We start from the raw sequence: 576716 nt of genomic DNA, 5'->3' as shown, positions 1-576716 counted from the left end.
CTACAATGCAATAATTTCATCGAATAAAGGGCCAGTGTGTGTAGAGTATACCAGCATTAAATTCTTTTAAAAAAAATAAGAGAGATATTTCTGCAATATCACGTCTATAAAAGATGTTGTATAAAGGTATGTTTTCATTGTTTGTCACCCCCCCCCCCCTCCCCTCTCCAGGAGGTAGCTTCACATGTTAACCCCCCCTCCATGTTTTTTATATAGGCCTATACTGCTAAACCATGATTGTCATCGTGCACTTGCATTCAAACGAACTGACGCTTCCACCTGTCAGCGAGGCGAACAAAACTCAAGTCCAAAGAATATTTTTCTGCTGCATCCAAGGCTACTGTGAATTTAAATAAATGCCAACACGAGTGTTTTATGTCCACGCTTTTGTTTTTGCTTTCCTTTGTTGTGTTCCGTGTACAAACGGACAAGAGAGAGGACACTTTGCCAGGAGGAGTCAGACGCATTTGGGCAGAATTTTGGATTTTGATACGCTTTTTTAAAAACACAAATAAATTCACAAACACTTTATAATAAGTGACCGAGAGAGAGAGAGAGAGGGGTTTGGATTTGATTACACACGTCACGTCACTAAAAAGGGATGCTTTGCTTACTTGTGTGTGCGTGTGTGTGTGTGTGTGCTCGTCTCATCGCCTTTAAAACAAATATGTGCGTGTTTCATTCGTTTGGCCAATAACGCATCAGTGCAGCTATTCTCGTTTTTTTAAAATAGCAATATGAATCATGTCGTTGTAGCTGGACGCATTGGAGGCTATGACGCTGCCTTGAAAAGTCACAGAAACAAACTCTGTAGCATAGAGACAATGATGACACGCGTTTTTACGCATTCCGAGTAGAGTCTTTAAACGCAGCTTATTGGATGTTTTTCTGTCAAATCTTTCTCTATATACAGTTTTTTATCACATATCCATATATCATTCAAAAGGAACAATCCAGTCAGTGAGTGTACTCCACATGTTGGACATCTCTTATCGTTGTTGAAAGGACTTCATATGTGTATTTATATAGATTATATTGAGAAAAAAAAATCTATCCAATGACCAGTGTTGCTTTAGAGTAGATATCTGAGGTGTTTACACTGCTTGTTTATCTTGCAATAACTTCTTTGGTTTTCTTTTTTCTTGTGAATGAAAAATAGTTTATGGGGCCTTTGCATGAAAGCTGCAATCTGTTGTACTCGGGGGTGGGGAGGGGAGGGAAGGGGGGGGGGGGGTGGAAAAAAATAACTGTGTTTCTAAACTCTGGTCTTTGTCGACGGGGAAAGTATGATGGAGTTCAAGTTGTCGCTGACTGTATCCATATACCAAATTGTGGACTTTTTCTGCCTTTTCAAAGTGTTTTTGTTGTGTATCTGCAAAAAGTGTGTGTGAATTAAAATCCACCAAACAGAAACACACTTTGCCTTAAAGTTCAGGTGTGAACTTTTTGTTCCTGAAACGTGACTGTGCCGAATCAGAGAAGCAGTATTACTTCAAATGCAGACTATTCAAGAAGTTGAATGCCTTTATGAGAAAAACTGCTGGTACGACATATTGAATCTACTCATCAGCGTCTATATCTATCTATATATGAACATGTTTAAATGAAATTACAACACAGAGTTGTAGAATACAATGCTATTTTTTATTTTACGTTGGAAGTATTCTTTGGTATAAATGTACATACTTTGTATCATGTATTAATTGTGTAATTAACTGCCTCCTGAAAAACTGCAAAAGAGTAAATAAAACCTTGAAGATTATACACAAAAACACGTCGCTGTCACTTTTATCTGTGGACAACACAAAGTGCTCAAATCGTCCAAAAAAATGTTTACAATGATGCTTTCAAACATGTCAGGAAATTCACAAATCGTATCACAAACATTATCATTCTGCACAGCGTGACAAGACTTTCCACGCAGACGCCCACTCGTTCTGGGATCGACATTCACGGAGGATCACGTTCACGGGTGTGCAGATTAAAACATTTTTTTTTTTTTTTTTTGCAGAAAAGCATCCAAACATTATGCAAGGGGAAAGCCTTGAACAATTCCCAGGCATGTTTCCCTCAACAATGCCTGATCTGCATTTCCATACTTGCACCGCTAGTCTTTGAAACGCCATGTCTAACGGACAGTGAGTATAGCATCGGAGCGGATAGAGCTGCTCCCAGCTCTGTCTCCAACCACGGTCAGTCTTCCTTCTTCTGAAAGGGAGCCTGGGCTTCTATCATAGGGCAGAAATGAGAGTCGAAAGGGGAGAGAGAGGGGGAGGGAGGAGGCGAAGGTGGGGGGACACTAGAGAGAGAGAGAGAGCAATGAAGGTCAAAGCCTGTCATGGCTGCAGGTGGCTGGTCCCCCCCCCCCCCTCCCCTCCCCCGCCCCTCACTAACCCATTCTCCACACACAGCTTTCTCACTCACCAACTCTTACTCTCTCTCTCGCTCACACTCGGCACACATTTTTTTTTTTTTACTATCATAGTTTTTTTTTATTTTATTCTCCACACACTTCATTCAGGTCTCCTGCCTCCTCACATGCACACATTCCCCCGTTGTTGTTTTTTTTTTTTTTTTGCTCCTTCAATAGGAACCTTCATCAAAATATTCACAGTGCAGGGAGAAAGCTCCCCGAAGTTCAGTTAGGGACACCAATGCATGATGAACAATAGCCGAAAAAGCTGCGAGAGGGTTGAACACGCATGGGCACATTCTCCTGGAACGAGAAAAAAAGAAATGATTGGAGAAGTATTAGTCCTCTCCAGGTCGAGCTTCAGGAGGTCAAGGGAGCAGAAGTGGATCAGAAAAGTGTTTCTCTGCTGTGAAAAAAAGAATAATTTATTATTTATAAGTCATCCAGTCAGACAACAGACACATTTCTTTCTTCAAGTGGATGCAAAAAAACATCCAGAATAAAAAAGTCTGGAGTGGAGAATCTGTGCTGCTGAGCAAAAGTGGAAGTGAGCAGAGGATACATCAGGAGAGTATCAGTGTCTTACCTCCTCACACAAAAGAGCCCCCCATCCCGCTATGACCTCTCCCACCACCACCTCCTCCAACCCCCTTTTCCCCTACTGTGTCATTTACCCACAGTTTTCTAAACGCTTCCTCCGTCCGGCCAGAGGAGGAATCTGCTCAGAGGTGCCCGGGCTTTTGTGGAGGAAACATAATTAAAGTGGTGAAAGATGTAAAAAGGTGAAGAATGGGGATGACATCAGGCCAATTTCACACTTGGCACTCGAATGGCTAGGTCCAAGCCAGGACTCTTGCCTCGCAACACAGATCAAAGACCCACTGTCACCGCACCAGTGCAGAGGGGGGAAAAAGAGGCAAAAAAGGACACCTAACTATGCTAATCCCCAGGACGAATATATTTTAATCTTGTTAGAATACAAGTTAATGCCGTGGCTCAGTGACTGAACTTTTTGGTTAAGAATGAGAGGTGGACAGAATTACTTTTTACCTTTTTCTACACGAGGTGCCGGATAAACAGAGTCTGAACAAACTTTCTTTTTGGGCAAACTCAGCACATTAGCGAGTCCTCGTACTGTACACAGGAGGCCTCTGAAAAGGCGAGCAACAGATTTCATTAAGAACAACGAAAAGGAGGGAAAGAATCTACCCCCAGAGGCTGTCAGTGACCCCCGTGTGAAGCCCCACTAGGGCACCTAACATGCAAAGGAAATGAGTATTTTGTGGACTGGTTTGTCCCCTGCTCACATTGAGCCCTCCTTCCTACAAAAGCACCTTGGTAACCCTTGATCTCTCATGTATGGAAGTCAGGGCGCTGGGGCCTGCAGAAGTTGACTAGGCAGACAATAGCGAGCGGATGCTTTCTGGAGAAGTCACACCCAGGCAACTCTCATTTCACACACCGTGTTTGAGTTACCTCCCTTGGAAAAGAGAAAAAAAAAATGAGATGCAAGACTTTTCTGAGAAGATTCCCTTTTTTGTTCGCTTAACGAAATTCAGGAAAAACAAGTGTTCTTGTCCTCTTTTTGTCCCCATGTAGCTGCAGAGTGTGGGTTCAGGAGTGAAAGGACGAGGGGAAGAATAAAAACATTTCACTCCTGGTGAGTTGTTTACAGCACGCTTTGACCCACAGAACTTCTTCTACAGAAACCGAGACGAGGACGGGCCTTTGGAAAAAAAAAAAAAATAGAGAGATTTCCTAAAAACTGGAGGAAGGAAACATTTGTTGAAGAGTTTGAATCTGCTTTCACTAGTTTGTGTCACAGACTGCGTGTGAAAACACTTCTGTTACTATGGCAACAGATCACGACAAAGTCCTGAAACTGAAAAAAAAAAACCCACGACGCTCACTTTGGATTTTATTTAGTAAAAGAGTTTTATTTTAAACAAAGGGAGGGGGGGGGAGGGGGAGGGGGGGGGGTCCAACATGTTTTTATTACATTCATTTTCAAACAACGTTCATGATCGACATGATAACGGGGATCTGATAGTAACCATGTGTGTTGTGTTTTATTGGTCCGTTTGTTTTAGAGTCGCGGTGAACAGAACATGAAGACCAACACGGCCGTCAGAGCGCGAGGGGACGGGACGGCCTCAAAGCGCTCGTTTGGTCAGACGCGCAGTCCGAACACTGAAGCTATGATTAAAAAACAGAAAAGAAGACGACGCTCAGTTCACCGCTTCTCCTTCTCGACTCCCGGCAAATCAAAAAAATGAGACGAGTAACGCAGGAAGAAACTCGAGTTACTTTTGACCCACTGTTTCTTTATCGTTTGGATCGGAGACAGTTTTTTTGAATAAAAACCATTTAAAGACGTTTAAAGAAGCGAGGCCGATGTGAGGAAAACTTTCTTCTAAATGTTTCTCAGGCCGATTACAAAACACTCTAAAAAGTGATTTCACACCTGCAGAAAACTCCTGAAACACTCAGGCTGAGCGTCATGTGTGAACACAAACATCTGAATGTTTCTCTCTTCACCCGGAGTTTCTCCTCCAGCCTCCTCGTATTTATTCACCTGGAGCCAGTGGGAGGGGCCAGTGGGAGGGGGGGTGGTGACCTTTATTCCCTGTGATCGCTGCACGACCATAGACTGTCTGCACGCCACCTCTACCATCTCCGTGCTCTAATCAACCTGCTGCTGCATGTTTCCTGTTCTCCAGGATGTTCTTCTACTCTTTTTAGTTCACATTTAGCATTGATAGAAAGACAAATATTCTCATTATAGCGTCGTATAGAGGACTCTGTTTTACGTCATGTCTTACCTCAGGAGACCCCGCCCCCCCCCTCCTGTCTGACCTCCTGCTGTGAGGTGCATGTGTGAACAGATCAGGAGGATCTCTGGAGCAGTCCTCCTGAAGTGATCTCGACGGCTGAATATTAGATCACCTTTTAAGTATTGTAAGTTTTTGAACATCTAACAGGAAAATAATCTTAATCCTCACAAAGGTTTTGATTTAATTTCTTCTTCAGGCTTCTTGGTAAATAAACTTTAAATCAATGAAAAGTTTGCAGACTTTAACCTGCTCGGGGAAATCTATGAAATCGTTAAAAATCAGGCTAAGATATGTATGAAGTGCAGAAAAATCTTCATAATGAAGCGAGCTTAAATGCAACTTCTGACTCCACAGAAATATTTCATCCCTCCGACGTCCTTCTCTCAAAGATTGAACCTGGAAATCTGGGAGTTTAATTCTGGATCTGTTGCTCCCTGAAGTGCAGACTGTTCAAAATGTATCTGAAGCCTGTTCATGGTCGAGACAGGTTTACCGATAATATCAGAGAAGAAGAAACTTTCTGTACTTTGTTGTTAAAACAAATACAGGAGAGGTATGAGTGGTAATGTGCAGGGCTGCAGTTTAATGACAGAGATCCTGCATGGAGGGAGTTTGTGCACAGATAGCCGAGCTGAAGGGGCCGTTTACTTCTTCTTCTACATACTAAATTAAGATGTACAACGTACAGTCATGCCATTTCTGGCTTTTCTCACCGAGTTGGTGTTGCTTGCTGACACAGCTCGACAGGGTCAAGGAGACGTCTGACTCACCTCAGGCCCCCTTGCTCTCCCCGGGGACCGGCCTGTCACTCACTCTGTGGTTACGCATCATAGCTGACAGAGGCACAAAGTGAGAGCTCGATGCTGCATCAACAGCAGCAACATCATCACCCCAAAAAAAAAAAAAGAAAACAACCATCCTTAGCATGACATCTTCCTTCCTAGTTTCACCAGCGGCTCACTGTGGAGGGGGAGAAGAGAAGAAGAAAAATACACATTCACACCACGAGCCAATAATAAAGTGTCATTCAGAGCTAAAAATAGACGATTTGGACATTTACCTGAAAGATTCTCCTCCCTGCAGTTTGGATGTGGACGGCCTTGCGATGGAGTCGTTATGAAGTGGAAGGTGGACCTGTGAGGATTTAAAAAATGAACGGGTGTAACACTTAATTTCAGACTTAAGTTCACTGAATGTGCGCTCTGTGATCCATTGAGGAGTCTGCGGCTCATCGGTGCAGCGTGCGGCCTTTAATCGGTGCGATAGTTAGATGACATAATAAGCGCTGCGTGCATTTGACAAAGAGTCAAATGGCGTCCGATGGTCACCGAGCACTTTGATCTTTGTACATTCAAAATGAAGACAGAACCCCGTCAGAATACAAACGATGCTGAGGCCAAACGGTACAGTAAATGTTCTGTAGATTATTATTATTATGTTTCATCCGACAGAGAGGAGCGTTCTGTGATAATCAAAGAGTGCCCTGTTCCCATCATGCAACACTGCAAGCCAAAATATGGCAGATAAAATGGCAGCTCGCCAAACACAGCGAGATGTAGCGTAAGAAACGTGGATTATAGTGCAGTAAGGTTATTTTTCACTTTTTATTGTCTGCTTGGTTAAATTTGTACGATTAATATTCTGCTTCGCTTCGATTTCTGTTTTTTATCTTAAATGATTCACATGACAGCCGTAGTTCTGGATCTGGGCGTGCAAACAGAACGTTATTGTGCACTTTACAGTTAAAGCGTTAACCCTTTGCGCTCCATGCACAGCTCCATCTAGACCTTCTCATATGAGACGTTGTTCTCAGACAGACAAAAACACCAAAAAAGAAAGAAAAAAAAAAGAATAATCTGGCACACAAGGCGAGATGCGGCTCAGTCGACCGTGCCTTAGCTCACAGGAGTGGGCGTCTCTCTCTCTCTCTCCCTCTTTCTCCCTCTCTCACTCATTCTGCTGCATGCTGCCATTTTAACTCTTCCTGATTGGCAAGTCAAGAGGGCGGGGTGTTGGGTAGCGGCGGCCATGATGGTGAAATCACTACACCCACTCCCGAGGAGCAGCCTCAGCATCAAAGGCCAACTCGTGCATTGGGCCGTGTTGTGGTTCAGGCCAAAAACCCAGAGACAGGCTAGGTGTAGAGGTTACAAGTTACGGCGTGGAACAAATAAGAATAACGCCAACAAGCACGCCAACAACACGCACGCTGAAACATTCCTGGAGAATACACACACGCAGCATGTTGTTCAGACATTTTGGAAAATGAGCAGAGACAGAAATCATCCCGATTATCTGCAAAGACTTTAAAAAATAAAGACGTAGAAATTATGACATCATGAGTGTTTTAAATTGAAAACACTAAATTTAAAGATATTACAAAAGATACAAACTGTCAGCGTTTATATCATATTTAAATTTTTGGATTGGAGTCGTTGAGCTTGCATTTATATTTTAAAAAGCTGAAACTTAAAAATCAGACGTTAAAACGCTCAAAGCCGGAGCTGCACAGAAGTGTTTCCAATCGAACAGTTGAAGGAAATAAAAAAAAACTGAGATCGAAATCAAAACAACAGAATTAAAGCTCAAGGTTGAATCCCCGTCTTTGGTTCACTGAGGTGACGCATTAAAGAACGCTCAGCTACATTTAATATAAAGCTCAGGACGGGGGAGGGATCTCAGGAAACACGTAGACCATGAATGCATCATGATTTGTTGAATGTTACAATTACCAAGAGAAAAAAATGACTTACTGCACACAAGAAACAATTCTCCTCAATATGTGAACGCTGGAAAAATTAATGCACCAGCGGGCTTCCTGTCAGAGATTTTAAAAAACAGTCCTTAAAGAAGTGTGGTCATTGGATCAGACGTCGGCCGAGTCTAAACTGTTAAAAAAGTTCTCTCTCTCTCTCTCTCTCTCTCTCTCTCTCTCTCTAACCGTCTTGATGCCGTCTGCAAGCGGACGGGAAACGTCAAACACAATTTGGTGAATTAAAAACAAGAACCTTGCTCGTGTCCCCTCAAAAAAGATTGTGGGACACATCCGTACCCCCGCCTTATTTCCCCCTCACCCCCCCCCCCCCCCCCCAAGTCTTTAAAATTAAAAAAGAGAAGAAAAAAAAAATGACTTCCTTGGATGACCTGAGTGGATTCTAACCAACTACATTTGGGGTCAAAGTTCATTATGTCCCCTTGGCAACACCAGGGCAACAAGTAACGGTGTCTAGACAGGTCATGGTATCAACCCCCCTAACGCCCCCCCAACATCCCCATGCCCAAACCAACCCAACACCCCCTGGTTCTTTCCGGAAGGAGGTGTCAGCAGCAGCCAAGTGCAGAGTAAACAGGGCAGGGAGGAGGGTGGCCTCTGGCCCCTGTGAGGTCGGATCAGCACCTCCACCCTCCGCTGATCAAAGCCGAGGATCCTCCATGTCAGGGGGCTGTGGTCAGAGGGGGGGAGGGGGGGGCAGGGTCGGGAGATGAACTCTTCTGTAATCTAGACGTGTCCAGACCCCGATTGTCTTCTTTCACAGCCTAAAAATGGACCCTTCCGGTGCCGCTGATTACATTAAGGGAGGACGGCCTCCTTTCACTGGGGGCGCCCGGGACAAAAGAGGCGCTTCCGTGCCCCTCGCCATCTGGTCCCAAAATAACAGAAAAGGTCCCAGGAAGAAGAAAAAAAAAAAGGGAGAAGAAATAAGCGCCCAGCCTTTAAATGAAAGGGCCGCTGTTTGAATAGACGGGACAGATAAGCAAACATACAGTAAAGCCTCGCCACGTTTACCCCGAGATTGGAACCCAACAATCTAAAATCAGCAAATAAAGCCGTGTGCGTGGGGCGCCGACGAGCAGGTCCGCAAACTATTGACAGATTTAACCAGAAATGGAATCCATGCTGTGCACCACACAACTGTGCCACACATACATCATTATGGAGCGCTAAATATCAACGCCTAGAGGCTTCTCCATCCGTTTAAACCGCTACACGACCACGCAGCAGGCGAGGGAGACGATGCAGGAGATAAGACGTCATGTGTTCACATTAAAACTCAATCAGTAGCTGAGAAAGTTGGCACCAATGAACGTTATGTGCAACTTTATGGAGAACGCACGTCGTACGTCTGCCGTATTTCCCAGCACGGGTTTCATTCGGCGCCACTTTGCAAAAAGATGCATGTCAGCGTTTCCATCCTGGCGTCATTTATTTTTAGATTTTTTTTAGCTGTCGTTTGAGGTCCAGATTATTTGGTGTCATCCATCCTGGCTTTGGAACGACCCAATGAAATCAAGCCTCAAGACCTCCATGCTTGTTTTGATATTTTCGACGCCATCGTCTCCGGTTTGCGAGTAACCACACAAACAACCAATCACGTGCAGAGTTAAAGGAGAACATCATTGTTGGTCTTTGCTTGATGTTTTGTCATAAAGTGACTAAAAACTGGAACGATGATGAACAGGAAGTCGTAAATCTAAACGTGCTAAGACTCGCCCGGCGTCTTTTTTAAAGATCCTTCTTTTGGTTTTAACATTTTGTTCGGCCTCCATGAACGCTTCCCAACATGTCCGCCTTTCACTTGAGCTGCATCGCCTTTGTTTTTGTCACTAAATGTAGAAAATCTGGGATTTGGGAGTTCACTGATTAATCACACGCTCTCTGTTATGCACGACTCGTTTTTTCTACTCGCAGTCCACGAGGAAATATTTAGCTAAATAAACAAACCTCATTAGTGGCAAAGGTGACGGCGCCCTTGATCCGGAATGGTTTTTGTCAGGAGGAAGGTGAACGTGCGGCGTGGAGAAGGATTGAGCGGCATGCACGCCCAGCTGGGACGAGCAGCCTGAAATCTGAATTCAGCTCTCGAAAAAAATATTCTGCACACAGGAAGTAAGTCGAGCAGCTTCACATCCCAAAGGTCAGTGTGACCAAGGACTTTACTCCTTTCTTAAAATAAAAAGAGTGTGAAAACCTCAAAGGGGATCCAATGAATGTTCAGCTCCACCAATCAGGACAGAGATGTTCGGACTATGAACTTCCTGTCATACCTTTAAACCTCCTGTACCTGCACATAAAACCATCTACAGCACAGAAATCAGCTTTAAATCGAATGTTTAAGATAGATCTGTCATCCTACGGGTGCAGGATTTAAAAAACAGAATAAACTGATATATTGTTTAGTAGAGTTAAAACACCCTTAATATCCAAGGTGAATCCATGCACCTGATGAAGGAGCTTTGAGTTATTCATGTTATTTTAATATCTCCTTCTTAGAGTTAAATAGACAGTGTCCTCAGCTCTAGTTGATTATGCATAGTGTTAAATAAATGAGCACTGAAGTGAAGCGCTTACCTTCAAAAAATTGGGTTTGCTACAGGTCAGAATTTTTAATCTATCGCTTCATTTTTTTTACGTCATCAAATCAAACGGAGGCCAGTTTTCACTTCCTGTTTCCATAAATAAATAAATAAAAAGCTGTTGGAATAAAAGTGAAATTCAAGGACAGAAGAAGAAGAAATGGTCACACACCATAGAGGATTCACATCTAACCAAACGTACAAAGTGTGAAACGAGCGCTGAGACAAACGACCCCCAAAAAGGGAATTTTACCAAAGTGACCCGGAAGTGATCGAGTGAGCGCTGAACGACTGTGGGAAATGTGTCATGCACAGTTCCGGGTCAGTTTTGGTGTTTTGGTTCTGTTGAGATTCTGTCGTTTGGGGACTTGTAAATGTGTTCTGCTGATTGTAAACTTTTCTCAGCGCCGTCTGACAAAACAAAAACATTATTCATTGAATTTGTTTACATCCTAATTTTGTGAAGTTAAATCTTCTTGCAGAACGATGTCATCGCCTTTCCCGTCTTTGCTGTGTTCGAGTTTTGCTCGTTTTGCTCGTAGTGGCGCCTGGCCCAAAATAAAGGTTGGTTCTTTTTAAAGAGGCTGAGGTTTTTACGTTTTACGGTGTATTGCACAAATCAACAGGCTGAATAAGAAAACGGACAGTCTGCTGGTTTGATTCTTGACAGCTAAATGTGGAGAAGTGGAGGGATTACAGTCGACTGCAACTTCTTAAGAGACATGACAACACGCTCCTCTCATCCTCGTTGTGGTTCAGCAACATCCTATAAATATTGTACATCTTGTTTTTTTTAAAACTATATGTCATGTCATGGAGAAGAACTTCATTTAGGAACGATGAGGAGAGAATAACCCACAGCGGGTGATGTGTTATCTGTCTGTCTGCTGTTCTAGTTACAAAAATCTCAAATCCAAAATAAGAGGACAAGTTCCCCTAACCCCCCCCCCCCCCCCAAACCCTCAGAGATGGAGGCATCCAACAGCTCCTTTATGAGACTGAAGGCTCTTCTCCTGTCTCTCTTCAGCTGTCCTATCCAATAAAGGCAAAAAGGTCCAAAAATAATGATAATCAACATGCATAAACACGGCGTTGACAAGCAGTTGTCGGCCATATTTGGGGGTCTTTTCTAACGGTTCTGCACACTTGCATCCACTCAGAGAAAATCTAACCCCTGGTATTTCATGTTGCTTTTCTTTGTTCCTCATTTACTCCAAACATATTTTCTGTTCTTTGTAGTTTTTGATTAGAAACTATCTAAAAACACGTAGACCCAGGAGCGTGGCATGGGCCCCTCTGGAAATCTGATTGGCCTTCCCCTGATATCAGACTTTTACAGCAGCTGCCTGAGAAGTCAGTGTGTTTGCCAACAACAACAATCGATAGTTTATAAAAACAAACCGTTTCCTGAGATGTCATGCACATCACAGGAAGTGGTTTAACGTGCGGCCTTTCTGCGCAGGAAATAATGACTTCTTTGGATTTCCTACAAGGCCCCCACCAGAGGGGTGACCTGGGCCCCCCCTAGAAATCTGAATTGCCGCCCCAGGTGTCATCCTAAAAGTGCTAAACTGCGATTGGCTTTTGCCCTGTCAGAGGCGGGACTTGTGTGAAAACCAACTATGAGGTCTGTTTTTTACAGAGGCTGCTTGTAGTTTTCATATCAATGAAGCAGATTTTATTTTGTTTATACTTGATGTTGCTCTGCCTCTGGTCACTTCCTGTCAGCACCTCTGGTCACTTCCTGTCAGCACCCGTGTGTCTGATCAGACTTAAATCTGTTTGTTTGCACTTCCTGGTTGTCTCCTCCTCTCTCTCATTGCTTGTGTTCTCACTCTCTGACGTTCATCGCTTTGGATGAAAGCGTCTGATATATTCATTGTAGAATTGTGTGTTTTTGTGCACGCCACACTTCAGGCTACTCCTGCATAATTCAGAGCCCCGGTTGGGCCACCCCAGTGAAAAAAGTCTGCACACGGCCCTGCGTATACCCGAAGAGAACAGAAGATACCAGGGCTGAGAGCTAAAATGCTGCAAGATGGCGATCTCCTGGTAAATTATACAAAGAAGGTTAAATACTGATTTACATGTGTGGGAGTCTGATGCACACCACTTAAATAAATCTGATCATCCTTCACCAGAGAAAGGATGCTTAAAGGGGAAAAAACAGCTTTTCTGAGTTGGGCGACCTTAAACAAAAAGTTGTACAAGAAGAAAAGTGTTTTATATTTATGAAATTCACTTTGTTTTTTCAAACAGGTTGAGCTTAATAAAATAAAAAAAACAGAGGACCAAGATACACAAGAGCTGAAGCAACCCTCCTCGTACAGTTGCTACACAGGAGTTAGACCTCCTCCTCCTCCTCCTCCTCCTCCTCCTCCTCCTCCTCCTCCTCCTCCTCCCCTGCCAAATGTTGATTCCTAAAACATTTGAGAAGAAATGCAGGAAAGCCAAAAGCCCTTCCACCTGCAGGTTGAGCCACATCTGACGAGTACTGTCCAGTGGTCCTGCATGTACTACAACACGCCTGGAAATCAATCGAGTGTTTTCCATACTCTCTCTCTCTCCGACTTCCAAAACTCTTCTTCTCCTTCTGTGAAACATCAACACTGAGGGGAGTTCTCCTGTTAGCATCACCGAGTCCCTCGTCCACCAAACTCTCAACACTGGAAAGTCCTCTACTTCAAAATGTAAACAAAAGCAGCATTATTAAGTCCAACCCTCCGCTGGGTCCCTGAGTCTGCTGGGGGGGGGGGGGGGGGGGGGGGGGGTTTCACACACACACACACACACGCACCGGCTCAGGCTTCACAAACTGCAGGATGAGTGAAGCGAGCGTGACATATAGAGGGCAGGTGGTGCCAGTCAAGTGAAGTGCACAAGCACAGTCCCCAATCTGTAGTTTCTTAGCTGCATAATGAGAGTGTTTTCTCCAAATAATGTCATCAGGCCTTATAGAGAGACTCATTATTCAGTTGCGACAAACAAACTGGAAATAACATCCAATCCTACGGAGACCTGAGAGCTGCGTTCCTGGGAGGGACGCAGAGTCGCCGTGTGAAACGAACAAGAACCAACACGACACCTGGCATTTTGCAGCTAAAGTGGGCTGTTGCACGCTGCTGAGCACAATGGCGAGATATGCCTCTGTTAATTGTGCAGGTTTGAGAATAGAGAGTGAGGGGACGGGGAGGGGAGGGGTTTGCACATATGTTGTCCAAATATATATTTTTTTTCTTTGAGAAATCAAGCATGATTGATGTTTGTTTGTTTTTTTTATTTATGTGTGTTTTATTTTAAAAAGACAAACTGAAAACTGCCACACAATGAAACTATCAGAGTGTTTGTGGCGGACGCTAATTTTTCAACACTCGGCCGATATTATCATATCAAGTGACTATCGGCATCTGCTGAATTTATCACAGATATGCACCAATAGATTTATTCACCAGTCAAACAGCATTTCGTCTGAGTATCATTGTATTACACTAGCAGTTCTCTGTCACCAGCAGGGGGCGCTATATGGATTACAACAAGCATCATCACTCTGCAGAGTATCAAGCGGTGATGCACGGACATGCTCAGTTACTTTCCAGTCGAGTGAACATCTTGTCTTTGTTTAAATCTTTTCCACAAGTGTTTGAAAACTGAGGTATCAACGCAATAAATGTGAATATCTATATCCACCTCTAAAGATCGAATCCAACATAGATCTAAAAACGGATATCGGCCGATATATTAGTATCTGATTTTTTGCCCTCCCATATATCGGTATCGGCCCCAAAAATCCCACATCAGTCGGGGCCGGTAAGATGCAACGTGATGTAGCTACAAAGCATTAAACATGAGTACAGGTCTGTTGAACTAACCAGGCGTTGGTGGCTCTCTTAAAGGTGGTGAAGTTCGCAGTAAGTTTCCTGTGATTGGGTAGCGAGCTCCAGGATTTTACTCTGTTTTACAAGCTGCCCTGCTGCAGCCCTGACGTCCCTGCATGTATCTGCAGAAAGGCTAAAGGAGCCGTTTAAAAAACCAGGAGTCCTCGTCGCAGCGGCCGTGGGTTCAAAACCGACCTCTGACCTTTGCTGCATGTCACCCCCATCATTTTCAGGCTTTTATTCCCTTTATTTTAGAGACAGGACAGTAGATAGGGTTGGAGCTCAGGGACAGAGAGAGAGCGGGGAACGACCCCCGCTTGGAGGGTCCATACTTGGGGTGCGTGCACTGACCACGGGGCCATCGACCACCGCTGTATAACCATTTTCATTTCACTTATTAACATGATTTCATTTGTAATAAAACTACTTTTTTGTATTAATTGTTATAACAATGAGTTAAAAAAAATATAACATTTTAAATGAATTTATGAAGTTTTTTGGACGGCATCTTGCGACCCCTTCTTCGTGACTCGCGACCCCCAGGAGGGCCCCGACCCCCCCTTTGGGAACCACTTTATTAAAACAACAGAAGGATATTCTCCCTGGAAGAGGCTCGTCATATAGAGATAACAAAAGCATACATCGATTAGCTTACACTCTAAATGTGGAACAAAAAGGTTTGCACTTCTCATTTCATTTATTTATATACAGCTCGCCATGACCATATATGGTATGGAGCAACAACAGGACATACAACAGAGCTCAACAGTGACCGCTAACTTTCTTAATTTTCCCGTTCAAATCTGCCATTGACATTTCAACAAGTAGTCTGTGAGACTGTGTGGAGTTTAAAGGGACTGGATGACGTTTTGTTGAACCCACCTGAGAACGATAACGCCGCCTGACCTCTGCTCGGTCACCTACCGCCGTTTATATCTAAAAAAGCTCTTAACTCCTTGCTGCCCAAGCAGACCTCTGAGATCAGCCGCCTTCTGCCTGCTCACCATGCCCGAGTCAAGGTCGAGGTCAAAGGGGAGCCGGGCTTTTTCAGGGACTCTGGAACAGTCTGCCACTTTCAGATTGCAGATTTTAACTCTCCTGTTTTCATTTTTTTTTTCTAACCTTCATTTAACTTTGGTTTTTATACGTCTGAATTTATGCGATTGCCTTTTTAAATTGCTTCTGTAAAGTGCTCTACAAATAAAGTCTTATTATTATTATTTGGTACATTCCCTCTCCAGTGAGATTCTGACGTTTGTAAATTAGTTTCAAGCTTTGTGAAATTGTTTTTGCATCTTGTAAATTTTTATCTAAAATGTAAATTTGTCTCAGGCTTTGTAAAAAGTTTCATACTTTGTTTTTTCTTTTTGCCATCGACAGCTCAGGTTTTTTTAATCTGAGTGCAAGACATCTTGTAGCTGAAAAATAAGAATCGTTTGAGAGAATCGAGAGAGAAAGATCGTGATGATTAAGAATCGTGCAGCCCTCGTTAACACTTGTAACTAATAGTGATCGCAGTGCTGAAACGGGGAATTGACAACAAATACTTTGACTCAGCAGGGGAGTAAAAAAAAAAACTCCACTTCAGAAACAACGCCACAAAAAAATAAAAACAGTGATGAGTGCTCTGACTTAAGTCGGTGCAAACATTTAAAGAGGGTAATTAGTTCACAGTTAGAGCATTGATCAGCGAGCGATGAGGATGAAAGGAGAAATGGGAATGGGCTGGTTCCATTCACATCACAGTGGGATTCTAGAGGTCATGTGCTAAGTCCTGTTAAGAGCCTCGGAGGGCAAACAGCGAGCGCCGAGACCGTCTGTGTGTGCGTGTTTAGATACACGGCACACAAACATGAAAAATATCAATTTCACATTTGGTTTAACGCTTTCACACTTTGTGTCACCGACACCCAGAGAGGAGGGTCGTGGAAGACAAAACACAGCTCCTGGATAAGGATCATGTTAATGCCTATCAATTAGGATCAAAAAGGGATTAACCGGCATGGTCGCAGCGCTAGGACAGGGGGCCCATGCAAAGTCACTGAATACTTGGGGTCACACCCCCGACTTCATTAGGGCCTGACCTTTTCCGCACCATTGTGTGACAGGAAAGAGACCCTGCAGTCTGAGTTTCCCCTCGGCCGTTCTTACACGGCTTATGGAGAGTGGAGTACGAGACGTGCGGGGGAAAGCCGTTAGAGATCAGTGGAAAATGAAATATTCACTTTCAAAGTCCGCCGAGACTTATTAGGTTACTGCAACTATGTGCAGGTGGGTATTTACTCAATCAGCCCCCCAACCTCCCTGCAAAGGAAATCTTTTTTTTTCCACCTTAGAGAGAGAGAGGAGTGAGATTTACTAATTAGTCATGGTGCAGCCTTCCCCTCGCTGTGATGTAGCGGCGGGCTTGACGAGCTCAAACGCCTGCCTTGTTGTCTTCACAAAAAGGTCAAATGGCAAAGAGAAAGCAGGTACTCCAGGTGTGCAAGTGTAAGCCCCAATTAGGGAAAAATGCATGCACACACCTCCACAAGACTCACCTAACCAACTTCAGGAGAGAAGTTTCAGTCAGGCTCGTGAACATGGGGGAACTGAGAAGACTGTTTTACCTTCAAACTCCTCGACTAAGACTCTCGTTTATACGGAAAGTGAATCGTCTGATGGGGAAGTAGGAGGTGGTCAGTTTTTATTAAAGACCACAGAGGACATTGCACCTCTTCCTGCGACTTTAAGTTTCTCTTGTAAACTGAAACACTTTAAAAACTCTTCAATCAAAACTCTTAGCAGTAGCGTCATGGTCTTAATATAATCTCGTCTCTCATGCTGTGTTTTTATGCAGATCTTGAGTAATATATGTTGTGTTGTTTTGCATTGGCATGTGCCTTTTTGTTTTTTGAGTCCCAAACAAATTTGTCGTCACCCGTCTGTTCCTGCAGGGGGCGCTGGAGTCCCATCGATGGCGGTCTCCATGCTGGAAATGCTGTCTCAGTCTAACTTTCAGTCAACCTAACGACAGGCTGAGAGCTGGAGCTGAGGCGGGTTTTAAACCTCCTGACAAACCGTTACACCGCGCCCACCTGTCAATCAGGTCAGCTACACGCCTTATTGTGAATAACTCTTATCCTTCATCAAATCAAAACTGATGAGTCATCAAAACATTCACCCCCCGTACAGTGTGTGTCCATCGAGACATGAGCTAATCACACCTATTTGGTTTTTTGAACCAGGCTGTAAACATGTTAATCTCTGCTGTAAAAACAGGCTTTTTAGAATGGGTGTGTATGTGACTTCCTGTGTTTCTGCAGCCAGCCTCTAGTGGACACTCAAGGAACTGCAGGATTTTGCATTTCAGCATCGGATTAATTTCTCAATACTGGAGGTTGCTGCTTGATCGTATCTTGAGTTTAATTTGAAATTTAAGATCATGCATTTTGTTCCACTTTCATTCAAGTTTTTTTTAATTGTAAAAAAATAAATAAATACTGAAATAGTTTTCTTATTCATTCAGCCCGATATTCACATTACCATTTATTATATCGTCTGTTTCACTAAAGTTAGATCCACTGTATCGAATCATCACAGATTAAAATGTGTACAAACAAATCACACACACGTGCTCATCTTCAATATTTACTAAATGTCACTGACCAATAAGACGGCAGGGACGCCAAGTCAGAGTGGGGTCAAAGGTCAAAGTGAAGAATGACGCCATTTTCTGCTTTCTGAATCGTTTCTAAATCACAGGCTTGAGAGGTGTTGTGTCTCCATCAGTCTGAAGTCCTCACGTCCTAATTACTGAAATTATTTTAGAGCTTTAATTTATCCAAAATGAGAAATACTAAAAGCTGACTGAATCAAATTAAAGCCTCATTAAACCAACGTCTGAGATTAGTTTTAATCCTCTTCATCATCATCGTGTTGTTGTCTTCTTTATGAGACTTCAGCACCTTTACCTGCCTGATGACATCACCATCACATCCTCTCTGATTGGTTGGAAACAGTTAAAATAACAGAGTGAACGCTTTTTTAAAAAGCATAAAAATAAGTTGAAATAGTACCAGATACCTCGAGTATTTTCATTGTTCTACATTCATAAGATATCTTTAAGATATCAAAAACTCGGTCAGACTTTGAGCCCCGTGTTCAGAGGGTATATTCGTCGTTGCAGCAGCCGTGGGTTTGAATCCATCCATGATCTGATGGTCAGGACATGAGGGACCAGATGAGGGACCAGATGAGGGACCAGATGAGGGACCAGATGAGGGACAACATGAGGGACAACATGAGGGGTCACATGAGGGACCAGATGAGGGACCAGATGAGGGACCAGATGAGGGACCAGATGAGGGACAACATGAGGGACAACATGAGGGGTCACATGAGGGACCAGATGAGGGACCAGATGAGGGACCAGATGAGAGACCACATGAGGGGCCACATGAGGGACCACATGAGAGACCACATGAGGGACCAGATGAGGGACCACATGAGGGGCCACATGAGAGACCGCATGAGGAACCACGAGGGACCGCATGAGGGACCGCATGAGGGACCACATGAGGGACCGCATGAGGGACCGCATGAGGAACCGCATGAGGGACCGCATGAGGGACCAGATAAGGGACCGCATGAGGGACCACATGAGGGACCAGATGAGGGACCAGATGAGGGACCACATGAGGGACCGCATGAGGGACCGCATGAGGGACCAGATGAGGGACCGCATGAGGGACCGCATGAGGGACTGCATGAGGAACCGCATGAGGGACCGCATGAGGGACCGCATGAGGGACCAGATGAGGGACCACATGAGGGACCACATGAGGGACCACATGAGGAACCACATGAGGGGCCACATGAGAGACCGCATGAGGAACCACATGAGGGGCCACATGAGGAACCACATGAGGGGCCACCCCCTTTAATCTCAGCACCCTAAGTCATTTTGTTCTAGAGGCCTGGACGGGACATCGTTGATTGACAGACAGACGGTCACCATGGTTACTCACTCTCTCAGACATTATGTCATAACGTTCATTATTTTCATGTTCAACAATGTTGATTGTTTTTGGTTTTTTTTTATTTATGGCGGCGGCGCCCGAGACTATAATGACCCACTACGGGTCCAGCTCTTTATGGAGGATTTAGAGATTCTTCACATATTAAAGCTCAACAAAGTTTTGCTCTGTATCCGTCAGCTGAGAGAGAATTGACCCCACGCTCACCGAGAGCAACAACGTCTCGGCTCGCCGGAATAATCTTAACGAAGCCCTGAAGTGTGCATAACTGTTCTCTTAAAAGAATGAGCCACTTCAACTGGACTTCTCTTTGGACCCTGCAGGCCTCCATCCAGCGGTATGTGCTCAGGATTAAGGAGGGAAGTAAAAACAGCAGAAGTTCATCATCTCAGAAGCCAAAAGTTTCTTTTCCAGAAAGTGAAGTAGACGTTCAGGCAGCTGCAGCTCGAGTGTAAGCAGGCGTGTGGCCTCCTCGCTCTGCAGTCAAACGCTGGTCACCCAGGCCTGCAGCCTTCTTTGTATCATTATAAGAGGGTGTAATGGACGACGAGCTCGCTCCATTGAAAGGTCAGCGGTGGATTTACAGTCAAATTAAAAAAAATAAAACAGGAAGTAACACTGAAGCTGTCGATGCATCGCAGCCGGAGCTGGGAGTGGACATGCTGCTCGCTGTCACAGATATTCCTACAACTCTGCAGCCAATCACAGAAAGTTATTCTGCACTTACCTTTCAAAAGACTGCAGAAAACAAGCCTCCTAACATGTGTAAACAACTGAGCATCTCAGGATGGTTACCCTCGTCTAACTCTGAGGAGGATCTAAAAAAAAAAACATGCTGCACCTGAGAATCTGAAAACATTTGTGCTTAGTTGGCTGACTGTTTGTGCTTTTTTTGTTAATGAGAAACAAAAGGTCTGCTATCCGCGGGCCCAGAGATCTTGTCTGAGCGTTCATGAAGGATCAATTTCATAGCTCAGAAAGCGTGTTTGAGCGGAGAACAAGATAGTTTGTGTAAAAAAAGGGTGGCCGATAAACGAGTCACTCGTCGTTGTGATATTAGTGCTTCATGAAGAGAGAGATGCTCAGCTGTGACTGATCGGCACGAGCGTTAAGGTTTAACAACAACAACAACAACATATCTCTTTAATCTTTACTCTCAAACCAACATCTGCTGGAAGAGTTCAGTTTGCATGAAAACAACTGGAACAAAAGCGACGTGCAGCGCTGGAACTTTTACTTTTCTTCTTCTTGTTGTTGACCATCGTCTTAAAGCTCAGAAGAAATCTACTTCCTTTAATTAAAACTTTAAGCTTTGTTAGTTTTTTTTAAAGCGTCCCCGTCTGCAACACGTGGACACAGCTTCTTCTTCTTCTTCTTCTGTGTTCTCTGCGTGCACGTCCACAGAGAGGCCCAGCTGGACACTCAGTGAGGCTTTCACACGGCGAGTGCCACACGGAGACGAGGACTCACCGTGTTAAAGGTCACCTAAACCTCTCAAGAGGTCAAGTCCTGCGTCCCCGCGTTGCTGCACTGTTACACCCGACATCCATTTAATTTATCTTAAAGAGGAAACATTTGGAGCGAGGTGAAGAAATGACTTCGCTTTAATTTATTTATTCCTCGATAATTATTTTATTTAAAAAGAGTCAAAAGGAATTACTTAAATTACATTTTTAGACCAAAGTGCAGATTTTTATTTTAACGACAAAGAGCTGAAAACAGACGAAATTTAAGAATTTATTACATTTATTTTTTAAAGCTTCAAAACATTTTTTTGTTTTTTAATTTCTGCGGCGAGATAACGCAGAAACTTAGATGTTTGATAATATTCAAAACGTCCAAGTGAATAAATTCCTTCGTTGTATTTTTATTTTTTAAATATTTTTCTTTAACGCGGTTAAAGTCAGATTTTTTTAATAATATCCAGCGCGGGAATATTTTGCGTCTTTAAAATTCAAACATTTAAAATTAATTGTGATTCTTCTTCTGTTGAATTAAAACGTCTCGCTTCCTGTGCAGCGTTTGTTTTCTGATTAATAATTATAAATAACATAATAAGAAATATTCCATCACAATCGTCTTTTCTGAAGCCGATTATTTCGCTTTATGATGTTTTAAAATGAAATGTTAAAGTGTGTTTATCAGAAGCTTTTTAGAAACACCGCCTTCAACATTTATCTAAAAATCAAACAAACATTTCACGATGAAATAAAAACGCTCGCACAAATTTAAGAGGAATTTAAAAAGTGTATTTACGTTTCTTTATTTTTTTATCTTTTGAAAATCTGCACAGTAAATTAAAGCCAGCAGGATTGTTTCACATTTCTTCTTCTACATCATAGCTCGTCTCTTTCACCACCGCCTCAACCTAAAATGGACGCTGCGGGCTTTGAGTTATCGATGCTGCGAGCGGCTGCGGGTCACAGCTGTGCAGTGGTTGCTCTTGGGAGGGGGGCAAATGGACCCATGTTTTGGCACGCTGCCAGGAGTCTCCTTGAAACCCAACGAGCAGAGGCCTTGATTTTAAATATGCCACAGCAGTGTTAAAGGAAACTGCGTCATCACGCAGCACAGGGAGACAAACGAACCGGCGTTTAAAAACAGACAAAAGCAGCTGCTGCTGGACGCCAAACAACGCTTTGATAAAAAACTCACATTTTTGATTTCTGTGTGTTTGTGCAAAAGACAGAAAAACCCAGAAAGCTTTTCATTCCAGCTCAGGCAGCATTAGAGCCCGGATAAAAGCCTGCTCTCTCTGCAGACATCATCGTGATGTCACACCTCGTGACCACACTGTGGGCGGAGACTACCAGCCAATAGCAACGCAGCATGAAGAAGCAGAGCCCATCTTGCATCAGCATTTTCCAGCTAAGCCTCAAGTCAAAGTTAGCGGATCCATATCAATGATTATCTTATGAAGAGATCACAAATGTATGTTAATAAAAGATGATTTCTGCACACGAGTGAATGACGGCGTTGAGCGTGATTAGCCGTTTTTCACCGTCACGTCACGCAGAGTTTTGGCGTTGCAGGCCACAGCTCAGCCTCTGTAGCAGACTAAATATCTCCCTCAGGCAATCACATCCTCTCTCACCGCACCTCCTGAAAGCATTCCTCAGATTTCTTCTCTCAACTTTTAACAAGCCCAAATGTGCTTTAACGAACAGGCCGACATGTATCTTACCTATTTCAGAAGACGCGCCGAAGCACCCGAAACACAGTGAAGTCATGAGAGGAGGCAGGACGAGAACACCTGTAGGGAAAACAAAAACACAACCATGAGACAACGGCGTCGCTGGACAGAATGCATCGCGATTAATAAACGACAGAGAGACGGGAAAACATTTCATTTAAAGACTTTTCGTTTCGGCGTTTAAACGTTTACATTTTTTTTAAAAGTCACAATATTCGAGTTAATACTCGAGGTGCAAAGAGAAGAATCACCGGAACATTTTAAAATGCAATCATTAAAACGACTTCGCTGCACATGAAGAGTCGTGCAGAATGTTTTTTTATTTATTTATTTGTTTGTCAGGAACAAAACATGTTGCGTCTAATTAGAGTGCAATCCCATGCAGTGTGTGTAAGGACTTGTAACCATGGCAACGTGCAGCCCTCGTTTCTGGCTTTTAGGACTTTAGCAGTATGAATTATTGTTTGAATATTTTGATGATTGAATGAAGCGTTGATTTATTTATACAACCTTCATTTAGGAGGCAAACGCCGCGTTACAGTCACGACTACAAAAATAAATAATCATCATCTCATGTTTTGAATAACGCGTCGTCTGAAAAGTGAAAAATTCAAACGCAAATCAGAAACGATAAACATTTAAGTTACGGAAATGTTTTAGCAGAAAGACTCTTCTTTGCTCATTTCTTTTTTATTTCAGGATCTGGATCTTTTTTTTTTTTCGAAAGGCGTGCAAAGATATTTTTTACTTTTTATTTTTTGCTTCAGTAAAAAAAAAAAAAAACCTCAGCAGGCCCGTGCGAAACAATTAGACGAGAGTGAGGAAGCTGTCTGAGGGACGCCAAGTATGCACTAAGTAGGTGATAATGAAGAGATCTGTCCAGGCCGGTCACTGATACAGCAAACAGATAAACATCACACAGAGCCAGTGAGGGAAAGTAACTTGTAAAGTCAGAGAGAGAGAGGCCGGGGGCGCTTTGGGAAGCCAGAGCAAACATCACTCGACCCTCCTCCCTCGTTCACACAGTGGAACATTTCAGATGCTTTCTTTTTTTTTTTTTTTTTTAAATCTTCTTCATTTTAGTTTTTTTGGCACAACAGACAGGAAACAGATTTCCTCTGCAGTCGTCAGTGAAAGTTTTTAATATTGAGAACTAAGAACAAGTGGGAGAGAGAGAGTGTGCACGCGGGGTAAATTAAAAACGGATCAGACAAAGACTCGACACCTGGCTCCATCTTAGAAGACAAAACACTTTATCTGGGAGCCTTTTTTGCACATTTTAATAATTGTCTTCTCTTCACTTATAGTCTGTAAACTGTTGTATGTTTGTGATGAGGTGTGCTGCTGCCCTCTGGGCCGGGTCACCCTCCTCATAGAGATCCTGATCTCAAAGGGTTAATGACCTGCTTTAATAAAAGAGTCAATAAAAGAAAGAAGAAAAGTTTGCTGGGATGAGACGACATCACTAAACACCTCGGTTGCTCCTCAAGAGGCCTTTACAAATTTCACTCCACTCGCTCCATCTTTCTGTCGACGCAAACAAAACAGCGATCCTTACCGGAAACATAAATATTATTTACAAAAATTTAAATCCACTCGTGTATGGTCGAGGGTTCAGGAAGTAAACCAGCGCCCGGTGACCGGCCTTTTTCTGCATGCAGAGATCAACAAAACCAAACAGCTACAGGTTTTAGATTTATCCGGCCCTCATGCCTGAGAGTAGAAATAAGGAAGGGGGGGGGGGGGGGGGGTTCAGCTGTTTTCCTACCTGGTGAGTTAACAGCTTTATGAAACACAAACAAAAATGATCTTAGTCACTTTAAGGGACGCAGCGATTGACCTCCTTCTAAATGTCCTGAGAGAATAAGAATAACAACCACAGAACGGATGAAACATGAAGTTTGCTCGTCTGTAATTAAGAGAATCAAGACTCTAAAACATGAAGATGTCACCGACTAACTCTCTCTCTTACATAAAAATAAAAACTTGTGAAGCGCCAATCTGTTTGTAAGCATCTCCTGAACGTATATTTATCAGAGTGTATTCTGCATGAACCTGGATTTAAAGCACACAGCGACGTATATTTCATAACCAGGCGCCCCTGCTGGCTTTTACATAACATGCAGAGACGTTAAGGCTGCTCACAATATTTGTTTTTTGAGGGGAGAACCCTCGAAGTGATGAATCAGACAAAATGGCTGCCAAGCATCCATAACAAAAACGAGGAGGAAGCGACACAGAAACAACGAGCCGGGGGTTAAAGTTCAAGTCGAGAGTTTTGGATTGTTTGATTTGAGTTTCTGGGACGTGTTGACCAAACAAAAAGGTGAAACATTCGTCCCAACGACTAGAAAATAAAATGTCAGAAAAGACTTTTTTTTGAAGGAGTGAACGCTCGCCGTCTGCTCGAGCAGCTTGCGGCCCGTCTCCTGCACGATGACCTTACAATGCATCGCCATGCTTCAGATGTTTCTTCTGCTCACATCAACTTATCTGCGTCATGGGTTACAATAACGCTTCTATAGCCAGCCATCTTGGCCCAAAAAAGAGAGCAGACACTGAGAGGAGGGAGGGAGGGAGGGAGGGAGGGAGGGTCTCCCCCCCCGTGTCATATGACTGCACTGTCTGCAGACTGCTGCAGCGACAGGGTGAAGGCGTCTAGACGGGTCTGAGGCAGCAGCCCCATTAGGTACACTCACATCCTCAAACACAACTCAGCTAAATCCATACTGAGGATTGTTTTGTTTCTGCATGAGGAGAAGCAAATATCTAAAACAGAGGGATAAAGAAAACTCTAGAAACTGTGGACAAGTTTAGCTTGAAATTTAAATCCAGCAGCAGCTCAAATTATATCAGATATCTCCGACTCAACCAGACAGAATACAAAAAATTATCCATTCATTTAAATGCATTAAGTGTTTGTGATATTTGTAAATATAGTGTTGGGGAAAAAAGCAGCGTTAACTCTTGATGTGCTGTGGTGAGAACACGTGGAAGTAAGATTCAAACATGAAGCGTTCAAGGAGAAGAAGTGATTCCTTCATTTTTTAGTAAATGCAAAAGTGTGGAATCTGTCATCTCAACATCATCTCTCTCACTCTCTCGAAGGTTTCCTTACTTTTACACTCTGTTATTGAGACATGCTACACACACACATATAGGCTGAAACACACACACACCTGCACAAACACGACCCTATGGACATGCACTAATGGAGGAGACGTCAGAGTGAGGGGGCTGCACGTACCCTTTCAAAACTGAAAACACAACCCCTGTCTGAACCCAGGCCCAAGCTCATATATATATATACACACTGCAAGTCTGCAACTGACCTCTCTGAGACGGTGCAGACGGCTTCCTGGACGGTGCACTCCTCTTGAACTCCAGCGGCCGATGGCTGCTCCCTTGGGCGAGCTGAAACAAGGACAAGGAGAGGAGACACATAAACACATGGAACAGAGGCCTGGTTGATTTATTCAAAAGGGCAGTGATAGATATTCAAAGCATCCAGTAGCAGATTACATAAACACACATGACATGAAACTAATTACATCCAACAACACCTACTGCCCCCCCCCTCCTCCTCCCATGTTTATATATTAACCTGGAGGAAGATTTAAAGGAACCCCTGCAAGACGCGCAATGAGACCTACACCAAGGTAGAAGAATAAAAACATGTGCACAATTTAAATCAGACACATGAAAGTAAACCTACAGCTGAACTGATGAGTCTGCAAAACACGACCCCCCCTTCTCCTTCAGGTATATCTGCTGAGTAACAGGTAGGGGTTAATCAACAACCTCACGTCAGCAAAGGTGCGTCACCTGCGCAGCCCTCCTGAAGTAGTGTGAATGAGGTCAAAGCACTGGAAACGCAGATAGCTACTGTTTTGAAATCCTCTTAATTGGGAAACAAAAACACATGCGCATCATTGTAGCAGCAGACATGATGGTGTAGTTACAGTTTGTTGCAGCATGAGCAGGGGCATTTAAATTTTAAGATAGGAACAGGTCTGTTTAAATGCAAAAACGCGCGGCTTTCATTCATAAATACAGATATTTAACACATATTTAACGCTGCGGTGTGAACGGTGTGCACTCCGGTGTGTGCGTTTCCTACCTGTGCGTAAAGAGCTGTCTGCGTGAGAGACTGCAGAGAGAAGAAAAAAAACTTTCACAGCGTTTATCTAAAAACATATTTTTGGCTCAGCCCGGCGTCTCCAGGGCGAAGGCGTTTTTTGAGGAGGTGAGCCATATATATAAAAAAAAGAAATCCCATTTCCAGCAGGCGGCTTCGGCGCAAACCTTCAAACAGACGCAAAAAAAACTCCATCTCCAATTTTATCAATTTTCAGACAGACTCCAGACAGTCTCCCAGCGGTTACGTGCCTGTTCGTCCCCGCGCGTGCACGTCGAATGGCGCGGGAAACAGAGGCAAGTGACGGAGTGACAGCGCGAGCAGCCAATGGGAAAGAGGAGCGGAATCCAGCGTCTTGTCCCATTGGTCGGTTGGCGTGTAAGCCCCGCCTCTGCGCCTCCTCCTCCTCCTCCTCCCCTCGTCTGTTGACGGCGCACTGAATAAAACAACAGCCTGAGTTAAGCAGTTCATTGCACTGAGATGTGGGTCACTGACTGCAGACTGCACTGCACTCTGGGAAAAAAAAAAGCATGGTTTTATTTATTACAGAGAAACGTTAGCTTGCTGTCTCTCACATTTGGATTCATTAATAATAAAGTAAATTTCATTAAATCATTAGATTTCCACATTACATTTACAACAAAAAACAAAGATTTTATTCCATGCATTGAATTTTTGCTGAGTGTTTTTAAACTGTGCTTTTATTTTATGTCTTTTATTTTGTGTTTTATTTCTCTTATATTGTATTTTTTTTTTTTTACTCCATTCAATCCGACCTTAATGATGTTATTGATGATGATGATGATGATGATGATGATGGTTTTGTTTTATAATGACGATATTTAGGATAGTTTTGATGCTGATCAGAATTCTCAAGAACAGCTTTTGATGTTGTGATCTTCCTCTGGTCACTTCCTGTCAGCACCTGTGCTCTGCCTCTGGTCACTTCCTGTTAGCACCTGTGCTCTACCTCTGGTCACTTCCTGTCAGCACCTGTGCTCTACCTCTGGTCACTTCCTGTCAGCACCTGAGTGTCTGATCTTCCTCCTCTCTCTCTCATTGTTTGAGTTGTTCTTACTCTCTGATGTTCGTCTCTTTGGATAAAAGCGTCTGATAAATTAATTGTAGAATTGTACAGAAAATGCACAATGATAGTGTGGCACAGTGAGGTGTGGATTTCCTTTTATATCGACCCACAGAAACCAGATTTTCCTGCATAAAAGATGTTCAAATTAAAGCTCAAAATCCCTGACCAGCAAAGCAATCCCCGGCCTCCCATGTGGGTTTTTAAGATATCCACAAATCTGCCAAAGTAAATCTTCGTCTTTGGAGTATGTTAGGCTAATAGCTCTCTTCTCTTGGTCCTTTCACGGCTCCTCATTATGAAAAAAAATGCAGAAACTTTCCAGAAAGCGCCTCAAACAGAGCTATACTTCAAACATAACACAGCAGAACAATTTAAAAAAAATAAATGACTACATTTCCAAAAATGTGTATTTCTTATTTCACTGTAGGTCCATATAATCTGGATCCGCAGGCTCCACTTTTACTTTCCCAAGACAGTTGCTGATTCTTCTAGATGACAGCAAGAACTCTTTGTCTCACACAAAACAACTTCCAAGTTGGATTTAAATTCTGTCAAACAATACCGAGCGCGTATGCAGACACGTTTTTTGCAAAGAACGTCTGTCCCATGGAAGGAAAATAACAAGTCTTGTCTCCTCCAGCTTTGCACCCTTTAATTTGTATTGTTATGGAAAACCACTGGATGTGGATCGGGCACAGGATCATTGAGGTCGCCGTAATACAGTGTGACAGCTCCCCTTTTCACATCTATTTGGAAGTAAAATCAAAATTCCTGGGAAAGTGGATCCAGTGAGGGTAGAAAATATCACATGCAGTTTTGAAAAACAGCTGTTTAACGTAAAAAAAATCTAAATCACATCGGTGTACATTCACTCACTCCAAAGAGAACAGCTGAGTGCATTTGAAGGCAGTATGCACATGAGTGATTGTAATAGTGTGTTCTCTTCTATTTTAAAGAGAAGAGGAAAAACTGACTCAACAAAATCCTCAGAATTCAAAGACTGTCTTTCTCAACGGGAACCCCTTTTACGCTTTCTCAAATTAAAAACCTCATGGCTGATCCCCTCCATCACCCTGGCTTTTTAGATATTGACCATGTGGTGCTACAAAATAGCTTCTTCCTCACCGCGGGAGCCCTTAATGAGCCAATACAATGCTGCTCCAGTTCACTGCTCACCTCTCTTTGGTGTCTCTCGGGCTCTTTGTTGACGTTTGTCAGCCCAGGAGGAATTTAGGGGTTAGAAACCTGCTGTAGTCTAGCTGTAGACTGTGATGGAAATTTACTGATCTAACTTGCGCTGACCTTTTATTGCTGTGTGCAAACAGGAAACTTACCAGACACAACAACCGTCTGAAACACACAGTTCAAACTGTTATTTTTGTCTTTCATTGCCATGCCGCTGAGCCGAAACCTGAGACCAGGAGGAGTATTCAGCTTGGTATAAGGTTACCTGTCTTGTACTTGTTTTTCATTTTGCTGCACACTTTCTCTATTAACTGACCCCCTTTTCAAAGGCTCAATAAGATAACAAAGACACTTCAGTGTATCAGAATCTTTACTTCAGATATCCACCACAAACTTGGTGTTGTGGGCAGGATCGCTCCAGTAAGTTCCTGGGGTTCAACAGTGACAGATCCTCAGGAAGCTATATGGCTTCAGCCTCAAATTCAAGTTTTGGAGTCATGAGGACCTGAGACTGGACTCGTTCCGCTCTGTGATCCAAAGAACTAAAGGGTTTGAATCTATATTTCCACTATGAGACTCAGACAACATCTTTGGCTCAGCCCCCAAACATGACTGTATCATTCATTCTGCAGAGAGGGTGATTGGCTGCAATCTCCCACCTCTCCATGACCTGCACACCTCCAGGACCCTGAGGCATGCAGATAAAATAGTGGTCAATTAGAGAATTTTGAAAGATTGCAGAGGAATCCACTGGATTTAAAAGCCACAAAAAGTAAACAGGCTTAAATAGATGCAATAATATTCTCTTTAATTAAAACATAAAAACAGCAGCAAATGTTTCAATCCTCAACCCACCAGGAGTTTGTGTGCAGGTATCTCATCTGCATATGTTTATGGAAGCATTAAATGAGTAAATTTATCGACCCTACTGTACAAGAAAAATATTTAAAAAATACAAATTTTGTATTATTTTTATTATTTGTTTCACATATTGGGACTTCAGGGGCTCCGTATCATCTTACTTGTGCGCCAGTATATTGAGTAGTGTGCATAAATCCATAAATTGGATAAAACCATCATGGACAACACCCACCACCCTCTGCACAGCACCTTCACCAGGCAGAGGAGTGTGTTCAGTGTTCCACAGACAGACTGAAGAACTCTTTTGTCCCCCTGGCCATACGTCTGTACAACACCTCACGGTTATGGCACACTTGGACTTGGGTTGGTTTTGTCGGTTTAAATTGTAACAAATGTTTCATGTTATGTACGTCTTTGTAACCTGCTACTGGATGCTTTGAATTTCCCTCGGGATCAATAAAGTATCTATCTATCTCTATATCTATCTATCTATCTATCTATTGTGTACACAAGTTGTGCTCAAAGAAGATTTTATTAATTTTTTTACCTTTTTTTAAAAACTATAATTTAATGCGTGCATGTGTAGAGCATATAATGTAAATATTTAGGTGTGGAGGTGAAAAACTATGGAGGATTAAAAATGCCAAAATGAAATATATAAATATATAATTAATTAATTATTTAATAACACATGCATTTAATTAATTAAATAATTATATATTTATTTATATATTTGTTGATTTATTTCCAAAATTAAATAATTGATGACACATTGAATGATTTAATGAATTATATATTTATATATTTCATTTTGGCACTTTTAGTCCTCCATAAAAAAACAAGTCTGTCAGCGATTTTTTTTTTTTCCCACAATGCATCTCTCCTGCAAGCCCATCTCTGCCATGTTTGTACTGTGATCGTGAATGGGAGTCGCTGCTTCTGCATACTAAACACCGTTTCCCCTCGCCAAAGATCATCATAATGGCGAAATACTGAACATCAAATGCACCCTCTGGTTTATTAGTCAAACACTGCACCATGTCAGCCAACGCGCAGGGTGAGTAAAGCCGGCGGGTTTGTCGACAAAGCTACGTTAGCCATGGAGCTAAGTTAGCATGTAGCTAAGTTAGCGCGTACCTAGGCCGCAAACAAGACCGTAACTACGAGTAGCTAAAGTAGCTTAACACGAACCAGATGTTGATGATAAATATATAATAGCTACCGAACTACCTAGGCAACATCATTAACATGACAGTTAAGGTAGGAAAAATACGTGTTTCGTGTTTATAACCATTAAATAATAGAAAATGTCGAAGTTGGAGGTCGCTAGCTTTGTTGTTAGCATCTGCGCGTAGCCTCCATGCTAACACTGAAAGGCGCTTTTTCATAAACAGCAAATATTCAGGATAAAACACGAATTTATTTTGATTATGTTTATGTCTTAAAATGACAAAATGTTTTTATTATTCGTGCTTGCTGTTGTGGATTGGGGTTAAACAGCAGTATGACGCAGTTACGTTGTTTTTCTTAATCCTATTTATTTTATTATTTTGTTGTTTTTTATTAGATTTTAAATAAAAAACTATCAGAGGACACTTTGTGTTAGAGGAGGGCGATATGATCTTTAGACAGATTTGTAAGTTACTGACCAGTTCAACCAAACTTATTTCCCTGTATAATGTTTTTAAATGCACAAAAACTGCGCTGACAAGTTTAATCTATTTGAAAAACATCTTTGTAGGAGGTCTGGAGGTCTCTCACCCAGAACATCTTTAGCAACAGAAATGTCTTTCCCTCAATTTGATCAATATTTATGAACAATTTGAAGGTTTTCCTCACCACTTTGAAATTATGATTTAGTTATGTGTCCTCTTTTTATGTTCATCAGGAACATTTTCACGCAGTGATGCATTCATTTAAAAACATGTAGACTTTGAGTTCTTGTGTTTCTGTTCTATTTTAGCCCTGCAGAGTTCCTCCAGCTGGAGCTTCATACAGGCTCTGCAGCCTTTGTTGTTTTTCATGACATCATTGGACTAACTTTAGTTTAGTTTATATATAATCAAACATAATACAGAATGTGTTCATTCTGTGATCGAGGTAAGTTTTACTGACAGAAGAGTTTAATTCATAGAGGGGGCGGGACATGGTTGATTGACAGACAGACAGTCACCATGGTTACTCACGCTCACCTGCCTGCTGCTTTGTAACATCGTTTAGTGTAATCCCTATAGGTTCAGTTATCACAACAGGTGAGCTTCAGGTGGAGAAGCTTGATAGTAACTTTTAAAAACTGAGAGAGAGCAGAAAACACAGACAGCAACATTTTAAACACCGGGGTTATATCTCTCATCACTGACTGTCTGAGCTCCGCTCTGTCTGACTGTTAATGTCTCTCCGGCTCGTTAAACGGTTTCTTGTGTCGCTATCCGAGATGTAAACTTAACTGCAAACTATACAGATAAGTTAACTGTTGCTCACGGCGTGTCGGTTTGGAAAAAGTATCACAACAGTTGCATATAACCGGGATGGAGTTGTTTTTGCGGACTTCAGTTTCGTTTTTGTTTTCACCGCTGCGGAGCAAAAAAAAGGAGGGAGGGAGACGCGTCTGTGTCGGAGCATAAACTGCAGCATAATAGAATAAACACATAATCCCGTTTCTACAATCTCCCTGCTTCGGCAGATCGTCAGCACGTTAAAATCCTTCACGATCTAATATCGTTATATCGCCCACCACTACTTTGTACCATAACACTTACACTATAAGCTAAGTCTCTTTTACTAGCCAGGTGTTGCTGCATGTTTTGACATGTTAAGGCCCGTGATGCATTTAGTGTTGAAATAGTTTGTGGATTTAAAATTAAGGATACAAAGAAGTAGGGCTGGACCTTTGAATCGATTTATCACGATTTTACGATGAATCTTACATCCCTACAATACGCTTAACAAAAACACAGAAAAACAAACAACCAACAAGGCATTTGTACTTAAATACTTAAATGGATATGGATAAAAGAAAGGTTCACAATTTTCTATTCAAATAAAGAGTTTGAAAATATAAATAAATCTAAGGCCAAGACCACACGTAGGCAGGTATTTTTGAAAACGTAGATTTTTCTGTGCATTTCTGGTCATTGAAAACTCTTTTTGGAAAACTCCTTCCAGGGTGAAGATGTTCAGATACTCAGTTTAAGGTGTTTCTGTGTAGATGGCGAGTTTTGTTCTCGTAATGTCACACTGTGTGCTGGTTTCTCCCCCGTTTGACGTCACTGTGCGACGCTGTCACTTTTTTCCATGAGATTAGTGCGACGGCAGACGTAATCAAACTACATCATCACTTATAATCTGTGCATTTCAAATGTTGCTGGCCAGTAGGACAGATTGCTGCATTCAGGTGCTCCTCAGATGTCACAGTTTCTGACTTGGGAAGTCAGTGTGCTCGTGTGCTTTCAATTCAGAAAATCCAAATGATGTAACAGCAACAAACAGCGTGGATGCTATGAAGAAAATGTGGGATATCTCTGTTATAAGTTATATTTGAGAAACAAGTTGATGTGCAAAATGTGAATTAATCAAAATATCTTTCGCCCCCTCATGTTGATGACAAATATGATATCAAGTCAGCAAGTCGGGCGCCTTAATCCTTTTCCGAGTTTCTAAGTTGTTGTTCCGGCTTGAGCAGACGTTCATTTGCATTTTCCAACTCTGAAACTCGTCTTTTTCCGATGTGTCCGACGCCACATGAATGCAGGGAATGTCGACCGCTTTGAAAGGAGCAATGTGTAAAGAACACCGTCTTGTCTTTCTGTTGCAGATTTTGACTTTGATGAATATGAAAAGCCCGGGGCTGAGCGTTTACGCAGGAGGAGAGGTGATGAAGATGATCTAGAGAGGTAAAGCATCTTTTTATTTTCTCATGGTTCTACAAGACTTACGGATAGAAAATGCAACATGTTGTAGTTTCATCGTTTGTTTTAGTCCCGATGCAAATGTATGATGCAGCTTGAACACAGAGAAAACCATTGATATACCACACTGAAATATGCATTAAAAAAACAAGCCATGTATTAATGCAGGAGAGAATGCTATGACTCAGTTTTATCTGACTTGAGCTAACCTGTTATTTGTTTTTCTCCTTCAAAGTGATTTGGAAGAGGAGTTGTTGGGGGAGGATTGGCTGTCAGGTAAAAAGGTAAGAAAACAAAATGAGCTGTTTTATAACACAGGACTGCTCCTGAAATTCTCCACAGCAGGAGACTGTCCCTAACCTTATTCAGACGGCCGCGTCAAGCCACAATATTTATGCCCTGGTGACTTTGGCCTGAAATCTAAATGTAGCAGGGACTAAGTGATCCCCCTCTGTACTGTCTTCAGAGGTAGTAACAGAGCCGGTCTCCGGTGAGACAGGATCAGCGGAGTCAGCGGGGGAGTGTAGCGCTGGGTGTGAAACGTCTGACTGTGTGTCCATGTGGAGCTACCGCTGTGCCGGAACAACAGAGTCCGCTATAATGAGAATATTTGTCTTTCTATCAATGCTACGTGTAGTTGAACAGAATCTCAATCTGAACTAATGAGTGGAGAAGAACATACTGGCGAACAGGAAACATAATGCAGCAGGTTCATTAGAGCACAGAGATCGTAGCGGTAACAGGATAGAAACGTCCCCTCCCACTTGCTTGAGGTGAATTTTCCTCTCATCAGCTAACTCAGACTTTTCTGCAGAAAAGGTACTACTGGTTCTGGTTCTGGCAGGAGAAAAAATTGTCGATTTGCATTCACACATGCAGCTTGTCCTGCAAATAAAAAGTAGTTTTTTAAGGAGTTTTCTGCTAGTTTGAAAGCCCTATCAGTCTCACTGCTGTGTTTACTTAGATTTTATGCTTGATGCATAGAAACACTTGGCTTGTAGGAAATGGTATCGTATGCACTGGGTGTTAGTGTTGGTCGAATATTTAGAAAAAATATAGAGGTGGACTTGTGGCAGGTGGCTCCTCCGCAGGGGGAAGTGTTGATGTGAACCGAGAGGAAGTACAGTGGACAAAAAAGAGCCCTGTTGACCTGCCCATATTGCCTTCACCACATGGGAATAGAGCATCCTTTGGGGTGGGAGGTGGTCCCCTGCCCCCACACCTTACACACGGACAAACAACGGAAGAAGTGTTGTTGGGTGGGGGTTGTTGCTGCTGTGTAAATTTAATGAAATCACGAAACAGACTCGGTCAGACAGTTACAACAGAACACAAATTGTTAACAATCACGAACCGACAAAGTACTGACAAAGTTTCTATGTTCACAGACTTGCTTATATTCTGCTAGAAGGTACATCCTACAAATACTTGGCTACTTTGGTACATCTCTATAAGGCAGGAAAGAAGACATCAGCTTGACTCGTAAATATCAGACATATACATTTTATTCTTAGCAAACCTTTGCTTACAACAGACAGTTGGCTCAAAACCAAATATAACTCTGCTGCTCTGAGATGTTTTACATAGATATGGTTACAGCTTCAACCTAAGAGAAGAGCTACTATTAGATGGTAGACAGATTTAAATGGTTCATTCACAAAGTTACCAAAATGTATGAATTCATGAAAATGCGTACTATCAAGTGTAGAATATGATTTTTAAAAGTGCTCGCAGTAATGGTTGTTAATGTTTTGTTTCAGAATCCCTCGGAAGTGTCTGACGAGGAGCTGAACGATGACCTTCTGCAAAGTGATGATGAAGATATAAATATGAGGTACGTTTTGTTTTCAGTTTTAACGCTGATTTAATAAAGCATCAACTTCTGCACCTTTTTAAATAAAAATAAATCACTGTCTTCTGTTTCTGTTGTTTGTTTTCAGCGGTCAGGATGTGAGCCTGAATGCCACATACAGCTTAGGCACATCCTACGAGCAGCAGAACAACTTGCAGGGAGCAGACTACACAGATGACGTCGTGAACCTGGGTGAAGAAGGGGATGTAGGCGAGGAGGGGGGCTACCAGCAAGGGGGGGAGGAGGAGTACACAGAGGAATACAGCCAGGATCAAATGGATTACACTGGAGAGCAGGCTGAGGGTGATGATCAAGTACTTGACATCCAAATCAATGAGCCCTTAGACGGTGAATTTCAAGTGAGTACTCACATTTGCTTATTCACATATAGAAGATACAAAAACACACACATGCATGCACATGTCCTCCAGCTCCCTTTCTGCCTGACTCTATTGTGTCTGAGAGATAATGTCAGATTGTCTGTCTCCGTCTGGGACATGCAAGGAATCGAAAATCTATTCAGGTGAGGGAGATGTTGGTTGGTGATTTTGGGCAGGCAAAGAGTGGATTCATTATCACCTCCTGCCAGTTAATTTCTCCATCTTGCTGACAAAGTTTGTGTTGACGGCTTGTTTGGCATGAGGTAACGCTTTGCTGTCGCCGCCACATCCCGTGCCATTGTGACCTTGGGCCTGTATCTTCGGGGGAGTAAGAAGCCGCTTTGTGTCGGGGAGATGTGCTGCCAATCGGCGGAGGTTAATGTGAGGGGCTTTTATCTCAGGCTTTTAGACTGGATCTGATAAAGTCTCATGCAGGTGAAAAGATTATTGACCTTCCCGAGGACACCCCATACAGTTTTCTAATGATTGATGCCAGTTTTCCTTTCATTCGTTTCCCCTTCCCTCTTAGCCGGGACTAAGAGGATCAAAGATAAGACCAGATCCATGTGCAAATGTCCGTTATGGTCCATTTACCAAGGTGTGATGGTGTTTGGCACCTGACAGAGATATATTAGCCTTCCTCCCCCGCTCCAAAGAAAGATAAGATGTTGACCTTCTTGCGGAGGGCGTGCAGCACAAGTGGGTGCTTATTTTGTGTTTTTGGGGTAAATGTCTGCAGGTGTGGGCGTGTTTATATCATGTGCAATAAACTGTTCACAAGGTCACGTCACCTGCCTGGCCCTGACATTTTGCTCGCCACGGTATTCATTGAGTTCTGTGTGGAACAGTTTAAAGGATTAAGCGGTCGCGTTCCCTCGGGGCAGCCTGTCCATCCGTCTTGTTTGCCGAATGTTGCTCTTCTTCTTTTCTGCATTAATGTGTGCTGCTGTTTGGCAGGTTAATGGAGCGCAACACCAAACACTTTTGTGTGACCTACAGTCTGACCTTATTTAGCGATGAGTTTTTGTCTGAGGCTGATGGTTAACTCTGATACCAGCATGAGGAGCTACTATGCTTGAGCATCTCAAGACGTGGGGTTTCATGAAAAGGCGGCGGCTTCATTTCTTGGAGTGGTGTTTCCCTATGAAGCAGTAAAAACTGATTTGTCATCTCCTACAATGTTTACGTCTGGGAGATGTTTTTGGCATGGAGTCATGAACTCGCAGCGCAGCCAATAACGGCGTGATTTGCGAGCAGTCAGTCAATGATATTTTCAACATCATTGAACTGGGGAGAAGTGTGTTTTTTTAGTTTTTTATCTGTGCCTGCTTTTCTGTATATCATGTCAAACATTTACATCTCATTGAATTTCAAATGCTGTCAGGAATAGTAATGAAGCCCGGCTCCCACTGTTATGGTAATTTGGGTCGGGAGGGGGGCTTACATGGTGTCTCCCTAAAATCCTCCCCATAACATTTCAATGTTTGCCTTTACGCTCTGTATGGGGTTTGTCTTATTTTCTTTAGATTTTATTTTTGTCTATGAAAAAAACACAAAAAATGATCCTTATCGAGGGGTTGTTACCTCTTCAACTGTTCTGTATCATCCGTGTGATCTTTTTAAGGATGATGATTATCAAACCTCCTACGACGAACCTATGGATGGACATGGCGTCCAACAGGCGGCGGCCCCTGAGGCAGAGGAGGATGTAGGGGAAGGAGAGCAGCAGGAAGAGGAGAATGAAGATACAGCCGAGGGCTCTCAGGTCCCCGACACAGAGGAGGTATGCTCCGACGCTCTATATCGATAACACCTCTAGCACTCTGCACGCTAAGGATTGACTCCAGCCGATCTGCTCTTGTTGTGTGAAATGTTTTAACGTCTGATTTTTTTTTATCTCAATAAGGTAATTTAGAGAATTAAAGGCAGGGTTTTGTAATTTTTTTTAAAGATTTTTGTTGAAATTGTCTTTAGGTCCTGACAGAAATTAATAACTCATGTTCTCTGAAAAAGGAACAAAGAAAATCTGTCATCTGTAGCAGTTGTAAGCCTGTAAAAACTTCCACCAATGTCTGCCACGAGGTACCAATCTGATGAACCAATCAGGCGCCTCCCTGTCTCCCTCTTGTGCGCGTGCACTATAGCCCACACTCAAAGCGCGTCACCGATATACTGTGTGTTTACTTAACGCTGAATGAGACGACGTAATTTCTACACAATGCAAGCGATGAGCTGAGGTCCGCTTCTGGAGCAACGGTATTGAAGTGAGGGGCGTGGCTTTAGAGGGACCACAGAGGGGAGGGGCTTGATGTAGAATGCTACTTTAAAAATCATGCTAGTTTTTGAAAAATGACCAACCCTGCCTTTAAGATTTAGATCGATATTCATCGTTAAATGTTGAAAATATTTTAAGATCCGTGTCAGCTACCTAACCAGCTAGCCTGCTACCGAACAATCCGGCGCAGAGGGGAGGGAAACATTGCCATGGTAACAGCAAGCTCCACCAATCAGACACTCTGTGGTCGTGGGTAGTGTAGTTCTTTTCCCTGATATCGTGAATAAACCATTTTTTTGTCTTAAAAGGAGGTTGGTATCAAACAAACAAACTCGTGTCTTGTACAGGAGCATAAACCATCGTTTCACACTCAGGTAGCTCGTGGTCAGTCTACCTGTGGTGGTTATGACATCACGGCTTATAATCAAATCCGCTATGTAGAAAATGAACAGGATTTTTACTTCTGTAACCACACTGTTGTAGTATTGATTACTAAATTAAAGTGTTGGTAGAGTGGAATATTAATGTGTTCAGTTTGCTAATTGATTAATTAGCTAATGTTGCAGCTCAGCAGGTATAAGAAATAAAGATGCACTGCAAACCATGAGGAACATATCAAGTTTGTCTCCTCTGACCATCATTTTTAAAACCGTTTAGGAGGCTAAACAAAAATTCTAACCTCTGAAAATGTTTCCAGTTTGAAAATGAAGCTGAGGCTGAAACAAAGGAGGAATCGGATGAAGAGGACGAGGAAGATGAAGGGTCTGGTCGCATACGCTTCAAATCGGAGAGAAAGGATGGCGCTGTTGCACGTTTGGCTGATGCGGGCAGTAATAGGAGGAATATCCCGGAAACACTAGGTACAACCTTTTCCTGCTGGGCACACTCACACTAGGCCCAGTTGTCCCATACCGTGCTTATGCATGAGCACAGAAAAGTCTCAAATTTGTACTTTATTCTACACCGTAAAAGATCTTCATCAGCATTTCTTTTTTTTACTAATAAAGACGTGATCTCTTTCTCTGTTCCTCACGTCCATTAGAACTGTCGGAGAAGGCCAAACGAGATCTGATGCAGTTTGAGGAACAAGAACGCCAGAAGAGACAAAACCGCTACGGAGGCCGAGGGAGAGGAGGATTTGGAGGGAGAGGAGGCAGAGGAAGAGGAGGCTTCACACCTTTTGGAATGACAGATTTTAGAGGAGGAAACAGAGGGAGAATGAACGACCAGCGGATCCCCCTGATGGGAAACATGGGCATGCAGGTAAGCCATTGTTTTTACCCACCGAATAACCCTAAAGGAAAAGTCACAAAGAGCTTTCACACTTCCTGAAACACTCCTGATATTTTCAGGGTGAGCTGATGTGAGAATGCAGCAGGATATAATCAGGAGAATTCACCTTGACGTAAATATTCGCAGCTTGAAACGGCAGTCAGAATAGAGCCAGGGATAGTCTCCTGCTGTGAGGTGCATGTGTGAACAACCAGGTCAGGAGAATATCCGGAGCAGTCCTCCTGAAATTATCAAGATATTTTCAGTAGTACAGATGTGAAAAACGGTTCATGTTTCACCAAAGGGGGCGATCAGGTTTTCCTTTTAACCTCCTTTCTTTTGTCACAGTCGAAACGAGTTTAGTCTTCCATAAACTTGACACTTGTTTAGCTTGCTGCTGCTCTCCTTTCCGTCTAAGACCTCCAAAGCTGTAGTTGTTTAAACGTGAATAATGTCACAACACTCTCCCCCCTTATCAGTGTTGATATATGGATTAGAGCAGCATTTGGCAGTCGTCCATTTAGACAGCGTTTTACAAAATTGTTCTTTGCCCAGGATTTAGTTCCTTGTGGGCTTTTATTATTAGATATCGCTCCAAGCATTTAATCCTTTGATTTACACGGCTCATCAGTTCATACAGGACCATCTGAAGGACTAAAGGAAAAAAAAAAAGTCAACATATGACCTAAATAATAATCAACACAATTTAGAAACTTTCATTTTGATTTGACCCCTGAATGACTTTGAGCTTTTAATCAAAGCAACATTTTGTGGAAAAAATAGAAAAACCCAAAGAGTGTGCAGAAATGTTCACCAGACGCGGTAGTGTTCTGTAAACCTTTCTGCGTTCTAACCTCTCTCCATTTTTCAAAGAGCATCTCCAATATTGATCCTAGTTTGAGCACGTTTCTGCTCGTGGAGCTTATTAGAAACATGCAGAGGCTTTTTAGGTCGGGTACAATCACTTCTATCTGAACCACTTGTCTTGCCCGCTTCCATCGCTGCAACACCTGTTGGTTTGACCTGAGAACTGCTCTCATATCTGGCAAACCGAAGGGCGTCCAAAACGGCCGTGTGGGGGTGGTGCCTTAAAAGCGCCTACCTTCTCTGGTCCAAACAAATCCAGAGCATTCAGGAGCAGAATCTAAAGTTAGAAGGAGGACATACTGACTGCTGCATTGTTGTCAGAGAAGCCAGCACTTCAACATAGCATGTTTCCTTAATGTCTGATCATATGGTAAGATACCTTTATCATTTCACTCACTACACATCTCACTGATTGGACCTTTTAATTTAACGATATTAGGTTGTCAAATTTCAAAACAAGAACATCAACACTGGTGTGAAAACTTACATGACGGATGGACGACATGCCAACACCACAAACACACTCGATTTTCGTTAATGAGCTCGTTCTCTTTACAACATACCTTGTGTTTAACCACTGGACTAATTTGGTCGCTGGCATGTTTGTTTATTTGTTTGTTTGATTGTTTGGTAGCTGAACCAGATAGACTGGCCAATTATCAAGGACCCATTCACCTATTATAATTATTCTTCATTTAGCAGTCATAGCATCTCTGGCTGATATTTGCAGACTGTGATCTCCATGAATGTTGTCTTCAGTTGTATGCAGCTTGTGAATATGACTCGTTGATGTGTCATCACGTGGCTGCAAGCGGTGAAATCAGATAAAGAAATATGTTTTGACAGGCTGTCTTGATTTTTCCCTCCTCTCCATTTCCCCCATCTCTTTCCAATTAACAGCAATCCTCCCGCATGCCTCATCCTCATCAGCTTCATCAGCAGCAACTGCACTCCCAGCAGCACCACCAACCCTCACGTCCAAGAGGACCCCATCCCTTCCAAGACCATGGGCGCCCGCTCAACCAGCAGCCCCTGCAGCCCCTCATCCCCCCGCACATGTCTCACCGCTCCCCGCCCTTACGGCCCCAGATGGAGCCACCGCCACGAATGATGAGCTCCCCGCCACCCAACTTCCCCCAGCATCACCAGCAGCAGCAGCCGCCGCCAGCTCCCAAAAACATCCATATTAACCCACATTTCAGAGGGCCCACGTCATCCTCAGTACAAGGTAGGTTTATCCACTCTCACTTTGTAAGATTTTTAATGAAACTGTGCGAGAGAGACGTCATGTCTGCTCTGTTTTGGGTTTTTAAAATAAACTTCCGTACATATAATTCATAACTGATTTTTTTGTGTGGTTGCTACTCTTGATTTAAACCAGTTTAGTAAGCGTCAGAGTTCATGTGTACTAAAGATTCACTGTATTAAAATGGTTAGAAATGTGTTTTTTTTAAGGATTTGCAATAAGAGTATAATTACAAGTCAATGGATTGTCTATGCTGTGGGTTCATTATTTTTCTCTGTAGTGTTTACCGTAAAATCTTGAATATTTATTGCACCGGTATATGAGATGCAATCTGTGTTTGGGAGTCTCTCAGAGGAAAAAAGGTTTCAACTGTCTACTTGCAATTGTAAAAGTGCAGTTTCTGTGTCGCTCTTGTAGTATCATTTGATATCGCTTTGCAGAGTTTGCACTCCTGCTATCTTCAGTAGGGTAGCTGATCTCTCAGCCTATGGTTCAAGACATGAACCATATGAAGTATCGACAGCCCGCACATCTCCTTGTCCACCTTCACTGATCATTGACTTTAAATGAGGAGTCTATCAATCAGTCCAGCACTCCACAAGGCCACCGCTTTCTTTAAATGCAGGATTTTGAGCTAATGACGGAGAAAAGATGTTAAAAAGTGGCGCTGCCAGTCTGGTCTGCGTCGCTATGTATCCCCACAGCTTGCAAGCAACAATGAATGCAGGAACATTTTTCAGGTCATCTGCTGTGTGACGGTGGTGTCCACACGCTCGGTAGTGACGGCGCAGTTTTCAGCATTTTATACTGGTATATTTATCGCACCCGTATATAGGACGCAGCCAGCTTTTTGGCGCCCTATACACCGGGTTTTTAAGGTAATTCAAGCTGTTGGCAGTAAGTTGTTTGATTAAGATCATGAATGCAAAGTTAACATGACAATCCAGGACAACCCACAGAGTTACAGTCCGCATGAAGAGAATTATAAATTTTGTGTTTTCTCTGCATGTGAAAATCCTGAGCGTAATTTGATCCGCGATTGTGCAGCTCTAGTTAATCAGTGAGATGTTGAGTGGAGGTGTATGATGCCGTCATGGCTGACAGTTATCCTTACATTGTCCTGAAAGGTGTCTGGATTAGAATGTCACTTTGTTGTTTGCTTGAATGACAAGTGAATAGCTCTCTCAGCCAGTAATGGGTTTATCCTCCATTTTTTTCTTCTGGCCGCATCACCATTTCATTCCCTGAGATTGGTTTATCTGGCCTGTCTGTCCAGGCCAAGATTGAAATTTTGTTAGTAAAGCGTGGTAGCACAGATTTGTGTGTGTGTATGTGCACGTTTGGGTTTTGCTCCCGAGAGGAAGACTGGAAAATCGGGGATTGCCTGTGGTTATGATTAAGTGTGAGTGTGTGTGCATGTTTTTGTGTACATGCGTGTTATTTGTGTTGTGTTTATGTGAGTGGTGGATTCCACTTGAATGTTTCTCTTCCATACTCAATTAAAGCAACACATTTGTTTTTATACCCAGCAGTATACAATCTTGGATTTTTGAATTACCTAGTTGTCATATTCCAAATAAAACCAAATTATATTTTATTTTATTTTCATATCCTTCATATTTCTGTGAGCTTTCTGGTCTGAACTCAGCTGTGTAAAGATGTGAGGGGCAACTCTAACATAAAATGTATCATGTAAGCCTGTGGAACAGCCTTCAGCATGGAGATGTCTAATGGGCTCCTCCCTTTCTGCTATCACCACCCTCTCTCTGCCTACTGCCCCTCATTTTCATTTTTCTCCCCCCTCTGCCCCTCCTCTCCTCTCCTCTTCCTGCCCTCCCTCCCTCCCTTCTCTCCCCCTCTCTATCTCATTGCAGTGCCCTTGATGCCTCCTGCTCAGAGCCAGCCCAGACCTGCTGTGGGTCCTCAGAGATTTCCCGTGAGTAGCAGCTGCTCCTCTCCCTCCCTTTTTTCGCCTCACTTTCTCTGCCTCTCAACACGGTTCGCGTCCCCTTTTTTGTGTGGGCAATATCATTACGGCAATTAGACAGCCTGCCCTGGCCAAACACTGTTAAAGCAAATCTGTAAACACTGATACGAGTCTGGCTGCACAACTGGAAATGCGTGATAGGGGCTTTAGGCGGTAGACTTTTGGAGGTCGGAGCTGCAGGAGCGGGACTTAGTTAGCAACTCTTCATGGATGGACTGGGGCTCAGACTAGCCAGCTTGGCACATAATGGAATTTCGAAACCAGGATATACTTCCAGTTAAAATTCACTTTCCACAAGTTTGTGTCCCAAAGGCACCGAGACCTTTTTGAACGGTATTTTGTAGTAATGAAACATAGTGGAGGCTTGATGGGGCCTTAGTTGAGCCTCTTGCCTTTTAGCACCGTATATTCTGAAGGTCTGAATTTCATGTCAGAGAAAAGGGTTCTTAAGTCAGTTATTTCCTGCAAGAAAAGGTCCTTTATTTCACTCACAAAGAACCCCATCCAAGAGATGACGGACATGCCTTTAAAGTAATTACTGTATCGAGGCAAAACGGCTCACCCAAAAGTCAGACAAAGTGCCCTTAGTTACTTAGTTACTTCTCGTTAATGATGCCCAGGCATCAGGTGCTGCTGGTGCTGACTGACATCTTCCTGCAAAGTGCATTTTGTATGGATTTATGCAAATTAGCCATTGGGAAATAGCTGCAACCAATTGCATTCTGTTGGATTTACAACCTTTCTGCCAAATGAGCCAGGCTTTCACATCGATGTCAGCCTTTGCCCACAAAAAAAAAAGAAAAACAAAACAAAGATATAGAAACAAAGGCATATTTATTCCTTCTGTGTCAGTATTGTGCAGCGCCGGCTCCCCGAGGTCGTTGATAGTGCAGGATGTTGCTAGCACGGTAGCAGGGAGCTGTTTATTTTGCCTCCTATCAGACAGTAGACCGTGAGGTTTGGAAGGGCGTGCAGACTACTGGGCTGATGAAGAGCATAGTGTTGGATTGCCCACAGCTGTCAATCGCGTTTTTGGCCACCGTTGCCAAGGACACAATTTGAAATGCAGGTGACATAGCAGCCGGCTACATTCCATTTACCAGTGGGCACCTGATTACTCATGATTATCATACATTATCATCCCATCAAATTTAATTGTTAAAAGACCGGGCGAACGGGGAGGGAGGAGGGGGGGTCATAGCCTCTAGTATCACTGCATTAAAAAGAAAATTCGCTGGTGGAGACTGCTTTTGAAATATTAATCTGAGTGCCAATTAAAGTTATTTGAATATTTAATCTGCTTTTAATAATGACATTCAGTTTAACCACAAAATGAAGATGGCACATGCCACACACAATACTCGAGACGTTTTGATAGGAAGGGCTTTATTTTTATTTGATTCAATATCACACGTTTTTTAACACAGTCACAGATTTTTGACTCTTTGCTCACTCTGTGCCTGCAGTCTGTATCGTAATCATCTTTAAGTAGATAATACAAATTCCAGTGTTGTAGTCAAGACCCGACTAACCAAGAACAGAGTGCTCCAAGACCAGAAAAATCTCAGAATAATCCTCAATTTGTGTGCAGGGGGCGTGTCACTCAATTACACCGTGACACCGGGAAGGTTGCGGCCGTAACCGGGGGATAAATAATTAGAGCTGGACCGGTAAACCGAAAATTTCGGCCAGCCGATAATATCGGCCGATATCAGCATTTCCAGTGACTATCAGTATCACCTTATTTTCTCTGAAGATCGAACATGGATCTTAGAAAGACACCGGCCAATATTTCAGTATCAGACTATTTCTCTCTCGAATGTCGATTTTGGTATCGGCCCCTAAAATCTCATATCGGTCGGGTCCTAATAAAAATCAAACTACAATTGAATTGGAAGTAATTTGTTCTTTTAAAAAGAGCTGTTTACCTTCTAATCACAGGAAAAATAGCCTGGCAGTGGTGGTCTTGACCGGTCTTGATTTAAAATCCGGAGTCCTCCCAGTCTGAGAGCGAGACAAGACCGAGTAAAAATGCTTTAGATTCTGAGACAGGACCTTCAAAAAGTGGTCTCGATACCGGTCTTCAGACCAAGACAGATTTCGAGTACTACAACACTCCATCTCTCCACCTGCACATTTCCTTTCTTTACAAAACAGTAATTTGACATTTGGCCCCTCTCCATTATAAATGTCTCACTGCTAAGAACTTATCCTCGCATCACTTACATATCGAGTAGCCCGCAGCCTGTTTATCAAGGATTAACTGAGAGAGGATGAGCTGTTATTTAAGAGGTATTATAACGGACACCAGAGTCCTCTTTGTGCAAACCTGCCTGTCTTGACCTTTTAGAACGATGCGAGTGCACCCCTGTTGTGATCCCCCAACCCCCCCCCCCCAATCTTCGTAAGCCCCCTTTGATTAACTTTCTGTTAAGCAAGTTTTTGAGACTCTGGCCTTCTAGCTCTCGAACGCCTCTCCTCTCTAAATACCGCTAACGTAGCAGCGGAATAAAGATGGATTAAGCCTTGATAGCATCTTAAGTAATTTACAATAGGCTCGGAGGAGGCAAGAAGCCCATTTGTGGAAGTGCCACGTGTTGAATAGCAGGTTAATTTTTCAACAGAGATGGATGCTTAAAAGAATAAAGGAGACGGTTATGAGGGGGATTGGAATCCCAAGGAGGGATTAATGGGTTGTTATCTAGTTTTCCTTGGTAGATAGACTGGGAGTAACGTGCATGCGATGATTAGAAAGCTGTGGAACATACAAAGTGGTTGAAACAAAGGTGAGGGCACTCATCCCTTCCTGAAATACCCTTTCCTTGTAAGAGACAGGCTTTTAGAAGGTTTATCAACAAAGCCAGAGGTAGCGTTAATGCAGGTTAGCTCATGAATTCAGGCTGAAGGGTTTTCTTTAATACTGGCATGCATATTGATGTTTATATCCTACGATTCTGTGTCTTTTTAATGACCACCAGCCTTCCAATTACAAGCGCCCCCTTGCACAATGGAATTCTCCTAAACAAATTCCCATTTTTCATTACTTTAATTTGTTTGTGATTATTGAGTTCCCAGTATGGCCTATCATGCATGAGTTTTGTGTTCTTCCCAGGGAGCGGGAGACTTCCAGCAGCACATGTCGGGTAATTTTGGCCAGCCCCAGCGGCCCCCTCATCACATGGAGCCCTTTAGGAACCAGCCACCTCAAGGCCCCCAAGACAGAGAGCCCCTCTTTATGGGAGGTGAGTCCTATACCCCAGCATTGACGAGGGTTACAAAGCTCTCTTAGCATATTTAATCCTATTCGACATCACCTCTGGCGGTGTACCTACAGGGTATGCTGCTAGCTTTCTGCCGCTCTCATAGCAGCACTCATGTTAAATTCATGTGTATATATATACATCTGAATGAGCCTTGGAATCTGCATTACACATCTACATTCTGATTCACTGATTTCCCTGACAGGGTTAACACAGAGTTGTATAAAATCCACTCGGTTGTCTACCTTGATAGCCCTCTTTTCCCTTGTTCTAACATTTTTACACATTGCATCTTGAGAGGGAGTTACTGATGGATTAAAATTGCCTCACAAGGCAGAATACTGACATCTCTGTTGTTTTTTGGCCTTCCCCCTTGCATGTGCAAAGAGCGCACTGAGTCAACACGGTTTGCCGGGCAGCACATGTTTGATCACCAGGGCCCCAGCCCTCTCATGAACAACAGCCACAACCTCCACCATCAGCAGCAGCAGCAGCTGCCCGGCCAGGGCCACATGGGCTTCGGCCCGCCTGGACCAACCTTCAACCAGCCGAACCCAGGTCCACTAGGACTCTTCCCCAGAGAACCCCAAAGACCCAACATCCCTCCCCATCAGAGTCACCAGGGGATGGTGGGCTTGAATCAACAAGGAGGCCCGCCAAACCAACCAAGACCTTTCATGGGCCCGCGGCAGCCGTTCGGTCAGCAGGGGAACCTTTTCCCCCCACCACAAGTCCAATTTGGGATGCAGGTACGACTACGAGTAAGTGATTTTTGCAATCATTGGATGTCTGTGTAATTGAGTGTGAGTGTGTAGGGTCTCTATATTTTCCCGGATAGTTTCTTGAATTTGTTTGCATGCTATGGTCAGGTCTCTCACCTGGAACAGTTGTGATAAAGGAGCCTGGTTAACACCCAACTACTCTGCACAAATGTCTGAATTTTTAGTCGGCTGTTTTTCTCTACGTTATTGAAATTTTCTGTGACAAGAGCGAGGACTAGAGTACTCTTCACATGAATAAACTAGACTTGATATCATATTCACTGGCACTGATGCGTTGAGGAAAAAGACTCATGTCTGCTTGGCACCTCTGCATTTTGTCGAGAGATGTAGGCAAGAGCTCCCTCTAGTGGACCAATCACCATTGTCCTATTATTTATGTTGTGCTAATACAAGAGTTTAATTGTATGCAGGAATGAATCAATGTTGGGATTAGATTTCAGGAGAAGTGATTTATAAAAATGAAATATAACAGTAATAATGCATTATATGTTATACAAAGCTCTGATTTTGTTGTTTACTGATGTTTTTTTTGATTGTCAGGGCTTAATGCACGGCCCTCCTGTCTCCCAGCTTTCGCACCACGACCCCTTGTCATCCCATCAGCCCATGCACCAGCACCAGCAACATCATCGGCAGGAGCTACCGCATCATCAGCAGCAGCAGCTAAATGTCAATGAGCCTCGCCCCATGATGCACCACGGCCAGAATCCCTTCCACCAACAGCAGGCGCACGGTAGCCCCAGGCAGATGACTCCACGCCCTCAAAACCCCCAACAGCGAAACATGTCCAACAGGCAGAGGATGGTGAGACATTTACATATTAGTAGCTCAACTATTCTAAGTGCTGGAAGAAAGAACACTCCACCCATTTTAATCGTTGTGTTATTCAAACTCCTGCACATCATCCTGTCGTCATCTTTCACCCTGAATAAAAAATATAATCTTAAATATGTGAGCGTCGGATTGATTCGTGCTTTGCCCTTTCTTCAGAACACCCCCGTCTCCAAGCAAATGCAACAGCGCAACAGCAACCTACGGGAGCTCCCTGTAGCACCTGGCAACACAAACATGAACAGTGCCCGCCCCGCTGCCAACGTGAGGCCCGTTGCCAAGGCAACGCAGGGGGTGCGTCCCGGGCAGAACACTCAGCCGGTGCCTGGCAGTGGCAGAGGAAGAGGCCAAGTCGCTGCCAAGCCCGAATCCCACCCTGGAGGAGATGGCAGGACAGTGGTTCGCAAGGAAGTCCCAAGAACGCAGGCCAGCACGGCACCACAGGTCGTCCGTCTAACACTCAGAGCAAGAGAAAAAGCACTCAGTCTGCATGCATCATAGATACAATAAACTAGATAAATATGCTTTTTTAATTTAATATTCTTTTGAAATTACACTATAAGCTGTCTTTTTTTCCTGCTAAATACAGTGACCTAGAAATTGTAAGCTCAGCCAAGCTTATTAGTGTGCTGAGAAGCACTCCCATTTATTAAAAGCCCAATCATAAGGTCGTTAATGACTGCAGTCTCATTCCATTAGAACGAACAGATCAATACTATTGCATTTTCCTCTTGGGTTTTGCCTTTGATTACATCTGAGTGTCAGGCCAAGTAATATGGTTCAAAAAGGACACACTAGCACATGAATACCCTTCCAGTAAGCAGAGACAGATAGTCATGTTGTAATTTGTGTTTTCTGCCAACAGGACCCCGACGAAGATGAGGAGACGAGGCAGTACCGTCTGAAGATCGAGGAGCAGAAGCGCCTGAGAGAGGAGATCCTGAGGAGAAAGGAGATGCGACGGCAGATGCAGGCTGGCGAGAGGAAGAAGGAGCTGCTGGACAGGCTCAATTCCACTCCGAGTCAAGGCCCAGCTCCTTCACAAAATCAAACCTCACAACAAAACCAGCAAACGGCGCACCCTGCACAACAACAACAACAACAACAACAACAACAACAACAACCACCACCACAGCAACAGCATGAACAAAGACAGCAGAACCAACTGCAACCACAGCAGCAGAGACAGTTCCCCCAGAGAACACCACAATCATTAAATCAATCATTAAATAACCCTAATCAAGGCATCCCCATCCCTCCCAACGGTGAAGCTCAGACCCTAACGCCTCGTCCCAACGTCAAGACACGTCTGCAGATGGTGAAGGGTAGCACCCAACTGCCACAAACCCCCGGACCCCGTCAAAGTCCTCAACAGCTGCAACAGCAAAGGAACATGGCTCTGCAGAATGTCAACAGACCTGGTGCTCAGATCCAGTCCAATCAGGCCCCCCTAAAGACCATACCTGTGTCTCCCTCTGTGGGTCCTGGCCAGGCTCAGGCTCAAACTCCGATTCAAGGACTAAAACCTGGAGCCAAAAGAACTGTGATGCAACGGACTAAGAGCTCGGATATCATAGACCAGACGGTGCCACAAAAAGTCAGGCTCGTCAAACTTTCAGGAGCGGTAAGCTTGTGTATTTTTTTTTCTTTCATCCATCCAACATCGTCCCAGTTTTATGTCCGACATTTATTTGATACTTCTTGAACAGATTTTAACCTCTCGGGGAAACGACAGGTTTGCAATGAAATGCCACTGATGTCTATTTTGTAATCCAAAAGATATCTAACCTATGGGAATGACACGGTGATGTCTGTGTCACTTTGGCACAATTGATTTGTTAAGAGTTTCCCCCCCTCAGCTTTGAGGACTGGTATTTAAGTCACGTTGCCTGCACTTACATTTTACCTTTAAGAACACAGAAAGGTATTAAGAGAGCAGAATGACATTTATCTGTAGAGTTCGGGACGTCTCATCGCTGCTCTTAAAGGTCGATATCCTCTCTTAAGGACAGGAGGGTATCCTTTAAGAGAGAGGGTGACTGTAACATCAACAAACTCTAGAATTACCACTTCTGGCTGATTTATAACCACTTGATAAGTCACTTCTTTGCCCTTTAATTACACATTAATTCTATTGAAAAAGCCACAAAGGCATGCATGTTAAACATTCACAGTTGTCATTGATGAGACACGTTGGTGGGATGTGATAGTATTCGGAATAAGCCGCTTTCTGACTCCATCCCTGAGGATCAAGCCGCCGAGCCAAAATCTCTGTCTGGCTGCAGATGAAGATAACTGAGTGTCAGTGCGTTAATGGAAACCCGCGCAGAGCTATCTGATGTGCCGCATCTTTGAGAAAAAAGGGGGAGTGGAATGCGAGGGGAAGAGAAGAGAGAGAGAGAGAGAGAGATGGAAACTAGCCTATAGCTGAGGTGAAAAGAAGATTGTCTTGATGCTCCCTCTCCCACATTGTTCTCCTGTCATCACCAGCCGCTTGACAATGTTATCTCCCTCCTCTCTTCTTTCCTTCCTCTTCTTTTTCCTCTCGGTCATCCCTTGCTTGCTTTTCCTTCCCATCATCCCATCTCTCAGGTGCACGGCAACAAAAGAATGTCAATCCGAGTCCCTTGTAATTAATCTTTCTTGGTTGAACACGGCTGCTGCTGCTAGAGCATAATACCTGTGTAAGAAAGTTGCCACTTTTGAGGATTTGGATTTGTATGGCTTACGCACACAGATAAGAGGCAAATTATATTTTCATCAGGGATAATACAAAGCAACGCACGACACAAAAGCAGCAGGAGGAGGGAGAGGGGGCGTAAGGGGGATGGGGTACACATCGAGCTGCTGTCGTTTCAGTGTAATGCAGCTTAGCATTTGATGGGTGCAATCAGGAGCTGTGATTTCTATAGGAGGGATTAATCCATTTACTCTCGACTGGGGACAGGTCAGAGATATCGCTTCTTTTCTTTTCCCCCCGTATTGATCTGTCACATCTCTTCGCTGAGTCGGGGAAAAAGACGACCTTCAATTCCTCCCCGCATGTCAACAGAGTTGAGCTGTGACTTTATTTGATAATGAGACCATCACCTTGTTGGGTTGATCTTTATTCCCCACAGATTGTGTGAAAGAGGATCCACTTTCAGTGCTGACACCTTTTCTGTTCGCCGTGGAGAGGCGGCCTTTCATTTCTCCCTGTTGTCCATGAACACTTGGCATACTGGGAATCGATGATTGATTGATTTGTTTTGATTATTGTGTCATGCATGGATACAATGCCCATTTCGTAAACATGCTCACAGAAACCACTGCAGAAAGAACAGAAGCCATGTTGGAAACATCCTGATGTTATTTGCAAGCTCTAGAAACCATAGAGACCAGTTAATTAACATTCAAACAGAACAACCGACTTTGGACACAATTTTATTATTAGAGTCGATGATGCCTGCACATCAAGGTTGTTTAAAGTTGTGGTACTTTCCGAGTTCACATGTTTTAAAACAATACAATCTCCGTTAATTTAAAAAGTACCTAACCTTTAAAAACACAAGACAGAGGAACGGAGAGGTCAGCGGAGGTCCATTCAAATTCACGTCAACCGAAACTGGCCTATCCAAAGTCTGTTTGTGTCTCAGAAGGATGCAGAAGTTTGGGTTATCTCACTTTAATTGCCTTCACACTTGCAGAAAACATATGAAAAGCATCGAGCGGACTCTGTTGCTTCGTACCCCCCTCCTGTCTTGACAGGAATAGTGTCCTGCTCTGAGGTGCATGTGTGAACGACCAGGTCAGGAGGATTTCAGGAGCATTAACAGAAGTGCATGTGTGAAAACAGCTTTAGAAACACAGAAACGTTGCCAATGTATTGTGATTTTTGGTGGTTAAAAATAAGAAATAACCCATTGTTAGGTGTAAAGAATTTCTATTTTTGTTGCCGTGGCTACAGGTATCAATACTGTTTGATTTTTACTATTGAGTGATCACAGTTTAGAATGATCGTATCGTGTCCACCCAACTGCAAATGGAGAGAAAGGTTGGACATTTCTGCACGAGTTGCTAACTTAGTGCTGTCCTCCATCTTCCCCACTCAGTTTGCAAAGGGGACTGTTGCTGCGGATACCCCGGCGCAGCAACCAGGCGCCTGGCCGGCAACACCGCTCAACCAGGGAGTCCAGAGGAAGGTCACCGTGACAGGACAGCAGCCACAGGGAGCAGGCGGAGCACCGCAGGCTGGCCGAGGGGGAGCGGGCAACCCACAGCAGAACAGGGTAGGTCCTAATGAGAGCTCTCCCTTCTCCTGTGCGTTAGACACCGGGAACTATTTCACCTCAGAGATATATATTAATAGTGCAGACTTTGGGCTTCTGAAAATAAAAGGAGCTAAAATGTCTCCTGTAAAGTTGTCCTGTGCCTCTGGCGCCAACCTGGCATTCAGGAGACATACCAATCGAGCAGCAGTGGTAATAAGACAGGACAGTATGCCAGGTGCAGGAGTATTGACAAGCTGAGAGCAGTGTAACACAGGGGCCTACACAGGGTCCCCTGGCCTCTCTGCACGCCTGTCACCAGCAGGCTGCTGTCACACTTCCCATTCTCACTGACACTGACAGGGTAAGGCAGTCACTATAACGCTTGCATGGCTCCTCTTCCTTTCATGCTCCCCCGCCCCCAACACACACACACATAGATACTCCCTCTACCTCCTCCCCTATCTTTCTGGGGTCTCTCCCTCCTCCTCCTCCTCCTCCTCCTCTTCCTCTGCAGCTAAAAAAACATACCTCTCACTCTCAAAGCTCAAATGAAGATATGCCATCCCACATGCATCACGTTCTGACGTTGACGCTCTATGTAGAAATATGATAAGTCAATCATGTGAAAGCCTGGTGTGTCTGAGAGAAAACAGCGTTTTTACATTTCACTGTGTGCCGAGAAGCCTTATAGCTGCTCCGCACACTCGCCTGAATGCAGAATTAAAACATCAACATGCCCCGTTTTAAGCGAGTGTATGCGCTGCCTCAATCTTCCCCCCGTATTATTATTATTATTTATTTATTTTAACCTCATAATTAAAAAATAATTTCTCACACCTGGCGTTGGTGTAGGTCGTGGTGTCGGGCCGGGGCCGAGGTAGAGGGGTTGGTCAGATGGGTCGAGGTCGTCCGGTGGCCACCAGACAGAGCCAGAGAGGTGCAGAGAGCGAACGCTGCACCGTGTCCATCGAGGGCCTTTCCTCATCCACAACGGACTTGCAACTGAAGAACCTTCTCAGGTCCATCGGGCCCATAGAGGTCGGTACTGCATTTAAAACACTTTTATACACCCTCTGTAATGTTTTTGTATGTTTCCTCGTACACTGATTACATCGATTGTTTCAGAACTAACCCAAATAACCGTAGTCGGTTTAAAGTCTAACATTCAGAAGTCAGAGCTGTTACTAATGATATGCAAGTCATTGTCTGTTTCATATGATTGCTGTGTAAAAACCATGAAGACTGCTCATGACGTAGATGTCTCTTTGCACCCTCCACTGTGGAAGTAGTTGCATTTTCTTGTAGTGTGGTCCCATAGCGCCCTCTGTCGTAGTGATTAGGTGGGTAAAGGAAGTGGATGTGTTCATTCGCCGCTTGTGCAATAAGAGGACGACCTGGCTGTGCTGAATGTCTTCAACTATACGCCCCCCCCCCATGTGTTGCAGATGTTCAAAATGATGCCCCAGCAGAGGAAAGCGGTTGCTAAATTTTCCAGTCCTGAGCACGCAGCGAGCTTTCAAACAAGCTTCCACAGGTAATGCATATTCTCAACTTTTATAGAGATATTAATTTGTGTTTTTGTTGCCTTTTCATGCTGCTTGCATTAAGCTACTGCAATACAAAAAACGTGTTCTTGTGTATCTTTGCCCCTGAGACAATGGTTTCAAACATTATCACAATTACTACACAGGCACATGATTGATTTGTCCCACATTGACGTGTCGCTGATTGATGGATGAGGAGCATGAAAAGAGCCAGGTGGGAGTCCCGTCACAAGATGTCACTCTCTCCCAGCGCGGGAGCCTTCCCCTGTGCAGCTCTCTGACCTGGCGTAGGAAATCATCCTGCAGCCCTCTGCGGGGGCGGGGGGGGGGTCAAACACAGTCAGCAGCATTTCTGCACAGGATGCATCATTCACTCATCAACTTGGAAGAACAGTGCATAGGACGACCTCGGCAGCGAGCGCGCGGTTGTTTGACTTTGTCTACCAGAATGTCCATTGTTGGAAAATGGCGCTGAAGAGACACTGGGACAGTTAATCCTACTTTGAAGCAATTTGTTTAGAATGTTTTGAACATTTTATACGGATGCTCATTAGAAATTAAAATGGGATAATGGTTGCTCCCCTCTTCAGTTACATTCATCACCGAGTGAAAAAGGAACATGTCAGCTTTGCAAATCCAAACATGACAAACCTCCCTAGTAGTTTATTTTATTTCTTTTGTGGCTCGCTGATTTGTTTGAGTGCAGGAGACGCTTGTGGCCAGACTTCTCACACAGCAGTGTTCTTGGCCCGCCTGTAGATGGCAGTATTGCAACACTCACGGTGATGTATGTTTTCCAACCGAAGCAGTCTTTCAGTGCACAGTTTCCAAGCGGTTTTTGGGTGAATGGCACCACCTAGTGGAGGCCATGTGTACAGGCACGGATGAGGATTTGAATATCACACACATGGCAGTGACTGGGACCAATTTGGCGCAGGATAATAAAATGGTTTCCTTAAGATTACCCTTTTGGTTTAGGGAGTTGTAAATGTTCCTCTTGTGTTGCTTTTCCGTTTCAATGCTGCTTCAGGATCAGAGCGTTTGGATTATCTCTCGTTTAGGTCATTTGGGCGCCGCTCCTCGTTCCAAATGTTGTCATTTCTTTTAACTGTTAACCTGGGATCCATCTCTGGAGTGTTTTTTCCCTTTTGCCTTTTTTGGGATGTATATTTTTTTTTAGTTGTATGTGTGATTATGGAAAAGTTAAACTCACGTTTCTCATTAGTGTTTGAGTGTGCTTCGAGGGAACGAGTAAGTCCAGTTCATTTTTTTAAAGATTTTTTTACATTTAAATGTAAACGTAAAATTTTTGATATTCGTCATTCTCGGAAAGAATTGCTGCGTACGCGTTTCGTACATTTTTGCTGCAGGATGCATGTGGGGTTAACTCGCTCTAAACGTCTGCATGTGGCGAGGTTGTGACATGTACCTGGTTGAGCGCTCTGAACTGCTGTTTTTCGCTCCACAAACAGCCGATTATGTGAGAGCAGAATTCACTGTAACACTTCCCCCTGCAAATGGAACTCCCATATCCGTACTTACTCTCATTCTGTAACGACATTGATATCACTTTCTTTAATGGGACGTCCCGTATGATCTTAACCACATCCCTTTATTTAAATGTTCTTGTCCAGGGAGTGCTCAGTCATCACTTCTATCTCAAGCTCTCAGTTTAACTTTGCATGTTCGTCAAAGCGAGTGCCGCTCTGTTAGGCTCTTTTTATTTCTTTAAACACATCCCATGTTTTTTTTTACTCACCGCACAACATTTCTGTCCACACAGCGTTAAATCAAAAGGACTTCTTTTTGAGTAATTGGACATCAAATCGCAGAGTTTATCAGTCACCGGAGTTCAGAAGTGTAAATAAATCGCAGGAATGTGACGCAGGTATCGGAGGGGGCAACCATTATCCGTGTAGTGATCATGTACGCAAAGTAGTCCAGAGCTTTCCTTTGAGTTATTCTTTACTCGAGTTGTATAGAGTTAAACATTTTTATATATATATATATATATGTAAGGATAAGCTAACGTGTCCGGACATAGATCAATTTTACAAGACAGTGTTTTGTTTCTAATTCAGATCCCCAAAAAAATGGAGGAATTATTGGACCATATTTCTGTTTTCTTTACGACGTTTGACAAGAAAAAACATTTAAGGGAAAAAAAACAAACAAAGAAAATAATAAAAATGTGGCCAATATACCGTGAGCATGCAGGTATGTGAAGCCGGTTCAACCTTAGCCCAAAGACGTGTGGTTGTGTTTGATGTCCTCGTGTCTGGTGCCTTCACGGTTCATTACCTTTTACTGATCGTGTAACTTTTTTTAAAAATGCATTTTTTAACTGAAACGTACTCTGTGAGGTCCTTTTACAAACATATCACATCCACTGACTGAGCAGCTTTAACACCTTGTGTACCTTGAGATAAACACTACCTCATACAGATCGCTGGGAATGCCACTGACCATGGGATTTGTAATAACTTGTTTTCGCCGTCAGAAACGAGAACATTTTGGTCGTGCACTTTAACTGTGACGTCATGCTGATGTTCAGCTCCCTGCAGCTCCGACAAGGCGGAGTCATTGAAGAGAAAAGCACTTTGAATTATCTTTTTAATTGACTTAATACGCCATTTTATAAAGCTAATATGTAGCGTTAACAGTAAGACGTTCACCCTGTTTTTAATCATTTGAGACCAGCTGTGCATCTTGATGACGTCACATTTTAAGTCCTGTGTTTCCAAGACTTGGGATCACATCCGCTCATGTTCACGGGTACATGTTGAACCAAGGCCGCGACAGGATGCGGTCATTAAATTAACACATTTAGTGGTATTGCACTTTAACTCTGAACGAGTTTAAATGGCTCTCACCAGAGATTCTCACCACGCTCTGAAAGTTTCAAAAGGTATCGGGACAAACGAGGGTATTTGAAACAAAATGTCTCCTTGTTACTTTTTGTAAATCCTTGAATTTGAGTGGTTGCGTTTTTGTTTTTGTAAGATGTACAGTTGTTCTAAACTGACTTATTCATGTGTTTGTTTCCTTTTTGTTTTGAGTTGAACTTGTGTCTTTGAGGTTCGTGTTGCAATAACTCTTCTGACCTGACTGTATTTTATGTTGTGCGTTACACTTTTTTATTTTTTTAGAGCTGTGGTTAAATCCTGTGGATTTGAAAGACAAAAAAAAAAGTATTGGCTGTGCCGGTTGTAGTTTTATTATGTTATGAGACTTCTGGTCTTGTAATGACACAACAGATTCAAATTGAATCTATTTGTATCTTAATTTTAAGAACACATATATTTATACATTTTTACTATTTCTTAACGTAATTCCCCTTGAGGAAGTGGTGCTCCATCGCCACGTGGTTTACACATTTCACCTCGTACTGTGTGGCTGCAGTGGGGTCTTTAAATATGAGATACCTACTGGGCTTTTCTTGTGTTTTCACAAGAGATCTTTATCTTGGCTGCTAATGTCTAGCATGTACTAGCTTCAGATCACCACACTAACCAGGTTGGATGCTAAACAACTTAACTTGTATTTATTCGTTCAACAGGTCCCTCGTGTTGTGGATGGTGCTGACATTTTTGCAGAGCGGCTGAAATAATGACTCCATTCTCTCTTCGTCTGCAGGTCTCGGTCCACTTTGACACCGCATGTCGTGTCTGCTACAGTAGCTCCAAAATCCAAAGTTTAAAGGGACCATGCCAAAGGTTTAGGCTGGACGTCAACGTCTGAACACGATGAGAGGCGTATCTCAAACTTCTCCCAACTCAAATGCAGCTCTTGGTTTTATTCCACGCTGGCACTGAATGGAAAATAAACTGGCTGCAAAAGGGATGAAGCGTCACATTGAGTCGCACCGTGCTAGGCTACTCTTGCACGATGTAGCAGCTACTTGTTTGTTTGGTTATCAGGAAAAGATTCAATATCTGACATTTGAGTTGGGAAGTTTGTCCCGCTGGTGTATTTATTAAGATCAGCTTCAGCAGATTCTATCGGGTCATTTGAAACCACTTGAAGGGTCTTGCCATATCCCACATTTGTGAAAGGCTTTCTAACGTACTGGAATATTGATAAATCATTCGCTGCATGTTGTTTTAATAAGTTATCAAATTGAGTCAACGTTGTGCTGTTGATCGTTTTTCACCCCCAGTTTTATGTCTCTGTGTGGTCGGTTGAATGAGTAGAAACACCCTGGGGTAGAAGATACTATACAAAAGATGGAACATGTTCCAGACCAGCATAAGGCCCCCTTGTGGTTTTCAAATGGCCTGCGTTTGCCTGAGTCACAAAAAGTCGTATTAAAAAAAAAAGAAAAAAAAAAAAAGGAGCATTGATTGCAAAATAATGCGAAACCATTGGCATGGTCCAACACGTGGTACTTCCTGGTTTAATCCCATTGGGCTGCACATGTTTATCGGTGGCACTGTTTGAGATTCGTCCAATGAAAACACACCTGAAGCGACCAACGAGTCACGACAGGTGTCAGTGCATCCCCTTAAACACGACGACGCTGTCATGTATTAATGTGTTAATTTCTCCGCAGCGCGCTGACGGAGCAGAGCAGACGATGATTCTACCACACTTTTTCTTTTTCTCTTAACTCGCTCACCTAACACTTCAGGTTCTTTTGCAGCCGTGCAGAGTCCAGGCTCGGATGAAGACTTTACTTAAGCTTACTTCCCTCATGGGGGAGGAGGGGGGGCGGGCCACCACGTTTCCCTCCATTACTGCTTTTCCTGCCACCGCTGTTCTTCCGACTTGCATACATGTGTGACCATTTCTCTTCTTGAACTTAAGACTTCTGTATCAAGCAGGGGGGGCCTACCTGGATTGTTTGTTAGCCCACTGGATGGAGGTTTCCATCTGTGACAGCAGCCGGGTTCACAGAGCAGACGCCACTTTATGGCTTTCACTGCACCAAAAGGCGTCCTGCCTCTTGACTATGAGTTTGGTTGGATTTTGAAAAAAAAGAAAGAAAACCCCGACAGTGGTTTTCCTGATTTTGAACATTACAGTGCACACAGAAAAATGACTGAAGTCCAGCCGTGAGTTGTACTGAAACTTGACGCCTCCGTCCTGTTGTGTGTTTGCATTTCGATGTTTACCACAAAGTTCTGTTCTGTGAAAGTTCTGACATCGCTGTAATCTGTTCTGATCATGTGAAATGTGATTTTTCTAAAGAGATTGTTTTAAAGAATGGAAAATCATTGAAGAATCTGTCAAATCTGAAACCAGAAACTGGAGAAGAATAAATGTTTTTGATACAAACAGCCTTGAGTTTGTTTGTTTTTTTCAGTTTTCAAAAACTTCTTTACCAATCAGAAGGTCTCGGCCCCGTGTCCAGCTGCAGGTTTTTCCAGAAAAACAGAAAAGCGCTGGCTGTGCGCTCGGGAGCTCTTTGCATGAAGCGTGTGTGTGCTGAAGGAAAGCGCTGTACATCCGTCCTGTCTCCATGACAACGGCCGCTGTATGACCGACACTGCACCGTTACTTTTTACTGCATGTTTTATATTTTGAGATTGATCAGACACGGAGCGAGGAGGATGTGTAGGCGGCAAAACTACAGGGAAATATCCTACATTTGGAAAAGAGCGCTGGTGACGTCAACAGCGCCTTTCTGAAAAGTTTAAAGATTTTCAACTTGAGTGCTCGGACACTGCAAGTTTTCTGTAGTCAGCTGCCTGCTGTTGCAAACGCTTTCTCCTCATTGGAAACATTTGGAGAAAAAAAAGACGCTGGAGCTCAGAAATAAAACGCTAGGTGGACACGGGGCCTTAGAGTCTGACGCCTGACATCAAGTAGTGTCCTGTGAAGGTCATGGTTCTCAATTCTCAAAAAAAAAAACTCATCGTGTGATGAGCTCTGTACGTTTCAAGATTCAGACCTCTGAGATCGACTTTCACTTTGACCTCTGTCGGCCTCGATTATCTCGTGTTGTTCAAAAAGCAGTGATTAGACGAGTCAGGGGAAAAGGGAAATCCTGAGTCGCAGGAGAATATGTTCCCTCTTTCCTGACTCTCGAGTTATCTTGCTTCCTCTTGGGTTAATCTGGAAACAAACCATTCAAAGAGAAACAACTGACCTGCATGTTCCTGAACCACAAACGACCGTTATGTCGCTGCACGCTGTCAAATATCCAAGTCAGTTTTTTTTACGCTGGTTGGGAAGTGCACACCAAAATTACAAAGTGTGGAACATTTACACCAGTCCACAAACAAATTTCAAAATGACGTAATCATGCCAAAAAGGGAACGTACTAAATGGCCCACAAGTCAGTGTTGAATGTGTCCTCTGGAGTTTATGGTGACTGAATGATATTTTGCCCGTTATGTGGAACCCACCTGAGCCTGAAAATGCAGTCTTGCTTTTGGTGTGGACAGTCTCTGCAATTATGAACCACACGGACCGGATGGAAGGACCAAGGCCAAAAACCTTTCCATATATAGGCTGTGTCCTTTAAAAATTCCAGAGGCATTTGGTACGTTCCCTTTCAAACAAGATTCTGTCGTTTATTAATTTATTCAGGACTGGTAAAAATGTTCGTTGAAGTCTTTACCAGTTGATGTTTTTTGTCTTTGCTTTCCTTGTCTTTTTTTTTTTTTGTTTGCATCGTTTAGCACTTTTACTGTCTTCAAATTTGCAAATTAAAAAAACAAAATTGAAATTGAAGTTGATTTGTTTTGTCGCTGAAAGTCTGTCCTGTTTCATACGTCGATCATGGTGACATGGTGAAATCATGTGTTGCACGTTTTGTGGAACCCACCTGAGCCGGTCTCTGCAACTTTTGAAGGACACGGACCAGATGGAAGGACCGAGGGCACCTTCCTGACCCCTCACCTCAGGCTCCGTCCCAGAGGTAAATTTCCTTTCCGACAGGTCGTTTTAACCTTTGCTTTTGGACTTGTGATTTTGTTTTGCACTTCCCTAACGCAGAAAGGTTTACAGACCGATGCAGAGCTGGCTAAACACTGAAGCTTCAGAGTCCACCACATGGTGACCTGTGTGAGCATCGACTCTAGAGAGGAGGGGGGGGGGAGACAGCTCTCTATGAAGTTTAGAATTTGGACTGCAGTACTCATTTTAAACACTAGGTGTCAGAGTTACATGCTGCTCCTTTTAATGACAGTTTCCATTTCTCCTGTCCCACTTAAAGGGTAAATTCTGCATTTTCTTAACCTGCTTTGAAAGAAATAGTAGCCTGCTGTGGTTGTCTTCACATGGCATTGATGACTAATTGACATGGTGTTGGAAAGGACCAAAAGGTGAGCTTATGATTCTACCATTAAATGAATGTAGAAGTCTTTCTTTGAGGGTGCGTTCCATGTTCAGGAACCCAAACGTGTCTTTTCCCTCCAAACTTACCGCTGCCGTCCTGAGTTCTCTGCCGCTTTTCTGACACGCCAGAGTAAAATGCTTGCCCTGCGTGGACAGATCAGAGGGCTGCCATTTGCAGAACTCTCTTAGATACGGGGAGTTTTTTGTTTTCCAGAATGCCAGACTGTTCGTTTTGCAAATGTCAACATTTGTAAAAGCCGTGGTTGAGCTCCAAGCAGACTGAGGGCCCCCAGAGGGATTAGAGGAGGCTCTGTTTACCTGCTCTGAGGAATGCTGCCCTGCGCCGACGCTTTTGTATCTGTCAGGGACCCAAGGTCACAGCGACGGCAAGAGATGGGCTGCTTTGTCCCTCTCCAAATTTTCCACCTCGCAGTATCAACAACAAACACAATGTGGGTGACCTGGGTGAAGGAAATGGAATTCCTGCTCGTGTTGCTACAGTGTTCAAAACCCTTGTGTTAGACGGCGCCTTTTTACCTTTGATCGAGTCTGAGTGAAGGATTTGTATATGCCTTGTGACTTGAATTGAAGGAAAAATATGGTCGACTCACATTGATATGTTTTATTAAAAGTATATTTTGGTGATTAATTAGCACCTCTGATTCCTTCTGGATGTGCATTCTGCAAAGTCAAGCGCCTTACTCCTTACAAACTGCTCAAATAAATCCCCTTTGTTGTGTCCAGTCAGCCCATGAATCTGCCACACAAATGAATTTATTTAGTACCAGTAGCAGCTGATTACTCTTTTTGTCTGCAGTGCTCGTGTTCCACCACATGGTGTCGCACTCTCACCACTTAAAGCCATGCTTACTGAGGCTGCACTCGATCTCAAACAGCGTGCAGTCCTCTCTCACAGCAGCAGCACACATTAAGAAGATAACCCTAAAATCCCAGTATTAAGTTTAACATGCTCACTATAAGTCCCTGAAATGCTGGAAGATTACAGCGATTTGTTGAGACTTATAAATGTTTTACTGAGCTGTAATTTCACACAGCGGCTGCGTTCAAGCGTCCCATATAGCCTCCTGGTGGGTGACTGTGACCCCCCTCCCCCTCCCCAGTCAAACCAGCAGACACTGTGAAGCACATTCAGGCCCAACAAACACGCTCGTGTTTAATTTGTCTGCAGGTTTGAAGATATTTGCTGTGTGCAAACCTCGTTAAATCTGACATGGGCTCTCAACATTTCGCAAGAAGGCTAAAGGTAGTTCAAAGCACAATATTTTCTCCATTTTTGTTAAAGCCTGCAAACAGGGCCAAACTGTTTGCCGTGACCCCCCGAGTCACCGCGGAACTCATCCAATTACAAAGCAATCGTTACGCACCAATTAAGACCCACATGAATAAACGCTTCACGTTCATTTTAAAGGATACAAATGACAAATATGAAGCTTTCTCATTCACACAAAGACATGTAACAACTGCAAGTTTGAAGATGTTCTTTATCTCATTTTGTAATAAACATATAAATAATAAACTCTAGACATTTTTGACGCATCGCCCTGTTATGAAAGTTAAACTTGGTATGGTCTGCCTATATATAGACTATCCAAACTTTGCATCTGCCGCAGGTCATTTCTATAAAACTATTTCCCTATTTAAAAAATATGAAAAGAAAAATACATTTTTAGTACATTTACAGGAGTTACTTATTAATTTATTTTTTAACCAAACTTGTTTCAGTACTACTCGAACTGTCACTGAAGTGTCAGAAATCTGCATTGAATCTTTTTTTTTCTCAGAATAAAACAAGAAAAAAAAAATAGAAAAGAGAAAACCAGAAAATGAAGAATGCAGACACGAGGCAGAATATCTGCCCCTCTCCGACAACTCAAGACAACAGTTTCCAAAATAAAATAATACAACAAAAAAAAAAAATCTGAATAAACCAAGCAGTACAAGAATTTTTTTTTCCAATACTTTCCCAACTACTGTATTTAAATTAAAATATATTCTCATATCTTACACTATTTCAAATAACGAAATGTGATTCGGTAGCGATCTGTCAAAATCTAATTTACAATTCTGTGTATAAAAATATAATTTATGGAACCCCGCGAAGTTTGTTCTCCCCAAAATATAACAGTCAGTTGCACACATATGCACACACACATATGAACATTACAACCTGTCAGATTGAGCTCCTCTCTACATGGTCTTCTTTCTCTTGGACTTATTTTTCTTTCTTTTTTCGTTTTTGTTTATTTTTTTCTTCATTTTTTTCTGTCGTTTTTTTTCTTTTTTGCATTTGAGATATACAAAAATAGATTATGCACAATGTGCCGCTCACACAGTTTTTTTTTCAGAATCCGTGTGTGTGTGTGTGTGTGTTTGTCTGTGTGTTTGTCTGTGTGTCTGCGTGTGTGTGTGTGTGTGTGTGTGTGTGTGTGTGTGTGTGTGTGTGACAGCAGCGAGTTCACATGAGAATAAATTATTCAAAGAGAAACTTTTTAAGGCTCCATTCATTCTTTGAAAGGGGACACATGGAAAAGTCAGTGAAATAAATATCCCAACTCCGCTGGGGGGCCTTTGCCTCGTCTGTTCGTTCGTTTTTTTTTTAATTATTATTATTATTTTATTTTTTTAATCTACTGAATAGTCCGCGTGTCCTACATGTCAGTCTCACTCTCTGGAGAAGAGCTTTCAACTCGGGCATACCGACATCCCCAGTGGATGAATCGAGTGGCTGTCCAAGAGCCATGTTCCTAATTGATAAAGGATCTTGGAGTACCAGTGCACCCCGTCGTTCTGCTGCACACTGGCACGAGGCTGGGAACTGAAAAACAACGAGGACACCCAGTGCGCGAGCCTGACAGGTGCCAGAGCCCAGTGCGCCAGCTGGTGGTCTTCGATCACTGCGTAACAGGACGCAAGGACCTGGTCCACCACGACGTTCCCCTGCATGGTCACGGGCGCAAATGACCCCTCATGCTCTTGCGTGTAAATCCGTTTTACGGTCACGGGCTCGAGCCGATCGGCGTCGAACACGAACACCTTTTGTCCGGGTTGGATTTGGCTCGCGAACACCGCCGACATCCTCTCCCCCCCGTCCTCCGTGCTGTTCTGACCGCCGACGACGAAGAGGAGGTGCGCGGCCGTCAGGGTGATTCTGTGGCCCGAGTCGGCTTCGATGACGTAGTAGAGCCTCCTGGTCGTCGAGTCCTGGTCTATGAACATGATGAAGTCGGTGTAAATCGGGTTTCCCTCGCCATCAGCTGCCAGGACCCGGTCCCCCTTTTGGAGGTCTTTGACCGCCTTCTGGGTGCCGTCCTGCAGGCTGACCGTGGAGGATCCTGGGAAGCAGCCGCCTGATTTAGCAGCCACTGAGTTTTCTGTCAAAATAAAACAAAAATGTTAAAATATATTCAAGCACTGTTTCCAGTGTTCCCATTACATAAGTGTTGTCTCCAAACGGCCGTTTTTTAAACCGCCATATAGGCCTACATTTTATGGACTTAAAAAAAAATCCCTCGCAGGTGCTTTGAGTCTTCTTTGAGTCTTTCATTCAGAGGCCAATTCAAAAACCTCCTTTTTCGGCTCGTATTTGTATTTTTCCTGCCCTGCACACATCCTGGTGGGCCATATGCATTCTGCATAATGATGCCTGTCTGCCAAATGCGTATTGGCTTGGCCCACGTTGTCTGAGACTTGAAAAACTGAAAGCCTTGGCTCATCTATTCTTAATTAAAAAACCCAATAAAGGGCAGCCATTGTTATTCTAAATCAGCTTGTGGATCGAGCGACTCTCGGTAAAGAACACTTACGCCTTTCCCAGCTCCTCTCCCCATATTTACTCAGGTGCAGAAACCTCTATGTGACAATTCACACAAATAGGCGACTCACAACTACTATTTACCCAGTGGAGCCCACTTTTCCAAGCCTCTCGAGTTGTAGATTTGAATTTAAATGAGGGCCCGGACTCTTAAATGCTTTCTGTTGTGCAAAATCAATGTCCCCTCTCTCCACCACCTCTCCCTGCTTTGTAGTCAGTCCTGATGACAATAATTTTGGCCTTGGTGGAGCTCTTCACATACCAGTCTCTAGGATCACACTGTCACTGCACACACAGGGGGGGAAAAAGGGGGTTTCCTACTCACAACTTTTAATCTTCTTTTAAGATTCCCGAGCATGGAATAAGGTGACAACTGAAAACCAGATTTAGCCCGACCAATTCAACATTGTTCAAGCCAAATCCTTTTGGTAAAGTCGCATGACCCCTAATGACACGTCGGCCCGGCCCATACTGTGATCTCAAAACGTGTGTGCTGAATGATAAATAAGGGATTTATCAATAAAGTCTGCGCTAAGAAGCTAAGAGAAAGTGGCATCAGTCAGTGTGAAGCACCATAGGTGTCCTTTTAGTCCAGAGGAGGCTATTTGATGCAAAACAGGGAGCCCAAATGAAGGATGTGTTCAAATTAAAACTGGATTTTAAAAAGCTTAGAAACATCGAATCTGGAGGCAAAATCGTTTAGATATTTTAGAATTTTTCTTTTTATCAAATCCAAAATAATTATCCCCCAAAAAGCAAAAACGTGTGCGTAAAACTCCAGAGAAACGACGTGAGTGTCTTTTCTAGGTCACATCGAAGGAGCATGGCTGGATTGTGATGGTCGTGGTTCCCACCAGGAGACAGTGTGGGGCGATGTAAGATCAAGAAATAAGCTGCATGGGAAATGTTCAGTCAGAAGCTCCAGGCGGGCGGGGGATGCGCGCATACATCATTCATAGAAACGATTTCATAATACTGAATCAAGTGAATGATTAGGCTGAGACATTACATCATCAGAGAAACGCTGAGCGACTCTTTCTTGATTTAATGTTTTTTTTTCGTTTATTCCTTTTCAAATTAATCCAGATATTGTTTAACATTTCTGCTCCTCTTTTTTTTGAAACCTTCAGTGGTTGATTGTAAGTTTTTCTGGAGAGCTTAATGAGTTTTTGCGTGAATAAAAGTATCGCTATTTTCTCTTTTTTGGACTCTGACGCCTTCCATACATGTACTCTGATCATCTTTCCCTCAAAGAATACCTCAGGAAACTCTTATTGAGCATGAAAACCTCATAATAAAGCAGGACTTCCTCTTCCCAGACTTGCACCTGCTCCTTTAGACCACACTTGCAGCTGATCGGTAATATGCGCACTGTAGAAACAGATCTGGTGCTGGCCAACTATCTTACCTGCTTTCACCGAGCAGTGGATGTGCGCTTTGGATTCGTAGTAGACCCAGTCGAATCCTGCTTCCACCGCCAGCCTGGACAGGGTGCCGTACTTGCTCTTGTCTCTGTCCGAGGTGGTGATGTCCACGGCTCTGCCCTCGTAGTGGAGCGACTCCTCGAAGTGGTGTCCGTCCTCGTCCCAGCCTTCGGTGACCCGCAGCTTCACCCCGGGCCACTGATTCATCACCGAGATGGCCAACGAGTTCAGCTTGTCTTTACATCTCTGCGGGAAGAAGAAGAAGAAATGTGCCAATTAGTCACCTGTTGTGCGTCAAAGCTCGGAGAAATAAGCTGTCCAAATGCGTAAAATATGCAAACAAGTTTCAATCTTGACTATTTGTCATCCAAACATTTTTCACATTGATAGACATTCGGATTCCACGAGAAGGAGGTGCTTGCAATTTGGAAAAAATATAATTTGTTGGCACATAAACACACCTGAAAGTTGTCTCCCATCCCCCCCTTCAAAATCGAATCCAAATGGATATCTGTTTTTGTTTTCTTGATTCTCAAAGTGAGGCCTCACCTTCGCCTCTCCATCCCCACCTGCCGCCCCCTGATTCCCCCCCGGCTGAGGTGAAACCCCGAGCCCTGAGCTGCCTCTGTGGTCCTGGATGTGAGCTCACATTTGTCAGTGTGAGCAGCAGCGTCAGAGGGCACATCTCGGATAAGAAAGCTGCCGATGAAATATTGATAAGGCACCGCATTCGCTTCACTGGCCTATAACATATGGGTCTTTTGGTTTGGAAAAGGTGCGAGCAGCATCCCTTTGCCTTCCCCTCCAAAAGAGTTTGCACTGAGCACAACATGCGGACATTATAAATTCATGAGTTCGTATTAGGGCCACGGAATGAGCGCGTCCTTTTTGTTGGTTGCAACTTGTCTGTTTTCTTTCAATCAATAATTGATATGCAGATGATATGAAGATTATCTTCAAGAGCAGCTGCTGCCTTCAAATATCTGAAGGTTGTCCTATAAATAAATCGTCGCATCCCAACGCGCTCTCAATGAAGATGCTTGGCCTTCTCCAAGACAACTATTCTCGACACTCGAGCAATATGTCAAATAAAACATCACAAAGAGGCTTTTCAGTGCAGCCGCGGAGGGAAACTTTCATTCTCCCTCTCCTTGCAAAGTCTTGGAGACGTGACATGCCTCCCTAAGTCGAGCTGTTGTGGCTGCTGACTGACAGACTTGTGAAATATCCAGGGGTTGTATGGCTGCACAGAGGAGCGTCTATATGTGTGACCCCACTGTCTCCCTTTTTATCTTATGGACAGCTTGTTGGTGCTTCCTAAAGCAAGAATGTTCACACACAAGTTAAAGAAGAAGAAGCTCCTCATATATCAGTCTGTATTTTTACGAGGATATCACACTTGTAGAATGTGTTGTATAAAAAAAAAAACCCGTCCCCTTAAAAAAAAAAAAAAAAAAAACTCCCACATTCAGAGTGGGCTTGTCGGAGTCAAGAGCCGTAAAGCTGAACCTATTTATTAATTCATTAGGTCGTGTGCCGCAAATCAAGCCAAATTCTGCTCAGCCACCGTGAAGCGCAGCAGGGCGCCCCAGACCGGCGCTTTGTGCTCGGGGTAAAGTTGTTCAACAGCCTCCCTGTTAATCTTTTCACAAATGATTTGGTTAGAGGAAACACTTATCAGCTACCTGTCAGTGCAAATACGACACCAGCTCATTTCTTTTTTTTTTCTCTCTCCCCCCCCACAAAGCGTTTACATTGTGGCTACAAGCTGCAGGATCCCAACAGAAGAAAAACAGACACTTTACATGTGGAAACCTCACAGATTAAAGTCACATTTTTCAGTATAAAAAACATCATTTTACAGGAAAAATCAACCAATTTTCGTCATTTTTGTTCGTGGTAGGAAGATCTACACAGCACCTTATTGTTTTCAAAGTAGTCCCCTTAAAGTTCTTAAAACAAATACAAATCAAACTTCACTAGAAATACTTTATGATTAAGAGCTGCTCCACGAGCGAAATCAACCCCTAATACTGAGACAAAGTGTACTTTAGGAGTAGATAAGAGGCGATCATTTGTGGATTTGATGGTGAAACTGATGCTCCTGCTAATCTCTCTCTCTTTCTCTCTCTCTCCCCCCCCCCCCCCCCCTCACTTCATCAAACATCTTCTGTGAGTGTCTGTAAAACGAATCTTTTGGCAGTTTTCCTTTTAGTGAGTTATGTCTAAATAGAACCGGGAGTGAGGATTGATGCAGCAAATTTATAGTCTTGGCTAGACCCCACAGAATAAATAAATGTGTTTATTGCACACACACACACACACACACACACACACACACACACACACACACACACACACACACACATACGGGGCTGCAGCAGAAACGAGCCGTGTTCCATGTTTAAACACAACATACATTCCCTAAAACGTGGGTTTACAAGCAACGTCCCTATGGCCGTGCGTAAAACTCCGTGCGTAAAAACCCACTTAATTCATGCGTAAAGCCATACAACAGCACAACGGCAGCTGGCACAGCGTAAAGCCCCATGTGATAATGCTTATGCCACTGGCAGAGTATAGTCTACAAAAACAGCCACAGTCCTCCTCCTTTGAATGTAAGAACCCTAAAAAAAGAAGATTTCTCAAATCCATACGATAAAAAAAACATTTCACCTGTTTTAACTTACAATGAACTCGCGCTGACCAAAGGTCATAAGTTCATGATGCTATTCAGGCCGCGTGAGGGGCGCCCAAAAAGCACTTTCATGTAAATGTCTCTCTTTGAGGCTGTTGGTGTGCTTCTCTGGGGATGCTCAGGTGCTGATTGGAAAGCGGAGGATGAACCCAAATATTGACCTTCTTTAAAACAAATCAGTTAAACAATCAGCAGCGCCCCCCCCCCCCCCTCAAAAAAAGTCTTATTTGCAGGCAACTTCCGGCTCCCCACCACAGAGGCCATATGTAATCTCGTATTATCTGAAGGAGTCCATGTGTGCTGCTATGATTACACACAGACCTGTAAACACAACAGCAGGTGGGGTGTTTGACTCACACTAAAATAAACCCTCAGACATATGCCGCTAAATAATCTCTGGAATTAATTAAACATCAGGAAATAAAAATGGTTCCTCTTATTTCTGGAGATCTTGGAAACTCCTCGAGAAATCAGCGTGGGCTCCCTGGACCACTGTAGTCCCCCATGCGCCTGCAAATCCACGCCGCTCTGTGTGTATGAGAAGCTATAGGTGTCTCGCAGAGGAGATGTGGGGAGGGCTGAGCCCGCACGCACAGTGAATATTTCATCGCAGCTCGTGCTCATGCATGGTGCAAGGCACGGGTTCAGGCACTCACTGCGCGCGCATGGCTTCATCGCCACCAGCAGCAACAGCAGCCACCTCAAACCATCACCACCACCACCACCACCACCACCGGCATTTTTAGCCAATATCACCCAAGCGCCTTTTTAATAATTCAGAAGCATCTGAGTGCTAAAAGTCATGCTGGAGAGACGCGGCATCCTGCAGCCTGGAGAGAAATCAAGGCTACATCTCTCTGTATGCTGAGCGCTGGTCTAACTAACTACCTAGCTGCACAAGGATGGAGTATTTAAAGAAAGATGTCATCATCCATGCAAGTCAGGCACCATCACCCCCCGCGCCTATAACTGACCGAGTCCCACCCAGAAATGAAGTCCTGATAGTGTCCAGGACACTCAAAAAAAGAAATGTCACTGTCTTCACACGCCGCTGCACACCATCCGAAAGGCTAAATTACAGCAGCACTGCGCGAGAAAATGTCTGAATGAGCCACGCCATGCCTGAATAAGCCCGGCTGTTTGAAGCGGTGCGCATCACCAAGCCGCCTGTGTTCAAGAATAAAAAGAAAAAAGGCGCTTAAAGCAAAAAAACCTCCCCAATGCAAAAGCTTAAATCAGCAACAAATACTGCATGTGTTCGAAGAGCGTGGATGTGCGCATGTAAGACAACAAATAGAGCCTCACAAAGATACAAATATAGATATGAGGAGAGGGGGCACATTAATATTTTAAATCCACTGTCACAATCATGAAGGCCGAGTGTCCTGACTGTCCGCCTGCACATCACTTCTTCTCCAGCTGGATTTTCTACATTTCGCTCTCAGCCTGCAGCCGCTGAAAACTCCCATGCTGCTGCAGAAAGAAAGCGCATCTGCTTTTTTTTTTTTTTTTTTTTTACAGTGAAGTTAAAAGGCTCGGAGCTGAGAGTTCAGCAGCGGGTAAAACAAGACTTCACTTAAGGTGCGCAATCGGTCTGACAAGGAGGGTTGTTGCAGTGCGCAGTGATGAGGAAAAAAAACAGAATTGTGTCTCCTTACCTGAGTCATTAGCCGGTCGGCACCGGTGTTCTCCTCATCCTTGAAAATGATGTCTGTGTTATAATTGGGAGTCAGTTCTTTAAATCGCTCGGAGTTTCTTGTGATCTTGCCTTCGTATCTGCCGCTTGCCCCGAGGGTCTTCTCCGCTACATTAGGGATAAACTGCTTGTACGCAAGAGGTGTCAGCTTCTTCGGGTGTCTTCTCCTGCCGTAGCCCCTGCCCGGCCCGCATCCCATCCCAGAGGACACCAAGGACAAGCAGATGAGACCGACCAATACGATTCTGGTCCAGAGCAGCATTTTTGTCCTTTAAAGATCTCAAACGAGTCGCCGCTGCTATCTCTGCCGTCTGCCTCTCCCGGCTCTCGCAATGTCCTTGTCTCCTCCTCTACCTCGCCTTTCGCCTGGTCTCTACTGTGGCAGGTGCGGAAATGAACGCCTCAGACAAATGGCAATAACGGGGCACATCGAAGGAGGGTAAAAAAAAAAAGTAGAGAGGGAATTAAAAGCCACGGGATCTCTAGTCGAGCTGCAGCCGCTTGTGTGAGGCGACCGCTTTTACTGCTTTGTATTATAGCACCGATCTATAGCAGGGGAGGGATTTGATTGGCTCGCCTAGACAAACCCTCCTGATGTTATCCCACAAAAAAAATCTTAAAAGATTTCTTCCACCTGAGGGTGAGCCTGTGTCGCGGGGAGGAGGGGCTGTTCCATGGGAAAACATCAATTATAAACCGTCTTTTTTTTTTTTTTCACCCTCCCTTTTTTCCAGATCTCACAGGGGAGGCAGGACAGACACAGAGCCACAGTGCACAGCCAGAGCAGAGCAGTTAGGTGAAGTGATTTCAGAGTGTGTGCGGGAATCGAACTGCGTCTGGGAGAACTTTCTAATCTAAATGCGTTTCCTTTTCGTGGCCGCGCACTGCGCACGTCTGTGCCGGATGATTTTGCCGTGACCCCAGTACTCTGCAATTAAACGAATCAACACAGTGAAGAGTTTATTTCCCCTTACAGGTTATTAAACATTTGGATGCCGATGTTAAAATCGCTTCTTTGCCAACTTTCCCTTGTTAACAGACGCTTGGCAACATGAAGATACGCACCAAACGTACCGTGGAGACGTTTGGTGCCATTAAGGTTAAATCAAGTCTAAAATAATTGGAGCAAGAAAGACAATAATTAACCTTTGGTGTGACACATATTAAACTCTGTGAAACTCTAAAACCCGCCCTTACATCCGGTCAGTGCGCGCATTGTGCACCAATCTTTTACGCGTGAAGCATCATTTCATTTCGCGTGACTTTTTTTTTTTTTTACCTTTGTTCATCTAATTGTTGTGAAATGCACAACTCTGACTTGCATCTTGAGGTACACTCCTGAACATTATGTTGGCTGTAGATCCAGGACTGTCCCCCCTCCTATATGTTTTACGTTATGGGTCAAACGTCACCCTCAAACTGGTTTCCTTACAAAGACCACTTAAGGGGTACAAAGAGTCTAAGTTACTATTAACCAGCTACATTTGTGTAGTTTTCATTTCTGCTCTCATTTCTGGGGGGGCAGTAACTCTCCAAACTTTAGTCCATGGATCTGACACCTTAACACCTGTATTATGAATGTTGGCCTTAAAATAAACTTCAATCAGCAACCTTCTTTGTTTTATAAGCCCAACAAACACTTAAAGATAAACTCCTTTTGATAGCTGTTTATATTGTTGATTTAAAAAAAACGGCACTGAACACTTCTGGATCCACATCCAAAGCGCGTCAGTTAAAAAGAAATCACAAATGTTTCATGAGGGCAAACTATTTGTGTGATAACAAACCAACTGTTGGGAGTAATTACAGGAAGAGGAGCTTGTTGTGAGGGTAACTTCAGGCTCTCATCGCACACCGACAGTGTGGCACAGGTTTCTCTGAGGTGAAGACGGATACGGCTGCCTTTGGTGTGGCTTCAGTCTCATTAAACCCTCGCACTGGCTGACCTCCAGTCTGCTTCATTCTGCGCCAGCTTTGCAACCGGGGCAGGTGAGACTACCTGCCGCTCGCTCAGACTGTGAACATCAAGTCTTGGCCAAAAGATGGCTTGTGAACTTGGCACGCTGCTGTGTAACCCCTCGACCAGGAAACTTCACCATGCTTTACGGTCGAGAGTAAATCTATCTCTTCTTCTTCTCTCTGTTTTTGCTAAATGCCGTACAGAGACGTCTTTAGTCGACATATTTCAGCTGTTGATTCTGCAGAGGTGTACTGTTCAAACACAGAGCTGACAGCAGTTGTGGTGTCTTGAGGGACACCAGAGGTCAGAGTCTCGGTTCAGGTGTCACAGCTCTGAGATCAAACCCTGCATGCCACACAAACACCCGGGAGGTGCAGCGGCATGACCCCAAAACAGTCCTCACACCAAACAAGGATGAGACTATAATCATAATTATAGAGACTTTAAAGGAGCTTTCTTGTAAGTGAACCAAAGTGACAAAATGTGACGCTAAGTGAAATGAATAATGCAGAGATGGGCGATGAATAATGCAGCCTAAAGAGCAAGGTGTGCTGATGTGAGAGACTTGATTTGAACTTGCGTTTCTCCCACAGAGGAAACCAACCGTGTATCAGCCCGACCCGGGGCAAATAGTATTTGCAAACATTACACTTCATTGTTTGGTTTTTGTCCTCCTCCAGTGCCAGGTATAGGTGGAGTTTGCAACTCAAGGGAAATTGGAAATCACAGCAGGCAGTTTAGACGGTTTCTCAAAGTATCTGAGGTGAGTTTAACACGGGAGCTTTTTGAATGAGAAGCTGTCTAAAAATAACCCAAAAGGATTCAGAACCAACTATGAAACCGGCCCTCACCTATAGGACATGTTTAATGGGGAATGCATGCTGGGATGTAAATACTACCTTCCATCACAAACACTTCAAACAGTTTGCACTTCGGCCTTAAAATAAACATTTTCAGTTTGCCAAAAATAGGTCAGAAAGAATTTTTAAAGCCCAACAGCTAAACCAAGAACGAGCACATAATCCTGCAATCTCCAGTGGATATGTTCACCTGATGGAACCGCAGAATCAAAGTTTGTCTCTGATGTAAGAGCTTTTCTGAACATGGAGAGCGTAAACCGAGGGCCCTTTTTTGCTAAAGTATGTTGAAGTTGGTTTCGCATGCGGAAGGTGACACAGCAGAACAGCGGGGCTGGTTTTCATGAAACAACTCTGCAGGGATTGAGGGCATTACACAATTCATATTAAGAAGCCTGTTGCATGTGATGGCTAATCCGGTGTGAAAAACGGCCAATGAGTCATCAGGTCTTGGCTCGTTCTGTGTCCCTTCAATACCTGACCCCCCCATCCCCCCCTCTTCAACAAATCATACCGACCTCACTTCCCCCCTCGTTTATCGTGCCTGAGACATCCACACCTGCTCTGTTTCCACTCGTTCTTTAAACAGCTCCCTCTTCAGCCTGACATTTCAAGGGAATTAAAAGATATGCTTCGAATCAGACTAAATCCACACCCATGTTTGATTTCTCGTCCCACAGTCTCGATCAAGCACGAGCGAGATGTAACTAGACGTGTTTGAGTGGAGTTTTTACCCCGAGTAAGTCCCCCCCAATTACCGCTTTAAAGCCTCCTCCTGTCTGAATGTTTTGTAACATTGTTAGACGGATTAGAACTACAGAATAATCACGCACAAACATATAAGTAGTGTCAGGCTCTCTTGTGTTGTTTTCCTTTGCTTTGCTTTCCTTCCAGTGTGCACAGAAAGCCAGCCGTGCACCACAAGTCATTGTGGTTTTCTCTAACAGGTGGGGTCGCCATTCAAACCTTTATCCTGCTCTGAACTTTTGACAAACACTTTAGCAGCATGGACACGTTGCCCTCTGCCACATCAACATGTGTACTCTTTTGTCAGGAGAACAAACATGAATAGTCTTCCTTGAAATGGTTTATCCAAGCCGCACGCATCGAGCATTGTGAAGAAGCAAAAAGGAGTCCAAATGGAGCCGAAGAGATTCACATGCCCTGAGGCTGTGCTCCGTCAAGCACAATGGGAATTTCACAATACAGTACGGTGGAATCACAGCCCTCAGCGTGCCCCGGAGTCTGTAAAGGCATTTTATTTGCACTCACCAGCCGCTCCCAATACTTAAACATTAAACGCCAAGGCTAGACAGGCAAAACCACTTTGAACTGCAGAGCGGGGTTAACTCAGAGGGAGGGGAAGGAGGTGAGAGAGTGGTGAGCGGGGGGCCTGTGTGTGTGTGTGTGTGTGTGTGTGTGTGTGTGTGTGTGTGTGTGTGTGTGATACTCCACCAGGTGAGTCAGTGCTGGCCGCCGCCGGAGAGGAAACACCATCACAGTCTTAGGCAACGGTGACGGAAAAGGGAAGGGCTCGGGCTCATTGTCATGCATGTAGCTGTTTGCTTTAAGGCAACAACTAGGCTGAACGTTTTCATTGTTTTATGTGATTATCAAAATTCACAATCACATACTCACTGATTATTTGAATGTCAGGTAAGCGTTTTAAGATCACCGTCATTCTGTGTCAATTTACATGTAATGTGAAGCTACAACATCCGTACTGTGGTCTATTCCAGGACTTGAACTGGCAACCCTGCAGTTCCCCACTGACGTCCCTACTGCCACCTAGTGGTTATTCAGTTATTCATGTGACTGATTTGACTGACAGGTGGACGCGCCGGAGGCTTAAGGCCCGCCTTAACTCTGCCTCTTTGTCTCTTACTAGATTGATCGAAAGCTAGGTTGAGATAGCATTTACCAATACGGCGACTGCTACCGTTTGTCTTCATAACGCCTCTACAGAAACCAATGGTGATGTCGCTGAGGCTACGTCCATGTTTTCTACAGTCTATGGTCTAAAGCTCTGCTGTCACCTCGAGGTAAGCAAGCAAACATTTAGGACTCTTTGATGTTTCTGCTTTTGGCCCAGAGAGCCGCACTTGGTCCCCACTGTTTGCTGTCTTTGTGCTAAGCTAAGCTAAGCTAAGCTAATCATCTGTGGGCTATAGTTACATATTTATTGTACGAATATGAGAGGTTATCTATCCTCTCAACTTTGTCTTGACAAGAAAGCAAAAAGGTGCATTTACTCAAATGCCAACCCTTGCCTTTGCCTGGGATAGACTCCTTGAATTTCTGAAATATTTCTGAACTTGGCTCTAACCGTTCTAATAGTTTCTGATGTGAAGCTGAAGGTAGATTTAGCCGGTGAATCTGTTTCATATTAGAGCCCTCAAGTGTTATTTTCCTGAACTAATTCAGCTGGAACAACAACAGAAGTATTAAAAAATATCCCAACTTTGTTTGAGCCACACTTTAAAATCAAACACTGGATCCTACACTCCTCATGTGGTGACTCCAAAGTGTCTGTCTGCTAAATGCACTTTCCTATCGATGTTAAACCTCCTGGTTTGTATCACCGGTTCTCTCAAAAACGTTAAGGATCAAGTCTAATCTGAGATAACCCGATGACATCATCAGGACTTATCTCTCAGCCTGTAGAGAAAACATTATTGTTACCTCAGGTTGAGCTGAATCTGCATGAAACGAACTAAAAGTGGGTTTCAGCAGCCGTTCCATTTACGCCAATGGGACGTTTCGCCTTCCATCTGAAGGTCGTGGAGGCGTAATGGCGGAGGACAAAGTGACAGAGGCGTTACGGTGCCTCTGGAGATCTCAGGAGTCGGAAATTCCGAGTTGCCGGTCTGATACGTCATCGGGAACGCCCCCTCTGAAGTCGGAATTCAGAGAACCTTCAGTCGCCCGAGTTAAAAAATCCAACATGGCTGCTACGTGCATCGAGAGTAACCTTCAAGCTGTAACTGTTGTGGTTATTAGCAGCTTAGTCGTCTTTTTGAGTAGATAGTATCATATTCTATCTGTGGAGGTGTTGTCATGTCATTTTCACGTTTCAAACTATCATGTAGCGTGTTGTATTAGCGAACAAACTGAAGGTACTTGTTGTGTTGTTGTGGTGCGTTCGTGATAAGTCAGGTAAACATAGCTTCTGCCGCTACGTCAACCGCCACACCTGGGCATAGGCGGTAATCACAGCCACAGGCAGCGAGGAGGAAAGGAAGTCACACAGTTTCTGTTTTTGGATCCTGCCGTCTTTATTGTCATGTTTTTTTTTTTTTGAGTCAAAGGAATTCCACTACGGACATACTGCAGTTTTTTACCCACCATGAGTTGGACAGACTTCAGAGTCCCTCCAGTTGCCTGTTATGGTTGTTAGACTGCCACTACAGTACTCCTGGAGGCGGCCATGTTGCTTTTTGGACTTGCCAGTTTGCAACTGGAATGCAGTTGACTCAGGTGGGACGTCATTCCGAGAGCCGAAGTGAATTGAACGCACCGTTACAGAGACGAGACGGTGTCAGCTGAGCCAGAATTCACCGACTGGGACGAGAATATTACGCCAACCCCCGGAATCATGATGAATGTTCAAAGACGCGATGACGGCTGAGCTTACAGTTGCGGGAAAAGTAAGCATCTTTTGGTAGATTCTGCACTCAGGCTGATAAAGTTTTTATTAGATTTGAGGGCGTTCTCTTCTCTCATTAAGTACCAATCGTTTAAAATGTTTTTGTCCAACAAAAGTTAACAGGAAATCGTTTGGATCAAAACACCGCCAGTGGCTCAAAGATATTACGTTGTGAAAGAGTCTTCCTCCTGACTGATGTACCCACCTTAACCACACCGGGGTGAGAGGATTGGCACTGCGAGTACAGATGTTTGTGAGGAGCAATCTGCTGGAACATGATCTCCAGCGTTGGCTCTCATTAAAGTATAAGGACACTGATTCTATCTCTCTAATGAGCCCTGAGTGCTTTGAGTGTGTGCCATTTCACTACAGGCCACGAGGATGGTGATTATAATTTCCCTCAGACTGAAAAGAAGGAACACAACAAACAGCAGGTATAAAAACACAATCACACCCCGCTATAGCAGGCTACTACACTACCCAATGCCGACCACACTAACCACCTGTGTGTCTGAGGTATTTCTCTCTCTCTCCTGCAGACAAAACAAACAGCAAACGCCCTGCTCTATGTTTGATTGAATATTTCACATCTTCTTTAAAGGCTTTATATGTGATTTTTTTGATCCAGCAGATGTCGCCCTTGAGCACCAGCATGAAACCAAAACAACTCGCGCTGCATTGTTGTGTTAGCATGCTAATGCTAGCGATCTTTATTATGCTCGTATCTTCACACTGCATGTAAATTTACCTGAAATGAGCGTGATCTAGAAACACAGTTAAGCAGTGAGTACAGTATGTTATTCTTCTTTTCTCTAGTCCCTCAATTAAACAACTTTTATACGTGAGGGGAGGAGTCAGCCGGCCGTCCCGACGATGTAAACAAAGTGAAGATAGGACTCTGAAAACTCTGAAAACATCACAGACAGTGGGACTCGGGTGTTACACCCATTGTAGACAGTCATGACTCACAGAGTTATTTTCAGAGGATATACTTGATTTATATTATATTTAAGTGTGAAACATCACATAGAAAGACTTTAAGTTTAACTCTAGTGTGCATCGGGGAAACGTCATTTCCGTGACACCTGTTTCGACTCGATCAGCCGCAGATATCTCCACTTATCAAAAAAGCAGAAGTGCTGACCTGACTCTGCCGTGTCACAGATTGTGTTAAATCAAAGCTGATAGTGATCGTTTCCAAAGCCTGACCCGATATCCTTCCCTCTCTGCGTGTTCATTCATACTTTACTAATCCAGGAAATTGCTGCCACTAGATCAACGTTATTGCCCGGATGGAACAAGGAAGCTGGCTCCGCGTCGTATCTAAGTGTGAGCTGTGGCTTTGGATGGACACAGATCTTGATGTTTGATAGCCTCTCAAAGTTAAAGCGGTCCGCTTAATGATCAGCGCTCTCTGGCCAACGATAGAGAAGAAAGACCTAATCATAGAAATACTCTCATTTTGTCATTTGTCTTGGTTTTATTGAAATGTGGTTATTGTTTCGATCCATCTACTCCAATCAGAGTGTTTACTGTAAACGTCTCTAATTAGTTTTTTTGCAGTATAAGGACTAAAAAAAAAAACGACTTCACACAAACGTGAGCTGCACAAACGGACACATTCATCAGGCTGACCTGATGTTTGAAAGCAGCAGGAAATATTCAGGAAAATTCACTGCAAGAGAGCGAGCGGATCGATCGTTACAGTTTCTCCAAAATATAGAATATAGCAGTAGAAAAATAGAAATAAAAACATTTACAGACATATTTACTTCAACACATGAGGACGTTTCCTCAACTGATTCCGAGATTTCTTCCAGAATTGATCTTGTAAAGTCCTGTCAGAAAACAGACTCTATGTCTGTGTCCATAGACAAACAGTGAGAGCACAGACACTACCAGTCCGCCCCAGCTCGAGCCGGCCCGGGCTCCTCGTCCTCATCGCTCAAAGTGTTTCCCTGGCAGCGATCAACATTTCACAGAGAGTGGGGGAATGACATGCGGGAGGGGAGCCATAGGTGGGATTTGAACCTGGGGCCTGAACCACAGTCTCCATACATGGGGCGCCACCAGTGCCCCACGTATGGAGCCTGCTTGTGACCACAGAGTACGGTCTGCTTAGTGAGCGAGGTATCTTAAGAACGCCAAAAGGTGAGGAGAGCGAGCGGGCCGGGAGCTGGAGTCGATGGAAAACATCCCTGACTGCTCTGCACCTCCCCGATGACCCCTGCCTCTCTGACTCCTCCCCTCCACAATCCTCCTCCAGACATCTTCATACACCTTTTTTTTTAACAAGCAGAAACTCCCTAAAACACTTCAAATAAGTCAAGTAAAGATCAAATCCCTTTTATGACAGCTTCATAAAAAAGCCGCCAAACAAAGAGCCGCTGGGCTGTTTTACCCATTTTTCTTTTTTTATGATTTGTTTAGCCGGCGTGGTTTTGTGAGCTTCTGGTTAATTATCTTTTGTGGCAGAGAGTTCTGTTTTTTTGTCCCCTGAGAGAAAACGTGGAGCATTGACCTGCATTAAAACGCCTTTGATGTCTGATCAGTAACAGACAGACGGACAGACAGATGGATGGATGCAGACATCAGATCAGACCTGTGACATCACCTTTGGGCGTGTCTGTTTACTCAACAGTCTCACACTTCCACATGGCTTAAAATAGCCTCCTTAAACTGGATATCTTCCTTCAGGCCGGGCGTTCATCGTGTTTTCACACGTTTACAAAACTCAAGAAAACTTACCGAAATATTTGGGGTGTGTGAGCCGATCGAGACATGAGCTAATCAGGCTGTTTTTTATTTTGAACCAGGCTGTAAACATGTTAATCTCTGCTGTAAAAACAGGCTTTTTAGAATGGGTGTGTATGTGACTTCCTGTGCTTCTGCAGCCAGCCTCTAGTGGACACTCGAGGAACTGCAGCATTTTTGCACTTCAGCATCGGCCTCATTCTTCAACACTGAAGGTTACTGCTTGTTTACTTTTGAACAAGCGACTCAAGAAGATTTCAGAGGCAGACTGTCTTGAAATTTAGATTCAGGAGTGCATGTGTGAAAACGGATTTATCTGTGAAGAGACATCGGAGGGTCAGAGCTGATGTCATTAAAAAAGACGGGTCCGCAAGACACAGCTAGAAGTCCAGAGTTTAGTCGAGACTTTAAGCTTTATGAAAGTGTTGCAGTCGGTTATAGTGAACCAAAACAAAATGCTAAAAAGCTCCTGCGGCTGAGTGTGCTCGTCACTACCCGTTAACCTTTAACGTTACATGTAGCGGTTTAAATCTTTACTGAAAATTAAATAAACTGCAGCTTTACGTCGCATAACGTTCAATGCTGTCCTCCACTCTTACATCATGATATATATAATATGACATAATGATCGTCTTTCTCTCCGTTAGCCGTTCTCCTTGTGTGTACAAACGGAGGCCGCTTTACATTCTTTCCCGCTCAGGCAGGGTTCACGCGGTCCAAAGAGCTGACTGCGTCTCTCTCTTGATGCGTCTGTGTACAGCTCGCTAAGCTGCGACTAATCCCGTCCTGACACTGCAAATAAAACCCCAAGAACCAAATACTTTTCAAGAATATACAAACAAGAAGGTTGAACATGAAGCTCGAGGTCGGACACATGGAGGAGAAGGGGTTGAACGGGCATGTCGGGACGCGTCCCAAAAACGTATGAGGAGGCCCTGCGTCTGTGCTTGATGTCGGTTAAATTTGAACGGGGAGATATAAGGTCTAAAAGTTCGATTTATTGTGTGTCTGGCAGCCTCGGTTGAAGTGAACTTCTCACTCTGCTTCCTGTCTTCAGGTGGGAAACTCCTTGTTTTTTTTTTTTATCTTTACTGCCTCCAGAGAACGCCGGCTCGTCAGGGGGGAAAAATGGGAGGAGTCTAAAAAAGGTTTAAAGATTTCTCGACTGTAGGGTGGAGAGGTTTATAAAAGGCTTAGATCACAGGTGGGGGCGAGGGGGGGGGGGGGGGGGGGGGATCACAGAGGAGACTGTGCAGGTGTGCGAGGAGTGCACTGAAGGCTGTTTTAGCACCGTGTGTACACATGAGCATAATATCATATTGTGCGCTATCTTTCAGCTTTGCGATGACGTCTTCTGTCTGCAGATCAAACGCGCAGGAAACGGACTTACTCTCCGTCTGGAGGATGACGGCTACACCTCGCACTGCAGCCAATCTCACAGAGATTAGCTCCCTCAAGGCTTCTATTATTTAATAGTGGCACACATTGATTATTGTTTAGCGCTGCTCAAATTGATGTTTACGCTGGCTCCTTGCACAAGAGGTGTTTTCCCCCTCTCAGGTCTTCTTTTGTGTCTCGTGTAATCTTCGCCTCACGTCATTTCTCGTAAGAAATCTCTGACATTAAAGTTTCATTTCAACATTTTTTAAAATCATCTATCCGTACTTATCGTCGTCTTTGCTTCTCCTTCTTTTTCTTCGATTTAGACCCTCATTTCTTCCCATCTAATCTCACTGAGCTATCAGAGGCTGGCTCTCTCACCGCACACTTTTTTTTTTGGGGAAGGTCAGGGCCCCCGTGTGTGAGACCTCGCCACATCCTCCCGCTTGCGCAGCTCGCTGAAAACTGACACGCCGGTGTGTAAAAACTCACCCGCCTGCAACATTGTGGAGGAAGCTGCCGAAAAGCCTCGAGCTCAGCGTGCGAAAAATGTGTTGAATTCACTGCCCTCAAAGTTTTTTTTGTTCAAATACTGAAAGTGGAAGGCACGGCGAGACAGACTTCGACGGACGGCGAGCTAATGACGTTTTAATTAAGTTTAACTCCCTCTGATGTACGTCGCTCTGGATAGAAGCGTCTGCTAAGTGAATTGTAGAATTGTCTAAAGAAGGGAAATTAAGTCCAAAAATCCTGAGAATAATTAGAACACACCGAGTAAAAACTGATCCACATGAAACTTTCTCAACGTTTGTCTGGGTCAGGACTGAAACAACGTGGCGAGTGACGCAGAGCAGGCCGATGGAGGAAGAGGCCGACCGGCTGATCGGAGGTGTCTCCAAGATATCTAACCATTATGGCGTTGGTCGTGACCTGCTGGGTCGTCTGTGGTCGTTTACGTCCTTTGATGTGAAATAAGAAGCACCTCGACATCCTCCCAAAATCCCCTTAAAGTGACAGAGGGCTTACTCTGAAAATCTGATGGAAGTTTACTTTAAGCACATGTAGGTTGAATCCTGTTTTAGTGCACTCTGTGTGGAATCAAACATCACTGTTGTCCTCTGCCAATCAGATCTTTTCTCAGGTATTTAGAATTGAACATGCGGTAACAGTCGTGCAGTGATTGGGCGTATGTTTGCAGATTTCATTAACAGTCTTTGGAGAAGATTTCAGAAAGAGAAAAATGTAGCAAAGATAATCTCTTGATGATGGAAATACATCTGACATGATTTCTCTTAAAGTACAAAGTGGGAGCAAAAGTAAAGAAAATGTATAAAAACTGGAGGTGTACAGCTTTCACACGAACGCAATGAATAATAATAGCCGGGGGAGATCAGCGCTGTTCTGATCCCTAAGCTATGTTAAGAGCCTTATTTTGCATTGAAAAGGCGTTTAAGGCACTAATATGAAAGTAGCAAGTGAATAAAAGCCCAGGTAATGGAGGTGAATCGATCTGCGGAGGAAGTTTGCATAAAATCCTCGTCTGATGGTCCTGCCGCCCGGTGCTGGAAAAAAAAAGGTGGTTGTTAACAGCTCGGAGACAGACGTTTAGAGAGAGAGAGCGAGCGACTGCTGCAGCGCTTAGAGCACTTAAAGAGCGGCGAGTGCATCAAAGGGGAAAAAAAAATAAAGAGTGAAAAAGGAGAAAGTGAAGAACTTTAATGACGGTGTGATCAGCGTGCAGAGAGAGTAGGAGGACTTGACGTCGATCCTGCAAACATATCTGCACCTGAGAAGGGAGAGGAACGAAGGGGAAGTTAGTGAAACACGTTTTAAAAAAGGACAAACCAGGGGGAGGACAACCTGAGTGTATAAAAGAGATAGATGGTCTTAGTTTGGAGGCTTAAATGTGTTATGTTATATCATATTTTCTGCAGTTAATTCCCACCGTGTGTCAGAGTGCAGCCTTGTTTTCCCCCCTCATGAATGCAGAGGATCAGTGTGTGTGAGAGGATCAACAGATGATTTGGGGGCCAATAGGGGGCACTGGGGGCCTAATCCACAAGTTTTTTGGGAGCAGGCAGCCGTTTAAGTAGCACACAAATGCCTCACCTTTTCCTCTGTTACTACACTGTGAGCTGGTTAACCAATGCAGGTAAAAAAAACAAAACCCTCTTGACTCTCATGTCATTTGCAAAGAGATTAATCTGGGGCAAGCCAGCCTGGTGCAATCAATCTTGTGTTCTTGTTGAGACCACGGACACGACTGAACCGTCTCAGCGACTCAGTGATGTCTAATCAGAGCCTGATTGGCACCCCGGGTAGAAACGGCCTGTAAATCAATCAGATGTGAAGTGTTGTTGTTTCAAGGGCTCAGTCGGCTCTCTGCGAGTCTAGCTGCTGCCGCTCGACTTCTTTCAGGAAATCGAATGCTTTTAATATTCTTCACTCTCCTTACATTTATAAAGTTTGAGTTCTTCCTCTCACTAATTATAACTCTTCTCTGCTTCTGTGAGGCGTTTTGCTGAATTATGATAAAGCTCATTGTTGTCACCAATTATCCAGCACAGAGAGACTGACCTGCATGAGCTGTGGTTACCAATGGAAACAGTGCAAGGCTAACATTTACCCTCACTCCTTTGTGTGATGTATTGCAGTAAAAAAAAAAAGAAAAGAAAAGGATGAACAAAGCCCAGAGGCAGACTGTGCGAGGAAGAGACGAGGCTCTGCAGAGAACAGAACTTTCCAAACTAATGTACACCGCGAGTGTGGCTGGTGACAAAGATAAATTAGCCAAAGAAAGAGCGAGGGACGCTTCAACAGCAGCCGACCCTCCGACACCAATTAGCAGATTGATTACGCGCCTGAGAGAAGCGGACGCTTGTCAATCAGCGCCACACAAGGGGAGCGACAGGAAGGAGCTGGCGTGGATGTACCTGGAATGTTAAAGGAACAAGAGGCTGCTCCTGGGGATCCATACAAAGGCACTGATCCATACGACGGTGTAGCGCTCAACACTGACGCACTGAAACAGCAAAAGGTGCAAATACCACCATGCCTCATGGAAGCAAGAATACCTTCACAGGCTGCAAATACCTGTATGACTGGAGGCACACAGGCCTGTTGTGATGGCTGGATATGCACCAGACTTCCTGTGCTGCAAACTGTTATCATGCAGAAGGAGCTCTTTTTTTTCTCAGAGAATATATGCATGCATGTATATTCTTGTTCAAACACACATGCCCAGGTTATCCATCACCTCCCGAGGCGGAGCTAGTGCCGCCCTTTGGATGGTGACAGTCCTGTTCGCCTTCATTAAGCAAGGACACACCGGCAAGGACAGGAAGTAAATAAACGCCAGCGGCTAAATTTAGTGTTGCAAAAGCCTGTAATAGAAAAAGATAGTTTTTTAAAATGCACGCTGTCGCTGATCACTGCAGCTCAGTTCAGTGTAACATCATTTTTTCATTAGTACATATAAGTAAGAACACAGTTTAAGTCCAGCCAGCTCAATCCTCCTCAATGGTGCAGTTAAACTTGGAGCAGATAAGGGCACAATTAGATTTGGCTGGAGGAGGGAACACCATTAGGGTCCTGATTCTCTCCCTCCCACTCAGAATATATGGTGCACAGTCACTCCTAAAAGGATGAGACGATGACATCACCTCCATATTCAGAATACCTCCTGCATGAAAGAATGAAAAAAAAAGAAAAGGAGAGAGAGACACAGAAACCAATTTGTTAGATTAAACATTTCTCATGCAGCCGCATGATTTAGAAGGTCTGCTGACCGCAGTCGCACAAGGTTTTACCTCCCCTAAGACACAGCATTCTGTCAATCTGGCCCAGCCACAGTTTCTAATTATAGGCTGCAGACGCAAGAAGGTCAAAAGCTTATTAAAAGTCAAGATTAAAATTCCCAATGCATATTATAAGCCACCTCCTCCCCTGACTAGCAATTATTTGCTAACTCATGCCAGTGAGCAATATTTCTCAGGAGGAACCGGTTGCACTGGAGCTGAATGAAACTACAGGTGGGGGGGGGGGGGGGGGGGGGGGGGGGGGGGGGGTCAACATGTGGGATTGTTACAGGTGATAGGTCATCATTGAGGTCACACCTTTATACTCCCTGACCTCTCATGGACAGAAATGTTACCGAATTAAAACACAAGATAGCTAATTGTTATATTTTTTTGGTGTCATATTCAAGCAGCAACCTCCAAAAATGAAGCTGATGCTGAAGTGTAAAATCCTGCAGTTCCTGGAGTGTCCACTAGAGGCTGGCTGCAGAAGCACAGGAAGTCACATACACACCCATTCTAAAAAGCCTGTTTTTACAGCAGAGATTAACATGTTTACAGCCTGGTTCAAAAAACCAAATAGGTGTGATTAGCTCATGTCTCGATGGACACACACTGTACGGGGGGTGAATGTTTTGATGACTCATCAGTTTTGATTTGATGAAGGATAAGAGTTATTCACAATAAGGCGTGTAGCTGACCTGATTGACAGGTGGGCGCGGTGTAACGGTTTGTCAGGAGGTTTAAAACCCGCCTCAGCTCCAGCTCTCAGCCTGTTGTTAGGTTGACTGAAAGTTAGACTGAGACAGCATTTCCAGCATGGAGACCGCCATCGATGGGACTCCAGCGCCCCCTGCAGGATCAGATTATTGTAGATTTGTGTTTACATTTTTTAAGTATTTTGAATTTCTTAGATTATCCTGCATTTAAACGTAGTCTCACAGAAGTGAGGTGATCAAAGGAAGTTCATGTAAAGAGTACCGTTCAGGTTGGAATGAAGATTTTATGAATGTAAATATCCGACGATGTGCTTGACAACACTGAAGTCTGTTGTTGTGAAAGTCTAACCCTGGAGTCGCATGTTTGCGCTCCATGGAAGCAGCCTCACCATGTCAAGGGGGGGTCATCACAATAAACATCTTTTTCCCCTTCGTTCTGGGAGACACTGCTTCACTCACCTTCTTTTAAAGAAAGCTTCCAAAAGACGTGCGGACAGACGCCTCAGTGGACCAGCTAAGCTGTTGCTAGCAGACATGCTCTGTTATGAACCAAGGCCGTCTCAGTCAACAGGATCGATCTAAGGCAGAAAAAAAAAGAAAAGCCTCTCCCTGTTTTTTTTTTTTTCTCCTTTTCCTCTGGGGAGACTTTCCAGCGACGTCTAATCACCTTCGGTATAGATCCGAGTTCACCTTCCATTACGGCGCCCGGATCATAATTGAAAAATTGATTACAAAATAATGACATGACACCTGTTTAATCAACTCAACTCCAAGCCAAGCGAATACATAAACCTCCGCAGGCATGCACACACACACACGCACACACATTTCTGTTGTGTGGATAATGAAAGCTGCAAGGTGGAAAGCACTTTATCAAATGAATGGCTGAAACACTGCAGACCTTAGTTATTATGAGTTCAGGCTGGAGGCTGAGACTCCTGTGAAGACCGAGTGTAATCTCTAACTGGATTTAATTGCTAGGTGGAAGACTGGTGAAGGGGGGTGGGGGGGGGGGGGGGGTATGATTGGGGGGGATTGCCATATTTATGAAAGTAAACATGATACCTTGCTTCCATGCTTGCCTCTTCACATGTGGTTTCCTGATCTCAGGTCATCTTCCCTGCATCTGCTGGGGGGGAGGGGGGGGGGAATAAAGTATTAATTATGGCTGTGTGGTTGAACGGTGTCTGGGGGTATCAGCGTGGCAGGCAGCACATTTTTAACTTTTGCCCCCCTCGTAATTCCTGTATGTTTTAAGCTCAGACAGCAGGACCGGGCATGTTTACAGTCTGCGTCGATGCATTCAGGGTCTCAAAAAACGACAAAAAAAAGCCACAGAGAGAAAAAGCTGTGCATTTGTATTCATGTATTTGAAAAGATAAAACAATGACCCTCTCTGTGGGCTGGGAAAGGGGGATAACACCAGTTATTTGACATCTACACCGTAATCAATTTACTCCGCCAGACAAACATGTTATTGCTGACCCCCCCCTGCCCCAACCTCTTCCTCTGCATTGTTAAAAAAGAAGGCCACATGATATTTCTGTGGTTGTCCACATTTCAACATTTATGGCACCAGAAGAGCGCCGCAGAAAAACAACAACCTTCACATTGGGTACATTTCCACTCGGGTAATTTTTCTCGCCTTTTGTTTCTAATTTCCGCGCAGAGCTTCTCATCGTCACACTTAAACATACATTGGATCAGCTTGTAGTTTTTAATTTTAATCTGCGTTTGATGTTCGAGGGAGAAGCGGCTTAATGCACAGGTATCAGTGAGAATTACAGGCGGGCTCCTGCACACCGTCAGCCACACTTTCTTGTGGCTTTACTAAGTAGAGCTGGCTGCTGTCGAAGATGAAGGGCCACTGTGAAGTTTTACATAGATGATCATGCCTGATTTTTTTTTATGTTCTCTGCTGCAACCTTTGAACACAGGATGTGTTTCAAAGTCGAGTAATTAACTCGGAGGGGGCACGGCCGTTTTCGTCCACACGCGCTCTAAAACCTGCAGACAGAAAGTTAGCGAATAATAAAAAAGAAAAGATCAATACTTTGGGAGTATTGCATTCCCCAAGTTGCATTATTCTCAAAGTGCATGCTGCGGCTCGGTTGCAGTGATTACTTAAATGTTGTAATGAAGTCATCGGAGCAAACTTAATTTAAGCCAAGTTCTGAAACGGGTTTTTCGCTCGGGCTCATAATTCAGAAATGTCGCGCGTGAACCCATTGCTCTGCCCTCGCCAACGAGAAAAGTATATTGAGGATTATAAATTGCAGAAAAAAATAAATGACAGAGCACTTTTTGAAATGAAGTTAGTCTAGAGTGTGAGACTGACTGCGCTGGTTTGTTTATGTTTCACTCTTTTTTTTCTAAGTGTTCACATCTCGTCTGCCTCATTTCTCAGCGAAGAGGTCTGAGCACACCTGACACCAGCCAGCCCCCCCCCCCCCCCCCCCCCCCGACCCTGTGTGGACTCCCACGCTGCTGTCAGAGCTGCTCCTCTCCACATGTGTCCTTAACTTTTTGCAAGTGTGTACGTGAAAACAAATTGTTAAAGCATCAGAATCGGATTATCTGGAATCACGAGCTCTGCACCATCTGTATCTCTGCATCAGGACTTTTGGTGACAGAAGCTGGTTTCTGGTTTCTGTTGAAATTTAAAGGTAAAACGTCCGCACACTGTCTAACTTGGTAACAAACTTGATGAAGGTCTACCTGAAGGTAACCCTTAAAGGTGACATCTCCTCCTCTTCTTCTTCAGTTTAAATAAGTCTCAGAGCTCCTCAAAACATGTGTGTGAAGTTTCTTGTTCTAAATCCACTCTGATCCTGTATTTGATCATGTCTATAAACCCCTCTATTTCAGCCCTGCTCAGAACAGGCTGTTTCTGTGTCTGTACCTTTAAATATGTAAATGAGCGGTGTCTGACCACGCCCCCTCTCTGGAAGGGGACATGGCTTACAAACTGCAGTAAACAGGCTCTGTGTATACAGGAAGGACGTCGTTCTCCCTGTTGAAAGTGATTAAATTGACTTTTAAAAAACGACTGTCTAAGGTGGAAAAGTTCTAGATTGTTGTTTGAACTCAGACAAGGTGAGATTCCCGATGTGACACCCTCTGATTTTCAGTCTTTCCACCTGTCTTGATCAAAGTCTCTGCTCGACGCTGAGTACTTGAAAGTCATACATTTGTCAGGAGGAGAAAGCAGACGACATCACAGTCTGTGTCAGTTTTTCAGAGCGTGACGGATGAAGTTGTGCCTCGGGTTACGTGAGCTGTCAAGTGAGCTAAAAACCAAGCCTTATCCACAGTTTACCCCGCTGCTGTAATACTTGAAACATGAAATGAGATTTGTACTCCGCTGTAAATGTGGTTGTCTGTCACCGACACTGACAGAAGGAAGAAGCAGGCTAGCTCGCTGGTTGCTTGCTAACAATGGGGCTCCCATATTTAAAACACCAATTCTTGAATTCCAGATTTTATTAACTTCTCTTTGCTGTTATGAGATGGTTCAGAACTTAAAGGAGCAATCAGTGAGATGTGTAGTGAGTGAAATGATAAAGGTATCTTACTATCTGATCATTAAGGAAACATGTTGAAGTGCTGGCTTCTCTGACAACAATGCAGCAGCCAGTATGTCCTCCTTCTAACTTTAGATTCTGCTCCTGAATGATCTGGATTTGTTTGGACCAGAACGTTTTAAGACACCTTCACACGGCCGTTTTGGACGCCCCTCGGTTTGTCAGATATGAGAGCAGTTATCAGGTCAAACCAACAGGTGTTGCAGCGATGGAAGCGGGCAAGAGAAGTGGTTCAGATAGAAGTGATTGTACCCGACCTAAAAAGCCTCTGCATGTTTCTAATAAGCTCCACGAGCAGAAACGTGCTCAAACTAGGATCAATATTGGAGATGCTTTTGAAAAATGGAGAGAGGTTAGAACACAGAAAGGTTTACAGACCCATGCAGAGCTGGATAAACACTGAAGCTTCAGAGTCCACCACATGGTGACCTGTGTGAGCATGGACTCTAGAGAGGAGGGGGGGGGGGGGGGTGGAGACAGCTCTCTATGATGTTTAGAATTTAGACTGCAGTACCCGTTTTAAACACTAGGGGTCAGAGTTACATATCGCTCCTTTAAACGATAAATACTAAAAGTCACCGCTAAGAGACGCTGAAGTGAATCCCCTCAAGCATCATCATAACAACCTTCAAAACAGATATTTAATGGTTGAGTATTTTTATGATTGCAGTGGTACCTTTGAAGTATTTTACTTCAGATTTTTTGGGGGGCGCTGGTAGCCTCGCGGTTAGTGCGACTGCCCCATGTAGGAGGCTAGATTCCTCCATGCAGTTGGCCCTGGTTCAAATACAACCTGTGGCTTCTTTACATGCATCTGGTGTTGAACAATAAAGCCAATGTGAAAGTGCAAAATCCTGCAGTACGTCCAGTATCCACTTGAGGCTGGCTGCAGAATCACAGGAAGTCACATACACACCCAGTCGAAAAAGCCTGAATCCACTGTCCTATCTTAATAAAGGCATTTAAAGCCCCTAAATAAATACATCTTTAATAAATAGTACTGAAACCCAACACCTGGCAGACATGTTTCTGTTGAATTTGCAGACTGAGCAGCTTCATCGGCCCTTCTCGAGCATCTCTGCCCTCACTGGCAGCGTGAGGTATCAGTGATGTAATGCTCATCCTGAAACCAACACAGATATATGATATTACATCATCGGGGCTAAACCTGGATAGAGAGCACACACAACGTGGATAATGTACACACACACACACACACACAGTTAGGATAATTAAGCTTTCGCTGCTCAGCCTCGATTGTTGACATTCAGCAGCCTTTCAGAACTTTTGAATGTGTCGCTAATTTGGCAGCCACGGTGCCTTTTTACCATTTAGCAGATGCTTTTCACTCGTGTGTAACGCGGAGGCGGGAAAATGAGGATCTCAGGATAGTCTGGAGGACTTTTTCTAAGTTGACAGATTTTTTTTTTTTTGGGGGGGGAAATGAAGATGCTTTCAATGTGTCTCCTCTCGGGGGGAGGGATTTACACGACCAGGGCTTCAGGAAGGAGCAATTAAATCCCCTGAAGACTTGTTTGACAGTTTTATAGTGCAACATCTATTTTCCTCTCCCCTCCATATTGACATCTGTCTGGGGGAAAGAAGTACCATTAGTTCCTCTGACACACTTCTCAATAATTAATGTTATGCTTTGCAGAATCACAGAATATATGGAGGATAGAAGTGTTGGAGTGCCAGTTATTGTACTCAAGGCCGGTCTGAAGGAAGCAGGTATCGGCTTCTATTTTTAAAACACGCCGGCTGGTATTAAACGATCTCGACACGTTCCTGCATGTTTCAAACGAGGCGCTGACAAACTTAAACGCTGCGTCTGACGTGTGTAAATCATGATCAAGGCTTCCAGTGCTCTAGTGTACCTGTCTTTAATAATCTGATATCTTAATGTGTGTTGTTGTATTAGACAACAAGCACACCTAGATCAATAACTGAAGGGTAATATTTCATAATTAGTAAGACATTAAATTAATATATATACAATGGGGCGGCTGTGGCTCAGTGGTATGAGTTAATTCAGATGGACTCTTTACACAGCAGCCTCTACCATCAGTGTGTGAATGTGTAGGTGTGACCTGCGGTTATAAAAGAGCTTTGAGTAGTCAGAAGACGAGAAAATAAATACACAAGGTCAAGTCCATTTACCATCCGTCCATTATCTATACGGCTTTGCCGGTTCGGGGTCACGGGGAGGGCTGGAGCCGATCCCAGCTGTCATTGGGCGGGAGGCGGGGTTACACCCTGGACTGATCACCAGCCAATCACAGGGCTGACATATAGAGACAGACACTCACATTCACACCTACGGGCCAATTTAGAGTCAGCAGTTAACCTAACGAGCATGTCTTTGGACTGTGGGAGGAAGACGGAGAGAACCCACACAGGCACGGGGAGAACATGCAGACTCCACACAGAGAGGCTCCTGTCAGACGGGGATTCAAACCAGGAACCTCCTCGCTGCAGCAACAACCAATACACCACCGTGCAACCCTCCTTTAAAGTGACTGTATGTGCTGCAAATACAACCTAACCATTTAAAAAAACGGTCAGGACGATATGGGTATGGTTTACAGCGACTCACTTTTCATCTTTTCTTAGCACAACGTCCCATAACCGTTTAAAAAGACTACAAAATGCTGCAGCCGGACTACAACCAGGTCCTCCAAAAGGTCACATACAACTCGAACTCTTAGTCTTGTCTGACTCTTGTCTTCACATCACAGAGTAGAAGTCAAGATTCTTGTTCTTGCATGGTCAGGCACCGGCCTATTCCTCACAGAACAGATCTCTCAGGTCCTCGGATCAGGGGCTTTGCTGGTGGTTCCAGAATCTGGACTGAAGACCGAGAGTCGTAGCTCCAACCCTTTGCAACGCTCTGCCTTTGGTCTGAGATCTGTGGACTCTCTGTTGACTCTTTTAAAGAGCAACCGAAGCCCTTTTTTGTTTAGACTTTTTGTTAAATCTGTTTATTGTAGATGTTTCTGTTTTTATCCGTTTGTAAAGCTCTTTGTGAAGTCATACTTTCTTTCTGCAGCACACCTGTCTCTCTCTCTCTCTCTCTCTCTCTCTCTCTCTCTCTCTCTCTCTCCTCATATGTGGCTCTAATTTTCAAACACTCTTATCTGTTCTGGTCCAGAGCCGGAGAGAAGGAAATGATTCCCCATCAGCCATATGTCGTTTACTTACACAACTGATAAGGAGACATTTCCAAGTATTGAAGTCCAGCAGGGCAGCAAATATTTACCTCTCCCTGCTGAACATGCAGCCAACGTACTATTGCACTCTGTAAGATCTAAGCAACAGTACACACTGATCTCTTAAATGTACTGTAGAGAAGATGGGATTCAAATCGACGCTCTTTTTCCTACATTTTTTAAATCAAAAACAAACGCCTGAAAATGAAGCTGCATGACATTTTTCTTTTCACAGATTTTTGCAGTTTTTTTATTCTCTCTACATTTGCAGCTTTTTATTGCTCAGACATCCACAAAGGGATCATAAAGAAACCAAACCCAGCAGACAATCAGAAGGTCAATCTGGGTCTTGATATCGATACCACAAGTCTTATATTTATGTTTCAGTCGTAGACACAGGCATTTAATGACGTTATGATATCATCCGTCAGATCAGTGAGTAAGCAGACAGCGTTTCCTCGCTCTGTTCAAAGAGCCCTCAGGTCACACTCTCATCCGAGGAGTTTCCTCTCCGTACAGCGCCGGCCCATAAATCACTGTATGTTTCATCTGGAGCCTACAGTGTAAATCTGAGATGTTATTAATTAGCACATCACTTGGATCGATATGACATTCCAGTGAGATTTGTTATAGCCTGCAAACATTCAAAACGTAGACAGAAACAGTTCATCAGCTGCTAGAAAGAGGCGTGTCCTTCTCCACAGCATGACACAACTCTTTCAATTTCACCCTGAAAATGTGAAAGTGGATGTTGAGAAAATTTTTAGTGCGCATGCCCCATGTACAGAGGCTTAAGTCCTTGAGAGCGGGCGGCCCGGGTTCGAATCCGACCTTTAGCTCCTTTCCCACATTCTGTTCCTAAGCAGCAACCTCCAGTGTTAAAAAATGACTCAAATGCTGAAGTGTAAAATCCTGCAGTTCCTCGAGTGTCCACTAGAGGCTGGCTGCAGAAACACAGGAAGTCACATACACACCCATTCTAAAAAGCCTGTTTTTACAGCAGAGATTAACATGTTTACAGCCTGGTTCAAAAAACCAAATAGGTGTGATTAGCTCATGTCTCGATGGACACACACTGTACGGGGGGTGAATGTTTTGATGACTCATCAGTTTTGATTTGATGAAGGATAAGAGTTATTCACAATAAGGCGTGTAGCTGACCTGATTGACAGGTGGGCGCGGTGTAACGGTTTGTCAGGAGGTTTAAAACCCGCCTCAGCTCCAGCTCTCAGCCTGTCGTTAGGTTGACTGAAAGTTAGACTGAGACAGCATTTCCAGCATGGAGACCGCCATCGATGGGACTCCAGCGCCCCCTGCAGGAACAGATGGGTGACGCCACTCAGGCTTCAAACATTAATATTTATATTTGTTCTATAGAGAATCTTACACACATTACAATAGTCCCTTTAAAATCTTTGGTGTGACCTTTTGACCCCTGACATTTCCACTAGTTCGTACAACTTTTCAAACCTCTCATTATTCAGCCGAGCTCGGTCCAAACCCACACAATGTCAGTGAAACTCGAGTCCTGGACTTTCCCAAGATACACACTGAGAAATCAGTCTGAACTTTGGGGGAATGCGTGTGAAAATGATGCTTTGTTTTTTGCAGAAAAACAAACAAACGTTGTGTGTTGTCAGAGTTTAAAAATTTGTCGTGCATCACAGCGGCTCCATTTGCAACAGAAAAATTAAAGACACAAAACAAACATTTAACACAACATTTAAAAACTCAAACAAACATTGAGAGTCTTTCAGCGCGCGTTGATCTGGGATTCAGCTCGGTGTGTGACGGTCAAGAAAGTGTACCAAGGTTGAGCACGGATCGGAGCACTCGCACTAGTCAAACAAACTGGACTTTAGGGGTCAAACTTGCTTGAGCACGGTACAGATTGCCGGGTGTGAGTGCGTCTTAAAACTATTTAGAGATTCACAGCCGAGGAGCCCGAGCAGCAGTCGCTCTGTCTCCTTTGGCTAACACACAGTAACAGAAATTCAAACGTTCTCCTCATAATTGAGTTCATACATCCAGAGATTTGGTGCATGCACCGAACTGTTTAAACTAATCCACAACAGCCTCGTTCCATCATCGAGTCGAGAGACGACATTTGCTTTAAATTACTAAATTTTTAAACGCAAACTCAAGACCTACCTTTTAGTAGAGCTTTCAACTGAATCTCATTTTATCTATTCTACAATTCACTTATCAGACGCTTTTATCCAAAGCGACGTACATCAGAGAGTAAGAACAACACAAGCAAGGATCTAGAAAAAAGGGAACAATGTCAGTAAGAGCAAACGATCAGCTTTGAGTCTGATTGGACACACAGGTGCTGACAGGAAGTGACCAGAGGCAAAGCACAACATTGAGGGCAGTTCTTGAGAGCTCTAATCAGTATAGAAACCATCTTATAAGTCGTCGTTATCAAACAAAAACCATCGTCATTACCATCATCATCATCAATAATATGGAGACCATCATCATTAAGTTAGTAGGTATTCATGAAAGAGCTGGGTCTTTAGCTTTTTCTTAAAGGTGCAGAGGGACTCTGCAGATCGGATGGAGTTTGGAAGTTCATTCCACCACCGGGGAGGCGACAGTTTCTTATTTCTTCTCAGCCTTTATCTAGTTTTATTACTTTTTGAACCTCCTGTGTTTCCTCATTTAGAATAAATGATGGCGTTTCCTCAGTACCTGTTCTTATCTAGTTATTTTTACCTTAGTTTTTGGATTGTGGGATGGGGGTGGGGGAGGGAGTCATGTTGTTGCTGTTTGATTTATGTTGCTGTAAAGTACTCTGGGATACATTTGTTGTATGAAAAGTGCTTTACAGATAAAGTTTGATTGATTGATTGATTGATGAAGCTCTCATAGTGAATCCTAAACAGACCCACAAAGCCAGCAGGTCTTCAGGAGATCCTGTTGGATAACATTTCATTGAATCACCTTGAAGCTGCCTGGAACTGGATTCATCTTGCTTCAGCTGGATTCTAACGCAGCATCAGCAGCACTTTAACTCCTGCTGAAGTTTGTCGACCTGTGTGTCCCGACCAATCCCTGTGCACTTCACTGAACCGCCAGATTGCATCTTAATCCAAACGTCTGCCACTAATTGGATGTTTATTGGACCAAATGCACTTAAAAGTCCCACCGCTGCTTGAGCCGACGCACCTCACATCAGCAATCCCAATCGTGTTCAAAGTTGCCTAAATCACACGTTTTGCCCGTTCTCACCTTTTGAAGGATAAAACATCAGTACGTGCTGACTCGTCGTCTGCAGGATCAACCTGTGTGTAAACAGGAAGACGTACCTAATCAAGTGTGCACGACGCATAGATTCAGAAAAGGAAGGACCCACCTAGCAATTTACCCAAAGAACCAATTTGATCTAACTATACTGCTGTGACGCCAAAACTTCCTTCTATAAATCGGCGTGAATGTACCGCAGCCTTTGTGAGCAGTGAGAGTTGTTGTTGCCTCTCACAATTACCCCGAGTGTCATCGCTCTTTAGCTGAATACCCTGTAATATTATTTCTTCTCACCGTGAATTAGGGACTCGGGAAATTACAGGCCTGAGGTCTGCCGCGCAGTTTTATGAACTTTAAGTGCTGATATTGATGGGAGGGTAATGGTAGTCCTCGGCCCACAGTGTAAATAGTATCTAAGGTGATTACTCTTTTATCACATGACGGGGGGGGGGGGGGGGGGGTTAAAGACGTGTAACGCCTCAGACTGAGAACGAGGACGCTGTTTTCATCTCGATGGTCTTCATTGTGTCATCTTGTTCCATGATGAAGTCAGAGCGGTTTCTTTTGTTCACTTTTATTATAATTCTGTAAAAAAGACGAGTGCAGCTGTTCCCAGGTGTCCAGGAAGAACGCGTCCTCTCATCAGTCAGACGCTGGCGCATGTTAGTCGATGAACGTCTAGAGAGAAATACTCAGGTCTTTATACCACTGTGTTAAAGTCACTTGTGTTATGCACAAAACATAAACATGCACTATTTGACATTTAGATATCCAACTATTATTAAAGGTGACCGGGCCTTTTCAGTCAGGGCCCCTCGACTTTGGAACGACCTCCCTGAGGAGATCAGACTCGCAGACTCCCTCAATTCTTTTAAATCTCTTCTTAAAACGTACTTTTACAGACTTGCTTTATGTGATGTCGTCTTACTGGTTTTACTATTTTTATCTTCTTTTACTTCTTACTGTCCTTTTATTTATGCTCTTATCTGAACTCCTCTATATACTTTTTATTATTATTAATGTTTTTTTTTTGATAATTTATTCACTTGTTTCTATTTCTTTTTCTGCTCTTACCTTCTTATTGCTGTTCTCTTTTTATTTGCTTTTAGCTCTTTTAGTTTCTTACATCTTTTTAAATCTTTGGTTCCTCTTGGTCTCAGCTCGTGTTGTTGGGTTCTTATGATGGTTCTTATGATAGTTCTTGTGATGGTTCTTATGATGGTTCTTGTGATGGTTCTTATGATGGTTCTTATGATGGTTCTTGTGATGGTTCTTATGATGGTTCTTGTGATGGTTCTTGTGATGGTTCTTGTGATGGTTCTTGTGATGGTTCTTGTGATGGTTCTTGTGATGGTCGGGTTATATATGTCTGTTGGGTATCGTGCACTATGGGTTCTTTTCTGTTGAATTGTATTTAATTATTTTTGGAGAAGAACATCCTGGAGAACAGGAAACATGCAGCAGCAGGTTGATTAGAGCACGGAGATGGTAGAGGTGGCGTGCAGACAGTCTATGGTCGTGCAGCGATCACAGGGAATAAAGGTCACCACCCCCTCCCACTGGCCCCTCCCACTGGCTCCAGGTGAATTCTCCTGATTATATCCTGCTGCGTTCTCACATCAGCTCACTCTGACTTTCTGCAGAATAAACACGAGGAGGCTGGAGGAGACATGCTTGCTCCATGTACGGAGGCTGTCAGGGGTTTGAATCCGACCTGTGGCTCATTTCCCCGCATGTCATTCCTCTCTCTCTCTCTCTGTCCCTGATATCCGATTCTATCCACTATCCTATCTCTAAAATAAAGCCCCCCCAAAAAAACAACAAAAAAAAACAGTCGGAGCCATTCACACTTTCTACCAAGGACATGCAAATTAAAAAGACTCAATCTCGCCGCATTTCTGCACATGTACATCTTAATTTAATAGTTGAATATAAATAAGTTCTGCAAATGTAAACAAACTATTTTGTCTTCTTTACTCGCCACGTTTTGACTTCTTCCAGAACAGAAATTTATATTCAAATGACTGTCGATAACAGTTAAACAAAGTGTAATGTCACAGCAAGTATCCAATATATAACTGTGAGTCTAAGAAAACAAACATGTAAGGGGGGGGGGGGATTGGATCCTCCGACCTGGCAGAGGTCCACGATGTGTTCAGCATGGTCTCCACCGCTGAGAGCTCAGCGTCACACAATCTCAAAGTTTCCCCTCCTTCGCTACATCTCACATCAATCTGCCTGGCAGCTCCTCTCTTCGTGCTTAAGCAGCTGTTAAATTATTTTGGTCATTTCCAATGTGGAGGCAGACCGGCCTAAAAAAGCTCTCTTGACACCCATGTCGAGGGGTTAAGATTTTTGATTTCCATCAGTGACTGCCCCCCCCTCCCCCCCCCCTCCACTCTGAACGTATAGCTGATATCTTTCAATCAAGAGCTCTGCCGTCCTTGCAATCACAGCGTCATTGTTCATCGCATGTTGTGGAAAGCTCCTTTGACAGAGCGCAGTGATGAATCACCTGGCTAAGGCAGCCTTCAGATCCCATCGCCCTCTTTTTCATAGAGTCGGGAGAGGAGGAAAAAAAACAACATTCAATTCATTTCTCCTGCTCTTTCATGTCTCCTCCCGCTTTCGTACACACACAGTGTTTTAAAAGTTATTCACTGCAAAAAAAAAAAAAAGAAGAAGAAGGAAAAAAAAAAACCTCCTCTTTTCTTCTCGCTGGGCTTCGCAAAGCAAATATCTGGCGGGTTTAGCTCATAAAGGAAGCGCTTTTACTTGCTTAAGGTGCTGACGGCAGGGCATACACTGTTATGTTGGAGGCTTAGAAAAACAAAACTTCGCAGGGTAAGTCTCAGCCGCCAAATTAAGTGGCCGAGGCTTCCAATTCTTTCTCTGCTTTCCCCTGTGGAAAAAACGAATCCCAGCGCTCTTTTGTCTGGTAAGCTGCAGCGATGCAGGGAAACTTGTGCTCTTTTTTTTTACATGTTTCTCATGAAAATTCTGCAAGTTTTTCTTTGTTTTTTCCTCCTCCTCCTTCTCTCTCTCTCTTATATCAAGTCCTAAAAGTGAAAAGAGGGACAAATATAAACTTGCAGGAGCAGCATGTGCGCACATGAATGGGTCCTGGGTGAGTGTTTTTCAAAAGGCTGAACACATCATAGAAGAAAACCGACTGTGAGAGAAATGACACTCCCTCAAACCAGCCCGACACAGTGATTTAGAGCACCTGTGATTTCAGAAAAAGAAACAGTCTCTGATCACTCATTTCCTCCAATATTTGATATTAAAACGCTGCCACACACATTTATCATTTCTCCAACAAAGACAAAGCGATGTAATGTGTGCACAGGCGTTTTCTTGTCATTGGAAAGCTACCTGAAGACGACGGGTTGAGAGAAGGTATATAGATCCAGACGTTTCGTACCTGCCCAGCTGTGCAGCAATCACAGAGCCAAATCCTCCCAATGCAGACATAACAAGCTCCCTGAGTGATGGGATACAAACGTTTGGACCGGCCTCCAACAGCTTAACCCAAACCAAACACATTGAACTTCAATGACACACAGGATCAAACCATATAAATACTCCTATATTTATACATCCAGAAAATCCCTGACCACACCAAACACTTTGGTAATCTGCCAAACACCTCAGGGTTTTTCCTTTTTTATTTTTTAACACCACTGAGCAATTAAAACACCTCATTGAAGCTGTGTACAATGCAGGGAAATTAGAACGTGTTCTTGATTATTGCTTTTAAAAACGATTGCATACACAACACAAAAAACTGGATGTTGGTGGTTCGTGAGAGTCTCTGATTTCTTTAAGAATCAGTTTAAAAGCGCAGGCTTTAAAGACGCTCCCTGTTTCTTGTTGTCCTAAATGTGTTGAATGCACGCCGTGTTTGAACATTTCAACAAGGGGCGCTGCTTTTTTTTCTTTTTTTTTTTGTGTGTGTCACGATTATTTTTCCACCTTTCACGGTGATATTGAATGAAGCGATGTGTGTGTACAATTAAAAAAAAAAAGCACAAAAAAAGCTCAGCAATGTGAAGTTCGCAGACCTGGACAAACCCTTTGCTGTCTGCAGCAGGGAGGCCTGACACCTGGGCAAACACTGCAGCCCGATGATCTGTCATCAGCTATGGAAAACCAGCACAAACCCGGTCGCTTTTGTCAGCGCACAAAAGAAAATGCCTCAAATTAATTTAGCACTCGGCATTCATCTTCTGTGGAGGCTTAAGACCTCATCTAAGCTTGCGAAACAGCAAGGGGCTCACAGAGCTTCATGTAAGAATTTTGGCTCATGGGTGAAGCCGAACGCTGTTAAGACGTGACATGTTGACTGTTTAGTGAAGTATGTGTATCCTGTTAATTCAGACAGTCGCTAATACCCGGGGATCTAGGAAGCCCTCAGATGTACTTCTGTAAGTTCCCTCCTCCTCTGATCTCTTTTACTCAACCTCTCCTCCACAATGCCAGACCTCTCGAGGACGTACAAGATAATTGTCCCTCTCCCACACACAACTTCAAACGAGGCGATTCGAGATTATGAGTGAGTATTGCAGTGATGACTTTGTAAGGCCCTCGTTGATGACATGTTCAGTTTTTTGTGGTGGTGGCCGTCCTGGTGACGCATCGCTCAGACCTGAAGTGCATTCACACCACCTGGAATGCAAATGATTAAGTATGTGTCAGTGTGTCATACATGACCATCAACACCAAAATAAAGTGAATCCGAGAAATTTCCAAAACAAACGTATATCCATGAATTTGCCTTTTTTATTTAGAATTGTTTGTGACCGCACAAAGCGGAGGAAATATTTAAAAACAGTCTGCAAACAATGAATGTTGTCAAATTGAAAATGTCCTTAATCCCCTTTACTCAGGGGCGTAGCCTTGACCTTTTTGACCCGGGCTGACTGAACGTGACCCCTGACTTCTGCAGGTGTTACCCCCAATTTACACACTCCTGAATGCTCGCCGCGGTCTGTCAGCGCAGTGCAAAATGCCGCTGTTCGCCGCCACTCCAGTGAATGATTCTGATTCCACATCGTGCGCCGCGGTCCGTCTCGTGCCAGCAGCGCCGCTACACTCTGCTCGGTTTCAAATACGCTGCGAGTCTATTCAAGCTGGACAGAATAGAACGACCCCGGACGGGAAGCTAGAAAAGGAAACGCACAGAGCGTCCGGTCAATTTCAAAATAAAACTAATCGCATTTTACATCATTTTATCAACATCAGGTCAAAACAAGAACACGTTTCAGAAACCGATCCAGTCGGGACGGGTTGCAGTTTGGAGCTCAGACGGCACAAAGCATGTGATCGAACAAAGAAATGGAACAAACCCAATATTTAAAAGACACTTCAGAGACTTTTTGACACATTTTTTTTCCAGGCAAACTTTTGCATCCCGCTGAAAGACAATGTACTAGGGATGGACATTTTTGTGTGGCCTAATTGCATTCACACCTGCAGCTCACCTCCAAGATTTTAGGAAACTTCCAGGAGTTTTGTGCAGGTGTAAAAGACACCGTAGATTTAAAAAGGGTTGGATGGAGGGTTGGTTTGAGGCTGTAGCAAGATTTAAAAACATGGAGGAGACGTTTTTTTTAATGTAGATTAAATTTCAGCTTGCATTCAGCATTTCCACACTTATCTCCACATTACCTGCATACATGATTATATACAGTTATTTCAGGTACGACTGCTATAGATCGCAACAAAGCTGAGCACAAAAGGAGTATCCTGGGTGCCATTTCCATGGTAACTCCATCTGGCTTGTCTACAATCAGTGCTGCTGCGTAGCTACGGCTGTCACACACAAAGCCATTCAGAGAGTCAAATGACAAGAGACCTTGAGAATGAGACGGAAGGAGAGCCTTTTTCTTTTTTCCCCGCAGTGCATTATAAGGCACAGTGCTCAGACTTGATCACGCAGCAGAGTAACTCGTCTTAAGCTCTTTAAACTAGCCAGTAATCCGCCAATATGTGCGATGTGACATGAATCTTTTTGGCTGGAAAGGAGGGCATGCCACCGCCTCACATTCAGGTCACCTAATTCCTTGTCAGTATTATCCATCCCACATCCATGTTGTTATTCCTGACAATACTCGCCTTCAGATCGAGCACTTTAAAGGGAGTTATTGTATCATCCGGATTTACATGAATGGCAGGAGAATTTGGCAAACACATCAACGTGCCATGCCAGATAAAACTCTAAGATTAGTTTCAACATGGCGCATTATTTTCTTTGAATTTGTTCGCCCTCGTTGCATCACAAACAGCTGCTACTGAACTTCAAGATGAAATGTTACAGGTTAGAAATGTCAACCTGGAATCCATTATTTTATAGCGAGAATGTGCGACTTTCTGATCCAATCGGTGTCGCCCCTTGAGCTCCAGCATGAAACCAAAACAAACTGCAGTTTGGCCACGCCTCCTCCATACTGAAGCCTCCGCTCTCCTGCAGCGTCACATCTCTAACCCCTCTCTCTCTCTCTCCTCGCGTTCACATAACAGAGTTATCAATCAGAACGCACCATAATTAAGCACAAGCGCAGACCAAATCGTCCTCTGCTCGAGCTGCAATCACCTGCGTCCTGCATTGTTGTGTTAGCATGCTAATGTTAGCGCTCTTTAGTTAGCTCGTAGCTTCATATTGCATGTAAATGTACACAGAATGACTGTGATCTAAAAACTCTTACTAACATCCAAATAATCAGTGAGTATGTTCTTCTTCTCTCTAGTTCTTGACTAAAACAGCTTTTATATTGATATTAACTCATTATACAAAAGTGTGGACTAAGCCCAACTAGTGCTCTAAAAGAAAGCTAATGAAGTAAGAGGAGAAGAGGGAAACGACACCAATGGATCTAAAAATATGACCTCTCTCTGGGTTATTTCTTTTCACTTGAGTTGATCTTCAAATACAACATTCAACACTCGTAACATCTTTAACACGATTGATAAGAAACTGATTGAGTATCTTATTTTCCACGCTCCACCCCTTCCTAGGTTTCCTTTTCCGTGTATCCAGAGGATGAACAATGAAGTCCGCCGGGCCCCTCCCGTCTCATGGCCGGCTTCCCCGCAGGTTTCTTTTCAGCGACAGGTTAGCCACCAGGGCAGATTAAGCCTTTCTCTCCTCCCCAATCATCCAGTAATACCAGCCGGCTGTATAGAGCCCATGTTGGGTTTTGCCTGTTGAATGGTGGCTTATGGCAGCTAAAGACCTCTAGAGGGGGAATCCTGAGGGGATTACTCTCACGTTCTCCATGAAGTGGGAAATCAAAACAGTCTTGAGCGTCTAGGGATGATCTCAAACATCCAGCATTCCCACACACACACACACACACACACACACACACACTTAACTCGATCCTCGACACTCCTATCCTCCTCATCCATTGACACCCGGGGTTTTTCGATTCCCAAGTTATAGATGTCTAACAAGGGACGACCCTTCTCTGAGAGGATTAGCGCAAGTCGCACTGATAATGAAATCACGGGCTGAGTAGCTCCTGGGAGGATTTCGATACAAAAGAAGCCTGAATTACTTTGTTGTTTTTTTTTCTCGCTCCTCTCTGGTGAGAACATTAAGAACAGTATGAATTCTGCAGGGCATGTCACCCCCGCGGGCCCCCCGTCCCCCCGTGCAGGGAACCCAAACATTTCCAGCGTCCATAAAGAAAGTGCTTAACCCCGGCTCTCATCAGCGGCGGAACTCATCGTCATGGCGTTAATCTGCTGTAAGGCCTGCATCCTCTTTCACCGCAAGAATTGTAACCGGGATTACGCAGACGATCAGCCGTCACTCGTATAAATAGATTATTACACAAACTACACACTGCGCTGTGGTGAATGGCCGAGTGTCATCATGAATGTCTAAATTATCATAGAAACATAATAATCCCGGCTATGCATCCCGCCTGCTTCTCAGTTTGAGTGACTGTAGCTTTATTCATTGTCAAGGATAATTTTTGGCGTTCTGTATGAAGATATTTAGTGATTTTAATTCAGATTTAAGAAAAAGTGAACACGCATTGATGAGTTTCATATCAATCCTTGAGTCAAAATTCCATACAAACATTTCCATTAGGGCCTTCAGCATTCACTAGTTAATGATGATTCATTAAGGTCTGAAATTAAAGGTCCAATCAGTGAGATGTGTAGAGAGTGAGATGATAAAGGTATCTTACTATCTGATCATTAAGGAAACATGTTGAAGTTCTGGCTTCTCTGACAACAATGCAGCAGCCAGTATGTCCTCCTTCTAACTTTAGATTCTGCTCCTGAATGATCTGGATTTGTTTGGACCAGAGAAGGTAGGCGCTTTTAAGGCGACCCCCCCACACGGCCGTTTTGGACGCCCCTCGGTTTGCCAGATATGAGAGCAGTTATCAGGTCAACAGGTGTTGCAGTGATGGAAGCGGGTCAAGAGAAGTGGTTCAGATAGAAGTGATTGTACCCGACCTAAAAAGCCTCTGCATGTTTCTAATAAGCTCCACGAGCAGAAACGTGCTCAAACTAGGATCAATATTGGAGATGCTTTTTGAAAAATGGAGAGAGGTTAGAACACAGAAAGGTTTACAGACCCATGCAGAGCTGGATAAACACTGAAGCTTCAGAGTCCACCACATGGTGACCTGAGTGAGCATGGACTCTAGAGAGGAGGAGGGGGGGGGGGAGACAGCTCTCTACAATGTTTAGAATTTAGACTGCAGTACCCATTTTAAACACTAGGGGTCAGAGTTACATACTGCTTCTTTAATGTAATCATTGTTTTTAGTCATGATTTATCGCACGCTATTCAGCCCGGTTACAATCTTTTACACTTTCATTCAAGGATTTGTCGTAAACATCATTAGAAGGAAGATATTTATTCACATATTTACTTAGAAGACAACTTCTCTCAGTGAAATATAACTTAAGGAGCTGTCCACCCACACTAAACATCATGAGAGGAGGTTTAGTGTGTTAGTATTTACAACTGGAATGAGTCATGCCTCGACACCTTTCAGGTCGGTTTTAAGGCATCAGGATCGTAAAGAGTTGTTTGGCAAACACTCTGGCTTGTGACTTGTGTTATTAAGTTCTGGTCAGGGAAAGATTTTCTTGAAAAGTGGCATCACAATCCCAGTGAAACTGACCTGTAGCTTATGCACAAAAAGCTTCGGGGAGAATGTAGGTCAAAAGCTAATTATGTGGTCTGGCAAGTGGGGCTTATATCAAGATATTTCACAAGGACTACAACAGCTCTGCCTGCACATGCTTGCTCAAGACGTGTACCATGTGATCGCTTAGGCTATTATTTGTTTGGGTACGGGATACAGTCACACCTTCACCTCATGAACTTAATGGTCTTCAGAAGCCAAAGTCCAAATGTCAGAGCGAACTGTCACGATGCTTTTGTTGACTTAAATCGAAGAGAAAATCCACAACAATCATATTTGTCAAACCCGTCCCTGTTTTAGGGTCTCGCAGAAGAGCAGCAATTTAGGGATCAGGCAGGGAGAGCCACCTGTTGAAAGACACGGGGTAAAAGGTATCCACGGGCCTTCCCAGCATGCCTCACTTCCACAGCCAGGAAGTACAGTTTCAGGACTTTTAGTGTTGCATTCCTTAAGCTGCCTCGACTGTGATCTCACAGGAATGCTGCTCTCAAAGTGTGTGAGATTAATATTTAACACAACACCGGCTGAAATGTTGAACAGAGTCTGTGGTTTTTGTACGGCTGTGTTTTCCTAAGAGCTCTGCTGCCACTGTTATCAGGCTCTCGTTCATAACAAAGTATTTATGAGTTGTCTCCAGTGATTGATTCACAGCTGGGTGTGTTGTTGTCCCACAGTACATGCTGACTTTTCAGGGCACAGGTAAGATTTTGCAAGTGTTAATGATACAGTTAAAATGGACGTAACAAAGGAACCAATTTAAACAATTTGCTGTGTTAAAGGAGCAGTATGTAACTCTGACCCCTAGTGTTTAAAATGAGTACTGCAGATTCAAAACATTACAGAGAGCTGTCCCCCCCCCCCCCCTCCTCTCTAGAGTGGATGCTCACACAGGTCACCATGTGGTGGACTCTGAAGCTTCAGTGTTTATCCAGCTCTGCATGGGTCTGTAAACCTTTCTGTGTTCTAACCTCTCTCCATTTTTCAAAAGCATCTCCAATATTGATCCTAGTTTGAGCACGTTTCTGCTCGTGGAGCTTATTAGAAACATGCAGAGGCTTTTTAGGTCGGGTACAATCACTTCTATCTGAACCACTTCTCTTGCCCGCTTCCATCACTGCAACACCTGTTGACCTGATAACTGCTCTCATATCTGGCAAACCGAGGGGCGTCCAAAACGGGCCATGTGGGGGGTCACCTTAAAAGCGCCTACCTTCTCTGGTCCAAACAAATCCAGATCATTCAGGAGCAGAATCTAAAGTTAGAAGGAGGACATACTGGCTGCTGCATCGTTGTCAGAGAAGCCAGCACTTCTCTCACTCTCATTCCGATAAAGCCGATTAAATTAATTTGAGGGAGGCTCTGTGGTGCACTGGTAAGCGCTCACAGCGAAAAGGTCTCTGTTGGACCGGAGTCTCTCTGTGTGGAGTTTGTATGTTCTCCCCGTGCATGTGTGGGTTCTCTCGCAGTCCAAAGTCATGCTCGTTAAGGTTAACTGGAGACTCTAAATTGCCCGTAGGTGTGAATGTGAGTGTGGCTGGTTGTCTGTCTCTAAATGTCAGCCCTGTGATTGACTGGCGGCCGATCCAGGGTGTAACCCCGCCTCTCGCCCAATGACAGCTATCATCAGCTCCATGTCAGGGGTTTCTATAAAATAAATCAGTTAATCTCTGACATCTGTGGCCATAAATGTTGCAGAGACTGTTTGAAACATCCACAGGAAGGTAACATTCACGTGTACCAGGAGGGACCCGGGTCCACATATTGCTATAGCAACAGCAGCCTGGCCGTCGAGATATGAACAACGTGACAGGCAGACGCGGTGTGCTGAGAGTGGAGGGCGCAGGAGAGAGAGAGATGGAGTTCAGCTGTAATGAAGACGTATTGGGTGTCTCCTCCTCTTCTGCTGTAGATCATTCAGAACCGGCATCATTCGCTCAAAGTCGTTATTTTCTCAAAAGTCAGAGGGAGTGATTGATGTTGTTTTTTTTATTCTCACCCGATTCAATCCAAAACAATTTAGACTCCTGCTTTAGTGTTTCACCTGGAGTACCTATACCTGGGGCCTGCACCAAACGCTAAGGAGATTAAATTAGAGGCTTGATGGAGCTTTAATTGAAGTATCAACATATACTGACTGTCTCAGCACAGAGACGCCTCACTTGATTTTCCTTCTCTGCTTGATTTCTCTTCGATATTTACAAGGAAACAAAACCTCATATTTGACAGGAAGCAGTTTAAAACAAAATGAGAATACGCATCCTTCCTCCTGTTTGCTTCATTACAATATTACATGCTTAACTTAACAGGACAAGGAAAATAGTCGATGAAAGTATAGAGATGAAAGTGAACTCAAGGAAAAGAGGGAAGGAAACCGAACAAGCAGCTTGTAGGTAAAGAATGTGGAGAGTCTCAAGAAACTGTTGGTCAAACATAACTCCCTCGGAGCGATCATGGCACTGATTGGGTGACAAAGATGAAAAAGGCCTTTTCAATAACCCAGACTAATGTTGTGCCTTTGCTCGGACCGGCTGTTGCCCCGGGTGCGTGTGAAATGCCTGGCGTGGACAAAGTAAACCACGGCCGGTGCCCATGCTCCATTGTCCCCAAAGCCTCCTAAAGAGGTCTCTTCACAGGTCCAGCAAACACACTCTCCAGACTCTTGGCATATCTCTGAAGATCCTCCTTTTGTGCGAGGAAACACATTACTCTCTCAAGGAGAGGAACAGGGGAAACAAGGCAGCTCTGGTGAAAAGGCTTAAGTATCTAACCCCCCACCCCCAGAACGCCTCTTCTCCTCGCCGGATGATAATTGGGACCGAAACACTTTTTTGGTCCGGGCCTAATTCAGTGAGTAAATTGCAACATGGGAAAAACATGAATGGGACCCAAGCTGTGTGGTGACTCAGCCCCAGAAACGCTTAGAGTCGCTCTTTGTGGTCGCCTACAAAAGGGAAATGTTCTGTTAATCAGCATTGTTATAGAAAGTAAGTGTGTTTTCCCTTCAAAACTGTGAGATTGAACGCCCCCCCTCGGAGGTAAAAAATATTGATAGTCAGGATGAGCGCTGCAAATATTTTACCGGCATAATGTTGGGAAAGTAAACCGGAGGACGCTCACAGTCGTTAACATCTGTCTGAGTCTGCAAACAGAAAAGTTATGAGCGTTCCATCGCTCATTTCTCACAACGCTTTCATTCCCTGCAGTTGGCATGGAAAACAAGCCACAATGCTGACCTGACCAGCTTAAAACGGAATTGTTTCCCTCTGCTTGTATGAAAAGAAAAATGCAAAGCAGATTAAAATTGAGCGAGGAATGCAGAGCATGCCTCCGTGCGCGGATCAGAAACAAACGATTCTATACGATGTTTACTTCACTGACTTACAGAGAAGGTGGGATAAATGAATGAAAACCTTTGCAGGGGGAATTTACCTTGCACTGATGCATCTGAGGAAAAAAAGGACTGTTACCTCACAGCTCAACAAGTAGGTCATATTGAGTCTGCAGGATAAGTAGCAGTGCTCATTTCAGCAGAGCTTTTGATTGTGTGTATAGTGAGCCATTATAAAAAAAAAAAGAGGCCAAATAAATATTATGCAGAGGAAACTATGAATGACACAGCCTCCCTGCAGGAGCTCGACACCGTCTTAAAGCTTGGGCAGGTCTCGCTCAAACCAGGAAATAGGGTGAACGTAAGAACAAGAATACACAAAAGTATAGCTTCAGGCAATCTCAGGTGATAATTTTCCAAATTGCTAGTCTCCTCTTTCTACTGTCTCACTGTACAAGTTCAAATCCCTCCTCAGACAAGACGACTCTCTCATTACCGCTCTCTTCACGCAGATGATGGGAACAGGTAAACAGGCAGCGGGTACAGCCGATGAGCTGGATGTGAGTCACAAGCGTAGAAAGTTGGGAAACACTCTTACTTTCATATTGATGCCTCCTTAATGACACACAAGAGAAGACGAGACCCTCTTTGCTTCTGCCGCTCCCAGAGTGAGATTTTGAAATGATGAGGATGAGATCATGATATTGATGACGATGTTAAGGCTGGTTTTGATGCTGACTAAGAACTCAATGTTGTGCTTTTCCTCTGGTCACTTCCTGTCAGCACCTGTGCTCTGCCTCTGGTCACTTCCTGTCAGCACCTCTGGTCACTTCCTGTCAGCACCTCTGGTCACTTCCTGTCAGCACCTGTGCTCTACCGCAGGAAATATTTAGGAAAATTCTGAGCAGGTAAGCAAGAAGGGATGATGACGTTTATGTCAAGTGTACGTTGTTCAACCAGTGTGATTGTAGTGGACGTTAAGAAGCTGCTCCATGTTCCTCCACTCAAGGCGCTTTTACAGCGCAGGTCACAGTTGGGGATCGAACCCCCGACCTTCTGCTAGAGAGACAAACTACTCCGCCCCGCCTGTTATTTTCCACTTGATTGTTGATACTGTAAAAATCTCTAATTACTCACTGATATAAAAACAAAAAACTGGGGTCAGGCTGTCCCTTTTTCTAGAAGATTTCAGGAGTGCATGTGTGAAAACAGCTAATGTTAGTAACTTTTACGTCAAGGTGTCACATCGTGCTCAGAACGCCGTGTTCCCGCCGCCGCTCCAGTGAAGTGATCCTGGGAATGTGCTCTGCGTTTCCTGGTGTGTTCTGTATATTCAGCGCCCTATACCCCTGCAATGGCTATAGCAAACCAGGGGGGGACATAAAGGATGATAATCTCCTTGGAATTCCTCTGCATTTTCTTATAGAGACGAGGGGAGTGATGGACAGTGGGGTTGAAAGGTCAACGGGACCAGTTTGCTGAGGCCCATCTGTCGGCTCCTGCTCTGTTTACGCACCATCTCAGGAGTGAAAGGCGAGCGTCTCAAGAGCTATCCTGTTCTCATAACACCGCGGAGCTTCATATTGGTGGAGGAGACACAAGGGGAGCTTGTGGTGGTCCAGCAGTGTACCCCCCCCCCCCCCACCCCCCTTTCCCCCCCACCCCCTCCCTCACATTCATCACATGCTCTTCCGACGAGACGTGTGGACAAAAACCTAATAAGGGACAGAAAAGACTTCAAGTGGAGAGGGCCTTCACTTTAGAGATTCAGGTAGAAGCTTTGATGCTGCAGATTCCTCGACAACTTTAGCAGATGAAGGAAAGGACACATAAAAAGCGGTTGGATTTTGAACTTATTTTGAGCGAAATCGTGTCAAAAGCGGGGGTATATATAGAACACTTTAAGTAACGGGATGACACATCTATAGAAACTCATGACGGAGATAAAAATAGATCAGACAACAGACAGTAAATGTTCCTCACAAATGGCAAGAATCAGCTCGAGTGTGTGTGTGAGTTTGCAGTGCAGCTATGATTACCAATAACACCATGCACACTGTAAAATATAATGTGGTCGTATCAATTAGAGAGCAGGTTTTCCAATTAGCTTCATATCAGCTTGTTTATCGGTGTGTTTTTTCTGTTTGTTTTGCACCTCGTAAAAAAGACACATCTCGTGACGCAGATTCACCCGGAGGCCTCGCCGCGTCTGAAACACTCAAAGTAAAGTGTTGCGTTTCATTCACAGAATCTATGATTATGATTTTTAATAACACCGTGCCACTCGATGAGAGAAAAGGACGGCTCGCTGAATATCAAATGAGACGGTTATCTCAGCCATTTGAAACTCTGATACTGTACTTAGAGAGCATTTTGCCTTAACTTGTAAAAAAGAAAAATAAATTACAGCTCCAGCTCTGTGTTTAAGAGGAAGGCAATCTATGAACAGCCCCATGACCACATTAAACAGCACTTTAATATTGGACTTCAAAGTTACAGAGAAAGAGCACCAGGAGCAACTGCTGCCTGCATAAACAGTAATTCCACACGTCGTTATAAATATTAGTCAGAACCTTCTTTTCAGTGTTTCGCGTTAGCCTCGAGTAGTGAGACGTTAGGGAGTTGTTGTAAGAGAAAAGTTCAGGACATAAAGGTTGATTCTAATATTCATAATTACGAGGCATATGTGGTTTATCAAAATGCAACTTTCTTAGCTCAGCTTAGCTTAGCTTAGCATTAAGACTGGAAAGAGAGGTAAAAAAAAAATCAGCCTTCAAGCACCCACGAGGCTCTTTAATTAAAAAAGTGAAATCCGGTTTGTTTAATTGGTATATGACCAAACGTGTCATGTGTGCAGGAGGTTATGTGAGGTTTCCAGGCACAGTGATGATGCCTGAACTTCAGTTTAAAGGTACATGTTGAATTTTATTAGAATGTTTACACTAAAATATCTAAATTAATTCAACATTTTACTAAAACTATGTTATATATTTTTTTTTGTTGAGTACTTACATGACCTCAAATACGTCCCAACAGTTATCAAAGCCAGAGAAATCCTTCATTTTATCGTTGTAACGGGACGTGTCTTGTGCCGCCATGACAGACACAACACGTTGCCGTGGAAACACCGGAAGTTACATCAAAAGACCGCTGTATAAGTTAGCGTGAGCTGCTGCTGAAAGCTGCCGTTCTGTTGCTGTTTGTGCTGCTGTGATAAAAACATCATGTAAATTATACTCTGATACATTAGCTCGTCTGTGAACATATTCTCGTCCTCAGGTTTGTCTTCACTACAGTCAACTCTGAGTTCGTTTTCACCGGGGGATGGGGAGGGTGAGTACCAGAGAGAATCACTCCCAGGATTCCCCGCCAGCCTCTCCGTCGTCTTTTTGTTATTGTTTTGATTGAGAGCCCCCTGGTGGTGGAATTTAGATACTATGCGTCTAAGTGTAATAGTAAATATTGTGGAACAGTAAAAGGAAGAATGTGCGACTTTCTGATCCAGTAGATGGCGCCCTTGAGCACCAGGACTAAACCAAAACAAACTGCTGTTAGGCCACGCCTCCTCCATACTGAAGCCTCCGCCCTCCTGCAGCGTCACACCTCCAACCCGATGTTCACACGGAGGAGTTTAGGGCAAGTGGCAGACAAAATTGTCCTCAGCTCGAGCTGCGATCTCCTGTGTCCTGCATTGTTGTGTTAGCATGTTAGCGCTATTCAGTTAGCTCGTAGCTTCACATTGTTGTGTTAGCATGCTAATGTTAGCGCTCTTTAGTTAGCTCGTAGCTTCACATTTCATGTAAACTGACACAGAATGAGCGTGATCTAAAAACTCTTACTAACATCCAAATAATCAGTGAGTATGTTCTTCTTCTTCTCTCTAGTTCTTGACTAAAACAGCTTTTATACACAAGGGGAGGAGCCGGCCGTCCCGTCCATGTAAACACGGCTCTGACAACAACACAGCCAGCGGGACTCGAGCTTCTCCCTCATTGTAGACAGTCATGACTCAGAGACACATTTACACAGGACAGACTGGATCTCTGATATATTTATGAGTAACAACATCGTTTTTTAAAGGGAACATTTAAAAAAAGTAAAAGTGTCTGCGTTTTTTTTCTTCCGTGACTTATTTGTAAGAGGCGGTACGAGAGCCTCACCACAGTTTTTAAAATGTTATTCTTTAATATAAAAGAGGATGTAATTACCAAACAGCCCTGTGAGCAACGTTCATTACATTAATCACAGGAGATTAAGCCGAGGCAACATCAGTCAAACACTTCAGTCAGTGGCAAGAAGCCTCGGAAAAAGAAAAAGAAAAAAAAAGGAAACCATGAGGCGAAATCTTCAGAGATAACCTCGCTCTGATTCAGAGCTGTGTGAAATGGGGGAATTCCTATTGTTGGCAGATGTACCAGCAGGTCTAGGAAGTCCTCAAGGCATCTACCGTGTGCAAGTCTTGGCTACACGAGACTGCAGCCCGAGGAGCTCAGACGAAAAAACATTCAAACCCAAATACGACTAAAAAAAAAAAAAAAGTCATCACACCGGTGACGGAGGAAACATAAATTCTCTTGTCAAAAAAAAAAAATCACAATTATGTCACCTTAATTTGATGCTCCTCGATGAGCGGCTAGTGTTAAATAATGATGTGACAAATGGGAACATCAAAGTTGGAGTGAAACACGGAGACTCTTTTTGTGCAGGCAGACATGAGCGTGCCCGGACAAGCTCGTGTGAACATTTAATAAATCTTACATTGAAGGAGGAAAACCCTTAACAGATTGATTAACTGCTGACAGCTTTATGACTAAATTACTATTGTTGCCTTCGGAGCACTCATCATTAGTTAAATCAATGCTAAGGCATGATCATTTATACTACACCGCACCTCTCCCCGTCTCTGCCCTCTCATTTTGTCCCGCTCTATCAGCAGTCTGCAGCAGTACAACACACGCCGCCGCTAATAGCCAGTAGTCATGACAGTAGCTGACATGTGACACCTAATAGCCTTTAGCTCGCGCTTTATATCTCAGAAAGGTTTAAATGAGAGCTTTCAGTGTGTTTCTAAACTGCAACTTTGGAGAGTTATTTCGGTTTTTCTGCTTATTGGGCTGTTTGTTTAATTTAATTCCGTTCTGCCAAACAGGAAGCCGTCACTTACCGGGACCGTCTGTGTTCGCCGGATCATCTCGGCTGTTTGTAAAGGTTTAAGTGGCTGGATCGAGGGCTCTTTGAACGTAGCCGAGCGTCAACATTCATGACTTAGTTTCAAGGAAACTCCGGTGTTGAAAGATGAAGTGTAAAAATCCTGCAGTTCCTCGAGTGTCCACTAGAGGCTGGCTGCAGAAATACAGGAAGTCACATACACACCCATTCTAAAAAGCCTGTTTTTACAGCAGAGATTAACATGTTTACAGCCTGGTTCAAAAAACCAAATAGGTGTGATTAGCTCATGTCTCGATGGACACACACTGTACGGGGGGTGAATGTTTTGATGACTCATCAGTTTTGAGTGTAGCTAGACTTGTTGACATTTACCGACGAGCTAATGTATACGAGTAGCGGGTCGTTAAAACTTTTAAAAGGAGGATTTCTGTTTGACAACTGTTGGAAATATTTGAGGTAAGGTGAGTACTCAACACAAAATATATAACATAGATTTAGTCGATTTATTTTTTTAGAAATTTATGATATTTTAATGTAAAAATTCTACATACTGCACCTTTAATTTCCACCACTGGCAGATCAATAATGATGATTATACCTTATCTCATATGCTGTGCAGGTAGCAGAGTGATTTTTTTACTGGGCTTTCTCACTGATGCTGCCTGTTTTAGTTTGACAAACGTTTGGAGATTGCAGAAGAACGACGTTTCTAACATTCATCTTTGGGACTGTAAGATCGAACCATTAGCTCAAAGATGCTAAAACGTCTCTTATCAAAGCACTTAAAGTTTTTAAATAGTTGCAACCCGTCAAATAGTCCAGATTTTCTAACACTGATTCATTTCCTCTGCTGTCACTTTAACTTGTACTTCAGCACATGTACCTGAGGAGAAGTCTTTTAATGCAAATGAAGTGGAAAAACACCCCAAACAATACCAACTTGTCTGAGGGAAATGATTAGGCTAAATCACATTTGTTTGGCTAAAGCAGCTTAGGGCAAGAAGCATGCAACCCGAACGAAATAACACGGCGACTGGTGAGGGGCTTAAGAAATACCAAAAGTCTGACAAAACAACAAACAGCCGGGGCTAAATGGCCTCGCTCAGCCTGTGCTCAGGTTCATGCTCCTTGTTGTTTGAGTTAAATGTCCGGCAGCGCTTACAGACTTTCGCTTCTGTTTCCTGCTGTTTCCAGGAAAGGTGGAGAAAAAGAAAAAGACAGGTGTGTTTATAATGTAGCATGAATGTGTGATCCATAATGACATTTAGGAGGTCATATGAAAACTCTGATAATCACCTGATGACCCTGATGAACGCCACAAGCTGAAACACATCCGGTCTAACAAAGTTAAAGAAGCTGATCTTCATACTGAAAGTGTTGCTGCAGCTTTTTCACCTCTTCAACTCTTAAAAATCACGAGTGTGTAATGAGCTCTCAGATTTGTTTTTGTCGGCAGGAGTTGAATAAATGTTTGGCAGAGTAAATCATCTCTTACCTTTTACGGCTCTACTGCCACTGATAGACGTCTCATTTTCTGGCAATTTCTGAGTTTTGACTTCTTCTTGTAAGTGCTCTCTGCACCTTGAATCTCACTCGACACATATCCCTGTCAAAACCAGGCAATCTAATATGCCCTCAGCCTCGGGTCAACCTCCCCCCCCTCTACTGCAGCAGCAGCTTCACAGCACAGCTCCAGCAGGCAAAGTAACTTCATCTCATTCACATCATCCTTCACTAAAGGTGTGTCTGTTTACAAAACCCTCGGCGAACGCGACACTTAACCAAGTCGGCAGGTACAAAGCCCCCAAGCCGAGTGATCCGGGGCCCGGCAGTGAAAGATGAAAGCTCAAGACGGAGACTTGTGCTGCTGAAGCACGTGTCTGCGTGATGCTCTCATCGGCACTGCAGACGGACAGGTGGAGGAGCGGACGGACGGACGGACGGGGGGGTTAAGCCTCGGCCAAGGATGGGCTAACCTCACTCCAGTTTGATACACTTTGATATGTGCACTCCACCTGAGCCCAGACTGTGAGTGTGAGGGGCGATGAGCAGGGACTTGTCAGACGCTTTATGGGATGCACCGTTTGTTTATTAATCACTAGGTTCTGTGATGTGTCTCTCATCACCCCAACAGGTATAATTAAGCTTTAAAGGGCACGGGAGGCTTGATGTGTCTGCAGTTCATTTTTGTTTTATCTCCTTGTTCCTTTTGAAGTCGCTGTATGCGTGGGTTAAGGTGTGAGTGTGTGTGCGTGTGTGTGCGTGTACAGTACAGGCGAGTGCGTGTAAAAGTCTCTGTATGGTCAGAGAGCTTCTCAATGCAGAATAAGTCTGTGGTTCTCCCCGTGTTGCATGACCTTCAAATGTCTGCCTTACACGCCAGCTTGTTTGGCCTGACACGTCTTGTTTAGCGTCGGCGGATTCACTCGATTTGAGGAGTGACAGTTCAAAGGTTGTCAGTTTTGATGGCCCAGGTATTGTGCTTTCTTGTATGACATCTTGGGTTCCCAGCAGGCAGCTGCTGTGCGCGGACTGTTTTTCAGGCCTCAAAGTATGTGACAGATGTTGGGAGGGGAAATAAACACAAAAAAAGCGTCTCATGTTGACTGACTTGGCGCTATTGACCTGGTAAAAAAAAAAAAGGTCGAGCAAATTGGAATATAGATCAGAGAAATGTTTGCTCATCTCCACCCTGTCTGCATTAAATTGATTTGTCAAACGGGAGATGTTGAGTGGGACTTTGTGCAGGAATGTAAACAAAGCAGCGCTGCTCTTCACGAGCCTTGATCTTCTTTTTGAGCTCTCGTCTTGCACATCAGATCTTCACCGCGAGGCAAGAATCCAGCAGCTGATCAGTTCCCACAGGGTAAGTTGTATTTGGAGTATTTAGCTTGAAAAGACAAATTTAAAAAATGACTTTGGCTACCTGTAAGTGGGCCAAACAATCGTCCACGATGTTGTTCTTCTTGATTCTGTTGCATGTGATCTCTGTCAGGAGCAGGCAGAGGTGTGAAGGGATGAGAAGCTCGTGTTGACATTGGCAGACAGCGGAGTCGGAGCAGGCAAACAGCCAGTAGCTTGTCTGTTTTCCACGCTGGATCCTCTGCTTGTTGGGACCCCCTTCTCATGTGAGTGGATAGTTGCAGTCTAACGTTACCTGCGTTGCTCTTAAAGGTGTAATTTTGTAGAATTTATACACTAAAGTATCATAAATTAATTAGAAATGGACCAAACAGACTAGGAGAGAGAGAATGACTTCCGTCTTCTGCCTGCTCCACTTTTCAGAAAATGTGTGCTCAAACAGGCCGTTTGGAGATTTTCCCTTCATGACATCACAAAGGGCAGTAGCCCCTCCCCCAGGTGGGTGACACTCCCACAGCTAGGTGTTTGTTCTGCCCTCTGAGTCTGCCTTCTCACCGTAAACAATAGGACATGGAGCGAGAAAGCACCGAGTACACCCAAGCCCCTTCCAGAGAGGGGGCGTGGTCAGACACAGCTAATTTACATATTTAAAGGTACAGACACAGAAACAGCCTGTTCTGAGCAGGGCTGAAATAGAGGGGTTTATAGACATGATCAAATACAGGATCAGAGTGGATTTAGAACAAGAAACTTCACACACATGTTTTGTCTGTGAAGTTTGTTATGTTTTTTCTGTCAATGACTCCGACCTTCATTTTTCTAATATCCAACATTCCCATCTCCCGCCAGTTTAAAATCCGTCGCTCAAAGTACTCTGCACTCACCTGGATCCATCATGGGAAATGCTCTAAGCTGGTGTCAATCACACATCAAACATCAAATCAGTGACTTTCAGCTTCAAAGTTAAAAAAAAGTTTACAGATTGAGTGTCATCAGTATATTTGCTTGGTTCCTTTCAAACAGTGTTATTAAAAGAGGGATGGATAAATAATCATTCATCAGACGATCAGAGTAATGGATCTGATGAGACAGACAATGGAAACACAAACATCTGCGTCAGCGTCTCTGGCAGGTTGAGGAACATGTAAATAAGTGTTTCTACTTTATCTTTCATCGCACACTTAAATTACAACAAGACAGCGAGGTACCTGGCGTGTTTGGCAGAATCTCAGCTGCTTTGAAGTGTGTGTGAGTGATGGTGAATGACTGTTCAACTGAATGGTGAAGCAACATGCAGATGACTAATACTTGGAGTTTTATTTTTTTATATGATTCGATTTGATTTTGAAGATTAAATTGGGGCGGCAGTAGCTCGGTCCGTAGGGACTTGGGTTGGGAACCGGAGAGTCGCTGGTTCAAGTCAAAATAATAGAGACGTTGTTCTGGCAGCTGGAGAGGTGCCAGGGCACTTTCCGAGTACTGCAGAGGTGCCCTTGAGCAAGGCACTGAATCCCTAACCGCTCTGGTTACAAATCTTTAACTTTGGCAATTAGGAAGCAACACCTCCTCCATACTGAAGCCTCCGCTCTCCTCCAGAGACACACCTCCAACCCTGCTCCACTCACGTTCAAACAAAGGAGTTAACAATTATAACGCACCATAATTTATCACCATTGCATTGTTGTGTTAGCATGCTAATGTTAGCGCTCTTTAGTTAGCTCGTTAGCTTCACATTGCATGTAATTTAACACAGAATGAGCGTGATCTAAAAACTCTTACTAACATCCAAATAATCAGTGAGTATGTTCTTCTTCTTCTCTCTAGTTCTTGACTAAAACAGCTTTTATACACAAGGGGAGGAGCCGGCCGTCCCGTCCATGTAAACACGGCTCTAACAACAACACAGCCAGCGGGACTCGAGCTTCTCCCTCATTGTAGACAGTCATGACTCAGAGACACATTTACAGAAGATAGACTTGATTTATGATTTATTTATGTGGAACATGTCACACATTCTTCCTTTAAAAATGATATTAAATATGTGAAAGCCTAAATAGGATGTGGAAATATTTTTTAACCCTTTAAAGTTGCTTTAAGGTTTGTCTGTTTTTGGTTCATTTTCGTTTATTTACAGTTTTTTTTGTCTTACGATGAGTGCACTGACAGGCTAAATATGGTGTTTCCTCCTACCTTCCCGCCCTTTATCACATATTATGGACTCATCCGCTGCACTACATGCATGGTAAAAAGGAGGAGACAGCAGGGTCCTGTACAGACGCGGAAAGTCCCCAATTATGTGGTAATTCTAGAGAGTGGTTGTGATATTTATTCTTATTGCCCAAAGAACTTGGCATTTATGAGACTCACCACAAACACATTCCCCACGGCACAGGCAAACTTCAGGCTCTTTGCTCTCGTTCAATCAGATGAAATAGCGGCACGGAGCTGATTTATGGTGGAGTTTGAGAGGAAGTCTCGACAGCCCTGCTTATTTAATTCAGGTGCTCCTTTAAAATATGAAATAAGTTAATTATGTTTAGTAGCTCCTCTTTGAGACGATGATTAATATTATTTTCTCTCCACACGGCTCAGCTTTCAGTCCGAGGATTTTACTTCTTAAAGTGCTGATGTTAGAAATATCATTAAAGTGTTTGCCTTCGGAGACTTAAAGGTAAACTGTGTAGATTTAAACCTTTTTATTTCTTTATTTAGAGATAGGACAGAGTAAGAAATCAGTTGAAAGAGAGAGAGACAGATAGCATAGTCTGTCAGTATTAATAGACAAAGCCGGAGTGAGGTCAATCGTCTGTTCCTGCAGGGGGCGCTGGAGTCCCATCGATGGCGGTCTCCATGCTGGAAATGCTGTCTCAGTCTAACATTCAGTCAACCTAACGACAGGCTGAGAGCTGGAGCTGAGGCGGGTTTTAAACCTCCTGACAAACCGTTACACCGCGCCCACCTGTCAATCAGGTCAGCTACATGCCTTATTGTGAATAACTCTTATCCTTCATCAAATCAAAACTGATGAGTCATCAAAACATTCACCCCCCCCCCCCCCCCCCCCCCCCGTACAGTGTGTGTCCATCGAGACATGAGCTAATCACACCTATTTGTTTTTTTGAACCAGGCTGTAAACATGTTAATCTCTGCTGTAAAAACAGGCTTTTTAGAATGGGTGTGTATGTGACTTCCTGTGCTTCTGCAGCCAGCCTCTAGTGGACACTCCAGGAACTGCAGGATTTTATCATTCATTTTTCGTTTCAGTCTAACTTTCAGTCAACCTAACGACACGCTGAGAGCTGGAGCTGAGGCGGGTTTTAAGACTCCCGACAAACCCCCGACCTTCCAGTTGAGAGACAACCGACCACCGCTGAGCCACATCAACTGATCGTCAGGCGAACAGTTTGTTAAAATGGGCTTAAATAGGAAACGGCTACAGGCCTGCAACCAATCATCATGATGAAGTCAGCGTTGAATCAAGAAACTATCAAATAAACATCAGCTTCCTGTTTGAGAGCAAACACCAAGAAGCTTTAACAGATATCAATCTGTCAATCTCAGAGCTTTTACCCTGCATTGTGCTTTTTTACACCCAGCAAAGGTCAGTCCGCTTCACTTTGTGCTCAAAGGGAATCATTTGACTCCACCAGGAGGGCTTTGTGTGTAATCAGCATGGAGTCCAAATGTAAGGATGAAAAGGAAACGTGTCCGAGTTGCAATGCCTCTCAGACACAGCGGGGATGGCTGGATTTTCAGTGCTCATGCCTTCACAGGGAACAATTTATGGCCATTATGGCGGTCTATTTTTAGCTATAGTGATGGATTTTACTCAATTATTGTCCATTATGGAGAAAGATGGCCGCGCCACAGTCCTAGAAGTATATTGCTTCCCACTGCAGAGACATTACATTTCAATCATAGCTGCATGTTCAGTGTAACCAAAAGTAACCTAAACTGAAATCCTGTCCTTCTGCTACAGATAAATGATGAATGATTGACAATATCGGAACAACTCTTTTGGACATATCTTTGTTGGTGGTAATATAACAGCTATGGGCTCGAAAATCTTTCTCAAAAAATTAAAATGTTTTTAAACGTTAAAGGAAGAATGTGCATCATTTTACACATAAATAAATCATAAATCCAGTCTGTCCTGTGTAAATGTGTCTCTGAGTCATGACTGTCTACAATGAGGGAGAAGCTCGAGTCCCGCTGGCTGTGTTGTTGTCAGAGCCGTGTTTACATGGACGGGACGGCCGGCTCCTCCCCTTGTGTATAAAAGCTGTTTTAGTCAAGAACTAGAGAGAAGAAGAAGAACATACTCACTGATTATTTGGATGTTAGTAAGAGTTTTTAGATCACGCTCATTCTGTGTTAGTTTACATGAAGCTACGAGCTAACTAAAGAGCGCTAACATTAGCATGCTAACACAACAATGCAGGCCTAAATTGCAGCTCGAGCAAAGGACGATTTTGTCTGCCACTTGCGCTTAACTCTAAGTTCTCGTCTCGTTCAGAGCAGCAGGAAACCACATTCAGGGATAACCCCAACAACTGTGTGTGTTATGTTTGAAAAAACTTTGCCGAGGTTTAGTACGGACATCGAACATCGTAACGTTAATGTGTTTAAATATGGATCGGCAGAATCGATCTCCTCTCCTCTGCAACTTTAAAAAACTACCGATGCTGTATTTGTCTTTCAGCCAGCCCACACACTGTCTGCACAACATTGGCAATAATGTAAGAACTTTACACCAGCCGATGATCCTGACATTGCATTAAACCTAATAGGTAAACCATCCATAACCATTTCCCTGCTTTCAATATGTTTATGTCTGAATAATGGAGAGGAATTGGGAAATAGGGGGTTGCAATTATTCCTGGCACAGTGATGCTGCAGTGGCTGTCGTCTCGCCAGGGCCCGGGCTGGCAGTCAGCACAAACTCAAGGTAATTGAGAGGTTGAGAGAGAGAGAAGTCCCGGCGACTTGCACAGGGGGGGCCCGCGCGGGGGCCTCTGAATGCCACCGTAGCCCCCAGCGGGCATTAATCAAAATGCCCGATCAATAACTTCTCAAGTGCTAATAAGCACTGGCACATTTTGTGATATGTGAGCCCCTTCATCATTTCAACTACTCTGAGATTTATAGGAAATCCATTGTTAGGTCCAAAGTATGAGGTAATGTAGCACTTAGTAAATGAAGTAAAACCAAAAGCCTGAGGTGATTTGTATTTCATTTACAAAGGACATGTCTAATCATTAGGAGCTCCATCTCTTTGAAAAGCAACCAAACTGGCTCTAATGATGTCTCTGTTCCTTTATGCTTTACTTACTCAGCAGTGATGCACAAGATAGTGATGCCTTCACTGTCCCTCCGCCCCTGATTGGTCCGCTTCCAGATAGCCACGGGGGTGGGGTGGGGGGGGGGGACTCCTTCCCACCGTGGAATGATTAAAGTCGTGTTAGGGAAGCATTACGGGTCAAAGTCATTAAATAATCTGATTTCTGTCCCCCCCCCTCCACTGTCTCCTCTCAAAGTGATTGGTCTCCTGGTCATCTCAGCAGCTGACACATAATTGTTAATTAACCATTATGGGCTGCCCTCTCTCATCTATATCTCACGGCGGTTACTCATTTGACAACAATGCGATATATATCACAGCAGATGATGTATGAACACGGTAGCTGTTTTACGAGAATGAAATGACTCGGGGTCATTAAAGTGTCAAACGTTTAACCGTGTCGGATGCTTTGTTTACTGAATAAATGATTTTCATTCACTTTTAGTTATTACACGATATTTCTACAGGTGCCTATAAGATGAATCACTGCAGGTTAGATTTTCCTTTTCACTTCCAACCAACACAGCTTTTCCCCCTCCTTTTTCTCTTCTAACCTTCTTAAGTTATCGGCTCTCTGTGCACGTCGTCAAGGTGAGTTGTCTTTTTAAAAAATACCACAGATCAGGTAAGGAGGCGCAGGGGGGAAGAAAGTTAAATAAAAAGCTCTTTAAAATGGTATTCATGAAGAAAAAAGACAAACAATGTACCTGTTGAAAATAAAAGCGCGCACTCAAATCCGTTCTGATGACAGTTGAGAATGCAGCCTCTCTCTCTCTGCGGAGGACTTGAGCCCCATCTTTGCCGTTTTCTTTTAAAACGTGATTATTTACTTAAAACAACAAACCCAAATCCCCCAAGTCTGGCGTTGTGGTCGACAGGGCCTTTGATTGAGCTCTGAGCTTGAATTCTTAGCTAATAAATTGTTCCCCCGCCTTTGTCTAGGGCATTAACGGCAGTGGTCTGCGTTTTTCTTGCCCTAATCTCAAGAATGCAGCAGCCTCTTGAGAAGCTCAGGGGTTTCCTCCTCTCCCAGAGCCAGGGTCTTCACTTTGTTTTTCTTAGATTGACAGGCCTCAGCGTTCACCTGCTTCCACCGGCCCATCTGTTTTCACCGATTCTGACTTCACACATCAAAGTCGATCAAGGCGGCAAAGCATTTTAAAAGTCACACACTCCTGTGCTCGTGTGCGAGGGAAATAAAAGCAAACTTTTCATCGGGCACACAAAAAAGAGCGTGTTTGGATGGTGTGTGTTTGTGTGCAGGGTTTTCCATGTGAGGGGTGACCTGGGAGGGATCCCTGAGCTCACAGCACAGGTATGAGCAGCTTAGCTTTGTTCAGCGCCTGCTCTGACGACAGCTCGGTGAGTCACCTCCACACACACATTTAACCTCCTTTGGTCAGGTTCCAGCAATTCACTGACAACTCCCTGACGATAAAATAATCATTAGAGAGATTGAAACAACACTGCACGCCGATCTCGAGGAGTCAAAGTGTCTTTGCACTGCGACAGAAGGGGGACGGACCATCAGTGGATTGTTAAAGATCACTAATGGAAGTACAGTTTAGAATAAACATCAGGCATCTTATCAGAGAATAGCGATGTATTTTCTGTAAGCAGTATACATCAAGTTGAAGTTATATTTATTAGTCAAATGCACAACATAACAGTCATAGCTGGCAATGACATTTTTGTGTTCCAAGCTCTCCTTAACAATGCAAAAAGTAAAAATAAATAAATAATAATAAAAAATAAATAAAATAAATAAATAAAATAAAATAAAATAAAATAAAATAAAATAAAATAAAATAAAATAAAATAAAATAAAAATGAATAAAATAAATAAAATAAATAAAATAAATAAAATGAAATAAAATAAATAAATTAAATTAAATCCAAATAAAAGAAAAAAGAAAAAGAAAGGAAAAGAAAAGAAAAGAAAAGAAAAGAAAAGAAAAGAAAAGAAAAGAAAAGAAAAGAAAAATAAATAAAATAAAATAAAATAAAATAAAAATAAATAAATTGAGCATGAAGCTTCATATGTTAATTATTGTAAAGATCTGTTTTTGCCTTTATTAGACAGGACAGCTGAAGAGAGACAGGAAGTCCCGGGAGGAGAGAGTGGAGTAAAATGGTATATGGACTACAGCTTGTTTTTATTGAAAATAAAGTCACCTGAATCTGAACTGTGGGCCACATTTTGAACTTTGTTTTGTAATTGAAAATAAAATAAAAATGGATGTGAATGTGTTTTGAGTAAGGGTAACCGTCTGTGTTGTGTTGGGTTACTTTTAAAATGAAGCTGAGACACACCGGTCACATCTTTCCTCATTTTGGACACAATAACCAATCAGCTAATCTAAAAGTTTCCCCTCAGCCAATCAGAGGCAGCGTGGAGAGGAGGAGGCGGTTCCTTGACTGGTTGCCTGGTAACCGGACAAACAGTGTGTTGCTAACTAACCATGAGCATGCGGAAGGTTTGAATATTTAAATATTTGTTTACTCGTTATGTTTGTGACTTTAGGTGAAACATGTTATATATGTAATATTATTCGTATAAAAACCTTCACTTATTACACTTTTCTTTGTGTTTTAACTTTTAAGATAATATCGTTAGAAGACGGAGTGTTTGTTTGTTTATGTGTCTGATAGCATAGCATATTTAACAGCTAGTTAACACCTGCGTGACTTCCGGTTTCGGCCTGGACGGTGTGTTTCTAAACATTAATTGTGTTTCTTCACATTAATTTTGTTTCTTTAGATATTTCGGTGTATTTATTGCCATAGATTTAAATAGTTGAAAACAAATTATTTGCCGGGGTTGCCAGAAGGTTCCTGTTTTGGTTGCCTGGTAACCGGAGAACGAGATAATTAATCAGATAGAACACCTGCGTCACTTCCGTTTCAAATGAGAACCAACTCATTCTGTAATTTATTTGAAATTATCTATTTCTAATAATATATTAATATATTATAGTTTCTAATAAATATAATATATAATTAATATATTATATAATTAATAATAGTTTCTAATAAACTAACTTTTAGACTTTTTTAAACTATGCAAACCAGAAAAAAGTGATTTCTTAGACTGACTCCATTGTGACATTTTGTTGAGTTAGCATTCAACATTTGATGCCACCTTGTTGCTTTTTTTTGCCACTACTGGGTCTGGACAGTTCGTGTCTTTGTGTGTCTTTTTATAATTCGGTGTATTTTTTGCCTTAGTGGTAAAAAGATGAACATAAAATCTTCGTTTCCAACTTTTACCAGGTTTGAAATCAGGTTTTGCTGCTCACTATTTGAATGCATGATTAACATCTCAACACTTATTTTTCCAGGGCTTCACACTTAAAGGTAGCAACAACCTGGTTGTCAACTCGGCTGCCTTTCAAGACCACATCACACGCACCGTGCTGCGTCCACATTTCCCGCTCACTGACCCTTTGCTGAGAAGCAAAAGAAGAGAAGCAGCCAGAAATCCACAAGCGAGAGGAACAGCTGACCGCCGTCTACAGAGACCAGATCCTCAAGAAGAAGAGGAGAGAGAATATTTGCTGGATGCCGCTCTACCTCCTTTAACATTAGGTAAGTCAAACACTTTTAATGTATGTTGGACTCAGTACCACGCTGTCTCTGGTTTGGGTCCACATCGTCTGAAGGATGGAGCATTGCTACAGTTTTCTTTATGAGGCCGTACTTCATACGCTGCCTTCTCATTTATGTTGTCTCCTGAATCTGTCAGCAGCTGCTGACTTCGATCTCAAGGACTCATCATGTTTGTCACTCCATGAACTCGCTCTGTCTTTGGTCAAAGAGCTTTCCGTGTGTTCGCTCCGTCGTCATGGTGACCTGCAGAGTCACCTTAAACTAGAGCCTTTAGTCAGCTTGGAAGATTTGAAAAGCAGGATAAAGGAACATTTAAAGACTGTATGTTTCTCCGCTTAAAGCTTGACATGTCTGTGTATCGTCTGTCTTTGTTATCTTTGTGAAACTTTGAAGCTGCTGTCTTGGGTTGGACCTTCTTGTATCTCAACGAGAATATTTTCCTGGTAAAATAGAGGTTAAAGAAAAAGTATCTTGTGCATTTATTTTATTTCTTTTAGCGCAGAAGTTGGGTTTGGTGGCCCGCCCTGCAGGAAGACTGACGGAGGATGAATGGAGGCAGGTGAAGGCGAGGTCTGTTCAACAAGGGGAGTCAGCGCAGCCCTGTGCAATATGCAAGGAGGACTTTCAACTACGGCCTCAGGTATTTCCCCAACGCAGCAGCTACTTTTAAAAAGAAGAAGAAGAAGATATCCTTTATTAAAACTCTGTTATTGAGACATGCTGCACACACACAGGCTGAAATACACAAAAACAGGATTCTATGGAAAAGCACTAATGCAGAGATGTCAGAGTGAGGGGGGGGCTGTTCATGAAAGAGCAACAGAACAGTTGAAGGTCCGTTGCCTTGCTCAAGGGCATCTCTGCAGTGGTGCCAAGGATCAGAGTACTCACACTAGTCAAACGAACTGGACTTTAGGGGTGAAGCTTGCCTAATGTGAGTCCCTTAGTCTGCACTGGGATTTGAACCGGCATCCCTCCGGTACCCGACCCCAAATATATAAAATAAATACACTGTCCGAGAACTTTTTCTGTCTTTTTCTAACATGTTTCCAATGATTTGTCCGTCCCTAGGGAAACCTGTGTATCCACACGAGCACACACACAAAGCACGCCCACATCCCCTCTCCCCCCTCCCCCCTCCCCCCCTCCCCCTGCAGTTCCTGTATGTTCTAATCTGTGTAGACAACTGTACAAATTTACCCATACTGCCTTGGAACTCAACTGTGACGTGATGATGTAGCAATCAGTGTGTTACTGTGAGGGTCATTCAGTCTTTTACACCTTTCCAATCCCCCCTTTTGAGATGCCAATCTCCTCAAGAATGTGGGACTAGAATAGTCGGCCCTCACAAAGCACAGTTGCCATAGATGCACGTGTAAATATAAGTTTGACTCGGGGGGGGGGGGGGAGTTAATTAGAGCCTGCTAACAAGGGAAAGTGACAGGAGAGAATCTTTGTTGATTTGCCATTTTCCTGCGAGCCTTCATATTGTAATGATGCGTTTGTGTGCTGCTGTCGTGTTGCATTCAAGCAATAATATGACTATTCATAAAAAAAGCTTACAGCAGCAGATTCATTGAGTCAAAATAATTACTTCTCATTATTTTATTACCAACTACGAATCAGGCAGGGTTTGAAAAAAAAACACATGTTCTGTTTTTGTGTTTTTAACTTCTCTATTATGTGTTTTCGGCATTAAATGTAGTCGGTTGCCTTTTGACATTTCTCGATGCTCTGATTGAGCTCCTGGAAACTGTACCCTGCAGGGGGTCCTTTCACTGTTCAGCGAGTGTGTTGGTCAGCCCGAAAAACAATGGGAAATCAATATGACCCCCCCCCCCCGCCGCCCGCCCGCCTCCCCTGGAGATCAGAGTAAACTGCTTTGTGTGCCTCCTTTCAGACGATAAAAGAGTCCCCCCTCACAGGTAGAGGACTCTTTGGTCCTGGTCCCAGCCGGCCCACTGGGGGTCATGCTGACTCCCTCTATCCTCTGAGCAAATAACACTTAAGAGCAGATACACACATTCCTAAAAAAGGTGCATGAATACACACAGATTTAGCATGTCTGAAGGATCACATACACACACCACATGTGCACAGACTGTATGCAACAAACAGACGACCAATACACATTCTGCAGTGTCCTCTGCAGCGATGGTGACCCATGCAGTCGACCTGTAGAGCTGTGGATAGGTTTCCATGCTTGCTCTTGTTTCATCTCATACAATCTTTGTTTCACATATATATCTGTGTGTGTGTCTATGTAGGTGTTGCTGTCCTGTTCTCATATTTTCCACCGAGCTTGTCTGCACGCCTTCGAGAGGTTTTCCTGCAAGAAGTGCTGCCCCATGTGCAGGAAGGAGCCGTATGAGACCCGGGTGATCCGCGATGCAGCTCGCCTCTTCAGACACCGCTGTGCCACCAGGTGCGTGCTCTGAAAAAGAGAAATGCATGACATAGATCGTGTTTCAATAAACACAGATGCAGGCATTCCCATCCTCAGAAACCCAGAGCAAAACTTCATCACACAATAAATAACGTACCATCAGGACTGTGAAAGGGGCACGCATCCCGTAACTCTATAAGTGTCACTATTTAGAGCAGGGATTCTCAAACTTTTTTGGCTTGTGTACCCCCTTTCAGTGTTTACCCCCAAGAACATTTTTCATCTTCCACCTCATATTCGGCAACTGATTCGTTACCTCGTTTCAACAACCTGTTCATTTTTATCTTCCTGGCTGCGCTCTTTTTAGCATGTGAACTTACCTGCTTGCTCGCTGAACAATTCACGTCAACAGACGGAGGCCCTCTGGTCGAAGCGGCTCTGCACATAAAACTAGATTATAAATGAATATCCTCAAGTTGGAAATAGTGCCCTATTTGATGTCTCATAGAGAACAAATGCTGTTAATTAAGTCTTAAATCAGTGTATGGATTTTCCTTTAAATAATTAATTGGCTTGTTGGGATGCAACTTTTCTTACATTTGTCACGTACCCCTTGCAGTACTCCCACGTACCTCTAGGGGTACACGTACCCCCATTTGAGAAACACTGATTTAGAGACAGTAAATAGAACACTGTCATTGTAAAGAACAAACAACCAGTTAATAATGTATTAATCACAACAGTGGGCACTCAGACATCCAACATCTTACTCGTTTGTTTGTTTGTCCACCTTGTGTACCGTGCATGAACTGTAGCAGGTCGAAGTGTACCGAGCTTGAGCACGGATCAGAGCGCTCACACTAGTCAAACGATCTGGCCTTTAGGGGTGAAGCGTGCTTGGGCGCGGTACGGATTGCCTAGTGAGAGAGCGCCCTGAATGTTTTTGGATCTTGTCTCGGCCTTGCAGCGCTCTGGTCTCAGGGGTCTCTGTCTGCATGTGGCTGCTTTTCTATGTTGACCGGCTCTATTGTGTGTGTGCGTAGAATTCAAGCGTGCTGGCGAGGCTATGTGGCTCGAAAAAGGTACCGAAAGTTGAGCAAGTCGGTCTGTCCAAAAGATGAACGACTGAGACGCAAATTCTTTGAAGCAAAGGTGAGTGTGGATTTTTAACTTTGTTTAGATCGTACTGAACACACAGAGGAGCTTATCGCTCAGTGACAAACTTCTCATCTTGAGCCCTGGGTTACAGGGACTCTCTGACCCCACTGCCAGCCGACACAAACACACACACACACACACACACGCAGACAACAACCACAAAAACACACACCTTCACCTGCTCGCACCCTCTCCTGCTCCTTTTGATGCTTTGTGAATCACAGACTGTTTGTCCAATAATGTGGAGAGTGTTTTGTGTTTGAGTCAAACAGTCTGGATCTTCCAGGGTCAACGCGAAAGCTTTATTTGGGACTGGTTTTCCTTCATCTGTCTCGATGTTTGATGTGTGTGTGTGTGTGTGTGTGTGTGTTCTGTGTTCCTGGGTCGGACGGGTGAGGGTGAAGGACCGGGTTGTCATTTTAGTCTTTGTTCTCGATTGCTATTTCAAAGCTATAAATCATGCAGCGACTGGACTTGACGGGGGGATTATTTCCAAGTGGCCTCGAGTCGTTCCACTCTGAGGCTGTGATGCCTTCATGGTCGCTCTCAGGAAAAGGAAACATTGCCACCTAGTGAACCTCCCCCAACCAAAGTCCCAGATGACCAAAGACTAAGACCGGTCACCCTTTCCCTTTTCCCTTCACCACACATCCACCTTTTTTTATGCAGCTCTTGACACAATAGATGGACCCTGCTTTGAAATGCTCACAGCTCCGATACATAACGCTGTGTGTTAAGTTTCTTTAAGAACCTCTTCAGTCCCTATGAGGATTGTTGTAATCATGCAGAGTGCCCCCCCGCGCTTCACAGGCTGATTAAGAAGAAGTGACAAATGTGTGAGGGCCACACTTTTAATGTCTTTAAGGGTCCGGGCTTCCTACCCATCCCCCCCCCCCATCCACTGTCCATCATCTGCCCTGAAAATGCAAACGTTTACATGTCCCATAAACTGAAGACGCAGAATTTACAGAGCCAATTAACCGGTGTTCCAACACATTAAGGTCCGCATGTCCCCCCGGTCCACACGCTGCGGGACGGAGTCATCGACGCTGTCAGTCACTTTACATTCACACCGTGTGATTCAGTGGTTTGTGGGTGGTCATCAGGTTGTCTCATGTCTTTTGTCACGCCGGGGATGATCTTCAAGAGCTTTGAGCTGAGCAACACAGCGCTGACAAGTCTGACTGACTTGATTTTCAAGGGGAAGACTTATTTGCTTAGCTGACTGTAATGCAAACAGGCGTGTTAGTGCCGGGCTGGAACCTGTGTGAGACGAGGAAATCTATTCTTAGTTTTTTTCCTTGTTGGAGCAGGAGGGCCATAAAGCATCTTTGTACCGCAGAGACACAGGTGTTCACTTCCACGTATCGGCCCCATTTTAGAAAATCCTATCAGCTTCTCCTGCTGCCCCAGCTTTCAATTTTTTACTCACTCTGGAGGTCCGACCCTGAGTCAACACATTAAGAGTGACACCACCGACACATAGATGGATTGCTATGAGATAACGCCTCCTCCTCCCCCCCTTCCTCTTCACCCTCCGTGTCTTCTCCCCTTCGACGTCTCCTGTGGAGCAAAGGCAAAGTTCAGAGGAGGCTGATCTGTTTGCCTTGACTGTCAGAAAGTCAGCCAGGCTCATAAAAGCCTCCATCCCGACGGTCAACAGTTGTTTAATTAGTGATAAAAGCCCCGCTGTAAAGCAATTCTGATGCTCCTGTCACAGGCCGAGCGAGGGGGGGCTTTGTGTTTGTGTGGGTGTGGGAGTAGGTGAGTCATAGATGGAGAAAAGGTGTACATGTGTGCAAGCAGGTGTTACATCATGTAAAGAAATCACTTTTCACAGATGTAGTTAAATCACCTGCACCTCCATTTCTAATTGAATAATCGATGCAAAGATGACTAAACATTCCCATGTTTCAGATTTGTAATTGTCTCTTTTCTCTGTTTGATATGGACTGCTGTGGCTCAGTGGTAGAGAGTCGATCGGGGGTTCGATCCCCAGCTTCCAACGTGTCCTTGGGAAAGACACTTAACCCCCGAGTTGCTCCCGCTGCTTTGTCTGTGGTGTTTGAATCTTTATGAATGGGATTAGTCTGATCTCGGGCTGCACAGTGGTTAGCCTCACAGCGAGGAGGTTCCTGGTTAGAATCCCCGTCTGACAGGAGCCTCTCTGTGTGGAGTCTGCATGTTCTCCCAGTGCATGTGTGGGTTCTCTCCTGGTACTCCGTCTTCCTCCCACAGTCCAAACACATGCTCGTTAGGTTAACTGCTGACTCTCTGAATGTGAGTGTGGCTGGTTGTCTGTCTCTAAATGTCAGCCCTGTGATTGGCTGGTGAACAGTCCAGGGTGTAACCCCGCCTCTCGCCCAATGACACCTGGGATCGACACCAGCACCCGCCACCCAGAATGGGAAATGTGTTATAGATAATAGCTGGATCAGGGTTTGAAATGAACCTTTTTCGCCTACCTGCCACTGTGACTGCTGGATTCAAAAATATACCGGTCAGCGTGATGTAATGATGACGGATAATATCAAATCAAGGCTCACAGTATACTAATAGAAAATACTGACATGTTCTTTGTCTCTCAAAGGCTAACTCATTTAGCTGAAAATGAACCGCAACTGAGAGGCAAGATAATCAATTTGTTGTGTTAAAGTATAACTCACAGTATAAACTCATCATCAGTCATCGGTGACGCGCTTTGAGTGTGAGCTAGAGCAGGCAAGAGGTAGAGAGCGAGCAGGGAGACAGGGAGGTGTCTGATTGGTTCATCAGATTGGTACCTCGTGGCAGACATTGGTTGAAGTTTTTACAGACTTACAAACTGATACAGATGATGGATTTTCTTTGTTCCTTTTTCAGAGAACATGAGTTATTAATTTCTGTCAGGACCTGAAGACAATTTCAACCAGAATCTTAAAAAGTGTATCTGGAGGGAAATGACCAACCCTGACTTTAAGTCTGGTGTGTGGTGAACAGGAAGCTGCTGTAACCAGTGTCAGGCCCGTTAATCATTTCCTGCATCATAAAGTGAATGAAAACATATTGATAGTTACACGATCTGCTCCTCTGTTGCTTCAGAGTGATGATGTCAGGATGTTGCTGCTCCTCTCTGTTAAACGAGACAGTAAAAGGAAAATGTTGGAGCTATGCAGACAAGTGATGTGAAGGTGCTGACTTCAGCCTGAGGATACTGTGAAGGGTGTTTTCCACAATTATTTAATCGCCTTTAATCAATAAAAGAATCAAAATCAGCTGATGGATGGATCAGCTGCTGACACACATTAATGTAGTTTAATGATATCAGTCATTAAACTGAAGAAAGTACTCGTTTGCTCTCCAGAGGTTTCACCCGTCTGTTGCTTCAACCGTAGATGCAGTTTGCTCCGTTGTCATGGAGACGGTTCAGTTGTTCACCATTCGATTTTAATGACGACGTTGTTACACGGGGACATTTCTGTCAATTGGTCAACTGCACGGCGCTGTCGAGAAAAAAAAACCTGCTTCTATAAATAGCTTTTTTTTTTTTTCTAATGAAAATGTCTCGCAGACACAAAACGTCCACAATGCAGACATTAATCGTTGCCTAGCAACAGCTGCTGTAAATGGGAGAAGACATATTTCTGGGAGGACAGATACTCGTGACGTCTTTTGAAACCTGTCAATTTCAGAACGGGGAGGGCGACCGAGCGCTGCAACAAGTGGAGACGCCGCATTTTTGAAATGGATGATAAACGAGGCGGTAGAAGTCCAAGTTCAATCGGACGAAAACTAATAATAAAATTTTTTAAGGGCTGAGATAAATGGCTTTGTTAGGTTTTAATCATTCACTTTGTGTTTGTGTTTTTAAACGTCTCCGTCCTCACGGCACGTTTGGCGTTATAGACTGAACCTTTATTGTTTTAAAAGAACCACACTGTAGTCCATCGATCATCTCTCTCCTGAGACGCTCAACGTGTCAGAGATGTGTGCATTTCCATGTCTCCCAGCACCGTCACACTCTTTTTACTGGTTTCCATCAATCCTCTTTGGTAGTGGGAGACGTGACTGTATTGATCTGGCTGTTTAACAACTGCACCCTGTCACACACACACACACACACACACACACACACACACACACACGCACACACACGCACACACACGCGCACACACGTGCACACACACACACACACACACACACACACACACACACACACACACACACACACACACACACACACACACACACACACACACACACACACACACACACACACACACACACACACACACACAAGCCCTCGTCAAAAACACGACTCTATTGTGTATCTGAAAGACACATGGCGTCCTTTGTGCCACTAAAATGGTTTTTCCTCATTAGTTGCAGGAGTTGAATGACAGCTTTGTCCGATACTGTCACACCGACACGGAGGCTTTTCTGAGTGATATCAACCGCTCGTTGTCGTCAAGCAGGCGAGTGTTTCAGCAGCTGGAGAGGAGGAACGTCTCAGAACCCGGGGAGAACGACTGGGACCGGATACAGAGCCAGGTCAGCAGCGAGACGCACGTCAAGGCCCCCGTTAAAAAAAATCTGTAATAATCCCAGTGTGATTCTTCTTTCTGTAAGCCTTGCCTTTTCCCTCGACATGTCGATGCCTGCACGGGGAAAACAGCATCACAGCTGCTGTGCAGAGGGCAAACATCTCTGCAGAGGTGATCAGTCACGTTCACCAGGTGAATGGAAACGAGGAACAATATTAATCCTGTGTTTACAAAAAAACACGGGACGGTCTAATAATGCACGGCAGGCTTTCCACTGAGAACACATTAAGATTTGATGTTCCATGAGGCGCCATTGTTTGCTTTCTTTGCAACAAGCATCGTTTCCATAAAGGGGGGGCGGGGTGTGTGCAAAGGAGATGTTTTTTTCTTCTTTATCTTGTGCATAAAGGTTGAGCACAAGGCAGGAGTGGATCGAGTATTAAACAGTAAATGTCCTTTCAGCACATACCTGGGTGCAGACTCTAGAGCGACATGCAGCTTGTTGTGAAACTCTGAACATTAAAGATGTCGGCCTCCAAACACAGGAAGCTGTATCTGTGCGTGTGATGATTTGTGTTCAGATGGATGATCTGCACAGACACATGGAAATAACCCCCTAACCACAGCTCCACTTACCTCTGATTATGCAGACAGACCTCTATAAAGTAAATAAAGTGCAGTATTTTAAGGTAAGCTTTATAACTTATGTCTGTTTCAATCAACAGGTCGTCCAGAGAGAAGTCAGGGACTGCCCGATCTGCCTGACGCCACTGGGCAACCCGAGCCTCCCAGCCGAAAGGAGTACCTCCAACCCTGGCCGACACAGACCCACCATGCTCTTGTCCTGTTCCCACGTCTTCCACCAACCCTGTCTGGAGGCTTTCGAGGCTTTTACTGTCGACAGCAGACCCTCCTGCCCCCTGTGCAGATCCGCCTACCACAAAAAACTCATCTGAACAGGTACAGCGACGTGGCGCTTTAAAACCCTTACATGCAGATATAGTATTTGTAACTTCAGTCAACCTAACGACAGGCTGAGAGCTGGAGCTGAGGCGGGTTTTAAACCTCCTGACAAACCGTGACACCGCGCCCACCTGTCAATCAGGTCAGCTACACGCCTTATTGTGAATAACTCTTATCCTTCATCAAATCAAAACTGATGAGTCATCAAAACATTCACCCCCCGTACAGTGTGTGTCCATCGAGACATGAGCTAATCACACCTATTAGTTTTTTTGAACCAGGCTGTAAACATGTTAATCTCTGCTGTAAAAACAGACTTTTTAGAATGGGTGTGTATGTGACTTCCTGTGCTTCTGCAGCCAGCCTCTAGTGGACACTCCAGGAACTGCAGGATTTTACACTTCAGCATCAGCTTCATTTTTAATACTGGAGGTTGTGGATGTAATTTTACAGAAAGATGGGTGACCTCGCTCAGGCGTGAACCGAATGAAAGGATGTACCCGAAGCGTTTCTCTACTTTTATTTGCGAACACACAAAACATCAGAAATAATGAAACGTACATTTAGCAAACTGAGAAATCGTAAAAAATAAAATACATTCACAAAACATGTACCAAAAAATGACATGCAGAGACCGACAGACAGACAAAAAAGCTGCTTCACTTACAGCACAGGCCAACTCTCAACGTCCCCCCAACACAGAGACGGACTGAGGAGACAACCACACGGGCCGCTGGGGACCTGCTGCGGGGAGTGTGGTTGTGAAGTTTTATCAGCGGTGTGATTTTCCTGCTAAGTACGAAGGAGCTGGTAGAAAAATCCACCAAAGCTGTTTGGGGTTAATTAAGCTCATTAAGATAAAAGTCTAAAAATGATACTTTCAACAGTTTAGCCAATTTAAAAAGTTCCTCTTTTGGTCGTCCATATCACTTTGAGGCTATCTTTAGATTTCACAGTCTTAAATGTCACTAAAATAGCTGCAGAAACAGGAAACGAACAAAAACAAATGGAATTGAACATGACAGAGAAGAAAATCCAGTTAATGTGAAAAAAAAAATCTCCTTTGAAATGACATCTTTCAAAAATAGAAGCACGGTCGTCCTGTGTTTTAGGGATGGTTACCGGTTTGATTACGAGACAGTCCCTGCTCTGATTTGTTTACCGTAAAAATTCAATTAACAGCACAGGCTTTTTTTTTTTACTTCAGTCTATGAAATAACGTTACCTTTGTTTGGGACGTCAATATGAGACGTGTTTTTAATTATTTCCAAACACAACCAGTGCTTTTATGTATATATTTTTAAAGGTTTATTTTTGGGTCTTTTATGCATTTATTTTAGAGACAGTGGGGAATTACATTTTTACGGTATCTGAGAAAACGTCTTCAAAAAAAAGACGTGTGATTGAGAGCAGCACGTTGTTTACAAAGTCCAGTCAACGGCAGAACGCTTTGTAGTAAAACTGTCCCTGTCCTAAGAAATTCAAAATGCAAATAAAAATGTCATCAGTTTCCTTACTTCCTTTTTCGTTCCCGTCACTTTAGCCCCCATTAAAACACACGACACCAATTACACCATACAATTAACAGCATTAGCATTAGCTAACTCAGGCAAATGAACGCGTCTCATAACGGATCCTCTCACCAGGTAAGAGATACTGTGACAACATTCATTGTGTATGTTTGACCAGCTGGCTTTAGACGAGAACTTGTAGTGTACGGGAGATCACAGTGGAACTGTCCACAGACACACACACAGAGAGAGACACAGAGAGAGAGAGAGAGAGAGAGAGAGAGAGAGAGAGAGAGAGAGAGAGAGAGAGAGAGACACACACACGCACGCGCGCGCACGCACGCACGCACGCACGCACGCACGCACGCACGCACGCACGCACGCACGCACGCACGCACGCACGCACGCACGCACGCACGCACGCACGCACACACACACACACACACACACACACACACACACACACACACACACACACACACACACACACACACACACACACACACACACACACACACACACACACACACACACACACACACACGACCCTAACATGGAGCCTGCGAGACGCTTGTCGTATAAGGCATTAAGGTGGTTCTAGAGACAAAGAAGGATGCAGCAACACGACAACACGCACACGGGGCCTGAGTCACTGAGTCTTAACAAAGTTTGTCAATCATTCATTCTGCATGTGAAGACTTCCAGGTTTGCATTCCACTTCGAAAAATATGTACAACAAAATTCAGATAGCTTAGTGAGTCAGACCCTCAGAGGGCTCCAGGAGGGTCCCCATAATTTACACCCAAATAATGCAAAAGAGGTATGAAACACATTATTTACATGTAGATACAACATTTACAAGAAGACACACATTTGACCAGTTCTTCAGTGCCCTGGGAATTTAAAATAGATGGGGTTTTTTTTTGGGGGGGGGGGGGGGAGGTAAGCAAAAATGTGATGACATTTCCTCACCATGTGCATAATTAAAGTTTAGGAGCACAGGGTCAGCTCCAGCTGCAGCCCAGCTTCTAAAAGTGGACATGAGGTGGACCTGACTTCCTCGTGGTTTCCCCATTTGGAGAGTAGCTCTACTCTAATCTCGAGCACCTAAAAAAAGTTCTTATCGTACTCCGTACAATCGAATGACATCATCGATTAAGTTAAAGCGCACTTGAGTAAAGCCAAATCAAAAGAAAGACGACAGCACGAGTGTTTAAAGTGTGAGGCCGGTCGGGAACAACGGCGTTAATGCATATCGAGTGAGTTGTATTGCAGACGTGAATAAATGACTTTCATGCTTCATGAAGCATTTTTTGTTTCCACATTTTTTAAGCTTCAACAAATCATCTTTCCTGTCTCAGTTCACAATCAGAACTGTAGCTGGACGTTTAAAAACAAGTCTTAACGGAATAGTCTGTGCTGCGTGGAGAGGAGAGCAGGACGTGGAAGAGAATCATTTCACCAGCTTCTGTCTCGTTCTGTGGAGACGGGAAAGAAACAGGAAGTAAAGCTGAGGGGGTGGGAGAGCGCACCCTGAAGCAAGAGATGGGTGGTTTAATGTCACAGTCATGTTTGAGGTCAACACCAAGGTCACTGCAGCGATGCCAGGCTTCATCCCTGGCTCTGTCCCAGCCTCCATCCCAGACGCAGAGGATGGAATGTCACGAAGCTAAATTGCTCTCGGCCCTCCATTTGCAGCATCCGTCAGACGCTGCCTGGGTTTATTAAGTTCCTTCCAATCCCTTTCACCTTTCAGCAGTCAGGCGGTACTGTCGAAATCTCCCTTTGGCTGTGCTAAGGTGTGTGGAGACGTGCATGTGTGTGTGTGCTGATCTATCGTCCCTTTCACAGAGTTTTCTGATGCCCATTGGCCGAGAGCTTCCCGGATTCAGGGTCTGTGGGGCTGTTTGACAGTTGCAATTTATCCAGACCTGGGCAGGAGGAGATAAGGGAGAGAAATCTCATTACACAGCCTCAGACTTTCACTTAGACAGAGGTATTGATGTGCTTTTTTTTTCTTTTTCTAACCCTATCCTATGCTGTGTATCAAACACCCGGGGCCTGTCACCACAAGCCTGTGAGACTAGCCCCATCCTCTGTCACATGTCAGTCCTGCAGCACATTGCATCTCGCTAATATTTCTTCCATTTTCTCGCTTGAGGTCGTGCTGTCAGAGGAATGAACGCGATCGCCCTTCCCGACCCCGGAGAAGGTCGATGATGTCAGTGTTTGAACTCACCTTTTGTTGTTATGAAATTAGGAAGAGTTGTCATTAAATAGATTTCTTTACCTTTTATAAAACATCTGGCAGAGAATGAGCCGGATTGAAATATGGATCTAATCAACAGTCAGAACAAGTGGAAAAAAACAAAACAGATCAATTTACCAAGCGCCTTTAGAAGCTCCTCCCTTATCGCTGAGGTGAACGTCCTCACAAGGCAGAGTGTTGTCACAACGGCGAACAGCAGGTTGTATGAAAGGACGATGTAAAAGTTTCCCAGCCAATTAAATCTCCCAAAGTCTCCCAAGAGATCAAACCTGGTGATACCTGAGAGAGAGAGAGAGTAACAATAAGCAGATTGACTCTTTTTGGATTCTGACAACAACAGAAAACTCTTTATAGCTGTTTTCACATCTGCACTCCTGAAAATATTGAGATCACTTCAGGAGGACTGCTCCAGAGATTCTCCTGATCCGGCTGTTCACACATGCACCTCACAGCTGGAGATTATCTCTGTCAGACAGAAGGGGGGCGGGAGGGGGGTCTCAGAGTCAACAAAGTCCTCTACACGATGCTATAATGAGAATATTTGTCTTTCTATCAATGCTACGTGTAGTTGAACAGAATCACAATGTGAACTAAAGAGTGGAGAAGAACATACTGGAGAACAGGAAACAGAATGCAGCAGGTGAAGATTGTTCCCTGGATGACTTAAAAGGATGGCTCGCTAAGTATAGCAGCAGCAGAGGTGTGCAGGTGGACTTCACGTCTCCCTCAGGATCTTAAGACAGAGAAAAAGGAAGTTTTCTTTGCAGAATCCTCGCCGCTCTACGTAGCAACACCGCTTTCAAACCAGCCTTCTCAGCTGATTGAATGCTGCAGGGGAAGCCATCAGCGCCTCGTTCTCCTGTTAACGCTTCAGGCTTCAACCGCAAGGATCGACTGTGACCTCCAATTATGAAGTTATACAGAGATGTAATTCAGCTTCCACTAACCTGATGTGTACAATTGCGGTTAATACCGCTAATGGTGTTAAAATCATTTTGCCTGCAAAGGGAGCATGATGTTAAATCTATGCAACCACAACTTTGTATATGCAGAAATGATCTGGAGACGTGGCACTTCACTTTCTACTTCTCCGGTAACATCTTCACAACCTCTGTCGTCAATTAGATCGTCCAATCGATTCAGTGTCTGCAGAGATGTATTTACAGCCGCAGTAAGCAGTTTGCGAGCATCGAGGACCCTTTAACAAAATTGCCTGTGAAGAGCCAGGGAGAGATATGATGGAGACCCCAGTCGATACAGCTGGCCACTGTGGTCTGACTACATCCATTTCTAATGCCCGGGGTTTTGATCTCGGTTTGGTAATCGGACAAAATCTAATTGGGGGGGTAAAAAGATGCTTGACATTTGGAATAGCAGGCTAACAGTAGAAGGGCTGGATACACAAGCTCCAAGAAGCACATGTCATAAGGCTCAGTGAGATTATTTTCTCTGTATGTGAGGAACACCAGCTCCAAGTCACAATACCAAAGGCAATTATTCACGACTTAGCATGGGTCGATAAACAATATAGAGTTCCAAAAACATCCCTATGTAAGTTTTAGTATGTCAACTTGTTACATGCACAGTTATCACTGAGTCCATTATTCACTGTCTTAACGTTTAGCTTTGGGCCTCTGCCTGAGAGAAGGTAGTCTCTGTGTTCTCTATGAAGCTCCAGGTAAAGCAGAGAGGAGCTGCAGGTGATAATTCTCTGAGGGCTAATCACTTAAAGGTCCAGTCAGTGAGATGTGTAGAGAGTGAAATGATAAAGGTATCTTACTATCTGATCAGACATTAAGGAAACATGCTATGTTGAAGTGCTGGCTTCTCTGACAACAATGCAGCAGCCAGTATGTCCTCCTTCTAACTTTAGATTCTGGTCCTGAATGCTCTGGATTTGTTTGGACCAGAGAAGGTAGGCGGTTTTAAGACAGCCACATTTACGTGTTGCTCCTTTAAAGTGACCTCTTTCACACCCTAGCGTTGTTTTTCTTGTCATTGGAATGATTAAAATATAGAAACTTGGAAGAGCTGATTTAAAACTATAACACCAAATGTATATTCTAGACTTCAGACCTGCACTAGAGGAGCCAGAGAAAAAAAAGTTTTTCATTCCTACAATTCACAATGTGATGAGGTTAACAACTCAACTTTGGAAACACACTTAAACACAGATTTTCTACGTTTCAAACGTCTGTGTAAAAAGTGATGATTTCACAGCTTCAGACAGACTTCAGCATGTGTCTCTGTCTCCCTGTCCTCTTGCACAATTCATGTTTCCCACACTGACACACACAAAACACAGCAGAACACAAATACCTTTTCTTGTCTCTTAACATCTCACTTCGTCACACTCAACTCTGTATGTCTTTCTTCTTTCTCTGGAAGGCCTTTTTTCTTCTCTTCAACTCTGTCTCATGCATTTATTCCTTTTTATCTATTCAGCGTCACAAAGCAGAACCTGTTGATATTTTGTAAAGCCCCCAATGAGTCACTGTATGCTCACTGCGTCCTATTTTCCCACTCTGTTGGTCTCGCACGCACACGCACGCGCACGCACACGCACACACACACACACACACACACACACACACACACACACACACACACACACACACACACACACACACACACACAGAGCTATTTGAACAGCTGTGCTCTGCACTCTGCATGTTTATTAGTGCCATTGTGATGCTGCTTCTCCTGTCATTTTTACCCCTTCACCCTCTCTCTGTGTCACTATGGGAAACTATTCAACCAGCTAGCGCTAATGATCTCCTGTTGGTGGCAGCACTGACAAAATGTTGTGGAGGGGGAGCATATCTTCTGTCCAGTTGTTGGTGGAGAGGTTGTTATGAAATCCTTCTTGCCGGGGTCAGATAAGATAGATACCGCTCTTTTGTCCTATGGGTAAATATAGGGCTACAGCAAATTAGCTTAGCATAGCACAAGCCTTAAAACCGGGGATGAGGATAGCCTGGCTCCACCCAGAAGCGCCTACAAGCCATTCAAGAGATAATTAACACTAACCTGAAAATCCAGAATATAAGTCACACTGGTATAAGACAGTCTGTTTTAGGGGGTCTCAGGGTCACACTGGTTTTAGGGGGTCTCAGGTTGGTGGTCAGGCTAAGATGTTTTCCTTGTTCCCTGTCTTTATGCTAAGCTAAAAGCTCTCACATTAGCTTCATACTTAGCTTATTGACACTTATTTGGCTTTGATCTCCCAACGAGAAGGAGAAAAAGCCTATTTAACAAAACTTCAGGATTGCTGTAAACATTTAATGAGTGCACACAGGCTGGGTGTGAATTGGTACATACGCACACACACTCATTTCTAACAAGCACGCGTTAACACCTGTACTCACCCAGAGTTCTGGACATCACCGGCAGGGCTGAACTCAGGACCAAGATGGACACACAGCAACCAATGATCTACAAATAAGAACATCAAACTTCAGCTTCTGTATCTTTATAATGTACAGGTTTATTTAAAGGGAGAAAACTGGCGTGGAGGAGAAAGCTAAAATGTGGCCACACATATGCACCGAGCACTCGATGTTAAATTGGCCCGACATATTGTACAATTAGTCGCTCTGAAGTTGCTCATTACCAGGTTTTCTCTGTTGTCCTTTCAAGCCCTTTCACTGGAGCGTCATGGCTAGTTAACAAGCCTCACCACTCCCAAACTCATTACCAAGTGAATGGGTGCTACTATGGGCCAAAGAGAGCACACATCCTCCACTCCCCCCTCCCCAAAAAAACCCCACTCTCCCTCTGATGTACAAGACAGGGGGGCTTGCACTTTGCCGGTGTTTGCGCAACACACAAACAAATATTGGACAGATCAACTAAAGCCATTGAGGGTCCCCGAGGAAAACATTAGTGAGCAGCAGGAGCTCTGACTACAGAGGAAGGCGGGGGGGCAGAAGAGGAATTAAGGAGGAAATAGAGGAAACGCAGGGGGTCCCCGAGCACCTCAGCATCTCAGGAAGAGTCTCAGCACCCTTGCCCCCACTTCACCCGACACTCTCCCTCCTTCCCGGCCTTACCGTTGTCATGGTCGTGTCATCCTTCCTGGGCGTGAGGATCTCAAAGACTCGCAGGCTGTAGAAGCCGACGACAGAGGACACCATCAAGTAGCTGTTCAGAAAATCAATCAAGGACCAACAACACTTCTGTGCACAGCAGCTTCACTGAGTCTGCACCTTTTCAGCTACCATAAAAGGTGACGAAACAGCACATCTTGTGTTCCGGAAGGTGTCCAGCTTAACTATGTCCTGGGTAAACAAAGCTGCCCTGACAATGTTGCTCTTGGCCATGGAGCATGCTACTTCGGCCACAGACAAAGGAAGGAGGAGGGGGGGGGGGGGGGGGGAGGAGGGTCACTGAAAGGATACAACATGAGGATGATCTCTAGCGCCGCCTGAGCCACGCCAAATGTGGAAAGAGAGGTGTTCCCAATGCCTCGATCCTGGAAGACAGACAGAAAAACGAGGTGATTCAATGTCATCACACACCAACCTTATATAAACACATCACAAATAAAGAAGGGAAGATGGGAAACGACAGCACTGCAGTCGGCTGCACACACATGCAATTACAGAAATCCTGCAAAGTAAGCGCACCGTGCACGAAGAATTTCCCCCACTTGAGAGACAGAATCAAATTGGCTGAGCAATGAATGGAACAAGATGAAAGAGGCTCTTTTCAAATCACTGTCGATCATACAATATGTGAACAGGTGTTCAAACAAAAACGGCACATTGCTTACGGTAAGGAGAGTGCACGGGCTGAAAGCACGCCAAAAACATAAAAACAACAAAACAAATACTTCAGCAAACACACAAGGCGAATAACCCTCCCCACACCCCCTCCACCCCCTAAACCTCAGAGACCTTTGGAAACTAGAGCAGGAAAAACACATACATCTCCATACGCTGCACATACCAAGCATCTGTGTCGTCAAGTGATTCATATTTGCTTTGTCGGCCTTGGCACTAGTGTTGATCCTCTCAGGGATCAGGGTGTTGTACGGGGCACATTCAGAACTTAAGACCTCACAGAGTTCACTTCTAGAGGTTTAAGTTTATTGTAAAATGCAAACAAGTGAATGCTGCACATTCAGCATTTATAGAGAGGTATTCATAAGGATTAAGTTTATATGATGACGAGTGCACAGTCTTTTAAAAATCAATCCTCTCCGAGATCACTTGTGCATAACTCCATGTATTTGAACAGCACTGCAGTTCAAACACAGCACATCGAGGTACCGTGCCTGATTACAGTTTATTACTTTACCTGCAGAAACAATCCAGAGTATATTTTTAAACACAGATTTGGTTTATTATTTGATGGGTGGTTTTTTTAGTACCTTTCCTGAGTGTGCTAACTTGATTTGTTTTGTCAAAGAGCCTGAAGAAAAAAGGAAAGCCTGGCAGGTTGTTTCATGCCTTTTTATGCAACTGTCATCCTGGGAGCTTACTGCAGAGCCATGGTGCAGTGCTCTTTCTCTCTTACAAGGGGAATTAGCAGACAGCATCTGATGTAATTTATTAATGGAGGGAGGGCGGGCGGGCGGCCGTGCATTAAGATTGTGTGTATGTGCGCACTGGCAGTATGTGCATATGCACGCGCTTTGGACAGCTAGCTCTCACATCGCGCCCTCTTTCAACTCTTACTTTTCATTCCAGTAGCAGAAGGAGTGACGGAGTGTGTGTTTGTGTGTGTCAGAGAGAGGGAGGGGGGCTGGAACGTTAATCTGTGCTGCCTGCCGTAGCTCTTTAAGCAGACATGTTGCATTTGTTGCACCTAGCAGCAATACCTGTGCATCAATACCTCTCTTTAATTTGTATTTATTTAGTTTCTCTTTTTCATTTTTTTGAAATGCTTACTGGCCTCCTCTGAAGATGAGATTCACTTATAAAGAGAGGGAGGGGTGGAAGGAAGGAAGATTTTTTTATTGACTTATTTATTTTGTCTCTCGATTTTCTATTTATCTAACACAATCTCTGCCCCCCACACATAAAGGCACACGCACTCCAAACACACACACTTAAGTGTTAACACATATTGTCTCATCTCCCACATAGTACTGCTCTGCTCGTCCCGTACTGTTCTGCATCACTTAATACAAAATAAACGGTGCAGTGGCAAGGCCATCAGTGTTGTACTAACATTCAAGCCTACGCTTCCCGGCCGTCCTGACTTCAGGTGAGTTAGTAAATGTAACGTCATGTTCTTTAAACGTAGAAAACAAGCGTAGCTGATAGATGTGTTTCATCTTTCGTTCTTTAACAGCACAAATCTGAGGAGCTGCCATAAAAACAAAGTCTATAAGATATATAGAGGGACTATTAAATTCAGAGTTCTGAAAGTCGGAACGACTGTACAACAACCAATTCTTAATCCCGGGTAGATAATTAAAGAGGATGAGGATTCTTTATTCTGTTGCTCTGATAGTTGCGGGTAATATCACAATAGACACATTTCTCTCTGCATCTCCACCCAAACTGCTTCTACATCTTTAAACATGAAAGTAATCAGAGATGAGAATAAAAGGTGAGTTATGCTCTTAAAAGGAGTCCCAGTGGTACAGTCATTCTCTCGTCAGAACCCTCCTGTCCAATGGTTCCCTCATTTCAGGACCAAGTTTCTGCTGATTAGTTCTGAATTAGAGTCTGCAGTGTAATGACAATGATGAGATATGTGAACCAAAATGGAATCCAAGCTTTTCTTCAAGTTCTGCAGTCGGTAAGGTTTTAAAATTAATTTAGAAAATCTGTCATGGCAAGACTAGAACTTGCTTAAAAAGTTAAAAGGTCATATCAAAAGTATGCATGCCTGGGAACACTTGAAGGTGATGCTATGCAACATGTTTAGAGAAGGGCAACTTTAGTGAGGTCAGAATTGTGCTCCTGTTGTGGCCTTTTGTTGATTTTACAGTGTCAAGCGTGGCGGCTACCAAAGAGAAGGGCCTGCAGTAACTATTTTATTGGTTCCTCTTAGTGCTTGATCATCAAGCTGTAAAACAACATGTTCTTTGACAGAGGCTTCTCCAGTTCACCTCCTCCTTGTTGATCCTTGCATTCTCTTCCCAATCCACCTGCTCCTCTTCCTCTTGCTCTTCATCATCCTTCCTCTGCACAGTGTGCTGAGCACTACTGCAGGATACTTGGAGGGAAGGGAAGACAAACATTGACAGGGCACTTCTATTCAGCTCCCACCCCCCCCACAACAATCAGCTCATCAGGGCTTCATTTGACTTTCCCACAGTCTGAGTCTCTTCGCACCATCAGTGCTTCCTCCAGACCTCAGAACAGCCGCTCTCTGTACTATCACTTTCTCTCCTCTGTGCTTATCTCTTTACAGACAGTTTGTAGGTAGCTGTGGGGGGATTTCTGTGCTCCAGGGGCAGAGAGATTCAGTGTTGGAGGCTGGGGTTAATCTGGCTGGATAGATAGATGGATATCATATCAGTATCGATTGTTTTGGAGGACGAGACCTCCCCCCCCCCTCCCCCTCCCATCATAGCGCTGTGAGATCAGAGGTGTGGCATCCATCCAGCTCACAAACGCGTAAACCATTTAGTGGGGCCATACTGTCAGGGAGGACAGATTCAAGCTGCATGACAAGTGTAATTTGGGGGATTTTCTGCAATGTGTCATGCCAAAGAAAACATCTCTGCTCAATAAAATAATTGGAATGTCGAAGGCAGCTCTGTCAGATGCCCGCGAGACGAGAAATGGAATGAGGGAGAAATAGGATACATTATGTTTCCCCGCTCTCAGACAAGAATGCAACCACAAACGCACACACACATGCAAGTACACGCACGCACAAACACACACACAGACATGGTCCTCTGTCACAGCAGAGATGAGATGAGATAAGGAGAGCTTAAAACACATTGCATGTTAGGCGGAGATGAGAATCTCTGTGAGTGTGGCTCACAGTGAGAGCCCTTCACCTGGCCCTGTGTGCTGCTGCAGGAGGGAGCAGAAGCAGCTTATTCACACTGTGGCCAGCAGACACGTAGTTAGCTCATTGAATCCGCAGACGGCTGTGAAATGACTTTCAATGAGCTTCCAAAACAAAACCAGGGGAACAAGGTTTGAGCCCGATTAACATCTGGTTGGGCCTTTTATTCCATCACGCATCTGGGCATATCCGGAATTTGATTGTCAACGACAGGAACATGGAAGGTCTGATAGGCAAGCTCCTGAGCGTGTGTGTGTGTGTGTGTGTGTGTGTGTGTGTGTGTGTGTGTGTGTGTGTGTGTGTGTGTGTGTGGTTTAGGCTTACTGTGGATCCCTTGGGCATGGCAGTCTCATCCACCAGAAGGTAGAGGATATTAAATGCCACCATAAGAACAGAGATTGTCTGCAGACAGAGAGGAAGATAAAGATTTGTTTACACATGACATGGATATAAAAAAAGATTGATCAAATCCACAAAGTATCCAACATCATGATATGATTGAATTGTGGGGGCCTTGCTGATCCGTAAGTATGGTAATGCATAATAACCACCTTGTGATTGTAAACTGTTCCAACATTAAGCCTTGCAAAGCCTGAACAATGTGGGGGTTGTTTGGTGCACGTGCCATGCCTCTCACATGGCCTTTTTACGCCTTATACAACGATATCAGACGGCATAAACAGTGTTCCCACACTATAATCTGTTGAAAATCACAGTTGTTGCAGGTGGCTATTCAGCATTGTCTTAAACAGCTATTAAACAAAAGAAGTTTCCACACCCAGGCGACGTGGGGAAACTGAGTGAGGATGGGGTTTGAGGTGTAGGGTGTTAGTCGCCCTGGCCACCTGCCAGGCTGAACACGCCATCAGTAAACAGTTTGGGCTTAATGATAGGTCACTCACCGTTCCTGAGAGCAGGATCAGCATCACTATGGGATACAGCAAGTTCTTCTCCCAACCTGATGCTTTCTTTCTTCTCTCTGAGAATCAAAATGTGACGTTAATTAGGCTCAAGAAATTTACGACAACCAACTTTTTAATAACAAGAATGAAAGATGAGCTAAATGGCCCTTTACAAACCACTTTCTACTGTTGGTTAATTAATACGCTCATCAAAGACGACCACAAGCCCTCTGGCTTTATTTACCCCAGTTGTACAGGTGGGTTTGGCAAAACCTATCACGAATGTGTGTCTCAAACACAATCCCCCCCTCCTCCTCCTCCCCGCCTTCAGGTTACATCTATTTTATAACTTTTAGAAATGATGCTCTTCCTCTGTAATTAAACACACTCATTACTGCCTTAATAAATCCTGGATACAAAGAAAGGCTTGGATATTAATTCTGTCAATGATATGTTGGTCAGATTGTGTGTGTGTGTGTGTGCGTGTGTGTGTGTGTGTGTGTGTGTGTGTGGTGGGAAACTAATGTGTATCGTTCTTCCCAACCAGATGAAAGTTTGATTTTATATCTGACTTTAACAGCTCATCAGTCATGTTTGTAGACACTGCTGACAGACTGTACTATGAACTGACTGCACTTTATTTTCTGTTATGGTCATCCTCTGCCCCCCCCCCCCCCTTACTTTCTATGTGTATCTGTCTGCCCTCCAGTCCTTGCCATATTGACTTTCTTTCTCCATTTCCAACCTTGTTAGTCCTCTTTATTCTCAAAGTGCACCCACCCTGCTTGCCCAAGAAGTTTGCCAAGTGCACTTTATATGCACCATCCTTCTAAATTAATGACATCACTAAAAGGCTTGCTACAATATAAAGTTTGCATCTTTTCCAATATCCTAAGTGCCTTTGTGCCCCATCCCCTCCCCTCCACCCTCCCCCAATTCTACTCCCCAAAAGGCTCAGGCCTCATTTATAATATCCTAAAATGGATGGAAAATTATCAGGCAGTTCTGGTCTAGGTCCAAATTAAGAAATTAAGGCAGACGGGAAGAAAGCAGCCGGCTGTCAGCAATATGTAAAAAGCAAACTTCTTGGCATTTATTTCCACGGCAATTTAGAGTCTTTCAGAGAAATAATTCAGCCCTGTCACACACTACAAATACTTACCTAATTTATTCCTCTGATTCCTAATATTGTCCAGTTCTTTGTTGAGCTGGTGAGCAAAGCTTCCTCGAGTGTAAGTGTAAGTAGATGCTCCTGCAGAAACAGAAACAATTGAAGGTAATGAAAAGTGTGGCATGACCACGTTTTCTCAGACTGCTAGAGTGTCTATGAAGTGTCAAATAAAAGATCAAAATGGTTAAAAAGTAGATTTAATATTCTTTTAAACAGATAAGCACCACATTTTGCATATATTAAAGAAGCAATATGTAACTCTGACCCCTAGTGTTTAAAATGGGTACTGCAGTCCAAATTCTAAACATCATAGAGAGCTGTCTGTCTCCCCCCCCCCCCCCCTCCTCCTCTCTAGAGTCGATGCTCACACAGGTCACCATGTGGTGGACTCTGAAGCTTCAGTGTTTATCCAGCTCTGCATGGGTCTGTAAACCTTTCTGTGTTCTAACCTCTCTCCATTTTTCAAAAGCATCTCCAATATTGATCCTAGTTTGAGCACGTTTCTGCTCGTGGAGCTTATTAGAAACATGCAGAGGCTTTTTAGGTCGGGTACAATCACTTCTATCTGAACCACTTCTCTTGCCCGCTTCCATCGCTGCAACACCTGTTGACCTGATAACTGCTCTCATATCTGGCAAACCGAGGGGCGTCCAAAACGGCCGTGTGGGGGGGTCGCCTTAAAACGGCCTACCTTCTCTGGTCCAAACAAATCCAGAGCATTCAGGAGCAGAATCTAAAGTTAGAAGGAGGACATACTGGCTGCTGCATTGTTGTCAGAGAAGCCAGCACTTCAACATAGCATGTTTCCTTAATGTCTGATCAGATAGTAAGATACCTTTATCATTTCACTCTCTACACATCTTACTGATTGGACCTTTAACTATATCTGTCAGAGCACTTGTTTCAGTTTGTAAACTGTATTTTCACCTGATCTATCGAATCAGAAAGAAAAAAAATCATGAGATAATGACATGTCAAGAGCATTTTACATTTTCACTGTATTTGTCTAATGGTATTTGACTCATCTTTATTAAGAAATCCCATCAAAACAAGCGATCCCTCTTCGAACATAACAAATGTGATCTCAAACAAGTTAAAATAATCTCTTGTGTCAGGAGCTGTCTCGCACATGCCACAACTGGTTGAGCGAGCTGTAGAAGACAGCAAGGGATTCTCCAGGAAAACCGCAGGGCCGGCTCATTTAAGGCTAATTTATCTATTTTACTGTGTTTTCCTTCCAGGTTGACGCACCAGCGTAAAGGCCCCCTGGAGCCAAAGTGGAAGAGTATCCATTTGCATCCCCTGGGGTGATTGACAGATCAAGACCAATTAGTTCAGTGTTACACCGTTACTAGCGTGCAATAAAAATACCATCTTTCATCTTTGTTACAGGAGCGAAGAACCAATCACTTTGATCAAACCGGTTTCTTCCCTGTGTTATTACGACACGCCCTGTCTGGATGGCTTTAAGTAGGCAACTGAGGAGAGAAAGACAGGGGGAGAGAGAGTGAACAGTGTGTCTGTGCCCTCGCAGATACCTGTCCCGGGATCTGAAGAGGGGAAAGTTTGAACCCTCCGAGCAAATGCAGTCACAACAAAACAGGAAATGTCATGGACAGTTCAAGTGCTCTTTTTCTCCAGAGACTAACTGAACCCAGCCTCAGGGAAGCCAAACCTGCTCAGTTGCAAGTAAACTAATCCATCACCTCTGTGCATAACATATTCAAACGCTGCTCTGAACTGATAAATCATTGATCACATGAATGTCTGGTTTGTAAAAGTCATAAAAAACTAGCAGAACTAACAAAAGAACAAAGAACAATATCATCACTTGTGTCAGGCTGCAGAGCGAAACAGCTTGACTACAACTGCAGTATCTACGATGACATCACTCCTCCAGACTGAAGTTAAATATATCCTTCTCTGCTTCTGCTGGCAACATCAAGTACAGGACTGAATTACAGCGAGGCAGAGATGCTGAGTGAGGCTTCTGGCAGCCAGGACGGCCGGAGTAATTCAACGTATCCTCTCCAACCTTCACCACAGTCAAAAGTGACGTCACCCACACAAATGCTAAACATCCTGCTGAGGCAACAGAGGCAACGACAAGGTCATCGTGCCGCAGAGCATCTGGACCGCCACTCTGTTGCTCTACTACCAGCAGCTTAGAGTCTGAGAGGGCAGTGTGGACAGGTGTGAAAGTACCTGTGCTGCAGTATATTTGTATATTTGATCAGAAACAAAAACAAATATAATCTGGTAAAAACTTGAGCGCCTTTCATCTCAAAGCTGCTTTACAAGGTTAAGATCTGAGCACTAGATGGATTTCAGTAAGTATTAGTGTACTTCTTGAACTCTCTATTTATCTCCATCAATCTTAAGATAATGCTCATAATGATGCATATTGTGTATCATTATTCTTGAAGAAGTTTTTAGCTCAAACTGGGTGGTCAGGCTAGCAGATTTAATTTATCTTCAATTAAGAGCGGTCTCTCAACAATCATGGAAACGGGATAAAAGGATTATTGGGCCACATGGAGAGTCAAAGTAATAGAATAGTGAGAAGGCAGACTCGGAGGTTCAGAACAAACACCTAGCTGTAGGAGTGTCACCCACCTGGGGGAGGGGCTACTGCCCTTTGTGATGTCATGAAGGGAAAATCTCCAAACGGCCTGTTTGAGCACACATTTGAGATGAACTTTTCTCATCATTGGGGGGTTTGTAGACGGACTAGAGACACATATTAGAGTTAGAACAACACAGTAAAGTTTGTTTTGAATAATATGTGACCTTTAAGCTTTTGCATAAGTTTGCAAAATTCAGGACGTGGCTGCTTTGACTGACAGGTATAGCCTTCTGCAGGGAGGTTTAGGGCCAGCTTTAACTCCACCTCTTTGTCAGTTACTAGGTTAACCGAAAGTTGGATTTCCAATAGAGCAAACACCATCTTAGAGCTTCAAAGTGCCTCCTGAGAAACCAATGGGTAATGTCACTGAGACTATGTCCATGTGTTATACAGTCTATGTTTTTGTCTTTGTGACGTTAAGTAACATCTTACTGGTAACTATCTCAGGGTTCGGCTAAAGGTCAAATACTTTAACCTTGGACGACAGTGCAGACTCCTAGTGTTGTGACGCTCTGTGAAGCTCTAGGGTTGTAAAGATAAATCCAAAAAAAGGAAGTCACGGGTCTGATGAGACAGCACAACTACTACCAGGCTTTATGTCGATAAAAGGCAGGACGAGCAACTTGTAAAAATGATTTCTCAGAAGTTCAATCTTTATCTTTGTGGTCCAGGGGCATGACTCTAAACATATTAGCCTCATTAGACTCTGAAATTAAATAGTTAAGGCCATTAGTCTCTGATCTGCAAAATTTAAAACATCAACATCACAAATGGGCAATTACATGAAGATGGAGGACAACAAAGGGCCAGATGTGTAAATAAACGCTGATGCTTCAACTGATGTGGCTCAGCAGTGCACGTCTACAAATACAAACTGGGAAAGAGGATAATCTGTTGGAGGAGCTGGATGCAGACACAGGTGAAGCAAGAAGACAACATAGCTCGCCTCTGGAGTGTGTCCTGTGAACTGTTCCTGAACTGCCGTCTGCTCTCGGCAGATCAAAGGAATCGCCACTCAAGCCTGAGTGTGTGCGTGATCACCGAGACTGTGCATGAACATACAGTATGTGCATAAAGAACATTCATGTCAGCATCCTCCTTTGCCTCTTATTACCTCCGTTTTTTTGTGGGTTAAAGTGGTCAGCAGCCTGGCCTCAGTGCACTGCACACACATTGTTGTTGACCAGCGTTTTTTTTTTGTGCCTCGGAGACTTGTCAAGATCAAACAGTGCCGAGGATGATAAGGAACAGATTACAATTATTCTAACAGTAACTTCAAAGCAGGGCAGTGTGGAATGAGCACTAAGGAACCATACGCATTGATGGCAGTCTATGGAGGTGACCGGTGTAGCATTTGAAAACATGCTTCATTATCAGGCAGCCATCTCCCTTACCACCCTGGTTTGAAAGGACGCTCATCCTCTTCATTTACTCGCATCTGTACTCCTGGCTGCGTGCTTGAGTTAATATTAAAGTAGCTGTTAGAACTAGTTCAAAATACTTCCTGCTTTTTGAGATAATTCAACGTCAGACAAGGAAATTTGTGAACACAGGGGGCTGGAAATGCAGGCTGAAAAAATAACTTCCTCACCATCCTTAAACTCTTTAAACTTTTCCCTTTGTGCCCGTGAACAGCACACGGCTCCTGGACGCCTTTCAGAAGTCACTGAAAAGTCGCTTTAATGTCCACGGGACCGAGCCAAAAGTTCTTATAAAAGATTTCATTTCCATCCTATTACCCGAGCTGCCATTCTAGGCCTCACATTAAATGAGGCAATTATTTCGCCAGCAGTGACAGTGGCTCTGCAGTGTCTTAAATGGATCCTTAAAAACTTCCTTAACATAAAATATGATCCTGGCCGTGGTGGCTGCTTCGCCCTTTAACAGAAAGTTATGAGAGTAAGAGAGCACTGGGGAAAGGCCATGGTGAGTGTGTCTCTATGTCTGTCTGTGTATGAGAAAGTGTGTGTCTGGTTGAATTTTCAATGCTAATTGATTCCAGTGTGACGCGCTCCATCACACCCAATAGGGCAGTCAACCCCTCTCCTCTCCTCTATAATGTGCCAACACGTCTACCACAGACATACCGTTTAATCTCCTCTGAAGGGCTTCCTCCTGCAAATGGATGCAGTAAATCTGCTCATCCAGGTCCTCCAGGATCTGAAGGGGAGGGAGCAGAGGAAAAGGAGATGAAATGGGTTATAATTAGGCCTAAAGTGGGACTGGAGAGATGGCAGATGGGAGTATGAGTTGGTGATGTATTTGTAGTCTTCTGTCGCACATCTAAACGGCCGACTGAGACGGATTTATTTCAGATCAGAGGAGCAAGGTGGCGCTAAGTAACAAGTTTATCTGTGTGTTTAAAATCTCGTAGGTTTAGAGCGAAATCAAAAACAATCAATAGCACAAACTAAAAGTTGCTAACTTACTGTTGGCTTCACTAGTAACTGGCCCATGACAGTGAACATCCTGGACAATCCCACAGGAGTACACACTACAAGTGAGACAGAAAACAGCGGGATCATTGTGATTGTTCAACCAAACTGAGATTTAAACAGCAAGCAGCAATGACAGTTTTGTTTTTTAGCGTGTATGAGAAGAAACGAGATGGCTTACTGAGTAAAAGCAGTCCTCCCATCAGAGATATGCAGGAGTAGAGGTATGGTAGGTAAAATTCCCAAAGATCTAAAGAAAAAAATAAGCACATTTATAAAAAAGGGTCAGTTTTTTTTTTTTTTTACAATTATAGTAGTAAAGGCAAAAGATAGTCTTCACGCTGAGCTAGACATGTAATGCTCTACCAGCAAAAAGCATAGACTCTAAATATAATTGAAGCCTGAGTGACATCACCCGTCTGTTCCTGCAGGGGGCGCTGGAGTCCCATCGATGGCGGTCTCCATGCTGGAAATGCTGTCTTAGTCTAACTTTCAGTCAACCTAACGACAGGCTGAGAGCTGGAGCTGAGGCGGGTTTTAAACCTCCTGACAAACCGTTACACCGCGCCCACCTGTCAATCAGGTCAGCTACACGCCTTATTGTGAATAACTCTTATCCTTCATCAAATCAAAACTGATGAGTCATCAAAACATTCACCCCCCCGTACAGTGTGTGTCCATCCAGACATGAGCTAATCACACCTATTTGGTTTTTTTGAACCAGGCTGTAAACATGTTAATCTCTGCTGTAAAAACAGGCTTTTTAGAATGGGTGTGTATGTGACTTCCTGTGCTTCTGCAGCCAGCCTCTAGTGGACACTCAAGGAACTGCAGGATTTTATAATTCATTTTGCTGCTTGCAAAAGACACATATCCCAAATAACTCTGTTACAACAAAAACAGATAATTAAGGACAAATATTAAAACATGCTTTTCAAAAACTTACCATAGAGCGACTCCATGCTGGCTGCATCATTGTCAATGAGCGCTGAGGCCACCCACACAATGCCCAGGATTAGCAGAGCCAGCAAAAAGAGCATCACAAAGGTCTCCAAAATACGTGCCTTAATGCCCTGAAAGGAAAAGTGTAGAGAGAAGGAAGAAGGGCTTTAGATATGGCTAACAGGGTTGAAATCAGATACAAAATATGAGAAATGTGCATCAACAAGCATAAAAGACAGAGTTCAAAGTGATTCATGAGTTTAGAGGTCTGTATCATACATTTCACACTTTAAATTCAGATCTTGATACTTTTGACTAGACATGTCCCTCCTCTTCCTTCATCCTGCCTCGCTCATATTAAACACCATCGTTTCCATCCACTGCACACAAACATGACATAAACTCTCCCACAGATTCCTGTGTTAAATAGCTCTTTTATACACACATATTGTGGTCTATAAAGTGGCTCTAACTGGGGCTGGTGCTTGCAGAGGTGAAATTAAAAAGCGTAAAGAGGGGGTTTGGGGGGGGGGGGGGATGAAGGCTGCAAGGAGCATGAAGCCTGGCTGGGTCAGCTACTGTCTGCGATCAAGAGCAGGCCTCCCATCTGGGGCCGATTACTCGCTCCCTTAGCGCCACGGTCGTGTCCCGGGCCGTGCAGACGAGAGGCTTTTGGGGTAATTTGGGTTTTCCGGGTCACAAACTGCTGAGTGGTTAATAAAGTCCTCCTCTACCTGTTCACACAGTTGCCATTTCCCCCCTGCTGGAGAGCCGAGCTGTCTAATACTGTGAGATAGATAGGCGTTCTCATACACATGTCAGGTAGGCTAGCAGGCGTGGGATAACAAGGGCTCTCTGCTTTTGGAGCACTGCTTAAATTGGGCACATATGAGCAATTTGTTACCAGCCAACATAATGGCTGTGCGGCTGCTGTTCAGTATTTGCCAACAGGTACATGAAGGAGGTCTCTCTTTGAAAGTTCCCCCCGTTAATCAAGTGGCTTTATAGAATGGAAATGGTTTCAATTCTGCAGATTAAATCAGACAAGGCTTCATTTTTTCCCCCAGAACAGCTCATGATTAAACCACCTGTCCTTTAGCATATGCATTCAAACTTGGATCACAGCTGTCTTCTCTTCTATGCAACCTAAAACATAGTCCAGTCTTACTCACTCGGAGCTTTTATCTCTTTAATAAGCACCTGTCTGACAAATAGCAAAGGAGTAGACATATAGATTTGTTCAATTTATTTATGAGGTGATGAACCCCTCATGCATCCATTCGCAATTAATAAGCAATCGCTCTCCTCTTCTTACGGTGACATTATGGGAAAGCCTCAGTGAGTGAGTGTAGAATTTTCTAGCACAACTGGGAGAAGAGTGGGCAGGGTCTGGAGTGCCCCAGTGTGGCTGAGGTGGACACTGCATCCACTCGACAGGTAATGTTGGAGGGGGGATGTGGGTCTGATGATCTTTGGTCAGCATCAAACAACCTTAAATAAATCTTATAACTAAGACGTAAAAAATGATGCATGCATCATAGCGATAACATATCTTAAAAGGAGCCATACACACATATTTGCTAATGTTCCATAAGTAGCTTTAAATCCATAAATCAGTGAAAATCAATACACAAAAAATATTGCCACAAATCTGACATGGACATCTTACTCTGCTGACTGTCTCATGCGCTTCTGAATACAATGACATTACATTACAAACACTCAACACCCCTGAATACAAGAAAAAGATGAGAAAAGACGAGATGGAGAGAAATAAAGCAGGAGAACAACAGCGAGAGGAGAGAGAGACTGGTGGAGGAGAGGAGTCGACGTCTGAGCGCATCTCATTCCCCGGAGGTAAGAGAGGTGAGAGAGGAATGCTTTCAGGGACTTGAGCCACGTCCCACACGCACGCTCTTAAGGATGCATCGGGACGAGCAGGAGCCAGAGGCGGGACGCGCGCCCGCTCAAGCGCACCAGTCCACCTTAACAAGCTGCCCATGCCATGCTGAAGGTGTATTCCCTTTAGATAGGTCGCTCAATCATTTATAAGACTCAAATCATTACCCATTCAGATCATTTAGGGCAAAGGCAATGCTTGTCACCTCCCTTACTATCATCCCCGGCTCCTGGCTCCCTAGAAGAACAATCATCCGTGTCAGAATGTGCATGAGAAGGAGGACACAGACTCTGAGGCCAGATTGGTTTCATTGATCTGTCCACATCCATGACATTGCACCCTTTCCTATTATTGCAATAGAATTACCATTGTTTCCCATCACAAAGGTAAAGAAAGGGACACTAAAGGGAAAATCCAACTAACTATCATCACTGATCAAGGATTAAACTGTCAACTGGTGAAGGAAGGCAAGAATAAGACCTCCGCCTTGGCATCCAGAGCGCCTGCTGAAAGTTTCTATTCTTGCCTTTCTAAATGTGTAACTACCTCTAAATATAGCAGCTCTGAAATATTCAGCATCCCCTGATCCTCACACCGACATCGAGTGAGGGGCTGTTTAACTGCAGCTATGCTCGAAACAAGACTGGAGAGACTTCCAAGAATGTAGTGACCAGAGGAGAGTAACCGCTTCATATACAGCAGCAAACAAACATGCATGAATTCACGGACGCACACACAGACACACAGCCAGCCAAGTAAATCAACCTCTAAATCCACCCAATTACACAAAGCCGCAGAGGGCCTGGAAACAGTTCACAAGCTCTTTTTTTTCGCCTAGCTCGTGCTGCAGAAAAACTAAAGAACAGTCTGGTACGCTGTCTCTGATGTAGTGCTTCGGGCCGGTGAATCTAACCACGGTGCAAAGGTGGAAGAGTGTGTGAGAGAGAGGAAGAGATGATACTTGGATGTTTTTGGAGGGGAAAGCAAGAGAAAAGAATTCAAACAAAAGAAAGAGAGGTTCAGTTGTGCAGGAGAGCTTCCTAGCTGCAGCCATCAATCCTCAGCAGGTCAGCAAACTGTGGCAGAGATCATCCAGCAGACCATCCTTCTGCTCACTGTCAGGGGCGTGTGGAACAAGGGGCAAGAGTAACTGAGGGAGGGGGCAGCTCTTTCTTCTTTTTTTTTTTTTTCTAGCTCCTGAGCAAAAAGTACTGCCCTCCTTGCTAAAGACGTGCCAGATGCACAGGGACCTTATTAACGTATCCTTCAACCAGTCGGCCACAGCGTAGTGACCGTGTCAGAGACAGAAAGCAGAGGAGAGGGACACTCCCCTATAAAGCTGCACAATGAACTTCTAAAGACGCTTAATAAGACTTCTTAATAAAGCACCAATGACGGGACAGCATTGAACATGATCGGCATCACATCGTATCGTTCAAACCAAGAAGGAGGGAAGGAGGAGGGGGGGGGGGGGGGGGGGGGGGGGTGAAAGTTCAGTGACTTGGTTTTTGGGATGTGAATCAAAGTCACCAGATGAGTCAGAAAACTCAAAGAGTTTAAATAGAGAGGGAAGCTTCACTACTGCCTGATGTCTGCAGAGTTTTATTTGACATCCTACACTGAACGCAGAAAGGTGTCAGACAGCTACGTCTTCAAAGAAGAAATGACTGTTTCCTGGATTTCTCATCAAATTAAAGAGCTCAAGACCAAGTGCACCTCATAGCCTGTATAAATAATACTCTGCCCTACTTTAAAAATAAATTAAAGAATTCTGTCTACATGCATGATAGATGATAATTCTTTAAAATCAGGAAAAACTGCTCAAAATTTGCACAAGAGTCACTTTATTTAAATAAACTGAGTCACGAGATGAGGAGGGGGGAAAAATCCTGAGCAACTCTCGCTTGTTCCTTTTTAAATTCCCAGCTCGAACTAATATGTTGCTATGGTAACGAACATTGTAACAGGCAGCTTTAGGGAGACATTGTGACCTTAAAGGAAGGTATGTAAACACCACTTTATATTCACCGACTGGCCCTGCCCGAAAGAAGGCCTGGGAAAAATGTCTGCATGTGCAGGAGATTTGAAATAAATATCCAGGCCCCCATTGTGGAGCTCCAACAAAGACGAGTATCTTAGTAACACCACGCGGGGTTTGCTCGGCGAGACGTTTTCTCTCCCCTGCCTCCCCTCTACTCCCCTCCACAATAAACACACTTCTCATCATTGGCGGGTTAGGGCTTAGGATGAGATTGATGAGGAGTTTCTTTAACTACCAGATGAAACCTGTTGGCCTTTTGCTGGGTCAGTCAGGGGGTCAGACTCGTTCCAACTCGTTTCAGGATCAAACACATTTCCATACTGTGGGGAAGACCAACAGACTATTCACTGCAGAGCAAATTATGTTTCTTCATGCAGAAGCCTTTTTTACATCATGCACAACTGATAATTGAGTATTTCAGGAGCATTAGTGCTGGGATAATAAGATTAGCCTACATTAGAAAAACACCAGGAAGTTGTCATCATTAAACCTTAATTTCTCAGCTTATTGTTTCCGAGTCAATATAGCGACAATATTTCCTACTCCTCATGCATAATTATTGAGCACACTTAAGTAGCTTGATATAAATAGAAGTCTGAACAAAGGCTGGTGCTGATGTCTTCACAGCCTTTGTCAGAGCACGCTGATCATCTCATGAAGGACGACAGGGATGCTCTCGTCATTATAATGCCATCTACTGGTGGAGACAACTGTAACAGATGAGTCAAACTAAATGCTAAACCCGGCAATATAAAGCCCTTCATTTGGTAAACAACAACAACTTCCAAACAATCTTAAAAGTACCTCCTTTTAGAAAACAGCTTTTTATGCAAGATGCGACTGCAAAAAAAACAAACAGTGGTAGAAGTTTTTAAAACATGACACAGTGGCCCTTAGCAAAGATTTGAGAGCCCAGCAGTAAAAGTGGGAGACATTTTACAGCAGCAAATAAAGCCAGATCATAACATCTGACATCAAGAGCCTAAGTCTCCCTGATTCATCCACAATTTAGACAATTTGCTGAACTATTAATCACTAAGGTGACAGAGCCTCTGAAGAGGTGAACAGTTAACATAAAAAAAAAAAAACATCCACATTTCCATCTTTATTCTGGTGGCGTCTTTTAGTACATCGTCAAAAATAAACACAGCCACATGAAAAGGCTGACTTGCGAGGTTAGCGGTGAAATTCATCATTCACTTCATTTCCGCAGTCAGAGGGAGCTCGCAGTGCCGTAACATTAGCACAGGAGGTTAAAATGCCACATAAAACCTTATGACAATGTGCTCCAATGCTGTGATTTGGAGAGGGATAATATCACATTATAAAAAGTTGGATTTGTGTTTTACATTCCTCGAGCTGTTGGCCGCATGATCGTCCCTGCAGGCCGCTCTGTTTTTTTTCTTTTAAAGGTGAAACAGGGGTGTCACCTCCACCTTGTAGAGCAAACACACAATATATACGCAGAGAGTGCAGCTCAACATTGAACAGGGCTTCCTCTGAGCAAATTTATGGAAGATCAGTAGCGAGAAACAGTCTTGCAGAAATGAAAAAAGAACATAAAGGAGAAAGAGGCCCGTGTCCTGCTTCTTACACATCGGGGTCTGCCCTCTGCCGAAACAGAAATCCAAGCGAAACAAATTAGTGGGCCGAGGAAGAAAAGAACTGGCTATACACTACAGTACAGACTAATTTTTATGTGCTTTTGCCAGGAGGGACATAAACCAGAGAGGTTTCAAACTGTGACACAGGATAGAGGTGTATTAAAAGTAAATCTTTCCCCCTCCATTTTGCAAGGCTCTATTGTGCTGTCATGTTGCTGCCACTTTATGGACTTTTGGAACACGAGCTCCCAGCCTGCTTTTTTTTTTTTTGGTGGGTAATCAATTAAACGAGGAAGTTCGCTGAGCCTTACAACTCGATTATTAGCCTGTCCTTTTGAAGTTTTATTTTAGGGGGCTGGGGAGGGGGTGACAAGGAATCAGGCTTTAAATCAGTGGGGCCGATGCAGCAGTGTTGAAGCGTTTGCAGCCTATGGCCTTATTGGAAGGGTTTGTCAGGATGTGGGGCAGGGCGAAGTCCAGATTCAGACTTTCATGGTTAATGAGCTTTCTGCGGTGGCAGTTACAGTCAGTGGCGTGAGTCAGTGAGAGGGCAAGGACAAGGCACCTGCTGCTGCTTTGGTTATGAAGAGCGACCCCATGCATACATGACAGAAGAATACGTCGACTACATTCTGTCAATCAAAGACAGAAAATAAACTGAGGTTCACATATTCAAGTTCAATCTCTTTTTTTTTTATCTTCCAAAATTAAAGGAGTAATATGTAACTCTGACACGTAGCGTTTGAAATGAGTACTGCAGTCCAAATTCAAAACATGCAGAGTTTAGACTTCTGCCGACAAGGAGGAGGTTCACTTATGTTAGGAGGGCCAAATCAAACTGATATCTCAGGTCCTTTGTCCCATCAGCAGTTTCTAAATAAACTGTTGACTGTTGGTCTTTGTGTCTCTTATCTCACGTCCATCATGATGATATCCATGTGAGTTATGCTTTACATGTTTGTATTTATGTTGTTTTTATGACGTGTATTGACCTCTGTCGGAAACCAAATTGCCCCTCAGGGACAACAATGATTTTCCAAACCAATCAAAAAAACAAGGGGCGTCCAAAACGGCTGTGTGGGGGTGCCTTAAAACCGTCTACCTTCTCTGGTCCAAACAAATCCAGAGCATTCAGGACCAGAATCTAAAGTTAGAAGGAGGACTGGCTGCTGCATTGTTGTCAGAGAAGCCAGCACTTCAACATGTTTCCTTAATGTCTGATCATATAGTAAGATACCTTTATCATTTCACTCACTACACATCTCACTGATTGGACCTTTCAAGCTTTAAAGATTGTAGTTTTCACCTCTGATGCAGAGTTACTCTCAGATTTAGGATGCCCAGGAGAGTCCTAAACTTATTCTCCACTTCAAATGCAAAGAAAAGTAGAAAGAAAAAAGGGGAAATGATTCATATAAACTTTAAAAATGTACCTTCTTTGATCCTGCAAATCCCTCAGATTCCAAGAAGAAATAGGCAAAGGGCATCAGGACAAAGAGGCAAAGGTTGGAGAACAGTGACACCAGGTTCCACAAACCTGCAGAAAACAAGTTAATTAGATGGTACAAATTAAAAATGTATAATTTATTCAGCATTATTCAGATTTTTTTTTAAACCTGTAAATGCTAATTTTTCCCATAAACCGACTTCCTTTGATTATAATGTTGCACTAGTTGGGAGGTGATTTGCAAAGGTGTATTTTTCTGTGACGTGTTCCAGCCATGTTTAAGTTGTGGAGTCTGATGCCCCCTGGTGGATGTTGCTGCATCTAACAGCCTTGATAACAGAGTTGGTGGTTAACACTGATTCTTAACACTCTGCATGACTCACTGTCAGATACAAATCTATTTTTTTTCTGATAAAACAAATAAAGCAGTTACAGTAGTTTATTGTCCATCAGGGGGAACTTTGTCGGCACAGCTTGCACAGTTGGTTGGATACACATATATGTAGTTAAACATGTAACACAGGGAGAAACACATAACCGTTATCATAGCAGCCAATAGAAGAGTCAATGAGGACGTTTGTTGAGAGCTTTTTGTAATGTGCCCTCTTCCAGGTCAGAGTCCCGTATCTACAACCTTATGACAATCACACATGGCCTGTTTTTTTAAAACATCGGAAAAAAGCAACTGGCCTGTTCTTATAAAAAGAAACCAACACATCTACAGTAACACCGAGCCTGAGTTGGTTAGAGCATGCACCCTATGTACAGAGGCTGTGGGTCCACCTAGGCCCTGTGTTCCCAACATTTCCTGTATATAAAAAATAAATTAATACAGATAAATATCTTTCAAAAAGAAGCCCTTGTTGAGAACAAAGTAAAAACCTTGCTAACATCTGAGTGCACTATGCTGCTCTTTTGGATATTATATATTGGAGATTATTAATAGTATCAAATCAAATATTCCAGAAGATGTTTTATTTGCTTCAGAGCAGAAAGAGGGAGAAGGTTAATCATAGAAAAAGACACATGAAGTGTGTGATCCACTGACCGTGAATGAGGGAGCCATTGAGCCACTGAATGTAATAGTTTTTGGGGAAGGAGAGGAGGATCTCGTTACTAATGATTGAGAAAGGCAGTAGGAAGACGGCACCACCCGACACTGCCAGGGTGAAGGTGCACAAGTACAATCTGCAAATGGAATCACACACACACACACACACACACACACACACACACACACACACACACACACACACACACACACACACACACACACACACACACACACACACACACACACACACACACACACACACACACACACACACACACAGTGTTAGGACTGGTAGAGAAAATAGAAAAAAATAAAGCGAGCAGAATCACACCACATTTCATTTGAGATTAGATTCAATCGCATGAGTAATTGCATGAGGATTAGTTTTTGATCACATGTTAGGATATAAAAGAGTAACTTTACAGTGTGACAGGATTTAGGAGCCAAAAATAGGTGAGAAATGTACCTATTCACTAACAGGAACCACTTCTACAGCACCGGTTTTAACTGCCAGTGGGCTCTAGTCAATCTATACTTTTAATTATCCTCCAGACTCCACCCTGCCCTGCCCCTGGCCTAGGACAAAAGAAAAGACACTGGCTGTGTTCCTGCAGCCTGCAATGATTTTTGTCTGAAATTCAGAGGCTCCAGATCGGGCCCTGGGGGGACTGACCATCTGCTCAGTGGTCCTTAGTGTGCAGCAAAAAGTCTGCTCTTCACCACATCGCTAAAGGAACTCATTAAGTGAAATGCTTTCTGGGCTCTTGCTTTGCGGCTACAACAGACCCCCACAGTGTGATGTGTTCTGTAATTCTAAACTGACTGATATGTGATACCACAACCACAGATCTGTAGTGCAGTAATCACACTGAGTCCACACGTTAAAAAAAACAGAAGTACGGTCTCATGTTGTGTCAGTCATGTTCACACACTGACTCTGAGACTTTCGTCCGTCATTATTTCTTTCTGAAGAGCTTGATTTTCTGCGTTTTTTCTCATCCAGCCCTCAACGTCATCTTTTGTTATTGTTTTGATTGAGAGCCCCCTGGTGGCTGAGTTTACATACTGTGGGTTTAATAAATATCGAGTTGCTCTGAAAAGTTCATTTTCCCACCCGTGGTTGGTTGCAACAGATTGTTGTTAAAAACATGGATCATAAAATAAATCAGCTTTACTCACGATATTCTATTGACAACAGCATCTTCATCTTCATGGTCGTCTGGAATGAAAAACAAACCACCACGTTTTACAATAAATAGCACTCAAAATAACAAAAAAGACACACTTATCCTATCTATACTGATCAATGTGTTACAGCAGATATACCATTCAAGTTTGACGTCTTTAAGCTGTTATAAATACAACATAGAAAAATGAGCAGTGGTTTTAATACTAAGAAGACAATGTGATAATCGTCCAAATATGTGTGACTGCACAGAGAATGCTCATGAAACTGTACTTAGTAATGCATGTAACGACACTTTAAAGTTCACTATTCCTTTGCACTGTGAAGACAAAGAGTCGCCTACTAATCCAGTAGGTGTAAGACAAATAACAGACTACTGCACAAACTGGAGAGGGGATTTCTGGAGCACAGGGGTCTCAACATGTAACAAGGGAAGCCTATAGGCGACCTGGACGTACTAAATTAGTCCTGGGAAAGTAGGATACAGTTCAGAGTGTCTGCCTGGGCTTGCTCTCCGTTTTCTCCTTAAAGGTCACATATTCTCCTCTTCTTCAACCAGTTTAAATAAGTGTCAGAGCTCCTCAAAACATGTGTGTGAAGTTTCTTGTTCTAAATCCACTCTGATTCTGTATTTGATCATGTCTATAAACCCCTCTATTTCAGCCCTGCTCAGAACAGGCTGTTTCTGTGTCTGTACCTTTAAATATGTAAATGAGCTGTGTCTGACCACACCCCCTCTCTGGAAGGGCTTGGGTGTACTCGGTCTTTCTCGCTCCATGTCCTATTGTTTACGGTGAGAAGGCAGACTCAGAGGGCAGAACAAACACCTAGCTGTGGGAGTGTCACCCACCTGGGGGAGGGGTTACTGCCCTTTGTGATGTCATGAAGGGAAAATCTCCAACGGTTACAAAAAAATGTAAACGGTTACACGACATAATTTTTTCCCGTGTACACGGTTAACCGTTTTTTTTAATTTATACAAAAAAAGAAAAGAAAAGTGGACCGCAGTCGCGCTATACAACCAATGGAGGGTGCAGCTGCTTTTCAGAAAGATTCCTCCGCATCACTGCCGCCACTCAAAGTTGTCAGACAGATACAATTGTGCTTTATAAAGTAGGCAATATAAGTAACACAAAAAACAAATACCTGTATGTATTTATTTTAGGCCTATATAGGCCTATGATAAAACAACTACTATGATGAGTATGAAAGCCAAATGTCCCTTACCCGCCGAGTTGAATCCCCCGGGCAGACTGCGCGGACCCCACCCGTTTACCTCTCAACGGTTTCACCCCCTCTTGAGCTCTCTCTTCAAAGTTCTTTTCAACTTTCCCTTAAGGTACTTGTCGACTATCGGTCTCGTGCCAGTGTTTAGCTTTAGATGGAGTTTACCACCTGCTTTGGGCTGCATTCCCAAACAACCCGACTCTGAGAAGACCGGACCCCGGCGCGACGGGCTGAGCCTCGATCAGAAGGACTCAGGCCCCCGATCACTAAGTCTTGACTGACTTGGTCTCCTTTCTCATTTAAAAAAAAAAAATCCATCGCAAGTCAAAAGTGAAACTTACTTGTTACGTGACGTAATGCCCGTTGGTCAGTTATCCAACATTTATCACATGCATTTGTGAGCGCAGTAACGTTGTCAAAGTGGAACATTTGTAGCTTTACTCATCTCTAAATAAATAGTATGTGTTATTTATCAGAGATGATTGAATGCGTGTCTCTAAAACATTTTAAAATAATAATAATTTAAATTTTTTTAAACGGTTTTCGTTTACTGATTTTTCCTGAACGGTTATGATTTACTAACCGGTTACACGTGTACACATGCACACTCCGAGTTTGAGCACACATTTTCTGAAAAGTGGCGCAGGCAAAAGACGGAGAGGATGGACTTTTCTCATCATTGGGGGGTTTGTAGACAGACTAGAGACACATATTAGAGTTAGAGAAAGATGGGGAGTGGATTTTACAGAATATGTGACCTTGTCAACTTGAATAACTGGATTTCTATTTTCAGTCTTTTCTTTCTTGTGGCTCAAAAACAGTTTCACAGTCGACAAAAACAACAAAACATGTCGTTCTATTTAGGATGTTGACATTTAGTCCGTCAATAAACCTTCACTGTTTGAACATCATTCAACTGGACAGTTTTAGTCAGTATTGATTGTTATTAAATGACAAATTGTGTTCACTAGAAGAGATGTTGGGCGGATACATTTTACACTGACACCGAGCTGACTGAAACAGATTACTCTACAGGCTTGGGTGTGGTTTCTCACGCACACACACAAACCATGTGTGGCTGCCTTGTCCTTTAAACACAATGACAGGCTATGTGTGTGTGTAAACACAACACGACCAGGTGGACTCACTTCTAAGATGTTAGCTGTGGAAACGGATCCACCACGGACACATTTCTTCAGCTTAAGTGTAGAAGATTGTTTAAAAGGAGACACGGTTTCTTTCTGTTCCCACGGGCTCAGAAACACTTACCGCTCTTCTTCTTGTATCTTGTTATGATGCAGTAGGACACAATGTAGAGGACTGCAAACAGGAGGAAGCAAATCTGAAAAGACAACATTAACATTTAAGTTAATATTGACCGATGACAGTGAATGAAAATGAACTTAAATCTGACACTTCACAAGGATTTCAAACTTACATAAATAAAATGTGCTTCAATGTGCTGTACGAGCTTTACTATTTTATCAGACTCCCATATATCAGACTAACTTTTTACATCTACTGTCTATCTCATTGAAGTGGTAATTTGTGGTATTTTTACGTCAAAATTGTCGAGTACATGCATTTACTAAAACCTAACACAGTGGGCTACCATCCCATGTACAGAGGCTGAAGTCCTCGAGAGCGGGCAGCCTGGGTTCAAATGTAACCTGTGGCTCCTTTCCCTCATTTCCTTCCCTACTCTCTTTCTCTCTCTCTCCGATTTCTGACTCTATCCACTGTCCTTTCTCTAAAATACAGACATAAAATGCCCCAAAAAATAAATCTTTAAAAAACATAAACATTCAAGCAAGTTGTTGTCACACAGATTATTTTTGGGGTTGGTTATTTTATCATGATTCCTAATTACAAAAAAAGTTATTAACAATGACAGACTGAAACAGAAAATGTTCACATAACTAAAATGCAAAGCTGATTAAATAATAAAATAGTCAGATGATGAACAGACTGATTCAGCTTTAATAGTTTGAAATGGCGTTGTTGTTGATGATCTCAGTGTATCGCCCAGTAAGGGCAGAGTGAAGAATACCAAGAGGATGCAGACTTGTCCAGTCAAATATCTCCTAAATGTGATTTTGCCGTTGAAGTTTGCAGAAATAGATAGTTATAAGTAGATAACTTCAGAGAACACAAGTGAGTAATGCATCATGTTTTGGTCTGAAAGCCCTTTTAAGGCCGCCGCTACACGCAAAATGTTCCAGAAGTTACCACTGAATGGAATTTATTAGGTACCAGCAGCCTTAAAACAAGCTGGATGGTCTTACAGAAAGATCACCTTCCACATTCCTCGTTCTACTGTGACAGTGACCGGGACTTAACTAATGTTAGAAGCTCCCACTTCAGCACTTTGCTCCCTGTCAACATTGCACAACTCATCATGGCCCAAACTGGGATTATGAGATGACTCAGCCAGACAGCAGGCCGAGCGTGTACATTTCAGACGGACAAAATGACATCAAAAAAAGGTGCCAGACCTCCTCGGTCAATCTGTTGTGTATGTGTGGTGTTATATGATAGCAGTAGAGAAAACATTTTTCATATCCTCTGCAGTCCCTTTCAAACACGAAGACAGCTGATACATGTAAAGCTATGATCTCTGTGGTGACAGTGGCGCAAGACAAAAATAGATTAACGCCTAGAACAACACAGAATCAGGTGCACAGAGCAGATAAACTAGGACAGACCCAACAACACATGATCGCCCTGTTTTCATCTAAAAGAAATAAAGAGTAGTTCTGTAAGCAATGGAAGAGGAGCAGGTAACAAGTCAGGAGGGGGGCGGTTTGCAAGCACACCCCAACCAACTCAGGAACAGTATTTCACACTTTTATGATAGATGACTCGAGCTGGAGGTCAAGGGCGGTAGTTAAAGTTTTTCACACACACATCTGCACAAATCTTGCAACTAGATGAGCTGCTTTGCCTGTATCTAAGCTCTGTAGTAATTCTATTATCGGGGTATTTTAGCAGTAATCACATTTCAGATTTGTCCACGAGGTACGGGTTTATGCACGGGTAAGGAGTTATAATTAACCACAGACTGTGAAAATGAATGGCGAGCCCTGAGTGACATCATCCATCTGTTCCTGCAGGGGGCGCTGGAGTCCCATCGATGGTGGTCTCCATGCTGGAAATGCTGTCTCAGTCTAACTTTCAGTCAACCTAACGACAGGCTGAGAGCTGGAGCTGAGGCGGGTTTTAAACCTCCTGACAAACCGTTACACCGCGCCCACCTGTCAATCAGGTCAGCTACACGCCTTATTGTGAATAACTCTTATCCTTCATCAAATAAAAACTGATGAGTCATCAAAACATTCACGTACAGTGTGTGTCCATCGAGACGTGAGCTAATCAGACCTATTTGTTTTTTTGAACCAGGCTGTAAACATGTTAATCTCTGCTGTAAAAACAGGCTTTTGAATGGGTGTGTGACTTCTGCAGCCAGCCTCTAGTGGACACTCGAGGAGCTGCAGGATTTTGCACTTCAGCATTGGCTTTATTTCAGAACACCTGAGGTTGCTGCTTTTAATTAATGTGATTAACAAACAGACTTCTGCTTCAGAAAAGAAAAATCATTCTTATTTAAGAAAGCATAAGAATGATGTGATGATGTGAACATGTAGATATTTCGAGGTGGAAGTTGGGAAATGTGACATCAGTTACACAGTGTCCTGTTTTCACCTCAGCGATCACCTAAACAAGGTTGTCCTTGCATTCTTCAGCTAATGTTTTACAGTAGGGACCATATTACAGGAGAATCGGTTTCCCACACTTCAGGTCTATCCTATCTCTAAGTCATGTGTAACAACTTTTTTTTAAAACAGCAGACTAATGTTTAATGCCAAACCAGCATGCACAACAATATCATTTAAAGCTCCTAGAAATCAATCCATATGCTGAGTCAGCATAGGCATTAAGAGATTCAGTGTCATCACAGCATCATGCAAAGAGATCATAGGTACAGAAGTTTGATATGGGACACTGAGAAGACGCTTAGGACAACATGTGCAAGCTTCAGCTGAGATGTTGAGATTGCATGTTGCTCCACAGAGACACTTGTTAGTTTCCATATTTCTGTCGTGTTTATCAGGATTATTCAAGAAGCCCTGCTGCAGACAACGTGTCCCCTCTTAAATCATCTCACTTAAACTGTTGTTTTGAGAAATTAGGACGAGACATCAAGACACAACAACGTGGATTATGGCCAAAGAAGATTCTGTACTTCCCGTCTCAGCGCATCAAGAAGAGTTATTATCTTTTTTAATATTCAAGTGACCAGCCCACAAGGAAGTGGCAGTAGGGAAAAAACTGTCAGACTAGAACAGACAGAACCTTTTGTAATCAATATATCACACAAAGATCTCAGTGTCCTGCCCCAAAGGTCTGCTAATAATATGAGCCATTAAAAAAGAGATACCGTCCTAAAGAACTGAACATTCAGACTGAACTGTTAAGAAGCGCCCACAGATCGTCTCCATGACGACGTTCAGACAAGTTGTAACAGCCTCTTCTATATGATCAAAAGTACACTTCTTACACTTTTTACTTTCTTATGAAACTATGATTATTAATTGTGTTGGAACACTCACTCACTCAATAAAATAATATAAAAGGTTTTAAACGTATCTCACTATGACTACACGATTAATCGTACAATAAATCACGATCTTGATTCATACATTCATGCAATCGCCTTTCTAAATGGCAGTGATTCACTTGCTGGTACTTCCCAATGCATTGAGAACAAGCTGCATTCACACTAGGTTCACATCTTTGCTTCAGAAAAATCCCAGCTTCTGTTCAGGAATCAGTCACACTCACAGCGTGAAGCAAATCATTTATTTAATTCCGACATCATGGCACTAAACTAGTGTTTTTGTCCGAGTGCAATAAAGTTTTTTGTTGAAAAATTCTGAATCGTGTGAGGGAATCGTGTTATATAAATGATGATTTGATTTATATATCCTTTAAAAACCCTTATAAACACATCAACAAACACACATACGGTCATTGTTCTGAAACATTAAAACTGAGTGTTTTATTCTGAAAATAAACCAGATTTTTTAATATTGTTTTCGGTGTCTGACTTCCTGTTCTGTGGTAAATTGATGGGTTGTGCTCTGGCATCCTGCAAAAATAGACGCCTTGTGCATCTGCTGCAGAGACGCAGCACATAAGAGCCAGTGGAGGCACGCACAGTGAACAAAGTAAAAATCTATCAGCTCTGCTGCCGTAAAGGAGCGGAGACATACCGAACATGCATCTGGTGGAATTCAGGGGTTATCAAACTCAACTGAACACAAACATGTATGGACGACTGTAAGACTGCAGTAATGTTTAACAATGCAACTTGTTCAAAATAAATTGTGCAACCCCTTCAGCTAAAAATAAGCATTTTCCTTTAAATATAATGTAAATATCAATACTTGGCGGACATGAATCGATAAAATATTGCCACACAAAACATTGTGATACTATGCTTTAAAGATTTTTGTCCCCACACCTCTAGTGTCTATCTCATTCCTCACTTCAGACGGACATTGACCCTCATGTCACAGTTATAAGTTAACTATGAATGTGTCTGTCAACTAATGCACAACAACAATGTTTATGTTGTTCTTGTATGTTATGTATATGTGTATACTACCAACCTGTCAAAGGGACTACACATGGAAAGTTTTACATATGGTTACACTGTCCCTGTTTTAATTTAATCAGAAATGCGTTGATGTCAGAAAGATTTGTAGTGAATAGTGAATTGTCCTGATTTTGTTATATTGTCTACATACTATATGTCCTGTTTTGCTCTATTTTTATGTTTTCAATGTTTGTATGTAATTTTCAATTGGGTAAATTTTATTTGTGATTGTAATTTGTTATTTTTACTGTATTTTATTTTACTTTGTTTAATCTCTTAAGGTGAGGTTTTGAGATAAGCCCTCACCTGCACATGTGTTTTATTTTTTATTTGTTTTAATTTTCTGTTTGACTCTTCTTTCAAAAAAATGTGCAAATAAACTAAACTTATTTAAAAAGCTGACAGAGTTCAGAGGTTTTGTAGCCACAAAGTCAAAAACAGTATCTGAAACTGAAGCAAAGTTAAGGATTCATTAGATAATAAAGCATTGTACATTTTATATAACTCATTGATTCTTCCATATCTCACATACTGTGTTGAAGTATGGGGAAGTGCCTGTAAAACATTCACCCATTAAATCTTCATTTTGCAAAAAAGAGCCATAAGAATCATCAGTAGAAGTCGGTATAGAGATCCATCAAACCCGATATTCATTCAGTTAAAGTTGTTGAAATTTCATGAATTAGTTGATTACAGTATTCTGCAAATTATGTTTAAAGCTAATCAGAAAACGCTGCCAAAAAAAACATCCAAACAGATTTGAAAAAAGGGAAAGCTGTTATAATTTAAAAGGAACAGAGATCTTTAATAAACCGAGATTCAGAACCAAACTGAGGGAACGTTGTTTTACTGTGAAAGGAATCTCAACAGAGAAACTAAAGAATCAAAATCAAACATGATATTTTAAAGAAAAATTAAAGCCAGTTTGTTGAATAAATATGTCTGTTTTGTTTCGTGATGCTGTAACAAACATTTATTGTGATATGTTTTGTACGGTTTATAATGAATTGTTAAGGAGGATCTATGATGGGGCTGCCAGTGGCTGTGTTCGCCTGCAGCCAATTTAATTTAATTTTAATTATTTTTGAATTAAGTGTTTTGTTTTGTTTTGTTTTAATTAATGTTTTGTGAAAGATGGATTAGTCTTCTTTCTGCTCCTTTTCATTCAAATTTTGAGATTTTATGTTTTTCTTAATTTTATTGTTTCTTTGAATGAATTCAAATTTACAAAAAAATAAAAAATAAAAAAAAGTCTGAGAGCATTGACTGTGTTTCCTCTCATTTTAAAGTTGTTCTCATTTAATCTCTTGTTCATATTGAGTTTATAATGCTTCTATATTTGTATTGTATCATGTTTATGTCTGTCTTTAAGTCTAATTCTTCTGATTTCATCTTAAAAGTCTGCAAAGGGACAGAGAGTTGTTAAATATCCACCTGCAAAAAAACCTGCTTTTATATTTTACATATGAAGAAATTATCATTATTGCATTCCCTGTTAAATATACATGTAAAATGAATAAATAAAAAATACATATTAGTTATTAAAAACAGAGAAATACATATTAGTTATTAAAAATAGAGATATTTTGAGTGTTTGTTAATGTAATAGGGAGATAAACTGACAGATGTCCGTTAACGTCACTGTGCAGCAGCAGAGGACGGTGTTAGCCTGTTAGCTCGTTAGCTCGTTAGCTCGTCACTAGCGTTACTTACGATGTACTCTCGAACTTGGCTGTGGAAATTCTGCTCTCTGATATAAACATCGTCTTCTTCCATTCTTCATATTGCAAAAATCTAAAAGAAAAAAAGAAGGCGACTACATGCTAGCTCTCACAACAGAGACAAACTCCCTCCCTCGGTCCTGACAGAGGAGGAGGAAAACCAACCGCCCCAAAATAAACCGCGTCATCACGTTCTGCGTCACACGTTCGGTTTCTTATACACGCGTCATCACGTTGTGCGTCACTTCTTCTGCTTCTTCTGTGGTAGGCAAACCAGCTTATCGGTGCATTAGTGCCACCTGCTGAATAGAATAGAATTACTTTATTGATCCCAAACTGGGAAATTGTGGCGTTACAGCAGCAGGTTATCCAAACACACAATATGAGTAAAAAAAACACAATAATTAGCTAATTTAAACATAATATAATATTAAATACAAAGTAAATAAGTACTAAAAGATATCAAAAATAAGAATGTGAATATATACAACCAGGATTTAACTAAGCATTACTAGTCTTAAATAGGAGGATTAAATATGGAAGATTAAATGTTGATGTGCAAGAACAGAGTCATAAATGGTTGTAAATTAAATATGAAAGATTAAATGTAAATGTGCAAAAACAGAGTCGTAAATGGACAGTATTGACATAAGTTAAAGTGCATGAGTGTAGACATGTTATCAGCAGAAACTATACAATATAACAGAGAGTAGACAGACAAATGAAGTGAACATGAGTGCAGGGATAATTTGTAAATTCAACATGTGCAGAACAGATGACAGTATGGAGAGACAGATATTATCATGATGACAGTTCTCTGCTCGCATGAGGTGAGCTGTTGTACAGAGTTATGGCCTTCGGTAAGAAAGATTTCCTGTATCTGTCTTTGTGACAGCGGAGTTGGATCAGTAAACTGGAGTGTAGATCAGAAACCTGGCATAGGAAAACAACAACAACAATAATAATATTAATAATAATAATAATAATAATAATAATAATAATAATAATAATAAATAAAAAATAAAATAATACATAGAAAAATAATAAATAAATAAATGCTGATTAAATTATAAAACATAAATTATAATAAATTATAATTATTATAATTAAATAATTATAATAATTATTCAAAGGCACACAGAGCAGTAAATTAACAACAGTGCAGGTAGACGAAACATTTTAACCTAAATATAAAGTGTCAATTTAAATACAACTTAAAGCTTAAACTTAACTTAGAAATACAAAATATAAAAGAGTAGATAGAAGTGGACAGTGATCAGACTAACAGATGTAAACAGAACTATGTGCATAATTATTATAATTAAATTAATTAATTAATTAATGATGATTAAATTATAAAATATAAATTATATTATTATAATAAATTTGAGGTCAGTGGTTAGTGCGCACGTCCCATGTACAGAGGCTGTGGTCCTCCAAGCAGGCTTCTCGGGTTCGAATCCGACCTGTGGCTCCTTTCCCTTGCGAATGGGCGGGTGGAGGAAGGCAGAACTGGAGATGGGGTTATATTTTAAAGTCTGCTAAAGCGCTCATTATACTGAAGAGTAGCAAAAGTGAGGGGAGGACCGGATGTATTATAGTAGAAATACAGATTATGTTAAACAGAATCATTAAGATGGGTAACAATGTCAGGTTTGCATGGTTACCTGCCCTCTGTTTCTAATTGGCTAGTGTACGCACTAACTAAATATGCAAGAGTCTTACATGTTTTTCCAACAGAGGCTGGACCAGCGACTTTAAAAAAAACATTTTAGGGGAAAAATAAAGAGTATACCCATTTATTCAGGCACCACTATAAACACTGGACAGGAGGGACAGTGTGGTAATGACAAGACTGAGACTGGGTCACTGTGCACTAACTCATGGACTGGCAATGGTTGGTAAGCACCCTGATGGAAAATGCACCTGTGGAGAGGTAGCACCAACTATCACACCTTATCCAAACAGGAAGGGGAGTCACTTCTCAGCAGGGAGCACTGTGAAACATTAAACACTGATATAACATTTCCTCATCGCACTGGGCTGTGTGCAAGAATCTAAGGCAGTGGTGTCCAAACTTTTTTTCTTGTGGGCCAAAATTGTCGTGTCAGAATCGCTCGTGGGCCACAGGTTTTGTTTTTTAGAATATAGTTGAAAAAATAGTAAGGCTTTGTAGATCAGAATCAAAAGGCTCGCTAAAGAAACCCTTTAATAAAATAAATCAAATATTTAGATTTCTTCGTTCTACTTTATTTGTTTTTTTCTCAGAGCCTGTAACGTGGTTCAAGCTTTCTGCATTTAGCTCAGGTCATTAAATGGTTAAACAACAGTCCGCTTGTTTGCAAAAACTTTGCACAAGTTTTTTTTCAGAGTTTACAAAAAAAATGTGGAAAATAGTAAAAGCTGTAGATTTAAAAAAAAAAAACAACAACATACATGTTACTGAACATTTTCTATTTTAGGAATATTGTTCAGCCCTTGAAAAAGAAAAATAAGATAATGTGCCGATCTTAATCAAGGCCTCAAAATTTTCTGATTCTTCATTTGAAGTCACGGGCCGCAAATGGCCCTCGGGCCGCACTTTGGACACCCCTGCTCTAAAGCATCCAAATCGATTTTATTTATGACCTGTTGAGGGCAGCAAATCGCTTTGGCTGCGTCTAGTCTGCAGGAAATCTAAACGAAGAAGAAGAAGGAGGAAGCAACAATGTTGTCCTCATGGAAACACATGTGTGGTTTAAGGTATTTATTTGTTTAAACGTCTGATATTTATCCGTGTTTATTTATGAAGCAGCTTTAAGTGAGCCAAGCTGAGAAACTATTATCTTTAAAGAAAGTCAGTCTGCGCTTTAGTTCGCTTTAGTTCGCTTTGGTTCGCTTTAGTTCGACGTTAGTTGTACAAATGAAGGGGAAATGGAAGCCGAACAGCAAGAAGAAGAAGAAGGGAAACGAGGTGTTGCAGAAGTACATGGTGGCAGTGGATGAGTTTGTTAAAAAGAGTGGCACTGAGGAGGTGGAGAGTGACCATGCTTTAAGGTTTGTGAAAAAGAAAAGCAGAAAGGAGCTGCGCAAAGACAAGAGACTGATGAAAAAGGCCAACATGAAAAGTCATTATGAGGGAAAGAAGAGTATTAGTTTAGCTGGTGGTGATGATGATGGTGACAACTCTGGGACAGCAGCTGAGAAACAGAAGAAGAAGAAGAAGAAGAAGAAGAAGAAGAAAAAGGACATGTCAGAAGCTCCTGCAGAAGATCAGCCTGACAACACTAAAGCAAAGTCTTCCTCCAAGACCGGCAAGAAGGTCAACAAACTCCAAGAGTCCAGGAGAATGGCGCTGCTGGAGGCGAATGAAGACGAGGACAGGGAGATAAAGAAACTAGAGCGGTACTTGGGGATGAATAAGAGAAGGAACAAAAAAAGTCTGCCTCAGTCGTTTGTGGCCGACGGACTCGATTACATCCTGGGCGTGCTGGACTCCGGCTCATCAGCTGCTGCAGGCGTGTACGGCGACAACGCTGATGATGATGATGATAACATGGACCTGGCCAAGGAGAACTTTGAAAAGCTGGATGATGATGATGATGAGGACGAGTCTCAGCCGTCGGAGGAAGAGGAATCTGGAGATGAGATGGGGAGTGAAGCCGGCGATGAAGACTTGGAGTCATTGGATGAAAATGAAGAGGAGGAGGATGATGATGATGAGCGAGCAGAGGAGGAAATGGAGGAGGAGGAGGAGGATGATGATGAGCGAGCAGAGGAGGAAGTGGAGGATGACCTGGAGGAGAGTGATGCAGCCGACTCCGACAATGACGACGAAGAGGAACCAGAGGAAGAAGAAGAAGGAACGAGCGACATCACCACAACGGACTCAAAGTCAGAGACGGTGAGTTCAGAAATATGTGCCTCCTGTTATGATGCCATTAAGTGTCTCATGGAATCTTTGTATCTTAACTGTAAGCTTCATGTTTGAAGGTCCAGGTGAATGCCGCGGCGGGGAAATACGTGCCGCCTCACTTACGAGGCACTGGCGACGATAAACGCAGGGCGGAGCTTGAGAAGCTGAAGAGGAACGTGAAAGGCTTGGTGAACAGGTAACTTATCTCTCAAACACATAAAGACAGAACACAAGAACATTTTGCAGAGGGTGATTTAAGACTGTCACGTCTGTTTTGTCTCCTTTTGAACGGGTATGAAGCGTTTTTTAAGGTGATATAATACAGACAACTACGGAGGCCCTGAAGGCCCAAAAAGCAAAAAAAAAAATTTTGGGCACAAGACAAGTTTGTCTCTAACTTGTACATTTAGGAAAACATTTAATCTTTTTTGGACTTCAGGTAGAAAACAGTCGGTGGAGTGATGAAGACTGTAAATAGTGTCATTACCCAGTTTGTCCAGCAGAGGGTGCTCAAACTCCAATATGAACTTGCAGTGAAAACAGGGCCTGACAGATTCTATTATATTCATAATAACAGATAACGGCGCTAAATAATTACCCCGTTAATTAACCGCTTTCTCGCTTCCTCAGGCTGAGCGAGCCCAACATGGCGTCCATCAGCGGTCAGCTGGAGGAGCTTTACATGAGCTGCAGCAGGAAGGACATGAATGACACGCTGACAGAGGTGCTGCTCGCTGCCTGCGTGACGCCGTCCCTGATGCCTGACAGGCTGCTGATGGAGCACGTGCTGCTCGTCAGCATCCTCCATCACACCGTCGGGCTGGAGGTAAAGGAGTGTGTGCGTGCGTGTGTGTGTGTGTGTGCGCGCGTGTGCGTGTGTGTGTGTGTTGTTATCTCTGTGATGTCGACAGGGGGGATAACGATTGTGTAAGTTTTACTTTCTGGAGAGGATTTCCTTTTGAAGAGTTTGAGTTTGGTTTTCTGATCCTCTGAGTTAACGAGTTGTTTTTTTTCAAAGGGATCAGAATCTCTCACACACCTTCACTGTAAGCTAATGAGGGGTAGTGATATCTAACACCCCGGTTCTCCTTTTACTCAAAGTGTAGTAGGATCGTTATCTCTCGGTGAGATCGTCTCCGTCCTGTGAACGACCTCAAACTGGATCATAAAGAGCTGCGTTCTGTTTGGTCTCCACACAGTCTGAGAACATTATTTAATGACACTTTTGGACTTTTCAACAATTGACCCTCTGTTAAGCCCCGCCCTCACCAGAAAGTAAACCTCTGTTAAGCCCTGCCCTCCTTAGTTGCCGTTTCTAGGTTAGACCAAATCTCTTGTCTCCGGGCTCCTTCCCATTCAAAAGTGCCTCGAGATTTGCCGACTTTAATTTGTATTTAATTGATTCGATTTTTTTTTTCTAATGCCCGAGAGAAAGTTTGTCAAACGGGAAGGAGCCCAGCAACGGTTGCTATGAGACGGGGCTCTCTGATTGGTGAGTCAGAGAGACAACAAAGAGTCAATTCTCATTTTGTTATTTTGAGGGCTGCTTATGTGTTTGAACCAACGACGGGATTTGCCCAGTGATAAGAACTGAATCATGTGTGTGATTGTGATATACCATTTTCCAGGTCGGCGCTCATTTCTTAGAGACGGTCGTGCGAAAGTTCGACGAGGCGTACAAGAATCCGGCTGAGAGCAAAGAGTGCGATAACCTGGTGGCGATCGTGGGTCACCTCTATAACTTCCAGGTGGTGCACTCTGTCCTCATCTTCGACATCCTCAAAGTGCTGGTGGGAGCCTTCACCGAGAAGGACGTCGAGCTGGTTTTGTTCGTGCTGAGGAACGTCGGCTTCGGCCTGAGGAAGGACGACGCCCTGGCTCTCAAAGAGCTCATCTCGGACGGGCAGCGCAAGGCCAGCAACGTGGGCTCCAAGTTCACAGATCAGACCAGAGTAAGACCAACAGGACTCAGATTCACCACTTTGAATTTACCCGACCTCCTCAAGCAAATACAAAGTCATGGTTTGTTTGTGTCATCAGGTGCGTTTTATGCTTGAGACCATGATGGCTCTGAAGAACAATGACATGCGGAAGATTCCAGGCTACGATCCCGAGCCGGTGGAGAGACTGAGGAAGCTGCAAAGGACTCTGGTTGGTGTTGTCTTTTCACACATACACTCCTTCTCCTTCTGAAAAACATTGTTTCAGGGCGAGCTGCACGTGTGAACACAACCCAGACATTAACAAACTGGAGAACAGGAAACATGCAGCAGCAGGTTGATTAGAGCACAGAGATGGTAGAGGTGGCGTGCAGACAGTCTATGGTCGTGCAGCGATCACAGGTGAATAAAGGTCACCACCCCCTCCCACTGGCTCCAGGTGAATTCTCCTGATTATATCCTGCTGCGTTCTCACATCAGCTCACTCTGACTTTCTGCAGAATAAACACGAGGAGGCTGGAGGAGAAACTCTGAAAACATCAGGAGTGTTTCAGGAGGTTTCTGCAGGTGTGAAATCACTAATGCAGTTTTCTGTTAGTTCATAGATGCCTCTCTTGCACCACCAGGTGGCTCCACAGTTCCACCTTTTATAGACCCAGTGTACAGAGCACTGCAGTTTCTTTCATCATGATTTTTAGTGTGACCTTAATCAGAGCGCCTTATTTCTTGTATTTCTGAAATGATTTTGTGTTTGCGTCCTTTTGCTCCACTCATGGTTATCTCTGTGTCCTCAGATCAACCGCAGTGCAGGAGGCAGTGACGTTAAACTGAGGGTCTCTCTGGAGAATCTCCTGGCAGCAGAGCAGGTGGGCCGCTGGTGGATCGTCGGCTCCTCGTGGAGCGGAGCGCCCATGATCAACAAAGAAGAAGGGAACGCTTCCTCCAAACAGGGCGCCGCTGAAGGACAGGTACTACAACCCTGTATTTGAGATATTAGACTTCTGATTTGACTCTTTGTTAGGTGGGGGTTGTTTCTGTAGTAGATGGACAATGATGAAATTGTGAAACAGACTGTGGATCATCTTAGGATTTATTCAGCCGTGGTCAGACAACACAGAAACACAACACACATGGCTGACCCATGCTGACCAGGATCTCACAATCGCTTGCAATCATTGGCAAATTCTTCATCTTCACAGTGTTGCTTATATTCTGCTAGAAGGTACAGCCCACAAATTCGTGGCTGCTTCGGTTCATCTCTAAAAGGCTAGAAAGAAGAATCACCTTGACTCGTAAATATCAGACGTATACATCTCTTCAGTCTCAGAGTCACATTTCCTTTTCAGCTCACAACAGACACTTCAATCCAAATATAACTCTGCTGCTATGAGGTCTCTTACACATGTGTATTACAGCTTCACAAACCTAAAAGAAGAATTACTCTTGGATGGTTGACACAATTTAAAGATATATCCACAAAATTATCAAGATGAATGAATCCATGAAACTACGTACTAACACTCTTTTATATATCTACAAATAAGATTGTTTTGTTTTCCCGTGTTGGCTTCATTAAAAACATCCTGTACTGTTATATAACCTTTAAATATGTCCGTACAGCTCAAGTATAAGATACATGAAAACAGACGTCAGATTCATAATCTTTGAAGTTGAAGAAGTGTCCCGGTTACCTCCGATAAAGTTAAAAAATCTGCGGTCCAAAAGTTTACTGTAAAGATGAGCAGGACCAGAACCATTCAGTGTTTTCTCACCAGAATCCTTTATGGACACGTCGGCTTGAGAAGTCGGTCTTGTTTCTGAGTGTATCCAGGTCACTTTCTGACTTAACCCGATGTCGTCGTTCCTCGTGTTTCAGTTTAGCGCCAAAGTCCTGGACCTGGCTCGCAAACAGAGGATGAACACTGAGGTCAGAAGAAACATCTTCTGTGTGATCATGACCAGCGAGGATTACCTGGACGCGTTTGAGAAGCTGCTCAGGTTTGTCGTCCTCGTCTGCATGTTTCACTTCAGTGGTGCAGCTTTAAGAATCCTTTTCTGAGTTTAAGAGTCCTGCCTCATAGTCCACTACGTTGCACCTTTTGTACATTTTGTGTTTTTTATTTTATATTTTTAAATTCTATTTTATATATTGTAATAGCTTCTTATTCTGTATTATTTAAGTTGTTGCTAGTTCTGCTTTATTTCCTTGTTAATTGTTTAGCACCAATACACAAAGTCAAATTCCTTGTATGTGTAAATGTAGTTGGCAATAAACCCAGATTCTGATTCTGATTCTGATTCTTTTGGTTTCTCTCCGTGTTGAAGGATGGGCCTGAAGGACAAACAGGAGAGAGAGATCGTTCACGTTCTGATGGACTGCTGCCTGCAGGAGAAAGCCTTCAATGCTTATTACGCCGTGCTGGGAGAAAAATTCTGCTCCCACGACCGCCGCTTCCAGGTAAACTTGAACTTCAACAACTTGTGACTGTCAAAAAAAAAAGTTCTATCTATTTTAATTCTGTACCTGAGCACACACTGTATTTAATTTTCGATTTTCAAAATAAAGCTTATTGTGATTCTTGAAGGAATAACAGCTCAATATAAAGACATCATGCATACAGAATAGTTTAACATTGTTATTAATCTTTATGTCAGGGTGGGCAAACTGGTAGACCCCCCAGCAATAATGCCTGACCCCTGAGAGAGAGAGAGAGAGAGAGAGAGAGAGAGAGAGAGAGAGAGAGAGAGCTGGTCTGCTGCTCGGACGTAGACCTCACTGAGATCCTAGATTTCTAAACTGTGTGCAGGAATTTAAAATGTGAATATGTGCAGACAGTTTAGGAAACCGTCTGTAATGATTTTTAAATCATGGGAACAGATTTGTAAGAAGCTTTGGAACAACCTGCACTCTGATTTTAATCTGAAAAACCTCAGTTACCCTGAATGTTCTGAAATCCTCAGTGAGGAGTCTTGAATCCAAACCTTCTGTTGGTTTAATGTGTTCTGTTTGAGATGTTGAAACCATGTTGCTGAGCATCTTACTCAGGTCTCTGATCCCAAATGGGACCGACCCCGGATAAATAAAGGTTAAAATTAAAAAAAACATCTCTTACTGTAACCGTGCAGGTCATGGTTGAATACTTAAATGACAACAAACATGATTTCAGGACGGATGTTATCAAAGTATGATCCAAATTTTCTTCTCTGTATTCAGTTTTAAAATCGTGTTTTTAAAGTTAAAGGTGAAGAAGAGGAGCATTCCTGTTTGAACTGCATCCTCATTGTGTGTGTGTGTGTGTGTGTGTGTGTGTGTGTGTGTGTGTGTGTGTGTGTGTGTGAGAGAGAGAGAGAGAGAGAGTGTGTGTGTGTGTGTGTGTGTGAGAGAGTGAGAGAGTGTGTGTGTGTGTGAGAGAGAGAGTGTGTGTGTGTGTGTGTGTGTGTGTGAGTGTGACCACCCGGTCTCTTAACCTGTGTGTGACCCGCTGCGTGTGGCCTTCACTTCACCTCTGCAGTGTGGGAGCCTCTCACACCTTTACCTCTGATATGAGTCCACTCAGACTGTGAGGACAAACAATGGGGGCGAGACCGCACTTCCTCCCCTGCACGCCGCCGGGTCTGTATCAGAAACTGACGACCATTGTCCTCATCAAAGAGCTCAGAGCAGAGCCGGCGGGAATGTTTGCTTTTCACATGTAAACTGCATCTGTTCCCCGAGGATTACCTGAGCAGAGAGGCTGTTTGTTGTCTGCAGTCTTTTCTCATCTCGTTATCATAAACTCTGAGTTTAACTTAATGTTCTTTTTGTTTTTTCTCTTTAAGATGACTTTCCAGTTCAACTTATGGGACAAGTTCAGGGATCTGTCAAACCTTCCCAGCAGCACCTTCAACAACCTGGTCCAGCTGGTCACGCGCTTCCTCCAGAAGAAGAGCCTCTCTCTGTCCGTTCTTAAAGTAAGCAAAGCGCCATCTGCAGGTCGTAAACTTCCACTCTGCTCAGTCCGCCTTTTAATGTCAGTGATTCTTTTATCTGTGTGTTTTTTCTGTGTAGGTCATCGAGTTTGGAGAACTCGATAAGCCCACGGTGCGCTTCTTGCGTCAGGTGCTAACCAAACTTCTAAAAGAAACCGAGCCCGAGGACCTCGCCGCCATATTTGGAAGGTGAGCTTCGTTTTTTCATGCACTAAAAAAATGGAAATTAAAGAAGCGCTGATAAGAAAACTGGCAGCTCTGTGACGCTGAATGCTAACATTAGCATGCTAAGAACTAAAAAAGCTCCTGTGAGGAGTTTGAAACCGTGCATGAAATAAAGTGAAATCTATACCGATGTCTGCAGACGAGATCATCGGCGTCAATAATTATTTTTCTAAAGTTATTTTGAATGTCTGAAACTATGAGGAGGTTCAGAATCGGCAAAGAGGAAAGACGTGCTGTTTTTGTCCACAGGGGGCGCCAAAGTTCCTCACAGGAGCTACAAGCAGTTTTAAAGGAGCGATATGTAACTCTGACCCCGAGTGTTTAAAATGGGTACTGCAGTCTAAATTCAAAACACTGGAGAGAGCAGAGCGTTGGAGAGTACAGCCAAGGCCAACAGGAAAGTTGTTAGATTTACAGGATCAAAAAAAATATTAGAGAAATCCAAAATTTGGACCTCATGGTGCCAAAAACAGAAATATTAAGTAGATTAAAGTCTGTGAGATTCGACGTCCTCATCATGTCGTTACAGGGATGTTTAAATTTCACTCTGCTAGCTCAGCTGAAAGTCTATTCTACCTGTTCAGAAAGGTTAAGCCCTTTTAACCCACATCTTGTGACACAACTTCTCTTGTGAACGCCTGAAATCAATGTCCCTCATTGTCTCCCCTCCGCCAGGATCTCAGGAATTCCCAAGTTGGGAATGCTGCGGGAGGGCTTGAAGCTTTTCATCAGTCACTTTCTGCTGAAGAATGCTCCGTCACCGGGAGCAGCTGAGCAAGCATCGGTGCTGTCAGAGCGCGCTCAGGTCGCCTCCAGAGCCATGGAGGCCAAAGAGGCCAAGCTCAAACTGTAAAACACACACACACACACACACACACAGACTGACCTCACTAAACTGTGGAGAAGAAGGATTGTAAGAACACAAACCAACAGTTTTCTGTGATGTGTGTTTTCCTCGAGGAGTTCTTGTACAAAGTTTTTGTTTTTATCTGAAAACACCGATGCCTTTAGAGACTCACAGATCTCAACACTCTTTGATGCATTGTGTATTATATTGTGTGTAATAAATAACTAAGGTTTGATCATTAACACCATTTGTTTTGTTAACCCTTTGACATTTACATATTCTACCTCCAAATTTTTATTTAATTTTTTTAATTTAACCAAGATGGAAACTCGCTGACCTCAATAAAAAATCTATTTTTCAAAGTGTCCTGGTCGAGACGGGAAGCAGCACAATGTACAGAGTTTAACACAAACAACAAGCAGCCACACAAACAAATACAAATAAAAACATGATTAGACAATAAAAACCCAAATAACAGATTTAAGCAGCAAATGTTTGTATAGATGATACACAAACACATCAGGGAGAACATCTACAGCCAGATGTCATTTAGACATTTGTCCATTTGTTTACAGCTTTTTTAAAGGAGCAGTATGTAACTCTGACACCTAGTGGTTAAAATGGGTACTGCAGTCTACATTCTAAACATCATAGAGAGCTGTCTCCCCCCCCCCCTCCTCTCTAGAGTCCATGCTCACTCAGGTCACCATGTGGTGGACTCTGAAGCTTCAGTGTTTATCCAGCTCTGCATGGGTCTGTAAACCTTTCTGTGTTCTAACCTCTCTCCATTTTTCAAAAGCATCTCCAATATTGATCCTAGTTTGAGCACGTTTCTGCTCGTGGAGCTTATTAGAAACATGCAGAGGCTTTTTAGGTCGGGTACAATCACTTCTATCTGAACCACTTCTCTTGACCACTTCCATCACTGCAACACCTGTTGACCTGATAACTGCTCTCATATCTGGCAAACCGAGGGGCGTCCAAAACGAGCCGTGTTGTGGGGGTCGCCTCCTTAAAAGCGAGCACTTCAACATAGCATGTTTCCTTAATGATCAGATAGTAAGATACCTTTATCATCTCACTCTCTACACATCTTACTGATTGGACTTTTAAAACAAGAGTCATTTAAACGTCTTTACTCTCTAAAAGTTTGACTTCTCTCCTGCATCAGCTCTAATCTTTTATCATTTCTTCTTCTATGACCTGCGTTTTCCCTTCGACCTCGTACACACAGTCCATTACAGGAGCTAATGTTGTTAAGTTCACACAGCTGGAGTTATTGTTCCCGCTTTAACGGAGTCTATTTACTCTGGTTTACAACAGAAACACACACTAATACAGTCTATCGCGAGCTTAAACACAACTGATCTGTGAATGTTTGTACAACTGTGTTTCGGTCCCTTTCTCTTCATATCTCCACTCGCCTCCTGCGACAGCGACAAACACGAGCAGCGAGAACAGAGAGGGACGGCGCTGTGGTTTCATTCAGTGTTTACACGCTCTGATGAAGTGACCCCCGGGGGCCGTGAGTCTGGTCTCTCCTGTTTGCTCGCTGACGCCGGCCTCTGCCCGCATGGTTAGCATAGCAGAGTCGTTCTGTTACATTTGATACTTGCTCTTATTAATAAGCTCCCGTCAGTGGCGTCTGTATCAATCAAGAGAGGCCGGAGCTTTGTTGGAGGTCACGAACGGGCCACCAAGGTCAACCAAAGGAAATCTACTTCAGTCGCTGCGTCGTTATATTTTATTTGTTAAACTCGTGGAGATTAAAAATGTCTTCTCCAAAGAGTCCTGGTCGAGACGGGCAGCAGCAACAACAAACAACGAGCAGCCGCACATACAAAAAAAAAATATTATTAGACATTAAAAGACTCAAATAATAAATTTAAACAGCACATGTTTGTATAGATCATCCACAAACAACGGGGAGAAAAATAAATACAGCCAGATGTCATTTAAACATTTGTCCATTTGTTTACAGCTTCTTTAAAGGAGCAGTATGTAACTCTGACTCCTAGTGTTTAAAATGGGTACTGCAGTCTAAATTCTAAACATCATAGAGAGCTGTCTCCCCCCCCTCCTCTCTAGAGTCCATGCTCACTCAGGTCACCATGTGGTGGACTCTGAAGCTTCAGTGTTTATCCAGCTCTGCATGGGTCTGTAAACCTTTCTGTGTTCTAACCTCTCTCCATTTTTCAAAAGCATCTCCAATATTGATCCTAGTTTGAGCACGTTTCTGCTCGTGGAGCTTATTAGAAACATGCAGAGGCTTTTTAGGTCGGGTACAATCACTGAACCACTTCTCTTGACCCGCTTCCATCGCTGCATCCAATCAGAGCAGCTCGTTAAGTCTCAGCTCTTTTTCTTATTCATTCGTTCAGAGTAAAAACAGGAGCAGCAAACTTTTCCCCCCGGTTCAGTTCTGACTTTTTTAAACAGACTTTAAGAAAAGGGACTGAGGCTGAAGATTTTGAGTCCCTGACCCCGACTGATGGAGGTCAGAATTGAAAAGATTCAAAGAGAGGCCTCGTGTGGATGGCAGTACAGAGGTATGACCTTGCAGATCCCTGACACAGAGACTAAAGGTTTGAGCAGCACTGGTGTCTTTACGGAGACATAATGGGGGCTACTGGGAGAACAACTGGAGAATGTGTGAGTTCAAAGGTGGAGTCAAGTGGGATCAATAGGCCCACTGTGCAGTCCATACACGGGCCATTGTCTGCAGCCCCGAGCCACACAGACTCGCCGTCAGCTTCACCTGGCGCTCGCAGGTTGGCCATGACCCTCGGCTGAACTTTGATTTAGTCCGCTAAAAAGCCAAAAGCAAACAGCCGAAGATAACCAGCATGTCGCTCAGTAATCCCGCTACAAACGGGACGGAATCAGTCCGACGGCTCCTGTAGCTTTACCGCTGATTACAGAGGGAACAATGGCGAGGTGCTGATGCAGAATGTAAACACACGGGGTGGATGACAGTTTCCCCATTCGCTTTTCATCATTATTCCATCTGTGACACAACGCAGAAACCAACACGGTTACATCCGTATGAATAGATTAGGCACACCTTTAATAAATTCATCTTCCATGCTTGTAAGAAATAAACACTGACGGGTATATTTGTAGAGGTCGTTTCTGATTTGTCTCGTCTTTAAACATGACTCAAAATTTAAGTTTTTAGTGTTTGGACGGGACGGCTCGGGATATTTTTAAATTCTTAGATAATCTGCTGTTTGTGTTTTTTATTTTTTATATTTTTTTATCGTGTCCTTTGCTGCAGGGCTTCTTCTCACCTTCCAGATTCCACCGCATTGCGAACAATTACAGTAAAGTATCGTAAATGAAGAACTCGGGAAAACTCCAATCATCTTTAGAATTATTATTTGTACAGCACTTTTTTAATGCAGGTGACAAAGTGCTTCACAGTGTGCAATAAAAACAAACAAGAGGGCGCCGGATAGCCTGGCGGTTATGTTTGCGTGCCCCCATGTATGGCGGCTGTAGTCCTTATTACGGCGGCCGTGGGTTTGAATCCGACCTCGGCCCTCTGCTGCATGTCGCCCCCCCACCCACTCTCTCTCCTCCCAACATTTCCTGTCTCTCTTCAGCTGTCCTCTCTAGTAAAATCAAAAAGGGCCGAAAAATATATATTTAAAAAAAGCAGACAGGCCGACAGAATTACAAAATTAGAAATAAAATAAAAATAACAGAGTGAAAGCGTTTTGTAGTAGAGAAATGAAACGGACACACTGGGGCCCCTGAAAGGTAGCGTGAACAAGCCTCTCTGCAGACGCCATGTATTCAAATCAGTGCATGTGTGGATCAGTAGCTATATCCTCAGCCTCAGCTTTTGGAGCTGACTTATTGCCGCCTCAGGGTAAGTCCTTTATTTTCTACCATCCTTATTTTTGTGCAGGTCTTGGTGCGTGCAAAGTCCAGCATCACTGGTCCGACATTTAAGTTCAATGGGACGTTAACATCACCAACAAAAAGCAGTCTAAACCATTTTAAGGTGTATGTGGTATCATATCTTAAATTTAGGATGGGTTATGATTTTGCCCCACATGCAGAGGGGCCCCTGAAAGCCCCCCCCCCCCCCCCCCCCCCCCTTTATGAGCGGCCTTGCATGTAGGAAAACTTTGTGAAAATAAGTGTAGTATTATTTCTAACTCTTAAATTAAAAACCAAACTTTTTGAATATGTGGAGAGTTATTCTTCAAATGCTTTCAGCCACCTTGTCGCTCAGCGCGCCGTTTGAAGGCTTTCCTTAACGCGAGCCCATTGCCAGTGTGGTGTGAAATGTTTCCCCCGTCTGCCTGCCTACTTGCTGTTTGCTCTCACTGCACGTTTGCACACATCCGACAGCGCTATTAACAGTAATTCCCATGACCCGAGCTGTCAGAGCAAGGAGAAAAACACCAGCCTCTGTCCGCGTCCGCGCCGCATCACACCGCCGTAAATCAAAGGGGGACTATTTTCTTTAAACAAGAAAAAAAAAACTCACTCAACTGAGATGTATACAAAAAAAAACACACTTTATTTCACATTGTTTGCACCAAGAATGACGCTAAACAAATCATCCAGCATGCACTTGTATTACTTTTTTATAAATACAGTATATAAAAATAAACATAACTTTTTTTTCCAGCGTAAATTTGAATCACTACGGGACGCCATGAGGAACAAAAACAGGCCAAAGTAAGAACAGACATTGAACCATCAGTTGTGGTGTGAGCTGAAGGATATTATTGAACTTTATTGCCTAATAATGAAGCATCGTATAGAATCCTGAGCCAGTTTACAGCGAATTAAAAACCATGCAATGAGTCACAGTTCACCTGCAGCCGAGTGCTGAAAGGTGAGTGAGCTCTCCTGAATTATTGCTTTTCACGTTGATCAAACTGTTGATATATTTGACCCTAATTTATATTCTTCTTGACAAAACAAATGCTCATAAGGTTCATTGGAGGATTACATGCAGCTGCATTTTTTTTTAATGGTGACCACCCCCACACCCCCCCATCAGTCTTTATAAACGGAGCTCGTCACCTCCGGCCCTCTCCGTCTTCAGGGCTGCGGGCTGATGTCGCTGCCGTGGTTCCTTTCGTCGTCCGATGAGCAGTCCGACGAGTTGTACAGGAAGTGATCCCCCTCGTCGTCGTCGTCACTGTCTCTGAAGTCTCTTATTCTGCCGTTTTTTGAGTCTGTCTTGCTTTTATAGTCCGACTGTTCGAGGCCCTCGGATTTCTCCTGGCTGCTCTTGCTGCCCTTCTTGTTCTCGGCCTCCTGGGCCGCCTGCTCTTTGGCCTTCTTACTCCTCTTCCACTTCATGCGTCTGTTCTGGAACCAGATTTTCACCTAAAGAAAGAAATAAAAACACATTTATTTAAATGTATTTATCCATTTGAACCTACAGAGGAGGCTATCGCTTTGCGTAATGACGCGTAAACTTTGCGTAAAGGTTGACTATCTCACCTCCACGGTTTTACAATTATCCTGAAATTTATTTTATCCATACAATTATTTGATATATCTCGTTGATACACAGACAAAATCAATTATTGGAGAAACTTGATGACATTTACAAATGCATTTTTTTTTAAAATAAATGTTAATTTTCAAAGTGCACAGCAAAAAACAAGACAAAACAAAACAATGGAATTTAACAGGACAGCACCAAGACTCACAGCCATGGAACAACATTTAACCTCATGTGTTACAAACTGCAGGAATCTTTAAAAACTACAAATTTTACAAATTAAATTTAAACCAAAGGAGTAAAAAGGGAAACTACTCGTGCAGAAATAATCTGAAACAGTGCGGATATGTAATCTTTTAAAAAAAAAATGAAATAAAGAAACTAATCATGAATGTGCTGTTAATTTGAAGACAGAGGAAACTAAGTGTGATTTGTCACCTGAGTTTCTGTGAGCATGAGGGACGTGGCCACTTCAAAACGCTTGGGTCGGGACAGGTACTTGTTCAGTTTGAACTGATGCTCCAACTCCAGCAGCTGCTGACTCGTGAATGCAGTTCTTGGTCTTCTGCATTTGCCCAGCAAGTTGGACTGCGCCTGAGCTGCAATAACAATAAAAATCAAACATTTAATTAACACATTATTTCAGTTATTTTCTGGCATCAACTGAAAACTAAGAGATTAAAAACGAGGAGGGCCTTTCCCAAAAGCTGACAGCTATCTGTTGCACTATAGTGTCATAATGTCTACATTTCTCTGCTCATGCTTTAAGCTACAAGGTCATCCACTTATGAATATTTTCCATGCAGGAGTTATTTGCCTCTTCGTTTGGAACAAATCTGCTAAAACGAGCAAAAACAAAAAAGGCAGTATCTGGTGAGCAAATAGCATGTCGACTGTGGGTTTCACACTCCTCCGCCACTTTCCCACTGTCCATTATCTGTCCATTTTAGTTCCTCTCAGAAAAACCCATCAGTGTGTGACAGCCTCTCCATTCAGAACATCACATATCGGAGGGAAATATGCGCAGAAAAATCTCTTAAAAAGCTAACTCTACTTTTAGGGAAATAAAAATGATAACGCTTTCTATATCCGAGTGTGAGGAACAGATTAGAAGAGGCCCCTAATGTTTCATCATGAAGGTCTCAGTATCTTTTTATAGACATCATTTTTATCAGCAGAATTATAAAACACAAAATCAGCCTTTTTTTTTGGCTACCATGCTTTATTGTTTTTTTTTTTTTAGGATTTCAGTGCCAGAAGGCTTTAAATAAAAACATCTACTTACAATTAAAGTCTGACATTTTGGGCAGCATCATCCCGGCCGTGGAGACCCGCAGCCAGTGGTCCAGCTGGAAGGTGCTGGCTGTCAGTTTGATGGGATCGTTGTGGTGATGATGGGAGCCGTGCGGGTAGGAGGAGTAGGACAAGGCAGGGTGTTGGCCTGCGAGCGCAGCCGCGGAGTAAGTGTACATGGGATGACCGTACAGAGCCTGTGCGGGGATTCCTGCGGTGGTCTGCGGGTGTAATCCAACCATGCTGTGTGGACTGTTGAGAAACCCCGGTTTAGGAATCAAACCGCAGGTGGAAATCCTCGGAGGAGAGGGGGTCTCTGTGCGTAAAGACTCCGCGCTGGTGCTCAACTCCGAGGATCCAACGCGGGACGGGATGATGGAGGAGGAGGACAGGGAGGTGACCAGCGCCAGCGGAGAGGTCTGCACTTTGGGGGTATCAACTGCTAACAGCGCGTCAATTCGAAAGTTTTTGGACTTCTCCATCGGGGCCGCCTGATGCGCGTCCTTGTCGCCTCTTGCCTGCCTGTTAACGAAAGGAGAAGTAAAGCGCCGTTTTCCCACCTCTCGACAGTTCTGATATGCTCCAGAGTGTGAGAGTGGAGCTCCGTGTCACACTTAATCCCCGACAGATGGAGGCGATTGGTGCAGCCGGCTGCAGGGGGGCCGGCCCACGCGTCACAGAAACCAACACCGCCTCTCTGCTCTCCTCACTGAGCAGCAGCGCGATTACTGCCTTCATAAATTCACTTTTAAAGAAAAATGGCGCAAAATATAGAATGAGAACAATTCAATTAAAGCTGGATGCATTTTTTTTATTGCCTCTATTTAGGCCTAATTCATGTACAGTGTTTGTTTGGAGTACAGCTGTCCAAAGGGAGTAAGTCTGCTCCTCTGGCTGCTTATTTTTTTCTGGGACTGTCCTGAGGTTTAAATATCCAACATAACAAAGATCACCATTAACACGAATTAAAACAATCAAATATGTAAATCCCAGTGAGTTCATGGGTTCAATATTTTGAGTTCTGCACTCTTTATTTATTTTTCCAAAAGGCGTAAAGGGTCCAGATTTTCTTCTTTGATTGGCCTGATTAAAAAGCAAAGGGCTTGCTTTAACTCGAGCTGCATGCATTATGCAAAATAACTTTATTTATGATACACAATAAAAAAATAAATAAAACATTGACTTTATAGGCCTAACATAGGAAAGTATTTGGATGCGTTTTTGATGTAAAACTGGATTTTCAGTTCAGGCCTATTTTTGTTAAAAAAGCAAAAGAAGAAGGCCTACCTACATATTTCCTTTTGTTGAGGGGTTAAATAAAAAAAATCAAAGCATGCTCAAACATGAACATCTTGAGCCGGAGCTCCCTGAGAGGCCAACAGGGAAATTTAAGTAAAAGCCCTCCTTCTGTCGCTGCAGAGCTGAGGCTGACAGACGCAACACTGCCCTCCTGTAATGGAGATATATGGCCTGCACGTTTTGATTGAAACCCTCAACCACTCTACAATCATTTTGATCAGCCAGCAGCATTTATTCTGAGATTCTTGGTGATGTAGGTTCGTGCGCGGCAACTAAACATCTCTGCTGTAAAGATGGGAATATGATGGGCAACGTTTTTGAAACAGAAAAAGACAAGAAACTGGATTTTTTTTCCCCCCGGCTTTGAGTATCTGTCAAAATCAAATTTTGGACCCAATGTGTGCGCAACGAGCAGCCAAACATGAGCTGATTGAAAAGGCCGATTGAAATTGTGCTGAGGAAAGATGGAGCTAATAGGCCCGTGGCTCCGGGTGACTCCGGTCTAATAAGCCACTTAAAGTTAATGGAAGAGGAGGTCAAAATGAGAATTATTGACACCCAGTTGCCCTTAACCTGTCTACCAATAAAGCTGATTAGTTTTTGTCAATTCATCAGCTGAGCGCGCTCCGGGGACGTTTTATTTGCTCGGGGGAAATCAACAAGTCACCGGGTAGTTTTCAAGTAAAGGATCGCCATTTAATTGTGGACCCTGATGATCATGACCAATTACAGGATGATAACGGGGAGATTGATGTGGGGTGGGACGTTCACGGACCTGCACGGAGACGTGGAGAAGAAACAGAGAGGAGGAGGAGGAGGAGGTGGAGGACGGAGTGAGTGGATGTCTTTATTTGTGAAATGTGTAAATGTGTGTGAGTTTCAGAGGTCTCCACTTGTTGTTGAAATATTTCTGAATTATCCCTGGTTATCGGCTACCTTTTGTTTTTAATTTTTAAAGTGTTTCTGTTGATTTGTTTTGCTCTAAAAGCCTTTTATTAAAAAAAGAAAACAGCGTTAAGAAAGCAGCCATTTAAACATATTTGAAAGGCCTTCATAAGAACACGTGATGCTCCACATCGAGAGTTTCATTTTGAATTCCTCTCATCGATTCAACTCATTTTCACGCCCTTCCTCTTTTTCCCTCCAACAGCAGGACTCCTTCCCTTGTCCTCATCGGTTTAATTTCACTAAAGGCCCCCCCACATGAATATTTCTATTAAAGCAGCGGTGAAATATGGAGCCATTTAGTATTGGCCTTCACCGATCACCGTAGATTTATTGCTCCTCTTCATCACATCCAGAGGGGGGTGGGGAGGGGGGGGGGGGGGGGGGGGGGGGGTGAATAAGGCACCCAAGACGGAAGCAGACCCTTCAAAACCAAAAAAAAAGCGTTTAATTTCCTCTGTAATTACTTTCACAATTAACTAAAATACAAATCACGGTGACAAATCGGGACAGTTTTTATATGAATTACGGTCTCTGAATGTGGTCATTAGAAAAAAGGCCATTTAAAAAGCACCTGCTGTTCTAATCCAACAAACAGGTTTTGTTTTAAAGGACGCTGCTATGAAAATGTGTTAAAAAGCTGTTTTTTGTTTTATCACGTTATATTTTATTTTCCTCTCTGACATTTAAGCGTCTCTCCAGTGAGATGTTCTACATATTTATATTAAAAATATTATCTGAATGTCAATAATAAACACATATTCTATTCTATTTATTCAAGCAAACAACCCTAAACATTGAGGTAATAATAATAACTTTTATTTATAAAAACAAATGTTTACAAAGTGACAGATAAAGCAAAGGCAGGAAGTCAACAGTCAGGAAAAAAAGGTAAAAACAACAACACAAAAACTCATGGACAGTCAACATATTGTAAGATATTAATGCACATTTTCATATATGCACAAAACATAACGTTGCAGGAAAAATAAGGATAAATTGACCGATCGGGGCTATGATATCCCCCAGGGGAGATTCTGGTTTTTACTGGTTATTGAGAGACATGCAAACAGGACCTGTGGACATGCATCAGTGGAGAGAGGCTGCTACACAGGGAGTGTGCCAGAGCTGTTGGAGGATCGGTGCCTTGCTCAAGGGAACATCGGCGGAACCTTGGAAGTGACCTGGCATCTCTCTATCTACCTGACCTTTGATCCTCACCTGGACTTAAAAAAAGAAACCCCTACAATTCTCAACCCAAGTCCCTACAGGCTGAGCTACTCCAACATCAGTTTAACAGCCATCTTTCTCCTTTGATCTCAGACCTCTCTCTCTCTCTCTCTCTGTGTGTGTGTGTGTGTGTGTGTGTGTGTGTGTGTGTGTGTGTGTGTGTGTGTGCGTGTGCGTGTGTGTGTGTGCAGGCTGGATCAAAAGTTCTGTAAATTTATGCTTAGGCCTTCATCCTGGAATAATACAAATAGGATTAATGCAGGAAAGTAGCTCTACTGTAAAGACTTGCTAAAGAAACCCAACAAGAGCTGCATCCTCAGTCTTTACCATGTCATTTAAATTGTATTATTTAATGTAAAATTTTGCTCTTAATGTAAGTAATTTACTCGTAAAATAAGTGTTATTTTATTTATCTATGTATGAAAATGATACCATCTTTTTTGACTATAGGGTGGCCGAACTGACTTCTGCAGGGGTAACCCAAAGTGTTAAATGGTAAACACTTGAGCTTGGTCACACCTACACATTCACACCCTGATGGTAGAGGCTTCTGTGTAAAGAGTCCATCAGTATTTATTTACTAATCCCATTTGAATCATTCTTTGACCAGCAGAGTGTTTTATATGGATCACAACAAGCGTTATCACCCTCCAGAGAGTCAGGTGGTGATACACAGGCACTTTCCAGTTGAGTGACCATCGTGTCTTCATTATAAATCTTTTCCACAAGTGTTGGGATCAACGCAATACATGTGAATATCTTTATCTATCTATCGATCTCTAAAGCTCGAAAATAGATCTATGAAAGATCAGCCAATATATATCAGTATCGTATTTCTCCCTAATATTGTTTTATATTGTACATATCGGCCAAGCTGCAACCTCCGGTCTTGAAAAATGAAGCAGATGTGTAGAAGTGTAAAATCCTGCAGTTCCTGGAGTGTCCACTAGAGGCTGGCTGCAGAAGCACACGAAGTCACATACACACCCTTTCTAAAAAGTCTGTTTTTTTTCAGCAGAGATTAACATGTTTACAGCCTGGTTCAAAAAAAACAAATAGGTCCTATTAGTTAATGTCATGATGGGAACACATTCTGAATTTAATGTGTAGTGTATAGCTTCTGTACAGTTTATTTTAATTTACTTAGCTGTTACTACAACTTATTTATTTTTACTTTTACTTTTTTTTGTACTTTTCTACTCTTCTTTTCTTATAATGCTATTCTATTTTATATATATTTTAAACTTTTTTTTGTAGAAGCTGACTCAGGGAGAAACGCACAAGAATTCCAATGTACCTGTACTGTCCTGTACCTGTGCAAATGGCAATAAACATCTATTCTATTGTATTGTATTCTAATGGTATCGGCCCTAAAAATACCATATCAGTCGAGCCCTGGTTTGATCATCGAGATTTATGTATATACAAGTTAAAATTCAGAGTCACAAAAAGTGAACACATCTCTTTTCAAAAGACACAGTAGAGGGGACACGATGACCAAATGTAATTATTTAAATGTTCAGGAAACTGTTGAAAAAATGAGCAATTTACTTCAAAAACCTTTTTAAACATTTGTAAAAAAAAATTAATTGGCGGGAAAAATGGTTGATAATTTAAAGAGATATTCCCTTAATCTTGTTTTTAATGTAATATTTAGAAGTTTGGCTCCAGATTTTTTTTAGACAGGACGACTAATAACCGGCACAGCTGCTCAAACACACGTCAAATAAACCTGCTCTGGTTGAAAGGCGGGTCTGAGCTGCCCCGGATATGATTGACACGGATTCTGTCCAATCAGCTTCCGCCGTCTCCGAACAACCGGAAGCAGTTAAGCTTGCAGTTCCCTGTGTTGTGTTGATTTCTAGAAAAGAGAAGGAAAAAGAGGTTCTTCTTTGACGTTTGGATTAACCTTAGCTGCCTTCCCAGAGTTAGTGATTCACTTTCACTCCTTAATACTAAAGAATCAAAGGTAAACGATTCTCATTCTCACATGTGTGTCCTGTAATAAAACCGTAAAATAAAACGTTCAGTTAGCCTCTCAAAGTGGTTAGCTGCTGTGCTAACTAGCTGCAGTGCTAACGTCAACAAAACCACGTTACTCACAAATACATGAAAAAAAAACAGCGCTGCGACATGACACGAAGAGTTGTTTCGTGATTTAAAGCCTCCGTTGCTCTTCTGGTGTCAGATAATGTTTTTAATGTATTTAAAGCTTGACAGCTGCTGAGTCATTAGCTAGCGATGCTAACCGGCGAGCTAACTATTGTTGAAACCAAAACCCGGATAATTTACCAGATTTTAAACCTCCTGACACGTTGTAAACATTAACAGTCTTTACTGTTTTATTTACTCAAGTTAATTGCTGACACATTAGCTTTATATTTCGCTTTTTATCTCACTAATATTGTGATTATAAGTTAGGTTATTTCTGTTTGATTTATGAAGTGATTCAGTACGGAGGCCCTGAAGTGACAAAAAGTAAAAAACAAAAAAAAAACATAAAAAAATATTGTTCACACAAGTTATTATATTTTTTGTGTGCACAAGTTAGATGACATCTTGTGGACATTATAAAATCTTTGTGTGCATACAATAAATGAACTCGTGTGCACCGCGGACGCATCGGGTCAACATCAGTATCAGCTGTTATGACATCACCAAATGATGAGACATGAACTGATGTCAGTAGCCGATACTTTTTTTGTTGTCGCATCAATTTAAAGCTGGCATGTAGTACACATCAATACTGATGCAGAGACTATGTTTTTTTTATTGTGCAGAGGAAGTCACCAGACAAACGCTGACTTGAACCCTTTTCACACATACGGAAATCTCCTGAAAAACTCCGGAGATTTCCAGGAGGAGCTGTATGTGTGAAACGCAAACAGCCGAATTTTTTACTCCGATATTACCCAGAGTTTATCCGGCCAGACCCTTAGTATTTTTTCCACAGATAATCCGGAGGAGCTGATGTCTGAACGCGGCCGAATATACTCCGGAGATTTCAACTCGAGCCAATAGGAAGAGAATGACGTTTATATAGTGACCGGCTAAAGTGTCTGCACGCGACCACTACGATCTCCGTGCTCTAATCAAACGTCTGCATTCTGTTTTCTGTTCGTCAGTATGTTGTTCTCCTCTCTTTTGTGGATGTTGTCATTCCATTGGATTACACATAGCATTGATATAAAGACAAATATTCTCATTATAGCGTCGTGTAGCGGACTCTGTTGCTTCGGCCGCTACTTCCGCGTTGTTTATTTACGCCACGTCTCACCTCTGGAAATCCCCCGCGGCCCCTCCCCTCTGACAGGGAAAGTCCCCCGCTGTGAGCAGCATATGTGAACGGCTAGTTCGGGAGAATCTCCGGAGAAGTCCTCCTGTAAATATCTAGATATTATCCGGAGTGCATATGTGAAAACGGTTTTGGTTTCATGGTCGAACGAGAGAGGAAATGGAGGCATCGCGGGGAGGCTTACACCAAAATGATTCATGGAACTATCAGCAATCGTATAATTGGTATAGGTATCGGCCCGGATGTTCCCGATCGTCTCATCTCTGGTGCGCACATATTTAAAAAAAACGAAAAACTTTTAGGCACTTCAGGGGCTCCGTAGGATTGCACCTAAACCACCTCGTATTCAAAGGGGGGTCCAACACAAAACATACAAAAACAAGTGACACGGACACATTCAACAACACATACAAAGGCTCTCACACACCAGCACATTATCCCCTTATCGCCACCATCACAGTGTGAACAGGAACTACATTTCCCATCGCATGTTAAGCTAATAACATCGATTACATTGAAACTACTGGTGGTGAAAACAAAGGCTACAAACAGGAGCCTTATAATTAAAGGGACAGGAAGACACGAGTAATGTGTTAAAGGCTCGGTGAAGCTTCTAACTGGATCCCTGTGCTGTGAAGTTTTTATTTTCAGACATCTGAGTTGCGTTAAGTTGCTACACCTGAAAACACCCAATGTGCAACGCCGGAGATTCTCGATAACGCTGTTTCTCTTGTTCCATTGTTCCATAAACTGATTCCTGTCACCGTTCACGTTCACGTATTAGATCTAACCACAGTGTTTTTCCGTCTCATTTTCTCTTTCAGATATTAGCGACATCCTCTGAATCAGTCAATGGGAAAAATCTGACAATGTTCAGCTTTGAGGGAGATTTCAAAACAAGACCCAAGGTGTCACTTGGAGGAGCGAGTAAAAAGGTTAGTTAAAAAATGTCCGTCCGTCGCTCAGTTTGTAGAGTCCATCGTCTCTCAACCGTAAGGTCGAGGGTTCGATCCCCAGCTCCTGCATCCACATGCATGATGTGTCCTTGGGTCAGACACTTGACCCCAAGTTGCTCCCGCTGCTTCGTCTGAGGTGTATGAATGGATTAGTTACTTCTGATGGTCTCTTTACTCAGCAGCCTCTACCATCAGTGTGTGAATGTGTAGGTGTGACCTGCGGTGTGAAAAGCGCTGTGAGGAGTCAGAGGACACTACAGTGTAAAGGAGCACTCTGAAAGTTTTCCTCTTGTGTCTTTGTAGGAGGAGAAAGCATCTCTGCTGCACCGCACTCAAGAAGAAAGACGAAAAAGAGAGGTAACTGTTCATTGGTGTAAAGTTTTATTTACAAGCTAACCCTGAAATGCCACAAAAGGTTTTTTTAGTCCAACACAATCACAACATCTCGACCAGATCTCTCCAGCTGTTCCACAGGTTAACCCCCTTTTGTTGTGACACAGTGTAGCCTCACGTTCTGGTCCTTACTGCTTAAATATTCCTCTGAGGTCAGGTTTACTTTCCCTCCTCTTACATACTGCTGATGACGTTTTACTCTAGACGTGATTTGTTTTGAAGCCGACCATGTCCTTTACGTTTCAGTGTTTTTAGTTTAAAGGAGATTCAGCTGATCCATATTTAAAAACATACATATAATGTCAGGATGTTGGATGTCCAAACTAAAGGCCTCTGCACACTGAGTCCATCTCACAACGCTGCTCAATAGGTGTCCCAGGTCATAGTCATGGTATCGTCCTCGGCCTTGTTTCAGTGGTCGAGTTGAATCATTTCCAACATGTTTTCTTTAATTGTTCAGGATGAAAGAAAGCGACTGAAGAACGCCATTATCATCCAGTCCTATATACGTGGCTACCAGGATTTGAAACGACAGGTAAGTTGTATATTTAGCTTGTTGTCGAGTCAGACAATAACACCATCCGTCCCGATTTCAAGCTCTGTGTCTAGGGTCCCCACAAATGTCTATAAAACACTAATGAAATACCAAAACAGTACACTATTCTTCAACACTGATTTGTCTATACGTGTGTCAATCAATCTCAGGGTTGCGTCTGTAGCTTAGTTAGCCTAGCTTATCGTGCTAACTGGTCCTGCTGTGTAACGACAGGTTGGCGAGCTGTCATACTGAACAGGAAGTCAGCGTTTTCCAAAGAGCTCCAGGAGAGTTACAGCTTCGTTTATTGCAAGTTAGATTGTGTCATTCAGGACGCATTAAGAATGGGGCTGCCTGTCTCATGGTTGTATTTAAGAGACTCAAAGAAACCTGAGTTCATGTACGGAGGCTAAAGTCCTGGAGAGTGGGCGGCACAGGTTCAAATCTGACCTGTTGCTCCTTTCCCTACTCTCTCTCCCTGGTTCCTACTCTATCCACTGTCCTATCTCTAAATTAGAGGCACAAACTGTTTCCTTAAATGCATTAAACAATACATTTGTGATATTTAAAGTATGTGATGTTTGTGCTACTTCCAGTATGCCACTCAGAGGGCCAGGTTCGATGAGTGTGCCAGCCAGAAGCTGGCAGGGGGAGCTCAGCGCTCCTTGGACGGTCCTGGTCTCAGCCTTCTATCAAGACAACTCATATTTTTCTACAGACAGAGTGTGGATGCACATAGATTGGTGAGCATTTTCAAACATCTTCAGTGCTCTCAAACGACAAGAGATTTTTACACTTGGCATTTTACGAGTTGTGTCTGTTTTGTGTGTTTCCAAAGATATGGCTGTGCCAGAACCTGGTGAAACTCAACAGTCAGTTTGTGCAGCTGCTGCTGGGCCAACAGAGAGATACATGTTTGTTTCAGATCAAGAGGATCTTAGGCTTCTGCTGCAGGTACAGTAGTTAAAAACAATAATAATGGAGTCATAATTTCAGCTGTTACATGCATGAAAAAAAGCTTTGTCACTCTCTCACTGGTCCCTTTTTTTTTGCCTCTGCAGGCTGCTACAAAACTGTAACGATGATGGTTTAAATGTGGCTGTTCCCATGCGGATGCTAGAAATCTTTTCTTCAGAGAAAACCTATCTTCCCGTTAATCAAGATGCTCACTATGTAGCTTCTTTACTAGAGCAGATTTTGCACTATATGGTACAGAAAGGTAAGCACACAGTGATTTAATTCATGGGCAAAAATAAACCTTCACACATAAAGGAGTGTTTAGAGATGATGTTGAGCTGCTGTCTAAATATCTAAATTTCTCCTTCTGTGTTCTCGTCAGGATACTACCGGTCGCTGTATATTCTAGTGAATCACAGACTTCCTTCCAGTCTGGACTACAGCGATGCCCCCTCTGTCCCACTAGCAAGCACACTGTTGGAGCACATTCTAAAACCTCTGCACTTTACCTACTCCTCCTGCACAACAGGCGCAAGGTACAGCACCAAAAATTTGATTTAAGTTATCCAGTTACACTCGTTGCTTTTTTACATTTATTTTTTTCATGTAGCCGGGTCTCAAAATGATGGCTTACTTGCGGCAATAGATCTGGACTAAATACGATTTTAAAAACAACTTATTTATCATTTGCCCAAAGAAGAATTGTCTCTTGTACATGATGTGTTACCGTCACCTTTAAACTCTTCAGAGAATCAGCTCACAAAGATAGACAAAGCAGCAACCTGCGGTGTTGAAGACAGTTCCTCAAGTGTCCACTAGAGGCTGGCTGCAGAAGCACAGGAAGTCACATACACACCCATTCTAAAAAGCCTGTTTTTACAGCAGAGATGAACATGTTTACAGCCTGGTTCAAAAAACCAAATAGGTGTGATTAGCTCATGTCTCGATGGACACACACTGTACGGGGGGTGAATGTTTTGATGACTCATCAGTTTTGATTTGATGAAGGATAAGAGTTATTCACAATAAGGCGTGTAGCTGACCTGATTGACAGGTGGGCGCGGTGTAACGGTTTGTCAGGAGGTTTAAAACCCGCCTCAGCTCCAGCTCTCAGCCTGTCGTTAGGTTGACTGAAAGTTAGACTGAGACAGCATTTCCAGCATGGAGACCACCATCGTTGGACTCCAGCGCCCCCTGCAGGAACAGACGGGGGACGTCACTCAGGCTTTAAACATTCATATTTACAGTCTGAGATAACCTCAAGTCAGTGATGTCTGTCGACCTCCCAAACTGCTGCTTGTTAGCCACAGACAGATGACGACAAGCAGGGTGGTGAATTCTTTAAAAAAAATCCTCCATTAAACTGATCAGATGAACTACAGCAGTTTTCTTTTGTCCCCTGTGGTCAGTGGTAATTGCTTCGAAGACTAATTTACAACAAGCCATAAAAGTCCCCGAGACTCACTCGCCCGCCGGAGTGCAGAAAGTCAGGCTGTTTGCCGTCGATTTCAGACATTCTCAAAAACAAACGACAGGGACCTTCTTTTATTCTTTGAAGAAAAGCAAGGCGGGAGTGAGAGAAACTTGTGCACACACTGACTCTTACAGCTAATTATCTCACTTCACCCACCAGATGTGTGTGACGGGGCCACACAAAGCCGCTCTGTTTGGAGACACAATATTGGAACAGAATGAGCAAAGTGATGTTATAACAAGCCACCCTTTTCCGCTAATTTCTGCTGAAATATGCACTGAATTTTAGTTTCTTTCCCACGTGAGTTTATGCCCCTGGGTTCGACTTGTGTTTTTTGTCTTGTCTTCTTGCAGGCAGTTTGTATTTGCAGCCTTTACTGAGGAGTTCATCTCTGCACCGTTCACCGAGCAGATCTTTCACTTCTTTATCCCGGCACTGTCCGACGTCCGTCTCTCGTTCCCCTTCGAGGCCTTCCTGAGCTCCCTCCAGGCCACCATCAGCTCCTCTTCTTCGCCTCAGAGCAAGGCCCCCTGGGTGTTTTACTTTGTCCTCTCTGCGGGGGAGAACTGCTTAGGTGGGTGGTGTTAAAATGTCCACGGCTCCTTTAAAGCATTACCACTTTTATGCAATTCACAGAGATATGTGGATTTGCACAGTAATGTGATGATTGTGGTGTGTGTTGGCAGCCTCGCTGTCAGAGGAGGGTCTCCTTCTGTATCTTCGGGCTCTGCAGACGCTGCTGCCGCTGCTGCCTGTGTCCGAGAGCAGCAGCAGGCCTGAAGTTAACAGCGACTCAGAGGATGAAGACAACACTGGCATCCATCCACCGCCCATGCAGGCAAGATACAAACATCATGTAGATATGACAGAAGTTCCACTCTTATGCACAGTCATTGCCGTACCAATACAGATATTCTTAAATAAAACGAATATCATAAAATACATCATCTTTGCTCTGTTTCTGATCGGGAAAATAAACAAAATAAAATAAAAAACATGCAGTAAAAGGTAACGGAGCAGTGTCGGTCATACAGCGGCCAGACTGTTGTCCTAGAGACGGCCTTGATGAGTAAAAACACACTGATGAACATTTGAATCAGTTGAAGTAAACTTGGATAAAATGCTAATTAAACACATCCAAAAGTTACTAACGTATCAGCTGAACATCACAAATCCCTCGCATTCCCCTCCCAGTCTTCTTACCCCACATATTCCCTTCTTCTCCAGGATAACACCAGGATCTCTGTGCAGCTGATCACAGAGGAGTGTGTGCGCAAGCTGGACACGAAGCATCAGACCAACGCATTGCTCAACCTGGTGTGGAGGGACTCGGCCAGCGAGGAGGTTTTTACTATGATGGCATCCATCTGTCACACGCTCATGGTGCAGCATCGCCTCATGGTGCCAAAAGTCAGGTCAGGACCCATTTTTTATGTTCGACCATGTGAACCATAATGTACCAAAAAACTAAGGGATTTTTTTTAGTTTGGCATTCCTCAACGTGCAAATGAGTAAAGACGTTAATGTATCATGTCTCCCACACATAGACAACACCTGGACGGGCCGCCCGTTTATATTTGTTTTCTTTGCCTTATCCAAAAAGTAAAGCATGAGAGAGAGAGAGAGAGAGAAAAAGAGAGAGTGAGAAGTCTGCTGCCGTTATGTCCCTCCCGTGAACGCCATGATTGTGGTGCTACGTCTCACCCTTATTGTTTGAATATTTTTCTGCAGCCGCTGTGATTGACTTGAGTGACTTGTTGTGATGCGCGTCATACCCGTCATCGAGTGCGGATCTCCTGATGTGATAGCGGGTAATGTGCTTGAGTGTCTCTAACGTACTGCTGGTGAATGTGGTCGAAACACACAATAAACAAAGCCAAAAAGTTGCACTTGAACACACCGCAAAGACTACAGCCGACGGCCAACCACCACGTACGCTCTGAGCATGACAAACAAACTTAAAGCCCCTTCTCAATTTAATTCTACATCATAATAACGTTTAAAACGTCTTGTCGAGGAGCATTCCGGCGTCCAGAGAGCATGTTTACACATCCGACTGATTGAGTGGAAAACTGTGTCTTTATGCGCTCCTGCGTTGTAAGCAGTAATGTAAATAACGGGGACGCGAGGCAGGCAGTTATCAGTGATCCGCACCCTCTGGCATTTACAACCGGCAAAGGAAGCAGGGATGTCAGGGAAGCTGTCAGCTCTGGATGAGGGCAATTACCCCTTCTCAGGTTGATTACATTAGGACCAGGATGTCAGAGGTGGTGTGTGTGTGTGTGTGTGTGTGTGTGTGTGTGTGTGTGTGTGTGTGTGTGTGTGTGTGTGTGTGTGTGTGTGTGTGTGTGTGTGTGTGTGTGTGTGTGTGTGTGTGTGTGTGTGTGTGTGTGTGTGTGTGTGTGTGTGTGTGTGTGTGTGTGTGTGTGTGTGTGTGTGTGTGTGGGGGGGGGGGGTGGGGGGTGCATTGACTGACGGGAGGTGATCCAGACTGAGCTCTGTGGATGCTCAACCGGCTCTAGTTAATTATTAGTAGAGCCAGTGGATGTAAATGTGTGTGTGTGTTAAGACTGTCTTGTTGATATATTACTGTGTGTCTCTTTTAGAGGCTTAACGTCGGCTGGTAATGTTTCAGGATTTCTATCGGATGGTTGATCCGAGTTTAGAAGATTCTTTCTGTTCGCATCCAGTTTTTTTTTTTTTATATGGCTTCCTCCTTCTCTTCGCTTTTACCATAAATCCTGCCCCTTCGTCTTCCATCATTATTGGATATCTGTACAAAATAATTAGCTCACTGAGAAAGATTAATCACTGCAGGAGTGGACGGGATAGCTTTACAAGAGGCTAAGGGGAGCAAATTGCATCCCGGCCTTGATTTACTGCTCATACAGCAAAAAAGAAAAGAGAGAGCGAGGCTGGCCGGTGGTCCAGCCATCCCCCGGCACGCTGCCTTTTTTAATAAATATGTCCAATGTCTCTTGAAATTATTATTCTTTTTTAAGAATCTAAAAGCTTTGCGGTGGAAACAGGCGTCTGATTGGTTTGCTAATTGCTCTCAGCTCAGGTTTGTCTTAGTGACTCTGATGTAATTTCACTTTAATTGTTTAGAATCGGATGTTTGGTGTAATTTCACTTTAATTGTTTGGCTTCACTGAATGTAGCACTCTGTTGCTAACAGCGCTCTCTCTCTCTCTCTGATGAAAGTCACTGCAGAGATCAGCCCACGTACTTTGTTGACTTTTCAGTGGTTGCTGTGATTTTGGTGTTTTCATGAGATAACGAGCCTTACTCCGGTTCGTTCGGGTTTTTATTGGATTAAATTTGAAACAAGCATTGCTGTTTTTTTTTTTTTTCCTGCTGAAAAGAGATTCTTTCATTACCGCAAAATGAAATGATCTGGGTGTTATTCATCGAGCTGCTTTTCACACACACACACACACACACACACACGCACACACACGTGCACACGTAACCCCTTTTGATGTCTTGACTTTGTTTATTAGCGGTTCATTCCATGATTGAAATGGGGGTTTGGGTTCTCTCGGGCCATAAATCAGCATGTCAGCTGGCGTTTAGTGCTTTGTTTCCCATTTCAATCAAACACTCGCATCACTTGTTATGAGCGCACTGCACTCCTCCTCGCTTCTCTCCGGAGCCCTTGTAGTCCTGACAGATGGTGTGTGTGTGTGTGAGTGTGTGTGTGTGCGCTCGGTAAACCATTTTTCAAGCTGTATTCTGGGCCGTCCGACACCCTGCTCCTGTTTCTCATTTCCATTTTGGGAGTTTTGAATGGGTTTCCGTAGATTGAACGAGGGAATGGGGATTTGAGGGTTGACATTGAGATGAGAATATTTGTCTAGCTTTACTTTTTTTTATGTCTCTTCTTGTGTCTTTTCCCTCCGCTGACCTTTCCTCCTATCGTCTGCTGAGAAAACAAAGACGCAGCCGTATTAAAGCCAAGCGTCCTAATAGGTGTCGGCACTGTCACTCTTAAACAAGGGCCTATTATATGCAGGGGCACTTTATTTTACCTTTCAGCTTACTTAGGACATTATTGTCACCTGTACTTACCCTCTGTGTGAAAAGCCATGCAATTTAGGGAACCACACACACACACACACACACACACACACACACACACACACACACACACACACACACACACACACAAACACACACTTGAACAAAGAGCAGCTTCACACCTTGGTGCCACAGCAGAGCGACTTTAGCGAGGTATGCGGGCCCTCCTTGGCTTTATCACGTAATTCACTGAGAGTGTGGAAGCATGCTGGCGCTGCAGGGGTCACAGCGAGGACCAGGCCCCCCCCCGTCCCCCCCTCCTCCTCCTCCGCCCTCCATTGTCCTGCGCCCCTGGCCATTAAGTTAAATGGGGCTCCAGCAGGAAGCCAGAGAGGGCTGTTTATGACCCGAGCCGGGTACCCTCGCCAGCAACTAGTTTACTAATGGAAGGTGCCTCGCCTAAATAAAGCTTAACGGCTCATTTAATCTCTTTTTCGGCCCTCGCAAGGTTTAAAAGGAGAGAGAAAAGGCCAAGAAAATTCTACGAGGGATAACAGGGATTTTACTCGTGTCCTCTGGTTAACAGGGCGATGTTAACAATCCTAACGTAGCAGACAGAGAGTCGTTTTACTGTGTGTGCTCGCTCTGATTGAAATACTCTTGAACTCATGTCCTCTTGTTGATGTTGATGGATAACGGCCCTCCTCCTCTTTCCTCTCTGCAGGCTCCTGTACAGTTTAGCTTTCAACGCACGCTTCCTGAGGCATCTCTGGTACCTCATAACGTCCATGACAACGAAAATGATCACTGGGTGAGCTAATTCAAAACCTGGAAGTCTGCAAATCGACGTGTGAGAATTGTGCATGTTTGTGTGATTAGACTTTATGCCTCATACGTGGTCTCTCTCCCCCCTCCCCTCAGCTCCATGGTGCCCCTGCTACAGCTGATCTCACGGGGGTCTCCAATGTCATTTGAGGACTCCAACCGCATCATTCCCCTCTTCTATCTCTTCAGCTCTCTCTTCAGCCACTCCCTCATCTCCGTGCACGACAGCGAGTTCTTCGGTCATGAAATGGAAGGTAAAGGCGCCGATGTCTTCACAGACAAAAAAATCCGACCTGGTGCGTGACCTCGGCAGAATGTCAAGATGAAACCTCAGTTTGATTCTATTTGTAGTTTTATGGAGCACACACATTGAAAGTGTTTTTAAATACGTGCTGCAGGGCTGCTAATTAGGACGCACTCCTTTCTTGTTCATTGTTTATTATAATACGTTTTTTGTTGATCTGCAAGATTTGGCGGAAAACGTAACCCCGGTTTCCACACAGTCTGGGTGCGCTGCAGTCCGTCAGCGCCGAGCACTACAGCGCCGTTCACTGCCACTCTCGTCAACACACCATTGAGCGTGCCAGCAGCGCTACGCCGCTCTCTGCTCCTTTTACAAATATGCCCCGAGTTTGTTTTTGACTAAGCTTGCTGCAGGCACGCGTCAGGCTCGCCAGACTAGATCGACCCGGACAGGAAGTCAGACAAGGAAACGCACAGAGCGTCCGGTCAATTTCAAAATAAAACACATCATACAGACTCCTGATTTCTTCAAAACAGGCACCGAATGAAGAACAAATCATCCTCAGAAAGACAAAGCAACATGTTGTTTGCATGTTTTTCTCTTTATTCCTGCATGTGATCTTGTGAACATGTGAAGCTGCACCCACGCTTTAGAAACAGATCCAGTGCGGCAGGGCAAAGCGGTGTCGTACCGCATTTGGAAATTGCGGATTACACTTTAAAATTGCGGTTTCTAGGCTGTACTTTTTGAGTTTATGATTCATTCTTCAGTTTTAAATATCCAGAAAAGAAGCAGAGCGAGTTCATCTTGTGGACAGTCACCTTCATCTCTCTGAATCTCCTTCTTGGGGAAACGGATATTCTCTCATCATTTGTTGTTTTCAGCAGTAACGCAGCTTATTGCCGCCGTGTGAATTTAAAAATCAATATCTGTAAAAGACACTGAATCCATTCCACCTCTCAACAGGTCAGACGCAGTCCTCCATGATGCCCTTCACGCTGTTAGAGCTGGTGACTCTGTCTCGCTGTCTGAGGGACGCGTGCCTGGGAATCATTAAGCTGGCCTACCCCGAGACCAAGACCGAGCACAGGGAGGAGTACATGGCCGCCTTCCGCAGCGTGGGCGTCAAGACGAACACCGAGGTTCAGCAACGCATCCAGGCCGAGCAGAAACGCTGGGTTCAGCTCTTCAAGGTAAGAGTGTATCACACGGTCGCTGCATCACAGATTAATGTGCGTCTTTGCCCGTCACACAACTTGAATTTCAAATTGATCAGCAGACATTGAGAAAAATCCAAAATTATGAAAAACATCAAATATAGTTCACAAAGAAATGCTAACTTCATTTTGATGAAAACGTCAATACAGCACATTTTAAAAACAACAGTAGAGCCGTTTTCACACACAAGGAATTTTTATTTTTCTGGCAAAAGATTAGTAAAATAGATAATCTAAAGCCAGACCGATTAATCAGCCAGCCGGTAATATCAATCAATCATTATTTGTATAGCGCCAAGTCATAATAAGTGTTATCTGGAGACACTTTACTAAAGAGTATATGGGAAAAGATGCAAAAAGGATTTCTCCTTTGTTTTCGTCGCGTTCATGTTGTCCACAATTGCGTGAATGAGGACGGCGGTGGTTGTGGGGACGATGCAGTCCGATGGTAGTGGCTGTGCGCCAGGGACGTCGGGTGGTAGTAGTGCCAGATCACCTCGCTGTAGGTTGGGGGAGCTCCTGGGCTTCTAACGCACTGACACAGAAGATATCAGCATATCCGGTGACTATTATATCGGCCAATTTTATCGCAGATATGCGCCGATGTTATGAGATTAATTCACCAGTCAAACAGCATTTAATTTGAGTTTCATTATATTACACTAGCAGTTCTCTGTCACCAACAGAGGGCGCTATATGGATTACAACAAGCATCACTCTCCAGAGTTTCAAGAGGTGATGCACGGACATGCTATGTTACTTTCCAGTCGAGTGAGCATCTTGTATTCGTCTTTTTCTCTCCACAATATCGATATCAGTATCGGCCCGGAAAAAATCCCACATCGGTCTTACCTTAATATAATCCAACTGTGTCGAGAACCTCAGACCGTACTGGAGTTATAATTAAAAGTCTTTGTCTTCTCTTGGTTTGTCAGCCTGTAATACAAATTTCAGGTTCAAATGGTTTTAATAAGCTGACATGACGAGGTCTGGTGACAGTCATCCAAGATGTTACATCATTCTTAAATATAAAGTAGTGCTTTAATGTTTTGGTACGCTCAAATGTTACCTCTCTGTTCTCCAAAACCAAGGGTCCTAATTCTTGATTTTGTTAGTGGAAACCAAGCGTGAATGCATGAACAGGAGCGCTGCCACGGAGGTCATCCATTGCTTATTTACTCTGAGCAAACGAGGCAGAAAACAGCTTTAAAATCATTCTTCTACCTCGAACTCTATTTTCTGATCGCCCATCACCCTTTCAATTCTCCTTTTCCCCTCCTGTTCTCTATCACAGAGAATTAGGTGGCGTTGCTCTTGGCTGTGACTCTCTGACGGGAGAGAGAAAGAGTTCTGTGAAAGGTGACAAATACCCGAAGAGCACATCAGTTTTTTTTTTTCTTTTTCTTTTTCATAAAGGATCTGCTCAAAGGCCTCCTGTCAGCTAAAACGACCCATTAAAGAAGTGGGGTAGCAGGGAAATGCATTTTCCAAATTGAACGGCGGGATTTACAGTCGGTTTAACGCCGCTGACCCCTAACACGCTAATGTTTGGTTCGTGTCATCAGCCGTCCCTCCCCATCTTTTATCACCTCCATTGTCGAGCTATCTATTTAATTGAAAGAAGTTAATTGAATGAAAATGATCAACTAAGTTTGTATTAATATTGCTAATGGAACTTTCTTCTTGGCCATGTTTGGAGAACGATGTCACGCCGGAGTTTGGGAAAGGCCCATTAAGGCGTGCACTTAACCCGATGGGCTAATTAAGGAATGCTTATTCATTCCCAGAGTCAGGGGGTTGGCCTACTCCAAACCCATCGTCGTGCGCCTCTTACAGCATTTTGCACTTGCAATTATTGCCGACTGCGGTCGCCTCGCAGCGATTGGCCGAGATTGATCGTCGCTGTATGAAAATGAACGCGCTTTAGAGAAGAACATTTCGATTGAAATATCCAGCCGGGGTATTATATGGAAATGGAGTGGCTGTGACTGTTATTGGCAGACGCAACAGCTCCCTTATCGAATCTTCATGCAGTGACACGCGTGAGGTTATGTGTCTGATGGCAAGTTGCCGTAGCAACAGCGGAGCTTTGTTACGTCCAGCCGAGGCCAATTAAGAGGCTGGCTGCAGGAGCACAGGAAGTCACATACACACCCATTCTAAAAAGCCTGTTTTTACAGCAGAGATTAAGCCTGGTTATAAAAACCAAATAGGTGTGATTAGCTCATGTCTCGATGGACACACACTGTACGGGGGGTGAATGTTTTGATGACTCATCAGTTTTTATTTGATGAAGGATAAGAGTTATTCACAATAAGGCGTGTAGCTGACCTGATTGACAGGTGGGCGCGGTGTAACGGTTTGTCAGGAGGTTTAAAACCCGCCTCAGCTCCAGCTCTCAGCCTGTCGTTAGGTTGACTGAAAGTTAGACTGAGACAGCATTTCCAGCATGGAGACCGCCATCGATGGGACTCCAGCGCCCCCTGCAGGAACAGGACGGGGTGACGTTGCTCTGGCGTCGTCCAGTTATATTTACAGTCTATGGTTCTATATAAAAAATCTGGAGCTTGGTATTCATCTTTAATTGTGCCACATGTTATATCTTCATAAAAGCAGAGGCATGGTCGTATGGATGGGCTGATTTGTAATATAATATGTTTATCAGCTTCCAGTTTAAACTTCCTTTTTGTGTGAATTTACAATTTCAAAGTCAAGTTTTCTTTAAAACATAATGTCTCGTCATGATGCCTGTCCCAAACAAAAGGCCGCCTCATTCCATAGACTGAAGTCAATGAAAGCCCGGGCTGTTCATTCAAGTTTTACGGTAATATCTTTGTTACATTGATGTGCAATCTTGGCTTTCAATCCACTGAAGAGCCACGCTCAGACTGACTGTGCTTTGAACGGGTGCTCCCTCGTCTCTGCATACTCTGCCCGGCGGCTGATGTCAGCAGGCCTCGTTGTCGGTAATTAACAGGGCTGGACGTTGAGGGACGGCACAGGTCGTTTTTCTTTTATACTCCCCATAAATGGCGCACTAATGGCTGAATTCTCAAATTGCTTTTTTTTCTCCCCCTCTCTCTCTCTCTCTTTCTCTCTCTAAGCGGTGGCACCACATCCTGTTGAGCAACCTATACAGAGAAAAAAAAACTGTGAAGAGTATGTAACATACACTAAAAGACATGTTATAGTGACACGTGTGTGTTTGTGTGTGTGTTTGATCTACTACACAGGTCATCACTAACTTGGTGAAGATGGTGAAAGCTCGCGACATCAGGCGACCCTTCTGTCCAGCAGGTCACTGGCTCTCTGAGGAGGTCAACATCCGAGCAGATAAGGTACCAGCTGCTTGGAGTTTAGATTTGATCATTGTTGGGATGCTTTGTCAGATGATTTTTAGCCTTAATTGTTAAATAGTTCCTGCTTCCTGCTATGATCAGTTACAGTCACAGAATATTTTTTGCCTAGTTTCTCTTTGACATTGCTTCATGTTGTACCTAACGGATCATATTATGTTATCCTATCGTGAGTTATCCTGTTGTTTCCAACCTTTAATCCAGACATTTTAAAATGATATAAAATAATAAAAATTACAGTATGAAAAATAAACAATAGTACAAGTCAGTGTTTACTTTCTAAAAGTTTAAGCCTCTGGCGTTAAATAGCGTCTGAAGTCTCGACCATTAGCAGGATGATGTTGCTCACTCCCCTCCCCTTTTCTCCGCAGGTCACACAGTTGTATGTTCCGTCTGCAAGACATGTGTGGAGAACGCGAAGGATGGGCCGCATCGGGCCACTTCAATCAACCCTTGATGGTACAGTTATCTCCTCATAGTTCTCGATGCTGCAACACTTCCTGGATCTGAGAAATGATACCTGAAACTATCTCTTGTGCTGCGACCAATGAGAGCTCTTTGTGTAGCTTCATGCTATTTGGAAAGAAAGATTTTGTTCTTGTTCTTCTTCAAAGTAGCGTGCGATTATCTGTCTTTGAACTCCTTCAGCGGCTATGAAAGAATATGTTGAATCATTTACAGTAATGCTGGTGTCAGCCTGATGCAGAGCCCAGAAATCATCCTAATTGCTGTCCAAAGTCACCTTCTCTGTGTTTGCTTTTCCTACACCGCTGAGCCATGCATTGATTTTTTATCTCCCACAAGGTGTCATCTCTAAAAATGTCTGTCTTTAGTCGGTAGAGAGAAGGTCTTAAGGTTGCAAATTGAACTATAAAATGACAATCCAAGAACGTATTGATCATGTCTGTCTTCAGCTGGGTGGAAGAAATTCTTTCTCACAGCAAAAAAAAAAGAGTCACTGACACCGGTTGCAAAAGATGAATTTCTGAAAGCCGTTTTCACATCTTCACTCCTGAAAATATCCTGTGACATAAAAATTTCTCCAGATGAAATATGAGGAGGCTGGAGGAGAAACTCTGGATAAAGTCTGAGAGAAACATTCAGCTGTTTGTGTTCACACATGCAGCTCCTCCTGCAAATATCAGGAGTTTTTCTGCAAGTGTGAACGCCCTATAAATGTATCTTTGTTTACTTGATAAGCCCGACATTGAAGAGCTTCATCAGACTCAAGTAAGGTGTGAAAACAAGCTGATAACAATGTGTGTATGATCTGCCTAATCCCACTCGCAGGCTGTATGGGATAAATTCAATTAGTGTGAAAGTACTTGATGAGCTCAGCCACATCTGGTCCATGTGTTTGTCTGGCCTTTTCTCATTTCCTTAAATGGACAGGCCCAGGGCTGATGAATGAGCAACGTATTGACCACTCAGAGGCCATATTTCTTCTCAAAGATGGAAACCTGATGGGAAAATGCAGATCAGACTGACTAATTGAGCAGAATAATTGAGCTGCGGTGGACGCTAAGTGAGAAGGGTGAAGAGCCGGTTTAGCTATTGTGGCTTTTTTTCTCTCTTCTTTTTGGTGGGCTAAACGGTCTAAATCCTGAGTTTAATACAAGACAAACATCAGCTTAATGGAAGCAGACCAGCAGGTGGATGAACAGCTCCGAGCTGGGTCAAATTAAAAGAGTGTCGGATGGAAATGTCCTTAATGGCTGGCCTGTAAACAATAGGGAAAAAAACCCTGCATCAGTGAGCACAGTAATGATGCTGTTAGATGAGTGTTGCACGCTGAGGATGCCTGATGTTGGGACGTTTAGACCTTTAATCCCTGCAGGATTTACTCTGTCCATATGTAGCTGACCCAGACTCTTAGATTTTTGTTTGATAACTTTTCTTTAACTATACATTTTCACAGATTTAAGAGTGTGCAGACAGTTTGGTTTATCCTGACATTGATTTCATTGTGAAAGAGATCATCAAAGAGATCCTAAAATCACTCAGAGTGAGTGCAGGGATTAGGCCTGAGATATTTTTCAGGGTTTATAGCTTTAATTACATACTGCAGCCTACGATACTTTAGGATCTTTCTCACAAGTTTTGAAACAGTAAATTTAAAGAACGAGGTAGCAATTTACATTTCTGTTCAAATTCATCATCATTATTGTCTCCAAATCACGTGTCGTAATTTACAAGGATTGAGGACAGGAAAATATGTTTTCTTTAGGGGTCCTGGTGGCCGAGTGGTTAATTTGCACGCCCCATGTTCAGAGGCTGTGGTCCTCGAAGCGGGCTGCTCAGCTTCGACTCCGACCTTTGGGTCATCCCTAACTCTCTCTCGCTCAATTTCTCCAATAAAGAAGCCCCAAAAATAAACAATATCATGTTTTTTTTTCTCTCTCTGCAGTTGGTTTCGAGCCTCCGCAGCTGTCTGTTTCCGAAGAGAGACATCTGGCCATCCTCACTGAGCTCCCTTTCGTGGTCCCCTTCGAGGAGCGAGTCAAGGTACCGCATTGTTATGTCACAAACCACAAAAAAGGAGCAGTGTGTAACTCTGACCCCTAGTGTTTAAACTGGGTACTGCAGTCTAAATTCTAAACATCATAGAGAGCTGTCCCCCCCCCCCCCCCCCTCCTCTCTAGAGTCCATGCTCACACAGGTCACCATGTGGTGGACACTGAAGCTTCAGTGTTTATCCAGCTCTGCATGGGTCTGTAAACCTTTCTGCGTTCTAACCTCTCTCCATTTTTCAAAAAGCATCTCCAATATTGATCCTAGTTTGAGCACGTTTCTGCTCGTGGAGCTTATTAGAAACATGCAGAGGCTTTTTAGGTCGGGTACAATCACTTCTATCTGAACCACTTCTCTTGACCCGCTTCCATCGCTGCAACACCTGTTGGTTTGACCTGATAACTGCTCTCATATCTGGAAAACCGAGGGGTGTCCAAAACGGCCTACCTTCTCTGGTCCAAACAAATTCAGAGCATTCAGGAGCAGAATCTAAAGTTAGAAGGAGGACATACTGGCTGCTGCATTGTTGTCAGAGAAGCCAGCACTTCAACATGTTTCCTTAATGTCCGATCATATAGTAAGCTCACTTTATCATTTCACTCACTATACATCTCTCTGGTTGGACCTTTAAATGTATTTCATCATTGCTTTTGATCCAGTTTTTTCCACCTTCTGTGTTTTCTTTCTCTGAATTTCCAAAAAAAGAGCATTAATAGAATAATCAAACACAGAGGCTGAATAACACGCAGCAGAATATACACACAGAATGAAACATTTTTTATTACTGAAAGGATTTGCCACTGACCTTTTAACACCTGTCCCCGCAGATATTCCAGAGGTTAATCTATGCTGACAAACGGGACGTGCAGGGTGACGGGCCTTTCCCAGACGGCATCAATGTCACCATCAGACGCAACTACATCTACGAGGACGCCTACGATAAACTCTCTCCTGAAAACGGTAGATTTCAACACATGCAGCCGGCTCACCTCATGAAATGTGTCGTCAGGGGAAAGTGCCACAGCGGCTTTGTTATTCCTGCATAAGGAGAGAAAGCAGAGTGTTGTAAATGCTGCTGCTGGTTCTGAATTCCTCGTTTCACTCTTTAGAATCTTAATATCGAGGATAAAGCTTCAAGTTAGCATTCAAGATGAAGGTTAGCTCAGTATTGAATTCCAGTAAAGCATAATCTCGACTCCGATTATTATAATGGATCACATAAAAAGCAGAATCAATTATTTTAAGTCACCTCTTTTGTGTTTGAATTTGAAAGGGCACTCGGGTTGGGGCGATCTGATTAAAAAGAGTAGTGGGCGACCTGGGCTGAAGACATGATCTATATCATTTATGTGTCTATAAGTTACAGCTGACTTGATTTATCACGGTGCATCAATTATTCTGAGAGATGACCTGCTGTGGAGTTTGATTTGAATATTCAGCAGCAGGTCGAGAAAGTGCTTTCTTGTCAAATACAACAGCTAAACAGTGTGGTTCCGGAACAAAAAAAATCCTGTTAATTTTTTCTCCATAGTGGATTTGATGATTAGCTATGATGTCATAACCATCACAGGTAGACTGACCACGAGCTACCTGAGTGTGAAACGATGGTTTCTGCTCCTGTAGGAGACACAAGTTTGTCTGATATCAACCTTTAAGAACAACACGGTTTATTTATGATATCAGTAGGGGAAAGAACTACACTACCCACGATCATAGAGAGTCACTGCGACTTCTCTGATTGGTGGAGCTCACAATTATCACGGCTTGAAACGGCGCTCTGAATACAGCTACAGTTCTGTTTGTTTGGTCAGATTTATGAGAGGAAGATGAAGTAGCTTTTTAATTTCATTGGATGATGCTTTAGCTCTCATAACTTTTACACCGTTATGAATTCCTCCTCAGAACCGGACCTGAAGAAACGGATCCGGGTCCATCTCCTGAACGCTCACGGTCTGGACGAGGCCGGCATCGACGGCGGTGGCATCTTTCGCGAGTTCTTAAACGAGCTCCTGAAGTCGGGCTTCAATCCTAACCAGGGCTTTTTCAAGACCACAAACGAGGGCTTGCTGTACCCCAGCCCCGCTGCAGAGATGCTGGTCGGCGACTCCTTCACGAGGCATTACTACTTTCTAGGCAGGATCCTGGGAAAGGTGAGTACAATCTGTTACAGCCCCCTTTAACCAAAAGAATTAAATCAAGGCTCAAAACAGTGACAGAGACCAGAAGATAGAGGACGCCACACAGATGTAAGATATTAAACCTGAGCTTCATCACTTGTACATTTTAGTCAGATACAGACAGAACACTCCGGGGTAATGGAGGCTGGATGGATTATACTCCATGCCCACGTTGTGTGCTCGGGCAAGAAGAAAAGTCTAACCAAAAGAAAACAATAGGAGGGAAAAAAGGATGTCGGGTATCTCCAGCCCAAACTAAATAACAAAAAAATCTAGTCATGCGTTGGACAAAAAGTATGCGAGTGTGTGCGTCCCACGGAGCTCTCCTACCTGGCTCCTCAAAATACCCCTCCTCCTCCCCCTCCTCCTCCTCCTCCCTGAGACTGCAGGTGTGCAGCAGGCGGAGGGAGGAGGGCTGCACGGAACACAAGCCAATAATAATGATGCTGTTCTTGTGTACTTTTTAAAATCATAATTTCTCAAGCAGGAATGTCTGAAGGTGTCAAAGCTGCTTGCCAAAGCATCATGCTAATTTTAAGATTTAGTCACAACACATCAGTTATGAGGACCAACTGCAGTCGGCGTCCACGCTTGTTTATGTTAATTCAGAGGCCGTGATGTTGTTTGTTTCGAGATCACGGTCATTTGTTTCAGGAAAAAGGTCGTAGCTCTGCGGCTACAACCTGAACCTCTAACTCGACAAGCTTCGGTTTAGTTAATCACCCCTGTGCATAATCTGTTGACGGCATTGTTTTTCCCGTCGCTTCCTTCCTTTGATGGCACTATTTACCAGAGCCTAATGTTTCTAAATCATCCTTAATGCATGTGGTAGTGATTGTTTATCAAGATGCCTTCCTCTTTGGGGGGATGTAAGGGGGTGGCCGGGGGGGGGGGGGGGGGGCTTCATCTCTGTCTGGAGAGGAATTACCTCATGACAAGCGGTCGCCTTTCAATTAGGGCTTCCATTAGCCGATGATTCCTACCTCTTGTTTGTGTAGTGATCGCAATGGGCTGGCACTAAATCAGCAGACCCACACAGACAGGACATAAATAAGCGCTCAAAGCATGTGGTAATAGCATTTTGATCTGTTTTACAGTCAGGAACATCCAGGTCTCTTATCTCCTGGTCCAGTTCACTTATCAGAGCATCTTAACTCCTCCTCCTTCTTCTTCTTCTTCTTCTTCTTCTTCTTCTTCTTCTTCTCCTCCTCCTACTCTTCTTTTGCTTTTCTTTTTTCTTTGCAAGTAAGAAAAGATCAATCAGCAGCTTACGAGCTCTCCGCCCCCCACTCTCTCCATATTGTGCTCTCTATAGCTAATGGTTCAGGCAATTAGGCGAGGGGGAAATTAATTTGAATTTGACTTTCAATTAACCCTACCTTAAGTTCCTCTTTCTCCATAAAAATGGACGTTTGAGTGGGCCATTTGAGAGGCGTATTGATATTTGTTTAGTGCCGTTATAGCCCCGGATAAAAGGCAAGCGTTTATATAGATTGGGATTGCATCACTGCAGCTGCAATGTGCCCGGTGCACACTGCGGCTCAAAGGACACGGGAGATTAATATTGTTAATTAATGTCCGAGGCGTGCCATTGTTGTGGAGGTGATGTATTACAGGCAGGAGTGGCTTGTCTAGGGTACTCACTGAAATGGGATTGAACATCAGAATAGAGGCCGGTCATCATCCCTCTTCCTCACTTGTCCACCCGGCTGACAGGCGGAAAGATTTAAGATGCAAATGGTGAAAACGGGTTGCTTTGCTTTTGTCGACTGGTTTCATCGTTGCAGATTTACGCCCTAAAAAAAAAAGTTAAAACGCTGAGTCTTAATGGGAAGAAAATCACATTTTCCCATTATGTAATATGACCAGCAGGAGGTTCTTCTTGTGCCTCATTCTTCTCTCATTAGAACAAAACCTTCAACCTCATCAGAAGTGGCCTCTCCACTTTGCTCACAGTGCAGCGGAGGAAAGTTTCTCCTCCTCCTCCTCCTCCTCCTCTGATACTCCTGATGCCCCCCACCCCTTGCTTGATAGAGATGCGTTTGAAAAGCATTATAATTTTATTGATTCTTAATGTTGTAAATTAAGAAGCATATTTGGCAGCTAACAGAAAGCACCTGCAGCGTGGCCGGCGTTTATTCCACCTGATGGTGCGGCGATCTGCTTTAATTGCGTTGCCACTGCACTCACTTATATTAAAAAGGCCCCGGCCATGATAATTAATTCCTTCCAGGCAGTCATTTTGGCACAATTTCTGGCAATAAACACTCGTAAATAAAGTAAGTGGCATTGAAAAAATAAGGCTACAGGTTTTTTCCATATACTTATTGCTGCCTCTTCCCGGCATAAGTGTTATTGATAGGTTTCAAGGGGCCACGCGGCGCATATGGTCCTAAACGAGCGCCGGCCACCAGAGAAATACTAAGTGGATTATTTTGCATAAAAAATAGACAATGTTTGAAGTTGTGCAATTAACCTGTGTTTAGAAAATAGCCGTGATTTATGCGTGCCTGTGTGTTTAAGATGCATGCATTATGGAAATCCTCTAGATTTATAATCCATTTAGCTGATGCGGTCAGGGTTTTTAGCGCCATCATTTATAAAGACCTGTATATTTTAATGCCTCCAACGGGCTCTTTTCAGACTATTCCAGTACATTAGCTATGGGCTTTATGAGTCACCTGCCCGGCTGTGGTTCTTAACGGCATTTAGGGTCAAGGTGAGAAGTGGCGTTTATAAAGTTTGAGCTGGGTGAACAGGAAGCGTGCGTGTGTTTGGATGGATCGTGTTTTGAGCTGATTTAGCATCCCCTCGCTTCCACTCTTTGATACGTCATGTTGGGTCCTGTTGTAGTCTGCGAGTCCATTTAGTTATCTCAGATATCTGCTCATCTTGTTTTATTCAGTGACAAGAGAAAAACAATCGACGTGGTGACGTCAGCGCAAACACAGTCAAATCATATTTTTGGAGTAATCCAAGTCTTGTTTAAAGGTGAAATATTCTCTTCCTTTTCAACCAGTGTAAATAATTCTCAGAGCTCCTCAAAACATGTGTGTGAAGTGTCTTGTTCTAAATCCACTCTGATCCTGTAATTGATCATGTCTATAAACCCCTCTATTTCAGCCCTGCTCAGAACAGGCTGTTTCTGTGTCTGTACCTTTAAATATGTAAATGAGCTGTGTCTGACCACGCCCCCTCTCTGGAAGGGCTTGGGTGTACTCGGTGCTTTCTCGCTTACGGTGAGAAGGCAGATTCAGAGGGCAGAACAAACACCTAGCTGTGGGAGTGTCACCCACCTGGGGGAGGGGCTACTGCCCTTTGTGATGTCATGAAGGGAAAATCTCCAAACGGCCTGTTTGAGCACACATTTTCTGAAAAGTGGACTTTTCTCATCATTGGGGGGTTTGTAGACGGACTAGAGACAAATATTAGAGTTAGAGGAACATGGTGAAATGTGTTTTTACATGTTATGGGACCATTAAAACCTCTTGAACACGTCATGCTGGTATTTCTGCATTATAATCTGAACGACGAGATTTTACTGACAAAATGTCAACTGACCCAAGGGCAGCCCTACTCAGATGGGGGGGGTCAGGGTTACATTTTTGTCCTGCAGCAGTCCTCTAAAATCCCGTTATTTTTGCTCCACAGGCGCTGTATGAGAACATGCTGGTGGAGTTGCCCTTTGCCAGTTTCTTCCTGTCCAAACTTTTGGGAACGAGCGCTGATGTGGACATCCACCACCTGGCGTCGCTGGACCCGGAGATGTACCGCAACCTTCTCTTCCTCAAGAGCTACGAGGGCGACGTGGAGGAGCTGGGCCTCAACTTCACGGTGGTCAACAACGATCTGGGAGAGGCTCAGGTGAGTGGCTTCAGGGAATAAATGATTCACCTGCTATATTTTTCTGTGCCTTTGGTGCCCTCTTTCTTTTTTCTGCACTGGTCAGTCGCTCTCGATCAGGTGTCTGTCCTTCCTCCCGTGTTGTTCCTCTGCGTGGCGTTAATAATTCATTTCCCTCATGATGTTACCACTTCTCAGCTCTAATGGAAGATAAAGCACGTTGCTGCCTTTGCCTTTAGCTCTGCTGCAGAGCAGGAAACGCAGCGGCTCTGTTGACTATTCCACCTCCCCCCTTACACGCCTGACGGAAGCTTACTCACTGCTCTTAAGCACGTCCCTCTCCAAAGCTCAAGGCTGCGGAGATGAGCCGCCACAGCCACTCTGACTCATCGGGACTCAGACCTGCACTCTACCCGGAGCCCCTGTTTGCTCAGGGCCTTAACGCGTCTTATTAGCTCTCCTCAAACAACACCTGAAACAGTCGAGTTACAATGCAGCCCTCCTGCCCTCAAATAGGGGAATCGCAAACACGATAGGAAAAACAATTTGTGAAAGATTAGGCACACACGGGAGCAGTCTGCCCTCCATTTGCCCCCGTGAGATAACCAAAGCAAACGAGATAAGGACGGTAATTCTTTTACATTAGCACATAATCAGAACCCTCTGTGTGTGTGGGGGAGAAAACAGCAGAAAAGGACTGCCTGTAAGTGAACCACATACAAAAAAAACCCTTGCTTAATATTACAATCTTTCTCAGTATTGTTGCATCGATTCCCTTTGTGAAGCTGAACAATCCGTTAAAACTGCGTCAGAGCGGTGCTGATTCATGCCCGTTGCTGCCATCGACGGCAGTTAAACTGATATCCTGTCAAGAGTTTCAGTTAAAGCGGCGTTCACACCTGCAGAAAACTCCTGAAAAAACGTCCTGATATTTTCAGGAGGAGCTGCATGTGTGAAAACAAACAGCTGAATGTTTCTCTCTGACTAGATACTTTCAGGAGCAGTCCTCCTGAAAGTATCTATCAACACAATCTGTAGGCAGCAAAACTACTGGGAATATCAAACATTTAGAAATGAGCACCAGATAATGTCAACAACGTCTTTCTGAAAAGTTGAAAGATTTTCAACTTGAGTGCCGCACATAAAAAGTCAGAGCGCTGGAAAAAAAGGACACTGGGCGTGCGCTTTTTCTCCAGGTGGCTGCTCTCTGCTTATTGAAAAGAATTGGAGAAAAAAGACGCCACCGCTCTCTCGGTGGACACGGGGCCTTATGCTGGAAAGCCTTATTGTAAAAACAAGATGAACATTTCTGTTCGGCCTCCCTGCATCGGCTATGATGTCATCACACCGTTTTATGAACAGGGATGATGAGCACTTTCTATCAAGTAATAACGGCTCTATAGCTAATGAAAAGAGAACTAAGGGCCAAATTGTATTGGACCAGATGTTCATCGAGTGTGCTAAATTTAGAAAATGCACTTAACCACACACACACACACACACACACACACACACACACACACACACACACACACACACACTGAGCCATACCTTTAATCAGAGTGCTGCTGGAAAACATTTTAATTACCTCTCTGTGATTGAATTGAATCCAACTGACACTTGTATTGTTAGTCGAGCAGCGGTGTGCAAAATAAAGTGGACACTTAGCTAACTTAGAGTTTAAGTCTGGTAGACACTGAAAGGTTTTTAAAATCTTAAACTGTTTATAAAACCAGGAGAGAGCGCCCACACATGACGACAAATCATGACAGATTTAACAGTTCAGTTCTCGTAGTGTGTGGAGATCAACGAGACGACCAACTCAGAAAACACACAAACAGATTAATTCACCAAGACCCAGATCGTCCACTCTCAGAACTCGTCATCTCACGCCGTCAAACGCGCCTAAAGAGTAAAGAAGCATGATGATCATGCTAAATGTGGCTAGCTGTTAGCTGGTACATCCATCACGGTAAACATTTTGGTCGTCCTCCTGTCCTTGTCAGTTGGATTGTCTTACAGGAGCTACTTACTGTTGATGCCACAAATCAACAAGTTGCTCCTCAATTTCTGACGTCCGTTTAACTTTCTGCTTCGCGTTTACTGTTGTCGCCATGGTTACGATTGTTGTGCTTCCTGCTTCAGTCAGCTTTCTTCCTTATTGGCTATTGTTCCGTCCTCTGTGTTCGCCCCACACAACAGGATTTCTGATTGTGAATATTCTGCATGTTTAATATTTAAATTTCAAATCGGGTGCGGCTCTGATCGTCCTCCGAGCAGATCAGGAAGCTTCAAATCACTCTTAACTTGTTTGTTTGTTTTTACTCAGGTGGTGGAGCTTAAGCTTGGAGGCAAAGACATTCCTGTGACCACAGCAAACCGCATCGCCTACATCCATTTGGTGGCCGACTACAGACTGAACAAGCACATCAGACCTCACTGCCTGGCCTTCAGACAAGGTCTGGCCAACGTTGTTAACCTGGAGTGGCTGCGCATGTTCGACCAACAGGAGATCCAGGTATGTGTCACAACCGTTGATCAAGCTGCAACTTGAAATTCATCACAGAGTCCAAATGTGTTTTTTTTTTACCTTTAAACAGGTGCTGATATCCGGGGCTCATGTGCCAATTTGTCTTGATGACCTGAAAAAGTTCACAAACTACTCAGGTAGGAGCTGATGATAAAAACATTTCTACTTATGAGGGTTCTTCTGGGAATTGAGCTTTCACTTCTTCACTTCACTTTAGCTGTAAAGCTCAACAGAGGCAGAAGAAATATTCTGACCTTTCAGTCCCTACTCGGGGTGTAACCGTTCTCAGGGCTCACGTTTCAGTAAGAATTCGGTTCAACAGGAAATAAGAAACATAAAGTCTCAGATGTATATTACTTGGTTTCTCTCATTTATTTCGTAATGACTCTCATGAAAGTTTGTAAACCCGAACTGTCCCCACATAAATGTTTAAAGGTGACATATCCTCCTCCACTTCAACCAGTTTAAATAAGTCTCAGAGCTCCTCAAAACATGTGTGTGAAGTTTCTTGTTCTAAATCCACTCTGATCCTGTATTTGATCATGTCTATAAACCCCTCTATTTCAGCCCTGCTCAGAACAGGCTGTTTCTGTGTCTGTACCTTTAAATATGTAAATGAGCTGTGTCTGCCCACGCCCCCTCTCTGGAAGGGCTTGGGTGTACTCGGGGCTTTCTCGCTCTATGTCCTATTGTTTACGGTGAGAAGGCAGACTCAGAGGGCAGAACAAACACCTAGCTGTGGGAGTGTCACCGACCTGGGGGAGGGGCTACTGCCCTTTGTGATGTCATGAAGGGAAAATCTCCAAACGGCCTGTTTGAGCACACATTTTCTGAAAAGTGGAGCAGGCTAAAGACAGAGAGGACGGACTTTTCTCATCATTGGGGGGTTTGTAGACGGACTAGAGACACATGTTAGAGTTAGAGGAACATGGTGAAGAGGATTTTACAGAATATGTGACCTTTAAAAGAAGCAGTCATGCTACTGTCTAATCCTCTTCTTCTTCATTTGTTCTTTAATAGCAGTTAGCTAACTTCTATGAGTAGATTACCGCTACCTGGATTGGGTGTGGTTTTTTTTTGTCTCCACTTATACATATTCCTGCATGCAACAAAAACATTACAGTAGTTTCAAACAACGGGAAATATGTAATTTTTTCAAGTTTTCGTACATAATTAAAATTGTATTGTTTTTAAACATGTGGTAATGAAATGTTCTCCTCACAGACTAACCGTTACAGTCAGGTAATCTGTGTCTGGCTGTAGCTGCTATAACAATATTTTCTTCTTCTTCTCCTCCCTCAGGTGGTTACACGGCCACTCACCCCGTCATCCAGATCTTTTGGGAGGTGGTCGAAGGCTTCACAGACGAGGAGAAGCGCAAGCTGCTGAAGTTTGTCACCAGCTGCTCTAGACCTCCTCTCCTGGGCTTTAAGGTGACGAGACTTTACCGTCTTTCCCCCGCTCATACCATCTTTTCTCTTCCTCACACTTCCTCCGCACGCTGGGTTCTACCTCGGTCCTTTGTCATTGGCAGGTTGTCTTTATCTCAACAGAAGCGACTGTTTCCTCTTAACGGGCCAGCAACTAAAACTCCTAGACTGATCATTTTCAAATTAGCCAGGGTTAATGTCGGGCCTGTGCACTGACTGAGATCTTATCTCTTTGTTCACTGTTGTGTGGTTCCAGACCTCCCTCTGTGGTAGATCCTGTCTGGACAAATAAGTCCATTCATAACTCTGTAGCAGGTTGAACTTTTGAACGTTTGCCTCCTGAGTGACACGGCAGAAAACAGCTATTTCCTCTTTAATGACTCTACAAGGGTGAACTGTACCACCCCCACCTCTTCAACATTGTTCCAGCCGTGCTGAATCATTATTGCTCACCTATTTTTTAAAATGATTTTCTAATTGGAAGCTGTCCCGCTCTCTCGCTGACTTGATTTGTGGGGGGGGGGGAGAAATCTGAAAGTGTTGCTCAGGACCATTAAAGAGTTTTTTATGAGTCTCTGCTCGTCAAACCAGCTGCTGTAATCATCATATGATTGGTTTTAGTTCTCTTTATGACTCCAATCAGTTAAAAAAAACTAATTGAAGTCCTGCAGGATACGAGGGAACAAAACTCTCCTTAAATCGTTTGACGTACCTCCTCTAAGGGTTTTGAGAGTTGCCTTGGCTCCCCTTTTAATCAATTTGACTTTGGCCAGCAGTGAGGATGAACCCCCCCCCTTCCCATCACCGCGCCCTCTTTCATCGTCTCCTCTCCGGGCCGATAATTCGCGGCGTGAGCGGCCCCTGACCTGGCCCTCAGCCTGAGCCAGCTAAGCCTTAATTAGCTGTCGAGAAACGGCCCAGGATTCATTAGAGAAGAAATAGCTCTGTCAGGAGAAGCAATTTAAAAAAGATGATGGAAACTCTCTTTTTTTCCAAAATGATAGCCGAGGTAATGGCAGTTTCTCAATAAGCAACGATAGTTTAATACGGTAATTGTCAGAAAAATGGGGTCATTACAGCTAAGCCCCCGAAGAGCCATTTAATGGGGCGAGTACGGCCGCTGAACCGCACACGCTAAACTTCAAATGAATGGGATGAAATCAGAGGCGGAGGAGCTTATTGGCTGGCGCAGCTCGTGATGGAAACGGTCAGTGTCACAGTCTGCAGATGAGGTGGCCTCATCACGGGGAGGCTTGATTTAAAAAAATGCCAGATAGACAACATGAAATGACCATTCCTCCCGTCTCATCCAAGGGTCAAAGCGTGGGCCCGCAACGCCATCACTACCTTTCAAGCACTAACCTGATTTCCTAAATTTATACTTCCTTAACGCTTAATGTCTCTCTTTTTACATTTATCCCCCGGTGGAATTTGACATTTATTGCTTAATGGGGATTGCTTTGGACATTACGATCATCAGCATGAGTTGATTCACGTCTCGTCTTTAAACACATTTAAAATATGATTTTTTTTTTGTCTTAACTGCAGCCAATTAATCAGACACTAATAACATCTCACACACAGGAGCTCTACCCGGTCTTCTGCATCCACAACGGCGGCTCCGACCTAGAACGCCTGCCCACCGCCAGCACCTGCATGAACCTGCTGAAGCTGCCCGAGTTCTGCGACCAGCACCAGATGAGGAACAAGCTGCTGTACGCCATCGAGTCCTCGGCAGGGTTCGAGCTGAGCTGAGGAGGGGCGAAGGCTTCTCTGTCCCCGTGGACTCCCCATGTCACAGAAAAGGACGGCTTGTGAGAGAAAGACTTGTGAGAGAAAATACAAACAAGACGGAGGGGGGGGAAAGCAAATGATGCACTGACCTGCCTGATTTTCTGTTTGTTAGTGTGTGTGTGTGTGTGTGTGTGTGTGTGTGTGTGTGCCAAGCCTGAGCAGAAAGGTGCGAGGATGACGCAGGGTAGGAAGCCTTTTTTTAAAAAACCCTTTTAAGTAACTTAAACGTTGAAGTAATCACCTGTCAAAACTCTTCTGGATGAAATCGTAAGTGCGTAGTTGTTGGGAGGAAATCTCTCGCACATGAATGGACAGTTATTCTTCTTCACCAAAGATTAAGCGGCATCATATAAAAAAGGCAATATAAGAGACGGACAGGGGCAGCCAGCTCGCCGTGTGCCAAGGGGCTGCTGAGTCGGAGGGGCTTTTGTGTTTAGCCTTCATGTAGAGGTCATCAGAACTCCAGTTTTTTGCGACGTCTCCGATGATTAGTATAGCTATAAAATAACCGCCATGTCCGATATCCACAGCGTCAGTGTGCACACGCCGTCTGAAATGTGTAATGGGCTTAGATTGTCTGTTATTATGGATTTGTGAATATGTATATGTTTACAACTGCTCTTGTATGATTCATTTATTCAGTACTTGTACAGGTTTGTTTTTCTTTCCATTGTGTGACGAATAGGAGGCGGGCGTGTGAGGTGAACAATCTCTCGCCTGTTCGATGACAAGACTCTCAAATGATCAGTGTACCAACAGGGTGAAAAAATAACCAGAGTGTATGGAAATGAATAAAACCCACTTTTTCTTTTTGCATTTTTCCCTTTTAGCTTCTTTTTTTTTTCTCTCAGTGCTTGTAATTCACAGTAATGACGAGACATAAAACAGTGCTTTGTGGGAAAATCTCCTCCTGAGTTTTATGGCCTCTGACATATAATTAAAGAAACATCCAGTTAAGAAACACTGAGCAGAACTATTCTGGCCTTGAGATGCATTATCGGGCTGAGCACAAATTAAGATTGCGTGCGTTGCTCATAAATCTCCCTGCCCTCTGATGCAGGAGGAAGATTTCAGCCGCTCGTTGGACCGAGGCCATCTCCGCATCCTCTCTCCTCTCTGCTGAAACAGCCAACGCAGAGGCCGAACCCCCGCACATCCGCCGGGCCAGGGAACTCACAGTGATAATTGGGTCTTAAAAAGCAGACTTGTCATTGAAATGAGGGATTCATCTCAATTACTCTGAGATTTATTTAAGACTATTACCTTGTGATGGATTATAACTGACAGAGTTAATGCTGGGTGTTATGAATCATCCTCAGTAGGTAATATACTTTAGCTCGCCGGTAGGCCTTTTAAGAGCTAATTGAAGCTTTTAGGCTTGTTTATCTTGCTGCAGAGCAGGAAACATCAAAAATCACTTGACGGGGGTTAAGGAGGGAACCTGCTTTGCACAAGATTACTCCAGAAGTGAAACACCGCTGTGCACGAGTGGAAAGTGAGCGTTTAACCCAATGAGAGTTTGTACACAACAAGGAGGCATATCCAACAGATGAATCATACCTGATTGATCCTTTAATAAACACGTGAAAAAAAATCACGAGCCTGGAGAATGATATTTACTGCAGCAGGTGTTGCATCAAAGATGAAAAAGTCTTGCAACACTATCAGAGGTTGTTCCATATTAACAGATTGCCATCTGGTGGTCAATAAGTGGTACTGCACGAAGAACATTTGAACATTACATTACAGGCCTGTCCTTCAACATCTTTGAATCCAAGCTCATTCGTCGGACGGAGTCAACGTTGAGGTAAAGTTTTCAAAATGCAAATTAAGTATTCCCTCCGCTTAATGATAGAATGCACAGAAAGCAAAACAAACAGGACTTAAAGCATCCTTTGGGGGGTAAAGTGCAGTGAAGTGAAGCACTGTTGGGCATGCTGTTTCACTTTTCAGTGTTGGGGGAGTAGAGACTCGGACCCTCAAGTCCATGCAATACTTTTTCTGGGAACAGCATCAAGAGCTATTTCAATTAATTTAGTAGAACTTTACATGTCCTGTTTGTCATTTTACTGAGATACAGAGACCCGGATCTGGTGATGTTGACGTTTACACAGACTGTGTTTCTCATAGGGGAGGTGTGTTTTTTTTCTACATGCTAATTGGTAGAGAAACATTCACATTCAACACAGGCCTCCAGGTGGGTGGCCCATGTTCAACTCCGACCCCGGGCTCCTTTCTTGCATGTCATAACCCTCTCTCTCTCGCTCTCTCTCTCTCTCTCTCGCTCGCTCGCCCTAATTTCGTGTTAAAATGTGTATTATTATTATTATTATTACACATTTACTCTAACTGGGCGAGTGAGTGAGAAAGAAAGAGAGAGTGTGTGTGCACTGTGCAGCACTGTCTGTGTAATCTCTACCTGTCCAGACTTGAACAGGGAGGAGGCCAACTTTGATCCTGGTTTCCTAAAAGCCTGAATGTGAGCAGCAGCTTCAGTCTAGAAAGATCCTCGTCTGTATAATAATGATCCACTTGTATCAGTTTCAAAGTGATCTGTAATCTTGAGCCATAACAATAAAAGAAGAGTCCATGTTTAGAGGACGCTATTGACTGCAATATAAAGAATGACCTGTGCATGCTATCTATGGCTGTGCTGCCTCCTGCTCAGAGAGTCTAATTAGATAGTGACTGCCCATAACGCCCGATGTAATTAATAGCCATCTGTCATTTTCATTGGGTCTCCTTTCGTTGGCGAGCGCTCCTGCCGGCTCTAACTGCAAAAACGACCTTCATTTTCCATATAAAATCAATGCAAGTGTGCCGTTTCAGGCACCGTTTCTTCAAACCTCCAATAACCTGCACTGCCTCATTCTGTGTCTTTGGGTTATCACAAGTTCAGCCTACTTAGCCCCCCCACCTCACACCCACAGGTGCTACTTGTCAACAGGCAAGGCAGGCAACTGCTGGGAGTCCCAGACCAGTAAGGGGGGACCCATAGGGCTGACTAACTTTAACAAGTGGCTCAAAATGTGAACATTTTACAATGATAGTAGGAAATCCCCTAATGGGGCCCCATCTGACTTTACTCACTCTTGTTGCCCTGCATGTGTTAAAGCTGTGAAAACCAAAGTTTGTCAATGAAAGTCAACAAAGAAAAATGGAATTAGAGGAATTATCTGTCAGTCTTTCTGTCTGGTTAGTTTCCAAACGGACTCTGGAATCGCCACAAATAAAACATTAACCATTAAAATAATAATAACTTTATTTATACAGCACCTTTTTAAAACACATGTTTGACAAACAGCAAAAACAAGAACAAATTAAACCAAACACAGAAGAACATAAACTACAGCAAGAACATAACAAATGTAAAATACTCAAAATAATTAAATACAATTGAACAGAAAAGAACCCAAAGTGCACGATACCCAACAGACATATATAACCCGACCATCACAAGAACCATCACAAGAACCATCACAAGAACCATCATAAGAACACAGGAAACACAAGAACCCAACAACACGAGCTGAGACCAAGAGGAACCAAAGATTTAAAAAGATGTAAGAAACTAAAAGAGCTAAAAGCAAATCAAAAGATAACAGCAATAAGAAAGTAAGAGCAGTAAAAGAAATAGGTAAAAATAGGAAAATTAAGATTTAAATAATTTTAAAGGCAAGAAAAAATTATCATAAATCCCCCTTTTTTCCCCTCACAGTACACGACAGGTGGCGCTGTAACCTCTTGTCGGTTTCTCTTTTGTAATAACCTCCTATGGCTGCAGCACGCAGAACGAGGCGGGATCAGATGTGGGCGGGGCTGGATGCCATAGGGGGGCGTGGTCAGACGTCCAGCCACATCACAACCAGCGGCTGCAGTTTCAGGTTCCGCTGCACTCAGGCGAAGGAGACAAGAAGAAGGGGGGGGGACAAATACACTCGGGACGCCGTTGGATCTGACATTTCATTTAAACAAAGGTGAGGAATATATAATAATATAATATAAAGTATAATGCTGAAAGGGCGCTGAATGTGTTGAAACACCGTCGTCTGTCGCAGAGACTACTCTGTCACTGTCAGGCTGAACGTTGCTAATAAAGCTCCAGCAATACGAGACTTTCCGGGTCCAGAATTAAAGTTACCACCTGACTATTTTTAGAGATGCTTTTCCCTTCGTTACGTAATGTTTTTTTGGTCCATTTTTATTAATATCATCTTGCAGTATGGCTGCCTTTTTTAATATTGACAGCCTGTTTCTGAAGACTTTCTAGAAGTTTCTGACGATCTGCACCGACCTGCTGATGTTTCCAGCTGTTTTTCAGGGGGCCTGTATTTCACAAAGCCCCCCTTAAACACAAAGAGTTACTTATAGTTCAGAGGAGATCCTTGTAAAGATGAAAGTTATTCACTTAAAGAGAGCTCCAGACAATGATGAGAATCCACAGTTTTGTGATAGCTTCCAGCAGGGGGCGTGTCCAGAGGGCTGGCCACTTGAGATCTGATTGGCTCCTCATGTGCCACTCAAAAATCCCAAACCTATGATTTACTATTCGCCTAATCAGGGGTTAGATTTACTCCCAATGTACACATAGCAGCCACACATTACATACTGAGAAGAAAAAATTCCCAACAGGGGCGGCTGTGGCTCAGTGGTAGAGTAGTTTGTCCCTCAACCCGGAAGGTCGGGGGTTCGATCCCCAGCTCATGCAGCCACATGTTCAATTTGTCCTTGGGCAAAACACTTAACCGCTGCTTCGTCGGCGGTGTATGAATTGATACTGATGTATTCTTTACACAGCTGCCTCTACCATCAGGGTGTGAATGTGTACGTGTGACCTGCGGTGTAAAGTCAGAAGACTAAAAAAGCGCTGTTTACCAACTCTGAAACTGGGAGCATCCTCGGAGCTCATAAATGCAGCATTACTGTTGTTTCCTGTAGATTGAGGCCTGTTGAAGTCTATAGTTAAATCCAGATAGAAACTCAAAGGAGCCTCTGATACACTCTCTGTAGAGACAGAATGACACTCTACACATTGCTGTGAATCATGTAGTGTCATAGTGATGTCTTTGTTGTCATGTGTGTCTCTCCTGTCAGCTGTGTTACATTTGAGCTGGTTTGCTGCTGCTGCTGCTCAGAGCCGTATTCCCTCCTCATGTCCAGAACTCCTGACTTGTTGATGTCTGATATCAAGTGGTGTTTGAGGGTTCCTGTACTCTGGTGGACTTACTCCAGCATGCTCTGTAATCACTTAAATAACAGTTAAACTCGTAGCAGTGGGTAGAGAGGAACGGGCCTGAAATGAAGCGACTGAGGGCGACGTTCTTCTAATAGTGTTTTAATCAGGAGATAAAAACCTCTGCAGGTAATTAACTGGGGAGTGGCTGTAGGAACATAAATTGTTAAGCTTTTACAATGATGAGCCCATACCCTGCTGATAGCACAGCTGATACAATAAACAACATTGTTCGGTAAGTGTGCCAGAGAGTGCTGATAACATGTGATGGCTGACATTTCTGGGGAAATTCCAGTGGCGCTGTAGGCCTCAAATCGAGATCGTTATCTTTAGTATATTGAATTTCTGGTGAGACTTGTCTGTTGTGTAAAACCACTCAGGACACCGTCTGTCAGCGGACTCTCTCTCTCTCAATTGCATCTCACTCTCACATGCAGCGATGTTCTGGATAAACCAAAAAAAATATTTTATTTATATATAAAGTATTATTTATTTATGGCGGTCCGCCTGAAGGCGTCATGACCGTGTGACTGAATGTTTGTGAAACACTGAGAGGATCATATAACGTGTGCGACTGTGGCTTGAAAAAGAGAATGTGACTCAGGTTTAAAAAACATTTTGAGTAGTCAGAACTCAAACTAATTTTTTTTAAAAAGCAGGGAAATCATCAGAGCAAGTATTGAGATGAAACAGTGCAGGTTTGAGCTAACCATTTCAAAGTTAGACACAGACTAGGGATGCAGCCATGCATTGGTTCAACATCGGTATCGGCCGATATCGGCTCTGTTGACAAACATCGGCATGAATCGATGTCAGTAGCCGATGTTTACTTGTGCCAAATCAATTTTATGCTGGAATCGAATACCTCACTATTGATTCAGAGATATTGTTTTTTTTAGTGGACAGCTGAAGTCATCTGTCAAACAAACTCGTCAAACATGAGAGAAGATGTTGCACAGAACATTTTCACAGAAAGCTGCGCGCCCCTCTTTTCTTCGACTCTCCTCAAATTCACAATTTATACAACTTAATTATTCATCACATTTATTTAAAGCTAGTGGCGCTTACTGCAGGAAAAAAAAAAGTATAATGTTGGAGTTCTTCTGTCTGGGAATAGAAACCTTCAATAAGATCACCTCTTGTTCACTGAGGCATTATGGGATTGACTGACCTACATCTGTTGCTCCCAACGAGCTGAGCAGAATCCATCAGATCTGGGTCAGATGGTACCACCAGGCACAGCGCTGCACATGCACGCATGCATGAACATACAGACACACACACGAGCACCAATAGGAACATCTGTAGCAGGCACTTGTGTCCATTAACTCCCACTGCTCCGAGGGGGGGCGGCGGTACCCAGGTGAGTGGGTCATTGAGGGCTGAAGTAAGAAGAATAAAGTGACATAGATTGTGCTGAGTCAGATCTCAGGTCGAAAACGGTGAGCCACATATCTTCATACTGAGTTATGTAAAAGTGTTGTTTTTATCCAATCAGGAAGAAGTCAGGCACCGGACCAATATGGGTTTTCTAAATCAGCCCTAGCTTCGTCTTCTGCATTATAAGAACGGTCGGTTTTCATATCAGTCGGCATTATTTCGATATGTCTTTGATAGGTAAATATTGGATCTGATGAAAGTGCATCTTTTGTACATTTTGTGTTTTTTATTTTTTATATTTTACATTTTTAAATTCTATTTTATATATTTTAATATCTTCTTATTCTGTATTATTTAAGTTGTTTCTAGTTCTGCTTTATTTCCTTGTTAATTGTTTAGCACCAATACACCAAGTCAAATTCCTTCTATGTGTAAATGTACTTGGCAATAAACCCAGATTCTGATTCTGATTCTGATCGTGGTCGGGTCGGGCTCTAATGAATTCAATAGAGAAAGAAAGGCTCTATCATGAAGTGTCTTAAGGGAGATCTTAAGTTACAGCCTGACTCTGGAAACCAACAGAGAGGAGTTTCAGTGCCGCCATGTACAATCCAGAAATCACTCAACGCCACTGCCATGTGCCAAACATCCCCCCCCCCCCACACACACACACCCCCATGTGCTCCAAACACACACAAACACAATCCAACAGCAAAGGCCACAGGTTAAAAATAGCAAACAAACAGGACACGGTGCACCCCCCACTCAGTAGTCCTCCTCGCTGGATTATCTTCATAATTCATGGTCTCACTGGCCTGTGGCTTCGATGGTTTTAAGTGTCTCGTTTACCTTGTAAAAGAGGATTGATGTGATGTTTTTCTTGAGATGACATCCGATGAGAGACAGGAAATGTGGGGGAGGAGGACATGCAGCAAAGGGCCGAGGTCAGACTCGAACCCACAGCAATGAGGACTTAAGCCTCTGCACATGGGGCGCACGACATCGCCCAATCAATGGATGATTTAACAGCCTTCATAGAAATGACCATGATCTAAAAATTGCATTTTTGAATTGAATCCCCAACTCTTTATATTAAGAAGTCTGTATTTGCTACACAGATGACATTTAAGGACATGTTTGTGATGTCAGTTTAAAGAGGTCATATTATGTCCTTTTTGGGGTTCATATATTTAATCACCTGTACCTACTAAAGTATGTTCACAACAGCTAAAGTTCTAAAAAAGTGTCTGTTTTCATGAACTGCCGCTCCATGCACCGGCTCTCTTCTGACTCTCTCTCTAAGGCTCTGAAGTGCCCACGTTCAGAGTCCCCACATGTGCCAAGTCTGATCTGATTGGTCGGCCTGTCGGCTCTGCCGTAATTGGTCAGTCGCTCAGCACGGTTCTCAGAAATGTCCTGCCCCTTTTACCATATTGGGAATGCAGCCACTTTGGCTCCGAGGGGAGCATAAACATTAGCACCTTAGCTCTACTGTGCTACCGCAGGCTACGGCATATCGTGGGCGTGCTACAGAAGTTAACAGGCGTGCAACATGAGCTGCAGGGCTTGCCACAACGAGCCAATGGGCTTAGATCAGTGATCTCACACTGACAATGACGTCACACTGGCAAATTTTTTTCGAGGGGGGCTAGAACCGAGCGTTACATGCAGCTAATGCTACAGCTAACAGGAGGACGTAGGAGAAGCTGCGTTTCCGCAGACTTTGAATTTTTGCACATAGATGTGCCTAAACATGCACAGGACACATGGAAAACACACTAAAGAGCATATAAAACCAGAAAAAGCAGAATATGACCCCTTTAAATTAACAGTTTGGATGAACTCAACTGTGAGTGTATCCTGCACAGAAGCTTTGCACCATGAAGCCTCTCCAAGTGGACTCTGTGTTTGCTAGCAGTTGCAGATGGGTACAGAGTGGACAGGAGGTTTTAGGTACATCATGATGTGTTGCTGCAGGTAACCTCCACAGTGATTTAGTATTGCAAAGACAAAAAGGAAATCTTGTGGGACTGAATGTTTTCTGATGCTTTAACATCAGACCTGTCCCGTCTTGTTTTTGAGAGGCATCGCTCCATAACTTACATGTTAGGTAATAAAAAAAGAAGAAGAAAAGAAGCAGCTTCATAGTCTTTAAAAGCTGTCTCCAAAATGTAAAGAGTAAAACATGATTCACGTTTTCTTCTGTTAGAGCCTCAGGGTGGGGGATGATCACCTGCTCGTTATGTAATATTCCTGGGCTTGTTTTAGCTTAGCTGTCCTCCTCGCTGCATCTCTATTTTCAGTGCACTTGATTACATTGTTGAGTATTGCCACCCTGCTTAATGCCGTCGCACTCCCGCCCCCCTCCCAGATTTACCCCTCAGATCTAGACGGCTACGCTCAGTCGCAGTTTGTGGGCTTTATCTCTCCGAGCTAACATGTCTTAACAGATTTTACTTTTTTTTTCCATAGAGACCGCACAGGGGAGAGGACAGCAACGTCAAACTCAGGCAGACCGACAGAGCCATGGTGGAATACTACCAGATATTAGGAGTCCACAAGAATGCAACACAAAATGACATCAAAAAAGCGTAAGTTTTTTCTACTCCAGTTCCCCCCCATGTTGCTAAATCTCCAGGACTCAGAGGGAAGGAGAGAGAGAGAGAGAGAGAGAGAGAGGGGGAGAGAGAGGGAGAGGGAGGGAGGGAGAGGGAGGGAGGGAGGGAGAGGGAGAGGGAGGGAGAGGGAGAGAGAGGGAGAGAGAGAGAGAGAGAGAGAGAGAGAGAGAGAGAGAGAGAGAGAGAGAGAGAGAGAGAGAGAGAGATGCAGAAAGTTTCCACTGTATTTCCTGTAACCTTGTTGTAATGATGTCACGTACCTTCCCCCCCCGACTCTCACCCACCTCTCCAGTTAATTGCACTTCCTCCGGTTTATGCTTTGTTTTGATAAGAGCATTTCCTGTCAGTTGAGCTTTCTATTTAAATGTCAAGTACAGCAACATTTCTGTTTGGATTCAGAGAGAGTACAAAGTTACTCTGGGTAATGCAGAGCACAGAAATAAGCTGAGACTCTGAGTCAGTGTTTTAATGGGGCCAATCAATAAGTCAAATCAACCTTCGACCCCCCAGCTCGCACTCTATGATCTCTGATTGATTTATTGGCCTTGTTAGTCGCTCGGCGCTCGGGATGGTGATGTGGGTTCATAAGTTCCATGGGTGCCAGGAGAAGGTGGACTTGTTGTGCTTATAGGTGACTTAACTTCTCCACAAGTACCTGGATGGATGGTCATTAGGGTCGCACTGATTGTGAAAATCAGGGGCCGATAACGATGCTTAAAAAAAACAATTCTGCCGATTTGGAGAGCACCTTGCTTCTTTTGGAGTCAGACTCCCACAATGGCCGAGCTTTTCTCTCATGCTTGAACACGATCACAGATCAGAGTTTGTCTGACAGGTGACTTCCTCCTCCCAATAAAGATCCGTCGTTAGGTGCACCAGACGTCAGCAGGTACTGTTTGTGCGGACCAAAATACAGAAGTTGTTCTGATAGCTGGAGAGGTGCCAGGGCTCTTCCCCGAGTACTGCAGAGGTACCCCCCAAACCGCTCTGCTGCGCTCCCTGTGTAGCAGCCCCACTCTCACATCTCTCCCACTCTGACATCTCTCCCACTCTGACATCTCTCCCACTAAGGCGGTTGTTGAATGTAATTAAAGTCACATTTTAATGGCAGCGTGGGAGTGTTTTAAAACCTCAGAGATGTTGGAAAAAACTCCAGAGTCGTTCACATGAGACATCTTTACAATCTCATACATCCATTCAGAGAGCAGGCGTTAACACGAGCCGAGCGTTCAGTCAAAGATAATGGCTGTCGCTGAGAACACACAGCCTAACCCCTAACCCAGACTACACAAAGACCGGCAGCACATTGTCAGTCTGCTCTGTCCTCCATTGAGCAGGCTTTTCGACTGTTCACTATAGAACACACGGCCATAAGGAAAGTCAATCCCTGGATTGTGTTCAGCCCTTTTTCCCGGCTGACCCCTGCTCTCATCGGGTCCCCCGGTCTCATCCGCAGTATCTTTGTGTTGGCTGCTGCAGGGCTTCAGACCAAACAGCTGATGCAGCGTCAGCGGCTGTGTGAGCCTGCGCAGCGCCTCATTGGAGTTCAGGCTGTCTTTGTTATTTCTGCTCGGGGGGGGGGGGAGGACAGAGAGAGAGAGAGAGTATGTGTTCACAGAGTGGTTGTAGCAGTTAGTATGTTTGGTGTAGGCATGGTTGCCAATCTAAAAAAAGACGTCGTGCACGTGGATTTGTGTGTCTGATAGGAGCATGTCCGTTACACATACATTCATATTTTCCACCCTCAGCTCTGTTCCAAGAAGCGATCGGCTTATTTACACTCCTAATCTCATACACGATGCGTGTGCTTCTATTTTTATGTCCCATGTTTGACTTGGTGCTTTGTGTGTCTCAGTTACAGAAAATTGGCATTAAAGTGGCATCCAGACAAAAACCCCGACAACAAGGAGGAGGCCGAGAGGAAGTTCAAGGAGCTGTCGGAGGCTTATGAAGTGCTTTCAGATGGTGAGAATCTCTCTGCAGAATATGAACCAACATGAAGACGGTTTGTTTCTCTGACTGTCTAGAAAGACGACGGTTCATGTATTAGATGCGTTCATGTTCTTATCCCAGTTTAGTTTACACAATCCACATCGCCCTGGTGGCTTTGGTTTATAACCAGTATTTGTTAAGTTGTGGTGAGGAGGTCCATCCTCGCGTGGGTAAGAAATATGACTCGACTCCATGTTGACTTTTTCTTTCACACCGGACTGTAACCTTGAGCTCCTCTGAAACACACCGTTCAAAATGAATCAGGGCTCTCTGCCTTCACTTTTGGTAAAGGTTGATAGCCTTGTAGCACAAAACAAAAACTTGTAGCCGATATAGAAGACATCTGTTATGTCTCTAAAACCGCGAGGAGTTCAGTAATTTCAACAGGTCGAGACTGACACAGGACTTTAATGTTGCAGTCAGAACACAAAGCTTGTGAAGCGTCTAACTGAACCTGTGTCTTCTTCCATCTTGTCCATCTTTATTCTGCTCGTATCTTCACACTGCATGTAAATTTACCTGAAATGAGCGTGATCTAGAAACACAGTTAAGCAGTGAGTACAGTATGTTATTCTTCTTTTCTCTAGTCCCTCAATTAAACAACTTTTATACACGAGGGGAGGAGTCAGCCGGCCGTCCCGGCGATGTAAACAAAGTGAAGATAGGACTCTGAAAACTCTGAAAACATCACAGACAGAGGGACTCAGGTGTTACACCCATTGTAGACAGTCATGACTCACAGAGTTATTTTCAGAGGAGATACTTGATTTCTATTATATTTAAGTGTGAAAATCTCATATAAAGCCTTTAACGCTTCAGCTGAGAACACCAGACTTCCTGATCGTGCTGTGTCTAAAAAAGCTCACAGTTCATGTCTTAAATGTCAGTCTTGTGTTTGTTGAGTCTACATGTGATATCAGCTGTTCACAACAAGTCCATTTGCACACCAAACCTGTGACTTTAAGAACGCATCTCTCAGGCTTCTGCATTCACTTCCCTTTCTTTAACCGAGGTGTTCAGTTTCATACAGTCCATGGTCTCGTTCCTGTTTCTGAATCTGCTGTAAACACAAGAAATCATGCTGTGGATGTGACATTATGTGTGCACTGTGGTTTCAGAAGGAGCTAGAAGCCTGATCAAGAGTCAGACAGTAATCATGTTCTAAAGATTTCTCTGTACGTTTGTTTTATTGCTCTTTATCTAAAGTCCAAACTCTTCCAAAACAGAAAGCAAGAGGAATATTTACGACCAGTACGGCAAAGCAGGCCTTTCGGGAGGAGGAGGAGGAGGAGGAGGAGGGCGAGGAGGAGGAGGAGGTAAGGACACGATGACTTTATATCTGTGCCACGGAGGTGATTGATAAGATTTTAGTAGTTAATAACAGAATAAATACGAGGAGGCTGGAGGAGAAACAGTCAGCTGTTTGTGTTCACACATGAAAACTTCAGGAGATTTTCAGGAGTTGTGTGGCGGTGTGAACGAGGCTAATGTTGATATAATGTTGGCAGCAGTGAAAAAAACGCTATTTTTATTCTTTAAAATGTAGGCTTCATTATTAATCATCTCCACTGATGTTTTGTGTTTTACAGGAGGCCATTATGATCACTTTGGCGGCGGCGGCTTCACATTCCGTAATCCTGAGGACGTCTTCAGGGAATTCTTTGGTGGCAGAGATCCATTTGCAGAGTTTTTTGGTGAGTCCATTTTTAGTTTTTTGGCTTATTATCAGCTGCATCATTTTATCTGTTAAAAAGACTTAACACAGATAACCCAGCATGATGGAGAAACCCTTTAGGTTCTAGCTTCATAGCGTGTAGATTTATTTTATTTCCTAATTAGTGCACAGGCTCGCTGCTCCTGCTGTGTGGAAATGACCCCCCCCCACGGTGCTGCAGGTGGCATTTCACAAACATCAGGCACTAAGTTCACCTGGGGAGGTCATCAGCCACTAAATGTCACAGGTGTGCCTCAGTGTGGCTTCAGAAGGCCGCATCATTAGAGAGAAATTATTTCAGGAAAAAAGATGACGGGAATCATGGGAGCAGGGAATCTCTGCTACTCCCCCACCCCCACCTCCCGATGAAAACAAACTCCGAGTCGATATGTTCACAGACGAGCTAATGTATCCGAGTATGATCTACATGATGTTTTTATCACAGCAACAGAACGGCAGCTTTCAGCAGCAGCTCACTCTTCCTTATGCAGCGGATGTAACATCCAGTGTTTCCATGGCGACGATAAACATGTTGATATAACGTCCCGTTATGTCTATAAAATGAAGGACTGGTTTTGATAACTGCTGGATATATTTGAGGTGATGTAAGTACTCTACAAAATATTTAACAGAGGTTTAGTCCATTTTTCCACATACAGTATATTTAATATGTGCCTCTAGTCTGTCTACAAACCGCCCAATGATGAGAAAAGGCCATCCTCAGACATGTTTTGGGGAGCTCTGAGACTTATTCAAACCGTTTGAAGAGGAGGAGGATATGTGACCTTTAAAAGAATCGATGTTGGAGAGTGATACAGTCTTTCTCATTTGATCGATAGATGTGATTCATTAATAACAAATCCTGTTATTAATTAAATAATGTTTTTTAATTGATTGACAGCACTACTGTAGACAAACAACAAGCTTAGAGTACCAGCAGGACCGCTTTTTAAACACCTTTTGTTTGGTTCTGTCTCGTGTGTTGAGCCTCCACGGTCCAAACCGTACCACTCTTCTTTAAATCAATCTGATTGGTTGAAAAGTCTCAGAAATCCGGGGGGCTATTTCTCCTTAATGAGTTTGGTGGAGGGTCCTGAGGCTACACCGGTTGAGAGCCACCCGTCTGGCCTGCATGGTTTGTCCTGAGCCGTCTGGGTTCAGCTGAAGGCTGATTGGACGGCATGTGTACTTCACCCCGTGGAGCTCTAAATATGGAGCTCAGATGCAGGCGGAGGATGGATCGAGATTCTGCATCACTCAACTGGAATGCTTTCAAAAATAGCTTCAGTATTAAACAAAAGCAGATGTAATAACGACAAGTGTGTGCGTCTGCGAGGGGTCTCAGAGAGTCGCAGCAAATTTTAATCATGGCGACTCGACGCGACTGAGCCACATAAACATCGTAAAATCACGTACATTCAGCACACCTGCTGTTAGAAGTGCTGCTTAAAAATAGAGGGAAGTGGACGAGAACGTGATCGTCTTTGACATCAGATAGTTGTTTTTCTTTATCACACTGACCCGTGTTAGTTTTGTATGTATTGGCCCGGGTCAGCTCAGCTGTTTACTCTTTTCAGTGAACGAGGAGCGTTTAAAAAAAGACAAACTGTAAAGCTGTGTCGCACAGAGGAGTCGTGTTCACATGCTGAAATACAGCATTCTTTCAGGGAGCTCTGGGACTTACTTAAACGGGTTAAAAAGGAGTATAATAATATGATAATATAATATAATAATATGTGACCTTTGACCTTCTTTTTTTGACCTTTATTGTGCTTAGCTGGTAGGAAACAGGATACATCTTGTAGCGCTTATTTTTACCCTCTCAAGTGGTCTTCCTCAAATAGATCTGTGAATAAATAACTTTCTTTTCTTTGATTCAATTTCTTTGATTTGTTTAACTCGACACGGCTGAGAGCGTTCAGATCTGTTTTTTCAAATCTCATCCAGCGTTCTGCCCTGACTGTCCAGCAGCTCGTCTCAGTGAGCAGCAGCTGGTCCTCTGGATCTGTCACTCACCTCAGAGCGGCCAGCAGACCTGGAGGGGGGGGGGGGGGGGGGGGGGGTGTTTGTAGAGGTTCACTTGGTGGGGAGGGCTTAGTTGCCTTCCAAGAACAGCACACACTCATTCCTAAATGGACATGTGAAGAAGCAGATACCAAGAGGTTGTTTTTACACACTTGAAATTAAAATTTGGAAGATTTTAAATGAAATATTGCACTAAAACAAATAGACGTATTCATATGATTTCATTTGTACATTTTTAAGGTCACATATTATTTAAAATCCACTTCCCCATGTTCCTCTAACTCTAATATGTGTCTCTAGTCTGTCTACAAACCCCCCAATGATGAGAAAAATCCACTTTTCAGAAAATGTGTGCTCAAACAGGCTGTTTGGAGATTTTCCCTTCATGACATCACAAAGGGCAGTAGCCCCTCCCCCAGGTGGGTGACACTCCCACAGCTAGGTGTTTGTTCTGCCCTCTGAGTCTGCCTTCTCAACGTAAACAATAGGACATGGAGCGAGAAAGCACCGAGTACACCCAAGCCCCTTCCAGAGAGGGGGCATGGTCAGACACAGCTAATTTACATATTTAAAGGTACAGACACAGAAACAGCCTGTTCTGAGCAGGGCTGAAATAGAGGGGTTTATAGACATGATCAAATACAGGATCAGAGTGGATTTAGAACAAGAAACTTCACACACATGTTTTGAGGAGCTCTGAGACATTTAAACTGGTTGAAGAGGAGGAGGATATGTGACCTTTAAGCTCCATTGGCAGCCTCATGTACTAAAGGTGTGGCACATTCTTCACAGATTGAATCCCTCCTTTGTGCTTGACAGGTTTCATGAAGTTCTGTCAGAACGCCTTACCTTTACTTTTCCTCCCCAGCTGTCTCTATGTGTACTCTGAATCATGAACACAAAGCAGAAGCATTTCTGTGACCACCACTGACGCCTTACATCTTCTTTTGAGAACAGAAAGAAACACAGTCAGGGAACCAATTTTTATTTTCTGCTCTCTGTCGGAGGGAAACAAGCGAAGCGTTCTTGTCGCTGCCTCCTCCGAAGTTGAAGGAGGAGTCTTCTCTCAGCAGACGGTGGCACTGATCCAGCCTCATCCTGCTGCTGTGACCCAGATCGACAGCACGCAATTAGTCGCATGTCCACAGGGTTTTAGGACAAGAATAAGTGGTGGGCACTTTAGGATGGGACGGTTTAGGATTTTCTTTTTTTTTTAGATTGTTCCGGAAATTACAATCGCATGCGATGACATCCAGCTCTTTTTATTATAAGGTACTTATTTATTCTGCATCCTAATCAATAAGACCTTCAGATGGTCTACCCCCCCTCTCTCTCTTTAGCTCGTATGCGGGGAATTGATTGGTAAACCAAAATAAAGGTTGGGGAATATACTTGGCTGGCCATGAATAAACCTTGGCGGCCCGCCCAGGTATCGTCTATGAGTGGGAAAAGTTGCCTAGTTTGAACTTTTGCGTTTTCCCTCCACAGCTGATGACCCTTTTGACGATTACTTCGGAGGAGGTCGCAGTCGTCAGAGGGGCGCCAGCCGAAGCAGGATGGCGGGGCCCGTCTTTGGTTTTGGAGGCTTCCCAGCCTTTGGGCATGGCTTCTCAGGGTTTGATTCAGGTGCTTACCTTTTACCTTAATGTGTTGCATTACTCTACTAAATGTATAAACATCTTGACGGAGGTGTTTTTTGAAACACGTGTTCTTCTCTGTAGGTTTTAGCTCGTTTGGAGAGATGGGTGGAGGAGGGATCACTTCATTCTCTTCTTCGTCTTTTGGCGGTGGAGGGGGAGGAGGAGGAGGAGGAGGAGGAGGAGGCGGAGGTATGGGTAACTTCAGATCGGTGTCGACCTCCACCAAGTTCATCAACGGCAGAAAAATTACGACAAAGCGGTAATTACCTCATCAGCATTTTCACAGGAGTGGAATAAAAGTACTCTTATTTACGTCCAGTCGACTGAGGCTCTGACGGACAAAACCTTCGACCATATAAAACTCATTTATTCAGTCTGGCTTTTATATAGTGCTTTATATAAATTCAAATCTTAACATTTTTGTATTGTCTTTTTTATCCTACTACAATTTTAAATATTCTTCTCCTATGTATTCATTTTAATATCTTATTTCTTTTATGTGTCGTATTTTATTTTTTCATTTTTATATGTATATTTCTTTAATTCTTATTGGTGTGCATTAGTCTCTCAATGATTTTATAAACTACTTTTTCGTCAATAACTTTTCTGCACTCTTGTTAAGCACTTTGAACTGCAATTTAATTTGTCTGAAAGGTGCTGTATAAATAAAGATTGATTGATTGATATGGGGTCGCCTCTCGGTAAATCGAATGAACAGCATGTGACACCTGAGCTGAAGGCACGTTTTCTTATCTCAGGACTGAAACAGTTTCTGATTTTTTCAGGTATTCGTGCTAAGCTAATCTTCTCACTGAAGCTTGTTATCTACTTTGCAGACATCAATCAATCAATCAATAAATTTGTATTTGTGTAGTGTCAACTCATAACAAGTGTTATCTCGAGACACTTTACAAAAAGACTTATTGTTATGTTACAAAAAGGAGGTAAAGCTGGTATTGATCGTCTTTTCTAACTCTCCTAGGGGGACGCCATGTGTTTCTGTCTTCATCAACTTGTCTGCCTTCTTGTGTGTTTGTCACAGGATTGTGGAGAACGGCCAGGAGCGCGTGGAAGTGGAGGAGGACGGTCAGTTAAAATCTCTAACAGTAAATGGTAAGGAGCAGCTCCTAAGACTGGATAACAAGTAATTATCTCGATTTTCAAACAAACAATTCGACAAACATACAGCTGGAAAAAAACTGGCTGTGACCACGTTTTGCTACGGGGTTTGGCGGTTGGTCTCTCCTCCATCTTTATCCCTGAAGAACAATTCTCTCACTTTGAGGAGAGGCGAGCGACACCGTGTTTGTATATTTGTATTTATTCCATTATTAACGGGGGAGGGGGGGGCGTTTAGCTGGAGTTTCTGTACAATAATGAAACTGTACTTTTTACTGTGCCATGTGATCAACGCTGACGACGTGCTATATCTCTACACTCTCCTGATTCTGGGGATGTTGTCTTTTGAGTATTTGCAGGGAAACACCTCGCTGTACGTTGACACTCAAGCATGTCGTTTATTTTTGCTCTGAATGTCTTTAACTTGAACTTCCACCTTGCTAACCTGTCACCATGTTCACGCCTGTGTAATATGATGGACGTATAGAGCTTTAATAAATTAACGACTGTGTGCACTCTTTTCTTACTTTGACATGGGTTTGTGTGTTTGAGACTTCCACCGTGTCTTTCTCTCTGCTCCTGCATGATGATCGCTGCTTCCAGGAAGCTGCTTTGTAGTTTTTACTATAACTTTATCAACAACACAAACCATTAACAACAAATTCCATGTTTCTATGACAGCCAGGGGAATTTTCAGATTTTGTAAAAAGAAAAAAAAATTCAGATTTGGTCAATAAACTTCCGTTTGTGGAACCTTGTAATAAAGCTGCTGCAGTGTTTTTTGTGTGATGTTTCTCACTAAGGTTTGTGTGTGTGTGTGTGTGTGTGTGTGTGTGTGTGTGTGTGTGCGCCTGATCACATCTGAAACCTGCTTCACACAGACTGCAATAAAGGAAACCACAGTGGCTGCTTCTGTTTGAACACTCACTCATCATACAGCTCGTGTGTGCTCATTCATTTAATCCTACTAATGTCTCCGTGTGAGAAAAGGTGACTCACGTTTGGGTTTGGTCACTGACGACATGATCCCGAGGAAATATTGACTTTGTTTCAGCAAACGTACCACGTTACCCTTAAAGGTCCCATATTATGCTTTTTCTGGTTTTATATGCTCTTTAGTGTGTTTTCCAAGTGTCCTGTGCATGTTTAGGCACATCTATGTGCAAAAATTCAAAGTCCGCGGAAACGCGGCTTCTCCTACGTCCTCCTGTTAGCTGTAGCATTAGCCGCATGTAACGCTCGGTTCTAGCCCCCCTCTAGCCCCGCCTCATGTTGAAATTTCTGAGACGCGTGCTGAGCAACTGACCAATAACGACAGAGCGGATCGGCAGACCAATCAGAGCAGACTTGGCCCACGTGGGGTCTAACAGTGTGGGCTCAGCAGAGCGTAGCTGACGGACTCAGAGCGGAGAGGGAGCAAGGACGAGCAGTACATGAAAACAGACACTTTTTTATAACTTTAGCTATTGTGAACGTACAAAAGTAGGTACATAGATTAAATATATGAACCCCAAAAAGGGCAGAATATGACCTCTTTAAAGGAGCAGTATGAACCTCTGACCCCTAGTGTTTAAAATGGGTACTGCAGTCTAAATTCTAAACATTACAGAGAGCTGTCTCCCCCCCCCCCCCTCCTCTCTAGAGTCCATGCTCACTCAGGTCACCATGTGGTGGACTCTGAAGCTTCAGTGTTTATCCAGCTCTGCATGGGTCTGTAAACCTTTCTGTGTTCTAACCTCTCTCCATTTTTCAAAAGCATCTCCAATATTGATCCTAGTTTGAGCACGTTTCTGCTCGTGGAGCTTATTAGAAACATGCAGAGGCTTTTTAGGTCGGGTACAATCACTTCTATCTGAACCACTTCTCTTGACCCGCTTCCATCGCTGCAACACCTGTTGGTTTGACCTGATAACTGCTCTCATATCTGGTAAACCGAGGGGCGTCCAAAACGGCAGTGTGTGGGTCGCCTTAAAACCACCTACCTTCTCTGGTCCAAACAAATCCAGAGCATTCAGGAGCAGAATCTAAAGTTAGAAGGAGGACATACTGGCTGCTGCATTGTTGTCAGAGAAGCCAGCACTTCAACATGTTTCCTTAATGTCTGATCATAGCGTAAGATACCTTTATCATCTCACTCACTACACATCTCACTGATTGGACCTTTAAACCCTGAAGTGTTTGTCTTTTCTGCGTGGTAAGTTTGCTTTTCATTACAAACCCTGGAGACAGAAACACCTTATTTCATGACTGATGAACCCTTCCGTGTGCTTGTCTCTCCTCGACACTCCCATAAAGACCTTTTTTTTCTTTGAAAAGCGCTCATCTCTTTCAGCATGAGCACCTGAATCCTGCAGAGACACAAAAACAAACTCAGGAAAAAGCTCAATCGTGTCTCCTTAAACATGACACATCCCCCTCTAACTGGGAAAATCCAACTTTTACTCGGAGTTAGGTTAAAAAAAGCTGCATGCTATAACTCCAGTAAACAAGTCAAATGGAGAAGTGTGTAAGATTGCAGTTGTCTCAGAGGTCACTGTGTACAGACAAAGAGTGAGTGTGTGTGTGTGTGTCATGAGGAATGCGCTCTAGGCTAGTTTATTTACACAAGCCTCACTGCATATTTTTGAGAGAGGGAGAGAGAGAAGTGGAGGGCAGGGTGAGGCCTTCAGATATCCAGACATCATAAAGTAATGTTATCAGTCTTCAGGGTCGTGTGTGTGTGGCTGATAATCAGGAGCCATGACTTTTAACTACTTGCTTCGTTTCTCTTTCAATTTCTGATTGTTGCTGGTTGAATCGGCGTTTGCGCCTGCGTCGACCTGTTGCTAGGTGACGCTGCAGCCCGTTGCTTACACAGCTGGTTGTTGTGCTGCATGTGTAAGTCTGTTCCATGTTCATGTGATTTAAAGGAGAGATCAGACACATGGATATTAAGTAAGGAAAGGGTTAAATTAATGTAAAGAAAGAAACCAAAGGGAGGATCTCAAACAGGAGAGGTGCAGCTGCAGGTATTATATTAATGGTGCAATAGCGCCCTCTGCTGGATCGACAGAGGTTTAGCATTTTTCAACTAGTATCTGATTATTTACAGTCAATGCTCCATCAACATGACAACACGAGGCATCACGACAGTAACAATATAAAGTCAAATCAACTTCTCAATTTTGGAAACTGGGATTATCCGAGGAGCACCTGAACGCAGCATTACACAGGAGTGAAGTGTGTGAGCACATTTATTAACCCTTTCTATCGAGCACATCTACTTTAAAGTAACACAAGAGAACGGCAACATATGAATCTTCATAACTTTATTCTTTGAGGACTCAAGAAGAAGATGTTTGTCCTAAATCAAAATGATTTTATAGACTTTATTTTAGTGATTCTTATAAATAGCCAATCATAGTTTGTGATTTTTGGGGTGAAACCAATATTTACAGTCTATGGGTGAAACCTGCTACCAGTGGGCTGCTGTCTGCAGAGAGAGGAGTCTCCCTCATGTCAGTTTGATTCTCCTGAATTAAGGTTAAGAGTGCATACAATGGTCGAGTTATGTTGAGGGCGCCCTCTGCTGGATCAAACTGCAAACTACTTAATGCGGCCTGATAGGATGATAAATGTACATTTTGAATTTGAACGTCTTGTTACAGTTCGAATGTGAACTTCAGGGACAGTGAGGGTGTCCTATCTGGGGTCCAGGTCCCTCTATAGGGTCACCAAAGATCTCAGGCGGGGAACTCTATCTGCTCTGAGGTCGTCAAAAGTTGACTTGAACATGTGATGATAAAACCAAAGAATAACCACATCTCATTTTATTTACATGTCTAATCACAATGAAGGCAGCTGGATGAAAACTCTGAGGTTTGAAGAGGGACTCTTTGAACTTCCTGTTTTATATCATCTTTGTAGTTTCTCCTCGGTTACATCAACACGCCTTTTCTGCACGTGTGCTCAACTCGCTCTAATAGATGTGTCTGTTTGTATTCACACCGCGGAGGGCAACACAGATAAGATTAAATGTTGGTGTGAACACCTCAGGCCAGACAGCGAGAAGAGAGGCTTTAGGTGTGCTTCATTCCCACTCTGCTGTGCTCTGCTCACACCCACAGACGTCGCGGCTGAAGACTCCTTGGACGAAGACTTCCGTCGCCGCAGACAGAACGCACTTCCCGGCATCGCCCTGCACCAGCGCTACCTGAGGAACTCCGCCCAAAACCCCTCGGAGGAAGAGGAGGAGCACGGCCTACAGAGTCTCGGACTAACAAGAGGTTCGCCCACCCGCCAATGCAGGGGCTGATTAATTACCCGCACACACGGCTTCCCTTTAAAGACATGCATACCTCCCTACTCGTACGGCTCCTCAGAAAACATGTTTTTAACTTCTGCTGAAAAATGAAAGTAAGAGTTTAAAGGAGCAGTATGTAACTCTGACACCTAGTGGTTAAAATGGGTACTGCAGTCTAAATTCTAAACATTACAGAGAGCTGTCTCCCCCCTGCCCCCTCCTCTCTATAGAGTCGATGCTCACACAGGTCACCATGTGGTGGACTCTGAAGCTTCAGTGTTTATCCAGCTCTGCATCGGTCTGTAAACCTTTCTGTGTTCTAACCTCTACCATCCAGGCACCCAAATACTCGTGACTATAAAACATTGGATTTGCCGCAAAAAGGTCCAAGACTGTGTACATATTTTTTCTTGAGTCAAGGAACTACACATCCCACAATCCATTGTGAATAATACCTCTTCTTCTTAAATGTAACTTAAGTTGTTGTTATCGTGTTTATTCTGTGAACTCAAGTGTTGTAATAGCTTGTGTTGTTGAAAATATAAATTACATTCACTGCAACATAACGAGGTGATTAGCACTTTTCCTGTTAGCCAACTAACTAGCTTTCAAAACTATTGTCACATATGTTGCAGAGAGGGAAACATTGCCATGGTAACAGTGAGCTCCACCAATTAGAGATGAAGCTGTGACACTCTATGGTCGTGGGTAGTGTAGTTCTTTTTCCCCGATATCTTGAATAAACCGTGTTACCTGGTGGTCAGTCTACCTGTGGTGGTTATGACATCACTGCTAATAATAATATCGGCTATGGAGAAAATGAACAAGGTTTTTACTTCCGCAAACACACTGTTGAGCACTTGTCTGTCCATTACTTCTTACTTTTAAAAACCATTTTACAGCCAGCAAATGTTGTTTAATTCATCTTAAAGAAAGTGAAATATTAAGCTATGTGTTGCAACGTATAAACCCTCCGCTAAAGGAGTCTTATAAGAGAGAGGGAGTGCAACATATTATATTTGATATCATATTTACTGATACTGTTTCCTCTTCTTCTGTTTCAGGACACACGGACACCAAGAGGAAGAAACTGTGGCCGAAGGAGGCCGAGTCCAAAAAGAAAAGAGCTGCTCGACACTTCCCTCGGTTTGGTGGACTCGGAGCCTTTTTTTAAACACACACACACACACACACACACACTCATGAATATGTATAGTTGTCGGCAGAAGCGCCATCCATGATTAGTGTATCATGGCTGTGCAGGTTAGGGTTGGGGTCAGAGGTCGGCCTGCAGAGATCTCACCTTCATGTTGTGTTTTTGTCCAAGAAACATTTTTAGTAGTGAAGCTTTTTTTAATCGCTGTATTTATTGTGGGTGGGCCTGACGGATGTAAAGTGACACGTTTAAACACTTCTCCCATGATTGGACTTCTTGTCTTTTTAATTTTGTGTTTGAATTTTAGGCCGGAGCAGAATTCAAGCAGCCGTCTTGTTTTTTGATACGATGGAACAATAACTGGGGTGATATGGCGTGAATAGAAAAGAACAGGCGAAGGGCAATCTGTTCAGAGGACGCTTATTTACGACTAGAAGAGAGAGACGTCTTCAGTAGAGAGGAGACAGAGTGTCCACCTCTCGTGGGTGTTTTTGTAAAAGGTTTCTCATCCCGGTGTTCGTCATTTTAATGTTTCCTTCAGTATTTGTTCTCCTGGTTTTTTGAAAGGTGGAAATGTAGAGATATCAAAGACATGTTCATTTTTTTATGGACTCTTACCAATAAATGCTTCAAGAAAACACTTTGTTATGTTCTGCTTTATTTTATGGTACAGTATCTGGATAGTATGTGCTGAATGGAGGTGGATATGTTTCAGCTGTATTCTTTAAAAACTGCTGTATAAGCTGCACTTCTTCTTTGGGAGCCGTGCAACAAGCTAACGTGTTGGCAACAGTTAGCATTAATAGGGTGACCACCACACGTCCTGATTTGACCCGGGACCCGTTTACAAGCTCTGAGTCCCGAGTCCCCACAAATATCTATAAATCACTAATATGTCCCGGGTTAGAGCAGTCCCTGACCCGGGTTTAACCAAAACAACACACCATGCTAACAACACTGATTTGTCTTTAAATATGTCAATCAATGTCGTTGCCATGGCTGCTGCAGCTTTAACCAATAGCAGTGAGGAGAAACACCAAGCGGATAAAGCTCGGTCTAAAACGAGGGTGAACCTTGTGTTGGCTTTTACCCGTGGACGTGGAGTTGGTCTGCTTCCTGTTGGACAGGAATGTGACAAACACTGGCGGTTAGCTTGTGTGCTAGCTTGCATTAGCTTGCAGTGTAGCTACAAGCAGTCAACGTACACACTACGTGAGGGGCCCAGTTTGAATGTTGTGTTTACAAGCTGCAGCCAACATTTCTACCGACTCCATCTTTAAGAATAAATATTTATTTGGGCAGCTTTAACTTAAATTCTTGCCGTTTTTGCTTTATGTCCTTCGCTAATTGTTTTGCACTAAAACACCAGGTCAGATTCCTTGTATGTGTAAATGTACTTGGCAATAAAGAAGCTATTCTGATTGTGAAAACAAAGGAGACACAAACTCTGTGTTCTGAAGTTCATTATGTTTTATTATCACTGTTCAATTATCATTCATGCTTCAAAAGGCAGCGACAGTTTAAGTGAAAAAAGCCAACTAGATATATTTTTCACAAAGCTTCAGATTCAGAAGGGAGAGATGGCTGTGGTTCAGCGGTAGAGTCGGTCGTCTCTCAACAGGAAAAGAAGCTCAAGTCTATTTACTGTTTAGTGTGATTTTATAAATGTTTGTAATGTGAAATTCATGTAAAATAATGGTGATAATGGTGAAACCGGGAGTATTCCTCTGACTAACTGGAATGTCAGACAAGAATCCAGCAGTAGACCTCGATATGTGACCTCAGAAACCTGACACATTGAGCGACCATTGATCTTAACATCTCATGCAGTTGATGCACGATGTCGACCAGAAGAGAAATGTATAAACACAGTTTTTTTAACCACTAGAGTCAAACACAAATTCCGGAGCCAACACGTAGTGTGTTGATAATTAGTGTGAAAGGACACTTCCTGTTCACACATGCAGCTCAGCCTGATGAGGTCAGGACATTTTAGGAGTGCAGGGCATGTTTTAAAGAGGCTATAAAGAGAATATTATTTTAATACATGTTACATATGATCAAGTTCTGGTTTGTACTTTTTGTAAGAAATAGAATCAAAATAATCATCACGAGAAGAATAACTGCAGCATTTCTTGGTAGAGTTTGATCCCTTAACATTTCTACTAGCTGTTTCATGTTTGACCTTCCATTCCTCTGTCAGTCCCTGATGGATGAAGCTCTCCTCAGCTTTCAGAGCTTCTCCACCCACAAGATGGTGGAGGTTCATCCTCTGTGGATCACCAGGACACAGCTGCTCCTCTCTGCACCACCAGCGTCCTTATCGCTCACATTACGACAGAGATCACCATCGCAAGCTAATGAGAGAAGAAGAGAGATCACAGAAATCATAAATCATTTTCTACTGCTGCTAACAACGTTCTTCCAGAGACAGAAGTTTCAACACATCTCTCTTCATGCTCTGAAGATCAGGTCTTTGTGATCCCTGCAATCTGAGGAAAACTAAAAAACAACAAGAATCTGAATATATGTATGACCTGATATGTGGAGGGTTTACTTAAGAACACTAAGAGACTGACCTCAGAGTCTCCAGTCGATAGTTTGGATTCTTCTCAAGATCACTCAGCAGCTTCACATCTGAATCCTGCAACTTGTTGTTCCCTCTCAGGTCCAGCTCTTTGAGATGGGAGGGGTTGGACTTCAGAGCTGAGGCCAGAGAAGAACAGCTGACCGCTGACAAACTGCAGCCCCTCAATCTAAATAAAGAATAAATGAAGAATAAAAATAATGTATAATCCACTCACGTGTTCAGGTAGTGATGAGTATCTCAACATCACTTTGTCCTGATGAATAAAGTTTTCTCTAAATGATTAGAGGATCATTTCTGATTGTGTATTCACTAAATCTAAATCCTCCAAATGTCAGCACAACATTCATACAGCTGTTCATGTGCACAGATGAAGAACAGGCTGCTGATCTCAGCAGAGCTGCTGCTAATGTTAGCTTGTTTCATGGTGTTCAGCTTGTTTTTACGTTAGGATTCACAGTGTTCATCATTCCTGAGGTGTTGAACAGTAGCACAGACTCAAAGAAAGAAAATGTGTCTGACCTCAGAGTCTCCAGTCTGCAGTTTGGACTCTGCAGATAATCACTCAGCAGCTTCACTCCTGAATCCTGCAGCTTCTCGTTCCCACTCAGGTCCAGCTCTCTGAGATGGGAGGGGTTGGACTTCAGAGCTGAGGCCAGAGAAGAACAGCTGATCTCTGACAAACTGCACTCACTCAATCTGAATAAAGAATAAATGAAAAATAAAAATAATGTATAATCCACTCACATGTGTTCAGGTTGTGATGAGTATCTCAACATCACTTTGTCCTAATGAATACATTTTTCTCTGAATGATTAGAGGAACATTTCTGATTGTGTATTCGCTAAATCTAAATCCTCCAAATGTTAGCACAACATTCATACAGCTGTTCATGTGCACAGATGAAGAACAGGCTGCTGATCTCAGTCAGCTCTTAACCGCCACAACATTACAGACTAAAACAAAATATCCATCTGATAATGAGCAATCTGCTTTAATACACAAAAAAGTTTTTTTTGTATTTAACTTTGACAATATCAAACACTTAATATAAGCAGACTGTTAATTATTGGAGTTGGGTGTGTCTCTAACTGTTCCTGCTGCGCGTGATGGAAGTGAAAAGTGGAGCGTGTATTTACAAGCGACATATCTTTGTTTATAACACAGCGCTGTTTCACAGAGTCTGTGTGGAAAAGTTCAGACAGCAGGCTGTGAGATGACGTTGCTATCGCTAAGTTAGCTGCAGACACGGTGAGAGTGAACGGAGAAAAGTCGGACCGACCGTTTGAGCAGGTCACAGGTTTTCCTGACTTGCCGTACGTATCAACTCTGTTCTGTTAAACTTAAAGTAAACAGGTACGCGTGGTGGCTGGAGCTCCCTCCAGTGTGTGTGTGTGTGTGTGTGTGTGTGTGTGTTTGAGCACTGTATGTTGGTGATGATTAAAAGAAACGGGGCTTTGGCTCTGACTTGTATTAGCACACCCTTAAAGATGAGACGATGCATCTCAAAGGTGCTAACCTTTAATCAATTCAAACACAGTTTCTATTATATACATATATATATTACAGTAAGTGATCTGACCTCAGAGTCTTCAGTCTGCAGTTTGGACTCTGCAGATAATCACACAGCAGCTTCACTCCTGAATCCTGCAGCTTCTTGTTGTCGCTCAGGTCCAGCTTTCTGAGATGTGAGGGGTTGGACTTCAGAGCTGAGGCCAGAGAAGAACAGCTGATCTCTGACAAACTGCAGTACTTCAATCTGAATAAAGAATAAATGAAGAATAAAAATAATGTATAATCCACTCACATGTGTTCAGGTCAACATCACTTTGTCCTGATGAATAAAGTTCTCTCTAAATGATTAGAGGATAATTTCTGATTGTGTATTCACTAAATCTAAATCCTACAAATGTCAGCACAACATTCATACAGCTGTTCATGTGCACAGATGAAGAACAGGCTGCTGATCTCAGTCAGCTCAGCACATTATTGAATCCAAAGTCTTCATGATTTCACTTCTTAACAGAACCAGAGGAAACCAGAGGCTTCATGTGCACGTTGTTTTTCATCTTCATGAGGAGTTTTAAGCTGTTCTCCACATTATCAGAAATCTCTGCATGAAGATGATTCCTAAATCTGGAATACTTTGACAGGATATAGAAACGTTACAAAAACTAAATCTAAATTTGCTCTAAATGATCAACTCTCTGACTGGTCCCACCTGCCTCCTTTGTGTTTCTTTTTGGACTCTTCATCAGAGCTTGAATCCTGCGTTGGTATGACACTTTGGCCTGTGTTAGTGTAATGGAAAAATTCTGTTAACTGTCCAGGACACATTTTACTCACAGCTCGCGTGAGAAATGCAACAATCATTTAATACGTAATATTCTTGTTTTCTCTTTACCCAAGGATGAAGGTTGCTTACAAATAGCTAAATATCAACGATACTCAGACTTGAAGTTTCCTTGACATTACTGTTGTGCGACGTGTTAAAATGTATGACGAAATGTATTTGATATTTGACTGCGCCTGTATCGACAATTCTTATATAGGCATGAAGGTTTTTCTGTGAAGCATGTACCCAAGCATATTGTGATTACTTCGAGCTTTCCTTCAGACTGTATTGACACTCTGAAGCTTTGTTCCTTCTACTTGCAAGAATAATTTAACTAAACAAAGACATTGATTGACTCATGATCCTTTCTTTTGCATTGTTAACAGAAATTTGAAGCACATTAGACTGTTTATGACTCTTAGCTCTGTTTGAATGCTAACCACACCACCCAGCTGATGGAGTTCACTCTGGACCAGTTACATCAGCACTGACATCATCTTGTAACGTGGCTGGTACAGGTGGAGAAGCTAGCTGCAGGTAGCAATTAGCAGAAATCCCAGGATAGCTTGGAGTCATTCCATGAAGCAGGATTAAGCAGAATCATCGCATATTTCGACAAGTCTATGCTGGTGAACAAGTCTGCTCCGGACCAGGCTAACAGTTGAGCTTAGTTTAGCCGTGTGTCAAAGAATTCTAGACATACTTCTGATATTATCGAGACTACGGATCATATAGTCACACAGTGTAAGCAGAGGGGGAAGCACACTCCTGGACTTAAAGCTTTTTCAGCTGCACAGCTGTTTTAAAGAGACAGCCTCTTGTTGGACACTTAAATAATAATTACACTGCTGTACCTTGCCTTATAAATGCTGCTGTGCAGCTGTAACAGAGGGCTGCTCTATATTGGACAGGTCTCATTTTAATCTGTGATTTTAATTGTATAAAGGGTTTTATTCTTATTCCTGCGCGTGTTAATTTGTATTTGAATGGTGTATGTCAATTTTTTTTATTGTTGGCATACAGCTTACATTTTGATCTCTGGAGGGGTTTCTTTTTAATTTGTGTGCAGGTAAAAAGGCTCTTTACATACAAGGAGGGGGAGGGGGCAGCAGGTGTTGTTGCATCTTATAAGCTGCTACTGGATACTTCATTCATTAAAGTAGATGGATGGATACCGTCCCTGACTGTCTTACACACATGACGATGGAGGTCAGAGATCAACAACTCTTTCTATCACACACTCAGAACACAACAGCGGCATTACCTGGTGGAGCTATTTGGTACTATAACAATATTCAGACTGTTACACTCCGACTGATGGAGCACAATGTTGAGTCTGTGAACACAGAAAACTATCCCATCACAGATTTCATTTCCCTCCTTTGAGTCACTCTACATACTGTTCAGACATTTGGAAGGATCGACATGAACTAAATACATTTCCTCAGATTTTAATATAGGGTAAGACTGAAAATGTAAATACCAATACTGTGCACCATCAATCAAAGCTATGGGTTGGATTTAAAATACAGAAATGTTAATGATAGAAACAAATTAAAACAACCTGTTCTTGTTTTTCTTTGTCTAAAAGTACAAATAACCCAAAGACAAAGTGCTCTATTGTTGCTCTGTAAACTGTTGTACTCTATTTCTTAACCTTGTTGAACAGCTGAGAGCTGGGGGGAGGGGGGGGGGCAGTCTATATTTATTTGTGATTGTAAGTGTGTCTGTTAAGTAATTCTGTTTTGGATGTTTGTGTATTACTTTATATTTGTGTTAGGACCCCCTTAAAGATGAGACGATGCATCTCAAGGGACTAACCTTTAATAAATTAAAACACAGTTTCTATTACAGACATATATATATTACAGTCAGTGATCTGACCTCAGAGTATCCAGTCTGCAGTTTGGACTCTCCAGTCCAGCCAATAGCTTCACTACTGAATCCTTCAGGTCGTTGTTCAGACTCATGTCCAGCTCTCTGAGATGGGAGGGGTTGGACTTCAAAGCTGAGGCCATGATGTCACAGTGAGTCTCTGAGAGTCCACAGCCAGAAAGTCTGTTGTGACACATAAAATAGAGAAATATGACTCATAAAAGAAGTGTTTGATATATACTTCTCACATTTGATGATTAAACAGTTTGTCATGTCCTGTTTGGTCTTAACTTTACATATCAGTGGAATCTGTCACTGACACAAAACTCAAATTAAATGGTAAATGGACTTGAGCTTATATCACGCTTTTCTAGTCTTCTGACTACTCAAAGCGCTTTTACACCGTATGTCAAACACTGATGGCAGAGGTTGCTATGTAGGGTGTCCATCAGAAGTAACTAATCCCATTCATACGCATTCATACGCCGCCGACGAGGTAGCGAGAGAAATTCGGGGTTAAGTGTCTTGCCCAAGGACATATCGGACGTGTTGATGCAGGAGCAGGCAGTCCTTCTCACTGAATATCTCATCTTGCACAGGTCGAGTATTTATACCAACAAAGTAATGTGTGACCTCTGATGACCCCCGTACAGGTATAACTACCGGTGTCATCTGAGCACTCATTCTCTATCATCTTCTCTCTTACGCAGGTCACTGTAGTAGCATTGAGTTGATCGAATAGCATTGAATAACCTAACTTTAACAAGAATGTGTTGCCTTTAGCCTTGTGACCATACGGTCAGAGCAGCGGATTGTAAGCCACCCAAAGGCTGCGACAAGCTGTCCCTTTCCGAGGAGAAACGGAGGCTAACTGATGGTGTGCTAACATGAGCAAGTTCACTCTGTGTTAGCATACATAGCTATATATATATATATATTATATACTGGTTAAAGTATCGGTGAATAGAGTGCTTTTGTTCCCCTCTTGCCGTAGTAGTGTAATATTGATTTTGCCTCACATTCTCACACTTACGTGAAGTGCTCTTGCTCAGGCTAACTTTAGCTAGACTATCGTCACTTGCTGATTTGGATATTTCAGTCAGTGGAGTGCTCTCGCTCTGCCTGACTCACCAGTCCTCTGCATCGGACATAGCCGCTAGGATGAATTCTCATAACTGTGCTAACGATATGGCCCTGTTCAATCCTGAGGATTGCCACGATCGTTGCCATTTATGCCTTGGTATTGAACATCTAAAGGAGGGTCTCTCACAGGACCCATGCATGAGGGCTGCTAGGCTGGCAGAAGTGGAATGGGGCCCATAGCATCTGATATCTCCCTTTTCAGGGATCAACACTATCAGCCATTTGTGTTCACAAAAAAAACTATCAAAGCAATTTTTTAACTCAGGGCAAAAAAGATAAAAACTACGACTGACTATTTCTCCTGAACATTAACAGTGGAACACTATTTGGGGAACAGTGAGGATTTTGTTTAGTTTTAGATGTTTAGCTCTAAACATCTGGACTTACTTTGCCATCCTGCAGTTCCTCACAGCTGGAATTAGTCTCAATCGTCCCTGGTCTGATGTCTTGTACTTCTTCAGGTCCAACTCATCCAGAACCTCCTCGGACATCTGCAGCATGTAGGCCAGAGCAGAGCAGTGGATCTCAGAGAGTTCCTTCTCTAATCTGTTCTCTGACTTCAGGAACTCTTGGATCTCCAGATGCACTGAGAGGTCGTTCATCTCAGTCAGACAGTGGAAGATGTTGATGCTTCTGTCAGGAGAGATATCTCTACTGTTCTTCTCCTTCAGGTTGTTGATGACTCCTTGGATAATTTCTGGACTGTTGTCTGTCTGACCCAGCAGGCCTCCTACGAGTCTCTGGTTTGACTTCAGAGACAGTCCATGAAGGAAGCGAACAAACAGGTCCAGGTGACCATTTTTACTTTTCAGGGATTTCTCCATGGCTCTACCGAGAAAGACTTTTAAAGAAGTGTAGTCATCGCTGCCGTCTTTGCCGCCATTGTCACCTTTGCTGACGTTGTCGTTTTTGCCGTAGTCTTTGCTGTTGCCGTAGTCGTTGTAGTCGTTTTCGGGGAAGTCGTCTTCGCGGAAGTCTTCTTCACGGTAGTCGTCTTCGGGGAAGTCGTCTTCGCGGAAATCTTCTTCACGGTAGTCGTCTTCGGGGAAGTCGTCTTCGCGGAAGTCTTCTTCACGGTAGTCGTCTTCGGGGAAGTCGTCTTCGCGGAAATCTTCTTCACGGTAGTCGTCTTCGGGGAAGTCGTCTTCGCGGAAATCTTCTTCACGGTAGTCGTCTTCGGGGAAGTCGTCTTCGCGGAAGTCTTCTTCACGGTAGTCGTCTTCGGGGAAGTCGTCTTCGCGGAAGTCTTCTTCACGGTAGTCGTCTTCGGGGAAGTCGTCGTTCCTGTCATCGTAATCTTGCTCCAGAGAATCCGTAACTGACCTCCTAGATTTCATCATGGGTTGATTTTGGAGAATATCCTTGATTGAATATCTTTTCAATTCTTTTTCTTCCAGAAAAGCCTTCAGAACTGTTGTGTTCCTGTTGGTGAAACAGTGGAACATGTACACTGCAGCCAGAAACTCCTGAACGCTCAGATGAACAAAGCAGTAGACTGTTTTCTGGAAGATCACACACTCTGTTTTGAAGATCTCTGTACAAACTCCTGAGTACACAGAGGCCTCTGTGACATCCAGGCCACACCGCTCCAGGTCTTCTTGGTAGAACATGATGTTTCCGTCCTCCAGTTGTTCAAATGCCAGCCTCCCCAGCTTCAGAAGAACGTCCCTGTCAGCCTCCATCAGCTCATGTGGACTCATCTCACGTCCCTCATCATACTTGTGCTTCTTCCTCTTTGTCTGAACCAGCAGGAAGTGTGAGTACATGTCAGTCAGGGTCTTGGGCAGCTCTCCTCTCTGCTCTGTGCTCATCATGTGCTCCAGAACTGTGGCAGTGATCCAGCAGAAGACCGGGATCAGACACATGATGTGGAGGCTCCTGGATGTCTTGATGTGTGAGATGATTCTGCTGGACAGATCTTCATCATCACTGAACCTTCTCCTGAAGTACTCCTCCTTTTGGGCGTCAGTGAAGCCTCGTACTTCTGTTACCCTGTGAACACATGAAGGAGGGATCTGATTGGCTGCTGCAGGTCGAGAAGTTATCCAGATGAGAGCTGAGGGAAGCAGATTCCCCTTGATGAGGTTTGTCAACAGTGTGTTTAACGATGACTTCTGTTTGATGTCAGACACAACCTCCCTGTTTTTGAAGTCCAATGACAGTCTGCTTTCATCCAGGCCGTCAAAGATGAACAACAGTTTACAGACAGCGAGCGTCTCTGCTGTGACCTTCTGTAATGTTGGATGGAAAACATGGAGCAGCTCAAGAAGACTGTACCGCTTATCTCTGATCAAGTTCAGCTCCCTGAATGAAAGCAGGATCACCAGACTGACGTTTTGGTTCTCTGAGCCCTCTGCCCAGTCCAGAGTGAACTTCTGCACTGAGAAGGTTTTTCCAACACCAGCGACGCCGTTTGTCAGAACCACTCTGATGGGTTTCTGTTGGTTAGGTTGAGCTCCTGTCTTTGGTTTCTGTTGGCCGGTTAAGGCTTTAAAGATGTCCTGGCACTGGATTGTAATCTCACGGAGGGTCTTCTTTTTAGAGCCTGTCTCAATCTGTCTCACCTCATGTTGGGTGTTCACCTCTTCACTCTGTCCCTCTGTGATGTAGAGCTCAGTGTAGATACTGTTGAGGAGGGTTCTACTTCCTGTTTCATCACTTCCTTCAGTCACACATTCACATCTCCTCCTCAGACTGACCTTATGTTCATCTAAAACCTCCTGCAGACCTCTATCTACTGAAAGAGAGAAAGATAAAATCTGCTTATTGCTTTCAAATGTTTTTGTAAAAGAAGTAAAAAGAGTTTTAATTACTATACTTTTTACATTTACTAATAAAAGTCCTGTTTTAGGAGGAGATCACAGAAGCAGAAAGGTGTACAGTCTTACTTTGTTCAGTGCTGCTCTGACTGACTGGCTGCTTTCCAGGTCCTGTTCTGGATCTTTCTCCACACTGAGGACAGGACGAGTCTCCTGGTGAACCGGACTGGTCCCAGTATGAGGTGATGCACTGTCTGCAGAACCAGTGTCCACAGCTGGTAATGACGGGATCCTTCAGGACGTCCTGACACACAGGACAGGACGGCTGCTCCTCTATAACATGAGTCCTCTTCGTCCCCCTGTGAAGACATGTCTTTAGAACTAAACTGATCGTTGACTGATAGAAAAAAATGAAGATTTATCAAACACGATCTAAACACTCAGATGATCATAGAGAGCAGGTAACGCCTTCTTTCTTATCTTTGTATTCAGCTCATAGTCTGCAGTCAGATGATTGTTTCTTGTGTTTTAACCCTCCTGCTTTCATAAAGACTAAAGAACAACATTTTCTCTCTCACTGTCTTTTGAAACATTAATGATCTGTGTGCAATTCTTTTTTTATTAAAGCAGTAAAGACTCAGTTTAACATCTTCTCTACACTTTACCTGTCACACAGCCTTTTCCTTTGGCTCTCTGGTTTCTCAAATACCTTCTTACCTATGACCACACAGTATCATATCAGACGATGATGGAAAAGACAAAACAGAGACAATAACAAACTCTTTGAAACAGGGGCCGTGCTGAGCGCCATCTTCTGTTGGTAATAAACGTACTAATAAGAAGGAGGATAAGGAGCAGGTCCAAAGATTTGTAAGAGTCCTCTTAGATTAGATTACAGCTTTACAAGGTGACTGAGCCACCCTACAAGGAAACATCTGAAGTGAGAAGGAGTTAGTAAGAAGACTTACTTTGTGTCTGAGGGTCCAGGTTCATTACTGAAGCATATGGGATCATCTTTGGACTGATCACTCTTCATAGACAGACAGCTGGGTACAGGAGACTCTGCTCTCTGTCTGCTCGACTCAAATCTGCAAAAAGAAAACAACAAGTTTTATATTTCTATGAATCTTTGATCAACTCTCTGATGACAATGCTGTAAAAGAAGCCAAATACAAAAAGGGCTACAGCTGTGAATAACGAGAAGGTTTCCAGGTTTGTTTACTTTATGGCTGAAGGTAAAGGTTCGTTTCTGAAGTTCATATAACGACCTTTGGACCGATCACTCTTCAGAGACAGACAGCTGGGTTCAGGAGACTCTGCTCCGTCCTCTAAACACACGTCCATGTTCTGATCTGAAGTCAGTCTGAGAGGAAAAACAGAAACACTCCCTGAGCGATTAACACACAAGAAACAGGAAACAGCTTGACACACACACACGCACACACACACACACGAAACGCTCTGTGTTCAGTTCTCAGGAGAAAACTGAGACTACAGAAGTGAAGATATAAAAACTCTGGATAAACACTCACCCCGCTTCACTCTTTAGTTCTCTGGTGCTGTCAATTTAAAATGGACTCTTTACTAACTGAACACTTTCACTTTCACCGTCCCGCCTCCTCTCATGAGCCTGGATGACCTGGTTAGTGTTGCCCCTCCCCCTCCATTTACAGGCAGAGGTAGGAATAACACAGGCCAATCGCTCTTTTATGACAGACTCAGTCTGCTAACATTCAGTCACTTACTTCCTCCATAACTTCCAGTAGATGTGAATTTGCCCGCCTTCCCTTGATGAGGATCTTCCTGCGGAGCTGGTAGGGTGACGGCAGCTCCTCTGCGTTGTTATCGACGGGCTTGGTGAGCAGCAGATCTCCGGACACTTTCTTAAAGTGCGTGGCCATGTTCCTCTGCTGGACCACGCTGCAGTGGTCCTCGACTGACAGGATCACAGGGTGGCTACAGGAAACAGGAGGCAGGTGAAGGTCTTTAAAACTGCGATCTTATTACATTTTTAACGTATGAAAAGTGTCAGTGACGTCGATCCTAACCCACTCACTCGGACGTGATGAAGGCGTGTTCTTCGATGGTGTGCAGAACATCCAGGAATTTAATCTTTGAGGTTAACGTGTGGCCGTGGTAGATGATCGGCAGGTCGTCAGGTCCGTCCCAGCAGTCCACTAAAATCAGAAACAAATAAATTAGGTCTTCTGTTTTGGATTTGCTAGTATTTCATGAAAAAAGACATTTATTTCTATGAAGCTTGAATTGTTTCATGTCAGTTTGTATCATCACAAAAAGTTCCCTGTTTTTTCGACAAGTAAACCTTCAAATGATAAAGTCACATTCAGCTTTGTGTCTTCATCCAAGGATTAAAGACATGATGTGTTTTAACACTCTACATATTTATTCAGAAATATAAGGCCGTCCAAAGTCAGGAAGTCGACTTTATCTTTATATTGATGGTTTAGCTGTGAAGACCCTGTCTGGGTCACTGAAACAAGAATAATCACAAAGGAACCCCGAAGACAAAAGACAACACCTCCATGTATATGTGGTGACTAAAGAAAGGACTGTAGGGGTCCCCAACCTTATTAATATATATATATATATATGAAGTTCATGAAAGGTATTTCTGAATTTTGCATAAAATGGCTTTATGATTAAAAAAAATAGCAAAGTCTGAGCTGTGCTTGAATCAGTCCAATCGACTTCAGAACATAAAGTGTTTCACTGAGTTTGTAATTGAATGCACCATGATACACACAGTCCAGTATATGAAGTCTTAAAGCAGAGGAAATATCAAGGGTTTGATAGTTACGCTCGATGCAGCGGCAGCCCATCCTAAGTTATATTAAGTTGACCTCTTTTATAGGCCTAGTTCTTATAATTTGGTTTGTAAACTAAAGGTACTTATGTGCATATGGACATTGATGACTCTCTTAATTATGAATGGGTAAAGTCTGCCATTCTTGCTAAAAATTACATTAATCCTGAGACTTACAGGCAAAGATTCTGCTCCCTGGACATCAACCCTGATGAGAGCCCTAAAGAGTTGTGTGTGTGATGCTCAAGGAGCTCTTTGGGAAATGGATCCAGCCAAAAGGTAAAAGCATCCAAGAAGTAAGTGAAATAACCATCCTACAACAATATTTGAGAATGTTGTCCCCTGAGCTTCAGGTATCGATCAAAGAGCGTGACACAGTTTCAGCAACGGAGGCTGCCAAGCTGGCCGACGTCTTTGTAAGCTGCACGGAAAAAGGGTCAACCATGGAGCTACAATGTATGGAGGATGACAAAGGACCGCCACAAACCAGCCCAACAGTTCCAACAGGGGGAAGCATCCAGTGCGGGTAAACAGAATGCAGGCCATGCAATCCAATGAGCTCCTTTTCAATGAGGAGTTAGACATCATAAGTGATGAGAATATCCTGCAAAATGGCATCCTCTATCGTCAACAAAAGTCAGCGTTGCAGCTAGTGGTTCCCCAAGCAGCTAGAAATGCCATACTTGCCTTGGAGCACTCAGTTCTCTGGGCTGGCCACCTGGGCCCACAAAACCACAGCTTGCATTAAAAACCATTTCCACTGGCCTGGCCTGTGCAGACATGTTGCTCCGGTTTGTGGAAGTTGACCTCAGTGCCAAATAACATCTGCTAAAACACCCCCCAGAGCTTCAATTCAAACACTACCCATTATTGGATACCTTTGTGGACAAAATGTACACACAAAATCTGTAATATTTGCTTTTGTATTTTGCTGTTTTTTTTTCTGCTTTTGTTTTCTGGCCTTTTTCCTGCGTTGCATCCTGTGTCATCCAGATGAGAGAGTGGCTGGAGAAAACGAGTGAGCTGGCCCAATCGCATATGGAAGACGCCCAGCAGCAACAGAAGTCCAGGTACGACAAGTCAACCAGGCAGAGATCCTTGAACCAGGACAGAAAGTTCTGGTGCTCCTACCTAGTGATGCCAACAAACTGTTGGCTAAATGGCAAGGGCCATTCCACATCCTAAAGGAACTTGGGCCAACTACATACCAGGTATCAACACCAGGGCACTATAAATAAATCTCCTAAAAGAGTGGGTGCAGCGACTTGAAAGAAAAACAGAAGTGATGCTAATAAGAAGTGTGCTGGATGAAGAAGTGGATGAACAATATTTTCCTCTTGTGACCTGGTGGACTATGATCTCAGTAACCTCTGATGGCCAAAGGCTTCAGAGCACCTAAATTCTGCCGGGCCCATTGCTTTTCTGCATAAATAACATTTTCTTGCGATGAATTCTGACTATAGCGATGTGATTGTTGCAAATCCTTTCATTCGGAAAACGATGTAACTGCACTTACTTGCACAGCCCTATAGCCTACCCTGACCTTTGTTTTAATTTTGTTCTTTTTAAAGAGGATAATCATGGTTCCAAAGAGGTGGAGAATCTCAAGTCCCTGGTGTCTCACTTCCGTCATCTCCTGGACCTGCACAAGAAATACGACTGCAGACTTTCCCTTTCAGTCTATGAGAAGGTGTGGCTTTCATCAAAAACCCATTTTACGATATAAAAGTGTGCGACGGAGGATTAGGGCCATGCAAAAAAAATAAAAATCTGAAATGAGATTAAACATGTGAATAAAGCTGTAAATTTACGAGATTTAACGAGGCCCAAATCCTCCGTCATACAAGTGTATAAGATTCAAACAAATGTGAAAATTCACGACAAGAAAATGAGGGCTGAAATATTGAAACAATAAATACAAACATGTTTTATTTTAAGACAGAGATTGCTTTGTGATGGTGTATCATGAATTAAACTGTATTGGAATATATCTCTGCTGCCTCGTCCATCTTATACGTTAATCACTGATGTTTTTCAGACGGCATTTTAAGCTGGTTTTGGCTGTAATCATTCTAATTGACTTTGACAGGGAAGTGTACGGAGGGTGGAGTTGTGACGAGCTTCTTCTACAGTATATCAAGGTAAGACAACACCACTGCTAGAACATTAACCCTTGTGCCCTCCTCAAATTTATTTATATTTTTCTGCTGTGAAGTTAAACAACTTTCAACTTGCTCAAAACTACCAAACATTCAATTATTTTCAGGATTGTAACCCTTTAAATGCTTGGTGGCCAAAATGTACATATAAAATATACATTTTTCTTTTGTATAATTTGCTGCTCTTTTATGGCTTTTGACGGGAGGGAAAGAGGGAAAGAGGGAAAGATCTGGCCCCCGGTCTCAGGGGTGCGCGAGAGTTCTCCCGCGGCCGCCCTGGCTCTCACGCACCCCTGAGACCGGGGGCCAGGGAGAACTCTCACGCGAGATTTCTCCCGCGGCCGCGGGCCAAGCAAACTCCAGCACAGTGTCTTAACTGAACAAATACGTGGACAATGTTTAGAGGCAGGGTTGGTAATTTTTACATTTTGGTTGAAATTGTCTTTAGGTCCTGACAGAAATTAATAACTCAGGTGCTCTGAAAAAGGAACAAAGAAAATCCATCATCTGTATCAGTTGTAAGCCTGTAAAAACTACAGGAGACACCCTGCTAATGGAGGGATGAACATTTTAAAAGAAAGACTCTGTTGTTACCAGTTACAGTGTAATGTCGCCCCCTAGAGGCTACAGAGTGCATCACATGTCTAATCTTCCCGGTTCAATGAGTGGCCTTTTTGTCTTTGTCTGAGTTTAAATAAGTTTTAACCCCAAATTAAAAGTTCATCTTTGTTTAGTTGATGATAAAGACAGAGGTTAGTTTGACCTCTTCACCTTTTAGAGGAGAAAACTGTTTCTTTAAATCTCTGTCGCTTCAACGAGCTAAACTACTTTCTTCTCCTTGTGTCTCCTCTCTTCTTCTTCTTTGTTTCTTTGTCGTCATCTTCCTGTTGTCCACACTTCCTTGCAGCTGAAGTGGAGGTCGGAGAAGGCCGTTCATGAAAGAGGACGGCAGTGGTTGTGGGGACAACTCAGTCTTATGGTGGAGGCTGGGCGTCAGGGACGTCGGGTGGTACTAGAGCCCGATCAACTCGCCTCCTGGACTTCTCACACACTGACGCCAGCGCCAAGGGTCATCACCATGTTTTCAATCGTTTAAATGTTCAATAAGATTAAAAAAAACTCTTTCAAATGTTTTTGTCATGCATGAAAGATGTATTAACTTCTGAATAAACGTCTTTACTTTTGTGTGTGAAACATTGGATGTCAGAACGCTCTTTCACGTCCATGAAATCTCTAAAAACTCTTCCAGCTTTGATGACTGATCATCTTTGAATCGCTCTCTTCAGATCTTCATTTCTGTTTATACTCACTGTGAAACACTTTGGTACAAAGAGCACTATAGAAATCACATTGACCTTTGACCTTCTAGCATGTAACTGGTGATAATGTCAGTGAGCTCCTTCCCTGTTACTCTTCTTTCTTTTCCCCGAGCAGAATAAGAGAACCTGTTCCATGTTAGAAATAAAAATGTAGAAATACTCAGTGAAGTTTGGTGTTTGGTCACTGACAGCGTCCAGAGAAGCTTCACTCTGACAGTTCAACATGAGGAGCAAGAATAATAAAACCCTCAAACTGTGTTCCAAAGTAGCAGTCAAAACATAAAAGTTTCTCCTCTGCAAGGACTTTTATAGTTGATCAACCAACATAGCTGCTGTTTTTATCTTTGTCTCTTAATCATGTTGATGCTACTGTAAAGGTTTTAGCTTTTAAAGCTGTTTAAAGCTTTTTTTGACCACTAGAGGGCAATAAATCACATATAACATCAAAAAAATAATGTAAAGCTGCAGGTAAGAAGAAATCCAGACAAGGACCAGGTGTGATGTGATGCAAAAAGGGATTAAGAAACCTAAAACCTCTGTAGAACTTTTGAGTGTAAAAACAAAGAGACAGATTAGAGAGAAGTCCTGAGTCAGTATTCGAAGTGCTCTGCTCAGTATGCCAGAGGATATAAATGTATTTATGTGAAAACTAAAAATCCTGGGAGAATTATGGGATCATCTTCTGTTGCAATTTCACTGTTGAATGCCACCCAGCAGGTGAGCCAGAGCCGATGATTTCAGGGTTAGGTCTTTGTTATTTGTTGTGACAGTTGGAATGGATTTTCATTGTTGTGGAAAACAATATCGAGGTAGATTATCACTTTGATTCTTCTGATTTTCTTCCCTTTTCTCTCGTTTTCTTTTCTCTTTCTTTCTCTTTCCTTGGTATCCTTTTGATTGACGTAAGCAATTCAATTAAGCCTCTTGTTTATAATTGATTAATCCCCAGTGGCAAATGTTCCGCTCGCTCTCTTAAGTGTTACAGTGAAAGCAATCAGATGGAACCGTTTTGCGAGGTGCCACCTCGACTTGAGGCTCAGGTACGGCGTGCAGCGTGCAGTGTGGAGGGGATGAACTTTTAATCAGCGCTGCAAAAACAAAACAAGTCAAGCATATGAAGTTCTTTTGAGGGAAACTGTAATGAAAAGTGAATCAACTGCAATAAGACTTTGGAGGACAATTCAGCATGTGATTGAAAATTTTAAAAAAGCTACTTAATCTTCTAAATGCTTCGGGGAGTTGCTCTTCACCATGAAAAGAAACACTTTGTTAATGTGAGACACTGCAGATTTCAAAGTATAATTTTATAGTGTGAGTGTTGTGATAAAAAAATTAATTTAAAAATGCTGAACTCAAGGTGGTTTCAGGACAGAAGAGCAGCCGCGTTGTTTTTCGATCTTTTTATTAGCAAGAATACAAAAATTATCTACATTCACATACCACTAACTGTAGCATGACTCACCACATTGATTCAAGTAAAATTCAATCAATTTATCAAAAATGTTCCTTTCACTTCTCTCCCAGTTTGAAAAATCATTTTTTTGTCTTTTGGTTTTTTGTGTTCTTTTATTTTCATCCAAAACAGGTTTTTCTTTTTTTTGTCCGTTTTTTTTTCACATTTGGCACTTGATGCAGATTATCGATGTCTCTGAAGTCCACAGGATTTTGAGATTTAAGCCACATTTGTGTGGTGGCAGAAAACACAACACGCAACACAAGTATCTCTGAAAGGACAGATCAAGCCTTTTAGTTGCCGTCCGACACTGGCTGTGGCACAGTGGTGGATGGATCGGAAAATTGAAAGGCGACTTCAATTTCCGTTTAACATTTAACCGTCTGCTGGGGAAAAAAAATCTACAGCTTTTTTTTTTTTTTTTAGAAATGGCTTCCTTCTCATCCTTGGGAATAGATAACTGCTTTATGTTTTGGGGAGGATTTACAATACAAAGAGCTCAAAAATGATACAAAAAAACAAGAATACAACAAACATATCGACCTGGAGAAACCCACATGGGATTACACATCTCGTCTGTGTGATATGCAGAGATGACAAATCACACAAACAGACAAAAAAACAAGGGCAGTTACATCATGTATGTTACAACATAGAAGTGATCTTTTAAAGATTTCCTCACACAGCTGCAGTTTTTAAGTACAGTGTTGGTTTGAAGTACCCGAATAATTTAACAAAAAATATAAATACAGCACAAGAAACAAAGGAATAAATTAAGACCTGCCGCTGATGGAACGGGGGGGGAAAAAGACATCTCTGTTTGCAGCAATGATGTCAGAAAGCTCAAACTCAGAAGAGTGGATCAGCTTTCAGGGGTTTTATCTCCCTCTGTTAGAAAAAGTAGTCCCTCTTTCTGCCGTAAATCAGTCATCACTTTGAACAGAGCGGGGTCAGGCAGGAGAGTTAACATGTGCTTTGAAGCTGTTCCTTTTCTAGACCTCGCGGGGGCGGCCAATCCAACCCGACTCTTTAGATTTAAAAACCAGCTCACAGTGCTGCTGCTGCGGGCATCCCAGGCCATCATCGCCGAGGAGAATCGCGGCTTCGGCAGGAATTCAAGTGCTAACAGTCATGGATGAGAGCGTGAGCACATCCTGGCTTTATTGTTTCTTTTCTCTGATATTTTCTCTTTTTGTTTTATTTGCGTATGTCATCAAAAAAAAGGCAAACGGTTCTGTTGTTCTACCACATCGGGGAGCTGTTTGTCTCCAGCACGCCGTACATCTCGGCGAGCTTTTTAAAGCGAGGCCCCCAGTCGTTGAGGTAGTCGTACTCGTGGTCCGCGTTCGACCCCCCCGACTGGAGCGAGCTGAGCGACTCGGCGACCGAGCCCTCTCCCTCATAGGCGTAGGTCTGCAGGGAGTCATACGGCGGCGCACACGGGTCTACATCCGCCTCCAGGAGCTTCGCCAGCACGTACCCGTGCACGTTACTGTCCCCGCTGCCGCCGCCCATCACGCACGCCTGCGGGACGTAACGTGACAGGCTCTCGATCTCCGGCAGCATGTCCTGTCGCATCTTACCGCCGGGGTGGTGGTGCGCCTCGCGCGGGTTCCACATGGCGCCGATGTCGAAGGCCTCGGTGTCCTCCTCGCCGCCGCCCTCGTCATCGTAGCGCACAATATTCTCATGGACGTTCTCCTCCTCGTCACACAGGTACGGCTTCTTGCGGTGAGTCCGCAGTGAGAGCATGAGCAGAATCATCACTGTAAGAGCAGAAGAAATACATTCAGCACAGATGTAGCGGCATGTTGTAGTTAGGGTTGTATTATGAACATGTGTGGATCCAAATACGACTTTATTTTGAAAGTGGCAGGTTTGGAAAGCCTGCTGACGAGTCATACTCTTGCCACGACTCTCCATTACTATGTCCGTTGACACAGCGTCCCTGAGTGGGCGGGGACATTTCTCTTCCCACTCATGCTAGCAGGGCTAACATTTGCAGAGGGTGGAGTTCACATAAAAAAAACACGTATTAAACATGCTAAATCCTCTCAGTAAAACATGTAGAAGTTGAAGGAAGCCCCACCTGTCAGTGTAAACCCAGAGCTCAGAACAACAAACCCAGAGGGAGTTTGACTTCACTCTCTTTTAAAGTCTTTCTATGTGATTTTTCACACTTAAATATATAGATCAAGTATCTCCTCTGAAAATAACTCTGTGAGTCATGACTGTCTACAATGGGTGTAACACCCGAGTCGATGTTTTCAGAGTTTTCAGAGTCCTATCTTCAGTTTGTTTACATCGCCCGGACGGCCGGCTGACTCCTCCCCTCGTGTATAAAAGTTGTTTAATTGAGGGACTAGAGAAAAGAAGAATAACATACTGTACTCACTGCTTAACTGTGTTTCTAGATCACGCTCATTTCAGGTAAATTTACATGCAGTGTGAAGATACGAGCATAATAAAGATCGCTAGCATTAGCATGCTAATACAACAATGCAGCGCAAGTTGTTTTGGTTTCATGCTGGTGACAGGGTGACATCTGCTGGATCAAAAAAAATTGCATATCTTACCGACAGTTGGGCAAAGTTTAAGCAGTTGTTATCAGGCTACTCAAAGTGAGTTAGTTTTATCCATTTCTGAGGCACATTTTTTTTCACCTCATGAATGCACATGGTTTTAAGAAGTTATCAAGCAGTTGCTGTAAAGTAGAAGCTCTCACTTGGTAAAACATGCTTCCTACTCAGAAAACCTTTAAATCTTTGAGTGGAATGTTCAAGTACTGACCGAGCCGAGTCTCAGGGCAGCCGGACTTGATTAAAATCTCTGCAGCACTTTTACTCCCTGACCTTCCTGCTTGTGACTTTTCTGCCTTGAGGTATTCTTTCTTTAAGAAGTCTGCTTTTGGGTATTGATAAAATGTCTCCTTAGGACATAGGAATATACTGTATGCAAATTCAATAAACATAATATCTGCAGAATTTTATGACCTCAGAAGGGGCTTATGTCCTCACTTGTCATAAAGACGTTTCCCCCAATACAAACATCAGAAGAGAGGTTGTTTTGAATCGAGATGTACATTTCTTAAACTCTTAAACTAAGTCCTGTCCTCAACACTTCACAGTAGATATTCTCAACTTGAAATAGGAGACAGCTCCGGGTTATTAGAAGCAGCCAGCTGAGGATTAAAACATGACTTTCTCTTGTGCGTCTTGGCTAGCGTTCATTAGCACCAGCTTCCCTGTAGCATCACCTCCTCATCCCCGGAGGCTGATATGGACGCCCTTTATCTCTCCCTGCAGACCTGTGAATTTGAAGACCTCTGCTCCACCAGGAGGAAGCAATCAATTAAATTAAAAACGTCTCTCATTATGGTCTTATTGTTTTTGAATAGATGTCTTCACTCTGATTTTGCAGGAAGGGTTTTGTTCTAAATGATGTAAATCAGTGTTAGCAGAGCAAATTTTCAACAAGGTGTCCAAGATATATTAAAAATGCAACCAACTGATGATTATTTTTGCTTTTGAATTTAGCTTTTTTTTAAACATGGATACTGTTGCTGGTAAGAATATTTCTTGAATATTGTTTGATTTGAATAGTAATAAAGGTTATTATGTTCTACCTGAAGTCTCATCTGCAGTGACTTTATTAGAGAAGCATTACTACAATGTGAGCTCACTTTTCCTCCTCTTACCTTCCCCCTAACAAATACATTAATATGTATGTACACACTGTAGGTTTAAATGCATGTATATGAATATGCTTGATCATGTTTGTATGTATTATAATCACTAGAAACTTAGAAAGCATTGGCTCCATTTATTATCAAGAAGCAATAGTCACTATTCTGTCAGCAGGGTCCCATATGGTCTAGCGGTTAGGATTCCTGGTTTTCACCCAGGCGGCCCGGGTTCGACTCCCGGTATGGGAACAGAGATTTTCCTTAAAGGCTTTATATGTGATTTTTCACACTTAAATGTAATAAAAATCAAGTATATCCTCTGAAAATAACTCTGTGAGTCATGACTGTCTACAATGGGTGTAACACCCGAGTCCCACTGTCTGTGATGTTTTCAGAGTTTTCTGAGTCCTATCTTCAGTTTGTTTACATCGCCCGGCCGGCTGACTCCTCCCCTCGTGTATAAAAGTTGTTTAATTGAGGGACTAGAGAAAAGAAGAATAACATACTGTACTCACTGCTTAACTGTGTTTCTAGATCACGCTCATTTCAGGTAAATTTACATGCAGTGTGAAGATACGAGCATAATAAAGATCGCTAGCATTAGCATGCTAACACAACAATGCAGCGCGAGTTGTTTTGGTTTCATGCTGGTGCTCAAGGGCGACATCTGCTGGATCAAAAAATCACATATAAAGCCTTTAAAGTCCCTTTTTCTCTGCAGTGGATTTATGCTCAATTTGTTCTGTTTACTGTTAAACCTACTGTTTATTTGTAAAGCAGATGTTTACATTAGTGCCCAACCTGGGGTCCAAGGTCCCCTTAGAGGGGGCGGAAAAGATCTGGGGGGGAGGACAAAGTTCAAAATACATGTTTCCTCACTCACAAATATCAGGGTACATAATCTGCCACATGTTTGATTTAGTTTATAATGAAATCAATTCAAATTGATGTAAGATTTGGCAGAACATGTCACTCTTTTGTGAGGGTCCTGGGAGGGGCTCAGCTTTCTTTAGATACAAGTAGGGGGGGCGGGGGACACGTGATGAAAAAACACCTTTTAACTTTAAAATGGAAATCAAACTTGTGAGGAAATCACTTCGGTATCTAAGTCTACAGCAAGTCCCATATGGTCTAGCGGTTAGGATTCCTGGTTTTCACCCAGGCGGCCCGGGTTCAACTCCCGGTATGGGAATGTAATTATTTGTTGTTCCCTTTGTACCACTGTGTCTGCAGTCTGTGTTCCAGTTTAAATTGTGCTGTAAGGAAACCCTATGGTACATCACAGTATCAGATGTATCCCTCAAAAGTTCTCTGCTCTTGTGAAATAACATTCTTGAAAGTAATTGGACTTTGGAGGTGGGACTTACAGACCAGAACACATTCTGATTGGTTGAACACTTGCAGAAGAACAAGTTGCCTAATTATGACTGATCTTCCTAATAATCTTCATGTTCATTAGACCTCTGTGGAAAAGTTTGGATGAACTTTTGAATCCTCTATGAGCTCCTCCTCTGACTAAAAGTTCTGGGGTCCCATTTATAACCGTTGCATATGCACAAAATAATGATAATGGAGTACTATAACAAATGAGATTTAACGATCTTGAATTCTGGGTACTTTTGGTGTAAACCCGGCATAAAAACATGTAATTTCTGAGCGGTCATAGTTTCAGTCAGCAGGATGTGGCTCACCTAGCAGGACAAAGATACAGGCGAGGATGGCGATGAGCGCTCCTCTGCTGAGGCTCGCCGGCAGACTGTACGCCTCTGCGTTACACGACATGACGTTCCCCTCCTGGTCGCAGCTGCACACTCGGATGGTGAGCGTGCTCGTGCTCGTCTGGACCGGCTGCTCGCCGTCAGAGATGAAGATGGGCAGGTAGAAGACGGTCTGGTCCTGCTGAGACCAGCCCCCTCGCCGAGTTAGGATCCACGCTGTGTTGTCTGGAAAGAGAAGAAAAATGTCAGGGAAAAGGTTGAGTTGGATCAAAGAGCAAACCTTTTGAGTGTTTGAGCTGAAATATCTTCTTCAACAGAGGAGAAGAGTCTAGTCAGGGTCCTAAGACGCTAACTAGACTCTTCTCCTCTGGCGCCCCCGGTGGTGGAATGAACTTCCAAACTCCATTCGAGTCCCTCTGCACCTTTAAGAAAAAGCTAAAGACCCAGCTCTTTCATGAATACCTACTAACTTAATGATGATGGTCTCCATATTATTGATGATGATGATGGTAATGACGATGGTTTTTGTTTGATAACGACGACTTATAAGATGGTTTCTATACTGATTAGAGCTCTCAAGAACTGCCCTCAATGTTGTGCTTTGCCTCTGGTCACTTCCTGTCAGCACCTGTGTGTCCAATTGGCAAAAGCTTATTAATGTCGGACAGCGGTGAAAAGAAGTTAAAGGATGAAGCTTGATAAAATGTGAAACTGACACCATGTATCCTACACTTTAATATTTCGTATCCCTCAGCATCTCAAATATTGTGATGGAGTATTATTTACTGATTATCAGAGAACTGTTTTACCCATGCTGTTATCATTATCGTGGAGAATATGACTGTGCATTTAGAGTTCACAAGTTAAAGTCAGTGTTCCCATACCGGGAGTCGAACCCGGGCCGCCTGGGTGAAAACCAGGAATCCTAACCGCTAGACCATATGGGACATCTGTATTTGAGTCAAAGTAGTCAGATTTTTGGCTGTCACTTTAGATCTTATTAAACAGTTTAGGCTTATTAGACATAAGCTAGTTTAACACAGCCGAAAGGCATCTACACAACAGAAGCTTTATAGAGATTAAATCACTTTATTTTAAGGATCCTGGAGCCGTGTTTTACAAATGGCAGTGTGAGAGAGAAGAAGTACTGACAAACACCAATCCAATCCCATATCTGGAGTTGATCATGACCATATAGGGTTCAACCATAAGGGACACTCAGTCACTCCATTTTGTGCCATTAAGTCAGAAATTAATGGTTTTATGAAATAAAATAATTTTTTAAAGGACTGACAAAATGTATGGAAATCCACACTGAACTGAATACATGAATTGTAAAGCAAAGACTGATTTTGTTATTGGTTACTAGAAGTAGATGAGAGCGCATAGAATGGAGGACAAATTGTTGCCAAGCATTGTTCTGAAGTTTTTGTAATTTGCATTACAGTAGATGTTGAAGATTAGGGACTAATGAATTCATGTAAACAGAAGTATCACAAAGACCTTCATTCCCATACCGGGAGTCGAACCCGGGCCGCCTGGGTGAAAACCAGGAATCCTAACCGCTAGACCATATGGGACATGGATACTATTATGGGTATTATAAGTTATGGAGATTTGTTTGACACCAAAGAAAATAAAAGGGCACTTATTCCCCAGGAAAAAAAAACCCTTAAACTAAAAACAAAATGCCACACTTACTAAAATCCACACATGTGGAAGAATGTGAAGAATACAGCTGTTATACACATAGTTTTGACTACAGTTACATAAAAGCATGCAGTCTTATCCATATTTACAATTCTACAATTCACTGAGCAGACACTTTTATCCAAAGCGACGTACATCAGAGAGTAAGAACAACACAAGCAAGGATCTAGAAAAAAGGGAACAATGTCAGTAAGAGCAAACGATCAGCTTTGAGTCTGATTGGACACACAGGTGCTGACAGGAAGTGACCAGAGGCAAAGCACAACATTGAGGGCAGTTCTTGAGAGCTCTAATCAGTATAGAAACCATCTTATAAGTCGTTGTTATCAAACAAAAACCATCGTCATTACCATCATCATCATCAATAATATGGAGACCATCATCATTAAGTTAGTAGGTATTCATGAAAGAGCTGGGTCTTTAGCTTTTTCTTAAAGGTGCAGAGGGACTCTGCAGATCGGATGGAGTTTGGAAGTTCATTCCACCACCGGGGGGCGACAGAGGAGAAGAGTCTAGTCTCCATACCAGGAGTTGAACCCATGCTGCCCATACCTGTTTACTTCCTTTTAACACTTAGCTTTGACTTCTACATGGTCAGGTTTGGATTAGATTTCCTGTTTGGTTTTAGGTGTTCTTCAAAAACAAATTGAGCCATAGCTTTCAAAGACTCATGTCATCAATGTTTTTAAACAAACTTTAATAATCCCTGAGGGAAATTCTAGTTTTACACTCTGTTATTGAGAGACACAAATCACACACATACACTAACAGGACCTGTGGACATGCATTAGTAGAGAGATGTCAGAGTAGGGCCGCTACACAGGGAGCTGTTGGGTGTTCAGTGCCTTGCTCAAGGGCACCTCGGCAGTACTTGGGAAGTGACCCAACGCAACACTGTAGTTGTATAATCATCTAAGACTTATGTCTGTGTTTATGAGTGCAGGTTGGTATAAACCCTGATCTGTGCAGAGCAGCCTGATAGTACACATGCTTTATTCACCTTGGTTGTCTCTCAGGGTGAAGTTTGGGTTGTTTGCAGCCTCTGGAGCCAGACTGTAGTAGAAGTGTTGTCCACCCAGCGGCTCGTCCGGATCCACGGCTGTGACTGTCTGGATCAGCTGGATTACATCAACAAACTCAGAGTTAGTGGGAAGTCTACTTAGGAAGAAAAAGGAATTTCTTTACAGGAATATTTTTGATTTAAAAAAATCTTCATCTGCAAGATAATTTGTAGCTTTAGCAGTTAAATAAATAGACGTTAGTTTATTTCCTCTGGAGTTTGGTGGAGGCGAGGTATTTAACTGTAACGTTCTTGAAGTTGTGGATTGTATTTTTCTGCATGCCGGGGTGTTAAAAGCTGTCTGTGTCTCGGTACCTGTCCTGCTTTGGCGTTTTCACACACATAAGCCTCCAGGTAGTGCATCAGCGAGGGGGGATTATCGTTCACATCCAGGACCCTCACAGCCACAGTCACACTCGACACCTTTGTACGGTCATCTGCAGAGACACACACACACACACACACACACACAAACACACACACAGAGGAGGTCAAAGGCTGTATACGATGCATCAATGGCCTCAGAAAAAAACGGCTCTGATGAACCTGCTGAGCTCAGTTTGTGCGTCTCTTAATCCTCGGCTCATTTACAGCGAGCCGGCGGCACATTAGGATTCTATTATTCTCCATTAACAAGCACACATTTGCATTTCTTAACCAGCTGTGTAATAGGCAATAGAAACGCAATTAGTGAGTGGTAACTACTTTCTCAGGTTTCATCACATGATCGATCAATCGATGAGGTGACTTTTGCTCTCGAGGTCTTGAGTCTTGAGTATGTGTTAGTGTGTGTGTGTGTGTGTGTGTGTGTGTGTGTGTGTGTGTGCGTGCGGGTCAATGAGGAGTTCATACACTGAGCTCTGCTGACGGTTTGAACAGAAGGGAAATAAGTGAATGTAAATGTGTCTATTTATTCAGACAAAAAGTCTTCTGAATGAAAGTTTATCCTCAAAATGTCTGGGTATAATCTGACTGCACCTTTACTTAAAAAAATGTAATTGGAATAAAGTCAGTTTATGTATTTTACAGAGTTATAATAGAATAAAAAACATGAAAGTTGATCACAGGAAAACAAAGAGGAAGGAAACATTCACTGGTTTTGAGTATTTCTGTCACTCCTCTCTCTCTCTATCCCTCTCTCTCTCTCTCTCCACGCCTTCTCACCTGTGCCCTCTCTCTCGCCCTCTCTGCCTGCGTCACTTCTTTGATCAGCCTCCATGTGAAAACTTTGTTAATTAGTCGTTCATTTGATTGTGTTTGTGTATCAAACAGAGAGTCGCAGAGGGAGGAGGGTGAAGGTGACTTTCAGAGCCTGTGCAGCTGTGTGCAGATCTGCACGGTTTCTGTGCTCCACGTTATGTAACTCTGCAGGAGATGTTATCAAACATCACTGCTTCTGTTTTTCTGCAAATGTCTTCTCCGATCTGTTTGTCTGTGGGCTTTCTTTGTCTCCTTGAATCCTCCCTTTGTTGTTTATAACAAAAAAAAACAAAAAGAGTTCATTTCTACTAATAGAAATCATTCAAATGAATTAGTGTTTTAAGTTCAGTTTCCTCCAAAGTTTTTATTTTGGCTAACTAGATTCAGCTTACAGAGAGAAAGCTTGTTTTTTTTTATCTTTTATTGTCAGTATCATCATTTCACTTTGAAGCACATTGCGTCCTCTAAAGTTAGGAATTTTGTAAAATTACAAAAGAAAATTGAAGCAACTTATCAAAAAAAGGGAGAAAAAAACCTTCATCATCCCAAAATGTTGAATGTTTCCACAAAAACTGATACAGCTGTGACTGCGATATCCTTTCAGTTTATTAAAAACAAAGGTAAATTCAAATTTTTGTTTTCCCAGAATGCTTTTCTCTCCTAAAAATAGCACACACACAAATGAGAAATTTTCTTACTAAATGAGGCTTATGCCCTAATTCTGGAGAAACTAAATGTCGTTTTTCTTAATTCAATGCAGATTCAGACTTTTTCAAAGTGTGACACCAGAGTTTGAGTTTGACTTCAATAAGGTTGTTCTTTAGGGTAAGACATTTTATTTCTCTGGTAGAGCACTCTACGTGTAGCTTCCATCTCTCTTTGAAACCTACATGAGTTTGACATCCATCAGATCAGGACGTACGCTGTCGTTTTTTATTCATTCATGTATTTATTTTACTTTAAAGACCGTTAAACTAGGTGCAATCTTAGCTAAAAAGGGTTGCTAAGAAATGAAATGGAATTGAAATGTTCAGACGTTTCGATAACATATGTCTTTGTTTTGTTTCATGTTTTGTTTTTAAAATGAAATACATAAAATAAATGGATGATAAAGACAAATATCTCCTTCTGTTTTTGACAATTGGAAACAGATACAATTCATAAAGTCAAGACGATTGCAGTTCTCTGGACTTTGACTCATTTTGTGGGATCAAGAGATTGTGTGCAGGAAAGGTTCTCTGCTAGTTTGTGTGTGTGTTTGTGTGTGTGGGACGTACTCATCTCCATGGCGAGGACGGTGATGTTGTGCCAGCCGAGCTCCTCTCGGTCCAGTGAACGCACCGTCATCAGCGACCCTGAAGTGATATCGATGTAGAAGAACTTGTCGGGGTCACTGGACCTCTCGATGGAATACCTGGTGACACGGGGAATGTATGTGTTATGTAAAGTGATTCAGTGTGTCTGTGTGCGTGTGTGTGTGTGTGTGTGTGTGATAAGGCTTCAGGCTGGCAGCATCTGAAGACCCACGAGGAAGAAGATAAGACTTCATCAGAGTATCTGCCTCCTCTGCCAAAGACGGCGCGGGGACACACAGACCTGCAGCGCGACACTTTGGCTCGAGTGATGCCACTGCGGGCCGCTTTCCAAAAACACTCCTCAGAGAGCGACATACAGCAGCCTGACACACACACACACACACACACACACACACACACACACACACACACACACACACACACACACACACACACACACAGAAAGAACCCAGCTCATCCTCTTCCAGGCTTTAGAAACGTCTTCATGTAACCATGAAGGTACCTGTGTACACAGTCACTTCACTCTGGAGCTCCACAGGGGTGTGTCTTTGTATATGTCTGTTTTCTCTTGGTTACTTCCAAGAGGAGGATCAAATCTACAACTTTATCATTTGTTTTAGCTTTCAGGTGAAGGCAAAATGTTATGCCGCTTATAAAATGTGAAAAGTTTCATTTTTGTCATTTGCATATCTTTGTTAGTTATTTCTGTTTTCCTGCATCAAGCAGATAATCTCTTTCAAAGAAATGTTTTCAATAGAGTCTTATACGGATCATATTCATACGGAACCTAATAATTTAGCGATTTACATTTAATCTGTTTTGCAACCAGTTAAAATGTTTACATTTCCAGGACTATGTTTTGCCTCAGATACCAAAGTCTCACAAATCCCATAAATTTCCACGATGCAGCATAAAGTATTATCCACAGCGTGTGTGCCCTGCTTGTTTTGCACACAAAACTAAAATAATATATATATTTTTTTTTAGATAAACTATAATTTTATAACACTTTATCTATCAAGGATGGTAAAATAATGAGGATCCATAAGTGTTCCTGCTCAGTATTGACTGTAAAACAATCGAGAATGAGGAGGACATTTTTCAGACGCAGCGCTTGAGATAAACTGCTGAGTGTCCACACACACACACACACACACACATGCACACACATGCACACACACAGCAGAAACCACCTTGTCAACTACATCTACTTCTCGTGCTCTTCTTTTCGCCCTTATCGAGGTTGTACAGCTGGGACGCGGTGCAGCCCGTGTAGTGTGCATCCACCGCCACAGTCATTGATTCCCACACATGATTAATGTGCTAATTAAAAGGCTTTATGTCTAATTAGTTTATGAGAGTTGCAGTCTGGACAGTAAACCCAGCAAGCAACATCTGTTCCGTCAGAACACAACAAACAAACACCTCCATAATTGAGAGAAGTCCTCAGCTTTCAGTCTCCGGGTGCTGACTAATCGCTGGAGCTCTAAACCTGTCAGATTCGGTTTTTCAACGTTATCACGTTTGTCCTTCTCCTCCTCCTCCTCCTCCTCTTCATTACTGTCGCATGTGTTACCATGGAGATCTCAAACACACAGGGTTGTTAAATTGTGCCTGCTGCTAGATATGTTGTAATGCTGCCCCCTGCTGGTGATCAGGTAGCATCACACACAAGAAGAGCCACATTCTAAAAAAACGTGTTACCACTGACTGTAAACTTCTGCATGTTGGTTAAATCCAGCTTCATTTAATTATCTAATCGCTGTTTATTTACAACAAGTCACACTTGCTTTGCAGGTGTTACAGCCTTACCCAGCATGCAATGGGAAATAAACAAGAAATATGACTTATTCTGAATGAACGAGGTCATTCAAATCCCTGAATCTGCTGATGTCGTTTGTGTATTATTAACGTGATTTGCACTCATTTTATTTCAATTAAAATGAGACAAATTCTCAAACGAGTTCCTTTAGTTGTAAAATTGTCTTATTTGTTTCATTGTTTCTGCCATCCAACAGTGAGATAGTAAAACGTGTTTCATGCACATTTTCTGCTGCATTTCGAAAAATAACATAACATCACCTTAAAAGTGTTTTTGTGATGAATATGATGTAGCATTTTTGGCGAGAGAGGCACTGACAGCTTGTATTTTAGAATACTAGAATAGAATATTTAAAGAATTCTGCAGCACCACATGAAGTCAGAGCGGTGCTTGTCGTCCTCACCTCACAGTGTTGTTGGCAGCGTCGGGATCCCTTGCCGACACCGTCTTCAACACCGTCCCTATTTCTGCGTCCTCTGGCAGCTCGATGATGTACGCCTCCAAGTCGAACAGCGGGGGCTCGTCCACGTCCTCCACGCTCACGTGCACAATGGTGACGTCCTTGAAAGGCCCGCTGTGGCGCAAAGTCGGGTCCAGGTTGATGTTGGCGCCCTCCACCTTCAGAGTGTAACTGGGCTTACTCTCAAAGTTCAGCGGCTGGAGGGTGCACAAACACACAAAGCCTTTCAAGGGTGACATACTTTTTTTCACTGCAGTTTTAAAGTATATCACAAGAAACAACTTTGAGCTCCCTGAAGTTTGATTTCTTCGCTATTTTGATGCCTAAGAAAGAAGTTCCTGCAGTGCTACATACTGACATGATGTGCCTTTTCATTCAAACTGAACTGGGAGGCAGCAGATATGCGATACTTACTAAGAGAAACTCCATGTCAATCAAGTCTTGTAACTTTTATGAGAACAATGTCAAGGCTTTTTTTGGGTTGCAAAAAAGCCCATTCATCTTGGAGGTATCTCTGTAGGAACCCTCGCTGTAATTAGTCAGACACAGAGAGGAACAATCTGAGCCTCTCAGTGAGAAGACAAACTTTTAGTAGATGCATTTATTTGAGCGAGCAAAATTGTCCCAAAGTCATTATTGCCAGCTTCCACAGGAGCCAAATCATTTTGTAGGAATTAATCAATTAGACCCCAAACGACACAAGTAGGGAACACGTTTAAAAACAGCAGGAATAACCTTTAAGTTCATACATTTTTCCAAAAGGTTTCTCTAACTTTCTCCCTTTATCTTGAAGTAGCTTTTCAGGGATGTAGCAGGTTTGCAATGAAATAAGAAAAAGTACAAACTCAAGCTGTTTCTCCTCATCATCATTTACTATTTTTTATCTTCTTTTACTTCTTACTGTCCTTTTATTTATGCTCTTATCTTAACTCCTCTTATGTTTTAACTTGGTCATTTTTTATCTTACTTACTTTGTCTATTTATGTTTTATATGTATATATACTTTTTATTTTTATTAATATTATTGTTTTTTTTGATAATTTATTCACTTGTTTCTATTTCTTTTTCTGCTCTTACCTTCTTATTGCTGTTATCTTTTGATTCGGTTTTATCTCTTTTAGTTTCTTACATCTTTTTAAATCTTTGTTCCTCTTGGTCTCAGCTCGTGTTGTTGGGTTCTTGTGTTGCCTGGGTTCTTCTGATGGTTCTTGTGATGGTTCTTGTGATGGTTCTTATGATGGTTCTTATGATGTTCTTATGATGGTTCTTATGATGGTTCTTATGATGGTTCTTGTGATGGTTCTTATGATGGTTCTTATGATGGTTCTTATGATGTTCTTATGATGGTTCTTATGATGGTTCTTATGATGGTTCTTGTGATGGTTCTTATCATGGTTCTTATGATGGTTCTTATGATGTTCTTATGATGGTTCTTATGATGGTTCTTATGATGGTTCTTGTGATGGTTCTTATGATGGTTCTTATGATGGTTCTTATGATGTTCTTATGATGGTTCTTATGATGGTTCTTGTGATGGTTCTTATAATGGTTCTTATCATGGTTCTTGTGATGGTTCTTGTGATGGTTCTTGTGATGGTTCTTATGATGGTTCTTATGATGGTTCTTATGATGGTTCTTATGATGGTTCTTGTGATGGTTCTTATGATGGTTCTTATGATGGTTCTTATGATGGTTCTTATCATGGTTCTTGTGATGGTTCTTATGATGGTTCTTATGATGGTTCTTATCATGGTTCTTGTGATGGTTCTTGTGATGGTTCTTGTGATGGTTCTTATGATGGTTCTTGTGATGGTTCTTGTGATGGTCGGGTTATATATGTCTGTTGGGTATCGTGCACTTTGGGTTCTTTTCTGTTGAATTGTATTTCATTATTTTTAGTATTTAGTATTTGTTATGTTCTTGCTGTTGTTTCTGTTCTTCTGTGTTTGGTTTAGTTTGTTCTTGTTTTTACTGTTTGTCAAAGCACTTTGTAAACCTGTGTTTTTAAAAGGTGCTTTATAAATAAAGTTATTATTATTATTATTATTATAATACATCACAAGTTTTCTTTGTTTGAAAAGAATTAAAGGCCTAGTACATATTGTCGCCTGTCCCAAATCAAGTTAGGGGAATTCCATAGACTGACATCAGTAAAAACCTGGGCTATTCATTTGATGTTTCACAGGAAATGGTTGATCAAAGACCATCAAATCTGTCGACTGGTAGGATAAGAGTAATTTATGGATTTTTGACAAAAGGATAAATGAGCACTAAAGTGATTTATTGACCTCTAACTTGTAACACAGATAAAAAAAACACATGTATGACCTTTCTTTATAAAGCTCTGTACCTTTTTCACCGTAATGCTGCCAAACAGGTTTGTGGGGTCGGTGCTGATATCAAACGTGTCCCTCCCGTCTCCGTCGATGATGCTGTACCTCATCTCTGCGTTGACCCCGATGTCCCGGTCCTTCGCCCAGATCCGCCCCACCACAGATCCCACGGGGGCCGACTCGGGGATGCTCATCTGATACAACCCTGAGGAGGTAAACAAACAACAGTGATCATCCTGCTGTACATTTCCCTGTCTGTGTTTGTCCTCTAGAGGGAGCCAAACCTCTTCCATGTGCTCTCAGAATCTCAGACAGCTCAGGATAAACGGGTCCACAAACGCCTCACAATTGGGTTACGTACAGTCTCACGGGTCAGCTTCAATTTCATCTACCGTTTAACCTCAAAGAAGAGGTGACAGCTGCCCAATTTGCAGCGCTCCCTGCAGTCCGAAGTGAAATGCCGGCACATTGTGCTTGACAGAGGGGAATCCCTGAAGCTCTTCACAACCGATCAAAGTTCTATCCAAGTGATGGCGCTAATTGGTGCGGGGGACTGGTGGTGATGGAGGTGGGCGGGCGGGCGTGTAGAGGCGGCGGGTGTTTTTCTTTGTCTAGAAAGGGAGAGACGACCGCGGACAGCTATAGACAAACCCTGACCCCAGGAGGACGGTAATGAGAGGAGCAGGAACAGGATAATCAAAGAGACAGCGAGGGGGCGACTGGTGGCTAAAGGAAGGAGAGGAGGGAGGGAGGGGGGGGGGGGGGGCAGGGGGTAAATGCCCAGGGACTGGTGGCCAGACGAGGACAGAAGGGAGAAGGGCAGAGGGGCTAACAGCTCGGAGGCCTGAGAGAACCGAGGTGGAGGCACACATACAAAAGCAGTGAACTCTCCTGGTGTGTGTGTGTGTGTGTGTGTGTGTGTGTGTGTGTGTGTGTGTGTGTGTGTCACGATGAATATGTAAGCTGCTGTTCCATGTTTTATTGCAGACACGCCACTCTGCAGCCCCATATGCAGCTGAAAAACACAGACGACCCTAACCACAAGTTAAGCAGCAGCAGCAGCCCTGAAACAGGACAGAGTGTTGTTTTTAAGATTCATGTGAACTTCAGGGTCATTCGAGGCAACAAAAAAAACCCAGCCCAATAAGTATTTCAATCTCTTAAAACTCCATATGCATGGTTGGCCGTTTTCCATTGGGGTCTCTTTACAATGGTGTTATAAGAAAGCACTAATTAAAATAATAAATTCATGGAATTATTATAGACTGAACGACATGTGGGATACCTCTGGGAGCGGATTAAGGGTGCTAATATTTTGATTAATCTTTAGTTTCAGCCTTAAAACCCAACACTAACTCTAACTTGATTTAGTTTCTTTTGAAATACTATTGCAGCTCCATGATGCATCTGGTTTTCCTTTACTACAGCTTCAACTAACCGCTAATAATTTTTTTTTGTTTTTTTTGAGATGATGGCCTCAAAGAAGTCTTTAAATATTGTTTTGTTCACAACCCTAAGAGATTCATTTTCACTGTCATTTTTAGAGCAATTCTGTGTTTTTATTCAATTTATTTATTTTGCCTGTTTTTTCACAACATATTTTGGGGTCTAAATGGCTAATGGTTAGACAAAGTGTTTTAACTGCTTGTCGTGAGCGGCTGTAATGGCTGCAATGCAATCTTGCAATCTTATTTCTGCAACTGACAGTCTCAGGTTATTATTCCCAGGGCCTGACAACATTACAGAATAAAAAACCTACAGACATAAAACGTATTTCTGAATGAAAACAGACCTTAAATCGCTCCCTTCAAAGCCACCAGACTCCATTGATAAAAACAACGATTTTATCTTACAGCTCTTGGGAGGTGCTGGTCTGCCGCTGCCTTCAACGGTTAGTTTTTCTGTGATTTTGATCAAACACAAAATGTATGTAATAAACATTAACACAAGAAAACATACTGATTGAGGTATGTACTCTGCGGGGTAAAATCACTGGTTTTGTCGATGGAGTTTGGTGGCTTTGAAGAAAAAGATGTTACAGTTGTTTCTGATATCAAACAGCATCTTACTCTAAAAGAAAAAAGTCTTAATCTGCAGGGAAACTCTCTGTAATGCTCTCAAACACATCTTATAACAAGCAGTGGATAAATGAAGCAAGCTTAGAAGACATGAAGCTGCTCACAATGTGTTTTTGCAGAGCGAACAGGGAGTGAAAAGTAAAAATAAAAAGAGAGAGAGTGCAGTGTAGAAGAAGTTCTCTTACTCTGGTCAAACATGGGCGGGTTGTCGTTGATGTCGCCGAGCGTGATGTTCACAGTGGTGGTGCCGGCGAGCCCCCCCAGCTGGCCCCCCATGTCTTTGGCCTGGATGACCACCGTGTAGTTCTCTCTGGTCTCCCTGTCCATGTCTGCCAGAGACACCCGGACCACGCCTGAGGAGAACACAGAGACAGGAGGTGAAGTGAAGGTCAGACAGGGAGAGCTGGTGACACAGATTAGGGTCATGTGTCCGAGCGATGGGAGTCCTGGAATGTCACAATCCCAACGGACCGGACAAGAGGCTGCATGAATTGATTGTTAATTAAACTTCTTCATCTTATAGTCTGTTTAAGTAAAGCTTTAATAGACTATGCGTGCAGCTTCTTTATGTGGACGCAATAGCAGAGAAAACAAAGTGATCCTTGCCCCTAAACACGGAAGAAATGGGAAAGTTTAAGTGCACTTTTATTTTACTCTTATGCCGGGAAAATGGAGATTTATCTGCATTAACGACGGTTTTGCATCCCAGGCTTAGTCCGTTAAGTACAGGATTACATAAATGTCATGAAGTTTATCACATTACAGTCATGTGGCCGCCACTTCTGTCATTAAAGGTCAATCTGTTTTTTGTCAGACACACAACCAAATCTGAAGTTATTAGGTCCTATAATTATCCTGCTCCCAAGACGACCATTAGGATTTAAAGGATGCAGTGTGAAGGAGACACACACACACACACACACACACACACACACACACACACACACACACACACAGAACGCTGTAGGGCTGTCAGGGACACATAAGGTCATGAAATTTGGGAAAGTTTCACTGTAAATGATTAAAACAGACTTGAAACTGAAGAAAAAAAAGTGAGTGTTCATGGCTGGAAATGATAATTTTCATGAAATACAGACAAACATCAGATATTAGACAAAAACTGTACACTCTCTCACTCTCTGTCCCCCACTTTCTATCGCTGCGTGCCATCTTCACACTATTATAAACACCGGAGACAGACAGTTTTGCCAGAGGCAGCAGAATCAAACCAAGGTCAAGAGATGTATTGTGCTGCAGAGTAAGAAAAGAAGTGAGTGTAACAGTGTGTGTGTGTGTGTGTGTGTGTGTGTGTGTGTGTGTGTGTGTGTGTGTGTGTGTTAAGGTTTTCCATTGTGTTTCCTCCAATAAAACCCCCTCAGTGTGGTGCTTATAGTCCAGTCAGGGAGGCTGATTGATAGCTGGAGAGCCACTTGTGCTCCAGTGATGAATGAATGTACAGCAGCAGCCGTCTGAGAGGCTGCTGATGGCCGGGCAGCCTGAGAGGTTTGGCAGCAGATTTCTGTGCTGACAAACAAGGAAATGAGGCAGCTGTGGTAAACAATGGACACTGACTCTCTGCCTATAGGGGAACTAATGGATCTTTTGGAGGAGGTAGTGCTGCAGGGAAATATTCAGGCTCAAGGAGTTTAGCTCATTATTAACAAGTTTTATATGCGATTTTTTTCACACTGCATGTAAATTTACCTGAAATGAGCGTGATCTAGAAACACAGTTAAGCAGTGAGTACAGTATGTTATTCTTCTTTTCTCTAGTCCCTCAATTAAACAACTTTTATACACGAGGGGAGGAGTCAGCCGGCCGTCCGGGCGATGTAAACAAAGTGAAGATAGGACTCTGAAAACTCTGAAAACATCACAGACAGTGGGACTCGGGTGTTACACCCATTGTAGACAGTCATGACTCACAGAGTTATTTTCAGAGGAGATACTTGATTTCTACATTTAAGTGTGAAAAATCACATAGAAATCGCATAAAAGTTTTGTATTCTTAAATGTAATTTCTTATGCTAAGCTAGGCTAACCTTCAGTTTGTTTGGATTAGATATACAGGGATAAAATCTGAGCTTTAAAACAGTTTGTTTTAACTTTAGACATTGCCAAGCTAGTTGTATCCACCTTTTTCATTATGTATGCTAAGCTAGGCTTATCACCTCAAGTATGCTGAGATCACAACACACATGATGATATAAATAAATAAACACAACAGCAGTGTTTGCCAACTGATTGGCTGAAATGTAATTTGTGTTTTTGTTCACAGTCAACATGCTAAATGGTTGTCATGGTCCTTTAGTTGCTACACAGTGATAAGTGGATACTAGGAGATTAAACCTGAACTTACTCTAACAAGCCACTTCACTATGAAGAGTAGCTTGTCTCTTTCTGTCCTTGTTTTCAACAAAGCAGTCACACTTTGAGTTTAGCACTTCTTTTTGGTTTGTAAGAAGAGTTTCCAGATTCTGCAAGTTATAATAAAAGGAAGCAGTGTTTCAGAAAAAAAGTGTTTGGTAGGCTCGTAACAACAACCAGAACCATGCTGAGCTTCCCACATTTAGAGCCGGCTGGAATACACAGGGGCTTTTAGTGAGCACTGCTAAATTCAGACTGTGGTGCAATTATAAGTGTGATACAGTGTGTGAAAGCAAGGTGGGGTTTTAACAGTAGCTGTCAGATGAGTGTTAGCAAATCCCAAATGTCAGTGCTTTATCAGGTTATCTAACGTCATTACAAATTCATATGGAGTTCATGAAATACTTACGACTTTCCTAGAGAGGTTTGAAATACATCAAACGCTTTATGTGACAGATAAAAATGCTGCTTTCTGCGGTCACAGATTGAGTATCTTAGAGGGAGGTTTTGCATCATGTGTGAAAGTCATACCAGTCTTGGCGTCCACTGAGAAGTAAGGCTGTCCCTCCAGGATGCTGTAGACCACGCGGGCGCTGTTACCATACGTGGGGTCGTCTGCGTCTGTGGCCGTCAGCTGGATCACAGAAGTTCCTGGGTAAACACAGAGGTGAGGCGGGGTTTAAGTTAACAACATGGGGGACAACAGGAAGACGTTAGAGATGGGAGGTAACAAAGTACAAATACTTATTTACATTTTCCTTTTGTATCTGGGTCTGAACTGTCAATACTTAATATTGCCAACACTGTTGAACTGTTTGGTACTTGTCATGCATCTATATATCCTATAACAGTGGAATGATGGGAATTAAAGTCTATAACAGTGCAAAATAATAAAAATTTCCCAAATCTACAGTGATGGCAGCACTTTCCAGGATCAAACATCTGACTTGGACAGAGACTTTCTCAAATTATAGCTGAACATTTGTCTTACAGCAACACTTACAGCCAATACAAACCACTACAATACAATGCTATCATAGGATATACGTATGCATAATAAAGCCCTGTGTTGGCTCATACACTATGAATGTGATGTGAAGCTGTAGAGACATGATTTCTACAAAGCAAATTATTAATATTTTCAGAATCTTTTTTCTCCAATATTTAAAGTCTAATCCATCCAACCAAATATGACATGAGGTTCAGTTGGTTTGCACGGAAACAGGCTATAGAAACGTCCATATGAGGTCCACTTATTACATTTGTACAGCCAGTAAATCTCAAAGCCTGTACTTTTCACTCTTACTTCTTTAAACAAGTTTCAGTACTTTTATATGGGCTTAAGAACAAGTTTACTTTTTCCATCTCTACAGTGGCTCGTGAGGAGATAAGGAAGCGAAAAGAAGTTGGTCTGGTCCTGCCAGTATCAACACATAAATCAAAGAACTGGCTGGAGTTTTCCATCTGCAGCTGGAGGAATGAACCATACGTATTCACTTCAAAGTAACCACAAATGTAGGTTTATGAATACTGAATGAAAGAGATGTAGACGGAACCTCGGAGAGCAATGGCTCCAAAAGACTATTGTGTATTTTGCTGTTGTTCAGGCTGCAGCTACTCCCCTCAAAACAAACACCTCAAACCGACCCAGGCAGCTGTTGAGTTCATCTCGCCCTGCTCACCTATATTGGACATTTCCGGCACAGACGCCTGGTAGGGTCCGTCTAGAAACCTCGGCTCGTTGTCGTTGATGTCCTGGATCTTCACGATAAACTCAGACTCCGGCTCCAGAGGCCTGTCCGTCAGGCGGTTGCGGGCCTGCGCTCGGAGGATGTACTGGGACTTCACCTCCCGGTCCAGCCTCTGGAGGGCGTGGATGTCTCCGGTGCTGTCGTCGATGGTGAAGGTGGAGCCGGCACCTTCGCCGGTCAGGATGTACTTAATGGATCCATCGCCTTTATCCATGTCTGAGTGGAGCTAAGAGGAAGTACACAGACATGTTTAAAAATCAGACTCAATACCAAGCCTGATCCCCAAAATTGCTAACCAGCCCACACTGAGTTTAGATACAACTGTCATGGACTAAAAATGAAATAACTTGATACTACTCAAGCTCTCTGGATGTGATTTGACTGCTGTGATTGTTGTTTGGCTTGGCTCTTAAATCGTTTTAACACATGAACAAACCTAGACAGAGAATAAATGCAACAGGACTTTCTTTTCTTTCAAAACTTCAACATTTCAAGTCAACTGTAGCTGAAAAATAACATCAAAATGAACGCAGAAGTAAATATTTCTGTGTGATGATTTTGTGACAGATCGCTCTCTCTCTCTCTGTTAGAAAGAAGAGATGAAGTAGCTTTATTCAGTGTTTCTACTGGTTCTAATGACCAAGTAATTTTTAATGTTGAAAAGAACTCTGTAGTTAATTTGCTACTGAACCTTGAGAATACTTTCAACTGTGGATTCCAACCTTTGAACGACTGAGTATGAGAAATCAAATCATCATTTTTTTCAATGCAACAGTGGTCCTGAGCACAATGAGCAACTTTTCCCAGTAAATTTCTAACCAACTTAACACAGTTTCAAACAAATACAACATAATTACATACAATATGAACTAATATAAACATGCTTATAGAAAGAAGCAAAGCTAACTTTGGTAGCAGCTCAGTTGACAACCCCTCTGAACATGCTGCATTGCGAACTTAATCTATCACATTACGCAGGGTTTTTGTTTTGTTAAAACACTTCTAATTTGCCTGTAGTAGCCATAACACATCCACAAAGATAGCACAGATCTGAACAATTCTTTGTGGGAGACTAGATTTGCTGTGTAGTACCATGTTCACTTAAATTGGGGCGAATAGACTCTGGTTTCAGATTGGTTCAAAGACAGACAAAAGTGATGAAACCAGACCCAACATTTTAAGCTTTAGGCTTGTTATTGATATTGGAACAACCCAACCTCAAAAAACAATTTACTCCACAATGCTCTTTTGTAAACACATAAGAAGACAAATTAAGGGTTGGGAAAGTCATATGGTTCAACAAAAAGTAATTTAAACGAGTAAAATTGGTGCCAGATGCCAAAGCTTGTTCGAGAAACTTAAGGAGAAAATTAGGAATAATGACAAAACCACGAGAAAGAAAAAACTAAGGTACAATGGGAACAAGTCAGTTCAAAAGTAGGAGAACAGTGTCCTATTTCTGAGGCTATTTATTCAGGTCATACCTTGCAATGCAGCTTCACAGTGATCCTCAAAATCAAGACAAGACAAAGGACATTTTTTTGGGCCAAATAATGGAGAGTTCTAGTCTGATCCAACGGAAAATGTGGTGTAAGGTTGTGCAATACTTTATAGAGCGTTCAATCGAGATGATCTTTGAAGGAAAGAAGATAATAAAGGAATCCACAATCTTTGTTATTTGTGAATGATTTTAGTTGCAGATTCTACAATTCTACAATTCACTGAGCAGACTCTTTTATCCAAAGCGACGTACATCAGAGAGTAAGAACAACACAAGCAAGGATCTAGATAAAAGGGAACAATGTCATTAAGAGCAAACGATCAGCTTTGAGTCTGATTGGACACACAGGTGCTGACAGGAAGTGACCAGAGGCAAAGCACAACATTGAGGGCAGTTCTTGAGAGCTCTAATCAGTATAGAAACCATCTTATAAGTCGTCGTTATCAAACAAAAACCATCGTCATTACCATCATCATCATCAATGATATGGAGACCATCATCATTAAGTTAGTAGGTATTCATGAAAGAGCTGGGTCTTTAGCTTTTTCTTAAAGGTGCAGAGGGACTCTGCAGATAAAAAACATTTTAGGAATGTAGCTGTTTCTTTATTCCTTGGTCTAAAATGTAAAAATTAGTAGGCCTATTTTTAAACCAGTTAATGATAGACCTACAGGGTTGGTGTGTGCTTTTACCTTAATGCCGAAGCTGTAAGAAGACAACTAATCACGGCTCACGGCCTGATTGTTGCCACGAGCCATGCAGTGCAATCAGAAGCTTTTGTGGCCCTAAGTGCAAATTCCAGCCTGTTGATGTGCAATCACTGCTTACTGTGTACTTAAAGGGTCTTGGTGTATGATGAGTGCTTTCTCCCATTCTACTGGTGAAGCAAAACTCAATGCCCCTATTGACGTTTGTCTCACATATTGTCGACTTGTGCAGAGAGCAAACAACACAGAAACCCCCTGCTGACGGGAAACACACTTTCTTCAAGATACTGCTGTTGGCCTTCGGGGTCGTCTGTCTCCACAAAGCGAAATGACCTTAACTGAGGTTGTCCAACTCTTCAAGTTTGCAAGGCATTCATTGTTGTTATTCAGGTGGATAGTTCAGAAGCAATCTTCATATGCCATCATCGTTCCCTGAGAAGCAGACGAAATAGCTTTGCTATCTTGTGGCCCTCCTGCATTTTTCTTCTGCAAAGCTCTCTGCGTCCCGGCTCGACCCAGAAGACTTTTTTTTAATCAACAACCCATTGTCATTTTCGTGGTGATATATCTCACACCAGTCACTTCCCTATACGCTTTATCCGACTTCTCTTACACTTATCCCTCCTCTCCAACCATGCCGATGAAAAGAAGGACTTTGACTCTCGGGCTAAAATCAAGCAGGTAATTGATAGCCTAAGCCCGAAAAATCCAACATCCCCATGGCTTTGCATACTGAGAATACTGAGCTGCAAGGGGGGGGCACACTCACGAGGGTGGCTACAGTACATGTTTCCCCTGGTTTGTCATGTCCTACAATGCCTTTCTGCCTTGAGTGCCTCTCTGGGAAGTAGCCCGGCCTGTCAGAATCACTTATTTCATTCAGCTTGGAAAATTATGGTGGGCGTCCTGAAAAGAATAATTGAAGAAACGCTAAGTGGGAAAGTTGAAGAGCTAGGTTTGAAGTGGACATGCTTGAGAAACTTAGGCATACCACATAAGTAGGTACAGTGCTTTTCCCAGGGCTCATCTATTTGGTCTGAGAATCCTTGGACCTGGCATTCTACTTGGGATTCCTGTGCACTGTCCTGGGAAATGATTCCTTTACACTAATTAGGAGGGTTTACATCGTTTCTAAGAGAGATTTAAAAGATTAATGTTAAGCACTGCAGTGTTTTAGAAGTTGACTCAGGCCACTAACAATTTTATAAAAGATCTGGGAACTGGAATTTGGGGCAGCGTATTTCTAGGAATTTTGGGACGTGTGTTCAAACATTTGGACAGTAAGAAATGTGAAGGTTTTGTGAATAGTCATACAGGATTAAGTTTTCCTTTTTTTCTCAGGCTAAATAAGCAGACACAGAAATGATCTGAGACCACAAATAACCCTATCAGTTATAACTTTAAAAAGCGTCAAAGTTGATCTATAAATGAGAAGTCAGAACAACTAACTCTAACTCTTATTTCACTACATCAGCAGGAGTACTTTAATGAGTTAATACAATTATTAAAAAGAACCATCATTCAACAGTGGCATCATTAATTTCATGATGACTTTTCACTCATGGTAATGAAGACAAACTGCTGGTAAGCCACGTGTGAAGGTTAAAGCTGAAGATTGGATCAGAAATGATCTAAAGTGATCTTGTTAACAGTATTCACAGAAAAATGGACCAGTGCGATTTGGAACCCATTCGTCTACAATTCTACAATTCACTTAGCAGACGCTTTTATCCAAAGCGACGTACATCAGAGAGTAAGAACAACACAAGCAAAGATCTAGAACAAAAAAGGGAACAATGTCAGTAAGAGCAAACGATCAGCTTTGAGTCTGATTGGACACACAGGTGCTGACAGGAAGTGACCAGAGGCAAAGCACAACATTGAGGGCAGTTCTTGAGAGCTCTAATCAGTATAGAAACCATCTTATAAGTCGTCGTTATCAAACAAAAACCATCGTCATTACCATCATCATCATCAATAATATGGAGACCATCATCATTAAGTTAGTAGGTATTCATGAAAGAGCTGGGTCTTTAGCTTTTTCTTAAAGGTGCAGAGGGACTCATATTCATTACAAATTTGTAATGAATATTTAGAGGCGCTGACCGACTACCATGCACATTGAAAACCTCTCTACTGGTGGTCTGTACGTCTATGTGTTCAGATGTCTTTTATGTATCCAAACTAGTGGCTCCTAAAGGGATTGATAACGTTTTCTGTAAATGAATTGAACTGAAAAATGTGATGGCGGACATCTTGAATATTTGATGTCAATTGGCAAACAGAGCGTGCCGTGTTTTCCATGTGATGACCTCTTGGTGAGATGGTTTAATAGCTCTACTAAGACCTGCCATGTTAGTGAGGTATGAGCAGTTTCATTACAGTTTGCAAGATAGTTTTGCCTCTTTCTCTCTCTCTCCTGATGATGACTGTCCTTACAACTATTGATCAAATGCTCCATTCACTTTCGCAACCGACCGATCAAAGTGCTCCTTTGTGAGCGGCTCCCTCGTCTGCTATTTTCCTGAGCATGTCAGTTGTGTTGCAGACGTACCCTCCACTTCTCAGGACTGAGTGAAGCCTCGGTTAGAGTCAATTAACTCAATCACTGCTGTCTGGCTGGGGTTCAAAGTGGACAGAAGAGAGGCTGTCTTAGCAGGGACGCAATGCATCCAGGGATTAAAATTGGGAATCGGTCGTTGAAGTTTGCCTCCGCCTTACCTATGATCTTCTCTTTTGCATTCATGCGCTCAGCACTAGCGGAGCGGGAGATGACCTCCAGGCTGCTGAGCGCTGGATCAGTTCTTTGGCTGTTTGAAAAAGTTAGGATTGAAATCTCTTTGCATAACGTGCACTGAGGCACCTAACACACCGATCAGAAAGGTCACACATAGAAGCTGCTCCCCCCTCCTCCTCCCGGGCCTGAAACATGTACAGTTTGAATTTCTTCAGGTCATACCTTCATGTGTGTGCATGTACTGCACATGTGCATGCTAATACAATATAACCTGAAGTCAACACTAACCTTTCCAATGTAAAGCGGTTCCAGTCCGGTATACTCCTCCAGGACAAAGAACTGGTTCCACACCCAGCCTCTCTTCACCCGACGGAGGAGCGCTGAGCTGCCCTTGTTTTCCTCCTCCGCAGGGTTACCCAGAAGGCAGTGAGGCAGAAGGGTCAAAATGCAAAGGGCCAGCGGGAGCAAGGTGCTGGAAACCGCTGGAAAAGGCGAACCGTCTCCCATTGTTAAGCACAGAGGAGTGTTTCAAAAGGTCTTCTTTCTTCAGGAGTGCAGTTATAGGCTTTTCTTCAACTTCTCTTTTGGCGTCCTGCAAAGAGAAAAAAAAAAAGACAGATGAGTCTCAGATTTATCTCTTTTTTTGGACGCCGTCATCCTTTTGTCATACAGTGAGCAGCAGTCTGTGTCGCGCTGCGGGAGTCCTGCAGATCACACATATTCCACATCTTTTCTTCTGCCTCCAAATTAGCCGTCCACTACTGAGTTTTTGTGGAGTTATAATGAGCTGTGTCTTTGTGTTGAATGCAGGGGTTATTCTTACTCTGTGGTTACTCGGTGGAGGAGGAGAGGCGGTAATACAAGCAGAGAAGAAGACGAGGACAATAGGTACAAAACAAAGCATGTCATGCTGCCATCATTACCTTAACACCGCACGGTGAGGGTATAAAGAAAAAAGGACTGACAATGTCGAAGTACAGTAGCTGTCTTCGACTGCAAAATGAGGAGACAATTTGTGGCTTTCAAAGGCTGTTTATCTTGTATCTTTTAGTAAAAAATATTCCGGGATTATGTCTCCTGAAAGGCTTTATATGTGTATATATATTTATATATTTTATATATATTTATATATTTTATATATATTTTTCACACTTAAATGTAGAAATCAAGTATACCCTCTGAAAATAACTCTGTGAGTCATGACTGTCTACAATGGGTGTAACACCCGAGTCCCACTGTCTGTGATGTTTTCAGAGTTTTCTATTTTCTATCTTCACTTTGTTTACATCGCCAGGACGGCCGGCTGACTCCTCCCCTCACGTATAAAAGTTGTTTAACTGAGGGACTAGAGAAAAGAAGAATAACATACTGTACTCACTGCTTAACTGTGTTTCTAGATCACGCTCATTTCAGGTAAATTTACATGCAGTGTGAAGATACGAGCATAATAAAGATCGCTAGCATTAGCATGCTAACACAACAATGCAGCGCGAGTTGTTTTGGTTTCATGCTGGTGCTCAAGGGCGACATCTGCTCGATCAAAAAATCGCATATAAAGCCTTTAACGAAAACGTCACCTAATAATCAATAACTGAACTACAGTATATTGCCACAGTCACACAGAACACATGTATTATATATATATAACCAGTGAGCCGAAACAAACCTGTGCTCCATTAGCTTAGCAGGCAAAATATATATAAAGTATTGACAAATGCTCTAGCAAAAGATAAAACATATATTCTCAACCCTTTAACATCCAGGAGAACTTCACAACGTGTTGAGACGTGTTGAGTGTCTAGCCCAGAGTCCATGCAAAAGTGAAAGCTAAAGAGAAAAAACACTGGCAAAGACGTCCACCAGAGGGCGCCTTTTTTCACAAAGGCTGTTTATCTTTGAGTCAAAAATATTCCGGGATTATGTCTCCTTAAGTGCTTGTCATAACTGTGCAACAACATGAGTAAATTGAGAAATAGTTGGATTGCACAACTGTCTTTACAACAAAAAAATAAGAGAACCAAATTTACCCCCCGGGCATGTATAAAGTATTTCTGATTCAGGAATTGTATGCATTTTTTTATTGTTCGCAGTATCTGTACTGTTTGTTTCTATTTGTCTGTATCTGCCTAGCCCATGCTAATGTCCTGTAAATATGTTTGTCTTGATGTGTCATGACTGTGGTTTATGTTTCATGTTCTGCAGAACAGGAACCTGCTGGAGTCAGGCCCGTTAAACTGTAACTTAATGTTACTTTTAAACTTTCCTGTATAATAAATGAAATAAAAATCCTGCTAGCATCCAATTTATATTTCTGCGTGAAGCTGGGGTAAGTTGATGGGTGATATGTAATATTCACAAAATTTCACCGCAAGCAAGCGGGAGGGCATGATGATGTTTTATCACATGGATGGTGCGATCGTCGTGCACATTATGAAGCTGCTTCACGCTCTTTTCTCCTTGCTAGTACGTTCTTTACCAACCCTTCCTTGATACCTGGGTATGTCTAATTACATTAAGCACTGATGTCACCATCATCCTGTTCATGTCATGTCCTGCCTCCTGAGAACCCCCCCCCCCCCCCCCCCCCCCCCACATCCGACAGTAAAAGTCTCCCACTGAGGTGCATTTGTGATCAGGCAACTCAAGAAGATTTCAGAGGCAGCCTATCCTGAAATTCTGTAAAAATGTTCAGGAGGCTAAAGGCTTCTCACAGTTCCTGGGTCTGGCATGATCTCTCAACTTTTTTGGTGCCTGCAGGAGAAGAAAGAAATAAGTTGCACACTTTGAAAACCACCAGCTTCAGCTTCTCTCTCCCTGCAGCTCTGGACAATCAGGCAGTTTTCAAATCGAAAAAAATAAAATAAAATAAAAATGGTAGCCGCACTCTCTCCCTTCCTCCTTCTCCTCCTGTCATGAGGAGAGGTGAGCTCCTTCACACCTCCTGTAAAAGACCCAGGGGGTGTGATGTTCTGAGACTGTTGTGTTTCTGTTAACACCCCTGCTCAGCTTTACTCACACCATGTTCTACAAGTTCCCGTCAGCGCTGCTGCACACCGCTCATTACAAGTGTAAAGTGTTTTTTCTCTCTCTCTCTCTCCGTGTCTCAGGTTTTTGAAGGCCCCTGTGGTTTTTCCTTTCTAAATACTTCGCTTCCGCTTTGCTCTTTTGGATTCAAACATCATTGTGAATCTTTAAGATCAGCGAGGTCAATTCCGCAAATTTCTTGCAGGAGATGCTTTTTAAGGTTACGCATCGATTTAAGCCAATCAATACCTTTTTTCGAATGCAGCGCATGGCACCTACGCAGCCTCTCTCCATCTGCATTTTATTTTTTATGTATTAGGAGGACGCCATGGCATCTGCTCGCTCTTCCTGCATTAACGAGCTCGGGGGGGGGGGGGGGGGGGGTAAAATAGACGGATTTATGGTCAAAAAGGCAAAAAAGAAGAGCAAGCGTGAAAGGAAAAGAAAGGCAAAGAGGCTGTTAGATGGAAATTTTAAGGGCTGACAAAAAAAATAATACAAAAACCAGCGGAAGAAAGAGAGACTGTTTGACTCGCGGGCTGACTCCATTATGTTTTGTAAGAGAGAGTGCATTGTGCGGCTGGAGACTCTCTCTGAATCGCCAAACTCAGTTAATCATTGTTGAAGAGGCACAAAAGGCAGGGAAGGGTGGGGGGGCGTGGCTGCATTGTCAGCATGAGGCAGTGTGTGTGTGTTAATGTGTGTGTGTGTGTGTGTGTGTTTCTGGGCCTCCTCCTCACACTGCTTGGCAGGACGGCTCTGACACTTGACCTGCCTTGCTCCCCTCTTTTCTGTCCATTCAAGGCGCCCGGTCGCCTTTATGAAGTGAAATTAGCTCCCTGTTCTCGCCCTCACAAACCCCCTCAGCTCCGCCCCCCTTCAAAGGTCACAGCTTGCACCCGGGCTCTTTGCTCCGTTTTGTTGAACCTAATGAGGTGACATGCAACGTAATTGTGCTGGCAAAACATTTCACACATCTCTCTTCAGTTAATCTTATGGCATGCCGCTTGTTTAAGGAAAAAAGCAGCTGGTGTTTGCCACACAAGCTGTGAAAGGCGGATGTAGAGGGAGACGGGTAGAGGGGTGGAGGAGAGATCATATGAAAAAGATTTGCCAGACTTAAGGGGAGGAGGTATTTTCCCACCAGGCTGAAACATTCTCCTCCTCCAAGCGGAAAAAAAACGTTGAAATCGATAAAGAACAGCAAAATGTAAGTTGTTAGAAACAACAGAAGAACAGAAAAACAGGTGTAGGAACATCCGATTCTTATGTTTGTTTTGAAGGAAGAAAAAAAAACGACCTTGAAAGGAAATGCGTTTGTGGAGATGGAGGCGGAAATTGAGTGACAGAGGAAGAGACGCTGATTGTCAGGGGGGAGCAGCTGGTGTGACAAAATGATCGGCCATATTGTTGTATCATTTTACTCCCAAGTCCACCTGCTGCTCCATTAACTGCGATTCCAACAACAACAGACTAAATCAAACTGCTCCTACGCAAAAAAAAGAGAGAGAGGTGGATGTTACCGTCTAATGGAGGAAAAAAACAAACAGCAAACACCTGCTACAGTACGACAGACTGAACCGCCGCTGGGCTAAGGCGAAAGACGGGATCTCACTTAGTCCACCTGTTTTGGATTGATGAGTCTGTTCTGTACAAATATAGTTAAAGAAAAAGATTTCATTTGTTTATTTGAACCAGTGAAGTTAGACTGACTTTGAGGCACTGACTCACTGTTCCTGACTTAAATCGCCAATTGAATCATTTAAAGCCCTATTTGTACACAAGTGTTACCCTTGGCCCTGAAGCAATCTTCATTTATTCAGAGATCATTTGTGACTTTAATCGTGTGCAAATGAATAGAGAAAAAATTTCCATCACAATTTATCTACCACATTTCTATAAACGCAGAGTTTATGTGATGATATAAGTCAAGTTTTGGTGGTTTGAGGTGGATTTTTATTTCCTTTTTTTCTTATTTTGTTCACTCAGACAGTGAAAAGTTTTAGTTTCTCAAAGTGAGGTATTCAAGGCGGCACTGTCTTTATAAAGAAATGAAGTCATAATGGAAATAACTTTACATTAAATATATGAATCATCTTCTCAAAAGTTAAGATCTTAATGTCTAGCTTTAGTTTCTGGGATTGTCTTAAAGAAAAAATTGGAAGTTTGGCGCTCAGAAAAAGGGGGCTCATCCTGGGATGTGGGAAAGTGCCGGGTGGTTTTTCAATTCTCTGACCTTTTATTGTCCAAATGCTAACTTTATTAATCATCCAAAATAATCATTAGTTCCAGACTTCAGGTTCTTATAACCCTTTACCCAGACCTTTAGCTCCACCAAACTCTCATTTCCTGACAGAGGTTACTGAGGGCCGGCTCAGTGTGTGGTGCATTAGCATGGTTCGGCCCTGTTTAAGTGCTATGTGGAGCATTATTAAGTGTTAATTTCACAGTAGCCATGTCTGTGCTCCACTCACCTCCTCTCTTAAAGGAGGGCCTCCCAGACTGTGGAAAAGGTCCTTAAAAAACTGGGAGGAAGCATGAAAAAGGGGATCCACCCACCCCGGCAGGGCCAAACGTCACGGCCAATTTGTTAACCACAATTGATTTTGCACGGTGCAAAAAGTGACGCCACCATGAAGGCGCTGCATATCTCCGACCAAGGCAGCCAGGGGCGGGTGCATCGATGCACTTTGACTTTTTTTTTTTTGAAGGAGCAGAATCCCTCCGCATGAAGAAGTGTCTTTAAATAAGCCGAGCACAATAAGCCTGTTGCAAAAATGTGGAAGAGCTGAAGCTGAATCTAATTTTACTTCCTGGGTGGAGAGCTGAGCGTGACGGGCCACATTCCTCCACAGAGCATAGTTAGTTTTTAAATTCACTTATTTACCCAAAAACTTAATTCAGACTCTACAGACTAACTTTTAAGAAGCAGGGTATGGCCTCTGGTTATTCTGGGCTAATGCATTAATCTAAATAAAGATGTGGTGGGTCATTTTCAGAATCACGAGGTCCCAAAGTTACACTACATTCGTTCAAACGTTGCTTTGGAGGGAATCCATTTTTGAACCATGATTTTTAGACTTTTGGCTGAAGTTTAGTTAAAACTATATAAGTACAAAACCAACACCAGGAGGTCAAACAAGTCTTATGTGGTGAAAAAAAAAAGTTAGATGGAGGTTGGAAACTACAACCAGCCAAAAAAATTAATTAAAATAATTCAAAATACTGCAAAAGAAGTTATAAAATGTAGAAGAGTTGAAGTTGAATCTAGTTGCACTTTCTGTGTCCTGTAGTAACTGTTAAGTAGCAGGGCCTCTGCTATGTTGTGTGTGTGTGTGTGCGTGTGTGTGTGTGTGTGTGTATTTACAGATGGAATAAGGTGGCCAGGTCTTCTAGTTTCTATATCATTACCGCCTGCAGCAAGGACCCAGTTTGGTGAGCTGTCTCCCAGGGAGCAAAGGCAAGCCTTCAAAGACACAGCCGGGCTAAAAAGCGAAGGTGTGTTTTCTGGCCAAACTCTCTCAACATCACACAGTTGTTTGTGTGTGTGTGTGTGTGTGTGTGTGTGTGTGTGTGTGTGTGTGTGTGTGTGGATATAAATATGTGTATCTGTGTACGCACAGCATGCCTGCATACTGCGTGTCAGTGCTACCCTCTATTCGTCCTCATTCCTCCATCCTCGTCCCCCCCTCAGGACAGAGATGCCGGCATGGGGCAAGCTTTTGAACCCGCCTCCGCCGTGCTCTCTCTAATTTGCGGGGGAGCTCGGTGCGTGCAGCTGTGTGTGCCGCCACCGCTGTGCCGCCACGAGTGTCCCCCCTCCCTGCGGCTCGTTTTTTACTGTAAGGTGCTTTTAATTACTCGTCCCTCCCTCCGCTCTCTTATCTGCTTTGTGTGTGCTGGCTGAGCTTCAGAAGTTTGCTCAACCCTCTGCTGCTCCTGTTTCTGCAACCCACACTGAAAAACATCGTCTTCAACATCAGCCTGACTGTCCTGCTCCAACTTTTTTTGTTGTAGCTATTTTTGTAATCCTATTCTACTGTTCTTCCTCCTCCTCCTCTTGGGATGCACATTCAGTTCATTCATTCCTCCGCGGAGGCCATGAAAGGAGCCCTTGTCATTTATGGAGAAATTAAATCACACAAACTGGCATTCATCCCGGGCACTGGTGCATGGAGATGATGTCACTGTGCATGAGCGTCATCTGGAAAAAGTTGTGCAATCAGTGTCACCCAGCCGCAAATTAAGCAGCGGGGCGTCTTGGGGGGAAGGATCCTTTCAAATTAATATCGGACTCATCCCTTTTGGATTTAAGGGTTTGGGGTCTACAGGGAAATCTGGGTGTACAGTTTGAACTCTCCACGTGGCTGCAGCTGGAAAACCCCTCTCCTCTATTATCCTGCATCCACATGTTGTCATGTAAGCTTTCTGAACCTACAAGGAGCCACCACAGAAAGCTGGAAGGTGTTTTTAATATGAAGATCTGCTCACAACGCTCGTCTTTCAACGCCTCATGCTGACACTGATAATCGCAGGGAAAGGCACCTGCCAATTCGAGCTTCTTATTTGTCGAGCTGAGCTTAAAAGACAGGCGATAGCTTAATGGATTTTTACAAGGGGGGAAAAAGAAAATGCATCTGTCCTCATCTTGGAGGAACCAGAACCCTTGGCTCAGGCGGAGGAACGAGGTCTGAATGCCAAACAGAGGTCCATAAAAAAAGCAGATCGGCATTCCTCCTTCAGCGTGACTTGTTTGAAGCAGCGACAGAGCAGACGTGCCGAGAATTGAACCTCCATGTTCTTGAAAAGTTTCTGAAAGTGCAAAACAAACCAACCCCCCAAAAAATAATCACCATGACCTACTTTTGAACAGCCAGACACACGCGATATTTGTCTCTCTCTAAAACATTGTTTATCAATTAACACATAAAACATTCTGCTATCGATTCGGTAAAGTCGGGGGAATAGTGCTTCCCCACCACGTGTCTCACTCATCTCTGCACTCAGCTCCAGCTGGGACAATTCCCCAGTCACGCTTAAATCATCGTCTCTCCGTTCCCCCTGTTTACAGCTTCAAAAGTGTTATTGGCAGTTTCACGATTTGTTTCTGGAAAAACATGACCGGTGAAAGTCAAGGATCTTTTTTTTTTTTTTTTAAAGTAGAAAATTCCCCGACCTTACCTTTTTTTCCTTTTCAAAATTTATTCCATTTTTCTCCTTCCTCCCTTCTTCTGTGAAAAATGCTCGTTTTTCTTCGTCTTTGTTCTTCTTTTCCCTCGCACGCTCGCTAAATTTGCCTTGTAAAAGTTGTGAAAGCGACTGCCTGCAGTGCATCAGTTTCCCCCTAAAGTCACCTTGAGTCCTGCTCTCTCTCTCACTGTCCTCTTTGTAAAGTTTCCCCTCTCCTCATCTATAAAAAAAAGATATATATATATATATATGTCTTCTCCGTCTGCTTCTGCTCTGTCACTCGTGCTTTCTGCCTCTTACTGCTGTCTGCACACTCTTCATCGTTGGTGTGGCCTATCTAGGGACCCAATCAGACTAAAGGAGCAATTGTCCCCTCTCTTTACAATCAGTGGGACGGCCTCCTCTGGCTCCAGTCATCTACAACTGCTGGCATGGGAAGGCAAGAGGTGGAGAAAGGAGGAGGAGGAGGGGAGAGAGAGAGAGAGGAAGTCGTAGGGGGGTAGATTGACAGCAGTATTGGGGGTGAAATTACAGCGAGAAGGAAAGGGGGAGGGGGGGGGGGGGCGGAAATCAAAGAGGGAGGCAAGCTAAGCATGGAGGGAATGAGAGGAGGAGAAGAAGATAAGGAGCAGTGGAGGGAAATGCTCCTGCACGCACCACCAAAGCAATTCATTTCTTCACTCTGTATTTGCAAATGAATAAAGTGACCAGCATGGAGGGGGGAAAAACTCCAGAGTGTTAAAAATTGCAGCGTAGTGCAGGGCGCTTGGATCACTGACCAGCCAAGTAGAAAACGCACAGGATGAAGGGGGGGGGGGGGGGGGGAACCACCTTCCCTCTCAGGCCGTAGAAACCTGTCTTCATGCATTTGAATAAGCCGGCGTCGTACACCGCTGGATCTGTAGAGGGATTTACGGGCATAAAAGATGAAGCTTTAAAACTGCATTGTATTCCTCAGCTTGCCCAGTTAAGGGCCAAAGCAATTAGTTTCCCAAATTGGCAAATAGATCCCGAAAAATTAGGTGCACGCCAATACGCACAAAAAGCGCGGCGGAAGATTAGTCATGGTCACGCAGATCTGATCCCTGTTTAGCACCGAGCGGAGGAAAATAGCAGTGTTTCATTTAAGCAATCATGGAATTAATGCAGCAAAAAGAGCTTTTTTTTTCAGTTTTTGAGTCTCTTGCATATTTCTCCTCAGGAGGAGAGCGAGTGATGGGAGTGAAATCATATTGGAGATGTACTGAAGCATGTTTAAACAGAAATGAGAATATATTACACAGAAACAAGAAGAGTTCTGGGCTGCTGCTCCGCTGCTTTTCAGTGTGAACTGTTACAGTCCTGAAAAAATACTGATAGGCGATGTTTTCTCAGAAGCTTCTTGAGTTGAACTTCTTTTACACATCAGCACATGTACAGAAAGGTAGAGTACACACCCCTTTTTCAGTTAAATCACAAACCCGGTATTCTCCTGTCACATTACTAACTTTCTTTGCCTTTTTATTTAAAAGCTTAACATACAACTTTTTTATATTCATTCACACATTTTTTTTTTTTGTGTGAAGTCAAAGTCCCTCTGGGTTTGTTGTTATCAGCACTGTGTTCACACCGACAGGGCCAAGCTTCCTTCAGCTTGTTTATGTTTCACTCAGAGACTCAAACATGTTTCATTCATTTGTTTTTCATGTGAACACCTCCCTATCCAACTGTTGAGAGAGAGAGGACCCCTCCCACACGCTGTTAGTAGATTAACAATGGCGGAGTTCATTGGTGTAGTACAATCCAGGGAGAACTAACTGAAAATATTATCTTTAAAAGGAAAACAAGGTGAACTGAATCAACTTTAAGAATGCTGTTTTCAGACTTTAAAGGCTTTATATGCAAATTTTCACACTTAAATAGAAATCAAGTATCTCCTCTGAAAATAACTCTGTGAGTCATGACTGTCTACAATGGGTGTAACACCCGAGTCCCACTGTCTGTGATGTTTTCAGAGTTTTCAGAGTCCTATCTTCAGTTTGAAGGATGAAGGGTGTGTGTTTAAAGAGAACATTTGTTTTGGTCTGAAAAAGTCACATAATAAGCCTTTAAACACAAAGCTGCATACACTCTCTTTCCTCTCATGAAACTCATTAAAATACTTCAAAGTGAATGAAACATATACTGATAATAGTATAAAATATAACTCACAGTCAGTACAAGTATGTCTGAACTTGAGTTGGCAGCTATTGGGTTTCCTCTGTGAACAAACAGGAGGATGTGAAAAATGTCTCCTAAAGAGTAAATGTGAATTTGTACTGAAAAATGTGAGTTTCTTTAACGCAGCTACTGTTTTACCTTGACGCCTGAGCAGGGGCTCTGCTTACACCAGACTGTTTAAGATATATGGACAGCCACCTGGGAGGGAAACCAAATATTTAGAGCTTCTGCTGACGACTGGCTGAAAGTTTAGGTCATAAACCCCTCCTCCTCCTCCATGTTAACAGAAGAGACGTGGGTCAATACATTTTTGTCAAACCCGGAATCTAGTTGCTATACTTCCGATCTATGTCCAAGCGGTTATTTTTTTGAGTAGTTTTGATTTAATTAGTTATTCGATGCAAAAAAGACCGGATGTAACGTCATGATTTACAGCTGTCTTAGTTGGATTAGCAGAAGTAGAGAAGGAACAGTAAGAGGAAGCATAACAAACACTAACACAAGAGTCACTGAACTTTCTATAACCGTCAAGTGTCTGCTTCAAAAACCAACACTAAGAATCTGTTCTGCTGTGGACTGAACCCACCAGAGGAATCTTTGACTTTATCAGTAAATTAAATGTAATCTTCTGTTTACTTGTGGAAGGGGCGTTCATTTTGGCTTCACTTTTGTACGGCAGAGTAGAGTTTACCTCGACTATCGTGACAATGTTGAAATGTTTGCAAGTTACTATACCGCCTAGTGAGTGTTCAAAATAGATCACCTGAAAATGGGAAGAAAATAATCCTGAGATGTTTCCTCGACAACACTGATGGTAAAATAAGGAGCTCAGTCTGTAAGGACTTGGGTCGGAGGGTCCAGAGGGTAGCAGGTTCAAATCTGGAAATTGGTCTGGTAGACGTAGAAGTGCCAGGTCACTTTGAGCAAGACACTGACCTCCCCTCCCCCGCAACCCCAACCAGCTCAGGAGCGCTCGCTGTGGGCAGCCCCCTCGTCCTGACACCGCTCCATTAGTGCATGTCCATAGGATCCTGTTTGTACATGTGTGTGTATTTCAGCCCATGTGTGTGTAAGCATGTCTCAATAATAATAGTGTAAAACTGAATTTCCCCTCGCTGGATCAATAATCTTCTACTTCTTCTTCTGGTAAGTGGGTGGAGACAAAAGCAATCAATCTCAGCCTTACTGATTAATGTGCAGACCCCAGATTATTAGTCGAAGTATTTAAACCTTTTTAATCACATAATGATTTTTAACTTTTAGCCAGTAATTGATTTTGATCAATCCCTCTAAAAGTCTGTTTTAAATTGCATTACAACTACCATAAAACTACTATTCACTTCACTTTGTTACTTCTAACACTTCATTAAAATGGTGTTTTATATTTTGAGTCAAAGTTAAGTGATGGAGCTCCAGACTTAAGCTAGCAAACTTTCTCCACCATCCACGGCCTTCTGGGATGACTTTGCTCTTTTCTTTCCACTCGACAGCCTCTTGACTCTCCTTAATCTTCCTGACAGAGTAATTTGGTGTGTTGTACAGCTCTAAAAATACAGATGAAGGCTGTTGTCACCCACAGATGCCAGATGGTCAAAAGGTTGCACTTCTTCATTGGTTCAATATGTTTTTTTTCTTTTTTTTTTTTCTGTCCCTTTCAATATGTCTTCTTTCTCATTTGGCAGGTCATTCTTCTTCACTGCCGACCCCTCCCTCCCTCCCTCTCCCCCCAATCGTCTTTGTCTCTTTGAAGACCTGACTGGTTAGCACCCCAGCCAATCTGTCAGAGAATGCTTGACTGGACCCTTGAATAAGAAAAAAAAAAAAGAAAAAGGCAGGGGCTCCCTTTTTTGTCAGGGCGGGCCGTAGAGAGGGTGGCATTCAGGCCCATTGAACAGCACCTTCCATCACTGTGGCAGAGCGGAGGATAATAATTGGCAGAACAAATTGAACCTATAGGACCTCTGTCTGTGTTTAAAGTCTGTTATGGTGCTAGACGTCTGGAAAAACAAGTCCCACTGGGTCACTTCACAAAGGCCCCAGATCCGCCGTAGAAATAGATTGGATACAGTTGCGTTCTGCATGTTTGCTGAACTTTGTTTTGGCGATGGTTTAAAAGCATGTTATGAGGACACGGTGCTTTCACGCATCTGATCAAACACGCCTTCTCTTAAGGGTTGAGGGGTCGCAGGCTTTATAAAGGCCGTGACTTGTTCTGTCACCTCAGAGCACCTTGTACCAGAAGTTACAAACAGACTATTCAGGTCTTCATTAGAAAAGTAGATTTCATGGTTGTTAAGGGTTACATATCCTCTCAATTACCATCTATTACTGCCGTAAGTCAGCCTGATGTCATCGTCTTGTTGGCCACTGAGAATCATTTGCGTCACTTGCGTATCCTGCTCTGATAACATTTAAAGGTATAGTATGTCAATCAATTCAATTTCAATCAATTTTTATTTGTATAGCGTCAACTCATAACAAGTGTTATCTCGAGACACTTCACAAAGAGCAGGTAAAAAGACCTTACTCTTTGTCTTTTAACATTACAAAAGAGCAGGTAAAATACCTTACTCTTTGTCTTTTAACATTACAAAAGAGCAGGTAAAAGACCATACTCTTTGTCTTTTAACATTACAAAAGAGCAGGTAAAAGACCTTACTCTTTGTTAATGTAGAATTTTATGACAGTGTTTACATTCAAATTAAAAACTAAAACGTTATATTTATTTTTTTGTTGAGTACTGACATTACCTCAAATGTTTCCAACAGTTATCAAAGCCAGAGAAATCCATAATTTTATAGTTGTAACGGGACGTGTCTTGTCGCGGCAGCCGCCATGACAGACACGGAATGTGTATCGTTGCCAAGGAAACACCGGATGTTACGTCTGCATAAGGAAGCCGGAGCTGCTACTGAAAGTTGACTTACTGTTGCTGCATGTCCTTCTGTGATAAAAACATCACATTTATTACAATTTACTTAGCAGACACTTTTATCGAAAGCGATGTACATCAGAGAGTAAGAGTAATGCAGGGTTAATTGTCTTGCCCAATGACACATTGGACATGTTGCTCAGCTGGGGATTTGAACCCTCAACCTTTTGGGTGAGAGGCGATGACTCTACTAACTGAGCCACAGCTGCCCTGGAATATTTAGTTGGACACGTTGTTGGTAAACATATTCTCTTTCACAGGTCGGTATCGCCCGTTTGTCTCGACTACGGTCAACACAGAGTTCGTTTTCACTGGGGGGAGGGAGAGAGTGGCCAAGAGAACTCCCATGATTCCCCGTTAACCTCGACGTCATCTTTTGTTATTGTTTTGATTGAGAGCCCCCTGGTGGCGGATTTTACACACTGTGCGTTTAGCTGCTATGTAAAATGGTGCATATAGGATGGCAAACATATAAAGGAGAACATCTTAGATTAGATTAGAGATAGTTTTTTGTTAAATATGTTTATGTTGAAGAAAGAAGTATCCTCAAAAAGGAAAAAAACGTTGAACCCATCTGATTACAATTTATTTAAGATCAGAAAAAGTGTGTGAACATGGAGCTCAAAACAACAAGTTTGACTTCATTATTTTTCATTTTATGAAATAATTACTCAATAGTTTTGGTTTGGATATAATTGATATGTGCTGTATTCATTTTGAATATGTTGCATATTTGACCTTTAACAGAACATTTTATATGAGAAGATTCTTTAGCAATTTCTTTTTTTTTCCACGCCATTTTCCACTTATCCCTTTCTCACACAATGTACATAATTATTTTGAACAGAACAAACTTTTCTGTGATGGTTCACATCACCCCCTTCTGGAACATACTGTATACCCCCGACAAGTCTTAAACTGCACTGGGACATCATTTCCCCAACTCAGGCAACATTTCAGAGGTCCAGCTGTAACCAGACAAAGCAGACAATCCTCCACTTTATAAACACTCCTTCGTCTCTCTCCCAAGATTGAAAGTTAAATAAGCTCTTAATAGTGCTGCGCAACCAATAAGCAATTAAAAATAATGACAACAAGTTGACTGGAGGAAAAAAACATGGACGGTAATACCCTCTCCTCGTCTACACCTCCTTACCCCGACTTATCAAGTAACAGCCTTTAGACTGAATAACCCAAACAAAAACTCAACCCAGTCACATCCAGTGTATCACTTCACCACCACCAGGGGAAGCATGAAAGAGGGTTATGTTTCAGAAGAACGAGATGAAGAGGGAGCGGCAGTGAGGGGGAGCAAAGCCTCCATGTCATCTAAGATAAGAGGAGCAGCTCTCTTTCCTTCTGCCCAAGATTAAAAATGGCATGGAGCAGAACAAGCCGCAAGTACAAAGAGCTCTTCTGTGTCTTAGGGGGGTGCACAGTCAAGCCTTTTCATGTCTGATTTTGGCTACAGGTCGAGAAAAAAAAAGTAAGACAGGGGAGGTAATGCGTCTTTGTTGAGGTGGATGCACAAATGAGGGGGGTGACTTGTATACGCAAGCAACTGGAGCAGTAACCTTTCCAGTAATTGGTGGAAAATAAAATAAATAAAATGTTTGGCTTTTAATTGTGAGACATGGAAATTGGCACAAGGTCGAAAAGAGTGAACCGTGACATTAACTGGCTGCCTGGCATCATCTGGCTTCCCCCCCGCTTGTCTCAGACAAGCTGCGTCTTTCAAGATCCCGTTTTTTCCTGGTGACCTTTTCACCGCTTCTCCCCCTTCCCCACGTCGGAGCTACGCCACCTCGGCAGGGTATCGACTTTCACTCCGCCGTGTTAAACTTCAGCGTTGCGCGTGCAGGCGGTGTAGCAGAGCCCCCTCCGCTGTGACGAGGGACTATGTGTTCTGTTTGGGATAAAAGGGCTCCCCGGGCTGTTTGATGCGGTATTCCGGCGGGGATAGGCAGGGACTTGGCCTTGATGAGCTGACAGGAGCCGAGGAGACGTGGGGGCCTCCGAGCAGCAGGACCACAAAACCTCAGAGAAACAGTGTGCCGCGCTCTCATATTTACCCCTCCCCGTTCTGTCATCCCCAATAACCCCTTTCTCTCTCCGCCTGTGAAGCCGTCTGCTAAAACATAAATGAGAGCCTTAAAGTTACTTTTGAAGTCGGAATTAAAAGGGACCACATATGTTATGACTGACATAAGCAACAAACACAAATGAACACAGAACATGCAACGACTGAATTATGAATGCTTTTTATATGTAATCTGTCTTGCAGTGTTGTTCCCGCTTAATTATTTACATGCAGAAAAACATGCATGCACAGAACAAAAGAAAGGAAAACATGTTACTCCAAATGAAAAGTAACATCGCACTCCAGAGTGGTTTAACTCACACAGTCAGCATTGAGTTTTTGTTAACGCGTTATTTATGTTAGGACAAAAAGTTGGCTTTAAAGATTCACTTTGAATGCATTTATTTTATTTTAACAAGTGGGCTGCATCCTATATACCGGTACGACCAATAAAGCTATAAAATGTGTCTTCCATTGCCTTCATCACCCATTGCACGCGACCTGATCTGATCGTGTATTACAAGCAACCGCTTCCACTAGCAAAGCATGCTGGGCTATTACACTTCTTACCATCTTTTCTCCCTCATTAGGTCATAATCCTGTATTCAAAGAAGACGGTGGTATGTTGTAAAGCAGCCTTTCCTGCTTTGAAATACAAAATTACTCCGGGGCCCATTATACATTTTTTTTATGACTACAGCTACCACTTTCAGTAAGGGTGAACAACATGATATTATGGCAAAAAAGACACAAAAGTTTACTAAACATTATGTCCATGAATAGTCATGACACACCTTACTAATCACTCAAAGGGTTGACTCATGGTGAATCATCATTATTGTGATATTTATTTTATTTTTAGAATTGGTGGAGGGCTTTTCGCGGCCCACCTGCAGTACCCACACGGCCCACCAGGGGGCCGCGGCCCACACTTTGGGAATCACTGTTGTAAAGTAAATAAACCTTGTGAAGTGCTGGTTTGATTGAGAAGACTTTAAAGACACCAGCGGAGGTGGGCAGAGCAACAAAGTTGGAATTGGTTGCAGGCTGTCTCTCCGTTTTTATCAAAAAATGAATTTTCATCCGACATGGAGAACACATCAGAACCGAGCAGAGTTAATAATAATAATAATAATAATACATTGGTTTTATATAGAGCTTTTCTAAAAACTCCAGGACAGGAGGTTTGCAGTTAGCTAGTCGAGGAAACGACGCAAGTGGTGATGAAGCAAAGCCACATCAGGTAAGGTCCGCCTCCTTTACCTTTAGCTTTAGCAGCCACATGCTTATGCCACAGGAAGAGGACGTCTGGAAACCAAAGACAGAAGTAATTTGCCCAGGGTTGTGTTTGCTGTGTGATTTAAAAGGTTAAACATCTGGATTGATTAAATGCAAATAATGGACATAATTTGGGGTTCAAAAGGGGTTCATGCCTCGGTAGCAAGTGCACGTGTCTCTTATCAGCAGGTCTGCTGAGTCCTTGTCTCTACCCCCACTTCCTAGTGACTATGGAATAGCAATTAGGGGGGGAGTGAGCGCGCTCCATTACATGTTTGGTATGCAGGGGGTGTATGCAGGTCTAACCACAGAGAAACACACACACACAGGATAAATGTCTCCTTTGGTGGTTCCTGTGTGTTTGTAGTTTCACACTGATCCAGTGATCAGAGGAAGAAATAGTTCAGCGAGGGTTTAAACAAAACCGACCGCCACTCCCCTCGCCCCAACCGTGGATAAAAAAAAAAAAGAAAAAAAAAAAAAGAGGGTTATTTGAAAGCTACATGTTTGAGAAGTTTCTGTTTTTTCTTTTCCCGCTACAAAAAACATGATAAATGGAAAGGAACAGGAGGACGGAACGCTTGGTTTGTTTTATTAGTGCCATCTCCTGAGAGGTCCCACGAAAGATGAAGCTGTTGCTCAATCTTGGCAAACTACTCCTGAACTACCGGTGCATGACAAAAATCAATTATGATAGTTATTAAGTCCACCTGGAATCCTACTCCCAAGGTCTGTAACTGCCTCCTCGGTTGAATTGTGCAGGCGGGAAATATTTTTTTCTCTGTCACCTGGCAACTAAAAGCTACAAAGGACCCGTTCATCTCAGAAGGTCTGACATGCACAAAACCTTTGCTTTACCACATGCTGTAGTCTTCAAAACATGCTACCTGCAGGTGAGTAACTTGGACTTGCGCGGTGAACCCTTTTACCGGAGAACTTTGTCTTCCCTGCACTTTACAGCGATTATGTCGAAGACTCCCAGAGTTGGTGACTTTAAAAGGTGCCGCCTGTTAGAAGGTACATGTGTTTATTTTATGTGTGTGTGGGAGCTTTGTGAGCACTTCTGTGAAATCTCATGGACAAAGAAGAAAAGCATTAGCATGAAACATTACCAAAGATGATGGAGGAGGGATATTAAAGGCTTTATATGCGATTTTTTGATCCAGCAGATGTCGCCCTTGAGCACCAGCATGAAACCAAAACAACTCGAGCTGCATTGTTGTGTTAGCATGCTAATGCTAGCGATCTTTATTATGCTCGTATCTTCACACTGCATGTAAATTTACCTGAAATGAGCGTGATCTAGAAACACAGTTAATCAGTGAGTACAGTATGTTATTCTTCTTTTCTCTAGTCCCTCAATTAAACAACTTTTATACACGAGGGGAGGAGTCAGCCGGCCGTCCGGGCGATGTAAACAAACTGAAGATAGGACTCTGAAAACTCTGAAAACATCACAGACAGTGGGACTCGGGTGTTACACCCATTGTAGACAGTCATGACTCACAGAGTTATTTTCAGAGGATATACTTGATTTCTATTACATTTAAGAAAAATCCCATATGAAGACTTTAAGACAGGACAGGAGTAGAAAAGAGTTGGTTAACATTGACACAACATATCGAGTTCTGTCAAAGTTGCGATAAAATTTGTCTTTTCACCCAGAAATCTGCAAAATGTTTCAAATTCAGATACACACATCTTCATTCGATGGTGAAGGTGTTTTTACATTTAAGAGACTCTTTAACTTACATATAATCCTAAAAAAAAAGTTAGAAGAGTGAAAGTTGAAGAGATTTCTTGCACACGTTTTACCTGAGAATAAACTTTTAAAGGATTTCACACAGTCACGGCGTGCTTTTACTCACACATCTTCTTATCAGTTTGGTATCGAACCAGGAACTTTTGATCTTCTACTTGAGCTGATTGCTTTGTTACACTGCTAATGGAGAGACACGTCGAGAAAAAGAAAAAGAGATAAAGAAAGAGAAGAAGAAACTTAGCTTTAAGTGGCGTCGTGATTCAGACAAAAAAATCTGGCACCTGTTCTTCTGGCTGATTTAATAATGTTCCCATTAACGCTATACGCTGAGGTTGCAGCCCAGGGGTTGGTGACAGACTGATCTGAAATCATCTCACTCTGACTGCTCTAATGACTGCTGCTGTGCTCAACCCGACGGTGAGGCAGGATCTGGAGGCGTCTGAGAAACGTCGCCATCAGTTACTCCTAAAAGAGAGTCATTTATGTGCAGGGAAAGACAGCCTCAGAAAAGCAAAGGAGAACTTGAATACCTCATTTACCAAGTTGACAAAAACTATCCCAGGAATGTGGAAACGTTATTGACGAGAGTAGACCAAAGAAGGCCAGAGCTCCCTTAAAGTCGGAATTAATTGTCGTCACTGCTGCCGCTATGCGATGAATGAGTTTTTGAAGATGTGACACTTCTGGGACTGATCTGGGCATTATCTGCAGGAAAATTAAACCAGAATTCATTCCCCCTGCACAAAAAAATGGGGATAATGTGACACCTCCACATTCACAGAATGGACGTCTGCAAATTTAGTCGAGATGCTGTAGCCAGAAAGTCAGAGTGACATGTAATATTAGGGGCAGATTATCAGGAAGTGTCAGGGTGTTTTAATGTTCAGAGCTGCAAAAGAGACTCAGGGTAACTTATAGCACACTGCAAATGAGGCCGTTTCTACCTCTGCATCTGGAGATTTTATTACTGTACAACACATCCAACAACTGAAGTGCAATGATGAAACACTTTTCAGAGAAACCGTCGGGATTGGGAATAAAGGTCAACATCAAAGATTTAAGAAATCTAGATGAAAAATGAAGCAATGTGTTCAGATAATTGGACAGGTTGTAGTTAGTTTTGCCAGATTATTTGAAGGTAAAATAAAAACTGAGTGTTTCCAAAATGTAGGATCTGCAGTTCCTTGGTTGTCCACTTGAGGCTGTGAGCAAAAGCCAAAGAATCCTCATCAGGTCCCATATTAAAATGTTCAGTTTTACAGCATAAAATTGCTTTTTAAGGTGTTTGGCTGAGTGGACTGAAGGCTTCTTATCTCTACTCCATTGCTTGTTTCTAGATTAATCAAAAGTTAGGCGGAGATTGCATTTTTAAATATAGTGTATACCATCTTTGGGTTAAATAAAAACCTATTTTCATAAAGCTACAGGTGATGTGACTAGGACAGCGTCCTTTGTTTTGCACAGTCTATGTGTTGGACACATTGAGTCTGTAAATGAGATGTTAATACATATATTCAGGTCTGAAAAGTTTGCACTAAATGGGAAGACTGCATTCTTTCTAATGGCCAGGAGGGGGCGACTCCACTATTTGGAAATTTAGCCAAATTGAACTGAAGTCGCTTACCTGATAAATGGCTTTAGTGACAGTTAAGTCAGTATTTATTTATTTAAGGATCAACAAAAATATGATGGGTTTGCTCTGAATGGCCGCCTTTATGTCAGGACAAAGGCGTCACAATGCGCCTTCTTGAGCCAAACATGGTCACCTCGGGCTCGCTAAAACAAAGCTGCCTACACTAGTGAAAACATAAACACAGCACAAATGTCAATAGATAATGTTTAGATGTCCATCTTACCCATGTTGGCACTTTAGAAACTGACTAAGTATGAGGATAAGGTAGAATGATAAACTCGAGTGCTCTTCAAACATAAAAAAAAGCGTGAGGTATCCACCAGAAAATCACATTTTCTTTTGAAGATGTACCTCAACTTGATACTTGAAATAGTGTTTTTTGGCTCTGCCCACTGAGGTTTAACTTAATCAATGAGTTTATTTCCGCCTCCAGAACAGCTCCGTCTCTTTTGTTAGAAAAATCTCAAAGCTGCTCACAGGTTCAATTCCCTTTACAGCCGGCATACGTCCATCAACGTCAAAGTGTCCTTGAGCGAGACTCTAAATCCCAACCTGCTCACTCATGCAATATGAATCACCACGAACTTGAAGGATTTCATTATGTCCGCCGCTGATGTTATGAAGCTTAAAACAAAAGAACGACACCGGAGCCGGAGTGCTGTTTTCCCACTCTCCGGAGTTTTTTTTTTTTATCCGGGTGGATGTGAGGACAGCAGAACCTCAGCTCGCAGCCTTGTGCTTGGAGCACGGCAGACTAAGCTTTGTGCCGTAATGCGAGCAGACTCGCCGCTGGAGAAGAGAGGAGAGACAATTGACAGAGCTTTTGTTACATCTTTAATTACAGGCCGCGTGTTTGTCTTGTTCCAATGAGGGGCCTTGGGGAGAGGCAGCTCTCTAAGTCTGATCTGTTCTTGTTTCAGTGAAATGAAATGGCCTGACCACCCTTCTTTCTCAGCACTCATCCTCCTCCAACAGAATGTTTGAAAGAAGAAAATGAGAGTGAGTTTATAGTCTGTGGCTGATGAAGAGTTTGTGTACACCTGACAAAATGTATGGAGTCCCATGAGTGCCATAAAAGAGAATGCATTTGTGAAAGAAGCAAGACCAAGCTAAAAAGTACTGATTCACAACTTGATGTTCAAAGAATTGGTGAAATCAGAACATAGAAATGATATGAATAAAGTAAAGGGAAACAAATTAAAAACAAGATGGATCCAAAAAATATCTTTGAATAAATGGATATTAAAAGTCTCTAAACTTTTACATTTGTGTTTATTCATATTTACCCTGCATATACTTTATGATTCCTTGTAAATAGTTTTTTTGTAATCTGTTTTAAATCAGGTTATAATGTTTTTATTCAGTTATAATAAAAAAAAAATCCAAAATATACTATTCTTATCTATTTGCATGGGAGATGCTTTGTTGTTTAGATATCTTGCACAATGACAATAATAACTTGAATCTTGATTTTATTTCTATACATTTGAATTACCTGTAATTTCTCTTTTTCCCCAACAAGTTTAATTTTTTATTATCTTTATTTTCCAGAAAAAAAATCCACAAGTTTTAATGATAAAGTTTTAATATTTTATTCTCATTTATCATCCTTACTTTGTCAGTTTTTTTTTTCTAAATATCATCAACTTATTTATCAATTAATGTATTTCTAGTTTCCACACTGACTTCATGACTTTATTTTCCCCGTCCTTTTTACTTCTTCATTTATTGTTATTGTTTTTGAATTAAGTGTTTTGTTTTGTTTTAATTAATGTTTTGTGAAAGAGATATTATCAGATTAGTCATCTTTCTGCTCATTTTCATTCAAAATTTGAGATTTTATGTTTGTTTGTTTTTCTTAACTTAATTGTTTGTTTGAATGAAATAAAATTTACAAATAAAATAAATACAAATTAAAATAAATACTTTCTCATTCTATAGGAAATGTTTTTCCCGTGGCACTCCTCTGACTCCATACAATCTCACCATTAAAACCTAAGACGATGTCAGTGGTACATCAAGAGTCCGCAAGGCGTGAGGTGTTCCTGGGATGCAAGGATCTGAAAAGCCCCCCCTCCCCCTCGCATCTCTCTCTGCAGTGAGCATGGACATATGCCTGGCAGGTACAGGTATGGGCTCTGCACTGCTGCCGCCAGTGAGATCACTGGCTGTGTCAAAGGAGATGATCCACAGCTAATGTGGAGCTGTCCGACCGTATTACCTTTAGTGGCAGGGCCAGGCTGCTTCCTCCAGGGAGAGCTCCTCCACCTCTTCAGAAGAAATTTAGTCAGGGCTTCTGAAGGAGGCGCTCCGCATACTGCACTCTACATGCGTTCCCTACGAACATGTGAATCCGACAGCGAGAAATGACGAGCAAGTATTTGATCTGTGAGTCGAATCACGTCATGTTAATAAGCTGATGTAGTCGAAGGGGTCGACTGCACCGTTCGTTAGCAATGCTAGCATGTAAGTGATTAGAGAAAATCCCCATACTATTTAGCATGGAGAGCAGGAAGGAGTGAGGGCTGCAGGAGGAGAAGGTGGACTGCAAATTAAGATAAGATTTAGAAAAATATCTGTTACCCATACACTGACATCTCTAAAGGGTTTGTTCACAAAATTTACAAAAAACACACGAAAAACTTCCCTTAATGACTCGCCCCGAGCAGCCCACGGGCTAAAATCTGCTTCTGGGCCAATATCAAACCCCCCTGGTTGTCTCACTCTGTATATGTTGTCCTACTGCATCTATATAACTAGCGACGACTTAAGGGTGTGATGAAATAAGAGTAAAGTTGGATAAGTTTGGGTTGTTTGCTGATTCTTACAGATTCTTGTCCGTGGGTGATTTAAACAAAAACAACCAAAAAACAAAGGAAAGAAATAAAACATTCAGAGCAGGTTAGAAGTTTAAAGGAGCAATATGTAACATGTAGCGTTTAAAATTGGTACTGGAGTCCAAATTCAAAACATTAGAGAGAGAGATGTCCCTCCCCCTCCTCCCGAGAGTCGATGCGCAGGTAGGTTGGGAAGCTTCAGTGTTTAGCCTGTTTTTTTGTTGTTGTTGTTTTTTTACCTTTGTTTAACCAGGCAGGTCATTCAGAACAGATTCTTATTTACAACGACGGCTTGGCAAAAGACAGAAGCCTTTTGAGGGGAGGGGGAGGGGGTGGGGACTGAAAGGAAAGGTTAATGTTAAAAGGACAACAGCACAGTTAGAAGATAGCAGGTTTAGCCTGTTCTGCAACCATTCAGGGCTCTAATATGTCCCCCTTTTTTTTTTTTAAAAGCATCTCCAATAATGTTAGTTTTTCCACGTTTCTGGCCGTGGAGCTTTTTTAAGGTCGGGTAGAGTCAGTTATATATCTGAACCAGTTAGCTTGCCCGCTTCCATCGCTGCAACACCTGTTGGTTTTCCGCGATGACGTAAACCGAGGGGCGTCCAAAACGACTGTGCGGGGGTTCTTTAAAACCACCTTCTTTTTCTGGTCGAGACAAATACAGACCACTCTGTACTAGTTTTGAAACGTAGAAGGAGGACATACAGGCTTCTGCATTGTTTTTAGAGAAGCCAGCACTTCAACAAAGCATGTTTCCACAATGTCTGATGAGATCGTGAGGTAATTTTATGATTTTATCTTACATATTTCCCCTTTAAGAAAACATTTGCACACATTCCTTGGAGGTATGTCTCCACAGTGACTCCTCTCTCTCTCTCGCTCTCTCTTTGTATTTCTGTTTCCCCTGAGTCACTGTCTCCTTTGTCTCCTCTCCTCTCCTGACTGCTGGATCTCGTTTCGTTTGCCTTTCCAGAGCCACATTGAAAATTGGGCAAACATAAAGGCACATTGTCTGAGGTCTAACCCTTCGTCGCTCTCAGCCTCACATCCTGCCTTACGGAACACAAGGTGTCTGTTTTGAGATCCTGTTACCTGACTTATGATCTATTCATAACAGCCTGCACTCTCAGGTGCTTCTCAGGTAGATTGTGTGCTGACAGATAAGTGGGATTCTGCCTTTGAGGGGGATGTAACAACATATTCAGCTGCAAGCTAGACATAGATACTCGAGTTTTACAACAAAACAGAGGTCTAAAGTAACATTTTCAGATTCAAAAGACGGTATAGCTTACTTCAAATCGACTGCCCTTGGTTAGATTTACTGTATCTACAAAACTCATCTATCCAGTTCCTCCTTCACTACAATCGCACCCATTCCAAGTGTGTGTCGACTGACACCTACATTTATCTACCTTACCTCTGAGCGGCTCATGCTTCATTGTGTAACTCTAACCTGCAGCACATTCTTAGGTTTCAAGTCTACTTTCTTTTCACATGTGTGTCACTGCCGGGGCTGTAAATCAGAGCCTTGAGCGCTGTCAAAAGGCGTATGAATGCAGCTGACGCTCAGATTTCTCTACACCCAGGAGGATAAGCTGCTACTGTACATGATGCCTGCCAAAGGTGTTAGGTCTTAAATGGGTTTGATGTTTAATGCAAAATGATTTACATACAATGTAATGTAGGCTGAAACACATGAATAAACATCATATTGAGTTTAAATTCAATAAAGTGTGCTTTAACTAAATTTATATGTAAGATTAAGATTTACTTTATTGATCCCTGCAAGGGGAAATTCAGTTTTTACACTCAGTAAGTCATGAACACACACATAGGCTGAAAGACACACATTCACAAACAGGATCCTGTGGACATGCACTAATGGAGAGATGTCAGAGTGACAGAGCGGCCCACAGCTGGCGCTCCTGAGCTGGGGAGGGGGTTTGGTGCCTTGCTCAGGGGCACCTCAGCAGTGCTCAGAAGGTGATCTGGCACCTCTCCATCTACCAGACCAACTTCCATATTTGGTCCACACCGGGACTTGAACCGGCGACTTTCCGGTTCCCAACCCAAGTCTCTACAGACTGAGCACTGAATGTGAGATTCTAGATCCGGACAACTCTGACGGAATGAGGAAATGGCCAATGAGAGCGAGGAGGAGCGTCACCAAAAGGAAGTTGCGTACATAGTGCACAAACATAGCAGCAAACTTAATCTGAACTAATCAGCCAGGATTTCAACCATATTCCCCATAAACATTGTTTGTCTTTTTACTTTTTTTTAGTTAAAAAAAGTTTTATAATACAGTTTACTACGGCCTGGTGGTAAACGACGGTCCATTCATTTATCAATTAAGAATGAGTTCATGTGTAGATTTTCATTAGAAGAAAAGTCACAAACAAAGTTTAAAAAAAATATTGTTGTTGTGGCCAGAGGGCTGCCAGTTTGAGTCCGGCCGGAGAAGTCTCAGGTGTGCGCTTGAACATAAACAAAAAGCACCGAGGTCCCCTTCAGCATGGCACTTAATCCCCCAGCCTGTTGCTGCTCGGCAGTCAGAAAAAGAGGACTGTGTATGCTGTGACCGGCTCCCTGGGTATGAGGACAACTGTGGACTGAAAAAGGGCAGCGGTGCTCTGATAACCTTCACACAAATAACAGAAGACTCAAGGACTTGGTAGAGTTCGATTCACAAAAGAATGTCGACTATAAATACTACTCTCAACAAAAAACATGTTTACAGTATAAAAATTCATTAGTTTTTTTTACCATGTGGATTTTCATTCATTTGTAAGGCAATTTTGGGACACAGCCTTGTCATAAATTGAGAAAAAAAGACCCCAAAATTTGGAAAGTAACATAAAAACCACAGAGGCAGAACTAATCCAGCCGAGCACCGAGGGCGCAGTAAAAGAAGGAAAAACGAGCAGCGACAATAACAGCGGGTTTTGAGTTCTAGCTAAAGGTGATTGAATATTTTCGAATTCTTTGGCTTTAGTATAATCTAATGTGGGCTCTGAGAGTAATAAGCAATTACCGTGTGTTTATCCCCACAACTCAGAGAGAACTAATCTGCACTCAACAGCCAGGGCCGAAAAATAATGAAATTAATTACGAGCATTAAGGCGATGCAACTGCCAGAGAAAGGTAGAAATGTAATTATCCACATTGAGACCGTGTTTCCCTCTGCCCCGCTGTCTCATTGTGTGTCTGTCTAACTATTATGCTCCCTTTTCTTTCTTGCTCAATGGCTCCTGTTTGATGTGCAGCGTCACCCACTGCTGCACAAAAACAGAACCAGAGCTGTATTTCAGCACGGGGAAACATCCATTACATATGTGTACTGTTTCATAAACCTAACGTAAGGTGATTTTGGGATATTAAACCTGTCTTAAATCATTTTTTTTATACAGTAAAGAAAATCCCATAAAAGGCAAAACAGCTTTAAAAACAATATTAAGATTGTATTCATTATGGTTTTAACCCACTGGCAGATATTTTTGACCTGGTTTGAGGAAAAACAAGATTAAAAAGACTCAATAGAAACTAAATGACTTTTTCATAATGGGATTATAATGTGCTGTCCTGCATGCTCGCTATGCTACATTACACTATGATGTCGTCAGGTGGGGAGTAAAGCTATTTAAATCATCATTTTAAATGCACATAAAAGAAGTCTAACAAGTTGTTTGGTCCAAATGAATAGAACAAGTCTGGAATGATAATGAGTTTGTTGAAATTAAGTAATCAGCATTCCTGACATTAAAGTTTTAATTAGCAATTTATTTTTTATTATCTAATTTCTCATCTTTGGCTTTTCAATCCCTTTTTTTGTCTAACAATATAAATGTCATTTGAGCCAAAAGAGCCAGGCATTATATTTAAATAGCAGAAAAGCATAAATAGAAGTATCTCTTGATGGTTTAGCCAATATTTCAGACACCTCACCTCCACGTGTTATTATCTTTTGCTTAAAGCTGTGTAGACTGTAAGTAAAACTATGAGCTTTTAAACTTGCTTTGGCTAAAATGCTCAATTGAAATGTTGTTTTTCTTAAAGGCTTTAAATGTGATTTTTCACACTTAAATATAATATAAATCAAGTATATCTGAAAATAACTCTGTGAGTCATGACTGTCTACAATGGGTGTAACACCCGAGTCCCACTGTCTGTGATGTTTTCAGAGTTTTCAGAGTCCTATCTTCACTTTGTTTACATCGTCGGGACGGCCGGCTGACTCCTCCCCTCGTGTATAAAAGTTGTTTAATTGAGGGACTAGAGAAAAGAAGAATAACATACTGTACTCACTGCTTAACTGTGTTTCTAGATCACGCTCATTTCAGGTAAATTTACATGCAGTGTGAAGATATGAGCATAATAAAGATCGCTAGCATTAGCATGCTAACACAACAATGCAGCGCGACATCTGCTGGATCAAAAAAAAAAGAAGCTTATAAAGCCTTTAACATCATCCTATCTTGGTCGGTAACTTCACAAACCTATTCTGACAAGCAATCAAACATTTTGAAGTGAAATAATTGGTGCAGTTTTCAAGCTAGTTTCTCCTTTCATTCTTCTCCCTGTGATTATTAATTGCCTTTGATGCCTTGTGTGAAGCACTTTGAATTGCATTATTGCTGAAATGTGCTATATAAGTAAACTTCACAAACAGCTGCATCTGGTAGAGGCATTAGAGAAGACTAATGAAAGCTATCTGATCACAGTGTTTAAGGGAGAAAAGCTGGAATTAGCACCTTAAACTCACTGAAGCATATTGATTTGAAGCAGCTTTTTTTGTCTTTTTAACAGGCTGTTGTTTACCTCTGAGAGTCCTTTCACTCGACATCACTTCTAGTAGCCACTCTACACCACAGTCAGGCGCCGGAGAGGGTTGTGATACAGGCCAATCCCTCGAGCGTATAGCGCTCAGTTGTCAAGGGACACAGGATGTAGTGGCCCCGTGTTACAGCGGGCAGCGATTGTGCTGAAACACGACTCTGCCTTCAGCAAGCTATTGTTCTCATTCCTCACAACTTTGCTCTTGTGGGAGACGAGCGCCTCGGGGGAAAGTGGGTTCTACTTTACCGGGTGCATTAGTTCGTTCTCAGCGTTATAAATATATACGCTGCCTGTATGGCCTGAAATGAGCGTCTACTCTCCCACTCAGGTTCACTCAAACACTTTACTTGCTCACTTTGCAAAATTCCGGCTAACGAACAAAAAAAAAAAGCGTCACTTCTCTGATCTCTCCTACCCCTCTCAGCTTTTTCGCGATCTTCAACTAATTTTTTCCTGCTGCATATTTCACACCTATCTGACAAGAGATCTAATGCTAACTCATTTTCCTCCCTCACAAGCTTGTTTTCTCTTTCTCTAAAGACGAGGAGCGCGAAGCGGCGGAGCAATCGCAGCCTATACTTGACCCTGACGGACGCAGAGCCGGGTTGGTTTGGGTGTTAATGGTCTATCAGACGAGTGTGAGGGCACCGAAAAGCGCTAATGGTCCTATCTCTCTCTCTCCACTTTGCAGCATGCTAACATACACACAGGCGCTCCCACTTGCTCACATCAAAGTCTTTTATCTCTCACTTGCTCGTCATTTATCATTTTCCAGGTCTTGAAGTTAATAACGGAGATGTAAAGAGGGCCACGACGTGCATTGTGTGAATATTTTTCGAGTGTGTTTTTAATGGCAGGGGCTCTTTTTGTGAACCACCTAGCGCAAAATCAGATGCAATCTTGTTATCGAGTACTTGATAACGAGAGAAGATGGGAGCTTTTTAAAAGGAAAATGTGAATGCACTGCTGTTTTTTTTTTTTTTTTAAACATTTTTAGCTCTTCTCTCAGAGGACGAGGGAGAAGACTGAGGGAGAGAGAGAGAGAGAGGGGAAGTGAGAGTGAGTGGGTGATTGAATTAATTATGTTTTATCACCTCTTAGCTGATTGAAGTCTACCTTACTCCCCTCCAGACAGCTTGTGTTTGTGTCCAAATGGATCAGGCCTGTCACCCAGTGCAGGCGCTGCCATCGCTGTACTCGGAGACTCGGACTCTTAGATCTTAGCGCAGAGACTGTGTGGTCGGTCGGTGTCTCAGCTCTCTTTCTCTTTCTTTATCTCTAGCAAAAAATTTGTCCCTTCTGTTCCCTACTCGAACAATGGCTTTTGGGAATCATTTCAAGGTTGTCTAAGGCCCAAAATGTTTATCTGGAAAGGTGATTTGCATCTGCTGTTGTTTACAGAATAACCCAGAATAACCCTTTTAAAAAGGGCTGCTACTTGTGATTTTCAGAATTGAAAAAGAAATCCATGAATTGGGGAATCATTAACTCAATCAAGTGTCAAAGAGATGCTTACATAAGCTCTCTTGTTGACTCAAAAACCACCTTCTTCTCAATGTTCTAATCTAAAATGGGAAGAGACAGCATATTATCTCTATATATTTTATTAATCCCCAAGGGGAAGTTAATTTTGTTGAGTAAATACCTAGTGCAGTATAAAATTTGACTTATTTTTGTCTATCTACCAATCGCAGGGCTCGTTGGCCATATGTGGAGCTTCGGATGAAGACAGCAGATTTCCCTGATGATAACTCATATTGGATATAATACAAAGGTATCATACTGGATATGCTACAGAGACATCAGAGCAGGGCCAGGCACCTCCTTTCAACTCAGGCTGTCATTGGACCATTATAGTCGGGGTAAGGTTGTAATTGGCCAAATGAGGTGTGTGATGACAAGTCAAAGTGCGGCCGATATCTTGATGTTTTGCAATCCCGAAAAAATGTATTGGCAAAAATTAATTATTTTAGAAGATACAGCGGGGGAGAATTTGATGCAATCTGTAGAAAAAAGTAAAGTATCTATCATATCTATCTATCAAAAGACAGTACAAATCATTGTCTCTTTGTCGGTGGTCTGACATATGTGTAGATTGTGGCTACTGTGGTGGTTGGATCTTGAAATGGTTTAAATGGTCAGAATCACAGGAACTTTCTAAAGATGTATGACATGTTTAATAATTATATACCACATTTGTGTAAATAGTCATGATAATGAGAAAACAGACTCCCGGCCTGCGGGCAGCCATTGGATTTTTTACTGGTTAAACAGGCAGGAACCTTAACCCTAACCCTAACCCTATCCAGACTTATTGGTGGATTTATTGGTTCAAATTGTGTCATTGCACTGGCTAAGTTTAAAAGAGATACTTAAAGTAAGAAATAGAAACCAAAGTGTTAATGTTGAACAAAAACCTGTTTGTACGAACAACAAATGCATAACGTAAACATACAATACTACAGCAATAAACGACAAAGCATGACTCATAATGATGCTCTTATCCCACTTGAATTCTTTTGTTCCTCATTCATCAACATGACAAACATCAGCCTCTCTCTCTGCATGTGCTCTGTGGTACACACTGTGATAAACACGCGTCGAAACGTGGAGACTTCTGCACGTCAATACGATCGATCGGCTGATGGATCACACTGTGGGATAAATTACACACCACTCACAATTGCCTACAATTAGCTAAACGGGCAGAGGATTGATCTATGAACAGCTAACCAGAGACACGTGGAGGATGCTCGGTGCAGAGGGAGTACATCTGATGTGTAGCTGTGCAGAATAAAGGACAGAGAAGAAGAAGTTAGTTAGTTACATGGATGTATTGGGTGCAGTGGAGGGTGATGGGAGAGCAGGAAGCCACCCTCGTAGCTGACATATCCTTAACTGGGGATGACACATCCCAGGTCCCAAACAACAGGATTCTTCAGTGAGCGAGTCAGACACTGTGCATGCTAATGTTTGACATATAGGTTCCTGGAAAAAACACTGTTTACAGAAAGCTGCTGGGAGCTTGTTCCTGCATGCGGCAGATTGAAGCGTTTGCATACAGCTCATTCGATTTGCCTGTTTCGTGCGTCTCAATGCACTTAAGCAAATAAAGCTAGTTAGTAATTACCTACACACCTTCTGTATGTGTAATGCTCTGTCCTTATTCTGCTCCATGTTTAAAAACAATGCAGTTTAGCATTGGGAACTGTATTAGCTTTGGAAAAGTGAAAGAACTGGATTTTCTTATTGTGGTGTTAATGGACACTTCTATTGCACTACAAAAAATGAGATCCGTCAACTTCTTATTTGCAACAGAAGATTCGATTTTAAAGGCTTAATATGTTAAATATAATATAAATCAAGTATATCCTCTGAAAATAACTCTGTGAGTCATGACTGTCTACAATGGGTGTAACACCCGAGTCCCACTGTCTGTGATGTTTTCAGAGTTTTCAGAGTCCTATCTTCAGTTTGTTTACATCGCCCGGACGGCCGGCTGACTCCTCCCCTCACGTATAAAAGTTGTTTAATTGAGGGACTAGAGAAAAGAAGAATAACATACTGTACTCACTGCTTAACTGTGTTTCTAGATCACGCTCATTTCAGGTAAATTTACATGCAGTGTGAAGATACGAGCATAATAAAGAGTGCTAGCATTAGCATGCTAACACAACAATGCAGCGCAAGTTGTTTTGGTTTCATGCTGGTGGTCAAGGGCGACATCTGCTGGATCAAAAAATCACATATTCTGCCTTTAAAGACAATTTAAGTGAGTTATTTTATATCTATTTTTTTGCTAGAAGAAAAGGAAACTAAGAACTTTATGATATCTCCTAGATTGTTATCATATTCGTTCCTTCAAGGTAAAAAGATCAAGACAAAAACATGTTTCATGCAAATTCACTTCTGCTGTCAAACTATTTAAGATCATTTTCATGTAATCAGGACTCTCAGCTTCAATGTACAAAAGGTACTACTACAACTTTAAGGGAGTGGGAAACTAAAATTAAGGAAATGAATATCATGAGGAGAGGGAACAAGAAAATTGTTGCGCATGTAGCGTTAGCTAGATTGTGGTTCCTGCACAATAATTAGTGATAAATAAAGTCACTGTGGTGAGAGAGTCCTTCGTTGGATGGTTTATTAGTACACCCATTAAAGTCAGCACAGGTTTTATATGTCTCAGGAATTACTTAACAACTTAAAAATGTATTTTTATTTCATGGTAATTTAAGCAAACGATCCAACAGCTGTGATCACATTTCGTGTCAAGTTTAGCTTCTTTCTGATTGGTTCACTGACGGTTTGTGACATCACATGTCGGTCGTAGAGCCCCCAGCCTCGACACAGCCTCAATCTTGGGGGCTGAAAAATGAAGCAAACGCAAGAAGTGTCAAAAACTGCAGTCGATACTGACTCCAAAGTGAGTCTTTAACCGTTAAACCCAATTGTAATATGTCTAATTTTAGCAGAAAGGTTCAAAATATTTCATTGAACTAAATTTTATCCCAACATTATTTCCAAAGGTCAACAAATCTGAATCCCGGGCTCAGCGAAGATGATTCTGAAAAATATTTATTTGTAAATGTAATAAGTGCATAATCAATATCATAAGAAGGGTATTGGTCCCATGCATTAGCTAAAGAAAAAGTGAAAGTTTTAACCCAGTCTGTTCGAGCATTAGGGTATAACTTACTGGTTTGACATTGAAACTTCAAATGTGTAACGTCTTTGCACTTTTTGCGTCCAAAAAGTTACAGTTGTCCACTGACCAAGAAAGATATGTTAAAGTGCAGTTATGGCTCCGAGTGCACGGTTAAACGTTGATATTCCTGTTTCAACTTTTTTTCAAACAGAACTTTTCATTCACACACGAGTCGCTAACTGCTGTGTAAAAGTCATCCTCCCCCCCTGAGGATGTTCTTCACTCACAGTCACCTCTCTGGGCTGGCCCGCCTGGCAGCATCAGCGTGGCACTCATAATCTCAGTAAAGCGAACCCTCCCAGGTATTATTATGACAATGACATTTGCCAATAGAAGGGCAGGCAATCACAATAGATGTTTCCATCGCGGTAAAAATGATTTAGAGGGGCGCTCGCAGAAATGATGATCCAGAGGGGGTCATGTTAGTGGAGGAGGATAATGGTACCCCTGTGCACGGCTTCCTATCCATCCTCTCGGAGCCTTGACTGCCTCACAAACTCGACTCCCCTCGGATGACTGAGCCTCCTGGCCTTCACAAAGTCTATTTCTCTCACAGACAAACGCTGATATAAATTTAAAAAAAGAGCACAAAGCCGGTCACCTCACTGTTTAAAGAGATCGTTTGTTTGATCTGATCTCCCCGGTTCGGTCGGGGGGGCGGCCGCTGCTCCGGCCTGCCTGCCTGACTGCCTGCCTGACTGATTGTTGGACTGCGCTGCGGTTCTGTTGTTGCTGTGTTTGCAGGGAGACAGAGGCCCGGGCTGTGGGTGGTATATTTGCCATGTGAGGATTTTCAGCGCTGTAGACCAGATGGCCGTCAACCTCGTGTTGATCTTGGAGCACGATCATGCCAAAAGACCGCTCCATCCCCCCCTCCCCCCGCGCCGTGGAATAAGAAGAATCGAGATGTTAAACATGCTCCCCGCCCCGAGCTTCTGGCTGCACCAAACCACAGAGGGATTATGTTTGTATCTGGCCGGGGCAGGGAGAGTTGGTTCAGGCTGTAATGGAGCCCAGAGGGAACAGGGTCTGGCACAGAAGAAGAACAAAATGACACGACCACAGACCCCAAGGGTGCCATCGTCTCTCTCTCCTTCTTCTGCTGTCTGCTCCTCTCAAAACTTGCTCACTCTCATTGAAACTTTTTGTTTATCATTTCAGCTTTAAAGCCTTTGATTCCATGTTGTATAAACCGAGGAGTTTGCAAGTCTAATGACAAGAGAAACAGAGGAGCAGATGCTTATAGCCAAGTAGCTAGCTCGATTCAGCTCTCTCTAGAGCAGCTTATTAGCAGGTGAAATAAGGAAACATCTTCTTTGAAGTGCAGAAATAATGTGCACTCATGTGCTCTACATTTTAAAATACACACTTACTGCCTTATTTGCAGAATAAGGGACATCAGCAACACACAGAGCTTTAAAATACTTAAAACAGCTCTTTATAAAACATTTTTTCTTGGCCTGTTCAAACTAGGAAGTCCCCCCTATTTCTTATTTTTTACATTTCTTGACATTAAACAAAGCTAACTGCCTTCTGGATGTTGCTTTAACACAGACCTCATGCTGCCTGGAGATACTAGTTAACATGGACTCTTTATGGATCTTAAATAAGAGCTTTCATGGCAAGACAGTTCAACATTTTGACTAAATAAAGCTAATAATGCTTTTGTCGTTTGCGTAGGTTAACAGGCACGGTGGTCCGGGGCGATGCAATCTGGCTACAGGAGATCGCTGTTTGTACAATTCTGTTTGAATTGTGTGTCAATAAAACCACAACAGCTAAAGCACAATTTACAAAAACTAGCAATACCCTAAGTCATCAGCGACATTTGAACAAGGGCCAGCTTTTTGTTCTTGACTGACACTGTGGGAGCCGGAATACGCTTGCACATAAGCCTGACAGCTGTCGAGGGTTAGGGTTAGGGTTAGTGAAGAAGTTGGTGTCGGAGGGGAAATGTGAGTATTTCAGCCTTGTGATTTGTATTTTGATGTTTATTGTCTAATCACCGGAGATGATTTATATTCAGGTGGCTGGATGGGAAGCTTTGGGGGGCCGGATGTGGCCCGCGGACCGCCAGTTAGTGATCACTGCCCTGAGATTTTGAATTAAGAGATATGAAGGATAAATGACATCACTATATAATAAACAAAAATAGCAAAGAAAATCACTTTGTCCTGTTGCAGTAAACTATTTTACAATATGTGTAATAGAAAGAGAATATCTTATAGCTCCTATATATATATTTCTTTCTGGATGAAGATTTTAAGAATAAAGGAAGAGCTGCTCCAAATCACTGCTGGCTGAAATATCTTTAAATTCTCCACGAGCTCCGGCCTCTTTTGGCTTTCACAATCCTCCCTGAGGTTTCGCTTTTTTCTAATCTTTGAACTCATCGGCTATTGTCTGACAATGTTATGATAGCCTCTGTGAGCAACAGCCTTTTGGTGCAGCCGACAGTTTGTCGTGTGAATTGAGTCGGTGTTGGTGTTGACAGATGACATATAAGAGCAGATCGTAAGCTTCACTCGCATGAAGATATCAGTCGGAAAATAAAAAAGGTTAAATGTTGTTAGAGGACCACAAAAAGGTTGTGATTGTGTGCCACCTCTTTTGTCTCTCTCAACGCAGACAGCCAAAGCCTAATGATGCACATGTCAGGGGTTCTCCAACTTCAACTCCATCAGCTCCTGACCCCCCAAAAATAAGGGTGCCAGAGACTTGGGACCCCCACTGTCCCTGGAGGTGATTAAGGCATATATACAGAAACTCTTCATCTTTATATAAAGATGGCTGCTTTGCAAACTGACTCCGCATGCACAGACTCTCCAGTGCTGCCTGTTAGGGTCAGGTGCTGATCACCTCAAACTATAACCCCATTAAGGGTCAGCAGATGGAGACTGTCCAGTTTTATAGATACCTTGGTGTCTTCCTGGACAGGAAATTAAACTGTAAAAAGAATACTGATGCTTTTTTTCCAAGAAGGCACAGTCAAGACTTTTCTTCTTAAGGAAGTTGAGAACCTTTGAAATGATCATGAATCTTCTTGATGTTTTTTTTTAAATCAGGGAATCTTGACTAGTGTCCTCTTTTATGCTGTGCTGTGTTGGGGTGGCAGCATCTGTGTGGATGATAAAAACAGGATCAATAAGCTGACTAAAAAAGCTGGCTCTGTGATTGGTATTACCCCAGACTCACTTGACATCACTGTTCATAAGAGAATAAGGACCAAACTTAAAACTTTTGATCTTTGAAGGCAATCCTTTACACTGTGTTTTTTTTTATTTTTTATTTTTTTATTAGGAAAATCACAGTATAATTTACATTGCACATAACCTTCATTACTTAACAGACTTCCTTGATCCTCTTATAGGTATTTGTCCATTGTTTGTCCCCCTTTCTGCCGGGACTTGGGAAAGACGGGTGCAGAAAGTTAATGGTGTTTTTAATGGACTCCAAATCTCCTTCAGTGGTCGACGAGTGATGCCACAATGTTCCACTGAACGGCTCAGGAGATCCTTTTTTTCCTGCAGCGGTCGGATACTTTAATGAACATTTTTAGTTGTGTTTCTGACTCACGGCTGTACCTGATTATTCAAATGGTTTCAGTGGTGCTTGTTATTTATTATCTTGCTGTGTACTGTCGATATTGTTTGTTGTGTGTATGAATTGACCAGGTGGCAAAATGAGTTTCCCCGCTGGGGATCGATAAAGTTTTCTAATCTAATCTAATCATTCCCATGTATGACTGCTTTAATCACCAAGAAATCAGTCCAATCATGCTTACCCTTTTTGCACTCTCAAAAACTTCCTGCAAAACTCTGCTGTTGATTGGACCCATAAAGTAAAAAAACTTCATTTGGGGAATTTTTTTTAAATATCTCTGCGAGTGAAGAGGTTGTAAAAACAACAAACAATGGGAGTGGAAACACTGTAACAGTCCAGCTGCAGTATACCTCTTCACATCCTCCTCTGCAGTCAGACCATGATTACTTCTTCACACCTCATTCAGTCTCTCTCTATCCACCCCCCCCCCCCCCCCCTCCACTCGGCCATATAATAACTACATCCTCCACATTGTAGAGAAAAAGACACCATCTCCCATCCTGAAACTTGCCTCACTGTCTCTCTGAACTTCCTGAATTAGACATGAGTACGCTGCCTCGCTCTCCGATCCTTCACCCTAACCTCACAGCCGTTTTTTTTCCAGCCTGCTCCTCTTCCTCATTATGTGTAATTCCACAAACCATCTGCTGCTGGCGACAGGGCCCGTATGCAGCTGTGGCTCTAGGACGCACTCTGATGTTGACCCGCACCTCTTCACGCCGGGCATTTTTGGAGCCCTGAATTGCGCCTCTGATGCTGGCTCTAATCTAGCCTGTAATTTGAGGCTTACTCTGTGTGGCTGAGGAGATGAATCTTCCATCTCCTGCCTCCTGTCATGTCTCATGTTAGCCTCTGCAAGTGGAGGAGAGAGAGGCAGGGGAAGGGGAAGGGGAAGTGGGGGGAGAGAATATTGGGTCTCATTCCCCTCTCAGCACGTCTGAAATCGAGTAAAGCTGAAGAGAGACCGAACGGATAAAATGAAAGCTCGGGATCAGGGTGGTGTGATGAGGTCAATCATCCATTTCTGACGCGTTTCAAGTGGCAGAAGTGACTTTTCCGTATTTCTGCTCGCTTAGTGAGGCCACCTGTAGCATGTTAGCAAAAGTGTAGCAGCGATGATGGCAAGAATGGAACAAATGTATCTTCAAATAAACGCATAGGGAGAAACTAAAAAATAGTATTCCATTTACTGTAAAGTTCATTTTACAATATGCACTTTAAATGCCTACTATTGTCTCTGAAGGCTGGCTGCGTCATATGTACTGGAGCGAACAATATAACAGAATCAAAATATGGAGACAGTCACCGTCATTACCGCAGGTGCAGGTTCAATCATCACACATTGCATGCACCCTTACGCTGTGGAAAATTGGCCCTTCAGGTCTTCACTGCTCAGAGCATGCTGGGATACATAGCAACATAGAGCAGGCTGGTGGATCCACTTTTTAACATCTTTTTTCTACCTCATTAGGTCATAATCCTGCTTTTAAAGAAGCGGTGGTATACTGTTAAGTGTTAACCTTGAGGAGTGCTGGTTTGATTGAAAAGTACTCCTCTGTTAAAGACAACAAGTGACCATCTGAGGTGGTCAACTTCACAACTATCAACGTTAATGTAAAGGTTAACTACTGTGACGTACTGCCATGTGGTGAAATCAGTTCGTACCTGCATCGTGCAGGACCCCTCACACCCCGGTATCCCCCTTTTCACCACCCTCCCCTCAGGTAGACTGAGAACCCCCAACACACTCACAAATAGGCTGCGGAACAGCTTCTTCCCCAGAGCTGTGGACATGGACTGTGCAATAACTTTTGTGTTTTAACTCCCTATATTTTAATTTGTAGAGTATTTATTACATTCTTTTTTACAAATGTTTACAGGTATAAATGTGTATGTGGGTATGGGTGAGATGTGCTTGGATTGTGTTTGTGTATGTGTGTGTGTGCTGGTGTATGTGTACTTATCTTATATTTTATATGTTGCAAACAGGATTGCTTCAACTGAGTTTCGTTGTATATCATGCAATGACAATAAAGATAAATCTAATCTAATGAAGAGCTACACAGCTGCGCAAAAACTGCTCGTTGTGGACTTGGCTGAACAAAATGGAAATCAGGGTTTAAAGCCTCTATCAACCAGAATCCACAAAAACCTTCAAAAAGTTTCCTCTTCACTTTTCACAATCTGAGCTGCTTTTGTGTCAAAGGGATGTTCTTGGTGAATGAACATCAGTTCCCACTATCAGTGACTTAAAAGCGCCCGGAAACCCAAATCCACAAAATTGTTATTTATGATCTCACAAGTACACAGTATCAACTCTCTGAAAGTATTAGAAGTTACCTTCTGTCGGTTTTGAGATCTTTTTGTTTAAGTTAACCTTGTTGGAGGTTGGGTGTTAAGTATGCAATGAGATTTATTACGCAATACATTTCAAACCAAGTCAAGTCCAAAATAATTCATTAAAATAGTCATTAAAATAAAATAAAACATTAAAAAAATCATGCAAACAAAAAATTAAAGAATGTAATGTTTTTTATAAAATACATAAAAATGTCAGAATAAAATAAATATTAAACATTAAGTGCAATGAGACATGTTGAACAATGTTTCCTCTTCGCTTCACAACCCTTCACAACCCTTCTGCACCCTGCAAAGTAAATATTTCCAACTGTAGTTTGAAATTGTTTTTAATTAGATATCTCACAACTTTCCATCGCTAAACCTTGAACCTCTCGCTTCCTCTCCTCGCCCCCCCGCTGATGCGAGACTCAGGATTTAGAGAAAATTACCATAATTCAAAACGAGCGTTCTGACTGCAACTTCATCCGCAAACTTCTCAGAATCCAAACTTCTGTGTTTCCTCACACCTCCTCCTCCCCTTCTGCCCCCGATGTGACATGTGCACACAAAGCACAATGTTTTCTGATGCTTGTGTTTCTGTTGTTGTTTTTTCTTCACAGACAGGGAGATGAAGAGGAGGCCGAGCAGATGTCAGGACTGATAGCGGAGCTTATCTACACATCATTGATTAGTACGCGCTCTTACTGAGGCCAGCACGAGGTTGTTTCCTCCTCTGATGCCAAAAACTCTTTAAGAAAGAGTCGAGAAACGTGTCAAAATGGATCGAACTGATAGGAAGACGCAGAAATCTGTCCATCCACACCTTTCATGGAGACGTTAACAAGAGAGGGGAACCTTTCACTCTGAAGCAGGAAATCTTCAGTGTAGTTTTAACAGGTGGAGAAAAGAAGCGGACATGAAGAGAGGAGGAAAAATAATTGGCTGCACCGCCTGTAAGCCCGGCGTCGACTCCACTCCTGCTGCTGCGAGTGTTCAACCTATCTGCCCATTTAAGAAGCTCCATCGAGGTGCATGTTCACCTACTGGAGCATGAAAGCCCTCTGAGGCAGCGTGTTAGACGACGAGCGGTGCAAGAAGAGGGGGGGGGGGAGTCAGATAACAGGAGGAGAGGGAAAGAAATGCCCAACTCTTCTTAGAACAAATCCAATATTCAGCAAGGAGAACTTGAAAAACATCTGTTTTTTTTGTTGGCGGTGGATGAAATAATGCAACCTGGACGCCACAGCAAGAATCAAATCACTCCTGAAGAAGAACTGACGTATGTATTTGCTAATTTTTAAAATGATACAATCCAAAATAGCCCCCTCTAATAAAGCAACAGGTACCCTGCCAGTTGCTGAGATTTGTGACAACCCCGCCAGCCAACTCGTATTCTCGAGAGTTCCTCATTAGAGGCAACAGATGTTAGAAATATAAAAATGTTGAGCCAAACAGGCAGATAAAACCCGTCCTTAAGTAGTGCAGGTAATTAATCAAAATCTGTTGCAATTTCTGATTTAATTACACGTCCATGTTTTAATCTGTTGAAGCAAAAAACCTTGTTTGTAAACAGGTAATTTCTCAGGACTGTGTGGTCGTGGCAGCTCACATTTTGCTTTATTCATCGTGTGTGATGACTCGCTGCTCAAAGCATCATGGGAAACCGTAGCCACGCTAACAGAGCTAGCAGCTCCACTTTTTAACATCTTTTCTCCCTCGTTATGTCAAAATCATTCACACAAAGAAAACAGATGATATACTGTCTGGAGAATAAACAGAATCTGAAAAATGTTTGGGAAGTAGCTTCTAATACTTTAAGGGATTTGTAATATGAACTAAGATCATAAATTACACAGTAAGAAGCTTTCTGGGAACTGATTTCTACTCTTACAGAATATCTCTTCAACACAAAAAAACCGCTGAGATTGTGGTAAGAGAAGAAGAAAATGTGGAAACATCATGTGTCTTCATTGACTTTGTATTGAGTGTTGGAACCTCCTTGACACTTTCATTTATTAAAAAAATCTCCTTGGAAATGAATCCCTGTTAGTGTTAGCATATGTAGAGGTCCTACCTGAAGAGGAGACGCAGAAGAAGTCGGATTCAGGTGACGAGTGGAGGCGATGAATGCGCCAGACCTTCAACCCCGGAGAACCGGTTAGTCTGGAAAATAGAAAGTGGATATAAATTCACTTTTCGATTCACTTTTTTGTAAAGCGTCTTGAGATAACATTTCTTATGAATTGGCGCTATACAAATAAAGATTAACTGATGATTAAGTATATTAATGCAACCCATGATGTGTTTGGATTAATGTGTAATATTTTTCTTGCCCAAATCTAAATGAAAAGGCAATTTTAGATCAGAAAGGAGGAGAAAACAATCCATTAACAGAAGGTTAAGGGTACCTCGAAACAGGCTAAGACAGGAAGGAAAACAGGCCAGAATACTGTGTTCAAACGCACTTTTAAAGAAAACTTATGATTAGTGTGAAAAGGATGAAAACAGACCTTAAATCAGAATCTAACAAGTACCTATAAAGACTACAAGTTAAGTTCTAAACAGGGACTTAAGGGTACCTAGCAACAGACTGCATCATGTATTAGAGGGGAAGAAAACAGACAACGTAGCAAATTCTGTTATGGATAAGAAGAAAAACTGGCTTTGAAAGTGATGGTTTAGCGTTTCAAAACACACACCGAACCATGAGATGGAAAGAAAGAAAACAAGACTATCATCAGAGGATGAAAGGCTTCTTAAGACAGTAGGAAACAAACCCTTATATTGTGCTTAGGGTACCTTAAATAGGCCTTAATTTGTTGAAAGGAAATCAGGTATTCAGGAGATAAATGTTTCCCTGAAACAGGTCAAACTATGAGTTAGATAAAAAAGAAAACAAATCTTAACACAGAAACACAGAAACACAGTATGGTGCCTAAAGACAGACCTAATAATGTATTAAAGAGGTCATATTCTGCCCTTTTTGGGGTTCGTATATTTAATCTATGTACCTACTTTTGTACGTTCACAATAGCTAAAGTCTGAAAAAGTGTCTGTTTTCATGTACTGCTCCTCCTTGCTCCCTCTCCGCTCTGAGTCCGTCAGCTGCACTCTGTTGAGCCCACACTGTTAGACCCCACGTGGGCCAAGTCTGCTCTGATTGGTCTGCCGATCCGCTCTGTCGTTATTGGTCAGTTGCTCAGCACGGTTCTCGGAAATGTCCCGCCCCTTTTACCATATTGGGAATGCAGCCACTGGCTCCGTCTGAGGGGAGCATAAACATTAGCACCTTAGCACTACTGTGCTACCGCAGGCTACGGCATATCGTGGGCGTGCTACAGAAGTTAACGGGCGTGCAACATGAGCTGCTGGGCTTACCACAACGAGCCAATGGGCTTAGATCAGTGATCTCACACTGACAATGACGTCGGACTGACACATTTTTATCGAGGGGGGCTAGAACCGAGCGTTACATGCAGCTAATGCTACAGCTAACAGGAGGACGTAGGAGAAGCTGCGTTTCCACGGACTTTGAATTTTTGCACATAGATGTGCCTAAACATGCACAGGACACTTGGAAAACACACTGAAGGGCATATAAAACCAGAAAAAGCATAATATGGGACCTTTAAAAAAGATGCTACATTGAACTTCTTGTTGGGACACAAAAGAGATAAAGTGATGACCGGTGGAAGAAAATACATTTGAGATTCATGAGAGTATAAAAAAGTATGAATAACTTTTCTAAAGATACCATAGGGACAGTAATAGTTTAACTTGATAAAAAAAACGATGAAGAAAAACAAAGACATTGATCTTTTGTCTCTTTCATTTCTCCTTCGATGCAATATTTGTGGTTTTGAGAAAAAAAAAATGCAGCACCACAAAACCCCTTTTTCTGTCTACAGTAGCATCTTCATAAAGAGTGCAAAGCTATTTCTGGTGCGACATGATTGTTTACAAATCCAATGAAAATGTGCGCGTGGGAACAAAAAGGAGCACAGTTCACAGTGGGCAGTGTGAGAGCTGAGGACAAGACACATGAAAGTGTTACAGCCAAACTTTTCAGAATTATTTCTGCAGCTTTGTAAATCTTTCATCCTTAAGGTGAGAGAAAAAGAGAATAAAGAGTGGAGTTCCTGGTGAGATCTGAGGTCAGTACATTGGTTGTTTGGGGCGTATAAACAACATCCACAAAAACAGCCCGCCGGCACAAATTTGTGAAAATAACACATTCTGTTTTTGTGTGTTCTGTCTGAAAACATCACCTGTAGGGAGGCGGTCGGGGTGAAAGGAAGACTCAACATAACAAATTAGGAAGGCGATGGCCAATAATGCTGCGGATATGGGTGCTAGATTAGATAATGGCCAAAAAAAACTATTTTTATTTTGTTTTGGAGGTCTGGTTTTTAACATTTTTACTTCCTTTTTTTTATTCCTGGATTTGTTTAACATGAATGAATAATTTATTGCCTTTTAAATACACATCTCCACGCTCAGAGGGGGTATTTTTATGAAGTCAGGAGTTTTGGCCTTGCAGCACAGAGCCACCATCTGATTTGTCTCTGTTTGGATGAAAGTCAAATGGACTCCCCGCGCGTCTCAGACTCCTCACCTCAAACCCAATAACTCTTCCCTGTGGAGGCCCCGGCTCAAGCTTTTCCCCCCCTCTCCACCCGTCGAGACATTTATCATCTCTCTCCTCAGACGCTGTACTCAGCGGCCTGTTAAGACAAGCGCTCATAGCAAAATGTCAAGGATTGTTGCTGCAGCCTGTTGTGTTTACTTCCTCCTCCCTCCCCTTCTGTCTCGGACCGTTCGTCTGCGTCGCCTGCAGGCGAGTGGGCTTCTTTCTTTTGCCCCCCTGTGACACGTCCCATCTTTAAAGTGCAGCTTTGACGGCACATTTGTTAAACATGACATTAAGGGTTGCCCGCCCTGAGGCGAGGTGACAGACGCCTGTGTACAGATCCCACTGTGCAGACGCTCCACTGTTTGTACACATTTGGTTTAGGCTGCGTGTATGAATTTGTGATTCTTGCGCTTTAGTTTTTCCCCGTGCTGAGCTGTTGTTGATGCCGTTCCTTCAAGGGATTGGTGTAGAAAAAGAGGAAAACATTGCTGCGCTGGACTATTATTCAAGGTCTTGGTATTTATGAATGGAAGGGGAACAATCCTCCATGTCTCCAATGCACAATAAACAATCGATATTGTGTCAGGCTTTTGTAATACCAACCTTGTTACACAGTGTTAACATGTTCCCAGCATTTCCTGACTTTTAAACAGATAAAAACCCAACATTTCTTCCTCATTGTAAAGTGAAAAAGTTCCTCCTCGTTAGCGAATTAAAGAAATACATGTGAAATGAAATGACATGATAAGAACCAAGATCTATACTGCAGAGGTTACAGACAGTAAGACAACCTTTCCCATCTCCATAATAAACAAAAGGAGATACAAGGTTACGGCTACATACAGGCATTTTATTGCTGGCTATATCAGGACAATGAGAAAGGTCGACAATAATGAAACACCTCTCCAAGAGGTGCAATGTATCATCTTCAAAACACCTTTTCCTGACATGACAAAATGATGCTTAAAGCAACAACATGTGGCAATTCTGTATAATACACATAATAATTGAAGTTTTTCTTTATATAGTGCTTTTCTCAGACAAAAACAGCATACATACAATGAAAGAAGAACAAAATGAAAAATGAGTACGTCATGGACGCCATTCTTGGATAGGACAGCTGAAGGGGGGCAGGAAAGGTGATGTGTGGAGGAGAGAGGGGGTTAGACGACATGCAGCAAAGGGTCATGGTTGGATTCAAACCTATGGCTGCTGCGACGAGGACTACAGACTCGACACATGGGGGCGCACATAACACACAGCGTCATAACCGCTAGGCTATCCAGTGCGCCGACACTAACTGTTTTAGTCGCAGTTAGTCAGAGCTTTATGTTCACCTAAGCTGCACTAAGTTTTGTTTTGCAAAGTAAAAAAGGAAAACAGTACTTTATTTGACTTCCTCCAAAGTCTTGGTATCAATGAAAGAGAGAAGAAAACAAACGCCGTATGCTAACCACAATAGAGACAGTCAACACTCCATCACGTCTCTTATTCATCATCGTGATCCCGACTTTAATGCTCAGTTAACATCTCCCAGCATTTCTTGCTTAAGGCGGAGGCAAAGCAAGATTCACCAACATTTCTCCTCCTAAATGCACTCAGGCCTCCATCCATTAGTGATTATCTCCACAATCACACCAGGAAAAGGGAGGCAATCTTTTGAGTAAGGGGGGGGGGGGGGGGGGGGGGAGTGGAGGAAGGCAGTTCGTTGGGGGGGACGCGATCTCTCTTTACAGGGTTAAAAGAGGCAAGACATGCTCCACAGGGAAAATCACTCAGCCTCATTGTGGGGACTAAATCAGAAACCATCGCCGCCCCATCCATCTCTCTCAGCCGACCATGTGTGTGTGTCTGTCTGTGTGTGTGTGTGTGTGTGTGTGTGTGTGTGTGTGTGTGTGTGTGTGTGTGTGTGTGTGTGTGTGTGTGTGTGTGTGTGCGTGTGTGTGCGGTTACTCCAGAGTGTGATTGTGTGTTGTTTGGAAGTAGAAGGAAAAGAGAGAGGGGGGTTGATGAAGAGTCTTTAAAGCTTTTGCTTCCTGTCTCCTGAAATCCACAACTCCCATGAATCACCATCCTGGCTGTTTTCAGCTCGATTACTTTTCTCTCAGAGCGCCACGCTTTGTTTAATTCCTTCAGTTTATTCTACTGGTCAGCGACGAATCACAAAACACTGAAAAATGAAGACAATAAGTATCTGATTTGTTTCAATATGACAATATTTGCTGGTGGATAAAACTCACATTAACATCAAAGTAATGAACAGTGGATCACCCTTAATTCCAACCAATCACGTCCCAGTCAGTTTGTTCTGTTTGGAGTGTTGGCTACACAAGAATCTGGAGCTGTTGTTGTTGTTTTGGCCGAAAAAAAATGATGTTTCTTTTGAAACATGTTTCTCGAAGACAACAAAAGATTTGGCTTATTTTGTCAGTTTGTCCTTCTCTCTGATTTGTTATCCACAGAATCCAAATTCATGAATATCATCCCATGCTTGAAAAGCGTTAGTTTTACTTAAAATATATTTGCAACCCACATTGGATAAAAACAGAAACATAAAGGTGTTCAGGTGAGCTGAGTTAGACAGACTGCTTGAATGGTATGTTGCTGACATCAAGACAAAGACACTTTGTTTGCTCTTTCACGGGCTGCAGATGGACAAACAGGTCTTTGCTCAGGACAAAAAAGCACCTGCTGCATTTTCAGTTTTCTCCGACCTCTAGCCACCTTGCCACCGGCTGTTCATTTCCCTTAATCTGCAGGCAGGTCAGGTCAGAGCAGGGCAACAAACTTCCTGGATGAAGATACGGCTGATTGCTCGCCGGACCCTCATTTCCTTTTTAGCGCTGGCTGAGAGGAGTCAATTAAAAACTTAAATAGCCAAACTTTAAAAAAGTTACCTCCACTTACGTTGATTGTGTGAGCTTTTCCATTGTTTTCTGAAGAGTTTCCTGGGGTATGATAATTGCCTCTGTAATATGCCGAGCCTTTTAATCCTGCTCGTAAAAACCAGTCGCATTAATCAAGTTGTATTGGTGTTGGTGAGCTGTATGAGATGATTGGGACAATAAGTGGTGCGTGTCTTTGAGAGATGTGACACTCCGAACGTGTCATGTTCCCTGCCATTAAATGTTACGACGCTCTGCCTCCATTAAAACCTGGATATTACTCATACTGGAGCCTTGCAGGAGGGGGAAAAAGAAGAAGAGGCAAACTGTTCTGTGAAGTTCACTCCTTAGAGTCAGATTCACATCTCCGGCAATTGACGAGCAGGTCATACATGGAGAAAGAAGAAGGGAAGGGAAAAAATAGCTTCCTCAAAAACATGGCAGGTTTAATTTGTTAGCGTCGATGAAAATCGTCCAGTGAAGAAAACAAATGACGGTTACACGAGGCCGATGGTAGCAATTCGTCAGGGGGAAGATTGAGGAGCCGGTCTGGAGATAGCTCACATCTCCATAAATCATGTTGACAATTGACTTGAACTGCATGGGGAGGAGGTCTCCCATAAAGCGGGCCTGAGCGGGCGCTGATATAGGACGTCTCTCTCCCGCTGCCCAGAAATAGAACGACAGCTTGACGCATCGAGGACGGCCTGTGACGGCTGACTGAAAACACTGTCTGCACACTCATTTAAAGTGGTAATCTGTGAGTTGTTTTTGTTAAGCTTTTGGCGCCATATTCGATGGCATGTTGCTCCGTGTAACCCATCCATCCTGATCGATCAAAGGAAGTTTCTGCAGGCGCTCTTTCCAGTGAAAACTTTCAAAAACAGTGTTGTGTTGCTGTGGTACTCATTCTGTTCAAAGTCCCTCAGATGAAGATTTTGGTTTCCATAGTGATCGTCGTCTCTAATGCCAAACTATGCACTCAGTATGAATTCCAAATAGCGTTTGTCGTTCACAAAAATTTAAAACACCTTCACATGCCTTTCTGTTTTATTAACCGCTAACTGCCTGAAATGATATCCAGGCCAGTGCTCACTGTGTGCCAAATTTACAAGAACCTTGATCATCATTAGCATATTTTAATTGTCAAAAAATTCAGAAAACATAGAAGACACCAAATCAAGAGTGGTTAGAGGACTGGGCTGATGATTAATCAGAGGCAAACTTTCCACCAAACTCTCTTAAATGAGAGTCATCCCAAAGAGTGTTTGTACAGTCCAATATGGCAACTGCGATCGAGGCGCCTTAAGTAACCAATGAGTGACATCACTGAGGATTCTTCCATATTTATTCACAGTCTATGGTCCCATTATATATGTTACAGCAGAAATAAACCAGTTAACAGCCCGGTACAAAAAACAATTTTTGCCTCTGTAGCTCATTTCTATATTCATTCAAAGACTGTACAGGGAGGGAGTTTTTTCATAAAGAATCCCTTTTTATGGCATGATGTAGCTGGTTGCCAGGAGGCTAAAGGCCCGCCTCAGCTCCGCCTCTTCATCTGTTTCGATATTGATTTGAAATTGCTGTCAAAATAGCTCATCCAATATGGCAGACAATGTATTGTAAAAAGTGAAGGTGCACAATTTAAACGAAGGAAGTGCATGTAAGTTGTGTAAAATAACTCAAATCAAAATCCTGAGTGAAAAAAAAAAAAAAAAAAAAAAAAGGGTCCCATTCATGAAAGGACAAAGAAAAGTGCTGCAACTGAATTATTTTCATATCATTGAAATTTAGCAGGGGCAGAGATTTAGTCCCTTCTTCACAGCCTCCATCATTCGGCTTCACAACACCAATCAGACACCAATGGGTGATGTGGCTGAGACTATGTCGATATTCAATACAGTCTGTATTCATTACTCTATTATTGCATTGCAAATTATTCAAAATGCTGCCACGGAATCAGGCCTGAAATCACAGAAAAATCCCCCTGAAATCCTGGAGAGACTGTGTGATAAAAGCATCATACCAACCATGTATCGAACATGGACATAGATTGACACAATTGATGTCTGAAGAGGAGTTTTTGAAGCCCAACAATGCCGGTTGCCATGTTGGAAATGCTGTCTCAAAGTTACTTTCAGTCAATTTAGAAACAGATGAAGAGTTGGAGCTGGAGCTGAGGAGGGCCGTAAGCCTCCTGGAAACCAGCCACGACGTACCTGCCTAACAGTTTTTTGAATTGGGTGTGTTTGGGACATTGAGGGTTTTTTAAGCTCCAGCTTCAAGTGGACACTCGAAGGATTGGCAGTTTGTTTTTGTTTGCACTCCTGCATTGGCTTCATTTGTTTCATTTCACCCACAGTTGTTTGCCTCTTGAATAAAACATGGACCTGAACCTGAATCCCAGGTCTTGTCTTGGGTTCCTCAGATCAGATTAAAACTGACTGCAGACCTCTAGCTCACACCCCAAAAACCTCCTGCAAATGCACACTGAGCTCCCCCCAGATGATATTAAGCAAAAGTGAATCTGCTCCTCTGGCTATGAGATGCTTCTTCTTCTATCATGTGTGATCTCTTCTTCCTCTCACACCGCCTCGGCTCATCTTTCCAAACTGCACGCATCCTCTGTGCTCTCTTTGTTGTAATGCAGACACAGGAGCAAGGTAGACTAAATAAATAAGACTCTTAACAGGTATACCATTTCTGAATTATTTATTATACTCTGTATGTAATTCGAGTCATGACCTGTTGATACGATCAGTAAATGTGATGTGATGTCTAAAATTAGAGCTTTATTCTATTACAGGAAGCTGTAATGTTATCACAGCAGCTTTCTGATGCATTACTTCCAACAGGATTGACTTGAGGTGTTCTGAAAAAAAGCTCTATATCTGCTTCTCACTGTAGGAGCATTACAAGTGTGACACCCAGTCGAGTGTATAAGCTTCTCCCTCTCCCTCACCGCCTCTCCGTCGGTGGTTTTTTTTCCCGGCAAGCTGTGTTTATGCAGGGTTTCACCAGATGTTGATTCAACCGTTGAACAGATGACAGACTTAGCCAGCAGCTGAGGAGACAAATCCACAGTCCAACACTCAGCAGGCTTCCACCCTGCTTTTTTCTCTGCCGGCTTTGTTTGCATACGTCTGTCTATGTCTCGCACTTCTCTTCATATCAGAGTCTGACATTTATTATTTTATTCGTTTCAGCTCGGCTTATATTCATACGAATGTCTGGAAACAGATTTTACACACTCCTCTCCTTTTTGTGTTTGAATACTAATCAAGATTTCCTTACAAGCCTCGAACGCGGAGCTTTAAACTTGCAAATTATCATCTCAACACTGTAGTAAACAAAAAGTGTTGTACTCGATGGAGCTGTGTAATTGTAGGAGCAGGGAAATGAAACGGCGCTGTAGTGTTTTCCTCAAGAGAAGTCATTTACTTCGGCTGCCTCTAATAAACATTCAGCCATAAAAACAAATCCATCCGGCGGCACAGAATGTGTAAAGCTGCCGGTGTTGAAATGACAGATTAAAGTATCCACTAAGCAAATAAAACACAACTCTGAAGGTTTTGAAATGCTTCTCAAATACGGCTTCTCTCGTGGTTATGTGTGCTTCCAATTCCCATTACAAAACAAACCGACGCAAAAATGATTATTATTAGTTTTGCAGTGTGTGGTTGGTTTGCCCAACCGAGAACGAGCGGGATGGGACTTTGTTGAAGCGTTGTTGAGAATCTTAAGCACATCCGTCCGGCTCTCTGTATGCTAAAGTTTACCAGATTGTATCTAATCTTTGAAATAATATTTTGATAACTACAGAAAAAAGCCCATCTTCAAACTTTGGAAAATCTGTGTGCGACACAATCTTACATCTCACTTGATGAATGTCAACTTTGTCACTGGCATTACGCTTTAAAATAAGACGATGTGCTTCAACTTCAAGGATCAGTTTGACGAGTGAAGGGTCGAGGTGTCAATTTCTTTCATCATTACTCCAACAGGCGCTGAAAGATCCTATCTGGTAGCATCACTGCAACATACTGAAAGATGATTTTTCAATTGCATCAACAATCAGATAAAGACAGGATGGTAACAGAGTAACAAGGAGCGTGATGAACGGAAACTGTAACATACAACATCATAGGTCTACGATTGGACAATCAACTTTCTCTTTTCCATTTCAGAGAATTAAACTTTAAACTTACTTCTTTAAAAAATTTGAAAATTTGAAAATCTTGATAAAAAATCGTGATAAAATCCAGTATCCAGGACCATTAGTTGAGTGTATCGTTAGATCCCTTTTCACAACCGTTGTTCAATACTTAATTTGCAGGCAGCCCCAAGCTAGGCTATAATGTCATTTTAGGTCCTGTTGTCATGAAAATTCATTTGCACAAAACAGCATTTTGGGTGCCTGAATTGCTGAAAATGGTCCCCGGAGTGCAAACTTTTGAAAACGGCACCATCTCTGTCTTTGTGTAAACTGGCAGTTCCTCTGAAAATTGAATATTTTAGCAAATGCTTCCAGTCAATAGCAACGCGTGAGTAGGTGGAAAACAACAACAATGGTGGACTCCTGAGTTTGGTTTGTGCTGCTCACTCTATTGAGTCTAACCACGCTATTCCACCTTATTCACCGGCAAAAGGCAGCCAAAGGGCCATTAGCCTTTTTTTATATGTTTCCACCTCACCGCTCTGTAGAAGGAGGAGTATGTGCACATTTGTGTGTTATTACATCAGAAAGTCTCACTGCCAACTACAGCATTTTTGGCATTTTGTAACAGTTGGTTGTTAACAAAATGTTGTTCCCTGAGCATGGGACTTTCTTTTGAAAACGAAAACAATTAGATTTTTGGTGGATTGTTATGGTGTAAATTTGGCCTCAATCTGCTTAAAGGCTTTATATGCGATTTTTTGATCCAGCAGATGTCGCCCTTGAGCACCAGCATGAAACCAAAACAACTCGCGCTGCATTGTTGTGTTAGCATGCTAATGCTAGCGATCTTTATTATGCTCGTATCTTCACACTGCATGTAAATTTACCTGAAATGAGCGTGATCTAGAAACACAGTTAATCAGTGAGTACAGTATGTTATTCTTCTTTTCTCTAGTCCCTCAATTAAACAACTTTTATACACGAGGGGAGGAGTCAGCCGGCCGGGTGATGTAAACAAAGTGAAGATAGGACTCTGAAAACTCTGAAAACATCACAGACAGTGGGACTCGGGTGTTACACCCATTGTAGACAGTCATGACTCACAGAGTTATTTTCAGAGGATATACTTGATTTCTATTACTTTTAAGTGTTAAAAAATCACATATAAAGACTTTAAAGAAACAAGAGATCTCCTAACTACAGCTTGGACAAAAGCTGGAGAGGGACTTTGTTAGATAAAATTTGAATAATTATAATTAGCTAAGTCCTTACTTGTTCTTTTAGATTCAAAATCAGTACTGTTCTTTTACAAGCCTGGGATTCAAACAGTGAAGCTTAAAACTTATATATTTAAATTATTAAATTGATGCCAAAAAAGTGTAAAGACTAGTTCAATAATGTCTTGAGATAAACACCAGGAAACTCTTCAATCTGGGGCAGCCTGAGAAGAAATCAATCCTGATGATGCAATGCACAAAAATACCCCAACCACAGTGATGTCTGAAGGCAAGTCAACATTTTTATCCATCTGAAGCTTCATATTGAGAAACATCCGGAGTCAGACAGAGACCGATTTCTGAAACAACAGCAGGTTCAGTCGACCGTGATGATACAAGACTACACGACTCCCCATTTTATTCCTGACAGTGGCTCCAATGTTTCCTGTGGTTGCATACAGGATGTTGTCTGACACTTTTCAAAAAAAAATATTCTTGGAAATGTCAGAAATGACAAAACTCAGGATGACACACACAAGCTAGAAAGAGGGGGGAAGTGAGTTTAAGCCCCGAAATAAAGGACTCAAACTCATATTTGGCAGAGAAAGAAGGTAGTTTCCATTTCAATAAACATCACATCCTTGGAAACCAAAGCCAGGAGAAACAATTGCCATTCCCGTCACATGTTGAGTGTGTAAAACAAGTTAATTTCGCTCTCGTTCGTATGCTCATTGGCCTTGAAATAAATCAAGAGGGGGGACCATTTATTATAAATGCACTCCTATTCTTGCATGTGCTCTGTGCTGACTCTCCGCTCCTTGTTCTTAATTTGCGTCTGGCTCTTCAAATATTTAAAGGTAGGATTTAAGAATTGAAGTGACTGCAAACATGGATCCCAGGCCCCACTTGACTAGGCAGGCTGGCTCGTTGTACAAGACAGGCACTTACTCAAACATATGGCCACCAGTGCTCGCCGCTCTTGTTAAGGATTGAAGCCGAAGCATTGTCCCTGACCGACATTTCTCCATTACCAAAGCAAAGATGTACTCGTGCAGTTCATCTTTCGCGAGCTGCACTCTTGGATATCAAACTGAAGTACTTGTTTAGTGATTTGGAAGGAGGAAAAGTATCTAGACTGCTAAATTGAAACTGTCTGGCTTTCTAATAGCTCATTTTCTTTTCTAAAATGAAGTGGTTTTAATCTGATTGTTTACCATTTTACAAATACATACATTAGAATATTCATGTTACAATAACTTATTTTCTCGTGGTGGATACCTAAAAATTCCTTTTCAAAAAGAAACCTCGTACCTCTACATCTATACGTGTCAAAACCAAGACGAAAACAGGACTAAAAGGAAGATTTATGTTGTGCTCGATTATTTTCAGTAAACAGAAAGACAACTACATGTGTTTAAACCGGCTAATGAATGCAAATGTTTCTCCATTCCTGGTGCAATGTAAAAATGCAACTGTTAGCTAGCATGTTTGCTATAGCCTATTAACTGTTTGGCTCCTGAAACAGTCCCGATGTCCAAGAAACCAATGCACTGACCAAAGGCTGGTCATTTAAAGGCTGTTAAAAAGTAAAAAAATGGACACTCCAGGAAATACTAATGTGACTGCAAAGCTCATAGATGTTTAAATTAGCCGGTTTTAGCTAACACATTAGCCATATCAAGTTACCGAGGAGATTAAATTGAATCTCTATTGGCCCAGAAAACAGTAAAAGGCCGAGCCTAGAACGCAGAAAAGAGCTTGCAACTGTAAGCTAGCATTTTTGCTAAATCAACCAGTATGTTATTTAATTTGCCCAGACATGTCTTAAATTCATACGGCTGTTGATGTTGTGAAGCCCAGTGGCTATAAAACGTATAATTCAAAGGCTGTTTAAGCAGCAATTGTACCTGAAAATGATTAAAAACAATGCAAGGAAAATGCTAATGTTCCTGCAAAGCACTGTTGGCTAATATGCTAACCACACAAATAGCTTAAAGAGCGGATGACAGACAAACAACTGTTGGCTGGCACATTTGCTGTACCGACTGTTTAGGATATCTCTTCTGCACTGAAGTGGCCATACATGATTTCATTCTGCTTTTGTTGTCATTAAGCCCAGTGACTATACACATTTAGATTTAAAGGGCTGTTAAAACTCATTTAAAGGCTTTATATGTGATTTTTTGATCCAGCAGATGTCGCCCTTGAGCACCAGCATGAAACCAAAACAACTCGCGCTGCATTGTTGTGTTAGCATGCTAATGCTAGCGATCTTTATTACGCTCGTATCTTCACACTGCATGTAAATTTACCTGAAATGAGCGTGATCTAGAAACACAGTTAAGCAGTGAGTACAGTATGTTATTCTTCTTTTCTCTAGTCCCTCAATTAAACAACTTTTATACGCGAGGGGAGGAGTCAGCCGGCCGTCCCGGCGATGTAAACAAAGTGAAGATAGGACTCTGAAAACTCTGAAAACATCACAGACAGTGGGACTCGGGTGTTACACCCATTGTAGACAGTCATGACTCACAGAGTTATTTTCAGAGGATATACTTGATTTATATATTTAAGTGTGAAAAATCACATATTAAGACTTTAAAGAAGTATTTACCTGAAAAAGATTGAACCATGCTAATAAATTGCCTTTACCTGCAAAGCCAACAAAATCACTGTTATTGGTTTCCCCTTCACAGATTGATGTCATGGCTACCAAATGAGACACTAAAATATCCTTATATTTAATATGTTAGACATGCAAGACAGAAAAAAACAGCAGGGTGAGCAACCGATCCTCCCATCTGAGCAGGAATTCCTGCAGACAGCTGATACTGAGCTCTTACTGCGGTTGTTTCCTCACTTCACTCGCCCTCTCCTCTCTCATTCTGTCTCATCTGCTCCTATACACCGCTCAGTTTGAAGAGGGGACACAGGTAATGTGATTTCAAAGGGAAATAGTGTATACCGACACCAACAGGAGGGGTGTGTGTGTGTGTGTGGGTGGAGAGAGAGGGAGGGCGGGCGGGCGGGCGATGAAGTGTGAAGGGGGGTTATGACGGCAGTTGAGGCGTAGATCTCTTTTGAACCGTTGTAGAGTGAGATCAAACAACTCGTCTGTGTTCTTGTGTGTACAGCAGGAGGAGGAGGAGGGGGGTATAGGTACCCCGCCCCACCACTCCCACCCATCACTGCAACAAGGCGTAAGAGATGTCGGGGCCCATCAAACAGCGAGCGTGAACATAGCACACGGGGGGATTTAAGCTCAGCGTGAGCAAATAAATAGTTTCTGAGAGGATCAGAAACATGTACTGTATTATTCAACTGTAAGTAAAAGATCCAAAATCCAATTTCATAGCTCCGTTTTTTCTGAAACAGAAGTGGAAATTCTGCCAGATGCAGAAGTATTCATGCAGAATATCATGCAAATGAGGATTAGAACATGCCATGCATTCATTTGCTTGACTTGATATTTATCTTTCTGACAACCAAACTATTGTTTTTTATTTTGACATTCACCTCTGAGCTCATTTTTAAATGAACCAGATAACAAGAAATCTCGTCCAGGACTCTCATTACTTAAATCTGCTGCAAATTTTGAGTGTGACGTTTAGGTAAAACATGAATTTTGAGTTTTTTTTACGACCTTTTCAGTACATAAAAGAGCTGTTGAGTCGATGCACACACATGGAAACTTATTCCTCAAGCTTCAGGAGGAGTGGATGAACCTTTTTTTATTTCGAGTACTGTAAGTCAAAAAGTTTTCTGGCAAACATTTATTTTTTTCTCCTCCAACAACTAAAAAATTCCTGCCCGTCTCAGCAAACAGCGGGGAAGAAACAGATGTAAGAGCTTTCTATTCTGACTTTGTCTTCTTTTGTCTACACGACTCTCGCGCTATCGATCGGCTGCTCAGGGATACAGAGAGAAAAAAATTATGTTTGAGGAAGGCGCAGATAAAAGCCTTCCCAGCCAATCAGAGACCCGACTGTATCTTACAATAAAATGTGTCTCTCAGAACTTGTCACATCTCCTTCAAAACTCTTTAAACCTCCATCAGATGACTACCATGGCGTGATGCGTTCACTTCCCTCACAGCTGCAGATGATGCGGGTGATAGCTGCTGCGCGGGGCCCCCTGTGAAATGTGTAGGGTATGTTGGGTGTATGTGTGTGTAAGCAGAGCACTTGATCTCGAGCTTCCCTTTCATCCCGGCATCTGTGGCAGGCAGCCACAGGCCCGTATCGTTTACCACATACACCTGTTGGGATGAATTTGATACCTGAAGTTAATGGATTGGAGTTCAAGGAGGAGAATGTGGACAGGAAACTTTTTTTCCAGAGGTCAGATTTCATCACCAATCTGCTCTGATCCAAACACCCTCCTTCTGACACCCACACACACGTATTCGCGGGTTGTGGACAAAAAGAAAACACACACAAATACAATACTCTAGTAGTAGCAGCTCTCACATCAAGCCTGGGCATGAAAAGAAGCAGAATCAGCTCCAGGTCCTGCAGGGGGAACACACATGATCGCAGGAAAGAAAAAAATGTTAGACCGTTTTTTTCTATTTCTAAATCTAATGGAAAATTCGGCCATGAGCCAAGGACGATCAAGGACTTTTTTTGTGAATCGTGCAACAAAGAGGCAATTTTTTAAAGAAATTCTTTATTATTAGTTTTCACCTACTGAACTCTGCTCACAACGTTCTTTAATGCTGAAAGCTTCTCAATACAAATGTATCAGCAGAGGCCATGGCCTTTTCTGAAAAAAATAAAAAAGGATCTATTTTATTCATCTAAAAGTTTTGACTAAACCTTTTAAACACTTCTCTTTTACTAACTGCTGTCTGCACTTTTGGATTAAAATTATAGTTAAAGGTGCACTGTGGAGTTTTGGTAGAGAAATGTTCAGATTCTGTGGTGTATGTTCATAATTATATATGCAAACTGTAATCAGAGGACAATTTGGTCCCTGTAACTGTTCGAAGATAAAATGCTATTCCAGAAGTTTTTAGAATGTAACTACCAAATCTACTATTCTTAGATATATTATTCTTAGATATATGGTAGTTCTTGTTATTTTTGTGTTGTCTTTTGAATGAGAAGGCTTCGTAGTTTGATGTCGCAGCCAGTTAGTTAACATAGAAGCCTACATCTATTTAACATCCCAGTTCCCTGTTGAAAGTTGTTGTACAGATCGGCTTTAAAAGTACTATTTTAAGGTGGACAAGTTACATATTGTTGCTTTAAGTGTCGAACCAACATTACAAACTTAGTAAAATACATTAATAGGAACCATTTCCACTGCTAACATTGATTTGGAGGGGTCAAAAAACATCTACATTCAGCTCTAATCTTAAAGGAGATCCATGTGTTCATACAGTATGTGGCCTTCTTGTTGCATCTAGAGGCATTTTGTCTGCACCCAGTGTAACTTTGAATTCGAATTTGCATGGACAATAAAGTTTGTTGTTCATTAATCTGGCTGCCAAATTCTTTGCCAACCAATCGGCTACATTCTATTCTTGCATACAGTCTATGATGGGCGTGTACGGTTATTAACGTCATATTTGCTTTAGGTCGTTTAGAAAAGGTGTCAACCATAGTATGTCCATCCAAGCACAAAGTCTTCAATCTTACATTACTCTAAGCACTGTCTGCAGCACATGTAGCAGAACATCACAGCTAATCTACAATAGGTCCACATTACATCTGTTGACAACCTTTTTTTTAAAGATTTATTTTGGGGTTTATGTGCCTTCATTTAGTAGATAGGACCGTGGATAGACGAGCAAACCAGGATTAGGGAGAGCGGGGAAATTGAAAAGGTCTTTTTTTTTCAATCCAGTTCAAACATTCACTACATTGGTTGATGTATTATTAATTTGTACATTTTTCCCACAGACTGTGGAAGAAGATAGGCCCGCACACTTGTGCTTTATGTGTGTTTTATAAAACTTTTTTGTGGCCTTTGAGCAAATCTTCTTCCACAGTCTGATGATTTTGCACTGCCCTGCACCTACGTGATGTGCGTATAACAACCTCCTTTTTCAAAGAATTTTCCCACAGAAATGTTCCCCACATCCTGTTTTGTTTAGATTTACAGCAGGTCTGTTAAGGATGCAGAACCACGATGACCTCTTGTGATTAATGGTATGAGTTTGTCTTACAAACGTAGTACTTTCTTTGCAACAATCAAATAATATATACACACAGGGACATATGTTTTCAGAAATACATGAACTAACACCATTAACAGATTTTTACAGTCAGTTCCGGTCTACTGAGCTTGGACGGAGCGAGAAATTGAGAGTAGTCCGATACTGTGTGCTGCAGAGTCCAGAAACTTAATGGATCTGCGGCTTCAGATTTATGGCGACTCATCCCCTCCATTGCTAAAGGAGAGAAAAAAGTTGACTGGAGCCCACAGACTCTAGGGACTATAATTCATTTCTCTGCGCTGCGCTCCCTTTTTATCCTCTCAGAGTACATTGGTGAGTATTGGGCTCCTTTTTTTGGACCAATAAAACATAATCACTGTCTGCCAGGACCAAGGTCACACTCCGTTCTTTATGCAATGAGATGCTTATTCTGGCCTCAAGGTCGATGAGCTGTTTGTTTTTCGCCTCAGAGATGGATTGTTATAAAAATCAATAAGGGGGTGGGGTGCGGGGGTTGATTTTGAGGTAATTGCAAATCATAGCTTAGGAATATATTTGAGGTGCTTTTCCTTCAGCTCTAACCCAGAGAGTGAAAACAGAGTTCGATATCTGACCCGGTTTACTCTGAGCATATTTGGTGTTGCATATAGAAATCTGCTTGTAAGGTAACAGTCTCCTTGACTACCCCGTCTCCTGTTTCCTGTTTTAGGTAATGTAACCTAAAGCTACCATTCTCAACCATTTTCTGTCACTGTCTGAGGCTGCTTCATCAAAAAGAAGTTGTTTTGTAGATATTCGGGATATGCCACTGTCTATAAGAAACATTTCAATGACTCATCTTGGGTTTAGGGGCGTTAACATCTTCTTCAATTTTGAGCCCCTTCTCTCTAATACACAAAACCTACTAGCTAGAAATTATTTTATGTTGCTTTAATTATTCTCACATTTTGAACTACTAGCTATAAACACAATTCACTATCAATCAATATTCCCTTTTGAAGATCGGAAGTTTACAAGAAACTTAAGTATATGCTGAATCAATACCGTATAGCACCCTGCTTGCCCCTTAATGGGTTAAGCTATAAATACTTGACATCTGACATTCTGAATATTAATATAGAAAAAAATCAAATATACTGTATATCCTATGTAAATGTATTGTGTAGTAATGACACCCTGAGCAGTGGAAAGAAGGGATATAATAAGACAATCCTTTTTTGATCCACAGCGGGGGAGTTCAAGGATGGATAAGGTAATTCACATCTTGCACATATTTACAGTAGCTACCATAACTGCATGCTAGCCTACTGGCACTTGATTTCAAATCTCCAAGCTAACCAGGTCGTAGCAATTATTTGCAAAAACAGCTACATGGGTTTGTAGGTTGTTCGTCAACCTGTATGTTTTTAGTGTGAAGAAACACAGTTGCAGTGAATTGATTGTTTTTTCTCCGGACGATGATGGAAAGTCCTGACAACTCGTAACAAAGCGGTCTTTAACCTCTGTCATTTGGGTGAAGTTGATTGGGACTCTTGAAATACATTTTCTGGATTTGAATCCAGTGTTCCTGTGTGTAATGTTCATTATCTGTGTATTATTACATCAAACTCACAGTATTTTCTCTTCCTGTAAAATGCTCTGACTCATCCTGCACTCAGAGGTGTTTAATCATTTTCGACCAATGAGCTTTGTCTAATTGTTAATCTAGTTTGTTGTGATACGTCCACTTTTCAACGATCCAATCTAACTCATCCCAACGTTATGTCCCGCCTTCTATCTTGTGATTGGTTCTATCCCATTTCAGTAGGAAATACATCACTACATGGCAGTTTGATACGCCCTACATTCCATTTCATGGGGACTTTAAGATGACCAAAATGTTTATGAAACCAATTATTACAATCATTTGTGGTGGGGTTCTCAATTTGTCGGAATTTTAAACTTTGAAGATATTAGTAAAACTCAAGTGTTATCAATACCTGTTTCCATATCAAGGACACAAAAGCTGTAAGTCATAGACGCCCAATGTTGGCTCATTTTCTTGTTTTGCACAATGTCTTGAATGCACAAATACAACAGAATTGTTGCCAATGTTTTTCTGCAATTTAGACAGAACTCACTCTCTTTCACTCGCAGCAGCTTTGGTTTAAAATATGACCAAAGATTGAAAGTGTAGGTGCTTTTCAATACTATCAATCAATACAATAACAGAGGTGGTATATTTTCAAACAAATGGTATCAAAATATATTTGAAAATGTTGATATACCGAGAGGAGCCTGGAGAAGATTCAACAATGCTCCGCTGAACAAACACAGGCAGAGATGTATTTTCTTCTACTGGAAATCATTTATTACACAAAGGAGCACTCCACTATGTTTCCATTCAACCGTTGTTGCAGGATTTTGAATGATGCTCTGTCCACTATGAGGACTCCTGAGACGGACAAGCTCATCCCTCGGATCAGCTCATTATTTGGAAATTGATTTTTTACACGTGGCCTTGAACGCTTCAAATTTCCTCCTGAAAACCTCGGTTTTTGAGCAGCGGAAAAGAGACTGGAGAGAATCAATTCAAATTAATTTCAGAGATGAGCTGTTTCTGTCTATTACTTTAAGCAACTATCATTTTCAATAGATCCATTGCCTGAGAGTCAGTTCGGGGGGGGGGGGGGGGGGGAGGAGTGAAAATATGATTACTTTTTTCAATCCAAGAGGGGATGAAATAATTCACTGTCTGAGCTCGGAGGGAGTCGCAGGAGCAGCTTAATGAAATGAAAACCTGCATCTTCCGCTGCATGATCAGACTCAGGCAATGAGGAGTTTGTTCAGTCTTACACACAAACAATGACTCACACGCATATATCACACACTGATGAACATTATTGTACTGTATGAACGCCGAGGGAGAAGTGGAAGTGTTGCCTTTGTTTAAAACCCAGAGTGCCTCGGGATTGAACTTATTACTCGCTGTAGGTGTTCTTTAAGGTTGCGCTGCGCTCCCTGTGTTGCTGCTGACAGTTTAAATTACAATCATATTTTTAGCTGCTGCAGTCTATTTGCCCGCCGTGTACGTCTTCTTTAACTTTAACTACTGAACAGGTTTCTAGTTGAAAAGTGCTGGTTGTGACTGTTTTATTTAAAGAATGCAAAGGGCACACTTCTAAAAGTCTTCATATGTGATTTTTCACACTTAAATATAATATAAATCAAGTATCTCCTCTGAAAATAACTCTGTGAGTCATGACTGTCTACAATGGGTGTAACACCCGAGTCCCACTGTCTGTGATGTTTTCAGAGTTTTCAGAGTCCTATCTTCACTTTGTTTACATCGCCAGGACGGTCGGCTGACTCCTCCCCTCGTGTATAAAAGTTGTTTAATTGAGGGACTAGAGAAAAGAAGAATAACATACTGTACTCACTGCTTAACTGTGTTTCTAGATCACGCTCATTTCAGGTAAATTTACATGCAGTGTGAAGATACGAGCATAATAAAGATCACTAGCATTAGCATGCTAACACAACAATGCAGCGCGAGTTGTTTTGGTTTCATGCTGGTGCTCAAGGGCGACATCTGCTGGATCAAAAAATCGCATATAAAGCCTTTAAGCTAAATCTGGGACTGTTTCTGATCATTGCTGAAGTCTTGGCCTAAGTGGGGCGGCAGTAGCTCAGTCTGTAGGGACTTGGGTTGGGAATCGGAGGGTCGCCGGCTCAAGTCCCGGCACGGACCAAGTCCAGAAGCTGCTCTGGTAGCCGGAGAGGTGCCAGTCCACCTCCTGAGCACTGCCGAGGTGCCCTTGAGCAAGGCACCAAACCCCAAAACTGCTCTGGAGCGCTCAGCTGTGGGCAGCCCCCTCACTCTGAGACCTCTCTATTAATGCATGTCCACAGGATCCTGTTTGTGCATGTGTGTGTTCATGTTCATTAGACAGAGTGTAAAATTAATATATTAATTAAAGGATGAATTATAAGTGTGCTCTGAAATAACAAGTTAAGGAAACGTATATTGCCTATTTTCCAGAACGTCCAGGTATTTCTACTCTATCACAGTATACAACGTCAACTCTTTAGTATCAACACTTTCCATTGTGAAGAATCAGGTTAGCAAAGTGATTGGTGAGATTCTGCAGCTTGAAAAAGTAGACTCAGAAAAATTGACCAAATGTGTGCATTGTAGTTTGTGTGCTTGTGTTGAAGTGGGAAACCAGAGGTCATTCAATCCATCACCAGCTCAGACGTTTGAGTTGCAGCTCCGACAAAAAAATCTGTTCGGCTACTTTTTGTGTACTGAAAAACATACATCTCGCTGCCAACTTTCTACCCTCAACCACCTGAGGGTGGTTTCTGCCTTTTACTCACCTGGATGACATCTAACAAACCTCTCTCTGGTGTTGAATAACACCAGGAGAAAAAAAAAAAAAAAAAAAAAACAGGCTCCATGATGATCAAATGAGCCAAAAAAAGTGTTTTGAAAAGGAACAAAAGCTTTGTGGAGGTCATACGACACCAGGCTCAGCTCAGGCGTATAACGTGGCAGGTGTACAAGCGCTAACACACTCCCACCGCCGCTGTCGCCTGCCAGGCCACGGCTGATTGACGTGAATGTTTCCCAGACCACAACAATGCCAGCAGGGTCCTTGTCATTCCTTGTGCTCTCAATGGGGCCGTCTGGTGGGCCATAAAGCACCATCAGGCTCCGAGCCCCACAGTCATTCAATTAAGAATTTACTGGGCTATTGATTCCACCACAAGCAAAGTGTTCACGTCTTGGAAACAATGAGGAGCCTTTTACCAGCCTTTTAGCTGAAGGGGTGACTCGGTCTCCAGTGTGTAGAGGGGCATGAAAAGACTTCAGTGTGATGGATAGACTGAACACCAGCTTACTCCTACTTCACTCATTTACTTCTCTAGAATGATACATTTTCACTCAGGGTTGTTTTTTGTCTGAATATATTAGATTATCTATGAGGGAATAGTAAAACCTTTCATTGCAAATGTGTGATACCAAATAGAGCTTATGTGTAAAGATTTCTCTATATGAAGTCTCTAGTCATTGTCAATGATTTAATTTGATAGGACAGTGGATAGAGTAACCAAGGAGAGAGTAGGGGATGACATGCGGGAGGGGGGCAGCAGGTTGAATTTAAACCTGGGATTATCTTTGGTACATTGTGCCCCAACCTAACCGCAAGACCATAGATGCCCCCAATGCATACTTTTTTTTTTAACTTTCTTTGGGAGTGACCCAAACCTTGAGGTATAATTTTTCTTTTGTGTCTAAATGTATTCAAAATTAAAGGAAAAACATCCTAAATATAGCTTTCAAAATGGACTTTTAACCATTTACAGTAGCAAAGATATTGGTTAGGAACACAAATGACTAATTTTTGTGAAGAGTAGCACACAATAAAGAACATATAAGTGCTTAATTTCCCCCTCATGAGATACTTTTTTAAAATATCTTTAAATATTTTTGCCTTTTATTAGATTGGACAGTTTAAGAGAGACCGGAAATGTTGGGAGGAGCCTCCACACATGGGGTGCTCGACATACGAATAGGCTATTGGCCCACATGTGACACAATTTAAGATGAATTCACCAAGTGCAAAAGAACACTGGGTGGTTGGACTTTAACCTCAGTAGCACTTTATTCATTGCCATGAGGCTAAACAAGAGGTTTTTTTTATATGCACTTAATATTTTAAAAAGGAAAGAGTCATGCAAGTTTATAAAAACTCCATACAAGTTTGTGTGGACAACGTTTTGAACCTATAGTCAGTTTACTCAACCAACCTTAGGAGAGGGATTTGATACTTTGGGGATAAAATGTAACAAATCAGATTTCATTTTTCCAGAAAGAAGCAAAGTATCCACTGGGTAAGAAAAGTGAAATCACAGCAGAAGCCCAACATAGCTGCTTTCTTCTAATGTCCAGCAGGGGGCGACTTTGGAAATCTAGCTTACTTCTTGCTTCACCCCTGTAAACATTTCACTAGTTTAAAATCTTCAGAACAGCCTGATGTTAATTTTGTTCCTTAAGGAGCCATTAAGAGTTAAAGTTACATACAGCAGGGTATGCTTTGGGCATGGTTACCTTTGAATGACAATTCTCTACTGGGTTGACCTTCACAACCAAATACGGCTGCTCTGGGCATAAAGAGAAAGAAAATGGCAAAAACAAATTGCCAAACTTAATGTTTTCCATAAACCAATGAAGGACATGAAAGGAGCAACATTCACTTATTATATGCTAAAAACCAACAGCTGCTTATGAGAACATCATGCAGAGACAAGACATGAGCATGTCAATGGAATCATTTTGAATACCTTGAAAAGGTAAACCATTAAACATCCCATATTATCCACATTTTCACATTTCATGATGTCAGTCTGTAATACAACACACTGATACGGTAAGTTTCAGATGTTGTCTCTTTAAGGCCCCCCTCCCCACATGCCCATTGTGTTCTGATTGGCCAGCTCTCTGGAAGCCTTCTAGCAGAACGCTGCAGGGCTGCCAGGGTTGCTCTCCAGTGATTGGAGCAGAGAGCCTATACTGCATATGTAAGAGATTTCAACTCTCACATGATTTGCAGAACAAGCCGTCTGCACAGACCTGGGATCACTCCAACATACGTCTACCTCATGACTGTAAACTTTTCCCACGTTAAGTATGAGCATCCAGCATCGTAGCACCATCACCATCACGGGTTATAACTTTAATGATCAGGTAAACAGCTGCGTCTCAATGTTCAAAAGCCAGTTGCTAACTGTGCAGTTGGGTGTTGTGCTAGCTTAGAGTCTGTTTTTCAGCTCTTTCCACTGAAATGTGTGCCTGTTGCTGCAGGAAAAGCTGTTTCTGAATGCAAAAACCAAAACAAGTAGCTGAAAGATGCTAAAATGCTCCATAAAACTTTATATGGAGAACTGAAGGGAAGGTTTATATATCTCTGTTTGTAGCCAACTTTCACACAATAGTTTATTAATGGCTCTTTTATTTTACAAATATATGAGCATTAGTTTTCTAAAATAATTAAGATGTCTTATTCTGTGCTAGCATCTTATTAACCAATCAAGCTGTGCTGGCTGCTATTTATCCCATATCCTTTACAGTGCTTGGAAATCTTAGCAAGAAAAAAGTAAATATACATTTGAAATTCATCCTCCATATGTAAAACATTTATGTATAAATCACCCAAATTCAAGCAAAGTGGCCATATTTAAAATCTCCAGAAACCCCTAAAGCAGCTCACAAAGAGACCCCGTGTAGTATCCTGAACTTGTCTGTCCAGAAGTATCCCCCCCCTCTTGAGATAAAAAACCACCCTCCAAAATGTTTGTACATTATTCTCTGCAGAGCTTTTTGCAAAATGCAACTGTTGCAGCGAGGGTTTGGCTGACTGTGGAGCCAATTGAGACAGTAATGAAGGCGCGAGGGGAGGAGCAGACGTCAGGAGAGCGAGTATCAGCGGTGAGAGCGAGTGTTGGGAGAGAGGAGGAGAGGAGAGGGAGAGAGAGAGAGAGAGAGAGAGAGAGAGAGCGTCAGAGAGAGTCTAGAGCGGCCAGTGGAGAGTACATGTTGATGCTTAATGAATTCGGTCACGGCTCGGCACAATGAAATCTTTATCCTTGGGGGGATGAGGCAGGGGACTTGGCAGAGCCCCGGCGTATCTCGGGGAGGGTGAAAAATAGAAATCCCACTGTCCCCTGTTGGCTCTCCCTCATGTCAGCTGCCTTGGTTACTGAATCGGCTGCCAGCGAGCCCCCCCATGGCCACTCCAACCCTCCTCTCCTTCTTCTCCGACTCCTCTTTTACTCTCTCTTTCTGTTTCTCTCCGTCCAACTCTCCTTCACACTTGAGTTTCTCTTTCTCCGCCTCCTCTTTTCCCACTTTTTCCTCTCACTATCTCTCCTTCTGTTGTCCAAATGATTCTCCTTTTTTCTGCTCTGTTGCTGCCTAGCCTCCGCAACAAAAAAATATGTTGTTCCTTCTTTCAAACTCTATTTCTTTACCTTTTTGTCCCAACATTTTCACAGAGTTTATTCAACAAATGACAGAGCTGCTGCTCCCAAAAGTCAATACATAGTTGTGATTTTTCACACGTACAAAGTCACCCTGATCACAGTTTAAAGTAAGTCAAAAAAAAAACAGCACTTAAAGACTCACCTTGTAACAGGTTGCTCTGCAACAATATTATATTTTGGGGAGTTTGCATTATTCAGGGTGAAAATGGTGATATTCAGTTGCAGCCAGCTTAGATGATGTTGTTCAATCAAATGCATTTACTCGCACAAATCCTAAGTAGAGAGATAAAAATCCTACCTTTCAGGTGTAGGTTTTCAGTTCAACTTTTCTTCTTTTTGCAGCCGGTGCTTTGACTGCAGGTACCTCACTTTCCTCCTCTTCTTGAAGTGCCACTTTCTGCTTCTATTTCTCAGTCTTTCCAATAGAAGATTTTAAAGATATTTGCACAGTAGTCCAGCTGACCTCCCGTGCAGACTAGAAGGGAAAGAAAACAAAAAACAAGAGAGCAAGCAGAGCCGGCACCTCCAGATCAACTCCGCTCGGTCCTGGCTGCTGCTTCCTACCAGCGCTCGGGGTGAGAGAAATGTGAGACAAAGTAATCTTCAGGTGAAAAGACAGGCTTCCCCCCTCCCCTTCTCCCTCCTCTTCTCTCTCTCTCTCTCCACCTCTCCCTCTACCTGCTCAGAGCTGCGATGTGGACGAGCTCACACAGCAGCTGCCTCCTCTCCAGCTCTCCCTCTTGTGTCTGAGCGCTGCGCTGTTGCTCCATCCATTCCCCTCCTCTCCTCTCCTCTTCATCTCCTCTTCCTCTCTCCCTCCGTCCGTACGTCCATCAATCCCTCCTTGCAGGGCTCATGAATGTTTAGACACGGCAATCTTAGCAGAAAGAGGCACTGAATTAACCCACAGGACTCAAAATATACACACTGTTTCACCCCACTCACTTATCCCCGAGTTTTTCTTTTCTTCTCACTCTGGCGGCGACCCGTCACTGTGTTTGTGACCCTCCTGAATAGTACAATCAGTTCTTTTTAGGGGGAGTGATAGTCTATTAACTTTGCGGTCCTGCTCTCCTCTGGATCGTATCAACAGACTGTCTCAAGCCAGGATGAAAGAAAAGATTACGGTTTAACATCCATGATGAATGTGTGACCAGGGACTGCAAACGTTAGATGAAAAAGCTGCACACACATAAGCACACTTTATAGGAAAATTGGCTCATAAAATAATCATGAGCAAAACAAGAAATATGTACGATGAATAAGTAAATATTTACCACCCAGCTCCCTCAGTTGATTAATGATTAATTGTCCTTTGACGAGTCTAATTGGAGTTAATTGAAGATGTTGAGTCACAGGAAAACAGATAAAAATCATCCAGCGATACTGAGCTGGTTGTTCCCCCGCAGGCTGAGGAGTGTCTCCGATGAGCTCACCGGCTTCTGAAAACAGAGATGTTTCATACTAATCTAAGTCAGAGACAAAGCTCGAGCCTGAGAGCCAGATTTCAAATGAGATCTTATGTCCATCAAAGTTTTAGAAGACAGAAGGTGTCCTTAATTTCATACCAGGTCTTTGTCATTATGATTTAATTTGAATATTATATATATATAATATTATGAGGTCATTAGTCTAATTAAAGTCTTTATGTGATTTTTCACACTTAAATATAATATAAATCAAGTATATCCTCTGAAAATAACTCTGAGTCATGACTGTCTACAATGGGTGTAACACCCGAGTCCCACTGTCGGTGATGTTTTCAGAGTTTTCAGAGTCCTATCTTCACTTTGTTTACATCGCCCGGACAGCGGCTGACTCCTCCCCTCGCGTATAAAAGTTGTTTAATTGAGGGACTAGAGAAAAGAAGAATAACATACTGTACTCACTGCTTAACTGTGTTTCTAGATCACGCTCATTTCAGATAAATTTACATGCAGTGTGAAGATACGAGCATAATAAAGATCGCTAGCATTAGCATGCTAACACAACAATGCAGCGCAAGTTGTTTTGGTTTCATGCTGGTGCTCAAGGGCGACATCTGCTGGATCAAAAAAATCACATATAAAGCCTTTAAAGACAACTTTTCAGAAACATAATCAACATACTGTCATTACATCTCATTTAGGCCCTTTCCTCATATTTCTAAATACTTAACAAGTTACTTTAGTCGCTTCATTGGCATCCAATTTACTCAATACAAACAATCCAGGCCTGGTTTTTGGCTTGTACAATATCTTGAAAAGAGATGTTTATCTAGTCTTGTCAGGTGAATGTGGCTTAAAAAATAGTAATGAGATATTTTTGACTGAAAATTGGCTAATACATTTGGTAAAATATGAGTTTTTGCAGTGTTGGTAAATGAAGTCAACAATGTATGTGAATGTACAGAGAAAGGATAGGCGTTCAAAGACATTTAGGCTTTGTCAAATGTTCTGCTATTGATCTGTTATTTGCTTTTCTATCTAAAGCCATTCTTTAGAGTCAATATTAAGCTGTGATCATGCATTATTAAAGAAAAGGTTCTGTCTTGTAAATCACAGTATCATCAGCGTACAAGTTGTGTCAAACAGAGAAACCAGAAAACCAGGATGTTTTGTAAACTGGATCAAACCTGGAACTGTTTAAGAGCTTGCTTTTCCTTAATTTTAGTGTCACATCCAACTTCCTATGTCAACCTTTATGAGCCTATTGTTTAACATGCAAGTTACATCTTCTGTTGTATCGTTTTGACATGATTAAGTTCATACATAACGTGTGTGGTCCACTGTTTTTGTGACATTAACAGTAGCTTGAAACGGAAACAACTTTAAAAGGACAAGTGTTTTTGAAAGCCCCAAAAAACAGTCAAAACAAACAATGTAATCTGATGAACCACCAGTAACCAGTTTGACAACTTCTCAAACAACACGTCAGTAACATTAGCTTGAGCAGTAAAGTGAGGGAGAAAATAATCTGACCTTTTCCGGATGCAGATTGAGAGTGTTGTTGAGCCGGATGGAAATGACGATGATAAGTGTTTTTCATGCGTTACACATCACTTCCTCTGTTTAGCCTCAGGGTGTATTGTGATAGCTAAACTGCATGATATCGATCCCATGGAAGGCATGCTGTGGCTAACACAGCGTGTCTTATGTTGATTTAACGTCACGCACCCGTCTGCCAGGTGCACAATGTGGTGCATCATTAAAGGACAGGAAATCAGAGTAACTTTAATCCATTATTCAGTATTTGAAAGAACTGAGTCATGCCTACGTTCGATAAAAAAACAAGCTTGATGTCGATCTTCATGTGATCACAGGGATGCTTCTCCCTGTGTATTGCAAAAAAAACCAGAAATCTTTGAAAACAAAACAACAGCAATTACCATCAAATCTTTGTTGGAATTCTTTACACAGCTTTATGGTTTCCTGCTGTCCTCATGAGGGTCGACTTGATTTTTTTTAAACGAGGAAAACATCTGCGTCACTACAAATTACAGTATGTTTTCAATTTCAGAAACTAATTTGCTCAACTGTGGTAAAAGACACCAAAAGATACATCTTGAATAATGTGTTTCTAGGTGTTTTCAGGTGTATATTTTTAGCACACACCCAAACCTCCATGCTAGTTTAAAGATAAAATTGAGTATTTGAGTAAAAAAAAGAGAAAAACTAAGACTAAAAAACTGCTTTTAAAGAGTGCTGCTGCCTCCAGGATGGTCTCTAGAGAAGGTAGTTTTCAGGTCTGGATTGGCCCACACACACTCACACACAGAGCGAGTGTGTGTGATTGATTTCTTCGGTTTATCCCCAGGAGATGAGAAAGTTTGCATGTCTCGCTCCCTAAACCTATAAATCACATCGATCAGGCGGGATAATAAGGCCATGCATACACATCCCCCGGAGAGAGAGATGAGAAAACAATTAGAGCAGCATGGTAAACCCACACAGACACACACACACACCAAGAAAAAGCTGAGATGAAACTAAAGTAAGACCTAGATATATACACAGGCAATAAAAAACTGAAGACAAAAAGGAAGAAAAAATGAGGATGATGCTCATATGAACTGTCAAAGGTGCTGAAACAGAAAGTGTCAGGGAAAGAAATCATTAAATATAGGGCAAAGTTTTTTTCCCTTCACATTTATTTTTTTCACACCACTGCTTACTTTATTTTGGCATTTTGACCTGCAGATTACGTGAGTCACCACAAGCTGCTGCTGCTTTTCAGACAGGCTGTGGTCGGTTGAAACTCAAGTTTTCCGTTTCTGTAACATTTGAATTCTAAAAGATTTTCAAATAAAGGATTTTGTCATAAAAATTATCAATACAATCTAACATTTCAACCTTTCTTGTACCTATTTCTTGCAATTAATTTGCAGTTTTACATCCATTATTGTCCAAAAACAATTAAAACTCTGCAATTAGCTACACGGTTTAGATTCGACATGTAAGGGAATTTGAAAGCAACAAAGGAGAATGCTAGCACTCTTCAAAATGTAATCGTATTACTAAAGACATTCTGCAAGCCAAAACCAGGACCAGATTATTCTTAAAGGTCAAACCATTGGAGCAGAGTACAAGCAAGGGCAGCACAATAAATTGCTAATTCATCATTATCCCAATTGAAGAATTGAATCCCCCTTCTGACAAAACTAAGTCCTGAATTTTTGATGGTTCTAAAGATTATTTTGCCAGATGGTATGAAGAGTGGTCCGATCTGAAGAACTTCAGAGCTGTTGAGACTTCAAATCCTACATTTTTAATATGTTCTACAATCTGATATCCTGTTGTATTGGGGAATCATGGGTTAAGCAAGCACTCCTGTGGATTGTCAGAATGAAATGATCGCCAATAGTGAAGCTTTGCCGACTGAACGATGAAGAACAACCACTCACCTCCTAGGCTCTTCCATATACAGCTCATGTTTATGCCGACTCTATGACTTTTTTTCTGGTTTATTTGTGAATTGTTTACTAAGGTTATGTTGACCACAAGAGATTTTGTGAGATTTCCAGTTTAGAGTCAGGACTTTGTTGATGAATGATGCTAGTGTGTGGTTTTCTGTTTTGGTCATATCAGGTTTCTCACATTTTAACAACTGTTAAGATTTTATCTTCTCGTGCGGGCCAGGCTCCAGACACACATTCAACACTTGTCAAGTTCTCTAAACCTCCATATAGAATACAGAAAACTGAATAAAATGTTTGTGTTTAACTGGGGATTTTCATTTGGTCCTATTCCTGGGGTTCAGTGCTTACAAGAAACAATAGCCAATCAGAACTCTGTGGGCATTTAAAGTTAGGATTTTGTGACCAGTACTAGACCAGACAAATGTTTTTAACAATGTTTTTGAGTCTTTTTTTTTTGAGACTGCCACATCCAAATAGATATAGTGTCTGGTCTGAGAAATAACACCTAAGGCTGCAAATTTCTTGGACAGACATGATAATTATCGAGCCTGTTGTTCAACCGTCGCACAGGTCCTTTGTGACTGATAATGATGTCTACAGAATGGAAGAGGCTTTTGAAAACAGACTGAATAATGAAGAAAGAATCCGTCTGACTGTCTCTCTTATTAATGAACTCCACTGTCAAGTTTTGTTTCTGGTTTTGCAACCTGCCAATACCTCCACGATAAAATCTAAAGATAACATAATAATCACAGGCCAGAGATCAAATATAGGGTTTCCTTGTGTTAAATTATGTTCCATTGGAGATAATTAAGACATAAGTAATTCAGAAAATGTTATTTCTTTTACATTTTGGATATCAAAAGAGCAGAAAAAATGACACAACCCCAGCATCCTCTCCCAGTTTTTAACTCGTTAGTTTCTGTTCAGTTCACTGTGCAAAAGACACAGCGGTTTTCCCGGAAGTCATACAAAAGCCAAACTTGGGACATGCCCAGATGCACTCCCTAGTGTTGTGGTTGATGGCCAAATGGCTAGTGAGAACTGACAGATGGGAAAAGTCTCTGTGAAGCATCAAGGCAGGATAATGAGAGAAAACAGTGAAGCAAGAAAGGAGGAAAGATATTAACAGCAGTCTTTCCTTCCATCCTGGACTCCTGGTCAATTTCATATGTGAATGATTGGGAGGGAATGATAACGACAGCTTCCTAATTGTCGGCAGTATTTCTCTTCCATGTGACAGTTGCCTGTTTTGTGATGAGCTGGCGGTTTGACAGTGGCTTTTTTGGACCGCAGTCATGCAAACTGCCATTTGTGGTGTGATGGACATGTGCAGTGGCTGCTGGTCCTGGCTGTCTGATTCATGATTCAGCTCCTTGTTACTGTAAGAAGTAGTGGAAAAAACAGCCGGACTGGACTGGACCTGTCACACCGAGCTCCCGTACTGTCTGACAAGGTCTTTCAGTTTAGTTTCACTCTAAAATACCTGGTGAAAGTGGTCAATTTAAATCTCAGAAGGAGCATTTAGCAAGTCAATGCTATGCTCTAGAATGGATCATAATAGCAGTAGCAACAGTACAAGTGTCATTAGGCTACTACAGTATAAACGTTCCCCTGGCTGTACATAGACTGTGCACTGTGTTCTTACGGCGAACATTTCACACTAAAATTGGGAAGATCAGAGGCTGTTGATAATGTGGTACGGCTGTGTTCTAGAAAATGTTTACAATCAAAAGTGAAAATCCAGATATTTTTTATTTCACATTAGCCAAACTATGTGGTTAAACTGGCTGTGTCTTCAGCGGTGTATAACTTAGCTTAGCTTGGCTAATGGGCCTCGCTAACTTCTATCATATCTTTATACAACCCCACTTCAACTTCAACTTTGGCCTTTTCAAGTGCTAACCAATTGTTTAGTTGTAGAAAGCATAAATTAAGGCAATATTACAACTTACAAATGCACCTCCTCTTATTTCCCAAGGAACAGAAAAGACGTGAAGCGAAAATATGAATGAAACATGGGGCAATATTTTAAAGTAAAACAACATATCTGAAGTGTTTTGTTTAACTGTTATTTAACAAGGTTAGTTGGCCATTGATATCGGAGAAAGTAGACCTTGAATAGAAGCAGTTCACACAGTTCCAACAACAAAAAAGGAATCACACTCATACAGTTCATATTAAAAATATGAAAACGATCAGCTAGAGGGTCGCTGAGGGTCTACAATTCTACAATTCACTTAGCAGATACTTTTATCCAAAGCGACGTACATCAGAGAGTAAGAACAACACAAGCAAGGATCTAGAAAAAAGGGAACAATGTCAGTAAGAGCAAACGATCAGCTTTGAGTCTGATTGGACACACAGGTGCTGACAGGAAGTGACCAGAGGCAAAGCACAACATTGAGGGCAGTTCTTGAGAGCTCTAATCAGTATAGAAACCATCTTATAAGTCGTCGTTGTCGCAAGACAGGAACTAATTAACATTAGCATTCAACCATCTCCTAGCTTACGCAACTGTTAGCTAGCTAACATAAGACACCTTTTCTTGATCTATTAATCTAAGAATAGTCAAAAGAGAGTGAAAATTGGGAGAAAGATTTCACAACCACTGTTATGAAAACTCAATAGAGACTAAGACATGAGCTAATATTGGAATTTATCCACTAGCTTTCTAAAATCAGTGTTAGCTAACTAACATTACAATGAGCTAAGAATTGTCTAATTGACTCTTTTTCTTAGTTTTTTCAATTGAACATAACTTTGAGCGGGATATGAAATAAGAGGGGTAAAAAAAAGTGGGCATGCAGTGGGATGGTGAATCAAAATAGTTGTGTAGTGCAAGAAAGAAGTGATTCACCAGGGTACCATATGTAGCAAATACGTTTTGGGAGCCTCACATTTCTCTATATTGAATCACTGCAAACACAACTGTCACATAAAGTTTGTCACAGTTTGAAATAGCAAACAAGAAGCCACACAGCTGCTGTAAATTGTTGATATGGCTGGGCTGTTGAAACAACAGTGTCACAAATTATTCAAATGACAAACCAAATCTGGCTGAAAAAAGGTGCCTGGAATCTGTCAACAACATCCAAGATTGATGTTTTTTTTTTTTTTTTTTGGTGTTTCTCCATCTAAAAGCAGAGAGGAGAGAGGAGGGAGAGAGAGAGAGAGAGAGGGGGGGAGGGGGGGCTAGACCAATTTCTTTCTTGACAGTTCGTTATCATTCTATTTGTTTCCTCGCATGTTCGAGCGAATGCCTGGTCTTGCCCCGATGAATAATTTGGATGAATGTGGAGAGAAAACAGAGGACAACAACGCTGAGGAGGAGCTCTTCGCTTGTCCCAGAGGTGACGGTTTCGCACGACTTCGAGCGGGATCAGAGAAAATCCAACTTGATGTGATGCAAGTTTGATCATGACCTGATTCTACAGTCAGTCAACCGATGTTCAGCGTTCTGTCTCGCAAAACCTGACATGCAATAACCTGCCAGTCAACAAGCAAATAAACTGGATTGCCTTTTTTTCTTATTTTCCCTCAGTCAAATTCTGTCAGCCCCGCTCCAAGTTTCTCAGCATGACTGAGCAAGTGTGTGTTTGTGCATCGGTGTGTGTGCTCGTGTATTTATTCATATGACGGACCCCTGGCAGAGGCTGCTGTGTCTCACCACGGGGACCATCTCTCTCCTCTGCAGTGATGAAATGTGTGAAATGCGAGATGCCATGCAGAATGATCCGTGCGTGCTGTGCACATGAAGACACAAAATCAAATCCAATATCTAAAATTTTATTGGGGGGAAAAAAAGTTGCATGGTGGATTAGATATACTGACTGTAACAGTGGAGCAGAGCAGATGGGAGAACATTCTGAGAGAAGTGATTTCCATATAAAACAACTTGGACTGCAAAAGACAAAACTACGCGTGTTCTCTCTTCTAGTCCCTGCTGTGGCTTGTTTTGATACGAGTCGTCACAGACGGGTCTGGTTGGAAATGAGCAGCATGTTTTCACTCCCGACGTGTTAAGAAGGTTTGCTTTGTCACTGGACCTAGCCTTCAAAATATATAAATAAATCATAAATAAACTTGCCTTGCCTGAAGGCCCGTCTCAATCCACCTCTGTGCACAACATTAGGCGGAGTCAGCATTTCCAATATGGCAACCTCTTAAATAATGCACTGTTCATATTGCCATGTGAAGGCTATGTCTACGTGGAAACATAACCATGTTGACTTCTTCTAAAAAGGGCCTTCATTAGTTCATTCATCAGTTACACAATGTGATTACTTTACATAGACTTTATTAAGACATGGACAAAGTCTGAATGACGTCACCCATTGGACATTTACAAATCAAGGCAAGGCAACTTTATTTATGTCGCACATTTCAACAACAAGGCAATTCAAAGTGCTTCACACAAGACATCAAAAAGCATCATGACAGAGGAAAGAAAAGAAAGAAAATTTAAAAATCACTGAAATTATTAAATCTGAAAAATATGTTCAAATAAAAATAATTCAAATGAAATTAATTGAAGTAAAAATATAAAAAGAGTTAAAAGTTACAGCGCAGAGTTAAAGTTTGAAATCTTATTAAAATTGTTTAATGAAAGGCAGCTGTGAACAGGTGTGTCTTCAACCTGGATTTAAAAGAGCTGAGAGTTTCAGCAGACCTGCAGTTTTCTGGGAGTTTGTTGCAGATATAAGGAGCATAGAAACTGAACGCTGCTTCTCCATGTATGGTTCTGACTCTGGGGACAGAGAGCACACCTGTCCCAGACGACCTGAGCGGTCTGGATGGTTCGTAATTAATCAGGAGGTCACTGATGTATTTTGGCCCTAAACCATTAAGCGCTTTATAAACCAGCAGCAGGATTTTGAAATCTATTCTCTGACAGACTGGGAGCCAGTGTAAAGATGTTAGAACTCAGACCAAAATCTTTGTTTCTCCCAGGCTGTAAACATCTTTGTTTCTGCTGTGAAAACTGATACTATTGGGTGTGTATGGGACTTTTGGGTCTTTTGGAGCAAGCCTCAAGTGGTAACCCAAGGAACTGCAGTTTTTTTGCACTTGCTCATTGGCTTCATTCTTCAACACCCAAGGTTGCTCTTTGATACTAATACAGTCTAACACTGCAAAGTAGAGTAAGTCTACTTACCACTCTCACTTTCAAGATAGCAAGAGTGACATACCCATTTAAGTCAGAGCATCTTTTGTGCATGTTTCTTTTAGTGTTTGCTGGTGGTTTCCATCCAAAATTGAGTTTTATTAGGAGGTCAAGTGTACAGAACTACTTGACTTTTTTCCTTGTAAAGAGGAAAGTAACTTCGGTACTTAACACTTAACACTTTAATACTGGTGCATGGGTTAGGGTATAGCACGCAATAAAGATACTCTGTGTAATTTACTAACTCAAAAGAGTGGATGTAGGATGAGGTCAAAATGTTTTTTTTATCACTCTTAAGTTTTTCCAGCTGATGATTTAACCACAAAAAAAGAATGGCGTCCACTTTTCCGTGTGATGAATTAACTTTATAAAATACTTCTTTCCACTTTGCTCATCTATAATGTACAAAATTGATTTTCTCTATGTCCTGTATTTTTAATCTCACTGCCTGTAACTGCTTTAAAAAAGCTCAGAGCTTGTTAATTGCCAGTTATTCTGTTCTTGGACATTTCTTTTATTTCTCAGTGAAACTATAAGCAGACTGTAAAAAGACCACATGGGCTCAACCAATCTATCTTGTTCAAAAAGGGGGGAAAAAATGAAATAATACGGAGCACTCATACGTCCAGTGAAGGCATTGACTTTACCGTTACTTTTCTGTTTGAAAGATTTCTTTTGAAGTGTTATTATTGCTTTTTTGGCCTCGTGATCTCATAACTATTGGGAAAAATATCTTTTGCCAACTTTGAAGGAAAGCATGAAGAAAGTAAGCCCCAAGTTTTATGATTTCTTCCAAAAAATAGTGCAGGTGCCTCTTTCCCAAGTCCAAAGTGCTTCTGTGTTTGCATCAAATTGCAGACTTATTTGAGTTCCTGTTACACGCATATTCCTCTATTTGCGTCAATATCACCTGTACAAATTTGCTGTAATTTACCGTGCAGGGCAAACAAAGCGATTCAGATTTAGATTATGATTGCCAAATTAAAGACACCGTTCCCCCTCCAAGTCTTTCCCAGACTCCCAGTGTTTTGCAGATGGGCTGAGCAGATGTTGACCTTTGGTAGCTTTTGCATAGGGCGAGTGGGAATGAAGTGTTATATGGACACTCCATCAGTTCACAGATTATTGGTGGATATGAGGTGTAAATATTTCATGACTGTAAATTATATCAACACAGTCTGTTGTAATAGACCCTTGAGGTTGATTGAATCGTGCATATTTTATTTAATTGGAGGTAATTTGTGCTGTATGAAGGGTTTTACATATCATTATCAGGTATATCTTGACGACCACTGCTGCATCGTTTGCCCTTATGGGGACACTGCCATCATTTAGTGATGTACAAACCCATTTCAATTGTAAATAAATAAAAGTATCAACAGATTTGCATGAAACATGAAATGATTGAGTAATTTTTGCAATATTGCTGAGCCAATTTAAAGGCTTTATATGCATTTTTTTGATCGAGCAGATGTCGCCCTTGAGCACCAGCATGAAACCAAAACAACTCGCGCTGCATTGTTGTGTTAGCATGCTAATGCTATCCATCTTTATTATGCTCGTATCGTCACACTGCATGTAAATTTACCTGAAATGAGCGTGATCTAGAAACACAGTTAAGCAGTGAGTACAGTATGTTATTAAACAACTTTTATACACGAGGGGAGGAGTCAGCCGGCCGTCCGGGCGATGTAAACAAAGTGAAGATAGGACTCTGAAAACTCTGAAAACATCACAGACAGTGGGACTCGGGTGTTACACCCATTGTAGACAGTCATGACTCACAGAGTTATTTTCAGAGGATATACTTGATTTCTACAGTTAAGTGTGAAAAATCACATATGAAGACTTTAAGATCCATCCACGTAGCTGCCGTTTGTACTGTATGGACATTTCTCTTACCATAAGTTAAAATGTCCCAATTCAACCCGCCAGTAGCCTTTGTGTTTGTTTGGAGCACCACCATGTGCAGAGGCTGTGACAATGTTAACAATATCATAAAACTATCTATAAACTCATAAAATGTGAAATGTTCCCAACACTATTTGGCATTTATCATGGCTAACTATAAACTTTATTTGAAAAACTTATCAGAAATGCACATTTAGAAGAGATTCCTCGCATGTCTGAAACTGACTCTAGAAAGTTATCATATTCTGAGGTGTTAGGGCCACAGGCATGGATGCCATTTTTTTTTTCAAATCGCTAATAAGAGCTTGATTGTTTCTTTCAGTGTTATCTTTACTCCCCAGCTCAGTTGTGTGATGTATTTCCCTCCAGGATCTTGGCTTGTTAAACAGCGTTCTTTTGGCACCATTGGCTCAGTGGTGCATGTTTCTTTCCTAGTTTTTCATGGCAGCATCCAGCATGACTTCGCCGTGCCATGTTTTTTTTAAGGCGACTTTGCTTCGCTCCTGATTAGTTGACCACGGCTTTTAGCATAGATAACTCTGAAATGGATTGTAGTGCCTCCAAAATGCTTTGAGTGATTAGAGGAAATGTTTCTCTTTTAGTTTGGCTTGAACTGTCTTCTAACCAGGCAGGCCCCTCTGAATCTTAACTGTTGAGTTAAACGGTTGTGCTCTGTCCCTGGAGGTACAATTCAGTGTTTAAACTGTTTATGAGGTTTTTTTTTTTGTTTTTTTTTTTACAGTTTTACTGAGCATGCTCACAGCTGGCTGGACTCAGCTGGGGCCAACACAGAGTCACGGGATGCTCATGTGTCCGAGTCTCTCCCTCTGCCATCCTCACTGTCTCCATAGGGAAAACAGCACGGTACAGGACTGTGAACAAAACAAGCGCTCCCCTCCTCCCTGCAGCGGTGCAGCAGTTGCTCTCTGGATTTTCTGACCCCGTAGGATTTGAGGGGAGGGCCGCTGGTAGAGTTGAGCTCCCCCAGGATTACCCCAGCTTGGGTTTTTGGCTCGGCTTGAGACAGAACCCAGGAGAGCTTTCCAGTTTAGTGTGGGTGTGTGTGTGTGTGTGTGTGTGTGTGTGTGTGTGTGTGTCGCGTGTGTTACAGGGAAAGTGTGGTTCTGTACATCTGCCACTTTCTCCCAAGGGAAATGGCGAGGAAGGTTAGCCTAGTTTTCCCCTCCATCAGGACAGAGGGTGAGAGTCAGGGAGTGTGACTTTATTTTTCCACAGGAGCTGGAGAGAATGTTCAGAACGTCGTTCATTTCTCTGCGGCTACGTTTTAATATTTCATGTGCTGATACGAGACTTTCAGGCCCACTCAGGGTCCTTATTGTAGCATTTGCCCAACACCCCCTTATCTAAGAGCGCCATTTTGGTTTGGTCTGAGCAGCCTAAATAAATAACAATGTTTTATTTCCTGCATATTTAAAGAGGCACTCAAGTGTACTTTGTATTCTTTATTTTTTTACTGAGTGATTTCTTTACGATATTAAGCCACAATGTTCTCTGAATGTATTTAAATGTGCAAAATATTCCCCCTTTTGTTCTCCAAGTAAAGAAAAAAAATGGATTTGCAAAATTAAGACATACAACTGAACCACAAGGTGCAAATGATATGTCAACTTAAACCTTGTGCAGCCACCTCATGTCCTCATAGGGTGAAACTAAAGCAGAAAAAATGTATTTTGGGCTAAATGTTAAGGCATGTTGTACAAAAAACACAACTTCATAACTTTTCATTGATTGTGGGGAACTGGATTTTATGTATGAAAAGAATAATGATATCTAATAGACTTATAAAAAAATAAAATAAAATAACACAATACAGTGATCAACCTAATATCATGATAAAAAGATCTGTGATTGTTAAAGCAGAGATGAAGTGGGGTCCCAGGACCCCCAGGGGTCTGCGAACCATAGCTTGGGGGTCCGCGGAATAATTTACAAACAATTGTAAAAGTGTGCTTTATCATTGAAAAAGCATATCTACAAACTGGGACCTCTTGCACCAATAAAATCAGCTATTTTGTCCAATACTCTCGCTCACTTTAGTTTTGAATTCATGATATGATCGTGACATGTCGGTCACTTTGTAGTGCGCAACGATAAAAAAAAAAAAAAAACTCAAAGCAAAAAACTCCTCGGAGCCAACATTTTCTCAAAGTTTATAAAATGAATTACTTGAAAAGTATAAATGTAGCCTAATTAATTAATATATAGTATTAATATATGCTTATCAACGTTATGATAATGAGGGGTCCTTGGAAAAATGTCTCACCTGAAAGGGGTCTATGGTCTAAAAAGGTTTGAGAACCTGTGTGTTAAAGGACATAAAGTATAGAACTATTCAACCAGGGTGCCAGTTAGCATCGCTTTTTTCCCTAAGAAACCAGGTCACCCTCTTTTGTTACAGATGTGAATTCAAACTGACCTCACTCGCTGTTTTTCTACAAAGGGTCGAACTGCCAACTCTTAAAACACACTTTTCGATTCTGCAGTATTGAGAGTTTGAAACAGAAATGTATTTCCCGTGGAGTTTCATCAATGAAATATTTGCTTTTAAACTTCTACTTAAGCAATGAAAGGAACTTGAGTCGGGAGGCTTTTGCTTATATCTAACAGAAACAAAGAATACTTCAGGTCAGGATTAAAGATGTGTATGTTCCAGGTGTGAGAGGAGCAAATTTTCTAAAAACATACAACTACAATGGTGGTGTGTCAATATTTTACTATAATTACTCCCTGAAAGGAATATGAGTGTATTTTTTCAGAAGTAGAAAGGCGAAATAATAATAATGTCTCTTCCTGCAGTAATTATTCCTAAACTCCGTCTCTGTACTTCCCGTTGTGGGAGATTGACAGGGAAAATGAAGCGCCTGTTATTGTGAATCGAAGAAACATTTCCTCGCAAAGCCCGAATCTTCAGCAATTAGAACGAATGTCAACCAGGGAGGAGAAGGAGAGGAAAAAAACAAACAAAAGAAAAACAAGCGGCTAATTGAAAACATAAAAAGACTCCTCAATTATTTCTGGAAGGGGATGCATGAAACAGGTTGTGGAGGGAAATCATTTTAATAATTTGCATCATTAGGCAGGAGGAGAGGTGTGCTGTGCTGCGTTCACTGCCAGAGCTCCACTGGAAATTTGTGCCATCCCCAGCAGGGAGCCACATGAAACAGCACAAGAGGATATTTTCTCTTGTTTAGCTTAATATCACCTGTAATATACAGTAAATCACCAAGACTCTGGATGCACAATATTACCTATGGCTGTCTTTTCCTCGAACAAAAGATGCAATTTCAACTTCAAAATGCCATCAGAGTTGAGCCTTTTCACGAGGTGCTGCACCGGTGCACAGCGCAAAGCGTCTTCATCACCCTGCTGTGTTTTTTCTTCGCAGCATGGCCGGGGAGAAAAGCACCACTCCCAGCTGTTAAGAATGTGCTCCATAAAAAGCAATCTTCTTACATCTTCCATTGCCTGTCTGCAAGGCGCTCACCTGTAGAAGACAACAAAATGACAAAAATGCATGCGCTCAATCAGCCTGATGGAGACATCAGGGTTTTGTGGTGCGAACGTTCATGAATGTCAGCTGCTGTAAACTCTGCATGCTCACTGTGAAGGCAGAACAAAAGTCCTGTGATTAGATGCAGGTGCTGTTGAATGACATGAAGATTATCCGAAAACTGTAGAAAAAATGTGTGGGGAGCCGCGGGGAATTTTTTGAAGGCAGGTGGGTAATGGTTTTTGATGCAACAAAATAACTGCAGAAACAAGAAGCCTCACGTTCTGGAGCTCAGCACGCCCCCTCTCTGGTCATTTATGAATCGACTGCACTACACGACCTCTCTTACGTAAATGTAAAATGACTCTGCGTTGTGTTGTGTATGGTTGAGACGAAGACCAAAAACTTCCTTGCCAACTGGAGCAGATTTATCATCACACCATCTGTGTAAAATAAAATACATTCAGTACAGCAACTTCATGCGACTGGGCTTCAACATGCACACCTCTCCTCTACTCAGCGGGGTCTCAGGCCGTCTGAGGAGAGTAGTGCAAATCTACAGGATGTGACATCATCACAGCACACCGCAAAAACAAAACAAACTCCAAAATAAAATACAAAAGTGCATATAAAAAGATTCATATTTGAAAAAGATATGACTAAATGTAAACACGACTGAAAGGACGGACTTTTGGTGAATTATAAATAATTTTGACAAAGCATTTTAACACACCTGTTACACATGTACAGACTACCGATCAGAAACCCAATCACTATTTTAACATTACAACAAAAAAAAGGCAAAAAAATGAACAGCAAATCAACCCGAGAGGCAAAAAAGACTGTTTTTTGTGGTTGCTGTTGGGTGAATCATCCCAAATATTCACCTTAAAATGCATGTTTCTCAATGTAAGCACAATCATTTTGTGTCTCTTGAATGAGCAAATAATGGTGCAAACAAAAAGTACACAACAACCATCACCAATCTTACTACTAATCATAGTTACCATGGAAAGCATCTGTGGATTTACAGAATCCTTATGTTCCTTATATCCTAATGTTTTCCTCAAAAAACAGAAGTAGCTCACTTTCAACTAACTAGACTAACACGACATTGTCAGTTGCCATAATCCCCCTTACTTGACACATAAACCTCCCCTTTTTTAAACGGCAAAAGTAAAACAGTCCGAAACAAGCTGATGAGCTTCAACATACCAGAACGCTCAACTTTTATTGTGTTCTACTGAATCGATTACATTTTGTTTTTTATTATTTAAACAAAGGTTAATCCCTGCATACTTAATTCTACAATTCACTTAGCAGACGCTTTTATCCAAAGCGACGTACATCAGAGAGTAAGAACAACACAAGCAAGGATCTAGAAAAAAGGGAACAATGTCAGTAAGAGCAAACGATCAGCTTTGAGTCTGATTGGACACACAGGTGCTGACAGGAAGTGACCAGAGGCAAAGCACAACATTGAGGGCAGTTCTTGAGAGCTCTAATCAGTATAGAAACCATCTTATAAGTCGTCGTTATCAAACAAAAACCATCGTCATTACCATCATCATCATCAATAATATGGAGACCATCATCATTAAGTTAGTAGGTATTCATGAAAGAGCTCGGTCTTTAGCTTTTTCTCAAAGGTGCAGAGGGACTCTGCAGATCACATGGAGTTTGGAAGTTCAAACTTAAACAGGTTTTGAGGACGGGAACAAACCTTTAATGGTTAGTTATTTCCACAAAGTCACAGAATTAAAGAGAAATATTATGTTTTACTTATCCCAGTGTGATGTCTTTATATTTTATAAGATATCACACTGGGTTCAGTAAAACAGATCGACCCCAACCCCCAACCCCAGACAAAGGTTAAACCTTTGTTAGGGGGGGGGGGGGCTTAAGACGCTCCTTATCCCCTCCCTCCTGCTACTATTGAGCATGTCTACATCCAACTCACATGACTGGCCCAGGTATGGCACGGCACACCTTGTGTTGTACAAATTTATCTTGCATTTTCCAGATTCTGTGTCACAGGTGACCTTTCACAGGAAGGTATAATCAGGTTGTTTTTTACATTTGGATTCGGCTGACATTTCCTCCTATCAGTCAGATAGCTTTTGACATAAAAGCCAAGGTAACATCTGCAGGGACCTTTTTCACTTTTACAGGGAGAGAGAAAAATGAATAATAATAAGGAGAAGGAAACTGAGGCTTTTTAATGTGCAAATACACGTAGAGCTGTGACACCGTCTAAGGCTGAGTTCTCTCAAGTCACTGTAGAGACATCACAATAACATTGTTTCTGTAAAACAAACACAAGAAGAAACAGAGGGAGTCTCTGTTACCCAGCAGCTTGTCTTACTTATTAACATCAACTTTAAGTCTCAGAAGGAAGTAGAAAACGAGGAAAACTCACAAAGTGAATTTGTTTTAGCTGTTTACGGAGTTGGATATAAAAAAAAATCCTTTTGGAGCCATGTCTCCTTGTGTCTTGTGAAACACAATAAAGTAAGAAAAAAGTTTCCTGACTGAAAATGAAAAAGGATTTGAAAAATAATAGTGCAGCAGAGAGTAAAGGTGCTGGAATGAAGGTTAGGTTGTGTTAATTTTACAGTAATTTCTGTCCAAAAAACATTTCTTCCTTTCAATAATTAAATAAAAAAATGTTTTTAATTAAAAAATAATAATAATAATAATTTGTGACTACAATTTTAAATGAGAAATTCTGGTTTCTACTTTTTTAAATCATTGCAGTTAAGGCAGGAAGCTTGGACATTTTTCTTTTCAGATTTAAACCCACATATCACATCAATGGCATTTTATAGTGGTTAAATATGTTAAAATGACTGTTAAATATTATAATCTGTATTTTTGTTCAGTGCTACTGAAACTTTACAGAAACTTGAAGTGGTTAGTAGAGTGTTATCTCAGTTTTTATTTACAGGAAACAATTTAAAAAGCGCTCTCCTATCAACACTTGCAACAAGCCTCAGTTGAAGTAAATGTACATTTTTGTCAAATCCGACAAAGTCTCTGATTTAGCAGTTGGGCCTTTGCTTCGGTTATTTCAGAGTAAAGCTGATTCTTAAGAATTCAGAGGTTCAGAGACTAGTTTTCATTTAGTTTTTTTTATGTATAATTGTCTCAGTTAAATGGCTATTTTTCTTTTCTGTATGTAAAACTCAACTCAAGAAGACAAAACAAATGTTGATGCTTCTGTGTATTTAAAGGTGCTTATGTTTTTTCTGGTTTTATATGCTCTTTAGTGTGTTTTCCAGGTGTCCTGTGCATGTTTAGGCACATCTATGTGCAAAAATTCAAAGTCTGCGGAAACGCGGCTTCTCCTACGTCCTCCTGTTAGCTGTAGCATTAGCCGCATGTAACGCTCGGTTCTAGCCCCCCTCGATAAAAATGTGTCAGTCCGACGTCATTGTCAGTGTGAGATCACTGATCTAAGCCCATTGGCTCGTTGTGGCCCTGCAGCTCATGTTGAAATTTCCGAGACGCGTGCTGAGCAACTGACCAATAACGACAGAGCGGATCGGCAGACCAATCAGAGCAGACTTGGCCCATGTGGGGTCTAACAGTGTGGGCTCAACAGAGTGCAGCTGACGGACTCAGAGCGGAGAGGGAGCAAGGAGGAGCAGTACATGAAAACAGACACTTTTTTCAGACTTTAGCTATTGTGAACGTACAAAAGTAGGTACATATTAAATATATGAACCCCAAAAAGGGCAGAATATGACCTCTTTAATGTCTGTGGTGCCAGTGAAACATGTAATCCTCTTCACATCATCAGCTGACCTGTACAGGTGTTCTCACTTAATCTGGCTGATCAGACCTTGTTGCACCTGTTAGGACAGGACAATTGACACATTACTCCTATTGGTCAATCGAGTTTGGTGACATCACATTATTTCTAGCATGCATGAACCTAACAAGAGGCCCTAATCAGCCACTGTGAAAAAAAACAAACACCTGTGCTGGTGTTCTCCGTAAGCTCTGGCTTGCTCATGGGGGGGACATGCCAGCTGTTTCAGCCTGAGCTAGAGCAATGTTTGACAAATAAAAGGGTCTAGTTCTGTGATTGTATGTTGCTGAAAGTGTACAAAAGGTTGTTCCATAGTGGTCTGTAATGCTTTGAGGAGAGAAAGTGCAAAAACATCTTAGGGCCAGTTTTGCCTTCATTGGACAGGACAGGTGAAGTGAGACAGGAAATGTGGGGAGAAGAGAGAGGGAACGACTTGGAGAGAAGATTCATACCCGCTACAACGAGGACTATTCCTCTATGGGGCACATACAGTATAATCACTGCTTGGCTATCCGGCGACCCTAAATGTTTCAAGTTGAAGCACTAACAATCATTTTCAACCAAACCAACCAAACAGTCTGCAGGGACTATGCTTGTGTCCTGGTCCCCGGTTCAAGTCCCAAAGACTTGTACTGCGAAAACACATTGTTCTCATTAGATCGATCGATGGAGCTTTGCTTTGTCATGCAGCGTTAATGTCACTCTGATCAAAGCTCTGAGTTTCCCTCTGCGTTCCCTGCGGAGGGAAGCCTTCTGCTCGTGCTGCTAAAGCAAACTAATCAGCCTATAAAGATCAATAACGCTCCACTGTTCCATTTCAAGCAGCCTTTTTATTCTCTTCATAAGGGAGAAAAAAAAAAGCTTTCTGCAGAGCTGTTAAAAGCACAATGAATCTCATTGTAAGCAAAAAAGTGGTGAATTTGGATCTTTGACTGAAACGTAACTGCAGTTTTTGGGGGAATAATCCTCAAATTTATCTTGGGGAAAAAAAGTCACATTGGGCCTATATATTGTGATTTTATTAAATAAAGTGTCAGCATCCTTCTAAGCAGATCCCGAGAGTGACTTTTACCTTATTTGAGGAGTTTTGAGTGTCTATCGAGTAATCCAGAGGGGTAACAGCCTCGAGGGCTGAAGGAGCTGCATCGTGATGATCCTGTCGATTGGAGCTCGACTCTGACGCATCTCGACTGAAATTAACTCCAGGTTGGTGGGATGCACGCACGTCTCCTGCCATGTGGGTAGTGGTTAATGTGAAATGACGAGGTTGGAACATGGGAGGGGGAGTTTTTGAGGGTGTTTTTCTTTTGTATTGTTGTTGATTGACTCTGTCAGCTTTCCAGCCCATCTTCATCTGAACATCCAGGAAGGAACTAAGTCACGCTGAATGGCTTGGACATCTCAGCATGTTACCTTTCTCCCTCTATCATCATCGTAAACAAATACACTATGTACTTATGTGAGGAAGGAGAGGCTGATGTTTATTGTGTAATAGGTGGAAATAACGAGGTGTGAAATGCTGTGGTAAGTGGAAAGAAAGAAGTTGTTTTTTTTAACCTCTAACAGGACTTGAAAAAACACATTGAGTACAATCTCGCTTTGTGGTTGAAATGTGTAAACTGGAAACTAGTCATGTTTGTCCGAGAACTATTTGTCTTAATGAGCAATTAAAAAGTAATGAAACGTTTAAATTTTCTCTGAATGTGTAATTGCTATCAGATGCAGTTCCTCTATTGGCCACTAGGTGCTCCCTTTATATTCCAGGCTCTATTAACGTTGGTTGGAAAACTTTCTTTAGGGATAGAAAATGGGTTGTTTTCCACAAGTGGTGGACAGGGTATCAATAGTTTGTTTAAATGTGTGTCTTGGAACCAATTCTGTCAGATATTGCCCTGCTGAGGAAATATTAAAGGCAGAGTCTGTAGTTTTTTTCATTTAAGTTCATCTCCTTACACTGGCTCCCAGTTACTGCTCGCATCAAATTTAAAACTCTGCTGCTCGCTTACAAAACAGCGACAAAAACGTCTCCTCCTTACTTTAACTCTCTGATCCAGGTCTACACCCCCCCCCCCCCCCCCCCCCACTACGCTCTGCCAATGAAAGGCGTCTGATCCAACCTTCACAACAGGGTCCTAAGTCTCTGACTAGACTCTTCTCCTCTGTCGCCCCCCGGTGGTGGAATGAACTTCCAAACTCCATGTGATCTGCAGAGTCCCTCTGCACCTTTAAGAAAAAGCTAAAGACCCAGCTCTTTCATGAATACCTACTAACTTAATGATGATGGTCTCCATATTATTGATGATGATGATGGTAATGATGATGGTTTTTGTTTGATAACGACGACTTATAAGATGGTTTCTATACTGATTAGAGCTCTCAAGAACTGCCCTCAATGTTGTGCTTTGCGTCTGGTCACTTCCTGTCAGCACCTTGCTTGTGTTGTTCTTACTCTCTGATGTACGTCGCTTTGGATAAAAGAGTCTGATAAGTGAATTGTAGAATTGTTGTAATATAATATATATATATAGTTTGAGCTCGAAATACATCCCACTTTCTCGCTGCATTTTGACTTTCTTCTTTTTCCAGTTGCGGCTCAGTTGTGCAACAAGTAAAATGTAGAAAATGTATCAAGTTACCAAGTTGAATACGACGACGTCCATGTAAAATATCTGTTGTATGAATAAGCCGAATTCACATCAACATGTTTCTCATAATCAAGACTTGAAAACTGTTTTCCCTTCTTACTCTAGAATTTTGAATTGGGTCTTAAAAACACAAAATGACTGAAGAACATAGATTTTAATGGCGGTCTTGCCTCCAACAAATTCCATCATTTGAGATACTCGAATCCAAATGTTATGGTTATAGTGCTTTGTTACCAATGCATAACATGTTTAACCTTAACACAAACAGATCTGCAATCATACATTGTGTTATATTGTTGTAACTATCTGTAACCTTCCATCTCAGGTTGCACTTTTACAGCAGTAATGTGTTTGACATTAAAACCATGATTGGGTCATATTCAGCCTACATTTCAAGCAGAACTCTGGAGGTGGATATTTTTTTCTCTTTTGTCTATATTTAACAGCATTAGCTCAAATGAATCAGTGCTTTACATTCATTTGGGTTTGGTTCTGGATCCCTGTGGCTAAAAAGGCCCTCAGTGAGCTGTAAGCTGGTAAATGACAAATGAAACTAATAAAAAAAGTGAATATTAATGCCAACAGAGAGCAGCTCAGAGGGGGCTGCACAACGCTCTGTCAACGTTTGTCATTATAATTTCTATACAGTGGGAGGAAAAAATTGTCAAACTCCCGTCAAATCGCTAACAGCACCTCCAGGAGTTCTGCAAACCAGCACAGATGTTGTCCCTTTCTTTTCTTTTAAAGACACTGTGATTCCTTTGTTTGGAAATAAATTATGAGAAAAGAGAGAAAAAAAAACTAATTGGAGTTCCTTTCTTTTGCTGCTTTCAACTTAAGCTCAGGCGTCAGGGACCTTGAAGCTGTGATCACAATGCCAGAGGCGGCATCGCTGGGAAGACAAAAGGAGGAGTGTGGCAGTGGAAGCAGCAGCGGCGGCGGCGGCAGTGGAGTTGGAGGTGGAGGAGGTGTGGAGGATTTGGCAGATCTGTGTGTTCGCTTCTAAAGAAATAAATTAAGCAAAACGAGGGGGGGAAAAACACATCTGCACACCCTAGAGTAAGAGAGCAAGATGTAGAAAAGTATGAAAATGCTTTCGCGGTCATCTGAAGAAATGTGATGTTTAAGCGGGTCTTCAAAGTCAAGGTAAGGGATTTGGCTCATCAGAGAATAATTAGAGAAGTTCATTAAGAATCAGGAACAAAAAACACACTTTTATTTCTGGTTGGTTTAGTTGAGGACAAAACCTTTTTATGAATCCGTACCTTGACAGAACCTCCCAGAGGACCTGAAAATATCTTAAAGAGCTGCTTTCATTCTCGCTGAAAAGAAATCTAATGAAAGAATAAAAATCAGCAATTTTATTTCATACTTTGACCCGTGCAGCCCAAAGACCTTAAGAACTTAATGAATACTGTTGATGAGCCCACGTTTTAATATGGGAGTGTGTGCACACTGCGGCTGCCACCTTTTGTCTCCTTCAAAAAGTCGGGTGCAAAGTTCAGATTTGATTCACAATAACAAGTACAAAATCACCAATTCACAATTCATCTGATAACAGCAAGACAATATATTTCTTGGAGCGATGACCAAGGACACTTGAGACCCAGTTAATGGGTAAATGGGTGGCAGATGAGTAAGGTGCTCTTCAACCGGATTGTTAGCTGCACATTCAAGATTCAAGATTTTTATTTGTCCCATGCTCATACAGATGTGCAGTGAAATGTAAAGACTGTTCCGCAAGGCCATGCAATAAACACTCAAATTACTAATATACATATATACAGTAAAATAGAAATATAATGTACAATTAAAAAAAGAAATATTTGAATATACAAAATATAGAATAATGTAAACAGTGTAAAGTGTCCAGGGTGTCAAAGTGCAATGTGTGGTGTGTGTGCATCATGTAGTCACAGTTCTGTTATGTTTAGTTCTGTTTACATACATACACACAAATTCCTGGTTAATAAAATGCTAATACATCGTCAGACTGTAGCTAATGAACTCTGCCTGTTTTGTTCTCTGCATGGAACATTTTCCTGCTTAAAGCCCCCTGAAATGCTAACAGTTGATACCACTGGGACTACAACCACAAACCCGAACACTTCAGACTCTGTAAATCGCCACATGTGGAAATATTCAGCGTTTTTATGCTGAATCTAGAAAGAGAACCAGCCTACACTGATCAGCCATTACATTACATAATGACCAGTTACAGGTTTATCACCAACTATCTCTTTACAACGGCACCTGTCAGCGAGTGGGATGTGTTCGGAGGCAGGTGAACATTGTCATCTTGAAGCTGATGTGTTGGTAGCATAAAAACTGGGCGACGGTTATGATGTGAGCGACTTTGACAAGGGGCATCAGTTAGGTCCCGCTCCATGTAAAGTCCTGCAAGCGGGCGGCCCGGGTTCAAGTCAAACTTGCAGCTCCTTTCCCTGCATGTCATTTGCCACTCTCTCTCTCCCTATTTCCTACTATATCCACTGTTCATCTATCAAATAAAGGCAATAAGGCCAAAACATTTATTTATTTTTAAATGTAATGGCTTGACAACTTGGTCAGAGGATCTCACTCTCTGCAGCTTTGGGGGGTGTTGTCGGTCTGCAGAGGTCAGAGAAGGAAGGAAAACCAATGAACTGGCGTCAGGGTCATGGGAAGCTAAGGCTCTTTTATAAACGAGGGGAGCAAAGGCTGGCCAGCGTGGCTCGATTTAACAAGAGAGATCGACTGCTGAAAAAGTTCTTGCTGGTATTCTTGATACCACAGCACACCTCTAGAGGAATCCATGTCTGGTCATGTCGAGGCCTATACAACCCTACACAAGCGTGCCTACACAGTATTAGGCGGGTGGTCATGATGTCATGGCTGACTGGTGTGTAAGTGCAGTAGACTGACAGATCACAGCTTGACCTCTTGACCTGTCCTTTTTGAGCTGTTAGGTTCAGAAGTGTTCTTTTCCTTCAATTTCCTCTGAGGACAGTCACAACACCAAATGATTTGAGGAGTTTAATATTTTCAGCTCCACACTGTTCACCGACAAAGACTGTGTATTGACTTTGAACAGAGCAGCTGTCCTACTCAACCATGACAACAAATCTGCCAACTCACCTTCAAGCTCGCCACCAAAAATGAGACAGAGGAGGAGCCAAAGACGGCAGCACTCACAACTTGAGTTTCTTGAGTTCCGACTCTGTTTGCCAGCACACTGTTGTCTACGCTGCAAACTCTAATTGGGCCTGATTTCATTTATATTATTTAGCAGCACAGTGGACAGATGGTTTCAGGCTCCACTGTTAAACACTTCATTAATTAGAATTATGTTTGTCCTCTGTTGCCAATGCGAATCAAGCTGTTTTGATACTGCTTCATCAAATAGCATTAAAAATTAGTAGTTAAAAATGGAAATTTCCAGGTTTTATTTGGCTCTTTTTTGTTCTTCTTGTTGGGAATAGTTAGAAATATACATTTACCAAGAACAAGAAGATGTTCAGAGCCTATGTTGTGTCGTTTTTTTGCAAAGTTTTTGGGGGTAAATGTTGGAGTCAGTTTGCACCACAAGATTCAAAGTCACTTTATTTTCACCTCAGCTGAAAGGAAAGCCTTGATTTGGAACATTAGGTGGTCCGAGGAGTCGTTCTGACACATCTTTCAGTGGCAAAGCTATTTACTATCCTCTTTCTGACTGCCGATGGAGACGCATTTTTCATCAGCCCGTTGCCCTGCCAAGGATAATTTCCCTTAATTACACACGAAGGAAACTTTGAATCTGACCGTTCATTCCTTCTCGTCTGTATAATGACACCCTTTGGTGAGACTCCTCCATCGCCATGCGGGTGTTCAGAGGACTGTCAAAAGTTCAGGAGAGCTGGCCGATAAAACATCTCTTTCTCTTTTGGTTTGTGCATTCATGCTTTCAATATTCAGGGCCTGCATTGAAAAAATACTGAAATTTAACAGACATAACCAATTTATGATGTGACAACATTTATTTCCTGAAATCCCCATTAGTGTTTATCTGTGCCATTAAAAATGCATCCATTCCCTCCGCCTGCATATACTGTAAACTGTGATTAGCAGAAAAAAATGCATTCCTAAAATAAACATATTTCAAAAAATAGATTATGTAAAGGAAAGAGCAAAGGCTGAGCAACATCATGATTGCCTTTAAAAACATGGAGGGAAATTTGCATATTGAGTGGAATTCTATTATGACAGTCAGTATTTGAGGACCTGTTTCTAATGCTCGGCACTCACAGCAATCCCCTAACATATGCATAATTCAAACTGCCATTTTATTTATTGCCTTGTTGTGTGGTATTCCCTGACAAAAAAGGCCTTATAGATGTTTTTTGAAAGGCAGAATTAAGTAGATATTTGACAATGAAGTTAAAAAATTACTACAAAACTGGACCCAAAATAAAAATCACTAATTATCTGAGCATCACTTTGCAGCTTAAGCTGGCCACACTAGACGATTTTCAAATCTGAACTGATTTTTAAAAAAAGTGGGAGACCACAGACATAAGGACAGTTTCAAAGAATTTGTAACATTATAGTCCGAACTCACACACTAGACGACTCGGCCAGACCGGGAGACAACACACCGATAGCTAAGATTTCACAGACTCGAGATCTCACAGAAACTCACATGATCAAACGTTACTTCAGAAGAAAAAACTGGTATGAGGGACATTTATCCAGGGGTGTGTCTAGGTTTCTGAAACATCCGGGGCTTAGCCCAGAGGGAAATGGCAAATTTTTTTGTATGCTTTAATTTATTTATAAATGTTCATAATGCTTTACCTAAATAAACAAAATATGCAGTTTATTATAGCTTTAAATAACTACCTGACTGCTGTGCTGCTTATCCACAGACATCTAAAGTTCCATTCAAGTTATTTCAGAATAAAATGAATGCAAGTGAGACAGACCTTACATTACCTGTATGGATCTGACTGGGGATACGATAGGTTAATTCACTTGAGGTGGTAAACAGTCTGGTTATGTTTTTAAACCGTTTATTCTCTTTCCAGAAGGACTAGGCTACTTTATTTTGAGATGCCCCTGGAATCCTCATGTTTCTTTCTAGTGTAAAGCACACGGGACATCCAACAAATAACTAACTACCATTAGTGACTAGAATCATTTCATCACTTCTAGACTGAATTGAATTAATGCATTCCATGGTTACCAGTAAATATACCAATAAATACCAATGGTAAAAATATCAATTTTCACAAACTTCCCTTTGCCCAAACACAAAAGCGCCTCATTCACGAAACACCAACAGTAAACATTGAGATGTTTAATGAGTCACACAGTCATGTATGTATTCTTTACATGTTTTTCTTCATTCATTTCTTATCTTGTACAGTGTGTCTCTGTCTTAACCGTTACTCTCCACTTTACCTATTGTTTTTCCTCGTACATTTATCGTGTACAGTATGTTTCTGGTCTTTGCCTTAACTTTTACACTTTACATATTGTTTTACTTCGTACATTTAATGAGTTAAATTTATTTTCTCATATCCTTACACAGAATGTAACTAAGAACACAAAGTCAGGGCAATACAATAGTATACAATGTCTTCTTTCCTTTTAAACGTCTTGTCTTTCTGCATTATTGTCATTTCTGCATTCATGCGTCTCGTGTCATGTACAGTATGTACTCTTTACATGTTTTTCTTAGTTCATTTATTTTCTTGTACAGTTTGTCTCTGTCTTAACTTTACACTTTACAAAGTGTTTCTCCTTGTACATTTGTCTTGTACAGTATGCATCTCTTAACTTTTACTCTATACTTTACATATTGTTTTTCTTCGTTCATTTATCTTCTACACTATGTCTCTGAACTATTAACTGTTACTCTACATGTATTGTCTTTCTTTGTTCATTTCTTGTTTGTACTTTTTACTTTCACTCTGCACTTGCCTGTCTTCATTCCCTGTTGCTATCTGACTGTTTCTTCCTCCTTTATTTGGGCCTTTGTCCTTAAGTGGGTACCTCCTTGGTCTGACTTGGGCGAACCGGTCAATGACTTCACCATGATCTCAGCCACAAAGCGCATCCTTCTCGACTGCCATAATAGCCAAATGATGTAGCCTGTCCTGATGTGTTAGCATGCTAATGCTAGCGATCTTTATTATGCTCGTATCTTCACACTGCATGTAAATTTACCTGAAATGAGCGTGATCTAGAAACACAGTTAAGCAGTGAGTACAGTATGTTATTCTTCTTTTCTCTAGTCCCTCAATTAAACAACTTTTATACACGAGGGGAGGAGTCAGCCGGCCGTCCCGGCGATGTAAACAAACTGAAGATAGGACTCTGAAAACTCTGAAAACATCACAGACAGTGGGACTCGGGTGTTACACCCATTGTAGACAGTCATGACTCACAGAGTTATTTTCAGAGGATATACTTGATTTCTACATGTAAGTTTGAAAAATCACATAGAAAGCCTTTAAAAGTTGTGACAAAGATTTTTGCTCAGAAGTTGGTGGTTACCAAAAGCAAAGCAAAAAGGGGAGTTGATATTAGACCTCAAATGAACTTTAAATGAATATTTGAATTTGTAATGTGTCAGCATGTGTCTTATTCAGTTTTAAATTTGAGTTTCCATCTGTTTGGTTCGTTCAGTGTTCATTCTGAAGTATAGTATAACCGCTTTGCTGGATGCCTTCCTATATGGAGGTTTTCCCGTTCAGGGTCGCTGGGATGTAGCAGGGTTACACCCTGGACTGGTTGCCAGTCAATCACAGAGCTGACATATAGACACAGACAACCAGCCACACTCACATTCACACCATGAATAATTAAAAGTCATCAATTAACCTAACGAGCATGTCTTTGGACTGTGGGAGGAAGCTGGAGCACCCGGAGAGAACCCACACATGCACAGGGAGAACATGCAGACTCCACACAGAGAGGCTCCTGTCTGATGGGGATTTGAACCAGGAACCTCCTCGCTGTGAGGTAACAGCACTAACCACTACATACATGGTGGTGCAGTGGTTAGCGCACTATCACGGCTGGACTGAAGTTTTAATATTTCTTTGCAATGCATGTTTTATTACTAAGCTTATTTGATTATATTGTATATTAAGTCACGGTGAATTTTAACTTAAGGGGTGATAATGGAGGCTCTTTCTTTTGTAATGATTTGACAAACATCAGTATAACTCCAAATAATTTATGGATTTGCATTTTAAATGTAACTTCTGGGAGTTAACTTTTTTAATACAATTATTCATTGTGAGTCTGTCTCTGTGAAAAACAACTGCCGAGTCCTTAAGAAGAGGAACATGCATATGCAATGATTTATGCACCCCAACTCTTCTCTTATCATATCAGTTTCATCCCCTTTGAGTTATTGAATGAGAGTGCAATTCAGTGAAAAGCCTCTTATTAATTAGACTGATGAATTCACCTTTTGGCTGCTGCTTCCGAGGTGTTCTGCTTCATATTGCACGCGACACAACGCAGAGTACATGCAGCTCAATTGTCTGCAGACTAATGGCTTTCACAGCTACTCTGGAATGGATTCTTTTTTAACCCCCTCTGTTGTTTTACCCTGATGGCTGGGTTGTATTTATTGAGCATGGATGGAACATTTTTTAAATAATGAAGTGCAAAATCTGCACGCATCCCGCTAATTTGAATATGTGAGGGGCTGCAGGGCATCTTATTATTCCTATTGTCTGTTTGTTCGAGCTCAACACACTGAGAGTCTTTTTTTAATGAGGCTAGCATGATGTCTTCCTGGTCTTTGCTTTATGGTAGCTGCATCTTTTGTACATCTGTGAGGCAAACAGTAAGGAAAAAAAACACACCCATTGCCACCGCAACCACCTCTGAAGCTGGTCCACCCTCCCTCTTATGTGTTTTAAATCTTTACACACAGGAGGCCATTATGCTCACAATAGTAGGGCTCAGACTGAATTAATAAGAAAAGTGGTGATAGAAAGTGGAACAAGGGCGAAGCCGAGGACGTAGACGTTGCATCTGCAGGGAAACGTGCGGGGAAAAGACTTCAGGGTTTGAGCTAAGGAGATGAGATGCAGCTGCGCCTTAAAACAAAATGTAATGTATGTTTTTCTTTCCAATTTAGCAAATCCACCGTGACTCACTTTTGTCCCCTTCTCCCCACGAGCAGCCAGGCGTTTTATCTTCTTATTTATTTTTTGTTGTTGTGGCTCTCTCAGTGCAAGAGATCTTTACCTCTGATGCGTCCCTGTGTTTTCTCCCAGAATAAGCACCAAACACAGAGGGAATCAACACTTTCATGCTTCTCTAAGAGATATGATGCAATGCTGCGTTTATCTTTGTGAAGGGGATTCTGATAAATCATCTCTAAAGACTCATCGTTGTTTGTATTTTATTTTTTGCTTGATAAGCAGCTGCACCCTTTTAATTTTGAATGGGGAAAAGCAGGGGCTTGTGCTACTACTTCAAATGACTGAGAATCTTTTTTTTTTACTAAATGTCCTTTAATCAGAGCCTTCTGTCGCTTGTTTTCTTGTTCTTCAAGGCGTGCAGCAGATGGTTCAAACACAACCACAAAAGATGATGTTGACACTGTAATCATGCAATTAATGGCATCAGTTATCTCGTCAAAACAATGATGTTTTATCTTCCTTCTTGTGAATATGTATTCTCTAAAGACATAATGGCTATTGGAGTGCTGAGAATTAACTTAAGTGTGAAAAAAAAAACTCAAAGAAAGGATGCCATAGAAGTAGAAAATTGATTATTTTCTTTCTTTATCATCAATAAATAGTAAAAAAAACAAAAAACACACTGGCAGTTCTATAGATTTTAAAAACAGTGGCAGGTAATGTGCTTAATATCGTTGAAAACTGATTCTAGATTTGTCTCAGGAAAAAAGACAGAGGAAACTCAAAACAATAAAAGCGGTCTTCATTCCTGCACAGCTGTCTCTATCAGATTTTACCAGCCCCAAAACCCAAAATTGCCCTCTCGCAGGGATAATAAAGACAACCTTGACCTTGACTTGACCGTATATAGCTGGCTAATTAAGTCAATCTCCATCCACCCACTTTCTTCCGCTTATCAGAGGTCAGGTAGCGGTGGCAAAAAGCTGAAGTAAGTCAACCCAGACTCTTTCCCCAGTAACGTTTTCCACCTCCTCCTGTGGGATTCTGAGGCGTACCCAGGCTAGACAGGATATATAATCCCTCCAGCGAGCTCTGAGTCTACCTCGGGGTCTCCTCCCAGTTGGGCGTGCCCAGAAAACCTCCAAAAGGAAGGCATCCAGCAGGCATCCTATTCAGATGCCTGAACCACCTCAGCTGGCTCCTTTCAATGGGAAGGAGTAGCTGTTCTACTCGGAGCTCCGCCCCCTGAATGTCCGAGCTCCTCACCCCAACTCTAAGGCTGAGCCCAATCTGAGTTTGTTCAAATATTTTCTACAATCTTTGTAACATAGATTTATTTCTTCGGAAATAGTTTGTGAAAGATGACTTTATGGCAAGCCGTTCAGGAAATTAATATATGGAATGAAACTTTGAATATATGGAATGAAACTTTAAATATATTGAATGAAACTTTGAATATATGGAATGAAACTTTGAATATGTTGAATGAAACTTTGAATATGTTGAATGAAACTTTGAATATATGGAATGAAACTTTGAATATATGGAATGAAACTTTGAATATATGGAATGAAACTTTAAATATATTGAATGAAACGTTGAATATATGGAATTTATGCATATTTTTTTTTGCAAAACCAGCATATTCAGCAGGGTGCCTTTTTGATGACAACAATGAAACTGGTGGATTTGAAGAATTGAAATCAGCTTCAATTCCATATATTCAGACTTCATTCAAAATATTTCAGACTTTGTTCAAAATATTCAAAGTTTCAATCAATATATTAATTTCCTGAACGGCTTGCCATATGACTTAAATACTTGCTATATATATATTCGATGGCTACATAAAGGATGTGCTCAAAAACTGAGGCTAAAGTAAATCAATGGTCGTATCCAAGGCAAATTATATTTAATGAGGAACACATGGAAATAAAGAAACAAATATCTCTTCAAATGTTGAGGTAGTTGCTTCAGGCTCTAAATGATTATATGTGAAAAGTCAAATTCAAGATCAGCGTGCATTTAATTTAAGTTTGGCTGCTCATTCAGGTGGACGTCATGTTGTTATTGAATGCATGATACACACTTGTAGGTAAATAATTTAAGGGGTTGCTTTGCCCAAACTTGCTTTGCTGATGTTACTGGAGTTTCCCCAAATTATTTAAGGAGCAAAACAGAATTGCTAACGTTAGCCTCAACTCCATAGAATCCAGACCAGCCTACATACAGTAGGGAAACCACAGACAGGGGGTATAGTAGTTTGAAACTTAAATTATAGTGCTAGCTTCTGTAGCTAGAATATCGTTCCTTAAAAGTATGCTAAAATGTAAGACTAGACGTTTATTTACCTCTACTTTGGCTGCTTAACCTAGTTACTTTGCTATTTTCAGACAGAATACTTTCCCATTAAATAAATAAAAGGATAAAGTCCAATGTGCCTAGAAAACATTGTTTTAGATAATGGTGCTTTCTGCTGTTGCTAGCAACTATCCCCAAATCTAGGAGAGGAAAACTGAGCTGCTAATGTTAGCATTCACTGAAAAAAACATCCAGGATTTGTTTCTACACAGTGGGGGAGATTCTAAACAGTGGAAATGGTTGTGTTTTAAAGAGGGCTATTTCCAACCTGTAAACTGAAACAGTTAGCCGTTACGCTAGGAAGTGACTTGCTGCAGGTAGTTTGTAATTAGCCAGACAAGCTAACCATTGTAATTAACATACATACCTGCAGATTAAGACACCATTTGAAGCCGTTCTTTACACTTTTGCTCTTGAATTGTGTGTTTTGGGAGACAGTCTCCTCACACCAAATGACTTAACATCAACTAGCCTATTGTTCTTTTCTACATCAGCATGCACTGATTTGGATTTAGAGTTCTGGGAGTTTTGGCGAGATCGAGCATCTTTGTCCGGCTGCAGCGCCGAGCTGAGACATGGAGGTCTGGGCCTGTGATAATCCGAGTCCAAATGTCTCCCTTTTGTGCAAACAAATCCCACAGACCGGGCCAATTCATAACTGTATGAAGAACCACAGGCGGCAGATTTGTCTGAGTAAAACCCTGTGTGAGAGGGAGGACTGGAAGGACATGAAAGCACTGGCTCGCATCCTCTCTCGCCTCTCTCCATGCTTCTCCATTTTTTTCCCATCTTCCCCCTTCCTCCCCTCTCTGTCTGCCTAACATCCATCAATCTGAGGTATTTTGCGACTGTCTCAGCCATGGCGAGGATCAGCTCTGCATTGTCAGAAGGCTCTCCAATATCCTATGAATAATCATGTTTATGCTCTTTTAAAACACGAGTAATCATCTGGAGAGAAAGTGGTTCTCTCTGCGGTGGCCGGAGTGTCTTAAATAAAAGAAAAAAAGAAACTATCAGGCTTTGTCTTTTGGTGCTTCCTGCAGATATCATTTCATAATTCATCAGTCATGATTAGTAATTGGATTCAAAATCAGTTTTATTGTTACATTTTAAACAACAAATCAGCGACTTTGATTTTGGAGCCATCCTTATCTGATTAGCTTTTAGGAATGGATGACACTCGGTGATAATGAAGTACAAAAAAAAATAGATGTTGATTAAAAACATGTTGCTAACACAAAAACAAAATCATTCAATGTGTCCTTGTTAACCTTTATTAATCTGTGAAATAGACAATGGAAATGCTGTTGTTTACAAAATTGGAACCAACTTTTTCCCCAGTGTAAATAATGTGATTGTTTTATGGTAATGATGACTGCCAGGGGTGTGAGTGAGAGCTGCAGAAAATACAAAATACTTCCCTAATGCACTTCATGCCTACAGGACATCATTCTCCCTAATAGGTCTTTTACTTTTAAAGTCCCCATGGAATGAAAAATAGATTTTGTACAGTTTTAATCCAGCGTTCCGGTGTTAACTGTTAATTTATCTGACATAATCTGCTTAATATTTTCCAATTAAGCATTATCCGAGTATTGATTTACGTCTGAATTTAATTTCAAACGTCTGATGACTCATCCTGCACTCAGGGATGTTTACTCATTTTTTCGACCAATTGAAAAGCTAAGTTGACAGTTGACTTCATGGCCCACCTTCTTTCTTGTGATTGGTCCTATCCCGTCACAACACAGAAGTTGGATGCTCTCGAAGTTCCGCTTCATGGGGACTTTTCAGGAACGTGTAAGTCCATTATTTAACTAACACTGGTTGCCCAATTTATCCTATGGCTCAGTGTTTAAGGCTGAATGTGTGACATTTCAGAATATTAATATCGCAACCATCAGATATACTCTATGTAAATATATCGAGGAGTAATGACTTTCTAAAAAGAGGGTGAAGTCTTTGGTTTGTTACTATGAGCTCTGTGCTCACATGGACGGGACGGTGCTTTCTTCAGCTTCTTTATGTTTTCACTAACAGGCTCAGAGTTGTTTCATAAATGTTGTCTCCGTGTGAACTCCTTCCTCTCTAACCGTTAGCCCCGCCACTGTACAGAGGAAGAGAGACGGCCTACCCAAAGTAAAACTGAAGGAGAAATAACAGACTTTACAAACTGAAACAAATACTTTCTATGGCCTAAAAAGACAACTTTGAGACGCCAATAGTCACTTAAGATTTGTCACAGAACCTTGTTTTCAGACGTTTATCAGCACTTTCCTGCCACCCTCCGTCTCACAGACACGTGCTGGTGAAACAAGATGGGAGGGGCGGGGGAGGCAGGAGGGGAAAGGGGAGCTGAGGGATGATGGGGGAGCATTTGTTTTGGTCTGAAACTCTGCTCTGGAAGTCACACAGTAAGCCTCTAAGCACTACAATTAAATAGAAAACTGAAGTCTTGAAGTGTCTTGACTTTTCCTCTAATTGTGTGTGGAGTTGATAATTGAGATTTGTTTTCTTACAGAGTTCTTCATCCCCTCCCCATCCCCATCCCCGACTGAGGCCACTTCACCAAATAATGCTCAGTTCTCATCTCAGATTTCACTGCTTGCTCCAAAAAGTGAGAAGCTGACTTTTCTTTTCGTCAGGCTTGTAGCAGACATGAATACATTCTCGGTCTGGATTCCCTTATCTTTATTCACAGATTCTGCATAAAAAAAGAAGAATCAGTAGGCGTGTGATTTAGATTTAGGGTGTTGGATACGTTCTCGTTTCTGTGTGTACTCCCAGTATATCTGTCCAACAGTATTTCAGCAGACTTTAGATGTGTTAAGAAAATTATTATGGGGATTGCAAAAGAGATGTAAAGAACTGGCCGCTATACATCCCTGAAAACAATCATCTATCATCTGACTGCAATTGAGCTTTTAATGAAATTACATTTGCATGCAGCCACAGCTAGCACAAGCTTCACAAGTTTCTGGTTGGACTGTAAACAAAAGCATCACATAGAAATGCTGGTCTTCACTAGAAGTCATTTGCCCCTTACTGATGGCTACACCGGAAGCCCATCCCAAAAAGTGGACTCTCACCAGAAGCCAGAAGCTATGGCAACATCCAACATGAACTAATAGGTTCTGAGAATGAACTTCTGTGACTTGTAACCGGGCAAAATAGGGGCAATAAAGATAAAGATAAACTTTATTGATCCCCCGTGGGGGAAATTTGTGCATTAGAGCAGCTCCAGAAAACAGGGGACGGGAATATAATTATTAAAAATAAAAATAGAAGTTAAAATCAAATCAAACATATTTACATTCAGTTAAATACAAAAATACAATAATGTAAAATTACACAGTAACTACACAGGAAAGGGTTTTGTTCTTAAAAAAACATGCACAGTGTGTAGCATGAGGTGGTGATTCTGTTAAAGAGTCTGATTAAACAGTCTGACTGCAGATGGGATGAACGACCTGCCGTAGCGCTCTGTCTTGCAGGGTGGGTGTCTGAGTCTGCTGCTGAAGGAGCTGCTCAGGGCCCCCACAGTGCTAAGGGGATGTTACAATACTTTAAAAATATCTGCTAGGCCCACAACCCTTCTTCTCGTGCGCCTAGTGTTCAAAAAAGACAAATATAAATCATCACCACAAGCAGTTAACGGTTGTGTTTGCAGGTAACATCCTAAATTGCACGTATTGAGTAAAACTGGCTGCAAGTGCAGCAAGCAAAATGTACTCGATTATTTTCTTGAAACAAAATATTAGAACTCATTTTAAGAAGCATTCTTAAAGTAGCATTCTAAAAAAACCTACAGCAATTGATTTTTAACTTCTCATAATGGATAAAAGATAATATCCATGGATGCCAAGCAGGCATTGCATCAAGTAACGGATCATGAAAGACGATGAGTCTGATAATATGAAGACTGAGTTGTGTTCTGAGTTGGCTGATGGGTCTTACGTGATACAGAACCTCAGAGAGAAAGTTGTTATCTCTAACTAGAATGTGTGCTGCAGAACCATTACTACCAACCATTTGGAAAAAAAACTGACAGCATGGACTACAATCCAGTCTGGCTGAGAAACACAACAGCAAGTCCAAAATATTCTCACAAAGTCAACTGGCCTCACATCACACGTTAAGCACAACACTTTCCACCAACAGATAAAGCTTTTAGAATTTGTGATGGATGAATGGAAATCCAGTAATGTAACATGCAGATTGTGTAGTCATCTTTCTCCAAAGTTTTGCCCCCAATTTTAATCGACTCTCTGCTGCTCAATAGTTCTCTGTCACTTACCCTCAAGGTGACACACATTTGTTACCTGTTGGATTTTTGTTCGCTGTATCTTAGCTGCATGAATGACAACATCCTCAAACAGGACTATACGTTTCAGCACTGCACTTTTGTATTACTTAAAGGCTTTATATGTGATTTTTTGATCCAGCAGATGTCACCCTTGAGCTCCAGCATGATGCTAAGCATGCTAATGCTAGCGATCTTTATTCTGCTCGTATCTTCACACTGCATGTAAATTTACCTGAAATGAGCGTGATCTAGAAACACAGTTAAGCAGTGAGTACAGTATGTTATTCTTCTTTTCTCTAGTCCCTCAATTAAACAACTTTTATACACGAGGGGAGGAGTCAGCCGGCCGTCCCGGCGATGTAAACAAACTGAAGATAGGACTCTGAAAACTCTGAAAACATCACAGACAGTGGGACTCGGGTGTTACACCCATTGTAGACAGTCATGACTCACAGAGTTATTTTCAGAGGAGATACTTGATTTCTATATTTAAGTGTGAAAAATCACATAGAAAGACTTTAATACTTTAATACTTCATTTGTAGTGCTTGTACATAGAGAGCGAAGTTAACCAGAGTGTGTAAACATTCCTGACCAATAAAGCAGATTCTGATATTTTAGTGATTTTATGGAGGGGGTGGAGTAAGGTTCTTGCCTCATTGTAAACAACAAACTGCTCCAAGCGCCCAGAACAGCTGGCTAGCTGAGCTAGACATACTAACAGTGATCTGATGGGGTCACTTTTACAGAGTGAGGTTACAAAGAGTCGAGATCGAAGCCGCAGGAGGACATCAGAAGAAAAAAACTGAAATATTTTCTTCATCATAAAGGCATGAAGTTGTTTGTTCCCAGTTGTCTTGGGAAATATATGGCATGTAAGGTTTATCCAACCTTGTTTTTTTTTCCAATTTCATGTCTGATTTAAAGTACAATGTCCATGTCGGCCTTGCCAGTAAAGCTTTTCTCCTATTACCTGTAAGTGCACTGGGGCTTTTAGGCCAGTCAGACACTGTAGCCAAACGATGTAATTACGACTTCTACGGCATGTTGGATTACAAACTGGCCCAAACAGATTTTCCTCTTATGTTTCCATTGTTATACATATCTGTTTTTAGCTGCTCACATTTAAATCATTGTATATTACAGTTGTAAAAATCACCAAGATAACAATACAGTTTTGCTTGTATAGCACAAACCTCAAAGGGGAAGAAAAACTGTAGTGCTCCTTTCGTTTAAGCTCCAGAAATGAAAAGTTTTTCAAAAGCTCAGCTAAATTGAATGCATGATTTTACACTCCATCCTTCCTTAGCTTCTAAAATCTAAAGTGGGTCCAAAATGGTCCTCACTTACATTTTAAATAATAAGCTTTCCTTCAAAGAGAACCTTTTCTGTTGAATATTTCCCATCTCTGTGTCCTCAAAAAGAAAGTTTTTCTCCAGCCTAAGAGTTGGGATTTGACCACAGAGAAGCTCCAATGCGATTAGCGCCTTGCTCTAGATCCACTGCAAGAGACAGACAATTATAACTTTTCTTTTTCTCTTTTTTTTGGCAGGTTGTTCAGCATTTTAACCACTAACCCCATGCACTCACCTCCATGTTTCCTCCGCTCATCTTTTGTTTATAATCTGCCTCCACGTCTGGCCTGGTAATCAGCAACACAACAGTCTGAGATAGTGTCCTCGATCTCACCCAAGTTTATTGCCTTTCCCTTCCCACACATAGTTCTCGAGTGAAGCTTCCAAACAAAGTCCTCTTGATAATAATTACAGTCACTGTCATTTGTTTGTTGGGCCTCTTGTGATTTATCTCCCCTGCATGTGTTTGATTCATCACTGCTTCAAAACATTAGATTAATTCCCTGCTTTGGCAAGCAGCCTGCCAATTATATTTAGGGTCAGCCGTAATCAGCTCAACACTCCTGTGCTTTTTTTGTGTGGATTAGATGAGAAGCGTGTCATTAAACGGGACAGCAGAGAGGCCGGACCAGTGACCCAATCAGGACGGCTCAGCTGCAGGATTGGTTTAATAAATCTAAGTTAAGGTCATGCAAAAAAAATTTAACCCACCTCAACCACAGAGTCCGCTGTGGAGGTTTTCCTTTGGCCCTGATCGCTTCATAACTGAAAATATATTCATCTGAAGTCCTAATCAGCTAGAATCCAAAATGACATTTTGTGCCATTTCAACAGATATCCAGACTCAAGTAAGCGAGGCAATCTAAGAATAAGAGTTTGCAAAAAATGCTAATGGCAGATTAGGAGAAAACCAGATAAAATGAACTGGAAGAGAAGTCACTTTAAGCATTAACTCCCATTCAAGGAGAAAATGTAGACTGTCAGGGATTCTTCACTTGACTCTGACACAATACGAATTTGATCTCATACTGAAAACAGTTACAGTAGTAATAGCTAATCGTTAAGTTAGGACATTTTAACAGCAGTATACCGGTCACTCATTGAATCAGTCCTCACATTTAACATTATATGCTGGTACAACTTTCTCACCGAAAAAATACAAGAAAAAACTAACTGGTATCATTAAACATGCAACAAAAATCACCGGCACTACCCAGATCCAACTGTCAGAACGTTACATGCGAGCAGCAGAAAGGAAAGCAGTCTGCATCACTCAGGACCCTTCACACCTCCTTCACCACTCGTTTCAGCTGCTCCCCTCAGGCACTCGTTTTAGAGTACCACTGGCGAAAAAGAAAACTTACAGAAACTCTTTTATACCCACTGCAATACGCATTTTAAACAAGGCTAAATAAGCAATGTTTTGTAAATGCTGTGCATATGTGTTTTTACCTATTTAGGGTACGTTTAGCTATTTGTGACCTAATGTGAGTGTTAGTGTGAATGTTTGTATGTTTTGAATCTTAAGAAGGTAAAAAAAAAGGTAATTTCTTAACCAGAAATTATAAACATGTGCTAGTTTGTATTCATAGACTGTATAAACCATGGCTGTAGTCTCAGTGATGTCACCCATTGGTTTCTCAACAGGAGTTTTGAAGACCAGTGATGGGGGTCGCCATATTGGAAATGCTGTCTCAACCTAACTTTATATCAATCAAGAAACAGGCAAAGAAATGGAGCTGGCGCTGACCCTGGGGAATATTGAAATTATTCCATGTCAGAAAGTATTCCATATCTAATCTCTGTCTCTTAACACATTAGTCAATCATTTTAGCCTTTGTTTTTGAAGCTGTGTCGGAGGGACTTGCTTCCAGCATTTTATCGTGGAATAGAAAATTCAACAACTTCTGTTTTGACTGGCGCTGTGCTGACAGAAATTTGAACATTGATGTTTTAAGAACTGCAGAAAGGACAATTTTATTTTTGGCTCGCATGTTGAATTTTTAATTTTTCGTTTGTATTTTTCTGTCCCTTACTTTTATAAATTTGTGTTAGTATTGATTGACGACTCAGTGAAAAGCTTAAATAACATAAATATACCTGCAAACATGACATTATTGTGTTTATACTCTTTTCTTTTTGCCATGAATAAGATCCGTTGGTGTGTGATCTGTTCGTGTGTGTGACATGATGTTGCCCTTTCACGTACAGTGAACATATTAGTTCTCAGTCGGTTTTGACCTTTAGAAGGTGAGATATGAGACTACTGTTGCTTGATCCAGGATTAGTCTAAAGCTCAGTTTTGTCCTGAAGATGAAATAAGGCACACAGCTCATACACAGACCAGAAATGTCTATCCCTATGTCTTCAGTCTAATGTTTTATTGTCAGCTCATTGAGTGCAGTTTGTCGATGACAGTCAGGAGATAAATCACTTTTTTTTTCTAAAGACGCTTCAGTTGTTCCCACCTCAAAACCTGTGAGAAATAATGATAATACTAATAAAACTGGTCTGAAAACAGAACAAACAGAAGATACCGCACTGTGTCATGAGTTAGAGTATGAGTTTATAATCCAGTTGATCCAGGTGTCTCTGCAGAGGTGAAGTTGATCTGAGGTTTACAAAGACCACTCACTGTCTGAAAAGTTCAAACTCTTTCTTGGCCAAGTTTCTCCATGTGCTTCTTAAAACAAATTACATATTTCCTGCCATGTCTTAGCCTTCTAAATAAAATTACAGTGAAAGACGAACAACACAGACAGTTCCTTGATGGATGTCCATTTCCAGATGGTTCAAATGTAACCACAAAAGAACCTTGATGTTTTTTTTCCGAGTGCAAAACAACAAATCCCTTATTTTAACCTCTAATTGCAGTATTTACATCATTGAAGTCCAAAAATCTCAGATTTGAACATACGTGAAGGTAAGCTTCTGGAAAGATGTTTGTAGTTTAATTTAATTAAGGGTGATGTTTGGTTGGGAGAAGACTTCTAAAACACGTCTATAATGTAAGAAAAGACCTTGTGAATGGGATGATTTTCTTGAAAGAAATTCTTACATTGTCTGTAGAGCTATGGTACATGAATGTCTTTTTTTAATGGACTAAATAACACAATATAATACTTGCATGTCACAAACAATATTACATTGAAATAATTCTTTAAATAAATGTTTTGTCAGCCAGTGCCCAATTTTGTATTTAGTTTTTTGAGAAATGTATCAGGCCTGAATCAAATCACCAATCCTGATTAGCTTGCACCAATATCTAGCCAACTAGCAACAGTCAAGTTTCAAACCAGCATCAGTGGGGATTCTAGAGTCTGTTGGGGTCCTATAGGCAAAAATCAACTAGGGGGCCCTCCAACCAGCGTTCATCACCATCATGTCTGCCAGCGTCTTGACGCTTACCCCTCCCTTTATAATTTATCTTTATTGACTTTCATTGACAAGCTTTGGATTTTGGGCCACCGCTTTGGTTTTAAAGTTTGTTTCCATATTGGAATAATCACATTGCTTACTGCCACTGCAGCAGTCCAAAATCAACAGAAAAAAACAAAACATTTCTCACAGTAACTTTAATTAAGCCAGCACTTTTGAAGGCTCTACCTGTCAGCCATGAAGCCCCGGGCTTAAACACAGATTTACACAATGTCAAACCAACTCATTCTTAGAGGAGGGATAGGACCCACCCTACGATGGACCAGCGATGCTGCTGTTGCTTTCGATTGAAATGTGCTACTAAGCAGCTCTGTGCAGTACGGGGGGGGGGGGGGGGGGGGGGGGGCAGGGAGGATTATTTGATAGGGGCTTTTCACCTATCAAGATACGCTTCCCCTGAAATCTGAAGGGTACATTAAACTTGCTTTCCATACTCTGACAATGCATGAAGTGAGATAATCAGAATCAGAAATACTTTATTAATCCCAGAGGGAAATTTGATTGTTACAGTTGCTCCTAAATATACAATATAGAAGTAGAAATATAGTAATACAAATATGAATCAAATAGAATAGGAATGTAAGTAAGACATCAATAATAGGTACAAGAAATATTTATACAAATAAGAGTCAGATGGAATATAGACACACATTTTCAAGATTATTGCACTGTTTGTTTCAATACTGCACTTTTTTATCATGGACATATTATTCATTATTATTATATTGCAGTTTTAATAAATAATCAGTTATGGTGGAGGTTACAGTTTTTCAGTTAAAAAAAATTCCCAGGCTGAACTAGTCCAGGGTCAGACGGAGTGTTTGTCACTCAAAGGGAGGAGTTATAAAGTTTGATGGCCACGGGCAGGAATGACCTCCTGTAATTGGTTCAGTGTAAATTCATTTTATTCCAGGAGCATTATTAAATACAGGATGCTATCATTTGATGCTACAGTCACATTTTTGGACAAGGTAACACATCTCAACAGAAACAAAACTGCTGTTAATGGACACAGGCCTAAATCGATCTTCAAATACGTCCCCTGAAAGAGTTCTTGAAAGAAGCATCTTACGAATGGAGAAACCTTGCCTGGAATAGGTAAACTGTAAGATAGCCCAGCGTGGTCTGTTTTAAGGTCCAACACCTCCAAAGGACAGATATAGGAGTCTGGTAGAAAGGCAGTTAGGTGTGCACCTTGGGGAGCTAATTGGATTCATATATAATAATTAGATGCTTTGATCCACCACCCCAGGGCACTGAGTCTTTTGCATGAGGCTTCATGTGTGCTCCAAGCTTTTAGTAAACACAGATATTCAGACATAAAGCTGACTATCAGGAGAAAAAAAAATCTGAAATATAAATGGTATTCTTTATTGTAGCAGATATTCTGTTTTCTGTGTGAAAACTTTCTCAGTCCTGCACTTTATCTTTGTGTATTTTCCACTCTGCAAGTGTATTATTTTAATCAGTCTGGCAGCTGCTGGAGCTCTTTTTTTTTTTTTTCATCCAGCTGAGGAAAAATAGTAGAACAGAAACAAATCAATGCAGGACTGAGCTGTGAAAACTGTGTTAGGGTTTGTCTGAGCCTCACCTCTCATCTGTATTCAGTAATCAATCACAAGTCCAGAACCAAACATGGGCTCCTTTAATTGTCCCTCAGCAAGGCGAGACTTTAAAAAAAGAAGAAAAACAACACATTCGCACCAGCTGTCAAGAAGAGGAGGGGAGTAAATACAGCCAGACGTCACTCCAGCCTCCTCACACTCACCTTATTTATCGGCCTTGACGATAGCCGTGCCTCAGATTGCTTCTTTTGCAGCCCTTTTTTCTCGCCTCCTCTCCATCACAGGTTAAGTAAAGTCATGATCCAACTATTTTTTTTATTTTTTTTTTACTGGCGCTCTCGGCCTTAAAATAACATGCAAACCCAGGGTGCAGTTTTACAAGCTGACATGTCGCCCCCATGGTGCCATAATCAGGCAGCTGGTGTCAGAGCTGGTCCTTCATCTAAACACACTCTGCATTTGAATATGTCCTCTAAAACAAACATCTATCCGGGATGATTTTGAAATGCAAATGCTGGAAAAACACCTGGTACATGGCAGTTGTCAATTACAATCCGGCCATTGGGGGGATCATTAGTTAAATTACTTGTCTAAACGGAGATGAAAGGACATTGTCATGATAAAACCACCATGTTTCAAAGACAGGAGAACAATGCTCGGTTAGCAGAGCACATCCACACTATGATGACCTGAACAGGTGCATTTGTTTGTGTGCAAAAAAAAAAACAGAATCAGTTGAAAGGATATTTGATGATGTGATGGAAAATGTATTATCTTGAATAAGCAAATTAAAGTGATCTGAAATGTATTATATCATATATCAGAATCAATTGCCTACATATGTCCTCCTCATATATCAGAGCAATCGTCTTCAGAAAAGAAGTGAGCACTGCTGAAAACGTATCAGCGCAGCAGATCTCTGTAGCTGTGCGTTGTGCTGTGGCTCTGTATATTTGTTATCTAGAGGTAGACTAACCAGGATGTATGTTCCTCCCACGGGCTTACAGCTATTGTTAAAGTACAAGGCCGTTTTCTCCTGTACAATGGTTTATTTGTTTGTATTTGCTCTAACCCTTCCCCCCGTTCGAACGAGAATAAAAATATGTACATCCTTATGCTCCTCTGCAAATTAACACTCAAAAGACAAGGTTATTCTCAACAGCCATTTCTCCACTGTTCATCTCATCATTCACTCAAAACATTCCACCACAGATGATGTCATAACATCGTTATGACAACATGAAATTTCACCACTAACCATGGCAAATGTCTGAATTGATCCCAATAAACAAGAACAATTATTTTATGCAAACAAAGCACTGCTTTCACACTCAGCATGTGTACGCTTTCAACATTTCCGTGCAGTCGAATGAAACTCAAGTTAGCTATCAACTGCCCTCAGAGTAAATGTCGCAGGTCTAGTGGTTCAAAATGCATGATTTAGTAGTAGTAGTAGTAGTAATCATTTATTTCAGTCACATGAAAAAACAAAAACATTTTGACCGAAAAAGGTGTAGTCTGAAGCTTTAGCTTATTACACCTACCCTCGTTACAAATCTCATTATTTAAGACACTTACTAGTTTGGTTACAAAAAAACAAAACAAATTTTGTTCCAAGAATTTCTTTCAAAACAAAACAAATGAAACAAACAAACAAACAAACAAAACAGAAGTCACACTCACAAAAAATAATAATTTATGTTTGGATACACCAGAAACATGTTGAGAACAGCTTTAGCTAAAGTAAATACAGATTACTGTGTAATTCTATGAATCTCACTTTATATTAGTGTCACTATGAGAAAAATGAAAAAGTATTGTGCTTCACATTTTTTTTTCTCATAGTGCAGACCTGAGATAAAATCAACTTAAAGTTTGAACTAATTAAATTATTATTGTAAGATTTGAATGTTAACTGCTCATATTCAAGCCTATGGAAACGCACTGCATTTGTTTAGAACAACTTTCTGTATTTTTGCATATCACAATATAAATCGCAGAAAAAAAAAGATATCGCAATGTCACTATTTTCCAGTTTTATTGGTCTCCCTCACTCACTCTCTCTCGTCAATAATAAACCGTCCCACAGAGCGCCCCTACACGCCTGAAGCACTTCTGTTGAAAAGGCTGGATTTGCAGCGTCTACTGAGATGTGTGTGTACTGTATTTGACTTTGCCGCGTTTATGTGTGTGCAGCGTCTGAATTCAGTTTCAGAATTTGCTTCACGTTTTTCTTCATGTAAGTTGTTTTAGCCCTTTCCCGAGCGCTTGCGTTCGTTGGACACTGCACATTTTTGCATAAAATCTTCATTATAAAGGTTTTTTTTGTGCGTTTTCAGTTGACATCTGCCTCCTACAATGACTGCAAAGCTCCAATGAAGACCTGAATATAATATAATATCATATAGCACTATGGCAATTACAGTGGTGCTATTTAACCCCAGTGAGACTCATGTATCAAAAGCTGCTATTTCTCTCTCTCTCTCACTTTTTTCCCTCTCTCTCTCTGCTTGCTCAATTAGACGCAAAGGGAGTACACATTGCACCTAGCTTGTGGTAACTGACGCAGTAAGAGATGTCACACACAAACTTTCCTGTGATTTAAAAACTATTCCACCTCTGTATGACTTTAAATTAAATGATGATGATTAAAGCCTATATGACCAGGGGTTAAATCAATCTGGGGCCGTCAGTGAAGAGAGGTCAGGAGCCGTTACACACAAGGATGTGAGTTTTTTTTTTTTTGGTTTGTTTGTTGTTTGGGTTTTTTTTTTTTTCCAAGTTGCTCTTTCTTGCTTCATCCACAGAGGAAGCTTTGTTCTAATCAGTGAAACTCATTTTACATTTTTAAAGTCTATCATCAAAGTAAACCCTAAAAAAAAAGTTTCCTTGTTGACTCCGAGCTCATCATCTTTATGTGAACAAAACGGCTCCGTCAACATGAGAGTACTGTGTCGGGAATAATGACCAATATCAGAAGTTCATGAAACGTATATGTGAAGCGGTACTGGAGCAAATATAGACATTTTTACAATCTTCAAAAGCAGCGACAACTTTCTCACAGCTGGGGAGTAGAAAGTTAAATTGTCCAGACCCTCATGAGTACTTTCTGACACCGCAGTGGCCCCACGTGACCCCTCTCAACTCCAATTACATGCAGGGCCTCTTTCTAAGAACTAAACCCAGCTCACCTAGAGAACGCCGGGCTTCGTTTTCATTGGCTATTCAAGAGGTTGTTTGTCGCCAGAGAGCCTCCACCATGTTTGTTAATTACCCCTTATCTTCCTTTTTTACATTCAAGAAGGCTCACGTCTCCTCAAGTCGAGATGAGGAGGGGGAAAAGTGGGCATCTTGAAGTGGGCAATTACTCCTCACCTTGTTCAAGTTTCAACTGCAGACAACTGAGTGAAGAAGAAACCGAGTGAACTCGAACTGACGACAGTAGTGTTGTTCGGTTTGACTGTTTTAGTTTTGCTCTGAAACCTTGATATTGATATGAATAACAAGGCACTAGTTCTGAAACTCAGTCCCACAACATTCCCCCTCTTTTCAAAAGTTTTTCCACCATGTTCGGTGAGGGTTGTAGAATTACTGCAGCGAAATATGCAGTTAGTTTAACTCTCAGTCCAACGAGTCTCTTACCAAGTCTCTTATGTCCTGTATTATTTTATAGGCCTACATTTCACTGAATAGACTCTTACAATATGTCAGCTAAGGAAGAATTGCAGTACTCATATATGATTCTATTCGGCTCCTCCTTACTTTAACTCTCTCATCCAGGTCTACACTCCCTCTCGCCCACTACGCTCTGCCAATGAAAGGCGTCTGATCCAACCTTCACAACAGGGTCCTAAGACGCTGACTAGACTCTTCTCCTCTGTCGCCCCCCGGTGGTGGAATGAACTTCCAAACTCCATTTGATCTGCAGAGTCCCTCTGCACCTTTAAGAAAAAGCTAAAGACCCAGCTCTTTCATGAATACCTACTAACTTAATGATGATGGTCTCCATATTATTGATGATGATGATGGTAATGACGATGGTTTTTGTTTGATAACGACGACTTATAAGATGGTTTCTATACTGATTAGAGCTCTCAAGAACTGCCCTCAATGTTGTGCTTTGCCTCTGGTCACTTCCTGTCAGCACCTGTGTGTCCAATCAGACTCAAAGCTGATCGTTTGCTCTTACTGACATTGTTCCCTTTTTTCTAGATCCTTGCTTGTGTTGTTCTTACTCTCTGATGTACGTCGCTTTGGATAAAAGAGTCTGCTCAGTGAATTGTAGAATTGTAGAATATTCTATATCTATCTAGATTTTAAAATGTGCATGCTGTGATAAAAATAATCTATTGAAAACCTCAAACTTACTCTCTTTTAGCAGCCAATACAAACTAATTTCTAAATAGTCTCCAAAGCAATCATTTCCTATCAACAGAGACAAATGTACAATAACGGTGTAATGTGGTCTGATTTCAGAATAGATTGAGACGCTAAGTGGTGTTTTAAATCTGTTGTTTTGTTCTTGATAATGAGATTTATCAGGGGACTTTTGACGATTAATTTTTTAGTTTAATTAACTCTTCACTCAAACATCGTCAGGCTCCATCATTAAGAAGTTCCTTTGAAAAGCTTTTCAAAGTTGAAAACCACAACACTGAGCAGTGTCACAGAGACCTGTGGGGGAAAGAAAACAAGAAAGAAACAAAAGCTCTTATCTTATTAATCATATTATGTACTACATCTGTCTTTAAGTAATTCTGGTACTCATAGATGAATTCTATATATATATATACATATGAATTCTATAAAATAGAGGTGCACAATGAAGACCCCTGTAGGAGCTGAAAGAACCCATCTATTCTAGCTGTAGAGGAACGATCGGACTCATTTTAAAAATCTGTGTTCCCTTCACTATTAATAAAATCAAACATGCACTTAGCATGAAGAAGATACAGATATGATCTCCAAACTAAGCTGAACAAACTCAAAGTATGATGTAATTTGGACTTGCACCCTGAAGCTACTGCAGCCCTCTTCCTGACGGAACTCAGCAGAGCTCAAACTGTACCACTTACTCAATTATTAACTCATTCTGCTGTATGCCGTCCATTTAAAACAACATTTATGCTGCTATTGTGATTCAGCGGTATTGAGTTTGGCTTTTCATCATTCTGCAAACTGTTCACTAGGAGCATCAAAAAGCATACTACATCATGCTGTTGTCCGCCCAGCTCTGACAGTAAGAGCACATTTATTAATTTATTTGGGAACAATTCTGTATTAATTGCAATTTTAAACAAAGTATAAGTTACCCATCTTTCAAGACAGGTTCAATATAGTCCTTGTAGGCGTTAAAGAGAGACCATGCTGTAAAATATTCATTCCTATGCATTTTTCACTCTCAGGCGTAATGTCCTTTGGTAAATCGTGTTTTCTCCTCGCCGTGTTGAATTCGCTGCCACCTCTTGACAAATATATTCATGGTGACATTTGAGAGAAAACGACAGCTGTCTTTCATTAATGCGTTTTCATCTGCTAATTCCCCAGTGTTCCCTGGCTGTTTTCCAACAGGGTGAAATTGGGTGTCAAAGTCATTTTGCTAAGTGAGAGTAATTTCAGCCGGCTGAAAAAAAATAAATATGTGTGGTCTTCATTTCGTCTTCTCGTCGCGTCTTATCGAAGACAGAATGGGGCTGGTGATGGATTCGACAGCAGCCTAATTGAGCTTCTTAAGTGCTCAGTGATAACCACAAAGAATATGTGCAAATCATACTGAGAAGTTAGCAATAATCATAGACGTTATAAGTAATGGATGTATAGAAACCTTGATGCCACCCATTGGTTGTGGTTTCAGTTTGTTTTTGTTTTTTTAACCAGAAGTGTCCATATTTAGTGACAGCGTGCAGTAAGAGGCGTGAAAAAAAGAAAGCCAAAGTTAAAAAGCCAAATGGTGTGCATCTGCTGACGAATAAGCTAATTAGCAGATATTTGCTTCTCCTTCGAGTTTTTTTATAATAAGAAGCAAAAATGATTCTGCTGAGCATTTGCGAATTGAACGGATTATTCTATTTAAGAACTGAAATGAGCGTGATCTAGAAACACAGTTAAGCAGTGAGTACAGTATGTTATTCTTCTTTTCTCTAGTCCCTCAATTAAACAACTTTTATACACGAGGGGAGGAGTCAGCCGGCCGTCCGGGCGATGTAAACAAAGTGAAGATAGGACTCTGAAAACTCTGAAAACATCACAGACAGTGGGACTCGGGTGTTACACCCATTGTAGACAGTCATGACTCACAGAGTTATTTTCAGAGGATATACTTGATTTATATTATATTTAAGTGTGAAAAATCTCTGTAGGTAGATTGAGCAGCAGGAAACTGTAAACTGTGTGCATTGCTTGGTAAACTGTGCACATGGATTTGCAAAGTTGGCTAAACCGAGGGTGCAATCGAATTTTCCTTTTTGCTGAGTAAGGTTCCTACCTGAGTGAAATGACCCAGTCACTTTTCACTTAGTCCTTTAGGAAGTCTCCTAACATCTTTCCTTGACCTCATGACGTTTTCCCCGGGGTTAATGTAAAGAGGATAGTGAAAGGGGATAGGACGGACAATCCGAATCCACCACTAGATTTTGGAGTCGGTCCCAAGAGGCCACTAGAGGAACTGCAATTTTTTTGCACTGTTGCGCTTCATTTCTCAGCACCAGAGGTTGGCACTAGCTAGCATTACAGGATGAGTTCATGTGAGTATTTGAAAGATTCATTAGCTTTTACTTTATTTTTATGATCTGGACTTTCTGTTTTTTAGTGCACAGGTTATAGAGACACTTGGACCTGTCTCAGAGGATTATTAATAACACTCCTAAAACATCTTTTGCAGCCCTCATGCAGGATTATGAAAATCAATGAACGACCTTCAAGCCTTGCATGATTGGAGTGTAAACCTCAGAGTTCTGCCTGAAAAGGTACAACTAAAAACATGGATATTTATGTTTTCCTTGATGTTTCAATGATGTTGTTTTCATCTGCAATTCAAAGGGGACTTTGTAGAACATGATATATTTTTTAAAAAGTTATTGATTTATGTATAACTTTAATCACAGAGGAGAAAATTGTTAGTTATGAGCACAAGGTAAACCCTCAATCAAGCTTAAATAGTCATCGCAATTATGTCAAAGATACAAAAACATTGGTAAAATCAATCTATACAGTCATTGCCTGGGTGTTTATGTCTGTGTAATTAAATCTAATGTTGGCAGAGGTGAATGTGTACACAAGATCTTAAAGAAAAGAAACCTATTAAAAGTAAATACAGGTGGAAAGTCAAACACTAAAGATCATTATTTTGTCATATCTCATCTTTTCAACCGACTTCAAAAGGTTTTTTTATTCTCTGTGTAAACAGTGAAAAAGTTGCCTGTCAGATTTTTAAAGATTCCTTTTAAATCGTAACTTTTCGGGGCTCATAATGTTATGTGATGTGAATATATGAGATGCTGCAGTGGAGTTGTTGACATATTGTACCACTAGTTTTCTATATAACTGGGGTGTTGGACTCTCAAGGTGACCAGAACCAAACAAAAAAGGGAATGTTGTTGTTGCTCCAAAATGCTGTTGGATGCTAGATCACCAAGAAGGGAAAGAGCAGTTTGGATGTGTGTGGAGTTTTCAAATGTGGTCCTGTTCTTACTGTAGTTGCCCACCAAAAGAAAGAGGAAGGAGCCATCACAGATGGACGTAGATATGTTACATCCAGATGCTACGTTACAGATCCCACCTCAAAAAGCTTCTGCTTGAGGCCTGCAGCCTCCTGCATTTACTGTTTGCTTCGTTGGAGGTCTTGTCCCGGCAGCAGAAGCCAGGCTCTCAAGTAAACCTTCAGAGAGGTGATCTGGCACTACTACCACCCGACGTCCCTGACGCCCAGCCACTACTATCGGACCGTGTCGTCCCTCAACCACCGCCCGACGCCCAGCCTCCACCACTGGACTGTGTCGTCCCCTAAACCATCGGCGTCCTCATTCATGCACATCCTGCTCCGACCTCCACCTCAGCGCCAAGGAAGTGTGGACAACAGGAACTCGAGGAATACAAAGGAGAAATCCTGCCTGCATATTATCCCATATGCTCTTGTAAAGCGTCTCGAGATAACAGTTGTTATGAATTGGCGCTATACAAATAATGTTTGATTGTTTGTTTGCTTCAGTTTCTCTACAGAGGTTTTTTTTAATAGTACAACTTTCCCCACAAGTGCTCTGGTCAGTTGTTCATATCTTATTTTTTTCCGTGCTGTATGTATTTTCCATTGGTTGACTTTGGCTGGATATTTCAGAATAAACGACACATGTCAAATAGGTTAGCCATGTGGCTAATGTTAACAACATCAGCCTTTATTGCCCCTTGCAGGTTAACGTCCACATGCCCGTGCTGAATGTGGTTACATGTCGCTCTGGTTAATAAGTTAGTAAAACCCGACATAGCCAACACCTAACTCGATCGCCATTCTATAGATCAAAATACCACCTGATTGCACCGCCATGTTGGATGCCATTGATTGATTGATTGAATTTATTTTTGTGTCATGAACACAAAGTGCCCAACCCTCCTGGGCTTATAAGACACCAAAGAATTCAGTTGCAGTGGTTTACATTTACATATCATAGCATTACAAAGTTGCCGGCTCCTGTCACAGTTCAGTCTTAAACAACGTGTTGTGTCTTTTTTTCCCAGGCTTTGCAAACAAAATCTGCTCTAACAAAGGTTCCTTTTTTAAAACACAATTCAAGTTTTTCATAATCGTCTAGCCAAAAGAAATCAACATAAATTGAAGACATTCTTTCAAAAAGAACATCCCTGATGTCAGCGTACATCGGGCAGTAAAACAACCATTCATCCCCTCTCCTGTTATTTACTTTGGGGTCATAGTGCAGCATTAGCCCGGATGGCAGTAGCCATTGATTGTTCACATACAGCTCCACTAGTTGGGGTTTGTATGCAAACTGAACCAAATGAAAATGCAAATGTTGGAACTTCACTCCTGACTCTTCAGCCCTTTTAAGACACATAGCAAATATTTATAATCATTAAGATGTAAGGCAACACAGCACTGTGTAAGTCCTGAAAGGGTACTTTATTAGTGAGCTTAAATCACAGAAGTACTCACATCCTCATACACACACACACACACACACACACACGCTAACACAGCACAAGCAGATCAGAACTGAACTTCCACAAATGCAATCTTGTGCGAGTTTTAACTTTAATTCCGGATACCAATGGGGGGAAACTGGATTGTTTTCTATCTTACAGTTCATTACAACACTGATCAGCATTTGATGAAACAAAAGGGAATAAAGCAGCTCTTAAAGCGATTTTTTAAATTACACCGATTAGCCTGCAGAGAGCCGCTACAGTTACAGTTAACATTTAAAGTCTGCAATTCATCCTCAAAACTCATATGGGAAATGGAGGGCAGAATGTTTACTGCTGCCTTGTTACTTCTTCAGCATGAAATGAGGAACTTACAGCACATTTATATGTTCTAAGCGGCCATATTTCTGTGGGTTTTATTGGACTCATATTGCAGTAAAACTACAAAAGTAAAAAACAAAGCTCATGGAGAATAACAAAGCCAAACAATGAGATTTCAGCCCAGACCGACTCCCATGTTTCACATTCATTTTATTGCCTCATTATACGTGTTGCTGGATTTAATCATGTTTGTAATCAATACACTAATCCTCTCATCTGGACACAAATAAATTCATGCGACTTTATGCTTGAGGGCGGTTATAAAGGAATTAAAATAATGAAGCTTGCACCCTTCTCAGCCTTTAGTCTTATTATTATTTTAAATTGATCTCAGTGCATGAGCACCTTCTCTGCACACGAGGGCTGGAATTGAATCGAATTTCTCACTGGAAGGAAAAAAAGACCCCAAAAAAAGTCCAAGCGAAGCTGACTGGCTAATTTTGTAGTTGGCTTGAATCGAGATTGCCCCATTTGATCCATGGCAGAGTTTCAAAACAGTTTATCTCCAGAGTCATTGTAATTTACAAAGCTTTGATTACTGGAATTGGGAGGACACAGACTCACAGTAAAGCCTGATTTCTGCAACAACTTCTCCCCTCAGACTGAGTTAGACTTTCACCTGCACTCAGAGCCTTGTTTGATTTTTCCATTCTTCACCGTGCAGCCTGAGCTGAAGGCTCTTCAGAGACTCGGCAGGGTTAATGAAGAACCTCTATCAGCATTGATTCACCCTTCCCATGACTGTAGTACTGTAGTGTACTCTTTGTTTTTAAGTCAGCTGCAGAGGCCTTTATTTGTTGTCTCACTCTGTATTCAAACTTGACAAGTTTTTCTTATGTTTCATCACATTTTTGTGATAAAACCTCCATGTTCTTTAATCTTCTTCTGTTTAATATTACTACCTCACACTTGTTCCTGTTATTTTTTTAAATTCAGGTTATAAACCATTATCCCCACATTATCCCTAACTAGGGATAGGAGTTGAAAGTCAGCGAAAGCTAAAATCTCACTGTGCAAAAACATCAGTGTCATGTTCTTTATGGCAGAATTTCATACAGGCTGATCTCTTAACATTACCTGATTCGGAGCGGGTTATGAGGTTCAGCATGAGTTACCTTGGTGATCTACCCTTGTAAGACGTGAACCACCTTCGTAGTGCTTAAAAAAAAGTAACCCTGAAGCATGTAAATACTGGCTGAAATCAAATCACTTCACTCTCAATGTCAAGGGAACATAATGTACAGTATTTCCACTCACCAATGAAAACTACATCAATTTCTGACCCTATTCATTTCGCAAATCAAACAATTACCACAACAAATATATTTGAGTATTCCTCAATTTGCATCTTACTTATCAAAATCACATTCACAATTTAACAAAGAAGCCCAACCGGGAACTGTACGTCTACTAGACCATATCTCCCTATTGGCCAGGTCACCTTTGTGAAATAGATCTGCATCTTAATGGGTTAACTACCTTATGAACAAATCTCACCCATGCTGTCTCTGAAACATATCTACATGCAATAAGTCTCTCAACAACATCCTACTGTCTCCCCGTTTGATCTCCTACCATGAGGGATACAATTGAGCCTATAGCTACACTGTATAATAGAGCTTATACGATTCATGCCCAACCTTCCCACTCAAACTCATCACTGTCCTGCCCTTTCTCGCTTTTAACGCCATGACTTTAAATTTTACAATTATTTAGAGCTCTAGTTCCAGGATGCAACGCCCAAGTCAGGAACGTACCACTAGAACACAATCACGATCATTAATCCCAGTGCCGGCTTACAAAAACAGCTACGTTCAAAGATAATGTTTTCACACATTTTCACTAAAATCTGGAATGAGATCTCATAGTGTGTCAGGACAACAGCCTCAGTTATGCATTTCAAACAGTCAAATAAATGCCACCTGATGGATGGGAAAAGGTTCTGTTTCTGTTGGCTGTGTCTGTTCTCTGATGTAATCTCATTATTGTTTGTGCTGCAGAACAGTAACCTGCTGTAAACTAGTTTCACTTTTTTAACTTTTGTAATGTTATTTTCAATCTTTCCCCGTTACCTCAATGGTCGCCTGGTCGTAGATTATTTTTATTTCTTATTTTTTTTGACACTATAGCCACCGAGTTCAAATACACACTACCCTTTGAGAATGGAGATTTTCCTGTAATACACATTTCTGCTCTATTATTCTGGTGTAACTGGGCAGTGAAGCTTTTAATACTAAACATCTCCAGGAAGTGAAAGTTTAATTAAGTAGCTTACCAAACAAGACCCAACGAGGCGATACTGGAGGGTGAGATTAACAGTTTCTGATGACAGATTGGTTAGATCGACTGTGTTGTTAACAGCTGAAATTAGTATTGTGGGAATACATTGTCCCCAAGCTACGATAGCAACATGAATGTTTTTATATCTAACCTTCTTTAAGACTCCCCTTTTAGTGAACTTTTGCAGCTGTTGGATGTTTTCTTGTTTCTCTCCCCCTCTCTCTCTCTCTTGAATCCTCGTATCTTGTACGAGTATCTCGACACCCAGCGGGGCCACAGGAGTAATCTGTTTTTAACTCACCAGTCCTTATCGCCGCCTCGCCGCAGTCGCCTGCCTCCTGCTCAGCGATTACCCGCCTTTTTTTTTTTTCACGTCCGCGCTCCACTGCTCCTTCTGTTTCATTACATCCCAATGCCATTGTGTGCAAACACGCCGAAAACACACATTTTAATATCTGCTCAAAGATACACAACACATGATTTATTCAAAGTAAACATTCCGGCGATCTGTTCTGGGATATTTGGTTCACATGTACAGGCCTCATTCAGCTCAGAAAAGGTGTTAAAAGACATTAATGTAACGCTCTTGAAGGAAAAGGTGCATTAGCACAGGTGCTAATGAGGCTTCTAGCCTATTTGAGATATTATATAGGTGTAATCTTTTCTCTGAATGCTGGAAGAGAGCAGCTCTTACCCAGAGCTTGTGAAATGATTGTATATCAGGCAGATGAAAAGGGGAAAATGACAAGTGAACCATGTGTCTTATAATAGCAGCTTGCTGCATGCTGGGTAAATGGACGTCTCCTCTCAGCCTAAATAAATGATGAGCTTTGAAGGAGATGGCGAAGAGGTTTGGTTTTGGTTGCTTTCGGAGAAGCAGACCCATTAAATGATCTTAAGAATCAGAAGTGTGAAGATGTTTTTTTGTCATTAAAGGTAGAAAGGTGTCTGACGCATCATTTTACGTCATATCTGACCTCAATGCAGCTCCAGTTTGTGCTCGTTCTGGCTCGCTCATCTTCCTTAGTTTGAGAGCAAACTGCAATGGAAAGGCAAAACAACAACAACAAAAAAATTCAAGATGTTCTACAAGCAATGCAATGAATGCTCAGCCAGACGCATGACGCAGGTTAGGAGAGCTTTATTCAGGAAATGGAAACTATCTACAGTTTTGCTTTCTCAATCATTTCAATTTCAATTTCAATCATTTCATCTCAATCACTGCTAAAAATCTGGAAATCATGTTGCAATTTCTGCACACATGACCACCAAAATCCTACCAGTCCATCTATTGGACACATTAGTGTCAAATTTGGTGATAGTTAGATCTGATAGCCTTTAAGAAAAAGCTAAAGACCCAGCTCTTTCATGAATACCTACTAACTTAATGATGATGGTCTCCATATTATTGATGATGATGATGGTAATGACGATGGTTTTTGTTTGATAACGACGACTTATAAGATGGTTTCTATACTGATTAGAGCTCTCAAGAACTGCCCTCAATGTTGTGCTTTGCCTCTGGTCACTTCCTGTCAGCACCTGTGTGTCCAATCAGACTCAAAGCTGATCGTTTGCTCTTACTGACATTGTTCCCTTTTTTCTAGATCCTTGCTTGTGTTGTTCTTACTCTCTGATGTACGTCTGTTAAGTGAATTGTAGAATTGTAGTTATCTGAGATATTTGTATGAACAGAGGGGAGTAAAGGCTCATTAATCAGAGCTAGCTTACATTAGCTTGGACACAACATGTAACCTGCATTGTGGACATGAGTTAATAAAAGTATTAATAATTAGGGGTGACCCCAAACAGTCTAATATGCGACAAATTGTTTGAAATAGCCTCATTTGACTGCCAATCTCACAGTCCAACACCTGATTATGAAACATGGAGCATTCCATTCCAGCTATATGGGGGTGCTCGATGTCTAGAGATTTGTCTGTTTACAATTCACTTAGCAGACGCTTTTATCCAAAGCGACGTACATCAGAGAGTTAAGTACAACACTAATCCATTCATACACCGTCAACAAAGCAGCGGGAGCAATGCGGGGTCAAGTGTCTTGCCTGAGGACACATCGGACATGTTGCTCAGCTGGGGATTGAACTTCGATCTTCCAGTTGAGGGGCGACGACCCTACCAATTGACCCACAGCCGCCCGCCTGTTTTCTCCAAACAAAGCATGACTCATCCCTATTTCCCAAATGTTCAGCTCTCCTACTCAAATATAATGGAGGGATACAAAAGGAGAAACTTTGGCTGGTTCCAATAAGAGTTCACGTGAGGTCACTATATCGATTTTTTTTTTATACGCACAAAAGCATCAGCATCACTTTTAATACATTTACGATTCATGTTCTCCAGTACTTCCTTTGGATTCTGCCTGTGTGAAGAAGTCTATTGAACTATTTTTGATGTAAAAAAAGCAGCAGTGATGTCTGAGATTTGTCACCATTAAAAGCCCCCCCCCCCCCCCCCGCTGCTGAACCTGAAAGCCTGCAGCAGTGTGATTTGTCCACAGGTGCCTGTCGAAACCCCAGGCCATGTAATGATCGGTTACATGACACAGTGGGACTGGAGACTCATGGCAGCTTTATTTCACACAGTAAGCTGCGGCGCAGGTTGGAAATGTCAGAGGGAGGATGACCCTCATATACTACGTCCAATTTAAAGACAAAACAATAATTTTAAAGATGCAACTCATTTTTAAGATTTTACTTCTGCATTTTCTTTCCAGCCAGATTCCACTCATACAACCTTAAATTAAAAAATTATAAGTTATTTCTTTTCTCCTGGAACATTTTCAAGTGAAAGCTTTCACATTCTGTTGTAATTCAAACTTTAAGGAGCTCTGCAAAAACCCAATTTAACCCAGAAGTCATAAGCAAGAAGGAAGCAAGCAGCAGCCGCAATCACAGCATCTTATGATCACAAGAAGAAGTCAGAATACTTAAGTGTGATGTGCAACAACTCAAAATTGCCCCTCAGCTGTGCAACAAGGGAAATTTTCTCTCTTTGTTGAATCGCCAAGAGGTAATTTAGTCGGAATAAACTGGAAACTGTTATTGTTGAAAGAGGCACCATTACCTCCTTTCAATCATATCAACATGCAACTCTGTCAATGATGTAGAGAAGAATGGTTTTTATGGGCGACATGAAACTGCTCCCTCCGCAGAACGCTCTGAAATCTTTTCTCTTCTCTCACACGTTGGTTGAAAGAGGGAGAATTTTCAAAAAGGTGCCATGCCAGCTGCCTTTATCCAGGTAATTATTGCTTTCACTCTTTTTTTCTGATGAGCTCCCTCGGTCACACGCGGGAGGCCATTGTGAGGGGAAAGTCTCCTCAACATGCTGCCAGTTAACATTAGTTTCCATCAAATTTTCTTCCTCTCTGCTTCTTACCGTGCAGCGCTCCAAATGTGTTTTTGAACCTTTTCCCCCTGCCGAGACGCTCTGAAAACTAGATGTGCGAATATTGTTTGTCAAATGAGCAGCAGCTGAGTTCTAAAAGGGTTACGCAAAAAAATGGAAAACACTCTCTTTAGATCAGTTACGACGTGAGTCTGAGCGTCTGACCTGATCCTGACTGGAGACCGCACTCGGAGAAACATTGTTGTCACTGAAAGAGAGCAAGATTTGGGTAAATACCCACAGAAATGCTTTTCATCTTTTGTTTGACATCTGTGAATAGCTGAAGAGAAGAAACAGAAATCAACATGGTGAAAAATATTCTGAAAAATAACAGAGTCAAACAGAGATCTCGGTCCATCCGTGCAGCTTTCGTTGAGGTCTTGACCTTGTTTATGTTCACGGCCAAACACATTTTTCTTACTTTTGTCTGTACTCACTAAAAAAAATCTTCTCTGGTATCATCAGCTAAAGCTAAACTGAGCCTTCTTCTTCTCTGGTTTCGAATGTTTTCCACTCTCACACTTACAATCTTGTGATCTTGGTGCAGGAAGTGACCATATTTGGACAAAAGGGGGGTTGATACACATTAAGATGCCTCTTTTCTGAAGGTTGAAGATAACATCAGAATGTAGCCTTGTCTTAGGGCGCGGTCACACTGGCCATCTGTACCGTGCCGTACTCAAGCACGATTGGCCCCACGCTGACCGGCATCGCCCGCGGTCACACTACACAGGACTATCCGTGCTTAAGCACAATTACCTCTTGTACGTAACATTGTAATACAACGCATGCACGCTTTATGTTATTATGAAGCGTGCTCAGTTGACAAACAGGCAGACTCAAGAGACAGAGAGAGAGAGAGAGAGAGACAGAAAAATTATATTCTCTCTCTAAAAACTATTCTCTGTTTCTTAAATTTACTCTAAATGGGACAATAAATTACAAAATGAACATCCTGGTGTTTCAAAGAATAATTGAAACTAGCGCTTGAGATTATAAAACTCGTTTGGAAAATGTTTACTGAGGGAATAAATCAAGTCTTCACGGTGGAGTCGCTCACTACACTTATTCTAGACTTCCCTTTTGAAATATGCAGTCTACTTTTCTTTTGTGGATTTATGCACAAAAAGTGAGATGCAGTTCCCTGAGGAGTTTGGCAGAAAATATAGATAATAATGGAATTTAACACTCTTTAGAAATGTATTTGACATCTTGTGTTTTCTTGTAATTTGACGGCTGCGGCGAGGACCATACACAGGGCTTTTTTGTGTTTTACAAATTATTTCTGAGTTTCATGAAATGTTTTTGCAGTTGACCTTGAGGGCCACTGTACATATCTATTGATTGAGTGTTGAGATCATTGCTCATTAAGTATTCACATATAGTCGCTATAAAGCCTCTCTCTGCTCATCTGGTATATTTGGAGTGACACTGTCATTGAATAAGTTTCAGTATATCTCAACCTAATGCTAATTATGGTTCAACTTTATCCATATCGATTCATTGTGTTTAAGCTCATATTCTAGTTATGTTGAAGCAGCTGAGGCTGCAGAGCCAACGACTAAGAATACTTTCCCTTCCCAAAAGAAGCCTTTAGTGTTATAAAACTTTCTTGGACGGAGGAAATCAAATGTTAAAAATGAGGAAAGTAGAGTTCATTTAAGAATAGATGGAAATATGGATCTGCCTGAGACGATAAATGGATAACAGGTCCTGTCTGACCAAGCACACTGCTCTGTAAAAAACAATGATAGAAGAATACAATGTGATCATGTAGCGAGGCAGGGTGGCTGATTTAAAAACAGCGTGCCCTGCAGCAGCTGTGGTATGATAAACTGTGAATCGACTGTGACACAATTATGCTGTTTATTTGCATTTAGATAGTTTTATCTGCTCTGCAAAGTTGATTTGGACATGTTCGGCTTGTCTTCACAAGAAGAGCATTAAAGGACATTTCCACATCGCGTGAAAGAGGAAGATAAGGATTCCATGCAGAATTATGCAAAGATATAGCAGGTGTAGTAGGATTAACAAAGGGGAGCGTGGTGCTCGATGCAAATTTAAAAAACTCGACTCTGAAGCATCAGCATCCATTAGAGGTGAGCTTTAACAAGATAACACACTCTCAGATCAATGCTGGAGAAGAACAGATAGTTAAGGTGTCACTCCTCAATGAAAAAAAAACAAAGCAGCTCTCTGTCTCTCTTCACAAGGTAAAAAACAATAAACTGGACTATTGATCCTGAGGAAAATCGTCCTCATGCGGGAATCTGGTTGGTCCAAGTGCAATATTTAAGTTGAATTATAAGCGAAAACCAATCACTGCTTCTTGCACAATTATATCACATCCAGTTTATCTGACTGATTCAATGGATATGTGGATCCAGGTTATCAAACTGGGATGCCTGCCCTCCACTGGAATCCTCAAATCTTATAAAATGTATTTCTCCTGTTAGCATTGAAACCTTAAACTGTATAAATAATGGACATTGTCAACGGGACATCACACATTGGGTTAGTCGACTGCCCTTTTGAAGCCTTGAGTTGGCATTTTAGCTGCCGCCATGTTTGTTTTTTCTGGAGTCAGAAAAGGAACAAAAAGGATGGAGCAGAAGTAGGAGAAGGGTTAACAAACAACAAGTGAACAAAGTCATAGCTAAATCAGTAGCTTGCTGATTAGCCAGTTAACCACCAGATTTCTGAAGAATATACATTTTTGGTGGCAACCCACATTGTTTATTTCTTGGACTAGATATGCCAATAAGATGGCCCATAGTGCTCTGTGTATGTGTATCAATATATATGAATGTTTTTTTTTCTAAAAGGAAGCACATACTTCTTTTATACTTTCTGTTATAAGTACAATAAACTGAGTGTCAAACCTTACTATTTGTATTCAATAAAACACAATTTAAAAAAAGTCAAATGGCGCCAACAACATAAATATGGCCAAGAGATTCTGAAGTTACACTTATCTGACTTATCTGATTGATGTAACTCAAAAGGGTCAGTTCGTCATGAAAGAGAAATCCCCCCAAAGAGACCTCAAATGTTTTTGAAAACAGTCTTGTTGAAATGATCCGAGAAATATGGACATTTTTGTAATATGGGACTAAATGCGGTTTGATTCTCTTTTGGAGTCAGCCTCTAGAGGTGCCTAGAGGAACTGCAGTTTCTGTCCCTTCTGTATTGGCTTCACTTTTTTCAGCCCCACTACTCCATGCTGACGTTCAGATTTGTGAAAGTGTTCCTTTTGTATGAAAATGAAACAAAACAGCTGAATAAAGGCTTCTGCTGAGACATCAGAGGGCTCAGAGATATGATGATGTCAAAACATCAGCTATGCGTACCAACTATATGAAGCCCATTTATCCGCCACCCTCAAGTCCTCGTCACAGCCTTCCGCCTCATTAATGATGTCAAAGTATGGATAACTGTGTGATTATTCCAGCCCGGCCGGACTGCTCTTTAGCGCCTGCGTGTCACATCTTAAATGACTCTTGATTGCAGGGATTTAGCCTGAAGGGGACAAAAAGCACATCGCCTATGTGGACTTTTATTATCATGTCAGAAGAGAGGGAGGAAAGAAAGGCAGCGTGCTATTAATCGGGGGGGGGGGGGTCATTCAGACAAAGCGTATTTAACCACAAAAGAGGGAAGAGAGGAACCAGGCAAATAAGGACGGGGTAAAAAAAATTCTCCTGCCTTGACAGACTTAAGTAGCCTATTACATGATGGCAAGGCTTTCATCTATTACTTCAAGGAGGCAGAGAAGATAATCACCACTGTTATTCCCCATCTGATGTGCCCCAAGCCACCTATTACCCTGTGGCCTGCAGCACTCTCTGCTGAATACAGAGAGGGGGGGGAAAAAGAGAGCAAGAGGAGGGGGCTCAGGCTCTATACAGAGGGATGTGGAGGTTTTTTAAAGCAAAAGAAAATGTGTTGTTTTTTGTCTGAAAAGATTTTTGTCTCGGGGGCTTTTTTTTTTTTTTGCAAAATAAAACCCGAAAACTTTAGCTACCAAAGCAGTCATCTGACAGTTTTTAAAGTCTGCAATATAATACGTTTATGGAAATAAAAGTCATGCAGGTGTATATTTAACTCTTACATTATTATTCTATATAACTATTCTATGGTGATTTAAAAAACACAGCTTTGAGGTTTTAGTTTTTCTACCTCGAACTGCAAAAACATTACAGACCATATTACGAAGCCTCTTGGAAATTTAGCATTAAATAGTAAATAATGAAAACTTGATTACAAAGTGAAAGTCAAATTTGACATCCATAATATCTAGAAAAACTGCTTTCTGCCAGGTGAACCCTTTCTAAAAATGTTCAGGGCATGACGGCTCACGTTTTGATTGACATTTACTTATTTTGAGGTATGTCTTTTTGTTAATTGTCCATACATTTGTTTTACAGTGCACTGAATAAGCATGTTCTCATTGTTTCTCTTCTTAAGACAAGGTTAGAATTCATTTATTTTTTAATTAGTCAATTGTCAGTTGTTGATAATCTAATACATTTATCACCATTATAATAAAAATTTGGTTCTGATGTCTAACCTTTTAACCTTCATGTGGAGATTGCATCATCAACCCATCATTACAGATCCATTTATTCTCACAGTTTGCTTTTATTACAGTAATTATCTGCAGATAATATACAGCAATTCTGAAAGTCTGCAATTATGTTATTAGACTCTGGTCGTTTAAGAGTAAAAATGACCATCGGAGCTTCCCAGCTGTCACCTGAAATCTCTACATCTCCCTCATGCTGCCTCATCATCATCCTCCATCACCACCTTTTCACCTGGATGGATGTTAATTAAGTTAATGAGAGTGGGCCGTCCTCGCCGTCGTCCTGCTATGCTGTTTGTCCCCTATCCGCCGCTCCAGCCTCGTTCCAAAGACGCCGAGATATGAGAGAAGGATCATTTATTGGGTCATTAGTTCTACTAATCAGCTTTCTAATTACAGGCCATTACATTTGGGTGTCTGATGTATCCGCTCTCCACAGGACCTCGGACATGATGCTCTCTGACACTCTGTCTCCCACAAACAAGCAGCTGCCCGGCGGCCGAACATCCGAGGCGTTAACCTCTGGATGCGTTCTGTTTTTAGACAAATGGATCTCAACATGCGTTCACATCAGGCACGATTGGGTTAGATTATTATTTTTTTTTTTTTACTTTGTATGGAGTTAAACTTTGCACTTAAACTTCTGAAAATGAAAAGTCTGACAAATCTGTGAAACGCAAACTGCAGGACTACTTATTAGAAATTTGAACAAAGTGTGGCACAGTGGGCGAGGTGTTACATCTGGAACCTAAAAGGTCATTTCCAGTGGTGTTGCATTTTTTGTAGCTACTTTATGAGAGCAAAAGCACTCTCTGAGCACAGAGCTTCATTCAGTATCAGCATGGGCTGCAAAAATGATATCAAAGCTTACAACCTCCTACAAATCAGATCTGGTTCTTGTCAAAATCAAATCATAGTCTTGCATGAAAGCTCAGGAAAAAGGCACGAGGACGATGAGTTTGAAATATATTGACACAAATAAATATTTGATGTATGGGATGGATTCCATTTATTTCTGAATAACATACATTTATTTGCAAACTCTTAAAGGCTTTATATGTGATTTTTTGATCCAGCAGATGTCGCCCTTGAGCACCAGCATGAAACCAAAACAACTCACGCTGCATTGTTGTGTTAGCATGCTAATGCTAGCGATCTTTATTCTGCTCGTATCTTCACACTGCATGTAAATTTACCTGAAATGAGCGTGATCTAGAAACACAGTTAATCAGTGAGTACAGTATGTTATTCTTCTTTTCTCTAGTCCCTCAATTAAACAACTTTTATACACGAGGGGATGAGTCAGCCGGCCGTCCGGGCGATGTAAACAAAGTGAAGATAGGACTCTGAAAACTCTGAAAACATCACAGACAGTGGGACTCGGGTGTTACACCCATTGTAGACAGTCATGACTCACAGAGTTATTTTCAGAGGATATACTTGATTTCTACATTTAAGTGTGAAAAATCACATATAAAGACTTTAAACAATATAAAAGCTGGGTAGCAATATTTTAATCATGTTGCAATATACTTCAAAAATATAAATCAGTAGGCTTGAATTTAATCCTGCGTATCTTTGCTGTTTATGTCATGTAACTGTGTCCCTACCTGTACCTGCCGTATTGCACACCTGTAGCTTTACTCCTGTGTAGCTCTAGGCTCAGTTTGCTTCATTTTTAATAAATGTTGTTTTGTTCAGTTAAATCCGGATCCAAACATGTGTAAGTGAAAAACTTGATTAGATATTACTAAAAACATCCGTTTGCAAAATGTTAACCTCTGCGCCACATTTCCATTTAAAGGTACTCTGAAGAAAATGACTTTCTATGCACTCTGCTGGATTAGATGCTCAAACAAGATGCTCCAAACCTGGACAGAACTTAAAATCCACGAGGGTCTCTGAGCACCTTTCTGTGTTTTCCATTTCAAACCTGAAACCTGATCAATTAGTCAGCTTTCTTTTCACTGAGTTGTGAGATGGAGGAGTCACACAAACGTTTGCCTGTATCTTACAAAAGGATTATTATTCTGGTAAATGGAAAGTGGATTTACTCAAGTACTGAAGTTAAGTACCAATTTGAGGCGTAATGCTCCGGTGCTTCACTTTTCATATCCCATATTGAAACACAACGGGATGAAAGCATGTAATACACAATTACAAATTTCACTACCAAAGAGTGTAGGATAGAAAACGGGCAAAATTATATTCTTATTTACAACATTTTAATGGAAATACATCAGTTATAAAGAAAATGAAATGATAATAATATATGTATGTAATATGTAAGGACTCGGGTTGGAAGCGGGCCACCAGTTCAAGTCCAGGTACGGGCCAAAGTACGGAATTGAATCTAGATTGCTGTGGAGACATGATCACGTTCTTTTCCTGAGCACTGCAAGACATCAAACCCCAAAACAGCTTAGGTACTCTTTTATTTGCAGCCCCTCATAAAGATAAAGATAAAGATAAACTGTATTGATCCCCCATGGGGGAAATTTGTGCATTACAGCAGCTCCAGCTCATACTGATATAAGTGCATGTCCATAGGATCCTGTGTGTGCATGTTTGAAAAACAGAGTTTTAAAATGAGATTTCCGCTCCGGGAAATCTTCTTACACACAAATAATTCTATTTGATGAAAGGTCTATTACAATTAGTGAAAAGAAATGTAAGAGAGACAATTAGACTGTAAACCATAAATTCATACTAATGACAATCTTATTTTTATTTATTTGTAAATTTTATTTCATTCAAACAAACAATAAAGTTAAGAAAAACAAACACAAAAAATAAAATGTCAAATTTTGAATGAAAATGAGCAGAAAGATGACTAATCTTATAATATCTGCCCCTCTTTCACAAAGCATTAATTAAAACAAAACAAAACACTTAATTCAAAAACAATTAAAGGTAGAATAAATTGGCTGCAGGCAAACACATCTTCAACATGTTAAGGTTTCAGTTTAAGTCAAACCCCAAAGCAGAGACTGACACAGGTATACAATGTAAAAAAAAAAAAAACTGTTTAATGTTCAAAGAGAGCAGGCAGTGAAGGCAGGGAGCTGGCAGGCCAGAAAAAAATAACCCACAAGGTGATGCAGGAAACTCAACTGGAGAACAGCGAGGCACACCGGAGTACCTGAGCACGAGAAAACACAGGTAAGAACAAAAAAAAACATCCAGAGCACAAAAATAGACTGCGAAATAAGCAGCTCAATAATTCACAGGACCGATCACTTGGAGACACGACCGAACAATACGGAATTATCTGGCAGAGTAGTGGAGTGAAGACCAGGCTTTTATAGACAAGATGATAGTTTAGTGGAGGCCTCGTCTGCTGCTGAGTGGAGAAGCCCGCCACACCCACTGCCACTCACGTACCTGCAGCAGGAGAAAGGAAACAGAAAGGGGAGGGGGAGAAAGAGAAGGAGAGAGAGAACAAATACAAAAAAGCCCTAAAGCAAAACCAAAACCAAACAGAATCATCACACAACAACTATTAAAAAAAACATTTTTTTTAACTTGTAGTGCTTTCAAACTTGCACAAAACTCCTAAAAACAAACTCCTGATGTTTTCAAGTGAGCTGCATGTTTGAACGCAAACATCTGAACTGTTTAAACTGGCTCAATTCAGTGTTCTTCTCCTGCCAGGCCCCCCATGTTATTATTTTTTTTGCATGAAGTCTGAGCGAGCTGATGAGAGAACACACCAGAATTCACCTTGAGCGAGTGGGTGGGTATGTTTATTCCCTGCGAGCGGAGACATTTTTTTTGCCAAGCACAGAAACAAATCTGAATAAATTCTGCACACCAAATGGGACAACTTCTTGTTACCATTTGAAAAATGTGGCCGGAGTGAAACAATCATTTTCACCTTCATTCCTTCAAAAGTCAGTATCAGCCTTTTAAGAGTGAAACAATCCCCAAATGCAAGGCATTATGGGTAGCAGGAGATGAGCCCTGACATCTAAAGGGTGAGAGGGTTTTACCTGTCAGGGCTCTAAGGGTTCTAGAGCATCTTTTCTGATAATCATCTTTTAAATCTCCCCTGAGATGTGACTTCTATCCAAAGAATTTCAGTTTTATGTTTCATATCAGAGTTGGAAAGTTGTAGCAGAGTGTGCAGACGAGTCCGTCATACTTTACAAACGTACAGAGAGTGGCATTAATCCGATTCCTGTCGGCGACCCCCTGCGGGGTAAGTCCCCAACCTGGAGGGATGACGGATGATCAGGACTCCAATTAAAAAGGTTTCTCAGGAGTATGAGAGACTTTACTTTGGAAGTTATGAGAGTTTGTTAAATGTTGTTGGTCTAAGTCAGATCCATCATTTAGTTTGGTTTGAAAATGGATGCTTTTGGTTAGGGTTTAGAAATATGTCTTAAGAAATCTAGCGCTATAGTCAGAATGTTGTATATTATTTTGTGATTTTAGATCTTGATATTTACGAAAGCCTTAATTGGACATGCATCCATACATTTTATTCTCTTCATTATCCCTTGAAAAAGAGTAATTAGGGTCAAAACTCACCAAAATGTACACATGCATCAGGTCAGTATTGGTTTTGCGTCACACCCTAGAGACACATGACATTTTCAAAAAGGGGTCAAAAATGAAGTAACTTTGACTGAAATGTTTTGACATTAGGTGTGCTTATAAATCATGTTAAGACCTACAGAAAATCCTCTCGCACCCTGATCCAAAACCCAACAGTCAACCATTTTTAGTTGATTTACAAAGAAAGGCGTTAGTTTGCCCATCATCACTTTCTATATTCAGTTGTTTCAATCAATCAACTTCAAATTTGCTCATTATATTGAAGACACTTAAAGGATGAATATTTATAAAAAGCTTGAGTTTTGTCAATAGGCGTTGTTACACTTAGCACCAGCATGAAACCAAAACAACTCGCGCTGCATTGTTGTGTTAGCATGCTAATGCTAGCGATCTTTATTATGCTCGTATCTTCACACTGCATGTAAATTTACCTGAAATGAGCGTGATCTAGAAACACAGTTAATCAGTGAGTACAGTATGTTATTCTTCTTTTCTCTAGTCCCTCAATTAAACAACTTTTATACACGAGGGGAGGAGTCAGCCGGCCGTCCAGGCGATGTAAACAAAGTGAAGATAGGACTCTGAAAACTCTGAAAACATCACAGACAGTGGGACTCGGGTGTTACACCCATTGTTGACAGTCATGACTCACAGAGTTATTTTCACAGGAGATACTTGATTTCTACATTTAAGAGTGAAAAATCACATATAAAGACTTGTTAAAGTAACTGTTTTCTTCCACTTTAGCCATTGTGTTTATTTGTGACAGTAAGGAGGCCATAACAGGCATGGAGTTTGGTTGGGATCAAAGCACTGCTTGTCTTGCATCAGACCCAACATGCACAAAGGTACTGTACAAGTTCCCATTCATCGCTGATTGAGACTTTATTTCTGGCCACCAGGTCACTTCTCTCATCATTTATAAGAACTTCACTGCTGCGACTGGGCCTTTATTTACATTTTCAATGTCCTATTTTCACAGTGTGCAACATAGGCCAGCTAAAGTATAAAGTATACAGGTGAAGATTATTATTTAATTATTATCGATATTATTGATGATGATGATGATGGTAATGACGATGGTTTTTGTTTGATAACGACGACTTATAAGATGGTTTCTATACTGATCAGAGCTCTCAAGAACTGCCCTCAATGTTGTGCTTTGCCTCTGGTCACTTCCTGTCAGCACCTGTGTGTCCAATCAGACTCAAAGCTGATCGTTTGCTCTTACTGACATTGTTCCCTTTTTTCTAGATCCTTGTTTGTGTTGTACTTACTCTCTGATGTACGTCGCTTTGGATAAAAGCGTCTGCTAAGTGAATTGTAGAATTGTAGAATTGTAGAACTTACATAGAGGACATTACTCACTCGTATGCAGGACAGGATGTTTGTCCTTGGAGTCCACCAAAATCTCCCATACAGTAGCAAAAGCCAATTATAATGGATTATAAAATAGGTGTATTTTCCATCAAGGGCATCATGCATTCTTCATTTATTCTATCTGCAAGGTTTAAGAAAATACACAACAATAAATCTGTATTTTAGAAAAAAAGAGACAGAAAGTGCATGATATCCAGTAAGTTTTTTAAGATTGTTTGGATGACAGCTGCGGCACCATTATGATGTTATTGTACATCATTTTTTTCCTTTTTACAGAAAAACTCATAGAACAGTTTGAAGGTCATCTGCAGAGACAGATTGTCCAACTGTTTGTTCACTGTTTTTCTATTCAGAGTAGAGCTACACAGCAGATGCTTGCAGAGCTTTCTTTACAAATATGCGACAATAAAAAATTATTTTTTTTTGTTTGACCAAGGTGAATGCATGCAAACAAAATACACAATAAGATGCAGTTATTCTATGCACCCACGTAGTGCAGTTCTCCTTTTTCGTACAATTCCATTTTTCTCTGACCCTGCAGGACTCGTCTGCAGTGCTGAACGACAGCAGATGGGATGGAGGTGAGCGGCTGTGACTCAGAGGCTGACAGGCGCTCTTATCGTCCCCGCGATCCTATTACAATTAGAGGATACTCAACAATGTCAATATAATTAATTCAATTATTAGAAAGCCTGAGGCGCAGCGGGGAGGATGTGAAAATGACAAAGACGTGCAGAATGAGGGGTGTGCTTGCACGCCGCGCTCAGAGAGCCGCAGGGTGTTTTTCTGAAATCTAGTGATATTTTGTTTCCCACAGGTTGATTGTGTCTTAAATGCCAGGAGAGGAGTCGTCTCAGGGGAGCAGACAGCCAGGGAGCAACTTTTGAATTTATAATTACACGAGTGTGCTCTCAGGTACGATAGTCATGGAGGCCCTTTAGACATCATTTTCAACCTAAAGTTTATCATTGGATGCTTCCCTTCCTCTTCTACTTTAACTGGCGCCAGCTACCAATCAGAGTATGGCCACCTACTGTTGTATTAGTTCTTTAGTCCTTTAGTCCCTAATTGTTTGTATCCTTGTTATCAGTCCAGACGTCTGTAGAAAAGTGAAGATCAACTGGTAGCTTTAAATACTGGCCACTACCACAGTACAGGGAATCCAACCTGTAAGTTCCTTTAAAATTAAAAATCATCAGGAAACACATATATATATATATATGTGCATTATTAATCCGTCTAACTGCAAGATATCTATTCATGTAACATGTAAGCATGGAATAAAGAAAACCCGGAAGATCAGATTAAAAAACACAAACACCCCTACACTAATTATCACATGGTATCTACTGGAACCTTAAAAGTGGTGTTCAGGTACACGTAGGACTGTTTTAGCTGGAACACACTGGAGAGGAAACACAACACAAGGTGAGTGACCTGAACACAACCATTACACATTAAACTGTAACAATCATGCTCTGTGAAAATGAAAACTTTCAGATGAGGTTTCACTGAATAGATCGTATTAGAGGAAGAGGAAGATGTTGCTTCAGTCTGGACCATGCTGCCAGTGGTCAGGTGTGTTTCTTGTTAAAAGTGACTTTTTTGTTTTGAATTCATTGTAGTTAAAAACACTTCATTGTGGTTGAACACCTTCCTTCTGCTTTTAAAAGTCGACACAGTAAACTGCCACAGCCATCAGTAAGGTTAGAATACCTGTCATCATGTTCTCAATGATAAACAAAGTTAAAGTCCCTGTGAGTGTGTTTGAGCATTTGTATAATATGTAATTTACTTCTGCAACATTTCCTGGCAATTGTGAGTTCGACCCTTCAAATTCATATTATGATGCACAACAACAGGAGAAGTGGATACAAGTCCTCTAAACGAGTAAACACAGGTGCATCATTGAGGCCTTATGATGTAATTAAACGTTTAGAATGTATACAAGATACATTTTACAGATCCCTGAAATTTGGTTATTGCAAAAGCTCAGAATAGAGGACAAGGGTCATCAAGTAATAGATTACAGAATGTAAATACAATAAGAATCATAATCATAATAAATGTATAAAAGTAAAAACTCCACATGTGAAAAATAATTGTACGTGATTGCACAATATGAATTAGGTATGTGCTAATTCACTTTTAAGATTTGGAATTTTTCAGCCCCCAAGTGGCCAAAAAGAAGAATGCAGCCAATTTTCTTAATCATAAACACAATCATTCAGCCACTCTACTGTGATTTATAAATGATAATTAAAAAACTTTTCAGGAATTATTTAGGACAGTTTTATCACACCATATTAACCAATGTGTTTTTATTTGTTTGTTCCCATTCGACTCCTTCTTTGTGCAGGGATCCTCCAAATCTGCTCGTCTCAAGGTTGTCCCTGCTCTCTCACAGCAACCTCGAACTAATCTGATTGCACACCTCTCCGGAGAAATAAACGCCTTTAACTAAATGTTAGACTGGTTGGTTCAAGGTGGTCCAATGGTTATGGCTTCATTGGGCATACAGTTTTGACACCATGTGCTCATCAGCATTTGTCAAATTGTCCTTGAGTAAGATTGCCAAACTGCAAGTTGCATACTCATCACAACCCACTCAGGATAAAATCATCAGTTAATCTCCTAAAATAACCTTCTCTCTCTCTCTCTCTCTCCCCCCCCCCCCCAAAAAAAAAAAATACACCAGCCAACCATGAAATCATGATTTAATCCTTTAACAATGCAGCATGTGCTTTTTAAGAGTAGCTCCTACTACCAACACTTTGCTGTCAATCACTCTGCATGGGAGCATCAACATAATGTGAACAAATGAGGAGTAAACAGATGTAATGTGAGATACAACTGCAATCTGCTGCCGACGTTTCATGAACCCTTATTAGTTTTTTCTTGTTGCTAAGAAAACAATTTGAACAAAATAAATAATGAAAACCTGTTTTTTTCTTCATGTTCATTAGCTAGGCTATATTGTTGTGTTTCCTTGGTGTACTCGTGATACACTAAAAGTTGTTGCTCAGAGCATTTTTATTTTAAGCAACTGCAATTAAATTTGGTTGGCGTTAACGAGATGGAGCTCAGGGTCAGAACTGCACAAGTATTTTTGAAGCCAGATTGATTTGTTTAAAAAACGCTCCTGCCTTCAGTTGGCTTCAGCCTGCATGCATCAGCGCCACTTTTCTGGCAGAAAACGAGAGAAATGTGGAAAACAGGTAGCTGGAAAGAGCCGGATCTGATGGAAGGAATAAGAGATGGAGACTGAGTATTAGGAGAGGGATAAGGAGTGTAGAGAATGGAAGGGGGATGGGGGGATAGATGCAGGCTGAGCAGGAGTCAAAGAGGTATTGACATGGTAGGAACTGGGGAAAGCGGGGGGATTTACATTTCATTTGAATGGGATGATGAGTAGTGCACGGAGGCAGGGAGGTGGGACAGCGGTGGAGGCTCCAAAAGGCCCTGAGGAGGAGCATGCTTTCAACAGAACATAAATACTTGGCCATTTCAAAAACCCATCAATTCAAGGGGACACGCTCATCATGTGCTTGTTTTCCTCCCTGTTCTGTCCCTCCTCGGCTCGCGGTGCAATAATTGCTTTGCTTATGCACGGTCGCATGGGTGATATATATGGAGTCTTCTGCGTGCCAAAAACATGCTCGCAGCACCACTACGCTTTTGCATGTGTTTGTGTGTCAAGGCTTAAGGGCAGCTTTAATTAAAAGACAACTTCTTATTGTGCTAGCTTTCCTCGTTGTAAGCTGCAGCCTTCTCGTGGTTGAGTCTTGATTAATGAGATTATCATAAGGTCAGCGCCTTTGTTGGGTCCCACTCCCGCAGTACCACGATGGAATAAACTGCACAGAAGTAAAAAAAAAAAAAAACGCAACCTCACACAGACTTTGAACCAAAGCAAAACTTTTTTATCTAAAGGATTCCTGTCAGCTCTGAGCGAGACGAAGAAAAGAAACAGAGGGAGACCTTTAAAAGAAACTTCACCTGCAGACTCTCAATTGCTGCTTTTATTCTCTTACACAAAGCTTGAATACATTTGTTTCCTGGGTTTTTAAAAATTGCCAATCTTGGCTTTACAACCACGTTGAAGAAATCCAGTGAATAAAAAAAAAAAGGTAATGTGTTATACCCGGGCAAGGATGAATCACACAGATATGATCTGATTTTCTGAACAGACTGTTAAACAGTTTTAAGCGGCTTTTTTTTAAAAGGCTATCTGTTCTTCTCAGTATGAGAGTCTACATGTAGGCATCGTGTGGTTGTATCTTAGCGGCGGTTTAGCTCAGGCGGTGGAGCAGGTTCCCCGTATACAAGTCCTATACTTGTTGATCAAATGTACGACTCCTGGCTACAACCATTGGATGCACGCCTAACCCCACTCTCTCCCCCTTTGTATTCCTGTTTCTCTTCAGCTGCCCTGTCCAATAAAGGCAGAATGCCAATCAAATGTTAGTTATATGAAAGTGAAAAAGAGTCCAGTTCTGAGCTTCAATAGACTCTGTTCTGCATTTGAGCTCTTACTGCTGATAAATTTGTTCTAAGAAAAAAGGGCTTTCTGCTAATGAGAATTTTGGTAGGAGCTAAATCATTAGTTTGAATCCAATTTTGGAATTGCAATTGCTTCTCTCTGCACGTATCAAGTTTACCTGAATTGATTTATTTGTCACTTTGGTCAGGGTTAATAAAGGTAGGTAGATTAGGTTGATTGTGATAGTGAAGACTTTTGAGCATTCAAAGCGAGAAGAAAGTTAATTTAGCATTGAACATATATTTTTGTTATTCATATTTTTAACATTGAGACAGCCCTGAATGCTCCAAAACCATTAAAAAAAGACAAATAAGTCATCTTGAGTGATTAAAACAAGGTCCTATAATATATTTCCTGTTAATAACACCATCTCAAAGCATTTCAGGATGCCAACTCAAGGCATTTAATTTACCATACCTGACAAAGAAATGAATACCTGTCAGGATAAAGGAATAGTGTCTTTTGAAAAGCCTTCACCTCAGAATGTTTCCGCCTGCTGAGTCACATAAATTAATCAGATGGGAAACCAGTCAGGAGGGACAAATGAAAAATGCTTCATACAAATCATTTTTTTTTAAATGGAACAGGAGTTTGTTTTTTTTTACTCTATCTGCTTCGGTTATTTTTTACATAGTTAAAGGCCAGAGCCAGGTCACATTCAAAAGTCTTTGAGTAATATACTTCAGTCTCCAGGCATTGAAAGCCGAGGTCCTCATGAAAGTCTGGCACTCCAGGATGTCCAACACAATGAAAATACCAAAACGCTTTAATAGCCATTACTTCTCTTCGCATGGCTCCAAAGCCTAGAATGGTTTTGAGCTGATTTCAGACCCGTTCCAATTTTTCCAAGAATACAAACAATAGAGCGTTGTGTTGTTGAGCTTTTTCCTTAAAGATCCCATACTATCCTCATTTTCACCTTTCACGCCTGTGTATTAAACCAATAGAGAAGCTTTGCATGACTTTCAGCTAAATGAAACCTTATTTCAGCCTCTGCCTGAAAGAGTTCTCTGGAAGCTTCCGGGGGGGCAAAACGCTGCAGGGCTGCCAGGGCATGGCTGCTCTCTAGTACTGGTAGAAGAGAGCCTATGCAACAGGTTTCAACGTCCAAAATTATTAATTATATATATATATATATAACTATAATTATTTCCCGCTTTGAGGGCCATTCTTGAATAACCAATTTAAAAAAGATTTCAGGGGCAGCCTTCTTTATTTTCAGGGCTGCAAATGTGAAAACGGCTCGAGCAGAAACCCTTTATAAATGAGGAAAAGGAGAAGAGTTGCACAGCGAAAACATTGGGAAAATATGAAATCTGTGCCAAGAATGCCCTAGAAAAAGATAGGTTTAAAGTACGCCGACTTAATCAAATAAAAAAATACAGACTGCCTGGTAGTAGGAAGAAATAAGGGGTAGAGTATGTAACTGTCTTTTACACTTGATTTGAATAATTTAACCATTAGCCACAACTGAACCAATGCTCTTTATTAATGTATTCTGATAGATTTTGGACTTGTTTGATAACCCTTCTTCACATTTTGTAAATTTTTGGGCTACTCTGCATAAAGAAGAATAAAATATGTGTAGAGTAGAATAACACAGAGTCTGAATTACCTCGATATGGACCATAGATCCAAAGCTACTCTAGTTTCCTTCAGCATTTGGGAAAGTAGTCTCGAAGCTCCTATAAAGAAGATGCATATACACAGGTCCATACAGCCACAAGGCAAATCATAAATTCAGCACAAACCAGTAAACATCATGTGGGCAGCATGAAAAGTCACTGTGTTGTGACTGGAGCATGACATTTACTGGTGAAATGCTGGGTTCATGGTGAGTGGGCTGTGGGAGCATCATGTCTCTGGGGTGTCTCCCACTCTTGCCAAATAACCAATTATCTTTCTAATCAAAGCTCGGGGGTTTTATCACAGATTACCGTGCTAGGATTCAGGCGTGGATTCGGTTGATTACATTGCCAACGTTTTTCTCCTATGTTAATCACAACTGGAGATGGAGAGTGAGTTTAGTCTCCCTCACAGTTAATTAAAAAATGTTTTTTTTTTGGCTTCAAATTGTAAATAACTTTACCCAGAAGTGTAGGAGTTTAAACGTGTTCTTAACATGAAAATGGCTGCTTTTGGAGTAAAATCCAGATTCTCTTTAATGGAAAAAGTGAAAATGTTACTTAATGCTATGTACAAAAAAATCCAAAACGTATGGTGGGGAAAACAATGCCAAAAAAGAAATGTGATTGTTAAGATGCCCTCAGCTCTGAGTTTAGTCTGAAAAGGAAGCAGTTAGCATGCTACTTTTGCTCTTTGTTATGTTCAACTACGGTGATAAGACATGATGACATGGTTTTTTTATTATATAGATCAAGTCATGGAAACTAAAGTCATTAATACTTGGTGGCATTGTGACTAAAAGGGGATAATTTATATTTTACAATCTATGTTCTGAAAACAATCATGGTGTTGTAAGAATAGCATCACTCTTAGAAATTCCCCTGTTAAAAAACGGTAAACAACTGGCAGTAGGGTTGCCAGGAAGTTACTGTAAAATTAACGGTATATTGCTGTTTTCTGAAATTTACAGTTTTCTACCGTTTTTGTAAATACAGCAAAAAAGCTGTTATTTTAAACGAAAAGAAAGAAAAAAGAAAATACACTTTAAGAACATGAAGGTTAAATAGGCAAAAAAGTCTCCCACAAATATTTACATTAAGGCATTTAGCAAAGGCCATTTCCAATGTATATAAAGTGCATGAAAGAGTTTTGGTAGTTACATTTTAAACAGAGAAGTGAAAAAAATTCTGTTATAGTTTCATAACTGAATAAACAACCTGTCCACTGTCCTTTCAACCATGTGGTCTCAAATTCTTTTTCCCAAAATGCATTGCAAAAACTACGATAAATTACCTTTTTGTTTCCTTCAAGCAATAATACAGTAAAATATTGTTATAAACCGTTATAATACAGTAATGTCCTGTATTTAAACATAACAGGATCATACTGTTGAAATTTCCTTGTAAATTTATAGCAATTTCTTAGAGTGTATATTTGAATGTAGCCTAATTAAATTAAATTGAACATGTAAGGGAGTGCAAAAATACGCTCGTTGGAACTTACTTTTGGACGAGACAGTTTCAGCCCATCAGACAGTTTTTGACACACGGCTAGATTAACCCGTTACCATGGTAAGACTGATATAAGCCATGGTGATGGAACACAGCTCTCACTAAGTGTGTTTACATGAACTTGAGTATCCTGGTTTTGATCCTTAACCAGGATATGGTGTTTACATGCACACAAAGAAACTCGTATCATGCTTTCTGATTACTGCATATTGTCTTATAAGAATGCAAGGCTGAACTTTATATGAACTCCACCGAGATATGATAAATTTACAATTTGACATGGAGATCCCTCCAATGACTGTTTGGTTAACACCACGAGTAGTCTGCCTGTTGGTAACTGTTGTTGTTCGTAAGACGTCACAGTAATTTGTTTTATTGTGATGATATGAAGGAGCTGTATTGATATCAGTTATCATAATTCTTCATTTTTAATAGTGGCATTGTTCAATTTGACAACATCATAAAGAAACGTTGAACCCAATGCACCCTGCAGTCTTGAGCTTGCATGACACAGCAGTTCACATTTACACCTCTTTCTTTTCAGCCTAAGCGTTAAAGCTCTCCTCCTTTTTTGCCTGTTCTCTCCCTGACATTTATTTTTCGAAGGCCACTGTCAGTGTTTGGAATTTTTCCTCTTTTTTTTGTTATCCTTTTGTCAAGTTTGGAGTCAGTGTTAACCAAAAGGAAACTGTAGTGAAATGTCGAGAGGTGAGAGGCTCAACCTTTAGACATTTTCAGAGGTAATCAATCAGGCTGACAGCTGTGCCCAGAACGCAGCGCACGGTTGCCTGATGGTTGTAAAACAACAGCAGCACTGTGCCATGTAAGGAAGCCGGAGCTCTCATAAGAGTAATTAATTTCAAAAACTTCATCGTGGTAAAGACCAATTAAGGATGAGGGTCGCAACATGAGGTCAGCATCCAGCCTTGCTGCTTGATTATGGGCTTCAGGAGCAGACGTGCGGCCACATTTACGTTTTATTAGCTTTGTTGAGGAGGTCATAATGGTTATTATTAACATGCTATTAATCAGCGTGGGTGACATAAAGGCAGGCTATAGAGTCAGGAACGATTAAAACAACAAAAGTGTGATTATACGGCTCCTCAAACCACCAGCTCTTAATAAGAGGGAGGTAAATAAATGAGCTAGGACAAGAGTTTGTCAGAGCTGCCACCCACTACTCAATTATATTTTGTTTTCACCTGAAGGGTCTAGTGGGAGCTTATTAGCTGGAAATGGACTGACTGTGTTAAAAAAGAAAGTTCTCGGTTGTAGAGGCTCTAAACAGTTTGTTCAATGTGTCCATCTTATCTCTAAATGTTGTCAAATACAAAACAAATACTTGCTACCTTTCTGAAAATCAGATTATCACTTGTGTGCCCATTGAGTGCCGAGCTGATGTTATTAACACAAGTAAATCCAAAGAACAGAACGTTGTTGACTTTTTTTGAGTGCTTACAGTGAGATTGCTTAGTTTAGCGCAACACAGGAACGATAGAAAACGTGTGCTAGACATCAATATCAACCATGGCGTTAGCCGGAGGTGCTTTACAAAAGTGTCCAGCTGGTTGATGGTGTTGTTTAGTTAAATGAACACTTAACCAAGGAGAAATAAATTAGCTTAGCATGCAGAAAATACAGTGGGAAATCTGCAACAGTGGTGGCAAATTTGAAGCAATCGGTGGATCGTTATGGGTGTTTTGTGCGTTTGGATTAAATGTTTGACTGGATTTGGATCTTGGGGACACTTGTCGATGCAGCAGGACCGTTTTTCGTTTGAATTTCTTGAACGGGAGAGTGCAGAAGACCTTCAAATGGGAAGTCAAAAGACATTATCTTGTTTTTTGGTTGGTGGTCTGACAGATGCGTAGATTGTGGTGGCTGTTTTGATTAAATCGGCACACACACTATGTCCACTGGTGGACCGTCAATGTGGTATACCGCTCTTATACCGTCTTCTTCATGCGTTATATTTATGTATCTTGTTTCTATTCATGGCTGCTCATTGCTTGTCAGAAGCTTTGTTAACTTTTCTGCTGCCTGTGTTGGCCAGGGCCAGGGAAAAATACCTTTAGAACATGAAGGTCTGCACTACACTACACTGCACTGCACTGTTGGACCTTTGCTGTGTGCAGATTACTAATGACGACTAAAATGTGGTCGGCCACATCTCCAATGTCTTGAGAAATTGTCTTAACCTGTGTTTAGGATGCTTAATGTGATTCTCATCTTTGATATCATACATGCATTTCGACCTTTTTTTAAAGCATATTCAAGAGGCTTTAATGTTTACACCCTTAAGCTACAAAATGTGAACATCCAAACCCTCTTGCTTTGTACCTGGCTGTGTATTTGAACCCAGCAGGGTTGAAGGATTCATGTGTAAGGAGATCTCGTTGCTGATCATAACACCAGCTTTGAAGCCAAAGCTTATTATTTTTGGTTTGCTTCTGAAAACCACAAAAAACATGAAGGAATGATCAAATCCCTTTCTCCCTCTGGAACTACTTTCCCGGTTATTGTTGTTGTTGTTGTGCACTGATTGGCGGCAGATTATTTTTGAGTCAAAGTAAACCTTAAAAAAAAAAAAAAAAAAAAAAAAAAAACAAGCAGGCGCTCATAACGCACCTCTGTGTTTGTTGTCTGGGGGAACTAAACAATGATTTTCTTATAGAGGTGAGGGCTCAGACAAAGAGGAATTTCAGATCATGTCTAAAGCACAAGTCGAGTATGGAAACTTGCATTGCTTGTGTGTATCGATTTAAGCAGGTGAATTTGAATTGACTGATGTGAGTCTGGATTTGATGTCTCTCTCTCTCTCTCTCTCTCTATATATATATATATATATATAGATATATATATATAGATATATATCTATATATATATAGAAAGAAAGAAGAGAGAGACCTGTGGAGGCTTGGAGGAATATGTAAGTTAAAGTAGAAGATGTGAAAAAGATAAGAGCCGAGTGCTTGAAGCTGTGAGAACTCTATGATCAGTAGTTTCAAAGGATGCTTTGAGATCTCAAAGAGCCAAGACCTGCACAGTTCCAGTAAAAGATGTGAAAAGTAAGTTATGTGTGGCCTTAACTGTGTAAAGTGTCACTACCAGGTGGTCCAAAGCCATTCTTTAAAAATGCCATTTATATTAAAAATGACTTTGGGGGAAGTTGGCATAAAAAGAAATGTGTCTTTTTAATTGAAACTGTGGGGTTTAGATGAGGTTTCTTTGAATTTAGAAACTAAACTTCTCAAGGTCAGAGAGCAAAAAGGATGAATCCAAATGAGTTGCAAACTTTTTGTCAGTGTCTTTGTCCTTCTGGAGCCGTTCAGGGACTGAAAAAGTCCCCATATTGTGCCTCCTAAACACTTAACAGTGACAGCTTTGACATGCAGGAGTCAGAAAAAAAGATGATGTATAGAGTTAGTCCCTGAAGTGGAAAAATACAGTGCGCAATACAGCTTTTGTTTTTGCAGGGTGCATCTACTGTAAGACATCTAGACATCAACTGTTCATTTGCTGCTCGATAGGGGAAGCTATCGAGTCAGCCCCTAGAAAAAAAAAAAGCATTTCCCCGCTTTGAGCTGGTTTATAATTTAATTTCCCTTTCTTCCTCTGCGGGCTCCCAAGCTGCCCGTTAGAATTTTTTGAGAGAAACTTGGCAGTTTTTGAAATGAGCGCCCTGACAAAAGAGTATACAGCCCGGTGCTGGAGGTTGTGAAGGACATCTGTTTGTGACCTCAGACCTCACCAGCTGCAGCCGCCCTCATCCAAACACTCCTCCAAGGCCTCAGCCAAACCCTCGCTTCGCCTGGCATCAGTCAAACCGACTTTCTGCAGCTTTGCCAGTTTTTCCAATTGTCTGTCATAAGATTGATGGTTCACCTTCTGAATCTCCCACTCTGTATTTAATCCACTAATACTAAAAAAAAAAGAAACACTAGTTTGTATCCGACTTAAATTCTTCTCCAACAAAACGGTCACATGATGTGTTTCTTTGATTTTCCTGGAAATAAAGAGCCTCAAGGAGATGAGAAAACCGCAGCTGATGGGTACCTTGAAACAGGCTTCTTACAGACTCTACTTTGTGCATTTGGACAAGACATTCTGCCCCAACAGGAAGCTGTAACAAAGCATCATTATACTTACTGACCTTGAATGAGAACAACATATTGTACAACAGAAACCACAAGGATTTTTTTTATTTATATGTAAAGGGAACATTTCCCAGCAGACATTTCCTTTCTCTTCCTGTGGGTGCGACAGTGAGCAGAGTTCAGGTCCGAGTGGAGTCGCACCAAAACACCCAACTAGGGCACAATGAAGAAGTACATAAATGTAAAAAAAATGAATAAAAGATTCATAGTCAATGTTATGGATTATCTTCATCTATTGAAGTTGGTTTCCATCCTGCTGATGGGTGAAAGGCACTGATTGGCTTTTCCAAAGAGCGGGAAATGAAAGCTTAATATCTCAGACAGAGTGCCGAATGTATATGGAAATAAGAGGAGCAATCTTCTCCATTAATTGAGTTTTGGATGAAATGCATGATGGTAGATTATAATGAAATGTATTAGCTATCTGAAGATACTGTACACAAACAAACATATAAAAACTCTATGTATACATTTTTTGAATGGGCATTGATTGCACATTGACGAACAAATTCAGAACATGACATTAAGTTTGAAATGTTTCTTTTTATTACTGAACAAAGAGATCTGTATATTGGTGTAAACCTTATTTTTCTCTTTGGGAGACCCCCAAAATGTCTAATTTCCTTATTTTTGCGTTCTTTTTTTCATCATGTCTAGCCTGCTCAACCCTCCACCCTCCACTTCCCCCGTTCAATGGTGAAAATGTATTGATATGAAACAAGAAACTCAGGATGAATTCAGGGGCCCACTGGAGAAAAAGCTTCTAATAACTTAAAAACGTTCTCTTGTTTTGCTGATGGTTTTATATACAGCTGAACTTTAATGATGTCTGGTCACAGATCAGCAATCAGTCATGGTTTGCGCTCGATATTTTCAGAAATACAGAAGGATTTATTATTACTTCTGCATGCTTTATTTGTTGCAAACATGCAATGGTAATGTCAAGTGTGAATAACTAAAGCCTAACATGTCACAAGGTCTTTGCTTTGATATCAAAGTGAAGCGTTTGAGACGAGAGCGTGTACTGTTCTTCTTTCACGGTTCTTCACGCCGTCTTCCCCCTGCAGCACTCTTATTTTTTTTTTCTCCAAAGGAATCCCATGACTTCCCAAGAAGCATCACGACTGAGAGAGAGAGAGAGCGAGAGAGAGAGAAACCTGGAAAGACAAGCAAGGTCTTTTCAAAGGTGTAAAAGACTTTCAGAAGATTGTTATCGGTGTTCAAATCAATAGAGAGATCTGATAATGCCACAGAAGGAGACAACGCACATAAACATGAGACTTCTCTGCCCTGTTTTGATGTTCTCTCCTGGCATCACTGCGTTTTACTGCTGTAAATAAATAGCTACAGGCTAATGGGATCGGGTCAGGGGAATCTGTGTGCATTGAAGGCTGCAAACACACAGACACACAAACACAAAAGACTTCTGTCTTTTTGGCTTCTCCAAAACAAATCAAGCTCACGTGAAGCAGCAGGAAAAAGCAGTAAATAAAAACTCTTTTAACAAAGACATTCTGACGTAATAGCTCACATCGAGGCCGTTAGGATGAATTATCGATGCATGTCCTTATTTATTTGTTAATAATAGGAGTAGTGTTAATCTTTGCACACAACCTGCGGCGTCCATCACTGTTTTCTGCTCAGTGGCTTTATTCTAATCCGAAACAGACAGCGCAGCAGAGCTCGGCATGTATTGAATTACTGTAAAACTTCTGGCAGTTTCCCAGAGAGTGCATTATGGGAGCACTTCTTCAGCTTCTCACCTTTCCTCTCTCTGACAAAGGTTACAGCAAGTCTGAAGTCATAAATCTGGAAACTGATGGCTGGTTTTCTATCCGGGAGGTCACAGTCTCATGACCTGTTTCTGAGCTGTTTCTCCATTTCAGACTTATTCTGGATGTAAGAGGAAGAAGGAAGGCCAATAGAGAAATATGTTTTTATTCTTTCGCCTGCTAGACAAAGAATTGGCTGGTTGTAGAAAAGAATAAACATGGTGTAGAAAGTGTGGCTGCATGGGAACTGACAAATTAGGAACCTGAAAAATGTCTCATCCAGCATTTGGCTGTACAAAAAGACACAAATGTTTAACTGTTTTTAAGTACATTTCTTTTAAAACATGTTTTCTTCACCAAGATACTGATGAAGCTGAAAACTTAGCATCTGCTAACCCCTCTGCTTCCCACTCTCATCAAATTATAATCACATGTAAACATCTGGTTATACAATAAAAAAAATGTTAGATGGACTACAACTTTGGAAAGCACTTTACAACAATATTAAAGTGGCACTTATGAATTATTTCCACTAGGGGGGAATTAAAACAATAAATAACACACTAACAGATGAGCAATTTTGCATTTTTTTTTTACATTTTACAAGTGTTGGCCAACATCTGCTATAATTTAAACATGCATACGGGGAATGCTGCCATACCTTTTGTGTAACTAAAGGGCTGAAGAACTCTAAAAACTGTCATAAACCATAGCCTTTAGATAATATAACTTATTATATAGCTTAAAAACAGACTTTTTTCTTAAGTTGCCCATGCTTAAATATGCTTATAATGAAATTCTAGCCTAAAAATCTCATTTGAATTTTACTGATGTGGAAATAAAAACGTTAATTTTAATTCAGAGTCTGGACTCTGAGGAAGACACGGTGCATTGAAATGTTTGTCCTTTGCAACGAAATAAATGTGCATTAAAGTCTTTATATGTGATTTTTCACACTTAAATATAATATAAATCAAGTATCTCCTCTGAAAATAACTCTGTGAGTCATGACTGTCTACAATGGGTGTAACACCCGAGTCCCACTGTCTGTGATGTTTTCAGAGTTTTCAGAGTCCTATCTTCACTTTGTTTACATCGCCCGGACGGCCGGCTGACTCCTCCCCTCGTGTATAAAAGTTGTTTAATTGAGGGACTAGAGAAAAGAAGAATAACATACTGTACTCACTGCTTAACTGTGTTTCTAGATCACGCTCATTTCAGGTAAATTTACATGCAGTGTGAAGATACGAGCATAATAAAGATCACTAGCATTAGCATGCTAACACAACAATGCAGCGCAAGTTGTTTTGGTTTCATGCTGGTGCTCAAGGGCGACATCTGCTGGATCAAAAAATCGCATATAAAGCCTTTAAGTGATTAGTCTGCTGGGTGGGCACTTAAATGTGGTATAGCACTAAAATCTGGACTTGATTGGTTCCCTTTGTAGCCCTGCTGCAGGATCACCAGAGTGCAGAAGGGGAGTTATTGGTGGTTTTTTAGTCTCTCTTTGCCGCTTGCTCAAATGCTGCTTTGAATTAAGAAACCTGCCACAAACCTACAGCTGTAATTTTAAAAAAAAGGGAAGGACTTCAGGCCTGCATGTGGTCCCAAGATAAAAGGCAGGGGATCGGGGGCGAGGAGGGCTGGTATTTATTTTTAAATCTTCAGAGAGGAAAAATACTCCTCCTCCTCCCTCCACCCACTTGAATTAAAATAATCCACTTTTTTTTTTTCCCTTCACCACAACGTGAAGATTTCCAGAGGGTCTCGATGATACTTGACCACATGACGCACTAACTGATTTTTCTTCCCCCCTCCGAGACACAGATGTTTCAAGTCCCATTACAAGCGCGGAAGAAAGGGAGGCGATTAAAGCGTCAACGTCCCTGCTTTTCCCACTGACATCTTTAATGAGAAACATATTTCAAGCGAGCAGAAATGCCTTTCTTACTTTCCGCTGATTGCATTTAAATGGATCCTGTGAAGCGCGGAGGAAAGATTCCAAATTTGTTTTTTAAGACTGGCCCCGTCATGATGCAGGTTATTCAATTTCACACACGCGCGTCGCCCATATTGAGCATGTGTTTGATTTTATGACAACTTCTGCCATTCTCACCCGCAAACATTATTGCATCAGGGTTTTATGGGCTTTCCAAGTGCAAACAGAAGCTGTCATCTCTGATCATATTCTCTGATTTATACCGTTTCTAACTCTATTGAGGCGCTGAGCTGATGGTTGCCTCACGCTGAAGACCTCATCCATCTCAAGGTTTCTCAATGACGCCTTAAACCCCGGACACAAGTGAAATAAAGGAGAGGAGGGAATAGACGCTGAGAGAAAGTGAGCAGTAGGAGACGGAGAGAAAAAGCGATTCCTCTAGACTTCTCGATGTGTGTGACCTTCAGGTTTTCTGCACACAACAGTTACTCTCGCATGGGGGGATACAAGGAGGGAGAAAGGTTTAAAGGAGTGTAGGTGTTTGCGGAGGAATAATCCCACACATGCTGTCAGGATCGTGATCGATGAGGTCGGTCGGACTCAGCTTGTTGATCAGATCAGCTGAGTTTACTCCCTCAAAAAACTCCACACCTCCTTTTTTATACCTGAGAAAAACATGAAGGCTGCCTGTTGTGTCTGTTGACGGACGGAGAAATATCAACGTTGACAGGTTTGAAGGTGTTTGTCGACACAATCGTCTACACTGCAGACAACTGTGGACCTGAGACTTGGACTTGGCAGCTGTGAGATGTGACCTGACTTAAGATTTAAACTTTAGAAAAGTTTAATAAGCCTCTGCACTTCATTTGTTTTTGGTTTTTTTAAGTTTGATTCTAAGGACTTGTGACTATCACATCGTTAACATGCTACATTTAAGACTTGCTTTGATAAGATTTAAGTGACCTGAGACTTGCTGTGAAAACACTTAACTTGGACTTGCACTTAAAGGCTTAATATGTGATTTTTTGATCCAGCAGATGTCGCCCTTGAACACCAGCATGAAACCAAAACAACTCGCACTGCATTGTTGTGTTAGCATGCTAATGCTAGTATCTTCACACTGCATGTAAATTTACCTGAAATGAGCGTGATCTAGAAACACAGTTAAGCAGTGAGTACAGTATGTTATTCTTCTTTTCTCTAGTCCCTCAATTAAACAACTTTTATACACGAGGGGAGGAGTCAGCCGGCCGTCTCGGCGATGTAAACAAAGTGAAGATAGGACTCTGAAAACTCTGAAAACATCACAGACAGTGGGACTCGGGTGTTACACCCATTGTAGACAGTCATGACTCACAGAGTTATTTTCAGAGGATATACTTGATTTCTATTATATTTAAGTGTGAAAAATCACATATAAAGCCTTTAAAGCTTTGACACTTAGTTGACGACTGAGACTTGACTTGAATCTGACCTAGAGGACTAGACTTGACTTCTTCTTCTTGTTTTGACACAACTTGAGCATTAATTTAAGTCTTTGCTTGACAAATGTAAAACTTAACATGAGTTTGGGCTTGAAAAGTTTCACAACTTGAATTGGATTTACCCCAAAACAAACTAGAGAATAATTTTGTTCTATCCAATCCAAATGTATTTATAAAGCAACAACACAATAAAACACAGCTGGACATAAAAAAAAAACATGTTGAGACAAATAGTAAAGGGATTAGAGGAATACAAGTTTTACAACTGGATTTGTTCTTATATATTTGTGACCCTACATGAGATTTGCCTTACACATGTCCTCACTGACATGAGACTTGACTATGACTCGACCTACATGACAGCACTTAAGACCAAACTGTGACTTTTTAAAACTCAGATCAGTTAATATTTGTAGGTTATAATTTGGTCCTAAATCTTTCCTCACTGGTCATATCTGTCTTTTTTTTTTTTTTTTTTAAACATCTCAGTTTTCTTTTTCCTGTTCTTTGCCTTTGTTTCCACCTCTGTTGTATTCACTGTATCCTCACATTCCCTCTGCTGCCTCCCTGACTCTTTTGTTCTGTTGTTTGTTTTCGTCGCTCTCCTTGCTGTTTCTTCATGTTACGCTTAACGCTCTAATCTTCACACACACCCCCGACTGACATTGAAGGTAAATAAAACAATACAAAGGTTCAGTGAGTAGCAGCAGATTTCTGTGTTTTAAGGTTTAACCTTGGTGTACTTTGTGTGAGGTTTAATTTTCTTTAACTTTGTCTTTTCTGTCAAAATGTACAGAAGGATTAAAAGTGTGGAACAGCTCAGGTTGGACTTTCCGTTTTGACTGAGCAGGAAGAGGCTCAGCTGCCTTGTTTCATGCATACATGGCTGTTTAAAATATATGTATTGTAGTTATTCCTGGACTCTGAGACCACCCTGCTGATGTTATTACAGCCCACTCCTCCACCTCGAACATCAACACACCTCACACAATCTGCCGACTCTGCACAAAGCAGCAGACCGGTGTAACCTAAACGTCTGCGTGCTTTCATGTCAGACAGCCTGTGCCGTCTCAAGACAGGAGGGCCGCCCAGTGTGCTCAGGGCACGACTCGTGTGTAAAATATAGCGCTAGCACGTTGTACCGCAAGTGTTAGTCTCAGATATGTTGTTCTTGGAAGGCTTCAGCGCCAGCCTTCATGGGAAGACGGACAGTGGAAGTGTGGATACGATGTACGCTTACCCAAGTACTGTACCTAAGAACAAGTTAGACATACTTCTATATATTTTTTATATTTTTTTATTGAAGGGTTTTTAAATTAAAACAGAAACAGGCAATAGGGAAAAAAATACAAGGAAAAACTCTAAATATAAATTATTATCTATTTATATACTTGAAATAATGGTCTACAGGCATATCTCGCAAAGTCAAAACAAACTAAAACACACCTTCAAAAAAGAAACAAACCAACAGAACAAAAACAAAAAACTAAAAGGAAGTTACTCCTGATACTTTAGATAGCAAATATTTTACAGTCAGGAGTGGCATCCTGTAGTCATTTGTTACAGAATGACCAACTGCTGTCTTGAACAAATATTGAAAAACATACTTATACTACTTATATTTTACTTGATAAATGCAATTCTCTACTAATGTAAAGCTCCTCTTGCGTTGTTTTTGGCGCCCCCTATGGGCAAAGTAGTGCATCTTATCTCTTTGAATTTATCCTGTACAAGTTTTTTTCCTGCTTTATTTCAAAAGTCACATATATGTGTTACAGAGGACACTTGTGCTCAGATGTCATTTTCAGATTGAGTTTGATTTCTGAGTTTGTTGTCCTTCATGGCTCTTTGTGCATTAACTTCTGCACCATATTTTCCAGCCTCACCAAATTTAACTAGCGAGTATTTTTGTGCAGCTGGCTTCTCATTCAGTAGCTCTGACCTTCAACAGCGTGACATTTCTTTATGGGTTGTTCTAAAACTTTCTTGGATTTTGTCTGATGCTTCAAATAATTCTGGGGGGAAAAGGTGTCTTCTTGCTGGGAATGAATGAATATCGTTAGCGTTAGTTTACTCGACGAATGAAGAGGGAGATATATCGATTTGTAGCACTTTTTAATAACATACACACATTTAACTCTCAAATATTTTCAAGTCACAAGTCCAAGTGAAGTCATGAGTCGTTGGGGTTAAAATCTAAGTCCTTTATGATATTATAAAGCAGAGTCCAAAGTCATGGAATTTGCGACTTGAGTCTTACCCGAGTCCAAGTCATGTGACATACTCAGTTATTCCAACAACTTTTAGATTGATTGCAATTCAATTTTGAACAAGCATTGATGGTCTCCAGAGGTTGAATCAAACTGACTTTGCTGATGCGGTGACTTTATTCTTGTGATGCGGTCTGAAATCTGTAAGGAAAATGTCTCAGCAGCGACAGAATCTCCACACTACTTTATCCACTTAATTTCTCCTGCAGATTATATTTTATGGTTTCAGGTCAACCTCGACAAGAGGAAAAAAAAAACTCTGCAGTCCATAAAAATGGTTAAATCTTTGATTTATCACCAGCCTGTGATGTATTATTGACCGTTAAACTGATTTATTAAAAGACTTATTTTGAACCATGTTAGGTAAATGATGATTCAATTAAGAAGATACCAGATTTTTTTGTTTTTCAGTCGCACACTCCTGTCGCCGTCTATCACTTTTTCTGTCACTTCATCTTTTCTCTTAAACCTTGGAAAATCAGCGAATGCTAAAAACAAGCCAAGGAAAATAAATCCAGGTTGCATGTGACACATCAGCTGTAAACACACAGGTGTGAGACATGTCAACGCTCGGCACAGGAGATTATTTTTAGGGTATAAATAAAATAAATAACTGTCCTATAGTGACATAGTTCAGTCTGCACATGTCTGAATGTGAGGGGGATTTTTCAACCTCACATGTAGAAGTGAAATCATACTCTTTTTCTTTCTTTTTTTACTCCTCTGCTTATTTTTCAGGCTCATTTCACATGTAAGGATCTTTTCATGTTTAATTCTAGATGTTATTCGAGGGCTGACATAACGCTGGATGAGAAAAGACAGGTGGAAACTCTCACAAATAAAAAAAAAACCTTTTCCTCCACAAAATCTGTGATTTGTTTTAAACTCCTTTCTGCTCATATTTTCAAAGTTAAGAAATGTCATCTAAATCTCACCCCCTCCTTTCAGCATGGCAGCAAGTAAATAAAAGGCTACAATTAAATTTGTCATTTCTGACATGCTTAATAGTTACCTCCGCTTGTGGCCTACCTGTGTGTAGGAGTGTGTCAGGAAAAGGTGCAGCACACTTTACAGTATAACACCCCTGATAGATTAAAAAAAAAAAAAAGGCACATTAAACCGTTTTCTTTTAGCTGCATGAAGCCTCTGAGATTCTGTTCATGAAACCTTTACAACAAAACTGGATCAAGTGCACATCTCCACCCTCGCCTGCATCGCCCCCCGTAACCGAGATCCAGTCTCTGCTTTCAGGTTTGCAACATTTGAGATGTCGTCGCTGTCATGAGAGTTTTTAAATGTCAGCCGGTGTCACTGCGTATATAGTTTGGCGTCGGAGGAGAAAAAGGGTACGAGTAATAAGAGCAGAGCTTCCCGCCAGCTCCGAGGTTTTCTCCATTCATCGCTCTGTGGAGCCCAAAATAAACCATTCTGTGTTTCACCCCTCCAGGGATGTATTGTTTGACACACCTGTTATTTTAATGCTTGTGTGTGTGTGTGTGTGTGTGTGAGCTTTTGTTATGCAGCTGTGTGTTTGAGTGAACGCTGCTTCTCATTAAGGTTTTGTGGTAAAAGTCTTAACGGACCAACACATCTTTTTTGTTCCAGGTGTAAATGTTGAAGAACAAAGAAACTCGAGACAACAATAAAGTTTACACACGTACACAGGCACAGAAAAGTACGATTAGGAGACATAAAAACTACCACATAGATGCACAAAGCCACATCTAAGAGAAGCAAATTAAAGGGATACTTCACCCATTTGCATTAATCTTTGTATCATTAGAAACCTGGTAGTATTTTTGAATGGTCGTGCATCCCGCCCTCATTTTCCCCTGAGATGAGAAATCTTTGTATTTCTGAGTCTGAAAAGGAGCTTCCAGTGACGCAAAATGACAATAATTGCGTCACTGGAAGCTGTTGCAGTGAGCGGGGTGAAACTACAACGCTAGTTCCTCATATTTTCCACCACTGACGCTACAGACCAATCACAGATCAGTGGGTGGGAACTCACTCCCAGAATCGAAACTTAACGGCCGCCATATTGCTTGGAAGCCAGAAATTTCCAAGATCAATTCTGGAAGAAATCTCTGAATCAGTTGAGGAAATGATCTTATGTGTTGAAGTAAATATGTCTGTAAATGTTTTTATTGCTATATTTCTTTTAAATTATTTGTTTATACTGTATATTTTGGAGAAACTGTATCGATCGAATTTCCCTCTGGGATTAATAAAGTATTTCTGATTCGGGCCTTAGTGGGAGTGGCGTGCGGTGCTGTGCATTCTGGGAATTGGTGTCTTTCATCCACATGAGCCACAAAGACACCAACTTCAAAATGTATTTCACATTTCTACTACATATATGACCCAATGTCAATACAGATTCATGTTTCAACGGGTGAAGTATCCCTTCAACGAGGTATAGTATCAGGATCACTCTGTCACTTTCAGTCAGTGTTCTGGGGCAGTCGTGTTAGGTAAAGGCAAAGTCATATTTTGCTCAAGTAAACCACGATATTGAATGTCAGGATGAGGAGACGTTTGTTCTTTTGTTTCCCCAAAGTGACAGCGGAGCATCTAACAGCATTCATCCACCATCTCCTCCTCTCTTGAGTTTTCTTTCTCAGAATAAATTCTGCAGAAGCACAACCTGGGCTTGTCTCCTTGTCGGTTACTGCATCCACTTCAACAACCAAGCCTTTAAAATGTGAACATCATGCTGGTTAAAACTCATACAGATGGTATCTGAGTGTGATAACTTCTCTGCAGCATGCAGCAGTAGAAAGCCCTACTTACCTGCCGGGTGGGCGTCTATATAAGTGTGTGAAGCTCTGAACAGGAAGCAACAGTTTAGTCTGTTTGTGTATGTGTGGGGGGGGGGGGGTTGTTTTTAAGTCATGTGTGTCTGTTTCATTAACATGCATGCAGGTGAAGTAAAGAGTCTTTTTGGTGTAGAGCAGCAGCCAGGCCTCGAGCTCTCACCTTGGCTTCTCACTCTGCTTCCTCGTTAACACCACTCTTGGGATGCCGCCACCCCCCTCTTTTGGACCGGGTGATTAAGAACTCACTGAACTTCCTTGTTCTCTCTTTGCTCTTTCTCTTCCTTTCCTTTTACTCCAGGCATCGAGGGGAAATGAAGGCAGGTTTGCCAGGTGAGCTGAACAATGGAGAAGTGGAAGGATGGGGGTGCGATTCATCATGTGAAGCTCCCGCTCATTTTTGTGGCACAGCTGCTTGAAATGGCACCCCTCGCCTGCAGACTATTGGGGAAGGGCGCTTTATGAAGATGCATGAGTCGGAAAACAGACTATTAAAGTTAGTGAGAGTTCATTAACCTTGTAAAAGTAGGCTCCGGCTCCCATAAAGCGCCATATTTCAGGGTTTTGCCCATCATTTTTTATCATGAGTGCTCTTGGTGGCCTGATAGTTCATTTCACACGTGACAGGCATTAAATGAGACAGAGACGATAGGAGTGGGAGCCGCGCACACGTGGCGGCTAATGACTGATTTTTGTGGCCTGTTATGAAAGAGGAATTAAACTCGTCGCTCCGGCAGTTCATCCGGTTTTGCAGCACCAACCTTTAAAAAGTTTCCCCTGTTTTTTTTTTTTTTCTTGCACTCACCACAAGCTGAGTCTAAATTAGAAAACACAGAAGGTAATCTCAATCAGGGCGCATTGTTGTCGGGCTAACATGTATAATCATGGGCGACTCAGAGGGGGGGTCCAGCAGCAGAGTGTTATGGCGCTATCGGTCCACGAGGAAATGGAAGCAACGAGCTAAACCAGCGTGGCAGCTTTGACGTGCAGACAGAGCGATTATAGTGTCTCCACCATCTGGGGGAGTCATCTGCTCCCTACACCATCACTGTACACCAGCTTCTTCAACCATCATCGTTACCAATCCACACGGCTGGATGTCCCCTCCCTGTGGGCTTGACTCCGCTTCAGGAGAGTTTTTATCTGCGACATCAGAGTCACTGCTGCGTAAAAATAGCAGGCGATGAAAATACAAATGAAGACAACAGAGAGAGAGTCTGGTGGAGTCCCAGCGCTCGGCTTCTGTGCACACTCTGTTTTTTGATTAAAGCTTGATTTTTTTTTTTTATTGACCTGTTTGTGTAGATATTAGCCTTATGGAGTTTACAGCCGGCACATTAGGGGCAACCCCCTGCCAAATTATGGAAGCAAAAAATAACAGCGGCTTCTGAGCAGATGTACCAGTGTGCTTGACAAGAATATGCAAATCACTGCAAGGCTTTATTTTTTTTAAATGTGAGAAAAGGAAAAAAAAAGAGAGATCTTCCCATGTTGTTGTTTTTTTTTTTTTTTAAATGTGTGATTTCTGATGTGTGATCAGAGCAGGATCATCTCCTCGGGGCCTTAAAAAAAAACTAATGAGAAGCAAAACTACTACAAAGAAAGGGAAATCAACCAAAAACAAGAAGGAGATGAAACTAAAGAGATGAAAATCCAAACAGCAAGTTGAGACACAAATCTGACACAACAAAAGCCAAATTGGCCAAAGCCAACAAAGCCAACAAAGAAAAGAGGCTATAAAGACATGCAAAACTACTACAAACAGACACAGAATGACAAAAAAACACGTGAATGAGATGTTAGATATCCAACAAGTGAAGACAACAAATGGATGCAAAATAACAAACATAAGAAAACTACAAAAGAGACATTTAACAGCTGCACAAGCCCCCAAACATATCTGTAATACTGATGCAAGAAGAGGTTTAGTATTACAAGACACATACAAACATTACAATGAGCACAAAGATGACAAACTACTTCAAAACACTTAAAGAGAGATGCCAAATGTTTCAAAACAGAAACAAAATTACATCAAAAGCTGTTTCCATGAATGCAATCCGGAGAACTACCCCTGAAATTTGCACATGCACAAATGCACTCACATGCAAACTGCAAACTTTGAATTTCCATCTGGATCAATAAAGTATCTATCTATCTAACTGGCTTCTGTTGTAACAAAAACATTCTCAAAGAGATTTAACTCGACTATAAAAAGATGCAAAATGACTTCAAAGCGCTCCAAAACGGATGCAAACAGCTGATAAAGCATCGCTGGGAAAAGTGGAACTACTGCAAAGAGATCCAAAGGGACTCTGAAGTGATGTAAAATGACAACAAAGACACTCAAAACAGATAAAAGATACAATATGACCCCCCCAAAAAAAGATACCAAACAACAACACAGATATGCAAGCGAAAGATATGCACAGCAAAGACGAGTAATGTGACTACAAACAGATGCAATGTGACTACAAATGGATGCAAAGGGACTACAAACAGATGCAAAGGGACTACAAACAGATGCAATGTGACTACAAACAGATGCAAAGGGACTACAAACGGATGCAATGTGACTACAAACAGATGCAATGTGACTACAAACGGATGCAATGTGACTACAAACAGATGCAATGTGACTACAAACAGATGCAATGTGACTACAAATGGATGCAAAGGGACTACAAACAGATGCAAAGGGACTACAAACAGATGCAAAGGGACTACAAACAGATGCAAAGGGACTACAAACGGATGCAATGTGACTACAAACAGATGCAATGTGACTACAAACGGATGCAATGGGACTACAAACAGATGCAATGTGACTACAAACAGATGCAAAGGGACTACAGACAGATGCAATGTGACTACAAACGGATGCAATGGGACTACAAACAGATGCAATGTGACTACAAACAGATGCAAAGGGACTACAGACAGATGCAATGTGACTACAAACGGATGCAATGGGACTACAAACAGATGCAATGTGACTACAAACGGATGCAATGTGACTACAAACGGATGCAATGGGACTACAAACGGATGCAATGTGACTACAAACAGATGCAATGGGACTACAAACAGATGCAAAGGGACTACAAACGGTTGCAAAGGGACTACAAACGGATGCAAAGGGACTACAAATGGATGCAAAGGGACTACAAACGGATGCAAAGGGACTACAAACAGATGCAAAGGGACTATAGACAGAGGCAATGTGACTACAAACAAATGCAAAGGGACTACAAACAGATGCAAAGGGACTGCAAACAGATGCAAAGGGACTACAAACAGATGCAACGGGACTACAGACAGAGGCAAAGGGACTACAAACAGATGCAATGTGACTACAAACAGATGCAAAGTGACTACAAACGGATGCAAAGGGACTACAAACAGATGCAAAGGGACTACAGACAGATGCAAAGGGACTACAAACAGATGCATTGTGACTACAAACGGATGCAATGTGACTACAAACAGATGCAATGTGACTACAAACAGATGCAAAGGGACTACAGACAGATGCAATGTGACTACAAACGGATGCAATGTGACTACAAACGGATGCAATGGGACTACAAACGGATGCAATGTGACTACAAACAGATGCAATGTGACTACAAACAGATGCAAAGGGACTACAAACAGATGCAAAGGGACTACAAACAGATGCAAAGGGACTACAAACAGATGCAAAGGGACTACAAACAGTTGCAAAGGGACTACAAACGGATGCAAAGGGACTACAAATGGATGCAAAGGGACTACAAACGGATGCAAAGGGACTACAAACAGATGCAAAGGGACTATAGACAGAGGCAATGTGACTACAAACGGATGCAAAGGGACTACAAACAGATGCAAAGGGACTACAGACAGATGCAAAGGGACTACAAACAGATGCAAAGGGACTACAAACAGATGCAATGTGACTACAAACAGATGCAATGTCACTACAAACAGATGCAAAGGGACTACAAACAGATGCAAAGTGACTACAGACAGATGCAATGTGACTACAAACGGATGCAATGGGACTACAAATGGATGCAATGTGACTACTAACAGATGCAATGTGACTACAAACAGATGCAAAGGGACTATAGACAGATGCAAAGGGACTACAGACAGATGCAAAGGGACTACAAACAGATGCAAAGGGACTACAAACAGATGCAAAGTGACTACAAACGGATGCAAAGGGACTACAAACAGATGCAAAGGCACTACAAACATATGCCTAAGTGACTACAGACAGAAAACACAAAACAAAGAAGTGCAACACAACTTTACTCCAAAAAATATTCCAAAGCCGATGAGTTGAAACCAGCCTATAATTTAGCAGCAGAATGACGTCTCTTAGCAGCGGGGCTGAGCATTCAGAGAGGGGTGACATCATCACCATCAGAAAATAACGGTCAACATGAGCAACCTGCTGCTCTAATCGCTCTCCCCGAATCGTCTCCCCGCCGTGAAGCTTCCTGTGGAATCTCCCACTGTGACGCTGAAGAGCCACAGCTGCATCGTCTGCAGGGAGGGCCTGAGGTCAGCAGACAGATAGATACACACACAAACACACACACACACACACACAGGGGGTCATTATGACAACAGCCTGCGCAATATTTGTGTGTGTGCTCTCTGCATTGAAGTCACTGTGTGTGTGTGTGTGTGTGTGTGTGTGTGTGTGTGTGTGTGTGTGTGTGTGTGTGTGTGTGTGTGTGTGTGTGTGTGTGTGTGTGTGTGTGTGTGTGTGTGTGTGTGTGTGTGTGTGTAATACTGACTTTATTAACCTATCTGTGTGTGTGCGCTGCTGCAGACAAACACATTTTTTAATCAATCAAATATATTTATCTATACGTGAGTCTGTTGTTCGTGTGACTTTGTTCTGACTTGGAGTTGCAGGATTTGTGTGTGCCTCAATCCGTCGGCACCGCACACTCCAGAGCTGAAGACACGCCCCTCTCTTTGTCGATGGTCATGTGTCCACTGTACGCACCGCGGTCCACCCAAAAGACAGCAGCATGTGTCCTGTTACGTTGTGGCTTCTCATCATTATCCAGAGTGTAAATCAAAGTTTTCTTGTAATCCATCAGGGGCTCTTTGTTGATGGAAGTCTGAGCCAACAACACCCCCCCTCTGTTTATAACAAGCTGAAGTCCCGTGTATTCCCTTAAATCATTTAAAGTTGCTTGTTGTTAATTAAAAGCGTCACATGAGAGGAAAGCTTATGTTAGTTACCTTGCCAGCCTGTTTCTCCTCGCCACCTTGCTCTCATTTGCGTGAAATCAGAAGATGAGAGGAATTAGTTCCTGTCTCTTTTGCACCCCCCCCCCCCCCGCCCTCCCACCACTTCACCCTCCTCTTCATCCTCCTGTGGAAGTGCAGATGTGGTGGCTTCTTTTGGGGGCCCATCTGTTGTGCTGTCGTAGCTTTTTGGCCCAGCCAGCTTGTCTGACCGGGGGCCAGATGATTAGGCTGTCATCCAAAGAAATCCACCCCCCAGGTAAGCTGCTGCTCCATTCCCCCCCCCCCCCCCCGGCCCCTATCAAGGAGAGGCAGGGGACAGATGTGTTTGACCAAACGCTTCATGCAAAACCCCAAGTGGAGCTAAAACCAGAAGAGGCTTTTACACGGATATTTACAAGATGATGACGCGGAAAACCATCCCGGTTGGGGGGGGGGGGGGGGGTGTCTCTGTTTGTTTTCACTTCACACAAAAAGGATAACAACTGGTCCTGCAGAATTCACAGAGAAGATGTCTTTAGGTAACTGTTTTCATTGATCTCAGTGGTTTTTGGTCACTGAGTGTTTACTGTGTTTTTTTTTGCTTGTTTAACTGTGCTTGTAATCTTGGACGGCGTTTGTCCTTTTCGAGAATAAATAAAGGTTTGAAATGAAATGAAAGAGGTCTCATGAGATTTGGTGTGAAATGGAATATATGGAGAGATGATTACATTGATAGGATATAGATAGATATGATAGATACTTTATTGATCCCGAGGGAAATTCAAAGCATCCAGTAGCAGGTTACAAAGACGTACATGACATGAAACATTTGTTACAAATTAAACCACAAAACCGACTGCATAGGTTTTCAAAAATAAATAGCCAAGCTTTTACAACGCTCAAATTGAACAAAAAACTTCAAAAAGGGTTCAGAAACTTCAAAACCAAATCACCACAAAAACACAGAAACAAAAACAGCTCTTCTATTTTTTTCTTTTTATGCCTTTCTTACAAAAAAAACAACTTGAAATCGAGTTTGAAACAGTATTAATGCTCTCATTTATTGTCTTACATTGTGCTATTCTTCTCTTCCAGCTGTGAGCAACAGAAACATGAGTAACTAAAAAGCCCATTAGTCATCATCATGGGTACTAAATAACCAAATGACAGCCTGTTTAGAATAACAAATGAAGGAGCTGCACAAAGAACTACAACGCTCAAGTGACCTTGTTGTGTTCAACGGAGACGATTCTCTGCAGATCACTGCTTTGTTTTGCTCTCGACTTGAGGAGCGATGTGTTAAAGTAATCAAACGTGGTGATGCACAGATTTGTCTTTTTGGCTCTTAATGTTGAGATATGCCTTGGTGTGTTCTGGTTTTACATTTTTACATTTGCATTATGTCAGATAATTTGATTTTGCCCAACTTTCCTCCAGATCAAAGCTTCATGTTGAATTTTTAGACTCTGCAAAAAATCAGATTAAAGCTTCTTTCACCAAATGAATTTTTCTTTAATGCACATGTTTTATTGCAACTGATGCCACAACAAATTCTATGATAAGAGATGAAGCATTGAAACAGTTTTGGAATAAGTATTGATTCTTTTTTCAGGTTGAAAGTCTTGCTGGTCCCAGTGAGCTCTCACAGAGTTATGAATCATGGATTCCCCTGTACCAGATAAAAAAGTGCTGTCTCAGGTTCCATCTCATTGACAAAACTTTCTATGCCCTGGTGCCATATGCCCACAAACTCTAATCGAAGTACCCTGGTTCTTTCTATTACTCTTCACATGACACATACAGGCCATTGACAAAATGTAAACACATTTATTCAAACAAACTGTACAAAAAACTTTAACAATCTTTATTTTTTATTTTTTATGGCTTTTATCAGGGCGCACTCGCACAAGGCAATCCGCGCTGTACCTAAGCACGCTTCACCTCTAAAGTCCAGTTTATTTGACCAGTGTGAGTGCTCCGATCCGTGCTCAATCACAGTGCACTTCCTTAGCTCTGTAAGAGGTGTGCTGTGGTACGGAGGTTCAGATCATGCACGTCACCCGCACAAGTAAACAACATGGACAGCACTTCCTTATGGAGAATTCCTGCAGTGTTCTGACTAAAATGACTCAAAATCAGCCAAAAATTAATTAATATTCATTTATATGAGATTTTTTGATCCAGCAGATGTCGCCCTTGAGCACCAGCATGAAACCAAAACAATTTGCGGTGCATTGTTGTGTTAGCATGCTAATGCTAGCGATCTTTATTCTGCTCGTATCTTCACACTGCATGTAAATTTACCTGAAATGAGCGTGATCTAGAAACACAGTTAAGCAGTGAGTACAGTATGTTATTCTTCTTTTCTCTAGTCCCTCAGTTAAACAACTTTTATACGTGAGGGGAGGAGTCAGCCGGCCGGCCGGGCGATGTAAACAAAGTGAAGATAGGACTCTGAAAACTCTGAAAACATCACAGACAGTGGGACTCGGGTGTTACACCCATTGTAGACAGTCATGACTCACAGAGTTATTTTCAGAGGAGATACTTGATTTCTACATTTAAGTGTGAAACATCACATATAAAGCCTTTAAAGTAGCTGCGATGTTCTCTGTGTTGTTCTCCGATGTATTTTTTGTTTCAACCATGTTTTGTCTGATACTTTTGTATGTTCTACTCTCCAAAACCTATACATATTGTTCAGGGAGTTATTCAGCCTGTTTCCTCATTGAGGTGTGAGAAGGTGTTGGTTACAGGACGAGTACATTTTTGAGCTACCTGCACATATGACTTGTTTTCTGAAATGAATTCATTCTTCTGTATATTTCCTCCCTTGGATCTCGCTCTGTTCTCACACCAGCTGGAACATCTCACCCCTTCCATCCTGAACTTTGCCTTCTGATCTTGCTCAAGTCAGACATACGCAGATGGCTCCTCACGCTCCTCATCATCCTGCCCCCTCTCTCTCTCTCTGTCTCTGTATGTGCAGCAGCAGCTTCAGTCTGAGGTCCTTCCAGATCACAGAGTCCTGCAGAGAGAGGCCAGCAGCCCTGCAGAGAAACATCATTTCACCAGACTGTGTCCCCGATCCGTCGCGTCGTTCAAAAGCTCAGAGCGGCTGACCATCAGGAAGGGTCACGATGGAGACTGACTGCTAAAAACTGAGCGGAGAGCAGATTTATGTTTCAGCTCAGATAACTCTTTAACGACAAAACTGCAGCTAAGAGAGACCAGTGAATTATCCCATGATGTACGCAATGCCAATATTACATTGCGTACATCTGGTTTAAAAAGTCTTCGCTGAGGTTTTGGAACTCCTTCCATCTAAACTGCATTACATTCAGTAAAATTATGATTATTTTCAAATGTGTTAATGCATTAAAATTTATCAAATTAAAGTGCCCATACACTTAATACACTCCTTTGGAGAATTTGATCAACTGTAGCTTGGGTTACATTAAAATGGTAAAAGGACTTAAGTTTAAATAATGCTTCCCTAGTAATCTGACTACTCGCTCACATTCACACCCTGATGGCAGAAGCTGCTCTGTAAAGTGTCCAACAGTATTAATCCATTCACATTCACACGCCACCCAACAAAGCAGCGGGAGCAGTGTTAATCTTCACACCATTTTCTAATTTAGTCTCCTGACGAAAATGTCCTTTATATTTAATCAGATATTAGTCATTTGTTATTGATTTAATTTAGTCAATTAGTCACTGACTAAAATTGCACAGAATTTTAATTGACGAAAATAGAAGATATTTTAGTCAACAAAATCAGACGCAAGCTTTTATTTTGATTATCAGAAGCTCCAGGGGGCGGGGCTTCACAGACCTGCAGACAAGAGGCTCCAGGGGGCGGGGCTTCATGGACCTGCAGGCGAGAGGCTGCACATTGTTGTGCTCACCACACACACACACCTTTCATGAAGTCTGCTTTGGTTTACAATGATTTTAGAACAGCTGAGGGGGGGACGTGATAATCCTCACTTGTAATGTAGTTTTCGTTTCGTCACATTTTCGTCAATTAGATGATGAAGGCTAATTGGCTAATTGAAAAAGACCTTCGTCAACGAATATTTTCATCATTTATTTTGTTGACGAGATTAACAAAGCAGCGGGAGGAACTCGGGGGTTAAGTGTCTTGCTGAAGGACACAACGGACATGTAGCTGCAGGAGCTGGGCATCAAACCTTAACCTTCTTGGTTGAGAGGCCCGACTCTACCACTGACCCACAGCCTGCCCCAACATCACTTACAACACCCCTTCTCTTGTTTTGCAACTCTTCTCGGCTGCGTGTCATTAAGTCAGTTTTATTCATGGATCATGCCACCGGTATTGATTATTGCATTTTAAATGTTGGTTATCGAACGGTTGAAAAATGTATTTTTCAAAATGTATTTTTGACTTCAGACTGAATATTTGATGTTTTTTTTCCAAAGACAAAGAGAAATGGAGCTCAAAAGTCTCCCTGACCAGTCAAAAGAACACATCTATAATTCACACAGTCACTTAAATCATTTAGAGTTAGGGAAAAATTCAAAATACATTTAAAAAATCAAAGTGTTTGACTGTCTCCAAAACTTCATAATCACTCACTAAAAACAAATCAGGATATGAATAGTTCATCTATTTCTGTTTTTCTACTTTGCTCACTTTCTCTCATCACTGTGACTTTATCTTCTTGTCATTTTTCTCTAATAAGATGTTTTATAACAAGCAGATCTGGAAAGTGACTGAGTACATTTACCCAATACAGCAAAAACTAGAAGTCGTAGACACACGATTTTAGGTAATTTCTCATTTTTAATTACCAGAAAGTCCTGCACACTGTCTAATTTTGCACAAACACATTGGCAGTTCATTGTGTCTCAGATTCCTGTATCTCTCTTCACTGGTGTTACACAGTCCTCTTTAAACTGTCTTCAGCTAGTCTGAAATGTAGCAGCTAAGGCTGTTAACAACGGTAAAAAAAAAGAATGTTGGTCACATATCACCCCGATTCACGACTCACTCTGTTGGCTTTCAGTACAACACAGAATCAATTCCAAAATCTTGTTAATCACTTATAAAGCCCTGCATGGCCTGGCACCCGTGTATATTACTGAGCTGTAACAGCTCTACCGCAGTGGTCGGCCTCTTGCTCATCTGATTAACAGCTTCTATTAGTTCCTCGCTCCCGGTTTGAAACCAGAGGTGACTGTGCTTTTACAGTAATAGCTCCCAAACTCTGGAACAACCTTCCCCTTCTCCATCGGATCAGCTGAATCTGTGGCTGTTAAAATGTTTTATTTTTCATAGGCTTGCCTTTCTATAAATACTTCCTGTTACCTTTGGTTGTTTTTTAGTCATGTGCACATATGGGTGTTTGCAAGTCTGTATTTCAATCAGGAGTGACAGATGATGTGAGAAAATGATTTATTACAATGAATAAAAAGGAACTGTGTCTTGACAGAAATACTTTGGCGCTAGGACTCTATGGGGTGAGTGATGTGTTTGGGAGAATGACAATTCTGAGCATTGACAGAATAAATCCCCCCATGGAGTCCAGGCACTGGGTGGAAGTGAAGCTGATGACTTGTTGAGACAGGCTGGGTGAAGAATTCATCAGAGGTGTCCAAAGTATTCACATTCATTACTGAGGTCGAAGTATAGATACTAGGGTTTAAAAGGGCTTCTGTAGAAGCTGAAGTATCAACTCGAGCTTTTTACTCAAGTAAAAGTATTGGTTTCAAAACTACTCAAAGTATAAAAGTAAAAAGCTTAGGCCGCGCCACAGGGGCCTACAGCGCTCTACCCCACCTCCCCAAAAAAACATTTTTCTAAAGGCCATAATGACTTTAATGTTATATTAAAATGTTAATGTTGAAACATTTGGGATGCACCTGTTTCAGCCGCATTCATGCCCATTGAAAATGAATGCATTTTAGTAGAATGCAAATACATTAAAGAACCAGATATGTGTCCTACTGAGCATTAACATGTGTTTCATGGAGAGGAAGATATGATGACTAGTTGTCTATAAGTATTGTAATGGTGCAAAAAGTCAAACTTCAGAGGCATGTTATCAATAGTCTTTATTGGAATGTAAATGTTCATCCAAGCTTAGCTGCAGGAATCTGTGAGAGCAACGGATGTAAGAAAACAAAACTGGACAAGAAAATTGGTGTACCCCAGGGCAGGCTTAGTAACAATTACCCTTGCATGGTCAAATTCACTCTACCTGGATGGCGCGATTTATCTGGATAGGTTTTTTTTTTTTTTTTAACGATGACAAGCCGGAATGAAATAGGAGTAACGAGGCTATTTTTAAAATGTAAGGAGTAGAAGTTAAAAGTCGGCTGAAAATAATTACTCCAGTAAAGTATAGATACCCAAAATTTCTACTTAAGTAAGGTAACAAAGTATTTGTATTTAGTTACTTGACACCTCTGGAATCGATGGATGATGATTCTGCAAAGACTGGCGGTTGTTGGGGAGGTGGAGGGGCGCACAGAACATCAGCATGATGGAACTAACAAGATCATGATTCTGCTGAAAGGTAAGTAGAGATGAACGTAGTAAAAACAGGTTCCTCTTCCACCCTTAAAGCTCGTCCCATATCCGCTCAAACATCCCAAAACTGTTGCGAATGCTGGAATTACTAGCTTCTGCAAAAAACGCTCTACCTTCCAACCATGCAGCCATTGTTTATCCTGCAGTTTTTTTGGGGGGATGCAAGCATCATAACTTGCATGCATTGGTGTTAATTCCCGGGAGTATTGTGCTCTCCGTGCTCTCCTTCAGCGAGGGTAAAGCCAATGCAGAGAGGACAGATTATGCATGAATCGAGAATGCCACCTCAGTCATCTCTCCTCGGCTGAAGCACGTATTCACCATCAGATAAGCCCCAACAATAATTCACGGGTAAAACATCTCGGTTTACAGTGATTTCTGGAGCGTTTTATCCTTTCTTCTCTGGCTACGGGGGGTGGGGGGGGGGGGGGGGGGGGGGTGGGGTGGAGTGTATTTATTTTTCTCGGTTTCATTTCTGCGCGTGTACAAAGTGAAATAGCTCCCAGTATTCTTTGTGAATGCACCGTCTCCTCCGCCGCGACCTGATTTGGCACCACCCCTTGTCGCCCTGAAACACAAAGGTTTTTGTTGCTCGTGCTAAAGGAAGGCCCTCGTCGTTAAGCCGGTGGTGGGAGTTGGGATTTGCCTCGGGGATGGGGCGAACGAGGTCCTGTTCTGATTCCAAAGCATAATCTGCGAGCCGAGCCGTGTGTGTGTGTGTGTGTGTGTGTGTGTGTGTGTGTGTGTGTGTGTGTGTGTGTGTGTGTGTGTGTGTGTGTGTGTGTGTGTGTGTGTGTGTGTGTGTGTGTGTGTGTGTGTGTGTGTGTGAGTGTGTGGGGGGGAGGTCAGGCAGACTGATCAATACGCACATCTTCACAATAAACATGTTGAATATGCATGAGAGCACGCAGCATCTCATTCCCCTCTTTATTTCCTGCTGGATTGACACATTTGATGCCGTGCCCTGGCAGCAGTCCCGTGTCCTTCCTAAATGACTCGATTTGGAAGTGAGATATGTGTGCTGTACTGTACGGAAAAAAACACAGATTTGAACACCCACATCACTGCAGACTGCAGTCTCTACTGTAGCTGATGCTTCTGGTATTGACTGAGATTCATGTGAATAAATGATATCATGGAGTATGTGGAGTATTTTCTTCTTCCACTGTAATATTTTTTTCTCATTGTCTCTGTTACATGGCTGACAGCATGAGACCTCACTCCTTTTTGATTTGTTCCTCCAGGTAATCACCTCACCTGCTTTACCCAGCAACTGAACGATGAGAAACTGAAACTCATGTTGGATCATCATTCTCTTGTCAGTTTTTTTAGGTCATTGTTCTGAAAGGTTTGTGGTCCTCATTTAAATCATATTTTATATATTGTAATATCTTCTTATTCTGTATTATTTAAGTTGTTGCTAGTTCTGCTTCATTTCCTTGTTGATTGTTTAGCACCAATACACCAAGTCAAATTCGTTGTATCTGTAAATGTACTTGGCAATAAAACCCGATTCTGATTCTGATAAAGACTTAAAGGCATCTGAACCTTAAAATCTTCTCGCTTTTGCATCAAGATCTGTGTGAAGTTTATCTGAAAAGAACTGAGAAGGGAAGACTGGAAGTGTTTTCAAAGGACCACCGCCTTCTAAACTAATTAACACCTCCTTATGTTAATCATAGTTTATTTTTATTTATCGCTACGTTGCGTTGAGAAAGAGGACAGATGTGACAGCTTCATTACAGACACATTCTTTATTTAATCTTTTTTTAACTGTTCGTCAATAAAAGACTAAATAAAGGATGTCCAAGGAGGAGAAATTATTTTGAAGGACATCCACAGACAGATGTTAACAGATGACCTCCAATGTTTAGGAGCGAAAAAAACTCAAAAGCTAAGTCTCATTGAGATTTTAGCCAGAAGCCAGGGGGCAGGTTTACTGACTGGGAAGCCCCCGGGGCAAGAACGCTTCAATGGGCCCCCACTAGGCTCTCCTAAAAAACATGATGCCCATCCCATTGACTGAGATTCTGTCATAACAATAACGGTATTTTAATGTTTTGTTTCACCCTGCTCTAAGTTGTCTCTTTGTCTGGATTATTTGATCAAACTGCAGAGGGGGGGGGTTAACAACAATCAGGGGGTCTCTCTTGGTTTAGCTGCATCTTGATAACGTGCCTCCACATGAGGAACGGAGACACAAGAGAAAGTTTTTAAAAAACGGGAGGTAAGTTGTGTTGCATGGAGCCCCCGAAGGCTCGGTTTGCAAATTTGCACCCACGCTTTACAAGTCGGCTGTAAGGATAAGCAAACTGTTGGCATTATTTCATAATTTGAACACAGTATCCAGTATCTGATAAGCTGTCCGATCCAGTGGAGGCAGGAATGTCCTGAAAAAAACTTTTGCAGAAGTGTGTAATTCAAAAAGGAACAGCAAAGTAAAAACAATAGACTGATAATAGTATGTATAGCCATTAAAGGCTTTATATGTGATTTTTTGATCCAGCAGATGTCGCCCTTGAGCACCAGCATGAAACCAAAACAACTTGCGCAGCATTGTTGTGTTAGCATGCTAATGCTAGCGATCTTTATTCTGCTCGTATCTTCACACTGCATGTAAATTTACCTGAAATGAGCGTGATCTAGAAACACAGTTAAGCAGTGAGTACAGTATGTTATTCTTCTTTTCTCTAGTCCCTCAATTAAACAACTTTTATACACGAGGGGAGGAGTCAGCCGGCCGTCCGGGCGATGTAAACAAAGTGAAGATAGGACTCTGAAAACTCTGAAAACATCACAGACAGTGGGACTCGGGTGTTACACCCATTGTAGACAGTCATGACTCACAGAGTTATTTTCAGAGGAGATACTTGATTTATATAAGTCTAATATAATAATTCACAGTTACGATGTGGACGATAATGGGAGGGCTGATAATTTAAATTCTCGTTGGTGTGAAGATAGACAGTATGAGATTACACTTGTCACGATTGTGGGAAAATAAGGGAGGAGGACCCTAAGTGCAGAACAACTAAAAATGTTTATTTAAACAAAAAAGTCAAAAACAATACTTACTAATCAACAAAAACCAAAAGGTAACAAAGGGAGCCACAAGGAATCACAGGAGCACGAGCAAAACTTACAACAATGAACTGGCACAGAGGGGAAGAAACGCAGAGACTCAATAGACACGGGGGTAATCAGACACAGGTGAGATGAATGACACAGGTGAGGACAATCAGGGCAATCACACAGAAGGGAGGCAGGAATAAAATACAAGAAACACTGAAGAGAACTACAAACTAAATCATGAAACACTGAAGACACACAGAACTCAAGAATGTAACAAAAACAGAACATAAAGAAACACAAGGTTACAAAATAACACAGGAAACACTAAAGACTAAACTATGAAACATCAAGACAAAAACACACAAAGGGAACACTAGGATAAAGAACCACAAAACTTCAAAAAAGACAAAATACAAACTAAAGACTGAATCATGTTGTCCCAATGAAGTCGAGATTTGAGCTTTTGGTTAAAAATGTCATCCCTTTATTGCTTAATTATATTAAACCTTTTAACCAGTGTCACGATTGAAGCTTGAATTCTTGAATTTTGGTTAAAATCCTGTTGAGGACGTGATGTTTGATGTGCGATGTTTCAGTACGTTCCCTCTTTTGTTTCACCTTCACAGAAATGGATGTACGGATGAATGGGCGTATAGAGAAAGATGGATGGTGACTGGAAGGTAAGAGGAATGTGAGAAAACTCATACAACTATAATGCAGCATATAATTACACATTATTTGCAGGGACTGCTTTCTGTTATGTGTCCGTGAGAGGAAGGGAATACTCTTACCAAACAAAGTGTATGTTTGTGATTGCAAGGCCATCATTCAGCTTATTCCTTGTGGAAAAAGTTACAACAGCTAACAACCTCATATCATTAATTCATATAAACAAATTGTAACACACAATGCATCTAATGAAGCGTACACTTACACGGAGGAATTTTAGCACAAGGTAAACTATTCCCCTAATGTTTAATACGTTTTTTTTTTTTAACTCGAGCAGATATATTTCCATGAATCCCAACTTTACATAAATTATGATTCTGTTGCATCATTGACATATTTATTCTTTCTTCAGTGATTTCAATGAACAGACAAATGTTGTCTTGTTGATAGAAATGTTTTATGTTCCGCTTGTGGCTTCAGAGATGGAAATAAATGTTGACGTTGTGAAAAAAATGTTTTTTTTTCACATGTTCTTTAAACAACCACGTTGACCATCTTAAAAAGCAAGATGAAATGAGTGATTTATAAATCATTTGTTTATTGATATCTTTTTATTTACAGTGGTATATTGTTCCTGGTGTTTGTGATATCAAGTTCAATGTAGACTAGATATGGCACAGTTTGGCCATTGGCTCCCTCTACTTCAAGAATGTCAGTTAGAGGTTTGATTTCTTGAGAGGACAGATGACGGTTGTAGAAAGGAAGTGGTACTGTTGTCTCCTGTGATCCTGTATCCAATAAACAGTTGAATGTTTTTTTATTGATGTTTACGTGAGCTGTGCTTTTGGTTCCGATGAGTCCCGCTGGTAACTTACACCGTGTGGATGTGAAATGTGGATGAGTCCATTTTATGGGACATTTCTTGAATGCAGCCCCCGTCTGTCCCTCCTCAGAAGCTGCTTCTAGTTTGATTTGTTGGAAGAACTGTTTTGCATATCCCATTTTTGTTGTTTCTGTTGTAACTGCGTTTGGTTGTCACCAGATCTGCTGTACTCGAGTTTTGTTTGAAAATAATGAATGGCCTGTCTGGTATTGACGCCTCTCCCAAATGAAGACAGGGTCATTTCATATTTACAGTATGTGCATTTTATTAGCTTGCTACCACCTGGCTTTGAGTGTGGTATAATGTAAATGAAAATATTTTCCTAGAAAAGGAGCACTATGCTTGCAGCATGTAAAAAAAAGAACTTTGCTGATTTTGGATCTTAAATTGATTTATTGAGCAGAAACAGAAATGTAACCATAACGACGGCACACAACTGATGGAAAAAACGTCCATAGGCAACACAATGGATGATTTTGTTGAACAACCTTGTGCTGTGTGGGTTTGTTTTTTGTTTTTTTTTATCCTGAAATTGTGTTTTTTGAGCACTGGTAGGATTTTACACATTAGCCAGTGGATGCTGAAGTAACATGCATCATTATATGTGCAGGGATTTTTCTCCAGCTCCCTCGTCTCAAATGTCATCATCCAAATCTACCGCGGACTAACATTCAATGGCATTGTCTGTCGGGGTAAAAAAGAGAACATCCTCTAGCAAGGCTTACATCCTTGCTCGGGGCAGATTGGGGGGGGGGGTTCAGCCGAAGCCTTACTTAGGGATGTGGACAGCTGAGCTCATTCCGCTGGGCGATAAATTTCAGATACCAGGATGAGATTGTGGAATAGGACCAGAAGTAATCCCAGGTCACCTTCACACAGCAGCAGTCCCTATGTAGGCAGCGGCCACCCTCCGTCTCCTCCTCCACTTCTTCCCCTCCTTGTCTTTCCATCTATCTGTCTTGGTTTTTCATTTACTTTTTTTTTTTCTCTTCTCAAAATCCCTCCATCTTCTTCAAACTGCTTCAAACACCCACTAAGTTGGCTTTTGCTGGGAAGTCATTCGTGTCTGGCTTTAAGGGAAGGGTTAGATGGTCAAGAATGTACAAAGACACTGTCTTATCAGTTTAAATGACAAAGTAGAGAGTGGTACAGTACAAGAAAAAACAGTCAACTTCCCTGTCTTTTAGATCACATACATTTATTGTTGGCCCATTCTTTTCTGGACCAGGCTTTAATGATCTGAGAAGAGAGGTTTTATAAGGAGCTAAGTCGAGCTGTGACACATGAAAGTTGAAGAAAATGCACTCAACCTCTAATTTGCAGTATTCAGGCAATATCACACACGAGGGAGTGCTGTTACACCGAATATTGGCACCACTGTGATTCAGTCGAAGGCACCTATAGAGCTCAACAGCGTGGTCAGAGAAGTAAAAAAATCCCATTCATATTCTCCATAGCGGATTTGATTACCAGCCGTAATGTCATAACCATCCAAGGTAGACTGACCACACGCTTCATAAAGGAAGAAGTATACGCTCCTGCACCGATATACATTGCAGCCTGTGCTAGCATGGCCTTCTTGTGCATCTCATGCTGTGTTAGGCTCACATCTTTCAGGGCTTTATTTGAGAGACGGGACACTGGATAGAATTGGAAATAAGGGAAAGAGAGTGAGTGGGGAATGGCATGCGGCAAAGGAGACACAGGTTGGACTCAAACCCGGTCTGCCTGCTTTAAGAACTGTAGACTGTAAAGTATATGGGGTATTCAAACTAACTGCTTCTGTAGGCCACCACATCCCTTCCCACTGCTTATTGTAGCTGCAGTATTTTCTTTTTTTTCCTGGTTTATCTATATCTTTTATCCAGAATCATCCAGAATCAGATCCTACATTGGCAACCCTACTGGTTAAATGTTGGCAAATAGGTCCAAGGTTAGCTCTCATGTAGCTTCTTAGTTAAAGCTAGCAAGCACAACTTCCCTAACTGCTTTCTTTTAGTTTTGCTCTTAGCTTCGTTTCCGAGGTATTCTAAGACTTAAATGATCTCTTTCATCCCCCAAAACTGATTTCTCTGGTGAATCTTTTGGTAAATTATGAAGTGTTTTAGCTTTTCGGAGGGAAAATATCTTTAGCAAAGCAGTAAGCAGTCTATCCAATAGGCTGTATCTCAAGCAAGACTACAGCTGTGGTTCAGTGGATAAGAGTTGTCTCAACTGGAAGGTCGGGGGTTCGATCCTCAGCTCCTGCAGCCACATGTCTGCTGTGTCATTGGGCAAGTCCATTTACTGTTTTGTATTTTTACTTTACATCTGTCATGTCTTTGTCTATCCAGGTGGGTAAACACAGATTTTTGGAGTCTGTTTCATCTTCATTTGCTACATTAGTCGGTGGTGGAATGAACTTCCAAACTCCATGTGATCTGCAGAGTCCCTCTGCACCTTTAAGACAAAGCTAAAGACCCAGCTCTTTCATGAATACCTACTAACTTAATGATGATGGTCTCCATATTATTGATGATGATGATGGTAATGACGATGGTTTTTGTTTGATAACGACGACTTATAAGATGGTTTCTATACTGATTAGAGCTCTCAAGAACTGCCCTCAATGTTGTGCTTTGCCTCTGGTCACTTCCTGTCAGCACCTGTGTGTCCAATCAGACTCAAAGCTGATCGTTTGCTCTTACTGACATTGTTCCCTTTCTTCTAGATCCTTGCTTGTGTTGTTCTTACTCTCTGATGTACGTCGCGTTGGATAAAAGCGTCTGCTAAGTGAATTGTAGAATAGTTGTAGAATTGTAGTCATAAATGAATTACAGTGTGCAGCTACAGTGCATGTTTTCTCGTGAAGACTGATTTTTTTTTTCTTGTGCATTGCTGGTGTGATAAGACACATTACACATGTGAACTCGAGGTTCACCAGTCAGACACAAAGCACATCCATGTAGCGCTGCATTGAGGGCAATGAATACTGTATTACCCAGAGGACTCCACTCCACCCTCCCCCTGCACGGATATGTTTTGAATCAGAACATGCTTCTATGAGCTGACAGCAATCAGCACTTTCCATTTAGTGACAGCAGTACAAAAAAAAACATCGTGACTTGAAGTAAGGAGTCTGTCTGCGAAATGACTGTGTGCATAAGTGTGTATGCATGCTAATTTCTTGCTAATGAATTGCAATTTTTGCTGTTTCTTTTTTTAATTTACATTCAAATATTAGGGTTGTGACCCTAGCAAATCTTCATTTTGTCTCTGCAAAGCCTGTCAGCACTTTATTAGCGCAAACTTTCTGCCAATTTCCTCTTAACAGTGTACATGGCACCTGTTTGAAAGAGTGAATCATCCTTAGAAGTCAATCAGAGGAGGACAAAAAGCATGCAACTCTGCCCTCTGGTGTTCCTTTGCAGTAAACTCTTATGTTTGAGTCTTTTCTGTGCTTTTCCACTTCTGTTGTTTTCTTCAGTTGACAGCTCATTACGTCCTGTGCAGACTTGTCTATTCCATCAGAGCCTTACTTGAGAATCACCCTTGATTGATGTTTGTGCATATTGTCAGCAGGTCATCTGCGTGGAAAATAGATGTCTTGGTGTTGACAAGACGGAGGACAAGAGCAGGAAATTCATTTCTCTTGTTAACAAGGGGTGTAATAAATCTTACATGAGGGTGCTTATCCTGCAGGAAAAAAAAAAAAAGGGGGGCCGAGCAGACTTTTAGCAACGAGGTTGAGCTGCGGTTGAAGATGTGATGTACACACTTCAAAAAGTATTTTAACACATGATGAAAAAAGGAAGGCAGACTCAGGACGATGTGATCTTGAATTCCCAGTGAGCTTTTCCATCTGTGTGCGTCTGATTCTGCAGAAGATCACAGATGCATCTTTTGATCCTGGCAGGGGGTTTGTCTGTCTCATGTAGATACCGTAGATACACACAGAGAGAGACATGTAGGGATGCAAGTACAGTCATTCAGAGGACAGCAGGCTTATGTGACTTTTTCACATTTAAAATACTCTTTACCATTTGTGATATATATACCCATCAAATTTAAAACTCTGCTGCTCGCTTACAAAACAGCGACAAAAACGTCTCCTCCTTACTTTAACTCTCTCATCCAGGTCTACACTCCCTCCCGCCCACTACGCTCTGCCAATGAAAGGCGTCTGATCCAACCTTCACAACAGGGTCCTAAGACGCTGACTAGACTCTTCTCCTCTGTCGCCCCCCGGTGGTGGAATGAACTTCCAAACTCCATCCGATCTGCAGAGTCCCTCTGCACCTTTAAGAAAAAGCTAAAGACCCAGCTCTTTCATGAATACCTACTAACTTAATGATGATGGTCTCCATATTATTGATGATGATGATGGTAATGACGATGGTTTTTGTTTGATAACGTCGACTTATAAGATGGTTTCTATACTGATTAGAGCTCTCAAGAACTGACATCAATGTTGTGCTTTGCCTCTGGTCACTTCCTGTCAGCACCTGTGTGTCCAATCGGACTCAAAGCTGATCGTTTGCTCTTACTGACATTGTTCCCTTTTTTCTAGATCCTTCCTTGTGTTGTTTTTACTCTCTGATGTACGTCGCTTTGGATAAAATCGTCTGCTAAGAGAATTGTAGAATATCTGTGCAGGTTCTCAGTCATCCAGGTTATGGTCATTCACAGGTCATGTAAATTAATACTACAATGTTAAAAAAACAAAAGGAGCCTTGAAAATTTAAATTATCTTATTAAAATGACAGGTTAAGTTACAGTGGCATTAGTGATGTGAGCTAGTTCTGGTGCAGCTCTTGAGGTTGCTAGGCGATAGGGGTGTGGCTCCAAATATCAAAATCAAGAGGTAATTTGTGTCGTACTTTGTGGCTCAGGGGTTTACCTGGTTTGGAACAGTTTTCCGCTTAACTTTCTTCCCAGTGGAAGCTACAGAATGATACGTTTAGTTCGCCTCTCATCTTGCCTTTCCATTACTTGTTTTACTGCTTTCTAATGTGAGTCTGCAGTTTGTTCTGTGAGATCTTGGGGCCGCTCTTCACCAGTCTTTTACTGGGAGTTTGCCGACTCGGCCAGACTCAGACGCTGCTGGAACCATCTTCAGTCTGCTGTCTCTCTAAACCCGCCACATGCTCCGTCACCAACAGAATCCAGAAAGAGGAGCATTTTCAAAACCAGAGTGAAGTTTTTTTTAAACCTCCTCTTTTAAAACATTACTTTGACTCATAAAGCTTTTTTTCTCGTTGGGTTTTTTTTTTTTGCAACTTTTTGTCTCACAATAAATTCTATCTCATGTAGAATTTCTGATATAATTTCTACATTCTGACATGTGGAAACTGCTCACACACAACACAAAAGTAATTACCTTACATCTGTGAATCTAAAAGCTCTCGGAGATAAATAATGTCTGACAGCAAACAGAGTCCTCATGTCGCCCGGGGCTGCTTTTTAGGATACAGTGTGAAAATGACACTCGTTATTATAGCGTGTTCATCTCATGTTGGACAGGTGGGACAGATACTACTGTTACTGTAGAGTGCATGTTTAGTGTTAACCTGAGTTATCTGAACCTGCAGGTCAATGTGGGAGGGGTAGACCTTCATTCCATCCAACATAAGAGTCTGCTTTTTTTTTTAGCAATTGCATAAAATCTAAATATTTGAATCCTTCATCTCCTCACCTTCTGTGCAGTTTGTTGTTCTGGTTCTTGCATTAATATCTTGGTCACTTTATTACATGTACCCTGTACTGTATACTATTGTACCTTATTTCATGCAGTGTGTAATTATGGTTCTCCTGTTTATTCTGTAAGGCCTGTAAATGCATTTATCGTATATTTGATCTTTTTTTTGTACTTTGAACAGAGCAGGATACATTTTTTGTTTTCAGTAGTGCTTATATCATTTTTTTAAATGTTTGTTGTGTTGTCAGGTGTGCTTTTTCTTTTTTAGTTGTCCTTTGTTGCGTGAGGTTTTTATTGTACGTCTTGCGTCGCTTTTATTGTAGGATTACAGCAACTCGCTAAATCTGGTGCAATGATAAAAGATCAGTGTCATCACACACAGTCCCATGGTAAATAAAATAAATAAATCAGTATCAAAAACTAAGAGAAATCAGCCAATTTAAATAAATACTTTTTAATTCACAATGTTTAAATATCTGTATTTTGTTCTGTGTTCTTCTTCTCTCTTATGAAATGTCAGGGTGCGTGCATGACTCGTAGGGACTACAAATGAAAATTGGCTAGTTAGCTAAATCTGGTACACAGCATATTTTCTCTTTGGAGAATTGTCATCATATTATTACACTGTTCTTGATTCTAATACATCAATAAACTAAATTCAACTGAACTCAGTAACACTTAAAACCTCCAGTTTATTATGTTCTTACTTTTTCTTCTTCTGCTCTAACAAAGTATCAAAGAAATCCAATAATTCAAGCTCAAACTGTTTTAGGGATAAAACTCCACCAAGACCTCTGCTTTTGATTCAGGAAAATATGACACAGCAAACTTAAAGGGATACTTCACCCATTTGCATTAATCTTTGTATCATTAGAAACCTGGTAGTATTTTTGAATGGTCGTGCATCTCGCCCTCATTTTCCCCTGAGATGAGAAATCTTTGTATTTCTGAGTCTGAAAAGGAGCTTCCAGTGACGCATAATGACAATAATTGCGTCACTGGAAGCTGTTGCGGTGAGCGGGGTGAAACTACAACGCTAGTTCCTCATATTTTCCACCACTGAAGCTACAGACCAATCACAATCTCGATTCTGGGAACTCACTCCCAGAATCGAAACTTAACGTCCGCCATATTGCTTGGAAGCTATGCTAACAGGCTCGATGGAGAAAGATGATAATGGTGAAAAAATAAATGTAGTGGCGAGACGGCTGCTGACCCTGATTCTGATTCGGACCTTAGTGGGAGTGGCCTGCGGTGCTGTGCATCCTGGGATTTGGTGTCTTTCATCCACATGAGCCAAAAAGACACTTTCTGCCTTTTCTCGGCCAAGAAGGCACCAACTTCAAAATGTATTTCACATTTCTACATATATGACCCGATGTCAATACAGAGTCATGTTTCAACCAGTGAAGTGTCTCTTTAATACTTTCTGTACGTGTGAGTCCTGGTTGTTTCTTTTTGTATTAGTGACAGCGATGCACATTATGAAGGCCCTACATTCAATTCAGTCCCAACTCCCGGCACAGTTGTGATTTCACAAAGGTCTGTGGCTATTAAGGCTCATTACGTGTAATGAGATATTTTTGAGTAGAAATGAGGGGAATACATTTGCTATGATTTGAGTTGTTTTTTGCAGTGCAGTCCAACATTAGCTGTTAATGCTTCCCATCATTAGAACACAGACTCTTCACACTTAACAACCTCGTCTTCAACATTGATCAGTAACACACATGAACATAGTTCACACCGTCATACTGAGGTCATTTTCACCTCGCTGATGATTCCACTAATAGCACAAACACAACACAATGTTCTGCATGCAGACTGTGAAATGCAAAATCTAAACTTTAATTCACTGTTTCATATTGATCAGATAGCACATCAGTTTATCGAACACTTTTCATAAATATGAAACTTTGAATAAACTCTCAGACTGAAGTGTGTTTTCTTGATAAAATGTTGTGAATTTGTACGAAACGCTTTAAAAGAAACATTTGGGAGACGCTGGTGGAACAGTGGTTAGTGTACCGACCCATGTACAGCAGCTATAGTCCACCAAGCGGGCGACTCAGGTTTGAATCCGACCTGTGTCATTCCCCTCTCTCTCTGTCTCTCTGTCTCTGTCTCTGTCTCTCTGTCTCTCTCTCTCTGTCTCTCTCTCTCTCTCTGTCTCTGTATCTGTCTCTCTGTCTCTCTCTCTCTGTCTCTCTGTCTCTCTGTCTCTCTCTGTCTCTCTCTCTCTCTGTCTCTCTCTCTCTCTCTCTCTCTCTCTGTCTCTGTCTCTGTCTCTCTCTCTCTCTCTCTCTCTCTCTCTGTCTCTCTCTGTCTATGTGTCTCTCTGTCTCTCTCTGTCTCTCTGTCTCTCTGTCTCTCTCTCTGTCTGTGTCTCTCTCTCTCGCTGTCTCTCTCTGTCTCTCTCTGTCTCTCTCTGTCTCTCTCTGTCTCTCTGTCTCTGTGTCTCTGTGTCTCTCTGTCTCTCTCTCTCTCCCTCTCTCTGATTTCAGACTCTATCCACTGTTCTACCCCTTCAATAAAAAGCCCAAAAATAAATCTTGAAAAAAACCTAAAGGAAACATTTGGGTACAACAGCTTTGCCTCTTAAATTCTCTTTAGACAGAGTCCTGCTGTTTGTGCAAAGCCAATGGTGTTTTAATTTTCAGTAGAGATCACTGCCATCAGAGTGCATTCATGCTGGTTCAGGGTCAGTTCTCTTCATAATGCAGAATATATGTAAATCATGCACCTTCCCCTCAAACCCTCTCTTACATCCGAAAAAGAGGACAGAGAGCTGAAACCAAAAAGCCACCGTCATTGTAAAAAAAAAAAAAAAAAAACTTCATTGAAATAAGAGTGACACGAAGAAAATATATTTTTTAAAAACCACACCAGAATGCATTTACATGAAATGATTTGTAATGCATGTTCTTTGTTCTAAAGCAAATCCCACCAGTGTCTATACTCGTTTCAGTGCCTTTACAACTTTTTAACCATACAAGTCTGCCTATGCCAATGTTTCTGTTTTCAGTTCAGGGTTTGTTTTCAATGCCATATTTTATTTTTAAAGCCAAAATGTAGCTGTCACTGTCCTGGCCCCGTAGACAGGAGACATCAGAGAACATCACTAAATCAAACTTTACTCGTAGACAAGTTCCTTTCATTTCCTGAGTACTATATCTCCTCAATATGTGTTTCTCTTTACTTCTTACTTTATCAACCTTGGCGTTAATGGCCATGAGAGTAAAACTATCTTTAGTAACTGTTTAGTGAATCGGCTCTGCACTCTGAGTTTCCACAGTGTTGAGTGCAGAGCGGTTCTGAGTGAGTGCCTGATTACACAACACTGATAATCAGTGTTTAAACATCTGTTAACACAATGACATAATGGATGCACAGACTGACACTAGCCAAACAAGGACTCTGAGAAAGTTCCAGTTTAATAAGCTGCTGTTATACATGGGGGGGAAATATATTTAAATCGACTCAAAGATTTCACCAATAAAATGCAGCTCAACAAGTTTTACAGTGTAAGAAAATGTATGGACTCAGTACTACAGTATTTAAAGGGTAATACTCTATTTTTTTAATTTCAATGCACTGAGGCTTTACAGAGAAGTTCTTAGTTAAACCAGCAGATGTCGCTCTTTGATAAGCTTTTTTTTTTTAAATTTTAGAATCATAAGCCTCACATTCTCTTTCTGTCTCTTTTTAAACTTTTACACAACAATAAAATACTTCCTTAATGTTCTTATTGATGATATTTCATAGATTTGATGGTAATCTTTTACAGTACAAGAGAGTGTGAAAATGCAAAAGGAATCCCTGCACAGTGTTTAATTTTTCTCCACAATTTCCTCGTTTTTTTTTCCCTCTAAAATTGTCCTTCAGTACTGATTTTCCTTAACGACCAAATATGCAGTTTATTTCTTTAACTTGGTCGCAGGTCATTTAAATATAAAGCTCCTTCAGATTAGAATAATCTTCCCCCCCTCTCTGGAAAATCCATCACTTCCTTCCACTGCTGTAGCTCACATTCATTGTTCCTTAAAACAACCCGTTCTTGTTTTTTTCTTTCTTTGCCTGTACTACAAATAATCCAATGATGAAGATCTCTACTGTTGCTCCTTATACATGTTCTATTTCTAAACCTGGTCTTGTTCACCAGCTGGGAGCTGTGGGTGGGGTGGTTGAGGTTGAGAGAGCGCTGTACAGTATGTATTTGTGTTGTGTTGTATGTATGTCTGTTAAGTAATGTTTTTTCTATGCATGTGTCTTACTTTGTTTTTGTGTTAGGACCACCTTTTAAAAGGAGACGGTGCATCTCAAGGAGCCATCCCTTTACTAAATAAATTCACATATTACATGAGTCTGTCAGTGTTTTCTTCATATTGTATCCTAAGCCGGATATATTTTTGTCAATTGATCCCAAAAGAATTTTGATTAGGTCCAATTTTCCTGATTGGTCTACTATTTTTTTTCCCCCTGGAAATTGGTTCAAACGTACATTATACAACCTGTGATTAGCTGATATTTCTTAAATTTAGTTATTAAAAAAGTGATCCATCAGGATAAAGAAAACACAAGAAAGTATTAGGTTCAAGGCAACAACTTCTCCGTCCTTGATTATTTTTAAAAGAGAATTCACATTGACGTCACACGAGAGAAAAAGCAATGTCCTCTTCCAAACCTTTTTATTCAAATATGTAATTTCACTCCCACCTGGAAAATGTTTAGCTGGATAGAAACTGAATGAACATGAGGCAAAAAAAAAATAAAAGCTCCCAGCTGTGCTTTCTCTCCAAGCCGACATTTCAAAGTGTGTAATTCCCTGTGAGACAAGTTCAAAGTCTTTTTTAGAGACCCATCTAAACCCACCCCATTTGGCCCTGAAGACAGATATTTGGCGGCCTGAGTATCTCACACTATTGTCCTGATACCTGACTGGTTTCTCTCATCAAGTGGGCGAGACAGCAGCAGGAGATGATTCACTCCTAAGTCATTGGCTGAATCCAAATTGGAAGATGCTCAGATTGAATTTGAAGAGTTATGACGGACGGAACCTTAAAAGTAGGATTTTTGACTGAAAACAAGATGGTTTGATTTCATCTCATTTTTTAATCTGTTAGAAAGTAAATAAATGCCCTTTAAATCATGCAGCAACTCTTTCCACGCCTCGTTATTTTTACCTCCAAGAGGTGTTGTTCAGCCGAGTCCAATAATTATCTATAACATCTTCCTTCACTTCATCACACCGCCTTTAAATAGCTGCAGACTGCATCTCATCAGAAACCACCTGCAGAGTTATGAAATGTGCATCCAGAGTGAGTCATGAGAAATGTTTCAAAAATGTTTATATGTCTGTATTCTCATCTCTATTGTTCTCAATAGTTGGAATGATGACGAATGATAGTTTAGTAATGTGGTCTTTTTTGATCCAACTGCAGACAGATTTCTTTGCTTCCCAGCAGTGCAGAGAGTGGAGGAAAATGAGACAATCACATAAAAAAATCTTAAATAGACGACATGTTCAATCATCTTTATTTGCAGAGCGCCGATTCAGAACAAGTGTTATCTCGAGAGGCTTCACAGAAGAGCATATGGGTGGTGGCTGCGGTGGTTGAGGGATGACACAGTCTGATGGTGGTGGTGGTGGCTGGGACGACACGGTCTGATGGTGGTGGCTATCAAAGACGAATGCTTTGATAGCTCATCCGTTTTGATTTCATGCTGATGAACAGCGACTACACACCCACCTGTCAGTCAACTCAAACACACCCACGGTCGTACAAATGTAAGGCATCATCTCAGCCTTAAAATGAAAACAGAATAGGTTGACACCTAATTTATGTTTCAAATAAGGCTTTAAACATTTATATCTGTTCTGTAAAAACAGACTTTTAAGGACCAATATGTAAGATATCTACTTTACTTAAAGAACACATTGACCTGACTAATTCATCAGGCATTAAGGAAACATGCCATGTTGAAATGTTGGTTTCTCTGTCAACAGTTCTGTTTCCAGGTTTAATTATTGACAGCATGACTCCTGAGCTGCCAGAGTATTATGAATGATTTTCATTCACCTTATGAGAGTATATTTGGGTGAACTTATAAAAGGTTTAATGATGGGCACAGAAGGTTAAGGTGATGTAGCAAACAATACTAGTGAGTAAATATCGTCATAAAAGCATTTGGGAGAAAAATGAACAGGAATAGTTTTTTAATAATATTTTAAGCTTTAAAGGTTACATTTGGAAAACTTTTTTGTACAAATTAAATGTAATTTTCCGGTTGTAGAGTGTTGACCTTGTAGAGATTAGAGAGCTGGAACACTATTCAGTGTTATATGAACCGAGAGTGTGCAGGTAGAAACTGCAGAACAAAAGAGATGTCGCATGATTTTCAGTCAGACTGCAGCTGATTCGATTGTCCTTGAATTGTCTTTCATTGACTTCAATCTCCTGTGAAGTGTAAGGTGTGTGTGTGTGTGTGTGTGTGTGTGTGTGTGTGTGTCGATGTTGGCAACTCCTCTGTAAAAAGAAGTTCTTGTTACCTTTTTTTCAGTACATGTGTACAAGGTCTTTATTGAGAAATAATATAATCATGCTGTCTTTGAACTTGTGAATCAAACCAACCACTCGCTGTGAAGGCTGTTTTTTGTTTTTTTTGCAGCATGCTGTAAATCACTTTCTCTGAAACGTACAGTAGCAGCTGTAACAGAGTACATATGTGTGAGACATAGTCGATCTTTTCACTGATGGTCTCAAATGTGTGTAGGTCTAAAAGAGGTATCAGAGGTCATTTCACAGCAGGAGCAGCAGTTTTTCCTGACACAACTTGTGTCTCATTCACTTCCTTTGAAGGACACAGCCTAAAAAAAAAACCTGGCCTTGGTATAGTCCACTCAGGCCAAACATAAATGAGACTGCCTGTTCAGTGGAGGATTGCTCGTTCGCGGGCAGCTGTCCCCTTCTTTACCCAATCATTTATGAGCACCGCATCTGTCGCCTAGCAACCTCAAACCGATGCACCGGTTAAACTAAATGATGTAAGAAACCCTGATTATCGTCACCAAAATAATCAACCACAAATGTAGATTAATGAAGACCGGACCACTGTTCTTAATCTTCATGAAAGCGAAACACTGAAGTGTCTTCAACCTTTAAACCATTCTTGGTGATTTACAAAGCTATTGATTCTTGATGAGACTTCTGACTCTTTATTTGTTGTTTATTTTATTTGCGTAGCTCCATTTCATTGTGTTTTATTAACTCAGTCTGATATCTGATAATAAATAAAGGTTAAAATCAAAAACAATAAATCACAGGATTTGTTCGTCCATGAAGAATGCTGGATGGATCCTTCCAGGACACATTTGGCGGCCTCATCTGAAGGAGCCTTCGGAAAAGGAACAGCCCTCAATGAGCCGCTGAGAGTTTTGGTGCATTCATGTGGTGTCGGTTACATCAGAAAAACGAGTTTCCGAGTTGTAAAATGCTCATGACTTACCCGACTTGACGTCAGAATCATCAAATGGGGGGCAAAATATGTTTAGTTAATGTTAACATACTTTTTTATTATTTCACGTCTTGCACATCAACGTTTTTGCTCAAATACAACTTTTAACTGTTGCATTTCACTGATCTTCTTCGTAGCATCAAGGCTTTTTTGTGCTGTTGTTAAAACATTCCGACTTTCTGAACTGAAATCAGGTGAAAAAACTGAAGTTGGACGAACGACTTCCCAACTCAGACCACCTGAGCAGCAATAATCAGTCTTTAAATTCGCACTCCGAGGGACGCAGACACTTAAATGTGACATAGAAACAGATTACTCCGAGGCAGGCTACGCAAGTACCTTTACGGTTTCCAAGGTATATAAATACGATCCATCATTTTTCTATTGTTGCTTTAATTTATTTTGCTGTTTTTTTTCCCACTACGGTTATTTAAGACCACTAAATCATTCGATGATCAATCTCCCTTGTGCTTTTACCCTCGCATGCATGTCCCACGTCTGTATGTTCTGCAGGTGCCCAGAGATAGATAGACGTCATTAAGGCTCTCCTTTACTGCATTAGTGGCAGTGCAACGTCTCATGCGATGTGAATGCTCTCATAGTATTGTTTTGTGCTGCTTGTTTCTGCTGCTGTTAATCTGCGATCTGTGTGATAACAGAATTACTGGTGAAATATATTTTCAACAAGAGATTTGTTGGGCAACCTTGTAAAACAGGTTTTGAACGCACAATTATGAATAAAAGTATTGTCATTATGAATAAACGACACTTTAAGGTGCTCTTGATAAAAGCCTTCCCACAAATGCTGTTTCGCTTAATCAAAGTGTGAATCTCGGTGACTAAAGCAATCCATTTACTGATTCTGACAATGCCTCCTTCAGTCCTTTCATTTTTTAAGTGTATGCTTTTAAGCGTGTGTCTTTCTAGGAGAAATAAAATGAATTGATTTCTAACACTTCCTGCTATTTCCATTTAGATGAAAATGTTTTTCCTGGATGGGAGAGTGGCAATAAAATACTAGAAAAGTATCCAGTTGGTTAAAACACAAACCTGGTGGAACATCTCACTAATTATAAGGCACTGGCAACATGTTGTGACAGGTTGGTGACATGATTGGGTGTAGGCATCCTAGAGAGGGGGCGGAGTCTTTCTGAAGTAAAGATGGGGGAGCGGTTCACGGCTCTGAAAGACTTCAACACTTCAAGAATAATGTGATCGACATCAAAATGAAAAGAATGTGGGGATTTCATCGTCTGGCGTACATTTTTATCATTAAAAGATTCTGAAAATCTGAAAAAAAAATCTCTGAAGGCAGGTGACAATGACAAAAATCTATATTGGATGGCCATGGTCTTCTTTAATAACAAACACTTCCACTAGTCATTATCTACAAACCCTGTTCATTGCTGCATTCAAGAATGAACAGCTGAACCTCCACCATGCAACTAGGAAACCATATGTGAACACAAACTGCCCTCTCTGGGTCTCGGCTCATTTAAAGCGGAATGAGGAAAAATGGAAAATTTCAAAGTTCAAATTGAAACTTTCTGTTTCGATTTGAAATCCTGGACAGCCTGTTCTCTGGAGAGTCACCATCCATCTTGTTGTTAGCTCTCACTACAAAAGTCAGCATCCATGACTAACCTGCACATGTGTGAAGCCTCCGTTATTACTGAATCCATAAATACATGTTTAGGAGCAACATATGCTGCCAAAGTGATGATGTCGTTTCTAGGGTTGGTCTTGCTTACTCAGCAAGACGACGCCAAACCATGGCGTTAAACTGGCCTATCTGCAGTCCTGAATTGTCGCCCATTGAAAATGTTGGGAGGGATCGAATGTTTGCAAATTCATGAAAACAAAGAAGCCCCTGAAGTGATGACTACCTGAAATCACAGCCGATTGTTTGTCCATAAAATCCTCAAGTGGGTGGTGTCAGTACAATTATTTCACTGCTCCGGAGCCTCCCTGATCAAATATCAAACATATTTGATTTTTTATGATTCCAGATGGGTTTGCCTACAACAGAATACAGATACTTTCAATGTTGAGGGAAATGTGCTTCCTGTGAACATGTGTCTAAATATCACACTCAGCAGCTTAATTATTCAACCTGTGTTCAACCTGAAGCCTAAGCATCAGATATTTCTTAACACAGTCTGTGGAGTTTGAGTATATTATCCAACCACAATGGCTTTCTCAAATGTCTTTCTTCTTCTTTGTGTGTAGTTAAATCTCACAGAAATGTGATTTGACCTAAAGTGAACCAAAACATGATTGTGCAACACCTTCTGAATCCCTTTCATAGCTGCATTACATTCACAGCAGCTGATCACAGCTTCTGGCTAACCTTGAAATCCCTCTGTGCGGAGCTCTGTTTGAGCATTACTGGCAGAAGGACAACAAAATACTTCTTTCTGAGTACTAGTTAGAGAATCATTCGAGGCCGAGAAGACGGTTTCATGATTACAGAAGGGTAGTTAGAAAATATAAAGAAATGCAATCAGTTTTCGGTTGAGGACACTCCTGAAAAAGGGAGCTTTCTTCTTTCACCAGCAAGCTTTGGAATGTTTTTCCTTTTCCTCTACATCGTGCACAATATCTTTCAGGACAAGTTCAGTTTGTACTCGCAACGCCAACATGAGATGCAAATTGAGGCGATTAATCTTCAACTGTCAAGCCTTAAATGCTTTAAAGATTTAAAAGAAAAGAATAAAGGAAACAAAGATTGTGCTCCTCTTTAAAGCGGGTAAAGCAAAGATGAAGGGGGGGGGGGGGGGGGGGGGGCGCCATGGTAAAGAGAAGAAAAGAAAGACAAATAACTGATCAAAGTGAGGCGGTGGTGTGGTCTGCTGTGTGTTAATCAAATAATGAGATGTGACTGAAGCTCTCTGGATATTGTCCACTTAAGTCAAGCATTTATAGCCTGCCTGGAAAATGAGATTGTGACTAAGCACCGAACCTTGGACAAGAACTGATTCACAGTGTCCTCATCGGATTCTATTTTTATTTTTTTTTTCATATGCTTACCAAATAAGTTTGGGTGTCATTCAGTAACATTTGGAAGCACTCCCACCACGGTGGCCAGTATGGGCACATTAGCATTGAGGGCACATCTCACTCATCCAGCAAATTACAGTGATACATACAAGGGCTGGTAATAATGAGAAGGACGCATGGATGCAAAGACAAAGCCAGCTCACAGCAGATATTCTCAAATCTAATCATCCATCAGCTAATAATGCACATCCAAACCTTGGAGGTTTTTTTCTGTTTGCTTGTTTTTTTTTTTATCAGAAAGACCTGACGAGGGACTGCAAGTGGAAATTAGCATGAAGCTAACCCTGGTATGGACATCAAATGGAAACATTTAAGTTGAACATTGTGCATGGTTCTCTCACAAATAAAATGTAATCAAAAAGTATGAGACAGAAGCTCTGTAATGGAATACTGTGATTGGTAGTTTGTGTAGTTACCAGACGCTGAAGTGATTTACTTTCATACTAGAAACTTGTTGTCCTTGCCTTGTGGTCAGTTTTTACGGGCTTGCATTTTGTTAAATTGTTAGTTAAAGTGAATGTGTTGTGCTACTTTAAAGGCTTTATATGCAATTTTTTTGATCCAGCAGATGTCGCCCTTGAGCACCAGCATGAAACCAAAACAACTCGCGTTGCATTGTTGTGTTAGCATGCTAATGCTAGCGATCTTTATTATGCTCGTATCTTCACACTGCATGTAAATTTACCTGAAATGAGCGTGATCTAGAAACACAGTTAAGCAGTGAGTACAGTATGTTATTCTTCTTTTCTCTAGTCCCTCAATTAAACAACTTTTATACACGAGGGGAGGAGTCAGCCGGCCGTCCAGGCGATGTAAACAAACTGAAGATAGGACTCTGAAAACATCACAGACAGTGGGACTCTTAAAACACACCATAACGAGGTGACAATGTTGGCAGTCAGGCTTTGTGTTCATGGCAACAGTCTGGTAAATGTCTAACCCCAGGCCCCCTCTGGTATTAACATGCGATTTGCATCAGGATACTTAATCTGGATAATTCAGAGTGTGTTTGCATTTGAACCTGATATTAACAACCTCTCCGGTCAGCCTGCAGTGTAATCAGATGTTAATCCATGTACAATTACACAGCAGGGATTAATATCATTTTCTCTCTGGTCCCAGTGGGGTTACTTTTCTCGTCTTAATTTATGTATACAGAGCTGCTGGACTCGTTAGCAAGCATGTGAGCTGTTCACTTGAGGGTGTACAGTGTGTAAATGTAGGCGACATGCGGATACAGCTAGATGGATCCATAGGTCTCTTTTTCACAGCCCTGGTAACAAGGCAAACAGTAATCATGCTGTAACGGGACACATGATCAGCCCTGCTCTGTGAAGCTGCATTCAAACAAAGCAGTGCTCTGAGCTAAATGCTAATGCAGGCATGTTAACAAGCTCAAAGGGATTACATGCTAACAAGCGGTGGATTAGCGGTTTGAAGTGTCTTAAATATCTAGGACAGAGATATTATAATGCTCTTTAAGGTGTATACCGCACACATCTGTAAAGAATTTGTATCTGATGAAGGTGTCTCCTTCAGTGGAATGTTTGTTGAGAGGTGTTGTTCGCAGGATGAGTGATGAGTTGTCAGGAAATGCCTAAATCTAAGCTAGGATCCCCCACAGTGGAATGTGAACAAATGGACCCCTGTGTCCAGAGAGTTGCCCAGGGACATCTGGACAAGAGATTGTATCTGTGACCTGTGTTGTCCTTTGAGTTTATGACATACATATATCTAAGACAGAAACCCCGGCAGTTGTAGTAAGAGGGGTTGTCCTGAGTCCAGAGAGATACCCAAAAAGAAAACAGATGTCCTCATGTGCCCTGTCACATTGTGTATAAATAGCACTCTCAATGTATGCTCGGGAGAGATCACTTTTGGCTGTGTCTCTCCCAGGTCGAACCATGGCGAGCCTGGCGATGCTGTAACTTTTGTTTGTCAATAAAATGATCATTATGTAAGCAAGTCAGTGTCAACGGCGAATTTCTTCATCATCAAACATATCAACAACAAGGAAATCCACATCAGGTTCACCAGGTTCCCCTCTGCTCTTACAAAATTATACTAATTTACACTCACAGCAGGGCTTCATTTGAGTCAGATACGGAACCTCTCAGATCGTCACAGGCACCTATTTAAATTGTGTAACATTTAGGATGATTTTTATGTTTTCTGTCAGTCTTTTATTTTGCATTTAAATAACTGTGTGTCTCTTGTTTTCCTACTTGCATGCTTTTTTTTTAAAAAAAAAGGGCGAGATAGCATGTGGTCAATTGTTGGTCAGGTCATGTAGGGGGGTGCCTGAACTGAGAGTTCATGTCACAAGAGCTAAGTTGCGATTTGGTCAGTGCAAGTGATAAATGGTTGTTTTACCCGGGTCAGCAAACAGGTAAACACACGTTCTGTTTTGTTACCATCTGCTGTGCTGCTGTGTAGTGTTGATGATAAATTAGAAGAGTGACGAGTGTGATGATAAATGCATCAGGCCAACAAATGGGGGAGTGCATGCCCCACATAAAGAAAAAAATGCATTGTATACAATACGTTTCAAGCTTTAAATGTCTAAATAGGGATTTTTTTGGGGCAGATAATTATTGTAAGACCTGCTGAGTACTGGCAGGTACCTGTGGTGTGAGAGGTGAAATTGTTGCTGTTTGTGCTGAAAATGGCCAAATGAAAGTGAGTAAATGTGGAGCTGTCCATGGTGCTGAAGAAGAGCACATTGACAGATTCAAAGCATTTTCAATCAGAGAGAGAGCGAGAGAGAGAGAGTGAGGGAAAGAGATGCACATTGTAAAAAGCTGATTCTATGTGCTCAGTTAATTTTGAGAGGTTATTGTGATTGCTCCGCTCTGCCTCATTTTTAATGCATCCCTTTTTTTTTTTTTTGTCTCCCCCGACCCGCCGGAGCAGCACTCTGTCTGTGCTCTGGGACCTCAAGATACCATTATGACTTACATAGAAATGCATGACTTGATCATTACCCTGTACTTGTTTTACAATGCCGGGTACTTTGCCTTTAACATGAGGCCACACCTCCTTCTGGGTGAAAGCAGTGCATCTAAAATGAATATCAGCAAATGTAGAGGAAAAGGTCTTTAGCCATTTAACAGCTTAATATCCACCTCATGACATCAAACATTTGACTTTTTCAACGTTGCTTTTAGCCGTTTCATTTGATCCGTAACAAGTTCCTTTTTTGGGGGTTAAGTTGATGTCATAACCTTTGATAAAACCAGAAAGTCTTTCCTTTTTTTCCAAAATAAAAGCAAGGTTGAAATCAAACAGCAAGTCTCAGCTTAAGACGACACAAAAATCCAAAATTAAAGCATAACAATCTTTTATTTTTTGAACATTTTTGCCTTTATTAGATAGGACACCAGAAAAGAGATGGGAGAGGTTGGGTGGTGGGAGAGAGGGGAATGACGTGCAGCAAAGTGCCGCGGCTGGATTCCAACCCACAGCCGCCGGGTGAGGACTGTAGCCTCTGCACATGGTGCGCGCAACATAACAACTAGGCTCGCCAGCGCCCCACAATCTTTATTTTAAAATGCAAAATAATGGAATTCAAACATGTGATTAAAAATGGGATTAATCATGATAAAATATTGAACTTTAGTGATTAATTGCGATTGAAATTTTGAACCATTTGATGGCCCTATCTTTCCACAAGTTGAGTGTAAATGTTTCCTTAACAAGCTGTTAACAAAGATTTAATTAGTACAGTACATATCAAAGTGCAGTAAGTAGTGATAGCTCCTAATTACCAACTCTCTGACAAGTATTCTCGCTAATTAGCAATCAAGCAGCCATGTGGAGTAAACATAATGATGTCACCACTCGAGCTGTTGTTGTATAATCTCAAGTTAAATGGTTATTTGTTATTTCTATTTAAGAGTGGTTTTATAATCATAGAAACAATTTTCTCTCAAAACCATTTTTCTCTCTTAATGATTTCCATCAAACTCAGCTTTCATTGATCATTTCATTTCATCATTTCATTGCATTTTCTCCTGTGAATGAAACGTCGGCTATAATTCAGTTTTATGTGTAATCAATTGTTGTGTGTTATGTGTTCTGAAACCTTGTTAGATACATTTATTTTTTCCCATTTCATATCCCCTCATGAATTTTTTCAATGAATATAATAACCGCCTCCTTCGCTGTCTGACAGTATCACATTTTCTGTTTCAGTGTGTTCCAGCTCTTTATTGGAGCTCATTGTAAGGGAATACTACAAACTTTGGACTGTCAAACGTTTTACTTTCCAACAAACTTTGGGATCGCCATAGTAACCAGAAATAATACAAAAACTGGCTGGAACAACATTTTTTCATGGATGATTTGCAATATAGTAATTGAGACAGTGGGCTCCACCACAGCTCGCTTGAGATGGTTTTCGCTTTTGTCCACAGAGTTGATGCTCTGCATGATCTGCATTTTAGTATAGCATAGCAGATGTTTAAGGCAAATAACCAACGCTTGCTGTATTGATTTGATTAATTGCATTCATTGTATTTTCTCCCGGGATAGGCCTCAGGTAGTTTTTGGCTGGGCAGCAAGGGCGTATCCAGGGCCTGGCTCGGGTGGCCTGGGCCCAATTAAAAATCTGATTTGCCACCCCAGGGTTCCACCCCAAAATCTAAAAATTTGTGCTGTATTGCAACAGGCTGCATTTCAATAAGCGCTGTCAAGGATTCACTTCTTGAAATCCCAATGAAATGCTGAAATTAAAATTTTTAATCATGCTCAATCACATTTTTGAACATGTTTGGAATTCCAATACCTTGCATGTCAAAAAAAAAAAATGTTTTAATGCTTTTATTTGGACTTTTTGTGCTGTATGTATAAGTGTGTTTATTATTTCCTGTTGGGAAACAAACCAGCTTTTATTTTGATCATCACTTTGCCTACAGGGAGACGCTGCTCTCTGTACAGCCTGCGGTGTGCCAAAAGGGACAAAATAGCACGCAAAACAATTTTTATTTTTATTAATTTTGGCATCATTTTCACATCACGATGAATGTGTTAAAGCTCACAGACCTAATTTCGATGTGATACATTTCCAGTATTTTTACAGTTTTAAAAAAAAGTAAATACGTTTTTTAAAAATCAATAATCACAGCCTATAATATAATTAATTGCGACAATATTTGTTTTAATATATTGACAACACTTATTGTTTACCTTTTCTCTAGATTTTTGTGAACCCATTACCTCAATGTTTCTGCTTCATGCTCGAAAGCCTTTTCTTAGACGACCTCACATGTGCTGTAATGAAATTGTAAATGTATCACACTCAGCAGTTCAAACTTTAAATGTTTGAATGTGTCCAGTTTTCTAGACGATTCCCTCCCTGGTCATTACACAGAAATAGCTGTTCTATTTATTGCCTCGGGTCTTCGGTATTTTTTTTGTCTTTTTCCTGGAGAATGCAGGGGAGTGAGGCTGCCGCGGTGTTGTTTGTCTTCAACCATACATGTGTTGTTATGGTGACCATAGCACCAGCTTTCCTACCTCTGTCATACAAACACACACACACACACACACACATATACACTGTGATAATACACCCATGATCACACTTATTCTATAGTGAAAAACCAAGTTACAAAACACATGAATTGTGAAAAAGAGATTTAAAAAAAGGTCATGGCTCCAGTAATTTCACCAAACCTCGTTTTTTTAGGATGAACAAGCTGCTTATTTTCCACTGGCCCTCTGACTGATTTCTATCAGAGTAGAACTGTTTATGTATTCGTAACTACCTGATTAAGTGTGTTGATTGGGCTCACCAGAGAGGACCTGACTTGAAAGCAAATTCCTGTATTATTTGCCGTGACCGGGCACAGCAAGAGCAGAGTCAACACGGTCTAATGTGAACAAATCCCCCAGGAGGCAAGTATGACAAGGACCGAGCGAGCGGAGCTGTGAGAAACTGATGACACAATGCTGAAGTCCTCATGCAGGCAGGGAGCAAGAAAAGAAAGACACAGCACCTTTTCTACTCGCAAAAATTAGTGTGAAGGAGATTTACTTAATGCAAATAGATCATTTCAGGGAGCTTGTGCTCAGTCGGCAACTGTGCAGAGTTATGAGTCTGCGTGTGATACTGTTTGATACAGCAGCTTCCCTCAAGCTCATTAGTATTCAACTGGAACCTGGAGTCTGGAGTAAAGATGATACCACAGTCTGCAGGAGCAGGGAGACCAGGCATTCCATCACCAACCAGCACCGGAAAGAAGATTAAGGTGCTACCCCCAAAGAACGGATGGAACTGTGATTGGATTGAGAATGGATTAGAAACAAACTTACCCCTTAAATGTAATAGAAATCAAGTATATCCTCTGAAAATAACTGTGTGAGTCATGACTGTCTACAATGGGTGTAACACCCGAGTCCCACTGTCTGTGATGTTTTCAGAGTTTTCAGAGTCCTATCTTCACTTTGTTTACATCGCCCGGACGGCCGGCTGACTCCTCCCCTCACGTATAAAAGTTGTTTAATTGAGGGACTAGAGAAAAGAAGAATAACATACTGTACTCACTGCTTAACTGTGTTTCTAGATCACGCTCATTTCAGGTAAATTTACATGCAGTGTGAAGATACGAGCATAATAAAGATCGCTAGCATTAGCATGCTAACACAACAATGCAGCGCGAGTTGTTTTGGTTTCATGCTGGTGCTCAAGGGCGACATCTGCTGGATCAAAAAATCGCATATAAAGCATTGAATGGAGTTATTGTAGCCAACAGGATATGCAGGAACCTCGAGGAAAACAAGAGTTGACTAAATGACTCAAACTTCAAATATACATAAATAGTGAATGTTGAACAGACCGTGTCACAAACTAGATTTTCAGTGAAAAAAAGAATGGACAGAACATAATAACTGGTGGTCTGTTTGTGAAACTGATGAACACTTTGTAGACGTCGTAGGTGTTAGAAAGGGCAAGAACTGTAAAAAGTGTGTTCAAACATTTTGAGCTGTGTTTGTGAAAAGTGTGCAGACTTGAACTTTATGCTCAGTGTTTGTGGCTTTGCAGAGAAACAGCTGATCTTGTGATCTTATGTGTGACTTTTTGATCCAGTAGATGTCGCCCTTGAGCATCAGCTCAATTTAATTCAGACTTTGGCGAAAACGACAATGAAAGAGCCCTATACCAAAGAAATTTAAAAAAAAGTATGTTTGCTAGCTCGACATAACAACTCAACCTTCATCATTTTCAGTCATGGACATGATGACGAGCATTATAGCGTGGTGGCTTATAAACTTTACAAGTCCTAAAGTGATCCACCTTGTCTCAGGCTATGATTTAAAATAACTTTATATTCACATTAGTGATATAAATCTGATGCGGAGTGGAAAACAACCCTCCGGGAGTGACTGCATGCTCCCTTGTTTTGTTTATGTTCGATAGACTTTATAAACTGAAAGTGAGGATGCTGAATTCTTTTTGACTTTGTCAGGTCGCAAAAAAAATCCCCGGAAAAACCAGGACAGCAGGGAGAACGTCTGCTGTGCTGTTGACATTTAGCTCCATTGTGTAGCAGTAAAAATAGATTTGAAAATGAGAGGGAGAGAAAGAACATTATTTGATATGACAGGGGTTGGAGTTGATGCTGTCAATCTAAAGTAAATGGAAACTGTAGAGTCACTGCTTGCCAAAATACTTTTTTTTTTTTCATAACTTCTTGATTTATTCTTTCTCACCCATGTTATTGTGGCACATTTCTTCCTGCCTGATTGCAACGAGTGATTGCTTGCCTGCTTGATTACATAAATGCCTTGTGCATTAGCAGCGTTTGCGGTGGTGTAAGAAATATGGACGAATGTAGCTCTTTCCAGCGCATTAGCTTCCCTCCATTACCATCAACTTTTGTTACTTTAATGGATTTACTGACAAACACTGTAGCGAGAGAGACATGATTGCTTGAACCCGTGACCTGTGTGTTGTGTGTGAGGGCGGGCAACAGGACTGACAAATGGAATAGTTTTGCAAGAATTTCAGAAGCAGTGTATTAAAAGAAAGAAAAAGTTTGAGGTTAAAGGCCTTTGCACACTGTGTCCAATTGTTGCACATTTAAAAAAGAAAGAAATGCAATCTCACTTCTTACGTCATTATTGTTTTGGGAACAGGTTTTATTTTCTGTGTTTTTTTTTCCATAGACTGTAAATACTAATAATGGAGTCCCATTGCTGACTCAAACTTTCAGTCAACCTAAAGACAGGCTAACTGCCAATTTCCTTATCTTTCATAAAATCAAAAACAGTGAGTTATCCAAACATTAGTCCCCAATACAGTGTGTGTTGATCCAGACATGAGCTAATCAGACCAATTTCCCTTTCAGAGGCTGTAAACATGATCATTTCTGCTTTGAAAACAGTTTTCTTTTTTTTTTTTTTAAATGAGTGTGTATGTGACTTCCTGTGCTTCTGCAGCCAGCCTCTAGTGGACACTCGATGAACTGCAGGATTTTTCACTTCCACATTGGATTAATTTCTCAACACCGAGGGATTGCCGCTTGGTATTTTTTGCTTCCATCTGTGTCCATACCTCATACATACTGCCATCCAATGTTATGTTCAGGATCAATTGCTTAGCAGAAATGGGTGGTCTTTTGAATGTGTGGTTCCAGCTGGACAAGTGACATCCTGAAATACACCTGGAAGCGATCCGGATAATTCCGCAGCTCCTTAAATCAGGAGATGAAAACTCTCCTTGCTCGTTTCCTTTTGCTTATTTCAAGGAGTTAAAGAACCACAAAGTCATTGCACATTTTTTTTCAATCCGCAGTGAAGATGACCTCGTGCGCTGAGTCCAAGGTTTCTGTGGGTCATGTTTTTTAAAATAGGAACCAGGACCAAAAAACATGCAACTGCACACAGACTCAGTTTGCAACGACCTTAAGAGTCTCTGTGCTTCCCAGGATTAAATGAAAAAGTGCTCTTAGACATTAAGAGTGGGCGGGTTGTTCTTTTGGGATTTTTTTAAAAAACTGTTTACTAGCTGGATAATCGAGGAGTTGTGGGATCTTCAGTGTTTGTAACATTTTATGATTGTGGTGTTGAAGACTGCCCTTCAACACCGCTCTGCCACCAAAAGAACCTGGACAGGTGATATAACCCCGCCCCCCTTCACCTCACCTCAAGACTCCAGCCTAACTCCTACCCTGCATCTCAGTTCTCTTAAATGCTGTCGTCCTCGCTCCTCGCTCCTCGGCCGAACCGGAAGTAGTTTTAGACCCGCCATGTTAAGGAACGTCCCAAAGCTCTTGTAACTGAACGAGGAGAGAGGATCGAGGAGCGAAGACCGAGGATACACGAGAGCTGACTTTGCGGAAGTCTTTTTCCAGAGGAAAGGACGGCTCATGTCTCTTAAAACATATCTCCTCATTTCCTCTCTCCTCTGCTTCGTTTCCTTGCATCTCTCCATGCATCTCTGGTGGGAGGGACTAAGATGCAAGTGGAGGAGGCAAGTGGAGGACACTTGGATGCAATTAAGGGAACCCCCAGACTCCCATCTGATATATCCTCTCCTCAACTGTAAGTTATTCAAAGACACACACACACACGCGTTTAATTTTCCATTCACAATTTATTTTCTTATATTCTTTTGTATTCATGCATTAGGAGGTTGGACTGGTTTAACGATTGAGGGACTTGAAGTTATTGGACACTTGAACTTAAAATGGACTTCGTCTGACATGATGTGTCAGGCATGATTTAATGAAAATGGATTTTTGTTGAACGAGCATCACTTTGTTTTCTGTGAAATGTGTTTCTTTTGTCCTGTAGTTATGTTGACAATGGGAAAAGATAAATGAATGTTGCTTTCATTTCCTTCTGTAGCATGGCTTTGTATTTAATCAAGGCCTCATTTGTATTACTTCTAGAATGACAAACTTATCTGTCCGTCTGTCGCCTGATTGTGTTTAACTATTTAACTGAATAATTGCAGACTTTCAGTTTTGCTACAACGTCTACATCCCTGATATGTTGTTTTCTGAGATCCAGAATTACATCCAACAACCTAAAAAATCTATTGAGAAACAAATTTGGACTTAATTAGCATCCATCTGTACTACTGATGCAGGCCATCCAATACTGAATGCCAATGACTGTATTTTTCAGAGTGATGAATGTTTTGTTTACTTCACTTTTACCCAATTACTATAATCGAAGTAGAAACTGCATGTGCTACCTTTTCACTCCTTTATGTTGGTCACATTTCTTAGAAAACCACTGTTGCAGTTATTCTTCAAACAATACAATCTGTTTGCAACATTGGAATAAATGGATTTGTATCTTTACCTACAGTATTTTAAAAATCCATCCGCCTGGTTTTAAGGTAGTTTTCATTTCATTGTACATCCGTTTCCTCGTTTGAATGAAAAGTCAACATATCATGTGTTGTGAATGAAGTCTAGCACTCCAGAAGAAATGTGACAAACAGAGCTGTTGCTACGGTGGCAGTTTGATTTATTAATGGTACTTTGCAGCAGTGATTCACAGAGGATGCAGTGATCAAGCAAACACCTTCGCATCAGCGGACATGAATCGAATTCAAGGCAAAGCTTTCAATGGAAAAAATCAGAAACCCGTTTAGAAACAGTTCTCTTGTGCGGGTGTTAGGTATGTGCGTACAAATGCATTTCAAGTTTTAAAAAGGCAAAAATTAAATAAGGCAATATTGAAAATAGCATTTTACCCACATAAAAAGACTTTGTGAAATACTGTCACAGAGGGTGTGGTCGCTCTTTACATCACAGTGCAACATATTTAAGGCCAGGATTCAAAGCAACAAGTTACACAACGCGTACATAAAAATACATTCAGTAAAATCTGTGTTACGTAATCAAGATGAAAAATAGATCTCTTTAGTTTCACATGTTCATGCTGAGAGTGAGAACGACCAACATGTGCAAATTCACACAAATATCTACACAGAACACGACTTCACAGGAGCTATGAGAAGAAGTAAACAGATTTAATGAGGCAGTGTGAATTGATGGTGATGTCATCAGGGCTGTTTTTAGAAAAATAAAAGTGATTTTTGAGTTTTTCTCCGGGGTATAAATGTATTTTCTGCTTCTGCATCCCTGCTTTAAAAGGAAAGTCAGAGGGGAGGGTGTATAAACACTGCATCCGTCATGCAGGGCAGGATGGAGGATTGATAAAGTGGAGCAGGAATGTGGGAGTAGACACCATGAGAAGCATTGTTTGCCATTTGTAACTTGCTGCAAATAAATCAAATCTAACCAAGAAAGGTTGTTAAAGTGCCATCTTTTGTTGCCTTGGACATATTCTGACATATTCTTCCTTCATGTTCCCATTTTAATGCTGTCACTGTGTAGCGAGAGGATTTACTATGTCCTCTTCATTACTGTAAACGTGTAGCTTTATTACCTTGTTTAAAAACAGCCTCGGAATAACAACTGCGTCACCCATCAATTTAGATCCCAGCATGAAATACGATGCATCAGCAAATCCAAAAAACGACTCAAAAAAATTGTGGTACATTTTTTCTTTGTGCTCTTATCATTTAATTTCTTGAAGAATCTATCTTGATCACAGTGCTCGTATCCCTTTAATGCAGCTCAAACATCACATTGCAACACCTATTTTCTGCAGTCCATTTGAAAAGCTCTTTCCACTTCCTTTATTTTACCATTACTTACAGTAGACGATTGCCACCTTAGGAAAAAAAAAAAGCAAATATCACATTTTAGTTGGAGATTTCCAAATACTGTTTTTTACCTTTCAATTCAATAAGCACATTAGATATGTAAGAGCACTCAGTGATCATTTCTTATCCAAATATAAGTACACAGTTTCTTTTTTACATTTGATTACATTCCTTGAATTGCAAAACAATTCAGCTGCCAGTGTGCAAAAACACCCAGCATGTTATGAGTTGGATTTTTCACTCAAACATGCAGGTAGTCCTCCATAATCGATATTAACCCCTTTTTCATATATCCAGTGTGTCATTCAGGGACTTTATGCACTGTGGCATTTCAGTTCTAGGATTGCAGCTGCTGTTGACATTCACGTGGCATGATCCAAGATGAGACGTGAAGATTAGCATATTTACATGTTGTTTTTTCACAGTGAACAACATAACATGTTGTAGTCAGATTGATGTGATTTCAGTTTGAGAAACATAAATGTCTGTGCGCGAGTATCCATTAAAATTCATGCTGGTTACACCGACAAGAAATTGCACTGTAGACTGGTTTTGGACTACCAAACAAAATAGCATTTTTCTGCAAAGCAGTACTCTATCTTACAAGGGGGGGGGGGGGGTGTAAACCTACCTCTTCAGTAACCTGACTCATGAAATCACAGCACGTCTCTTAAACTGCTCGCTCTGAGGGTGAAACAGAGCCACATCGTTCTACAGTGATTACAGTTCAAAAACCTCAAAGTTCTCTTCCTGCCAAGTAGCATTTTCTGAGTGGCGTTTCAAGACACTCGAGATGCAGCTCACACACACAGGAGCGCGTGCGAGCAGCAGAAAATCTCCTTGAAGGTCTTCCTCATCTCCTGGCTGCGAAAGGCGTAGATGATGGGGTCGATGACCGAGTTGCACATGATGAGGATGAGGTACATGTTGAAGTGGGACATGAAGCAGGTGCAGTAGGGGTTCTTCGGGCAGGAGATCATGAGGATGAGGTGGAGGAAAAAGGGCGCCCAGCACACCACGAACACCCCGAGGAGGATGGTGAGGGTGATGGCGCCCTTCATGTTGGCCCGCTGGTGGATCGGCGCGTTCCCCGGGAGCGCCGCGATGCGCTTCATGTGGAGACGCGCCAGCAGGAACATGTGGACGTAGAGCGACGCCATGAGCACCAGCATGGTGAAAAACATGGTGATGAGGCAGATGAGCACGGTGGTGCTCTCCGAGTAGATGATGAAGAGGATGCCGGAGACGATGCAGCACGTCCAAATGCTGCTGATGACCAGGGTCGCTCGCCGCAGCGTGACAATGTTGTGATACCGGAGTGCGTAGAAAATAGTGATGTAACGATCTATGGCAATGGCTAGCAGGCTGCAAATCGATGCTAACAGAGAGCTGCAGATCATGGAGTCAAACACGTTGTCCATGCTTTTGATCAGCGTCACGGGGATCGTCAGGTTGCCGCCGTTTATGAGCGCGATCACGATCGTCTCCGAGGCGTTGGACGCACTCACAAGCATGTCAGCAACGGCGAGGCTGCAGATAAAGAAGTACATAGGTGAGTGCAGGTTCTTGTTTTTGACTATGGCAGCGACGACCATGATGTTCTCCAGCAGGCTGATGATTCCCAGAGTGAGGAAAACCTCGGTGGAAATCAGCAGCTGTTCGTAACATCCAGCAGACGAGTCTTTATCCTCCGGTGGCGAGTCTTTGTTGAGCGTTAGAGTCCCAGAGGTGAGGCTCCGGTTCAGGTAGCCTTGGATCAATCCATGAAAGTCAGAGGTGTTCATGATTTGCATTTGTTTGATTCTCAACGCTCGAGCTTCTCATTTATCATCATTTATCTGGAAAAAAAACCTCAAAAAAAACCCTTGAGGAGGGAAGGAAAAAAAAAAGTCCTTGTTGGGCGTTCCTTCTTTCCCTTTTCAATCCTTTAGGCTGTCCAAGAAAAGCTTCAAATATGTGCTGCTGCTGCTGCTGCTGTTACTCTAAGGTAAAAAAAAAAAAAACAATCCCACTTCATTTCTGTCGTTTTTTTCCAATCTGAAGAAAAGTAGGAGGCAGGAAGTAAAAAGTTCAAATAAATAATGCTCCCTAGAAAAGCCCCCGGGGGGAAAGATAAAGTGGTAGCAGCAGGTATAGGAGCATGTGTGAGGATGGTGGCTCAATAAACAGGGACGGATGAGGCAGAGAGAGAGTAGAGCGTGCTGAGCCAGTGCAGGCAGATAATCACATGGTGAGCGACTGTGGTCTTCCTCGCTTTCCCTCGCTCTGCTATTATACCGAGCATGCACACACACACACACACACACACACATCCCTGAACCCTCCTGGTAGCTTCTGTCCTATCCACTCGCTGATAACAGGAGGAGGAGCACAGATTCGCCTGATGCCTAAATGAGCAAAATAAAACGTTTTTTTTTTTATTATTGGAGCAACAAATTACAGAATTAAGCAATGTTAAAAAAAAAAAGATACATGAAGTATGATTAGATATTTGTTAAAATCTTTTAGGTTTGTCAGAACATTCATGTATCCCTTCAGGTTAAGGTTACTTTTTTTGTACCCTTTGGTCAATTTGGTTGCAGGGAGAGTCACATTACACTTAATAAAACACAGACAATACATAAAACATACAAAGTGCAAATGTACGGTATATGGGTAAAAGTTTGGAGGTGTATGAAGTGCACATGGTTCCAATCATACAATTGATAAAACAAGTTGATCTGTAAAAGTTACAGAGCCGAGAACAGTAAAATGGATAATAAATAAAACATTCAGAAGCATGACATCAGCTTCTCAGCCTCCCTTATATTTATTCCAACAGAGGCTCACGCCATTCTAACTTTCTCAACCGCATCATTTTGGCTCGGCATGTTTGTATCAGAAGTTTTCCTTCTTTTAGTTTGAGTTATTCTAAACTTTAAAGAACTGGATTGCGATTTTTCTCTGAAACATTTTTCGATACCGAGACAGCCTTTGATTAATCGACTTCACATATATTAATTGATACATGCGAGTAAAACAGTGGATTTGAGTGGGAAACATCAGGAGAGGGAGCCGGCAATGACATGCTGGAAAGGAGCCGCAGGTTGATTTTGAACCTGGGCCGCCTGCTTGGATGGCGGTAGTCTCTGTATATGGGTCACAATGTAACCGCTAGGCCATTTGCGCCCCACTGCTAGGCCGCCATACATTCTTAGAGAAATGTATAGCGGCCCTTACTGTAAGTGATGATTGAGCGGAATCACTTTTGTAAAGGCCAATATTTTATTTTTTAGGAAAAAGCTACCTACTCCACCTTAACATTTTCAGGGAAAGGAAATTTGTGTCCTTGTCGACAAATCTGAATATTTAACTATTTCACAAATCGTCCATATTTGACCTTGTCCGTAGAATCTGTACATGTCACATCGATCTGTTTTTTTATGTTTATGTGATTCTTATATCAGCGACTTGTTTAATATGCTTACAAAGTTTCCCCTGTTTCGTTGATCCATATCACCGGGGTCACAAACTTGGATCAACAATCAGCGACATCAGTGTCTAATATCAAATCAATATCAAGCCCTTATCAACATGCCACAACACGACCAGCTGCCTCTAGAGAACTATTGAGGACGTCAGTGTTAATCAGATGGATAACATTCAGTTAAAGGACAATCACTCCAATGGGACCAGACACTAGTGCAGGCCTACGCAGGGGAACAATTAAAATCACCCTGTGGTAATTACTACTATGACTGTATTTTTGTTAATTACGCTGTAATGATTGATGAAAAGATGATTGTCTGTAGTCAGAGCCACAAAATAAAACATAAATGCACAAAAGTTATTACTTTGCACTTTGTATTGGTAGGAATTATTGTGTAATAAGTCAAACAAATCCATTAGGAATGATGTTGTTATTATTTTCTGACAAGTTTCCTTCCAGGAATTTATGTTAACAATGTTGCAGTTTTCTAATCATCATTTACATGTATAAACGATGGGATGATTACATACACCATGCTCTACACCCCTCGTTTAATCATCAATAAATAAATACAATTGTTGGAACAGAGAAATGGAACCAGTTGCTGCTCTAAAACAACCTTTAGGAATTCAACATTAGAATGCAGGACTTGTTGGATGGTGATTTGGACTTTAAAGGTCACATATTCTCCTCCTTTTCAACTAGATTGAAAGAGTCTCAGAGCTCCCCAAAACATGTGTGTGAAGTTTCTTGTTGATCATGCCTATAAACCCCTCTAATTCAGTCCTCAGAACAGGCTGTTTCTGTGTCTGTACCTTTAAATATGTAAATGAGCTGTTTCTGACCACGCCCCCTCTCTGAAAGGGCTTGGGTGTCTCGGGCTTTCTCGCTCCATGTCCTATTGTTTACGGTGAGAAGGCAGACTCAGAGGGCAGAACAAACACCTAGCTGTGGGAGTGTCACCCACCTGGGGGAGGGGCTACTGCCCTTTGTGATGTCATGAAGGGAACATCTCCAAACGGCCTGTTCGAGCACACATTTTCTGAAAAGTGGAGTAGGCAGAAGATGGAGAGAATGGATTTTTTTTGATAATGTGGGGGTTTGTAGACAGACTAGGGACATATTAGAGTTAAAGAAACATGGTAAAGTGTATACAGTGCCAAATCAAAACAAAAAAGTAATCTCATGACACTTTACATGAAACACGGGGCCTGTAGTCACAAACTTTCTGAGAATATATCTCAGAATGTTTGTGGACTACGGGCCCAAGACTTTTCTGTAGCTGTCTAGCTCAGACTAAATTATGTTTGCCTCTGAGAATACTGTAGACGATTTCAATTTTCTTTTAATGCCTTCCCTACTTATACCACTCAGAGCGTAGCCAATTCAAAACACAGCTGATGGATATAATCAAAGGTCATCATCCCATTCCAAGCACCACTAGTTTCAAAACTTGAAAGTCATCCTAGAGTATATATCTCTCTGACTTCAACTCTGGGGACACTTAGATAAACTTTGGCAATCCTGAAATAAATATAGAGCAATCTTTGGAGAGTCCCCTGGTGTCAGAATCTACATATTGTATCTTTAATAATGCTAACAGGACTTTTTAAATTCTTACACCTACACAAACTTGTGTAAATCAGTGTACTTCTTGTGATGAAAGAGACAACAGAAAACTCAAAGTACTTGGTCTTTTTCGATTCTCTGATTTTTTTTTTAATTTTCAAAATCCAAAACAAAAAACGCCAACCAGAATTTACATTTTTAGACACTTCAAATCTTTAGTTATTGTAGTATTGATTGAGAGCCCCCTGGTGGCAGAATCTACATATTGTATCTTTAATAATGCTAACTGGACTTTTTAAATTCTTACACCTGCAAATACAGTGGAATGGCCTTAAATGCAGCTTGCATGAGTACGAAAGGCGGAAAAATATTACCTAAGGTTGTGATGTTGTTGAATATCAACTAACTGGTTATTTACTTTTTAGTCTACTGGAACCGGTTATGTTTTGTTTTTGCTCCTAAATGGCCTTCATGACTTTAGCGTTATATCGCGGCCTGTTGACTTGGCATGCTCTTGACGGCATGCAACAGTGTGTTTTTTGTGTTTTCATGTGGACACAGATGTTTTTTTTAGAATTTAGCGTATGTGGATGGGATTATTTTTCCAAACGGAGAAGGAAAACCTCAGATAAAAAAAAATAAAAATCCTACATTGGGAGCAGGCCTAAATCAAGGTGGCACTGATTACAGAGCTCCTCTCTAACTGGCCCAAGAAAACAGGAAACAGGGAAAAAAACAGGTGTGTGAGATAAGCAGACTTGTTGGTGTTTGATTCATTGTTAGGAGGAGGCTTTAAGGAGAACCAGTATTTCTTGGCGGTTAATTCATTCTATTTTGGCAGCAGAGGACATTTCATTAATGACTTGAATTAATTCTGTGGTTTTCTTATTTTTTGGGATCTGGATCAACTTCCATTACAACTTAGAAATCTGTAACCTGGTTGCCTATTCTTACCACTTGCACTGCCTTCCATCCAGATGATAAACAAAATCAAATTTTTAATCACTCTAGTAATATCTCATTTTTACTGTTTGCTGTTTCAGGCACTTCGTCTTCTCTCCGCAGCACACTCTCTGATAGTCGATTGACAAGACTGTTGTATCTGTAGCCTTGTGAGACGGAGCTGCTTAAAACACATCATGAAAACAAGCAGAAGATGTTTGCGGCTCTCTCTCTCATTGTCTTTCTCTCTCTCTCTCATTGTCTTTCTCTCTCTCTTTCTCTCTCTCTCTCTCTCTCTCTCTCTCTCTCGCTCCCTGAGTCAAGTCAAGGCTGTTCTCCTGATGATGAAATATCTCATAAAGCCGTTACCATGGTAAAGGTGTGGAGCCACAGGTTGAACTAACAAAGAAGAAAACGTCTCCAAATCTTTCTTCCGTGTATCGCCTTTCGTATGCAGCAGATTAAAATGAATTGTATTAATGTTTTGAAAGGGGAAATTAAGTTTCACCTATGAATCATCTGTCCTCCTTTTCCGGGGGCTTCCGGCTCATACTGCAGTTTTAATTCGCTAATCGTATATGTGTCTTTTTCTTCTTATGTGGCCATTGTGTCCAGTTTGTTTGTAAAGCTGTTTGTGAGTTATTTTGTATGATCGGTAGACTGTCCTTTGATTGTAAATTTGATTTTCATCAGTACCTGCCTTAAGACTACGGATGATATTTAGCTTTTTTGTGACTTCCAGCATATTTTCAAAGATGCTATTTGCTGATATGTTGATTAATCTTCACTGTCCTAATTCAATAAATCAATTAAATGATAAAAAATGCTAAAATATAAAAAATAAGTCTTTAGAAGGGACTTAAAAGAGTCAGTAGAGGATGCAGACCTGATGGGAAGAGGGAGGCTGTTCCATAGTTTTGGGGCTTTAACTGGAAAAGCACACTCTCCATTTTAGCTTGAGTCATGAGCGTGGGACAGCCAGCAGGCCCATAGCTGACGATCTCAGGGGCCTAGATGAGGTGATATATATATATATATATATATATATATAACTACAACATATTCAGAACAAGTTAGAGACATAAAAAAGTAATTCCTGTCTGATGCAGAAAAATCATTTTTCTGTAGAAATCCGACATCAATGGGAGTAGAAAAAGAATTGACCAAAACACTGATTTTCTATAAAAGAAAGTCCGACTGCACTACTTCATTTTCCTGCTCCATAAAGGTCAAACAGAAAATCAATGAAAACTTTCTCTCCACTCACCTGCAGTTTGAGGAACGACAAGTTGAGTGCATGACTTCAAAGAAAGGTAAAACAATGGAGTCCTTAAGGGTACAGTTTTAGTCCAGAATATCTGATCATCTGCATGACAATGAAGAGAAACTCCTGGCTTGTATTCATAAAGCATTAACAAAGGGGTCATCTTGCTTGTGCATACAGATTTTTTGAGTTTAATGGGATTTATTATTCATGTTAAATTCAGTCAGAAGGGACAAGGACTTATTACTCATGTCCAGCTGAGGCCTGCTGTCCTGAAGGACATTTAATCATTGCATGCTAGGAGGTTTTTTTTTTTATTCCCTCCGTGCATCCTTTTGTGCAGGTTGTTCTGTGTTTTGTGATGACAGATGTAGTAGTAAAAAATGAGTACTGGTTTGATATAACGAAGCTGTTGTTGTTGTTTTTTTTATGTGTGCCAGTCGTGTTTTGAAAAGTTGTTTTTAAAACAACAAGGTAGAGCCAAGCTTAACAAGGAAGGCATGCTGGTGCTTTACCATTTCAGCACCACGGACAGAGACACAGTAACAGACTGCAGAGAAAAACAGAGACAACCTACTTTTCTTGTTTTTTCTTAGTTTGTACCACGTGCTGTAGAATAAAATGGAAGACAGAACCACCCTTTGACAGTGAAGCCAAATGATGTGGAGCTCCCCCTACTGACTGGCTGCAGTATAGGTCATAATGCTCACTTCACCATGTTAACAGATGGGATACGATTCAAACTATAAAATCAAAGTACACATAAAATAAATGTATTTGTAATATCTAGTTTCTCCGCGCTGGTTTGTTATCATCACGCTGTTTTGTTTTAAGTGAAACATTTTCTAAGTTTCCTTTTTAATTTATTATTGGAAGCTATAAAAAATTATAAATTGCCATGATTGACAGCTCCATTGATAATTTCTGACTGCTACAGCACTGTGTGTTTCGGATAAGCATAGCAGACACTGAAAGGGAAACATAATGAACACTACCACCAGAGTCCTTGAACTTTCCATAACCCTGAGTGTCTGCTTTGATCCAACACAAGATTCTCCTCTGCTGTGGATTGTACCAACCTTAAGTTTATTTTTTCATGTTATTGGGTAGTTATGTGTATTTTAGGTTAGGGTAAGGGGTGTGATGGAAGGGTCTCTACTGTTCAACTATGGCTCCAAATTACATTACTATTGCAAATGTCAGCTCTTGCTGCCCTTCGGTCAACATGGTTGGGTTGATGGGTCATGTTGTAGGTAGTATCAGTGTTGTCACTACCTGGAGCTTGCATGGCTGCATCATATTTCAATCTGTTCCTTACTTTGTCTGTAAAGCCCTTTTAATTTGGTCAGCCAACAGGGATTCAAAAATCATTTTTGACCTGATGTTTTAGCCTTCTTCTAAATTGAGCGATCTCTTTTAGAGTATCTTAACATTATTTTGATATTTCAGAGAGACTGAAACGTTGTGATTTTTATTCTAATAAATCAGTGATCCTTTTGTGTTTTTATGTCCTATGCACCTACTTCATGAGATAGTTGGATGTGCGAACACCTCCTTTGAAACTCCACACATGATGAAAAGAATGAAGCATCTCGTCTTTTAGATTCATTTCAGGGACACACTCAAGCATCGGGAGCAGAGATTCATTAGTGAGGCACAGGAAAGTGATTAAAGGACAAAAGAGACACACAATAGAACACATCTGAAGGTCTTCCCCTTGCTGTCAATGCTTAGTTTGGAATGAGAACTTGAGTCTTTACCTGGCATGCATAGCTTTGTAGTCTAAACTCCAAAGAACTGGAGTTTGGACTGTTTGTATTGTGCAAATTGCTGAAACACTGAAACAGCAATGTTCTCTCTGCCAGAGCTGGACCGGCTCCTGTTATCCCTTCTTGGTTTATTATTCAATCAGAGTCACAAAATGAAACAAAATTCTTACAGCATCAACTATTTCTCATCTACACCATAGATTTTACTTTTATCTTTATGGAAACATGGTGATATCTCCACAGGTGAGGCAAACTTTCTCTCAACAAACACATTAAACAAATCACCAAAACAGCCTTCTTCCACCTCAGAAACATCGCCCGCCTCCGCCCATCACTCTCATTCTCAGCTGCTGAGACCCTCACCCACGCATTCATCACCTCCAGACTAGACTACTGCAACAGTCTCCTCTACGGTTCACCATCCAAAACACTCAAGAAACTTCAATACATTCAGAACTCCGCTGCTCGACTCCTCACACGCTCCCGCACCCGAGATCACATCGCCCCCCGTTCTTCATGACCTCCACTGGCTCCCCATCCCCCAGCGTATCCACTTCAAACTCCTCATCCTCACCTACAAAGCCCTCCACCCCCCCCCCCCCCCCTGCAGGACCAACCTTCGGTCCTGGGGGGGACAGGGCTTTCTCCATAGCCTTGAATTGAAGATGATAATATTGTTGCAGCAAAAAATATAAATACATATTTCATCCTTTATATGAAACTGTATCCTCTAAAGTAAACCTATATCCTAAATGTACGTAAACATCAGAGCCCTCTAAAAAGAAAGGGCTTTGCAAGATCAGACTCTTTTCCAGAGCTGGATTCTTTTTCTTTCAGGTTTGATATAATTTGCTCACTGGCCAGTCATCGTCTAGCTGGGCTCTTAGCTGCCAAGATGACCGGCTATTTGGCTGTTATTTGGTATGAAGTCTCCCTAACAGCTGTGGAAGGCACTTCACAGAGAGGAGAAGGAGGCGGTGTACTTCTGGGTGCGTGCCAGTCTCAGTCATACACTGGAGTCATCTGTCAAAAAGGACGTGGATAAATACCTCGCTTTCTCACAAGTGTAATTACGTCTAATACTGTTTCATGATCGGTGTCCCATCAAAACATTAACAAGTGCTATTAAAGTATGACTTGTTCATTGTTTTACGAGGTTTTACTTTACATTTGCATGCATCATTTTGAAGCATACATGCACAATATGATATAAACCGGTGACACTTTATCAGCTACCTACAAGACATAATGGACATTCTGAAATGAAATGATTTGGTATTAAAATAAGGAGGGGGGGGTTCAAAAAGAGGAGGCTTTCCTGGTTCAAATCCCTGTTGGACTGGGTCTCTCTCTGTGTGGAGTTTGCATGTTCTCCCCGTGCATGTGTAGGTTTTCTCCGGGTGCTATGGTGCCCACCCACAGTCCAAAGACAGGCTCGTTAGGTTAATCGGTGACTGGTGATGGGAAAAGCAGTAAAGATGATGATTTGTACGTTCCCTTTAATCAATAGTTAGAGTTCCTTCTGTACCTGAGTCTTCAGTTCTTAGGGTCAGGAGAGCATCGTAAGAAAGTGTTGAACGACTGAAAGAGGAGCTGTGAATGGGAGCGGAATAGCCCAAGGATGTCGACAATCTGACGATATGCTTATATAAAGCTGCATTCAAAACAGTCATGGTTTAAGGCTGCACCCTCCATATGGGTGTCCCGTATTATTTACAGTCCATAGGCGACCGCCTATATTGCCGTTGTATTGAGTCAGCCCAGGATCTAAGTTTTGTTTTTGAGTTGTTACTTCAGGTCTGTGAACGATTGATTTCCTGAGCTGCCACAAAACTTGCAGGAGTCGTGGAGTTTAATGGAGAATTAACCCATTTCTTAAGACCTTTGCTCTGCTCTGCTTTACTGCAGCAGAACTTGGAAATCTCTCTCTCTCTCTCTCTTCTCCCGGGAGATCAATTTCACAAAAAAATCAGCGTGCTTGGAAATGTCCGTCAACATAACTTTTTTGGTTGTTTGCTAATTTCTCAAAATAGATTTTGCCAACCGGTGAGACATGAAAGATCGTGATGTGTTACACATTTAGGTCGACAAAAGTAATTGGAATGATTTAATGGAAGGCTGCACATTTTACAGTTAGTGCAAAAATACTTTAAACAAAAATTAAAAGAAAATAATTTCTGTCAATGCCACAGGGAGCCACTGGAGAGCCGAAAAAAAAGCCACATGCAGTTTGCCAACCCTCAATTCAGTTAATGGGCCATTTCATTACTGTTTAAACTTTTTCAGACAACATGTTGAGCTCACTGCTTTTCTGTTTATTTTGTTCCAACACCAACAATGAAAACAGCGTGCAGATAAAGTCTGTCACATTGATGCTCTTAAGTTATCAATGGGACGCTTATTACTGTGAGTATATGCCAGCTCTCAAATGTCCTCTCGACATGCTGCTGCTTGAGCGAATCAATCCAGTTTTCTTTTTTCTTTGTTGTTTTCGGCCAAATGTTCCTGACTCATCAGCAGGAAATCAGGCTTTGCTAATGGTAGCCACGTCGACAAACACCAAACCAGTCGGACATCAGCATACATACTGAGTAGGAAGTGGTCGACTCGACCTTTTGGGGCACAGACAGGAATGCGCTCTGGAAAATAAAATTAGCTCAACCTTTCAAGCACATATGCACACTCCTTGTATATGTATTTTGAGGTTTGTGGGAGTCCTTTGGGTCACTTTGACCTTGGAGATGTATCTTTGGATTCCTCTTATCAGAAATCATCACAAACACTAAGGACAGCTCGACAAAATATTATGTTAATACATTAATGATGGATGAAGTCAGATTAATTTGACAGCCCGTCAAGCCTCTTATTGCTCAATGGGATATATGACTGCAAAGCACCCGTAATTTGATATGAAGGTAATTAATTTAGACACATTATCAGCTTAATTCCGGCTTGCAGACAGTGCTACTTCATTTAGAGCGGGGGGGACCCATTACTGTGAACAAATGGCTGAATGACTCTGTCTGGCTCTGCTGTAGAATTACTCAGCCAGTTATCTCATTTTGCACCATTGACTGCAGATGAGAAGCTGCCATTTCAGTGGATATGTCAGCAAAAAATTCACAGGAATAATTAAGCTTTTGGGATTTTATCTGGACCAGCATTTGCTGCAGAGTTTATTTCAATTATGTATTCAAATGGTTTTAATCTTCCAACAAAATGAAGCTCCCCAGTTTGATGGATCCTTTTCAACATGTTGTGTCCATAAATTCAGACACAGATAGGCTGGACGTTTGAATTGTAATTAGAAATTCTTCCTTTTGAAATAGACGGTGCAATATTTTTTACTTTTGGTGTGATTCATCATGTACCCTATACTACTACAACATATTTCAATCTATTTCCTAGGGCCCAGTATCACACCATGTTCCCAAGATGAAATTGAAATTCTGCTTTGGTCAATTTTTTCCTTGAGAAAGGTAAAACCAGACAAAAGGTGCAATTATGAAAGCTGAAGGAAGCCAGGTCGTATAACTCTGCATATTTGAATAAAAACCCTTATCCTTGCTTAGCATTAAGTTTTAAAATGTGTTTCGAAATCAAGGCTCGGCCAAGTAACAGCTTGCAGGGAAAAAAAGGAAAGCCAATGCAAATGTACCTGTAATTGCAGTTCCTCTTTTGACCACCAGAGGCTGGCTCCAAAGTGAGTAAATCCCCATAGAGCTGCATTATAAAACTGCACCCTTTATGCAGTAGGAGAAAAGAGCATGAAAAACATCCAGGACAGATGAGTTATCTGATCCTCTCCTCTTATAAACAGGATCTTTGATGTTTTATGGGTAAATTAAATGTGTGCATTGCTCAAAACAGTAAGGTTCCTTAATTAGCAAGCTAATGAATTAGCCATCCATCCATCCATTTTCTTCCGCTTATCCAAGGTCGGGTCGCGGTGGCAGCGGGCGCATTAAGTCAACCCTCAAGACTTCCCTCTCTCAAGCAACACTTTCCAGCGCCTCCTGGGGGATTCCCAGGCGTTCCCAGGCTAGACAGAATATATAATCCCTCCAGCGTATTCTGGGTCTGCCCCGGGGTCTCCTCCCAGTTGGGGAGGAATTAACCTCTGATAAATGAGTAATTATGAAAACCCTGGCTCCTCCCCGTCTAACTGATATGAAGTCAATAATGCATCAAAAATAACAAAGCTTTGGCCAAAATGCTAAACTGGAGGATGTACAACAGCAGCTCCTGGACATCACTATTTCCACTTTTTATTCTTGTTCAGTACAAAAAAAAACTTATTGTTTTTGTTCAGACTGTGGGTGAATCATGGACAACAAAACATCATCAAGAAGTAAGGGGAAATTATTTTTGACACATAACAAAGCAGCATTTCTGGTCAGAGACCTGAAATAGTGTTAAGCAGTTAATCCAGCTCTTGCCTGGTCCTGATTACATGCAGAGAAAGGACACTCATAATGTTCCAGCCCTGTACAGAACTACAAAAACACATCTGTTTATCTCCTCATGTCTTTCACCAAAATGTACCCTGCAGACTCTACAAACAAAAGTTTTGTTTTTTTTCATTCCTGCTTCTCGGGTCTCTCTCAAAAATGAATCTTGTTGAGATGATTAAATAAGGAGTGAAATGAATGAATCTAAAATATTTTTTGTTCCGGACAGATTCATGTAGTTGAAGTTGCTCTGATACAGTTTTCTCTTCTATGATGTGTTTTTTTTCTGTGCAGGTGAAGAGCTGTGTAATTCAAAGACCTCAGATCCAAGTGAAGTCAGCTCCCACAGTGAGGTGTCAGTGGTTACCATGGTCACCCAGCTAGAAGAAGTGACGAGATGAAAAGGTTGAAAGCAGGAGCAAACAAAAAAAATGTTACCAAGTCTCGGCATATCATCGATGACCTTGTAAACTGATGCAGGAAGCACACAGAAGCACATCGACTTATCCACATCACCGTTTATGAGTTCAGTGTTCATTTCATTAATGTTTGTATACAACCAATTTTCCATGAAAAAGACAAAACGGAGACGAGCTCAAAGTACTATTTTGATAATCAAAACAATGACAACAACTCTTAAGGAGAGAGAGACAAAAAAGTTAAAGGTGGGCTGTCAGACATTCAAAATCCACGACATTTCCCCCCCACTGTGCATTTAATTTGTCCGTCAAAATACAAACAAGCGAGAGGAGAGGTGTGTCTGCGCTGCAAGGCAAAGAGTAGGAGGAGTTAAAAAGAAAGAGCTACGAGCTGACACGATAATGAGCATTAATGAGCTAATAATAGCCTGAGCAGGCAGAAAGTGAATAAGGTCTATATGGTATCAGGATGTAAGTAACCATAAAAGACTAAACGCTTTACAGATTAAAAAAAGATGTAAAATCTGTAGCTGTTCTTTGCGCAGATGTTTTTAGGTGCAGTAATATGTTCCCTGTGAGTTATTCATTTTACAGCTGCATTAATTTTCATGTTAAATTGTATCACTTTTGGAGATTACGAAACCTGTCGTCTTGATATGCACTTCTGATACCCGTTATAGGCTATTAAATTATTTTAAAAGAGGAAGACGTTTGAATAAAAGTAATGACTAAAACTTGTGAGAACAATCTAATGGCTTTTTATGGACTAAAACAGGATTCAAATGTTTTACATTTTACCAACTTAAACTATGAAGCACATAATATGCCTTTTCATCAGAAGACTATATGGCAATGGGGCGCAGGTGGCTTGCGGTTAGGTTGCGCCACATGTACGAAGGCTAAAGTCCTCCAAGCGGGCGGCCCGGGTTCAATTCCGACCTATGGCTCCTTTCCCACGTCATTCCCTGCTCTCTCTCTCTCTTCCTACTCTATCCACTGTCCTATCAAATAAAGGCAAAAAGCCACGGGCGGTTCTAGGCAGGGGCCAACAGGGGCCAGTGCCCCTGTGACACTGAGCTTGGTCCCCCCTGTGGCCACCCCTCCAAAAGGAAGAGCCCCCCCTAATAACACATTAAATACTGTTACTAAAACAATTATGAATCATGGTATTTAATGATGTGTGCTATTATTTGGCATAATAAATATATATTTTTTAAAACGATCATCTTTGTCTATTTTTGACCTGGGTTTAATGTTCCCCTCTAACAAAACAACTGGCCCCAGTTTGGCCCCCTCAGTAAAAGTGGACTAGAACCGCCACTGCAAAAAAGCCCCAAAAAATATCTTCAAGAAAAAGACTAAGAAAATGACTAAATGTAAAATAATGAGTCCTGATGTTGAGAAATGTTTCTTCAACCAGGTGAACAAAAATATCTAGTCTCTTGTCGCTCTGTTTTTGGTCTCCACCAACAAAAATATTCAACCCCCTCAGCTGATAGATGATCCAATGTGGTTACATGTGTCTGTCTGATGTTAGCTGCTGAGCATGGAGTGTACAGTTGTTTTTTTATAGCTTTTCTCCACAAAAACAACACGATGTGGCTGAAAAACTTATTTTCCTTCACTACTTCATTTCCTCCCTCGTACAATCTGCTTTTCTCTTGTTAGAGCTGTTTACAAAAGTCTCTGCATATCTGATTTACACCATATTGTCGTTAACACTCAGAATAAAACATCTGTGTACCTTCCAGGGCTTTCATACACAGTTTTTTAAAATTCATGCATAAGAGAGTCAGTAATCATTTGTGCAGATGTTTGTGTTCGTGAATGCACCCGATGCTTCAACGTGATGGATGGGTGACGCATAATAGCCAAGGTCAGGCCTTAATACTGCACCACAAATAAGCTAAATTATTTGAGCAATTACATTTAACTGCAAAGCAGAAACGGCAAATGCACCAATGAGAGGAATTGTTCCAATTAGTGCCTTGACATGTCCTAACTGAACTGTGCCATGTGTAATTACTAGAGACTTTTGTCCCACCAGAGATGACTGATTTGACGGATTTCAGGCCAAATGACGCAGCTGGGTTAAACTCCTGAATCACTAACAGGGACCACAGAGACCAAGTAGACCATTAACACTGCAGACAGAGCTTGTTGTGTTTCCAATCCCAAAAGGACGGATTATATACTGAGAGAGTGTGATGAGTCTGCCAGGGCGAAAATGAAAAATCCTAAGACTCTTTGAGTGGCTCTGAATTTTCTGAGCCAATACCCAAAATGACCCAAAAATGTTTGATCAACAACAACAATAGACTCCTACATTTGTTAAAGTTAGTAATAAATAATGCTTGTTTTTTTTTTTTTTTTTTATGTTTGTCTATTGTTAGTTTTATCTGCCATTGCAATCCTTTACTATTACTTTTGCATATCATGATGTCATTTCTGAGAATGTCTTGACATGCCTGACATGTTTTATAAAGGATGTGATGTGGATTTCCTTGTTGTTGATATGTTTGATGATGAAGAAATTCGCCGTTGACACTGACTTGCTTACATAATGATCATTTTATTGACAAACAAGTTATAGCATCGCCAGGCTCGCCATGGTTCGACCTGGGAGAGACACAGCCAAAAGTGATCTCTCCCGAACATACACTGAGAGTGCTATTTATACACAATGTGACAGGGCACATGAGGACATCTGTTTGTTTTTTAGGACAACCCCTCCTACTTCAACAGCAGCAGGGGTCTCTGCAATTATATGTATGTCATAAACTTAAAGGCCAACACAGGTCACAGGTACAATCTCCTGTCTAGATGTCCCTGGGAAACCCTCTGGACATAAGGGTCCATTTGTTCACATTCCACTGTGGGGGATCCTAACTTTGCTCTAGCATTTCCTGACACTCAACTCATCCTGCAAACAACACCTCTAAACAACCATTCCACTGAAGGAAACTCCTTTAACAGACGTGTCCAGTATACACTTAAAGATCACTATAATATCTCTGTCCTAGATATTTAAGACACTTCAGATGCTTGTACTGTTTTTTTTTTTTAACAACCCATACTCCTAAAATGTTAGCATGTTAAAGATGAAGAAAACAGAATGTGGTGATTTACAAAACAATGCAAAATATGTATTTGATTGAAAATAGCACGTGTCATTGTTCTTTCAGATTTGATATGCTCAATTGAATTTCATATGACAACATGTTTAAAAAGAGTTGGGATGGGGGCAACAGAAGACTGAGTAAATTGTGAAATGCACCTTGGAAATGTTGTAACTTAACTTGTATCCTTCATAAAATCTAAATGGATGAGATAACCAAAAATGTAACCCCGATAGAGACATTAGCCAATCAGATTTCTGCTGTAAAATACTGGCTTTTTTTAACTGGTTTGTATGTGACTTCCAGTGCTTCTGCAGCAAAAAATGACCTTTCGTAGTTTCAACATTTGATCAATTGTACATGCTATTTTTTATTTTTTTTAAGATTTATTTTTGGGCTTTTTATGCATTTAATTTAGAAATAAGACAGTGTTAGAGTTGGAAATCAGGGAGAGAGAGAGAGAGTGGGAAAGGAGCCACAGGCTGGATTCGAACCTGTCAAACTTTGGATGTCAATGTTGAATTCATTTAAAAAACAGTTATTCAAATAATGATCTCCAGCAAAAGATCACACAGCCCACTTTATTTCACCGTGTTTTACTCAAGACATAATGTAATATAATTCATTACTAATGGATGTACTACATTATGACACAAAGGACAAAAACACAGATCAACACATCAGCTAACTGTGAACATGGTCAATCAACCAAGAGGTCTATATGTGAAGTCAGACCCTGCTTTATTTAATACTTTTTTTTTTCTTCACAAGGATCCAAAGCATTGTTTCTGCTTATTGCATAGTCACAGAAAAGCCAATGGCAGCTGATAAGGCTGGTTTCATAACAGCAGCAAATGGCACAGACAGTCCACCCCTGTAGAGCTTGCTAATTATGTTTGATAGAAGCCAACACCAGAGCTCATTTCTTCAATTTTCCGAGGGTTACGCACCGCATACTGTGCCGTCATTCCCTTTCTCCACAGCACTAAAAACAATCTGCTGGAAGGAAATCGTTGCATATATCACTAAGTATGCCCACAAGACAACAACAACAACTGTGTATTGCAGGAAAGTGTTAATTAGACTCAAGTAACAGTGACATTTTTAATTTCGGCTACACAGAGGTAATTTGATTTTTTGCTTTTCCTCAGCTGTGGAGAACAGTACAATACATCTCAGCCTAGCACATTCAGTCGGTTCTGTTATCACTCTTATGCACTCTGGCCATTAGCAGACCAGGACAATTTCCCCTCACAGCAGAGTGCCCGGCTTACTGCATATAAAGCAACTCAAATCAATCAGCACACAAGCTTTTCCTGTTTTCATCCCTTCTGGACACAATTCATTGAGTCAACCCTGGACACATTACCTAATGTCCGCAATGACCGCAGGGATGGACAACCCTGGTTACCAAAAGGGCCACATTAACTTTAGTCTAGTTACCAGAGTGCCAAAGTGTTAACAAATTGCAGGAGTCTCTCAATTAGACGATTATAATTACTTGTGATTTAACAAAAGACAGAATCATCAGAATTAATTATAACAACACTGGCTGAGTAATGCTTAAAGGAAGGGTTAGTAAAAAGTTAGAACACTTTGGTTGAAATTTTGGTTGAAATTGTCTTTAGGTCCTGACAGAAATTAATAACTCATGTTCTCTGAAAAAGGAATGAAGAAAATCCATCATCTGTATCAGTTTGTAAGTCTGTAAAAACTTCGACCAATGTCTGCAACGAGGTACCAATCTGATGAACCAATCACACGCCTCCCTGTCTCCCTGCTCGTTCTCTACCCCTTGCGTGCTCTAGCCCACACTCAGAGCGCGTCACAGATGACGGAGTTTATACTGTGAGTTTACTTACCACTGAATGAGACATGAGACGACGTAGTTTTTACACACTGCAAACGATGAGATGAGGTTCACTTCTTGAGCAACTGTGCTCGTGCGTGTAAGTGAGGGGGCGTGGCCTCTTGAGGAAGAACAGGGGTGTAGACGGAGCATCTAAGGTTTGTATCAATCATGGCAGATTTTTCTCATGTTTTCTTCAGGTTAAAAAAATGACTGATATTTGAAATTGACTCTCGGGCTGCCTTGATTGAGGAGGGTGGAGGAAGATGTATGTGGTGTCCCAAAGTAGTGCAAAATCAAAGGGGCAAAGTAAAGCGCTGTCAAATTTAGGATATTGCTGATGTAGAGTATGATCTTACATTTTTAAAAACCATTATCAACTCATACCTTCCATCCCTATGTCATGCAACAAAGGGTTGCAATGCAAGTTGTAGTGTCTTTATCCACCGAAGGAAACGAGACAAATGCAGTGAGGACGAAATAAAGAGTCTATTTTGCATCCTTGCAATGCTGAGGCAAGAAGATCACCCTAATGTGGGGGTATTTTTAGTTGCAGATACGTTTGCCAGATGGATGCAGCTTTAACAGGCTGCTGTTTGGGTTGGTATTGCCCATTGCTGCCAATTGTTTTTTTTGTAGAGAGGTTGCCAATGATGTTCTGTTTGGTGTTCTCAAAATACTGAGTGTGACTGAAAGAGTCCATTCCTTGTGTTTGTTCATGTAGTTTTACTGATTCTGATTCAGTCACAGTAACATTGCATCTCGCTAGCTTTACAGTAAAGGAACAAGAGGGATCTAATTAACCCTTATGGACAACAATACTTTGATGATTTAGTGAATGTCATGTTTTACTTTCACATCCTGTTGAAGAAATCTTTTGTTGCCGTATCTGATTTTGCATTTGACATATGCTGTAGGTAAATGGATGGATGTGCTTTGTGATCACACTGAGAAATTGTAGAGCGTTAGCTGTAAGCGATGGGTAAATACAGGTTTCAGACGTATCATTGTGGCAAATTGCCCTTTAACAAATTGAAAATTAGACAGTGGCAAGTGGAAAAGCTGCACAGCCTCAGGTTCACTGGTAAACAAGAGTTAACAAACTAGTACATGTTGAACTTTATTATGGATCATTTTTTACTTCTCTGCACAGACCTCTTACTTCTCCTTTTACTTCTCTACACTGCTGTTAGATAAGGGCCAGAGAGAAATTGGGGTTCATAACTGGGGACAGTTTCAAGTCTTTGAACGTCTCATGAGACTCTTCGACATAGCCTGCCACTCAAGCTGCAAGAAGTGGTTAAAAAATTTCATCCGATGCATCTGCTACTTGAGTTCAGTCTCTGTCTTGCTCGTCACCTGTACAGCTTTGACATTCAGTAGGTTGTAATCTCACAGAACATTCAAGGGAACACCTTAAACCTCGATCTGACTTGGCGCTCTGTTTTGTTAGCTTAAAGGAGACCTATTTTGCTGATCCATACATTTAAAGTTACAATGTCGGACGTCAATCCTAAACCTAAGCAAAGTATCTAATCATGAGATACTTGGACTTGTCTTCCGGCTTCTCTTATCAGCTTGTTTCAAGAGAGAGAGAGACAACGAGAGATGACATCAGACTCCGCTGCTCTCTCTCAATATGTCAAAATGATCCCTACAGAAAAAACGGTGGTGTACCGTTAAATAAATAAACTTTATGGAGTGTAGTTTTCATCGTGAAGACTCCTCAATTCAAGTAATTAGCTGAGCTTGGTAGCGCATCTCTTGTTTTGTGTGGCCACACAGTAAAAGAGAGCAGCTGAAATGAACCTTTTTTCAGACGGAAAGTGAATGGGCTGCAGAGAGGGGTTTTCAAGGATGCCAGTTTAAGATAATGTCTGAGCTGAATTGTGAAAAGCTACTCTGTAGGTTTAATGGAGTGACTTTATGAAAAGTGAGATGGAGAACATGACTTCTCCTTTAAAGCTGTCTGTGTTGTTAGTGTTTCTCGTGAATAACACACAGCAGGATCTACATTTTAACCTTCAAGCATCGGCGCCTCGCTATGAAGGAAACAACTTAAACACGTGTTTACTATTGCAACGCTTTCTATTTCTTTCTCTTGCAGCTTCTCCTTTCTCAGTATAAAAGAATGAAGTAGTTTATTCTCGCTGGTGCACCTGCTCTGTTGAGCCTCACAAGTCTGCAGGCTGCAGCGCTCAGCATGCAGAGCATCAAACCACCTCGTGTCACGAAGGTCATCAGGATCACAAACCACCATCTTCCTCCTGACAGGAGCTGACATGGTCGACGGCCCACATCCTCTGCTGCCCTGTGCATGCTACTGGCATTCAGATCATCATCCCGTGCCTCTTCTGGTTCTCTTAGTTAATGTTTTATTCATTCAGTACGTGTGAAGCTCTGCATACAGTACACTCTTTATTAACCCCTTGGTACTTCATAAAAAAAATATATTTGGTGTGTAATGTTTTATGCAACGTGTTGACATGATACCAATTAGTAAAGTTTTTATTTTTTGGGGGGGGCTTTTTGTGCCTTTAATGGAGAGACAGGACAGTGGATAGAGTTGTAAATCAGGGAGAGAGAGAGAGTGGGGTATGACATGAAGGAAAGGAGCCACAGGTGGGATTCGAGCCTGGGCCGTCCGCTTGGAGGAGTACAGCCTCCATACATGGGGCGCGCGCACTAACCACTGAGCCACCAGCGCCCCGTCCCCAGAGTTTTCAAAGTAAAAGCTTCCTCCCACGGACTGATTGTTGATTTCTTACAATCCAGAATTTAAAAAAATGGATATCTTTATCCTCCTCTAATTAAGAAAACCCTCAAACTTTTTCAAACAAATATCTTCATTAGACATCGACCATCAAAGATCATCGACCACATTTAACCAAAGTTTTTTTCTACAGAGACAACAGGACCATGTTACTATGAGAGCTTTGTGCACATTGTTTGGAAGAGTCTAGAGAGAGCATGTCGGGGGATACTTTTCAGGAGTTATGTAGCTTTATGGGCTTGTCAGAAAATAATCGTATTTATATGAAAAATGGTTGCCTAATTTACACACAAATGAAAAAACCCCTAAGAGAGAGAGAGAGAGATAAAGAACGTGAGGGAGATCGCTCATGAGAGATATCCCCCTTGACCTGATACAATTTCAATATCAACATTCAATCTACGTGATTTATGGAATACAATAATTACAGTTTCTGCTTGATAGTTTCTTGGGTTTTGGGTGGTGTGAGGTAAATGCTCAAACAAACTTGTTCCAGACCAAACAAAAGAAAGTGAACCAAAAAGCAGTGCATTGTGGGCTGAATTTGGCCCAGATATTTCAGAATAAACAGAAAATGTCAAACCGGTTTGCGGAGCGTGGCTAACTTTAGCATTGCTAACAAAACCAGCAATCAGTCCTCCTGCAGGTTAACGTCCACATGCCTTCACTAGATGTGGTTACACATGATGTTACACTTGATAAGCCACATTCATGTCTATAATAAATTAGGTTTTAATGTGAGATTTGTCCTATCTTCAATAACACAACTATTAGAATTCCTCATGTTACTTGTGAACGTGTTGAGTCAGTATGCACGGTACATCTGCACATACACGAGGTAAGGAATGGTACCACCACCGCCTCACTTCAGGCCAGGAAAAAACTCTACTGCTATAGGATGTTAAGTTCACTAATGAGGCGCTGGATGTCTTTCTGTTGACATCATTAAAAGTTTGTTACACTTTAAGGTGGTGCACTGCGACCGCAGACGGTTTTCTGATGTTGTCCAGAGTCTGTTTTTGATTAGTTCTTCATTGAGCCGATGTCGAAGTGTCTCTAATCGATGCCGTCTGTTGTCTTAGAAACATGCTGAGAGTATTTGAGGATTCTTAAAAAACAACTCAATGAAGGTTTTTTTTAGTTCGACCAAAACAAGTGCTCATATTTACGGTTAGGAATTCCAAGATAAATCTTAAAAAATGAGACAAAATACTAAATCTGCAATCTGCAATGGAAAACGCTCTTTCAACCGTTTAGGGTCAAAACCCCCAAAAAACAATATTACATGTCTGTTGTATTTTTGTTCACAAATTTGGCAAAACAAGAGTTATTTAGTTTGAAAAAAATATCATCAAGAAATATCAGGTACTTCCTACATGGATGTCAAATTTCAAATTCAAGCAATTTTTAAATTTGTATCATTCACATGGTGTCTGATGATGAACAGTTTCTAAAATGTCCAGCTGATTGTCGATCCTGACTGTGTGAAGTGTGAATGTTATTTGTGACAATAACAAGTTTACACTGAGACTGGACAGGGCTGATCAAACACAGGTGTGAAGACAATGAGGAGCAATCAAACTGAAGGGAAACACACAGACAAGAGTCAGAGAGGGACAAAAGAAAATTCAACAAGTATAACTGGAAACACTAAAGACATAGAGAAGTCAATTTGACAACAATACACACTAGTACAAAGACACACAAGTATAGGAAATGACACAAGGGAAACGAGCAACACCAGGGAAGAATGAGAACTAAAACAAGAAGAATCTAAACTCTGAAATATACAAAACCAAACAAGACCATCTCATGACACAGGGTACCTCGAATATGAAAGGCTTATGATTTTAAAATTGAACTTATAAAGCCAATATCACTCCTTGTATCTCGCCCCTAAATGAGCCAGAAATCATGCATTAACAGGAAGCTGCACAGACGTGGATGGCTTTCTCCTTTTAGCCGTGCTAGCAGCCATCAGTCCATTACTTTTTGCAGATTGAAAGCAATTGCAGCCACTGCTGTACGGATTAGCATAATATCTAGCGAAGGCATTCATTTGATATGAAAGTTCATGTGGTGCAAGGCGGGCACGAAATGAACTGAATGTAATTCAAACTGAAACTACAATTCAAAAGACTGCAAACATGAGGGATCATTGCTGTATTGTTGAAAATGGAAATGTGTGTTTTGGCTTGCTGTAAGGTCGATAATTCAGCAGCACCAGCGAAGATGTCAGCAGTCACTGCGGGATACTTTGGCTCCACTTTTGTTCAACAAGAGGTGATGGACATACACCGTCAATGGTTCAAGCCCAAAAAAATACTTTTTTAAAAGAGTATCACATGACTGCAATCTCCAGAATGAGAAAGAGCTTTGTAAAAGCTTTGTTAAATGTGTGCCAAAACCATCGAAGGCAGAAACACTGCAGGAAACAAAAAGTTATTTCGATTTTCAATTACAAAATGAAATCAAACTTGAAAAGTATTTGTCTGAACTTGGTGCTGACACAAACCCAGTTGGCTCATGTCCACTTACGAGACTGCATAACACTTTTGTGAATATTTTCTTTTATAGGTTCTAATGTAGGTTAAGAAACTTGTTTTCTTCCCATTTCATTCTCATGTTCTCGCCTAGGAGCAAGAAACACATCCTGTACTCTAAAAGGAGGCCATTACCAGCCTTGATGGCTGCTCTCAATCTCCTCTTCTTTTTGGTAATGTGAGACTGCACATGTTCCTCCAAGTGATAAAAAAAAAAGTGGAGTGACTGCTTATCCCCTCGTGTAATATCAAGATAATATGCTTCTCCCACATTAAAAGATGGTATCATAAAAGGTCTTTAAGGGAAATTATGCATAATTAAATGTGGTGTTTAAGCTGACTGAATAAATCACGTCCAGTGTTTATTTGATCTTTTCCCTCCAAATGAGCTAGTTGCCAGGGGAAACAAATCCCCCCTCCCCCAGGCTCATCTTCATATTTAATTTCCAATAACACAAAAAGAAATCTGAAAGTCGCTGATTTGCTATTACAGTCTCTTTCGAAATAGGTTTCTTATTCTTTCACTCAGGTGCATCTCAAACTCTGTTGGTATCGATTTGCAGATGCTAAACAAGCTTAATCAATCCATCTGCATCTGAAAGTAAAAATTCAAGCCACAGCAGGACAGCTGATTCTCACTAACGCACACAACTCCTGAATATGTTTAGGGCAAGCTGCATTTGTGAACGCAAACTGCTGATTTTTTTCACACAAGCTTTACCAGTTAATCTTCCGAGGTGAGCCGGTGTGAGAAATCAGCAGGTAATATTCAGAGGTGATTCAGGTGATTACTTATACATCATGCGAATATGATCCTTGTGCACGTGCAGCTGCTCCGTCCTCTTTTCTGCCCGCAAGCATGTTCTTTACCAATGATTCGTTGGTACTGGGAATATGTCCAGTAACATGCCGAGTTACTGGCAAAAATTAGTCACCTTCAGTCTTACTTGGTTGACTCATCGTCGGCGGAGTCTGAAGCACTACAGGTGCAAAGTGAGAGTGAATTAAATCATTTAAGTATTGAATAAGAGGATTTGAAACAGGTCAGAGTAGGGGAAAAAAGCAGCTTCCTTTCTAAGTACAAGACTGAAAGCAGAAACGGACCCTCTTCTGACAACACTTCACTGACTCTGACGCTAGTTCTCGTTAGAGGCTGACACGTCTTAGACACTCTCTTTTGTTAGCTAACCGAAGCATCTTCTTTTCCTTGATGCAAGTGCCTGTATACAGGTGAAAATTATTTTAGAAGTAGGCAGTGACTCATGACTCGAAGTGTGTTGTTTTGATGAAATGTTCTTTGTATTATACTTTGTTTTTATTTTTTTGCTTCATTCATATGGTCATTTCATTTCAACAAACATGTTTTCAACATAAGATGTTGAATGAATCAAAAAAAATAAACTACCCCCAAGAAGCAGCAACATCTTTAGAAATGAATACACAGACATACATACACATCAAAACAATGAAATAAGAAAGAGAAAAAACAAAATAAATATAAATAAAAAATAAATAAATTAAAAAAATAAAAAATAAAATAAAAAATAAATAAAATAGAAAACAAACAAAAAAAGATAAGGGGAGGGATATAGCCCCTATGTTCAATGCCAATTGGGGTTTCCACATTTCTACATTGGATTAATTTAAATATTTCATTGCTATTGTCACACAAATATGCACATACATTTGATTTTCAAACCTGCATATAATTAAACATTTATATTAATATTGACTTGTATGCTCCTTCACACAAGGTATTCCCTTAATAAGAAATTATACGTATGCAAATTTGTATGCAACTCAAACATTTACTAGTAGGTATTTTTTATTTTTATATTTTATTTTACATGGCCAAACTTAGGATCTCGTCAATATCCCCTTTTTAAAATAATAAATCAACCAATTAATTTACATATTTAAGCACAAGTGGGGCGGTCAGATCTTTAATGATCCATTTTTAAAAAGAGAGAGGACAGGCTTTATTTCTAGTATGTGAAAATGTTCTTTGATGTATACTTTAACAATGATTATAAACAGTCCAGACTCTATTTCTGATTCCCTCCACTTAAAGTTTAATACAGAATTTTTCATAAACACACTTTAAAAAAAAAAAATCATTCATAACTAGTTTTGCCTACAGAGTGCCGGCCTGATTTATTGACAAAAATCTTATTGACATGTCGGTAGTTCAAGCCTCTCTTATAGTCCAACAGGAACTGTTTTCTTTGTTGAGTCCACTGATTTTTTCCTCCATCATGCCGCGGTTGAATAAAGCATTTTGAAATGATGATTTGAACCTACTGAAAGATAAAAATAAATAAAGAAAAGGCACACAGAAAGGACTTTGATTCATCTATGCCTGCCAGGAAGGCGCCTGCTTGAACTTTTAGTAAAAAAAAGTGTATGAAAGTTTCTTCGATGTACTTTTTGTTTGCAGTATGAAAGCGGCAGTATGAAGTAGGTGTGCTCGTTTCCTTTGGAGAAGATGACGGGACATAGTGATGAAAAGACAAATAATTTCAAGCTACAGGTCGCTAAATCACCGCTTTGAGTCGGCAAAGATTTACAAGTTATCTTAAAGCATCTTTATCCCAGAAATGTAATAAATGACAGGGACTATTGCAACAATAATTCCATTCAGGGGCAAACATATTGGTTAACTTGTTTATTTTAAACGCTGTGGGCACCAACTGATAACCAGGCGTATGCCAATCCGATGCCCCTTCCAGGCACAAGCCTTCATCTCAATACCTATCCTGTGGATGTTCCTCCTCTAGTCTGCTATTCCTGTTCACACAGAGCCACAAGAATCATATTCATCATGGCATTTTAAAACGTTGTATAGCATCAAATAACAAACTTCCCAGAGAAAAGATGACTTACAAATTGTAAGCATCATAATAAATAACAGAAAAAGGGTTTAAGAAAAATGGATTTGACATGCATTTTTTATATCATAGTTTGACCCCTGTCCTAGGAGGATTGCTTCATGACCTGCACTGCGGGCAGTCACGTAGCCAGAGCTCTAAATCTTTTGGCTTCACTTAAGGAGGGGTGTTGAGCTGTCCATTCTTTATACAGTCTTTGGTTACAATATGCAACACTGTTCCCCTTTGCAACATTTCTTATTTCTTTCATTTCATTATTTTTACATTTCTTGCAACACTAGGTCACTTCTGCGCAAGGTGTGCTCTCAGTGAATCCCTGCTGCTCATCAATATCAAAGGTCAGCGCGTACCTGACTCACAGGACAACTCAGCAGGATAGAACTGACTTTTAGTGAAAATGCTGGGTAGTTTTCTCTGTTGTTGATAGTTTAACCACGCACTGAAGACATACCACGAGTTTGTCAATTTAACCTGACTTGACGTAAGCTCTTTTAATCTTTCCTGCAGTAGATTTAGAAAGACTTTTGTTTCCAATTCAAAGTTACTAAAATAAAGAGATGAGATGAGATCAGTTAAACCACACTTCTCGCTCGCCAGATCGACCACGTCCCCATTTAGGTGAAAACAAGCCCATAACATTTCTCAGCCGGGGTCAGCCCTGTGTTCCCAAATTTCTAAGAATTTTCTCAAAATTAAGCCCTATGTTCCCACAGGGTAGGGTTAGATACAAATTTATGAAAAAGGTAATGTGGGAACATAGGGCCTAATCTTGGAAAAAAAATCTTAGAAATGTGGGAACATAGGCACGCTCCCGTAAACCAGTGGCAGCAACATTTCCCTGGATGATACTGACATCTTACAGTGTACAGAATGTAATCTACAGTACTGTAAAAAAATAAATAAAACTGCTGGTCTGTATTCTGCCATTCCTTCATTTATCTCAGTTTACTGTTTCTTACTGTAAAACTTAGAATTTCAAAATAAAAGCCCTTGGAATTTTCTTGCTCAAAAATGACAAAAGAGATGGTCTTCCACTACAATACTTTATTAAATACCTACAACTTCCAGAAACATGCTCAGTTTGTCATAGAATTAAGTGATTAATTTTTTTTTTTAAATGAAAAAAATAGTATATAGTATGTACAGTATATATATATATATAGTATAGTATCTGCATGTCCATGTCCATGTCACCAACATAACCTGTATACAACCTGCATAGCATCTTTAATCAACACTGCATTCACTCTCCATCTTCTAAAAAATATGAATCATATTAAATATTGTAAAAAAACAAACAACCAAAAATGGAACTGCACATTTTAGACACTTAAATTGGATTCATACTGAGCAGAACACATTACTGGGACTTAAAATGACAACAGGAACCTCTTGTTGCAGTGTGGGATTCCTCGTAACAGTCCTTCGAGGGGATGTGTTGTTGTCAACATAAAACTCTCAAAGCACTCTAAAGTCCACTTGGATTCAAAGTGCAGGACAACGTTTCTCCATCTTCTTATAAACACCCTTTTCTCGGGGTCGGCCTGTCTCTCCCTTACAGGAGCTGAAAGGCACTCTTCAATGATTAACCAGAATAAGCATGTAGAATATAAGTTGTTTTTTTCCTCAAAGGTGTAAATTTATACCGTGATCACAGTAAATTACACAGAGAGAGATAGATGCAGAGTGAAAGCAATAGTTAAACCCTTTGGTTATGCAAGTCTGATCGTCCTCTTTCCAACTTTTAGATAAAAAACAACATTGTCAATAAAACTCTTGCAGCGTGAAGTAGTGCATGATGGTTGAGGTAGCAAATGCTTTTAGCAGCTCTTATGGGCAATTTTCACTTGGAATATGTACGCCTTTTTGACAAATCACTTATGCATTATGTAAGTGAAGTGTTTTTTATTTATTTTGTATTATTGTTGGCTGGCCCTTTTCCAAACCTCTGCCCTCTGTTTGATCCATTTCCTGCACATTCATTATACTAATTGTCATAAAAGGTTTATGTAAGTGTATAATTGGGGGCATGCTAGCTAGTTAAAGGCTCACAATTACAGTGCTCACTGTTGTGTAGAGAATTAGCAGGATATAAGGTTAAATTCAATGTTCAGGCTGTTTGCAAGCTCTGATTGGTGTTATTGAGGGCAGAAGCTTTTATATACCTGAAGTACTACTTAGACCCATATCACATATGAGTAACTCCACTGCGAAACATATTTTTATATAAAAAGTGAAGGAGGTGTCACAGTGCTAATGTACCTGTAGTGGATATCGCTGGATATAGGGTCAGGTGTGTGACTTTATCTATAAACTTTGACAAGGACATTTGTTTTAAGTGCTTCACAATCAGTCTGTTTAGTCTTTGTATTGGTAGGTCAACTTACTACCTGGACTTTTTTCAGATTGGATGAGTCTACGCCATTGGAACTTTTCCACCTCCAAAGACAGTTTGCGTTTCAAGAATCACTTTCGACAATATAAAGTTTCAAGGTTTTAATACAGGAAAAGAAATGATAAAACACGCTGGTTCTGATTTGCCCTGAGCTTTTCTCAGCCATTGGTCTTAAAAGTTAAACTTTTAAAGCAATCCTGTATTATTCCAAAAATAAACCTACACATTGCAGCGACATGGATTGTAGTTTGTGATTGGTCTGTTTGGTATAACTGTTACGGCTACACACCGCCCCACAGCTAAATGCTATCCTTGCACCTAACGCTGAGGCCAGTGAGCCCGTAACTTAACGCCTCTCCTTACATGTTGCGTAAACGTGAAGGTGTATCCTGCCTTACCTGAAGGTGTGTGTCCTGTCTGTTTGAGGGGTGCGTGTGGGTGACTCACCACCAAGATCCTTGTACGTGCCGCGACCAGCTCACTCGGACAACTCGATCCACAGAGCCACTTGGGTACGATCTCCTCCGCCAGCCCTCTCTTTCATATCAGTTTAGTTCATGTGCAAATAGAACCTGTGAAGTGTTGAAACAAACACAAACGTTACTTCAGATTCAGTCTCTCAGGTGTCTGCGTCCTCGTGGCGTCTCTTCGACTCGAAACCAATTTCCCCCGGCTCCTCCACAGGTGCTGCTAATGAAGATTACAGAGACAGAGCCACCACACCCCCCCACTCAGGTGTGACATCAGTACTGACCCTGCTTCTCCTCCTACCAACCACGCCTACCGCTAAAGACACTGAAGTGAATCTGTTACACCCCTGAATAAGGAGAGAAATAATCACGAGTGATTCAGTTGTGTTTCCTCATCAAGAGCGTTTAGTGTAATCAATGACATGTTTACAGAAATATAACAATATACAAAAGTACACATTTACAACATCTTTCACATTTCAGACTGAATAGAGGTGGAGGTAGGATATACACCTTTTCCTTTTACAAACAATAACAAACAGTATTTTCCTGCAATTAATCTTTTCCTCACACATTTCTTTTAAGCATCAAATATATAAGTCTTAAACTCATATTGAGCTAATAAAAGTGCATGAGTCCAACCACATAAGACAATGAAACAACTTAAACACATCCTCACTCCTGTGAAACAGAAGACTACACACAGAAGACGACACACAGAAGACGACACACAGAAGACTACACACACAGAACACGCCGCGGCGCAGCTACGGGTTGTGCTGTGGCTCTGAGCACGGGCTCGTATGCTAGCAAACTTACTGTTCTGAAACTTAACTTTAAACTTACTCAAACGTCGAAATTACTTAGTCATGAAACTCTTTACTTGTTAGTAAGTTATTTCGGACATGTTAGCTGTGTTTATGACCATAAACATACCTGAATAAGGAGAGAAATAATCACGAGTGACTCAGTTGTGTTTCCTCATCAAGAGTGTTTAGTGAAATGAGGAAAACGCCGCGATTTCTCCTGGTATGTGGGCGGAGACAAAAGCAATCGCTCCCAGATAATCTAACTCAGACAAGTCAATAGATCACAGATACACATCAACAAATCTTACTTTTAACAATAAAGAATGAATTAAATCATGTCTATTAAACATTTTAGCATCTTTAACCTTTTCTTTTAACATAAAACTGATATTTAAGCATTTTAACTTATTTATACTTTTTAATCACTCTCTATATAACTTCTTGTGTCTATGCAATGTTTTTATCCACAATCAATTATTTAACCCTGTAACAGATCATGAACTCTGTGTTTTATTCTTAACTGTAAGTGCATTCCTTTTTAACATGTCACAAATCCTCCTAAAGCATTATCATAACAATAACACCAAAACTGTCAGAGACACTGTTTGATGCTGGTTCATACAGTAGATAGCTGATACAGCCTTTTTGTTGTTACTAGGAGTGTCAACGTTTAAGCTGAATCTACAGACCTTGATGTGTTCATTTATTCATTTATTAACGGGGCCTTTCAATGCCTTTGTTTGAGCGAATAGAGCAGGAAACGGTGAGAAAGAGAAGTGGGGAACAGTGTCAAACAACTGTGTAGGCAACTTGCATAGGCTCTGTGTCTATTCGAAGCCCAGGTATGAATCTGGGTTTACACTTTCTGTTGGCAGATGGAGTTGATCATTTGGTAGGTAAAAAACCTCAGGTCTCTCATGATTGATCAAGTGGCGACAACCAAAAGCTGACAACCATGTTGTCTCCCTGCAATTTAGAGCCACTGAAAAAGCTATCAAGCTAAAATATATCTGTCCCCATCCAATCCATCAATTTTGTTCCACTTATCTGTGGCCAGACAAGGCTAAGTGTGGTAATACAGACGCCCATCTTGCATTTATGTGCTTCCTTAAAACTCCTTGAAAAGAAAGAGATAATATTAGAGGGATGTTTGGTACTGACTCCACTGACTGCAAGCAATCAGGATGATGACACAGTGTGGGAAGATTTATACTGCAAACTGCACGACAGCATCCTCAATTATCTACCAACTGCTTCGAGTCAGTTTGTTGTCTGTGATTCTTCTCCTCAACTTGCATTTTAATGTGGTTCTGTTAAACACTGCCGCCATTAACTTCATTGACCTGATCCAGGTGTTTCATCAGGTTCTGAGTAAGAAACAGAGAATTCTCCCAAAAGGATTAGCGTCGCAATTGTGAATGTTTTTCAAAAAGCTGGCTAAGACTGGAGGGAGTGATTGAGCCAGGGTCAACATTAACTAGGTCTATTTGATCCTGCAGGCTCATAAAAGCCCAAAGACTTAAAAAAAAAAAAAGCACTGCTGTAAAGGGCACTTGTAGATAAAAGGTGGAAAGGTGCTGCTGGTCCATTCACCTGCTTACATGCAAATGATTCAAAGATCATGACAAAACATTGTCTTCTGCTGCTCACAGTTGCTTTTTCCTTTTGTTATATGTAAATTCAGTTCATATGAAGTTCACCAAGAGATTACTGTTCAGCATCTGTATTCCAATAAAAAGCACAAAGTCTGAACATCAGCTGCAGGTGAGGCAGGTTTTGATGTCAGGATGGATTTAGTCGCGAGTTGCCATGGCCACCCTCGAAATCTGATTGGCGACACTAGTTGCCATCCTAAATTACTTAACTTTTATTGGCCTAGTCAGAGGCGGGTCTTATGTTAACACCAACAATTTGAGCTGGAGCTGCTTCATTTGCATTTCACTTTGTTAGTGCTTGAAAACCATGAACACATGTCTACACAATAACTCTTATCCATAAAATCAAAACGAACGAGTTATAAAACGAGATATTCAGACCAATTTCAGCAGTAAAAATGGACTTCTTATAATCTTATAGGGCTTTCACACAAAAACTGCTTATATTTGTATGAGGAGCTGTATGTGTGGGCGAAAATTGCTGAATCTTTCACTCAGACCAGAGTTACTCCTGCCAGCCCCCCCTAGTGTTTTTTTCCACAGAAAGTCTGAATGAGCTGATGTGAGAACACAGCAGGATATTATCCGCCAGTGGGAGAGGGTCATTACATTTGACTGGTGCACGGTGCATAGACTGTATTTATGCAGACTGCATTATGTTTTCTGTTCTCCAGTATGTTCTTCTCCCCTCTTTTGCTGACATTGTGATTATGTTGAACTGCACATGGCATTTATATAAAGGCAAATATTAAAATTATAGCATCGAATAGCGAACTCTGTTGATCTATCCGCTACTTCTGTGTCTTTTTTTCAACATCATGTCTTGCCTCCGGAGACCCCCAGCCTCCCCTCCCATCTGACATGGATAGTCTTCAGCTGTGAGGTGCATATGGGATAAGCCAGGTCAGGAGAATTTCAGGAGCGCATATGTGAAAACTTCCCAGGCTTTTGCAACCAGCCTCAAATCGACAATGGATGGAAAACTGCAGTGTTTTACACCTCCACATTGGCTTCATTTATCCACCAGCTTGCTGCTTGGATACAGTTAAATTGGGGAAGAAAAATGTGTTGCCTACCCACCAACAGGTTTCTACATCCAATTCCATGAGTTGCTGAGCCTCCACATTAGTATCAGGCTCAACAAAAACACCATTGCTCTGATGCTTTACGGAAAGGCGAGTGTAGAAAAACCCCTGAAATAGTATTATCCCTTTATCTCTTCATCTTGTTTTTTGTTCCTCCAGTCCACAATTGTTATCCATTTTCAGAATGAACCTACAATCTGTCTTGGAGCTATCCAATTAATCATCATTATAGGCATAGCAACAGATCAATAATACAACTTGTTTTATGTGCAAAAAAAAAAAATTGTGAAGTAATACACACAAACAAGCACAGTTTTTATTTTTGTTATTTAAAAAAAGAAAGAAGTTGTTGGCGTTTTGGAGGCCCCCATTAAAGGATTGGAGGACCTCGGGCACCAGACCAATTAGCCCTGTGGTTAATCAATCGGCTCGGCTCTATTCGAGGTCGAAATAGTATTTTTAATCCAAACCATAATGAGCCCCTGTTAACAAAGGCATTTTTATTTTCCCAAATGTGACCAAACTTCACGGCTTTGAAGGATGATACAAAATATATCTTTGAAGGACACAGAGATGGGATGACACATCGCCAGCCAATGAGGCTGTTTGAATCAACATGTGCTCCTGTGTGATTCCGGATGGCATGGAAACCAAACATTTCATTGTCCATTCAGCGGTCCTCTGTATGGCTTTTTTTTAAAGGCTTTTAAATCAAAGTTCTTGACTGACATTCCTGAATTCACAAAAGAGCATCTATAAATTAGTCATTTTAATGAGACAGTCGTATTACCTTGAGGTATGAAAGGATTAAGAAAAGAGAGAAAATTAAACCATGAAGCTCCATTGCATTGCACTCTCTTTCACTTTTTCATATCTGCACATACACATCAACATGGACCCAAAGTTCTCAGGGGTCTCTGGGTGAAAAGTGTGTTGATCTTGAGTGTTTTCTTTATTTATTTTTTATATTATTTTTATTGACATTTTTATGACATCACAATACAAACAAGAGTGAAAACCCACAACCCAATCCATGGACATAACCCCCCCCCCCCCCCCCAGAACACACAAACAAACACACATACACACACACACACACTCACACTCACGACCAGCGAGGAGGTACACATATTACAAATAGTTCATCTAAACCCTGTGCCAAGGACACAAAAAGTTTTTGAGTGTTTTTGATGGACTAACTTTGGAAAAGGCTGTCTAAACTTCTGCAAATGCATCATACACCCACCCATGCCCTTGGAGAGAAATGAATAACCCGAAGTGAACGAAAATTAACACAAACGGTCAAGTAAATTCTTTAAACTGTTGCATAACCAAACATTGAAATGACCTCTGTGCGAGTGGAACAGGTTTTGTGGATCCAAAAGCTCTTGCATTTGTCTGCAGTGTATTATATCATTAACAGCTGAGTTTATAGCTTTTAATTGGTGCACAAGGGCCAGGTGCCTGTTTACCTTGGGCTGCATTTTATGAATGGTCCCCCCCCTCCACCCTACCCCAGTCATAGGCTGTATCCGAACTGCCAAGTACCTACTCAATCTGTCAGTAGGCAGTACGTACTATCCGTGCTGTATACTGTTAGTACCTACTATTCAGTAGGCAGATATTTGTCCCTACTTCGTCTGATTCATTCAGTATGGAAGTGACGTCATTTACGTTTCCCGAACCGGCCGCATCCACCGTTTTTTTTTTTTTTTTTTGTTTAGCTTTATTCAAGAAGAGTAATGCACATATACAGTCAGGTAAACAAAAAACAATATCACAATGTAAATCAAGTAAAAGATTAAATAACTAAATAACATACAGTACATAAAGAACAAATGAAAGACAGTAAGATACAGAATATAAAATAAACCAATAAAGACACATTTAAATAGTGAAATCATTATTTAAATAGAGGGAGAAAGGTTTTATAATAATGCAGATATTTGTTATATTTCCTGTTGTTAATTTAAAGTAGTGATTTCAGTCGGGACTTTAACTCTAGATTAAAAATTGATTCAATTAATCCACGCTCGTTTGTTTTGATTTGGAGGCGGACGTGAAGTGACGATTAACGTTTAATTTCGCACTGCATTGTGGGTAAAATACAATTCATTTCCTGAAAGGATTCATCCGATCCATACTGCATAAACCCCAGAAGTTAGTATCCATACTGAAATGTTCAGTATACTGAGGTGGACACAAAAAATGCCTACTGAATGACCACGAGAGTTCAGTATACTGAAACTCCTACTGAAAAGTACTGACTACTGAACTGTGGGTATTATATTATATTATATTATTATATTATATTATAAAGAACTGACTACTGAACTGTGACTATTATATTATATTATATTATTATATTATATTATAAAGTACTGACTACTGAACTGTGGATATTATATTATATTATATTATTATATTATATTATAAAGTACTGACTACTGAACTGTGGATATTATATTATATTATATTATTATATTATATTATAAAGAACTGACTACTGAACTGTGACTATTATATTATATTATATTATTATATTATATTATAAAGTACTGACTACTGAACTGTGACTATTATATTATATTATATTATTATATTATATTATAAAGTACTGACTACTGAACTGTGGATATTATATTATATTATATTATTATATTATATTATAAAGTACTGACTACTGAACTGTGGATATTATATTATATTATATTATTATATTATATTATAAAGAACTGACTACTGAACTGTGGATATTATATTATATTATATTATTATATTATATTATAAAGAACTGACTACTGAACTGTGGATATTATATTATATTATATTATTATATTATATTATAAAGTACTGACTACTGAACTGTGGATATTATATTATATTATATTATTATATTATATTATAAAGAACTGACTACTGAACTGTGGATATTATATTATATTATATTATTATATTATATTATAAAGTACTGACTACTGAACTGTGGATATTATATTATATTATATTATTATATTATATTATAAAGTACTGACTACTGAACTGTGGATATTTGGAAAGGGCCCTAGTCATTTAAAACTAGGTACAAGCAAAGACAGAAAATGAAGCAGTTTGCATGTTTAAACTCTCTGTTTTGAATTTCAAATCTGTTCCAACCTCAGCTCAAGGCTACCTGCAATGTTTGTTTTTTTGTATTACTGGATAAAAAAATTGGTTTTGTTCACTATACTATACTAATAGTTTTCAGAAACTAATATTGTTGGCCACTGTGGGTCCTGGAAATCCAAACAGAACTGTTGTATATCTTATGTTCAATGTCACGTTTCTTCACGTTATTCCTCTTCTTTTCAGCTATAAACTCAAGTGGTCAACATACCTTCTCTCTGATAACAGTTGGATTTCATAAAGATATTTTTTTTATTTCTATACATTGTTGAGTCATCTGGCTGCCACAGATAACCAGCTGTGTTCATTCCAACCAGAGTACACAGCCTGATAAATGAAGCCAGGAAAGGATATGGCTGTGAATGCTCCCACACAATGCATCCTGGATCATATAGGCTTTGTTGACACTGCTCACTGACAAGGAGAACTAAACTTTCTTCTGGAATATATATCACACAAGGAGTGTTTAGAGCCTTAATTGAATACACTTTGACAGTTCAAGATGAGAAGCATAGGTACTGTTTACCTGCAGAGCATTGCGACCTGACATACCTCGGCCGCTGGCCAGCTGGAGGGTCGTCAGGTGGGAGCCAACCCTTCACAGATGTTTCACCCTTTAGTACCAGAACATCACGACCGGCTCAAAGGCCATGGCAAATAAAGGGAGAGACACCGAAATAACAATTAATAACACTAATTTATTTACAAAAATGTGAATTAACTTGCAAAAGGAATGAAGTATGGATGTCAGTAGTATCAATAGTGTAAGTGAGTGGTTGTGTTAAAATGTATTCTGTATGTGCTGGATGGTGAAGAAAGACAAAGTAACAAAACAAGGCGCATGTAGAAAGTCTCTCCGAGTAGAGTGAAGTGGCAGCTTATATCCAGTCCAGTTGTTGAAGAAATCTCTGACAATTTCAGCAGTTACATGAGATGAACTAGTAGCAGCAAGCCTTAAATACATTTTACAGGGAGGAGACTTTGTTATCTTCTCTAAGCCATCAGAGGTCTTGTGTCTATTTGTGACGTAAGCAGGGGGTTAACCCTCCTGAGACTTCACACTGGTTGATCTGAATGAAGCGGGATCTTGTCTCTGTTTACAGAGCCTCACAGTATGGCAGTGCTTGGTTAAGCTGCAGACAAGTTCAACAAAATGAACTGAAAGAGCATCACAGAAATGAGTCATCATTCTGAAAAACAAAACTTGATAAACAGCTTTTAGCCTTGTTTAAGCTTGATACTGTTATACATAAAACTCAGGAAAGCTAATGTTCTTGGTGCCAATCTGTTTTTTTTTTCATGCTTATTCTTCCCTGAAGGCCAAATGATAGAAAAGCTTCTACCTCTGCTCTCGCTCTTTCTCTCTCAGTCCAAGATGTAAACAGAAAAAGTAATCAATTCAACTCTTAGGACTGAGATGTCTACCCTTCACCTGCCTTGCACTAAAACTGCTGCAGGAATCCTTTTTCACTTTCAACATTTTTTCCTGAGTTCCTGATATAGTTAGTAATCAATTATTTCAATTATTTCGGTCACAAGAAAAAACAAAAACATTTTGACCGAAAAGGTGAAGGCTGAAGCTTTAGCTTATTACACCTACCCTCGTTACAAATCTTATTATTCAAGACACTTACTAGTTTGCTTACAAAAAATAAAAAACATATCAGAACAAAAATTTGTTCCAAGAATTTATTTCAAAACAAAACAAATGATACAAACAAAAAACAAAACAGGAGTCACACTCACAAAAAAGAATCTATTTTTCATTTTTTTAAACAAAATTTTAAATCTGGAAAGTGATCTACACATTCTTAATTCCATGAGTTTTTTAGCTAGTTATTAAACAAACAGAAATATATCGAGCAGCTCTGTATCGATATGACAAAGACCATCAGAAATTAGATTGAAGATTTGTTTATAATTATTTTTGTATGGCCTGTAACAGCCGCCTGCAGGGTGTAGGTGTCAGGTGAACTGAATTACAACGCGCTGCAGTAACAGTCTTTGCTTATATTTCACAAAGCGAGATTTACAATAGGTCACATGTTTGACTGTTTAAAGACAGCAGGATGAGATACTTTATGAGAAAACACAACTTACACAAGCACAGGACAAAATAAGCAAAGGTAAAATGTATGGATGGAGGTACTTATTATTATTATTATTATATTACTTATTATATTATTAGTTCTTATAATATTATTATACTGCTCTGTCCATAGTGGACACCAATATGGACTAAATCAGAAAGTTTCTCACAGGAGCTTTTAACTACTTTTCCACCAGTTCCTTACTTTTAATAATCAACGAGGCAGACTACTTATCTCTGCAGCTGTTGAAGGTCCCAGTCGAGACATCCATCAGTCTGTAACAGAACTGAGCTCAGCTCTGCTCCAGCAGCCGTATGAGACCTGTAAATAATCTGTTGTGCTTCCAGCTGCAGTATCATCACCGCTCAGCCTGGTGGGGAATCCTTTTTAATAAGTCTGCTCACATATCCATCAGTGAGTGTGATTTTTTCTATGTAAAATGATGCAGCAGGTGTGACTGCTCATCGAGAGTGTGAATGTGAATGAAGCTAATTGAACTTGAGTCTTGAATTCTTTTTGGTATCTCTGCGAAATAAATGCAGCTCTCCTCTGCAGGGCTTCAAGTGTTTTCACTTCAGACTTCATCAATAGCACAGATGAGGAACATTACACAACATTTCTCTTGTTCTGTGTAACATGTTATATAATATATCAAATACAGAATTGTGGTGTATGGCTTCTTATTTTTTTGGGACTTGAGCTTCCTTCTGATTCAAAGCCCTTCTTACTAATAACACTCATGCCTGTACTCGGAGTGGGGGAAGCAGACAATGATGCGCACTTATCTTTGATATAGGAATCAGAAAAAACACATTAGGGTGAGGTCTTGAGTGGCATCTCAAACATTTCTTTTCGAAGTCTCCAGTGATGCAATAACGCACTTTTCAAAAAAGCTAGGCAACTGGAGATGTGTTAAAAAATTAAATGATCAATAAAGAAGAAGAAGAAGAAGAAGAAGAGATCAAAATATGAGACTTTAATCCAGGTTATAAATCTCCAAGTCAATTTCCAAACCTGCCGGATCTTAAGATAGACCCAACAGCAAGCCCTCACACCTCTACAGCAGCTCAATACTCTGAGTATCAAATTAAGACTTTTAGAGAAATGTGTCTCAAGGCCCACACACATGTATTCTTAGCTTTCAAAGCTCATCCAGAGCTATAGAGGACGTTATATAACAGTTTCCACATGCTGAGGGACTCTATGTGATGAGTTAGCTGACCTTTATCAGCGCAAACAAAAGCAAGCCAGACTCAAAGGAAGAGAGGAGGGAGCGAGGTCAGAGTGGAAGCCACTTAAAGAAGCCACTTAAAGAAGCTGAGATCTGATGGACTCAGGTGTACTCAGTTAACCTTCCTGACTCTGCCTACTGTCTGCCAAGCCAGGAAGCCAAACCGACCGAACACATTCAGACGAGGGGGCAGGGCGTCACATTCCCCTTTCAAATCAGGCGATATGTGAAAACACCCAAAAGTAAATGTGAAGGGAATTAGACCCTTAATTAGTGTCAGACAGCTTACTAACAACTATATTTTGATTAGTGTTGAGACCGAGCAGAGTCCAGTGTTACACCTTCAGTGTAATCCTCAAGATATTCAGCTGCTCGTCCCATCAGTTCCTCCAGACCTTTCTCCTTCCATTGCTCCAGAACAATTCTACAATTCACTTAGCAGACGCTTTTTATCCAAAGCGACGTGCATCAGAGAGTAAGAACAACACAAGCAAGGATCTAGAAAAAAGGGAACAATGTGAGTATGAGCAAACGATCAGCTTTGAGTCCGATCGGACACACAGGTGCTGACAGGAAGTGACCAGAGGCAAAGCACGACATTGACTCTGATCGATAGAAACCATCTTAAAATCCTCCTCATCAGTAATATCAAAACCATCGACGGAGATCTGATGCTCGAGTGACCATTGTAGGTACTTTGGGCAAAGGTGAGGGGACAGCATGGGCCTGCTGAGGCTATTTGTTCTGACTCCTTTCTATCGGGACCAGCATTAGCATTTTGAGCTAAATTTGAGCTCCAGTAGCTCTCCTGTTGGATCAGGAAAAACCTCAGAATCTCCCAGGAGGAGGGGCCTGAAACTTTGCTGAGGAGATGGACATCCGGGTAAACTTGTTCAGTCTCCTATAGCACCGCTGCCCGATCACAGATAAGCGGAAGAAAATGGATGCATTGATGGAGACACTCCGACCCAGTCGTAGCTATAGCACATCACAGTTTGGCCAATTTCAAGTTGCTCAGATCCGTAACCTTTTGCCCATGTTTCAACTTGGAGGACAAAAATGTTCAAAATGTTCAGATGCTGCCTCACATATCCCAACCTCTGAAAGATGCCGTTGTAAAGATAAATAATCACTTCACCTGTCAGTGGTCATATTATTCTGTCAGATTGGTGTACAACATCCTCCTTGCACTGCTACCATACCTTTACATTTTACAACCGTTATTTTTATCTGGATTTTTCAGGAGGTTGTTTTTAATGGACCACTGCAAAGTATTGGATCATTTTGAACTGGGGAGGTAGTGATATATCATGATATTCAAAATGATTTATCAATAAAAAATAAGGTTTAATGCTCTCATTTGAATCACCTAAACCTTTCAGCTCAACTCCTGCTTCCAACAGATGTCTGCTCTTTGGACAGCTCTTGTCTGATAACCAAATAGTAAAGTCCTGTTTTTTTATTTTCTTGAGAACGTGTAGAAATGATGATGGAGATGTGTTTACAGCATTGAAAGAATGATTCATGTTTAGTATCAGATATGCTATGATATCTAGAGGTATTAAAGAACAACATTTGCTTTAATGGGTTTATACAGTCGAGCTAATGGATGCTCTTAACCTTCATTCTTACAAAATGTCAGAGAGCCAAAGCTGTTAACCTAAAAAGAGGAATGAGGAGGACAATCCATTAAAATGGTTTCTTTAATGGAGTAGTTTCATCAAATGTCAAGTATTTTTCTTCATTTTTGATCCAACAATTTCTTTTAATCATCGGTTGAATGACTCTACTCTCGAGTCGGGTTGCAGTTTATATCCATGTGTCTAAATTGGCTGGGATGGGGAATAAGTTTGTATTATCTAAGTATGTTAAAAAAAAGAAAAGAAATCAAAATAAAGACTTCATTAAATCATTAAAATGTATTTTAAAGTTTTTAAACATGCTGGTACAACCCCTTAAGTTATTTACATTTCACTTGTTCAGTAATGTTTAAAAGTACGACTCAGAGCTTCCTCTTTATACCTCTAATATCAATGTGTTGTACCTTTCTTACTTGCAGAAATCAGAAAAAAGTTAAGACAGAAAGATGTGAAAGGCGTGAAGTCCAGGAAATAACCACAGCCGAACAAGGAAAAACACAAAAGTACAGACTGTTTGAGCTCCATGACGTAGCCAGGACCGACTTAATTAAACAATTTTATGTTTGTGAATTAATTGTTTGTCAAATATTTGAAATCTGCTGCTGGAGTTTGGACCGTTAGAAGCAGGAAGTTGAATTTCTCTGATGTTTACATGGCAGCTTTGGTGTCCCTTACATGAATTGCTCTTGAGAAAATGTTCTGTTTGTTGTGAAGTGAGGTATCCAGCCATGGATAAATTTCTGCCAATAAAAATAACCTGTGAACATGAATCCTTTCTTACAGTCAATATTTACACAATTTATTGTCCCATTGTTGTCACTTCTTATACACCAAGGTGGAATAAGATATTTCAGCAAGTCTCTTTTGTATCAGCTGCATTGTTGAGTTTTCTTGTATTTTATTTTTTTTATCAGCTCTGTTAAGATGTCCTTCAGCAGGATTCTCTTACGTAACTGAAATCATACTCCTCTTGCTTCCCTGGGGAACGGGATTTAAGTAAGACTTTGTGTTCAGGAATCAACAAAGCATCTTATTCTACCCTTCAGCCAACCTTTAGGTTTCATTATCTGGTTTAACGAGGATAAAATACAACGATTACAACAAATCTTCACTCCAAAACAGGACTACACTGGATTTATCTCTTTAATACAGCAGCACTTGAGATTCAAGACAAGATCTCTCCCGTCTCACCTGTCTACCTGACTGAATGCACACAAACCTGCATGCTGAAGAATACATAGCAGCACTTTGAGAATCTGTTGAGAGACTGATATGGTGGCAGATTGCTTTGGATGGATAACTCCTATAGATATAAAGCTGCAGATCAACACACCGGTCACAAAACAAAAAAAAATAGTAAAAAGGATTGCACTCCTACAAAGTTGTTGGACTTACAGGTATAATATATATATATATATATAAATATATATATATTCTTTCCCACTGCCGTCTGACTCCTAAACAACTGAGAGTAACAATCACAAACTACCTCATGCTCAGTTTGCACAGTTTAAATTTTCTATTTGCACTCTACTGCCTTCAAATTGCCTTATTTTTTGTATACTTTGGATATTTGTACATATTATTATTGTTTTTATTATTATTATATATTTTTTTATTTGGCTATGTTTAATTTTAATATTTTATTGTTGGCAGTCAGTGTGAACAGCAAATAAAGAATTTCATTGTACAGGGAAACATGTTTCCTACTGTGCACATGACAATAAACATTTTGAATCTTTGAATAATGTGCAACATTCTGCATATTAATAAAGCAAGGTGTAAGTATATTGTGCAGTGACGACTTCCTAAAAAGAGAGTGAAGTCAATCTCGCTCTGTGTTTGTGTAGAGGGGACGGGACGGCGCTTCCTTCAGCTTGTTTTATGTACATATATTTTTTTTTTCAAATGAACCCCTCCCTCTCCGAGTGTCAGCCCTGCCACCTCGTCAGGGAAGAGAGACGGCCTTGCTCATTCAGAGACACACCGTGTCTAGGCACATAATAACGCAAAGAAAATTGTTTCTAATAAAGTCTTAACAATGTTAATAAACATCTTATGAAAGTTGATAAGTGGTCTAAAACAAGTTTCTTCATGTTAATTAATATCTTACAAGCCAATTATAAATTAATTCATAGTTTAATTAACATTAAGTCTAATTAAGTCTAAACACTAATTAAGTCTTATTAGTGTTAATAAGCATCTTATTAATGTTTATGACGGTATACAAAGTGTTAATAAGTTTCTAATAAGAGCCTATAAGTGTCTTATAAGACATAATAAATGTGTTAATTATGCCTATACTAACACTTATATAGTCTTATTTGTGTTAATAAGAATCTAATAAGGTCTTATAAGTGACTTATTACCTGTTATTAATGCTTACTACAAGATAAAGATAAAGATAAACTTTATTGATCCCCCGTGGGGGAAATTTGTGCATTACAGCAGCTCCAGAAAACAGGGGACGGGAATATAATTATTAAAAATAAAAGTAGAAGTTAAAATCAAATCAAACATATTTACATCAGTTAAATAAAATAAAAAATACAATAATGTAAAATTACACAGTAACTACACAGGAAAGGTTTTTGTTCTTCAAAAAAACAAAACACACACACAGTGTGTAGCATGAGGTGGTGATTCTGTTAAAGAGTCTGATTAAACAGTCTGACTGCAGATGGGATGAACGACCTGCGGTAGCGCTCTGTCTTGCAGGGTGGGTGTCTCAGTCTGCTGCTGAAGGAGCTGCTCAGGGCCCCCACAGTGTCATGTAGGGGGTGAGAGGGGTTGTGCATGATGGATGTCAGCTTCACTAACATCCTCCTCTCACCCACCTCCTACAAGCACCTTAATATAAAGTGTTACCGATAAAGGTTTCAAATGTGACTCTCAAAGTGACTCCCTCATACATGCCTTGGCAAAATTAGGAAAACTTGGTATTATACCTCAAAAACCTGTGACTATAAAGTTGAATTCTGTATTTCTCATGACTGTGGCAAAGTAGAATTTGCCATCCCGTTGGTGAATTCTATTTTCAACCTTAAGTTTGTAAAAAGCTTATATTACAAAACTGGAACAAGTAAGGAAGCACCTTCGCTTCAAAAAAAGAAAACACAGATAACATATTATTTGAGTATTGAAAGGACAGTGTCAGAGGACAGCTACAAAGAAAAACAATTTAACAATGGAGCATGTTTTATGAAGCGTCCATAAACTCTCCGGACCGCTTTTACTTTCCTTGTTGTGTCTTTGCAAGTGTGAGTGTGTGTGTATGTAGGTGTCTGTGTGTCTGTGTGTTATTTTGTGATTGTCGGTGCTTTTGTATAATGGATAACTACCAGATACGTGTTGAGTCTGTCTCTGCTCAGCTATGGCAGGGGGGCTAATAACTTTTTACTTTAGTCAACGTGTTGCTTCCACTGGCTCCGCTGTGCTGCATCTCAGCTCCGTCCTCCAGCCCTCTGCAGGAGATAAACAAGGTTTCCTATTTTTGCCGGATGCCGGATCACGGCGCATCAATTTACACACAGCAAATCAAGCAGAACAGGAAGTCACACACACACAAAAGCTTGAAAAAAACCTTTTAACTTTACATACAGATGTGTTATCTTTCCACAGTAATGTACTCTTACTTAAGTCAAACCTGAAGACATGTACCGGCTGACTCCTCCCCTCGTGTATAAAAGTTGTTTAATTGAGGGACTAGAGAAAAGAAGAATAACATACTGTACTCACTGCTTAACTGTGTTTCTAGATCACGCTCATTTCAGGTAAATTTACATGCAGTGTGAAGATACGAGCGTAATAAAGATCGCTAGCATTAGCATGCTAACACAACAATGCAGCGTGAGTTGTTTTGGTTTCATGCTGGTGCTCAAGGGCGACATCTGCTGGATCAAAAAATTGCATATTAAGCCTTTAAAGACATTGGAGACCAACAACTGTATTGAGGCCTTTAACATCTGATTGTGGTTCTTTCATGATTTGATATCAGACCACAACTCTGGTTTTGTGAAAAAAAGGCAAAGTGACTCAAACATAGCGCCTTGTTGCAATTACAGTTAATGAGCAAGAGCTAATGATCTCAAACAGCCTCTGTTTGCTTATCTGCCTCTTCAATATCTTTGCCCACTTGGTAAGGAGCTACACCACAAATAGCTATCTTATATTTAGTCAGCAAATCTTCATGAATTGCTTGTAATTAGTGAGTTGTTTCTAAAGGGAAGGGCGTAGACACAAGGCTGCTTATCTCAAATGAACACTTTTTACACCCAAATATATATACCCCTTCATAAGTCAGATTTCAGACAATAAAACAGAGATCGTCAACACCACAGTGATATTGTTCAGTGAAATGTCACAGATGTATTCTATACTCAAAGATAGGAACAGATATTTAGTATGCAGCAGACAGAAAAACGTAAATAAATCATAAGTTTAAAATTTTAATGTGAACATGTCGAGGGCGAGTAGTCTGTGCTTATGAGAGGAATACCAAAAAATGTCACAAATTCAAGGATGTCATGTAGTCGCCATTGAGGGCGATGTCTCTGGCTGAGACGAGATTCACTAGTTGTTGGGTTACCAGATGATTATACCAGTTTTTCTAGCAGTCTCTACTTCAGGTTCAGTTTACCTCCTGCATAAAGACAGGAGGTAAACTGTCTTTATGTCTGTCAGCGGTGGTGAGGACAAGGAGCCCGGGCCGGCTCGAGCTGGGGCGGACTGGTAGTGTCGGTGCTCTCACTGTTTGCCTATGGACACAGACATAGAGTCTGTTTTCTGCCAGGAATTTCCAAGATACCAATTCAATTCTGGAAGAAATTTCGGAATCAGTTGAGGAAATGTCCTTATGTGTTGAAGTAAATATGTCTGTAAATGTTTTTATTACTATATTTCTACTGCTATACTGTATATTTTGGAGAAACTGTATCGATCGAATTTCCCTCTGGGATTAATAAAGTATTTCTGATTCTGATTCTGAAATCGGGGACCTTAGTGGGAGTGGCCTGCGGTGTTGTGCATTCTGGGATTTGGTGTCTTTCATTAACATGAGCCAAAAAGACACTTTCTGCCTTTTCACGGCCAAGAAGGCACCAACTTCAAAATGTATTTCACATTCCTACATATATATACGACCCAATGTCAATACAGATTCATGTTTCAACAGGTGAAGTGTCCCTTTACCAAAGAAGTATTCCTTCAAAATAACAGAGAGACAAAATTGATAAATGTTCTGACTTCTAAACGGCAGTGCTTGTTGACTTAAAAGGGTTAGGACTTTGCAAAGCCTATATAAAAACTAATGTTAAGCCAATAATGCTGACAAAAAAACAAACAAAAGCAGTGTATCAGGAAGATTTCAACACAATAGATATACTGACGGCAGGGATTTGAATAGTTTCCTTTCACAGATTGACGCAGATGTTGTCGCCATGGAAATATAGAATACCATTGGAAAATAAGTTGTTTATCCAAGCTGTGTCCTTGGAGAAGGAACAAACTCTATAAAGCACCCCTCAATTGTGAGTTTTTGTTGATACACAATCATAAGTTGTCACTGTTTCCTCCAAGTTTCCCTTAAAATCCCGGCCACATGTCTGAAGCGTCCCTGGGCAAGACACTTAACCCCAATTGGCTCCTGCTGCTTCGTCGACGGGGTGTGAATGTGTATGAATGCATTCGATAATACTGATGGACACTTTAGCAGCAGCAGAGTGTGAAAGCGCTTTGAACAGTCAGAAGTCTAGAAAACCGCTAATTTCCCATTAGGGTCAGCCACTGGAGTTTTGGTACAGATGTCCAATAATCCAAAAACAAATCTCACTCTCTTTGCCGATGCCCTTTCCTCTAAGATGTTTTATTAAGACAACTATTGCCATGACATTTGGTACAGGCGTTCACGTCTTCTTCCTGATGAAGTTTTGTGACTTTGGTGAACTGTAGATCCAGCTGCCTAATTTGGTCACAATTGATTTGGTTCAGTCACTTTGGTTTGTTACAAAATACTTTCAGAACTAATGTTCTCCAAGATTTTTGTGTTATGTTCTAATCCTAAATTCTTTGTGTGTTTACACGCTAAACAAAAATGGTCAACAAGGAAAACGTTATGCCTTCTAAAATTCACCATGTTAGCATTAGCATCATGCTAATGAATTAAGCTCAAAGCAAAGCTGTGTCTGATTGTTTTCAACACAGTTTACAGAAATGGAAAATGTTTAATTTGACACAGTCGAGTTTACACAGGAGATTTTATTTATTTATTTATTTTTAGAGATTTATTTATTACAGTGGATAGAGTCGGAAATCAGGGAGAGAGAGAGTAGGGAATGACATGCGAGAAAGGAGCGTCAGGTCAGATTCGAACACGGGCAGCCCGCATGGAAGACTAAAGCTTCAGTACATGGGGTGTGCGCACTAACCACTGCGTCACCAGCGCCCCACACTGAACCTTTCTTTTCATTGATTTTAAGCATCAGTGTGATTTTAAATGTAAAATGTCAATCAATGTTCCTTTCTCTTGTAAGTGATTTCTTTCAGAGCTGACTACACCGCTTTGAAGTGTTGATTATTAAGAACTGACCCCTTTTCACTGGTTTTCTATTTGAACGAAACCCCTCTGTTGTCTTTTTCATTTTTTTTTTTTTTTCACTCCTGTGTGAATGGATTCGGCTCTCGTCCATTAGACCCCTTGCTGTTCTTTGACCTCGTTTCTTATCAACCGTTCATGTTGATGACGAGAGAGAAAGGGGACCCACATGAACAGTGAAATGAAAAAGATCACTGATACTTGTCACACTCTTTGAGCTTTTCTATTATTGAAAAATGTCAGAACAATTAGCAGCATGCAGATTGAAGTCATGTAGCCGGCAATACAAAGAGTTAAGATTGAAATCTCGATATTTCCTTCATCTTTAACAGTCCAGAACTTTTTGTTTCCCCCCCCTCTGGCGATGAGAGAAATTAAACACATTGTCATTGCATGAGTCTCTTTTCTTTTTCCGTGCTCTCTACCGAGGAAAATATCCACCAATCTTTATGTGATTTGATCTCTGCATGCTTTCTCGATTTCTCTGTTTTTTCCTGAAAGCTTCCTCAGCAGCACTTCTATGTCAAGCCTCAGGAACTGAAGGATTTAACCACCATCGGCTCCACTTTACTTTATGTCCAAAGGCTTTTCACAGTGACTGCAATCTTTGGTTTTGAGTTTTTAACAAGAAAGAAACTTCTTGATATTTGTCTGATGGCAATGTTTCAGTGGTGTTTAAAAACACAACATCCAGCTTTAAATCATGGCAGACTGCGGTGAGCACATTTATTTGTGTGTGCTTTGGGATCCTGTCAGCCAATTTATCCCTCAACCCATTTGATGTAACAAATCAGCTGTATGGTAGAGAAGGCATATACAATCCAAGTGAAAGAGGATTGTTGAACTGGCATTGAAAAACATACCCAGATGCTCTTAAACGATGACATTTAGCATTGAGCACACTGGCAGTCGTGTCACATAGTTCCTTGCTGTACATGCTGACTGACAGATGACATTAAGTTAGCTATTTTTAGATTACCTGAACTTTAAAAGCTGTCGCACTGTTCCTAACACCATCGACCAATGTCATGACATTTTTATGATCCTGTTGCTATGGATGATTTAATCAAACCACAGTTGGAGAAAGGATACTTTAAAGGCTTTATATGCGGCTTTATATATTTTTTTGATCCAGCAGATGTCGCCCAGCATGAAACCAAAACAACTCGCGCTGCATTGTTGTGTTAGCATGCTAATGCTAGTGATCTTTATTATGCTCGTATCTTCACACTGCATGTAAATTTACCTGAAATGAGCGTGATCTAGAAACACAGTTAAGCAGTGAGTACAGTATGTTATTCTTCTTTTCTCTAGTCCCTCAATTAAACAACTTTTATACGCGAGGGGAGGAGTCAGCCGGCCGTCCTGGCGATGTAAACAAACTGAAGATAGGACTCTGAAAACTCTGAAAACATCACAGACAGTGGGACTCGGGTGTTACACCCATTGTAGACAGTCATGACTCACAGAGTTATTTTCAGAGGATATACTTGATTTATATTACATTTAAGTGTGAAAAATCACAGATAAAGACTTTAAGTGTTAAATGCATAATTAGCAAGTATTCTTACAACACTCATGCAGATGAGTAGAGTGGGGGGGATGATGCACCTATCAGGATTTTTATTGGGCAATTTAAAAAAAAAAAATGTTCCACCTTTGGATCCATAATCCTGTGCTGATAATTGATTTTCTAATTTATACCGACAATTTCCCTATTTCCTCTCCCTCAGCTCCGCTCGATTCAGTCTCTCCCTTCCTCTCTCTCTCTCTCTCTCTCTCTGGCTTGCTTTACCACTCACTCACTCACTGCGCACTCCATGACACGGGGAGTAGATGAGAGACGTCAGAGCGTTCAGATCCTGGATGCTAGAAAAACACAATAACTCAGTATCTTCTGGTTGTTCCAAAACAGTAGTGAGCGTAAGAAGTAATATGAAGAATATAGAATTGTAACATTGTACTTTTCTTCATGTGATTCCTTATTTCTTATGTGATCTATTCAGATGTCAGACAGACAGACAGCAAGAAGAAAGCAAATAAAGAGAGACTTGATCAGACGATGAGTGTAAACAGTGCGGTGTAAACTCTCCAGTGCCATTATGGATCAAACTCTTTAATTGAGCTCAGTGTTCTCAGTCTACGCCGGCTGCATTAAACTGGATGCCTTCTGGAATACACAGGTAATAATAACACATAACCACAGCAACAACAAGCGCCTCAGTACTTAAGCTCGGTAGATTAAAGAGAGAACATTGAGGAACTTTCTGACCCTTGTTTTTCTGTGTAATTTATTTCCTCTTTCCCAGCACTCCAATGAAGCGCTTCATCTCTTGCCAGATGAAAAAATGTTCCTCAATCTTTTCATGCGACTTGTTAATTATGCGTGTCCATGCGTCTGCGCTGCACACAGAGTGAGATGAGAAATGCCAACTAATAAGGAGCATGTTCCCCAAGAAACTGACATTATCATCTTTATCAAGGGAGGCACTTCCTCTGGTTTAAGTAAATGTTATAAAAAGAAAAAACAATTTTCTTATGAGCAGAAAGTGCCTTTTTAATGACATAACACATGTTATGTACATGGATGCAATGAGTTGAGTGTGCACAGCTGCTGTGAGACTTGTAGCACAGGACATTAAGATGGGAAGGAAATACTTTACCCCACACCTCACAGACTACATGGACAGCTGACCACCTCGCAGTGCAATACAAGTGTGCAATATTAACCTTAAAAACAAAAAACTGTGCAATTATATAATGTGAAAAATATGTGTGCAGTAACCTCAGGTGCAATAAGAGATGTAGAAAGTAGAGACAAGAAAACATATTTATATTTTCATCTCATTGTACAGTGTTCTCCTTTGTTATTTTTTTGTATCATATCTTTGCTTTAATACAGTGTATAGCTTCTGTACAGTTTATTTTAATTTACTTAGCTGTCACTACAACTTGTTTTTTTATTTTTTTATATTTTTTATTGTCTTTGTACTTTTCTACTCTTTTTTTCTTATAATGCTATTCTATTTTATTTATAATTTTAACTGTTTTGTAGAAGCTGACTCAGGGAGAAACGCACAAAAATTCCAATGTACCTGTACTGTCCTGTACCTGTGCAAATGGCAATAAACATCTATTCTATTGTATTCTAGAGTATACACTCAACTCAACATACGGTACGTAACACATGAGTGTTCATGATACGATTTTATTATAATTTTCTCTGATTTAATATTTGCATACTGTTTCTGTCTTATCTGCTCAACTTGCTCCGACTTCCCCACTTTTTAGCTGTTCGACCTCTCTTCCTCAAGTGCTGACATCTAACAAGACATGCCAAAAAATAGCTCCCTCTGCTGTTGAAAAAAGAGTATTACAGTGTATTTTTTTTGTCTCAATGATTGGAATTGTCTCATCAGTTGGAATGTTTATGGAGCCATGTGCACACACAACTTTACCATGCATAGTAAAGTCACAGCATAGTTTATTTTGCTCACCAGAAACAATTGTTTTTGTATTAATGTCCCATTAGGGGCTCCCTAGCATTGTCCCCCTATTTGTTTGGATTTTTAATTGTATTACTAGGTATTGTTACATCCCTACAAACAGTAGTTATACCTACTGTCAAAATTGCAAATTATTCTTTAAATGTATATATTCATGTTGTAACCATTATTATTCAATGTAATGTAAAGGATGAAAGTGTACTGCCTGTATTTGGACCTATGGACCATGCTTGGGTGTTTGTGGTTGAGTTTGCTGTCATTGGTTTTGGCTCAGCTGTTTGCATTCATCCTTCATCCACTTTTCTCTGTTCTTCCTGGGTGTCCTTCTCTTTAGCAACATTCCCCAGCTCCTCCTTGGGGCATATTAGGGGGTTCAGATGGGATGAGTAATCCCTCCAGCATGTTCTGGGTCTAACCCAGGATCTGGAGAGCAGCTGAAGGCCCTGGACCCCCTATGGTGGACAGGCGGGCGGGTGGTGCAGTGAGTTGAATGGAAGAAGAAGACCTGAGAGTGCGGGTAGGTACATAAGCTGTCTCTTCCTCCAGCGCTGACCAGCTCTCAAACCCTCAGGTCCCTTTGGGGAGACTGGTTGGAGTCTTTTGATTGATTTGGATTCCAGTGGGATTCATCACTTGTAATATTAACGTTTTGGGATCAAGTACGAACACGGTTCATCAAACAGCCAGTCAGTGGCGTAATTTCCGCTCCCATATACTTTCTTCATATAGATGTTTGACCCTGGTAATCATTGCTTCCCCCCTCACTGCTCCAGCCTCCTTTAACCTCACTCTCATTTGTTACCCTGCAGCCTGCAGAGAAATACAAAGTGGATGGAGGCAGCCAACGTCTAACTCTCAAAGTGAAATTGAAGCAAAGACACTGAGTCACTGTGCTTGTTGTTCTTGTAACATTGCCTTGTAATAGACGTAACCTATAGATCTGCCCTAAAGCACCGTCATTTGAAACTCGGAAGAGGTACAATGCAACAAGCTAAATAAGTATCTCTGTTTTAGATCATTTTTAATAAAGCTTATTTGTCATAAACCATAATTCTTCCAAAAGGAAAATGCTAACAAAACCAAGCTAATTACGTCACTTCCCGTCAGTTTTGGACGGATGAAATTTAAATAATTTACTTTAAAGGCTTTATATGTGATTTTTCACACTTAAATGTAGAAATCAAGTATATCCTCTGAAAATAACTCTGTGAGTCATGACTGTCTACAATGGGTGTAACACCCGAGTCCCACTGTCTGTGATGTTTTCAGAGTTTTCAGAGTCCTATCTTCACTTTGTTTACATCGCCGGGACGGCCGGCTGACTCCTCCCCTCACGTATAAAAGTTGTTTAATTGAGGGACTAGAGAAAAGAAGAATAACATACTGTACTCACTGCTTAACTGTGTTTCTAGATCACGCTCATTTCAGGTAAATTTACATGCAGTGTGAAGATACGAGCAGAATAAAGATGGCTAGCATTAGCATGCTAACACAACAATGCAGCACGAGTTGTTTTGGTTTCATGCTGGTGCTCAAGGGCGACATCTGCTGGATCAAATAAATCACATATAAAGCCTTTAAGGGGTGCTAATAGCCAGGCTAGTTTGAAGGTTATTAAGCTGATAAGGGACACAGATTAGCTAGTCAGAAACATAAAATAAATCTATCCTATTTTTTTTTACTTCAGCTTTTATAATTTAAATCATACTTCTCATTTAAGGCGGCTGATAGGTGGATTGTGTAATCAAAATATGTAGGGTGATTTGAGCGGGAAAAAAAAGGGAAGTTATTGATGCACCATGTGTCCTGCACACCCTGACCAGACAGCTCTCCTTCTTTTCTTTTCTTTTGGCGTATATATTTCAGATGTACAGATAAAATATTTACAGTAAACTACCGTCTATGGGTACCAAAGGTCGGATTGGGTGTTAACTTTTGGAAGGCAAGCTAGCTTTTATGATAGTTTAACTACCTTTTTTGTACAGACAAAAGAGTTGAAAGTCACTGGTTCCCTCACTTTAAAGTAAGTAAGCTTAAAAGTTATTTCCAGTGTCCGCTGTAAAAAGATATGTGCTGGATAAATTATATCAGCTAAGGAGCTTTTTGTTCTATTTTGCTCCTAAGGAAAGATGCATTGCCTGAAAAACACATTTAACATTCAACTTCGCTTATATACTTGTTTTTATATCTGTGCGGGAGTATTGGTTGGGAAAAAACTCTGTATACATCAGTAACAAGAGAACATGGGTCTGAAAGCTGGAACAATTATTGCAAACATCTGGCATTTAAAAAAAAATCGAAAAAATGCACTTTGCAAAGAAAAAGTAGAAGACTTTGTTGATATTTTTCACAGTGGCACAGCAACTATAACTAATAACTTTAATGAAAGAATCACTTGTGGCCTTGGAAACCATTCAATCAACTCTCAGCATTGGAAGAAAACTGAATAGAATACCTTTATTGTCATTATACAATTGTACAACAAAATTAGAAAAAACAGCACCAAAAAGGGAGAGCCATTCGCACCGCCATCTTGGACCATTTAGAAATTAGTATTTTCAATGTTACTAAAAAATATTATTACAGCTAAAACCAGACATTCCTGAAATGTTTTATTCATGTTTTTTTATTTGAAAACTCTTTCGAAACTGTCTTTTTTTTTGTGGGATTTAAATTCTATTCATCTGGCAACATGGTCAGTTTTGCACAGTTAGTTTCAAACTCTCGGCTCAGCATTACCATTTCCTGTTTCAATGTGACATGTTCAAAACATTTATGGGTTTACGTTTGGTAATATTTACCTCATGAAATTAAGAATATTTTTGAATGGATTGACTGATGTCTCTATCTTGAATAAAATAAAGTCGCTAAAAATTACGTAAAACTAATTAACATTATCAGCGATTAAATATTCAAGAGAAAATAAACAATACATGTTCAAAAAGGACCAGGATGAAGTTTACACTCGTTTTATCTTTCTCCTTTTCAACAACTACAAGGCAAATATCAAAGTGGAAGCGGCAACCTTCGTTCTTTAAAAAATGAAGCCAATGTGGAAGTGCAAAATCCTGCAGTTCATCGAGTGTCCACTAGAGGCTGACTCCAGGAACACAGGAAGTCACATACACACCACAGGCGAGAAAGTCGTTTTTACAGCATAAATAAACATGTTTACAGCCGGGTACAAAACACAAAAATAGATCTGATTAGTTATTGTCATCACTGGCACACACTGTACGGGAGGTGAGTCTTTTTTTAAACAGCTCAGTTTTGATTTTGAAAACGTCTCGTTGGGCGTGATGTAACGGCTCATCGAGAGGCGTAAAACCCGCCTTAGCTCCGGCTCTCAGCCTGTCGTTAGGTGGACTGAAAGTTTTTAATCATCATTTTTCCGATGGCTTTTGAAGTTCAGTTTTTTTACAGTCTTTTGAACAGAGTCAAGTTTGTGCTCTGTACGAGTTTGATGTTGAAACTGTTGTCATGGCGACATATGTTTCAGTGTTACTTTGTTTTTTTCCCCCGTCTCTTTCTGTTTCTCTCTGGCAGTGTGTGTGTGTGTGTGTGTGTGTGTGTGTGTGTGTGTGTGTGAGGGTCTTTCTAATAAGGAGCACATTGGCTCTCACCGTGTAATCACTCCTGCCATAAAAAACCTGGTCGCCTGCTCACCCACCGGTCGGTGCTTCAGTGTGACCTCACAGCCGGAGATTTTTCTTCTGCAGTGAAGCTCGCCTACTTCTCTGTCAACTCCAGCCAGCTCTCCGTCGACACCACCTGATCTTTTAGCCTTTACTTCACAAAACTAAAGATTACATTTAACACCCTGAAAATGGTCTTTGACTCAGTCTCGGCATCTTGGGGTCTAAACACAAAAAACTGTAAAAATGTAGCAACTTTACCACAAATCCACCCCAAAAGAGTGTTTTACACTTACTTTGAATCGTCGTTCAGGTTTCCCCTGAAGTCCTCTCTTGACGCTTTGAGGACTAAATCGTTCTAGCGGGGTTAGCTGAGCCTCTGTTTCTCTCTCAGCATTCACTTCCTGCTGCTGTTGGAATGTAAATCAATGAAAGCAGCTATTCAAAATCAGAATCAGATTTATTGGCCAGGTATGCTTACACAATCAAGGGATTTAACTTGGGTGAACTGTGCTCTTTTATATACAGGTACAACATTAAATATCAACAATAAACATAATAAGAAAAGACTAATATTTACATGAAATATGAAACAGTGCAGTGGTGAATAGTGCAAAAGATGCTGAAGTAACATGATAAGTAAAATGTAGTTATGTGACAGATGAGTCAATTAAGATGTCGATTACAGTATTTACATAAATAAGCGTGCGTGTATTGATCATTTAAATTAAATAATATATATATACATATATGTATATTCACAGTATTCATATGTGCATGCTCAAGAAGAAAATGCATTGCTTCCTTTATCCTCGTTTGCTGCCTCTCCGTTAATTCTCCAGTCACAGATTCGAGGTCAACGCTCTCCGCTGATTGTATGGATTTGTTCTCTTCTTGTGTAACTCCTGAATTTGCCCATCACAAGAACATGATGTTGAACATCTTTGCAATAACTTTTTAGCATCAAGAATAATGTCTGATAATACTACAAAGGCCCGTAATGTGCCATTTGTTTTTTTTTGTTTTTTTTACATCAATTTCCCAGGATTGTCTTCAAAAAAGTCTCGAGTGCAAGAATGCCTGCTGTTGTTTTTCTCTTGTGAAAGAAAAATCCCTTTTCTTATTTTTTTTTTTAAAACCCTTTTCAAGGGAGGGAGGGCATGGTCCGGCACGAAGGCAGGGAATAGTAATGCTGCTGAAGGTAACATGATGAGAATACTAACGGAGCCCTGCTGACCATCAGACATGTCAAAGAAAAACAAAGACTTTTTTCAAATGAAAAATTCTACTTTTCCCATTCGACTCCATGCCAGGATTCTGATTGATATCTACAAATATTTCTGTTTGGTATCGAGGATGTATGAAAGATGTCACGTTGGAGAACAAACAGCAGACGGTGGTGACTCATGTGAAATGTTTAAAGCATCAAAAGCACATTTCTTAAGTTTACAGATTGATTAAATTGTCAGAAGACAAAGAAATAAAAATCTATATATGGTGACAAGTTTGTCTCATTTATGAAAATGTTTTTGATAGAATTATTATAATTTGCTAAATGCAATATACTTAACACTTTCTTCCATAATCATGCTCATTCTAACCTCACAATATGGCCAAAAGTACAAGGACATTTGTTCTTAAAGGCTTTATATGCGATGTTTTGATCCAGCAGATGTCGCCCTTGAGCACCAGCATGAAACCAAAACAACTCGCGCTGCATTGTTGTGTTAGCATGCTAATGCTAGCGATCTTTATTATGCTCGTATCTTCACACTGCATGTAAATTTACCTGAAATGAGCGTGATCTAGAAACACAGTTAAGCAGTGAGTACAGTATGTTATTCTTCTTTTCTCTAGTCCCTCAATTAAACAACTTTTATACACGAGGGGAGGAGTCAGCCGGCCGTCCGGGCGATGTAAACAAAGTGAAGATAGGACTCTGAAAACTCTGAAAACATCACAGACAGTGGGACTCGGGTGTTACACCTATTGTAGACAGTCATGACTCACAGAGTTATTTTCAGAGGATATACTTGATTTCTACATTTAAGTGTGAAAAATCACACATAAAGACTTTAAAGGTCACATATTATCTCCTTTTCAACAGGTTTAAATCTGTTTATGTGTGTGAAGTTTCTTGTTCTAAATCCACTCTGATCCTGTATTTGATCATGTCTATAAACCCCTCTATTTCAGCCCTGCTCAGAACAGGCTGTTTCTGTGTCTGTACCTTTAAATATGTAAATAAGCTGTGTCTGACCATGTGCAGCATGAAATCAGACATATTTCTACTTTTTTTTATTTATTTATTTTTTTTATTAGGTGATGCAGAACAATACAAGACAAGTGAGGGACATGACAAGAGCAAAAGTATGTAGGAGACAGGGGAGACACGACGATACAAAGCACAGCAGAGACAAAGACAAAACAGGCAAGCAGGGAGTAATAATAACGTTTTGCAATTTTGTATGTTGAGGGTGTTGAAGGGCCCTGCTTGTGTATGTGTGTGTGTGTGTGGGGGGGGGAGGGGGGGGGGTCTCTAAACCCCTATTCCTATTTTTGTCCTTCTTCTTTCCTTCATTCCATTTTTCTTTTCAGGGCCAGCTGATAGGGTCGCCTACTGCTACCCTCCCGCCAAGCTTGAACAAGGAGGGGCTAGAAAGCATATTCAAAACAAAGGGAAAGAAGAAAACTAGAATAACTGAGGAATGATAAAATAAAAAAGAACAAAAAAAAGTGGGTAATGGACCATATCAATTGTGTTCCACTAACTAACTGGTTTGCCAGGAAGTAGTTATAAAAGTTTGGTGCATCTAGTCCTCCGGTATTTTTTGGTGTTTGAAGTGTGGTCAATTTTATCCTAGGTTTTTTGTTTTTCCAGTAAAATTTGGTTATTGTTGAGTTTAAGGAACTGAACCATGTGGGGGGGGTGGACATGCTGGGATCATAGAGAAAAGGTCATTTATTTTGGGAAGTATGGTCATTTTTGTGATTGCTATTCTTCCCATGAGTGATACCGGAAGATTCATCCATCTGGTCGTGTCGTCTTCTATATTTCTGATAAGTGGGTTGAAATTCAATGGTATAAGTTCTGACAATTTGGGGGAGATATTGATGATGAAATCAGACATATTTCTGTTCAGTCTGTAAACGGGTTGCTGTTCAAGGAGGTTTTGCTGATGTGTTTTACCAAACTGATGTTACAGTGGTCGTCACGGTTAGAATCAACCAGGGCTAAAAAAAAAAAATCCTTCTAGTACTGAACTATCTCGAGAACTTCTAGGAGTAAACTTTCATGTGTCAGCAGGAGGAGTATTTTAAGTGTGGACTTAAAAAATAATAAGAGGTGTAATTCAAATTATTATTTTTTTGTTACAAGTTCCTGAAGTTACAAAATACAGATTTAAAACTGTCAACTTTTCAACTACAGGTCACTGCTGCTCTATACAAAACTCTGACGTCACAAACCCCGCCCCCAAATGTCGGTGGACTTCGGGTGATTTGACAAATTTTGAGGAATTTTTTTGCATGCCATCGTTGTTAACTTTGCATGACAGTCATAACAATGCATTTTTTCATTCTCATATGGATGAGAACTGAGTTGCGAGATTATATTTTAAATGGAGGAGGAAAAACTCAATAAAAAAAAACAAGTGTAAGCCAACCTCCACTCCTCTTGTTGCTTCAGAGTTTCCCGCAGAGATTTACTCCCATCAGACACAAGAACATCAATTAGGTCTGACACTGACGTTGACCCACGAGGCTCCAAAGTCAGAGTCACTCAATCGAGACGGATATTGAATATGTTACTGTTGTTACTGAATAATCCTTTTCCTGCTTCTTTTTTTTTAATGAAATGTTGACGCTTTTATTTGTCTTGTGTAAAAATGAAAAAAAGCTAAATGTCTTTGTTGTTGTAAAATAGGCATCAGAAAAAAAGGAAGGAAATCTCTTTGGGCTTCATGCAATTCATTGACTAATGGTTAATTAGTTGCAGCCTATTGGCCTGAGTTTCAATGAATCCCAAATGCTCGGAATTGGCGTGAGGTCAGTGCTTTTTAAAAAACATTTCATTATAATCCTGGCTCTGTGTAAAGTCTGTGTATATATTCATTTCTTAACAGGAGAGGTTGTTACCTAACTTTTTACCACATACACAAAATCACACTATTTTCTACAATATCCCTGTTCCTGAGGCATTAACCTTCCCTTTAAACCAAAAGAAAGAAGAAGAAAACCATGAAAAAACAGCGTCAGACCAAACTGAAAAGAAAAAAAAAACATGTGGGCAGACTTCCAGCAATAAAGTGTAATTAATGCTCTGACTCAAAGTCCAATTGTTCCTGCACATAATCCCCCAAGAAAGTTATTAGTGGTAAGAAGACACAGGGCGTAGGTGTCTCCTCTGAGCGCAGCTGTGTGGGCTCATGCACTCTGCCCTCTCTCCTCCACACTGACTCATCCAGCAGGGATGTTCACTCAGTGTGCAACATCCCAGCAGGGGGGCAGGTCACCGCCTCCGCACACACAAGGTTAACAACAGGGGCTGTGAGCCGTGAACTTCGATCAGCATCTCATGAGACGGTGTCAAATCAATACAGAGAACAAGACCGACCGGTTAATTTCTCGGAATAATGGAGAAGGACCGTGCGGTCGAGGACAAAACATACAGGTTTTTTAACAATGAAGTCAGAAATTGGCCTTCAGACATTCATGTACTTTGTTAAATTCCCTGATGTTGACTCATTGCCCCATTCATGCTGGAGATGATTTTTTTATTTTTTTTGTTTCCATGGCAATGGTGACATTGGTACAGTCTCTGTAATGCAATTTAATATAGTAGACTCTGCTGCCCTCTAGTGGATACATACTACAGGTACACAGTAACAACTTTTTTATCAGCTTTAATGGCCGGTTATAGAGAGATACTTTATTGATCCCGAGGGGAATTCAAAGCATCCAGTAGCAGGTTACAAAGACATCTGTTACAAATTAACCACAAAACCGACGCCGCCCCCCCCCCCCCCCCCCCCCCCATACAAATATATTAACCCCCAAAAAAGATTTAAAGGATACCCCTAGATGAATCAAACTTAAACTGTGCAATTAAAAATAGACTCATACAAGAAATGTACATAACCCGTGCAGGGATAAAAATATATGTGACATTTAAACAAGAACCTAAAAACAGTTGAGGAAAAAAATCTGTAATTAGACCTGAATATAAAAAATAAAAATATAAAAGTGTTGACCTTCTGAAGTTGTGTTGTTTATAATGTACAGCAATGTTTAAAAAGCAGATGTGTGTGCACAATTATCAAAAAACAGACTTTAAATAACAGACAGTGCAAACATTAAATTAAAGGTGTGATTTAAGGAATTGAGGTGATCATTAAAGTGTCCTTATAGGTGCTCATATAAAGAATCTGATTAACTTTGCTCTCAAGCATTAAAGGAGCGATATGTAACTCTGACATGTAGTGCTTTACATTTTTTAACCATCTTTCCATTTAATGTTAATACATACAATTCGTAAATATTGCAGTTGTCTCAGGGAACAGAAATCAGACAGCATCAAAAAGTGAACAAATGATACTGAGGTGGCCTTACAGACACAGTTAACAGATACGGGGAAATACAGCACAAACGTTAGACAGAATCTACCATGTACCATGTAGAACAGTTAAAAAAGTAAGACTTGTGGTCAGTGAGTTCAGAGCAACAGATTCTTCAGTGTGTGCAGAGCTGATTATTTATTCATTCATATCGTTCACTATTGTTGACATGCAACACACACACTAAGTACTTATTAATTTGAATAAGAAGCGAAATGACCCGTTAATCTGAATATGCAAAGCAAAATGTAGTGTTGACAAATTAATCAAAGTTACTCCAGTTTCAAAAAACTCTGTAGGCAGATTAAATATTTTTGACCTGAACTGTTGGATTTGCTTGTTGCTGCTTTTTTGTTTTTTATTTAGTTATTTCTACTTAATATCGTATTTCTTAATTTTTTTGGATAATATATACAATGTTTATATAGCCTACTTCATATTTAACCTTCACTATGATTGTTTATGGTTTGTTTTATATTTATTTTTCCAATAACAGCTCTCCAAATCGTACGAATATAACGGCGAGAGTGATCTGCTCTTCAGTGGTGTTTCACCGTAAATAGAAGCCCTCCAAATCTGTACTCGTTTCTCATTGGTCACTCACTGCCATGCTGAACATGATTGGCCCGTCCTTGTCCCTCTCTCTAACTATTCCGGCTGGAAACAAGGTCTCTAAGAAAGCGTGATGCCTGTGCTAAACCTCAACATATCACAAAGGTCCATATAGCCATTTACAAAACGATTTATAATAGTGTAGTAATTCGTTATTTACGAGGACTTGAAGACGGGATAACACGCGTTTGCTGCTTGTACGCTTTAGTCGTAAAGGTAATTTATTTCACAAATGTTCCTTCTCTGTGTGCTAACATGTTAGCGAGTGAATCTTACCCTAGCTGTTTCTGTTAGCTTAAAGATAAAACTTAATGAATGTCGACTGAGAGGGACTGCTGTTTAATCTTCCGGTATCATTTAGTTAGTTTCCTCCCTTCCTGTGTTTTGTAGCGTGTTTTGACAGCAGGCTAATGATGCTCACATCAGCACCATAGACTGCAGATGAGTTCAGGTGTGGAGCTGTTTGTGAGGGATGACGTAATAATTCATAACATCAATAAGTCATTTTTTTTTTTTTTTTGCTTCATTTCTTTGCACTTTTACTCATCAGGATGTCTGCGTGTCTCTCTTGCAAATGGGAGATTAACTACAAATGCAATCTGTGGCTGCAACTGTTATTGTTTTTATTTTGCAGGAATCAATAAATATTAATTGTTTTTAATGAATTATGAACATTTTTAAAAACTTCCATCAGCATTTCCTTAAAGCCAACATGATGTCATAACTATTTCAATGTGCAGATCTCAAATGTATTTATTGAATTTACTGGGAAAGAAAATATCCACATTCAAGGTGCTGGAATCAAATTTAATTTTCTTAAAACCACTAAAACTGATTAATTAATTAATTGAATCTATTAATTTAATAGTTTAATTTAATAGAATAGAACAGAATTACTTTATTGATCCCAAACTGGGAAATTGTGGCGTTACAGCAGCAGGTTATCCAAACACACAATATGAGTAAAAAAACACAATATTAGCAAATTTAAACACAATATAATATTAAATACAAAGTAAATAAACACTAAAAATATAAAAACTAAGAATGTGAATATATACAACCAGGATTTAACTAAGCATTACTAGTCTTAAATAGGAGGATTAAATATGGAAGATTGAATGTAAATGTGCAAAAACAGAGTAGTAAATGGACAGTACTGACATAAGTTAAAGTGCATGAGTGTAGACATGTTATCAGCAGAAACTATTCAATATAACGGAGAGTAGACAGACAAATGAAGTGAACATGAGTGCAGGGATAATTTGTAAATTCAACATGTGCAGAACAGATGACAGTATGGAGAGACAGATATTATCATGATGACAGTTCTCTGCTCACATGAGGTGAGCTGTTGTACAGAGTCGTAAAGGAATAAGTAGATTTATGTTTAGATCTCATTCTGTGCTAAAACAACACTAGATGAGTCGGTTTCACGATATCACCCACGCAGATATTAAGAATTAAAAGCGTTATTCATGAATCTTTTAACCACTCAAGTGTTTAAAAAAACTTGCGAGGGGTTGCTTTAAATCTTTGAAAACCATAATCCAGCAGATGGTTGAAAGCAGCAAAGATGAAATAGACTTCATAAAACACTAAAGTAGAAGTGGTAGAAGTTCTCCAGGTGGTGCAGGGGGGCTTTTAAATCTCACTTTTCCTCTGATCCGTCAACTTGCTGCTAGTTTAATTTGTGTTTATTTCATTTTCTTTTTTGTCCGTTTCCAGTCATGTCCTTCCATCATGATCGTGCTGGTCCCAGAGGAGGAATGCCTCCAGGCCAGCATGGCTCCCCTCAAAACTACCGCCCCACCAACCTGAGGCAGCCACCCCCCCAGCCCCCTGTTCCTCCGTACCACTATGACCCCCAGACTCCGGCCGCTTCCGGCTACCATGGCAACACTGGCTACATGCCCGCACACTCCGACTTCATGCAGTACCCTCCACCTGTCCCCTCTCAGCCTCCAAGTTCTCTCAACCAGTGCCCCGTGCGTCCACCTTTCCCCAAGCCCCCGGTCCGGCACGGCTTCCCCGAACCCCCGCCGAGGTTTCCACCGCCTCCTCTCCCCAGCTCCACGGGCGGTCCCACCCAAGGGTCTCAGGTGTCTGCTCAAAACGCCTACCACCCTTACATGATGCCTCCTGTGCCCCCGCCGCAATTACCCCACCCACCCATGCCGCCCCCTATGGCTTCACAGTCTATGGGCTACCACTCTCCGTACTCCATGAACTACCCCCACCCTCCTCACCCTCCTTTCCCTCCTCCGCCGCCCTTCAACCCGGGCTACACTCAGAGCCCCAACACATTCAAACCTGACCACGGCTTCAGGCACGGGGGGCAGTACAAGTTTGAGAAGCCCGCGGACAGCCGCAGGTCTCCAGAGAGAGGCTATCACCACGACGAGCACAGGACGCAGAAGGGCTACGGCTACGGCGGCCACGGCGAGAAGAGTAAAATGGAATTTCCTGGAGAGAGGAAGGACCGCGGGAGGAGCCCGGACAGGCGCGGCAGACCGGAAGGGGGGCGGTACAGGTCAGAGTACGACAGAGGGAGGACTCCGCCCAGACACAGGAGCAGGGACAGAAGCAGGTACATGAAGATCTGACCCCCCCCTAACCCCCCCCCCCCCTCCTCAAAGTAACCATCTGTGAAGTTATTATACACAGTGTGTGTTTTCTTCACAGGGAGAGGTATCGACACAGAGAAAGTCGGAGATCCCAGTCGCCTGACAGACACAGAAAGAGACCTCGAAGGTACAAACGCAGCTCTAATTTTATTATTACTAATCCACACTTCATCAATTTAACATTACAATCTGTATTCCAGATGTGCAATTCTGTGCATTGTGGTTAAAACAGGAATCTCTGCATGCTAACAACTCACACATATTAGTTTTTTATTTTATTATTGTGGCTCACATGAAAATTAAAAAACGTTCCCGGATCAGAGTGCACGAGGTGAGCTATATTCATTCTCAAGAAACAAAAAGAGAAAGCAAGAAGTCAAACTAATCAAACACAATATCCCGTCTTCTTTTTCAAGCTTTTGAAGCAAAATTAGCAAGTTTAAAAACACATCAAACATTAAACAGCCGTCCCAGTTTCTGCACATCTGTCCGCTCCAATATTTCAGATTTCACTTCATGAAACAACGATTCTCTTAAATCGTCGTATTTTGTACAATGCAAAAGAAAATGGGACTCTGTTTCAACTTCGTCCAACTCGCACTTCTCACAAAGTCTGTTTTCTATTTTTTGATATTTGAAGAAACAAACTGTGGGAAGAAGAGAACAGGAAATGGAAAACATTTCAATGGTTTGTCTTTAGAGACCAAAGAAACTGTACGCACTGCCGTCTGGGATGCTGTGACACATCAAATCTAAGTCGAGGTCGATAGAAAGAATGTTTCTGACAGTAGAGAAGAAGGTTGTTGACAATTTTAACGCTGTGATGGTTTTTGATTCTTTTTGATACCTCGTCTTTATCTTGTTTTTTTTTTTATGATCTCGAGTAACAAGAATGACCAAAGCTTTAAAAAAAAAACTACTGATGTTCTGTCGTATTCTAAACTGAATGTTACCATGAGTGAAAGAGAGAAAGCAGCGGTGGTCCATTCAGATGCACAGGTTGACAAATACTGACATTTCTGTCGTCCTTTTGGTGTCTCATAACGATTTAAAAGCTTCACTAAAGAGGAGGAGAATCTGTGTGATACCAAAATATGTTCACAACGTTTCAGTACCGACATGTTAGTGCAGTGTGCAGAAGAAAAGTAACAGGGAATTAGATCATATTTGATGCACAGGGCTTCTGTTTTAGTTGCCGTTGGATCAAAATTGGTATTAATTTTGTTTTATAATGTTATACAAAACAATAATAGAATGCAGAAGAAGAAAACAAAATGGTTATAATAATATCTTAGTTTGCCCGATTTTCTTTGTAATAGAGAAAAATATAACAACAAAAAAACCCACATAAAAAAAACACACACACCCAAAACAAAACAGAACAATACAAAAAAGTGACACACACACATCACCAATGACATAACCATGATTTAATTTTTAGTTTTTTTTAACTAAAATAATGTTTCCATACATCCCCTACTCAGTATATATTTTAATAAATTAAGATATCACCACATTTTCCTTTTGCCAACCTGTATCTAAACATCCTCCATCACGTGTTGCCATGGAAACCATCTGTCAAGGACATTTGGCATTTTGCAGTCTTATTTTAAAAGTTATCTTTTTTCCATTATGTAAATACCTTTGACAACTAATTTCAAGACTCGTGGGTTTGGGGGGGGGGGGGGTCTCTCTTAAGCCAGTTCAATGTTATTGCCTTCTTGGCTGCTACGAGAAGTGAATTTGAATTTTACTATCACCGTATCCAATTTAAAAAAAATCTGGTACTGTGACATTCTCAGGAGAGACGACACGTTAACTCTGCTGAGATGAACTGAGAGAACTTGACTCTTTCAATCACGTCTTCATTTAGCAATTGGAGCCGGTTAAATTGTAAATATGTGATTTTTAGCGTTCGTTTAAATGGTCACAAGTGGTTAAAAATTCCTCCCCTAATTGTGATGATTGTCTTGTTTCCTTATCTGTTTTCAGCCGGTCTTCAAGCAGAGACAGGAAGCGCGGCCGCTGGGAGGACGAGAGGGAGAGGAGGTCCGAGAGCTCGTCCGGCCCGAGCAGAGAGCGCAGCTACGTCTCGGTCAGGAGCCGAGACTCCGAGGAGGCCTCGACCGACAGAGAGCGAGAGAGGGAGAGAGAGAGGGAGCGGGACCGAGACCGAGACAGAGAGAGAGACAGAGAGAAGGAGAAGGAGAAGACGGAGGAGGAGAAAGAGGAAGAGGAGCTGCTGAAACCGGCGTGGATCCGCTGCACGCACGCCGAGAACTACTACTCCAGCGACCCCATGGACCAAGTGGTACTGTTGTCATTATCTTATCTACATGTCTGTCCTGTCTGAAGCTTCATGTTTCTGGTGACCTGTAGCTGTTTTTACAGTCTTGGTGTGTATGAAGCGTTTGTGTGCTGAGTTGTTTTTTTACTGAATGTTTTATATTTTAGATAATTTATTTCCCCGATCAGACACGGAGCAAAGAGGACGTGGCAGAAATACGGGGGAATCTCGTACATTTGGAAAAGAGTCTACAGCGCCTTTCTGAAAAGTTGAAAGATTTTCAACTTGAGCGCTCGGAGCGGCCGCACAAAAAAAAAAAAAAAGCAGAGCGCTCAGAAAAAAAATATGCTGGGTGCGTTGCCTTTTCTCCTTGTGGCCGCCTGCTGCTGAAAACGCTCTCTGCTCTTTGAAAACAATTTAAAAAAAAGATGCTGGTGATCAGAAAGAAAAAATGCTAGGTGGGACACAGGCCCACCTTTCACCTTCATCAAAACTGCTGAATCACTGGACGTCCATTAGCTGCGTAACAAAGATGGCAATCCAAGATGGCGGCACGTCAGGTTGCATGCTCTGTCTTTGTTTAACATGATCTTGCCCTCCTCCTCCTCCTCCTCCTCCTTCTTCTTCTTCACCTTCTGGACTGTATTTGTCTCTTTCTCATGTCTGTGCTTTCTTTTTGGGTTTGTCTTATATTTCTTTTTTGCTGCTGCCATTTTGGCCTTGCTCGAAAAACAGGTCATTTGATCTCTAACAATTCTGCCTGGTAAAATAAAGGTTAAAAAAAACAAAAAACAAACAAAACGTTTTGCTGCCTTACTCTTCCCCTTCATCACTTTATAGAGAGCGCTCCTAAAAGTTGCCTCAGTCTCAGCTTTCCACATCACCACCTCTCCTCTCACATGCTTTTTCTGGTGTCTTTGAATCTTTTGGATATTCCTCTTAAAAACTCTGACCTTTACCTGCAGCGTCTCGAGTGTTTCCTTAACGCTGTCATCAGCTTCTTCCGTTCCACAAGTTGCACTTTACGCCACGTATCTGTCGCGTCGTTCAATGAAACCAAAGTGTAGACACGGAGGGAGCCTGGCTTCATTTCTCCGCTCCTACATGAACTGATCGGGTACACTCTGGGTTTTTTTTCTGCTGTGACAATGAAGACACTTTCCTTTGGAGTTTAGCACATAACTGCAGGTTTGTTTTGAACAGTGTAAACTCTTCACAGACATCAGACAACAAACACCTGGACCCTGCTTTTTATTAAAAGTGAAATTGTTGTTCTGTGTATTTAAAAGTGAAGTCAAAAGAGAGAGTCAGAGAGGTTCATGTTCTGTGTCTTCTTTTTGTTTAGGGAGACTCCACCGTGGTGGGGACCAGTAAGCTGCGGGATCTGTACGAGCGCTTCGAGGAAGAGCTGCTGAGGAGGCAGGAGAGAGCGAAGGCTGCTCGACCAAAGTGGGACCCGCCCAAGACCAAACTGGACGAAGACCCAGGTGAGTCCTCCTGCAGAACCAGCACAATAATCAGTCAGCAGAATCTTTTACGACGTGTGAATGGTCCTATAGTTTGACTTGTGTTGCTAAGGGAAGTCGGTGGATATAACAGCTGTAAGTAGGGGCTCGGCTTTGTGGCCTTAAAGTCAAATCTGCTTCACTGATCTCACACCTAGAACAATCCTGGTGAGCGCTGGCTTACTCTGATCTGTTCCCGCTCTATCTGCACCCCGGATGAGTAGCACGGCTGTGCACAGGGCGACCATCAATCTGTTTTGAATTGCTCTAGACTTTTGCAGACTTAGGTCGTCAAATTGACTCAATAAGACGCTTCATAAAACTCATTTCTATCCTTCATTTTCTGTATCCTTGTCATTATTGTAAGCGTGTTCGATGTTCTGGATAAACGCAACGACTGAACAACAACAACAGCTGACACATCTGTTGCCGATCTTTCTTGTAATTGATATGCGTACAGAACTTGTTGTCTCTCCTCAGCCGTGCATCAGACTGAGGCAGAGATTAAGTTCAGTGTTGGTGATGTTATCTGCACGGCTGTCGGCCCCCATTGTCTTTTTTTCCAGCACCGCAGTAACACGAGTCTCGCCGAAAGGAGATCTAATTTAGCTTAATATGATGCTCCGGGCACTGACTTCACAATCGAGTACTTGAACTAAATAATGCTGATAAGAATTGAAGACTTTGTTTGGCTTAGAATCTACAAACTGAACAGCCGAGAAGAAATCGAGAGAGTGTGGTTAAAAACTAAACATTTTTAGACCCGTTGATCAATTTAGGTCTTGAATTGAATTGTTCTAAACAATGGATCTGTCATGTTGTTTGCTTTCCTGAAAAAATAAAATAAAAAATGAAGGAAATCCAAATGAGCTCACACATCCAAAACTCTGCTGTATCATCAGCTTTCAGAGGATAATCATTCATCGACACGGGGAGGCTTGATTCAGAGTGAGCGCTCACAGTTTGAAAGCGTTTTTTTTGACAGCACTGAGACTTGGTGGTTTATAATGCATCAAGAGAGAGAGAGCTTAAGCACTCGACCGAATTGTGTCTCAGCTTTCAGCCCCGATGATTAAAGAACCTTTTTTTTTTTTTTTGGATCCAGATGACAGCAGCAGTGAGTCAGAATGTGAGTCAGACGCTGAAGGAAGCACCTGCTCCAGCAGCTCCGACTCGGAGGTGTTTGATGTCATCGCCGAGATCAAGAGGAAGAAAGCTCACCCCGACCGGCTGCACGAGGAGCTGTGGTACAACGACCCGGGGCAGGTTTGTAGCCCGCCTCTGCACTCCTGTGTAACATTTTATGTAACAAAAATCTTCATTCACCCCCTTTTTATTTTCTTTAATCTTCTGTAATTCTCTGCAGATATAACAAGTGGCTGATGAAAGTCTAGATTACACAACATTAGGCATTAATAGACAAAAATGTAACCCTCGACAATAGCTGAAATATTCTGTTTTATAAGCTGTTTTCACATTATGCACTCCTGAGAAAATCTTAGAGATTTTCAGGAACTGCTCCTAAATTCCTCCTGATCTGGTTGTTCACACATGCACCTCACAGCGGGAGACTATCCCTGTCGAACAGGAGGGGGTGTGGAGGGTCTCCTGAGGCAAGACATGACGTAAAATGACATGAAAGTTGCAGAAAAAAGCAACAAAGATCGCTATACGATGATATAATGAGAATATTTACCTTCATATCAAAGCTACCTGCAGTTGGACTTCATCACAATATCAAAAAAAAAGAGAGGAGAAGAACATACTGGAGAACAGAAAACAGAATGCAGCAGTTTAATTACGTGCACAGAGATCAGACCAGTCACATGCATACAGTCTCATCGATCATCGATGACAAGGATTTAACGTCCCAACCTCTTCCACTCGCTCTCCTGATTTTATAAATAACTAGAAGTGCTGATATGAGAATCTCTGGATAAAGTCTGAGTAGAACATTTTGTCTGTTTACGTTCACACATGCAGCTCAACCCGAAAAAACTACAAGAGTTTTGTGAAGGTGTGAATGCGGCTGTACTTTGTTTTTCATGACGTAATCAGACTTTAGTAGATCATAGTGATAACACAAAGCAGTAAACCATGAAAGTAATTGTTTCTTATCTCTGCATGAAGAAAAGCAGAAAAACATCAGCCAGTGTTTCTCATTGAAGAAGCATGTTTGTACCAGAATATTGACATAAATAAAAAAACTAATGGAAATTAACCTCTAACCTTTAGATTTCAAACACAGATTTAATTTCTGAGTTTAAAAGAGAACATGTTGAAGATGGCCACTGATAATTAAGAGTCTTTAAAATTGTATTCACACACACACACACACACACACACAACATTGACATTTACACTTTTTTAGATCACACACTTTGTGAACAATTCATTAACTAATGTTCAACTGTAACGATTTCAACCAAAATAGAAAATAAATGTGCATCGACCTGCTGCACCTACTGTCTCCATTACATGGTTTGTCCAGCAGAGGGCACTGATCAGTTCATACTGTTCTCCTAATGTTCCTCTGTACATGCAGCCAAGTCTGATCTATCCTTATCAACATCTTCTATGTGTCAAATAAATTCTATCAGTGGATATATTATGATTAAATCTCAAAATCTTAGATGAGAAACTGCCAGAATAATAGGAAGCATCTTGAAGAAATCACATATCACATAAATTCATTAAAGCATTTCACAAATTCATTTCAACACCTGCGCTCGGATCAATAATGTAGACAACCTCATGATATAAAACTTGTTTAATTGAGAGCAGCAGGTTTAGAATCCTCTCTGGGAGGTTTTTTAAAGCTCTGAAGTTAATAAAGGAAGATCAATGACTTCATAAGACGAGACAGTTTGTGGTGTGATGTCGAGCCGCACGGTGAGGAGAGTGATCGAACATTATTGATGTGATTGAATGTCATTTTTCTAACTGTTAAAGAAATGTCAGTCAGTGAAATGCTGTTGCCATAGTTTACCTTCACACGGCGCAGGAACTGTCACGTAGTGCCAAAGTAAAAAAAACAAAAAACAGGAGTGCAGGAGTTTGCACTTTTGAGAACGTGAAACGTTCAGCTGCCTCCGTGTTCTACATGGCAAGTGAATCAGCTGTGTCTGATTTACGTATTTCCTTTCTGTCCAGATGAATGATGGTCCCTTGTGTAAGTGCAGTGCCAAGGCCAGACGTACGGGGATCCGCCACAGCATCTACCCGGGGGAGGAGGTATGACACGCCGTGAATAAATCACACTTTCATAACCTTGAAGCGGTGCCACAGGGGGGCAAGGACGTTATTCCAGTGCACCTGAATGTGTTCTCTGTACAGCGGCCAGTTTTCCATTTGTATTATAGGGGACAATAGGATTTTTATAATCACAAAGAGCCAAATGATGATATTACATCTGGAAGAATTTGACAGGGGAGTTGATCTGCACTCATCGATTATTCTGCCAGGTGCCGAGATTTCATTTTCAGGCCCTCGTGTGTTTTTGGAAGAAAAGCGCCCACATGATTCTATCCGCAGCTGACCAGTGTGACTCATTTAAGAAAAATATAGTCTATCAACCTCGTGCTTTTCAAAGGTGTGATATCACTGCTGTGTTTGGAAATCATTTCACCATTTATGTCCGAGGAGAAATTAAGGGTTTGTTCCAAAGGAGGGGAAAGTCGATTTCCCCTTCTGTTGCCGTTAAGTGACTGTTGGAGGTCATAGGTCGCTTAATGAGTGTTAACCTCAGAAGCTTTTTTAACATCAGGCAAGGCAAAGCAAGGCAGCTTTATTTATGTAGTACATTTTAAACACAGAGGCAATTCAAATAGTAAAAGAAATGGAGAGAAATCTATTAAATATTTAAAAAAGTCAGTTAAAAGCACATGAATAGGGGCGCAGATGGCCTAGCGGTGAGGTCGCGCCCCATGTAGGGGGGGGGGGGCGCCCTCTGCTTGAGACCGGCCTGTGGCTCCTTTCCCAGAACACTCTCGACCTTGTTTCCTACTCTGTCCTATCCAATAACGACAAAAAGACCCGGAAATGGAACTTTAAACGGGGAAAAGGACACTAAATTAATTCAATATTAAGCAGATTTTTATTTTTATTTTTTGTTCATTTTTGTTTTGTTTTGTTTGTTTTGTTTGTTTTTCCTTTGTTTTACTGTGTTTTGTTTTGTCCTGGCTTTATGGAGAGGTGAAGTGTACCTCTTGTGTTTTTGTTTGTCTATTGGGTGTTACTATAATAAAAAATAAATAAAATAAATACAATAAATAAAATAAATACAATAAATACAATAAATAAAATAAATAAAATAAATAAAATAAATAAAATAAATAAATAAATAAAAATATTAAGCAGATAACAGTGCAGTATTAAGATGTAAGTTACTGTTCAACTTGGTAGAAAGTTTGGTGGCATGTTACACATGTAAAAATGGTTGGTATGTTGGTTACATTCCTTTAATATTCCATAAAAGTAGAAATCAGTGTTAAGTATTAATGAAAGCTGTCATGTGTTTGAGAATGTATTGAAGTCCACAGACATTTGTTCAGAGGTTTAAAAGTCACATCAGGTTCTTCTCTTAAAAAAAAATATGTTTTTGTCAGGATGACGTGAAGTACAGGGTTTGCCATCATTATTTTGTCACTCAGTTGACTAACTGCTCATTACGTCTGCAGAACTGAAAATGTTAGTAATCATTCAGGGACTTTATTCAGCTTATCACTGTTTTCATTCAAATCATGTCAAATACATTTTTCAGTCACCGGGTTTCTCTACATCGCTGCTCAGACGTCTGAAGAAATATGTGAAAGATGTTTTTATCCACTGTTTGAGTTCAGACTGAATGCTTTTCTCTGCTGTTTTTCTAAATTAAGAACAACCACAGAAGAAGTCTTTGGTAGTCTGTGTAAGCTTTGTAAATGACATTTCTCTTAAACCATGTTTCAGGTGAGCTACAAAACAAACAAACAAACAGATGGGGTCAAAGCTTTTCTTGGATCCCATTCTCTAAATTGATTTTAGAAAATTGTTAAAAGAAGGTGAAGAAGTGTGGGTCAGCATCATTTTTAAAATTTGAGGATTGCGTAAACTGGTCCAACAAGTTGTCCGGGTTCATTTTGAACTCTATTTCTTTTTCTTCTGTTGTGAAAACAGAAGAAAAAAAAGGGTATGTAGACAAAAAAGTGGATTTTTACATCACTTTTTTGTAGATGTGTAATATGAGTAAAGAGTGCTCTCAGGTGTGAGCAGTATAATAAATGAAAATATAATAACTAACATGCCGGTTCTTGACTTGTGTGTGTCTCTTTCAGTCCGTCAAACAATGCCGAATAATGAACAACAATTCAGGCAAACTGTTTCACTACAGGATCACCGTGTCCCCGCCCACCAACTTCCTGGTATGTCTCTTTAAAATACCAGAATACTTGTATGTATGCTATCTGTAGATTGTTGAATTGCATTACGTAATTGATTAATTGAATTAATTCTGATTGTTCACTATGTTAAATACATTTGATTGACTGTAGAGCCTGACAGATAAATCAGCCGGCCGATATTAGAACATCCAGTGAGTATCGGTATCGCAGATATGCGCCGATATTACTAGATATATTCCACATTAAAAAAGCATTTCATTTGAGTTTCACTGCGTTACACTAGCAGTTCTCTTTCACCAGCTTATAGATTACAACTCTGCAGAGTGTCGAGCGGTGATGCACAAACATGCACAGTTACGTTCCAATCGAGAGAACATCTTGTCTTTTACACAAGTGTTTGATAACTGCATTTGAGGACACAATAAATGTTTATATTTATCTCTACAGATCCAACTTACTGTAGATCTAAGAAAGATATCGGCCGTTATATCGGCACCAGATTTTTCTTTCCTCCCCAATATCGAAATCTGTATCGGCCCCTGAATATCTCATATCGGTCGGGTCCTAATTCAGTGCAATGCCTTCAGTCAAAGTGTGTATATTTATGGCTCTGCTACCTGTTGGTAAATGTTTGCTGCTGTTTTGTGTTTCAGACGGACAGGCCGACGGTGATCGAGTACGATGACCACGAGTATCTGTTTGAAGGCTTCTCTCTTTTCTCCCACAAACCTCTCACTAGTGTAAGCCTGCTCTCGTTTGGTTTCTCTATCTCAACTCTTTTCTGCCTTCATTTTTACATCCCAAAATATTTAATTGTATGTTTCATTGCGCAGTCTTTGTTTCTGGAATAATAATGTTTTTATAATAGTTCAGACTAGTTAACGCAGTTCTGGTTCTCACCCTCGTCTGATTTGGATTTTGCTCTTTTTTTGTCATGTTTGAAGCTCTGCTGTGTCCATGATCTTTCTTTTTTTTTTTTTACTCCTCTTGACCACTGCTCTCTCACCACTTTAACCACATTTGACCCCCGCCCTGCTGCTACACATACTGTATAATTTTCAGTAGATCAGCATATAAGAGAACCCCGCCCTGCCCCCCCTCCCCTCCCCCCTCCCCCCTCCTTTAACTCCTCTCTCCTCAAAAATAACTTCAAATGGGCTTTTGGCTTCGGGGTCGGCTTCTTTGTTGCTCGGACAAAGTGCTCCTCTCACTGTGCTGACCTTGCTGCAGAGTCCCCTGCCTCACTTTTGAACGCCCCCGTCACTGACTATCGAACATGAGAGAGGTCATGACTTGAAAGGAGCCTCTCTCGCTCTCTTTTTTTTCTGCAGCCATTTGACTTTTCATTCCGAGAAGACGCTTTAAAAGCAGGAGGAAATCAATAAGGGGGGGGGCACCAAATTTCTTGAAAACGGGTTCAAAGTGTGAATATTTCCGTGCCTAAACACACACATGTGCTGTCGGCAGCCTACGTTTTCCTCTGCATGTTTGAATAATAAACTTACTCGGTCAATATCCGTCTAGCTTGAAGAGAAGAGCCACGAGGATTAGGGGACGATTTGAACTGGATAATTTAAGCAGCCCTTGTTAAAAGCTGGGGGTAAACGCTTCGTGGCAGCGCGGGGGGATTAGGAGCCTCAGAGCGTGGTGATATTAGCCCCCCCCCCCCCCCCCCCTGCTAGTTAACGCCTGGGATGGGCGAGAATAAATGTGTGTGCCCAGGTTAATCTCTTAAAATGGACCCCAGCGCTCGCACAACAAAGACCGTGTAACAGGGGAGATTATACACAGAAGAGCAGGCTTATCTATTTAGTGTGTGTGTGTGTGTGTGTGTGTGTGAGTGTGTGAGTGAGTGAGTGTCACAGTCAAAATAGTAGTAATACTTTATTTGTATAGCACTTTTCTATACAAGTAACAACGTGCTTTACAACAGAAAATAAAAGCAGAGAGACAATTAAAGCAACAGGCAAGAGATTAAAGAAGCAGACTAATAAAATAAAAATAAGAACAATTACCAAAATCACAGAGTAAAAGCATTTTTTATAAAAGAATGTCTCGATGTAAAACAAGGGACTGAATCTGCAAGTCTGATCTCCTCTGGCAGGCTGTTCCAAAGTCCGGGGGCTCTGACAGCAAAGGCCCCGTCCCCCTTTAGTTTTTATCCTGGATATCACACAGGAGGGTCTGCTGTTGTACTCATTTACTGAATATAAAGATGGACGATGCATCTTCACCTCCTACTCTCATCGTACAACACTGAAGCCAAAAAAAATACCCCCTGCTGCAGGCGATGACTCTTTGAACTCTGTTTGGAAACCAAACCATGCTGAGCAACATGTGTTTTACATCTCGTTTCACCCATGTCCTGTTGGTTTGGAGGAGGCGGAGCTTATGACCTATACTGCAGCCAGTCAGCAGGGGGAGCTTCAAATGTTTTGGCATCACTTTTTCCAAGAGCTGTCATGACGTTCGTCTTTTTTTATTCAGCCTGTGGTTGTATTGAATATGAACACTTCTGGGATTCAGTCAAAGGCACAAGTGGAAAACACAATCACAGCATGTTCCTGTTCAACACAACAGCATGACCTCTTTTTTTTATTAACACTTCCATAAGCAGCATTTTGTCAGTAAACAGGATTGAGCAACAACCGACAAGAACCGGCCTCTTTTTCTGCAACACGAACAAACTCCTGCACAGCTGACGCTTGTGTACGTCTAGACGTTAGGAAGTGCAGATATTTGAGTTGAACACAAAGTGAAAGTCACAAGTTGTCATAAATTCACTTACTTAAAGTAACACTGAAATCACAGCTAAGATTGACTCTGTTACTTCTCACCTCTGTGGATTTCTGTGAGCATGCACACCTTTTCCTTTACATGCATGTGCCTCTTTGTCTCCATCTCGGTTGAGCTCCGCATAAGCAGGTGAAGGCTTTAATGAGTTTCCTTGAAAAGCTGTAACCTCTTGCCTAACGCCGTGGTAATGACTGGGCCCGTCCTTTCTTCTTCTCGTCCTCTGTCCCTTTCATCATCACAGATCCCATTGTGCCGTGTGATCCGCTTCAACATAGATTACACCATCCACTTCATAGAGGAGATGACACCGGAGGTCGGTAAACCCCCCCCCCCCCTCCAGCTTTATCTCTCGGCTCTTTCTCACTCTTTTTTTTGTTTTTATCTCAAACGGCTGAGCCCACGTGTAACCCTCACACCTCGGTGCCTGGGTGAGCCCGGGGTGCTAATCCTCGTAGAAGAGGGAAAATAGATTCTGATTACGTCGATAAAGTGGCTTATGTGATAAAGTTAGAGAACAGGATTTACCTATCAGCCATATCTACATTATAGTACTCTTCATAGCAGTATTTAAGCTCTTTTTTTATGAATCTCTTCTTCTTACTGTACGCTCACAGAGTACACTCTCTCTCTCCCTCTCTCTCTCTCTCTCTCTCTCCCTGTGGGCAGAACTACTGTATCCGAGGCCTGGAGCTGTTTGCTTCCTACTTGTTCCAGGACGTTCTGGAGCTGTACGACTGGAACCTGACAGGTACGAGTCGAAATGCAAAGAGGCCGGTTTTTAAGGAAGAGACTTGGCAGCTTTACGTTTCACAAGTTACTTTTGCTTCTGTCGGGTCGGGGTTGTCGCTGCTGTATAAATTCAGTGATGAAATCGTGAAACAGACTGTGGATTACAACGCGGTTTAAACGGCCGAGGTCAGACAGTTACAACAGAACACAAATTGTTAACAATCACGAACCGACAAAGTACTGACAAAGTTTCTATGTTCACAGACTTGCTTATATTCTGCTAGAAGGTACATCCTACAAATTCTTGGCTACTTTGGTACATCTCTATAAGGCAGGAAAGAAGACATCAGCTTGACTCGTAGATGTCAGATTTCATTCTTAGCAAACCTTTGCTCACAACAGACAGTCGGCTCCAAACCAAATATAACTCTGCTGCTATGAGATGTTTTACATAGATATGGTTGCAGCTTCAACCTAAGAGAAGAGTTACTATTAGATGGTAGACAGATTTAAATGGTTCATTCACAAAGTTACCAAAATGTATGAATTCATGAAAATTCAGCTTCCAAATGACGTTTGTGTTAAAGTGGTACGCGTCAGATGAGCTCGAGGACGTGATCCTCTACTTGAGTCACATTCAACACTGCAGATACCCTACATAACAGTTCAATCATTTACTGAAATCATCTGAGGTTTCTACTGGATTCTTACAATTTCTGTCTGAATGAGAATGAGAAGGATAACTTGACAAATATTTCTGTTTCTAAATCACCGGAGACTTTATGAAAATACATTTATTGAACTCTTTCCAGATGATTTTGAGTGTTAAATTCATGCTATGATAGAACAGAATAGAATATAAGTTTATTTATGACGCACATTTCATTACAGGTAAGCTCAATGTGCTTTACATTGAAGATTAAAAAAATAAAAACAAGGAATACAAGAGACAAAACAGCTGTATCAACAATCATGAATATGATACAAAAATCAGATTAGGGACAAAAACAAAACACTTACACATACCCACATATACACAAAGAGTAATTATTTGTATGCTTGAGAGAATAGATGCTGATGCTTTCACTCTGTAAAGCATCAAGTCAACAGCCTCTAGTTTTCCTTTAGGGCTTGCTTGACAATCCCACATTTAACGCCTGGCAACATAATAGCAAACGTTTTCATAATCCATCACACAGTTTAACAGTAACATTAGAAAACCCATTTAATTACACAATAGGTAACATGCTCTGAGTACCAGGATGTTTAATATGGTCAGAGACATCCACACAGAAGATCAAAACTTTGAGCCTCTGGAATTCTGAAGTGGAAACCCTGTTATGTTACATGATATTATAATCTAATGAAAGTCAACTCTTCAATCATTTTAAATCATCCTGACTCATAAAGAGCATTTTGTTTCACTCTCACAGTCATGGATACGCTTTCAGATTGATTTTCTCAAACAGTAACAACAAACTCTCTTCATGTGTTTCCTCTGTCAGGTCCTGAAGATGAAAACGAGGAGTCTGGATGCCAGCAGTTTCATTTCATGCCCCGTTTTGTTCGATTCTTACCAGGTGAGACTTAAGACCCCGTTGCCACCAAGCGGCCTAGTTTGGTTCAGTAGAGTTTGGTACGTTGAACCCTGATCCGGCAGATAGCACCCTGACTGGAAGCTGTCTGCAGGATGTCGATATCCGCGTCTGTAATGGCGTGACATCATAGCAGCGCGACACAGTGTAGGACGAGGACAACAATGGAGGACGTTCAGCTGAGGTCTGTGCCTCCAAGGTCGTCCGTAGGGCGGTGCTGCACGCTGATATTAGTCGCAACTACTTTCTCAAAATCCACAGGATATTTAAACATGGCGCGTTTGGTGTATTTCCTTTACTACTGCACAGGAGGTGATGATTCTTTCGACCAATCACATCCTGCATTGTGTCTAGCTGCACCATTTAGGGTCACATCGGTATGATTGGCACCCTCAACAGAAGATTAGCAAAAAAGCAGGACAGTACAGATCAGTATATTGGTACCAATCCCAACTTTGGACAGTGGAAATGCTTACAAAGAACACAGAATACAGAACCAGACCGCTTGATGGAAACAGAATGAGGTGGGTTGAAGATCAAATGGCGTTGGATTTACTCGTCTATGTTCACTTGAAGAGGAACAAACTTCCACAGGACTCCGAAGTAAAACTGATAAAACAAATTCCTTTAATCCACAGTTTTGTTAAACAATCTTACTGGATGATTCAAAGTCAAGTTTCTCCTAATCAATGAACTATAGTACGGTAAAGAAACCATGTGGGCTCAGTGCTTAATTGATCCTCAACTACCTGAAACCAGTCTAACCCTCCCACAGCACTAAAGAGCTCTCTCTCTTAAAGTGACGGTAACCTACCTCACTGCTCTAACAGCAATACCATACTGCTTTTAACTTTACAGAAAATCCACATGAATTAAATCAAATTACCTTTTAGCTGACTTTTAATACATTTTATAACTTAACTTATCCCTAAAATAAAGATTAACCTTCAACCCATAATGACACTGCTTATTTATTTACTTTAACATGTATGAGTGTAACTTGGCTCTGACACAGAACCTGCTGGAATTTGTCTCTCTCTGCTGGTCACACTTCTCATAGACTTTAAGGTCAAATCTGATCCAGCAAAAAAAAAAAAAAGAAGCTGCTTATCTCCAATAATGTAATAATCCTTGCATCCTGTCTGCATGCTGCTGCTGTCCATGTTTGTGTTAGGATGTGTGCTTGAGCTGCTGTGTGTCTGCATGGTGTTTCATCTTTGCTACACATGATGGTGCTGGTGCACTATCACATCGCTTGCCCGTGTTTTGTTATGACAGTCGTGCCTCCTACCTTATTTCCATCAAAAAACAATTTCTCTCCCAGCTCTCCCAATTCAGTCTGCTACAAACACTTATCTGCCTTTTTTTTTTTTTTTTTTTTTTTTTTCACAAAAGCACAAAAAAAAAGAAAAGAAAAAAACTGTCCAATCGGATGTTTGTGATGTGATCTGTGCAGAGGCAGAGAGTGAGAGGAGACGGGGAGTTACAGTGAGAGCATGATGATGTTTGGAAAGTTCCAGTGGGAGTGTGTGTGTGGGTATGCATTTGATATTGTCTTTAATGCATTTCCAGGGGGCGAGCGAGGGGCGGTGGATGTTTGTGTGACTGTCCGTTTGAACGCTCCTAAATGGAGGTCAATCAATTTTGCATGAGTGTCTATTAAACAAGCTCCATTTGACCTGCTGTGTTGCATGCACATTGCCTGGCTGTACTTCTCCGTTTGTGTCGGCCTGTCGGCTGCTCACTACTCGTTCTTTTAATGCAGATTTGAACGTTATTGCACACGGGGTTTTATTATGTGCATTGAAGTACCGTAGGACATCTGTGACTCTGTTCACCTGAGCAGCTCCAGAGAAATACGGGGAACATTTGCACAGCATAGAGTTTGAGGAGGTCAGACACGTTTGATACATAGTTTGTGTCACTTCTCTAGGAGAAACCTTCAAACATTTATTGACTTCCAGCATCGGTCAGTTGCAGATTTGGTGTTTTTCTTTGATCGGTAGATGCAGAGTCTTCTTTACAAAATTGGCTGAAGATGAAAGTTTGGGCTCTGGAAAAATTGTGAAGAGTTTATTTTTATTTCTGGTTTTGTGATTTCTTTAAATTACAAGTTGGACGGAACACAATGGACGGATTAATTAGGATAAAAATAGCAGTTGCAGCTTCTCAACAAAGATTTCCTCACAACATTAACCTTTGTTTTTAGGTCTGTTTTTTGATGTTAAGCAAGAAATTCCTTTGTGGGGAAACAAATATCACAAACTGTAGCTAGAAAGATGACATGTCATAAATCCCTGGTGAACCACAGACCCTCTGGATGTTTGTTTTTTGCATACATGCATTCACTCCCTGTGTGTTTTCATCTCCATTAATTGTCTTAGACGGGGGGAAGGAGGTGCTGTCCATGCATCAGGTGCTGCTGTACGTCCTGCGAAGCAGCAAGCCGCTGGTCCCCGAGGAGGAGATTGCAGATATGCTGCAGTGGGAGGAGCTGGAGTGGCAGAAATACGCGGAGGAGTGCAAGGGCATGATCGTCACCAACCCGGGCATGGTGAGTGAGGCCTCAGCCTCTCTGCGCGCGGACAGGAGGTGGCCTTGTCTGTTTTCTCAAGGGCAGCCCCCTCACACCCCGCCCCCCAGTCCCCCCCCTCCCCCCCCCTGACACTGCAGGAATAAGACTGTTCCTGTTAGCCCGTGACATTAGCAACCTCACCTATTATCCCCAAGGGCGTTTGCTGTCATCCAACAGTGTTCTGGACGAAGTGTTTATGTCACTATCAAGTGGGTTAACCTTCCTGTCTGCTCCATATTTTTAAAGGATGTACAGTAATTGTGTCTGGGGAAAGGTGAAGATGTCATTGCTAGCTTAAAGGTTGCATATGAACAGTGAATATGGTTGTGTAACCTTTTGGCGTGGGTGAGTTATTGAGTCAACCGCTCCTCCTGGCAGCGCTGAATTGTTGCTGTCAGGGTTTCCACTTAGGTGGGAGTATAATAGTCCTCAATCCCTCGACTCAAGTTAAAGATTGGTCTGCCAGTCAAACTAAGTCTATTAAAAAAGGTCATCTATAGAGACTTACCCCGCGTGCGCTTAAAGATACAACTTACCTGAGGAAAAGCAGGGGTCAGCAGTGGTTATCTACGACGTCACTCAAAAAACATTTTGATTTAAAGTAACAAAACAAGCAAAACCTTGTTTTATACAGTTAAGTGACTGGTTTTCAAATGAGGACATATTTTCCTTTCATTCCCAGCAGTTTACCTGCGTCACCCGTGACTTTTAAGTACGACCGCAGCTCTGATTCAGCTCTCACTTATTTTTTTCAATTAACCTGTTCATTAAGTCCAAAAGATTATAAAAAGAAAAGGAAGAACTATTTTATTAAATGCTTACTCGAAGATCCTTGAAATATCACGGAGCTGAATCGCAGCACGTTGAAGGCCTCTGAGTGTTTATCTGGTGTTTGAAAATGTTTTTTTTCTGACACATATCAGACTATTTCTTTTTTATTGCCACTACATTTTTTTTATTATTTTTTCAACAGAAAAAAACATCAACAACATAACATCAGAATAATTGCCAGACATTTATACATGTTCCATTTTAGCTCGTAACCTAGGTAGTGCAGTTCACAAGGGGTCTTTAAATAGCTTCTCATAATTGACATGATAAGATAAAATGAAAAATAAAACGGTGAAAGGGAGGTAAACGACATGAAGTTGTCAAAATGTCAGACTTTTTCTATGAATGAAGTTCTGTTAATCCATCAATCAATCAATCAATCAATTAAAAAAACGAAGATATTTCATGATGAAAAGTTTATAAAAAGAGAAGAGTTAGTTTGAAAATCAGCAACCAGTCAGTTTTTGTTTCATTTTGAAAAACATCCATCTGACTGATATCTGGCAGTCGGGCCGTAGTTTTTTTTTTTTTCAGATTTGTTATGAATTGGCAGTACAGTAAGACAGATTGTCTGA

General features: G+C 41.6%; 13 protein-coding genes, 1 long non-coding RNA gene and 4 other non-coding genes across 28 annotated transcripts in view; 9 read left to right on the top strand and 9 right to left on the bottom strand.

Annotated features, from left to right (window-relative positions):
- Window positions 1-371, top strand: part of en2a (engrailed homeobox 2a) — a 3603-nt gene extending 3232 nt beyond the window's left edge. Inside the window, exon 2 of the mRNA XM_061064552.1 lies at window positions 1-371. This exon is cut by the window's left edge and continues 606 nt beyond it. The gene's annotated coding sequence lies outside the window, so the exon portion shown is untranslated.
- A 5432-nt stretch (window positions 372-5803) lies between these two features.
- LOC132994373 (uncharacterized) lies at window positions 5804-27132 on the bottom strand. The gene is made up of 5 exons (XR_009676660.1): window positions 26809-27132; window positions 26021-26102; window positions 22680-22748; window positions 6308-6381; window positions 5804-6207 (listed from the first exon to the last, which is right to left on the bottom strand). It is a non-coding gene; the product is annotated as an uncharacterized LOC132994373 (long non-coding RNA).
- A 3711-nt stretch (window positions 27133-30843) lies between these two features.
- Window positions 30844-59692, top strand: rbm33a (RNA binding motif protein 33a). Of its 3 annotated transcripts, none has more exons than XM_061064785.1 (20): window positions 30844-31016; window positions 33774-33852; window positions 34103-34151; window positions 35628-35701; window positions 35808-36078; window positions 37724-37882; window positions 39072-39234; window positions 39417-39637; window positions 41414-41741; window positions 43634-43695; window positions 46859-46988; window positions 47394-47755; window positions 48329-48592; window positions 48779-49063; window positions 49485-50243; window positions 52711-52887; window positions 53722-53907; window positions 54315-54403; window positions 54560-58205; window positions 58254-59692. In XM_061064785.1, the coding sequence occupies exons 1-19, from the start codon at window positions 30998-31000 to the stop codon at window positions 54606-54608; spliced, it is 3726 nt and encodes a 1241-aa protein (XP_060920768.1). In that variant the 5' UTR covers window positions 30844-30997; the 3' UTR covers window positions 54609-58205; window positions 58254-59692. The 3 variants fall into 3 exon arrangements, with proteins under 3 accessions (XP_060920768.1, XP_060920767.1, XP_060920769.1); XM_061064784.1 differs by having other exon boundaries at window positions 47394-47767; XM_061064786.1 differs by lacking the exon at window positions 58254-59692 and adding an exon at window positions 54111-54209 and having other exon boundaries at window positions 47394-47767; window positions 54560-54590.
- Window positions 59693-63182: 3490 nt separating this feature from the next.
- Window positions 63183-71917, bottom strand: shha (sonic hedgehog signaling molecule a). Its single transcript, XM_061064607.1, has 3 exons — window positions 71310-71917; window positions 66938-67199; window positions 63183-65089 (listed from the first exon to the last, which is right to left on the bottom strand). The coding sequence occupies exons 1-3, from the start codon at window positions 71607-71609 to the stop codon at window positions 64401-64403; spliced, it is 1251 nt and encodes a 416-aa protein (XP_060920590.1). The 5' UTR covers window positions 71610-71917; the 3' UTR covers window positions 63183-64400.
- Window positions 71918-121927: 50010 nt separating this feature from the next.
- On the top strand, window positions 121928-150236 carry rnf32 (ring finger protein 32). The gene is made up of 10 exons (XM_061065152.1): window positions 121928-121985; window positions 122942-122969; window positions 123642-123693; window positions 125720-125966; window positions 126485-126627; window positions 128255-128412; window positions 129417-129525; window positions 133894-134061; window positions 134780-135014; window positions 150092-150236. Exons 1-9 carry the CDS (start codon window positions 121928-121930, stop codon window positions 135008-135010), a joined length of 1194 nt encoding a protein of 397 aa, XP_060921135.1. The 3' UTR covers window positions 135011-135014; window positions 150092-150236.
- Window positions 135525-172874, bottom strand: lmbr1 (limb development membrane protein 1). Of its 4 annotated transcripts, none has more exons than XM_061064048.1 (18): window positions 172685-172874; window positions 166582-166654; window positions 164079-164118; window positions 162894-163033; window positions 161832-161935; window positions 154858-154984; window positions 154093-154161; window positions 153906-153970; window positions 153564-153636; window positions 148842-148931; window positions 147680-147756; window positions 147102-147179; window positions 143198-143271; window positions 142850-142940; window positions 142166-142232; window positions 138915-139076; window positions 136979-138459; window positions 135525-136752 (listed from the first exon to the last, which is right to left on the bottom strand). In XM_061064048.1, the coding sequence occupies exons 1-17, from the start codon at window positions 172745-172747 to the stop codon at window positions 138374-138376; spliced, it is 1479 nt and encodes a 492-aa protein (XP_060920031.1). In that variant the 5' UTR covers window positions 172748-172874; the 3' UTR covers window positions 135525-136752; window positions 136979-138373. The 4 variants fall into 4 exon arrangements, with proteins under 4 accessions (XP_060920031.1, XP_060920032.1, XP_060920033.1 ...); XM_061064049.1 differs by having other exon boundaries at window positions 136985-138459; XM_061064050.1 differs by having other exon boundaries at window positions 136995-138459.
- A 2485-nt stretch (window positions 172875-175359) lies between these two features.
- On the top strand, window positions 175360-183810 carry nom1 (nucleolar protein with MIF4G domain 1). Its single transcript, XM_061064376.1, has 11 exons — window positions 175360-176575; window positions 176665-176783; window positions 177218-177413; window positions 178216-178539; window positions 178628-178738; window positions 179322-179495; window positions 180404-180525; window positions 180853-180985; window positions 182347-182478; window positions 182576-182685; window positions 183397-183810. The coding sequence occupies exons 1-11, from the start codon at window positions 175595-175597 to the stop codon at window positions 183572-183574; spliced, it is 2580 nt and encodes an 859-aa protein (XP_060920359.1). The 5' UTR covers window positions 175360-175594; the 3' UTR covers window positions 183575-183810.
- A 4781-nt stretch (window positions 183811-188591) lies between these two features.
- Window positions 188592-190937, bottom strand: mnx1 (motor neuron and pancreas homeobox 1). Its single transcript, XM_061064371.1, has 3 exons — window positions 190330-190937; window positions 189483-189643; window positions 188592-188923 (listed from the first exon to the last, which is right to left on the bottom strand). Exons 1-3 carry the CDS (start codon window positions 190817-190819, stop codon window positions 188633-188635), a joined length of 942 nt encoding a protein of 313 aa, XP_060920354.1. The 5' UTR covers window positions 190820-190937; the 3' UTR covers window positions 188592-188632.
- A 4689-nt stretch (window positions 190938-195626) lies between these two features.
- On the top strand, window positions 195627-226184 carry ube3c (ubiquitin protein ligase E3C). 3 transcript variants are annotated; one of them, XM_061064107.1, is made up of 24 exons: window positions 195627-195738; window positions 197931-198041; window positions 198366-198419; window positions 198916-198990; window positions 199587-199733; window positions 199829-199944; window positions 200052-200209; window positions 200330-200483; window positions 201775-201995; window positions 202108-202259; window positions 202649-202836; window positions 206166-206252; window positions 206363-206520; window positions 207477-207703; window positions 210961-211065; window positions 211455-211542; window positions 213491-213588; window positions 214422-214554; window positions 215497-215744; window positions 219423-219635; window positions 221944-222132; window positions 222215-222281; window positions 223447-223577; window positions 225159-226184. In XM_061064107.1, exons 2-24 carry the CDS (start codon window positions 197976-197978, stop codon window positions 225327-225329), a joined length of 3246 nt encoding a protein of 1081 aa, XP_060920090.1. In that variant the 5' UTR covers window positions 195627-195738; window positions 197931-197975; the 3' UTR covers window positions 225330-226184. The 3 variants fall into 3 exon arrangements, with proteins under 3 accessions (XP_060920090.1, XP_060920089.1, XP_060920088.1); XM_061064106.1 differs by having other exon boundaries at window positions 195627-195742; XM_061064105.1 differs by having other exon boundaries at window positions 195627-195780.
- Window positions 226185-229221: 3037 nt separating this feature from the next.
- dnajb6b (DnaJ heat shock protein family (Hsp40) member B6b) lies at window positions 229222-249167 on the top strand. 2 transcript variants are annotated; one of them, XM_061065096.1, is made up of 10 exons: window positions 229222-229345; window positions 234454-234572; window positions 236455-236564; window positions 237818-237907; window positions 238184-238285; window positions 241819-241956; window positions 242052-242229; window positions 243013-243083; window positions 247196-247354; window positions 248436-249167. In XM_061065096.1, exons 2-10 carry the CDS (start codon window positions 234508-234510, stop codon window positions 248543-248545), a joined length of 1023 nt encoding a protein of 340 aa, XP_060921079.1. In that variant the 5' UTR covers window positions 229222-229345; window positions 234454-234507; the 3' UTR covers window positions 248546-249167. The 2 variants fall into 2 exon arrangements, with proteins under 2 accessions (XP_060921079.1, XP_060921078.1); XM_061065095.1 differs by having other exon boundaries at window positions 238181-238285.
- An 812-nt stretch (window positions 249168-249979) lies between these two features.
- On the bottom strand, window positions 249980-260894 carry LOC132994597 (NACHT, LRR and PYD domains-containing protein 12-like). Of its 3 annotated transcripts, XM_061065063.1 has the most exons (10): window positions 260759-260894; window positions 260449-260589; window positions 260195-260314; window positions 259356-259585; window positions 256855-259204; window positions 255334-255507; window positions 252697-252873; window positions 251637-251813; window positions 251107-251283; window positions 249980-250884 (listed from the first exon to the last, which is right to left on the bottom strand). In XM_061065063.1, exons 2-10 carry the CDS (start codon window positions 260568-260570, stop codon window positions 250872-250874), a joined length of 3540 nt encoding a protein of 1179 aa, XP_060921046.1. In that variant the 5' UTR covers window positions 260571-260589; window positions 260759-260894; the 3' UTR covers window positions 249980-250871. The 3 variants fall into 3 exon arrangements, with proteins under 3 accessions (XP_060921046.1, XP_060921045.1, XP_060921048.1); XM_061065062.1 differs by lacking the exon at window positions 260759-260894 and having other exon boundaries at window positions 260449-260660; XM_061065065.1 differs by lacking the exons at window positions 260195-260314; window positions 260759-260894 and having other exon boundaries at window positions 260449-260659.
- Window positions 260895-266913: 6019 nt separating this feature from the next.
- LOC132994604 (cadherin-20-like) lies at window positions 266914-359747 on the bottom strand. Its single transcript, XM_061065082.1, has 13 exons — window positions 359234-359747; window positions 333925-334013; window positions 293714-294017; window positions 288412-288706; window positions 287261-287380; window positions 284549-284716; window positions 282303-282490; window positions 279896-280149; window positions 277632-277768; window positions 275470-275591; window positions 275095-275212; window positions 272358-272609; window positions 266914-268747 (listed from the first exon to the last, which is right to left on the bottom strand). Exons 3-13 carry the CDS (start codon window positions 293930-293932, stop codon window positions 268224-268226), a joined length of 2397 nt encoding a protein of 798 aa, XP_060921065.1. The 5' UTR covers window positions 293933-294017; window positions 333925-334013; window positions 359234-359747; the 3' UTR covers window positions 266914-268223.
- trnae-uuc (transfer RNA glutamic acid (anticodon UUC)) lies at window positions 270844-270915 on the top strand. The gene has a single exon. It is a non-coding gene; the product is annotated as a tRNA-Glu (tRNA).
- Window positions 271787-271858, top strand: trnae-uuc (transfer RNA glutamic acid (anticodon UUC)). The gene has a single exon. It is a non-coding gene; the product is annotated as a tRNA-Glu (tRNA).
- Window positions 273260-273331, bottom strand: trnae-uuc (transfer RNA glutamic acid (anticodon UUC)). Its single transcript has one exon. It is a non-coding gene; the product is annotated as a tRNA-Glu (tRNA).
- On the bottom strand, window positions 273893-273964 carry trnae-uuc (transfer RNA glutamic acid (anticodon UUC)). The gene has a single exon. It is a non-coding gene; the product is annotated as a tRNA-Glu (tRNA).
- A 133207-nt stretch (window positions 359748-492954) lies between the features above and the next one.
- Window positions 492955-496480, bottom strand: mc4r (melanocortin 4 receptor). The gene has a single exon (XM_061064799.1). The coding sequence runs from the start codon at window positions 496051-496053 to the stop codon at window positions 495061-495063; it is 993 nt and encodes a 330-aa protein (XP_060920782.1). The 5' UTR covers window positions 496054-496480; the 3' UTR covers window positions 492955-495060.
- A 59367-nt stretch (window positions 496481-555847) lies between these two features.
- The window catches only part of drosha (drosha ribonuclease III), a 127934-nt gene continuing 107065 nt past the window's right edge, over window positions 555848-576716 (top strand). Inside the window, exons 1-13 of the mRNA XM_061064876.1 lie at window positions 555848-556031; window positions 557544-558405; window positions 558501-558569; window positions 560435-560753; window positions 562075-562216; window positions 563340-563500; window positions 565388-565468; window positions 567550-567636; window positions 568269-568355; window positions 570653-570724; window positions 571078-571159; window positions 572646-572720; window positions 575120-575289. Coding sequence (XP_060920859.1) covers window positions 557546-558405; window positions 558501-558569; window positions 560435-560753; window positions 562075-562216; window positions 563340-563500; window positions 565388-565468; window positions 567550-567636; window positions 568269-568355; window positions 570653-570724; window positions 571078-571159; window positions 572646-572720; window positions 575120-575289 — 2205 coding nt within the window. The 5' untranslated portion in view covers window positions 555848-556031; window positions 557544-557545. The remainder of the gene's footprint in view (window positions 556032-557543; window positions 558406-558500; window positions 558570-560434; window positions 560754-562074; window positions 562217-563339; window positions 563501-565387; window positions 565469-567549; window positions 567637-568268; window positions 568356-570652; window positions 570725-571077; window positions 571160-572645; window positions 572721-575119; window positions 575290-576716) is intronic.

Source organism: Labrus mixtus, chromosome 19, assembly GCF_963584025.1.
Source record: "Labrus mixtus chromosome 19, fLabMix1.1, whole genome shotgun sequence".
Taxonomy (NCBI): domain Eukaryota; kingdom Metazoa; phylum Chordata; class Actinopteri; order Labriformes; family Labridae; genus Labrus; species Labrus mixtus.
Note: the sequence above shows the minus strand (reverse complement) of the source record. Positions and strands in the feature narration are given on the sequence as shown.

Coding starts and splice junctions, on each gene's coding strand:
- LOC132994597 (XM_061065063.1), bottom strand. CDS start 260,570: ATGGACGTGTGTTTAGAGGACGGAGCAGAGTCTCCTGAACCCAGCTGT. Junction 252,874..255,333: donor TGCAGACTGGATACTCTGAG/GTCAGATCACTG, acceptor TTCTTTATTCAG/ATTGAAGTACTGCAGTTTGT. Junction 251,284..251,636: donor TGCAGACTGGAGACTCTGAG/GTCAGACACATT, acceptor TTCTTTATTTAG/ATTGAGGGGCTGCAGTTTGT.
- dnajb6b (XM_061065095.1), top strand. CDS start 234,508: ATGGTGGAATACTACCAGATATTAGGAGTCCACAAGAATGCAACACAA. Junction 234,573..236,454: donor CAAAATGACATCAAAAAAGC/GTAAGTTTTTTC, acceptor TGTGTGTCTCAG/TTACAGAAAATTGGCATTAA. Junction 238,286..241,818: donor TCCATTTGCAGAGTTTTTTG/GTGAGTCCATTT, acceptor TTCCCTCCACAG/CTGATGACCCTTTTGACGAT.
- lmbr1 (XM_061064048.1), bottom strand. CDS start 172,747: ATGGAAGAAGACGATGTTTATATCAGAGAGCAGAATTTCCACAGCCAA. Junction 147,757..148,841: donor GAATCAGAGGAATAAATTAG/GTAAGTATTTGT, acceptor TTTGATTCTCAG/AGAGAAGAAAGAAAGCATCA. Junction 142,233..142,849: donor ATGACACGACCATGACAACG/GTAAGGCCGGGA, acceptor TCTTATTTGTAG/ATCATTGGTTGCTGTGTGTC.
- LOC132994604 (XM_061065082.1), bottom strand. CDS start 293,932: ATGGGAGACGGTTCGCCTTTTCCAGCGGTTTCCAGCACCTTGCTCCCG. Junction 282,491..284,548: donor CCCGCCCATGTTTGACCAGA/GTAAGAGAACTT, acceptor TTACCTCCTCAG/GGTTGTATCAGATGAGCATC. Junction 272,610..275,094: donor CACCCTGAGAGACAACCAAG/GTGAATAAAGCA, acceptor TTCTCTTTCCAG/ACAACACAGCGTGGATCCTA.
- shha (XM_061064607.1), bottom strand. CDS start 71,609: ATGCTGCTCTGGACCAGAATCGTATTGGTCGGTCTCATCTGCTTGTCC. Junction 67,200..71,309: donor CCGACCGGCTAATGACTCAG/GTAAGGAGACAC, acceptor TTCTTCCCGCAG/AGATGTAAAGACAAGCTGAA. Junction 65,090..66,937: donor CCACTGCTCGGTGAAAGCAG/GTAAGATAGTTG, acceptor TTATTTTGACAG/AAAACTCAGTGGCTGCTAAA.
- mc4r (XM_061064799.1), bottom strand. CDS start 496,053: ATGCAAATCATGAACACCTCTGACTTTCATGGATTGATCCAAGGCTAC.
- mnx1 (XM_061064371.1), bottom strand. CDS start 190,819: ATGGAGAAGTCCAAAAACTTTCGAATTGACGCGCTGTTAGCAGTTGAT. Junction 189,644..190,329: donor CAAAATGTCAGACTTTAATT/GTAAGTAGATGT, acceptor TTGTTATTGCAG/CTCAGGCGCAGTCCAACTTG. Junction 188,924..189,482: donor TCATGCTCACAGAAACTCAG/GTGACAAATCAC, acceptor TTCTTTCTTTAG/GTGAAAATCTGGTTCCAGAA.
- rbm33a (XM_061064784.1), top strand. Junction 36,079..37,723: donor CCTTAGACGGTGAATTTCAA/GTGAGTACTCAC, acceptor GATCTTTTTAAG/GATGATGATTATCAAACCTC. Junction 49,064..49,484: donor AGGCCAGCACGGCACCACAG/GTCGTCCGTCTA, acceptor TTCTGCCAACAG/GACCCCGACGAAGATGAGGA.
- rnf32 (XM_061065152.1), top strand. CDS start 121,928: ATGCTGCAGTGGCTGTCGTCTCGCCAGGGCCCGGGCTGGCAGTCAGCA. Junction 122,970..123,641: donor TCTCTGTGCACGTCGTCAAG/GTGAGTTGTCTT, acceptor GTTTGTGTGCAG/GGTTTTCCATGTGAGGGGTG. Junction 129,526..133,893: donor GCAAATTCTTTGAAGCAAAG/GTGAGTGTGGAT, acceptor TTTCCTCATTAG/TTGCAGGAGTTGAATGACAG.
- nom1 (XM_061064376.1), top strand. CDS start 175,595: ATGAAGGGGAAATGGAAGCCGAACAGCAAGAAGAAGAAGAAGGGAAAC. Junction 177,414..178,215: donor ATCACACCGTCGGGCTGGAG/GTAAAGGAGTGT, acceptor ACCATTTTCCAG/GTCGGCGCTCATTTCTTAGA. Junction 180,986..182,346: donor CCCACGACCGCCGCTTCCAG/GTAAACTTGAAC, acceptor TTTCTCTTTAAG/ATGACTTTCCAGTTCAACTT.
- ube3c (XM_061064107.1), top strand. CDS start 197,976: ATGTTCAGCTTTGAGGGAGATTTCAAAACAAGACCCAAGGTGTCACTT. Junction 211,066..211,454: donor TCAACATCCGAGCAGATAAG/GTACCAGCTGCT, acceptor TTTTCTCCGCAG/GTCACACAGTTGTATGTTCC. Junction 223,578..225,158: donor CTCCTCTCCTGGGCTTTAAG/GTGACGAGACTT, acceptor TCTCACACACAG/GAGCTCTACCCGGTCTTCTG.